This window comes from Pipra filicauda, unplaced genomic scaffold (genome assembly GCF_003945595.2).
Source record: "Pipra filicauda isolate LSUMZ 115617 unplaced genomic scaffold, ASM394559v2 scaffold7_size6619720_pilon, whole genome shotgun sequence".
NCBI lineage: Eukaryota > Metazoa > Chordata > Aves > Passeriformes > Pipridae > Pipra > Pipra filicauda.
The window spans coordinates 1,875,735-2,452,450 of NW_024104976.1; the positions used below are offsets into that span (position 1 = coordinate 1,875,735).

General features: G+C 39.5%; 1 protein-coding gene and 2 long non-coding RNA genes across 15 annotated transcripts; 2 read left to right on the forward strand and 1 right to left on the reverse strand.

Moving 5' to 3' along the window:
• The first annotated feature begins 36,181 nt into the window (after positions 1–36,181).
• LOC113993672 lies at positions 36,182–125,411 on the forward strand. 2 transcript variants are annotated; one of them, XR_005566789.1, is made up of 6 exons: positions 36,182–36,251; positions 51,452–51,576; positions 116,010–116,243; positions 117,410–118,312; positions 120,766–120,933; positions 125,381–125,411. It is a non-coding gene; the product is annotated as an uncharacterized LOC113993672 (long non-coding RNA). The 2 variants fall into 2 exon arrangements; XR_003542733.2 differs by lacking the exons at positions 36,182–36,251; positions 51,452–51,576 and adding an exon at positions 112,123–112,147.
• On the reverse strand, positions 121,009–337,880 carry SEMA6D (semaphorin 6D). Of its 11 annotated transcripts, none has more exons than XM_027732036.2 (20): positions 337,813–337,880; positions 253,750–253,830; positions 135,685–135,841; positions 135,199–135,310; positions 134,554–134,614; positions 134,379–134,441; positions 134,183–134,284; positions 133,872–133,962; positions 133,475–133,594; positions 132,899–132,987; positions 131,931–132,148; positions 131,691–131,822; positions 131,339–131,494; positions 131,082–131,255; positions 130,231–130,371; positions 130,051–130,128; positions 129,158–129,249; positions 128,757–128,813; positions 126,796–126,963; positions 121,009–124,702 (listed from the first exon to the last, which is right to left on the reverse strand). In XM_027732036.2, exons 3-20 carry the CDS (start codon positions 135,791–135,793, stop codon positions 123,399–123,401), a joined length of 3,267 nt encoding a protein of 1,088 aa, XP_027587837.1. In that variant the 5' UTR covers positions 135,794–135,841; positions 253,750–253,830; positions 337,813–337,880; the 3' UTR covers positions 121,009–123,398. The 11 variants fall into 11 exon arrangements, with proteins under 11 accessions (XP_027587837.1, XP_039246063.1, XP_039246064.1 ...); XM_039390129.1 differs by having other exon boundaries at positions 337,719–337,854; XM_039390130.1 differs by lacking the exon at positions 337,813–337,880 and adding an exon at positions 337,279–337,362 and having other exon boundaries at positions 129,158–129,219.
• Positions 229,177–233,796, forward strand: LOC120325020. Of its 2 annotated transcripts, none has more exons than XR_005566788.1 (4): positions 229,177–229,247; positions 231,741–231,910; positions 232,847–232,939; positions 233,662–233,796. It is a non-coding gene; the product is annotated as an uncharacterized LOC120325020 (long non-coding RNA). The 2 variants fall into 2 exon arrangements; XR_005566787.1 differs by lacking the exon at positions 229,177–229,247 and adding an exon at positions 229,389–229,461.
• Positions 337,881–576,716: the final 238,836 nt, after the last annotated feature.

Here is a 576,716-nt window from a genome sequence, read left to right on the forward strand (position 1 = left end):
TGAGGTCCAACCACCCATCTCAGGGTCCCTCGCAGGGTCCCGCTGCCTGTGGCAGGGGTCGCGCCCCTGTCAGGTCTCTTGTCCCCCTCTCTCAGGGGTGCCGTCACCACCCCCCCAGGGGTCCTGCCACCCCTCCCAGGGTCCCACCACTCCCTGCCGGCCGCAGGAGGGGGCCGGGGCTCTGCGGCAGCGCCTCCCGAGCCTGGGCTGCACCTGACGGGCCCGCAGGGAGCCGCGCTCCGGCCCTCGCCCTGTCCTGCATCGCGTTTGGGGGACAACGGAGGTTTTGGCCGTGGCGAGTGAGGTCTTGGTGCAAGGTGCTGACCGTGACACCCAGGTGCCGTGGGCTGTCTGGGGAGGTCAAAGGTACTCCGTACCTTTTTTCTGCTGTGACAATTTTGCTTATTCCCATTGATTACCAGGATCCCTGTGCCGGACTGTGGGAGCACAGGGCTGCCCCTGAGGTGGGGCGGATGGCTGTGCAATTTAGGTGAACGTTTGCAAGAGCAGAGCGGAGACCTACACACAATCCCTCCCTTCAGACCGAATTCACTGAACTCCTTTGTCTGGCAACCTTTCCACAATGAAGTCATGTGTATAACTGAGGATTAAAGAGTAAAATACAGTCTTTTAAGCTTTGTAAAGTCGTCCCCCCTGCCCTTCCCCAGTTACTGGTTTCTCAGGAAATGAGTTGTGTTTCCGTAGAATCACTTACACACGTGTGTGTAAACATTTCCAACCTTATGATGCCAAATGGCTTTTTGGGGTGCCTGTTTTATTTCTGATTCTTTGTGAGGTGCAGGGCTGATGCCCTCATTTATGAGTAAGAAGTGCAAACTGGAGCATACTGTTTTGCTCCATTGCATCTAATCCCTCTAAACTCTCCTCATTCCCTGTGTCTGTGGTGTTTGGCTAATATGTGATCAACCCTTCTCTAGGATACAAGAGATGAGATAAGGTGAAAAAGAGCAAATTTTCCTTTTGGTTTGAATGAAACATAATTGTACAGCCACTATTACAATAGGAACACAGAGAAAAATTTTCTGGAGCAGCAAATTCTGCAGCAATTGCTGTTGCCCATTTCTGACCCCTCTGTGGCCCAGAATGCTTTTTACTAGAGCAAGAATGATTTTAATAGTCAAGATTTTTAGGGGTTACAACTAACTTCCAGAAATGAGTTCTGTGTTTATTTTCAGGAGAAAATAAGTCATTCTGATTTTGAAAGATTTAAGGATTTTCTTCCAAATCCCACTTTCCACCAAAGAAAACACTACAAAATTTCCTGTCTAAATTACTGGTGGCTCTTTCCTTACATAGGTCAACAGAAAGGGTTTTGTTATCAAGGTGAGAGGCTTCCTTGCCACTGCCTCTCTTCCTTGAAACTTATCATTGGCTTACTCTTAAAAATTCAGCACAGTTTTTCAGCTGCTTCATTTCAATTTAGGTATTTTTTGATGGCTCACTCTTTTTTAATAGCTTTAAAGTACTTATGAGCCTGCTGTTCTGATGGGAACAAGCTCTGGTACAGCAACATGCTCACTGCATGGTTAGGAAAGCTCAGTCATGTGATTTCAGGATTTGAAGCTTTTGCTCTGCTCTGGTTTTACTGTGTGTTCAAGCTCTAATTCCTTTCTATAGGCACCCCCTCTCCATGCATAGCTGAAGCAAAGCCAGAGCTCTGATTTTACTGAAGGCTGAAGTCCGCTTAGTTTGCTGAGAAGTCGTGAGTGAGGGTGCTGCACTCTCACCCTCCTTGCCAAGAACACCCCTGGAGAGAGCAACAAATAGGAAAAAAGCCCTTGGTCTCCCAGCATGAGGAACCACGTGCTGCCTGTCTGCGTGCTTGACCCAGCACAAAAACACTGGCAGCCAGAGTATGCTCTGACCTCAGCACTGCTGGCTGCCCGGGCTGGGCCACTGCAGTCTGAGAGAACATTCTGTGAAGCTGAGATGTGTCAACTAATAGTGCAGATTTAATGCATGCTGCTGCATTTTTTGGCTGCTGTTAAGGTAAAGTTCTACTCTCTGGTAGTAAAATAAATGGATACGTAAATTTTCCCGAGCATCTGAAGGAGAGAGGAGGTGGCTGTTTGGTAGGCAGGTTGCTAACACTGATGCTCTGGGGATGGCTGCCCTAGCACAACCCTCTGGAAGGATGAGGGAGCATCAAACTACAGCAGCTGTAGCTCCTTTCCCAGTGACCACATTCCAGTGTGAACTGGCTACAATACATCTCAATGCTCCTCAGTTTAGCTGAGGACAGAGAGTTGGTTTGCTGCCCCACAAAGCAAAAGGAGGTTGGGCTGGCTAGAGGTGTGACCCAGCTGTGTGCTATTTAGGGGGCAGGTGGGAGAGAAAATGTTCATTGGGATCAGCTGTTGTGTCTCCACAAAACAAGTATTCATTTTCTTGTGAGTGGGGTAGGAGTTTAGTACTTCTGTAGAAGTCCAAGATGGAGTTTCTCTATAAGCAGTGAAATTGTTTAGCATTGCTTGAGGTTTTTTTTCCTACTTTCTTCACAATTTCAGCAGACAGAGCATGGGTAATGAGAAAGAAAAGCAGGTGAGTTTTTCAGAATTTAGGGGGAGCGTGAGTCCTTGTTGGAAGGATCCAGTCCCTAGAAAAGATATTGGGATGGTATGCTCAATTAATGACTAGCTTAAAGGAACAAAAAAAAAATATTTTTGTAGGGGCTGGGTTCCAGTCTTTCTGGGGGAAGAAAAGGTGATATAGATCCTAGTAAGAAATCTGCAGCTAACTTAGGTACAGGTAATCATACCTGTGCAGGAATGCTAAGTTTCTCTGGCTTCCTTAATTATAAATGCACTTGGAATTTTCCTTATAACTCAAGCTGCATCCCACTGTTTCAATCACACATCAGTGTCATCCTTTCCTTGTGGTTTTGGTTTTTGGGATTTGTTTGTTTGTGAGTTTGGGGGTTTTAGGGGTTTTGTTGGTAGTGGTCGGTAAAAAAAATAGCTTGTTATGGATTTGGATGAGGGTGCTCAGCTGGCCCCAGGGCTGGTAGGAGTGCAGGGTAGGAGTGCAGCCAGTGTCAGCTGTATCTCAGTGCTGTGGCTCCTGTCCCAGGATGCAGACCCTGTGCTCTTCTTCTGTGATGGTCTGTGCACATACACACCACTCATGCTCCCAGTCACAAGGCCTGATGTGCTGGGAAACAAAATGCATGAAGATATTTTCATCCTCTAAAAATACCCCAAACCCCAACACCGTTGTGATTGTCTGGTGTTATCCCTGTTTGGCAGAAGAGAAGTTGAGGATGAAAAGGGCCCTGAGTACCTGGCCAACCGCTGTGACAGGAGGCTGTGCTGGTGCTGCTCGGAAGGTGAGTTTCCACACTCTTTTTCTTCTGTTCATGCAGGTCCTGTGGCATCTTTGGAGTGTTGTGGTAACTATCTGTGTAAAATGGTGGTCTTTAAAAGAGCTGATAGAATAAATTCTCTTACCCTGAGGTGCTCAAATATCACCCTAAGGTGATGAGACAGATACTTTACTGTTGCAAAGTTAAAATGAGTCTCTTCAGTGTAACTCCATTATTCTTAATTTAAAAGATAAATATACCGTCATTGTCAGACCAGATATTCCCCTTTGTCAGCATTTCATGGCTCACTTCCTGGATGTAGATAGATTGATGATACCTGCTTAATATTCTTTCCTTCATAACCAGCAATTTGAGAGTTGCCAACTCTCATGATGGCTGCCGTTTTTCTTAAAGCATCAGCTTGATGTACATTAGCCACACAAGAATCCTGGCTTGCTTTCTCTTTCTTTCAAATAGATAGTTGTAGAAAGTTTGAAAATGAGGACCTGAACATCTAATGCTGGAGGCAAATAAGCACATGACAGTATTATTTTCAAGCTAATCTCATGACTTGAGGAAAGGGTGATAGGTTCATTCATGGCTTTAGAACAATGTCAAAGGGAAGGATCTGATTTCTGACTCTTAGCTCCATTAGAGCCAAATGCCATTTCTGAGAATATCTTTGAAGATCACTGGAAGACACAGCTCCACTGAAATCCCTAGTGAGGACCTGGAAAGCTGCTGAGCTGTGAAGGAATGGCATGTGATAGCCAGTGCAGACTGGTGTGAGTCAAATGTATTGACCTTTGTGTCCTGACTTTGAACATGTCATGAATGGTTTTTATTGACTCTAAGCTGTGAAGCTGTGAACAGTGTATGTTTTTAGGTGGCCCCTCTCACTTCATCTGCTGTCTCTTTGGTGAAGCTCTACAGTAGTTCTCATGGTCTTATCTTGCTCACTGGGTAGTTTGATCGTCTGTTCAGGATATTGAAAGAGTCTCTCAGCCTGAAAATGAAACATGTCCCAGATTAAATATTTTTAAGAACTTCTCCTGATTTATTTGAGTGCCCATCCACGTTAAATGCTTTCCTTTGGTTAGAAGTCCTCATTAAGACAATTGGAATGAATTGTAATGCCAGTGCTTGTGGTATCATGGAGCTGAATATCTGCTGGTGATTAACTATCTAGACTGATCACAACAGAAAATCTTGCTATATATAAATACTTACATACACCAGGAGAGTAGGGCTGTTGCTAGTTAGTCATAAAGCTATAGAAAACTTCTCTGTATAGCTCTTGTTTGGTATCTCAATATACCCAGTGCCTTTAGACCATCTAAGCACAAAAGATTGCCGTAGTCTAAAAAGGATGCTCTGCAAACAGCCAGCATGCTTCAAACACCTAAATCAGGTGTTTGCATGTAGGATGGCCAAAGCATGGAGCAAAATGTTAAGGTTTATGAGGATAGATGATAATTGTATTGCACCATGATCACTTGAGGTTGCTCTGTTCCATCTCTCCAGCAATTTTTGTACAGACCAAATACACATCCACTTCTATTTCTACACTTGTGTGTCAAGGGGGCAGATAAATACACCACAAAACATAAGTGAGAGTAGATACTGGCAATGAGTGAGTCACATATTTCTTTCATAATACCTTGGGTGGGGTGTTTTTATGGTTGGTGTTTTGTTTTGTTTTCCTCCCCCTCTCAAATATTCAAGGTCTTGTTTCTGTGGACAAAGGAGAAACAAAGAGCAGAGAAATGGTTCCTTGCCTGCAGTTTCTAAGCTTGTCTTTTCTGCAAGTGTAGTGCACCAAGGAGTTTTGGTGTCTCTCAGTGACTCTTTTTCTTCCGTTTGTTTTCTTTCCTCTTACCATGAACACAAACACTTTAGCCAACAGTTGTACTTGTACTTACACTGGAGTATGTGCTTGTTTTTCCCACTCTTTGAAGCCTGTGTTTGCTATGACTTTTATTTTACTCTGGCTCTCACTCTGGCTGTCTTGAGGCTTGGCTTTATCTGCTGCTGCCGTCCTTTCAGCATTTTTTTTTGAGATCAAGGTGCATGTTGAAGGCTGTGTGTCACAGCCTCTGCAGTCTCAGTGTGTCTAATGGGTTTGTTAAAGTTTTGCTGTTGTTTTTTATTGTGTTGCTAATGAAACAGTCTTGCTGCTCTGGCAACTTTCAGCCGACCTTGAATTTGCAAGTACTTAGGAATTTATATTCTACATAAATAAAATGAAAATTATTATTCTTATAATATTGTTCTTATGGTTATTGCCTGCAAGTTCTGTAATCTCAGTGATATCTCTGGAGATAAAACAAACTCTCAGAACAGAAGTGTCTACATAAACAACATCAAATCATGTTTTCTTCAATGCGATTGCTCCTTTTCATGTATTCTGTAACTGAACAAGCATTAGAAAAATAATTATTATTGACATACTAGAAAAGGGACACATTCAGTTCTATCTCACAGGCTACCAAGTTGTTTCGCCAGATAACATCAGCGTGTACTAATGTTATTTACAATGCAATAGATGTTGTTGATTTGAGGATGTTCCTCTGTTCCAGAAATCGATTGCTACAAGGCAGTGTGTTGCAAAACACTACTAGTGTATGCTGGGTTATGTTCCTGTGCATCAGTCTAGATGCGACGCCATTTTAAAGCACTTTCAGTTTTTGGTGCAGTAACCGTGATGCTAAACCTTTGTTCCTTTGTGCACGTTGTGAGATGCTCCTGGAAATTCTTTCTTCCTCCCTTCACTTCTGTGCAGCCTTAGGGGTGAGGCCAGCAGGGAAAACATTAGACTGGTTGCTTTTTGGCTGTGCTTTCGCTAAGGAGGAGGAGGAGGAGAAGAAAGGGGGGTTGGGGTGGTGAACAGTTATCTCAGGAGCTGGAGCAGGGGCCTTTGTGGCAACCTGGCTAGACAGTGAAGCATAAGCCTGTTGTGATTTCTGTGATGAAGGGAGTGGGTGGCAACAAACTGAAGAAAGAAACTTCTGATAAAACATAACTGGGCAGCTACGCACCAAAAAGATGGTTAGACAAACAGCTCTGTGAACCTGGAGTTTATGCAAATTCATCTGGAACTTCTTGGTAAATCAGTTCTCCCAATTTATATTTTGGGTAGAGTTCATGTAGTTTATATCCAGACTAATATACAAATGTACACGTGTGCAGACGCCTGCCTTTCCTCTGGAAATGCTGTAAGCTTTACATGAGGATGAAGGAACAAAATCAATTCTGTGCTTCTGCTGAGGAGATGACAGAACTATTAGTGCTCAAACTGAGCAGTGCAGACAACTGAAGGATAAAATTATTGCAATCTCTGAGAATGTGTCTCTTTAGAGAGCTTTGGTGCAGCCCCCCACTGCTTCCTCATGAGATATCACCAGAAATGCAGTTTGTTTTGTCAGAGGGCTTAGCTTCTCTCAGACTTGCATAAACTGCTGGTGAACTACTCCTGATTATTCCTTCACAATGCTAAGTTAAAAAAGCTCCACTGTGAAATGGAGAATATTGAAAACCTCACACATTTAATAGTAATTCTGGCATTGCTGTATATGCCAGAACATAATGTTTTTAATATTCTAAGGCAACATTTAAGTTTCTATCAGACCTTAAAAAAATGAACATATTGGTGTCTTAATTGCTAGCACAGAATATATAGATACAGCATTATCTTCCACAAAAATCATGTTCTGCTGACAGAAGAACTGATGTGATAGAGCTGAAACTTTTTCCCTCAGGATAGAACCATTATTATATCCTTATGTTACTAAAACTTGTTTCTCATATTCTCGCATATTGTGAACTCTCTGATTTAGTATGTCCTCATCCATTTTAAAAGCTTCTAGCTTATCCATCTGTTCCCTGGCCACTACAAACATGCTTTCATTGTGGTCATTTTTCACTGATAAACATAATCAACAACCATGGAGATGATATGCATGGTATATGCAAGTTTATATGACTTCTTCCATGGACCATTCTCCTTGTAAGCAGGGATGGAAATGGCAGCCAGACCTTCAGCTGCTGTCCTATTTCTGCTATCCAAGAAAGATGTTTTAGTACTGACTGGTTTGCTAATAACAAGTTTTTACAAACAATTATGGCTTACCTTTTCCTGAATCATATTTAGACGTTCTCGCTCATTGCCAAAGATTTCTCAGCTAGAGTTTGACTGAATGAACAGCTGATCCAGCATAACAGGCTGGAAGCCACTAGCAGGGATGAAAAAATGGTGGGAATAAGGAAGCGAATCAGCTAGAAATTGAATAGATGTTCTACTGATAACAACTGGTCAATTCAGTGGATCTGCTTTGAGATACTTTGGCTCTTACCTGTTATGTCCACCCCTGACCCTTTGCACTCTCAATTTGAATGAGAACAGCCGGTTTAGAGGTTGTTATAAATGTGAAGGTGTTATTTTCCTTTTTTCAAGTCTGTTGCTGCTGAATTTCACCTGCCACACTGAGAAATTTGTAGTTAAAAGAACTGTGGGTTTTTTTCCTCCTGCATATTTTCCCATTTGTTTGAGGAGGAGCAGTGGTGATAGCTTCATCTTTGTGAGCTGTCTCCACACTTTCCCCAACAGCTGGAAAGACATTTTTATTTGTTACTGTTTGAAGACATTGGGCTGGGCTAACACTGCAGGAAGCCTCTTGTTGTGCTTTTCTGGTGTCCATGCCTGCTGAAACCAAGGCTAAATCACTTGGAATCAAGGAATGGCTTTAGGTGGGCTCCTGTGTTTTCCTGTGAACTGGTCTGTGAACCAGAACTGGTCATTTTCTAGTTAGTGTAAAATGATTTTTTTTTTTTAATGACACTTGTTTTGATTCTGTGGGGGAGGGATGTAGTTATGTCAAGTGTAATGAGTTGATGCTCTTTGTAAGAGACCTTGCACAATCTCTAATCTTCAAGACAAGACAAACAATTGGCAATATAAGACTTAAGGCATTTAAAAGCTCTGCTTGCAAATGCCTTTTCTTCAACTGCTTTCTCATTTAAATATTTCTTTCATACTTACGGAAGCAATAAAAAAAAGTATGCAAACTTAAATAGACTTTAAAAATGCTCAGTTTAATTGTCCCTGAGATATTACTGAATACTAAATCTGCTTAGTGGGATATCCGATGTTCCATAATTTGAAATTTGAAAGTGTTATAGACTCCAGTTCCATAATTGTGGGTGTTTGACCTTTGGATACTCAAGGGTGTCCTCAGCTTTCCATCTGCTGCCCTGAACTAAGTCCATTGTGTCTGCCCCTCACACGAGTGTCTTGAGTACTCTAAGATTCCCCTGCTAACCAAGATAACTAATGTTTCAGCAACTGAGTTGAGCATGTAAGTTATTGTTATTATTTGAGGTGTTTTGGTTTCTTTAAAGTTAACCTGTTTTTACTCTCCTCCCTGTTCAGAGCAAAACAGCACTATAGATAGGACCTTGTTTGCAGCAAAAAATTGTTCTTGTGAACTGTTAACATCTGTCAGAGCCATGAGCCCATTTCTGTGCAAATCAGCTTATCACTGTGAAGTTGTGCCAGCTCTGACCAAACCACAAAGGGATTATTAAATATTATAAAAACTTTTAGTGAATTCCTACATCCCTCTTTACCATGCTGTCAGCTTCCCAAGTTCTGAATGTTAAAAGCCAGCCACAGGTCAGATCCAGTAGCTCTAAACTACTTTGGCTGTTCTGGAGCAGATGCAGAGCACTGAGGCTTAGGGAAGAGAAGGAGTACAGTTACAAACTTGCACAAACAAAAACGTACTTGTTTTTGACTTCCAGCACAGTTTAGAATACTTTCCCCCCCTCTCTTTGTTAAAGCTCTGCATTTAGGAGTGCTACAATTTTTTCTGGCTGAACTAAAAAAAATAGAAATCTGCTTGTGCCTTCACCCAAATCTGGGACCAAGCAGACTGTGACTCTTGGCTGATTGAAATATAACTCCCAGCGTCTGGAAAATCCAGATCTAAATACATCTCTAAAGACCTATTGGTGCAGGATTCATAGCATCAGAGTGCTGTGGGGGGAGGGAGAAAAAAAATAGCATTGCTGTTTCCATAGTTGCTAAAAACTAATGGAAAATTCTGTAGAAGGAATTTTAAAAAACCTCAGACAATGCTCTTACTAAGGTATTTCCTGAATCTATACTGAAACAAAATAGTTTAAAGCTTAGTCTGTCAGCCTTCTTGTGCTGGCAGGACTGTGAAGACAACAAAGTAAATCCATATGCTTAGAATCTGTAATGAACAAGCAGAGGTACAAAAAATATTTGGTGTCCACTTCCACTCATCCACTCACTGACTTGCTGTCTTTCAGGCACTTGACTTTAACAAGGGCATGGTGCCCCTTACTGTCCTTAACACACACCAAGAGGATGCAACAGCGTGTTTGTATTTGCATAACCTATGATGGCAGGACAGCAGCCGCTGTTTCCATGCTTACCCCTGGTTAGTGCCAGCCTCGCACACTGTAAATATATCTCATGCATCCAGTTTAGTGCTTATGTTGTGTTTTGCTTGGGTAGTATATTTAGCAAATTGTGTAGTCAAATGATTGTTAGACTGAGTGGTTGATGCCTAGTACACAAATAATTATGACACTAAACTTACTATGTATGAGCTGGAGCCATAGCTGATTCCAGTGACAGATGGAAAACTCCACTGAACCTTTTATTGGCCATATGCCATTTCTGAGTGTTGGCCAACAACAAGATTTGTTGCTAATATATAATGATTTAAACAGTAAAAAGAGCAGCTGCACTTTGATTTTTGGTGCCTTTACTACAGGTTTTCCTGGAGCTTTTGAATATCTACTGCTGCTTTCTAATGCAAAGCTGTCACTTCTAGTCTGTGAGAAGAGACTTTATCTTCCCAGCACTATCTGTGGTAGAATTTTATATTTTGATACTTATAACTAAAGCTCTCCTCTGCCTTTTATTGCATTATTAAGTTGACAGCATAAAAATCTTCCTGCAACATGGGGCTGGCAGTGGCTCGTAAGAAACTGGCTCTGTTGTGTAGTACTGCAACAGAGCTTTTTCCAGGCTGTCAGTAAGTCTTATGTTTTATGGCCTGTCTGAGGACTGGGAGACCAGCATTCCTCCAGCTGTTCAGGGAAGACAACTTTCAAAGCACAGTTCACTGAGAGGAACCACATGTCTTGTTCATCGTATTACCAGGACAGTGTTTGCAAAAGCGAGGGTGTGAATAGAAGCTGCAATTGTTGTCTGTGCAGAACATGTCACAGTGTTCCTACTATTGCCGGTGGAGCAGAAAAACCTGCTGCCATGCAACATATTGACCTTCATTTCTCCTAAAGAGGTTTCACTGCATTGTCCTCTGTCAGTCTATTCATTCCAATATTCATTCAGAGAAAAACAAGATTGGAATCTGGAAAGCAGAACTATTCTGGCCCTCAGCCCAGCAGCAAAGAGCATGGTAAGGGAGGTACATGACAAGCAAGCACATTCCAATATACCTTTATATATTTTTTGGGGGGAGGGAAAGAACACTTTATTTTATAAAATTTGTATTATGCAAGCTTGAATACGAGTAAAATTGGCTAAATATTTGACTGTCCAGAGTATCATCAGTCTGCACTGCATTGAGAAGTACTCTAGAGGTTTCTAGAATGTGTCAGATAAGTCATCATGTTGCTTCTGTGCTAAGGGAGGCATGAAGTGGTCATTGCATAAAGTGATTTTCATTGTTGAAGGCAAGCAGGTAGGGAAGAGAGCAGTGAACACCTGTATGCTTCTTGCACCTCCTTGGAAATGAGTACCAAGTGAGATTCATGTTGCTCCCCTGTTTCTCTGATAGGTCATATGGAGAGAGTTACACAAGTGGTGCCCACAACCCTGGTTTGGTTCCTGACCAGCCCATGGGCTGTGCTGTGGGTTGGGCTGCCCTTAGTGCACAAGGACAGTATTTCACATTGGCTGGCTGTGGCTGAGCTTTGCTCTGTGTGGCTGGACTGCCTCTGGGTCTCAAGCCTGACTGCTGATGTTCTGTCTGTAGTGCTAATATGCTCTTGCATTTGTCAGACTACCTCTCTTGTCTGCCTCAGTGCCTTGACCTCTGTGGCTGGAGCAATTTTTACCAGTAGGCTAAGCCAAGTGACTTATCCAGGCAAAGCCTATAACATTAATTTATTTCTTCACCCAGTAGTAAAAAGGAAGGGCCTCTCTGCATTTACTGCATTGTTGACTTTTCTTTGTGGTGTTTACATGCCAGCTGACTCCAGGTCTAGCCGGTTGGATTGGTTGCTGACTGCTGCATGCTCTGAAAGTGTCAATATGTTGGTTCTGCTCAACTTTTCCTTCAAGGAATAAATGTTTTGTTGTGTTTGTTTACTTATTTATTTTGTATCTCTTCCTTTAGCTTTGGAAAAGCAACCATGTAACTGCTGGCTGCAGGCAGGTTGTTTCTTCACAGCTAATAGTCTCTGTGTTGTAGTTTGAATGTTTGTGGGGATGCTCCTTATCTAGGTCATCATTTTTCTTTCCTGTCAGATTCCCCCTACACCCCTCTTTGATCTTACCTACAGCAAGCTATCTGTCTCAAACAGCCAAGCCCAGCTATGCAAAATGTTCGTAAAGCAATAAAGATATTTCCCACTTTGTCATGTCATGTGGAGTGTTGGACCCAGTGAAACCCACATCAGTCACAGGGATAGAAAACAGTGTAATTTTTATTTGTATTGGAATCGAGAAGTAAAAGATAGATCTAATTCTGGGGGAGGTTCATAGCTGGCTGTGTTATCAATCTGAAATAGTACCTACTGGGGAATAATTTTCCCAGTGATGTGGATGCCCTTCCTCACAGATGTGGATCATCTGTGAGCTGTGTGTTAGAATCAGTGTGTTGCACTTGTTTTTACCTTACCAGCTAGTGCCTGACACTTTGAGCATCTCTGCAACACAGGCCAACCACCCTCTTCCACTTCTGACTATGTTTTTACATTTTTGATGCTATCTTTTGGAGTTGGATTTTTTTGGTGTTTGTTTGTTTTGGTTGTATTTATTTGGTTTTGGTTGTTTGTGGGTTTGGTTCTTTGTTTTGCTGTGTTTTGTTTGTTTGTTTTCTCCCAGGGTTGAGAGAATCTCTTATGCAGATGTTTGTGGTTAAGTGCAAACTGTTGATTGTAGAGCACTTGGGAATTCCTTATGTTGAACAATTCCCTAATGCCTGCCAATGTCACTGGCTACATCATCTGCCCTCTTTGTAATATTTGCTGGCCTCAATATGCGTTGATCTAAAAACTAGTTAAATGAGGAGTATCATTTGCTATAAGGAAATACATACTACAAAATACTGGCTACAGCTATTTTTCAGATAACATGTGTTCAAGTATATTGCTAAAAACTAAGGGAAAAAAGGGTAATTCTAAAAACTGTTGGAAAGATTAGTGAAGGTTGTTCCCTCCTCTCCCAAAGTCGTTGTCATGTACTTCCCATTGATGTTTACAGGCAGTTCTGTGTGCAGTCGATCAGGAAAGAATCAGATAACAGAAAATGATTATGGAAGCAATAAAGTTCTAGAGTTCTCCCCTCCCCCCAATAAATTTGTTCTTGCCTCATATGAAAACTGAAATGATTTTTCTGTGTGACAGGTGTACTGTGGGTAGTGCTAAGCCATGGTTAGCAACATCTCCTTGTGATGTTATTTCATTGCAAGACCGGTGATTTACAAGTTCAAGATAAGGGTCCTTGGCACCATCATTGTAGTGTATGAAGCAATTAAAAATGTGATGATTCTTGAGGGGACATAGATACAAAAATGAAAACACTTCACTAGAAAGCAGAACTTGCTGGTGTCAGCTGGTGATTAGTATTTGTTGTCTTAAAGGCCCAAGGTTATTGCAGTCTTGTCTGGTTTAACTCAGCAAGCTCTCAGTGTGATGGGCACGACATGCCTGGCTGAGTGCTGTGGCTGCAATTTCTGTTCAGCTGGTACTCACACAGAATGAGCCTGTTAAGATCTTCAGACAGATCTGGTTGAGCAGTCATGCCAAGCATGTCTTTAAAATCCAGGGGTGGGAGTAGAGACTCACAACAGGTAAAGCAAGAGTGTATGGTGAATGGTTCTGTAACTGTTATTAGCGTAGTTGGACTTTAATAAGATGGGAAAAGTTTTCTGTATTGAAGATTTGTGATGACTTGGAGGGGGGTGAAAAATAATTCCTACTGCTCTTTGTGACTCTTCTACATCCACTGTGATTTCCAGGGTTTGTGCTATTAGCAGTCTTCACTTGGCAGATGAATGGTGGGAAGTGTGTCTCTGATGCAGTGCTGTGTAGTAGCCACTTGGTGTTTGCTCCAGGCACGTGTATTATCTTGTTTATTCTGAGCAGATCTGTTTTGTCCTTGCCTTTCGGCAGCCCACCCCACTGTTTCCTTGTGTGTTTTGTTACACAGCTGCTACACAGATATGTCTGTGTGAGTCTGTACGTGTCTGCAGGTGGGTTCTTCACAGCTTTGTGGAGACGGTGACCCTGCGAAGCACAGAGAGCAGAGTGATAAACAAATGCACCATTCCTGGCTCTGCTAATGCCTGTCAGGATGAGTTTACCAATTCCCTCCTATATCCATGGCCTTTAAAACAAGGACAGTGTCTATATTCTGTTTAGGGATAAAAAATTCTTAAGGTTAGTGTTACTTGAGAAGTCATTTCCTTGATTATGCTGTACATGGCAAACAAAACGAGCAAATGATCAAGTGTTTTCTAATGGCTTTGACAGGAGATGGCATCTGTTGCAGTCCATGTGGATTTATTAGTGTAGTGACCCTGTCTCCCTAGAGCTTCCTGCTGTCACATGCTGCCTCATTCTATGTTCCTACTGCAGTGCATACAAATGTGGTGTGCAATTGATATTTAATTATTTTAAGGAAAAAATGAAATCTGTAGTTCCATACCAATGTTGACGATAGATACACCTACATAGATATATGTATTTTTGTAGAGATAAATAAAAAAAGATTATTAGATTCATGCATTTGAGTACCTTACTTTGATTTTCTCCCCCTGCACTGAATGTGATATTCTATATAATTAAAATGTTGAAAGAGAAAATTTTACAAACCATATCGTGGTGACCTTTAGTTCCTAATCTCAAAGCTGTCAATAGAAATCCAGATGCTTGGGAACCATATCCAAATGCAGACAAATCTCAGGTGCAAGTGGAGTGATTATTAATCAGCAGCTGTGCTTATCAACATGTGTAGTTATTCCACCTTTAACTAAAGCAATAAGTCCTGTGCATTTGCAGCTGATTTTGCATCAAGTTCTGAACGGACAAAATCTGCTCTGGTAATGAAATACTTCAGTTGCTAGGTCATAGTGCATCTAGCAATTTAACTATGTGTGTAAAAGATGTTTACTACCATAATACTCTGAAATAGAAACAATCATGGCCAGGTACTCTTAAGTATTTTGTTCTCAGGAAACTACTTGTTGTTTGAGCAGACAGTAAGGTTGTGCATGTAATACAGATAATGTTTTTCTGAGGTTTCTGTTTGCTTCAGGTATATCTCTACCATTGCGTACCCAAATATACAACGAGGACATTTTGGGAATTATAGAGCTCTCAGAAAGCAAATGTTCCATCACAACTAATGTTCTCCTCCTGCTGATGACAGTACCTCAGGATATCAAAATGAATGGCAGAAAAGAAAGCAAAACAGTGTTTATTTGACCACCAGCGAGGAGCATCAATGCGAAATAAATTAGAACTTGTGCCTGCTTATGATTTTTCTTTATATTTTTGATTTGTACAATTTTACGATCCTTTTCCTCCGTTGACCTTGAAAGCACTGGTTATTTATTAGCATAATATGATTACATACCTTTCTGCAGCGTTTAAGATGAAAATTGAAACCTTGCAATAATTTGGCTAAAAGCTGCTAGAGTAGCCAACTGTCAAAATTTTAAGAGAAACCATATTAAGCAAAACCAAGCTGTAGCTGTTTAACTGACTGTTTAGCTAAACACAGTCAGCACAGCTACCTGGGTAGGAGGCACTTGGGCAGGCTTAATTTGCTGGCTACAGATATGAAATATTAGCAAAATGCAATTTGGCGACAGCTTACACACTCTGGGCCGTGGACTCTTCTCAGTCCACATGTGCAACTTGAATTATAGCCAAATTAGATGCATTTATAATTCATTCTCTCCCTCTCTCCCTCTCTCTCACAGGCACTCTGCTCTGTACAGTCTGTATTTGTGACTTAGATGGGCCAGGGCTGTGTAAATTGCATGACCAGGAAAGCACCGCTCGCTATCAGCTTATGGATTCCTTACAGATGTAAGGGGCTAAGAACTGATTAAAATCTCATGGCAGAAATAGCTGTTGCAGTACTGTTACCTAAAATGAGACTGTAGTTTGTTTAAATGGTGGAGTTTACTCACCATTTAAATGAAAAAAAAATTCTCCTTTAGGTGTGGATGACTAAGTGTTGCTAATTCCCAGTTGGCCAGTGTAGCGGATACGTGCCAGAACTTGCTTAATGCCTTTTCTTGATCCTAAAGGTAATTCATTTTTTAAGGCAGAAGCAGTCAGTAGTATTGGTAAGTGATTCATTTGTTTTATTTGCATTTGTTTTCTCTTGTAATACAAATTGTAACAGTTGAATGGCTGTCGATATCTTTAAATCTATCAAAACCATTGTATTCTCAGAATCTTGCTTTGAAAGTGTGTTCAGCCTTGGTGAGTTGTATATTACAGAATTATCTTGTTTGGTTTCTCTTGCCTGCAGAATGTGCATTGATATTTACAGTAGACACATGGACAAGTTTCTTTCTTTTGTAATGTTGGACATAAGGCCAAAATTTAGTTACCTGTGTGGTAGTTGTGGATGTTTAGGAAACAGTCTGCCAGTAACAAGGTCTTACTTGAATTTGAAAAACATTGAATTGCTGTGTGGTCAGAGAGACTTTCATATCCAAGCAAGGGGAAATAGCTCTAAAGCTTTTGTGCTGTACGTGGTGGAGTTTGTACTAAATGGAAGCCCCATGCATGCTTGGTATTGAGCTTAGTAACTAGCAATGTAAATACTATTCTGTTTTCTCCTGCATGTTTTAAATCATCCCTCTGAAATTCTACATACTGAATCCTATAGACACATGGTAATTTAGTCAAAAGCACTTACTGTATTTTGTTTCAAAATACTAGCTGAATCTACAGTGTTTCATAAACATATTTGTCTTTTCCTCAAATAATCTCTAATGCTGTATTAAATATTTTAATATTTGAAAAGTAATTCTGAATTGGACAGAAATTCTTGTAGCAATAGAGCATAAACATCCTTTTTGTGTTGCACAATGTTTCTTTTTAAGTCCTTGACATGCCACTATTTTAAAGTGAGATGGAGAAAACAGCACTGAGGTCTGTTAAATGACTAATTTGCATCCTCTGAAGTACAGATTGGAGATAATGAGAGGAAGAAAAGATAGAAGACAGGAAACAAGAGATTAGCCATGAGTGCTTAAACAGTTGAGGGAACTAGTTGTTCTCTTGCCAGTGTCCATTTCTGAAACCAGCTCAGATGGCTCATGTGTCTCTCATATTTCACTTCATTCCACCATTGTTGTGTACTGATATGTAACTAAGCCTTGTCTTTTTTTCTGCCTTAAAAGTACTTGTGCTATTCAAACAGGAATTTAGTTTCATTTTGGTTTTGGTTGAGATTACAGGCTGTTTTGTTTAGAAATTTTTAAAATAAGCATTAATCCTACAATATGATGCAGGGGAGTTGGTGGTTGAGATCATTCAGGCTTTGTGAGGAGCTCTGAAGCTGTGTGTTGCACATTGTGTATTTCTTAGTCATGTTAAGGTGCATTTTCTATTAGAATTTCTTGCATAAACCTTCCTTGTTTCTAAATTATCCCACAACAAAGAAAGATTTGCCTAGATATAGCTGTGTGTATATGTATATATACACGCATATTTAAAGAAAGTGGCTTTTATTTGATGGTGACTGCTGAATAAGATGTTTATTATGATCTTAAAAGGATCTTTAAAAACAAAAATCATGTAATACCATACCTTTAGCCTGTTTTAGAACTGTTCTACTCAGTTGTGCTTTTAATGGGTTTGTTCATCTTGTCTGTGGCTAGAGTTTCAGGAATCTCATTTTTCACTATTTCTGGATCTCCCACTCCAGATCAGTGGGCTCCTTGAGGGGTGGGTTGATGCCAAATGCTTCAGTTACTGTTGAAGGTGTGAAGTATTGGCAGTGGTCATGCCTGACTGCCTGGGTTGAAGTTTGGCTTCATCTTGCTTAGCTTGACCTCTCTTGTGGTGATTGGCTTGTGGCTTGGCTTGGTGATTTTTGGCTGGGTTTGCTTTCTTTTGTTCCCCTTACTCCAGAAAGGATCAGTATTTGTTGAACCTTTTGCTCAGCTTTTGTCAACATTGAGTCAATTTTTGAGATGGAAGGGGGCTGCTTTAACTCAGGTCTTGACAATTGAGAGCCACTGTGATGACTGTTCTGATGAATCTCCTTGATGACTTAAGACTTTTATTACCTCATTAGGAAGACAGTAGGTGATTTCACTGCATTTGCCATTTTATTAAGCAAGATTTCCTTGTAGGATGTCTTGAAGGGAAAATTTTTTGTCTTGAGAAGGTAAAACTTCCTTTTTCTAGGAAGTTTGTGTTTGCTCCACTGAGCCACCTGCTACCCTTCATTGTAGGTAGCCAAAAGACTAGTACTGTCTTTCTTGTATATTGTGTTCATTCCTCCACCCACCTTTAAGCCTCCTTTCTGGCAGAGAGTTTTGCTTAGCCTTTAACAAGATAGTCTTAATTAAGTTTCCTACAATTTCACTAGCAATGGGAAAAGTATTATAATCATTGATTTTAAAGTTTTACTAATTTGTTTGCTACAGTGTCTTACTGAGAACTATTTTCTGGATTTATTTGGCTAGTATACAATCAATTGCTGAGGTGCTATGTAATTAGCAAGAACTAAACTAAGTATATCAAGCTTATGGCAGACTGTCAAGTACTTTGTGAAAATGAATTCAGACAGACAAAGGGAAAACATTCCTGAAAGGTGTGGAAAATAACGATGAGAAGTGGTCCATATGGCCCCAGCAGCAATCCTCTTCCATGTCTAGGAAGGCAATTTTGGAAGATGTTTAAGTGCTTTTACCAATGGCAGACTTGCAGGGTACTGCCTCCAAGTAAATCTCCTCCTCTCATCTAAGCTTGCTTCTTGAACCCTACATTTCCCTGATTTTGTTTAATTCTTCTCTTTCCTGGAGTGTCTGGACTCAGCCTTCCTCTGTGACCTGAAGCACCCACTGCTCAGTCATCAAACCCTTTACTGTTTGCTGAAACAAGGCTGAGTGCCACGGCTTCTGTGTGCCCAGACAAACAGCTGCAGCAGTTCAGATGTCCTTGTCCTGCAGTGATTTGTTACTGTCCCTCTGCTAGAAGTTGCCTTCCTGCAGCAGGGTTGGTGTGAGGGAATGCAACCACTCCACTTCACAATCCAGCACCTCAGAACAATTCACTTTTAGATCAAACTAATCCACATCCATGTGTTTCACACTAGAGTGTATGTGGTGTTCTGAGGACAAAGGATTGGAACAGCGAGGTCCACCTTAAAGCATCTCCAGTCCATGCCAGATCAGATGCTGCCCATATGCTGTGTAGCTGTAGCAAAACAGGATCACTATCATAGCAAGTCACTTGGGAGGCACTGGTAGTAGTACAGCTATGCTGCCTCAGATATTGCAAGGTCATTTAGCACTTTGGGTGCCCAAAGAAAGCACAGCTTTGCACTGCAGTCAAATGATAGTCCTTTCTGCATGATATCCAAAGCCAGCTTCCAGAAATGAACACTGAAGTGTGTGACTGACAAAAGCATGTTGATTTAACAGTAATCTCAGTCCCTGTCCACTGTGCATTGTGTGGTTCCTTGGCTTCTCCTACCTGGCAGGATTTGAGATTCACAAGAATTCCCCCATTTCTGGACCTTGTGAGAACAGAATTCCTGCTGGTTTCAGTACCTTATTCATAAAAAGTGGACCTGGCAGAGAGATTTGAAGTATGCATGTATTTGTCTGAGATTAAAACAACCTTCATATTCTGGAAGTCACCCAGCCAGGAGGCTGAGAGTGGATGAGATTTTTAATTGCCCTCCTACACCTCTGCAGTTGCCCTCCAACAGCACTCTGCTAACATGGTGCAATAGGCTGCATCCTAAACTAGTACATCTGAAAACATAAGGTTGTGCAGCATTATTTTTCAAGCCTGGCACCTTTGACAAGAGAGAGAGTTTCATAATTCAAGTCAGTTTTTCAAGGCAAAGGCTGTTTACCCATGGGCTGTGTGTGGTCTACCAGGGTAATTAATCTGGCTAGCTTCCCGGGATAATTTGGAGGTGGTCTGAAGGCAAAAGGAGTGGTTCTTTTAGCTGAGATAGTCTGCTCCTAGTTATCTCAGTTCTGCTGTCCTTCCCACTTATCATGTTATTGTGTATGAGCAGTATATTTGTTTGTGATGGGGAAGGAAGACTGAAGCATGTGACCCTGTGTGTCATTAGTGCCATGTAATGGCTGGGCAAAACAGGACTGGGTTAGCTGGGAGACTTCTGATGTTCTGACCACTTGCAAGCAACGGGGCTTAAACAGGATGTGCATCAGTTCTTTACTGTTCTTCCAAAATTGCAGGAAAATAGCAAAAATATAACTGGGGTAAATATATTTTGTCTGCCAATGAGGATCAAGAAACTTATTTAGAGGAGTGGATTTACCTGCAAGGGCTGTGTGTTTTCTCTAACAGTAGCACATCTGCTCCTCAGACATGCAGAAACACCTTCCAGGTGTAGGCAGAATCTAAGCCTGACCCAGCAGTGTCTTCCCACGGTATCTCTGCTAGTACTTCCCTAGGTGTGGCAGTTTTCAAAGAGCAGTTTTACTTCATCTATCCCCTTAATTCTCTAGACAACAAAGACTTCCTGCTTGGGAAAGGTGTTAAGCTGTTCAGCTCTCAGAAGCTAGAACAGTGAACTGGGGTAGGAGCAGTATAGACTGTATTCCTGCTGCAGTAGTGGGAGTCCAAGGAAAGTGTCTTCTCTATTTTCCCTCTAGTTCTTGTTATCATTGAGTATTCACTGCAGTTTCTTCTTGTGTGCAGATGAGAGCACAGGTTCTTTGATAAAGCTGAGACTTCGTGCTCCTCCAGGCAGAGGTGTTCTGCCTTCTGCAAATTCAGAATAATAATAATAAACCCTTGAGTTGGACAGAGCAAACTCCAGCAAAGGAATTGTGTCTACTGTATCAATAGAGAGGGAATTGTGCAGCTAAAGAAGAGGCCACACTTAATCAGAGATCTGGTCTTAAATGACTTGTTCCCAGCTGACATGAAGTCCTGCAAACTCCCTCTCTCTTTCTAAATGGCCTGAAGTGGAGGCTACAAGCTCTGTACCTTGAAGATTGGGTCAGTAATGTTGGCTTGCTTAACCCCTGTGATTCCACTCTGTGCCTGCACCCCATACCTGGATGAAATGATGCCTACTCCCTCTTTCAGCCCAAGCCACTGGCTACCAGAGTCTTAAGGGGACAGTTTGCAGTCAATACCTTCTCTGTTCTCTCTAGAGGCAGATGACTGTGATCCTAAAGCTGAGAGTTTCCTCTGGGCAGGTTCTGAATGGTGCAGATCCCTTGAATGTGGATCCATACCGTGTCCTAAACAAAGTCTCCCTCCCCCTGTGCAGAGAAATCTCTCCCACTTCCTCTGGATGCCCCCTGACCAGCTTGTCAGCTGCTAGTTATGGACTGTTCAGCTCATGCAAATCTAGTTCATTACTTATTCAGAATTAAAGTGGTTATAATTTGATTGAGTTCCCTTTGCAAGTACGATAATACTTTACTTTTGATTGAGAGTGTTTGCAGAGGGGGTCTGTTTAAAGATTTGATTTTGAAAGGTAATTCAGGTTAATATTCTTCAGCACGTGTTGTTCTTGTCCTGTATACTTGCTCAGATTTTAATTTTTGCAATCTGGGAAAAGCCTGAAACCATGAACTTTAGCCTGGGATAGCAAAAACAAAAAAGGCTTAAGAGAGTAGTGAGAAAATGGTTGTGCTAACTCTATATTCACCTCCCAGTACTGGATAAATTGCATGTCTGTGGACCCATCTGGCACTGCAGGGGAGTAATATCCTTTATGACAAAGACATTTTACTTAAGCTTTTCTTCCAGCTCTGGTCCAGAAGGGGGAAATTGATTTAGCCTGTGATGTTAGAAACCAAAATTGAGAAGTGTTGAGGCAGAGGGCAAGCTGCACTGTGACACCTTCTGTTCATTCAGACTAGAAACTGGATTCTTTCCCCATTGCAGTGATCTCTTCTTCTCATTTGTTGCTCCCTTCCTATTCAGACACATGCAAAATCACATGTGCTATGCTGACAGCACGACAACTGTTCTCCTGGAATTGAAGGACTCCTCATATGAGCTCCTCTGCTCTTGCTGTAAATGCCAACCCACAGAGGACAAAGCCTTGGACTTATTTCATCCCAAAAGGAAGCCTTTAGAAGAAAAAGGTTTTTGCTGGGAATGTTTGGGGACAATATCCTGAGGGAAAATATTTTTTTCTTCTGTTGATGCCAATCTGACGTGCTTTTGCAACTGGAAGCAGTTTCTATAAAGCTGGTATTTCTGAATGAAAGGACAAGGACCTTTGTGAAGTTTGTTTTAGTCACTTTGCCTCACATGGGGAAGTGGGACACAGTAACTAGATTGTGCCTGTCTGATGTGTAAAATGATAACAACTGGTTCATAAAGTGCAAGAGACTGTAGATCATTCCTAAGTAGAAGATTAGGGTTTAAAAATACTGGGGTTTTGGGGCTGCATTCAGCAGTTATTCCTTTGAGAGACACCTCTTGTTACAGCACTTGTGAATACCGTGTATTTCCTGGCCAACAATTTTGTTTTGCCTCTGATTCAGTGGTTGGAAGCTCCCTGGGGAGCAGGAGGGCTGCACAGCCAATGATCTGGACTGAGCTTTGAGATGAAGGGTCTTGTTTTAATTTCATTTTGCTCATTTGCTCATTTATGTAGCTCAAGTGGTTTCTTCTCTCTGGTAACCAACAGCCACAGTGTTCATGAGAGTAGTGTATCAGCCCTTCTTTTCTGGGGAGCAGTAGGCCTGCCAAAGCTAGTCCAAACTCTGACAGAAACGTGTTTTTCTGGGGTAAGTGCTTCATATGAACCAAAATATCTTGCCAAATTAGGTTGATTGTTGATTAGAGACATTGTTTTTGAAAAAAGTTAGAAAAAATTCTGGTGATGTCATTCCCATTTCACCTTTTGGGGATAGAAAGTTATTTTCTTCGTTTGTTTGCTTGTTTTTTGTTTTGTTTGTTTTTTTATTTCGGTTTTTGTTTTCTCTCTCTTTTTTTTTTTCTTTAAATTGAAACCAGCTTTTCATTTTAAAGTTCTTTTTGTACATGTACAGCATATAACTGAAGTGAAAACCAGACCTTTAGGTTGAGTTGTAATAATTTTACGGGAAGCTGTTTCATAAATTTCCATTCAGATTTGGCAGAAAGCTGAAGATTTGAAAGCTCAGAAGCTTTCATGAAACCAAACCTCTTCTTCACACACCTTTCCTGCCTGTCCCTGCAGGGGTTTCCACCTAGATGATTGCAGTGAGGAATACACATGCAGAGCAGCAAAGCCCTCAGTCTAGTGTGAGGTGTCTGGTCTTCTCTGTATGAGCACCTGTATGGTGAGATGCTGAAGTCTGGCAGTGATGATGATTAGCTGACAGTATTATTTTGTTGCTTTCCGGTGACTCCATCAAAATTTTTAGCTGTAATGCTTGGAATATGAACTATTTAGTGATTATTTTGAGCAATCATATGAAATGAAGTTTGAGAAATCCCTAATCATTACAATATAGGCTCATTCAAATCATCTGTCAAAGCAGTGCTACAAGTGCACCACAGGAGAACTCATCTAAGAGAGGAACTGAAGTTGACGTTCTGAACTGTTAAAGTCTGTGAAATTTTGTCTCTTGAAGCTTGGACTTAAATTGTAAAAGTTGTTTCACATGGTATGCAAGTGGAACTCATTTCTTGACTTATTATGGGAACTGCATTGGTGGGTAACTGTTAGTACTTGTATTTCTTTTATCTGAAGAAGAAATCTCATGGGGGTTTCCTCATTGTTTTAGCTTCTCCCAAAACTACGGGTGAACAAAATACACACAAAAGCAGATGTGATTCTTTATGCCCGCTGTCACAAGTATTCCCCTGAAAAATCACAATGAGAAGGAAGAAGATTGGTGCATTTATTAGGAGAAGCAGCTTGCCAGCAGCAAAACATGATGTGGAACCTCCTCCTTCCCAAGGCTAACAGTTCTCATGCAATTGCACATTTATACTCTCGGAGGGATTAAAAGAAAGACTCTCGAAAGGCCAAGATGCCCATTATGAAGCTACCAGCCTGGAAAGCTGCCATTTGTTAGATTAATATGAGTCTGGTCAATTTTTCAAAACATACATTATAAAAAGAACAATGCTTAGTATTTTATGTTTTCAAGGTTCTTTCAGCCATTCATTAAATCATCCTTGGAGACACAAAAGATATACTTAAGCAGAATTTGGAAGTAATTTAATTCAGGATTTTTTAGTCGCTGTAGAAACCATTAAGAGTAAAACATTTAAAATGTTTTTCCTTTCTCCTTGCCCCCACTGTTTTCCTTATTTGAGACCTGTAAACACAGTGGGAGGTACCCAATTGATCCACTGTTGCAGAGCCGCTAGGAGATGGTGGCGGGGCCGAGGTTGCTGTGGTTGGTAGGACTGGCTGTGAGAGAAGGTGCCGTGCAGCAGAAGGTTATTACACACTTGTCCTGATTCCCTGTGTCTGAGGGGTCTTGTCTGAGCCACTCACTTCATTTTCCATGTTTTCTTTCACCTACGACTAAAGAGCAGGGACAGGTGATGGGACAGGCAGCCACTCCGTCACACGAGATCGGTAGGAACCGGAGTTGCCACCAAGCCAGGAGGTACATGGGTGGAAAAAGAAGGGACTTGGGATGGTGCCTTCCCCTCTCGGTGTTCCCTCCACTTCCCACTGCCGTTTGCCTTTGTGGCTACTATATCTCCTGGCTTGACTCTGCTGCCTCCTACAGATACAGGTCGGGTGTGCTCCGTTTTCAGCGTGGTGATTTGTGCCGAGCATGAGTGGCGCGGGACCTGTGCCGTGTCCCTCCGTGCGAGAGCAGGAGTGTCCAGCAGGGAGCAGGGCTGGAGAGTCGGGCTGGCCTCCCCTTGCGCCTTCCATGGCAGAGCACAGGGAAGTGGAAAATAACCCAGCTCTGACAAATGACGTCTGGTGCAAAACAGGCTTTGCTTTAACAATTGTCCTTATTTTGGCATTAATGGATTAGGAGAAAAACTGTCAGGGTATCGCAGTAGGAAGTTAAAGAACTGAAAAGTGGAAAATGATGCTTCAGGTGACACAGAAAGGGCATTCAGAGTCTTAACACAACTTTCAGACTGGCTGGTGAGTTGCTTCATTCGTTGTATTCTTTTCAGCTGATAGAATTGCTACAGAGGTTAAAGATTGTCACACTTTTTCTCACAGTTTTAGCCACTTAATATAAACACTTTACAGCTTAACCAGGAGTGTTGCTTTGCCTAAGAAAGTTGGTAACATGAGGGGTTTTTATGAAATTTTCCTTACATGTTTAGAATAGCAATAAGCAGCAGAATTTCATCCTGTTTTAATGGTCTGGATGTGGCTGCCTGGAAATTCAAACCCCTGGGAAAATCTCACACAGCTAAATGTGTTTTCATTCTGTATCAGACCCTTCTTCTCTCCAGCCCTCTCCCCCCAGCTCTAAGGTTTTTCATTGAATGGAAAGTAATTTTCGAGATGTTCAGTATTTTCATTTACTAATGCAAAATCATAAATATAATCTTAACAGTTTTGGTACAACTGAAAATCAAATCACTGGAACAAAATAACATAAAAATTTATTCCTTCAGCACTCGTCAAGGGAGTTAAGTCATTGAACTATTCTTGCAAAATATTTAGACTTTTGATAAAACTACATTTCCCACAGAGAATGTAGTTCTGGCATACTTTGGCTTTCTAAGATTAGTGATAGCCAGCAGCAATCCTATTAAGTTTGCCTAAGATCCAGGGTCGAGTTTAAAGCAAAAGCTTCAGTGTGTTTACATGTTTGTGCATTTCTGAGAATGATATTTTATAACTTCAGGGACCTTATCAGCAAGAAAGAATAAAGAAACTGAAGCAAGCTTGGGCTGCTGACTGCAGTGATATATAAAACAATGACAAGAACAAAATTACACATTGAGAGCATTGACAAGTGGGATTTTTTTTTTTAGTTGTAGTAGCCAAATTTCATGCTTTTATGCATCATGATAGTTGAAACCAGTTATTAAGTTGGCATTCAGAGTGATAAGGAGAAAGTAAATTGATCTGTAACAGCAAAAAAGAGCAGTCTTGGATCTCAGCTGGTGGTAGTATTTTTTTATCTCTGGTGTAGGTTACAGATTTACTTCCATTCATTCTGTAAGCTTAATTTTTTTTTTTTATTGCTAGCATATTTTTATGCTTTCATTTTCCTTTAATTTGAAGACTTAGAGCAATATTTTTGCTGTCTATAGATGAGTGTTTCTTTCAAACATGCCCTGATGCAAAATGCTGAGAGGGTTGGCTTTGGCTTTTTTCTTTACCTACTGTGTACTTTTTCTGACATGTTAGATTAACTTTCAGCCGCAGGCCAATCTGTCAAAGAAACAGGGAATGTCTCCTGCTATGACAGATTTGCCAGAGGCTGAGGTTTGAAACAAGCTGGGTATTGCTTCTTACACAAAAGTAATTTCTCCCTACTGAAGAGAGCTATCACTGAATCAGCTGAACAGAAACCTCTGACTTACATTACTGGGTTCTGATCAGAAAATCTGCAACAGGAGTTTTTTTTTTTAATAAACTTATATGCCACAAAGGAGCCTGGCAGTATAACTGTGGGAGAACTTTCAGCAATATAAGGTCAAAATAATTTCTTCAAGGATATCAGGAATCCAATATATATTTTAAAAACTTTCCCTGGTTGACTTCACTATTGTTATCGTGTAGGATGAATATACTGCTTCAGAGACAGACCCATAGGTCAGGCTTTAACATCCAGACAGGACTTGCACTATCATCCCAGCATCTGCTCCAAAAATAACCATCCCACTCGTTAAACCCGACTCAATTTACTGTAGGAGCTGAACAAAATTGTGCCCTCTGCACCCCAGTGTCCTTTGGTGTAGTGCTGAGGCACTAGAAGCTGCTGTACATCCTGAATTTCCCTTGCAGCAGAGCTTCTTCCAAGTGATATCAACAGCCGGCTCTCAGAGCAAGTCCAGGTGTGCAGAAAAGCCCGGGATCTTTGCAGAAATGGCTCAACAAGTGTCTGTTCCAGGCATCCCCCAAGAGGCGATGTGGGCAAGCACAGCAGCCCCTGCTGCCGGCCAGCTCCTGGGCTCAAACTGTCAGCGTTCTTTCCAGCGGGACTCCTCCTGGGGCCGAATGCTGTTTCCTGTCTTCAGGACCGACTGGCAGAAGGTGTGTGAATAACACAGGGAGCATTGGGAGAGAAAAGGGAGGATTAGGCTGGGAATCCTTGCTCTGAGCAGTGCACTGTACAAACTGGGAAGGTGGCATCAGTCTTTTTTCTTTTACTGGACTTGAGTAGCCCTTTACATGCAAGTCAGACTCTAGGAGAGTATCAGAACAATGTTTCGTCTGGCTTGATGAAGGAATTAACATGTGTCCTCCTCAGGCGGGTGTCATAAAAAAGAACTGACTTAACCACACGTAATGGACCCCTTATGGCACTAGAATAGCTGAAGCTATGCCCATTTCCACAGACTAATTTAAGTCAGTACAGCTGTATTAGGTTATGCCAGCCAAGGATCTGACCCAATTAAATTGGAATGACAAACCATGCTAATTTTAAGACTTTCTCCAGAAATACACTCTGCCTTATTACCTACTGATCACAAAGTTCATAAGCTGCTGGTTATAATTTAATTTCCCCTTTATAAAGTGGAATTTCTATTTGGTTTTTCCTTAACTGTATGGATTTATATATTTTTAAATGTTTTGAACAGTAAATAGAGGTGATATTAATTTATATTACCATAGTTCCCCTTACAGCTGCATGAAAACACGATGTAGTTCAGAGGGCTATGGGGAGGTGGGAGGTCTAGATCAATATTGTTTCTTTACTAAAGTCCAGATAGAGTCCTTGGGTGCATTTGAAGAAAACGCTGTTCGTATGTTGAAACATGGTGGACTTCTGAGGAATAAGGAAGCCTAGAAGCCTGCAGGTTTAAAAGTTCAAGAAATGCCAAAAAAAAATGTTTCACGTGTACTTAGAGTTGCTGAAAATGAAGTGTCATGTGGGCTGGGGATCTCCTGCTGGCTCCCCATGTGGGCCCCTGCAGTGTGACTGGATGTCCTACAAGAGGTGCAGGAAAAGAGGATGTACCTTGGCTTTTCTTTTTGAAGTGACCAAAATAAAAGCTACAGAAATCAGCAAGAAAATGTTTTCACCCTAAAAGTTAAATCATAGCAAGATGCTTACAGTAGCCATTAGGTTTACCAAAAGAGAGAGAGAACTCACTCTTTTGTCCTTCATCCCATCTGCAGGAGAGCTGGCAAAAGATTTCCTGTTTGATCTGAGGTAGGATGGCAGTGCCTTAACGCAGCTAAAACTTTAGCTCACTGTGGTCATATATGTCTGCAGTCAGGGCTGAGCCCTTTTGCTGACACATATACATCAACCTAGAAATTGTACTGTATGTCAGAGCTTCTTACTGTCAAAAAAATCAGCAGAGAGCTGGGAGGAAATATAAGAACAAAACTACCTGACCTAAATGTACAGATTAAATCCTTGATGCAAAATGCATACTGTGAAAATGTCTCCAACCTTGCAAAACTGCAAACTTGGTAGTTCTCACAACGCCCCTTGTGGTATTGTCCCAATTCTCTGCAGTTTTAATAACTGCATGGGGAAGAGTTCTCCTGGTGACCATTATGTTTATGCTGCTACCAGAACAGGAGAGGTGCAGCTAAACCCTTGATACTGTTAATCTACCCTGTTCATCCTGCTGCAGATTGTCTGCAAAGGGCCTTCAGATCTTTTTATAGACTTAGTCACCATCAGAATTAATCAAGAGATGTGTTATACTGACGTATTTTAGTCTAACCTTTGTGGTGACTTCTACTTTATAAATAATTAATTGCTTGTAGCAAACACTGATTGCTGTTGGTTGAACAGGGCACCTGATACTTTCTTGTGGGCTGGAAGGCACCTTTTACTCATCTGCAGACATTCAGTGTAACTGCACCACATATGTGTGCAGATTCAGTAGTGGTGCCACAGTTGTTTTTATTCTTCTGAACGTCTCCAGGACCACAACCTTAGCTCTTCAAACAGGCCAAGAGGACAAGATTGCAAACCCCACTAAACAGACATTGACGGTGGGGGCTTTTATCTTTGTTCTTGGCTGCCGGTTCTCACTGCTGTGCTGTGGAGTGTTAGTACACTAAATTGCACCTTGGAAAAACAAATGAACAAAGTAAATGATGTGCTGTAATACCCTTGACTGGGCTTTTTAATAGCCTTTGTTTGCTTACTTGCTAATTTGCAAGGTCTGGTAATTTGCAATTGGCCTCCCAGTTGTTAGTGTGAGTTAGTGCAGTCCTATTGTATCAGACAGACAAGCAAGTCCAGAAGAGAAGCATTTAGTGCTGGGGAAGCTATAGGAAAATGGCTTGAAATCTTTGGACTGTTTAGTGTGGTATTTATAACTATTTTAGTTTAGTTTAGTTCTTAGTTCATTCCTTTGCATGTAAATAACTGTCTAAAAAAAAGTCCCTCCTAGTCTTTAGTGAAGGCGATCTCTTGTTATTGTTCTTTGAATGCCTCCATTATGGGCTTTTTATCATTTTTACAATGGTGTAAGAAATGTGTCATCTCTGTAGCAGCTGCACAAGGTTTGCTGAAAATTAAGCTGGTTTAGAGCATTATATTTCAAATCTGTCATAGCAATTTCAGTGGTGATGTTCTTTCATTTTAAGCAAATTTTCTGAAGTTCTTATGTGTTCAGGTTTTTTTGAGAGAGAATCACTCTGTCTATTCTCTAAGAAAAAGAATAGAATAAAGTTTCTGAGGAAGAGAATCTGTAAAATTGTATGTTCTCTGTGTTGCACTTACTGCTACTGTATTTGTTAGTGCATTGGGTTTTTTGCTGTTCAGAATCCTCTAATTATGGCAGGTTTTACTTCCAAGGCTAGTGACAGACAAGGTTATTCAGTGTTTGGAGTTGATTCCCCTTTCCATCTGTCACGTGATCCTCCGTTCCTATAGATGGCCAGATGATTATTTCTTCCTTATTTTTTGGTTGCTTTTATTCTTTAATATGCCAGTGCGTAGTTTCATATTTAAAATTCCTACTTTGATATAACCATCTTGAACACAGAAAACATTTTATTTAGGAGCACTTTATTTTCCTTTATTGCTCAGCTGACTAAGAAAGAAAAGAGGAAGGTGAATTTCTCCAGGGACACATCAAGATTAGCTGGAGATGGGGGCAGATTCCTTCTCTTCTGCTCTAAGGTTGGTTATGGGCTGGTTTACACAAGTTTTTCTGGCCTGATTTTTGGTTTTATAGTTGAAGATTCCCCTTTATTCATGCTTCATGGACATAAGTAGAGTAAGTTATACTGATACAAGTCATGTTGTGCAAGTTTAAAACTGTGAACACCTGGGAATCAAAGGGCATGAGCTATACTGTGCTGTTAGAATTGCATCACAAAATGTGTTGGTTTTAGTGAGAGTTATCTGATATACTTAGCTGAGAGGTTTTTCTGTTTGTGAATAAGGTAGACAGTTTCATTGCTGCAATATGTCTTAGCCTCTTCTTATCTTAGCTTTATTATACAACCTCCGTTATCACAGAATCTAAACGATGCACACTTTCTAATGGACTGGTTTTACCATTTGTCTGGGAGGCCACCATAAAGATGGAAAATAGAATCCCTTGACTGGTTAAGGACTGAGTTTGGACCACCTAATAGCTGTGTCTAGTTTACTTATGCCAATTAATACTGAACTTAAACGCAGGAAATCACTTGGTGGTTGAAACTTTGTGCACCTCATGCGTCTCATGTGTCACCGTGTTCTTCTCGTGGTGTCCTCACAACTGCAGGTTGATCTATTGGGATGACAAAGATTTGTCAATTTTATTAATTTATTATAGAAAAAAAAATCTATATGGCCTGTGCTTGTTAGAGGAGTTGCTTGACAAGAGTCTGACAGAAATGACCAGGCTTTCACTAAGCTTAAGGGAAAACTGGACTGGATTACAGTGGATGCTGCAGAGCTTTTGCTTCCGCCTTGCAAAGGCAATCAAGGCAGCTCAGGGCATCAAGCAACAGAGATGCTCAGTGAAGGCAGATTTATTAATTCAGCTGTTTTACACATCACAGAATCACAGAATAATTCTGGTTGGAAGGGAGTGCAGTGGGTTACCTGGTCCAGCCTCTCTGCTCAAGCAGGGACATCCTAGAGCACATGGCACAGGATTGTGTCCTGATGTTCTTGAGTATCTCTAGTGAGGGAGCCTCCACAACCTCTCCGGGAAACCTGTTCCCGTGCACGGTCACCTGCACAGCAAAGAGGTTCCTCTTCATGTTCCGGCTGAACTTCCTTTGCATCAGTTTCTGCCCATTGCCTCTTGTCCTATTGCTTGCACCACCAAGCAGAGCCTGGCTCCATCCTCTTGCCACCCTCCCTTCAGATACTTACAGACATTGATGAGGTCCCCTCTCAGCTGTCTTTTCTCAAGGCTAAACAGGCCCAAGTCTCTGAGCCTTTCCTTTTAAGAAATATGCTGCAGTCCCTTAATGATCTTTGTAGCCCTCCACTGGACCTGCTCCAGGAGCTCCACGTCTCCCCAGTACTGAGGAGCACAGAACCGGACACAGCACTCCAGATGTGGCCTCACCAGGGCTAAGTAGAAGGGCAGGATCACTTCTCTCAACCTGCTGGCAGTGTTCTTCCTAATGCATCCCAGAATACCCTTGGCCTTCTTGGCACTCAGGGACAGCTTGTAGTCCACCAGGACACCCATATCCTTCTCCACAGAGCTGCTTCCCAAGCAAGTTGGCCCAGCCTGTGCTGGTGCCTGGGATTCTTTCCCCTTTGAGACAGGGGGACCCTGTTTGTTGCCAGCAGGCTCAGTGTTGTGTAAACTGACCCATGATCAAACCCCTCAAAATTCTGTGGTAACACTAGTCTTGAAACCAGGTGTTCTGTGCATGATTTTCTTGTTTCTTGCCCTGCAACTCCATTTCATTAAGCTGTAATCTTGTCCGGTCTGAAAATGCCCTGTCTGTTCTTCTGATGTCCTGGTATCTCACAGCTTGGTCTGATCAGGCTTTGTTGATGGCACATCTGCTGCTGTTCAGAGCACAGTGCTGATTCAACTGCAGCACAGCCAGGTTTGGCATAATTTTCTCTCTTAAAATTAAATATATTAACATTTGAAATTATATTATTCTGTATCACTCACTTAAAAAGATGAGAGGAAAAACCATAATTGGCTAAATTATGTTGTTCAGCTGATGCCTGATGGTGTGGGGATGACTAGGGACATACATGCTTCCCTGTTCTGTGTCTTGAGAGCATTGTCTCTGTCCTGCAGGGTTCTTAGGGAGACATTTGTGCAAGCAAAGCTACTTTTGTTGTGTGTGTGGTTTTTTAGTTTTGGGGTTTTTTTATTACTTTATTGTTCATTTGAAGGTGAACTGCAGTAATGGCTTTGGCAGGGAAATGTTTTCTCCTGTTTTTCCAGATATATATCTATGCCTCTTTTTCAAACTCTACATTATCCTTGGTAATTTTGTTGAGTGATATTCAAGCTATTCAAAAGCTATTTTTACTATTCAAAGATTGTGATACTGACTTGTGATATTTTATGCCAGTCATGTCACCTGTAGCCACTAAGTTTAATGCGCTTCCCAAAATTGTCTGGTGGTGACCTTGTTCCTAAGGGTGTTGCCCGTTCTAGTTAAAATATGCAGAGTATTTTCATGTTCTGAGTTTCAGGGTGGCAATGGGCCATATCAGAGAGATTTGAGAAGACTCTTTGTTTCTTCAGAGCTTGTGAATCCACGTATGCATTGAACTGTACAGACTGAGGAAGCTGTTGTGAAGGAACCAAACTAAACCTTTGTTCCCCAGCCAAGGACAGATTAACATTTGTATTAGCATGTTTTAGACAATGGATAGCTTCATGTCTGAGGTCATGAATTTTTTAAAGTAGCCATACTGTGTCACATTTCTTTTTGATCTGCGCTTAAATTTTCATTTACTTCTATGTGTTGCTGGCTGAGGGCCCCTAGTTTGCTATCATGAGAAATGGTTGCTGAATTAGATTTGCTTTTTTTCCCAGCTCTGAAAAGATGTGCATTATCAAAGTGGTTGTTTGGTTCAGAATAAGAGAGGAGATAGTTCTGTAGGGAATACGCTTAGCAAAGCAATGCCATAAATAGGTCTTGTGTCAGTGTTTGCTGTAATGTCTTGATATGTGTCATCATGAATTATATATTATTTCAGATTTATCACTTCTTCCACTGATAAGGGACATTGCTTCTTTGAGTGAGTTTTCTTCATGGCTTAGAAGATTTACTGATACATTGAAATTCCCTGTATTGGAGATTCAGATGAACTTTGGAAACTTGAGATAAGAACTATAAATCTGCTCTAAACTAGGAAGCCATTTCTCAAAGTGTGTATTTATTGACAGAGTTTGCACTAGCTTATTCTTCTGCTTCTCATTTGTGTGCATCAGAAGAGGGTTTCTTTTCAACAGTATGAACAAAAAAAATGAAAAACTAAATGTGGGTCATACTATATATATATGTGTTCTGGGGTAGACAGCTTGATTTAATTTAAACACTTTATGCAAAGTTGGCTTCACTTGGGCACATTTGAAAATAAGCTCATTTGGTGGATGGTGTAAGGGCATCAGGCAGGGAAGCTGCTATATCAAAAAAACCCAGCTCCAATTTTACATGGAAGGAGACCTAGTAAATCCTTGATCTAAAAATCTGACCTGCCAAAACCTAACCTGCAAGAACTATTCAAAGTCTAGCTTGCATGGGAGAGCAAATGGGACAGTATTAGACCATGTGACCTGCCACTGGATCCCCAACAGGACATTGTACCTGAGGGGGTACCCGTGTAAGTGAGACCCTGAGCAGATTTGTGCAAGGAGATTCTGAAAGTTGTGGTGTAAAATTACTTTTCTTTCCTAGTATTAGTAGGATTGTAACCAGTATAAAGCTACTGGAGATGATATACCTGAACTTGATTTTTGAAATCTTACACTTTTAAAAAATCTTTAGCAAAGATTGAGCTAGGGAAGTGAATGATTAAAGAGTATCTTTATTTAGGAGCTGTTTTTCTCTGATCCCAGCTGAGTTACATTTTTTTTTACCTTCTTCTAACTCCTTTTATTTTATAAAATATTGACACAGAAATTGCCATTGAAATTTTATAATAAAATTTCATAACAAGCAGCTTGGATACAGAATCTGTCTTCTGTTCAGGTCTGCTTTCATCCCATTTTATGGTTCAACTGAGTTAAAGATAAGACTCAGATGATTTTCTCTGGGGACCAATTAGATCCAGATGGAGACTTCTTGGTATTACTTCCCTGTCTTTACCCAGGGGCAGATTAGGAGCTGGTTTACCCCATTTTACTGATACAGCCATGAAGTGAGTGATAGTTTCACTTTTACCACTGCAGAGGTGCTTTGTATTGCTGTGATTTCATCTACTGTGTTAGTTCTGGCCACTGAAAAATGTGGCAAAATCAGGTTTTAACTTTGTTCTTATTGCCAAAATGAAAGCTCTTTCAGACAAGCCTTAAGACACGATCCCAGTATTAAAGCAGTAAGTCTCCCTCTCCCTTTGCCACTCCTTCTCCCCTAGGCACTCAATCATTTTTCAGCTGAAATGGGCATTAAAACTTGGAGCCACATTGCAAAATGCACATACAGAACAGAGGGATTCTCCATTACAATTGTGGGATAATTCAGATAAGTCATCTTTGATCCAGTTATACAGTGGGGAGGGATAGGCAGAAATGTGCTGTATGGGAGTGGCAAGAAATTCTCAAATTTAGCAGCTGATAGTATGAAGAAAAAGAACGTAGGAATACTTCACCTACCCCCAAGCTACATCCAGAGCTTAAAATCCAAAGTTTTCAGATTCTGGCAATTTATCTATGAGACTTGCAAGGACAATCAGTACTGATTAAATATTGAAGCAATCTAAATCAAGATAGCATCACTTCCTGTGCTTTCTAGTTACTAAAGACCTGTGTCTCCAGCAGCAGTAGCAGGTCCATTGGCATCTGTGCAAACTGTCCAAGGAAAGCACCAGTAGCTCTAAGCTGCTGTTGTTTGAGTGCAGACTCCCTGAATGCATCTTGATAATCTTAGAGATAAGCTGAGTCCTACCTGTCCAGTTTGGTGTGTGTTGCATCTGGTCATCTCCCCCCAGATGTGAGGTTAGTGCTGTGTGTTGGTGTGTGTTGTGGGCTGTTGCAGTGCTTGTGGAGTCCAGGACTGTCTCTACATGTAGATCTCTCCCAGTTCAAGAGGCCTCTTAGTACCATAAAGTTTAGGATCAGGTGGGTTTTGGATCTCAAAATAACTTCACTATTTGCTGAGACTTCCTAACTGCCAAAGTTTGGATGAATGGAGGTTTTCTGATTTTATTTGAAGTGTCAGGTTCATACTGAGGAAGGTGCCAAACTGGAAGGGAGAGACTGAATCTTGGACAGTCATGATTAAACACCCAGTTTGCTGCTCAGTTGGGGATGAGTAGTAATCTTAGAGTGATGGGACACCACTACATGGAAAAATGCTGATGCCATCTTTTAATACAGTAAGAGCACTTAGATGGTTCCATGTTATTAAATGCTACTGAATGATAGACAAAGTAAAGAAGTTTTGATATTTTAGTGTCTCTCACTGAACTTACAAAGCAAGAATGGTGAAGCTCTTTGGAGCTTTAGATCACACACTGACTGGCTGCTGGATCAAGAGGAATTCATTTCTGGCTACAGTAGGTGCTGTAAGAAGCAGACAAGGATGTTTTCTTTCTCCAATTCGTTATAGAGGATGAAAGCACTCAGTGATGTACAGCAATGAATTAGACCAGTGACGAATTTCTATGTCTGTCTGAATATGTGGAGTGTATAGAAATGGGAGCAAAAAAAAATCTTTCTTTTCAGCCCCCTCCCCCCACCCCTTTCTTTGGGGGAGTGGGGAGGAACTGTGGTTTTGTGGGGGTTGTTTTGTTTTGCTGCAGATCAAAACCTAAGTGAATTTACAGGGATGTCTTTTGAGATGGTCTTCTCCCAGGCATCCCAGCTCAGACTGAGAATAACTTGAAACTGCTTTTACTTTTTTGTCAGACTTTTTGACTGTGATTCTGGCAGGAGACTCATGCAGATGCAGTGGTCTGTCTGCATAGAGCTGCAAGCAATATCAGGACCTGTATTGTTTCATTTTGTCTTCCATAATTGGAAATAAATCCTCTAGATTGAAAATAAAATGTATGGTTTGTTGCATATGGGGGAAAGTCTGACCAATGTAATAGTGTTGTATTTTTATATTTGCTGAGATGAATTGATTCACTTTCTTGCATTTCATTTGCAGAGCTACTTTCCAGCTCTGCTCAGCTGGACAAGATGAAGAGAATGGCATCCAAGTAGGAATTTTCTTACCCAAATCTGTAAGCTGTTTTCAGCATTGCTAATGTGCAGGCTGCTGTTTTGTTCTGACATAGTATAGGTGAGTTTAAATTAAGAAACCTATCACTGAGTTTTTGATGGCATAATTTGTTACCCTAAATTTTAGTGTGTTGTATTTCTTTGCACCAAGGCTGGTTTTTCTTCGACTTCATGCCAATACAACTGTCCAGGGTTCACCCACCAGTATTTAGTTTGGTGAGAATCAGCAAAGTGCCTGTTTTTCCCCTAATGCAATGCATATATTGACCTTTCTAGTGTTTTAGTAGCACTGATGCATTTGTCTGAATCTTGATATATGCAGAGAGCTAAAGGTCTTGTGTATGAGTATAAAACACCCACAACTGCTCTAGGCTTAATCTCTTTGCCCAGCAAGGTGTAATTTGCATGTGTAGCCCACTGGCATGAGTGTAATTTAGGTAACCTGTGTCTGATACAGAAGGTGTGAATTATTATAGCCACTAGAAACAAGCCTTAGTACTTTATTCAAGTTGGTGCTTGACATGCTTTTAGCTATGGAGTTCCCTAGTGTACTGCCTGTGGGTGGTGGTTGTCTATTGCTGTTGGATATTTTTATAAGCAGAGTACAAAAAAAGTATTTTTTGAATGCTACTTCAGTTTTTGCAGTAATGAACTGAAACCTGTGAACATCAAGTGAGGGCACCACTGATGTCCCAGCAGTTGTGCAGACTGCCCAGGGGGATGCACCTGAAGGATGCTCTAAGTGTCTGCAGGATTCGAAGTAGACTTGGCTGCTGCTTGCCCAGCTCAGTTTGTGGGCAAACAAGCTGTTCCACATGTCCATCTCCCTGCAGGAGTGCTTTTAATGCTGTTAGTTTCTGGAGTGCTTGCAAAGTTCAGGGTGCCTTTGCAGGTAGGTCTCATTCAACTGTAGGAATCTCTCTGCCCGCATGAAATTTAGGACTAAGGCTGGGCTTGTTTCCTTCTTAAAATGAAGACTTGGAACCCAAGATGTGACTGTTGCAACAGACCAAGCTCCAGTGACTGTCCTTGCTCAATCACTATTTACACAGAATGGAATAATTTGGCTGTTTTGCAGCAGGCAATGTGGGAAGAAGGTACCCTCTGCATTTGTAGATTACTTGTTTTATTTTCTCTCGCTGTGGTGATGCTCTCTAGTGTTATGTAAAATATCAGTTCATCAGACAGAACCCACAGGAGCCAGGGAAGTTCAAAGCACAGTTACTTTCAAGAGACTCCCTAATGCCTTAAGGGAGTAAACTTTGGCAGACGTTGTAGGTTTACTGTGTCCCTAGTCAAAAAGTTGTTGCTGTTTGGCATGCTGATGGGAGTATCCTTGAATAAACATAATACAATATTTACACTCTGATTAAAAAAAAAAAGTCAAATACACTGTTCAGAGAAAAAGGCTCTGATAAAAAGAAGTGGGGTGTTTTTTTCCTAAAGCTTTCTGTTTTGTTATGTTTTGTATTTACTACTATTGTTGCATGGCCATGGGAATATAAACTTGTAAACTCTCTAGACTTAGGAGGTAACACTTTTCATATTTCACTGAGAGATTTGTAAAACTGAGTCCTTCCAAATGTGTTCCCTGAATATGGATGTTATATGCCAAACGCCTGATTCTGTGTGAACCATGGTAATGGACTACTTTCCTCCTCTGTTGTGCCAAGCTTTTTTGTACTGTTTGATGCATCTTAAATATTTTCTCCATTTACCCTTTCTTGAGCTCTTGTTGTAAACAACTATGTTTATAAACCTACCTTAGGACTAAGGATAAGCATAATAAAGCTAAAAGTGCAAATTTCCATAACTTGCAAGCTAAAAGCACAGCAATGTGAGGCATTCTGACATCTCATGAATGTTGACATGATGGTCTTAGATTAGGATTCATTTACAAGAATGACTTACTTTAATCTTTGCATCACGGGAGTGGAAGTGTCATGCAGTGAGGATTTTAAGAGGTCTTGTATTTCCTGCTGTTGATCTTTCTGCTCTAAAGGCCACAAAGCAAAGACTCTTATTTTCATTCGTGCAGAAGGTGCTGATTTATGTGCCTGTATTACTCTCTGGACAACAGGAATAACGATGCTAAGGCTAAGAAAGAGGACGAAGCGTCCCTGTGGCGAGTACCGCGTCACTGTGGGTCTCCGGGCGGTGCGAGGGAGCTGTTTGCACCCGTAGTGGGGACCCCGGGCTGTGATTTGGGGCCCTCCTGGCACTGACACCTGCAGGTGGCAGCACCTTCCTGTTCTATGGGATGCGCTGCCAGTGCCTGGCTTCCCAGTGTCACTGGGAAACTGAAAATTAAAAACGTCTTCCTACCCCCTTTTTAAGGTCAACATTCTCCTTTCCTACGATGTAAATGTGAGGCAGGACTTGTTTGACATCTCTGTCAGACTGGCTTGTTCTTTGTCTATTCTCGTTAAGCGTGGCTTTTTCCTTTTGTTCTGGGTCAGTTTTTCTCTTTGTATTTTAATCCACTCTGTTGTCAGACTTCCAAAGTCTAAGGTCTGTTTGAAGGTAGAAGCAGGGAGTTGGAGAAGGGCTCACTGAAATGTTGTACTGACAACTTGGCAAGGAGGAGCAATTAATGGGTATTGTTCATCATTTCTACTGCTGTTTGAATACATGTAATGTTGTTGGACCCGGAAAAGGTCCAAAATTGCTGGAAACAAAACAAGTGATGTTTTGCCTTTTAACAATGTCATTCTGATTTCATTGGGATCTTCCTTCTCTGAATTAAGGCTGTTGGAAGACAGACATTGTTATCAACTTGAATAATAAATGTGTTCCATTAATATATGAATATTAATAAGAGCAATTAAATAAAAAGTCTTAAATTTGTTCTAGCAAGATAAAAAGCCAACAGAGCAATAGCAAAACAGTGGGATAAACCAGAACAGTAAGAGAATTAGTTCTAGAAAATACTGAGAGAGGACTGAGGATTTTTTTTAATCTAACTGCATTAACTGTTATTAAAATTAGGCTGCTTTTTCACTAAAAGATGAAATCATGTCTCTAGCTTGTCTTGAGGGAGAACACATAACACTTATACCATCAGGGCACACTCTCATAAGGATCATCTTCCAGGGCAACTGCTGCTGTACCTCACGGCTTGGTGTTTAAATTGGAGTCTGCACGAGGATCGAGAGTAGGCAGTGGCCAGAGACAGAGGGGATGGAAAGATACTCACATGACTATTCACAATAAGCCAAATCAACCAAGGCAGAGATGGAAGCAGGTGTCCAGTGTCTCTTGTGTTGGCTTTCTCTGCCCAGGGTTTCCCTTTTCATGGAGGATTTACAGCTATGCAATTAGAGCAGTCTTGCACTGCACGAAGCAGCTAGAGAGGTATTCAGTCTACTGTGTTTCTCTGCTGGTGGTAGGTAAAGTCACTGTTCCAGAATGACACTGGCAATATTGCTTCAGATAATGCTGTAGCTTTATCTGCCTGGCTGCTGCCCAGTATCTGCTGCTTATCTCAGCAGCAATTTCAGACTGCTTCTCTAGATTTGCCCGTTGCAGTGGAAAATGAGGCCCATGTGTGTTCTCTATAGCTGTATCATGGATTGTATCACACATACTAAATCCTTCCTCAAAAGGAATCTGAACAGTACCCTTTTCTTGTGTGAGGGATCCATAATACTCAACAGCTTTTCTTCTGTTAGATGAAACTAAGAAATGCCACAATTCTGGATGTCATGTTCCTTCATAACATGGAAGATCAAAATACATTGTTCATACTATCAGTAAGTAGCAGTACATTTGTGACAATGACAGGTTCTGCCAGCAAAATTCAAGTGCCATGCCTGCTAGGAAGCTGAATGGTATGCAACAAAACACTGGTTGTGGATAGGAGGCACTTCTGTCTAATGCAATTTAAACTAGGCTGTAACAGATTTGAAATCTGCCTCCAAACACAGACTGTAGAATTCTTGGGAGGATGATTAAAATAGTAGTTCACTCATCGTGTTTGTGTTTAAAGCCTCTTATTCTGATGTCTTCAAACACACTATGAAAATGTTTTGCTGTAGTCTTCATGTTCAATTACCATCATCTGCCCTGTTCCACACCTCTTGTGCATGTAACTTTGATGTGAATTACCAGAATTATCCTGCGTGTGCACACGTCCTTGTTAAAATATGTGGGTCAGTGCTGCTGTCTCCTCTGCTAACAGCCCTGATTCTCATCTCTATCAACTGCCCTTTCTAGAAATCGAAATAATACCCCTGGCCAGTTTGTGTTGTGCTTAGAAAGTACATTACGCACGAGGATGTGTCCTGCCACAAAGAATTGTCATTGAAGTTAACATGATACCATATGCAGTTTCTGAGGGTTTGCTTCACTCTCTGTTTGCAAGGCATTTTTTTCTCTCCTACGTACACTGATTGTTGATATCTCTTCTAGAACAGAAAACAAACTGCAAGGTACTAATTTTCCTGTTTAGTGGTGAGGTCAGTGTAAAGGTGCTTGACAAGTGAAACCCTCTCCTGTCATGTTAATGCAGTTGTTGAGAGCGAACCCCTGTAGGCACCTTAACGACTCCCTATGGAAAATGGAGGTGCAGAGCCTGGGCTCCTCCTTGGTCTTACAGTAATAGTGCAATGATCCTTCTGTTCACTGTGTAACTGTGTGAAGATGTCCAGTAGTGGGACTCCATAGGGTTAAGCTACAGCTTGTCATGATCTGATTCAGGCTGGAAAGCAGTAACAAACAATACTATTGATGAATTACAAGTTATCTTCAACCAGGAGAATTGTTATTTGTCTACTAAAATTAGCAAATCTGCTAGACTTACCTTCAGTTTCTCTACCTTGACTCTTAAAAGCTCCTAGTACCCTCCAGAAACAGTAGTATGTGGGCATGCAGTTAATTCTTGAAGAATTTAAGTAGTAATTAGCTGTGGTTATTTGAACATCACTGTTCATGTCTAGCTCCTATTTATCAGACATGTTGAGTGGAGAGCAGAAGATGCAACTGTTTGATGATGAAAAGAATAAAGGTTTGGGGAGAATAATACTTCAGTGTCCTGCAGTCTCCCTCTCCTAGCTCTTTTAAATCCCCCTCCATAATTTTTTGTACACTGAGCATCAGTGTTTTATCACTAAGATGTAAGGTAGGAACTAGACCAGACTCCTTGATGGAATCTAGTCCTTTGCTGCCATATGCCACTGTATCATGTAACCCTGCCAGTGAAGCTATAGAATTCTATCTTTACCATCTTGCCAACTTTGACTTTTCTGCATCTCTTTCGATGTCTAGAATTCACCTAGTCTTCCTTCCTAATTATGCGTAGAAGCATCTCTGCACATACAAACGAAGAGAATACACAAACCACAGATTTTAGTGTGGGAGTGCCCAATTTTGATGATACCTGTCTTCCACAAATTCAAGGGAAAGGAGAAAAGAGCTATTCTTGCTGTGACTATTGAAATGTGAGATGGGCCAGACTCTTTGAAGCTGAGGCTACCACGCTTTTGCTGCGTTTTGGTCTCAGAGTTGCTACTACAAAATTGGTGAATATATTTGAAATAGAAGCATCACATGGAAAATTTCATATTATTTGCTTCTTTACTAATTATATTTAAATATTTTTTTAACACAGTGATACAATATTCAGTAATTTAGTTATTGTTATTGATCGTGTCATGGGAATTCTGAATTAAGACTTTTTGATAAAATCCAGATGAATGTAAAATTCCTTTTCACTTACATTGTTATATAACACATGACACTAATTCTTCTGTCCAGCTACAGAACTGATAAAATGAAAGTCCCTTTTGGTCCCTCTCCAGTTTTGTGCAGAGGTCCAAACTGGGATGTTGTGATCTATTCCTTGTGAATTGTTTTCTTCCAGAAGGTAAAATCTCAAAATGGTCTTGACTGAAGAATTTTTCCACTGGAAAATACCAACTTGACAATGATAGTTATGGAATCATGACGTCCATACTAGAGTGTTTTGGGATAAGTCCCAGGTTGTGACTCTTGGGAGTTGGAAGCAGAATTGTGGCAGATTTTTCATCAACAATTCCTCCTTAGATGACTGCTGAATGTGAAGCAGAGCCAAACTGGTACTCAATTAATTCTGCAGAGCCTATTTTACTGTAGATTTTTTTTTCTAGGTTGTATATAGATAGTTTTATATGACACATACATCTTTATTTGGAATTAACTCCAAAATGGTGCTTAACCTTTTTTTTTTTTGTTTGTTTGCTCTTTCTGGCTTCTGTGATTAGTGAAGTTAACACAGCATCTTTTGGGCATAGGTTCTGAAGATTTCAGATAGAGATACAAAAATATTTTTTCATACAGTGCTTTCCCCGTGGTTCTCTAGTACCTGTGGTGTAAGTCATGAAGGCTGAGATTTTTCAAGGAACACAAAACCCCCCAGAACACTCCACCAAAATAAAAAAAACTTTCAAATTTTCCAACCCCACAAGGCTTTCATGGAAACCAGGAGCTAGGAAGTGTTTCAGTCGATTAAATAATGGACTGTATTGCAGTCTGTGATACAGACATAGTGAATACCTTGTTATTTTTCTATGGAGAATGGTTGTGATTTCAAGAAGTTTATGCCTTATCTAAATGATAGGATTGCACATTCGAGGCTGCATGGGAAATAGTGAACAGTGACAGGTGTCTTTATTTTTTCATTCAGCTCACTTTTCTACCATGATCAAGATTGCAATAAATTGAAAATTGCTATGAAGTCACAGCAGAGTCAAAACAGTGTCACTTTGATTATTCAGAGGCCTGCTTTTTTAACAAAAAGAATTTGCAGGATCTAAATATTTAAACAGCATTTCACCATACAAAAGCTGGAGAAGTTACAGTAATAGTTTCTGCATCTTTCATTGCTATTCTTTTTAAATTGAAAGAGCAGGTCACTTAATGGTATAATGTGATATCAGACACTCTCTTTCCTCAATAATAAAATGGGGGTAATACTGCAAAGGATTATGTTGTAGTGATTCATCTTTATAAATTCCTACAGAAATGGTAGGTGCTATTAGGATGATATGGTAGTTTCTCTAAATTGGTATTAAGTGGTACTGAAAGTCTCTCAAAATACCTGTTCCTTCTGCATTTCCAGACATTAGAGATTTAAAAGTTTGGATAAACATCTGGACTGAACTGAGCTCTGTCTTTTTTAAAAGTTACCCTAAATTACAGAGGAAGGAACCTTATATTGTGATAACCTTCTGCCTGAAGGATCCTGAAGTACTCAGGAATCAATATGCAAACTATATATAGATTACACCCGCTCTGTCAAGTTAGAGCACTGTTTGGCAGAGCACACTGTAACAAAACAAAATGTGATAGAAATCAAAATGGAAAAACATAATGTTAAACTCAAAATACTGGGAGGAAAGTAGTCAGAGAGAAAGTAATCGTCAGCTGGGACCTGGGAGGAAATTGGGAGGTACAGCTTTTTTTCCCCACACAAGGTACCATGAGAATTGGGGTCTGAACTCAAAGGCTCAGAAATGCCTTTATGGCTCGTGTGAAAAATTGCAGCTCCAGGCAATTTGCTGGGATGTAGGTTAAATAATGTTTCATATAGAAGAATCACAACTGCCTGTTTGTCAGCATAACATCACAAACCCCATGCATTTTAAACTGATACATAGTTGACAAAATGTGCTGCTTACCAGACTCTGTGGAGCTCTTGCAGTGGGAACGTCTTTGGAAGGAGCTCCCTTTTTTAACCTTAGTCAGCTTGAGTGAGCTGAGATTGCAGTATATGGCTAATATCACTTTTGGAAACAAAAATAGATGTTTTACAAATACACTTCATCTAAAAAAAAATCAAGCATGGAGAGACATTGACTAGAAGTTGCTTCTTTTACTTTTTACCTTGTGTCTGTTTTTGACTCTTTGCAGCAGAGAATAGATGTGGCTCATCTGAATTAGCAAAAGCTGCTTCTCATCCTGCCTTCTTGCTCTGATAAAAACACTGGTAAGAGCAGTCTGACCTACACTATTGCTTCTAATTTTCTCATTTTTAGCAAAACAATGAAGCTTGAGGAATTATGCTTTCTGCTTTTCAGCCACAGAAACCTATTACTGCTCAACAATATGTTGGAAGATTTGCTGTAAATCTTAACTATCTAAAATAAATGCCCAGGGTTTAATATTTTATAAACAGGGGAGCTGCTTGCAGAGATGGAAATGATAGAAGTTCTGTGTTTGTTTGCATTCTATCTAATTATCATAGCCAGGCTGTTAGCAGGCTGTTTGTATCTTAGTTCTCTGTCTGGTGCATGGGGTACATGACTGACCAGTGAGTTACAATGTGCTGTGCTAAAATTCCTGCAAATGGCAATTTAGCAATAGCAGTTTAGAAGCTCATCAGTGAAAGCTGGTTGTGCTGAATCAGTCAAAATGTTACATTGTTTCCTATTGAATATATTTGCTAAAATTAATTATTTAAATGTCCAATGATTCTCTTTCCCTCTTCAGAATAATCTGTTTTCAAGTGGTCCTAAGAGAGCATAACACGTTTTCTTCCCTCTGCCTTTTAAATATTTCACCAAGTTTTTCTGTCACTGTGATAATTAAAGAAATTGATAATATGTCTTTAGAGGAAGGCCAAAGGGCCCTAAAGGGCAGTATCTGTTCTTTTCAATCACTGCTTAGCATTTGCCAATAAATAAAGAACTGCTTCTTAAAGGCAGGAAAAGGTTTAATCTACACAAACCAGCCACTGTGTGAGTGCCTGTCCTCTGGAACAAGATTTTGTGCTTAGCCCTTCTTAGGGCCATGGCCCTCTTCCGAAAGTTTGAAGTCCTTTTACCTGGAAATGGGTTCCTAAAAGCTTCATGAATCTAAGATTTTGTCAGTGAGTGGAAAGGCATCATCAGTGAATAGGTGAATGAATTTAGGTGGTTAAAGAAGGCTCAGCAGTCCAAGTTTGTAAATGAGTGAATTAAAATACAGAATCATCCCCCCGAACTCCAAAGGCAATTCTTAAGATCTGCAGTGCTTAAGGAAGTAAACTTGGGATGATATTCCTATAGCTAATAACATGAATTTACATGCCTGACCCACATGTCTATGTATGCCTCCTTCAGAGCAGAGAAGAGTGATGTTGTTTGCTAGTACTCAGCTCTGGAGAGACTGTGTATGACTTGTCTGATAGCTTGAGAAGAAACTTCAGCTCTAAGGGAAGGATTTCTTCTTGTTTCATTGGTGTCGGGGTCAAGCATGAGCCTCAAAGGAGGCTGAACGGTGCTTTTTCAGGGATAACAAGTAGAGACAGGTTGATTTCATAAGACTTAAAAAGAAGAACTCTAAGCATGCCTGCTGCTGATGGTAATGGCTCTGGATCTGATGGTTTGAAGAAATGAGGAGCCTTTGATATGAGAACCATAATTGATTATGAATCATCTTATATAAGATGAAAAAAACCCAATTTGCAGACTCACAAGTCAGAATGTGCTGCAACATAACCTCAAACAATGTTCTGTATGTTAGTTTTCTCTAGGGGTATTACAAAAAGGATAAGCTTCACAGAACTCTGTGCTTGAAGGGTGCAGCACTGATCTAAAGAATTTGTATTCAGCCAATCCAAAAAAGGAGGTAAGCATGGCCTTGTAATCCTGTCTTCATAACAGTAGTGCAAACAAATACTAAAAACATCCAAAAAAGTGTAGTTTTGGGCAAAAATTCCTTTATAGTAATATTTCTTAGTGCAGGCTGTATTCGTTTTGTCCCCTTTTTTTCAATCTCATATGTTGCTTTAACTCAAAGCATGCAGTATTATGTTTTCTTCCAAAAAATCAAGGTTCTGAGGTGGTTTTTTTCTCCTTCCATACTTTGTAGAAAACAAATATTTAAGAGGTAGAGACTACTTGACTGATTTGTGATTATTTTTGAAAAAATTCAGTGCCGTTTTGAATTTTTTTTTAAAAAATATGCTCAGATTGTTTACCAGCTGGAGCATGTTACAGACTAGACCTACTCTGATCAGTTTGTGAGGTACTGTATCAATTGATGTGCCCGGTTGTTTGAAACCGCGGTAATAATTTGCTGCACCACTGTGTCACATGTCACATCCTTGTTCGTTGCATTCCAGTCTTCCCCATGAGCCCCGTCTAATTTCATATAACTGTTCACAGGCCTCTTTCCAGATTATCTGTTTGCATCTCTCTTTTGTGTAATTTGGGTGAATGAATTTAAAATCAGATGAGGTGAGCTGAATTTACTTGTAAACCTACACATGTGAAAAATCACAGTTGTTTGGCCTCAGAAAGTTTAACAGAAAACAACTAAAGCTGTCGGTATGTTTAGTTAATCTTTAGAATTACATAACAAATAGACTTTTGAAGGAATACGGGTCAAATATTTTTTTCTTTTTGTGAATACAAATAGCTGTCTCAAGCAAGCAAGCCTGACCGCCTTTCAATAATGTCATCCTTAACTGTAAAGATTTTTCTAAGAACTAGAGGGTCACTCCTGAGCTGGATGGTGCCCATCCCTTCAGCGCTCAGGTTCCAAGGTCCAGATGGTGGCAAGCTGCAAATGGATATTTTGCAGCTGAAACATCTATCCCCTTGGCAGACCCGAGAGACACTGGTTCTGGCAGATTTAGACTTGTCTCTGGCTATTTAGCAGAGTTGTACAGTTAATGGGCTGGTGGACAATTTTGTCAAACTTGCTATTTTCTGGTGGCTCGTTTATAATTCTGGGAAAGGAGCGCACAGTTAGTCACTTGTGAATAATTGGAAATCCTCTTGAGATCTCAAGAAAAACACTTTCATTGTTAAATAGGGTTGATTTGCCTGTTTATTTAGGTAGCCTAGATAGAATCTCCATATCGACCCTTGAATGCTCCATATATTTCTCCAAATTGGATTTTGCCCTTGTGTGTGTGTCTGATGTGTTTTAAGAGGCCAAGGTCTTAATTACTGTTATTATGCCTAGTTTACTATATGATTATAGTTGATATTAATTGAAATAGGGACCTTGCAAATTGGCATTTGCAAGATCTACAGGTTTTAGGGCTTGCATGTGCGTTTTTGTTTGCATTCACAGGTACATAGGTATGAAATCTTTGTCATTAGTTGCATTTATGATTTACTTCTTATTAGATCTGCTAGCTGATTTTCTGGATGCGGAAATTCTTGACCAGCCTCAAACCAAAGTAAAACCTAACTTATCCAATTACTGTCTTAAATACCAATCTTCAATGAGAAACCTATTGCCAGTATCTATCAGGCTTGTAGATGGGAGTGTCATTGAAAAGAAATGTGCTCTACCTATCCTATAGGACAGACCTCACTTTTTTTTCACACTGCAGTCCCCTGATACAATCACAGTCATTTTTTATGAACTGTTTGAAATTGTTTTGGACAGTTCTGCCATGAACTAGAAAGTTAAAACCTTCATCTTCCCCCAAGACTTGCATTATGATTGCCCAGCTTTACAAGTAGAAATGTGTACAAGTAGCAGTGATAACAGTTTTAAGACACATGGCTGATGCTGAATGCACAATGATATAACATTAAGGATATATGATGTCCCTGGATAAAGATGATATGAATGACTTGCTCATGTCTTCCTAAGCCTGTGCAATGGGGGTCTGACATACAGATAACATCATGCAAAGAGATAGGTGTAATGCATACCCACACAGAAAAACATGTGCTTGAGAGAGATTGTTCAATGGTTGGGAAAAGACAATTTGTATTTTTCAAACTGAATTGTTTTAAAATTCTAGATGATCCTGGGATTGGTATTCTGTGCAGCACACTGGCATTTTGCTGTATTTTCCTCTCTCAATATAGTTTAATCTGTATTAAAGCACTGTGCTGTCACAACTTTCATAAATTATTACACAGCCAGCCAATAGAAATTACATAAATACTGCAAATATAATCGTCTGTTCTTAGCAGAGAGTCTTAAAGGACTTTTAAACTAGTTACAACAGCAAGTGGTAATCCTTCTATTAAAACTTTCTTACCATGTTATAAGTTTGCTGTTATGCAACATTTTTCACTTTGTCAGCTCAGAACTGTTTTTCCGAAAGTAATCTAGACCTTGCTCTGCTGAGATGGAAATAAAGGGAAGTTTGTCTTGACTAAGTGCTCTGTTTTCCTGTGAATCTGAGCAAGTAGTAGTTAGAATGAAACATTGGAAACAACAGTAATTTACTAATCAGGAGAAAAATGGTTGTTATTGAAACATATCCCATGTTTACTGCAAAATTGATTTAAAGCGCATTTTAAAATAACAGTTCAAGAAAAATAGGCTCACAGTGGGCTCCAAATTCTAAGTGCAACTTTTGCATATATATGATTAAGTGCTGCAGAATGGACTTTGCTCATTGAGGTCTCTTAAGGGCAAGAAGATAGCAAGGAATGTGTTGTTGAATTAAACTGCTTTTGGAAGTCTGAGGAGCATTGAGCTCCCGATCAGACTTCTCATTGCCCTTGTGGAAGGCGCTGAAGCAAATAAAATGCTAGAAATAAACCTAAATTCTGGGATACTTTCACCCAAGTCCCATATTGTGCTTTTACTGGAGTTTTAATGACCACAGTGCTAAAATGTAATTAGCTTAAATTACCACTGGTACCCTCACAAAATAAAGACGACAAGGGAAGAATTATCCAGTGCTAGTGCTCTTCTTGGATCAAAACGGATTAAACATGGCTGTAAATCAGAAGTAAACTGAAGAACATAGTCCACTATCCAGGAGAATGAATAGCTGAAGAAATTAGATCAAACAAAAACCTAAGCAAAGAGAAATAGTTCAGTATACACTCCTCTGCAAAGCTTGTGAGGAAGGGAGCAGGAGCAGCTTTTAACAGCACTGGCAGAGTGGAGCCGTGTGTCATGCTGGGTATGGCCCTGGGCTGCAGTGGGGGCTTCGGGGGAGAGACAAGGACAGAGCTTGATTAATTCATAGCATGAATTATCTACCCTGAGATCAGCAACAGTTGTTGGGCACAAGAGTGACAGAAAGGGGAGATATGTTGAATTATATGTGTCAGCTGTGAAATAAGTTATATATACAGGGGTGGGCTTCACCCTGACAGATGTGGTGGTAGGGAAAAAAGAATTGAGAGTTTTTACTAGGAGCCAGTTTCCAAAGAAAATGAATTTCAAACTCTTGTGTGGCAAATAGCAAAATTTATCATGAGTAGTCTTCTCCTTTTTTGTATTTGTGTACATCCTGCTTTTATAGCTGTATGTACTTCACATGGTAATAAATATTCAAAGATTGCTTTAGAGTGGTCGCAGCCAAGTTGGTGCTGGTTATTCCAGATGGAAAGATCATTGCTTCTCAAGGTACTGTAACAAAAGACTTGGCAGTTCATAAGTAGTGTTCCTGCTGGGAGCAGGTGTCTTCAGTTTGACAAGATTGCACTTTATCCATGAGTGCTTGAAATGCACTATAGCTGGTAGCAGGTCAAACAGATCTGAATTTTTAAAGAGAGTGTTGTAAGACTTTGGTAATGAGCTTGAGGTGGTGAACAATGACATGCAAAACTAATTACCTGTTTACTAACGTCACAATAATTCAGCCATTTGTCTTGACTGGAGCCATGCTGAGCCTCAGCTCCCTCTGCCAAGCCCACTTTCCAGCCATTGAGTGATTGTATGTGAACTGTTCTGCTAGAAAGTGCCAAAAAAAGGGAGAAAAAAAAGCAGGAAAAGGGAATTCATTTAACTGCTACAAACCTAGATTTTAATTTACTGACCACGTAAGAGATTTAGGGATTAGATTTGCTTATATGCAGGGCATGTCTCTTTGGGAGCAGTGTGTTTTCAGTGAAGAGCATAAACCAGACACCCAGCAGAAGAGTTAATTATCTCAGTGCTAATGTTCTCAGACAAATAGGTACGGCATCGTAAGTATTAGCAATGAAGTGCTGGCTGGCAGACTAAAATCAAATTACCTCTACAAGTTTTATTGTTGAAATGTGGTTGCTACACTGCAAAGATGCAGGTTACAAACAGACACCCGAGAGCGGGGGTCCTGCGAAGCTGTGATGGATTCCTCCCTGGGAATTGCACACAAGCTGCTTTCAGTTGCAGAAATGACATCTTTGTGACTGTGGGCTGCAGAACTTAGGGTTAGATCGGCAACTTCGTGTGGTTCTGTGACCTGATGAACTCAACAGTTACCTCACTATAAACCAACAAAAAGTCATTTTGAAGAAGTTAAAAGAGACTGTAAAAGGGTGGCATTTTTTTCTTTAATCAGGAAACTCTTTGGCTACATTAGTTTATAGTTCATAAATCAGAACTTTTGTGTGATTTGGTTGATCTGGATATGTTGCCTTTCTTTGATTGTGTCAACAATTTATCTTTCTATAATTCAGTATAAAATTAATCTCTGAAGTGAACTATGTGCATTTCAAACTGCTAGGATTTAGTCAAAAAATAGGTGCAGAGTGCTTTGCTCTCTGCTTGGTTCCCCACTCCACTGAAACAGGAGGATCTCGTGTCTTCAGTTGGCATTAGGTCAGATGTTAATCTTACTGGGAGCTAATTCTACTATGGGTATGCTTTCTTACAACCACTGAAAGTAAAATGGATTACTCTTAGGGCTAGAAACTGGGTAAAAGTCACTAAAGGTAAGGAAAAAGGTAAATAGATAGAAAAAATTGAGTTTGTTTGCCTAATGTTGTACTGAAGGGAGGGGGAGTGTGTGTCCAAGGAGTGTGTTCTGAAAGATTAGTACCTGTCTCAGAAATGAAAATCCTTGAATAATAATAATTAAAAAAGAGTATTTGAAATGCACTGTAACTATCTAGAAAGCTTCAAATCAGAGCAGTCCATTGACCAGGACTTTTCCAAACATGATCAGGAGGAGATGGTGGAATTCCTCCATCTGTCTTCCCTGAGGAACCTACTTTGGCTGATGTTTGTAGCACACACAGTGTGCAGTGGGAGTGCTGGGCTCTCTGCTGAGCACACCGCCTGTGTGCTAGGGAACACAGCAGAGCTCTTGATCAAGCTAAGAGAGCTGGTTGTGGGACTGTTTTCTAATTGGTCTTGGCTATCACCTGCAATGTAAGCTGAACCAAGGTGGTGATACTGCAGCTGCAACCAGTAACCTCTCCCATGAGGCAGCTAAGTCCAGAAAAAGGTGTCTGTGTATGGTATAATTTGTTAGGCAAAGTAACAGAGCATGTGAGGACAGATTGTGTCTTGGTATTAGGATTAGGGAAACTTGAGTTGTGGTTACTACTTGGAGATTTTCTGTAATGACCCATCTCAATGTTGGTGGTATTTTTTTCTTTTTAGGTAGGTCTTGTCAAGATGAAAGACGACATTCTGGTGTTGCAAGAGCATTCTGAGTTGTGGACCACAATCAGACAGAGATATCTTACTTTGGTTTCTGTCCTGAGGAAATCTCTCCTGGATTTCAGGTACCCCCCTGTCCTCTCCATTTTCCTCTTTGCTAGTACTGCAGTTTCTCATTGAGTATGCTGAATTGCTCCCTGTTCAGTGTGGTGGTTCTTCTGAGACCCTTGTTTATCCCATACACATTCTCAGGAGATCTGCCTTACTCCTAGCACAGCAGCTAATTAGGTTAATCGTGTTGCTAAAGAAATGTTTATGGAACCACAGACTTGGGCCCAAGCAGAACAACCCATTCCTGTTACACCCACAAACACCTGGGTCAAGCCCAAGAAAATAGGGAAGGAGGAAGAGTAAAGGCTTTTCATCCTCTAATTTTCTTTAAATTCCAAGCAAGATATCTGCAGCCCTCTGTAAAACTCAAACAAATTCAGTATTTTAGATTAAGTCTTGCATATGACTGTGCTACTTGGCCTGGAAATGATGTTTTCACGTCCAAGCAGGATCTGAGAAATGAGACTATTAAGAGCAACTTACAGGAAGTGATCACTGTTGCTGTTGGAGATACCACAGGTATTGTCTCCCCAGTTTGAAGAAATTTACTTGTATGTCTTGAGTCTGCAGAATTTTCCTGGAAATGAACCAACAACAGAATTTCTCGTGAGATTTCTCTTATATCCTGGCAAGCTTCTTTCCTGGAGTGTGTTTGCAGGCCCCACAGGAAGAAGCTGATGAGAACAGTAAGAAAATCTCAGGAAAAATAGACATGTAAACTCTGAGATTAATTCTGGGGAAGATGTGGGTTGAGGTTAGTTTTTTAACCCAATTCAGCCATTCATAGACCTATAATTTTATCTAGAAAAGGGACAAATAGGATTCGTTATCTGAAACTGCAGAGGGTACTCTGTCTGGGTTCAATGGACTTTAGATCTGTTTTAGTCTGCAGAATCATAGCCTAGCTGATAAGCTTTTTTCAAATTCTAAATGGTTTGCCTGTACCAGCTGTACTCCTCATCTCGGGCTTTGCAAAGACATTCGAAATTTTCCATGTGCTGCAAATCTGGTAAAAAATAGTTTCTGATGTTTCTGATTTGAGTGGGAGACAGGAACTGAATGATACACTAAAACACAATACATAATTTTCATCAGTGAAAAGTAGTGAGTTGTTCAGTGCTAGTGGATAGTTAATAAGAGACCTTAGGAAGTAAGGTATATGGATTGCTAGAATGGATGACTAAATAAGTGTTCATAGCAGTATAATGTGAAACACATGCATGATTTTTATTTATTCTGTGCCTATAGACATGCGAAGCACAAATTTCCTTTTGTTCTGGATCAAAATGCTTCAAAGGAAAAAAAAAATCTATAGGAAGTGAGCTATAACATTTAGGAAATACAGGACAGGTTTAGGAGCTGTGGCAGATACCCCAAGCACAAGACTACAGAGATGAGATGCAGACAACTGGCATTCAGCCCATGAGTGAGGAGGTGAGCACTGACTGTGGGATCAGCCCAACAGAGGCCAGTGTCATACTGGTGATCAGGTGGGGAAAAGCACCAGGGCTGGAAACACCTGTAATTCTTAAACAAAAAATGGCAGTGAGAGCACGGAGCAGTTACTGTAATGGTGTTCATTCCCATTAGCTGGAATTCACATGTGACTCAGCCACATAAGAAAAACACATCAGAGCGACTGCAGGGGGGCTGCGGATCTTGTGATCATGTACAGTGCAGGGGCTATGGAAATCCAGCATGGATAGTAAATGATGGATGTGGTTTAGGAGCACTTGGGAGCTGCAGAATGTCATGCTGAGAGGCAGAATGTGATTATCTGATGATAATCTCAGCCTATGAAACCAGCTGCTGCTGAACCCTTAGCAAAGGGGTAAGGGAATAAAGGCTTACCTGAAATGATTGAATATTGGTAAGGCTGATTCTTATAAGCAGAATGTAGAGGCAGGAGGGTAAAATATTCACAGAAGGGACCTTATGGAGTGGTGTTGTCACGACTCAGCATTTGCAATACTTTTGCAGTGCAGTTCAGAGGTGAGATGTGTGACGGATTGTACCACAGGAATGGCTGTTTTACAGCGAAACAAAAAGCAACCTGAAGAAAGGTTCAGGTCCAAGGTGTGTGCTGTAGTTAAGCTATATATCTTCAGTGATGTGACAGGCAGTAATGCTCTGTCTGCTTCACTGTTGTTGAACACCAGGCTCCCAGTTTGCATGGGGAATTATCTCCCAAAACCTCCTCTTAGGTCATCTGCACCAAGGTTCAGGTATGACACAGAAGAAAAATACTAGATCCTGGTGCTGACCTGGAACAAATCCAAGTCAAAATTGCATGTCTTTCCATTGTTATACTTCTGGGTTTGGATCTGACCCAAGTGTAATGAAGTTGAGGGCATGAAACAAAACCAGCATGATAATGTGGATACCTTCTGTAGGTTGCTGCAATCTGAAGAAAATTCAGTTCAGCTGAAGATGTTTGTGACTTGACCCTGAATGATACCTGTGAAAATTATCCTCCTTTTTTTTTTTTTTTTTTTTTTTTTTTTTTTTTGTTCAAGTGACTGGAAACCCCTTAACTTTGGGATGTTTGAAACATGAAATAGGATTAAGATGAGTGTGCCCCATCAACAACTTGTGACTGTTCAGAGGTTTTGACTGATTTGTGTAGTCTAGGGTTAGATACTCTGTACATGTGCCCAGTGTTTACAGGGTGTTTGGTCGGTGGGATGCAGTTATGGGGTTGATTTGGGTTTGGTGGAAGAATCAGACCACCATCTCTTGTGTATCAAAGGAAGCACTACAAGGCAACAGACAAAGCACTTTAGCTGCTCCAGTTTCTTTTTTTCTGGTCTCATTCCTAATGTATATTTAAATTATATCAGATCTGAGGAATGGAAATGGTAGAGTATGATTTGAATGTTAATAGAATTTTAGTTTTCTCTGTACTTTTCTTGCATAAGTGTTCTTTGCAAGGATTGCAAATGAGGGAAGTGTGACCCTGCCATTTGTTGTGCATGTGTATTTTAAGACTTCTAACACATAACAAAACAAAAGAAGGTAGCTTTCCTTTAGGTGTGAACATGAATTGTATTTACTAAATATTCTGAAGAGACAAGTTCAAACCGGAGGAAAAGATGGAAGGACACCAGAGACATTCTGATCAAGAAAGATAGGCTTACGCAGAGATTTACCCTTGTACTCAGAGAACAGTGAGAAAACAGTCTTGATTTTTCTTACCATCACAGTATGTCAAGGGCAGTGAGCACACTTTGTCTCTTGATTTTTGCAAGCAATGGTGACACAAGCAGAATGTTATTAGAGAGAACTGGAATATTATTAGCATATATGTGGGTTTTTTTCAACTTTTAGGTTTGATTTCTGTTTGGAAATCTAATGCAGAATGCTACGTGTTTATTAGAAGCACAAGCTAATTGAGACCCACAACGTAATGGACAGATCCAGCTTCTCAGAAGCTTTGTACACTGGAGGCAGAGACAATCCTTCATGAATGAGGAAAGATGATGCAAAGCTGTCAGCTGCACATAAAAATTACCCCCAAATTGGAGAGACCAGATGGCTGTTAATGGCAAGTGTTTTTAACATAGCTTTATTGTCCCATATTGGGACATTAACTTGTCTCTCTGTTTTGTTGTTTTTTTTTTTTTTCCTAAAAAAGTCACTTTGTAAAAACGACACCTTGGCATGACTTGTATTTTTTTTGTTGTTTCCACATCTTGTTTTACTCAGATATGCTTACCCAATTTTCTGCAGTCGATGTGCTCAACAAGCCATTAGTGTATCTTTTTTTTTCATACATTCTCAGTATCTAGTAACAAAAAACAACTGTTTTTTTTAAGGACTACAATGAATAATTTTTTTTTTATTGGACTGATTCTGACTGCAAAGTACGAATAAATTTTGTCTGTTTCCATGTGCTAAACTGATACTTACAGGACTAAATACACAACATCAAACTTGCTTGGACTAGCAAAATTTCTAGAAGAAATAGAAAAATGCATATGGAACACCCTTAGCTTTTCTGTTTTCTTAACTGCAGGTTGAAAGCTAGCTTTTGGATGATTAAACTTTTCATTTGGTTATTTAGTGATAGACATCTTGCTGAACCCGAGCATGCTGCAACAAGCACAGGAAGAGTGTTTATTTAAAGCAGACACAAAAGATTGCACAAAGAGACCCTTAAACAAAACACAAATGTCAGCAAAATGGAATAAAGTAATCATGCACAATTTAAGACAGATAGAAACAGGCAGTAAATTGGTCACAGTTCCTGAATAATCCTTTAGAGAAGAGTCACCCTGGTGACTTGGGAAATCTGTTTGTTTGTTGCAGTTTCTTATCTTTTCCCGAAGGAAATGTAGGAAACTTCCATATTAAAGGCAGTGTGTCCACAAGGATGGGCCTGAAATTTGTTGATGGTCATGTGGGTAGCAGGGTCACCTCAGCAGTGCAGTGCTCAGGTGTGTGTTCCCTGGAGATTTCAGACTAACGAGGTGCAGCCCAGCCGAGGTGCCGAGTCGTGCTGTGAGGAGCTTGGCTGGCTTTGCCTTCTTCCCTGCTGCCTGGTGCTGCCGGTGTCTGAGCTGGCTCATGCATTTCAGGGCTTAGTTACAGGCTGCCCGTCAGAAAGGGCTGCCAGTCCCTCTGAGATGCAGGGTGATGGCTGAGACACTCAGCTTGTGCTGGAGCTTTGTGCTACTGTGGTTATGTTACAGAGATTTTTGTTCTGAGCTGTCATGAGCAGAGGAGACTTGAAGGGACCTTGTGGGGCCACTGCAACAGTGGGAACCATAAGATTTTAGCCAGGACTCTGCCCTTTTCTTACTCTGTGGGAAAGTAATCTAACCTTTCTGTGACCTGGGACTTCTCCTAAGTGAAGGAGCAGTGGCATTCGTTCTGAGACCTGTGGATTAGAAATACTGCGCAAATATCCAATTCTTTTTTTGTATGTGTGTGGAGCAGCTTGGACCTGGGAAAAGCCACATAGCTCTGTAATCAATTATTCTCTGTTCTGAACAAAACGGTAGTCAGCTTCTTGAACATCATCCAGCTTCCCTCTTCCTGCCAGTCTCAGCATCTATTCTTCTCTCCAGAGTCTTTGGCACAGCATTTAACCACACCAGAGTTTCACCAGTTGCAACATGCAGCTCCTCTTGAGTTGGAATGAGAGAAAGGCTCCAACGACATGGCAGGGAGGGAGAGAGTAGTCACTGCAGAGGACAGAAAACTAATAATAAAATAATACACAGAACTTCTCTTTCCTTTTTTTTTTTTTTTTTTTTTGAGAATTAAGAAAACGGAGGAGAATGGATGGAAGGAGATGGAGATTGAGAGAGATACTTGATGTTTTGACTGTTGTTCCAAGAACTGGTGCAGAGCAACTCATGAGGAATAGGAAAGAGACATTTCTTGGTCAAATAGCCTCTGAAGGGTCATTACCACTAAAGAGCTGGGAATCAGAAAATTGATTAGAATGTTAAGATCACTGAGAAATCCACTGGACTGTCGTCACATCAGCCTCACTTCTAGAAAAGCAGCTCATGTTGAGCTCATTCTGTCTGAATGGAAAAAAACAAGTCTTTCAGATGACTATCAGTATATGCTAACCTAAGGCCTATCTTCTGTGTTTTCATTGCCAAATTTCAGTTCCAGAAAGCAGCTGATGTGGAAGAATAGCAACTATGTTGCATTGTACTGAAACTGAATTTCATAAAGCAAGATGAAGGCAATAATAGGTGTGTTTTCTTGTTCTGCACTAGAAGTAATTGTACAGCTGTCAAATTCTCACTCAGGAAAACAGGTCCAGGACACTGCAGCACTGAATGTGTATTGGCCAGTACGACAGCTGTCAAATTCTCAGAAAACAAACCCATACACTGCAGAAGTACATCTCAGTGGACTAAGATAACTTAATTTCCATGTGTACCTTTGTATTTTCTGCTGCTTTCAAAACATCTGCTCCTATTTCATTGATCAGTAGAAGTGGCTGATTAGGGTTTTTCATGTATAGGCACGAAGTTGCTCCATGTAACCTGTTTAACAACAGGAAAGTGTCTGTAATGGCAGCAATGACCCATATAATCTAACTTTCAATGGACCATTCTCGTACTCTTTTAATATTGGCATTTTTAATTAAATATCTTCTTTTTACAAGTCAGTGACTAAATTGCAATTGTGAAGTAGGTAGTGTTGTAACAAGTGCTGAAAACTGATCGAAAGGAAAGGTTGGAAATAGTTGCGCACAAAAATGCTTTAGTTCCAGAGCTTTAAATCAAATTAAATGCAGGATCAAATTTTTCATTCACTAAATTCAGTGGAAAGCTCTGAGTGACCTATGCTGCTGTATAGATTTTAGAATCATTAAGAAGTCTAATTCTTCTAACACAGTATAATCTTTTCCTTTCACTAAGCAGTACCACAGCATTTTTTCTTGACTTTATCTGCAATGATTAGAATTTTATTTATTTTTCCTATAACATTGTAGCTGCATGTTTTGTCTTACTCCTTGGAATACTTGGTCAGTTTAAGTATTTGAAAAGTATGATTTTGAAGCAGTGAAGTGTTTACTTACACAATGACTATGATTCTTATGTTCTTTACAAGTATTGTTTTGATGTAGCTCAGAATGAGGCAAGGTTTCTTATTATGGCTAAGCTTGAAGGGTCCACTTATATGTAGCCATAAAAGTATTTGTTTCATACCACATAGGATTCTGAAGTTTCTAATGTGTAACCAACTCAGTGTTTCATTGAGCTGATTACTAAGAAGATTTTGCATTTGACAAAAATTTTACCAACCAGTTTAAAATTAAATTAGCAACAAGCTACAAATCATTTTCTGCATAAAGAAGCTTGTGCATCAACCTGATATTGTACATTTAATTTTTTTTGTAGTCTAGCAGTATCCAAGAGCCCTTGTTGTTGACTACAGCCCCCAGTGTCAGGTGGTGTACAAGCTCAAGTGAGGATGTGACAAGAGGCAGACACAAACTACAAGTGTGGGAATGTCGGGCTGTACAATAGGCAGTGATGGCAGCTTGTCAGCTGTTTAACCGTGGTTAAAGGCATGAGACTTTCAATACCAAGGCCATAAGAACAGGAACTAGTTAGTTCTTAAATATATAGGTACTGTAATAGCACTGTGTGTAATATATGGGTATTCCTCTCCTTTCAAATATATTCAAATCAGGGGTTGAGATATAAAGTAGAAACAAAATTCATTATCAGTTTGGAAAACAAAAATATAAAGATGGCAGCTTTCTGCAGATGCCAATTGCCAGTCATTCAGGATGAACTCTGAACCAGCTTTTGCTGCCTGTGGTAAAGTCACTGTGCATGCAACTTAATGAACATCTGGCTAGTGTGCTGTCAGTTCTTAATAGTACATAATATAGAGCCTATTCTGAACTGCAGAACAAGGAACAACACTTGCAGGTGTATGCCAAGCTAGAAGTTTCTGTCAGATGGTGTCAAGAATGTGGCTATTCAGGTCTTGCTGGAGACTTCAGCTAAATTCAGGCCATGGAGTATCTGAACCTGTTGGGATACTGTTCTGCCAGAGCCAGTTAGATTCCCTGTTCTCTTTTGTGTCCCAATGGATTGAAAAAGATTTTTATCAAAATAAACCTCATGAAACTATCCAACTGCTCATGTGAAATTTAAAAAGCACAGCAAGCTATGATGCCATGATTACTATCTCTGCTAGGTCACTTACTGAGTCCACACCTGAAATTCTGAGAGTCTACTGAATTTTCTGCAACTCTTTTCAGTGGATTTTAGCTCAGACTCTGCAGTATGTTTCAAACTCTGTCTGCTTTTACTAGCTTAGTCTACCTGACCACGAGGTAATTGAAGGAGGTGACTGAGACTATAAAATACTAACTAATCTAACTTTTTGAACTATGAATATTTTAGTATAACAAATGGTGCTATTCCAGTTCAATTCAGAAGAAAGTTGGAAACAGAAGTCAAATTGCAGGTAATGTGCATGAATAAGCTGCATAAAAAAAAAAAAGATCAGTAATTCTATACATGGACTTGAGTTCATGGCAAATATTTGTTGTGTGCAGTTTAGGTAAAGCATTCTAAAAATTCTAAGCATTCTAAAAACATGGGCCAAATTAATTATTGCTGCAGTAGGTACTGCATGTTGGATCACTTGAGACAAAAGTGATACTGATTAGTGCAGCTCTTATTTTCTCAAAGGTGTAATTGCTCAACTCCTTTGAGTTGTAACACCTGAGTATACTTGATCCAGCTTAATTATCTCTTTAGACAAATAAAAAGCTTTACAGCTAGTTTATGTAGCTTGGGCTTGCGAGGTAAGCTTTGCAGTAATGCCCTCTGATATTGCTTAATGCATTAGGTGTTTTTTGTATGGAAAAATCAGGGCTTAGAAAATATTGCTTAGACCTTTTATAAGATTTTCATTGGAACAAAAGGATAATGTCCTTCCCTACTCAAACATTTTAAGGGGGAGTTTTCCTACCTGATGTTGATTCAATGTCTGTGTCATTTTTTGAAAAGATGCAAAATCTAGTCAGTGACAATACAGTGGTGAGAACAAGAAATCATCCATTTCATGTTTAATAAGCAACACCTTATTTTAGGGAGAAATATTTTATTGGTGAAATTTGTTTTATACACTTGACTGTGTTCCAAGTGTACTTTAAAAGAGCCCAGAACCTTACATAAGAGAATTTTCTGTGTGAACCTTAGAAGAGAGTCTTTTCTGTGCAAAACACTCTTAAATTTATAGGCAGTATTATGCTCTTGCGACTGTGTGGTACTGAAGGACAAAGTCACTCTGGAAACATATTGCTGAAGTCGTTCCTCTGAAACAGAAAATGCCAGGGTTGCTACTGTTATGAACTTCTTGCTTACATGATTTCATAAGCTGCTTGTCAGGAAAAGGGCCCTGCCTCAGAGAGCTTGTAGTTGGGACAAAGAAAAGGAAAATATTGGAGCACAGAGGGGCTGCAGATAAAACACAAATGTGATCATGGATAAGGAAATGCAGGTCCAGTCTAGCACCTTGTTTACAGGCAGTTGTGTCTTCTGAATGTTTCAATGGAAGTTTGATTTTTTTTTTTTTTTTTGCACAAGTTTAAGTTAATTCTCTAAATAATTCTATACAAGAACTTTGGATATTAGTGTAGCAGCTTCACTGATTTTTAACCTGCCTAAGGGACAGACTGGAGCTAGCTGGGAACTTCATGACAAAACAGTTTTCCATCAGAAAAGGCAGATTCACTGATACCATAATACTTTGCAAAAACATAATTTTTAGTGACTTTCTGCAAAGACACAGGATGGGTTCTGACAAGCTTCACGGCTGATTTCATGGCTCCTGGCGAGCTGTGAGGTCTGTGGCTCTAGGATAGCTTTGACATGCTGGATGCCCCTGGAGATCCCTGAAGATCTGGCATATACCATGGGTGCTTTGAGGGCTTCTGGGCACCGCGCCACACAACTGGAAGTGTAGGAGCCGTGATTCCTAAGTTCTGTGACTTTTTGCTCTCTTATGGTTCCCAGGGCTTTGAGCTCCTCCTTGTCGGTTCATTTGGGCTGATGGGGCAGGGGGAGCCCAGGAGCACTTGGTGACATTGCTGAGCCAGGAGTCTTGGAGCTGGGGAGCTGGCGCTCCCAGGCTCAGCTGTTCTGAAATGATGTAAATGAAGCACTGATTATTTCTAACAGATTGCTTAAAAAGTTCCCTTTTGTGGGAAATGTATGGCACAGGGGAGCTCACTGACTGTCTCCCCTTCCACCTGCTTGGGGAATTACCTGCGGACAGGATGGCAACCACCTTGTAACCTCCAGAGCTTAGGTGGCATTGGGGCTGTACTGCAGGTACTCAGGGCACAAGCCTGGTGCTCAGGGCAACTGCAGGCAATGCCTTGGACTAGATTTGGCATATTGCATATCCCAGGGAAGCAACTGGCTCCACTGACAGTGAAATGGCAGTTATGTTCATAATGTTTTGGTTTCACAAGAAAGTCTCTGTGTGGGAGTACAGTGCATATATTACCTGTGTGAGTACAAACAAGCAGAACTTGGACACATTTATCTATATAAAGAACACTTTCAGTGCAATATAGGGTCCACAGATCCTTCAGGCAGGTGTCAACATAGAGGAGTTGTGATAGTTTCTTAGTTATGTATTGCAAGTGTTTCTGATACACTTGTGTTGTCGAGAGGAATGGTTGTGATGCGGATTCCCAAGTGGTCTTTCTAAAACCTCAATATGTTAAGGAACCTCAATAGTAGTGTTGTCTTAGATGCTGTGGAATGCTGTAAAACTAGATGCTTGAGCACACTGAAGGACAAAGGTTAATTTCAGTAGTTGAAGGCCCTTTAGACTCCTGGAAGACAAAACAGGCATTTGATCTGTGTTGTGAGTTTGTGTGTATGTGTGCTTCTATATGGCTGTATACTTTAGAATGACATTTGGTTTTACAATGCAAAATTGTAGACACATGTAAGGGGCTATAGAGGGATATTTTCAAAAATAAAAATGCCAGCAAAGTTATCTTATACTCATTGACTTCTGGATCATGGATCATCAGTGAAAGTTAAATTCCTGGCTGGCGTTTGGTGCCTTTGGCAGTCTCCCTATAGATTTCTAGCAGTTCATGTTTTGATGTTTGCTGAGAGTGCTCAAGGCTTTGCCTATTTCTCCTGATGTGAAATCACTGGAGTTGTAGATGCAGAGGAAATACAGGAAAAGAGTCAAATGAATGTTGATTGCTTCAGAGAATTAATTCCACACCGCCTTTCTGAAGGTTCAGTGCGTATTAGCTGCAGTGCAGTGGCATGACGGACTGGTAAATATCACTTACTGAGCCCATCATTCATTGCAGAAGAGGACCTGGACCATGCAAATTGGATGATGCTGTTTGAGAACCAGACAGCCCATAATTTTAATCTGTTAAAAAGGATTATGAATGACATCGATGAAATACGGTGTCAATTCTTTGCAAGATGCCTTTTCTCTGCGAGAGCAGCTGGAAGCACAGCCCAGCAGCAGGCACTCAACGCCTACTCAGAGGCTTTCACCAACTTTGATCTCCTTTAAGGACTGAGCTAAAACAATGTCCCATTGGAAACCAAAGAGGCAGAACTACTTTGCCATGCAGAGAGTTGAACCTTCCCACACATGTGTTTATTAACGTGAACGAGCTAATACAGCTGTATTAACATCATAATGTTCAGGAGCCTTTAGGCTGCCAACAAACTTGTTTGAAGACAGTCCAGTGCTCCCTGGACACACTTGACTCACTGTTCCTTTTTGTAGTAAAGTCACTGTTACGATGTTAGAAGAAGATATTCAGGAGTTTCTACTTCGATTGATAGATATTTTTTCATAATGGACATACGATTTCTTTATAAACCAGTAGGGAGAAAATTCAGTTCAAAGCCACCACTTTCTCCTGACCAAAGTGTATTGTCCATTGTTCAGGACTATGGAAGGATCACTCAGTTTTCCCAATAAGCTGTCTTGATAAGATGCTTGCAAGCTGTGTAGTGTTAGATTTACTTCTGAGCTAAAAGAGCCAAACCCAAGTTGTGCATGCATGTGACTAGATTAATCAAAATCTATGCTGCAGAATTTGAGGAAACACCTGAAGCGTAAGTATTGAGTCCCTCTAGCAATAATGCTCCTTTCTCAATTTCTTCTTATCCGCATATTTAAAAATACCAGATACTTGTGTTGGAAGTCAGATAAAAAAAAACTACAAACAAACAAACAAACAAACAACTGCTTGAATAAAAAGCAGAGTCCCAGTTCCCTAGTTTTCCCTTAATAATTCTTAAATTCCCTGAACTGTACTCTGGGCTTGTAGGCTCACCATCTGAAAGTGGAGTGTTTCTAATGCCAGCAGTACCCAAGTCAGTGTCATAGAAATTGATACGAGCTCTGTATCACTGTGATACTCTCCTGTCCCTCGCAGGGATTTGGGGATAGACAGTTATTAAGTGTGACTAGGAATTGGAATTTAAGGAGTGATCAGTTCAATGGCTACTTCTTGCTAGAGGCATGGTATGTAGTTGGTTGACCTAGGCAAAGAAAAAGCAAAAACCACCCTGACAGCATGTGATATATGAAAGTAAAGAATTTCTGCAGTTATTAAATCCTATCCAAAAGCTCTTTGATAATAAAAGGATATGCTTCCATTGCCAATCTGTTGTATTAATAGTCTAATCCTAACTATAAACATACCTTTCCAAATAAATTTAATTAGGTATGAAAATAGTGACTGCTCTGTCACCACATTTAAGAGCCTTTCTTGCAAACCTTAACTCACATACATATGTCATTCCAATCCACGTGACTGCTGAGCACGAGTAACCCTTATGTGCATGAGGAAAATTTTTCTGGGCAAGACCTGTAGCTGTGTTTGACTGGGAGGTATTGGCAAGATTTCAAAGTGTGGAGTACTAGTAGGACACCAAATACATACAGAAAACTTGTTTCCAAAAATACCTGGCGTGGGTGTTTTATTTGAAGTGGGAACACCAGTAAATATGAACTGAGGGAACTTCTATCTATTTTTATGGGGATTACTCTAGCAGAAATCAGGCACTTGTTATATAGCACATAGAAACATCTACTGCCACCTGTTCTCTGAGGCACAATTGTCCATTCAGGTGCAGATCTGAGATTTTTCATGCTTTTTTACAATTGCATAATTTTCACCTTTTTTTTTGTTTGTTTTTAATTTCTCGGTCATGTAACTTGATCCATCCTCAATGTAGCCTCTTTCATCTGACTATCCTGAGGCTGGGACCTGGCACACTTAAACAGTCCAGTGGACTTCTCTGAAGGTACTTCAGACCTAAAGAGAAAAGGCATAATAAGGGAACAAGAAGATCTGTCCATATGACTTGTTTCTGTGGAACAAAACGGAGCGGAACAGCTCTGTTGCACAATATTCAGTAAGACAGATTAGCCATGCCCGGGCAGGAGCACCATGTTAACATGACTGTTGGTTTTAAGATCTAAGATAGCTGTGAATGAGTTGTGCAGAGATTGAATCATGTTTCTCTGCTTGGCTCCGCCTTGTGCTGTGCAGACACACCTGGTATTGCGAGGAAGAGCTGCCTACCCCACGTCACACAGCACAGCTCTGCCTGCAGAGCCCCTGGCTCTCCTGTTCCGCCAGGTGCTGGACTTGCTCGACCTCTGGTCTCCATCAGCACCTCACACTGCAGATACGGCAAGAGCTCCACTCAACTTCTTGCCTTCTGTCGGAACCTTGAGTGGTGTTTAAATATGTGACTATTCTTTGTGCCAGACATAAGCTGTTAAAACAACTTATGAAGGGGATTATCCAGGCTGTTTCTGTTCCTCTAGTCTACCTTGTGATAGCTCAGTTTTTAATGTTATTGCATAACTTCCAAGACCAATGAAAAAAATAACCAGCAAAATGCATCTCCAACCACAAGCTGCATCATTTCTGGATTTGGCAAATAGGAGTCTTATCCTGCAATCAGGGAGTGAGACTAAGCGAGCATACAGATTTAAGAGCAGAGAACAAAATAAGCATTGTGGCAAACAGCTCAGTGAGAGACACAAGTTCAAGTATTATCAGCACTGCCTTATCTGCAGTACGGGTGCCAGCACTCAATTGCTGGGTTATTTCTGACGGATACGTGTCATGTATTGCATCATTTTAATTGCTAATACTCAGGTGTCTGTACTTGCTTTCCAAGAGGCAAGCACCAGAGCCAGCTCTGGGCCTTGGAAGAATAGGCCACTGTCTAACTCATCAGCCTGTAGATGCCTGTCAAGTCTGCCTGGGGATGAGGTGATGGTCGTCTGTTTTGGCTTGTGTGGGCCTTCCTGCCTGTGTGGGGAGGGGATAGAAGGGGTGGTGAAGTGAGGAGCAGTTTTACTGCAACAAGAGTTGCTCCTCTCTACAGCCTTTGCCATCACCTTCTTCCTCAGCTTCCCTTTAGGGCTGTTCTGCAGTCCCTGGTCCTTACTCTTCCACTTCTTCTGCACTGTAAGGTCAGGGGCCTCATTGCCTCCTCTCATCCCCAGGGACCCAAAGAAGGTGGGGAGGTATGGAGTCTTGCCTGTGTGAGAACTCTTATGGAGACAGTCTGTCCTCTGAACAAAAATATGTTTTTCACAGTTGTGTTATTCCTTTAGAAGGTTTTTTCTGCTGGCTTGTCTCTAGCACTTAACTTTGACTTGGACAATGAACATTCATTTGCAGTTACAAGTCACTCTGAGAGTAAAACTGCTTACTGAGGCAGTATTCTGTCCTTAAACCAGGACTGAGATTATATTTGAAACAACTAAAGATATTGGTGAAAAAATCCCACACTCTTAGCAATTAGAATAAAATGAACATTGACCTCATTTTAGGAGCCTTAATACCAAAGAAAGGGAATTTCCTTGCACCTTTATCTTCTCACCATTTTTAGTTGAATTCTCTGCTTAAGGAGTTCTTTCTGTTTTCTTTCATCTGGATATTTTACTTTTATCAAGAAGCACACAGAGGCAGGGAGGTCACATTTGCTGTAGCGCCATTGACAGAACTGGGTTTTCTAGAAGTAACTGCTCAGAATGAATTTTATTTCTGGGTGGGAATAATGACACCTCCACATTTTGCTCTCAGGAATATATTAACTATTTCCCATGGAATTACTAAACGTGGGGTGGTGGGCTGACATGTCTGGCTGCCAGCCACCCACTCCCACTCTCTCTCTGCCCTCCTCAATAAGATGTAAGAGACAAAGCCAGGGAGATTGTTTACAATCACCCTCACAGGCAGAACACGCCTGACTTGGGGAAATTAATTTAATCTATTGCTAATTAAAACAGAGTTGGTTGATGAGAAACTAACCCCATGGACTGCAGTCCCTCAGGGTACACCTGCTCCAGTGTGGGATCCCCAGGAGTGCAGCGGAATCCCTGCTTTAGTACCTGGAGCACCTTCTCCCCTGTTCCTCCTCTGCCCCAAAGGTGGCAGGGCTGTTCCTCACTGCCTGCTCTTAAACAGGTTGTACAGAGGCTACACCAGCTCCTCTGAGGGGCTTGGCCATACCCCACGGTGGGAACAGGCTGGAACTGTGTCCAGCCAGGACAGCCCCACCCACCCGTCATGGGGGTCCCTGCAGCCCCCTGCTGCCAAAATCTGGAGATGGGCACCCAATATGTGAGAATGCTGGAGAAATGTGTCCAAGATTGCTGAATGACAAACTCTAGAGGTACAGGGTCATTAACTAGGTTTGGTTTGGGGACTCCTGCTCACATCTGTGCCTCCCAGCACACCTACGGGTAGCCAGCTGAATGCAGTACTGGGAGTTCAGGGAAGGGTGGACTGACTGAAGGGTGGTAGGGCAGCTGCAAGAACTCAGGTGTGGGACCCCCAGCCTCTGGGAGAATGTCTTTTTGGTGGAGAGGTTCTCACTGTGCAGGCTTTTAGCAAGTTTTTCCTGTCACGGTGAGTGTGAACACGCTGATGTGAGAGTGTATGACCCAGCTTTTTAGTCTTACTAAAGGCTCTTAAAAACACTCTGCAGAAAATAAGGTGGCATAATGTCAGTGACCTTCATGCTGAAGACAGGATTTCCCAATTTTGAGGTAATTACCCTGTTCTGGAAGCTGCTGAGGAGTTTATCACACTCTTTGGTGATGTTCAGAGAGTTTCTGCACATGCACTGCAGTTAATTTCTTTGAGATTAGAAGCAATACCTGGGGTACTTTCCTTTGGTCTATGCATTATTTCAAATAAATATCCACACCTTATTCCAGGCTGTTCAGCCTTAGGTCCTTCTCCTGGGTCCTCTTTTGCAATTTTCAACCCCACTGCTGAGTGCAGGGCAGCTGTGAAAGATCTTTTACTTTCCTCTGAAGCCTGTGAACCTCTCTGTGTTACAGACCCAACACACTGACAAGCCAGGGGCTCTGCAGGGAGCACACCAAAGAGGGCTTTGGAACCTTCTGCCTTTTTATTAAAAACTTGCAGGTTGGGATGCAGCAAAATGTCTAGTCAGAAGCAGCGAGAGTGGGAGCGAGCAGCAGAGCAGCAGGCATGTGGTTAGTCCAGCAATCAAATGTCACCACTGACATGGATGAAACAACCCCCTTGGCAGCAAGTTCAGCTTGACTTGCTTGAACTTGTGAGTGGGGGCTTAAATTGCTGGCAAGGTCAGCAGGAAATGTGAGGTAGGCATAGAGCTTTCTCTGGGTGGACTGATGGTCACTCCCTGACTGGAGGTGAGCCATGATGACTTGTGCTCATTGCCCAATATTGCTTGGAGAAAACAGCTACAAAGCAGCACAGTTATGAATGCCACAAGGTGGTTATAAACTTTCTGAGTGTGATGGCAGTGAAGAGTACTTTGGTATGCTGTTTTCTGCTCTGGCTGTGTTTCTGAAACACTGGCTGAGCAACAGAGGGGTACTGAGGGCATAATGCAGCCACTGCCCTCCTGTTGCTGTGCCTGATTCTTTGATTTTTTGCTGCATTGGATCTATCAAAAGCCTTGTTTTGTCAAGTGTAGCAAAGTGCACACCCTCATGTTCACAGTGGAGCTCAGTAGGAAAGTGTACCATAGATCAGGGACCCTGCTTTGTAGCACCAGAATGTACAAAACACATGGCATAGAGAGCATTTGAATACTAAAGTGACTGAGAAAGAAGGTTTCCTCATCAGGATACTTACTCTTTCTCTTGCCTCCCTGTCTTATCAAATTATACCTTCCTTGCTTAGTCTTACTTTTACTGTGTCATTTTCTTTCCATCTTCCATTTCTCCTTTTCCCATCTCTATATATATCACATATTTTGGTTTTTTATAAGCTAACGTGTTGCCCTCACCTGAATATGCATGCCCTCACTTGACATTTTTGAACCTGGATAAGGAACCTGTATCCTGCAGAGGTAAAATGCTGGGATGTTGCGAACTTGCTGTTCCCTACCTTACAGGAGTTGGAAGTTGAATTTTAAAGGTGGTACTTTCACTGGTGTGGCTGCATGGCCTGTTCTCAGTTCTGGCACAGATATCCATGAGAACAAGACATTCATGGTCACACTCTTAAAAGAGCTCTCTGCTCTTTCTTTAACCACTTAAATGTGGTAACTTTCTGTATCCAGCAACCACAATAGACGCTTTGAATCCTTTTGAAAATTTTCCTTTTAATACTTCACTTTTTCATGGGGGCATTATAAGGCAGTGATTGCTACAGTAATTATGAACTAATAGAAATAATGGCATCTTCAAAGTCCTGAAATAAATGTATACAGTTCAGCAAGGTTCCCTCTCATAGCCATTCATTGTGAGAGTATTAAAACTTAAATGACTTAAGAGGCTGTTACAAAGGCAGAGCAAAAAGCAGCATTTTTCAAAACAGGAAGTAGAGCAGAACAATTACTAGTTAATGGTACTGGAATTGGAAAACATATGATGAAGCAGGAGTGTCAAGTTTACTATCCAGATCGCTACTAGAGCAGGATGCTTTTTGGCAGAGTTTACCCTATTTCTGTTTTTCTGCTTATACATCTATACTGGTGATATGAAAGGATTCCAGTAAAAGCTAATCCAATTCTTGGAATCCCCCATCTCTCCCCCCTTCACCAAACTAAGGCTTGTTCATGGCACTGCTTCTGCTTTTCTGCTTCAAGGCCAGCAAGATGTTTCTCTCGACATATCAGAATGCTGCAACCCTCTAAGGCTCGTTACTGCTGTGGGATGGTCCTCATTAGGTGAAATAACCCAGAGGTTGTTTCTGCCTTGCAGCATATCCTCTGACAACGCTGCCTTGACTTAAGCAGACTTGGTTAAGAATGTTTTTTACTGCTTTGAACATCATTATATCAAATATCAGTCAAACCAATGTAAAAATTTCTTAGCACAATTTGTGACTGGAAAGACAGCATAGGACCTCAAGTTCCCCAAGACTACAATATCTTTATGTATTTCTCAATAACCTCATCTAAACTGACATCAAGAGTAGCTCCATCTGAATCACATATGATCTCTTATTTTTCTTGTATTTTCTCTCCCTGTAACCTAAAAACCCAAATTTAAATTTTGCCAGCAGTGAGGTATGTTATACCAAGCACTTTATTTAAAGATTGCTCATTTCTGTGGTAGTTTTGAAAGAACAAATCTATTTTGGAATCCTTCTGCGTACACTAGCTTATATGTTGTGTGTCTCTCTATGCTTACTGTCCATTTCCCTGGGGTGTTTACATGGAAAGAAATTTTCTGTTCCTTAACTGCATCTATATCTTCTTCCAGTCTCCTACCTAAAGTTGTAATCCCTTGCATATGACAGTGCAGCTTGGTGTGCAGATGACATCTCCAGCAGAGGCCTGGCTTCAACTGGGGAATCAATTCCATGAGCAGATGAGGTCTTGGAAGACAGCTGTTCAGCTTGAATGGGAATTTTTATAATGAAGATTGACAGATGAGAAAATACCGAGTTTTGGGGTATGTGGTGTATGAGCCAAAAAATTCATTTTGCAGGCAAAGTGTACTGTGATTATTCATTTCTTCTCAAAGCCTTCTGTAGGTTAAAAAATATTCTTAATTCAAATGGATTTTGAATATTTTAAGTATGTTAAATTGTTTAGGCAGGTACTTAGCAGTGATGTTTCTGTTTCTGCACTGACACCGCCCTACCTAATCAACAGTGCAGGTAATATTACCACAGGGATTTTTCCCTGATGGATGGTCAGTGCTTTTGGCCCTTTTGCCTCTTAGTAGCAACTTTCCTTTACTGGATCTTTTCCCATTTACACTTTAATCTGAGTTCTTGTAGCTCTGTGGTTTTCCTGAAGAGTATTTTGTAGTCCAGGTTCTTACAAAGTGATTCTAGAGGTTCAGTATGCTCTTTAAAAATCACAGCCTGCTTAGGTCTGGTTTCAGAAGCCCTGGGGAAAGAAAAAGTGTCAGGTTTATTTTCAAGAGGGCAAAAACTTGCAGTGAATATTATTGTGGGATTGAAATGTAAATGTCCATTTCTTCTCTGTAATCCCTTGCAAGAAATAGAACTGTCCTTTACATTTTGCCTGGGTATATACTTGGGAATTTATCAGCTTTCAGGACAGAATTGCCTTTGGCTTAAATCAGAATATCTCACTGATACTGGATCTTCCATAATTCTGGCAGTGAAATACACCCACCTCCACAGAGAAGCAGACTTCTCTTTATTGTCACCAAGCTTGGTGACTGTCTCTTGTTTACTGAGGAGAGAAGCCAGACTTGCTAAAACTGTTGTGATATTTAGCAACATTAGTTATAGTCACTACATCACCCTGCTGCTTTGCTTTCTGCCTGTGCTCACTGACAAATGACAGAGTAGTACAAGCAATATGTAACTTGGCTCCATTTGTTTTGATAAGAGAGTGATTTTTTTTTCAGTACAATACAAAGAAAAGGAGGTTCAGTGCAATCAGGTAACCTGCTCATTTCTGAGCTAAAGTTCAGTTTCATGTCTTGAACTAAGTGATGCAACCTTGTTTTAAAGATCAGTTCGAGGAGATTTGTCACTTTGGCAGTGACACCTGCCAACCTGGCTTAAGCTGCTCTGCTATTCCCACTTCAGGAGCCTGTGTTGTTTGTGAGAATGAACTGAGTCACCATTGTCAGGGCATGATTGGGTTTTTGTTTACTTATTTTCTGCAGAGCTGGGTGTAATAGTATGTCCTAAACACAAGCCCTGTTTTGAATATCAGAAACACAGACAACAAAGCAGAGCTCCCAGACACAGTAAGATCCAAGAGGCATCTTCACAGTCCTAGTAGTCAAGCCTTAACCCATAGCAATGACAAGCCATGTTATGTTTGTTCAAAACCTTGGGCAGGTTTTCATAAGATCTGTTAGTTGAGTAAAAACTTTAGGTGTTTTTATCTTTACTGGACTGTATGAAGAGGGAATTGTGTAAAGAGCCCTCCACGGAGAGCTTGTAGAAGGATGGAATATATTAAAAGGGCAGGTGTTGGTATGCCTGATTATGTCTTTTGCAAAATCAATAGGTCTGTTACCCATATGAGGAGCTATGCTGAGGCTTAGGGTTGGGGTAGCAGAGCTCATTTTATCTATCAAGGCACAGGTCAAAGAATTCAGGAAAATTGATATTAGTAGAGACCAGTGTCTCATCTTGACTTTTGTCATATGGTCAATCCTACTTCTCAATTGAAAATTTCGGGATTTTTTTTTTAGCATTTCTATTGTAGACTCAGATATTGAAAGGGTCAAGAACCCAGCTTATTGCTTACAGTGCTGGAAGAGGCTGCCATCAACAGGGCTCTAAACCAATAATCTGCTTTCTCTATTAGTAGGTTGTTTTGATGTAATTATAGGGTTAGGTTTAGGATTAAGGTTTGGCACTGTGGTGCTGAAGGTTTCTCAAAATAATGAACAGTGCTTTGTGTTACTCCAAGGATTGATTTTTCTGGCTTGAATTAATATTTGCTTTGATTTTGGGTCAATTTTTTGACACAAACTGACTGAAATTTGGAAAGTTGTTGTTGAAGATTCCCTAGTGGTTCAAGGTTTAAGATTTTTGAACCGTGGTTCAAAAATTTTGAAGGCCAAGGTTCAAGATTTTTTTTGCTGAGTTCTGGATAGTACACAGAAATGGGAGGTGACTGGTGCAGATAAATGCTGATGAGTCTGGGGAGCAGTTATCTGGATATATTTGAGGATATAGCTAAGGGCTTTGGAAGTGATTTTTTTGAGTTGTCTATTTTTTTTTAATTTTTTTTTACCATGGTAGCTGACTAGGTAAAAATATCAGCTTCTCTGCATCCAGTCTGAGGACTCTACCATGCTCATTCCTATCTCATCAGATGATCTCTACCCTGAGGAAAGAGCAAGGAACCAAATGACAGCTGCAGCTTTTCAAAGTCATAAAAGAGGGAAATATGTGTGTATGTACTTATTTATTTATTTTCTCTTCTTATTCTGTATTTTATGCTGAGGCTATGAAGACTATTGAACTTTTTTTTTGAGCCCTTAAGGTATATCCAGTGTCACTCAGACATCAAAGCTCCAGAGCTGAAATGGAAAGAGAGCAACCAAATTGCATTTAAAGGTTAATAAAATAATGCTTGTGTTTTCTGTTGTCACAGAATACTAAAAAGAAAAACATTACCTTCATGTTTACAAAGGCAAACAAAAACTAGAGAAATGTGAAGTCAGCTGCGATTAGCTTAGCCTTTGTTCTAAAACTGATATGTCCTTGTGTTACATCAGAGACAGGATGGGCTTTTGAAGCCCTACTTTTTTGTTTTGCCAGATATTAAATGATCTCAATGGCCATTGATAAGTCTATTGTAGTTTATGAGAGTTTATTACTTCTAATTGAAAACTAATGGTTTACCCTAATATGAGAGAATTTCCTGTCTTTATTCTCTTGGAATCTGGATGGCTTTTGCATGTGTAAAGCTGAGTATTACCATCCTTACACTACACATATTGGTTGTGCTTATAATAGGCACAAAGAATAAAATCAGGCAGTTTATAGCCATATAGCAGAATTACATTAATCTAACCAGCCCCTTTGACTCATATGGCTGAGTTTAACTTTGATATCGCTGTGTCTTCAACATACAGATGCAGTTCTGTGGGTGTAACTGAGAAGGGAGCAGAGCTTGTAACTTGGAAGCTCTACTTGTGAAAACAAGTTAAAACTCCAGAAGACTTAGTGTTTTGTTTTTTTTTTAAATTTTACGCTTTTTGGATACATACTGAGCCCAGTACAGCAGCTAAACATTTCCTTCTTGTGGCTTATCACCCTGCAGGCAAAACCTCACATTGCTCAGTAGGATCAGAATCCTCTGGGACTTTGATCACTGTTGCTCACATTATTCATGAAACAGAGGTCACTGAAGTCTAGGAGAGAAGAAAGTATTAGTAGAGTGATCAGAGCTTATAAAGTCTGCTGAATTTTTTGAAATTCTTCCTGTGGTGAGGTCCAAGTATCAGTTTGATTGACTCGACAAGCCTTGGGTCTTACTTTAAGATAAAAAAAAGAATAAGAAAAAAGAAAAAGATGTGTCATGGTAGTCTGGAGGCCCAGATGAATCCAGTAAGAAGGATACTGGCAAAATTTGCAATCACCTAATAGTGATTCTTTTTCCCAGGAGTATTATGAAGTGATCTGCTATGTGCATCTGCTTGTTCTATTTCTGTTTCGTAGCCCAAGATTCCTAACACAGGAGGCAATAACCCGGCACCGTGTTAGATCGTATCATGTCACACAGAATGCTGACCTTGGCTGACATAACGTGACATGCTACAGTTGAAGTAATGTAATGTGAGCCCATGTATCATGTGCTTAATGTTAATCTAAAGTTATTATCTGTGAACACAGCAAAAGGTTTGGATGGTGTGTTGTATGGAACTGCCTTCTCTTCCTCAGGCAGTCTGAGCTGTGTTCAAGTTAGCGACCAAAACCAACAGAGAGAAGAGGGGCAAAAGCTAGGCCAGTGTCTCTGGGAGAGTTAGTACTGAAGATACTAACCAGTTCAGTATGGGTCTGCAGCTAGCCTACTAAAAGTCATTGTATCCACCTTGAGACCACCATAACCACAGAAGAAGTGTAACCATATGATGGAAGCACTGGCTATCAATTATTACACTCTTAGGAGTTTTTTGGTATAGAAAGCTGTTGATATACATTTCAGAGTAGCTCTGTTGCTGAAGGAGTTACTGAATATACTTATTGATACTATTTTAGTTAAAGCAGTTAATATAAGTGTTTGGCCTTATGAGGTTAACCAGTTTTATAACATTTGCTTTGTTTATCTTCTTCCTCAATCTCTTGAGTCACTGCCCAACACTATGTGGGTTGGTCTCTGTTGTTTTCCTAGGGAGACTCAGAAAATTCTGTGTGTCTTCTTGGAAGATATTTTGCAAATTATGTGTCATATTAAAGCATGCCTTCAAATTAATTGCTTGAATTTAAATATTTAAAAAAAATATTCAGTGCTAGAATTGTCCTGTTCCTTCAGTGGTGTACTGGTGCTCAGAGCCTGTTTCTGTTTCTCCTGTCATGTGCTCCTGTAACAGGATCATGTTCTTCAATGTGATCACAGGCTGCCTGACTCCTTTGTGCCACCTTCATTCTTAATCAGCTAGCTTTAACTGACAGGGGTTATTATTCTTGACTTTTTGTTAGCCAATATTCTCAGTCCTCAGTGCTTAAAAATTAGCCTTATAAAGCTGTAATTGTGCATCTGCTTTAGTGAAAACATTAGGCAGCCCAAGCTGGAAGCATTTTAAAAATGAGCTAACGGTGTACCTAGTGGCCTAATTTGATGAATGTTGGCATGTAGATTTGCTGCAGATGATAACCAAACATCGGTTTTATTTCAAATAGGGGCTAAAAGAACTTAAAAATAAAAAAGGTATCTCCGTACATGTGATTTTTGAGTGCTGTAAATCTTGAGTGCCATAAATCAGGCTTTGGAGCACCTTGGAGCACCTGGTAGAGAAAAATGGCTATATCTTCTTCCTTTGCTGGAAGTGCCTTTTCTTACTCTGAACTGCCCTTTTGATCATAGATCAGTGCTGCATTCTTGGCTGTACTGAGCCTGATTGTGCTTACCTTGAAGATAACTAAAAGTTCCCATTCTCTCCAGGAGCACAGGTCTAGACTATAGTTAGTACAGTAGCAATGTTTGTGGGTGAAACTTTCTTCTCTATAATCTGCAAATCCTTACAGCTTTAGTAATTAAAATTATTTAACGAAAGATACTTTGTCTCCTATTTTTTCTCTTCTGCTGTTTATCTTTATGGGCTGGATATGGAAATATTTGCAAAAGTTTATAACAGAGCAGCACTGTCATTACCTAGTAAGATGAAGTAAAGGATAATAATTTGTGCTGATCATAGCCAATTTTCTAGAAAAGCAGTGGAAAAAAAAAGAAACTTACATGTGTTTTCTCTGACTCCAGACTAGATTCAGCTGTGTTGCAGGCTCTCCCCCAGGTTTAACTAGCAAGCAGTGGATGTCTTCAGCGATCTGATCTGGGTGTTTTGCTGTAGATCATTGTGGGGTTGATCTGAAAACAAGAAAGAGTTGAAGCAGCATAGCCACAGATTGGCAAAGAAAGTAAAGGTTCATTTCATACAGATTTCCTCTCTTCTATTTAAGACAGTATCAGGAGCACAGGAAAATTAATTTATTTTGCTGGAATTAAGGAGATTTTGAGATTGTCAGTGGCCAGGCTCAAGTGGGTCATCAAAACACAGAACTCGGAAAGCTTAATGTAAAACCATAATGGTATTTAATGTAACTTAAAATCAGGAAAATATGGAGGAGCCAGGTAATTTTGAACACTAATTTCCAGAGAGGAGCATCAACCGAGACCTGAATGCAGCCAGGAATAAAAAGACATTTTCTTCAAATGTCAAGCTGAAGCAACACACTGACAGCATTGCAAGGACAGAACTATCCTGAATGAATTTTCAACTCTTTAGCACATAAATCAGCAGTTACACTAATTAAATATATACAGAGAAAAGGGCTCTAATCCTTTCTAGGCAGTGTTGCTCAGCAAAAGGGCTATCAGTTGAATAAAATACTAGAGGAAAGGCCATAAAATGGCATACAGCAGATTGTTGATGACACCTGCAGTTGCCAAAGAAGGATAGAGCGAGTGTGAGGAAGAAATTGCATTTCTGTGTACAGTAACCTTTGGCCAGCCAGATAAATCATGGCTAGTCAGAAGTTATTCCAAGGCTGGAAACTTTAGGGCAGCATGCAAGGCAGAGACACTAGAGCTACTGTGAGATGTTTTCTATTTGTGGAAAGAGGTACAAAAAGAGCAAAAAGTTTCCTGAGAGAAATGGGATGTTGGAGTTAAGAGAGCAGGGAAATATTACTTGTGGCTTTTCTCAATTACTTTACTCCCTCTTCTTTGAAGTTAGTAACACCACGTACGGTAAGACTGAGAGCAGTGAGTATTGAGAGAGTTCAAGAAACTCCTTCTACAAGTGGAGTTTTAAAGGTCTAAGGAAATTAGCATCTTTACAACTGTAAACTCTGTGGAACAGAATGACTTGCATGATCGATTTAGAAATTACTATATGTAGTGTCAGTAGAGCAAACAATTCACTAGAATCTTTGCCCCAGAGCAAAGTCTAATAGCACACGTCTCCACCACCCTTGCCGTGTCTCTCTGTAGTCAGCACAACTTAGCAGACATCTGTCACGGAACTGACTCTAAAACAGGAATAAACACAAATATTTTTGGAAGAATGTTCCAGAAATAACATGGGACTACATTTGAAGGAGGCTGTTGAGAATGAGGAGTTTCATTGCACTTCCAAATAGGGTTAGACATGTTCCCTCTCCTTTGCCCAAAACATCGAACTATCAAAAGACTCATTAAAAACCCTCTTCCCAAATAACTGATGATATTTTCATACTTCCCTTCCTTTATTTGCTTTTTAAAATTTCTAATGCTCATAGGCAGCAATTTGGCTGCCCAGAGGTACATGTCTCTGCACCCTGTACCTTGCTGATGCATCTTGTATGCAGGGATCCAGGCTTGATCCCACCAAGGCATTGCTGCCATGCTCCCCCACACTGCAAAGGTATCAAACAATGCTAGTTCCTTTCAGTAGTAGCTCTTATGCTCACTAATATTAAAAGAAGTATTTTCCAGCTGAAAGATGCTGAAGTCTAACCCCACTCCTCCCGCCCAGGCTACCCCTTTTACTCTGGTAGGAGTCAGTAGAGTGACAAGCTGTGATTCAGAAGTGGATATTGCCTTACAGATAAGAGGTCTTCTCTGTCAGTTTTTTGTTTATGTGTGTTGTCCATTTGCAGAGCATTTCCTTTGCTGAAGGATCCCAAAACTCTTCACAAAACTGTTCACGTGTAGGACCGTGAAAATTCAGTTAAGCTGTTATTGAGAAGCTCTGAAGTCATTCTCTCAAAACCTATGTAAAAACAAATTCTCAGTTTTTCAAGTCTAATTTGAAGATGAAGATGGAATTACAAATCCACAGGCATTGCATTCCCTTTCAAAGAAGGGAAAAAGCAGATGGGGTTGCTTTTTGTGTGCACTTAAAAACAATGAAAACTTGTCGATATTTTTCATTTGAATTTTCATGAAGAGCTAAGAAACTGTGCTGATGCTGGAGGGGGCAGGAAAATGTTGTGACTTTTACTGGCAGAGAAGTATTTGAATGGTTATTGACAAAGAGCACAGTGCACAGAATGTGCTTGGGCTAAGCAGAGTGAAGGTGTTTGACATATTGGCAATACAGTGCAGGGTCAGGGGGTGACAGATTAATGTGTTTCACAGTCCAAGCTAATACTCACTGCATGCCTCCATATGCTCTTTGTTATTGAACACATTTGGAAGGACAAACTAGCTCTGGGTTAGTTAAACCTAAGCACTGATTCTAGCACAAAGATGGCTTATTTTGGTTTAATCAGCCAGGCACAAGTGTAGAATAAATCTAAATAAACTATTCTCAGATTAAACTGAGAGCACCATGCAGGAGCTTGCACTTGATCTTAACTAATATTTTAGTTAAGATCAATTAAATTTCTAACTGAATTCAGGGCAACAGTGAATGCAGGAAGGAGGGAGTCATTCCCAGCTCAGTGATTCACAGCAGCCTGTGGCCGTGACCATTGTGGCCTAACCATGAGCACATGTCACAGCCAGACCCAGTGGCTCTGGGTATGCTTGGAAAATCTTAAGAAAGGAGGCAGAGATTACAAGAAGTTAAAAAACAGCCCATGAACCCCTTAAAACTCCACCTCTTGGCTTGGTGCTCTCCCTGGCTGGCTGCTTCTGGCCTGCTCCCTGGAACAAGTAACAAAACCGACTCTGCTTCCAGCAGCAGAGACCAGCAAACCAGCAGACACTTTTCAACCCTACAGATATGTTAAGAGAATGGGAGGTAGAGGACTGAAATGGAAAACAGATGATAGACAGAGGCTGGCGAGAGCAGGAGGAATGCAGTGCAGGCAGCCCGTTTGTCTCGGAGCAGCTGATGTGCCTGCCCGTGGCAGCGGCCCGGTCTGTCGGCAAAGCGTCATGAAACGATGGAATAGTAATGCCTCTCTTCTGGAAGGTGCTGAGCCCTTTGGCTTCATAGAATCACCGTGTGGGACACAGGCCCCAAAAGTTCACATAGCTGTGCAACCAGGGTCTATAGTGGAAGTTTGTATGGGAGGAACTTACAGAATGCAGAATTGCACACCAGTCCCTGCAACGCCTGGTGAGATGGGCACACGTGTGAGAAACAGCTTTGGGGGTTGGTGAAAGCAGAATGCCATCAGAAGGCTCCAGTTGCTGAGTTCTGATCTCCAAACCCCTCTAGTACCTTGCTGATGGATAGTTCTAAATGGATTTCATCTGTGTAGAATCATTTGCACAGAATTCTGCATGTTTATATGTTTTATATTCAGAGCTGTTGTTTTCAAGGGAAGATCTCTTCGCCAGTGTAGTTCCCTCTGTTGTACATATTTCATACATGAGGAGCTGACAATAGCAGATTAATGAGAAATTTTCTTCTGCTGGCCCCAGATCATATTCTTTAGCAAACACTCGCAAAATACATGTGAAATGGCAGCAAAGGCAGAGCTCACAGTGGGAATAGCCATGGGATTCAGATATCAGCACATTCACTGGCACGTTGGAAGTGATGTGACACTTCTGACAGAAATAACGTGGGTGGGTAAGGATCTGCTCTTTGAGGTCCAGGCAAGTGCAAACGTGAGGAAAACACAGGGAAGAGTTTATCCAAGCTCCATTCAAATGCAAAGCAAAATGAGCAGTATTTGATTGCAGCCATCTGAGAGCGTGAGATGGATGGCTGACTGAGCTAGGAAGGCTTTGCTTTGGAAAGATACCACCTGGTTCTTGAGTAAGAATAGCTGGAGCATATTGCAGTAACTGCATAGCTGTAAGTGTGCTAAGAGGCTTGTACCCCCTTAATAACACTGTGTGTCTGTGTGGTGATCCCACCCTTAAGGAGCTCATGTGAGGAGAATAAGCTGTGATGACGCTTTAAGGCCATTTTTTCTATCAATATAGCACTGTTTCTGTGTTGAGAGACATGCTGCTGCTCCAGATTGCATACCTAACTGCAATAGCAATGCTGGTAGAGGAGCAGTCTGAAGTCCAAGCAGACACCCAGCATGAAAAGCAGGTCTGCACTGCAGTGGGGGTGAGCATCAGTCACTAAGGTGGGCTGGGCTGCTGCTGCTCGGGGGGCTCTGCCCAGCTCCACTGCAATGCTGTGATTGCAGCTCCAACTTCCACAGAAATCACAGGGAGTTTCCAATTAATGCCAGTAAAGGTCATCCCTGAATTGCTCAGGTGGCCTTGCCCACACATCTCTATCTATCCCCACTCCTCAAACTCCCTGTGAGAAGTTTGAGTGATGGTTAGCAGGTAATTTTGCTTCATGTGCTTGCTCTGCTCCGTGGTACCTGAGCATGTCACATGCATTATCACATATTATACCTTGCTTGAAAGGAAGTAATTAAAAAATCATTAAACAACATCCTTTTTATTGAAAGAAAACCCATGGATTTAAACAAGAAAATTTTCTGTTTACTTTCAAGCTTTAGAGAAGTTATTGACAGACAACGCAATTTAAAAAAAGAAATGAGCTTCTTCCCAGGATCTTTTATAAAGAGGCCTTGTCCATCTCAGAATTTGGGAAATGTAGCCTATTTTCTGAGTTTTGCAGTTGAGGTCAGCCTGTCTGTGATTGCGAGTATCTCTAGGCTTTGGCACTGTGCTGATTTAAGCCCTAGGGCACGCATTTAAATTGTCACATATAGTGTGTCTCACACTGACATCTTCTTCTGTAGAAGTGAAGGATAATACAGCACTTGTGCTGCAGAATAAGACAGTGCTCTCTCCTCAAGCATGAAAATTGTCTGCAAATTTGAGACATGTTTTCCTTGATTGTGGCGGCTAATCAAGGCAAAACCCAAAGTTCATTTTACTTGGGGATGAACAATGCTTGGCAGTGTAGTGAATGTTAATGCAGTTAATTATTCCTAATTCTGTGTCTGTCCTCTGAAGAGTTCAATATCTCTAGACAAGGCTTTAACGATCCACAGCTACCCTGTGGTTTCACCCAGAGAATGTTGTCTCCGACATGCTGTCCCTCAGCCTGTGCTCTCCCCTGGCTTTGTGGTGTGTCACATCTCTTATGGTGAAGTTGGGTGGGTGGTTTTAAACAGGCCTTGTTTTGTTACAGAACTCAGAGAATCATAGAATATGCTCAGTTGGAAGGGACCCATCAGGATCATTGAAACCAACTCCTGGCCCTGCATAGGACCCCCCAAGAATCACACCATGTGCCTGAGAGTGTTGTCCAAGCATTTCTTGAATTCAGACAGGCCTGATGCTGTGACCACTGCCCTGGGGAGCCTGTTCCAGTACCCAGCATCTCTCTGGGTGAAAAACCTATTCCTGACATTGAGCCTAAATCTCCCCTGACTCAGCTTCAGGCCATTCTATTGTGCTTTCTGTTGTCTCTGTTTTCTTCATACTCTCTGTAAGCTTTTGATAGTGTTGATTGGGGAACCTAAGAATAGAAAAAAATCCCAAACATTTACCTACATGGGGGAATGGCAATAGTGTTCCAGGTCACCATGGTGCTCAATGTCAGTGGAATCCCTGGGACGTGATAGGAAAGCCTTAACTAACTTGTACACTGACAGGGATAAATTATCTTCAATAACACCTGTTTGCTGATATAATTCTGTTGTAACTTAATCACAGTGATATCTTTCTCTAAGTTGTGGCTTTTATTAGGTCAACATAGTTTAGAACTTCATGTTTGCTAGGGTGTCTGGGAAATTTAAATTTCAAAATTGTATATCTCTACAATATAAACAACTTCTTTGATACTTAAAACAAGTTCTGAAAATACTATTTCTCAAAAGTTGTCAGATAAATCAGCTGTGTAACTGTTTTTCTGTACCTGAAAACTATGGTTTAGGGTTTTTTTAAGTTTTTCAAGTTTGGGACAGGTCCTGTAAATTGAGAAGATTTGTGTGTTTTACCCTGAATACACTATCTTTGCTACAAAATTACTGACAGACCATATTTCTTTATCTGAGAGTTTGCAGGACCACATCCTGTAATCCTTTGTGTCATAACTTTACAGCTGTGTTTTCTGTTGTTGTTTTGAAAAAGCCAGTGATGGAAATTGCCTTAATTTGGAAGTTGACCCCCCTGATGACTGTGTGGTTTGTTGACAGCTGAGTGCAGTTCTACCTTCACCAAGAGCTCCACACTCACAGAGTATCTCCATTTGTAAATGTTCTGTTAAGAAGTGCTAATTTCTTAAAAACAAAAATCTCTAAAAGTGTCTCAGGCATTCTACAGGACTTTTTATTGAAAGGTCTCATACAAAACTTTAAAGTAAAAAAATTTTTTCTTCATCAAGAAGCCATAGTTAAAAATTGACTTCAAGAAATAGAGAATGATTAATGAAGCTCCCTTTCTTCAGTGCACTAATCCTTCTTGAGATTTAAGTGTCTGCTATGGAAAATGTCCACAATTTGGACGGAATGATTTATGGAAGAAATTAGGCAACAAACAGGGCTTGTGGTTTCTGCTCACAGCAGAAGATAAAAAGCTTCTGGCATTAAAAATTATTTTTATTTTATTTCTAAGTATTTTTCTTACTGAATTCTTGACATATGTACTGTTAATTAGGCAGTAATCATTTCCTTTCATTTGCACTGCAAATTACACCAATAATTATGCTTTTATTCACAGAATATATTTTGTTAACTGACCTTGGGTTTAGTGTGGAATACAAAATGAGAAAGAATTGTTACGTTCAGCTGATGCTTTGAGATTCCTAGGCAGTTCTGCTTTTGCTAACTTTGAATCTTAATTTTGGAGACACCAACAAAGATACGCACCAGAAAGGTTTTAACTAAGTATATTACTTTGACAGAAGTCACTGGGTTCTACAATTAATTCTCACCAGTAGATCAATGCACTTCATAAGCTGCAAGTCATCCTGACAAGATGAAACAAATGCAATCGTTAGTGAAATCCTGATAATTTGGAACAACGGGCTGTAAAACTAGGTCAGTTTGTGTCTTCTTTGAAATATTTTTTCCTCCATAGTATTTCATACTTGGCTTATCTTGATAATGCACTTGACATCTTTGGTGACTGATCATATGCTAATTTAAATTCATATTGTTATGCGTGAATTCAGAACAACACTGGGAGATGTTTCAGCACGATGACAAAAAATTTTAACCAGTAAATGTGACTTAAATATTTTTCCATTAAGATGTATATTTTTTTCTAGTCTGAAGAAAGTAAGGGGAGACTTATTTTTGTTGTTTGAAGATAGGTATTTTAATGCCTTAGAGCATTAAAATTTGTTTTCCTGTCTCAGAGAAATACCGTATTTGACTTTTCAGGGCAAGTTACTTGGAAGGATAAGGTCTTTTAGAGCTGCTCATCCAAACCACTACAGCCAGTTGCTAGGACTTCTTCTCTCAGGAGCTGATTTACTGGCCCCAGTCCTCCTGCTGATGTCAGTGGTAAAAGTATTGTTGACTTTGGTAAGAAACGTATGAATCCCATTATCTTCAGACGTTGCTATCTGGATTTTGTGATATTTCTTGGAGCATATATGCAACTTCAGGTGTTTGCTGCTGAATTCTATAGAATGCTTTCATTGGGGTAGTATACAAAACTGTCATGCCCTTCTTCATATACTGTTTATTGTCCTTTTTCCTTATCATTTCTCTACCATAGGTTTCTCACAGACTTTCAGAGGTGAAGAAAATGTTTATAAAGGCTTATCATGCAGGAGCACTTCTGATAATTGCTAGCATGCTGTAAACTGTTTTGGAAAGTAAGAACTTCTTTATTGTTTCCAGTAAAAAAAGTTTGATTCAAGATTAGTTAGCTGTTTTCTTGACTTACTGATGTATTCCATCTACCTCTCTCCTCTCTCTTTTTTTTTTCTTTTTTTTTCTTTAAAGGTGTGAATTCAGTGAATATTTGTTGGGCTGGCTGCTGGTGAATAATAATAATAATAATGAGAGGGAGTGCCTAGGGTATAGTGTATATTTAATGAGATAAATAATAGTTAAATATAATATTTTCAGAGTTTTGGACTTCTGTTCCTGTCTTATGTTTGCTTCTGGTTTACACTAATTATGTAATTATTAGTTACCACTTTGGAGGAATAGAAAAAAAAGTTTAGTTTAAAAGTACTACTGACTTAAGAAAAAGATAAAGAAGAAGAAGATGAAAACGATGGAGAGACTTATTGACACTTTTTCTTTGCTAATAAGTCTAAAACACTAAACCTGTAGGAGTGATCTAACTTCTTAGGTTAGCTTTTCAGAGGTGCTGCCCACTGAGATCTCTCTTTGCCCCACAGATGAATCTGCAGCACACTTGGCTGCTTATGTTAAAAAAATAAAAGCAAACCCTGCGTAGGGAATAAAAGTCAAATTGAAATTCACGGACGCGGTATTTTATCTTGTCTTCTTTTTCCATTCCTTTTCTCAGTGAGTGTTTTTCCATGTGGCATAAAATAGCACCTAAGAGACATAATAAGGAGAAATCTAGGGCAGTGTAACAATATTTATTGTCCTTTGTAACACAACAGGAAGAGCTGGCAGTTGCTCAGTGACAGGTTTCCAGATCACACTGTTTCTGATAGACTTACAGCCCAGGGAGGCCAGAAACAATCCAGCTCAGTAGGTTATGGCCTTTCCAGAATAATTTCACTCAGTAGAGATTGAGTGATGCAGTCATGAATGCCCTTGGGAGTATCTTGTTAAGGACAAGGCACTGTTAGTATATTATCAGATTTGGAAATAATAGTAAATAACATCCTAAGTTGTAATTTTCTAGTGTTACGATAATAAAACTGCAACCTGATCATGTCCCCTTTTGTAGATTTGCTTGCTTTCACAGCTGAATTTTTGGTGAGTCTCCTGGGGCCCTGTCTAGTTACAAACCCTCTCACTTGTCACCTGCATGGAAGTTTGATTCTCTTCCCAATTACAAGTTCCAAATAGCAACTGTCTCTGACTGTGTGTCTGCTTGGCATACTGGCATGCAAATAATAACAGATTACTGTTAAAATTCCAAGAAACCAAGAGAAAAGAACTTGCTTTTGTTGCTGAAAGCTTGTTTTTTGTTATGTTTTTCTTCTGTTGGTTTTTTTTTTATCTTTTTGTGTGGGGATTTTTTGTTTTGTTTTCGGGTTTTGTTTGTTTGTGGTGTCGTTTGGTTTTAATTTTTATTTTGTTTTGTTTTCTTTTCTTTTTAAAGAAAAAAAAAGGTATTTTCCTAAGCAGATATTTTAATCCTTCCAAACTGTCCTGAAATATTATTACAGTCTCTCAGTACTCCTTGCCCTCCAAGGTTTTCCACTGTAGTGTGTTGTCCCACATATTCACTGAACATTTGCGTTTCAGCCAAAGATCTGTGTGTGCACTGAGTGGAGTGTTGGAGTTTTGTGAACCATTGTTTTGCACAAAGAGAAAAATGCAAGTGCTGTGCTGTATTTTCAAATATAACCCAAGCAGCACAAGCTCACATGAAAATGGAAGCCTTTGAAATGTGAATGGATATCTTTGGGTATCATTGTCCTGTCTGCAACTAAACTTCATCTAGGCACAGATGTGTGGAACAGGGGGGGCTGCACTGTGACGATTTATCGTGAGGGTTTCTTTTGGCAGGCCAGGAAAAATTACAATGTGAATAAAGGGAACTTGTTTAGTACAGATGAAGACTCTGTTAATGAGACCCATTATTCCTATTTTTGGAAAGTGTTAGATTTTTTAAAAAAATATATACAATGATGTATTATTTTTGATTACAACAGTATTCACTGGTCACTTTTATCTTTGTGTGTGAATTTCTAATTATACATGTTAGATGAGTTATCTTTACTGTAAATAGTAATGTGGTTTTCTTTCACTTGATCTCTCTGTACTGGGTTCTGTTTCATTGTTCGCTTTCTTCATCACAGTATCTTGCTTATTTTATCTTTCAACAGACATTTCTTTACATCCTTTCGCATGGTCTTCCCCTCCCCCTTGTAACTTTTTGAAAAGGGCTTTATCTGAGCAGGCAGTTTCATTTGTCTTTTGATCTATTTTTTGATGGATGTGCATTCACTTCTGATAGTAAGCCCAGTACTGAAGTCTTTATTCAAGGCCAAAGTGTGGGGGCTTGACTGCGACTCCTGGGTAAGGCTCTTACCTACAATTTCTTAGAGCTAACGGGGAACCTGGAGACCGGAGATGTTGGTTAGTTAATCATGAGTCTTTCAAAGATTTTTCAGGGTATATTGACAATTTCCAAACTTTCAAGTGATTCCTCTTGAGACCTGACCAATAGCAGCATTGGTAACTGCCAGCCACTTCTGGAAACCTGGAGTTTTCACCCCTCGTGCATCTGTGAGAAGAAGCTCTTGCCTGCTCTGGCATATTCCTTATTGGCATTGGATTGCTCCCTGCCTGTGCAGCAGCACAGTCTGCACGTGAGAGCAAAGGCTGTGTGATTCCTTCTGATGGTCCCACTGAGCTTCATCACTGAGCTCTTCTTTCCATGTCCTTACTGAGGTCTTCTTAAGAGCCAAGAACATGAATAAAGAAGGTAGATGTTGGCCCAGAAAAGTGAATTGAAAGGTAAACCCAAGAAGTATGGACACCATCTTTAGGAGAGGGAATAGAAGTTCTGAAAGAAAACAGAAGAATCACTCATCTACCTGGAGATGATAAATAGGGAAAACCAGAAGTTATTCAGCCTAAACTACTCCCTGCATCTCTAAACCAAAATTAAACTGATTTGTAGACATGATCAGTGACTGGAAATTCAGATATTTGTTTTGTTCAGTCTATTTTTCTGTAGGTCCTCAGATGCAAAATCGAAGTCAAATCCAGTTCTCCTTTACAAATGCGAGTGACTTAAACCCAGCATTTGTATGTTAAACAACTTGTTTAATACAGTATTAACATTCGGAGAGTCACAATGAGGCTTTGAGGTTAACATCCCATTAAGATGAATGGGAGTTGTTCATACCTCAGGCTGCAGATTCAACAAGACAGCAGAGCATTGATTTACATAGTGAAGGCTATATCTTGGCAAACCAGAAGGGCTGCAGACATCATTTTTCTAAAGGGAAGCTTCGATTGCAGTGAACACATTACAGACGGCAAAAGGCCCCAGATCAGGAAGCCACTGGAGCTGGACAGCCTCTGGCTGTAACTTTAAACTGAAAGACATCAAATGAGCTTTTCACTATAAAAGTTGAGATCTCAGTGAGGTGCTCTCCACCCCTGTCTTGACACTCCCTTTGCTTCCTCTTGCCTCCTTTCTCACAGAACTGATTTTCTTATAGGAAATGTAGGCCAAGGATTTGATGACCTTTACTGACCTTAATGTTATGCTCATTTTTGTTTCCTTTTTAAAGTAGTATGTCTTCCTATTTGTGCTTAATCTTTAGATTCTCCCTTTCTTCCATATGTTTTTTATTCACTCTTATGTTGATGTATTATCACATTAATTCCTTTCCTTCCTTAGCTCCACATTTTTCCCCACAGGAGCTCTTCCACTTGCCTGTTTTCCTGTGTTCTGTCCTTGCTGTCTGGCATGCTCTAATTTTTTTCTTAGACATTGTCCTTCTAAGGAACTCCTCTTTGCACAACCATATGTATGGATGTGGATTTTCTTTACATCTCTCCCACATAAACTCTCCCCTGCAGCAGACTAAGGCTCTCCTGTAAATCCCAGGATGCTTCTGTCTTGGGCACACAGAGGAGTGAGACAGCCTGGATTTTACAATAAGGTCAAATTGCAGACATTGTGCCTCTGTGTTTTGTAGCTGAAAGCCTTCATACTCTTTCTAGCAAACACTGGCTTGATTTGGGCATCAGTCTGGAGTGCAAATGAATGTGGCTGCGCTTTAGTTCCAGTTGGTTACATCGCAAACCCAAAGCACTGCCGGTTGGGCTGGCAGGGGAATCAACTGGGAAGGGAATAGCAGGGGCACTAATGCTGAGGTGCATTTGGCAGTACAGCAGCTGCCTAGACTGTGCTGCATATATTGGTTATGTCTTCTGTCACTGAAGTAGCTCAGCTCTTCTGAGGAATTAATAGAATTATCAGCTTGTGACAAGAGAGGCTAAACTGATTTTTTTTTTTCTGATGGACTTCTGCTTATGAATTTTGCTTTGCAATAATGCCTTCGTTTTTTACTAGTCCAGCTTGTGTAATTAATTAATCGGTCATGGATGAGACATAGAACTTCAAGATTTTGTTTGTTTGACAGGTGTTGCTACATACTTTGACTTTTTAATTTTTTCTATTTGTAGTACCTCAGGAGAGCTGGCATGAGGGTCACTCACTCTATTATTGACTCTCTGTTGCATTGCTTTCAACAGCTCAAGCACCATGGTATGTCACACAGGCATTTTATATTCAGTATAGTTAGTCTAATAAGCATCATTTTCTGTACCACTAGCTTGTGTTCTACAGTGTTGGTTTCCCAAGCATGGTACTAAGCAATTTTAGAAAATGGTGGTACAACTGTAGCAATTTTCCTCAATTTGTTCCTGACAAAGAACTCGCTTCAAAATTGAGTTGGCTTCTTTTTTGTTTGAAACACTGGTAGACACAATTAGCCTCATTAACCCTGGTTTCTGTTTCATAACAGAAAATTACCCTACAATCACTGGTTTGCTGGAAAACACTGTTGCAATTAGTCCTGAACAGTCTGATATGAAAATCCATCGCGTTTTTAATTTCTCTGACATATACAGAAAACATGCCTGATTTCTCACTTATCTTGGAGATTGAGATAAAGTCAAGGACTAAGTCCTTGGCTCGCTTAGAGCACTGTTGAACAGATTGGACAAACATCTGTCGAGAGTGTCATGTGTGCGTCCGTCCCGCCATGCAGGAGGGCAGGAGGGGATTTCTGGAGGTCCTGTCTGCCTCTGATTCTGTGAGGTTCTGACCTCTCATGCAAGGCCCAAATAAGGACCATTTAAATCCTGGCCCCACTGATTGAATGCTTTTCCTTACCAGTCCTCCAAAAATGCTGTATTATTCCAGATTCATTCCACAGAAGAGCTCTGCCTTGTTCCAGCTCTAAGATGGTAGTGGCACTGAAGACAGTGCCTTTTTTTCAACTTAGAAATGGACTGACTCAAAGGTAAATTAGACTAATTATTCTTAAAGCTCTGTAGATAATCTGGAATTGGTTGATTGGGAGAGATCTATTATCACCTTTAGGACCTGTGTCACTCCAGTGAATATGTCAGAGTGTGATTATGTTCTTATGAAACAATTAATTATTTCAACTGTTATTCCAATCAGAGGGCAAAGGTGTAGTTCATGTGGGGTGCTAAGCCATTAGCTGGTACATGGTACGTCACACACTCAGAGGTTCACAGAATTAGTGCTGCTGTAGGGTGAGACTTACTAGATCAAACCGCTGTGAACTGGTGTCCAGATTGTATCAGGCTCTTACCCAGACCCTGAGGAGCAGAAATAGAAGAGGTCTGTGTACACCTGCGTGTGCAGAAGAACTCTTCTGGAAATTTGGGTATCTCACTTTGGCCAAATTACATTCCCCTGTGAAATGGCTGAGATTTGAGTAAATCCAGACTTCTCTGTGTTAGAAATGAGAAAACAACCTTAACTATTTAGAATTCAGCACAAAAACTCTAACTCCTAATCTAACTCTGCCCATTCCATGCCTCTTGTCATCCAGGAAAGAGGGATGGTGCTTGCCAACCTCTCTAGGTGTGTCATTAGTGACTTGAGTGAAGGATGTCGTATAAATGCTCAGCAGAATTTTAGTGAAAGACAAGAGAAATTATTTGTATAATTACAGAATCTTAATTCTTGCAGGTGGGACAGAGGGCAGGTTTACAAAAGCTCCTAGGGCTGCTTGCACAATAGGGAGCTGAAGACTGAACTGTGTCGTTTGTGCAGGAAAGGGATTATCTCACAAGTCTCTAGCACCCAGTGGAATTTTTGCCTAAGGGACATTTTTCTCCTGTGTTAAATGTTCCTCTTATTTCTCAGTTGTTCTCTCTAAATGTATATAACACCCTGGGGGTATCTCCATTTGAATGATCTCAATTGCGTCTGTGTCCATTTGGGTGCCAGGCTAGAGGACTGAAGCGAAGCTGAGCTGTTCTATCTTGATAGCTGAACTGCACATGAGGAATTCTGTAATTCAAGTTCAGGTCACTACATGTGTTTGTTATTAAATTCTCAAATAACCAAACAGTAACTAAATAAATGGTAATTTAATTTATTAGATGCCCAGAGCATTTATAGTCAAAATGCCAGGGAAATTAATATGAACTTATTCCACAAAGAAACATAAAAGCATTGACAAAAAGCAAAGCCTTCAAATGCACCATCTTCATTCATGCATGAGGCACCCTGTGTGCAAAATGATAGTGTTTGGAATGTCAGCCAATCAAGCAGTCTAATTGGCTGAACTACTTAAGTGCCTCATCATATTGAAATGGGTTTTAACATTTTCTCTGTCACACTTTAGCTCCTCCAAAGTATGTCTGAGCTTTACTGTAGCTCCAGCCTATTGAAGATTTTTCTAAGGCCTCTGAGTGAAGGTCTGCGTGATACATTGGGCTGTGACTTAACACTCCATCGAGCTGAGAGCCCCTAGACCTGCCTCAGAAACCTGGTCATGGGCAAGCTCTGCAGGTAGTCCATGGATAGGACATGGTACTGGCTCCTATTTCTCCTATTCCAGTGCAGTGTGGTTGGGTCTGACTGGACTTCAGGTTACCTGCAGTCTCACTTCTTCCTGCAATAATGGATTTGGAGCCCCGTTTGCCCTTGTGCCAGCACAGCTAAACTGCCAGTCATGTGAAATAGCTTCATCCCATGAGCAGTAGGTGAGAGGTTCAAGTACCAGAGGTCAGCTGAATGTGCCACAAATCACAGGTAGTGAGGTGAGTAGGTGGTGCTTCAGTCCTTGCTAGCAAAGATGCATCAAGGAGCATGTGCTCCAAGCATGTTGAGGCAGATGTGTGCTCCTGGTGAAGGGAGCACATCCTCCCTGAGTGCACACAGGGAATTCACACCATGCGGGGTTGTCAGTCCGCAAGGCTGAAGAGCCCAGAGCAAAGATGATAATTAGAGCCTCATGAGCAATGACTTCCATCTTGTACTCCCAGCTTCTTCACTGATTTTTGTGATGAATGAGGACAAATCATCCAGACCATATGAAACAATTTACTCTTCTGTAAAATCATTATACTTGGTAGTTTCTGATTGCCCTACTGTGCTGCATGTGACTGTTTGAAGGATGCCTTGAGATGCTTGCATGAACATTGCTATATAATGGCAAAGCACTGTCATCAAGGGTCTGTTTCAGAACAGAGTCAAACTCTTCTGGGGAATAGTTTACTGTGCATGCACAGACTCTTTCTCTTGGCCTGTATTTGTCAATATGTGTTTGTCCATCCTCCCTTCTTTTTTTTACTTTCTTTGGTTATTTCATACCACATTTACCCTAACCTGAAAAGGAAGAGATCAGGTTAGATGTTTTCAAAGATCTGCAAATGTAGTAGAATGCATAAGGGGCATTTTTGGCATTAATGTTCTGTGTATTTTGTTTGGATAATTAAGCATGGAAGGGTCACCTTGTGTTCTAACAGGAACCATAGAGAGATGGCAGAGAGAAGAGCCAAGTTCGAGCAAAAGCATTTTAAGGGGAGAGGATCAGCATCTCACAATATTTATTACTTCTTCACTGTTCCCCAAGCTGCTGCAATGCGTTGATTCCAATCCCTATGCTTATACATTTAGTTTTCAAAGGCTAATGTAAAGTATGATATTGAACACAAGGTAAGGGCTAGGCAGCTCGAAGAGAACACATTGTTGACAGCCATTTGACAATGTTTGTCCTTTGGGACAGGCATCCAGATGAGGTTTGTTCAAAGCACAGCAGCCATAGCACTTTGTAACCCTCTCAAAGAGAGGACACATGAGGAGCTCCTTTTCTTGTCATGTGCTTATGTGCCTTCTGAATATTGTGTCCTTAAATTATAAAAAAAAATAATCTTTTTTTCTTTAATGGAATGAGAACAGTGGGTAGAGTTTGATTAGGAAGTTCCAGACATTTCTGCCTAAAGCCTTTACTACCTCAGAGATGCTACTCTGTTTTTACTCTGTTCCTCGTGATTTTCTGTCTGCGGCTTAACTCTGTTCATTATTCATCTGGTGAATGCTTCCAGTGCAAGCCACTGACTGTACTCACAGGTGAGCTTGGTCTACCTTACAACATCCAGAAACCCCCTCCTGAATTACGCACACTGAGAAAGGATTCAGCTGGTTATTGTTCCCACAGCAGCTTCAGGGTATGAAGCAAGGCCAGATGTGAGCGGCTGTGTGCACACAAACCCCGTCTTTCCCTGTGTGACCCTTGCAGCATCAGAGAGACTAAAATAGCATAAGGATAGGTTCTTGAGGATGATCTCTGCTCTCACAGTACCTAAGACTGGGAGGTTGTATAGATTTCTGTCTCATGTAGGACCAATGAGTGCAATGGGTGAATATAATAGGAATTCATTTTTCTTCTGTTCCTAGTTCTCACAGAATGTATTTAAAATTCACTCTTAGGGGACCTTCCTGCCTCATCTATGATTGGCAGGGGGACTGCCTGTACTATGCAGAGCTGTAATTTATTTATTCCTTCTATTTGTGACCTGGAGTTCTTTGAGTATTTTTCTCCTCTCATGAAAAAAGTGATTCTCTCTCCTACTTCAGTCCTACATCCTTTCTTATGAACACTTGGTAAAGATTTCATTTCATTTTTCTGCAATCTTTTTCATCTGTTACTAAATAACCCCAACACTCTCTTAGAGCTGCGCTGACATTTTGCTTCTTATATACTTGAAAAATTCTTATTTGTCTTTATTCCTTGAAAATATTTTACCACTCTTCCTTTCAGCTTTTCCTAGCCAAATTTTTTTCTTTTAGCCTTATTCTAGCACTTCCTCATCTACCTCTTTTCTCAAATACCCGTTTCATACCTTTTGGTTACACAATCATTAATTTCTCTTTTTGTGTCTATTCTCCCTGTATTTTACTTCCCTGGATAGCCTTTATTCTTCTAAATCTGCTGAATCACAAAATGCTCCAGTCCATGTTTGGTGTTTCCAAGGCCAAGTAACAAACCTAAGAGAAAGGAAAAAGTGAAGGCTTGGTGTGTATTGTGTATCTAAAGGGAACACTTTCAGAAGGATTGGCAGGGTTTCAGCAAGCAGTAGACCCTTGGTGGTGCTTGTCCTCAGTGAAACTGTGTTATATTTAAAGCTAAACTACAGCACTTACTCTTAAGGATACATGGTGTATCTTTACTCTTAAGGATACAAGGCCCTTGTTCCTAGAGGTTGGCTGCTCTGTGAGTGAAATAGCAGCACCATGATTATGTGGGTCATTCCCCTAGATTCCTTCATGGCAAACCCACAATTTGCTTGTAGATTTTTTTTCTCACAAAAAAAGCTGCTTCTCCTCTCTTGCTCTCTCTTCCTCTCCCCCTCCCCCTCTCTCTCCTGAGATTTTCTGCTTTGAGTCTGAGAGTGCACCTATTTACTGTGGTAAGACAGTAAATTTGGCCTCGTTTCACCCCTCTGTTTCAGCCTTAGCCCCATCCCTGTGATTTCTGGGTCAGCTTCTGCTTGGTATGCAGTGTCTTGCCTGGACTTCTGAGCATCCCATTTCACTGCGTTGCTGGGCACTTTAGTGTCTCTCCTGATCAGGCCTCTATATGTGCTTGCAGAGCCCAAAAGCAGAAACAGAAATTCCTGAGTTAAAAATGCTACCACAGCTTGTTTTTGTGACTATATTATCTTAAATGCTGTCACAGTGGGCCACAAGCACACTTCCCAAAAATGCAGCTTATTAAGCATGGTTTGAAGATTCCTGCTTACCAGGTAGGGAAGACTAAAGCAGTATGATAGTACTTCCACAAGCCCTCTGAAAGCCATTACATGGTCTCAGATGAGATTATCACCTCTCTTGGTTTTCAGTTTAACTTTTGGTGGCATCAGCTGTACTCTTGGAAGAAGACGGGATGAAACAATAGCTTGAAATTACAGGGAAGCAGAAGGAGCCTCCAGTAAGACACACTCCTCATGGAAAAATCCTTTACATCTAAACCTCTGACACTGCAAGTTCAGAGCAGAAGAGGAAAGGAGGCAGCAAGCCAGTGGTTCAGGCTGATAGAATTTAGTTTTGCAGGAAGGAAAAAAGCCCATTGTCTGCAACTACGTAATCATCTTGCATGGTGTGTAATGTTTATAAAGAACAGGGGGTCACATATGGCTGGCTGTCAGCAAGGAACAGCAAGCTTGAATTAGTATTAAAAAAAGCTGAGTACTTAAAAATAATATAACTACATGTAAAAAATGTAAATGGTTTCAGCTGTCATAAGAGAACAGTCTCTCCTTCCTTCAGACTTGGCTCTGTGTTTCCTTCCTTAATTTCTTCTGTCATGTTAAATTATTTACAAAATTCATCCTGGTATTGAGAGGGTAAGACCTAACACAGACAGCTTCTTTACTGGCCTTCTGGTAAATGTTTGGCAAATCAACTTAGGCCTGCAAATGAGAAATTTCTACAGATCTTTTTAACTACTGCCACATCTAAAGAGATTTTCAGGTTTGGAATACCTCTCTAGCTGTTGTGCAAACAGCTCATTTTGGGACAATTTTAGAAGCCCACGTTATTCCCTTACTAGCCTAAACAGCCCCTGTGCTCCAGTTGTATGATATTAGGGATGGGAACAAGAGCTGGCTATAGATAACTAGGGCTGGCTTTAACTGTGTGGGATACTTGTACGTAGGAAAGAAAGAGCTGGTTCTCAAGGAAAGAAAATGAGGCCAGTAAGAACTGCAGGCTTCCCTCTTCATCTTTTGCTGCTTCCTGGGGGTTAGGGGTGTCAGTGTACAATGCTGTATTTTAACACTGACTGCTGATTATTCAAGTGACTATCAAAAAAATTACACTGCTGCAAAGAATATACTGAAGATATAGTGCCCAGAAAATGCCATGCACTTCAATGGGGAGCTTTTGCCAGAGAACAAAAGGCCTGGGACTGCAAGAAAAGACAGAAGGAAGTGTGGAGTCAGTGCTTCCCTGGGGCAAAAAAATTCCATTAATTTATATTGATTATATCCCTAAAGCATTTTAAAGTATTTTTCCCTGTTGTTCAAACTTTGCTGTTTCTAAGTCATAGAGGAAAGGGGAGAAATGATGAAGAGCAGGGCAACAGTAGCTTTACAAGGAACAAATGAGATTAAATACAGCTTGCCCATCCCTTCTGTTCTCTATCCTGCCTCCGACTTACCTTGTCACTACTTGTGGCAGCCCAACTCCAGAGGCTTCTGCAAGCTGAGGAAGTGAAATTAGAGGGTGGAGGGGAATGGCTGAGGGGATGTTTTGTGATGGCTGGGGCTGGGCCCCTGAGCAGTCTACCAATGATCAACAAAGCCTATTCAGAGCACAAAACTGCTTTCTCCTCTCAGTTGCTGTATTGTCTTGATCATTCATCATTAACTTTATTGATTAGAATAAACAATTATTATAGGGAAAGCAATGAAAACAATGTTCTGTTGAGATAGCAGCCATAGAAAACCACAAATGAAGGTGCTTGCAAGAGCCCAGCCTGACAACTGGAGTGAGGAGGTGGCTCCCACATTGATGGGAGTCACAGAAATAAAAAGCTGTTTCACACCACTGTTCACAACCCTCTCACAGCTATTTGCTACTGTCCCTGTGGCCATATCCTTATCCCTGCTGCTCTTTCCCAGAGTCTCTGAGCCTGGAAGAGGTTGGATTTCTGGCGATCCATTGGATCAAGGCGAATTCTGGCAGCCATGGCAGGGAGGTCTCTGACAGCTTGTACTTACTGATAGTTTACCTCATGGCCTTTTCTTCCTAGCACAGTAGAAAGGTGAGGAAGAGGTACAGAGAGAGGGAGGCTCCTGCAGACTGCCTGGGGCAGTGTGATTGCAGCTGTCCCTTGCCATATCAGAATGGGCAAGTAGGTGACAGGCATGATCTGCTCTGTTAGCACTGCTTGGTAGAGGGGAATTATATTATCCTGAACAAGGCGGTAACCCTTTGTTTAATTTTAACATTTGAAAGTGCACTCTATCTGTGTTACACTTTTGCAAGGAGCTGGTGTCTGCCTCCTCCAAATGATGATCAGGATACATTATTTGAGTGTGGTGTGATGGTAGATGCAGCAGTTGCTACACTATTTTCTTATAGAAAACATGAATTTTTTTATTTTTTTTTTGACGGGGAAAAAAATTTTGTTCAAAACACCATTTACTACAATGTGAAATGGACAATATATTAATCCCATCTTATGTTATCTTTGTGGCAACTTTAATTACACGCTTCTCTGGAGAAGTAAAAGTTTTCTATCTATTTTGTGTACTGGCTGACTAGTGTGCCTCCAGTCTTGGCTCTTCCCCATAGAGACAGTCTGCAATGGCTTTGTTATCTGTCTCATCCCTCCTCCTCCTCCCTGCTTTTGTCTCTGGTTTCCGGCAGAGCTCTGGAAGTGCCTGCCAGCCCAGCAGTCAGCCTGCCCCACACAGCATCCCCAGCTGCTCTGCCCCACTACACCCACATTTGGTTCACCCTGTTGAGACCAGGACCTTGGCATGTGTTTTACCCTGGGGTGTGTATTTTTCTCCATGACACTATTTATCACATATTCTTTCTTTCCCAGTTCATTACTTATTCAAGCATACAATTCACATCCTCCCACAGTGGGCATTAGCAAAGGGTCCTGCTTGGTAAACGGGAGGGGTTTTTACCCATTTACTTTTTATCTATGGTGGGTCTTTCATTGCTGAAGTCATTATTTCTGGCACTTCTGTGATTTCCATGCTGTGATCTCGTTCAAATGAGCTCCTTCACATTCTTGTGCTTCTTCTTCAAATGATAGGCATTGTCTGTAACTTGAAGTGTTTTTCACTCAGCTCCAGCTATGCGTTCCTTGCACCTTTCCGCTTCCAGTCTCTTTTTTCCTCATAGTTTACTTTCTCTCTCCTGCCTGCAACAGAAGAGGACTGTCCTCTCCCCTCATTTCTGGTCTTGACTGACTGACTTCTTTCCCGTGGCAGGTTCGAGTGGCTTTCTCAGAAGTACCCCCTTACAACTGAGACTGGTGCCTTGCTATTGAATTGGTCCAAAGTTCCTCTTTGTTGCCAGAAGCCTCTTTTGCAGACTGTTTCTAAACACGACTCTGAGATGTTTTAATCTTTTGTGGTTGCAGCTCTGCTCCTGTCTCTGTATTACCTCTCCCCACTCAGCCTTCTTTGCCCAGATTAAATGAGAACTGCAAAAAATGTCATCTTCTTCATGACTAGCCCTGACCTGAAAAAGTTCCTTGCTCTGACAGCTGCTTTCTTTTTGGCAGCAACATTACTGTCTGCAGCACTTTTAAAACCTTCTCCAGTTATATCACACATTCCCAGAGAAATTCCATCTCTGACGGCACTTCTAATTGGTTTGTTTTTTTCACTTTATGTCTTATCTTATTTTACTCCAAGTACTTTGTGTTGTCCTGAAGTTACCCTGAGCCAAAGAGGGTGGCAGGGATTTGCCTCATTCAGTGTCCAAGCTCCAGCAGCCTGGCATGGTGTAACATGAGAATTGGCATAAATGGAAAATCAGTTTCAAATAGCTCATGCCAGCGCACGTAGGAATGTGTTGACTGCAGACAGTGTGTTGTGTGGATTGCACAGATAAGCATATTCTCTACTATACCATCATTCAGTGCACAACCTGCCAAAAATGCATGTATCTGCTCCTTTACAGATGGACTAGTTCTTAATGCAGTTCTGTTTTCTGTAATGACCTATAATGTGTTCACCATTTTTTGATTTGTCCTTTTGTAGCTAAATGTGTCTCAAAAATACCAGGCACCACAGGTACGTAGGAAAGTCAGATGGCTCTATAAGGGCTCCTCACCAATTAAAAAATAACCCCTGTGGATGAATACAGTCAAGTGCTATAGTTTGATCCACCAGTACATTCTTTTTCTGCAGCACATCCACTTATTAAAGCTGCTTTTCTGTGGAAATTAAACTACCCCCGAAGAGTCCTTTGGTGGGGGACATTCACCTCTCTCCACAAACAGCCCAAGCGATTGAGGAGGGCTGGAATTCACCTGCAGAAACTAAGGGCAGCTTCCCTATAGGTGTTGTTCCAATTTAGAGACTGAAACAATGGTCTCTGGCCCCTGCCCTACATGGAAGGATAATGTGGGAGTTTTGGGCCAATGGATTTGCATGTATGTGGAGCCAGCATGGAGAAATAGAATACAGAGCATTTCCTAAGTACCTCCTTTTCTTGTCTGTAGCTCAACAGGCTGTACCTGTTTACCACCACAGTTTGCAATTTCTCACTTGGTAACATCTGCAAGGCACCACGCTGCTCTGCGTTAGAAATCCCCAAGCTGGCTCTGGGGAGGTTTGAACCTGCACGTTGTCAAACTGCAAACAGATCTGGAGTCAGTTCAGTGCTGACTGAGCTGGGAGTCTCTGCAGCCCCCTGCCCTGCAGGGGAGAGGGAGCCTGCTGTGCCCCACGCTCTCTATACATCCCCCAGATGCTCTTAAAGTGTAAGCAAATGTCACTGCATGGCAATGACACAGCAGACACTGGCGAACAAGTCAAATTTCACTGATCTTCTAGCTGACCCAGAATGGTTCACAATTGGAGCTGTTCTCCCTTGACAGCCCTGAGAAGAAGACTAATGCCTACTGCTGATTGCCAGGGTTTTCTGACAGCAAAGCAAATAACTTTTTAAAGACAATGACTTGTTTACTTTTCATTGAAACTTGAATTGAAGATATTTCATAATAGAATCTGAGCAAATTTACCAGATGTTTCATCCCACTGTGCTTTTCTGGCAGGTCTACAAGACAGAATGCTGACTAAGGCTAATAAATCAGGCTGTGTATGAAAGGCTTGGGGAAGGAATACAATATATATGCCTGAAACCATAGGAATATCTTACTCCATCGATCCTTGGGAATTCCTGATGTTTCCTGTGCTTTTCTCAGAGACTGATCTCAAATACAGAAGGGGAAGGGGATCCTCTTCTGTTCTTGTAGCCTATGGTGAGACCTAGCTTTGTCTAACAGCACTCCTTGTGCTGGCGTTGAAGATCATAGACATAAAAATGATTAATATATTTCTATAGTCAGGCAATTATCTATCCAGCTGGGAGAGAATGGGAAATAGGAGTTTAAGGTGCGTTCAGAGGCTGGCTGTGACCCAGAAAAGTACTGTATTGCTTTACAAAATAATATTCCCTTCCTCATCCATCTCCTTTTCTTCCACTCCCTGTCCTTTTGCTTTGTTCAGTCTCTACTAATCTCTTTGCTTCCTTGCTGCCCTATCTTGCTGAGCTCTACTGGTTCCCTTGGAATAAGGAAATAAAGCCACCTGTAGAAGACTCTTCTTTTGGGGACTTGCATTGCACGTGTTATCCACACAAAACTGTTTTAAAAGACATTTCTACCCCCTTTCTAGTGACTCTCACAGTACCTGATTCAGTTTACTGACCACTGTGCAAGTTTGGGCTATTCAGTCTGCTTTTGCTTTCTTTTCTCTAGTCTTCTTTTATTTTCTCTTACTGTAGTTCTGCTGGTTTTCTAGATATTTACCTCCTTGTTTCCCTCCCTACATATCAGGAAAAAGCAGATGAAGTTTCCATACCAGGTTCCAAGTAGAGGAAGTAATACAGGAAATGCTATTCGTGTTTGTCTGACTGCAGTAGGAAAACGTATATCAAGCTCTTCACTGAAGCCCACACCAGCCCAGCAACACTTGTGCTAATGATACCTGGTTCCCTAGGGTGTAAGAGGCTTTGGGTGACAGCACAGCATCATGTCACTCTACCCTTGCCTGGAGTGATTTAATTAACATGCCCCTGAAGTCCCTCTGCTGTTACAGGCTGTGCTAGTTGGAGGCTTGCAGTGCTACTCCTCCTGTATGGCCATTTTAAAGGATTCTCCCTCATACCAGGGTGACAGTGGTACTAGGAATCCCCTCTTTTAGTCCAGGAGATGTGAAATCAGGATACTCGAAGGTAGCAAAGCATTCTTTAAATAAAAACATGGACAGACATGGACCCACAACAAACAGATTGCCTTTGAATAAAGTTTGCCCATCTGAATAGCAGTGTCAGAAGCTGTATTTTTAAATCACAATCATATAATTTAAGCAAGTTCTATTATTCTGTGTGTTGCCTTTATCTGAAGATTGCAGGCATTTGTGATTATCTGTCATTTTATGTTTATGCAGCTGTTTTCACCCTGATAGGTCACAGAAATTTGCCACATGACAGTAATGGCAGCCATCTCATCCAGCATGTTACAAAGGAATGGAGAGATGGGGAGTGTCTACCCAGGACTGCTATTGCAAATTGACACACTTAGAAAAATGCTGTAAAGCCATTCCACTCCATTTTTAATGCTGTGTCTGAACAGCCTGTGCTCAATGAATTGTGAGATGCTCGAGTTATCTGTCTGTGCAAGATGAAGGGCTGAGCTGGCTGTGCTGTGTTTAAACCTGTGCTTCTTGTGGCAGTAGGTATTCCTTGGCCCATGCAGCATCTTGAGGGTTAAGGGACTGAAAAGGCAACACTGACTATCCTCCCGCTCCTCAGGTCTTAAAACCATCAATACCCGAAGCTATTGTGATGTTCAGACTGTGTCTTCTGAGTGAGTCTGCACAGTTGGCACCACTCCAGCTGCAGCTGCTCTTTAAAGTTAAAAAACTTCTTGGAAGGTATTTTGTTTTTTTTTTTCTTAAATTATTATTTTCTCAACTTTGAGAATAGTTTGGTGTCATGTCCCTTCCCCCTACTCCTTCCTTTAACAGCAGTTTCAGTCTAGTTTGTGTCCCACCACTCACACTCTCACTGCAGCCTTAAAGGAGCACAGACCAAACCTCAGCAATTTTCAGCAAGGCCACAGAGTCATTGGAAAGGTTCCCACTGCCTTCTTCAGTGAGCTCTTAAAGGCAGGCTCCAGCTTTCCAGTGCTGCTGTAAATAATGTCTATAAGGGGCCGGATAAGGAATAAGGGGTACACGGCCCTGCTTTCAGCTCGCATTTAATTTCCGTTGTCTCTTTTAAGAGAAACAAGGGAGGTAATTTCATGTAACTTGGCACATCGTCTGACTGTTGGACCCTTAGGGGTCTGTTTGGGGCTGTCTCTCCCACCCACAGGACTTCAGGCTCCGGGTTTTACTTGGAGGAGCCAGAGAGGCCTCTCGGGTGCCTGACGGGGAGAGTGCAAAGTGTTAACTGCAGGAGCGCTGGAAACAAGGGCAATTTTCTGGCTTTGATCTGTCACTTGGCAGTTCCAGGAGACAGGCTTGTCTGGGGCTATCTCTGCTGCAGAGTTTGGAAGTGGCTGAGAAGGCACTGCTTAGCCTGGGGGATCAAAGTGCACCAGAGAGCAAAGGAGCACGATGTCCTCTGTTTGAAGCAGGAGCTGCAAAATATAAATGCAGTGCTGCTCTCCGCTGGGAAGCCAAAAGGGAGGATGTGCTTCCCTCCTTTCCCCCTTTCTGTGGATTTTTCAACAGGTTAAGTTGCATTTGGTTGTTAAGGGTGGTGAGTACACTGAGAGACAAATGCAGCATCTGCAGGTAGAAGGAAGGCAGTATTATTGGAGTGGGGTTAATAGCCAGATAAGGTGGCAAATATTAAGTTATGAAAGCTTACTGTATCATTCCCTTAATTCAACAGAAGGTGACAAGGAGATGAATTAAATATAAAAAGTAGACATGAAAGAACTCAAGGAATGTCTGTGTTCTTATTCAACACTAGGATACAGAACGCTTGATTTCATGCAAATCAGACTTCATTTATTTTCTGTTTTGCTTCTTCAGTTAAATATGAGATGAATGAGGAGTGGTTTTTTTCAGCATCCCATACCTGGTAAATTCACTCTGGGAATGGAGGAAATAGAGTGAATATGATTCTGGACAATGACATTGCCAATGATCCAAAAATATTTGCACTGGGTGACCTGAATAATCTCTTGAATATAAATGAACCACAAGGGAAAATTTCTATTAAGAGCAAACGCAGTAGCTAAAAGGGTGATATTGGTGAATTGGAAATATGCAGAAGGATTAAAGCTTGCTGAATTGTAGGATTAAGTGAACTGACACAGGTGGAGAATATAATTTTAATAATTAACAGGTTTTTGTTCTTTGGGAATCTTTCTAGGAAACATAGTCATAATGGTCATACTACACACACTAAGTTACTGCTGTAGTGTAGAACAATGGAATATATCCATGTGGTAAAGCGGTGATCCATAATCATATTGTTATGCTAGACAGCGGAAAAACATAGATATTTTAAGCAAAATTAAACTTTGTATGTTAAAATGGGTGTATTACAATATGCTTCCTCCTGCAGGACACCTTCAAAACGACAGTTTGCTTACTGGGCTATCACACAGCACTTTCTCCTTCTGCTTGGCCCTTGTTTACCAATGAGGGACTGAAATACACACAAGGCAGAGAACGTTGCTGAGGTCATGCAGAAGAGACCTCAATTTCTTGGTTGTCTTTCCTTTGCTAACCCTCTGTGCTGTTCATTTATATGATGATCCTGTCGAAACAGGGCCAAGCAAAAGCAATAGCTGGTGATCATGTTGGGAACTAGGTGATTGTGGTTATTACTATGCTTCATTTGGAATCTAATGTCTCCTAAGTCATGAGCACTCTTCTCAAAGTCAGTCAACCTGGGCCACCACAAAGGCTTACAAGGGTGGGAGTTAAAAGCTAGGAAGCTGGACCAGGCAGATTGGCAAGGGCTTGTCTGTCTTCTTACAGTTTTAGGTTTCTTGTTTTGTCAATGCCTTGTACTTATCATCAGGTTAAGTCTTAACTGGTTATAATTGCTGTGCATCTCTGTTTTTCACAGCCTTACAACTTCCCAAGGCATCTCTTTGCCACTGAACTTTTCCGTGCATGGTCTACAGCAAGTGTCACTCACTTTTTCATGAGGCCCTTTTTCTTCTTCAGCAAAGCCAAGTGATTGAATCTTTGTAATTTACTGGGGCAAGGAGTACATCTTATCTCCCTTTGTAGCCTATCACAGTGTTTGCTTTCAGTGAATAATAACAGTGACAACTCTTTCATTAATGGGCTGTTAGGTGTGTCTTCTAAGACCAAAGTTGTACAAATTATGTTTAGCACATATGCTTAATAGGCACATATGCTTAATCTTCCTATGTGCACTTGAACTTTTGCAACCAACCTGTAATCTCTAATGCTGCAGAACCTGTGAGCAAGGTGGTCCACAGCTGAATATTCTGAACAGTAAGAATTCCAATACCAGCAATTCAGGTAAAGCATTACTTTCTGATAGCATTAAGTATAAAAGGTTCCCCTGAAATGGTTGTGACCTGCCTGTTCCGCATGGCTTGGAGGATTAGCAAAGTCTATTTGAATTGACAGAGATTAAAAAATATTTCTTGACAAAGCAGCTGTTATTAGCATGATTAGCAAAACCACTAATTGGGGAGTGGTGAACAGCAGCCAAACAAAAGCTATTTGACTCCAGCCCTGCAGTTAGTGCCAAAATATTGATGGACAATACACGACTTTTAATCATTGCATAGAGGACTGTAGAAGAATCAAGAAGGGCTGTGATCCAGTACTGTCCAGTGCCTTTGAGGCCATTGCAGTGGTGCACAGAGAGTGTGGTTTGCTAGCTGGGGAGCAGTCAGTGGCACTCAGGACTGTATTGGAGGCTCTTCTCTTGGTGTCCTTGCTAGTACAGAGCTTCTTCCTCTTTGGTGGAGGAAAGTGTGTGCACCTTGAAATGTTTACGATAGTGAGTAAGGACTTGATTTGGGCTTGGTTTTGTGGTCTGTTTGCTTTACTAAAACCTGAGGAACTGATCCTAAAAAAATGCTAAAGGACAAAGGTAGAATGTTGTGCTAATGATGGTGTAGGATATGGCAGCAGTGCTTTGCCATATAATTTTTTTGCCCTTCCTCCATGTACCTCCAAGTAGTAGCTTGAAATCATTGCCGGTCATGAACAGTTCATTGTGTCATGTATTACCTCCCCCCAACAGTCACTTGGACTACAGAGGGCTGTGTGGGGTTTTTATAGTAGGGAGTTGGGGTTTTTGTTGCTCTTGTCATCTGTGCTGGGATTTGGTTTTAATGCTAGAAATATGCTTGGCATGGACAGTGGGGCTGCGAGGCACTGTGGCTCTGGGGAGTTCTTCACACAGTCTTGTCCTGGATAGTATCCCACAGAGATGAATTCTACTCTCATAGCAGAAGGAAAGTGTGACCCTGCTAAAGGGACACGGCTGGTAATTGCAGTTCTCAAATTGCAAAGAGGATGTTCCCGAGCAATTCTGTTGCTATGTTGGAGAGCATCAGGAATGGTCAACAAGTGGTCAACCTGTGGTCCCAATGCCTGCTGTCTGTCAGCCTTGATTAATGGTAACTGAAACTCAAATCACTTGAAATTGAGTTATTAATTAATTAAAAACCATAGTATTGAGAACAGAGTAGGAACTACTTTTCCTTATCTGAAAGGTGAATCAAATGCTGGTTGGTTGCAGCATAGCAGGAGCCCAGAGGAGTGCTTGAAAGTTCCAATAACTATACAGAAGCAGGCTGTGCCCTTTCAGGCTGAAGATATCTGCAGCCTTTGAGCAGGATTTTTGGTCCAATGAGGGATGCAACTTCAAATGTGCATGTCTTTGCTGACATTCACTGGGGCAGTTTGGTGTGGAGGGCTTTGGATTCCCTTCTGACATGCATAGCCCTTTTCTGAATTTTGATCATTGTGGCTAGATGGGCTTCTTAGGATGACACAGATGCAACTTGTGAATGATTTATAGCATTTCAAAAATTCTGATTGTGCTGTCTGGGGAAATGGACTAAGTACAGTTTGCTCCATTTAAAAGCAGAAAGTTGTTTTTATTGTAAAACTCCAAACCGTATTTGCACATTCCCATGCTCTGCTATCTTGCATCTCCTGCTCCCTGTCAATAAGCAAGATCTTTCAGTGGTTTGCTCAGTAAGAAAGTGATTCCACATTATTTCCTACAGAGGTTTCTGCTGAAGTAGGCTGGCTGTAAAGAAGCAGCAACTTCTTTACATTCAGTAACCATACCATTTTCTCTATCAGCATGGAGCATTTGACTCATGTGCCCTAGAAAATAACTCCTCACTCCCACTATGTGCTCATATACTGAGCTGAAATCTAAACCTGACCTGCAGTTCTGGGATAAAAACTCGTGATCAAAATCACTGGATGCAGGAGGTCAGTGTTGCAGCGTCCCTAGTCTCTGGGGTGAGAGTCCACTATTTAAGGAGTATTGTTGTGAATTCTAAAACAGGTTAATGCTTTCTAAGGTCTAGTGAAGTTACAAAAACACAGTACAAAAGAACATGTCTGCCTTAAATAAAAGCTGATTATGGAGCTCAATCTTGTTTCTATAAAAGTCAATAAGGGGATCATGCCTCTAGATTTCACCCACTCTGGGTCAGGGGCTTTTATCAGGGGGCAAAAAACTTCTGTATGAAAAACTGAGATGCTTGGTTTCCAGCACAAGCTGTAATTCCACTCTTGCAGTAATGTCATGCAAGTATACTCTTCAGGGAGCCAATTTAATAAACAATTCAAAAATAGTGGTTCTGTCTACAGTCTCTTCTCCCACACAGCACCTTGAAATGTATTGAGCACTGGGCCTTATGAAGCAGAAGGCTAACCTTCCCCAGGACTTTACGCTCCCTATAGTTGAGGGACTGGGTTTTCATTACAGTTAGTAGCTAGCAGATGGGGTAACTAATATTTTAAGCCAGATCTGAGGCTGTGAATTTGTAGCAGAGTTTTGTGTGATTTAACTTTCTTAATATGATACTCTCAGAATGTGCACAATCCAGAGGTGCTTGGTTGTAAAGCCTGCAAATAGGCTCACCTCCTCCTGTAATTATCAGAAAGTCTTCTGATCTGTCTGCATAAACTGGGTATTTGTATGTACACAAGCATCCACCCAGCACAAGCCTCTTGAGAGTTTTGGCTCCCTTTTTTTGTAACTTTTTCTTTCCATGATCCTTGCTCTGCATGTCTTGTTTGTTATTCCCCGTTTTCCATACTGGAACTTGCCTATTAAAGAAGTGTCTCCTAATACTTGCTTTTCATGGGGAGATTGTGATGAGCAGGCTGGGATTTCAGATTCCTGCAGAAATCTACCTCTGAAACCCATTTCTGACTGTGCCTCACCCTCGTGTAGCAGCACCCTTGGCTGTGGTGAACTCCACTCATCCAGACTGCCCTCACTTGTGAGTAATTTTCTTGTTCTCCTTAGCTACCCATGGATTTGCTAAGTGCTGAAGAGCATATATGAAACGTACCCTAGAGAGCTGTTAGCCAGGTGGCTGCTCCATTAATTTTCATGGTGGCCCTGTGTTATATCTCTGTATACTGCTGTGGAAAAACTCAGTGCCCTCCGAGTTTTAATTCAGGGATCATAAAGGCCTAATGTCACTTTTCCGTAAAGGAGAGAGCAGCAAATGATTCCTTGGTGCATTTTGCTTTTATTTTGCAGCATGTGAAGACAGAGAGGTTTATGATTTTATTCGTGATATAAAATCACTTGGTTAGTTCTGCATAATATTGTTTACAGATATTTCAGAACCATTTTGGAAATTCTCAGGGACAGAAACGAATATCAAGGTGTGACCAGTTAAAAAAGTGCTTGTTCTGAGATTCCTTTCTATAGAAATTAATGAGGCATTTTTTGGGAATGAATTCTGAATGTATTAATTTCTGATCATTTTCACTACTAACCAGAGATTAAGGGAGAAGTGTCGAGTGCAGTTAACTCAAACCGAGGAGGAGAAATGGAGGGCAGCTGAAGCCTGCTCAGCCAGTGCTGGCTTTTTCGGCTCTGTTCCCCTTGCTGAGGAAGGGCTCTCTCCAGGCATTGACTTTACTTGTCTGTTTAATAGTCCTAGTAAATCCTGAAGTACTGTGTACCCATGGCTCAAGGTCCCTCTGTGCACACATGCACAGTAATAATCCTGCCCTAAGTGCCTCTTAGTGTGTTAGGTGTTACCTTCAGAAGATTGTTTCCCTCCCACGTAGAGTCTCAGCTTTACCAAGGTTGGATCTCCTTCAAAGAGAGCAGCCTTCACAGTCTTAACAGGCTTTCATCCATATGGCTTCTCACTTTTTTTCCCCTCCCTCTGCTTTAGTTTTTCCTTGCTCACCTGTCTGCTCTGCAGCTTGCTTGGATGCCTTGCTGACTTGGGAGCTCAAGACCAAGGATTCTTTTAAGCTTTCTGTCCTAGCACATAGCTGAATACATTCAAAGACTCCCAAATGTGACTGGCTGTGAGTGTGTTGCATGGGACGGGCTGAGGGCTGTACCAAAGCTACATTCAAGTCTCTCACAGTTCTTCCCATCCCCACTGGCCAAGGAAGCCATATATCCTTTTCCTGGTACGTAAAAAAAGAGTTCTAAGACTTGCCCCTGTGGTTTCTTCCTACCATTAAACAACTCCATCTCTGTACAGCTAATATAATTTTGTTTTGCAGCTAGTCAACCCTCTTGATCATGCTCTTTGCTGATCTGGTAGTTATTTTTGTTGCCTCTGTGGAGATCTGCTCTCAGCATACCCAGAGCCAATGCTCCTGACAGGCAGCACAATCCTGGAGAGCCTTGGCAGGCTGCCTGTGTCTGTCCTGCAGGCCCTGGGGGGACTCTCACACGTTTTGCTGCTTACTTTCCTCTTTCCTAGAGATCTAACGCAATTTTGCAAGTAGTCACTTGGAGCCATATTTCCCTTTGCCCTGGAATATTTTTTATTTATTTTTAGTAAACGTTTGTCAGTATTTCTAACATTGTGCCTCCAGCAACGTGGCCTGGACTGAAGCCACGCAGCAGTCTGACAACCTGTTAGGCGAGTCTCCTATCAATTAGGCTGCAGCTGTCATTGGATCTATTCTCAGCCTCCTTGGTACGTGTTTGCAAATAACAGGGGCTGCTGTTTTGCAGCTCTTGATTTCTTTTTTTTTTTCTCCACAGCCAGTCAAGAACATTTTATCCCTAGAATCCCTCCTGCCTCCTTTGTTTTTGCTTTCTAATCATCTTCACTTTATTCTCCTAAGAATATGTGCTTATCGACGATATTCTTATAAGTAAAGTGTCTTCACTCTCTTATTTAATGCAGAAAACCCAGAAAACCTCCCTCAAAGAAACAAACAAACAAAAAAATCTCACTTAAGGCCATACCTTGATCCTTTAAATGTTTTCAGACTTTCTCCAAAGCATCCAGACTGCTTCTTACCTGTGGGGAGCTGCCATTTTGAAAGCCCATCTTGGATGGAAGCTCTCTATGGGGGAGCCTTGTTTCTGCTGATGTTTGAACTTCGAGGTGATAGTGTGCTTTATTATCAGGTTTACCACAGCTGGAAATAGAATCCCCGATGATGTACAATCTGTTAGAATTTCCTCTTATACCTTCTACCATTTACAGTTTTCTCTTCTCTTCCAAAAAATTAATGAAAATGGCTCTATAACTTTTTTCCAGATGTTACACGCTGCATGGTGGTGCTTGATATGCTAATCTTTCATTCAGTAGTCCATGGATCACAGCCCAGTTTGTGTTAGAGTAGCCATGCTTAGGCATATAATTTTTTTTGTTTTGCTTCCATGTGAAATGGGAAATCAGAACTGGAGTATTCAAGCAAGGCAAAAGCACCGAGAGCATTTTGTCCTTGGGTTGGCTGAAAGATACATTCTGGTATTATGCTGTCATTTCTTTCATAAGCCCAGCTCCAACTTTGTATGAAACCAGCGGAAACTGTTCCACCTTCCACTCAATCCATAGGTTCTAACAACAGGTCTCTGGCCAGCTTGCAGCTCTGGAGGCAGAACCAGCCCATCATAGGCAGATTGAAACAGTTAAGTTTAGATCAGCTCATGCTGAATTGGCCAAAGTCCCTACACTTCCCTGCTGGGAGGCTCAGGACAGGACTTCTTTCTATTCCCATGAAATAGCACTGCAAGATACTTCCCCTGACATCACTCAATGTTTGCTCTGCAAGAATATCCACGAGGAGCCCACTTGGTGCTGTAGCTGAGCTGGCATTCAGAGCCAGCTTGAAGTTTTTGTTTATGAAATTACCCCAAAGTAGCTGTGTGGCCCTGTGAAGCTCTCAGGCGCTGTTTGAATTCACACAGCACTGCTCTGCAATGCTGTATTTCCTGGAGTGTGGTAAACCTGGGACAGGAAGGCTCCACCAGGACCCCAGCACTAAGAGGTTTGGTGTTAGTGCACCAAGGTAAGGGACAGATGGCTCTTGAAGGGATTCTGCAGAGCTCTGAGCAGCCACTTGGCACATGAGCAAGAGGGGCTTCTATGGACAAAATTAGGGAAGCCAGACCACATAGAAGGCCTAGGCAGGGCATGCTGGATTGTCTAGCAGTGCTTTGGCACCTCAGAAAGACCTAAGTGCTTTTGTGATCTTCTTCCTAGGACTCTAAATTCCTTAGGAAACCCCTGTTTTGACTAGGATCTAGGCTCCCACTTCAGGTGTTTCACGAAATACTTGTTGGACATAGATCCTGCTGAGCAGTGTAGACCTTTGGGCAATCTCTAGCTGAGGCATTTAAGGGTTTCTCAAGTACTTATTTAATGAAAAACGCATTTCACATGTATATAGCATCCCACATTGTTCCTGCTCAACCACTGAGCTTTCAACTCTTTGAAAGTATAAACATAGTTAGAACAAGCTGCCATCCTGCAGACAAAGCTCAGTTGGCAAGATGATGTAGTTTATGCAGTATTTATGTTCTCCTGGTAAACAAAGACAAGTAAAATGCTTTACTTGTTAACATCAATTCAAAGGGAAAGCGAATGATGGCACTTGCTGTAATCATGTTCAGTGTTCTGAAGGTGTCTGCAGGTTTCACCTTTATACTAAGCTCTTGCTTATAATTTGCTTCTTATGTTTTAATAGTGTGTGTCTGTTTCTGAGAATACAGCGAAGGACCTTGTTTCAAGACCGTATCTAAGGAGAAGGGCTCTCTCTGGATTTTATAGTGATAATATTAAATGCAGCAGGAGCACTGGTTAAATAAGCAGGAGAGGACATAGCTGACTAGTTTGGTGTTCATTTCTTTGTCAGCTGCCATTGGAATAGTGTTCAGATTAATGTGATTACTCTTTGCAGTGACTGCAAGTTCATAGACCAACTGTGCACTTGTATCAAAGTCATTAGAATGATTTTAGTCCAGGTTTCCTACCAGAATTATTTATATAAAATGCATTTGAAATTCTATACTGGCCATTTACACGTGAGGATTTCTATTTCAGGAAGCTTTGGAAATAGCCAGGATCTTCAACTGCACCCTTTCCAAAAGATACAAGATCCTTTTAACATTTAATGATGACTGAGAAGGTGCTTAAAAATAACTTAGAAGCACAAAACACATTAATGTGGTCCCTACCAGTTACAGGACTGGACTAACAGTTAAATTTTGGATTCTATTTGCTTTTCTTGTCCTTTCTTGCTTCATGACCTCAGGTGAATTGCCTGGTTTCCCTTGACAAATGAGCTTAATACTTATCTGTTGTCCATATTTATGTTATTACATTTAGGAAGTGATAGAATCTGAATTCATCTTCTTGAGGAAAAAACTGTAAAACTCTGTGGTGATCAGGTAGTATAAAATATACCCTTCTACATGACTGCACATGGTATTATCCACTGCATAATTTGTTGGGTATCAAGTCCATTTCACATGCAAAAGGTCCCTAGTTAATGATGGTATAAGTTCTTTTGGGAGGGATTATGCTTACATATATATTTTTACAATATTCAATATAATAGCAAGATAATCTGGACTGTATCATTTTTGCTTTGCTACAATTTATACAATATAGGTAATTAATTAGTCTGATTCTCCTTCATGTTGCTAAATGGAACATGAACAGCTCATAATGGGCAGCAGTAAATAGACATTTGTATGTATACAGGTACCCTGTGTGGTGAAGGGGCCGTGCAGGAGACAAGGTACTGAGCAAAACAGCCCTACATAAAACCAGGCTTTCATTTAAAGGAAGAAAAATGTCACTGAAAGCTGCAAGATTATTAGCATTACTATGCATGAGGAGTAGTCAAAGAAGATGTTACAAGAGGAAAGAGAGACATTATTCAAGTGTCTAGGAAGATGGACCATCATCAGCAGTGGAGAGAGAAAAGGCTTTCAAAGGAATAGCATACCATTTCAAACATTAAATTATAAGGGGACTGAAGCTTTAAAAGGTATGTTGGAGTTCCTGCATTATTTATAATTTGAGATTGCCTTTCCCCCTAGATGCTTAAGTTTTGTTCCATTCATACAGAAAAGTCCTTCTCAGCTTCTGGACACTGAGCCAGCTCTTAGTTTTACTCTGAGAAGACATTGATTACCTGCAATGCTGCAGTGGGTTGAAGCTGCTGCTTAAAAAGGTTGGGGAAGTGAGAAAAATTTGGCTACCATTACTCTGGAACTTGGGAATGCTGGAATTAATTATTATATATAATTATTATTTTGTGTTTTTATTGCATCCATAACTACCAGTTCCAGGCACTGACAGGATTTCACAGTGCTGGGTGCTGTCCTTTCCTCAACACAATTTAAGGTCTTCTGGACACCTTTTTTGAACCTAGTGCAGAGCTGCACTGACAGTGCAATCATTCAGAGTGCAGAAGCTTACACTAGGAAAAAAACCTGCAAAAATATAGCTCATATCAGTTGCCTGAGCAAAAGAAGCTGTATTGGCAAAAAGAAACTTTTTCCCCCCTTTTGCTCATATTATAGCTGTGTCTACGTTAGGGCTTTTGCTAGCATAGCTGAAAAAAAAAATCATACTCCTAGCTGACAGGGATATGCTGACAATTTTTTTAAATAGATGATGGATCAGTGTGTGTTCGGGGGGGGGAGGGGGAGGGGTGAACCTGGTTTAAAATAGAAGTTTCTAAAATTGGTTTGCACAGATACCCTTAAAATGGCAAGTACTACCCTTGCCAATAGCCTCCTGCTTCCTGGCCCTCCTGTCCTTCTCATCCAGGCTCAGACCCCAGCCCTGTATTCCCCTTCCCTTCACCCACACCCTGGTGTGTCCAGCTGGGAACTCTTGCCTGCTGTCCTTCAGTTCTCCATCCTGGCTTCTGCCCTGGCATCATCCCACCTCCATAACCCTGCCCCCCCCTTCCCTGCAGGCAGACACCTTCACTGAAGCTCCAGTCTAACCCCTCTGCTCCCTGAAGTGTTTCTTACCTTCCTCCCAAGGCCTCCATCGGGTGTGAAGGCTCAGGCTTTGCATACAAACAGAAGTCCTCCAAATACTCTCTGCCATTGCAAAATGCTTCATTTCCTTTGGCCAAACTGCACACTGAGTCCAAGAGAGAGCAGAGCGATTCTCATTTCTAACAGGGAGGCAGAGACTTTCCAGAACACCTGGAGAATACTTGGAGGAAGAGATGGGCTGTGATAAGATCACAGGACTAGAGGCATGAAGGTTGGTTCTGTTGCTGCTTGCCCTGACCAGACAATTACTATGTTTCCCTTGTTCATCAGCTCAGGTTGGTTGATTGGTTGGTCCAAATGGCATATAAAGGTGTCATATGCACTAGCTCCTGGGGACGGTATTGATTCCAAAGCTAATCTGATCTTTCTGTGTCATCTTTGGACTAAAGTTACTGCTTTGGTGCATCAGATTCCCTGTGTATAAAATGAGACTTCACAGTCATAAGGTATGAACCTTAATTTAATCAAACTGGAAATGGGGTGAGGTCCTGTGGTTGGTTGAATCTGCTGAAGTGCAAGGAGTAGGGATTAGCTGGTCCCCAGACGACTATCATGCCTTTGAAAGCACAATTTTGTGAAAATAAGTTGCTAAATAACCTGCAGGCGTTATGAGGGAGTAAGGGGTCAGAGGCAAGCAGGGTCCTGAGCAGACAGCAGCCTGGGCAAACGGGTCCTGGAACCACCCACAAGTGTCAGTGTGCATAGCCAGCACCCCAGAGTCCTTACTGTGGTTATTGCAGGTAATTCATAGGTTATACACCTGGAAATGAGGCATATATAATAATTTTTTTAAAAGAGCAATGAGAAGACTTGTTTTAATTTCTTTTCGAATATGAAAGTTTAAGTACTTAAATAGATTTTAACTAAGTAACCCAAGCCCATTGGTATCAATTATCTGTTCAGAGTTTAAACTGACATTTCATAAGTATGTTAATTGATACTGCACTAACTAACTATAGGTATCTTCCTAAGTGCCAATTATCTGCCTCAACATTCCCCACAATTTAAGTTTGTTAGTAAGAAGCTAATTACACTAGTTTATTGCTGATGGAATTACATGAAGAGTAGATTTCACTCTTACATACTTATTAGACCTCAATAAGTGATCCTTAGCAGTCTGTTGCTATTCAATTAACAAGTAATAACTTACTTAATGAATCTAATTGAAATGCTTATTTCAGTCAGGCACCTAACATAAAGCGCTTTACTTTGAGCACTTTTTTGAGTGCTAGTCTTGTTTACTTAACAAGAACAAAATGGTGCCACTGAGGAAAACTCAGGACTGGGACGAGACCTGAACCACTGTTGGCAGAGCCCTGCCAAACATAATCAGAAGTAATCTGCCAGATGATTTCTGTTCTACTGAAACATCATGGGAATAAACCAAGATTTTTGTCTCTCTAAGGGCTTAAATCCACAGAGAGGATTCTGCAGCATGAAATTCTCCTAACACATTAGCTCTGCCTCCTGTGCTGGATGTAAACACACTGGCTGCTCTGCTGGGAGTGCACAGCTCCTCTGCTCTGCTGTGGGCGCTGTCACTGAGTTCTCACTGCAGTTCAACTCCCTTGAAAACTCACTCCTTTTCCTTTTGAGTCTGCAAGTTTAGCTTAAGAGATTGATAGAAGTGTGATGATGGCTCTATTTAATGATCTGAAACTATTAGTATAATTACAGCCAAAAAGAGAATGTAACATGTAACTGGAGGGTTTTATACTGTTCCATGTCCTTCAGTGAGACAGACACTAAATCACTGTGAATTTAATCTTTGCTCACAAGCAGAACCTGTGCTGAGCTGTCTTGAGTGACCACTGCTGGGGTGAGCAAAACACAGTTGCTATGAAGAGACAGGTTCCTAACAAAAGTGGCAAGGAGGTGTGTGCAGTGTATCTGGGACTGCACACGCTGTACCTGGTGAGCCATTAGGTTGGGAGTCTCCTTAATGGGGAAAGGGAGGATTCTCAACTGGGATTTTGTGGTCTTGGGAAGGATAACCTGGTGTGCCCATTTATGGGAAGGCCCAAGAATGGTTGACTTCTAAAGCTATTTTGTTTCAGGATTAAAAGTCTGCTTTCTCCTGTAATGAGTATTTAACAGACAAGACTTGTGTTTGTGGATAAATGCCAGGAAATCTTCTCAAGCAACACTAACACATTATGCCATTTGGCAATATTAGTGTATGGGCAGTAACCTTTCCTCGAGAATTTTTAGCAGATAGATTTAGTGTCAAAAAAACCCATAATAGGCTGTAATATCTTCTCCAGTCTATCAGGTTTGTTACCAACTTTTTAATGTATGCCTTCTACTCATTGAATTGAAAGACCTTATTGATCTCTTTGCAGCTGAACTGATTATTGGGGTAAGAGAGAGACTTCCTGAAAGAAGCCAAGAGAAATTATTCATTTAACATATTCTTATTTTAGTAAACTTCCATTTAACCTCCAGGGTTAATGAAAAAAAAAATTGCTGGTTGGCTGGCATGAATTTATTAAATCAGACAGAAACTGAGTTCAGGCTAGTACATTTAATGTCAACGTTTGTAATAATCTTAGGGGAAAAAAATCCACACAGATTTATTAGTATTGCAGAACTGCTTTATTTTAAAACAACAGCCATAACAGCAAAGGAACCCAGCAAGGAAAGTAACCCCCAAAATGGAGACACATTCTGTACCTTTGGATAGTTCAGAAATACTTAAATAAGGTATTGGGGACTTCGTAGGTCTGTGGTTATTAGCTGAAATCCTTTTGTCATCAGGAGGCATTAGCTGACTGGTCTCTGTAGCTTCTTTGAGTTGGTATTAGGGGATTTGGTCTGCTGTCCAGAGGTGCCATGGTTCTTCGCCGTGTCTACAGAGTGAATGTTGCACATCAGAGCTGGCATCTTTGTTAGTCTGAACAGAGAGCGAGGATTAAATAGGCCTAACAGCTGAGGGGATTTTCAAAGGCATGAGTGGTATTTACACATGTATCTTCTGGTGGTTTCTGTTGGTTTTCCAGACTTGCTTTCAGATTCCTGGTTTGATGTGGGTCTGTCATCCCACTGCTCTACTTGACCCTGTTACGGACAAGCTACTTATGGGCGTTTGATGGAGATTTGGGGAAATTTTCAGAGATACATATGTCAACACCCAAGTTACATCGATGAGATGGAGAAGCCCATTCTCGATAGGAAGAAGTTAATAGAGAACCATCCTGGAGAAGGTTCTGTCTTGTCATTCGTTGTGTGACAAGCTTGGAGGTGGCATAAAAAAGGTGCAGTCTGACATTTTGAAGCTGGGCTCCTCTGATCCTGATTTGACTTTGTATGTGAAGCAAAGGGGAGTGGGGCTGGAACATCCTATGAAGCAGCAGTTCAGGAGAGGAGAAGCCTTTGTTGGAAGGACTATGAAAAAACAAATGAGTACTAAAATACCGAAGTGCAGCTTTGTGACAAGTTAGTTATTGTTCTGTGCAGAATAAGTTAAACTATGTTTCAGAGAACACAAGGAGGAGTGTAAAAAGTCCAGTACTGGATTTAGATAGAAAGTGCTGACACTATTAGCTGGGTGGTATTTGTGCAGGATTTTTATTGGAAGCCAACATCATAAAGCTGTCCATTCTGTCAGCCAGTTTCAGGGCAAACTTTTTCTCCTCCCTCCTGCCATCAAATTGAGGTGACAGGTTTCTAAATGGTTTTCTTCTGAAATTTGACAAAAAGTATATTTTTGGCAACTGATCTTGCTTTGTGTCTTATGTGATATTTTGTCCCTCCTGGCCTGGAATATCTTCTGTAGTTAGAGGCTTTTGAGACATATTCCCTCCCTCAGAATATGGGGAGAAATTCTACCTGGAGTTTTGTTCCTGTGGAAGAGCAAATCCAGTCTTTTACCAACTACTGTAGTTTAACTGAAGCAGCAGGAACTAGCAAGGAATGCTTGTAATATGGGACATATCATGTGTAGTAAAATGTCATTTTCAAGTGCTTTCTGAGCTATCTGTCCTAGTAATGAAGCAGCTCTGAAACATCACATGACTTTCTCACAGTGTGTTGCACTCAGGATAACCTCACCTTTGATCATGATGTCACTTCAGATGAAAGACTCGCATGGAGAGTGGTACGTTGTGCATTAGGATCGGCAGATATCCTCTGGGATCTGAACAGTGAAGGACTATTTGAGATGTGCACTCTATGCTTGTCAAAGAGAAGTAAGTGCTGCGATAAAAATAGAATATTCAAACTCCCCTCAGCCTGGGTAGAAGGAGGACTTCACCTTTATGCAAGAAGACCTGCTTAATCTGAAAGTTCTCCTAGAAAGGGTTTTAAGGGTGAGTAATCATTTTTACTGTCATTCAGTCCAGGATCAGATCAGTGATTTCCCAAATGAGTAGGTCCAGGTGGCCCTGCTTGAACAGGGGTCTTAAACCAGATGATCTTCAGAGGTCCCTTCCAACCTCAATGATTCTGTCATTTTGGTATCTTGATATGCCTACCAATAGAAGTGAAACAAACACCACAAAACACTTTCTTCTCCTTCTGTTAGCACCAGCAGCCCCCTGCAGCAGTTTCAATGAGCTCTGTGGTACCTTTATAAGGCTTTTCTCTCGTGCCTGGGAGCTTTGTGTTTGGCACCTTATGTCCCAGTTGAGCTTTTCTAGTGAATTTAAAAGCAGAGTTACAGCCACACACACCATGGTCCAGAGATGGCAAGAGGACTTCACACACAAAACATCAGCTGGCCTAAGCAAGCCACTTCAGCTTCCATGGCAGTATCTGCTGGAAAACTCTCCAGCCACCAGAAATAGCAGGCCATTCCTGCAGAGGCATTTTTGTTACCCTGAAGCCTTGACCAAACACATGTGGCCAGAGATGATGTTGGGGCTGCGTCCTGTTGCAGCAAATGCTTTCCTGTAGATGTGCTGCCCATTTTGCTTTGGCCTTGCTCACCCCTCCTTAGCATTTGCTTTCAGGGAACGTCTGAGTGATTGAGGGTGAAGGCCTGGCCCCACGCAGCTCTGCCACCTCCTTCGATGGAGTCAGTATTTCACCCGCGCTAACGGTGACAGAGACTGAATGTCAGAGCTGCATGCACAAGCTTTCACAGAAATCAATTCTCACATGCAGCATTAATACTGGAAGTGCTTTTCTCTCACCTAATCGTTGGTGAGGCACAATAACCTGTGACTAATGGCCATTTGTGGTTATACAGCACGGCCTGATTATAAATATTTGCCATTAGTCCGTAACAAAAAAAAAATCTCAGGCTGTTAATTGACCAACATGTATTCCTGAGGAAATCAGAGTAATCAGATGGATATTCATTGCACAGAAAAGGAAGGTGCAGCCAGCTTGTGCATTGTTTTTATGATTCATCTGCTTTTGATTATTTTTTCCTCATGTGAGGCCAGTATTGTAAATCAAAGATTTGAGAAATAACCCTGTGCTTGAAGTGACCCAAATTAAAAGCCAATTGCCACCTTTCTTCTCTTACTAGGCAGCCGTCCATTTCTGTGCAGGAACAGACATATGTTAAAGGCTGTCATGCTGCTGCAGAAGCAAACCAGTGAGCTCATGGGCTGCCTCTGCCAATGGTTAAGGTCAGCTACTGGAAAAAATTACAAGACAGCTATTACAGCCAGGTATGATCCTGCAGAAGGGCCTTCATGGAGAACTGTTACTCTTTGCTCAATTTTGTTCAAGTCAGTGAGACTCTGACCTGGAAAAATTGCTTCTGATTCTCAAAACAAGGACAGCAAGGTGTGTGCAGGTCGGTTTGGGGATTGTGATTTTTTTTTTTTTGGCCATTCAAGTTTTTCAGTCATAAACTGCCTTTTTTGTTGACAAATGGGGATCATTCCTGAAAATGGTCAGGACAGCTTGTCCATGTGGTAGATTTTCTTCTCCTTCCCTACCCTTTAAAGCATTACAGGAGCTTGAGCAACAATCTTCCTGGCTGACATGAAGGGCAGAGGCACCAGTCTGATACAGAGGACGCAGTGTCACCATTGCAGCCCAAGGAATTCTCAACCCTTACCTAAACATTGTGACACTCTGGTCAGCAGCCTTCACTTGGACACAGACTTGGATCTAGTTACAATTTTAACGAGCGGAGCTCAGAAAAGTTATTAGTGACTGTAGGAAAAAAGCAAGTGAGCAGGCCATAAATCAGGCCATCAGATGAATTCAGAACGCACTAATAAAATCAGAGCTTCCAATAAATTTCATTTCAGGCAGAGTAGCAACAGTTTCTCAGTCGAGAGTTCAGCACAGATTATAATTTCAGATGTGTGTCTGGCCAACTCAATATGCCTACAAAAATGTTTGCAAGCAGGCAGCAATGGCTGGTCCAGAGTCAGGCCCTCACACCAGCAGAACTTTAGTAGGATTGAATAAAAAGGTGAGAGTCTCTACTTCTCTGAGCAAAGCTCAGTGTAATTAAATATTTAATGTGTTTTTTTTTTTTTCTCCCAAATCCTTTGGTTTCTTGCTCTTTCATACTGTGATATGATGACATTTGAACAACAAATGCTGTCTTGGTACGTTGGTCTCCTGGTACTGCTTTTTATATGAAAAGCTTGCACATCCTAGCTGAAGTCCAGATGCTCCATTTATGAGGTATTTTGTCGTGATCAATTTTTAAAAAATATTTTTCCATGCCATGAAATTAATAGGCACCCAGGGAAATACCAACCAACTCCTCCCTACTCCTGCAAATACTAACCTTTCCCAGATGGGAAGGTATTTCTCCTTCCCTTTATTTACCTGCAAGATGTCCTTGCTGGTTCTCAGAATCACAGATAGAGAAGGAAACATTAAGTGGAAAATGCTACAAACAGACCAACTGCACTAAGAACACTGCATTCTGAGGAGCCATTTACTGCATAAACCCTGCATAATCTTCCCAGGGTCACAGAGTGAGTCATTAGCAAGACAGCACTAAGACAGAGGCATCCTGATTTTTCTAACTACTCTGATTACTTTAAGACCCCAATTTAAAAGGCCATAGGTTTGTGCTGGCAGCACAGTCATAGAGATAACTACTCACGATTTTACAAATTGGTTTTCTTGCAATCATCTCACTAGTGTGGGCCTGCAGCCCTTTTGTGTTCTGTTCAAAATTATTTTTTTCTATCAAAACCAAAGCAAGGCAGAGATGAGCAGCAGCCTCTTCTCTGCTGCCCCGTGCCCACAGCAGCCCTGGGTGCTCAGGCCAGCTCTGTGCTCTGGGCCTGGGACCTGCCCTTGCCAGGATGATCCTGCCCACCTGCATCAAGCACCCTCTCCGTGCTCATCAGCTGTGGCCATGAATTGTTCTTCAAGAGAGACTTTAGGATGCTTAAAACCAACCAATTGACCCAAGAGAGCATTGGAGGAGAAAAACTGATCCTGTGTTCATTTCTTTTCTTTCCAAGTTTTCCTTATTGCTGCAGTTCCCTTCCAGAATGGGGCGTCTGTAGGTGGGTGCTTTGGCATCATCCTTGGAGACAAAGCAGTTTAGAAGCTGCTGGTATGGCTGCTTAGCCACTGGCTGCCATGTTCCCTTTCTGTTAATAAAGGGAAAGGTTTTCTTGTACTTATTTTTCTAAAAAATGGTAAATATTTGTTTTTATAGACTTCTGTGGTGTTTGCAGCCATCGTTGAGCTCAGCAGATGTTTGGAGAGATGATGGTCTGGCCACACCTGTCCAGCCACCGCGTCCCTCTGGTTACAGGAAGGCTGGTTCAATATAGATCAAAATACGTAATTCTGGAAAATGGTCACTTGGCACATTTTAGATAAAATACAGATGTTTTCTGAACACAAAAAAAGTACCCCAGGATTTGCATTGCAGATGCGCATTTATATGTCACTAAAATAGAAATTTGTAATTTTCTAATGACTTTTAATGCCTGACTAAAAATGCCTCAAGTAGATGTGTGCTTCAAATGCTACAGACTCTCCATGAAAGGACCACCTTTAGCCACACTGGCTGACACTTTGGTGTCAAAGGCATTGTTAATTTTAGTGGAAATTAAGTGGAAAAGCAGCACAGGCTTGCAGCATATGACAGCTGTATGTCTTTGATGCTTCATTTCATGTATAAAGACATCCAATGAAAAAATATAATACACCAATAAAAAGAAATATAAATTTTCTTTGGCACTAGAAAAATATGTATTGAACCATTATAGGTTTGGGAGGCATTTTTGGCTTTTTTTTTTTTTTTTTTAAGTACCATACTTTTTTTACTTTAAAAGATTTTTTTTTTTTAGTAAGATAAAACTAAGTGCCATTGTACTGCTAAAACATGGGCAGCAATTTCAAATGATTAATACCTTGACAGCATAATCTCATAAAAACATAGTTTTTATCCATTATCTAAAATCAAGTTTTAATTAAAAGAGTACGTTATAGTTGTTTTCTGTTACTAAATTATCTTAAGATCAAGTGTGATGTTGGCACATACTAAATATACAGTATATATTTTTCTGCTGGGCTTTACTGTCTGCAGGAAATGTGAATTTCAATTATTAAGCATTAATAAGTATGTAGGAATGTCCTGCTATGTGGGTCTGCAATTAATTTTACCAGTAATTAGCTCTATCTTTTGTAGTCTATATTTTAGAAGGAATACGCTACTGTCTTACAAAACTGTGCTGCATTTGCACAAAATTGGTATTTTTTATACCATAATAAGAAAGGTTTGCCCAGGTGAAACCTGGATCAAGCTCCAGTAAAGGCTTCATATGGGCACACGGGCACATTTTCAAATTCAGTGCAACATGTTGGTGTGTCATGTGGGCAGCCCTGGCTCTGTCCTGTGTTCTGCCACTGCACACTGGTTACTTGGACGTTTTGTATTCACCTCAGGAGGCTGAAAGTCACCTACAGACCCTCACTGCTCCCCAAGAACACCCATGTCAGCGTGTGGCTGCAAGGGAAACGAAGGACTGGTGAGTGTCACCTCCACCTCCGCAATTCCCGTGCGGCTGATGAGCGGCTGGATGGCTCCGTGCCTTCCTCACTGAACTACTGAAGGTAAGCCGAGATTTTTCCTCCATTGTAAACCCAACCACACATCTAAAACCAGCTGCACTAATAATGAAATTACACTCTCAGTACATTGGAATATTTTATTTTGACTTTACATGCGGTGTTAAAAACCCAAAGAACGTATTATTTACACATCCACAATACAAGTTTACAAGATATCTATACATGTTAAAGTACTCTATAGTATAGAGCAGCTTCATTTAAGGGTTACTTTTTTTATGCCGTACCATTAAAAAAGATACAATCTGCGTTTACCTTTGCACAAATGGATAAAGCATCTTTTATTATTAAATTAACAGAATAAGGACTAGGTTGAATGTTAGAAATTTCAACATAAATACTGAGAGAACTCACATTACCATCTACAAGGCAGCACAATGTTACAGGAGGTTATCAGGGTTCACATACATTTATCTTTCGGGTCACACAAGTCTGTATTAATATTTGTAAAGTGAATTCGGATCAGTTTGTGTCTTTTGACAACGGAGTACATTTTAATAGTTATTAATCTGTAGTGTTTTAGTTGCAAGACAGAAGTGTTTAGGAAGAGAGATCATTGATTTTTGGATCCAGAGGTCTCAGGAAATAAATGTCCCTTACAGCCTTACAAGAAGAAATGACTACTTCTATCCTTTATTCTTTGTTCTGTAACAGAGATCCAGTTTTTTAGTGACTAACCTTTTCTCCCCTTTGAACACATAATATAAATCTCCACCGTCTCTGAAACCCATTGCAGTTATTTGTCCCACTAATTCATGAATATTCCTCTGCCATGGTTATTTCTATAGTTATGTTCAATAAACAATGTGGTAGTGTGTAGTTTGCAAGCTAAAATAGCCATCTGTGTTGAACATCAGCTGCAAGTGGATACTGTAAACCCTACTAAATAGCTTACACAACTTTAGCAGGTGTTCCATTACCCTAGAAACCTCATTTGATTTCACATTATAACTGTTTGATCCTTCAGAGAGCTGGAGTGGAATGTTTATCATGGTAAGGTGATTTAATGCTGCTGTCTTCTTGGATTGTAGGCTGCCTTTAGTTACCATTAATTATTCTTGCTTTTTATCCTTTTTTTTTTTTTGGGTGCTGTTGAGAGGTTTTACAACTGGCACTCGGGAGATATGTGCTATAGTGAGAACACTTGACAGATTTAATTTTTTTTTTTTAGTACTTTTATCATTTGCATGAATAAGGCACAAAATGCACAGATTCAGGTAAACTCACACATAATATTTACAGAATATTGTCATTACCTGCATGACTTTGGAAAAAAACAAACCTTACTTTACACAACAAAAACAAATTGATTGCACTACTGTTGAGTTTTCACAGACTGCTTCTGCCAGGCCAATTAATGTTTCTTCTTTTTTACTGACAAGAGTCTATCAGCGTGTAGGGCATAATTAAATGCAACAAAAATGTAACCTTCTCCAGTTACACAGGCGTTTGCCAAGTGAATTGATTAGTAGCTGCCCTCAATGAGAAGTATGGGGCTCAAGTTCACAGTGGCCAGGTATTGGATGGAGGCACTGTGGAAACACAGTAAAACTCCCCCGTTCCAGCCCAAAACACTAGATTTGAAATGCACAGCTCTGAATCAATAGCAGCATAACAGAGTTATGAAGAATTAAACATATCTGCACTCTTTCACCGGGTGACTGTTTCATCAAGGCGTTACCACTCAGGAGGCTGTCAGAGATGCGCAGTTCATCCTTAGCTGGCTCCAAACTGAACCCAACGGGCTGCAGAAGGCAGAGTCATCTGTTTGTTCAGTCATGCTCAATGTAAACAATTCCATAGCATAAAAGATGCAATGGGAATCTAAGTACATCCTAGTGTGTACAGTACACACGCACATCCACACACACGCACAGCTTATCTGTGGCAAAAACAAAATGCCACACACATGGAGAGAAAAAAAAAAGTAATGCTACAGTTGGGCCAGAGACTGAATTCCAGCAAATTGATTATTAACCCAGCTATTCATTGAGACATTACCATTTTCTGACATTTGTGCAAGAGGCAAGGTGAATGCATACATAGTAAAATGTTCACATTTAATGGGAATGACCACACTTAATGGCAGTCTAAAATGGAACCCATTTTTCAAGTATTTGCTTACTGATTTTTTCCCAATAACTGTTTTTAGCTATTTAGAACAGTAACGTAGCCCCCACCCCATTGTGCTACATGTCTCCTTAGCTCCAAACAAAAGAAATGTAATGACCAGCACTTTCCTTTGTTCTTTTGTGTTTGCTCGTAGCAAGTACACGAAGTCTTGCTACAGCTACACGTGGCAAGACACAGATGTTGCTGAAGTAAAGACAGTTTCTTTGGCCACTTTGTTCTCCTTAATAACAAGCAAGTCTCTGTCTTATGTGTCTACCACAACATCATCTCACAACCTGTACAGGTCAATGCCACACTCATTTTAGCACAGACATGTCCTAGTAACTGTATTTGTTCAGTGGTCTGACTGAAGTTGTCTGAGGAACGAATGAGGGTTTTGGTGGCACGTCGGGTTTTAAGGAGGGTGTCCTCTTTATTCCTGTACGAGGAAGGGTGCCGTTGCTCGTGTAACTGCTTTGCCTGGACAAGGAAGGCTGGAGGTGAACGCTGACAGGCGTCCCTTGCATGTAGTCCATCTTTGTGCCTGCCGTGGGGGTCATGTACCCCCCACGATTAATACTTGGCTGTCTGGATAACAACACACCATTTGGTGAGTTTAAGTTTTTAGGAAGGGCAGATATCGAGTGCCTCTGTGAAGAATTTTTGTGATAACCTCTCTGCCTTTCCAAAGAGGTCATTGGTACTGCAGGGGTGGTGGGAACGTCCACTCGTTTTGTGGGACTGTTTCTTGGAAGAGTTGATGGAGGAGAGTATAAAGATGCCTCCCTGTTGGGAACCTTAGGTGGGATCTCAGACATATTGCCCATTGGATCCAGCATTAAAGTCTGGTGGGCCACTTGAATATCTCCCATAATTGCTTTGGGATTATTAGTAGTTTCATTTAAGTGTTTCAGAAAATCATTCAGGGTGTTCCTGGAATCAACAGATCTCCTGTGGTCTCTTTTGCTGGATGGTTTTGTAAGTGGATGATCAATATGTTGCATCTTTTTGTCTGCCTTGTGCGCATTAGAATTTGAGAAAGATGTATTGTAATCATGGGTAGCATTGGGAAGAACAATAGCACTGGGAATATGTCCATGACTTAGAGGAGAGTGGGGTGGAGGACTGGAAGGAAAAAACTGAGGGCTTTTTAGTGGGGTTTCCTTCCGTGAAGCATTGAGGTTACCATGCGCTTTGTCCGACTGGCTTTTCATAGCCTGCAGAGTCTTTTGTTGAAGAACTGGTGTAGATTCAGGAGTTGGAAGTGCAGCTAATTCTGGAGGCTGTCCCCTGTGGTCCATCATCATGGACTTTGTATCACCGTTTGGAGGCAACTCCTTCCTGCTAGTCAGCAGGTTTGTGTACAGTTTGGGTGAATCAATGTTCTGTTGATATTCCTTGACGGGACTGTCAAACAGCCCATTCAGTTTGGCAAAGCTCCCACTGGAGTCCGTGCAGGACTGAGCCGATTCTGCATCTTTGTGTATTTTTCTGGATTTCCGTACAAATATATCCCGGTAACAGTAAACGGCCACTCCCGCAATAAAGGCTCCCAGGACAAAAGCGGCAAAGACACAAGTGATTAGGACATTCATATGTACCATTTGGTTGGACTCTCCTGATTGTACTTCCCACCTTACACCTGCAAAAAACAGGCAGGATATCATAAATCTACAGGTATTCACACTGACACATTTCAGAAGATGACAGCCTCCCTCAGGGAAGTGTCTACTCAGTGTTTGTAAGTGCTCTGGGTGTTGTGTTGGTGTAACTCAGTAGGATTCTGCAATTCACACCACTGGTGAATGCAAATAATTTTATAAATAAAAATGACTTTGTGAGCATTGACCAGTCTAAATGAAGACTGTCTGTCTGCTTTGATAATAAGGTATTCTTGTCGAAGTTTCTCTCTCCTTATGTTTTGTTTAGCCTGTCCCCAAATTTCCTTTAAGGCTCACAAGTAGGGGCCTTATGTTATTAACATTAATGATTTCTGCTGGAAAATTGAGGTTAGAAGGTCCTACTGGGCCAGACAGCAATTAATAACTCATGGATGGATTTCTCTCTCTTTTCTGCCCAACTCATAAATCAGTATCAAAGGAGAGACAGGATTATGCAAATGTTGTGTAAAAATGTACAAAGTACATACTGCATTGTTATAACCATGCTACTGTAATACGGTGCAAAACTTGTGAACTACTCCACCCCCATGTTGCTGGCCCTGTAGTGCACACCTGGCACTATATTAATGTACAAGTCTTGAAGTTCAGGATCATGTGATTCTGTTAGAGCACTAATTTTTATTTCTTTTTTTTTTTAGCCAATAATGAACATAAATACTTACATAACATTAAAAAAAAAACCAACTTGCAGGGTAAGTCATTAGAGAATGTTAAAATTTAGAAACTTTTAGCTTAGACTAAGAAGTTGAATATTTGATTAATTTTTTTATTTGTGTATTAACAAGCTCCCTTTGTTTTTTTTTGATATTTTAAAGCAACCACAGACATCTTGCAGCTAAGACAATGTTAGTTTTTAATGAAAGTAATTCTGTTGCTATCCCAAGAGATGTTAGAATGAAAGAGCAAGAGGGAAGGAACAGATTCGCTTTTTGTTAGAGGCAAGGCCTTTGAACACTGTTAATGTTCAGGGTTACAGGTTTTAATGGCACTGTGCAGAAGAAGAAGGAAAACATGAGTAAAGTTCATTAATAGCTACGACACAAAATGTGATTCAGAACCAAGAGCAAATGATAATAAAAACTTAAAGCAAAACGGAAAATAGCTGCAACAAATTAAAATGACAAATGCACTGCCATAATGGCTGATAGGAAACCTGATATGTTTTGGTGAATGGTAATAAAACACAAATGGTTTTTGGCTGGTGAGATTTTTCAGTAAATACAGAATTGTGCAAACATGTCTGTCACCTCACTGTACTGTGCACTGATGGAGAATTGTGTTAAGTTTTGGTTATTGGATTGGAAGCTTCTCGATTCTGTGGTTGACTGCAGTAGTCCTACTCAATTAAAGTCTCTGTTGCCATAACAGCCTAATCAAAGGTTCACTTAGCTAAGTGAACAGAAGGATGAACTACAGGCAGAATAGGTTTCTTTTTGTGTTTAGCTAAAAATCTCTGCGTGTCTCAGTATGTACTGAGACCATCTGTAAACTGATGCTCATATCCAGAGAATAAAAATTCAGCACATTCTTACTCTGACCCACGTTCTTCGGAAACATGCTCCAGGCAAGCAGTGTTTGGGATATGCCCCATTTAACACACGGATCTGTCACTGAGCTCTGATTTCCCCCCCACCTTCAACCCAAATGAAAAAACCCAAATGAAAAAAACCCAAACATAAGCAACCATTCATGAGGACTAATAGTCTTAACCAAACTAGACTGGTTTGAAAACAACAAACAGAGGTACAGGCAAGTCTTGAAGGTAATTTTTTTTTAATGCATCCAGAACTCCCACTGATTTCAATGGGAGTTTTGAAACATCCCAGGAATAAAAGGCTGAGCTTATTATCTGTGTTTCTCATTATAATCTCTAAGCAGCATTTTGTCCACAGGATAAGTATATATGAAAAACATGATTGCACTGTCTGCATATTCACAGGAAATGGGTGTAAAATATAGCCCAACAATCATGGTTGTTACGTTTAAGCCTTAGGCAATGCTGAGACTATCAGGTTTCCATTCAGCTGCAATGTATTCCCTGGTAAGGCCTTACCCTTTGGGACACCTGATAATGGATCAGAATAATCAGAAGTGTTTGGGTCATCTTGAACTACAAATTTCCGAGAGCCAGTCACTTTAGGTTTCCAGGAACCAATCACTTTAGGTGATATAACTGGGATACTTGCCATTGTGGTAATGGAAGCTGAGGAGAACTTCATGTCTGTGGTGGCAAACAGATTTTTATTAATGTGTTTCATGGCACATCTAAGCTATAACTGGAGACAGTATTTAACGGGAGTTACAAAAAGTGACCCCCCCTACACTCTGCAGAAGTACAGATGGCTGATTAAAATCAATCACTTCAAAACTTTAAGTATGAAAAAAGTACATTTAAACATCAACAGCTGCTAGCCAAAAAGCCAGAGAAGTCAAACATGAAAGCAGTGCAAAAGTTAAAGTAAGCAACTGTGGGGGTGAAAAGCACAACTCAGTCTACTTAATTGCTGTATTCTTCATTGGAGACAACATAGTTGGCTGCCTTTTAAACATCTTCAAAAAAAAAGAAGTTACTTGGAAAGATATACGCTCATGACAGGTTACGCCTGAGAAACCAGATCAGCTCCATTATTGTTATTATGGTATACCTGGAACTGCTGAATGAGCTATTTCTGCAGGTGGGGATAAAAGGAATGCTTTTAACCTCTATTTTGTAATGGTTCTTAAGGAATAATGTTGCATAGATTCTGGCTCTCTGTAGTACGTTTGCTGAACAGAACCACCACAGCCTACGTGAAAACAGACAGGAGCAGGAAACACATCAAACTGGGTTTACAATTCACAGTCTAGTTTGCACACTCAAGTGTTTTGTGTTCACCGTCACAGTAGGTTTAGGCATGAAGGTCTATGGCTCAAGATTGGACTTGAGAAATGTACTTCAAAGGCACACAAATTCAGGACTTGAAAATAAGGTTCAGTTGTATCTGTGTCATAAAATATCACTTTGAAAATTCAGTCAATAAACACTCATGAAGCCAGGCAGCACTTCCGTGTAACACGGTTTTGTTTTGCTTTCCTGAGTCTCTAACTTGCATTATGAGTAAATAAATCTGGAAGATATTCATCTCAAACTTCTTGTCATGTTACAGAAGTGAAAATGTCAGAAACCAAACCACAGAATAATGTTCTTGTTTCACCCTTGCAAATTTAACGTACAAATAGATTATTTTTGTATTTGTCAGTCAGAAATGTGCCCTTGGTTTGAAAGGAAAGACCCAAGTTCCAGAACCAAAGACTGGAAAATAAGGGCTGAGTCTTGCTCCTGTTGAAGTCAACACAGGTTCTGCTCTTGAGTTCAACAGAGGAGCGCTCTGGTGTCCCAGAACACCAGAGGCCGACACTGGAAACACTATTAGAAAAGTCACTGGAGGAGAAAAGGATGTGAAAGTCCATCTGACAATGCACAATGTTCTTTCTATAAGCCACTTTTGTCTACACAAGTTCTCATTCAGCTACACAGTTTGTGATGTTAAATTTTTTGCCATTAGCATAAACTACTTAAAGCATTTCAAAAATATAGAAATACACATTTTAGAAAATGTGTATTTGTGCAAAAAGCTTGCTGGGAAAGAAGGAAAAGAGAAAAGGAGAGGTAAGGAGGAAGATGATGAAGTTCTGCCATTCATCTACTAGAGATGACCAATAGGGGCATTCACAAACACATGGCTGGGGATAAAGAGTAAAGCTTAGTGGACTTCGTGCAGTGAAGATGTCATCTATGTTAATCAGGCTCTTTAATAAAAGATGGCTCAATAAATAATGAGCTGTTAACATGCGGCTACACAGGGTGAAGTGCTGAGTGAGAAGAGTCTGACTATCTTTACCATCAGTGGGAACATGAGTAAAAGCACAAAAATGGAGGACTGCCAACTGTGCAAAAGGAAGGAAAAAAGGGCTGAAAATGCTGAACTGAAGGAAAGTAAAGGTCATTAATTCAAAAAATTAAAAAAAACTAACCAGATGTTGGGTCGCCAAATATTTTGTAATCTGGTGTAGCTGTAGTAGGCAAAATTTCTAAAAGAATTAAAGGAACAAGTAATCAGTAAAAAGTAACAAAAAGAAAGCAAAAGATCTCAAACCTGAGTAATGGAAAATAAAAACTAAAATATTACTGCTTATAAAAAATAAATTCTTCAATACTTTGCTGTAGACCCCAAATAGTTGTAAACTGGTGAAGGAAAGACAAAAACTCTGCCACCCAGGATCAAAAAGCTCAGCTTTGTGAACATTCACAGTAACACCAGGTGATGTGTTCATCATGTTACTGAAAAGCTCATCAGAAATTTAACATCCACAGTGAGGTGTGGCCACAGACTACAGTGAGACATTACAAAGGAGCAGCATCGACTGTGCCTTACCATGGCAGTCCCCAAGCTGCGCCGTGTTGCCGTACTCGACATCTTGTACGTATCCTCCAGTGCTGTGGTTGTATGAAACAAACAAAGAGAACCTGCAATTAACAGTATTAGTAAGGATACAAATGGAGATTTTTATTTTTTTTTTCCCCTGGAAGCAGCAAATAGAAACATATCCAACAGCCAGTGTATGGCCCAAAGAATTCACAAAATGCACAAGTTAGCTATAGCCCAGGCTTTAAAACTCTTTGTGTGTGCTTATGCCAGGAAATAGAAAAAAAAAAATCCCTTTTTTTTAGCAACTGCATCATGTCTTCTCCATTGGGCATGCTCTTGGGTTTAGATACAACGTCCAATTATACTAGTTAAACTTTGCACTGGCCTGCTACAAAGGCCTCTTTTTAAGATACAGCTGCTAATGCACCATATATTACAGACTTGATTTGTGCAAAATGCCTTTGGTATGCATATATATCACCCCAGCTCCAGCACAGAGGCACAACCTTACTCTTCCCACTGTGAATCCTGTGCTTTCATATTTGCAATTGGCTGTGCCCTGGCCGGGAGCATGCCTGGGAGGGGATACTCTGGACTCTCCTCTCTGAGCTGCTCAGGTTTGCAGGCAGCCTTCCTGCTTCCAACTGCTCTTCCTACAAGTTTGCTCATCCTCCTGCACATGTAAAACTCCCACTGAAAGCAAGTCTTCACCCAAAGGTTGCAGAATTAGGCCAGACTTTAGCATTCTGTTCTCTTATGTGCACAGTGCACTGAAAAAACATGTTTAAAAAAATGGAGATTTATTAACTGTGTGCAAGGGAAGAGGCACGGGATTTGAGCTCATGGGGTCTGTAAAGCATATACAGAGATGCTGGGCTAATTTGAAAAGGAGTACTTACAACATGCCTGGTGTCACTCTTCCACAAGTCTCATGGTCTAACCAGCCGCAGTACGGGTCCCGTGAAGCAATACAAGCCCTTGCAAGAGAAAAACCCCAAAAAAATCATGCATTTTTTACTTCCTTCCCAAGAGATGTTGGTGCCCTTCCTTTAAGGGGGAATTCAGGAATGTAACCATACTTTTTACATGACCCGTGACGCTCACACCGACTCAGAGGAATTCTAATGACGCAGCTGGAGAAGGCCACGAACAGAGCATGGTGGTCTCTGTCCAGCTGAAGGGAAATGACTCTTCTGTCCTCCTCGCTCTCTCCATTACACCTGTTCAGCAAAAATAATGGGAGGTCATTGCTTTAGTGACTGTAGTACCTTGTGCAGTAAATATTTTATTTATGGTCTGTGTAAATACCGAAAAGAGACTTTTTATATATACAAATGTAACCTACTAGTCTTTGCTGAGTCATTTTGGAAACAAATCTGTGAGTTATCAAATGCCAGCTTCTGGTTGCTATTTACAGCTAGGTGACAAATTTGCTGAACTAAAAAAAAAATCCAAATCCATTTTCTTTGTTCTCTCAGTCAGCCTAAATATCTTGACAGAGCAGAAGAGGAGTCCTATATTGGATGCCTGTAGAGTCTAACTGGAACATTTCCATTCCCAAATTCTTAGTGCCAACAAGCAAGTTTAAAATGATCAGATGTAGTTTATACATTATTGGTCACTCCTGAGCAACCCCTCAAGATAAGCTCAGATTATTTAACATCAGCAGATACTTCTGACGTTTCAGAAGTACTTGTGGGAGAATTAGACTGTGCCACTGACGTCACTGGAGTGGAATTAGGTTGTTCATTCAACCCATGCAAAATGGCAAGTGACCAAATATTTTCAGGTTATTCAGCACGAGGAACATGATGAAATGACAAACAAGTGGTGATGTTGGTGATAATGAGCTGGCTTTCTCTTACTATAATCTTTTTTAGCTAGGTACCAAGTACTAGATGAAAAGCTTAGATGTTCTGGTAATACTTACTTTGCATGATTATATGCTTCAATCTCTTCCAGTAATACGCTGTCATTCAAAGAAAAGGGCCCGGTCTTTGCCAAGATTTTAAGTACTACTCCTGCTTCGGAGCCAACAAATATGACTGTGTAGTTCTGGTGGGGTCCAGCAGCATGATCTACAGCTATTGCTGTCAATCTGTATCTAGCAAGACCAAAAGGCATATCATTAACAGCAAGTTTTCTTGTTTTCCTTTTCACATGTGTTATTTTTGAACAATGTCATACCTGACACGTGTTTTGGTAAACCAAGGCTCCTCAGTGACTGAGGGAACAGCTGAATCCATTAAAGGATGAGATTTGATGAAGGAGAGCGTTTCGTCTGGGAAATCAATGGAGGTTTTGTAAGCCTCTGCTAGGCCATGTTTTGCACAGCAGCCAGGTCTGAAATGAGAACAGCATTGTTTTCCTCTTGGTATTTTGGCTAATGAGAGAAGGCAGACAGCTAATGAGCATCCTTATGGCTGAAGTGTCAAGTTCTGCTTTGGGTTTTACCCAACAAGGCACTCAAGAGTGCAGTTGATTTAAGGTACCTCTTTACAAGAACAGTGTTATGACATCATAAGTAAGAACCTTTTACCTTGGCTTTGGTACTTTGTCTTCAGGTACAGCTGTCCAAACAGAGTCAGGAGTCTTTTGTTCTTTGAATCTGCCTTTGAAGACTTTCTCAATGTCATCCATGCTGAAAGCACACACTGCTGAACCAGGGATGCTGTAAAATTAGAAAAACGGTTGCAAGAACTCAGACTACAATGGCAGCAATCTCAGTGTAAGAGAGAACCAGAGAAGTACCTTTGATGTAAAGTTGCTCATCTCTCACCTGTTAAGCTGTGTGGTGAATACACCAACAACTGTGGGCACTCCATTGATTTCTATTATGTCTGTGATAGACTGCAGAACATCAAAGTAGAAGAATGAATCCCCAGGAACTGAGCAGTTGAGTCGAGCTTTCAGAAAGGATGTCCAATGTTTCTCCAGGACCCTTTGGGATCCCCCCATGTCATTCTTGCATATGCGTGCCACACGGGAATACACAGCCTGTCAAGGACAAAAAAAGAAAGGAAAAGGGAGGAAGGCTTGAGAGATGCAAAGAAAACAGTGCTTGTTTCTAAGCTGTTAATAAAACAGCAAAGATAATTTTGTTAACAGGACGCTGTCATTTATCTGCACGGAAAAGATGAAAGCAAACGGTGTTCATCTCGTAGTGCACAGGCATCATAATGTATCACAAAGCAAATGCATCTTCACAGCTTGTCCCCACCCTTTTTCCCCTTCAAAATTGTATTGTTATTGAGATTTAAAGACTTTAATTAACCATGTGTAAAGGATTTAATAATTTATTGTAGAATATCCTTCCATGGTGAGGCATGAGTATTATACTCTGTACTGGCATGACTGAATTATTCAATATCCAGGGACATTAGAGAAACTTCTTTGAAACTCTTCTTTTGTGTTGTTTTCTTTTGTTTCTTTAATAAGCATGAAAACACCCTCAGATTTTCCATTACTTGCCACAAGAGTTAAGGCAACAGCACACTGAAAGATACCTGTAGTGAGCTCACCTAACAGCAAGGCTTAGAGACCAGAAACAGCTTTTGGGTTGAAGAATGCGCTGCTCTATTTCTCCTTTATTTCCCTCCCTGTAAATTATAATGATGGGAAAACTGTGCAACCTTTGTATTAGTCCCTACTTCATATTGTAAACTGTGCTTGTTCCTGATGCTGGTTTAGGATGATCTCTTTCTGCTGCGACTCACACCCACCCGACAGCTCCCTGATGATACCGACCTTGCCTAAAGTGTTGTGCTCTACAGCGATTTCTCGGAAGAAGAAATAAACATAGTTCCCATATTCTATGGCGTGGAGGAAGTGTGGTTCTGTAAGAAAGAGCAAGGAGAAGTTACTTCAAAGAGCTGCTCAGTCATCATATGACACTGACTGTTCTGTGCGACTTGGCGGCTCCTCCCCAGGCCCACACCAGCCAATGTGAGCTCCAGTCTTCCAGATACTTTGGGATGGCCAAATAAGGGTGCACTGGAGTTTAAATAAACTTGAAACTGGAGTTTAGGTGAACCTGAAGTCTTTAGTGTTGGCTACTAGACTGTAAAAAGGCCTCGAAGAAATTCTATTTCAGCTATGGTATTTTGTTACTGCAAATCCATTCACTGAAGTGTTTAACAAAAATTTTTCCTTTTTTTTTTTTTTTTGCATTAAACAGCTTTTTTATTGTAATGATACCACACTGAAAGCCTCATACATGCTGACATTGTAGCATATGTGTAAAGCATGCTGGCTGTGAATTACCTGACCTGTGCCACTGAAATTACATTTGCTATGTGTATAGGAAAATACTCCCCAAATTACCTTTTATCCATTTGGAATCATACTTTATTGTTCTTAAGGCAGATCCATCCCCCATGCTGCGATAAATAACAGCATCACTTGCCAGGAAATCTGCTACTGTTGCCGAATACAATTTTCCATCTAAAACGGAAGTTGAAAACATGATATTAAGAGGCCTTTAATAATCTAGAGAATTCTGATTAGCCTGTATTTTCCCCCATTTTTTTTGCTGTCACACTTCCCCAAATTGCTGTAACCTATTTATTAGCAGGTCAGCTTCTGATTCTTTGGAGGCCCTTTAAAAATTTAAGAGCAGGGGCACCATGACACCTTTAGCTTTCCTGTGCTTGCTTTAAAAGCTCTCTGGCTCCTTTGGTGTCATTAATCATTTAGACTCATTACAAGCAAAAGTTCTTACCAGCAAAGAGGGCGACATTGGTTTGTCTGGCATCAAATGGGCATCTTGCCAAACCACTAATTTCCTCCCCATCATACTCTAAGGTATTCAGCTGGAGAAGAAGAATAAATGGGTGATAGTGTCATTTCTATTTTGTGCACTGGCACAAAAGCACAACACTGTCTTTCCACAAAACTTAATTCAGTACCTTGGCTTCTGTCTGTTTTTATTTCACCTTGAAGCACTCCCCAATCACACTGGATGTATTTGCTAAAGCATAATCAGTGCAAGCAAAATCAGTAACAGATTAGTGACGTCTGCAATATTCTTACCCGATAGTATCTGCACATAGGGTTAAATGCATTTGTTCCACAGACAAACACCATCTCATCATTTCTTGGAACAAAGACTTTAATGAAGTTATGGCATTCATCCTGAAAAGAGAATAATATGTATTAATCACAGATTTCACATATATAGTAAATACTAGCATAATTTTTCTATAATGTTTATTAACCCTAAACTTACTTTATGTTTGCCTTTCATAGCACAGTTCTCTCTGTCCTGTTGCCTTGATCTCCATGTTAATTTCTGTTAAATAAGACCAGAAAAGAACATTGAAATTCCTTTCCATAGAAAATTCTTAAAAAAAATTAAACCCAAAGAAAACACCTCTCCCTTTCCAGCACCTGCATCTACTCACCTTGCTTGGAGTAACTTCTGATTTTGGAACTTCATTTAAGTTTACAGTGTAAACCTGGTCCCTGTTTGCAGAGTAAAAAGACACCAGTAAATTCATTAATTCTATGGTCCTGTATTTGATAAGCTAAACTGATTTTTAGAATATTGTGTTAGACCAGAAACTCCTATGAAATGCTTTTGGATTTTCTGAGAAGGTTGTTCATGGGAAATATGGGGTTGTTTTGATTTTTATTGGTGTGGTCCTTAAGCAGCACCTGCAGTGTGCAGCTCCTCATCTCTGCCTGCCCATTCAGTTAAAGACTAACCCAGGCTGTAAATATGCAAGTGTGTAATCCTCACTTCTGACATCCCTGACGTGTCAGTCCAAGTTTAAAGCGATCAGGAGAGGTTTTTATCAGGCAGGGCAGCAATATAAAAGAGGGAAAAGAGCATTTGATCATTGGTTTTAGCCTAACTACAGTAACTGCAGCCTTCAAATCCAATTTTCATGCACTGGCCATAGATATGGTATATTTCTCTGGGAAGTCCTTTCCCAATTCTAATTTTTATCATATTCTGCACATTTTTCTAAATGAATTTTACACATAAATGCAAAACCAGAAGAGAAAAGAATTTTAATCTAATGAACTGAGTGAAGGAAAATTACCTGCCAGTGATATAAAGTGTGTCTCGAATTTTCAGCATTAGTTGGAAGTCCAGTCTGTGCTGAGATTCATTGCCTGAAGGGCGTCCTCTAAATACTGGATATTGCCTTGAATCTGCAAGTAAAAATGGGCTACACCATCACTCAGGATTATAGAGCTAAAGAATCAATATATGGCATTGATTAGCTGTATATACTAGGTGTAGAAGGGTTTAAACTAAATTCCTTGAGTAATGTCTTGAATATAAATGAGAAAAAGATGGCTAATGTCAGCAAATGTTCTTTTTCCTGAAGTTATTGCTGTATTTCTGATTGCTTTTTTAAGAAAATGATTAAGTGTTCTATTAAAGATACAAAGCCAGTAAACACATTTCAATTTGAAAGGAATCGGATTTTTTTTTTTTCAATCTCCCAAGGAAAAAAAACCCCCAAAAAATCAACATTAAAACTTTTTCCCTGGTGTTTAGCACCACTTGCAGATTAACTTACAGTGGTAGTCAACAACGTTAATGGGGTCCTCGTCCTCAGGGAAGCTGACAGCTCGGCACCCGGACAGGCTCATTAGTGTCAGGAAGGCACAGAGCAGAGGGAGCCTCATGGTTGGGGAAGGATGAGCACTACCTTTGTGGAAACACTGTTTAACTACCTGGAAAACAGGAAGACAACAGTGAGATTTCAGCTGCACAGGACAGTAAACGTGACTTCCTACAGCAGATTTTGTCTGTATTTGAGCACTGGCAGCAGTGGACTAAACTGGAGCTTAGGAAAGGCTCCCGTAGGCACACTGATGGAAAACTGCTGCATGGCATACCCCTAACTCAAAGCTGCCCTGAAACATATTGATGTTTGCTAATTTTTAGCTGGATTTAGAGGCATTTCCAAAGAAGCTGACAACTGTCAGCCCATTTAATTCACAGGAATCAGAACATGCAGGCTGCTGACCTGGCAAGAAAAATTGTCAAACTTGGGATTAAAATTTTAATTAAACTGCAATCTCTTTCCATCCCCTCTATCACTGAATGTCATCCAATAAAAACCCATTTCCCATAAAATACCTAAATCTTATCCACAAAACGTCATGGCACACACAGTCTGTCCAAACACCCATGCTGTGTTTTAATATTAGTGCTTGTTTCCAGGCTGTGCCATCACGGTACTCAGTCTAACATGCCCATTGTCAAAGACCTTATGCCAAGGACCAGGCACTTGATGCTTTGTCTTCTGCAGTGACTTACACATGTGCACAGTAAATGCAAAATGTTGCCCTTACAGCACTGTCACATGTTTTGCAAGGGTGGCAAGAGACTTAAATGAGGGGATAATGTTGAATTGGGTTCCCAAGATGCCACTTTCCCCCTCATTCTATTTTATACTGTTGAAAGCCAGCAACTTCAGAGCCTTTCACTGGGGGGGGGGTTGTGTGTGCCCTATAGACTGTACACTACAGATTATGACAGCACCACAACTTTATACAACAAAGCTTTTAAGAGGGGAAGGGAAACATAACTTCTCCAATTAAACCACAGAGATATTTTAGTGAGCAAGAATGTAACTACTCAAGTTGCAATTTGGGTAGGATGCAAGAAAACACATCTCAAAGTGAAATGTGATCTTTAATGACCGCAAGTGGTCTGGGCAGGGGTCATATTTCTCATTAGAAACCTGGCAAATGTTGTATTATTCCCTCCTCCAACCTTTTGGAGGCATTCATTCAGCCCTGATTCACAGGTCAGAGCTCTGAGTCATCAGCTCAATGCCTTGCAGTTGCTGAAATTAGTTATTAAATGCTTTGTCTAAACAGAAAAAAAAGAAACCTTTCCATTTTAATGTTTCAAGAATTGCAGTGAGAGGAACACGTTGCCAGCACAAGGTGCCAGACCCGATCTAGCAAAGCACAAAAGTATTAATCATTTAATAATTTGAAAGGCAATTAAAAAAACCCCTTCATAACAACACTTAACCTTTCAGCAACGCTTACTGGGGACAAAAATGCTGTATTTGTTAATTGATACTACGGCTGGCTAAGGGCAGGGCTTCCTCCTTCCACAAGGCTGCTGAGCTGTCAGTTCAGGCTGGACTGTGAGCAGAGCAACCGAGAGGCTGGTAACGTTTTGGGGATGGGGGCGGGGGTGTTGTCTGGATGCCTGCCCATTACAGACTGACCTGGAAAGAAGCATTTTCCACTGTTAATGATATTTCTGTATCTCAGTCCACCAGTCCAGAACGAATGGGCTGTGCTCTTAGTCAAGATTGATGAGTGCAGTGGTTAATAAACACTAATGATTCCTGGCACTTTCCCTCTGCTCTTCCTTGTCCTGACATGGCCTCTTCAGCTGAAGCATCTTGCGTTAAATTACTAATGAGCAAACTTAAAACAAACTGGAATTAATAAAGTTAGTCAAATTAGTTCTTTCTTGTGAAAGCACCATTAGAGCAAAGTCCTGCAGCACAGTGGCTCCCAGACACAATAACAAATCATTAATGGTTACACAATCTTTCTTTTTTTTTTTTGGTTCTTTTTTTAAAGAAAAGCAGGCTCCAAATATCCAATCCACTGCTAGCCCAGTGAAAGAGAAAGGGGAGGCACAAAACTGTACGTTGAGTCAGTGCACAGTAACATCCATAAGGTGCTTAGTGAAAGTCCTCCCTGAAGCCTTGTTTTCTTGGAGAACAAATGAATACAAATTGCCAAAGAGCAAGAAGCTCTCCCAGCCATGCAGGCTGTAGTTAGCATAGAAGAAGAGGCTGTTCGTGGCCCACACACCATGACTCAAACAGACCCTGGCCCAGCTGCAAATCACACACAGCCTGCAAACTGCACAAGTTCTGCCTGTACCAAGCATGGGCAGAGATCCTTTTTTCCTCACTTTCCTTCCAATGTCCCATCTGGGAAGAATTCATTGGGGCAACAGTCACAAAACTTCCATGTAACCTGCCTTACACAGGCAGATACTGGCTTCTGGACTCGAGGAAATGGCTACAGAAAAAAGGGCAATTTGTTTTTGGGTCATGATTGTCATGGCCAACACACAGCAAACCGTCTCAAAAGCAATAAGGAAACATCCGAAATGCCACGTAAACAAGGAGAGTTTCAGTTCTCTCAATTTGATTCAAATTTCAGGGGGCATATCACACTCCCTCAAAGAATGAGAAGTTTTGTAAATGTAAATTCACAGGATGTGTCTCCCCAGAGATGGCATCCAGAGCAGAAACAAACTCACGTTCCTGTCTTCCTCAAACCCCCTGAAACATCTCAGTATACTCCAGAGATGAACTCTGAGAACACACAGGGCAGGAATAGTTATGTTCTGCAATCTCTTCTAACTGAACATCACCTGTCACAAATCTCTATCAAAGAAAATATCTACATGAAGCACAGACCTTTGTCATGACAGGAGAGAAGAGCAGACAGAGAGCTGGACTGGATCAGCAAACCAGAGGCAATCGCTTCTCACCAGCCAGGCAAGAAGTACAGATTTCTTTGTTATTTTGCTTGCAAAATTATTACAAGAACATTAACAGTAGCTCTGATTTCCAGCCACCTGTGAAAAGGAAATGCACCTGCTTCAAGAGGCTCTTGAATGCAGCTTTTATCTGGTTGGACATAGGCTTGAGATCAGACTGAACAGAGAATAAACTGGGAAGAACAGCTGTTTCCTGGATAATCAGAAAAATGGGCTCCATCTAGCCCTTGAAGCAGGGGTTTATGACAGCCAGGTGTATGCCTCTGGTAGACACAGATAGGCTGGTGTGAAAGATGTAATTCTTGCCACATTCAAACCTTTTAGCGGAGGCCACTACTGGGGACTACAAATAACAATGATGAAGTATCTGTTTGGACCAGAATAGCTGATTACAAAATGCTGGCAAAGTCTACCTTCAAGAAAATGCAGAAAACAATCATACTCTGGGTTTGATTATTTCTCCCCAGCCAGGATTCAGACCAGTCTTTGATTAATTTCTCTTATAAATTGCATTCCTAGCGTTTCTGCTAGGAAACAATCCATGGCAAGTGCAGTGTTTGGAAATTACCATATTGCTATCCTTGTTTTGCAGCTGGGGAATTGAGGCACAGACCAAGGCTGAATTTGTGACCAAGGCCAACAACCAAAAAAGCCTTTTCAAAGGTCCTGAGCTGCTCTGGGTCACATAGGGTCCTTCCTTGCAGCACAGGCACAGTGACCAGTGCCACTAAGGTGGAGAGCAAGTCACAAATCAGAGCTCTTCTGGCCGCTTGGTCTGTGCCATAACTACTTGTTGGCTGCAAATACAAAGAACTAGAGGTATAAATGTTAACTGGTGGCACAAATCCATATTGTTTAAGAGGAGAGCAACCTGCCTGAAATGGGCCTCAGGGAGATGCTGTTGGTCAAATGGAAGGCAGGCAGTTGTCCCAAGTAATAAACTGGTTCTTTGTGGCTGGTACCTTTCAATCTCAGCTACAAATCCCATCCTTCAATTCCTGATTGGGGGAATCCAGAGAAGCAGGATATAATTTCTGTTAAAATATGAGCCTGCCTTCAAACAATCACACATGAAGGGGAACAGGCTGGTGTTTCTTGCCCATTAATCTACTCCAGCCTTTGACAACGTGCTGGTGACACTCCATCAATCATCTTTCTGTGCACTGCCACGTAAAAGAGAAGGGGGGAAGGGAAAGGGCATTCAGCCAGCTCGGGAGAAGCAACATATAAAATGGCTTCAAACCAGACTGATGCAATATCTTCTACTCACTGAGAAAAAAAAAAATCTTAAAAATCTCCTTAACGCAATAAACGCTTCTCAAAATGCTAAAGCACAGACAGGAGAGCAGCGTGGCAAATCCAGGCTCAAGTTCAAGACAGGTCAGAACAAAAGATATATCCTAAAAGTTAGCTCACTTGTGGAGAGTTTGGCAAGGAATGGAGAAGAGGGTTGCAATAATAAAAGCTGAGTAAATGACTACATTGTCTTCCTTCTCCACCAGACTCAGGCTGTTAGGTGAGATCAAGGATGTCCTCTGTGCGTGAAGGTACAAGTGAACCATAACGTAGAGGGGGGACAGGCAGAATTGAATATGCTGAGCTTAGGCAATTTCTGTTGGTGTGGTTTGCCACAATCCCAAGTGACTGGACTTGGACAGATCAGGAAATCCCTGCTGTCCTCTGTTCCTTCCTGCATGCAAATGGCTCCCTCAGGGCACTAATTAGTGCAAAGGCACTAACTACTGCATTTCTCAGATGGCACCTTCTGAAATCTTGAGCATGAAACCACTCTAATAATAAGATAAAAGTTAATACGAAACAAAACATAAAAATCTTTTACTGCTGTTTGTTCAGAGATGCTCAACAAGTTTCTCAGGGCCTACAGTTGAGACTTCAGTTTCTGACACAGAGCAAAGCAGATCCTGTGCAACACTCAGCAACTTCCACTCAGCCCTTGAGACAACCCTCAGTGAGGGTCACAGGGAACCCTTAGACAGTGGCTTCAGGGCACTGAGCAGTTGGGCTCTTTAACCAGAAGACACTCGAGCAACAAAGATGTGCTGGCCAGGCTAGAGCAAGTCACAGATTTCACCTGCAACCAAATAAAAGCTACATTAGTCTCTGAATGGGAACTTCTGTTCAGCACCTCTCCCCTTTTTTTGGATACAAAGGGCAAGTCTAGAAAAGTTAAAAATCTTGTTTACTACAGCCTCAGGGATCATCTTTTGATGCACAAATCACTTACAGTCTACTAACAGCAGGTTAAAAAGCACTACCTGAAAAGGGTATGGTTCAGATTCTGGGCTTCATGAAGTTAAAACACCTGTTGGCAGTGACTCCCCTTTAGTGTGCTAAGGATCTGCATCTGAGTTTACTTGCTGATGGTAACTGCTACCAGGTGGGAGAAGTTCAACTTCTTGAGCCAGCTGCAGAGAGAACAGCTCACCATTAGGGCACTGGGGCTCTGCTCCACTTGTACCTAGTAAAGAAATGTAGGTTGTTGCTCAATTTTGGTTTGTCAACCAGGTCAATCTTTTCAGAAGATAAAACATTCAGAAGAAAATATATGAAGGTGGTACAGGCTGTCTTCAGCAGTGCCCTACACTCATAGAAATGTATGCATTGGCAATCACAGATACACGAGAATATTCACTCAGATACCTAATCCCTGCTGTGACTAGAATAAAATAACTAGAGCAGAGCCACAAAGCGGGGGAACCAGGTCAAAAAATGTTTTGGTAATCAAAACATGAAAATGAAGCCTTTCTATATCACTGGAGTCAAAATGTAAGACCAGCATGGCCCAAGGTCTAATGGCTTGAACTCCAGAGAGGGAACCAACTACTCTTTGTCCTGCCTCTATTTTTTTGGTTTCGGTCTTTTTCTTCTGTCTCTTACTGTGTGAAATGGGTATGATGAGTCATTTGCTTACAAGCCAGAAAGTATTCCACACAGAACACAACATTTGCCTTAAAAATCTGTATCAGTATTTATTATACGAGAAGCAAGGGATTAGATTCCCATTTTAGGTCATAGCTATACATAGGTTTTCCAATGATGCAATTACATTATAGTGTACTAAATCCTCCCTAAACAGGGATACAACAGCCAGCATCAATGCAAGCGTGATTTTCTTTATAATTTTTTTTAATGTCATTCCAGTATGTGTTTCTTCTAATGAAGGCTGACTTCAATAAAGTTCCTGATGCCAATGCCTGACACACAGGTTTACTGTACATTCAAATCTTGGAGATTGTCTATGATGTGATAAATCCATGTTGTGGAAATTGGTGACAGATTGTTTCAGGTAATTATCAAAGAGCACAGAAAAATATTTGTGGTTTTAATAAAAGAGACGTACTTAATTCTTGTAGTCCCTTTGAGAAACATACAGCATGATTTTGTATGAATAAATAGGTAATAAAACCTGTTTCTGTCTTATAAAGGTACACTCAAATTTAAACTTGCTGTATATAGCCCTCCTGACTTTCTATAACAACCTTAAAGTCTGCAGCTCTGAAGAAAAATTTAGGATATTTGAAGCAGATATATTAATTGAGCATGAAAGTGCAAATAACAGGTCTGTTATTTTAAGATAATACTTGACTTCTTTTAAGGATTCTGCATTAACACCTCTTGATCTATGCCTAAGTAAAAAAAGATAGTTTAATATTAAAGTGATGAAACCCTACCACTGAGTATCACAGCTTTCATCTTAATTGGCTTATGGTACTGCCAGCTACACTTCAGTTGTTTGCAGGCTTTGAACGTTGCAGAAAGCATACCCCTCTTACTCCAGAATGAGCTGACAGAATGCTTGCAAAATGGATAGGGTGACTTTTAATGATGCAAGTGTTTAGTGGTTGATTAGATGCACTTTGAGGGCTAAATTCTCCTGTGATCAAAAATTTACTTGAACACAAGGTAGTTTCAGCAGGAAAGGAAATAAAATGCTCAACAAACTGTAAGTGATTGCTTCAATTATGTTCATTTTAAGTTAATTTTTGAGAGTGAATGTTAACTACCTTCCCTTACCAGGGTGACACAGAAGTGCTTCAGCTGAAACCAACCTTTGATTTCGGCTCACATCTATGGTCAAATCTGTTCTGTTTTGCAAAGCTCCTGTAGGACATCCTTCCCTTGAAATTTTGCCAAGGTTGAGCTATTGGTGATGGAGTGCAAGGTACTTTAACTTAAGCAGTGCTCTGGATTCACCATTTCAGCAGACCTGCATTTCATTAATTCAAACTGCTCATGCCCAACTGGGACTGCCCTAGGATATACTAAATTTATTCATGAAAGCATCCAAGGACTGGTGCAGCAAATGTCAGTGCAGTGATGTTCAAGGTTTGTTCTATACTCTTGGCACTGATCTTCCATTAATTCCTGGCCATGGGCAGCACTGGTAGCATGAGTTCCTACCCCTGCCCTGACCCCAAACCGAGGAAAGCAAAGCCCCCCTGCTGGGGAGAGAAGCTGTGGCTCATCGGGGTGAAGTCCTGAGTGCCTCCAGCTCCCAGCTGGGTCAGAGGTGTCTGGTGCTTTTGATTAGCGTGTTTCAGACCGAAATACTTTTATCCTGAAAACTAGCAAGAACTCTTAAGCCATGATGGCAAAGATCTAATTACTTACAGTACTACATACAGGCTTAGATGCAGGTTTGGGAACAACCCAAACTGCCCCCCTTGGCCTCAAACAAAAGCCTAAAAACTTAGACCAAAGTATTACTTTTCCTCCCTCAAGGAGGGTTGGCCACAAGTGTGAGTGAGCGCTGGAAGTGAAGGAAGTAAGTATTCTTCCTGCAAGCCTACAGAACATGATTTACATAGGAAAACTGCCACTCATTTCAGCATGATTAGGCATCATCTGATAAGGCAACTCTGAGACAGGTATAAACCAGTATTCGCAGGTGAGGACATAATGAAGGTCTCAGGCACAACTTGCACAAGTCCAGCTGACGCCACAGCCAGGGCGAGTTGCTGGCAGCGCCTCGGGCCTGCTGTCTGAGAGCCCTGCTGTCTCTCCAGCCTGCACCTTGAGCAGTGCTCCAGCCCTGATCCCCGAGATAAGTGCTGCCCATTTTAGTCCTGGCTGGAGCCCAGGAGGTCAGGGTTGGCCTACAGGATGAAGTGAACGGGATGTTTTGAAATGGAAGGGAGGTTTGGGGGAAAGAATACATCCCAACAAGCAGGACAGGCAAAATAAAAAGGGATTTGCACTGTGGAGAGGGCACATCTGCTGTTCAACAGGCTGTGCCTCAGACAATGTTTCTGTCAATCTCACTCCAGAAAGCATCACTTCTTTCCACCCACTGCTCTCCCCTGCTATAAACATCCCTCCAGCATTGCATCACTGTGCCTTGCTGGAGCATGGGGACTGCTGGCCTGAGTTGCTACTGCCAGGGAAAAGGCTGCCACTGCTCCCCCTTCAGAGAGAAAGTAAATGGCTCCTGGAAAATGCAAGGGGAGAGACAGAAGACTATCAACTGGCAAGAAACACATCAGAGCATCTTAAGCACTGTGCTGGTACTATCAGTATGCCATTCTCAGGGCTGGAATGGCCAGCCAGCCTTGCCTGTAGGAATACTGCCTATAGAGAGTGGGGAACGATGCGTTTTTAACTGGTCTTGGTTTTTCTGCACAGACAAATCTGGTAGCTGGCCACCCAGTTACCTATTTGGATATGCAAAGCATGTGCTCCGCCACTTTCCTGGGCACAGTCAATTACATGTACAAAATACAGGCATGAAAACCTGGAGGAAGCTTGAGCTCAAAGTTAACGATTACTATTCTCCTGTTAAGCATTAAAGATTAACCACACCAGTGAAAGGATGTGTTATGAAATGTCTTTCCCAGGCTGGAAAGTAATAGAGTTGGCTTTTTTGTTTAGTTAGGTTTTCTTTTTTTTTTTCTTTTTGTTTTTGGGTTTGTTGCCTTTTTTTTTTCATCTCAAAGTCTACTCGGGATTTCAAGTAATTGTTTAAACTTCTGTTTTTATTTACCATAATACCAAACTGTTGTCACTTGCCACGTGACTGCTCATACTTTCATTTGAGATGTCGTGCAGAAACACATGGAAATCTGGTGAAGGCAAACCAATTTTAGAACATGTTCCGAGCAATTGTTTTGCAGCACTGCCCTACAGTATGAAGTCTCTTACATTTCTTAAATTGCCTAATCAAATGCAGACTCTGTTCCAGTCACGCTAAATTTTCACATAATGGCAGAAAAATACTTCTTTCTAGCCTAGCACTGAACAGTTGGATCACATTATCACATTTGCTGCTTTTGTAGTCTCCAAGTGTGTATTTGTAAATGTATGTATATACATATTCAGAGGGGAGAGGGGGGGAACATCAGTGCTCATGCTGTGAGACCCTGGGGACAGTCAGAGGGACAAGACCCATGTCTTGAGAGGTGCCTGTGCTGAGGGTCTTCTGGGATGACCTGGCTTACCAGTAGTGGTGAAAAATTTATTTTTATTTATTCTAAACAAAAATTTATTTGTTTAGAAATCAGAAGTATTAGTGCAGGATTTGATCCAGCTGATTTCCTTGCCCTGAAGTTACTAAACTGATACAAACTCAGTAAGGTAAATTATACCCATTTGTTGCCAGTTTGGGGTCGGAGGCAGGATTGGTGCAATGTGCAGCCATGGCTATCCTGCTCTGGGTCCCAAACTTGGGCACATCCCTGTGCTGCTTCACATCAGTTTGGGGAACTCTGCATCCTAAACCCACCCACTTTCTACAGACCAAACACAACCTGCAGAGCCCACCCTCAGCAGTCATTTGGAACTGGATGCAGCTGTGCTCGGCACCAGCTCTCCCTCCTCTTTCTCTCTTTTACTTGGGCTTCATCACCTCATGGTAACATTCACACTGCAAAACAGGGAAATATATGCATCTCAATACTTTGGCATTTTGACTAGTACACCACAGAGAAGTCACAGATCAGAACTTTAAAATTAAAAATAAAAAAGATATTCAAATCAGTAACATATGGACTGAAAGTGCTTGAATCAAGGTCAGAACGAAATCTGTAGCAAATCAGGGAAGGGTTTTAAAGCCTTATATTACAGCCTGTCCCCTTCTCTCTTCCACACAGACCTCCCCAGATGCCCAAAACAATTACAATGTTTCCTTAAATCCTTGTGTTGTCACCAGTAATATTGGCCCAATATCAACAGACTCACTCCCACACTATTTAAATCTGCAGGTCTATTTTTCTTACACATCTGCACCAAATACATTTAAGTTTGTGCTGGCATAGTTTGCCCCCAAGGACCACAACCACAAGCAGTGTTTGTTACGTTTTTGGTGAGGATGAAAACCTGATGCTTTAGAGGGAGGAAAAGCCATAATCCACTCTCACAGTAAAACCTGTACAATGGTACACAAGAAAAAAAAAAATCTATCTGTACCCTTGCAGGAAATCAGATTAATCCCCAAAGCATGAGATTTGATTATTTTTGTCTGAGGTTATCATCAAGGAAAAAAACCTACATAATGCTAAAAATATCCACAACATTTACTTTATGAAGAAAAAATATGACTTACTGAGCAAAAACAAATTACTGGCTTTTTGGTGTTAATCTTTGATAAACACGTGCTGGGTTAAAGAAACTGTCACAGAGAGAAGTTTGCAAATTGAAATAAACCATTCAACTCTTCAAGATTATTTCCCCTCCACCCCCCCTCATTACTCCTTTCATGAGACACCTGGGGACATTGTTCACACAGTGTTGACAGCTTTCACACTACTGCTTTTCCTCTGTTACCCTTCTCCTCAGCACTCGTCCCTAGGTGGCAATACACAAAAGAGGTATATTTGCCAGGGGTGCCAAAGCTGGCTCTGGGACAACTGTTGAAGAGCCAGAGGGTCCTCTCCTGCCTTCCAGCTTGGTTGGTTCCAGTTGCTTCCACAGGGCACTGAGCCTCCCTGACCTGCCAGGCAGTGCTCCAGTATTTCACACCAGAGTGCTGCTTAGGGAACACACAGACTGCTTACAGCCCTTTCTTGTACCACCATCAGGTACAGTCACGCTCCCTAACACTAGGCTACATTCAAACACTATCTAAAATTTTAATACTATAGCCTTAACTGTACACTGAGGTTTTTGTAATATACATTTTTCTTCCCTGTAGTCTCCCAAACTGGGATGGTTACACAGCCCGACAGAACATGTAGGTGTTCACACAACATGGGAAGGGGGTACCTAAATGGAGGCACAATATAAGCAGGGGCTTGAAATACAAGCGTGAAAGTTTTCTTTTGACCCCAAAGTGCATCTGTCATGACAGACACACACAGAAATAGCAGCAACACCTCCTGTTGGAGCTGCAGTCCCTGCCCACCACCAGCACCCATTCTCGGCCTGGGAAGCCAGGCAGCAGCACTTGAGGGAAATACCTTTTGTTTCACGCCACAATAAAGCTCTGAGGAAGGTCCAACCCAACAGAGGTGTGAACTGCTACTTTACTGTTGCTTGAGAAAGCAGAGTCCTAGCTGCCATGACCATTTGGTAAAAGAAAGATGAACTATGTAGCTCACATTAAGAAAAGCCTATTATTACAGTAGCTGAGCTGAGTGACCAGCTGATCAGCTCTCATCTCTTCTGAGGTTTCACTCCCACCTCTGACGGGCTGTGATGATGGTCCCCACTGCTCACTCGTTACCTTTCCAGACAAGCACCTCTGTGTTTGCCTCCCTGCTGTCCTTCACACACTTGAAGAGCCCCCCAGCATGCATCTGCCAATTAACTTTTCATTCTCATCCCAAGCTCTCTTCAAAGCTCCCCTTTGCCTCTGATGCCTCCAATCCTGTGTGCCCCCTCTTCCCAACACACACAGCTCAGCTATGCTTAGGCGGCTTGTGCGCTGGCACAGCTGCTGATTATGCAGTCCAACACGGCTCTCCAGCTTCCACAGGCCACTGCCTGGCTGTACCTATTTGCCATCTCTTCTCTTAAACCATCCACTGTGAGAACAGGATCCATCCTTTTTAGTCTGTGTTTATCCAGTACCTATCCAATTAGAAACCTGGGCTGCAACTTGCCTCTTAGATGAATGGTTAAAAAAAAAAAAAAAGGAAAGTAACGGCAACAACAAACCTTTTTGCAAGAAGAGTATCTGTGTGCAAATACGACCTCTGTTATGTTACCAAGGTCAGGCAGACCAAGGCCAATCTGCTGTGTGAGAATATAAATCAAAGCTGTCCAGGGACTGATTTCATTTACAAGGTTTGTAACCATTTTGGACAGAACAAATGTCACTTGCTTGCCTGAGCTCCTTGCTCCTCCTCTTCCACCACCACTTCTTTGCTCCTCCACTCCCATCTAGCCCCTCCCTTCCTGGTAATACCTCTTGACCTCCTTTGCTCTTGAAATCAAAAGTTCTTTTCCAGCAAGAAAGCAGTGGCTCACACATGATAGACAGCCATACTAGGCCAATTTATTTAAATTATGCAAAAATCTCAACAAGTAAAATTAGCAGAGAGCCACAAGTACATTCACCTGCTGGTTACCTGCCATTCATAGCACACATCAGAATTAAAACAACAAATCCTGTAACGACTTCTTTCCTATTGCATTCATAGATCCGCAAAACAAACCAAGGAAAGCATCTGTAGCAAGTATTAGAGTCTGGGCACAGATCCTGCGAAATCACATGGTTTCCGTTGTGGAACTAAAAAGGCTTCTACAAGAATGTGTGAAATACACAGCCGAAATTCTCCATTTCTTTTTGTGCTCCTTGGCAGTTTGTGTGGCCAAGTTAAAGCGGCAAGTTCTGTTTCTTTAGCTGGAGGCTCTCAAAGCACACCCCGACCCGCACACTGACAGCGCACAGGACTCAGCCAGCAAGCTCCCTCTCGAGTACGGACAGAGTTAATGTAATCCCACTCCAGACAACAGGTTGCTGTCTCCAAACTGGAGCCTCGAAAAGAAGGAGTCCAGCAGTTGCCTCGCTCCTCACAGCCATTTTGCAGCCCTTCCTCCTGCAGGTGTGCACACCGAGCCGCAGCGGGGCTGGGCAGGGGTGCCAGAATGAAAGAAACTTCACGTTCTGGATGTTAACTTTAGTTACCATAGCCAGACAATGCTGCCACTGGCGTGGAAGAAAAAATTGCTGTAGCCAGCTGTGCTGTTCACAGTCGGATGGTTTCTGTGTAGCTCCAAATGGTTATGGAGCCAGTAGCCTGTTGTGGCCAAGGACAGGATGATGGATGGTCTACACACACTGTCCAAGCAGGGAGAATGGCAGAAGTTCACTTCAGGGTTGTTAAAATGCTAATCTGGGTTAGTTAACAAAAGCTGAGTGGAACAGAAAAGTTAGGGAAATAAACACTACTCATATGTTATATGTGTGCACTACAGATTTGATCTCTGTGGTTAACACAAACATTTGACTTTGGAAGTGGGACAATTCAACAGTCTTCCCGTCTGAATAAACTGAATCAACTGTAATATTAGCTGTACTGTAATTACTGTCAAGCCACAACGAGGGAAAGTGGGCTATGGCACACAACACACAGAGCTCCAGGAAACACCATTGAAAGGGCAGTAACACGATTTTCACTGCACACCTCTTCCATGTGACATGGGAACAAATCAGAACCCGCTTTCTTTTGAACTCAAGGCTGGCAGCTATTCACAGAACAAGCAACAACTTAATAAGATGACTTAGACAGATTTTAGCAGTAACTGCTGTAGCTTATCAGATGCGTAAGAAAAGAGATCATCTGTTCGAGCAGCAGTTTTGACGAAAGCGACATTTGAACTGTTTTAATTACATACAGAGTTGCTAAGACTGAAAATAACTTGTACTACCCAATGCAAGTAAGATGCCTTATTCTATTTTTTCTTAATTACTTGTGGAGCAAATTATTACTTTATCAAGTGGAAAGGTATCTGATTTTATCAATCTGGAATTAGAGGTATGTTTAACGATGAGTATGTAATCAACCACCATCTCCTCTGTTCAGCAAGCAAAGTAAACACATAGTCTATGCCTCGAAAAATATCAGATCACATAAGTAAGCTCAACATAAGCTTATATAGGCACAGAAGCTGTTGATATAGCTATTTTCTTTGTCTTACAAAGACTAGAACTGAAACAGTCTCAGTCATATCACTTGTAAAACACTTGATGAAAACTGACTGTATTCACACATGATCTCCACTAGACTTCAGATTTCAAATTTCTTTCTTCTTTTTTTTTTCAGAAGGAAGAACAACCATAGCATTTCAACATTTCCATACAGGTTCTATCCATCCAATTGGGCTTCACCTGACTTCAGAGGATACTGAATCCTCTGTTAAGTGCACTAATGTTTTAAAAAGAATTCAAACCCCCTAAAACTCCAGAGCTGAAATCTGCATGTGATCAACTGTAGTAAGACCTGAAGATACATTGCTACAAATGCCTGATATACACTTTGAAGTGAGCTTCTATGATGGACTTTTGTTTTCCTTCCCACACCTCTCATGACAGGACTGATCGGATCAAAGGCCAATTTAGTCAGAGTGGATTGCATATACAATTAAGCATTCTATCTAAAAGTGTGCTCTTCATAAATACACAGCAAAGTTATGGTGGCTCTAAGGGCTATAGTATCTGCTGCAATAGTCAGCTCAGCTCAGCCGTTCCCAGAAACGTTCAGATGGTCCAGCTCAAAGGGCACGAGAGGCTGGGGGAAAAAACCCGCAGCCATACAGCTGGTTTGTAGAGCTTTGACAGGGCCATCACTGTATTCCTGGCACACACTCCTGCATCACACAAAGCACATTTAGAAAATGATGTTATCTTTGTTGCATCTCGACCATAAAGGAGAACAGGTAGTGAAAGACTGCAGGATACGGGGGAGGAATGTTCACTGTAACTAAAGGTGCAGATGAAAGTGAGAAGCTGGTTAAATAAACCAATTTAGAGCCTCTGGGTTATACTTTTTTGGCTGTCTTTTTGGAAACAAATCTGAGCTACATAATTCAGAATGCTAATAAATTCTTACTACAAACTTTTCCTTTCTGATTTAAGAAAGCCTGAGTTTTATATTAGTTTAAACAAAAGGTGTTCAAGTTCATGATTATACAGAAAAGAAATCAGGGCACTAAGCTGGCAATTTGTATTTATCTAAGCCAGAGTAAATGTTTATACAATATCTGCCAACATAACAAAATATGCCTGTCACTTACTACATTAAACATGATTACGTACAGCTTAATTTACTGAAAGGAACTGAAGTAGACTTTGGAGGTGCATAGAATTTTATAGTGTGAATAAAGCAGGAAAAACATCTATTCTCTTTTGCCACAAAAGTAATTGCAAAGCTTTACAATGAGCTTCCTGTTGGACTTGGGAAAAGGAGAGAACCTCAGAAAATTCTCTGTGAAAGTATTTGTATGTGAGAGCAACAGACCAGCAGTAAAAGCCTCTAAGACAGTAGGAAGCTGTTCCTTCACATAATATTTAGGGAATTAAAACACATTAATAAGACCAAAAACTTGGAGCACAAAGGTATCCCAATAAAGATGCATGTTTTTTTCTCCAAGGGAAATAACCGGGAGAAAAAATGCCACTCATTTACAGAGCACTGAACAGTATTCTGGAGGAAGTTTGCTGTAATTCCTGCACATTATGTGTGAAGCTTGTGTGTGTACATGGATAAGCTACAATACCATCTGTACAGCAAGTGCCACATATGTGAGCATTATGAACCATCATTGCTGTTGCTATGCTCAAAAGTAAATGTATTCTAAGCCACACACACATATAAATACAAATGACTTTACACACTAAGGGCTGAATTTTGCTCGAATTACTCACAGGCTAATGCCTGTGATACAGACATAATCTTGACCAGAAGTAAGAAACAACTCAGAGGTTGGCAGAAAACCACTAATTTAAGACTAGCTATATTCATGCTAACAAGTGGGATATCCACCGGAACTACAATGTTTTCAACACATCAACCTAAAGCACTTAATCGCATTTTTCAACTCACAAGATAAAACACAACGACAATCACAAAAAACCCCGCACCACCATCCCCCAGCCCTTTAAAACACAACCCGGATAGCCACCTAGATATATTTGTGCGACCTTTCATTTCCATTCATCCTTATAAATAATAAAGAAGGCTTTAAACCCTTCCTAATTACTCCCTGAAAGCAGCTGTATCGGTTTCTGCAGCGCTGAAACGCCTCCACCCCCCCGAAAAAAAAAAAAAAGAAAGTTTCCCCGCTCCGCACCTGAGCATTGTTTTCGGCAGGAGGGCGGCGCGGAGCTGCCCCCGCCGCGGCGCGGGGATAATTCACAACTGACTCCAGTATTTGTTTCCATCCATAATTGATGGGGAGCTGGAAACACAGCTCCCTCTGCCTCCCAGCGCCCGGCTGCTGCCGGGGAGCCCGTAAATCACGCCTCGCCGGGCGCCCGCCCCGCCGGCAGCGCCGAGCCCCGCGGCCGGGCGGGCTCAGCCCCCGACGCGGCGCCACAGCCCCGACTCACCCCAAAGCGCCCCGGGGCGACTTCGCTGGGGACGAGCCCCACAGCTCCGCTCCGGCCGCCCCGTCCCCGGCCAGCGCCGGCTCCCTCCCGCTCCGCTCGGCAGCGCTCCCCGTACCTGCTGCTGCCCGCGGCCGCCGCCCGCCGGCGGGGCCGCCCGCTCCGCTCCGCCCGCCGGCCCCCGCCGGGCGCCCCATCCCGGCGCTGCGCTGGGAGCCGGGGCGGCGCGGGGGAGGCGCGCCCGGCAGAGCCCACCCACCCCTTCCCTCCTTCCCTCCCTCCACCTCCCGCTAAGGGGTTTATTCTCGCCCGTCCTCCGCGCCGCCACCGCGGACAACTTTTGGGTCTCACCGCAGCGGGAGCGCGGCCCGCGGCCGGCGGGGCTCGGCGGCGAGTCGCGCCATGGCGGGGCGGGGGCGGACCGGGACCAGCCCCGGCACCGCCCCGGCTGCGGCCCCCCCGCCTCCGCCTCCGCCTCCCCCGCCGCGGGCAGCGGCGGGCGCCGCCCCGATCCCGCACCGAGCGGCCCCGGCCCGGTGCGCCGAGCTCCGGCAAAACTTCGCCCGTAGTTTTACCCCTCCCAAAACACCTCTCGGCAAACCTGCCCACCCTCTGCCGCCCCCGCGGCCGCGGAGGTAAACAGCTGGGGCGAAGCCATGGGGAGGCGTTTTCTTCATCGCCGACGCCACCTTCGCTTCTTAAGACAAATTTTCGCTTCTACGTGGAAAGAAAAAAGTCGTTGCGAGCGATGCAATTTTGCAGGCTAATGATTTTGCAGACGAGTACTTCGCGTGTGGTGCTGGGGGGGGGGGGATGTCCTTGAAATGACATCTTTTTAAATGCCTGTCCAAAATCCCCTCAGATATTCCAGAAACAAAAGGTTTAATCCCAGAAATGAGGTCCAGGAAATAGCTGTCACTAATTCATTTCTTCTTCACATGAAAGATAAATTAATTAAGGCTTAAAGTGCCATGGAATATTTTGGATGCCCCTGCAAGGAGTAATAAATGATTACTCGCCAAGCCGTATCATCTGTGTTTGTTTTATGGGAAATAAGTAAAATACTGAGTAAAAATAATTTAGAGATTTTGCTGTGGAATATCTTCTTCGTTCACATGCAGTTCCCAAATTTCTGCCCCTTAGCTGTGCACTGCCTCCATGGCAAATCCTTGGGCCGGTTGCTCCCCACAGCTCTCCTGCCCCTCTGGAAGACAAACACTTGATACTCCCAAGCAGTATTTTGGGCTGATCTGGCAGGTTTTTGTGCACACACACCACTCGCAGTGGGAGCGTTTCTTCTTGAGAACTGATTCATCTAAGCAAGGGCGCCAGGATTTGGCCCATAGTAAATTCTCTTTAGAGATTGTGCCAACAAAATCTCCCAGCCATGGGAATAGGACGTTTTTGGCAACTCAGCCCCTTGGCTGTCTCACTCTGATGTTTCCTAGTGGTGACAGGCTAAAGGCGAGATCATTATGGGCTTCCTCGAAGGGAACAGAGCACGGCGATGTGGCACCCCAGGAGCTGCTGCCTGGTTAAAGGTGTAAGGACATTATTTCCCCTTTCTCATGAACAGCCCTAATCTGAAAAGCATCAAAATTTGCACAGTGCACAAAAATGCTGTGATAGAGACTACTCGCTTGGTTAGGAATCAAATTGCAACCTGAGGAAAAAAAAAAGCTGAAAGTGCTTCAAACAGAAGGATCGGTTTCACAGAATAGCTCTGTGGCCTTTGCACTGGAAGTCAAACCCTTGGAGCAAACCCACTGTTGTGAGGATTTATCAGGGGTACAGAGGGGTACCTTGGTGCAAGTTACCCCCACCAGGGCATTACAAATGTAGGATTTGCTTCTTGGCTTTTGAAACGCCTGATGGTAGTGCTAGCCAGAAAAACGGCAGTACTAGAAGAGCCACTCATATTTTCATTCGATAGATCCCTTGTGAGTGCCACATAGAAATTACTCTGCAATGTTGCTCGGTTGTCCCTACAGCGGGGGGCATTGGATGCACAGCCTGTGGCATCTGCTTGGGCTGTGGCTGAACACTCCCCTCTGCTCTGAGAAGGGCGGCTTGTGGGAAGGGACCTTTCTTCCCTGCTATACCTCCCAGCCACAAGCTGTCTCAAGGCTTCCATATATCAAGATGAGAGACTAATATGGTTTAAATCTCCTTCTGCTTCAATTAGGCAGGTGACACAATGTTGAGCATCGGATCACATTCCTGTAGGGCAAAGAGTTCCAGTTTGAAGTACAGCATTTTAGAGGATTTTGGTATAGCCAAGACTAATATCTTGTGTCTACACTTAAATACGGTAGTTTATTATCGTTTCAAAATTTGCTGCATGGCTAGAAACCACTTTATGTAAGGATTTAAAGTATGTGCACTTACAATATGTGTGCAGTCAGGGAATTACACAGCCACAGGTTTTTAAACACAAATATATGCAGGCTCCTATTGATATGATAAACTATCAGTAACATGAGCTGCAAAGCTTCTTAAATCCTCATTGACACACCAGACCACTATTGTGTCAATAGTGTGCAGATTAATGGGGTATTGTCAGGCTATTTTAGGCCTTAACTTTCATTTATCCTAAAACTTGTTCTTCATTGTAACTCTTAACCTTTGGATTCTGCCAACACATTTCTTGTCACAAATATACTAATGGAATTAAAAGAAACCTGGCTTTTAAATGTTAATTATCCCTAGAATGATTGATTTGTAAAAGAAACACATCAGCAGAATCTGAAAGTACAGAGGCACAATAAAATGGGCTGAGTGTCAGCCCAAGAGCCAGGAATGCCCCAGGACCAGCTTTGGCTCCGACCAGACTGTCCCTGTGCTCCAGGTGGTAATAAGAGCACTTACCCACCCTATCTCATGGGTTTAGCATATGGATTATTCCTACAGTCTAAAGGACTTTCCACCCTCTAAGTGTTTTACAGACTTAAGCAACACTTGTTCATGAATTTGAAAATGTAAGCAAAATATTAAAAATTTACATACTGATAATAGAACCGCCATCTGTTAGAACACCATCTTGAATTCTTGATTCATTAATATATGGATAATACTAAACTAATATGTGTTTAAACCAGACATTTCTTTGTGCTTGAATGCCTCCACTGGGTTTATAACCAAGGCTGAACTGCTTTCAGCAAGCAGGTGTGTTAATTAAAATCACCGCTTCAGCCACACGGTGATTTGGTAAGGAAGTGCAAGTGCACACAGTGCAGGGCAGTTTGTAAGTTCAGACAACCACCTTCAGAGCATGGTCACACAGGAAAGTTTGCTCAAATGGCGCATCCCTAGGAAACACCAAGTGCCAAGGAAAATGGCATTGATGGTCTCCCCCTGCCTGAGCCAGAGCTGAATCAGTGACTCAGCATGCTAACACAAGGAAACTTATATTTTGAGGACATGTTCATTTAAGCTGTGTCATTTCCAATAAAAACAGCAAACGTCAGTTACAGAAGGATGGTCAAGTCACAGCAGTGCCAAGAAGTGATGCTGTTATATCCTAAGAGTAGTTTTGTTTTAGCTAAATATTTTCTCTCTCCCTTCTCTTTTTTTTCTTCCAAAAATCACCACATTTTGCCAGTGTGTACAGACATCTGCCTACTGCATGGCATTATATAGAGGAATTGGTAATGTAATATGGATCAATACATAATTTCTGATGAAGTAGACAAGCATTTTTTATATTCACTGTCTTTAAATCTCAATTGCAAAGTGCGGATGTTATGACTTACCTTGCCTGTAATTAAGTTTGATAATAAAAGAGAATAGAATTTATTTATTATGAGTGCATAAAATTAGTTGGACAATTTAAGGTGCTATTCAATGAGTAATGCTCCCATAGCAGGGGTAAACATTAGTCTGTCTGATAATATTAGTTTCTATTAACAACCTAGAAAAGTTATTTTTATACAGCTCTGTTTTTATGTGCTTTCGTGTCTTCTCAATATCTGGGGAGCCATTGCACAGGGCAGGGCAGGCATGTGTAATAGGTGAATAAATGTAGAACAATTTCCAAGAAAAACAGGCTTTTTATCTCTATCGATTGGTGAAGAATTCTCTCCTTGGGATTTTTAAGAACATAACTGTAGAAAATAGGAAGATGAAGCTATAATGCTTCACAGTTCATCACAGAACAGGGTTAAAGCCATATACTGATAGCTCATTATGGTACTCCACCTTTAGCCCGCACAAGGCAGAATTAGGTGTTTCCTAATGCCCACCTCTGCCAACCATTCCTGGCTTTAGCATCCAGTCTCCATGAACCCTTACTGTAGCTATTGCCCTATTTGTAGCCACTTATTCACCTCCACTCCCCATAGTTTAGATCCCCAGATGGGTCTTTAGTCTGCCTGCATTTAAATCCCAGTCCCTGTTCAATCACCCTAAACCTTGTTGCCTGAGGGAATATAGGTGAAAATCCCAGTGTTTGGCTGGCAAAGCAATAAAGCCATTTTCCTTTTTCAAGTCCTGAGCTTGTAGCAGTATCAACACAAGTCAGAAGTGAGACATTTCAGAACATCGTTGCTCATGATTTACACCAATAGGCTAAAAATAGCAAACTGCCAATGTAATAAGCCTGTGCTGTGTTGATACAGGCAAATAATTGGTTATAACTCAAGTATTGTATAAAGAGTGGGAAGTTTAAGAAAAGACATTGCAAATTTATCCTTGTAAATAGTATCCAATTCAAGTATCACATGAATGTAGTTCTTTATAATGCTTACAGGAAAGAAGATAATTTTCTCATATTTTCCAAAGGATGGGAAACCCTTCTTTTCACCCTTGTCAGTTGTCAGAAGATTATAGGAGGTGCTTTTAGGCAACTACCATTTTGTAAAATATAGGAGGACACAAAACAGTTCCAACACTTTCTCATAGCATCTTCTTGGGTATTGTGTTGAGAGTTGTGTTTAAAGCATTTCTGACTGTCAAAAATTAACATAGAATCATTTAGGTTGGAAAAGACCTTTAAGATCATTGAGTTCAACCATTAACAACATCACCATGCTCTCTTTTTTATATTCTTCTAATCTGCCTCCTCAGTTAGAGGGATGTGTAGAAATCAGGTTGTATGCCTGTCACTTGAAGGTGTAGTGATAATTTTCTGCTAACGGTGATGGGCTGTGCACCCAAACTTGGCAACTTTATCCCGTCTCTGCATAGGATCACCTTGTGCATGTGCTTTCACTCTTGTCATGTATCTTTCTGGCTGGTGTAAGAAATGGGTCCACAGTGTCATTCATGACCACCCACGATCATCTGACACCAATTTGCCTCGAGAAGCATACAGAACACTATTTCTATATTGAATATTTAAGTGATAAATCTAATAGCTGCTCTCAAGTCTTACTTAGGCAAAAGTCTGGCTGAAATTCAATATGTTGGTTTTCCAATTCCTCCAACTACCTCTGGGGAGGTAGAAGAGATGTGCCAGTAATGAATAAAAATAACTGTAAAACAGATAATTTTTTCTAAGCTTTGGCAGTATGCTGCATGGGTCAGCCAGAGAGGATCATGCAGGATCCTGTGCAGATGAACCTGAGGCAGTGGAAAACCAGAAATTCCCCCTCTGCTGAGGCTGTGGGGCTGGCAGAGAGAACCTGTGTCAGCAAAGATGGGAGAGACAGAGACACAATGCTTGTAATGTGTTGTCCTGTGTGTTTTAATGCTTGAAATGTGCTTAAGAGTGAAATCTGGATGACTGTATGACAAAGCTAATAAAAGGGATTCAAGCAATAAACATAACTGGGCACAGTCTTGTAAAACTGGTCTTTCCTGCCTGTGAGCTCCCCATCAGGCTTAACTTTGTAAAACTGACTCTTTCAGGGCAACAGTTCTTGCCATGGCACTTTCCTGCAAAGATCATTGCAATAGTAAAAACATGACTATTTCCTGGTCCTTGCAAAAGAATAGTATTGTAAAAAAAACAAACAAACAAAAAATCCCAGAGAGGGACAATTGTACAGGGCAGAGAGCTGGGAACAGAAAAACCAAGCTTAAGGCATTGTCATGGTGCCTTCTGGGGCCAGGTGTAGAGTGGTAAGTGTTGCAAACTCCCTTCAGCCCTTTAAATGTCTACAGGAATGATTGAAAGCCAGAAAACTCCATTTTCTGTACAATGATTAGCTTTTCATTTAGGTATATTACAGCACCCATCTTTTGATGGGGAATTTATTTAAAACATCTAAGGTAATATCAACAAACTACTGTAATTAGATTTAATGGCACACTTCCAAGATTAATAGGTGATCTTCCTCACAGGCTACAATTTTAATTTCCAGAATTTCATTTGTCATACAGCTGTACTCAGTTCAGATTCACCATCCACAGTGTTTACCTCCACTTTTCCTCACTAGTAGTAGAATGTGCTGCTTTTTCCAGGCACAGACAGATGAAAAGATGTATTAGTAACAAATTTGTGTTCATGGCATATAATCACCAGATGACAAGACACTTAATGTTATCTATTTATATATTATATATAGCAACTTCTGTTACACAAAATCACTTTTCAGTCCCATTTTAGCGGATTACCTAATCCTGTAATTGATTCTGTGTGATGAGTCCCTGTTGTCCTGTGGAGACCCACTGACCTTCAGAACAGGAACAGGCCTGAAAACATTCTATTATTTCACTGTTATTTATGTGTAAATTACAAGATAATGTAAGATGAGAACAGATGATTTTATCTTTTTATTTATTTCACTGGGCTCAGAATTTTAAGTGTTTTATGTCTTGGCCAAGAAGAAAAATTACTCCCTATCAGTAAGAATGACCAAAGACATAACTGATGTTTTCTTTAAGGTAAATCAAATGCTCTCTTAGAAATTTAACCAATCATACATGTTCTCAAGCAGCTCAGAGCTACAGTAAAGCTCCTTTATACTGTAACTGTCACATCTCAAAACTTGCAAAGGGGTGAGGCAATTGCTCACTGGTTATAAATACCAGCAGATTAGTTTATCTATAGATTTGTATCATGTTATTCATTCCAGAGTCTGTAAAATCCGACGTGAATCAGCTTGACTTCATACACAAACAATCACATCCTACACAAAGGTGAGTCCACAGGTAGCAGCTGATGACATTTTATAATCTTGGAGGTTTTTAGTATTACAAAAAACAAGCAATTAATGTGTGCTTGTACAGACTCACACAGACACATCCACAGACACACACAGACCTTCCTCCTTCACTGTCCCACCAAATATAACTCCATGGATTAAGGCCTTAAATAAGTCTCTAAGAATGTAACTTAGTACAGTCTGAATCTCCCTCGGGCAAGCCCGAGGTAGCTCCTTCGGCTGTCACAGCTGAGCAGCTGTCCAGCCTAACACCGACTCAGGAGCCAAAAACCTGCCTCATTTGGGCGACAGTGAAACAGTTGTAAAGGATCAGACAGACGTTATTCGCGGCTGATGTAGGGAGGGTGCTTAGAAAATAGTTAATACCAGTAATTACTAAGAATAGAAAGATAAACAACCTGCTTGTAATTTTGTATCTGCTTGAATTCTGAAATAAAGCCTCTTACCACATGGCATTCCTGTCCAGCAAGAGGGTAGACTCTCATCCTGGGTTTGAAGAAAGATGATCAAACTATTTACTTTTACCTCCGTGACACACACAGAAAGTTCGTAGCCCACACACAAACAGTAATGGCAGGAGTTGCTGCCTTTGGCATATTACCTTGAGTTTCTGTTTAGTGTATGCCCCTTGACATCTCAGTATCTACTTCCTAGCCTAGGATATTTTGTTCTTGAGGCATAGGTGGATACCTTTAATTATATTTTCAACACTTATGGCCTTATTTAACATTACGGTTTGTTTGAAAAAAATGACTTCTATCTTTGGTGTACCTCAGTGTTCCTCCTTGTGTGCTAGCTGTGGGCTGCAAAATCCTTTCTATTGAGTAGCTGTAGCAGAACCACCCATGGAAGGTTTGCTTTTCTCTGTTCTGTGCTTTGCACGTTAGTGCAGAAGGAAAATTTCCACTTACAGAAGGTGAGTACACACAATTATTATTCTTTATATACCACATTATAAAAATTAAGAGGCGAAAATAAGTGCATGTTTTTTGACCCTTTGGAGTTACTGCTACTCCTTACCCCCACCAACATTTGAAATGTCACCATGTCCACTGATCCTGGGACACATCCTACTGTTTTTCTTTGGAGGATGAAAGATGACATATTTTCACCTTTGAGGTGACAGTAGGTGACAATGAGATAGGTGGCCCATTTCATCCCCACATTGTTTCCCTGATCACAGTGTGCCAGCTGCTTGTATGACTCTGCATGTCAGCCCACTAATCTTGAGTGATGCAAAGCTCCACAGAGTCTGGGGAAATACCATTGTCTGTGACAACTCATGCAGGAAACAGTCATGCAAAGGAGCTGTCAGGGAGGAGGCTTGGTCTAGAAGAGGGGGGTGTATGGGGTCAAAAGTGTAGAAAGCACTTTGGATCCAAGGCAGTATAAATTAGCAATGGCACCTATTCTAGCCCACAAAATCTCCTATTTGCATCGTATACTCAAAAAATTAACATTGCAAAAATATACAAGAAAGCAGCAACCAGTAATAATGAAGTTATTACTAAATACCCTGGATGGTGCTTGACTTGGAAAAACAGGCTCAGGTAGGAATGCCAACACTATTATCTGACGTGGCTCAAAGAAAAGAGTAAGCCATGACATCTCCATTCTTGGCAAATCACAGGGACTGCTGCAGGCACTCTGTTCCCTCTGCTGCTTGGAGTGATGCAGTCATAGCTGCTGTCACTGTTAGCTACTGATCTCCTCTTTTCTGTGTCTTTGTGGGTAAGAGGAGGGCGTGAAAAGTGGTTCCCTATTTGGGAAGCAATGGAAGAAACAGTATTTGTGACTCCAGTCAAAGTCGTCCACCTCCTTTTATAGATTTGACTTTTTTTTTTAATTACTTGCATGACAAGGTGCCAGGATTTTAGCAGCCGTGTTATAGCAAATAAATCATTTTATAATAAAGTCTCTACTGTCCAGTAGCCAAAGATAACTACAGGTTATTCTCAGCTTTCTTATCAAAAGCTCTTTCAGACTTGGGTATTTTATCTGAGTACTTCAGATGCTGCCTGAATAACTTCCTGTGTTCAGAAGAATCTCAATGATTGTTTATTTTGTGCATATGTACTTTACATGCTGGTGGAAAATGCCTAGCTGGCATTTCTTTCCCTGCCATTATTAGCCATGTATGTGCATTAGGCCAAGAGTTCAGCATTAAACCAGAGAGGAATGGAAAGGTCTCCACCTCCTCATGCAGCCAGACCATACAGAAACACTCTCCATGTGTGGGATGGGGGACCCATCTGCATGAAGCACAGGCTTACTGGGGCCCCTGCCATCTGGGCAGTCCCCTGCACTGCCCTGGCACTGCCAGGTGAAGAAGGGAGCGGAGTCAGGGGAAGAAAGGAAAGGCAAAGGGGGGAGAAAGCAGAGTTTCCAATGCTCAGCCAGGTCACAGGTGATTTTGAGAACAGGGTCATGGTCAAGCTTGGACTCCCATCACATCCCATTGCCAGGACTCAAGCCCAGAGGAGCTTTGGACATGTCAGAAGAGGGATCTGAGCGAGGGAGTCTCTGCGAGGTGGATCACGTATCGCTCCTGCCCATCAGTAATGTCACGGTGCTGATGTCAGGCCGACAATTTAGATTCAAAATCATTCCTAGAAGGATCAGGGTAGCACGTGAGCATGTGTTCCCGGGGTTGCTGGCCATCTGGGCTGCTCTTAAAGCCGTGTGGTTTTACACCCTGCCCACGTTTCAGGTGTCCTGTATCTAGAACGTCACCAGACAGAACTGCATGTGTTAACTTGTTCTCTGATCTACACCTCTTCGTGAACTTTTGACAGAGCCTAAGTCTATGTTTTCCCTAGGATCTTCAAAACCCTTTCAAACAGACCTGATGACAGAAAGCCTGTTGATTTTTGTTGGGACTGCATGAAGATCCCTCTTTTCTCTCAGTTGTCAAAGGAAAAAAATGTGAACTGTAGTTTTCAAATGTCATGCTGGGGAACCAACCCTTAAACACTTCCTCATATATAAAATGTCCTGGCAGGATTACCATATAATATCCATTGCAGCAGTGGAAAATATCAAAGGATCATGATTTAAAATTAAACAAAGCAGTACACTTTCTTGTCTCAAAAGCAATACACTGTTCCTTTTCCTTCTTTTCCCTTCTCATCTGCAAATTGCCATGCAGTTTGGTAAAGTGGGATTAAGTAGCCACAATAAACACACCCATGTGAGGCCAGAAAGTGCAAATGGAAGCAATCGCTTTACTTTTTAGCCCAAACCTTCTGTTACTGTAGCAAATGAGATTTTTTTGCAGCTGACTCGCAGAAACTGATTTAGACCCTTTGCACTTGCTGCGAGCAAGTGTTCCCACTCCAAAAATAGCCTATTGAAGAAAGAAGTGTCAGTTGCTGTCTTCAACAGGCTGCTTTCTAAACCCATTGTTAGAAGACACCTACTTCAAATGAAACCTGGCATGTCCCCACGCCGGTGGGCAAAGTGCCATTCTAGCAGATGGGCAGGGGGTAGGCAGTGCCAGCAATTCAGTCTGTTTATCAACCTGAGTAACAAGGTTGTATTCCCATCTGAGAATGTCAGAGCCTGTAGCTGTGCTCTGCCTTAACCTGTGTCCTTACATGTGTTGCTGCCCAGACACATCTATGGGGTATTTAAAACGTTTCTATTTGATTTTGAGCCCAAAGTGCTCTGTTTGACCAGGCACTAGGTTTAAGTTTGGGATGGGTGAGCCCGGCCTGCTATGGTCTGCAATGAAGGTGTGGGCAGGACCACATGAGCAGTGCTTGTCTTTCAGTGCCTTTATCCCCACTGTGGCATTTAGCAGAAAATATGTGGGAAAACACTTCAGGGTGCTGTAGTCATGGCAAAAACTTCCAGAAACACCTCAACAGCTGTGGAAGTGGTGAGAAACTGCAATGTAGGTATCTCTGACTGGAGCTGTAGGAGATCAGTAAGGGGTTAATCTCAGTGCTCAGGTCCCCCTACATTTAGTGTGAACATGTGCCCAAGTACCAGGTGGTAAGAGCAGTCCTGCTCTCATTTTGTACTAGTCTCACAAATCCCCACACTCTCACTCGCTCACAAGAGCATCAGGCCTTGATGAACTGGGATTCATATGCCTCAGCCTCGTGAGACTAATGTGACAATGAAGTCTCCACCTTTTGATGTGTCTTGTGCAAAAAAAGCGTTGACTTTCTAGTGAAATGCCAGCCTGTGTGTGGAGGCTTTATCTAGGTTCTTCTGTAGCACCTATTTTTATTAATTGTGTTACAAAGTCTCAAATTAATGCATGTAAACTCTATCTGCATATTTTCAAAATCCTGTCTTATATATCCCATGAAACTATTAGTTTAGTTATCACTAGGTATTAAAATTTAAAAGGGTCACTAAATGCATACTGCTAGAAGGGAACAACATTAGTTACACATTACCAGAACAAAACTAAATTAAGAAACAGCTCATTTCCTTTGTACCATCAATATTTTACTCAGCCATAGCCTGGATGCTTGTACTCACAAAAAGGAATTAATCATTCATGTGCTAATGTACATCCATTATTTTTAAATCATCACTTAAGTAATCATTTTTGTGTGTGCTCAGATGTGTGATGCCTGCTTATGAAAGTGCAGGAAAGATCAATACAAATTAAATAAAATTTAAAAGGTGGATATCTGTGAAACAGATGCAAAAGAGTCCTCCATGCAGTAAAATTGTAATCAAATTTCTGTAAAACTCTGTTAGTGAGTCATAATTTGAAAAAGATACCAGTCTAATGCTAAACTTATTTATATGCCATGCTACCCTCTTCATTTTGGTGCGAGCATACACAATGAAGTTCATCACAGATTTTTGTCTTAAAACATGCATAAAACTGAAACAACAAAATCTTTATTGCCATTTAATTGGGTACTGCCATTTCCCAACAGTTTATTTACCGAGAACCGCAATGCTCACACCATAACATCATCTGTGTCTGCACATCTGGGAGGTTCCCAAAACCCTTCATGAAGTGAAGTGCAGGAAGCCCCATGGAAACTCTTCCCCCTGTGTTGAGTGCAGGGCTCCCAGCTTGTGCTGCAGGTCACACACCAAGTGTGGGAAACAAAGCACTGTGTGTGGCTCAGCAAAAACAACATTCTCCTCTCCTGCAAAGTGTCACACAGCCTTTAACATCCACCCAGTACAGATCACAATAATCAAAGTCTCATTTCCCCGGCTCCCTGGAATGGACTAACTGTATCTCCTGGGCTGGATTTGCTGCTGCCTTGGGCTTGTCATTTACACCCATGGAAAGTGCTTCCAAATCAAGAGCCCTGCTTTGCTCAGATATAAATTACAGCCACTTTACTCAGCCATAAATGTCTATCTAAGGTGCAAAGTAGGGAAGAACAGCAGTTAGTGTGGGCTGCATATAAGAAGACTTAAGATGGTCCTACTAGATTGGAGCCCACAGTCCCACAGAAATTAAATCAACTTCTGCTGAAAGTGTGATTGCTTCTTTTGGGCTACCCATATCAGTGAAAGAATATGGCAAAGCTGTTAGATCCCTGCAAGGACAGTGAATTTCAAGCATAGTACTTGAAGTAGAATTTGGTTTTGCAGTGCTGTAGGGTTTTTTTTCTATTGATTCAGTAATTTTATGGTGATGTATTTTGATGACAATTTCTCTGTGTTTATGAGGCAATAACAAAATCTGAAAAATAAATTCCAAGGCCAAGTTGTCTATTAATATATGGTATGGCTTCCTGTAAATTAACAGAGATGAACCAGAACAATGCTCAGCAGAAAGCAAGAGGGCGTGTACCTTGACTTCAAGATGGGAGGACTTGAGTTCCTTTTTCAGCTAAGACCTGACATTCTCAGTCCATGAAATGGAGAAAATGATCCAGCAGGCAATATTTTTGTTCTGCAGAAACTTCTGAATCTTAGTAGTGGGTTGCCAGTTACCTCTACACCAAAAGCCATGCTTTTGGATATTTAATTTTGAATAAAGGACTTCTTTTTTTCTTCTCTCTTCCCCTTTTTATTAGATCTAGATATTTTCCAGATGAAATTTTTGTGAAAACCAGTGCATCCCTGTGAACTGTTTCTCCCTCATCAAGACATCATATTTCCAGCCATCTCATCTACAAATATCAATGAGTATATGGCAAAAAAGGAAGCACAAAAGTATATTTAGTTCACTGATTGTGGATAATAGAGCAGCATGAACTGACCACGATTGAGAAATATATTGTGAATGACTATATTTTAGCCTGCAAGGAACTGAGAGTTTAACTTTTCTTTTGGAGAAGTCCCAGGTGAAGCTGGGTTGGGCCACAGCTTGGGGGCTCCCTGAGGAGCACGCAGGAGTTCAGTACATGCTGCGTAGGCACCAAACCAAGCACACAATTTACATCCCCTGGCAGAGCAAAGCAACCAGTTACTACAGTCCAATACACAGATATGAATCCATAACCTTGCAGAATTGGATTGGATCCGTTTATGTAATTTCAACCTAATTAAGTGACAATGCGTGGTCACGAGCAGTGTATAAGGCAAAAAACAGTTGCCAGATGAAGTGCCCACCAGGTCTGGAGGCCACTGTCAGTTAACCATGCAGGACAAGCACTTTTGATACCCAAACAGTTGAATAAATATGGATTTTTTCCCCCGCTTTTATCAAATTCAGCTGCTGATAAGGCTGACAGATGGAGGAAGGGGAATGAGAAGGCAATGAGCTTCTCAGGCTCAGTGTGTGCCACTTGGGTGGGTAGAGGAAGGGCCCTTTCCTAAAGGAGATATACTTGAGTTACTGGAGGTGACACAGGTCCTTTGCATGAGCTGTCTGCATGAAGCTACCCGACTGCTTAAGATTGAAGTTGCTGATAAGAATGTAGAGTTTGACCTATAATAATTTCTTTTTTTTTGGTGCCTAAAGGACTAAGTGGGTCTTTTCCCCAGGTCAGAAGCTGCAAGTGAGCTGGGAATCACTTGAGAGAGAATCAGCTGTGTCTGTGGACCTTTACCACTGTCTATGCGTAGAATCCTTGCAGAGAAATCAGAATGGGAGCTTGCACAGATGCAGAGAATTGCCCCAAACCTATGCGTATGCATCCACCATCTCCAAACACACATGTGCCTTTTTTTGCCTTTGCTTAAATTTAGCAAGTGTAAGTGTCCTGAAATGCACTTCATATGATGTGAAGGATAAAAATGTCTCTGTCTTGCTTGTGCCAGTTTATTGCTAATGCAGGCAGGTGATTCATCAATGGATGAAATGAGATTTTCAAGTTGTTTTAAAATGATGAGGTAGTTTTCAGAGCTCACGCAGTTTGTTACTAGATACACGATTTATTAATATATTTGTCAAATAATGTATTTGACAAGTTTTAAAAACATTTCTAGCTAATTGCTTTTATAGCTCATCAATCTTAGGAAGGGAATAGCAAGATAAGATTGTATTTTACAATTCGTATTTTTCTAGTCTATCTCTTGTCATAGCCCCGTGAAAGGGATGGCAATGTAAACACTGGATCCATGTCTCCCCATGATTTTTCTTTGGTTTACTGTTGATTTTCTTTTGAGCTGGACTCAACCTTGCAAGTGAAACCAGATAAGGAGACTGGCCAGTTTCAAACTTCAGTTTACAGTTTCATAATTGATTAGTGTACTGTGATTGCTTTCAGCACCATGGGACTTTTCAACAGCACTTTGCCTGATTTTTTGTTTTGATTTCACTCTAAACCATACCTATGTTTCCATCTATTCCTTACTGGGTCCCATTCAGAAATACCATTTTCAGGATTACATTTCCTATTAAAAGCTTGATTGAAAGATGGATTCAGGGCTCAGACACATGCTCACTTAACAAAGCAGATGCAGCAATTTCCTCAAGCTGTTTGTTACCACCTGCTTGTCAGGCACTGTATCCCACCAAGGAGTGGATGGAGTGTTTGGTGGCTGCTTCAGTGCAAAGTCCTGTGGCTCAGTTATATTCCCTGGACATGTTCCCTTCCATCTGCAGATGTCTAAGCGTCAAACAGGCACTTAAGGCCCACTGATATAGACTGGAATTATTAATGATCTGAGCAGTTTTCCTGACTGAGACCAGAGTTTCCAGTCCTGTGACAAGATACACCAGAAGACTTCCAAACCTGTCCTGGGCAGCCACTGGGCTCTGCTTAGGCACAGGAGTCTGCCAGAACCAGTGCAGGACCAGGGGCTCAGGCTGAGCACACACATCTCCTCCCACGTGTTGATGCTCATTTCCAGGCCCAGCTGCTTTTTACAGCCCCTCTGCCAACCACTGCTGCCCCATAACTCTGCAGAATAGATCATGTGCCTCTTCCCTCTGCTCTCTGGGCAAAATCAGGCAGACAGCTTAACCACCTGCTTTAACTATTTAAACCTAATGTAGTTTTAAAGCCATAAAAGCCTAACAGAAAAAAGCAGGGAGAAGTCTTGGAGACCATTCTGCTGAATAAGTGTGGGGAAATTTCTGACACTGGACTGGTAACTGGGAAAAGTAAAGCAGTGATGCCTCAAACCACAGTAATGGTTTGTTAACTAATATTGTGGGTTTACAACCACTTCTCTGGGACTACTGTGGCGGGGAGGAGAGAGATGGGTTACAGAGATGTAAATCTCTGCAAGATCAGCATGTACACACCCTTCACAAACCTGCTCATGCAGCTTGCACATAAGCCTACAAGGAGTTGCTGATTCAGGTTTTTCTTAATAACAAAAATATATTTTTTGGAACTTAAGCTTTGGAACTTAATGCAGTCTGCTAATCTATCTTTTATTAAAAAATAAACCAGAACAACGTAGAAGAAATAGCACCAGCCAGTGCTGGGAAGGCAGACTATTATATCGAGAGCGAGAGCATGTGCATCTACACTGAACAGACTTCATTTCTGAGGCGTGCCTTACTCAGACCCAGCCCTGCAAATGTACTCCACCAGGCTTACTGGCATGGGACAAAAAAAAATGCCTGATCCAGTCCCTACAGATCAGACCCACTCATCTGCAAGAGCTGTTTTCCTAACACTCTTTCTTAGTGTTGAAAAGCCTTTGCTAGGTCAAAAAATTCAACAGTCAGCTTTATTTCATTTGTGACATGGTATGGTTTTTTCTTGTTTTATATACATTTTAAAGATATCTTTGTCTTCAGCAGAGGGTGATAAGTTGTGGTATTGTCACCCTAACAATTCAGAAACAGCTACAACAAGCAGAGTGAGCAGAGGCACTTCAGAAGCTAATGAGAGTGGAGAGATCTGCATATTCAGAGCAGGAGCTGCACATACAAACTGAGCAACTGCCACCAATGGACGAGCTGATTACTGTTTATTTGCAGGGGAGAGAAATCAGTTCTAACTGGCTGTTCACTTTTGTTATCGTGAAATGCATATTTGGCTACAGCAAATGACTTCAAATCAGAAAAGTGACATTTTTGTGCTGGCTGTTTATAAACAGGATGTAGTTAGTGTAAGGCACCCACAGCTGCAGTAACTTCACATTTTCAAGGCCAGACTCAAATGTATCACACTTTATCATTAGTTTTTTCATATTCGCTATACCCAAGGCCTTGTAGTTTTATAGGGACCTAAGAAAATAACTTGACAGATCAGTTGGCACTTAATATTGTATGACAGTTCATTGTTTTAAAGAGAGTTTGTATTTGGACTTGAAACTTTAATCACAGCATTACAGGCCCAGTCCTGTTTTTGATAGTCGATGTCACGAGCTTTGGTAAGTGCACAACTGAACTCAGTAAAACTGAAAACTGCTTAGCTGAGATGAGGGTCAGAACTTCAGGCCCGTTGCTGACTGTTTGACTCCAATGGGGTGGCAGCTGGAAATGGGCAAGGAGAGGAGTAGGAATAAGATAATGTGGCAACATCACAGGTACAGCTTTCTAGAAAGACAGATGCAGCTTTAATCCACAATTCACCCATCAGATATCTTCCTAACACTCATGATAAAGTTGGTGGGAGCGGTTTGAGGAAATCACAGAGAAAAACTCCCTTTTATGTAAATGTGTAACAGTAATTCTTGCTTCTTACAAGAAAAACATTGTGGAGACAAGAGGCAGCTTTCTGAGGGAAAAAAAAAAGGAAGGGATGTGGGACTACAGTACTGAAATCTGTAAGCAGTTGCTAGAAATTGTGCTCCAGACTGGTATACATAGAGGTAGCTTTTGACTCCAGTAATAACTAAAGCAACTTATCTTCTGCCAGCAAAACACATTCCTTTCCAACAGAAAATTGCAGTGAGTGGGCCATCATCTTCATCATTCTTCAGCTTCCCCTCTGTGGACAACATTGAAAAGGCCAACTGTTCTTGGTTGTTTTGGTTTTTTTTTCTTCCCTGTACCTGTCAGTGACAGTACCAATAAGTTTTGAAACAAAAGGACAATTTGCTACTTTAGAATTAGCACCATGACTACTCTTTGTATGGAAATAAGGTTACTCTGCTATAATGAAATTGCTGAGCTAAAGGCACAGTTTGAAGTTCATGACCCATTGAAATGATGATTTATGGAACTTTTTTGCAAATTACCTGTGTTAACATTGAATGTAATATATTTCTATCAATAAAAAGGGAGTTTTCTTTGCAAGATTCTTCTCATTTGTTGTAGATAATTTTGTTCCTTCAATACTTTCCCATAGGAGGGTTTCAGTTTTACAATCCACTAGAAACCTCGGAAGGTTCTGCTTTCAGATAAATGCTTGGCAGTGTCCAGGCTCAGTCCACTTGGATGGATGTTACAGTGGAAAGTCTTTCTTCTGTACTACCACCAATTTACATATGGTCTCAGCTCTGGAAAGATGGGTCATGTTGTCAAGATCTGCACCAAGATGTGACAGAGAAAGAGGTAAGAAGAAAAACTGCAAGACTTCTCTTGTCTTCTTGTCTGTGCTCAATGTTAAACTTGTTTCATGAGAAGACAAGAAAAATCAGTGTGGGATCAAAGTATTAGAGGGAGATCATGGTGAATCAAGGAGCATTTTGCTTATGTGGGATTATAATAGGAAAGGCAAAATTAAGCACGTGGAAACAAAAAACACTGGGGAATGGGAACAGTGTGATGTGGAATTCCCTCTGTGTCATCTCCACTGAATTTTATTCACTGGAAGTGGTCAATATATAGCAAATATTTGAGAGATCAATGCCAGAGCAGTATTTTGTATATTCTGTGGATGGAAGTGTACTGGGAATCTGGTCAGCAGTGTAATTGTTTATATTCATTATAAACAATCTGTGTTATTTGGCAACAAACCCTGCCTTTCTGAGTTGACTCTCACTGCTGCTGAGATAGTTTCATCAGCTGGTTGTAATTTTACTTCAGGGGCATGCAAAAATACACTGTATTTCTTCCAAATTATCTGTGGGAAAAATATGAAGAATACACTAAAGGCCCCTTACTCTTGTGGGACCTCTTTTGGCCCTCTTTCAATAGTCTTTAAGGGCTATAAGAGGATATAGAATAGGTTTAGTTTGCATGTGTCTTGTAGCACTGTTATGTACATCTGCATATTTCCTGGTTTTAATGCCCAACTATGTTCTTCTTGAACAGTGACAGCAGATAAAATAAAGAAAATTGCTATTGAAGGTAAAATGGGGCATGGAATGGGGAGAAAAGATCTTATTGTGAAAAAGTTAAACCCTTTAAACGATGAAGCAAATAATATAGAAATGATTTTCTGAGCCTTCCACACAAGGCTGAGTTTATTGCAGATGTGTAAGTATGGTTTTTGCAAGATGAGACCTTGTGTTTTTCCAGGATACCCTGCACCTTAAGCACTTCCTTGTGCTTCTTATAACTATGTACTTGTGCTGCTGCCTAAAACATGGGCAGTGTAAAAGATTTTCTATCAGTCATTTGGGAGATTCCAAATGATCCTCTACTATATGAGGAGAAACTATTTTTTTTTTTTTTTGTCTTGTCTCCTAAAAAAGTAAAGAGAAGGCCTGACAGTAACTTCATAGTTGGGATCTTCCACCTCATAATCTGAAGACTGCTCAGAATGGGTCAAAGCAAGGACTCAAAACTTGAACTTTTACATCCCACATATCTGTTTTGACCACTAGGAGACCGTCACTCGAAAGGAGATTTTTTCTGTCACTTCTGAGTTGTTCCAATTTGTAGGAATAATTAAATGTTATTACATTTAATGAGAGATGGATTATACAATCCAACAAGTTTGAGCATTCACCTTTGATGTCACTGATGCAGGTTTGAGCCTCTGCTCTAGTGGCTCATCAGAGCAAACAGACACAGCTGAATTGCTGGATGGGGATTACTTTTGCTTGACTGACATCTTCTCAAGGTATAAAAAGAAACCCTATACCAAACTGTTTGTTGAAAGAGGGCTGACCAGCTCTGAGTGAGCCCTACCACATCCCTGCTACTTCTCTGACCACAGACCTGGTCATACTTAAGCAGAAATATTACAAGAGCATGTCCCAGCCACGTGTTTTCAAAGAGCATTTCATCAGCATGAATGGTTTTAGTTCCTCTCCCATGCTGGCAGCCTCCACTGTGGGGGAATGTGTTTGTGCTCACACCTGTGCCTGGAGATCACAACTGCACAAGAACATGAAAGAACTTTTCCACGTATATTAGGTGCTTTTAAAAAATTCCTGTAATCTTCTGTTTTCCCTTCTTTCTCCTCTTGTCTGTTTTTGCTAAGCCTATGCTTGTCATGCCTGTAGGCTTCAAAGGGAGGAAGACTCTTATTCTGAAAGTAGCTGTTTCTACCAGAGGAGTGTATTCACTTTGGCTGTGATCTTCCTCCAGGAAGGTGAGGCTCTGCTCTCAGCTTACACCCAGGCTATCCCGGCTCCACTGAGTTGACCCAAGGACAGAAGTTAGCTCTGTGGTGCTAAAGGCTGAGCTTTAGCTCTCCCTTAGGAAGTCTGACTCTCTCCCCATCTCTCCTGCTTTTGGAAAGTGCAGCAGGAGCTTCTCTAAATTTTTACCGGGCGATTTCATTTGTTCAGTACTTAAAGAGCAGGATTTATTTACTGAGGATTTAAATTTCTCTCAAGTAGGGAGAAACCAAATAGCACTGCTCTTTAAGCATGCCTCCACATTTAGAAAGCATTGGGTTACACTTTCCATTTGAAGCTTTTCTTCTCAAAAAATAATGCAGACACCCCTCCTGAGACTTTCCTGGCACTGCCCCCCCAGTAACCCAATCCACCCCCGTGGAAGAGCAGCGCTCGCTGCTCACCAGGTGTGCAGGCAAGTTTGTCACATAAAAGACTTAAGGCATAACTGTTGGCAACATGAGCTCTGAAAAGGCATTGAAAGAGGGCTTTATATATATTTAAGTATAAGGTATGTGCAGTTTTGCTAATCGGATTCAGTATCTATATTTTACTGCAAATGCACCTTTTTCTCCATAAGCTATGAACGAGAAATCAATTTGATTGACTTTTCGGATGGCCTTTGATTAGAGATGGATCCCTTCCCACAGGCATCCTATGACATCTTTGCTTTACTTGAGTGCTATCAAAACTAGTAGGAGGAAACTGCCATTTCTATTTGAATGAATTCTCCTGTTATTATGGTGTCAGGCACTCAGCATTGTCTGACCCTGCAATCTAGAGGCCCAAAGTCTCTGCAGTCCTGGGAAATACTTCTGAAAAATAGTGATAACTAAGATAATAATAATTCTCAGCACTCCTGTAAAGCTTTTAATCCACTGATCTCAACCAGATACCGGCACTTACTACTAGAGGAAAGCTAAATATGTGCCATGAGGGATCCTATCATTTGAAGGAGGAAGCTTGCAGAACACTGTGCACTGGGCTGTTAGAAAGGACAATGGTCAATTGTTTTGGGTAACATACTGATCTCACTACACTTAATGGCAAAATGACTTCAGTGGAGCCATAAACACAAAAAAGTGTTGGGAAAAAATAGTGTCACAGTCTCTGTATTCAAAATATGCCTTTTGTAAAAAAGCACTGCACACTGTAATATAGATGTTTGCTATCTGTTGCTTATCTTGCATGTCACACTTATTTTTGACTATTTATCTTCTTTGTCTATCTAATTTCTATCAAATTTGAATATACACAGATACAACTTAATAAAGAAAGTGAAATATTGCCAAAATGCTCTGCAAATATTGTCATTATTTCAAATTGATTTACTTGTACATCAGATTTTTTGTTTCCGTTTCACAGAAATTCAAGGAACCTATTTTTTTTTTTGGCACCTGCATTCATGGCAAATAGCCTTCAAAGTGTCATTGAAGAGATTTTGGTGAAGAAAAAAATTTACATTTGCATGTGTACACACTGATGTTTGCTCTCAAGAAGTAGGCAAACATATCCAACTGGGAGGGAGACAGCTAATCATGTACCTATATGACAAACTGTAGCTAATCAATGCAAGAGAAATTACAATCAATCCAAACTGCTAAGAATTGGAAAAATATCCTATTTTTGAAATAGGTTTGAATAAGAAACACTTCTGAAGCAGCTGTGATTTGCTTACAGATTTTCTACAAAAGGAAGGGAAAAGCAGATTTCCCTGATTAATGATTTATTGTTAATTATTCACTGAGTCCCATTCTCCCACCTACTTTAATGAACTCTAATATAGTGAATCTTAACACCCAATATAATGAAAGCAAAATTTCACCCTTAGTGCAGTGTGAATGGCACAATTGCTCTATTCTTTTATTCACAAAGTGTCAGTCATTCATTTCAGCTCTGGATCATTCAATAGAACTAAGATGTGCAGTGAATGTGATTCCAGTCATGTCATCCTGTTAGTGCAAAGTGCTTCTCAATAGCACTTGACAGCACACTGCTGGATTGGCTCAGTGCATTAAAACAAACCAAATTATTCTGGTTTTATGTACATATCAGTACTTGTTGACATACTAGTAAATTGTTTTAATAGCCTGTACTTATGAAGGTGTATATCTTTGTAGTTAAATTCCAATACATTGTAAAGAATACTTTACACAGAAAATATTACTCTCTCAGGAAAACTGTAATCACGAAGTTTAGACTCAAAAAATACAGTCATGCTAACTACTTTATCTGATCTTTGAAAAGCCATCATAAGGTAGATCTGTGTGATTGAATCAGAAGTGAGTGGCCCGAGACATGGCTTTGGAGCAAGGGGAATAAAATGTGCTGCAGTTACAGCCCAGTTAAATGGTATTCTGCTTACTATTTGTGGCCACAACTGCAGCCTTGAGGAAAACCAAAACAAGATTTTTTTTTACATAATCCTGAAAAATAATTTCCTTTAAGTAGTTTTTAGACCATATCTTATGTCAAACAAAGGAGATGATGAATACTTCCTTCAGTTAATACCACCTTCATCTGAAAGCTGTGCATTGGCCTAGCAAAGCAATAAATAAATCCACAATGATGAATACTGACACTCTTTACTCCTTATTCCTGCCTCTGCTATCAGCTCCAAGCTGCCATGCCAACTCAGACATACAGAAAATATTCTTATGATGTGTCTTGTTTGTGAAGACTGACCAGTTCCTTCTAATTCGTGGTGGCCCTTAGGGAGGACATAATTCACCTCACTAACCTTTATGGACTTTAGTGCACAGATGACTTGCTGATGTTTTTAATTGGTTCAACTGCACGAGTGGTTGAATGGTTTGATGTGGTTTGTTACACTTGCTGCTTTTGTTATGAAATATCTAAACACTCAGGAAATCTTATTGTAATGCACATTCAACCTCTCATCTACCCATGCAGCTGTAATGGCTTGTGGTTTTCAAAATTTGATCAGAGGGGTCTTCCAGTAACTAGATGAATTAAGATTCATTGACTGAGTGCAGATCCTGGGGGGCAGCACACATTGCTGATGCCAGAAACTTTGTTTGGCACTAGTGTATCTTGCTGATGCACCTATTCTTTGCCTGATTGCATTCACATCCACCTCTCTGTAGGACTTGGTGTCATCTCTCAAAAATAGCTGAACCTTTGCCACTTAAGCATGTCATCTGACTCCTTTCAGAGCAGAGGCAATTCCTAAAAAGCCCTAGAAAACTGGTGTCTTCAATTTGAATGTGTTCAGCATTAGAAATATATGACCTACATCTACTTTGGGAGAGAAAGGAGGGGATAGGGCGATGGGGCATTCCAAGAGTGGGAGTGGGTCATTTAGGGGTCCCTTTTTTTTAATATTGCATAGTTTTTAGCAGGAGAACCACAGTCATGCTACAGACCTGCCTCCAAGGGAGACAGATCTGAAAATCTTACAGGAAGGACCTGCATGGTGAAGCAATTCTCAAAATTACTAATTTTACTTGCTAGTCCATTGGTGTGTTTTATTCTACAGCACTGGTTGGGAGTTGCTGTATGATCAGGGAAGAGCTATAGAGCTACAGACAGTTTGTATTTTACAAGCACTGATCAAATATGGTTTAAATAGGCAATGCAGATTTCTAAATGGCATGGCTGTCCACTTTACTCTTCTCACCTGCATGTTTATCTCCTTAGCAAATCTTGTAACAAACGGGAGAATTCTTGGTAAATGCATGCTTTTGGTTGATTCCATCTGAACACTGAAGTTTTTCTGTTCTATGAGAATGTATAGAGAGAATATAAAATCATAGAACAGTATGAGTATTTGTATTATTATTAAAAATAAAACAATAATACAAATACTCTGGAACTGCAAGTACACTGAAATCTGGAGACTTGAGGTGGTTTGCAAAACATCCACAAATGAAACCTGACAGCGTGGTTAGAGTCCCTCACGTGATGGGCTCTCTCCTTCAGACCTCGTGGATGTTTTATAAAATATCCTCAGACTGCTAATGGTACCTCTGCAAAGTGCAACACTTCACTTTCTACACAGAAACTATTCATTGGCTTCTAAAGTGCAGGCAGGCTGCAAAATTGCATTGCATCCATTAACAGCACAAAGGGAAAATGGGATTTGTTTACATTATCACTGACTAAACAATACTACTATATATAATACTACTATCTGTAAATAGTTCTATCATCAATGCTATCAATACCAATATCTATCAATACTAACAATACCACTATCTACCTAAAAAGAATACTATTAATAATATCTAAGATAATCCTTCCTGGACTAGGGAAAGGGTAGAGGGTACAGAGTTCTTTAAACAGAATGCAGAAATCAAAAGCCCTTTTGCTCACATTTTTCACAATAGGAATTAGATAGACAAGTAATAAGATAGTGGTAGAGGTGAAATGAACTGCAAGAAAAAAGTCAGACCATACACGGCTTCTCTCATACTAAAAGCATAGATTATTAGGCATATGCAGTTCTTGCATGTGTGAGATAAAGTGGGTACATGGGCCAATGGAAATATTGTATTTGCATTAATATATTACACTTGCTATAGAACAGTTGTGGCAGGAATATTATTACCTTTTTTTCCCTTTACAGTAAGTGTTACACTTTATAACACTTGTTCTTTGAAGAATACCTAACTGATTTAGCTTTGTCCCTATTTCTGTTTATCAAAGGTTGGAACTCGTTCCCACTGAAATCAGTGCATTTTAATTTTGACTGCAGCAGTACCAGGGTGCAGTCCCAGCACATAAGAATATATTTATCCAGTTTTTGCAGTTCAGTAAATACTATTGATCTCCTCTGCATAAAGCATGTGGCCAGCTAAGGGGTGCTCATCTCCATTTGAAATGAGCATGTTCTATTGGCTAAACTGTTTAAAGGGTAATATATCAAATATGTCAATAGTATATTTAGCAATACTAGAGATTTTACAAATTTCTCAAAAATTTTTTTAAAAGGCACACATATACTGTAACAGCAGCAATCCCAACATCCACTGCTGCATACCAAGCTGCTCCCACTTGAATAAAGTGGTAGGAGGGGGGAGACTGAGGGAAAAGGGACTAACAGGGTTTGGCACAGGGGGAATTGAACATCCTCAGGATGCTTCTGGTCTGTTCACTTAGACATGGATCTACTTCCGCTTCTGTTTCTGGAGGTAATGGCTTATTTTGATCAGCCAGCTAAGCTTCTTCAACAGTCAACTCTCACCTTTAACCTTCCAACTCTGCACATTTTGCATTGCAAGGATTTGCTTTGGCTGAAAGGAAGGAGGGAGGCATTGTCCCAGCAGCTGCACTGGCAGCCTGGGGCATCTCTTACAGGCAGGCTGGAACGAAATGCTGGAGGCAGTAGAGAATGTGAGCCCAGAATTGTGACTTTTTAAAAATTAGGATGAAAAAACCCTAAATAAATGCAAAAAAAAAAAATCCTTCTCCATATTTTCATATAAAAATCCACTCAATATATCATTAAAGTAAATAGCTTCAATAATCATTGACTCAGGCAGTCTTTATATCCAGAACTGAATTACAATCCACTATTAAAAATTTCTGGAGTGGAACCAACCCCAAACCTCTGACCTACTGCTAATAACACAGCATCAGCCTGCCTGAAAATATTATTCCATCCTCCTGCCACACACAAATCATACAACAGAGAAGCTGTTCTCATGAAAACAAAGCCTAGGAGCAACTTGCTTCTTGCATCCACTTCTATTGTTTGTCTTTAGTGTTGGGTTATTTTGTTTGCTTTAATGTTCACTAAAGCTGTTACAAATTATTTGGGTGTTTAACTTCTCTTGGTTCCCAAGTGATGTTAGGAGAAATTAGTCACTCTTCTCATGAGTGATGAAGACAAATGATGTGACTTCATCTCACCTAACTTCAGCCATAGGCATTTGGGCTGATACATCCAGTTGAAGAAATTTTACAGACATACAGATCCCAGTCTTTCTGGTAGAAGAGATGAGATGCCCTCAGCACATACCACTGGTTGCTACTTTCCCTCTCCTGGAGGTAATTGCTCCCTTAGGCCAGGCTGCTCAGCTACATTTAGGAGAACCCCCAAATTTATTCCTATCAAAGTGAGCCAGGTTAGCTTGAAAAGTTTCACTTAAGAAGGTATCAGCCTCTTTCTGCTGCAGACAGCAGAATGCTACAGAAACCAAGATACTATAGGAGACTGAAATATTACAGATCATATTGAAATATGGCATTGCTCTTCTTGTTAAATTAGGTACAAAACCTCACGGATGATTTTAATTTCCTTAACATCAGTGTGAACTGAAGAAAGCTGTCTTATCTTTGGGATCAGCACAAATGCTGGTTTTCCTCTTTTTTCTTCATTTTTCTAATTAGTGTATTTTACAATCCGTTAATTCCAACTTGTGAGTTTTTTGTACTATAACTCCACAAAATCAGCAATAGTTACTTTCTGTTGCATTCGCTACAGAATGCTGGATGGTGAATTTAATGAAGCGGAAAAAAAATAAAATGTTCTTTCTCACTTATTCCAGCTCAAGCCCTTCCCAGGCAGGAAATGGAGATCCAGGCACTTTTTGTGGACAGCTTTAAGTGCATGCCAAGAACAATGTGATCAGTCTGTGCTGCATGCATTGTTCCTATGAAAATTTGTAACGTCCACTGTTGCAACAATGTAGGGCTTATTTGTAAACAATTATCAATTATCACAAATACTTAGATAACAGTTTCATAAATCAAAATGGAGTGTGTTTATGTGGTTCTGCTGTTTTCAATAGCCTTAATAGCTTTTCTGAGAGAGGCTATAGGGACACACATCACCAACAGACTCCAAGCACAAAAATGACAAAATGCCTCCCAATTCAGCTGTGACCAGAAGAATGGGATGTTTCTGGGAGATCTTCATCCATGGCCAGATGTTTTCGCCCCCATTACTGAGAAGCTTAGCAGCTTTCAGATGGCCTCTGCAAATCCCTAGGTCGCTCTCCGACTACTGGAGGATGACTTTAATTTGCATGTTAAAAGACAGGCAAGCTTGCTTTAGAGGCTGCACTTCTGCAGTCCCTCACAGTTTGCCCCATAGATAAGACCTTCCCTGCAGATGGCACGATAGAAGTGGGAATTTCTTCTCTACAACCACCTCTCTTTGTTCACCATACAGTCTTCTAAGTGTCCAATATTTGTCTTGGCAAGTGTTAATGTACTAAACAGACATATACATACATAGGTAAGTGAATATATATAAATATATATGAATGCATGTATAAATTGATGGGGAAATTTTTTTCATTCAGTTGCTGATCAGGCCTCCAGGGGAGCCTGGCCTCAGAACCTTTTCTCCTCAGTGAGCAGGAGAGTGTCTCAGGGCTATAAACATGCATGGTATGACTGCATAAAATTAGCTCAAGGGCCTGCATATTGCAGCCAGGAGTTGCACAAGCACCTGAATGTGTTTTACTTTGGCAGCCAAAAAGCAGAAAAAACAACTAAAGAGATTAGTGGGCAGGACCCCAGGCAAACCAGCATCTCCCCAGAGAAGGGGTCTCCCCAGACAGGCAAAGGCCGAGTCAGTCACAGTTGAACACAACATATTCATCTAACTGGATTCATCTCCTAATAGGACATTTACATTAATTTAACAGTTTTAAAAGCATTTGTGAAATATGGTTATTGACAACAGGAAAAAATAGAACCTACTCTGTATGCCTTGTACCTACCTAAATTAACAACTAATGAAAACAAATTGTATTTAAAGGATTTTAATATTAATTAAGTTAATGATGACATATTCCAAGTAGTACACTTAGAATCAGTCTGTAATAGCAAGCTAACAGATGTTGGCATTTTTATTATTAATTATACATTTCATTATCATACGATGATTGTCAAACATCATTTGACAGCAAAAAAGTATAAATGATTCACACGTTTTATATTGTGAAGATGATACTGTGCTTGATTTTATAATATGCTGACTTTAATATGCCAGAAACAAAATACTCTTTGTTTTAGCAGCCTGGAATACAGACAGCTTCTGCACAACACCAAAGACTGACTAATCTAATATGGGTTGAAGCTCTCAAAAAGAAACAAAACGAAACAGCTGTCACATTTGAAGGTGAAGCATGTATTTTAAGATTACCCCAAGTAGCAACAGAAGGTAAAAAATATCAATGTATATATTTAACAAGTATAGTTTGCCTCTGTCATTCATATGGTTATGAAACAAATGTGTTGGGAAATAATGGTGCTAACAAGTTGCCATTCAATCATGATAAAATTGGGAACAATTTATGCAATATTTGCATTTTACTTAGAATTTATTTAAAATTCATAAAGTTTCACCTTAAAAATGAAGCATTGGAATTATCTTATTGATTTCAAATCACATTATATGTATCCTTCAGAATGCAGTTTCAGCAAAGCCTGCTGTAGATACAGTAAATATCTCCAAAAGAACATTTGGGAAGGTAGTGTAAATCTCCACTGCATGTCAGAGCAGACAGATCAGAGCTCTCCAAATCAAATACTGGTACACTCATCTTTATAATCACCCAGGATTTTTTTTGCTTACTGTTTTCTAGCTCAGCATAATCTTTGTTCATTGAATAAATGTTAAATACTGTAAATGACAGTTCTCTGAGGGCTATGTGAGTCTCAAGACATCATTCAATCTAATACAATCAAACAGCAGTAGCATCTGAGAGAAAGGTGAGTGGTTTCACAGTCAGCCTGATTTTTTAACAGAAAGGCTCATTTAGTAATTGTTAAACAAGTCATAAACATCCTTGCCAAACTCCATCACTTCAAAAGGCATGATTGGTAAATGAAAATGGATCCAAATTACCCTTTTTCCTTCTGCAGGGCATGAAGTGCTCGGACATAGTAATAATTCTGTCTTCCTGTGTCCTCACGCACACTTACCATTTCAGAATTGTTTTTTCAATGATCCCTTTTCTCCCTTTGTTCAAGTTTCACAGTTAGACCATCCTTCCCATTCTGTATTAGCACAGTTCACAAGAAGGCTATTTCAACTTCGTTTTCTAACACTTATCTGCTTAAAGTGCACATAATGTATGTCTGAAATATAGCCATTATCCAGAGCTCTGATTGTAGCAGGAGATTACTCTTAGCTGACTCACTGAAAATTGTTTAACCCTAAAAACCCGGGTTTTAGACAATGAAATGTTTTTGAAACTTTATCAGATTAAAATATATCAGATTAATAGAATGAACTTAATGTCTTTTAACTAACCAAGGGACATTGTCTCATTAAAAATACTGGATTTTTAAGGGGACAGCAACAGCACTGGGATAGCTCCTCAGCAAGGGGCCACTAAAACCACCAGAGCTACAGAGGCTGCATCAGCTGGTCAGCTGTGTTAACACCTTTTCAATTATTATTGTGCAAGGAGGTTAAATACTGAATTTCTGTTTCTCACTGCTATGAATATGCTCTCTTCATTTCTCTTGCTTAGACAATGGAAAATGAAGTCTTTTTCATACAGTATTTTTCCTGCAAGAGCATGATACTGAACCTCTGGGCTTCCAAGTGCCCCAGGGGCAACTTGGTTTGTGGCACCCCTTTTCCTGCCATCTGTAGTAAACCCCCCCAACTCTTTCAGCAGAAGATTTGCTTAAGGCTGAGAATAAGGAGAAAAGAATATTTACACTGACATTTTCTAAGCTGTACCATTGCCTGAATGTTCTGCTTTTGGAGGATTACTCCTAGAGGATTTATTTAGGGTTGGTTCTGGTCTGGTCTTTTTATGTTTTATTTACCCTGTGTCTGTTTATTGTTTGCAAAATACACTGAGCATGGAATCTCAAAGGGTCATTTTCCATTGCTGCCCTGTACTGTATTACCAGCAATCTGTCCTCCAGCATGTGCAGAAACCGGGCATGATTCAGGGGCATAAAGAGGAATTTCCCAACATTCTGTGGTCAGAGTTTTCCTGAATCATGTGGCCCTGCATAATCTTCTTGGGAACATCCCAGGCCATTCCTTGCTATTGGGTTCTTTCCTCTGTGTGGGTATCATTGTTCTTTCCTGGACATCAGTGTTTGACACAGGATACCACCCCTCCAGCCTGGCCTACAGACCATATTGGTGGCACACATCCAGTGACAATGTTTTGACCTAATTGCCCACAAGTAGTATTGAAATTCAGTGTGGAGTATATCAAGATATACTTTCATTTCATTTGACTTTCCATCACGAGGAGTGTTGAGAAACTCTTATCATAAGTGGTAACAAGGTTTCTTCTTGAATTACTGAGCCTCAGCTGTACCAGGACCTGGCAGATTTCCAGCATAACCTATAAACTGGCTGAAGCTGAGTAAACAAATTACAGTGAATTTATAGTGCACAAATTTAGCCTCTCATTCTGTTTGTGATCTGTTGGTGAATAGTTTACAGCTTGTTTTGCTTCATTCATAATTCAGAATCTTTTGGCAAATAGTCCTGTACTTGTAGGTGATGAGTTTTTAGTAGGTCTTTGGGATATTCCAGTCTCAAGAGATGTTGACACATTTTCATGAAGGCACAGGCTTTCATCCCTTTTGAATATGTGTCAATTAGTCTTAGTATTAAGCCTGCTCATATTCAGCATTACACAAAAGTTTCTGCCTGCCTTTTTGGTGGGGTAATGAGAAATTTTTTCTTAAAACATCATGAAGACACAAACATACATTACAAAAGCAGACACCAAAGGAAAAAAAAGCCCCACAAAACCAATGGCCACTGCACTAAGATTTAACTGCAAAACTGAGTCAGAAGCAAGAAATCAGGCTTGCAGCCTAAAGGCATTTCCTAGACTGAGGTTTCAGCCTGTTGTGAATCCTATTGGGCTAAATCTTAACAGAAAGAAGTGCTTAGCTGTTCAGTGTAACCCTGAGTATAGTAGAAAAAAACCCCTCTTATTTTCCCTTTCCAAGCTAAAATCATGTTCCTTACTATATAAACATAAATCCCATTGACAAAAGACTGAAAAATCCTATTCACAATAGCTCAGACTGAGTGGGCAAGCGTATTTCAGTGCAAAAGTTATGTTCTCTAGTGACAGATGTGGCTGCACAAGCTGCACAAAGCAGGGTGATGGCAGACACCAGTCCCCAGTGAGCATGGCAAACACAGAACCAGAACCGACCATCAATTCACACTGACACTGTTGGATAAGCAAATCTAATGAAAGAACTACTTCAGCTCTTCCCAGGCTTCTTTCTCATCCTCTCTTTCTATAGCAGAAGCTACGATATGAATGCTTAAAAAGTGCCATAATAGAAAAACAACTAAAAACATACAGCTTGCTGTCTGCTCTTGGTTGTACAATGCAGTAAATGTCTTATCACTAGATTTTATTAATACCCTAAATGCATCCTTCCCAAAGAGGTACAGAGCCCTTAAATATTCCTGGTTTGCCACTGTATCCTTTATGTAAAGAGACTGTCATTGGTCAAAATGATTACCCCAAGTTTTTCAATTTTACCAGTGAATCAGGGAGTAATTCTACTCTTTGTTTTGCTCTACCTGAATTCAACTTAAACAACAAGCTTGACAAAATACAGCTGAGTGTAGACTCATAGAATATGCTGAATTGGAAGGGACCCGTCAGGATTATCAAATCCAACTCCTGGCCCTGCGCAGGACACCCCAGGAATCCCACCATGTGCCTGAGAGCATTGTCCAAATGCTTCTTGAACTCAGACAGGCCTGCTGCTGTGACCACTGTCCTGGGAAGCCTGTTCCACTGCCCAGCCACCCTTTGGGTGAAAAACTTTTCCTGATATCCAGCCTAAACCTCCCCTGACTCAGCTTCAGGCCATTCCCTCAGGTCCTGTCACTAGCCACAAGAGTGAAGAGATCTGTTCTTGCCCCTCCAATTCCACCTACGAGGATGTTGAAGACCACACTGAGGCCATCTCAAAGCCTGTCCATCTTTTAAGCTGAATTTATGTCACTTCAGGTTTTGTTTTGAAGACAAACATAGTACTTAAATGCTACAGGCTTTGTGATGGCCCTTTACACAGGACAAATTCCATCTATCTTGAGCAAACTAATTTATGTGGATATCTGTGGAAAGAAGGACACTGGAACATTGTCAAAGAAAAAGCCTTTATAAAAAAGGCTGATGGAGGCTAATGCAAGTATTAAAAGAAATTATCCAAATGTTTCTGTATTTGCTCAGCTGTAAAGTTAGCAGAGAGATTAGTATAAAACTCAAGTAAAGCTGTAGAAATGTTTTAATGACATGTAAACCAAGAAATTTGCAAATGATCACAATCCAGATGGTGCAATGCTTTGGAACATGGTGGTGGTACTTCATCACGAGACACTACCATCCATCCTGGCTCTGCACCATCTGCATTCATGAAGCTCAACCAGACCTCTCATCCTGACTCACTAACCTGCTGCCAGGCATCCATGCTTACTGCAAGTTGTATGAATTTATCAAATGCCTTTAGAAACCCTCAAAAAAAAAAAAATCTGTAAATACCATAATGCCTACAATGAATTAACAGGAAAAAGTCACACTGTACATGTTTTAAGATGGTTGGGAATTCTAGATGATTTCGAGTTACAGCTAAACCTGATTAAACCTTACTTGGCAACCCCAGGTCCAGTTCTTGCTCCAGATATGTATAATTAGATGGTTTCATGCATTTTCCTCTCCCTCACACACACATACATGCAACAGAATCAGCTGGTTGCTCTTTGGAGACCTGGGAGCTGTACATTTGCCGATGCTGATATCCATTTCAGAGCTGGAGGACAGAGACTAAATGAACTGATTAGGTTTTTAGATGTGCCTTGGAAATGGACTCTGGCCTGAATTCACTTTTTGCTTGAGATTATTTTACTTACCTTCCAAGCCTACCATGAACAACCCCCAAATTCGGTATTTCAAACACCCCATTTACTCTGAAGGTAGATTTTCAGAAAAACTTCAATTTTAAACAGAAAAGGAATGCTTCAACAATAATGTTAAAAATAGTATTTGAACAAGAATTGCAAGATCTTTATACTATCCACAAGACTTTTTAAATTTGGAAACTAAATTCACAGACTGAGTATTTCTTTAAAATTAAGAGTCCTTTTGCTGTGTTAACATTTTTCCTTCTGTGCTGTTGCAACCATTCTCCCACTCCTTTATCTGACTGATATGGTAATAACAGGTCCTAGGGCCATATGTTCAAATACATTAGAATTCATGATGTCTTTGTTCTAGTTTCTTGGTTCTTATTAAGGCTGACAATCTTCAAGGAAAATGAGCTTTACTAGCACAACTTCCTTAACATTGTAAAAGATGAACATATACAAATACAGTGCTTGACTGCACAAGTGTTTGTATGTTGATTGTGGGCCTGATCCTGTCCACACCTACTCCTGGTCATATTGGGAACAGTTGCCTTGCTTTCCAAGGAATCTCCTGGCAATGAAATTTACTGGTATGAGCAAGAATTTACAGGATAAGGCTCTACATATGTGTAGATATGAGTGAAAACTAAACTTTGTCTAGAGAACACAGGATCTGTTCTAGAGAACAGGATCACAGTCACAGAGCAAGTTGGCACATGCAAGAAAGCACGAAATCCTGAAAGCAAGAGATCCTAACCCAGCCCTGATCTTTCCCATCAGCAGACAAGATATTCCAACAATTCCCCTTGGTCACCTCCCTGTGGGCAGCCTGGGGCAGACCTTATGACCTAAAGTCCACTTTGTGGAGTGATAGTGAAGTTAACACAAGTCTCAGCAGTACCTACACGTTAACTAGAGGAGGTTGAAAATATTTTCAGGGTACATAAAATTTACAGATATGCGGGCTCAGAGGGAATTAATCTATTCAGAAAGTCAGATCATGTTGTAAAATAGCTTGGTCAAAAGAGTAAAATCAGAGAAGTATAAATGTTATTCACTGACATTTTCTAGGTGAAATATTTTGACTTTTTGTTCCAAAATGACATTGCATTTTGAAACTGACAGACCCATTTGGGTTTTGGGTTAAAAAAACCATAAATAATCCTTTTAGAAAATAAGGTTCTCTGTCTTAGGTCAGGCACAATGTTTTGTGTCAGCTGAGACTGACATTTAAATATATTTTTTCCAGGCTAGACACAAGCAGAAAAATCCAGCTCTAATCTTGACACATCCTGGTAAATGTATAAAACTGAACAATTGTTTCCAAATATGTACGCTATTGGGAAAAGCAGCAATTGTTGCTTCAGCTTTCAAGCAAGGATATAGTTGTTGAATTGGGTTACTTGAAAAGCACCCACCATTCAGTTTTATTAAAAGCTCTTCCCAATTAACAAAACAGATGTGTTTAGGATTACAAAAAAACAACCACAGACTTCCTTAGAGCTTGTCTGGTCATAAATGTGCCATTAGACATGCAAAGATTTTCACCTCTCCTCACATAAGATGTTCCAAGGTTCTCCTGGCCAGCCTTCAGGACTCAGGATGCCATTTTATGAAGTTAAACTACTTTAGTCTGTGACCTTTAAGATTAACTGTTTAGGGATTTTCTTCTCACATATATTTTTAATCTGTTATCCAATTCGTGCAATTGTTTTAGAGCAACTGTGCTTGTGAAATGCACTTTATAGAGCTTGAAAAAAGAAATAAGTGCTAAGGAAGGCTTCTTATTTATACAGCGAGGCTGTGTATTACATTTGCATAATATGATATCAGAAGAAATAAATGGCACCAGAAATAAGTGTATGGAGGGAAGTGCTAATGAGCTGTGCAGAACAGGGAAAGACAGTATTTTTTCACAGAGGATATGGATCTACATTTTGGGACAAAGGAAAGTCATAGAATTTTTCTCTAATGGAAACCTGAACAAAGAGATATTGGATCACATTTTCTCCCCCCGAATTTGTTAGGTTGTTTACAGATGTAATTCTGAATATTAATAAAACATGCCTACTAAGCTGTACAGCCAGAAAACACGCACAGTGGAGCATGGTATTGCAGAGCCAGTTTAATGAGCTAGTTGGGCTCCACTGACACTACGTAGAATAGAGAACCTACCTGGAAAAGTCTAAGACACAGGTGCATATGTAAATGCTCAAGCATGAGAAAAATGTATCACTGAACAGGGTTAGCCCATGTAAAAGAAAGGGAACCTAAAGCAGAGGAGATAAAGCCCATTGGAATTGTCCTGTTCTGGGGATTTCCAAGAGATGGTGGTTAAGGTATGACATCACCACAGGGTTGGCTCTGTGTTGTCACATTCTTCGCACGTGATTTTTTGACCCAATCTATCACTGTGCTGTGTACAGATCGTTGAGAAAGGGACCAAGTTCATGCATCTGTTTTTTCCTGTTGGAAGAGGATATTTTGTCATAAGCCTCAATTTCTGCCTAAGTCAATGGGAATTCTACCACTAATGTCCATGGAAGCAGAACTAGCTTCTATGCTTTAGCAGCTGCCATCCTTCTCCTCTGGCAAAATTAATCAGTGTTCCCCAAAGACTTCAAGACCCACTGAGTGATGCTGCAGCAGTACAACAAAGGGTCGAAAAGGGGAAGGAAAGGCTACACAGTTTACAGTGAACATACCTCTAAGGTGTCCTTCTTATTAAAAGTCTTCTATATGCAAATGTAGAAAACAAAAAAGACTTGAATGGATGTCAAAACACCTCTTCAGTAAACCTGGCTGCTAGTTGCTCTGCTTAGAGAAAAGCTAGAAAATATTTCTTGAAAAACAGCTACCAGTATAACACTGATTCACTGCAAGGTTTTTCTTGGACAAACACATTCACTGAAGAAACAAAACAAAACCAAAGCCCAAACCAACAAGCTGTCCTCTCAATTTACAGCCCTTTTACAATACCTTCTATTATTGATGGGACATGGCTTCACAATTCTTTTTTTTTATATTTTATTTTTTTGACATTACACAGAGATGACTGCATAGTGGCACAGCCAGTCACTGCATCTGCTGGATAATTTTATATCCTGCTCAAATGCTGGAGTATATATGGTCCCATGGTGAGTACATCCAATAGACTTTTTTCTTCAGTGGGGTTATAAATACAAGTAAAAGCAAAGTACTGCACATAAGGTGCCTATATATTGCTTTAGTGAAGAGTGAAAGATGCTGTGGATTTTGGTAGGTGGATTCATTCTGTCTTACAGCATACTGAATAAATTGATATCTTTGTTCATAGAAAGGTGAATTTCTCTGTGGGCAGTGTGTTCCAAAAAAAATTTTCTGAGGCATTCTCTAAGGCAACTGTCTAACTACACTGTGGAGTCTTCTGCAAGAAGCAAGTAGCAAATCTTGTTGCTCACTTACATCTTCATGACTTACTTTTGTAAAAAGTCAGGCAGCCTAGGTATGTCATAGTGTAACAGGCCAGCCTGGGTTTGGAAAAGTGCCTGACATAAAGAATGTGAGTCTTCTCTGTTATTGAAAATCTAGTCTAAACCCATGGAAGAGTACTTTATTCCTCAAGTAGTCCCAGTGAACTCACTACGGACCCCTCTGAAGGAAGTGTTACCCAGTTACACAAAATTTCACAATGTTGTCCTAAATCTGGAGTGCCAATAACCAAGAAGGTGGCAAGGCAACAGTTTGTAATATAGCAGAATCTACAGTAGTACCTGCATATAGGGAAGTTTTTAGCTGTTTTTGAGCTATTGCCCAAAAAGGAAACAATTCTACTGCAGTATAGTGGAGGAAGTTGCACTCTTATTATTAAACTTCTGAAAAATATTTATTTGCTTTTGAAGAGGCATCTGAGATTTCCTTTCCTGGTCAGAACTGAGAAGTCTTCTGGGTTTTATTTATTTTCCATCCAAGCTTAAGACTTATGCTTTACAACTCTGACTCACAGACTGAGGTTTGTCTTTAAACAATTTAGACCGTGGTGTACTTCTGACGAGTACCTAAACCCATCTTTGAGAAATCAGTGTGCAGAGAGAGAGAGAAGAGAGAGGTAATGTCTGTCCCTGGATTGGATCTGACACTGCTCTCGATCACAACACAGCAAGGCTGGAAGGATTCCACGTTGGTGTAGCATCAAACGGGCGTGTACAGCTTCTGTGAGGGCTGCAGCAGGACACAGAGATCCCGGCTCTGCCGCTCAGCTGAGCTGGCACACTCCTGCACTTCAGCGCTGTAGAGTAAGGCAAGGCTACCACAGAAACTGGGAACTGGCACAGCAGCTGAACTGTGCAAGACCTTTGCTGTAACAGACCCAAGGGTGACCTGACAGGCTTGGGGCTCCTGCACCACCCCTCACCTCCGGCAGGCAATGCCCCTTACTGTGCACTGCACCACCCCTGTGGGGACCAAGCACACCTCACCCCTGATCCCTACATCAGGCAGCAGTCCCACCCCTTTCTACATCCAGCTCATTTATGTAAGGATTTGTTTTGAATTTTCAGCCTTGCAAAGTGACTCTACAAGTCTCAATCCTCAGAATGAAGGGAAATCAGATTTTGTTTTCAGCTTTCTATTCCATAACCCGCAATATTTGTTACCTACTTTTTCAATCACCAGTGTTTTGGTAATCAAAAAGTCTCAAAAAATGCAAAAAACCTCCCTTAGACAGCAGTCTGGGTTTAGCCAGAAAGCTTTGTCAACTCTGGCTCAGCAGTTAGTTATCCTGGTTAACTGGATCAATGGTGACAGCTGTAATTACTAGAGATGAGATTGCCTGCACTGTAATTACACTTCAATCTTCAGTGTGAGATGGACTGTAGGACACACACTGCAGATTCTCCCAATTACAAACAGGTTATGGAGAGCATAGTACTTCTGTGCTAATCATGTTTGTTATTATATAGAGTAAAAAAAAAATATGTCACCAGCTGAAAGAATTGTTAATCTGAAGCAGCTTTGCTGATTCAAAGGCATTAATCCACAAAGCTTTACCGCTCTGTGGGTTTTCAAGATAACCACACTATGGAAACACAGAAGGGTTTTTTTTTAACCTAAATAGTTACTAGTTATTCAGCACATTACAAATGCTCCAATATTGCTCCAATGCTTCAGCACAGTACTTGCTCCAATATTCATGTGCAGAACATTAATAAAACATCAATGTTTATAAAAAAATTTCTCCTTTCAAAACCATGCATTAAATATAGGAATAATTCTTTGAATTTTTTTAAGTCCAGTGTAATATGAAAACACATGCTGTGCCTGTAAAAATTTGTTCAAAGAACAAGGACTAAGAATAAGGAAACTATATATATTTGACCTTTGAATTAGGTTTGAAGACATAAACCATGAATGTAACTTAAGGAAAAAAAGTGTGTCTGAAGGTAAAAGGATGCTGAAATGTTTATTTTCAAGACCAGCAAAACTATTAAAGAAATATTCTATTCTTCCTCACTAACTCAGCCCTCTCTGGTCATGGACTCCTGTTTTTGCTTTCCTTGAGGGAGGATAATATATTTCTTTAATTAGGTTTAAAAATGTTATTGCTGATTTGAAACTACATCTACACACATGTATTAACAACTTCTGTTTCCCAGGAAGGCCACTGCACCTTGTTTTTATGCAGCTCTTATTCTAATCTAGTTTATTTTTCAGTGCACAGAAACATCTATGATTCATGTTTGGGGGAGAGGGGAGTGAGGGGAATAAACCAATATATCTTTTTCTCTCATTTTCTTATTTTCTTTCCTTTTTTTTTTTTTTGAGTCCCGAGGCTCAACTATGTCTGATATATTAAAGACCACGTAGGTTTAATGAAATCCATTTATGATTTTATGAGTAAAATCTGTCCCTGAGCACCACTTAAGCTCACACATATGCCATCGCAACAGATCTGAAGTGGCATGTTCGTGGGGAAGAGGTCTCGCTCCTGTTCTTCGCAAAGGGGTAAATTTGAGTTTCTAGCATTGAAACCCGCAGTTTTACATTCGTGCAGCCATCGCATTCTCCTTTGCAAGTGCCAAGTGATGGCACTGCAGGGAAAGCGAGCACCATCTGTCTCCACTGCATGTGCTTTCCATGTGATGCCGTACAGTGGGAAGGAAGAGTGATCTTTGCAGGAGGCTGCTGCTCTTGCTGCTGCCTCTGCATCTCCTCTCCTGGCCTGCGTGGGGCAGCGCTGGGGGAGCACCGGCAGAGCTTTGACTTGCACAGCAAAGTCCACCGCGGAGGGAGACCTGTGCCAGGGAAAGGGCAGGTGCACATTAACTCCCCACTACAGCAACTGGGTGTCGAGAACTAAACTGATTTCTTACATCATTACATATCCCTGCATCCAGTGTGCTGCCTCTTGGGGCTAGTGGCAAATGCACAAACTGTTCCCAGATTTTTGGGGAAATAATCTATATTTTATTTCACAAGTAAGAATTTTCCAAAAAAATGTAGCAAATTGAGAGGGGAAAAGGGACAGGTAAGTTTTATAGTTCAGCTCAAACCTAGTTTGAAGCTACTGAAACCATCACTTGATTGCTAGTATAGTAACAATCCTCAGCAGAATTTAACTGTTCCAAATAGATATTAGAAGAAAATGTTTGGATATCATATATTCTGATAAAAATGATTTCTAATTATGACTATTTTCTTTCACTCATTTTTCTGTATAATTTGCAATTATCTTTTTTAACAGTTTGACTCAAACTACAAAACGCTATGGAAGATTTTTGAATTAAAATTACATTATCTCATCAGGCACTGTTACCTTATATGATACAAGCTGTTGGGGATATTTAATTTATTTAAGCTATGATTTCCCTAATGATAAAAATGGGTTAATCCACTTGTCTATTTTGAAAAGTTTGGTATTGTATTTCAAAATGAGTCTATGAAATCCTCATTGAAAGAAAATGCTTAAGCATACATTCAACCTTAAGCATGTGATTCCGCTGAAATGAATGGTTCTACTTACGTATTCAAAGGTAAGCATGTGCTTGCTGCTTTGTTCAGTTGGGGCCTCAGATATTTCCAGAGATTTTAATATCACATTTGCAAACCAGATGGTAGTGCCTTAGTTTAGTAACAATGGAGCAAAGTGTCCTTCGTTTATACTTTAATCTCAGAAAATGAGATCAAGACATTTTCAGCAACTAGTTGATTGATACTATGTGAAAGCTGAACAACCTTGTTAATTAGGCAGTCCTGCTGGAGTGTCTGAAGTGCACGGCAAACCATAATTAAAATATACCATTACAGTGATCTGTGGAGGCAACCTGCTTTAACCCTCCCTGAAGAACTGGCTTTCCTGAAGGTGCACTGCGGCATCAGAGGGGCAGACAAAAGAGCGCTGCCATGTGATCCAGCTACAGAGGTTAGCAGCTTTCGGTTTCATAAAAGGATTAATCAGACTGGAAAACCAAGGACAAAACCTGGCTTTCTCCAGCTAAAGATCTGAGTATTCAGCAACTACATTCCATTTTATTTGTTTGGATTTCCAGTTCACAAACACAAACAAAAAAAAGTAACTGTGGACTCCAGAAGGCTCAAACTAATGCCTTGTGAAGAGATCCTTTTTGTCACCACAGAAAGACATGGATGGCTGATGAAAGTTTCTCACTGGCCCTGGGCAATGAATATTCAGGAGGTGCTTACCTTACCAAGTGGACAAAGTCTTCAAGGAAATTGGAAGGGGGAAAGAAGATGGAAGAGGGTCAAGTTCAAATAATAACTTATCTTGGAGAGGTTGAATTTGTTGAGACTGTCCTGAAATTGCTTCATTATCACTGCAGTGAGAACTGCAACAGGAAACTTCAGCAAACCAACTCCTTTAGATAAGTTTTCCAAAGCTACTTAGTAACTTGCTTGGTTTGCAGATCACATTTTGAATTTTCAACTCGCTCAGCAAGCTTAGAACAAAACTCACAGATGGATGCACTATTTTGATGCAATTAACTGTATATTTAGATATACTTGTCTTATATTTCTGGACTCTGTATAGAAATGTTTAGTTTAAAATAACACTGAGACAATTGATGTTTCCGTAGTTTTAATTACTGTTGAAATTTGTATCCACTTTCTGAGCTTTGGAGGCTGATTTTGGCTTGGATATTTGTTTTGTCTTTATTCAGAGAGACAGTGCAATTGAAAATATCCTTTCCGAAGATGGCAAAATGTGATGTAAAAAAACCATCTCAGTCAAAACTCTGAATACTGGATAAGCCAGAAAGTGTTAAAAAGCTGGAACTGCATATAATAAACCCCTTATATGTTGCTAAGTTTAACTCAGAAAATCTTTCTCTACAACAATATTAGTCTCCCTGTAGACAATATTGTTTCTAATTCATTACCTACCAGCATTCAAAACACAGTTTATTTCAAAAACTGCAAAAGCAAAACAATGGAAGCATGTTTAAACCCTATTATTTATTTAAAAGAGGTAAAGAATGTGTCTTAAGTTATACAAAATTACCATATTTTTATTGGTTTTGAGCTCTGGGAGGAAATGTGTATGCAATTATAGTATGTCTTCTGCATCTGTCTGCTGAGTTTATAGTAAGAATAAATCGTGGTTAATCATGTACAGTCTTGTATTTGCTCATAACCACAACAGTGATATGTATGCATGGAGCATCCTGCTGTTTGTTATTGGATTTTTCCTAATTCATATAGTATTTCATGTTTTGCTACTGACAACATAAAGCTTTCAGTCTTGCATATATTAAATACAATCACATTATTAAAGTGACCAAAGTTCCCAAACCTTGCTGATTATCATAATGTACATACAGATCAATATATTTGCACAGCCTTGATGGGGGGGGTGTGCTTGTATTATGTAAATAGTAATGAATATTAGGAGTGCCTCCTGATAAAACAGCCCAAAATAGGAAAGCATTTTCCTATTTAGGGTAAAATAGGAAAGAATTTTCCTATTTACAGTTTGGCATTGGTGGGTTTTTCTCTCAATTTTCAAGTGTAGATTTTTGGAATTAACCTTGCATTCAGTGAGGAAAATTCCCTGAGGCACTATCTGTTCTGAGACTGACTCACCTTTGTGGTTAATTTTTTTCCCTCATGCCCATGCCTTTCCAATATCTTTTATAGTTTTAGTCTGAACAGTTGAAAAGCCTGTCTTTTTAAAAATCAAAACTAAAAGGCAAAATTTAAATTCTCTGCTCATAAAATTATTATATTAAATGTTGCCTTTCCAGTACTAAAACAGCAGAAGTGGTATTCTTTGAATCTAGACTACATGAAGAGCCAGGCCACCCACCAGGTGAGAGCTCCTCTAGCTCTTGGGTAGGTGGTGGGAAGGACATGGCAACCTTTCCATGATCTGAGATGAGGAGATCCTAGTTTTAATTATTCATTACTTGGATTTATCCTGGGAGATTAGTACTTGTAACTATAACTTGGCACAGAGCTGTCTAGACAGAATGTATCACTACCAAAAGGACTTGTGATATGCCATATGATTGGGGCCAATAATAATGGATTTATAGATTTGACTTGATACACATTTTGATTTTCTTGCTAGGAATTGTTATATACAGAATAACAGTACTTAGGTCTCTGGGCCTAAACCCACGAGACTAGAGGGGAGGCATGAGATCCACTCAGTGTCAGAGGCACTTTCCTGTGTCTATGGATACACTCAAAATACAAACCCCCTCACTGCACAGAAATACCAGATGCAGAGAAAACAGTTTCCTACTGACTGAATTTGCACTTCTCAATTTTTTTTTAAGAATATATTTAGATTAAGAATTAATATTCCAATTGGTTGATTTGCAGGGAGTTCTGCATGGTATTTAGAAGCTAATTACTGCACAATTAGAGGGCTAAGGTCAGACACATCTTCCAGTAATGGAGCAGAGAAATTTACAGTGTTAAAATATCAAAATTATCCACAAATACAGATACGAGAAGGTTTTAAAAAGGCTACCACACATGAGTTTCTGCAGTTCAGAGGCCAGACTTTGCTCTTGTTAATTATACTTAAGTCAAAGGGAGCAGGATTTGACCATAACGACTACAGAGCAGAGCAATGCAGGTTACATGTTTCCTCACACTGAGAGCCAGCATGCACACATTTGGGTTTTGGCACTTATAGTCACTCTCTTCTCTGGCCAAACACCACATGTGCCCATTCAAAATTTTTCACTAACCACCCCACGACAAATCTGCATGTTTCTTACTCAAACATTCAAGGAGAAATTACTGTGGAAATGGAGTTAACAGTGTATCTATCACGTCTTACATCCTGCTCTGAAATCTGGATGGAGGAGAAAAATTTCTACGTTAAGGAATGCTGGCATCAGAATGCAAAACAATCATAAAGCATTCAAGATCTGGGTGCACAGGTAGGGCACAATCTGTTTTATTACCACCACACTGTATGATCAGAACCTTTGCAAAGGCAGGCTACCGGAAATGCACAGATTTTTATTTTTCAATGTGTTACAAAGAGGTAACTTGAGTTCTTTTCTAGTTTGAAACACCTAAAACCTGTCCTGCTTTAGGAACGGGGGTTTTATTTTCTTCCCACCAAAAGGCTAGCCCAAAGGTGCTACTATTTTGCATTCAGTGCTGCTGAAATTATATTTAAACTGGAAAATCAATGAAATTATATTGGAAGAAATACCATTTTTTTTCTTTAGCAGGGAAAACAGTGCCTGAATGGAAAATAACTAATAAGACCTGCAGAAGGGAAGGTGGTCTCATGCCCACTGTTTCTCACTTAATCACTTTATGGGCACAGGCAGCAGCACCTGGCTCAGGTCTGATGCCAGGGTTGATGCTGCTGCCACCCCAGTTTTGTGAGTGTGTGTGAGAGAGGAACCAAGGTCTGGGGAATCTGCCTTGAGCCCAAGTGATGAAGGGCTCTTACCCTGAATAACAAGATTAGCTCTGCTGCTCAAATGAATGGTGTCCTGCTCTATTCAGCTGTGACCAGAGCAACATTCATCAGCAACTGCAAAACACCTTCTTTGTCCTTCTAGGGAAGGAAACAATCAAACTGAGAGCAACTTTTCCCTAGTAACTAAGGCCATGTACAACTTGGGAAATCAAGAGAAAGTTACACTACTTTTTGTTCTCCAATATCCCCTTTTGTGGGGGAATGAGAGCATTTCCATTTCCATAACATTCATCTGAAAAAATATCAGCTGGAAAGTAAAAAAGACCAAGAATGTAAAGCTGACCAGATGGGATTGCTGTTTAGTAACAAGACTGGAAAAGGAGCAGTCTCAATAACAGAAGAAGACAGATTAAAGTTTTCTGAAATTCATGACTCCCTGAAAGTTTGAAAGTACATGATCAGCTCATACTTGTAAGCAACAATAGTTCTTTCGATTGACTCCAACTCTCCATGAACCAGGCTGTTTTCATGAGTAATCTTCTCTTCTGAACAGCTTCTGTGCAAAATTAATTTTGAACCCACTTAAGATTCTCATGGAAGCAACTGAAGCTCAACAACTGTTGACATACTCACCCAGATCTGATGGTAAAAGAAACACACTGGCTGTTGCTCAGCTCAGTGTAGGCATCGCCCACTGGGATATGTTTTCCATTGTCTTGCTTAGATATAATGACATCTAAGTCAGCCAAGAAGCCTCAACCTACTGCTCTTTAGCTTGACTTCAGTGTCAAGACAACGCTGGGCCAAAACAAGGAACCAAGAGGAAGCATTACTAGCAACCCTGGGATGTCACATTCCCCAAGGACAGGGAAGAAAAATCACAGAGCAGCAAACACACACCCTCACTTTGCACCTGCCCATTTGCTGTCTCTCCTGCCAGCCTCCTCTCCCACAGGTCTCCAGCGTCACAATGTCCCATCTGCCCCCCACAGCCAACATGCTCAGCCCCCGACTGCCGTGGCCGGACAGCCACCTGTGGCTGCACTGGGAGTGCCAAGGCTTAGAGACAGCTTGTAAAATCTGAGCTAACCTGTGTTGCCTGCCTGACTCCTTCCCTGCTTTTGGGGCCCAGATCTCCTCAACTGGGCTTTGCTCCCTGCAAGTGGAGGGTAAATTTTCACCCTCTGCCTAAGAGCTCTGCCACAGGAGGTTCCTGTGTCGTGTGGCTCCCGTTCTGCCCTTTTTGAGCCTTCCCTGACCCACATTCATAGGAAATTTCCACCCTGTCCAGCCCAGTGCTCTCCACACTGCAGGTTGGCCGCACTTGGGCCAGCTCTGGTCTTGAGGCTTCATACCAATGTGAGCACGATGCTCACAAGGTACCATTGGCAGCCTTAGAATAAAGCTAATTTCTCTGGGCTTAGAGTTCTGCTTCGATCCTTCAGAGTGGAGCTGGGCTGCAACTGGCCAGCACGGGGAGTGCTTGTGGCACACCCCCAAGCTCTCAATTCCTTGTGGAGGAGCTCAAGGAATTTCATGAAATAGCACAGAACTGCCTGGGCTGGTCCCACTACTCCCACTTATTCCAGCTTTAAAAAAGAAGACTGATGTCTTGGTCCTGGGGAATGAAAGAACTAAAAATCCAGCAAAGTTTCAACGCCTGCCAAGAATAAATGTTTCACTAACGGAAATATTTTTCCCTCTTGATCTGCCATAACATGGCTGCTCTGTGGCAGTCAGGAGTATGATGAGCTCAGGGCATAAGAGCCTTTTTAAAATCAACACTTATCCACCAAAATTGGGGCTGCTAGGAGTTATATTGGACACAGGAGCCATTTTTAATGTATAGCCCATGACAAATCTGATTTACAGATTAAAATAACAATATTATGGCATTTATAGGATGTATAAATTTAAAGCTGAACTGTACTAGCCATAAAATCTTGGATGCTTTTGTTACAGTTGTGACTAGCAGCAAAACAATACAACAGCAAAGCTTTGCAATTAATAATCTCCAAGTGTAACCACATTCAAAAAATCAGGATCCCTTTCAGAGTGCATTACCAGGTGACATGAACATTGCACTGTGTCATGTCACATCAGGCTTCCTTCAGGCAATAGCTCAGAGCTGACATAAACAGATGCAAAAGACTAAGTTGAGAACATTTATTAAAATGGATTCAAAGGAAGACCATGTGGTCTTATTATTCAGTTTTAACTATTGTTCTGTATTGTATATTTACCACTTTTCTTTAGCCTGATGCATAGAAAAAAAAATGGTCACTAGGAAATCTAATCCTTAAGGGTGTGTAATTCTGTAATATTTCTACACTATTCTGAATCAGAACTTATCTTCTGCTCATGCAGTTTGGTAGTTAGCCACCAAGAAGCCAGTTACAAACCCTTAATTTCTAGGACAACCTGCTCTGCCCTTGCCCTGCAAGCAGATACTCCAGACAGCTTCCCTGTGCTACAGCAGCTGGTGCTGGTACTGAGGAACCAGGGAGGGCTGTTGAGCTGCACAAAGGGTCAGGGAAGGCTCTTTACCTACTGATGGAGAAAACAAGAGGGCTACATCCTTTTGTACTACAAGAAATGTGACAGTCAACACTACAAACACACAGTTCACAAGACATATTTTAAAATATATGCATTTTTAATGAAAGACTTCCTGCAGGCAGGCAAACCAAGACATTTTGCAGTGCCAGTTCTCTCTCTGGCATGACTGAAGGTTTTCAATTCACTTCCAATAATGGGTATTACTGGGTCAATAATTCCCATTCTGGTTTGAACAAACTCACTGGAAAACCCAACACTTGAAAAATGCAAGGGGTCAGCTGAGGGAGCAGACCCATAGTGTGGGATCTCAGCCAGGGACAGGTTTTAGTTCCCATTGCCTGCTCCAGTATTTAGAGACCACTAATAATTCTGCATGCACTATGGTCCATGCCAGGTTTGTGAAATTAATGATAAAGCTGGGTGAAAATAAAAATCCCCAGAAGAAATTCTCAGAGAAATGTGCAAATTGATTTCAGTTAATTGTGGCTGCTATGATGACTATTTAATTTTCATTATCTTTTGATTGTATATGGTGAGGAATAGCATTAGCACCACACTACTAAGGAATAGCGAGGCAGAGAATACAACAATCTGCCATTTCACACCAAGTAATTAAGTATCTCGCTCACCTTGTTCACCCGAGTACTAACCACTGGCACGTATGCAAAAATCACCCGTTGTTCCTAAGCCCTCCTCAGCAGAATGAACAGATCACCATCCCCATTTTGCAATTAGGGAACCTGAAGCCCAGGTTTAAACGTTGCTGAAATAGCAGAGACGAGAATAATTATGGTTGTGGTCTTACACAATTTCCACCCAAGTCAGAAAAGTGAGAGCTCTCTAGTGAAGTTCCTGCCCTGCAAAAATCAATAGCTGAACTCCCTCCTTACCCCTGTTCCTATTCACTGAACCATAATAATGACAAGAGAGCTATTTGCATGTTTAAAGAAGCAGAACTGAATGCATACAGACTCCTTATAATCAGTTTCGCAGCAGCTGACTGTAAAAACATGCAATTTAGGTTCAAATAATATATATTTTTAAAAAATCCTGAAATGCACCTTCGCCAGTTTGCTGGTGCTGAAACCATAAAAACCAGCACGGTGTGGCTGAAAAGTGTTCAGTGCAGAAAGGTAGAATGCTGGGCTTTGAACGAACATATTGTGAGTCTGAAAGCTGTACAATCAATTAGCATCCTACTGGAAACCTGACAGCCTGTCGTGACCCATTAGGAGGTATTCTGTGCTCTCAATAGCTGTGGCTATAGGGACCATTTACACAGATACCAGGTAAGCTCCTACAAGGCAGAATATGGTAAGGTCAGCTCTTTGTTTTACTTCTAAGTGCTTTTTTCAAGATGATTTTCTCTCTGGTGGAATGAACATTGCAGTGCAGCTAAAAATGGCAACACTGTATTTCAGGTAAGTGGGTTGAAAAGTCATTCTCAATGGGAAATGAACTCATGACCTTTTCAAAGAAAGGTAAAGCTCAAGTCGTAAAAGTTTGCATGTAAGATGCACTAAATATATCGTTGAGTAATAGCTCAAGAGGGCAATAACACCATAGCCTGCCTAACAGCTCATGCTAATGCAAACATAATGTGCCATGTAAAAAGAGATTAATCAAGTTTTCCTACAGGAAAACTCACAGCCTGTCGCGACCCATTAGGAGGTATTCTGTGCTCTCAATATCTGTGCCTACGGGGACCTTTTATGAACTGACAAATTTGGGTGACTGGTAATACCACACCAGGACAGAAATAAAGTCTGAGATGGGTGTCACATTTCTGGTCCTTTCCATCAGTCTTCTTATAGACATTTCCCTTTCATTCATACTCTTTAATGTATGTACACAGTGTACACACATACACATATCTTGTGTTAACTATAACACAGTGTGTTAACTGTGCAGTCACAGCAGAAACCTTTCTAATTCCCAAAGCCACTGCTTTTTGGTTTATGATCATAGGCTCAGTTTTCAGCCAGGAGCATGGTAAAAACTGGTAAGTAAGTTCAAACCATATCTGATTTCCTTCACAAAAACAGAGAAAACAACATAGTTCAGATTATGATTTAATGTCAGAGATGAGTAAATAAGATTTAACGACAATATCAGCATTCTTTGATGAGGGCAACCTCAAGTCGCTGGCTCATCTCTTCTGTAAATTGGAATCCACTCTGATTAGACTCCATTTGGCATTCTGCTGTGCATTAGTCAGTTAATGCAGTGCTTATACCAGCTATACTTAATGAGGCAGCAGGCGTGCCTTCCTTTTCAAGCAAGAGCTTATCTACATGTCTATAGCTGATTTTGTAAGTGAGACAGCAGATCCTCAGGCCCTGTTTGCTTTCATCTGAATGTTTGAAAACATTGTGTCCTGCATGGAAGGTAAAATATTGCTTCATAAAAGCCAGGCTGCCACATGTGCTGTGTTGTTTAAAAAAAGCACCACCAAAAGTCCCCACCCCTCTCTCGCCTTCCACAGAATAACAGTTTTAGACTAATAGTTTAAGACACCTTGGTTCTTTCTCGGCTGTGTTTATGAAGGCAGTGTTTTATCTCCTTGTGCGTAACACATTGTGATTACTTTATTAGGGATTTACTAGAAGAAGTAGACAAGTGAACACTAAAAATTTTAAGCACAAGTTTCACCTAGAGATGTTCTAACAAATAGGCTGTTTCAGTGAATTGGAATCTCTTTAGCTAACTGATTTAATGGCTCTACATAACTCCAGTCCATCAGAAAATACTGGGAGTCTAACTCATAACCCCCTGCCACTGCAGCCTTTTACTCTATTGCAAGACCAGTGTCAAACACTGCCAGATCACAATGAGAGCCCTATATCTTTATTTCTGTAGGACTGATTATAGGGTATACCATTAGGGTGGGTTGGGATCTGTAAGTCGATCTCTAAGGCCCATCAAACTTTAATTACTCTTCTTTTAACCCAAAGACATCGCAAATCATATTTTGATTAAAAGCCAACACCACCCACTCAACTAGAAATGTTGGCAATGTAGATGCTTTATTACAGTGTATTTGTCTTGATTTTTCCTAATAGAAACTGAGTAAACTGGTCTTACTGTAACAAAGCATATATGAGACTGCTTAGGGTACAGGTATCTTCAACAGTAGTGTTGTGGCAGCTTTGGGGGATATTAAGCAGTGGAACAAATTCCTGTCTGAGTTTGGAGCCTCTTTTGGGTTTACATCATATCTGGTTAACTTGATACTACTTTGGGCATTTACATTATGAATTACAGGCACACCTTTCACTGCTGATCAGAAAAACTTCATTTTAGTGATGATGGTTTCAAAGTATTTGGAAGTTATAGCTTACTGCTGGACATGACGTTTGAAAGCAGGCAATATTTCCCACTGTCAGACAAAACTGACTGCTAGAAAATCACTTTTTATTATATACATTCTTCTGAATTTCTCAGTCTCAAGTATGATGGTTGGCATAGTTTATTTTATGATAAAATGTTAAGCTCACTCTGTGATTATGTTACTAACGTAGGTATGGCACAAAAATAGTAGTGAAAAGTCAGTAAATGTTGCTATGAACCAAAACTTTGAAGCTGCACTATTCCACCAAGCTATTCTTGCAACAAAATATTTTTAGAAATCAAGATTCAAACAATTGAGTAGTAGGTAGTTACGAGCAGCAAAACCTCAGAGAAAAGCAAATATTTACATCCTTATGTGCATAAAAGAAAGCCGAACGAGTGCAATCTGAAGCATGATAAAACTATAATTAGTTTCATTTACAGCAGCAGGAGAGATAGCACCATGAATGAAGTCAGGCATGACTGATGGGTTTGAAGTACCTCCCTACATCCTTATTTTATATTTGCCACCCCAAATCATGACTACAACAGAGTTAAGACCCACTAGTGTGCCACAGGTTCTCACAGAGTATCATGCACTTCTAAATTTAAATCTTGGATATCAGAACTAGAATTCTGAATTCTTGAGATTTCCTCGCTGTTCCCTCTTACTTAAATCATATCACAACATTTAACATAAGACTATGGAATTAATAAACATTTACCAGTCAACATGAGCACTATGGAATAAAGTCTAACATCACTTCACTAAATTAAGCCTGCAGGTAGCGAGAGCTACACATCACACTGGAGTTGTTGTGTCATCTCACCCTGCCTTCCACCTTTCCCTTTGCTAAGCCCAAGGGAAACCATTCTTCAATATGGTCTTACTCTGCTGCCAATCTCCTGGTGAAAAAAATCCTGTGAACCTCTACTGACACCATGGACTCCTTCAAGACAGGAATACCTCAGTCTTCATATTCTGCTCACACAACTCCCACCTGGCTACACAAATCCCTGGACTGTGTGAGACAATGCCAGCATTCAACACAATGTATGCAATGGTGGTTTTTCATACAGTTTCCTTCTCTGTAATTTTTGACACTTTATTTATTGACCAATTTGTGGGAAGTCTTGACACTTCAGGGAATGTCAGAGAGTATGCAGCTAAGGGGGTCAGTTCGTGCCTTAACTGAACTGAACGACAGAAAAGAAAAAATGAGGTTAGAAGAGACCACTGAAGATCATCATTAAGACCAGACTCTTGTTCAAAGCAAGTCTAACTTTGAAGTTGGATCGTGTTTCTCAAAGATTTGTCCAGCTGTGTCTCAAAAAACTCCAAGCAAGAGATCCTACAGCCTCTCTGGGCAGCCTGCTCCCTGCTCTCACAGTGACAATTATGTCCTTGTGTCCAACTAAAATTTCTCTTGCTGCTACTTGTGCTTACAGGTTCTTGTCTTTTCACTGTGCACTTCTGAGAGGGATCTGGTTCCATCTTTTCTGTAGCTCCTTCTTTAGGTAGTGTAAGACTGATTATAACCCCCCTCAGCCTTCTCTTCTCCAGGTTAAACAAACCTCCCTCCCTCATACGGCATATGTTCCAGCCCCTGACTACTAGTGACTCCCCACTGCACTCTCTGCTGTCCTCAGGCAACCCAAAACTAGCTGCAATATTCCAGACACAGGCCCAGCAATGCCAACAGAAGGGAAAGATCAGTTCCCTTGTCCTACTTGCTCTCCAGCCAGCTGTCCTTCTCTCAGCAAGGCAAGAGCATTACAGTGCAACCTTAAGCCTATATTAGCAATATTTTAGGGCGGTTTACATCGGTAGTGTGTTGTTTATATGGAAACCAAGAACTTTGTAATCATATGTATTTCATCCATTATTCTCTTACCTTACCATTTTTCCAGTAAACTCTGACTATTGTGACACTTTTGCAGGACTACTTTGTGGGGAGTTCTTTCCCAATTCAGCTAAAGCAATGTGATGAGAAGCAGAAGAGATTGCAATATGCTAACATTGTAAATGTGCTTTTGAAGAGGCCTTTGGGCACAGATGTTCCATAAAACTGTATTTATTATTATAATAATCTGCTGAAGAATTCAATTGTTTATTCAGGGGTCTGAATATTGAAGACTCCCTAAATCTAATGATTCTAAGTCTGCCCCACTTACTTCCCTTCCAACACTAATAAGAAATACAAATTTGGAAAATCTGTATATACCAACGCATTTTAGAGCACCACAGAATAAACACTGACTTATAGTATAAATGCTGCTGGAAGAAATCTTTCAGATGGAATCCCTTCAAAATACAGGCATGTCAAAAAAGCTTCTAAGGAAAAGACTCAAACCCACAATGCCAAGGTACCAGTTGAGATTAACACCTAATCCACAGACAGACATTAATAGTAGATGCCTGTGAGTACTCTGGCTTGTAACAGAACTGATACACGTGGCCAGAGGACTCTGGTTCACCCTTTCCTTGAGGCACTGTGGAGATTCGGTTTTAACTCCACATGACATTTTGGACAATGTTATTTGGTTGTGACTCCCTGATACTAGTTTGGAGAGGGGAACAACAATTTGAACATCAGAAACGTTGACAAAATCCATGAAAAATGTATAAATGTCACAATTTTTTTTTCTTAAATTATGTGGCAACTCCTTGCTCAAACAACTTCAGAATTGGATTTCTAGTCAAACTGGGATGCAGCAATTGAACAATTTTCTGTCAGTCAATGCAGATATAAGAGACTGCAGAAGAGTTAGAAAAAATTACTTTAAAGATGTAAACTATTCTTATCTGGAGCCACAAAAAGTTTGCCTGACTGTAATTATCTCTTCTGATTTTGTCCCCTGGAAAGCTAACTGAAACCCAGAACCTTCCTGTCTTTGCTATATGGGTGCCATTGCAAGAGCTTCCTTGGAAAGGTTTTCTTTACGTGCTCGGCTGATCCCCAGCAATGAGCACTGGGAGGTCTCGGAGCACCTGGCTCTTGAAACAGATGTTTGGCACATGAGGCTGGGGGTTGCCTGCTGCAGATAAGACTGAAAAACTCAAATCACAATAATTATTTACCTTTATTAGCCTCAACAGGGTTCAAACTGGCATCTATTTAATCATATCATATTTGCTATTGTCAGGAGAAAGCTCTGAGGAGTCTCCAGAGGAAACTGCCTGTAGCTCTACAAACCTTCTCAGCCTGTTCTTTTATACTATGTCATGTTCTCAGCCCTTTCCAAAAAATCTAGATTCTATATATCAACCCAGTAATATAAATGTTTTATTCTTAGAGATATTAAATTCATATGCTATTTTAATTCAAAAAACATTGTATTCCACTGTGGAAAAGCAGTATTTGTTCATCTGTTCATGAACTCTGCAGTCTGTAGGTTCACTGGGGGACTAAAATACTGCTGAAATCCTTTGCCTTTTCCTCCTCATTTTTGCAGAGAAATATAACTGAAAACTGCTAATTTTTCACCTCACTATCTTAACATTAAATGCTCTAATTTCCTAAACAATGCATGAAGAAATACTTGAATTACTTGTTTGCAGATGATCATTACAGAGGAAGCCGCTTTTGCAAATGGGAAACAGTTCATGTCATCTTGTACCAAGGTCCAACAATTCCCACACAATTGTGCTTCCAGGGTTACAGTCCTAAATCTACTGTAATAAGATTTTCTGTAGAAATGCTTGTGCTTCTTCCTTCATGTTTGGCCTTCACAGCTTGGCCCACGTGAGGTAGGTTCTAACAGCTGGCAGTGGGTTTCCCAGTGGGTGTGCTCTCTCCGTGTCCTCAGAGCCTCTGAGCCTGTCCCAGCAAGGCTCTGAGCCTTGTGCTGCCTCAGGAGGCTGATCCATGTGGCAGGCAGAGGAAAACCCTTTAGAGGATTAGTGGGACTGCTGGCCCTGCGTGGCTCTGTCACCACCAGTACTAAAGGAAACAGCACGACTAACAACCAAGTGTTGCTCACACGTACAGCTGTCCTTGCTGCCATGTGTGCACATTCCCCAGGATATTCATACACTTCAAGGATGAAGAGGCCAGAAAAATAAATGAAGTTAGTCCAGGCAGAGGTGTTTCTGGCTACAGTATGTATTTTATGATAATAAAAGATGCAGAAACCAGCAGTCCTCTCAGCAGAGCACCAGCTGGCTCCACAGATTGCAATAATAAGCTCTGCTCTAAAAAGCTGGGCTTCCATATCTTGTATACCAAGCACAAAATCACTAATGGTCTACAAACTGCCTACAACCATAGTTGTGCTTCTGAGTTACCACACAGTTTCCTGATACAGAATGAAACAGTGTTTTTAAGTTCTGTCTGTTAGAGCAGTACAGTAGTGACTCAAATCTCAAGAAACTTTCACTCGACACTATTTTATACCCTTCAGTGAGAAAAATATGCCAGGAGTTGTTATGTAGTGTAAAATCATACTTAGCATAAGGTCTGATGCCACAGTAGATTAAGAGTGGGAGAGCTGAAGAAGTAGTAAAAGTGGGTGCAATGACATGCATCTCTAAGTTCTTCCAGTACATAAATTTATCATATTTTCCCTAAGCCACTAATTGACTCCTTGTTCACTGGCTGTGGAGCCCATTTGCTTTGGGAACATCAGCAGAGAAAGAAGGCCGCTGTTAAAGGATTTCCAAGTGTGAGTGAGCAATGGTTTCCAAGCAGTCAGCAAAGCAAAATAAACTTTTACCAGAACAGTTAGTTGAAGGCACCTCTTCCCCCAAACACCTGCCAAATTTAAGTTTTCTACCCCAACTGCTGTGGTTTTCATGTTGTTCAATAACAGTCTCATGCAATTTTTGTAATGGGAAAAGTGTCCTCTATGCGTCACCTCATTCTCAAAAACAATGAACTATTTTTGCTTGAACTTTATTAAAATTAATTTTTAAATGCAATAAAAAGGGAGTCACCAAGGACGGGAAATTTTTCCTTGAAAAATGAAAGATTCAAAAGATATAAGCAGCTGATCAAATAACCCCTGAGTGGAAATGGCACTGGTCTCAGAAGGTTGGTATTTAAGCTGGCATGTGATTTTAAGCACTTGAGTAATCCGTAAGAAGCAAAAAAAATAAAAAAATCATGTGCTGCAAGTTACATGTAAGTACAAAATCTTGCTAACCTGGAACTGTGGACTGTAAACATAAGCCAAAACTGAGTAACTTTTATATTCATGCTTAAAGTTACACACTCATTCAAGAGCTTGGAGTAGACACAACCTAATGCTGTTCTCAAATTGCTACAGTATTTCACAGAGTGCTATGGTAATATATTCTGCTGTATACAGTGTGATGTTAATTTTTATGCCTTGCAGTAGAATGTGCAGTGAAGTTGAATTACAATTGCTGTGGGAATCATAACACTGGAAAACATGTCTAAATCTCAGCTTTAAGGCCGTGCTAACATATCTTTTACATTTAATTTCCGCTAGGAAAAAAAAAGAAAAAGAAAAAAAAGAAAAAGGAACAACTGACTATTGTTGCCTTTCCTGGCAAAAAGAACCAAGATGTTCCACTGTGGGTTATCTGGGGGTCTCTGTCATATTCCCTTTGCTCTCTTACCAGTTTGCTCTTACCAAATACTGTTACAGAGACACCCCAATGAAGTTGCTCTGTGACACATTCATAAGGCCTTATGCAAAAGGGGAGCAAGGATAGGAAGAACCTTCTAATCTTCACACATACCCTCAAGAGTGTTCTGGATTCACAGTCCAGAAAAGAAATTATGTGAGGCAAAGTTATATCCGTCAGTAATCAGGGACAACTCAAGGCCCCCCCATGGAAAAATCACTAGAAACAAGGTGAAAAAAGGAGAGAGAGAAGCCAAGATGACATTCCCACTGAAAAGAGCCTTTATCATTCCTCATGTGATACATGAGCAAGGTGCAATAAAAACTCTTTACAGCCAAAATGTCATTTTGTTGACTACTGACCTCCTGTCTTCTTTGCACTTTGGAAGTGATTTTAACTGACTTTTGAATGCTCTCTTTTAGTTGCCTTTTCTTTTTTTTCTTAGACTTAGCAAATGGCCTTGTTAAACCTGTCCTTTTCTTGGATTCCTGGGTATTACCAGGATCTTAACCCCTTTGAGAGTTTTCTAACTGTGGATGTTTCTATAATTTCTATATATAATTTGCAAAATAGTTTAGTGGGTTTTTTCCTCTTAAGTATAAACGTCCATAAAAAGAGGAGAGCACCAAGGCTGAAATGGGAAAATCACTAGGCTAGAAAAAGGAAAGTGATATTGTGCTCTTAGTACCTAAAACCAGCATTCCCATTTCATATTGGTGCCATGAAAGACAGTGCTAAGACGAATCAGAAACAGAGTGGGACAGGTCATCAAATTTTCATCATTTGGACTCCATCTCTCTGAACCCTTTCATGACGTGGTATTAGAGCAATATGAAATGGAAAGAGGTGAGCGGGTCCACATCTGTATGTCTGAAATACCAGGAGGATTATACAATTCCTGTATTTTTCACCTCATTTCTCCTCATGGGAACCTGACCAGTGCCATCAAGCAGTTGTGCCTGCACATATATGGATACACATGCACAGATGCTGCGTATGTCTACTTTCCAAAAAAAATCTATTAATAGCTTACAGCTCCTACAAATATATACATGGTTTTGGAGCTTGGTAGTTTCTGTAGTGTTTGCCATCTTTCATTTAAAAGTTTCTTCCCCCTCCAAAAAACGTATGTTGTTCTGAGAAAAAGGCATGTGTACTGGGGGTGGTCTGCCTCATAAAGAGCCACAGGGCTTGGGGCCAGCCAGCTCTTTTCAATTATCAGGTCCAGGTGGGAAGAGGTCAGGTGGTTCCTACAAAGGCTGAGGGACTGCATGTGAAGTGGGAGGTTTCTGTGAAGTCTGTTTTGGTTGAGGGGAAAAAGGGCTGAAATTAGATTTTACTAAGTTTGAAAATAATCTGACTCCTGAAGGTGTGGTGTCCGATGTTGTTGGGCTGGGGGCTGCCCACACACCTTACATTACAGGGACCTATATGTACTTTCAACAAGTCCATTAGACTTGTTTGCACTGTTTCACAGTCCTGGCCACAGCAAACAAACAACAAAACATCTTCCCCCTCGCCCCCCACAAAGAAACCAAAGCAAAAGCACAAAGAAATCCAACCCCAAAGAACCCACCACGAATATATTAAAAATTCTGGCTAATGTACACACAGCAGAAAAATAAGAAAGCAATCATCCAAAATGACTTTTGTGTTACAGATTGCTCTTGAATGAGGCCTAATGGTGGAAGCATCACTGCAAACTGTTTTCCATTGTCGGCATGCATTTATGATAACCATTTTGTCCAATTTCCTGTTCTTTTGCTGGCAGAAAGGGACAGATTCCCCCTCCTTTACACTAAGGCTTCCTCATGCTGCCTGGGCTGTACTGCACGTGTGCTCAGTCCCTTCCTGGGAAGCTGAGAATGGGAGGTGGAATGATTATTGTTACGCAATAACTATTTTTCCTTTATCTTTTCTGATGGGGGAAAAATGTATGAAACTGCTGGCCACATTTGCAGTGCACCAATTAGAGATAGAGAGAAGAGGTATTCAGTCCCCATGGATGGTTCAAGGTTAAAGAAAATTACCCACTTTTAGCAGATAACAGAATCCTAACTATCTGCCTTAAACTGGGATTGACTGTACACTATCTGAGCTGATAGTAGGTACAATATTTCATCCAAAGACAGGCGTATTTGCCTTCTACTTTTACCACTGTGTAATGCTATTTTGTTGACCTTCAGTCACACTGGCACAGGAATTGATGGAACGTGAAGGGATATGACAGAAGGCAATCAACAACACAACAAGATATGAAAAGATTAAAGAAGAACTTATGTCCTCAAGAACAGGACACCTACTATCCAGTCACATACAGAGTTTTGAGTTGTGAAGAGCTACCCGAAAATACAATGTAAATCAATATATGTCCACTTTATTCACAAAATGATGGATAATGTAGCAAGCCATCTTGATTTACCTTAATTTGCAAATCAATTTCCTACACTTTTTTTTTAAAAAACCCCACTAATCAATTTCAGATCAAAATAGGCTGAAGCACAGGGGGATCTGCCAGCCCCATCAGAACAGTGGGAACCGTAGAGATATGCCAGAGCAGTCCTGGGCACAGCCAGGAGGCACCCAGTGCTGTGCCATGCTGTGCCACAGCATGCAGCCTGCTGGCAGGTCGTGCTTGCCTGCACACACTGCTTCATCCCATGTCTGAGCTCTCAGATCCAGCACTAGATGTGCACTGTGTTAGTTCCCTGGGGAAAAGTTAGTGCTGCCTTTGGGCTTCTCTAACACTAACAAGGTGTTAGTGTTTCAATGACTGTTGCCTGCTCCACCTTTGGGAAGCCATGGATGCTGCCTGGCACTGGGATGATAGTATTACAGATGAGTCAGGATACATGGATGAGTTGGGATTGCAACCTGGGAACTTTCCTCTCTTTATCACTCAAGGCAATGACTGCAGTGCAGGCAGATCCAAACAGGAGACAGCCTGCAGGCTGCCCTCATCCCTCCTGCCCAGCCCCACAAACCCATACCACTGCCATGAGGTTCTCACAGCACTTTGTGGTGAGCTCATGTGCCAAATATGATGTCTGGCCAGTGACACTGTTCAGGACAGCAGGGGCAGCAGCACAGCCATTCTCGGAAAGGGCAGCAGGCCAAGCATGTCCCAAGCTCTGCCTGTCACACCTCACCTGGGCCTGGGACAGTGAGAGGGAACTGGTGGCATTCCGCAGCCCATTTCTATAGCTTCTGTGTAGCTGTGTCTGCAGCTGAGACTGTTCTTGCTACTCCAGCCCTGTCTTTTTATTTTAATGTGGGGGCAGGGGAGAGTAGACTGTTCATAGTCCTCTCCTGTGTGGTGCAGGCCAGATGATCTATGTCAAATTTTTTTTTGGTCAAAGCTATTTTAAGACACAAAATTAAAGACTTGACACGTGGAGCTCTGTGGGATTTTACACTTGGAAAACAATCTTCACAATGTCCTAGAATATGAACAGTACTTTTCTGTGGTGAATCTGTATGGGAGCTACACAGAATCTCATCTATCACAGTATTGTAGCAACAAAAGTAATAACTGCATAGTCTTTTAACCAACAAAGCCCTTAAAGGGGTTGTGAGTTAGGGTGCAGAAGGAAACAGATTTCAACAGACATGGAAAGTATTTCTTATGTGAGGATTTTAAAGGGAAAGCAGCTGTAAGAATGAAAATATTCAGGAAGAAGATCAGATCTGTTGAAATACTCAGATACACTTCCATGTCTATCCTCAGAGCAGCACTTCGCAGAATACATGCAAACCAAACTCGAGTTCATTGTCTCGTTTCACTCTTGGCTGTTCTTTGGAGGACTAGGAGAATACAGCTGCAGAGTAAAACAGTTTAAAATCTGAGCTCTTGCAACAGATGAGGGTAATACATCTCCATTTTAAAATACAGATGGATTATTTCCACAGATGATTTGCAGATGTAACATTCAGCTATTTAAAGACTAGGGTTTTTTCCAACACTTTTGGAAGAGCAGTAGAAAATCGTGTTTGTGGCAGAACTTAAACTGAAATTGTAGAGCTGTTCCATTAGTACCCATAGCACCCATCACATTTTTGTTCTTTGTTTCGGTCAAGGGTTTCCCTTTTTTTGTCTTTGCCTTTTCTATATCTCACACTTGGCTCTTTTCTGCCTGTGTCCATAGCAGCACCCTCTGGTAGATTGCAATGATGCTGAGATGGACTTCTGCCAGGGGAGGAACAGAAGCAGTAAGCAACAGGCTATGCAGTTCAAGGTCATTCTGGGTTTTTCCCCTCTAGCACCAAACCCTTCTAAGCAGCAGTACCTGAAATGTTCTTTCAATCCTGCTAATCTGGGTAAGGTGGGACTCATTCTGCTTTTCGTTTTATCTCCCGTGTCAGTGGGATGCCAACAAAAATCAGCTAACCAAGCAAACTACTTGGTTGCTTACTGCAACATGTGCTAACAGGTACAGCATTCAATGCCTGACATCTGAGTTGCCTTCAAATGCTTCTAGGAGCATTTAAAAAAGAATGAAAACATTTGCTGTTGTACATAGCAGAGAAGGTGCCTTGAAAGTATTTATATTTCTTACTATTTCTGTGTCTTAGAGAAGACACAATGTGCCAAGCATTTGCTGGTTATTAAAAGATTTAAACCTACTTCAAGACTCACAGAAAAGAGATCACTGTGTAGACAAATGTGTAGAAAAAAATACACAGAAAATATGATGCATTTCTAACTTTATAGACTCCATACATTATGACTTATAAAAATGGTTAAGCATTGCTGGGGCAAAGCTTTAAAAAACCTGGGATCATTACAATAAGATTGCCCATGTGGCTGAGTTGAAGACCATAAATCCATGCTGTGACAATTTTGTCTAAAAGCATAAAAATATTTGGGAGAGAAGTGAATGGAGTAGATAAGAAGTGAATGGATGTTGAGGTCATTATTGGAAGATGGCAGGCATAGATGCAGGGACACAGAATCAAAGATGAAAGCACAATTAATACAGAGGGAGTTGGTGGGACATGCCAGAAGCAGTAGGTATAAAGAACTGTCTTACTCAGATGTAAGTACTAACACATTTGGGGGCGTGTGGGGTTTGAAAAATATAAGGACTAACGGGATGGAGTGTGCTGTCACCCCGAGGAGTGGAACAGAGCCAAAGAAAGGATCATTTGAGGTGAAATAGCAAACAAAGCTTACTGACTGTGCCACTTATTTGCTTCACATATTCACTTTTAGTTACAGCCATCCATTCACAGTTGGCATGTTTCCAAAGAAAAATTTGTGAATCTCACAGATTAATAATTAAACCCTTCCTTATTCAATTGATGCAGCATAATTACCAACAATATACCAAAAAAAAAAAAAAAAAAAAAAAGAACCACCACCTTCACCTACTCCTTCAAAACAAAACGAACCAAAAACCCACCCCAATCCTCAAAAAAAAAAACCCAAGGCCCTGAAAAAGAAAACTATGACACATCCCGTAAAGGCTAACTAACTGGAAGTCTCTCAGAAGGCATGAAACAAGTACCCCCAGAGAAAAGTGGTTTAGCAAAACCACTTCAAATATAGCTTTCATTACTGCAAAATCTCCCCCATTTGATATCCTGTGACAATTAGTCCTGAGCATCAAAAACTATCTCAACTGGCATAATGCATGATGAAGAGAAAAAAAATCATATCTTGGGTAGCTGGATCTTGGATTGATAGTTGGAGAAGCCAAAGGGAGACCCAGACAGGAGGTTGAAGTGAGGACCACATGAAGTGTGTGCTCTACGTACATACAAAAGACAGGCTTTTTTTTTTTCTCTGAAATGTCCAGTTTGATATACAAAACAGTGAGCACAGAGAAAAAAAAAGCAGTTATCCATACAAAGAGTTATTGAAATTGAAATCTACAGACATTAAAGTTTAAACCTGATAATCACACAGGTCAGACTTGGAACTTTTTCAAAGTTAATCAAAGTTAACCACAAGCCAGTTATCAACCATGGACTCAGTTCGTGTCTTGCTCAGTCCCAAATCACTATTTTAGCCACTGCCTGTGTAATGCTGTAGAAGTAACAGCAAGTTTGCTTTTAACTGCTAGAAACTCTGACATTTCTGCAGAAAATGGGTAGCCCTTTAAAAAAAAAGAATGGCATGAATAAATTTGCAACTAAGCTATGCTACCACACTCACAGAAACCAAACTTTTAAAATTATGTGACCAAAGGCTGAATATAATGATTGAGAGAAAAATTGTGAAGTTGCTATGGTAACTATTAAAGATTCAGACAGGCTGTTGATATGAGATCTTATTAAATATGTCAAACCAAACATTTTATTTATAATTTAAAACTCCAACGTTGTCACTTTACAGTTAACAGAAAATAAAAAGAAATTCAAGATGTAACTTAATAAAGACTTGAGAGTTAAGGCTGAGACAACACTTTCATTCTACCTTGTCACTTCACACATTCAAAAACACCTTCAAAAATCCTTCTATGCTAAAATTTTCCATGCTTGGCCATAGCCTGAAGAAAGGGAGAAGCAAAACTATTTATCTTCTTTTGAATTAACTTCTCTGGGGGGGGGAGAGATCAGAACATCTTGATTTTTAGCCTCTGACATAATCACTCTGGTGTTTAAAGATCACTCTGTGATTGTGCACTATACACTGCTGTTCTTACTTGGAATAAGTTACAGTTGCTCCATTGTTCTTGCCTCAGTGAATCTATCTAACCTTACAGATGAAACAGCAGAAACTTTCCCAGAAAACCAAACTTCTTTAAGACCTCAGTTCTGCAAAGCACTGAAATCTTCACTGGGATTACTCATATGCTTGAAATTAGGTATGAGATTAATTCCAATGCAGTCTAATTTATTCTGTGATGCAATTGCAATCCTAACAGGAACATTAGCACATTCATGTTGTGTTACAGGTGCCAAAATCTTTCCTTGCTTGTGGCCATGATGGAATGGGAAGAACTGTAGGTCCTGTGACTCGACTGAGAACCTGCTGAAGGATCCCAGTCCCACACAGCTTTGCTGACAGGTGGCCTCTGAGACTATGTACACTCTGTAACCTTAGCTGCCAGCCTGGTAATCCTGACCCATCTTTGGGCATCTTTATCCCCAGAATGATGTCTGTATCTTGGCTATGAGAGAGGACGTGGCTCTAAAGGGCTGTGGCTACTTACAAATACCAGTTGACATTGGAGTGTTGCGGCCAACTCATCACGTGGTGTGAGCACTCAGATGTGCAATGGTGGCTTCTTCAAGAAGCCCTGGTTGCTGCCATGGTCAACAAGACTAATTTTATGGATAACTGAAAGTTGCAGAAGGTGCTGACCCTTTCCCTTACAGAGTGGAGTAAGAACAAGCACTGCACAGTCAGATGAGTCACAGCGTGACCCCGCAATGAGGGTCTACTGTAGTGCACATTCCCAGGGAGGCAGAACCTCCCATCACTCGAGAAATTACCCCTTGCTCTGCAAATTTCTGCACTTGCCCTGAAATAACGCTGAAATGGCACTGATCTATTAATAAAATCACTTTTTCCTGCACAGAAATCCTGTAACACAGCTATACTGTGCAGACCCACAGCTAGCTAGTTGGATGATACTTATCTGAATATCATGATAAAGTAGCTCTTTCTACCCTACATGTCAAATAAATTATCTGTGATTTTATTTTTTTTTGTCTAAGCAAATTGTATTTTTTCAAGCAAGATGCATTAGTACGGAGTTTGGATTTCTGTCTAGTGGAATGTGCATTTTTCAAATGTCAAACTGTACTTTGTTTTGAGTCTCAGAGTGGGCCTTATGTGACAGTGTTTCCACAGGCAAGGCTAGCTCCAGAGATTTCCACCTCCCCCTCTCTGAACCACCACACAGTCGTGACCTTGGTGTTGCAATTTCCACCCCTTCAGGAATTCTACAGATACATTTGCTTGTGGTGTCACCCAGTAGTTTGAGTTTTAAATAAAAAATGCACTGGAAAACCTCTCATGGAAACCTCTTCCAACCATCATGACATTTCAGGTTTCCTCACGGAACAAAGTACATAAAAACTGGGCTCCCAAAACCAACTATCTTTTCCTAGATGACCATTTTAAATATAGCTATTAATCCTTATCAAATTAAAATTCAGCAATTGCATATTGCTTGCAAGTTTCTGGTTACTGTTTAATGTATATATATAGCAGGATAACACATGCCTCCATACAATTATTTGCAGGTGCTGTTAAATCACTAGCAATCAAATAGCCTACATTTAATATTTCTAATTAGCTTATTTAGCAATCATGATGGAAACACAGGAATACATTTAGTGGTGTCCTCTCAGATATCCTTAAAAATGAGGAATGTCACTAGGGGCTTGTCCTGATGTGGGTGTTTTTTCAGCCCAGTCAGTATGCATCATTTTAATGTGACTGTGATCATAGCCCCATTGTGCCTGCCAATCCCAATTAACAGGATCACCCCTCCTAGGGCAGAATTTATTGCTGCATGTGCAGCTTACTGGGACATGAAGCAGTAGTCTTGCAGTCTGGAGGCCTCTGCAAAGCCGTGCCTCTGGGAACTGTGCTCAACTTTTCTCAGCTGTGAAACCTCTCTGTTGCAAGATATGTTCCTGTCACATAGTCTTCCCTATGCCAGGCTGAATATTTCACTTTTTTGAAGACTCCACTATAATCAGTGATATCTTGATAAGCAGAAATATATTCAGGAGATAGCCTTGCTGTTAATCTTGAAGTTACCATTCAGCCTTGAAAACTAGGGCAGGTTTGCTTATCACTGAAAACACTTGGTTTGCACCAGCACAATGAGTTATTACATCTGAAAATGAAACAGCATCAGGCTTTTTTTGCTTAAAATTTCATGTGTATGTCATGTTACATTTTCCAGCACACAGGTAGTGTTGAGCCATCTACATTGTATCACATACATACAACACAATTCATATGTGAGGTGCCTGTTTGGCACAGCACCAGCCTTTTCTGCCAGTGTCAAGCAATCTTACTTCTGGTGAGCAGGGGACCAGTAAGTCACTTTTATCACACAAGACCTTTTTTGGCAAAAGGACAGCACCAAGAATTTCAGCAGCAACAATCAAAAGGCTGTGCACAGTGCAAAGATATGCACTATCTTTTTGCATCTCCAGGGACTTTCCCTAGATTCTGTGGCAGACAGTGCAAAGAGATTGCTTGTAGCTCTTTTGTTCCTTCATCTCTGCTCACCGATTTTCATTTAGAATCAAACACTTTTGCTGGAGGCAAAAGGTATATTTTCTGGCTTCATGTCCTAGAATTTCTGTAAATTGTTCTTGCACATGTCTGCAGCTGACATACAAAATATGCAAACTCTTCTCTTGATTTATGCTTTATGCTCTGCATGGAGCCTGTATAATTGTGGAAAAAAAAAACCCCAAACCCAAGACCAAAAAGTAGTTTTCCTTGAATTTCAGAAAGTAATGTATACTGTTTGAAATGCAGCATCTTACTGCTGCCCCCACTGGAACAGTTCATTTCTAGTGTGTATCTTGTAAAAAAATCTGAAAAAACCCAGAACTTTTTTCAACATCCCTAGTTATGAATCTTAGCATTAGAGAAGGCTTCCTGTTCCTACCACTGTGCCTGGCAATAGAGAAAACTTAGGAAATAACTTTAGGGAATTCACTAAAGGCCACTTGTCTGAATGGACTTGCAACTAAACTTTTAACTACAAAACCCTGGGCCAAATTATCAAAAGAGCTCACCTCCCTTTTGGCACAAGATTAAGGACAGACTTTTCAAAGCATTTAGCCACTTGAAGTTCTCAGTGTGACACCACTGCCCAAATTTCAAAACTTTCCACTCTCTTAAGGACCTAGAAATAAGCTAAACTCCTTTGAAAACAGTTATTGGTTTTGGACACTTCAAAATTATATTATATTGAATGTAGTCCAGAGACTACACTACTCTAAGTATTTATAATTACTTGATAAAATACAAACGTTTCCTTCAATTTCTTTATGAATAGTTTTTCTGCATTCCTCAGAAAACTTCTGAATCTATAAGCAGAAAGTTTCCTTTCTGCAGTCTTCAGGGTTCTTATTCAAGAGCTCAGACAGAATGGCCCTTGCTGGTTTACTGATAACTAGAGTAACTTCCACCCTGTCTCTTCCAGATTCATAACCCCCTCTAAGATTAGCTTTCTTCACAAACAGTGAATTCTTTTATTTCCTTATAAAGACTTTGATACAACACTTCAGCTAGGAACCATTTTTATCACTAAAATTACACTCATTAGAAGTTAAAGATACGGAATGAAATAGAGCAATCTCAGATCAAAGCAGCCTGCTCTTAACTACATAAAAACAAATTAAAGCAACTAATAAGAAGCAGGCTAAACACATCAAGGACCTAAATGATTAACTTACATTTAGCAATTATTTTGACAACTTACTAAAGCAAGACTGTATAATACTGACCAGCTTTTTCTAAATTAAAGCTTATTATATTTACATGAAAAAAGAAGTGATGGTTTAGTTATTTAGCAAGATCTTTCTTACCAGCCAAAAAAAAAAAAAGCAGCATTCTTATCAGAAATAAATTGACCACGACAAAACATGAGTCTCTAAATTATGCTTTCTGCATATTAGTACAGTGATACTATTGATTCCATAGTAATAAACTGCAGTAGAAGTAATTGCATTTTACTGTGATCACAAACCCAAATATTAGGGTCTGACCATATGCAGTATGAATCCATTTATAATTAGGGAGACAACAGTATGCTTCCTATTTCACCATGATTTATCTGTGCTATCAGGGAGCTTTTGGGAGGTAAGCTTATTATTACTACTTTTATCTGTAAAAGTTTAATTAATATCTTCTTCCCCCTCCTAATATGGTTTCAGTTATTAAAAAGGCAATGGAAGATGAAGGGAAAGTTTCAAAGTACAGCAATACAAGACCAGAGTGAAATTCAAACAACAAAAAATAAGGATTGAGCCACCTATAAGAGTATTAAGGAATCATAGAATTATTTAGGTTGGAAAAGACATTCAAGACCATAAAGTCCAACTGTTAACTTCAGCACTGCCAAATCCACCACTAAACCAGGTCCCCAAGTGCCACATCTACACATCTTCTGTACACAGTGAACAGTACCTCATCCAAGCCACGAGCAGCCAGTTTCTCCAAAGGAATGTTCATTCTTCATCTTTGGCAGCAGAGATTAGGGTTAGCATGTTAATGCTATATGGAATAAAATGGTCTAAAGTTCCCAGACAACTCTATATATCCAAAGACAGATCTGAAAGTATTTTTAATGAAATCAAGTATAACATTTAAACACATCAGTGAGTTCCACACTAACTCTACTTTGTATTTTTAACAATAGAGAGTTTGATAGATATGACAGTGCTGGACAAACAATTCATATTTATCACTTGCTGCAGTATGAAGATTATTTGTATTCAGACAATTCTGTCTAGGATTTAACACACTCATGGACCAAATAAAGGTATCTTGTGACTTATCTCATAATGTGCAGAAAGAGTGATGGTAATATGTGTCTGGTGTTGAATGTGTAAGTTCACAGGCTGCCTAGGAAGCCCTTGTGTCCTGTGCAGTCTGTATCAGTATATAATACTAAGATATTTAATATTGATATAAAAAATAAATTTTTTACAGTGAGAGCAATCATTCATGGAAGGAATCTCCCCAGGCCTGGCAGGGTCCCTGTCACTGGAGGTTTTCAAGATGTGATTGGACAGGGTGCTAGAAAATCTTATTTAGGCTCCCTTTGCCACAAAAGGTTGGACCAGGTCCCTTCCAAGCTGGGCTGTTCTATGGCTCTATATGAATGTTAACAATGTCTTTCAGCTATTCACAGTGAAAAGCAGAGGCTGCTGCATCACAAAGTGTCCCCACTCATGCCTGTCTTCCTCATCACCCTTCTCAAACCAACCCCTGTGCCATCAAAAAAGTGCTCACTATTTTCTTACACATTTAGATAAATTTAGTTTCAAAGATTTTCTTTTCCATTGGAAAAGCTGAAGGTTTAGACTTATGGAAAAAGCTTAGGTTCTGGAATACAGTTATAGGGCAAATTGGAAAAAAAAAATTGAACACCCTAGCAGTTATGTGGCAATTAGCATGGCAAATTACCATAATCATCTTATAAATGGTTGCAAGTACATCACTGTTACTTCTTTTCTAAGTGTGCAAAATTACTCTGTGCCTTATAATTCTGGGATACCAATGAGATCTTTTTCAAAAAGTAACTAAAGTTCCAGAAAATACTTGAACAAAAGACAGACGTGTACAAGCAACTACCCTTCGAGCTGAGCATGGAGTGCATCCTGAACTTAGAAGTGAAGTCCAGAACTGAAAAAATCCAGCCAGGATTTTGCCAGCTTGTGGATATGTCCTAGTGGACATCCATTCTACACATCAGCTACCAGCATGAAATATATTATCTAAGGCAGGTGAAAAGGACTCTGGTAGCACACAGCAGACATAACTGCATGAACTGTTTCACAGAGGTTGTACAAATCTTTTTCCATGCTCCCAGCACTGACACTACAGAGGAGCTCTCCGGGCTGGGCTGGCTCACATGGCACTGCTCTGCCACTCGGTGCCTGGGGCAGTGGTTCAGAGCACTTGGTAGGTTAACCCAATTGATATTTTAGAAAAATGACAGTATCTGTCAGTAGCTCACTGGGTCTGGCCAGGGCTGGGACTGGCACAGCCACCTTTGACAAGCAGCTGTGAGCTTGTCCCTTCTGGAAGGGCTCCTTCCCTGCAGCCTGTGACAGTGAGCCCAGGGGCAGCAGCAAGTTCCCACTGGCCCGAGACTTTGCTCAGCATGAGCACCTGCACAGACCAGGATGTTACTGAAGCACTGACATGGAAGTCACACATCTCCTTCCTGCAGCCAGCATTTGAGGGGATGCTATCTATCTTAAGAGAGTGGATTTCTGGATACATAATTTCATATTTCCTCTGGTTTGTATTTTTGGGCCCCTGGCCCAGACTGTGTCTTGAGCAGACCTCAGGCCAAATTCTGTTTTCAGCTACAATGCAGCTGTTCTGAAGGAATTGCTTTGACTTCCACTGCATTGCTCTGGATTAGCACTGTAGTAATAAAGGGTAGAATTTGGATCATTGCATTCTTTCCCTGCCATCCAAAGAAAAAGCAGGTTAACAGATTTGCATCACGGTGCATCAGATGAGGAGTTTTGAAGAAACACAGAAAATAAGTCCTGACAGATAAAAAAAGAACCTCCAAACCCAGGTAGCTCAATTCAAATGACAAAGTCTGCGTTTCTGACTTTTTCTGGTTTTATTTGTCAACACTATTTAACTGTACATATATTTTAAAAAATAACAATTTTGAAGAACACAAAGATGTTTTTAAGCAGTCTGGGGGAACTTTAATCACATTCAACTAAAGTGCTCACTCAATTCTCAGATCTAGTTTGAACTCTTATTTTTGTTCAGCAAGATTCATGTGAAAAGCAACCATAGCCTGGGGTTTTGAAGTTGAAAGATTATAATTTGGCCTTCTGGCATGTATCTTTGTCAGTTTTTTAATCTTTATATGCCGTCTTTCAGCTTTAGAGAGAGACCAATTGATGTTCCCTGAAGCGTGTATATTCTTTCAACACCACAAAAGAAGTCAGCCATTGTCATTTTCAATCTAAAAGTTTTATTCTCTTTATTTTCAAATAATTTGGCTTACTAGTTCAATTGCCTGTGTCAGGTTCAAAAAACAAGAATTAATGTAATCTGATTTCTACAGCTATCTATAGACTGTTGGTCATACACTGTGATATCTGAATGTGATACAAATACACTCAGCAAAACCAGACACCTCAAATGGCTTAAGAGATAAAACCCTTTAAATAAGCTTGAGACAGATCTGAATTTATTTAAATGTCTGATTCTAAATGTACTTATGCCTAGTAGTAATGTTTACCATCTGCCTGATTCTGTCTGATGAGGTAATTGTAAATCTATAAATAGCTTAACATATGCTGCACATATTCTGGCCTTAAATATAACAGCCTTTGTGTAAAACAACTGGAAATAATAAGAAGGGATATTAGTTTGGGCATTATTCAGGGTAAGACAAGAAAGAAGTATAAGGGGTTTTCACTTTGTATTATTTGTATCTTCTCCTCCAAAGGCCTGGTAAAACCAAAGTGTTGTTTATAGGCCCAATTCTAACGAGTTGTCAGTACTTTCTATGATTCACACCTACCAAAATAGGCATTTGAAATGTAGTAAAGCAGTTACAGTCAAAGTAATGTATACTGTAAACCAACATGAGAACTGCATTCATTTAAGATGAACAAATAGTTTTCACTTTTCTTTCACAGGGTAGAAGACAGGAAAATGATGTTCAGGCACAGTGATCACGAAAGCTCAGCTTGAAAGAACTGCTTTACAGCCAGATTAGGGGATTCTTGACACTACTGTACCCACAGCCATTGTACGAGCAGTCAAAGTGCTGTTTCATAATTACAACTAAGAATACCATTAATGCCAATTATCTGCAGAAAGAATTGTAATTGCTCATGTGCACTCACCTAGAATGAAACCAGAGGAAAGGAACAAAGCACTCTAAAATCGTACAGCTCTGAAACAACACTTACTGGCTCACAGCTTTTTGCCCACACAGTGGGGAGACCATGAGATGTAACCAAAGACAGGCCTATAGCTGGGTAACTGGGTGATGCTCTTCGGTTCTTAGAAAAATCATTTAGTTAAGAGAGAGATCATATTTTTCTCTTGCATGATTTGTGCTCCAGAATCAAGGCTGTACTGCAGATTTCAGTGAATTAGCTTGAGAAATCTGACATTACCCTGCTTATTCAGGCAATCACTTCAGCTGCTTGCAATGGCACCCTAATGCAGGTGGGGAGAAAAATGATACACTACCAAATTAGAAATAAAACAGTGAGTTACTCTCCGAACCTCCTCCCAGTGGCATGGTCAATCTCTTTCTTGTCTGTAGTTTTGATACAAAGCTTAAAAAAGGGCCTAAATATGCCTATAGGGTCAGCTGCCAACTCCAAACAAATAAAATTCTTAATGTGGAAAGCTAAGAGCAGGGGCTATCCTAAGGTTTCTTACCAAACACCGGATTCACTGAACAGGATCTTGGCTTTAGGGCTGGGAACTGTGTGGCTGTACTCTGTGTCACACGTGCAAAGAGGCAGTTATTGCGTTTCTTGCACCATTAATTAGTCCCTGATGTTTATATGGGCTTTTAATTTAATTCATTGAAAAGTTTTGCTCCGTTTGTATTTAATGAGGGTTCTTCCCAAGCATCTGTTTCCTGACCTTCAAAGCCCTCACCTGATCCAGGATTTTCCCCAGGTTATTCAATATCAGCATGAAACTTCTGGAAAGTAGGTGAGCAAAAATGAACCAATTGCCAGCTGTGTGCAACTGTGCCCAGCCAGACATCTTCATACCATATGGGTGGCTAGACTTCAATCAGGCAGGACTGAGAAGCTGAATGGAAAAAGGAATTCGCTTAGAAAACTCATCTCCCCTAGAACTATCATTATTTTGAGAGTGCTTGCACATTTTATGTAAACCTTTACTCTGCTTTCAAATGCCCTGTGAGGCTGGACACCCAGCTAATCTTGGATCAAAAGGTGCCAGATCTGCCTGTGACGTTGCACAGTTCATCCCGGCCTTCCCAAGGAGCGAACTGCAAACCTGCACACTCACAGTGCCAGAACACAGCAGCTCTGACCACCTGAGGCACAGCACAGGCAGACCTTAGAGAGGAGAGCAACCACCCCAGGGAACGGGCCAAAGTATGAGAATAACAGTAAGAGGGTAGAGAGCACTGCACATGAGAAGAAAATTAATTAAAAGTACGCAGCAAAAGTAATTTTAACGAGAGGGCAGAGAAGAACATGGGACAAACCAAAGGAGAACTTCAAAGCACTATTTATTATTTTTTAAAATACTTAAATAAAAGCACTATCACGATACCAATTAGTGCAGTTAATTATTTGTTCTATGTTCATAAGAGAAGGATATATGTATTAAAGAGTGACAGCTACTTAAAAAATCATTTCAGGAATGCACTAAGGGTATTCCTGGCATATTCTGTACCTTCAATTACGTGGTGGTGTGAGCTAAGCATTGTCTGCCTTCAGAAGTGGATGGAGGGTGGTGGGAGGTGAAATAAGGAGGCAGGGTCAGGTGCTCCTTCAACAGTAAAGGAATAATAGTTTACAGACCACAGAATTCATGTCAGCTGAGCTCAGATTCTCATCCTGTTTTCACTACAATAGATTTGGCACCATTTTTTTATTTTTGACTCCTATAGGTAAAAATTCTAGATAGCCATCTATATATCTTAATCTCCTCATCACTTCCTGTATTACTTCATTATAGAGCCAAAGCTACCATCTTTTATATGAACAATTTCAGTCATTTTACCTAATTTGCAATTATGAACAGATAATGGCCTTCATTTCTTTTGTATCCACTGGTTATGTAGCAATTTCTAAAATAAAGACAGAATGGAACTCATATCAAAGCAGACTGTGCTTCCTGCTCCTCTAAAGTAGTGACATATGCTAGAAAGAAAGGAAATGATGAGGTCCAAGACAATAAACAGACAGGACATGTGGAAAACAAAATGCCAAGCTGTCCTAATTCAGTTGTGCATCTCTACTGGCTTCTCTGTGATTTACCCATATCCTCAAGGAAACAAAAAACACTGATTTCTTACATAGCTGGAGTGTCAGAAGAAACCCATTTCTGACTAGCATGCTTTACAGACATAAATAAAAGCCTTTGTGATCTCCATCCTATGTTCAGATTTGGGTAGTCACTATTCAAGACACAGTCTCTAAGATGTCATGATAAAACTGAAGTGGTATCTTTCCTCTCCCACTTACTCACTTTAATCTCTCAGTAAATCCCAAACTTGCTGGGTCCCAGATATTCTGAACGGATGCAACATCCTATAGATCTAAAGGATTTTTTTACCACATTGCCAAGGCCTGATCTGAAGATACACTTCTGGGAGATTCAATCAGTTTCCATCACTGTTGGTCCAGTGAAATCAATGGGATTACCTCAAAACTGGGCCCGTGTAAACAGAACACGAACTCTGATTAGAAATGCCAGTATGTCTTGACTGTATACTCCAAATGAGTAGAGCCTGATGCACTAGGGTGAGTGAGCAGATAGAGGTTGGAGGGTACACAGCAATTCCTGAGGCCAGTGCCATGAAAACAAAATATAATATTACTTTATTTTATCATAACTTACTTGTACCATTGCCTAAATGTCTACACAGCAAACATTTGCTTGTGTCATTAGTTTATCTGTCCCTGGGTAGTTGTTAAGATAGCTGTGGTTACTGTGCTGATCTAAGGTACTGGGCAAACATTTTGAAACATTTAGAATGGTTTCATTTAGGGTAGAAGAGAAGCCAAAATGAATTCTATCTTTGTTCTCCAGTATCAGTGTAATGATATGTGCTGTAACGGCCAGGGGATAGGAATATTAGTTAACTGCTTTTACAGAACAACAACTTAGTGTCAAAGCCTAAAAACTGGAGGTTGTTCCACCCTTTCATTTTTTGTAATGATGTCATGAAATGAAAAGTATTTAAAAACAAGACCATAAATAATGGAAAATATCTGTCACTCTCTCCATATTTTACAGACAATCCCACTACATATTTCCTTATGCAGTGACTCGATTTCTCCTTCAATTATCTTTTGAAGCCCTCTTCTCTAGCACTTCTCTGATACAGTTGAATCTCACTCCACCTTTAAAGGCAATGTGAGCTTGTATACAAACAACAGTGTTTGTAATGCAGAATCCTCAGGGCTGTCTCCTGAATTTCCTTACACAAGTAAAGGGTTGCAAGAATACAACAGGAATCCATTCTTGAGGGAGGCACAAGAGGAAGCAGAAAGTGTTATGTGCAGTGATGCAAGGAAGCAGAAAAGTGTTACATTTCTGTATCAGTAACTAAATCACACTGTACCATGGATCAACTATTGCCAGTTACAGTACTCTATTTCAGGAACAGAGATAAGGATTTCAAATAACTATTACCAAAAACCAGATTGTTCATAATAACTGGTACACAAAAGATGAAAAAAAAAATCAAGAATTTGTCATTGAGTTTAGTGGGAATAGTCTGTCACATGCACTATCTCACCTTTGCAATACTCTGGTTGGAATTTAATAGAAAACTGTAGATTTTCCCCTTGCCTGAATCTACCCCGAGAGTTGCTTAAGATCGAATGAAAAATTTGACAATAATAAATATTAAGAAGATAATTTCATTTAATGAACATCTAAAGTACTTCAGTCAGGCCTCTAACTGAGAAACACTTTCCTTTTGAAGAAACGTAGCAAATATCTCCAGAACTGAGTTTGTTGTATGGTTAAATTAAGGATCCTATAATTAAAATACATTTCATAGAAAAAACACCATGGTCTTTTGGTTGTCTTGCTACTCAGAGATGAACAAAAGTTCACGCACACACTATACACCTCCAGGCACTGAAGATAGTGCCATATGTGTCATGGAGAAACTCAGATGCACAACATCAAGACAGACACTTATAGCTGGGAGGAACAGACCTGCATGGCAAATTTCAGCAGCTACACAGGCTGGACAACCTAAAATGTCCTTCCTTAGAACAGCACATGCATCAGCTGTTGGTAAATTCAATACCCAGCCAGGGCAGAAATTCCTCTGCACACAGACTGCCATTAGAATGGTATATGGCATTTGGCAGTCATACAAACCAACCACTGCTGGAAGAACAGATTCCAGTTATGTCATTTCATGTTTGGTACATTCCTTATAATGAGCAGGTGGATTCAAAGTTTTAATCCTGCTAGGAGGTGACCTTTTCAAAATTCTGTATTTTTACTGCCTATCAATTTTGTTTCTTTCTCCCAAGCTTGTGAGATTGTAATCAAAGATGAATAGGAATTGCTAGAGAATTACTGAATACTGAAAGAGCCAAAGTGTTAAAGATGGCTTTTACCCAGTGTATGCCCTAATGCAGCCATGATATTTGATTTTTAATAGATTAGGTGCAAATATGCACGTTAGCAAACTAAACAGTGTAGTAATATCTACAGAGAACAGGTTTCATCGATTAAATCATAAATATAGTATCTTATTATGCTTTTGGGGAAACAGGAATATGAAAAGCAATGCATGCATTTTTGAATTATAAGAGGAGGGAATATTGGCAAATCTTTCAACAGCTGTTTATCATGAAAAAGAAGTTACAGTTACTATTCCCCAGCCATGCAGTCTGAAAAACTAAAAACTGTACATTAATAAATTATAACAATGATGCATGAAGCTAATATAAAACTTTTGAAGGCACTTTCTTAGTCCAGAGGGAGTTGTCAAATTTGCTATTTGTGACTTTAATGTTACTTGGAATTTCTTCTAGGGCATTTAAAACTCCTTTTGTGACTCTTCATCAGCAGTTTTGCAGACAGCAAAGGCCTTGACAATATACATTTTCACTTTCTGCATGGCTGACGGACTTCATATGCTATATCCAATTTAAGGGTAGAGCAGTAGATTACATTGCTAGGATATAGAGAGCCATTGCCATTGAGACTGAATCATTGCTGTTTATAGTAATTCTTACTATTTGGTTTCTGACAGCCCTTTGTGACTGGAATAAAAGATGATGCCGAGATTATTGTCAAGCTACTGTAATAGCTAGTAGTGCATGAAGTCTGCAGCAGATGGACTTGAACTTATGAGCTCTCAGATTCTCAATAGCCTTTCAAATGAGTAGTGTTCTCCTTGGCCACATGTAATGTGACTGGCTTTGACAAACCCTTATTTCAGAAGATGAAATATTATATCAGCCAGCTTTCTTTGTTCTATTTGAAATGTTTTATAGGGCTTAATTTGAGAGGTAGCTTAGAATTGAGAGAACAAATTGATTTTCAGTTGCGTGAGGTAAACTATGTTACAGGTACATCCAAGCTGAACAACAACAAAGTGACTTGACATAGTCAGAACCCTTCCAAAGGTGCCCCCCAGCCATTTCCATTACAATGCACAGTTACTATGTAACTTTCTTTGGCTAAACTCATCATTTTCCTCATCAATCTCACTAATTCACAGACCTTTAATATAACAAAGAAGAAGCAATAGTAAAAATTTGTTTGGCATATGGTACCCCAGAAGGATTCTCTTATAACACAAACAACTGCTATTGACTTGGACGCTGGTTTAGCTGCTGTCGAGAACACGGATGGACAGCAACCAGCTTGTGTTGCTGCAGGAACATCTTACACCTGACTTGTTTCACTAAAGACCCCTTCCAGAAGCACAATTCTCTCAGGTCACCAGTTTACTGATTCCTCAGTGCAAACCCACTGCTGTTCATGCACGGTCCATGCCAGAATGGGGCAACAGAAGCCCACTAGAGTGAGCTGAGCTTTAGCAGTTCTCTGGACCCAATGAATACATACCAACAGCCCAAAACTCAAATCATAAATGTTCCAAGGACTGGTTTAAAACCTTGGCAGATTATTTCTTTTGTCCATATTTAGTATCTTAGTATCAGGTTCCATTACTCCTACAAACTTTTTTTTTTTGCATATCATGATTCTTTCTTTTTACTGTAGCATTACAGTTTGATCTTTTATTGCATTGCTGCTGTTCAAGATTCTATAGTTAAAGTTGTGTCAGCACTTTTACTACAAAACCCATTTGCGAGGGGTTTATAACACAGCCATAAAGATGTACTACAGAATGAAAGGTGGTTTACAAAGTCTCAGCATGGGGCATTGTCTTTTTTTTATCACTTTTTAATAAACAAATTAGACTTGCTATTTTAAGCCTTTATGAGTGCAAAGCAATTCCAGTTTATAGGTTATTGCCTATATAACGTGGCAATCAACTGTTATTAAAAAAAGTAAAATGAAGCAACTTACAAGTACTATGATTAAAAGTGATTATGGAAAAAGTGGAATTTTGTGACAGTAAAGACAGGTCAAATACATGTTTCCTTATGCGAGTGAGCTGTGCACTGAGAATGTGCTGAGCTTCTCTCAGCACTGAGAATGTGCTGAGCTTTACAAACCCATTTTCCCCAAGGGAATGGGGGAGTCCAGCTTGGGGTACAAGGCGTGAACCTGGTGAATAAATTCCCCTGGAATCTCTTGCTCTGTGTTTGTGTTGCAAGGACACTGGTTCCCAGTGGAGTGAACGCAGGGTAATGCATTCTTCTCTCCTCTAATGTCATTGGAGCTGACTTCCTGAAAAAAGGTTTTCAAGTGCTTTCAAAGTGCAGGTTGCTTGTGTACCTCATGGATGTTGAGTGTTTCAATAAAAACACACTGATGAGGGTCAGTGAAGGCTCGAGAGTGCCTGTTTTGGAGTGTAGCTTACCCTCATTACTGGGCCTTCTACTCATAACTTAGTCATGAGTACATTACCCTTCTGTTGTTTCTGCTTAGCCAAGTACAGTGCTATGTTTGGAGCACTCTGCAATACCCCTCCATAGCTCAGAAGGTACTACCTGGTTGAGCAGCTTTCCTTGATAAACTGCTTCAAGACACTAGGGTTTGATGAACAGATTCAGAGCTTCTCACCAGTGATCCATCCCCCAAGATGAGGGCCTGGTAGCCCACTCAGGACCCACAGATTAGTAACAACATGAAATAATGAATCCAGAGGGACTGCCAGAGAAAGCTGGTCATACTGCTTGCAGTACCTGAACTGCGAAGTCCCATGTGTAAAGTTATCTGTGTACCCTAGCACACTTCCATGGAACCCTGTGTTGCACCCTGGAGACATCCTTAGTTACACACAATTCTCAAGATGTGCTGATAGACTAGGAATGCCCCACTAAGTCACTGTATCTGTGAGGTAATTCATGGCTCTGGATTTGGCTGTGATGTGAGGAGAGTGGGAGACGAGTTTCAAAGTATGCTGACTATAGAGGGCATTCAAATAAAAAAAGAGCACTGGCTATGTACAGGTACGGATGTTACAAGCAAAATCTGTAGTAAAAACTCCAAAGCAACTCATGCTGTCTCTACGCTGCACCAGGTGCATATGCAAAGCTGCGCCTGTGAATGCACTGGATGATACTCACTGTCCAACTCGTCCACCAAGAGGGGAAGCTGTACCAGCTCAGACTTCAGCCCAGGCTGCTCATACCGTCCAAAGGCTTTGGGTGCTTCTCAGCTGAAGTATGTGCTGCCAGAGCCCTGGCTATTAGCACTATGTTACAAGTGAGGGAACAGATGTGCTACTACCTGCAGTGCAGGGAGCCCTGAAGTCCAGGTTCTGCTGGCTTCGACTGAATTGTGGATCTGAAGTAATTTTAAAATGTTAATATCTTGCACTCAGTGAAAATGGGGCTGCCTTGGATTCTGATCATGCAGGCGCTACACAGATAACTTTACACATGGGACCTCACAGAGCTGCCTAAATTACAGTATGTTATTACAAACTCCAGTGAAGACTGGCACAGAAATCAGCACTGATTTTTAAAAAACAGATCACAAATTCCAAAGGAATAACTAAAGGCAATGAGGGGAAAAAATTAAAAATCAGGTTTTACAATGGTGCTAGCCACATATCAACAGAAGATCTATTGTTGTCTTTCTCCTAAGTACTGTATATTAAAAAGAACTAATATACTAAAAATATGTTTTCAGAGGAGATGAAACTTCAATTGTCTGCATGTAAAATACTCATGATGTATTTAAACAACCTTTTAACAGATGAACTATTAAATATATTTTCCAATATACCTGGGAAGGAATCACTAAATACTAATCTTTTCCTAAATATTTAAACCATCAATACACTGTTTAGGTTAACAATATAAATGGTTCTGTAATAATTTAAAACAACCTTAAGTACCACACGTAGAACTGCACAATCACCTCCCAGTGACCCCGGGTTTTTCCTCTGTTTTGCAAGGAAGGTTGCTGGCAGCAAGGTTGTTACACGGACTGACAAAAGCAAGTGGAGACAGCGAGCTGTGCTTATTTAAGTCTCTATTCTTCCATGCCACTCAGCTTCAATCCTGTGCCTGGCAAAACATCATCAGTATTCTCTGCCTCTTTTAACTAAAGGAAGCAAATCAAGAACCAGACAGGCTAATGGGAACTGAACCTCATTTCTTGGCCTCTCGCTCAACCTGCGAAGCCAAACAGAAAGCAGCCCACTTCTCCAGGCCTGTGCTCCCCTTGCCAGCTGGGAAGCCGAGCCCCTCCTCGCCTCCCAGCTCCGTGGCAGGCAGCATGCAGACTGCTTTCCCGGCTGTGAGCGCCATGAGCCAGCTGGGAATCTGACTGCTTCTCCAGGTCTCCTGTCCACCTGCCAAACAGAGTCTGCAGGGCTCCTTTTCCACTTGCCCCAGCCAGTTAGGAGGTGATCTATAGTGCTATTATCACAGCTAGCTAAGCAGTCCAAAAATCTCCGTACAAAAATGAAGTTTTGGTAAAGTTCCACTAGACCAAAAGAGGAATTTAATAAGGAAAGGGCATCCTCCTCACTCTTTCTCAGTTCCCTCTGAGTTGAGTCAAATTTAGGGGCTGTATTTCTACCCCTTCTCCTAACTGTGCTTATTCTGAGGTACATTCAACTAGAAATACCACAGACATGTTAGAAGGAGGGAACTGAAAAAGCAACAGCTACTGACTAGGACTAGTTGAAAGGTTTTCAACAAAACCTGAAACCATATAAAACCCACCTCGTCTCATATTTCACTGCAACTTGAAACTCAAACCAGATTTGTCGAAAGGTTTTTTGAGGATTGTGGTTCCAGTCACAACTGGCTGATCCATTTATAGTACACAACTGTATTAGACAAACTGAGGGCCAGTGTAGCTGGGCTCTGTTTCATAGCTCTGAGATGTAAAGGAGAAGGTCAGCTTGTCCTGCATGCTGTCCTGTGTGGCAGACTCTGAACATGGGGAAGAGCCTCATCTCCCTCACACAGACAGACATGCAATAGCAAGACAGGGCAAATCCCCTCTTTTCCATTTCTGTATGGAATAACCAGACAGTTAAATGATCCTTAGAGATCAAGAGCCATGGGACGAACAGGTGCAAAGAAAGAAGCATCCTTCTGCCCCATCGAGAGAGGACAGGTTGTTTCTCCCATACACAAGCCACAGCAGCCTGGTTTTTGGCCCATTTGTCTGCTTGCAGTTTGTCCAAGACCAGGTTACTCTTTTCACCTGAATTAGTTGCTGCATTAAGTGATTTGACAGATGCTTTGAGTAAACAAATTCTGTCTCTGAACTCCTTACATACACATAGGTGCCAGCAAACAGAAAACCACTCATGCAACCTCAAGTACATCCACAAGCCTCAACTGCCCCAAATGGCCACAAAGAGCAAATACACAATCATCCTGTCAGTACACACATCATTTCACCAGCTTTAGTAATGTGGATATTTAAAACTATTTTTCCCTTTCCCTTCTTTCTTCTCTCCCTCTGTGCTTTTCCAGGTCTAGTTTGAGTTTTGTTGTGAAGCACCGGATTCATTCATACATCAAAGGGAACCTAAGGCATCAGAGCCCACATAGACAGAAAACAAAGGCACTGTTTACAAGGCGGAAACTTGCTGAGAGAAGCAGCTGAGTTTTGCAAGGCTCACCCACTGACTGCCACCTTGGAGGTACATCAAACACCATTACTTGCTCCATACAGTCAAGCATTCCTCTTTCAAAGCCTCCAAATATAATGGATTATTTGTATTACTGTAGTACTGAAAAGTCCCAGCCCCGACCAGTGCCCTGTGTGGAATACTTCCCCCTCTACTGAGTTGTGCTGGATGAGAAATGTTCAGCTCTGTGGGCACAGAGGTCCCTGTGGGCTAATCTAGATTAAATTAGGCTGGAAGGAGCTACTTCCTACCATAGTATCTCAAGACTAGGCATCCATGTTAAGGATTAACCTTCTCTCACTCAGGGTTTGTACCAAGGCAGAAAAAAAACCTCTTAAAACTTTCTTTCCTAATGAGTTCCTCTGATATTTATTATATAGTTAGACTAACATATAGGGGCGGTTGACCATATTTTTGAGGTCCTATTTGCTTATTCTCATTTAAATAAATTATTTCCTTTTTGAGCAGGGTCAAAAGAGACTGGCTTGGGAAGGCACAGGCAAACTAGCTGCTTCACACAGCTTTGCACTTTTCAAGCCAAATGTGGAAAGCCATGGCAGATTCAAAACTCATCTTTTTTCCCATCTGGCAGAGCAGGAGTTCAGTATCCTTCCTATCTTGTAGACATGCTTTTTTCCTTTAGCTGAGAATTATTAATTATAGTTAGAGTGTCTGCTTTTCTCTGTTTGTTTTTGCTTGTATGCCAGGCTGCATGCAATATATCCAGTATTCTGAAAATACAGCTGAGTCCACCAGCCTTGCACTTCCCTTTGCTACCCTAACTCTGTTCTTTACAGCTGAGATAAAAAGAGGGGATAAGTATTTTAAATGACACTCATCCCATAGCCTCCATACAGTATGAATATTTTTTCTTCATTGTGGATAAATGTTTTGGCAACTAAATGACAAACACACAAAAATCATAACCTTGTTCTTCCATGACTACAGAGTGCCTTGGACTGCAGAAGTACAGTGGACTTCCAGTCCTCCAGTCCTTCACAAAACTTGGAGGAGCCCCTTGTCAGCGAGAAACTTTGACAGGTTAGTATCAATACAAACAAAAGGCCAGCTCTGATCACAACTCAGAGGAAGCCCACTCATGGAGTTGTAAGGACTTTGTTTGTACTATCAGTGCCATAAATGAGAACAAAATGGAGGGTACATAGCAGCAACTTCTGGATAGCCTTTAGAAATTTGTTAGTGCTTATTACACCAGATACATAATAATGGGTTTCCTATTAGACTCAATTTTCTCCACTCTTGGAAACACAAAACAGAGTGTTTAAATCCAAATAAATAATTTCCTTTTAAAATGTGGACACATTAATTTGGTTTACAGGATAATAGCTTTATTCTAAGAAATGCATATTAAAAGTACAGTCGACAGAATATGATTCCTAAGATATATGCTGGACAACAGTATGAACCACACCTATGCCTGGTGACTGTTCACACTGAGAAGGGTGTTGCTTATCTATGCCTTCTTTGAGGGGGCTGATTACTATTTGCAGTGATGTGGATGTTGCATTGCCTTCACTGTGCTAGGTCAGTGAGCAAGAAGATTTGAGGCTTATTCAGAGTCTGCACTTTCATCTGAAGCAAGATGCAACAAATAGCTATGAGAAGCAAACACAAGGAATGATGAAGAGGAATAAATGTTACATGTAGAAAAACTTCTAAGCTAACAAAATAGCTATTTCACAGTTTAGTGATTCCAAAATAATCTGAAAGGTTTTAACAAAAATCTCCACCTTTGATTTTAGCTATCACAGAACCCTGGCTACCTCTGTGTGTAAGTGACTTCTTGTGGTATCACAGCAGACATTTCTTCAAGGAGATATTCAGAAAAGAAAAGCACTTCACATGTTCATTAAACTACAGCATTTTACTAGAAAAGCTATGGAGTGAAAAATAGAGATGCCTGTGAGGACGAAGTACTTCAAGCTAGTACCACTGGTGTAAGGAGAAGAGGAACTGGGCAACATAGCATTTTGAACTATTTTGCTTCACAGATTAGGTTCTGTGGTTGGGAGGAAAAGCCCAGCAGAGTTTGACTGGCTCTCACCAAGCAACTGCTGCTGAAAGCAAAGGACAGCAGTAGCTTCTGGAGCAGTGGCACTCCCATGCCAGCACCTTGCCAGCTGGATCTGCAGCTCCACTTCAGAGCTACAGACACCCAGAGAAATCAGAAAGAGGAAAATAACTGATATCATGGAATTCTTAAGGGAAATTTGAAAAAAAAAAATCCCATCAGACTAATATTTCTGTGGATATTTAAAAAAAGCTGTTCCAGCTTCCAAAAGCTCTAGGCTTACTTCACTGTACTCAGTGTTACAATCCCAAGAGCCTAACAATCATGAACCATGTTTTCATTCCTTATCAATCAAACTATTCCTGCCCAGAGTGCCATGGGAAGAGTAGGAACAGAAGTGTGGGTCTATTGAACCTCTGTCCCTCTACAGCAGAGTACTGTGTACGGGCACATGATCCCTCTTCTGTTCAAAGCATGTACTCAAACTCTCATTTTCTCTTTTCAAATATACACTCAAATTGTCTCGCTCAATATGCACACATAAAACTACATATGTCCTCTCAAGTAGGTATTCTAAGCGTTTTTTATTAATTGGAGATGTATTCTGGATGCATCAGGAGTTCTACTTTCTAAAACCATTTATTCTGTTATCTTTTAGAAACTGTTATGTTAAACTCCATGCTTTCTTTAACACTTGAAATAAACCCCATGTGAATCTGTTTCTTAAGAACCAACCACTGCTTTCTGTTGTGTAAAGAAAATGAAAAGATACCAAAGTGTTTGAATCTCCTCAGTGAATACAGTATCTACAGAGTAAATATGAAGTTATACATTGTCTCTCCTCTCAAATTCTGTTACTTGGTTAAAAAATCTGGACATAAATATCTCCATTATCCAAGATAATCTGTGGTTAACAAAGTTTCATTTATAACACTTACCATGGCTAATAAACATTTTAATTATTGATTTCAGCTGAAAAATTCCTGAGGCTGAGCATAAACAAAAGAAATAAGTATCTGCCTCTTGGTTAATGTTTTTATTCAACTGTAGAGGTGAAACTATAGATCCCAGAGATGGAAAAAGCAATTTGCTATTCTCACTCATATTTAGAACCCTATTAGTGAGTTTGTGGAAAAAAAAATGTCATATACTTCAAAAAAACAGGTTATGAATTAATGTTTATAGACTTTATTGCTTTTTCCAGCTTTCCCTATTTTTATTCTCTATTCTTTGTAATAGTCTTAAAAAAACCTTAGGATTATAATTTTTCCCCTGTATATGCTGCCTTTTTCTATTAAACAAACATCAGTCTCCTTCATTTTCTCTCTTTTGTTACCCTGCCACCCCTTTTGTATCAAATGGATGTAACGTCATCTCAGATATTTTTGCATTTAACATCTACAACTTCATTTCACACGGGTCTAATTCAGAGTCCATAATAATAATAACAAAAATCATCACACTGCTGTATATTAAAGAAGACTTAATTTTTTTCATTGCATAGGACTTCCTTTCCTGTTGACTTTGGGCTAGACTTGAAAAGCACAGCCTGCTGTCCATCATGGGCAGCCCTACAGGGAGCTCCACCTTGCTCAGCAGGAAGTATCAAGGAGGAGGTACAGCTGATCTGCCCATCAGGACTGTTCCCACCATAGATGACCTTTCCCTGTGGCCTGTGTGGGCTTTTAAGAACACCAGCAGAGAGCAGACAAACATGTTTCAATGGCTCTGAAAGCCTGAACCAAATGTACTGCCAACAGCAGATAGGGGCATGTGAAACTTTCATTTGTCCAGGTCCTGCAGGGGCTGTAGCACAACAGACTGATACAACATAGTTCACATCATTTAGTCATCATTTGTTTGGGGTTTGCATTTGAGAAGGAGTTTGCTCTGAAACTCAGTAAGAACATCAAGAGCCTGGCCCCAGTCAGGAGCATATGACTCTTCCCAAATCCACCAACATGCCCATTGGGACAGCTGTGTGGGGCATATCTATTCAGATTAAGGAATCAATAGAAAACTTGATGTGGGATGCCCCCAAATACTCATAATCTAACAGTTTAGGTTGTACTGAAACCTTAGGTTGCATTGGAAAAAGTTCCCCTCTTTTCTTAGGTGAGAATCAGATCAGGGCAACTGAGTCTTCATGTGAAATAAATACATCACTCTTCTAATCTTTTGGGTTTTTTTTCATGATACAATGCCAGGTATGATCATCTCCATGAAGAGAGAGAGCACAGTTGTTGAAAGTCTAGTTACACAACAATTCCAGGATTACCACTTGCCTAAAGGTTTTCTTCTTCTTTTAATTGTATCTTCACTGCAAAGAAATTTCTATGTAATTAAAATCTTTTGCATTGTACTTGTCCTAGTCAGAGAGCACAACTTTAGTTCACAATTGTCCTGGCCACAAATTTGCTGGTGTAACAGATCAGAATGACTGGAGAACCAGACCACAGAATGCTTCTGTTGCACTCCTTCTGCACAATTATTTTGAATTTCTTTTGTGACAAGACGAAGACAACAACGCCTCTGGATTCACACTCCACTGACTTCAGCAGATAATGCTCCTTTAGCTGTTATTAACTGCCCCGAGGGTGACATGAAGTCCACACCTAACATCTGAAACACATTCCAAATCAACAATAGGAGTCACCAAATAATTTTCTTCTCTACTGAAGGTTGCTCTAAACTTTAAATGTTTCTCTTCATCTCATGTTATACACATTGAAAATGAATGTTCAGTTGCTCTTACAAACTTAAATCCATATATTCCAACTTTGCAGCCAGAGGGCAATTTACTGGATTATAAAAGGGCAGAAACCTATTTTTGCAGCATACCTGCTATTTTTATAATTCAGTCTGAGAAAAGGAGAAGCAACTGGGAGTTGGAAGACCCTGATTCCAAGGATATACCGGTAATCAGTGAAAGGAAAAGGTGGATCTTTAAAGAAATTCCTTTTAAACATAATTAAAGGCAAGCTGATAGGGACACAAGTTATGGTGGACACTTCCATTGTCCAGGCAGCACAAACCAGCACATCTCACATTCTTACACATCAGGTGAGCAAATGTCAACCAGGACTCTCAATTCCTGCTGACCTGCCACACAACATGGAGCATATGTAGCTATAATATGCCCACAAGCTTCCTCAACAGTTCCACTGGGTGCTTTCTGCATTTGTTTGCTTGCACACCCTTCCCACTGAGCTGTCCCGTGAACACCAGGGCACGGTTTGGAGCAGAGGTGGGGTTTGCAGCACACAGGCACCACCCAGCTCTTGCTAAGAAACCTCCCGAGCCTTATAAAGAGCACCAGAACCCTGCATGCACCCAGCTCTGCTTGGCTGCCTCTGCATTTGTCTCCAACAGGGAGTAAAATGCTGGAAGTACAGCATCTTAATCGTAAGCCACCACACAAAGTCATGTTTTTTAAAAATAAAAGTACCTTTAGAACTTCTGGACATGCGTGACAGATAATTATTTACCTATGTCCCTTACCTTCATGTGTTTTTTCTAGTGAAATACTTATCATCCCATATCTCACTGCATACGTGCTCGTAGTAATTAGGTCAAGCAACAAAAAGCAAGTCACAAACTAATCTTAATTCTACTGGAAGTTTTCTTCCCTTTTAACAGTTGAAGACATTTATTACTGAACTTCCTGCTTTTGACAGAATTCTATTAAAAGAAATTGATTTTACTAGCACAGACTATTACATTCTGCTGAAGGATAAAGCATCACACCCCTAATTTTCATTCCTGATTTTTGTTAAGAATATTTTTAAAAATCCAATAAGTTGTTGACTGAAATATCCAGTGTCACAAGTGCCATTGCTTTAAAAGGTTATGATTTTTTTGTAATCAGATATCAAAATACTAGAAATTCTGTAAAAAATAAAAAAATTAAACTTACTTTTAAAATAGTCTTTCACGAAAATTACATTTTAACAACTAAACGCAACAATATGTTGGATTACATTTTGAGCAGAATGTTTACCTTTCACTGAGTTTCTCTGCCAGCTGTGTCAGCGCTGACTGTAATAGCTTATGTATAAAAAATATTAAAAAGAGCTGTTTATTTTTTTTAATTGCCATGATCGTGCCAAAAAACACAATGTGTGGGCTGGAGGCAGAGTGCTGGGAGCAATATTATTCATGTTAAAAACAGTTGCCTGATTTGCTTTCTTTGAAAATTAGGATACTATAAATAGGAGCCCAGTGGGATTTGTCGATTGCAAGTTATGTTTTAAAAGCTACTCAGATGAAACTTTTGAAAGACTTACAAAAGATAGAACAATTACATTATGGCTTGTCGTTTCCCTTTGGCCTGTATTAGACCTTTATTTTTGAAGAGAGTTACGTATTATAGACCTACCTCCTATTTCTATGAGTATGTTGAAACATTAGGCTTTTTGAAAAATCTTTATAGAAAGATTTATTTGCTTTTCATATGTCTTTCTATAAGCCAGCTATCTTAACTCACTGGTTTGTTCCTAGTAATTCAAGACATTGTATTGCCAAGCTCCTATCAATTTTGTGTTGCTTGCTTTGTGAAAACCCTTCCCCACAAGTCACTCAGAAATTAAGGAATACTACTCCTTTACAAAAAGGTTGTGTCAAGCTACTGTCCTACAAGTGTGCCACAGCTGTCCTTCCCCTTATTTACCTTTACATTAGCTTTTCCTTTTGGTGCTTTTCCTTTTTTGCTTGCTTTATAGATGATAGAAGGCACACTTCCAAAAAAAGCCCAAACCCTACCAAAAACCCAAGGAACCAACAAACCCCAAAACACAGAAAACCCTTATATGAATAACAAAGCAAGAAGAAACTATTGCAGAGATTTTATCAAGTACTTTTTTCCATGATAAATTATACATGACATTCACCATTAGAAAGCTGGCATTTTGACCTGCATTTGGAATGGGAAGCAATGGGAGCTATTGGGATATGCTGACTTTTTAACAGCAAACACAGGGAAAGAAATAAAAGATACGCTGCTAATTTAACTCTGAGCAAAAGGCCAACAAAGCAATTACACAGCTTGTAAGACCTACTTAAACTCCTAGCTTTGCCCACTGATTCTGTACAGCATAAAGAAACAATTTTTCCAAACACTTCAGTGTTTGCTTCCCTTTATGAAAAAGAATTTTGACACAAGCATATTCATACTGCACTGCTTACATAAACCACACATCTTTGAAAGTGGTGTGGGATTTTGTTGTCCATCTTGAAGCACGAAGGAAATGGCCTGATGGCCATTTTTCTTAAGGCACAACCTTTCATCAGGAATTTGGACCCTGTTCAGAGGAGTTTCAGCTGAAACACTTGACAGTACTTTAAAGTTGCCAACCCAGCCTTGATGCCTGTCTGCATGGCTTTTTGGGACTCCTCTGTTCTGTGACTGTGTGTGACCTTTGAGTTTACTCAACTCACGGTCTCAAACTTGGCTCAGCCCAAGATCTCAAACACAGCACTCAAGTTCCAGAAGGGAACAGCAGAAAATGGAAAAAGAGGGGAAGTTGGGAAAGCTGGATGTGGTAACAGAAGAGAGGAACATCGCCTTCAACACTGTTCCAACAAACTTTTAACTAATGCCATATTTTCCTTTGTAAATTAAATACTTCATGATGCGTATCATACTACCATCCTTATCGAAAGAAATTTGCTGTCCTGATCTAAAGCTTTTCTTAGTAGAATTGTACTTGAGTAAGAAACAAGAGCTCAATCCTATGTTTTGGTCTAATCAGACTTTAAAAAAATATTTAGCATAAAGAGGTGATAATTATCTTCTGTCCACCATAAAAAATTCAATCAAAATACGAAAGCCTGTGTTTATCCTATACCAACCATGGAAAAACAATTAATAGTGTGACAAAAAGCCATCTTATTTTATCAGGAGAGTTGACCCTGTTCCAAGGACAAAATGATAACTAGTGTCCTGAGTCCAGCTCAGTGACCTTCTGGAGCTGGAACTTTCAATTATGTCAAATTAGCTGTGTCACATAGGCTGGCTTTGTGAGTGAGGCTGGATCAATGCAGTGCATTTCACTGATGATGACAATGATTTAATCAATCTCAGTCACTCAGCGGACAGCAATGAGGTTGTGAAGTAAGCACAAAAAAAGAATGCTGGGATCTTTCATTGTCAGGATTACCTCCAGGCTCCCCGTTTGTGCTTTTCCTTTAAATGCTAATTTGAAACTATGAAAAAATAACACTAAGTAGCAATTTCCTAGAAGGGATTTTGTCACATCTATTCAGACTTATATTCTGCGCACCAAATTGCAACCTGATGTTAAATAATGCTGTTTTTGACACTTCTGTGTAATAAAAGTGAAGATCCTTCTTTGCTCAAGGATGTCTATGACACTTTTGACACTTCTCTCCCAGAATTGCAGGCAGCCCAGATGTTCTTTGCATTAAGCAGAGCATTGCCACAGCTGCTATGGAATGTCAGAAGATATCGGGCTCTAGGCAAAAGTAGCAAAGGGCATCTTTTCTCTTTTTAACTGAGGAGTAATTTTGGAGAGTAAAACCTTTTGATGTGCACAAAATTAAGGCCTCAGAGGGACTTTATAGGCAAGGGACACATTGCATTTTCTCTGCTCATGTTTCAAGGTAACACAGAACCATTACAGAGCAGCTGTTTCCACTTCTGTTCAGAAAAATATTCCTTACCTATCTATGCCAGCATGGCACTGCTGTATCTGCTGGACATCTGAATGTTATGATACAGGCAAAAATGAAATATCAGTAACAGGTCTTTGTGACAGACTGAAGCCTTGATTTCTGGGGACTCACAAGGGTGCAAGATCTGGTCACTCCTGGATTGTTTGGGCTTCTCAAGATTTGAATCCAGGGATTTACACTCACAAGTGTCTCTTGCCACAGCAGTGACAGCTGAAGAAGCCTTGGCTTCGTGATGTGTCCCTGTACCCCAGTATTCTCTGAAGCTGGGCTAAAGTAAGTGAAGACCCCACCATGTCCCTGAAAAAAAGTGTCCCTGGGTATAAAATGACCAGATATTTTCAGCCTCCTCTTCCTTATTTCTGCACTTGTACTGTCCCCAAAACAGATGCTTGTTGGACTGAGTAATAAACCGGACTGTGTTTACCCTTTATTTTAAAAATACACAGGCTTTACTCTAACACAGGCCACACAAGCAGTCGTTCTGTGCACAACAAAGAGATAGGATGCAGGGGTCCATGGGTAGCTCCCTCAAAAGAAATACTCTTTGAATTTAAACTAAAGCCCCAGGGCTCGAACAAGGCACAGCTCCTGTCTGTGGGTGGGCTGACGAGTTGGGGTCTTTATCTTGCTGCTCTTCAGCTCCATCTCCTGGAGTCATCCACTGCATTGGAAGAACCACCTTTCCACACCATGCACTACCCCCACACCAGAAACAGGTTAGCAGAGAGTCTAATTAATCAGTTTCCTCAGGAAAAAGAAGGAAAAAAAGCATGCCAGAAATAAAATTTCTAATTTGAAAATTTCGGTGCAGGGATCTATTTTTAAGTACTTGCAACAGACGTTTCTCTGCTGGAAGGATTTTTTTACAGAAATCTTTGTGATTAATACGACTTTTAAAAGGAGTAAAACAGCTCAGAGAGCTGTTATTTATACTCTTACACACACTCCCAAAGTTTAAGGTAGTCACATCACCTTCCTCAAAATAATACGAAACGGAATTGTATTTTTTTGGAAGAGTCACTGTTAAGTCTCTTCTGTCATCTCCAGGGAGCTGCCCAAGTGGCACAGGAATTTTTTAAACAATATCTTACTTGGATTATTCTTTGCCTGACTGTCCTCCGTGGCCACACAGAGAGTTTACTGGTGCAGGGTCTGTTTGGTTTAGACGTTGGTTTACAGAGGTAACAGGAACAGCAGCAGCCAAAATGAGTAGTAGGGAAAACTAATATTTCTGGGTGCTGCCAGGTCAGATTAGAGTAGATCCTGTAAAACTCTCATCATCTGGAAAGAATACTTGTGGCATCCATACTGGGATTTTTGTGTTGCACTGCCAAGCCAGTTTTATTAAGGAACCATTACCATACCCAAAGAAAGGCAATGAATATCAGCGTGCTTTGCTGTAACCTGCCACCAGTTCCTAAATAATATCTGGGATTCCACCTTGCACTTCAGCCCTCCATGGTCCTCTTGATCAGACAGATGTCAAGGAAGACAGAACCACTACCTAACACCTTATTCCAAATCCAGATCAGGATGGCCTGCAGCAGACCCTGAGCATGTTGACTTTTTGGTCTGCGTTGCAAGTTTTTATCCCTGCTTGGGACAGAGTGCTACAAACCCATCAAGGATGATGTTACTTTAGCAACACTTTTCCATGTTGTCTGCTCCTTTTCTAGGCATATTCCTTAGTGTGGGTGTCACTTTCACAGTCAAACGCCACTGGACACAGAGTTATGGCAGTGATTACTATGGAAAATAAGAAACACAAGGACAAATCATTTTAACTGAAGCGTCAGCAATGGCAAATGGCAGTCATCCTTAAATGTCATAGAGCCTCCCAGTTGGGCCTGGGCTCTGTGAAATGGGGAAAGGAGTCCAGAATTGCATAGATCCATTATTCTCAATGGTTCAGGAGGACAAGCTCATTAGGAACTATAGCTTCATTAGGTAGCAAGAGCTGCCCTGTTGTCAGGCTGTGATCTATTTCTTATCTTGGATTGTGACACAGATTTTCTCTCCCACGTCCCAACCACAATTGACTACCACACCTCACTGCTTTTGGTGATGGAGCATAGATCTTGCTTTGAGAATTATAAGTTAGAGTTTCAGTAATACCACAGCAATATCTGCTAAACATTACTCAGTATTACCCATGTACAGGTATGCCCTTACTTCTCCTCTCCAGCATGGGAAGGAATCACTTGCCAAAGGCCTACAACTATTAGCAGGTCCCATTAAGGGGCTAATCTACACTCAGTGACTGCATACACCTGAGTGCACAGTAGCAGCAAAAACACTAAACCACACCTTTGCAATATATATTTACCTTTGCATTCAAGAGATGCCCAAATTTACAATGTAAATCAAATAGCAAAATGAAACCACAAACACCAACTAAAAATACTAGTTAAAGAAGTGACTGTTTCGGACACACTGGAGGGGACAGGGAAGAAGGCAGAGCACTACGTTATTCTGTGGGGATCCTTTTTCCTTTTAAAATTTGTTTTTTAAAGGCAAAATGGATTAACATTTAATCTCTCATTATAATGATATATAGTATTTACAAAGAATTGAAAGAGTCAGAAAAAACAGGCTTCCAAAAGAAGCGTTTAGATATAATTTCTTAAAGCAGACTTCAAAAGATTCAATACACCAGCAGCTGCAGCAAATACATGGCTTTTTCTGTTTTAATTATCCATTTCTTCTAATAGGTTCTACAAGACTTAAACATGAATAGAGATCAGAGAGAGAGCCAGATTTTATATTTTACCTACACTATTCTGAAAAGAGGGTAATAATTACAGAAATGGCTGAAGCTTGCATGGTGGTTTGTTTGTACAAGTGAAGAACTCCCCCACTGTTTCTCTTCTCCGAGTTCAATGATTAACTCCACTTAAAACCCAATCCTTGTATGCCTGTTGACAAAAATCTCTGCAATATAGAAGATTTAATAGCAATACTTGGCATAAAATATTTTGGCAAAATGAATGAAATATCACATCAAACACAGTTGAAAGGCAAACTTCCCAGCCAACAGAACAGTTTTATCAAACTCCAGATTCCAATGTTCTTTTGCTGTGGCAAAATCAAAATTGCTTCTGTCTTATAGAATTCCTTTGGTCAAGGTGAAATCACTTTAGATATTGTCATTTGTCTTCTTTGCAGGGATGTAGTACATATTCTGTTATGGCAAGACTCTCTGCTTCCCTGCTCAAAACTGTAAAATATATTGTTGTCCTGTTTCACAGAATTTAAAGCTGTTCTGATGAATACACAACTTTCATTGGGAGTTTAAAAAAAAACCAACTTTCACACCTCATTTATTTAGAAGCTCTTTGCCTTATCGCTGCTCCAGCTATTTATAGCACTGCCTTTCTGTTTATCAAAGGCAACTTTCTTCCTTCTCCTTTACATTTTTAAAGAAAAAAAAATAAAAAGCAACCTTTCCACTGACATTATTCTCCTAACACATACCAAATTGATTTGAAAACATTAGATTCGCCAAATTTCTCCTCCATGTTGAACTGTAATCTAAATATGCCTTCCTTATTTATAGAAGTGGAGGTTTATTTATTGAAGAGATAATTCTTTTGGAGGATTTTCCTAATGAGTATGGTCAGAGCAGCTCAAATTTTTGAATTAGTTTTTCATTTTTAATTTTTGGAACATCAATTTTCAGACAATTTTTGGACATATAATTAAACATGAAGTTAATTATCTGTTTACAAAGCCTCCTTTGATGCATGGCTTTGACTGCAGGGAGGCTGTGATCTGAGCCCAGCACCGCCCCTGCTGCCAGGCTGCTGCACACACCACAGCTCCACAGGGTGGGACAGGGACAATCCTGAACAGGCCTCTGGCACTGGGAGAGAGCTCCAGGCCTTCCAATCGAGGCTCCTACCTGCATGTCCCCCAAGATGACCAGAGAGAACCTGCAGAACCCTCACTGAGGGGGAGGCTTTGGCCCTTGTTTGTTGTAACAGGTGCAAGTCCGGTTAGAAATGCAGCCCATAAACTGGAAATATGGTCTCAGCAAAAATCCCCGTTCTCACGCGTTTTTAAATCTCAAAACCTGCAGCTTTTGTGCTGGGCTGTTACACGATTTCAGCAGGTACTTGTAAAATTCAAAGGAAAGCCCATTTACAATTTTTTATGTTGTGAAAATGGATGATGTTTACAGAGCCTTACATTTGTCTTGGTTATTTACATCATGCTAAAAACTTCAATGCACTTATGCCTGACCCCGCCTGCCCTGAGCACAGGGCAGTGTCCCAAAGTGCTCTGATCAAATGCTCTGATCCTGCAGACACTTAGAACATCCCTGATTGCAAGCAGGTGAACAGTCCCCACTAGGGTAAAGTGGCACAAAACTGACTCAAAGAAAATAGAAATTTGTAAGATTCCATGAATCCTACAGTGAGCCCTCCACAGACTCAGAGGCCTGTCCTTTTGGAGTTAATTGAACAAAGTCCAAATTTTTTTAGCTGAGCGAGTACCACAGAGGTAACAAATTCCACAGGTAAACACACCTGCTCTACCTGAGCACCAAAAGCATTGCACACTGCCCCCGAAATGCTACCTTGTCAACAAGATGAAACTACTTCTGTTCATTACTCCCCTTCTTTCACACTCATTTCAATCCTATGCTCTTGTCACCACACTGACCACAGTAAAAAATATCAGGTGATTCCTAACCAATTTCCTTTGTGCACACAGGAGGCCATCGAGCCCATCTTCTCTTTCAGCCAGAGGGTGTCATGTACATATCCCCTCTTTTGCTCATTTCAACACAATTCACATAATTTTGTAGTTTAAAATTATTCTGGGGTAGTACACAATAATATGAAAATAAAAGAAAATTTAAAAAAATATGAATTTGCAGTTAAACTTTAACATAGACTGGAGGGCAAATGCTTAATCCTCTATATACATTGTGTAAATGTGAAGATGATGCAGACAAGAGTGGAATACCTCCAAGTTTATATTGGCAGAAAAAAGACAATCTAGCTAGCTGTTCCTAAAATTACTAATTGAAATAATAGCTCTTGAGTAACATGTTTATAACATAGATAAAAATATTGCAGGATCTTCAGACAAATCAGGCAGGATTACACTGCAGTTAGAAGTGATATTCTAATGAAAATATAGACATGAGTTTAGTTTAAGTGAGAAATAAGTCTCTCAAATATCACACATTATTTTCTCCATAAGAAGTATCCCTGTATTTTCAGTACCTTCACTGGCCTACACAACGTGACATCTATTTTTCATACAGATGTGAAAACCTGGAATGATAGCATTGGTTCTGAAATTGATTCCTACCAGAGATGTCCAATTCCACTAAAAAAGGTTCAGTTTCTACTTGGGTTTTGTTTTAGGCTAATTCCTGTTCAATTTTATTTTTTATGTTAAGTTGCAAATTTGCACTAATAGGAGCTGGTATTTTCACAAGACTGTAATATCTTGCTCTTTAGTTATCAAAAAATCCTGTATTCTGCACATGTCCTCTGTTAATGTGAATTATTTGTTAGCTGTTAGGTGGATTTATGCTTTTCATCTTAGCCTGAACTTCCCTCACGAGCATTCAGATAAATTATTTTGAAGGCATTCAGGAGCTAAGCATCCAACTGTATTATGTTAATATTACACGACATCTACATTCATGTATCACAAATGACTGTGCTATAGTTTACTTAATATTTTTCTTTATTATATAAATATGGAGTCTTAATGCCAATGCATTAGTTCCTTTTTCTCCACAGTGTTTCAAATTGTACTGGTCCCGTTGATGCCATAATTGAGGTTAAGCATAAGTGCTGCCTGAGATGGGTTCCTATTCCCCAACGTGCCGTTTGTCTCTGGTATGTGACAGAAGATTGCTTTACTCTTTGCTCATTAATATAAATACATCTTATCCTTTCTTTGCACTAGCTGTGTGCCACAAAATAATTTTCTTGATTATGTTACTTATAGTCATGCACATTTTAGGAATATTCCACGTACCTATTTGTGGAATTACACCTGAAAATGCAGTTACTCGCATTTCAAATAATTGGGGGGGAAATACAGATTTCTAACTTTAAAGTGCATTTGAGTGCATGTAACACAGGTAAATTAAGATTAAGCACTGAACTTCAACTCTGTTTCCTGGTTTGAGCTTCATTGTGCCACCTTAATACTGGGTTAGCATAGTATGCACATAGAATATTTGTTACAAGATTTGTGAATAAGTGATTCTCATCTCCTTTGTAAGGAAAATTGACTCCATTACAGGAGAGAAGAGACATCAAGCTAACATTACATGAAGTCATAATCCTCTATTGAGACATAGCACAATGACATTGTTAACATTAGTATGCAATATTTATTATAAATAAAAGAGGCTATTGAGGCTTTCAACCCATAATCAGCTCTGTGTGGATGACTTCACTGTACGAACACAGTGGAGTTATAATGAGGATAAAAGATTTATTTATACCTAAACATATTCTCATTAGTAATTCTGCACTAGCATGTAACAGATACAATTGGAGGACCAGTAGGGTTTTTGTGTTTTTTTCCTTGTTTCTTTGTTTGGTTTTGTTTATGTTTTTAATTACTATTTATTGTTTGCACTTTGACTATGAACATTTAGTATGAAAAAAAGAAATTAGTTAATGAGTTTATTGTGTATTATTAATTCTCATGAATGAAGAATGATTCCATTTTTATGGAATACAGTATCATCCCATCACTCCATAATATGGAGATCCTGTGGGCCATTAGCTCAGACCTTCATAAAAAGGGGGAATTGTTTTTGAAGAGATCCTACCTGCACATGTAACACACAGCCATGAAGCACCATAGTGTCATGTAAGATTTTTCTTACTGACCTGCCTTTTATATTCTTTTCAAGACACCATAATTTACTCTTCTTTTAACAGTAAAGGACTAACCCACACTGCATGGAAGGCACCCAAAGAGTTGCCTACATACCTTTCCAAGATCTCTCATGGACTTTGTCATCTCACAGTCTATTTGGAGGAAATTAAATTCAGCTTAATGCCAAATTCTCTGTACTACGTCACTCTGTCTTACTACCATAGATCCCTCCTCTCTGGGGCCTGGGTTTACTTTCAGCCTACCTGGTTTCACATTTACCTTTGTCAGGTGAAACCTAACAAAAAGTATATGTGTATACTTCACATTTGAATACCACTGGTTTTGTTCAAAAACCTTCTGGCTAGCCTAATTTGTCATCTTTAATTAAATGTTGGTGTTCTTAAACAGTTCTCTTGGCAAAAACTTCAACATATTTGGGGATATTTCACTACTAATGAAATTACAGCTCAAGAAGAGTAAGTATGCTTATATATTGTATGGAGAATATTCTCTGTGTAACAATAATCACAGAATATGCTGAGTTGGAAGGGACCCACAAGGATCATTGAGTCCAACCCTTAGCCCTGCACAGAACCCACACCATAACTGCTACTTAACAGAATTGCCAGGAAAAAAGGTAATGCATTATTTTTTATCCTGGAAGAATGAAGTTCATCAGGTATTCATTTCTCATCCTGGGAATTACAGTGACATGGCTCATCTCTTTCTAAAACTGCATTTAAGTTGATTACATGTAAGCTGACTGATAAGAAAATCTTATTCATTTGAAAAACAAATCATTTAATTTAGAACCACTCAGCTCAGCAGAGAAAGTCCTTAACAACAATTACCAAGATATCTGAAGAATTCTACTCCTCCTTCAGATGTAGATATAAAAACATTTACTTTTCCTGTTAATTTCAGCTGTTCATTTTCAGCAATAAAAGCTCAAACTTCTTTTCATTGAAAAAGAAGACCAACCACTTGAAAAACACGCTTTTCTATGGTCTGAGTACTCCTGTGGTCTTAGTCTTCCCCTTTTACTTAGTCTTTGCTTGTATAAAATTTTATTTATTCTACTGAAAGCAGGATTTAAAAATGAAAAAGCTTCAATTTTGAAAACCAAGATATCCAGCTAGATCTGCTTAAATGAACCAGCTCTAAAAAATTAACACAGCTGTCACAAGTTTCTTTAATTTCCTGTGCTCTTTCTGACACCATACTTATAAACTCACAGGCTCCATTTAAAGAGATACAATGCTGAGAGCAAGTAAGTTCCTGTCACAATATAATGGAACAAAAAATAGACATTGTATGAATTCCATATAATAGAAACAACATTTTGTTTAGATCTTACTACCCTGGGGTTTTTTTGCCTCAGTTGTGATGAAGTGCCTGAAGGGAACAGAAAGCTGAGCTTCACAATTTAGGTGAAATTCTTCCCATTAAAAAAAAGTTTGCATGTATGTAATCTTATACAAGTACACAATATAGATTTTCAGATTATCCATTTGGGATATGGATTATGAGCTTTAGCACATAAAGTGACATATTTTTTAGAAGTATTTCCACATTTATGATTTCAGTTGTTTTGTGCTAATGATCACAACACACACAGGCTTGGAAGGTGACCCCTACTACCTCTACTGTCAATCCAGCTCTTAACTCTTTAACTCCCCAAGGGTCCAGCCCAAGTCCCATTAAATGCAGTGGAAACATTCCCACTGACTTCACCAGAAACCAGATCAATACAGATCCTAAATTGAGTTATTGAACAACTATTATTTTCTTCTGATCCATGCATTTGTCAGGCATAAAAATAACCCAGTTTTGTTTCTTTAATGGGATTTTCACAGTAGTCTAGGTGGCTGGTGCATCTGCAATCTGACAGAACAGATAACTCTTTTTGCAGAGAGTGTATATAAGTTTCCCCATCTATCTCAGGAAGTCTTACAGAGCTATTCAGAACTCAGTACACGTTCTTTCCTCTTCACAACTCATTTTCCTTTTTTTTTTGGTGACAACCTAGGCAATAATTCACAGCTCACTGGGTCTTCTAAATAACCCCCTTTATATTTACATGGTAGGCATTCCCCCCATTACTCTGCAGGATTCAGCCGTATTGGCAGGCAGTCATTAGGAATTCTTAAGACCATGGAGGTTTAACACATCCTTCTCTAGTTAGTGTCTTTGAAAACACCCTGTATGGTTACAATCTCAGCAAATATATAGAAAATCTCAACAATTTAACAATAACATAAAATGTGTCATTTTGTAATTTCAAAGTGGTTCCTTCTTTGGGTGCCATGCAGACTCCCACAGGAAGCCTTTAAAGCTCAGAAGCATTTCACCCAGTGGAGGATTGTTAAGTTTCTTTCTTTTGCTAGAAATTAAATGAGCTACTTGGGTCTCTTTGACAAAAGAGAGAGGTGCATACTTGCTTTGCATTATGTATTGCAGTTACTTTAGCCCAGCATCACTAAGAATTCTGGGGAAAATTAAAATTATGGGAAAATCACACCTGCTATTGATGAATGGAAAAAAGTCCTTTTAGGAAACACAGATGAATTAATATAAAGGTAATAAAATGTGTTATGAGAAAGATGCCCAAGTCTAACTCTCACAGAAGTGAGATTTTCCCTAGAAGGTCATCTTTCACCAGAAAGACATGACCTGAGCACAGAAGAAGAGCCAAATTTCCAGGGCTTATGGTCTTGCCCTGACTGAAGATGCTCCCCCCAACTGATTTCTTCCACTGCCTCTGGAAGTCATTGTAGACACTGCTCTACAGCCTGCCCTGGCACTGACATCTCTCAGCTGGGTCACTTATTCCTTCCCTTTCCTAACACACGGACTACAGGAATAACAACACCTCTTCAGAATCTTTAGTAACTGCCACATTGTGTTATGGGGGCTTGCAGGAATATAAAAAGAGAAAATAGAGAAGTTGATTCATATTAGCATTGCTGATGCTTGGTAGTGGTAACTCTACTTGTTCTGAAGAAACCTCCAAACAAACCTTGAGTAACAGATTGCCAGTCATGTTCACAGCACTTTGCATCCTATGAGCCTTGAATTGACACTAATGTTCAAAATTTGATTTATTATTAAATGTTTCAAATTAATATATCCCAAATAATTAATTATTATAACTCAAATTAATATATCAAAAGGCTTACATCAGCAAAAAATCCCAAGGAAAGTGATTTCATTGTGAAGAAAAAAATAAAGAATATAACCATATTTTTGTTTACAATCAGACTATTCTCTTTTTAATATTATCGGAAAGTTTAACTGGGGTGTCTGTTTCTTTGATGAGAACCAGAGCCTTCATGATACAATGCCTCATATGTGTCACATACAAAGTTATTAAATATGTCCAGATTTAAGGAGCTAATTCCGGGTAATTCTTAAAATAAGAGCCATTCACACTGATCCAGAAGTCATGACAGAGTATGAAAAGTATGCAGGGATAGTTAATCTGCAATGTCATTGCTCATGTTAGAGAAATTAGTAAAAGTATATGGAAATCTTAAAGACCAATAAGCACTTCAGTATATGTTTCTCACATTTACAAAGTTCAAATAACACGCTGACAGCTCCAAACAATCCACCACCACAGTTGTAATGAAAGAAAAGGGTCCAAACCCCTGTAAATTGTTTGGGGTTTTCTTTAATCAAAGTGAATTGTTCTTAGTTATATTTTTTCTTACATATTCCTGTAGCTTCTGAAGACTTCTCTCTCAGCTTTAAAATCTCTAGAGAACACAGTACCCCTCATCATTTGAAATGCTTTGATAATGCTTTTTTAAAAACTGATGATTTGTTTAAAGTTTGAGCTAATAAAAAAAGTAACAACCTATTGAAAGAAAGCCTGGGTGTGGAGCAGTATTTTTGGATGCTAACTGGTCATGTGTACTGGCCATCCATGAAACATGTGCTGAAAACACTCAAAAGTATTCAGAAATGCCTCTCTAAGTCATAAATCTTTTACAGGTAAAATTATGTGAGAGAAGGAATAGAAAAAGCGCATTCAACATCTGGAGTTAGATGAGTTTACTGAAGTAAAATTGCAAAATTAAATTTAGATGAACTTAATTAAAAAAGGGGATCCAATTTAATATGGACATTCATCAACTTCTCATTGAAAATCTTTCTTGCCTGAAGAAAATATAATAAAATTTGAACACAAAACCCATATAAAGGCTGAAATGAAGTGTGAAGGGATGGTCAAATAAAGAAATGCAGTTAAACGGAACACTGTCTTTTTTCCTCATTTTAACACACATGTGCATATAAACACTTTCCCTTAATTGCACAGAATATTGAACTATTTTTAAACTCTGCAACAGTTAAACAAGTGAGCTGGTCATCTGTATGCCCTGAAGGTCATTATTCATTCAGAGGCATATGCTGTGTATTTACTGATAATACGAATATGGAAGTTTCTCTTTCTCTCTCCCTGTATGTATTTCTGGTTGGCCAAATTTTTCTCCTAGACCCTAAAGGACTTTATCTAACCCAGTTATATATTTTTAGTGCTTAAATGTCCATTATCCGAGAGGTTCTTGCTGAAGTGAATGGGAGTTTTGTCACAGGGCTGAGCCTCAGATGACTTACAATGGATTTTCATTTGCCTCAGTTAAGACACAACAAATGAGGCTCTCTTGTTTTCCTTTGCTAGATCATTGCTGTCTTCTTTTTTTCATGGGAAAAAGATCTAGTAGTTTAGTACCAGTCACTTCTGGCTTCCATGAATTCTGTCTGTCAAAGTAGCATTGACTTTCAGCTCTCTAAGTCATGGTGCTTATAGAATTTGGTAGTGTCAAATAACAATTTGAAAAGTTAAGAATAGTGCTGTTAGTATCATATTATTTCCTTACAAACTGCCTTGATAATTTGTTGTTCTGCACACTGGTTATGTGATCAAGTAACATGATATGAATGCTGTATTCTTTTATTTCTAATAAAGAACATTGCTAGAACAGTATGCTCTAAGGGAGATACTGTCCTTTATTAGAAACACATTCCCACATTATAAAAGTCACCCAGCAATAATGAAATGTAATCTGTCTTGAGGATTCATGATAACACAGTATTATGTTCATTTTTTGTATGAAAAGAACATGACTGAATAGGAATGCCATTGTTGTTGAATACATCTTTAAACTGAAGCAGAGATTTTACTGAACTACTTGGTTAACGACAATAAATTGCTAGAGGAATTCTGAATACAGGTTTTGTTTCCATGTCAGAAGAGTTCTAGCTTCTGTGGTGTAATTTAATTCAAAAAGATATATCCTTCAATAGCCTGCAACTGGCAGGACTGGGAAGTGGTGGCACTTGACATCTCTGTCACAGTGATCTAAAAGCAGCATGAGCATGACTGGCCAGGGGAGGTCAAAGGGCTAAATCCTGCCTCTGTCAGTGGCCATCAGTCGATGCTAAGTGGAGGAGTAGAGCAGGCAGTGGTTTCCTCTCAGTGCTTCCTACTTCCCCAGGTCCCAAAATACTCAACAAGGTATATGGCATAACAGTGAGAATAATTCTGACCACAATATTATCACAAACAATATTATAACCTAAAAGTTAGGTCTTTCTTCCTGAAAAAGCTGAACACTTACACACCAACATGAGTTCCTCTTAAAGAACTGTTCCACACCACCTAACTACCACAGAAAGTGCATTCCAGATGATGTACAAATACATCTCTCTTCCCTTTCTCTTTTACAAAAGCTGAGAATTTATCTCTGCAGCAGAAATTCTGTGCCTCAAGATGCACATAGATGACATCGCTTCACAAGTTCTCCACAGCAGCATTTGAAAATCTGACTCAAGGTTTGAGCAACCAGACTAGTTACAACAAAGAAAGCATCAGAAGAGAAAATAATTTGTAATTTCACAACTTATTGCTGAATTTTCAGCAAGAAGAAGCTACTGAATTTCCTTTTTGCGCATTTTACTTTCCCTTTGGAGTCTGGCCAATGGTTACATTCTTCAAAATGTACAATGTCAAACCTTCCAAGAGCAGTTACATTAGTAGAGAGGACAGTAAAAAAGGCCTTTTGATTTTAGTCAGACGAAAATTGCTCAAACTTGTGTCCTGAGCTCAATCTCTTGCAGATCAATATATGCTCTTATATCTTGCTACCATTGTACTGGTCAAGGGAAAGTACTTCATTTTTCACACAGATTCAGTTTCAGTGTAACATAACAGAAAACAGTAATATTCTAATGTGATTTACTATGGCATCTTTAGACTTACCACCGAGAGCGAACGTGAAGATCCTTAAATTTCTGGCATCAGTGTTTCTGCAAAGTCTGGCACGAATTCAGATGGGTTACCCTGCCAAAAGTCAGAGGAAAATATTCATCAGACAGATGATTATTTTTAATCACACTTTCCCAGCACCCATTTAAGCCTTACTTTATAAATGCCTACTGCAGGTTTAATGATAAGACCACTACAATAGATCTGGACGCAACACACCTGCACATTGACTTTTCAAGTGACTGTGAACCTGAATACCAATTCCCACAGGGTACTTTCTATAGAGAAACTCTCCTTTTATGAAAGTAGCCCAACAGAGTTTACCAGAAAAATAAGAAACAGTAAATTGCAGTAAGTTTTAATAAACTTCAATAGAAAGACGTCTCCTGGAAAAAAGCAAACAAACAAAACCACACACAATTGGCCAACCCTAAATTAACGAAGTGTACGCTCATACACAGTTCATTTTCCTTTCAGATCAAAGGGGTTTTGAAGTTCAAATAAATTTGCCTCCTAATAGTTTTAGTACAGGATTATCTCTCTTAACATCTGAAAAATAACATTCAGAGTTGGCATTTAACAGCTTATTTGTATTGCAGCACTTCAGGGACAAGCAAACTTGTAATTTCTACCATATGTGGAACGTTTCTTTCATTAAAGTATTGCAATTTCCAGACAGAAAAACAACTGAGAAAAAGTCTAGCAAAAGGATTATTTTACAAAATACACGTATAACATACTTATTTTTGCATAAATTTGCACACTATACTGTAAATACCATTATGTACATATATACATTTGTTTCATTCATGTTTGCATGGTTATTTTATACATTATTCAAATTACTTCTGTTTACAAGAACATGAAAACTATTTTAAAGTGAAAGCAAAGAAATGGAATTGATGACAAGAAATATATAGGCAGGTGGAGAAATGTTCTTGGGTCAGGCCAGTTTTATGATCTTATAGCACTCAAATCCAAGCTGCCTCTGTACAATAACAGAGCAAATTCAAAACAAGAAAAAAGTGCAAAGAGCTAACATCAAGCCCTAGATGAATACAGAGGGTCTCCACATCTCTCCTTTCCTCTTTTACTCAAGCTCCCACTGAAAATATTACCATTTTCACTATATAAAAACAAATTCCTTAGAGTGAGATTTTCAAAGAGAAGTAGAGAACTGGGTGTCTAATTCCCTCAGGCAGTTTTGAAAAGTGCACGATAAATATACTATATAGCTCCTTATACATCAAACAATTTCCCAGTGCACTTCACATTAATCTTTAATCTAGACACTTTAATCTTCAAATCTTCATACAATAATCTTCAATGAAAGGTTCTTTCTGGGAGTTTACAGTATATTTAACACAATTGAAAAACTACTAGTGCATTGCCCTAGCTTTTAATACCCAGAAAATGTTATATAAATTAGATCAACCACAACCTGGCCAAGGTTTCTGTATTTTTAATATCTTTGGAGGGAGATTACAACAAAAGGGTGCTGGAGGGAATGACTTAGCTGGTTTAGCACCCCAGAACCATAGCTGCTGATCCCAGAGTTTACTCAGTGTTTCACTTTTTCCAAGGTAAGGATGAGCATCTCTTCGTATGTTATTGGGGAAAACAGTGTATGTTAGTGTATACTACTCTGCTTTGGCAGCTCTCTGTGTGCACATCTGGACATGGACATAGTTTCCATATCTGTGTTTTTGCCAAAAATATTAACTGTTAGAATAGTGTGCCAGGTCCATTCTGCAGGGATATAGCCATGACTTCAACTCCTCCTGGCCTTTACTGTTCCCTTCAGTGCTGTTTACTCTAGCACAGCACCTCTGAGTTCTACTCATGGACCAGGACTTCACAGGCTTAGCTCCAGCTGAATGCACAGTGGAAAACACTCCTAAGAATTTGTACAGTGGACTGAGGACGAAAGGCAATAGGTCAGTATGAAGTAAAACAAAAAAAAGACTATAATAGCCATTATGACAAGCAGTATTTTTTATAGACAACCTGGTACAGGCACATTTTGAGGAGAGATTTCAAGAACCAGTTTCACAGAAGTGCTTGAAGAGTTCTGGAGAAAGCACAAAAGTGCTGCCTTGAAAAAAGAGCTGAGGAGGAAAGTGAGACAGAGCACAGAAAGAACAAATGAGCTTCCTAAAAGAGAGAGAGTCACATATCACCTGAGAAAAATGGTCAGAAGGCAATATGTCCAAAAAAAAAAAAAGAAACTAAGAAAACAACTTTTCTAACAGCACTATTTAAGTTGAGTAAAATGATATTTAGCTTCTCTGTAATCTCCTACAGTTGGAGACATAAGAAGGCAGATTCACCAAAGACAACACGGAGAAAAGGACAGTGCTATGGAAGCCAAAAGAGGAGAGTATTGCAGTATCATTATCAAAGCTAAAACAGCAGCTCGGCTCACATGGCCAAAGGTGGAGTATCAGCTCTGATTAGAATGGAGAAAGTTAGTACAGACTGATTTGAGCAGTTCCCATTGACTACAAAGAGTGGGAATTAGATGGCAATGACTGTAGTGTGCTCCATGCATTCAGGGTGAAGAGCTTCTTAGGAGAACAGGTTGGGTAAACACTGGGATATTTTGAATAAGTGAAAGGCTAAGGCAAGCTTGAAAATTTGCAAGAAAAGATGAGTGACAGATTGGAGGAAAAAAGGGATAAGATGGGGAATGGATGAAGTGGATGATCAGAGGACAGCAGCTGGCAAACTTTATAACTTGTGATGGGCTAGAGGACTTTCAGAAACAGCAATCAGTGAGGGGAACAGTTAGGGAGATGAAGATCATATGTTTGTCAATTCTCATTGGGAAGAAATTGTCAAGATCCTTCTCAGAAAAAGAAACAGGCCTCGAGGAATGAGTCAAAGGTGGTGAAGAGGAGATTCAGTCTGTGGGTGAAGATTTCAATTACAGTAGCTAGGCATGTGCCATGGAGGAAGTCAGCTTGGTCACAGGGTTTCTGCTAGAAATGCCTTGTTGCACAAAGCAAGAAGCAGAGAAAGTATCTGTAAGAACAGTGGTCTTGATGGCTTTGAGAGATTCAGAGAGGAGGCAGATGCTGAATTCAATCAATTCAAGAACATCACTTGCTTTCGTGCAAGGAGACCAGGGGAGGAGAGACAATAAAGAAGTCACTGGGCATTTTCCACCCTTGGTAGACCAAGTCATAAGTGGGTCTTTATTTAAGCTCTCATGATGTCTGTCACAGGTAAGTAGAACTTGACAAGTGGATGAATTTAATATACCATGAAGTTCCAGCACTTCAAAAATGATTGCAAATCCATAAAAGGTCTCTGAATACCTGGTTTATATTCAGACATGACACCTGAACTGGCTAAAAAATATAGGCATATTTGTTCCACTATGCTTTTTATCTCAGAAAAATACTATGATTTGTACTTTGAAGAAAACCATATGAAATATTTCATATTCATAGGATGTATTTCAGTGTGAGGACATGACCACTTGATAATTTGGGTTCAGATTTCCATTTGTTTCATGGTCAAGTCCACTCTAGGGATAGAAAGATGCATACCATCAATCCTATCACATTTCTGGTAAAGCAGAAGGTTTTCAGCACATAGAGTTTTGACAGGAGGCAGCAGCAAGCCCCTCAAAATGTTGTCAGACAAATGGCTGATACAATGGATGAGAGAGCTAAGGCTATGATTTATGTAAGGCAAATTTATAGTCCTGGGAAGCAAAGAGAACTTGGGAATAACATGGGCAATTATAGACCAGAAAGGAAACTATTGTAAGACACTGAGAATGGATTTCTTTTTTTTTTTTTTTCCAAGTGAAGGTATTTTCTTATTAACAAGTCATATGAAATTTTACATTGTTTTGGCAAAGTCAGGAGTTGAGACTAAAGGAGTGAGAATGAGCAAAAAAAAAAAAATCAAAAATTGAAATGAAAAAAGCTTTAAGGAAGATATTCTCAAGTGACATCCGAATGTGCATTCAGAGGAGAACAATTAGCTGAGAGGACAGAATAGGTGATTCCCTAAAGATGAAATGTATATTGCAAATCACAAGGGTCTGTGATGGTACCCATGGCTCCAGCTTGCTAAGTAGTGTGCTGCAGATGGTATCAAGCACAAGACCTTATCAAGAGGAACATTAATCTCAAGCAAACATTGACAAGCATTTCCAAAAGCTTAGAGATAAGAGAGTAAGTAATAGTTGAATGGGTAATGCCCTAAAATTCACTACACACCCAATGCTTAATTTCAATCTTATTGTAGTCAACTTGTCTGAATGGATTACCATAAAATACTCATTAATTTACACATTGTTAGATTAGTCTGTGTATTTTCATGACGCAACAGAAGAAATCCAGTAGCACCAAGTATAACAATATAGAATGAGATTTCTCACATTTGTTTTCCTTCATAAATCCATTTTTCATCTATTTCCATGTAAATGCACTGAGTTTAACAGAATTTTGCAAAATAAAAATAATAATTTTTATTTCTCTAGATGTATATGTGTACATCAAAAAACTGCATCTATCTATCCACCTGGAATAAAAACTGATGTTCATGCTTCACTAACAAGGAACATAGCTCAGTGTAGCAACATTTGCTTGCACATTTAACAGTGGAGTAAAACACTGGAAAAACTACCACTGGTGTTATTTCCTTGAAATAACATATATCCAATATCAAACTGGTTATGTAACTCAGACATCATAAGGTTTCATACAGCATACAAAAGCTGTATATTAATGTTTTATGAGGAAAGGAGAGGAGGCGTGAGGACATGTGAGTTCTGTTCAACACTAAACTACTCTTAATGCTGTGAAATACGTGGAAGCAAGGTTAATTGAAAACCTGAAGTAATACAAAAATAAGTTCAGCCTTTACCAGAAATACCTGTGATGTATAAAGCTCCATTGAGCCAAAGTGGATAAGTGAACATTTTTAATGCACATTAGTTGAAGAAATGAAGAAGTAGAAGCAGATAATAAGTATTACTAAACTGGAATATACTGAAGGTCTGGAAGAGAGAGAGAAAACCACTACCACGGAAACATTTTGCAAATTACTTTTTCTTCCCACCCAGAGAGTACTAAGTCCCCCATTTCCCTTTAGACAACGTTTTTTATTGGCTATGGTTATCATCACTCTAGGGAAAAGGGGGTGGCTTTCAGAGACAGACTTTAAGCAAGAACATCTGGACTCCCCTGTAAAGACACAGCATCAGTAAGGTACAGGATTCCACACAGCAGCTCCTCTCTGCCTCAGCACTCCTACAGGAGAGAGCCCACCCAGGACCACGCAGAGGCACGTGCAGGTCTGCCTCTGTCCTCCAAGGACACCTCTCTCTCCTTTGGCATGCTTTTATTAGCTTGGAGTTATTCATGATCCCTGAGAAAGTACAGGAATCACAGTATAACTATTCATTGTGACATGATGTGTCCCACATCATTCTTAAAAACCACTTAAATACAAGCATATCTATCTCTCTATCTTTATAAAGAGATATATAAATAAATACATGTTTATTCACTGCCACATAAAATGATTCCAGCTTTTGGTTCATGTACTATGGATGCACGTGGTAAATGCCCAAGTCCTCTGCTATGCTGTCTGTCAGCATCAAGCAGGTAATACCCCAGGCCAGGTACACCTGAACCTGTTTTAAGCTGTATTCTTTTCCATTCAAGTATTAGTTGTCTCTTCCACAATGTAACAGTCCCCGGTTCTCCAAAAATTAGCCCTTTCTAAAATAATGCTGCTTGTTTAGCTGTTATTTCTACCTAACCCCCACTCCAAAAGGATGCAAACTTCAGACCTTCTCACTACCAAATACCTGAATTTAACATGACTCACAGGCCAATCAGTCAGAACCCTGGAAGAACACCAAAATATCAAGGCAGAGAAACCTCTTTAGAAAGGAAAATTCCTGAAAAGGTACTTTTTATCAAAAAGCACAAAAAACCCAATCATAATGACACATGACAGTTTAATGAATGGCTATTACTTGCTTATTTTGGAAGAGCGATATGCTATAATTTATCATTTAAAATAATAGCTAATTGAAAAGCTTGTCTTTTATCACATCTGATTCAAAGTAGCTTTAACATTTTATAGCAATATTATGCTTTCCTACATTTGAGAGTAACTGACAATAACACCACCTCCTGTACTTCAAGACCCTGCCTTAAGCACAATAATATATAGCAGTTTTAATGCTCAGGAGGATTTATGTGAAAAGCAGTGCTTGTGTTTCATTAGCTGCACCCCAACCAACTTAATTGTGTGTCTAGAACACACTCATTTAAATGCTATTGCATGCGTGACATAGTTTTGGAAACTGGCTTAAATTAACAGTAGTATGTTGTACTTTCATTTTTTTTTGCCAGTGATTTACAAAGGACTATCAAACCCCTTTGATTTCATTGTTTAATAGCAGTATGTTTTGCTGTTAACAGGATCTGAAATCTGTACTCAGGCAAGGATTCAGTACCTTTCAAAACCCATTTTGTGAGCTAGAAGAGTTCTGAACTAAAGCCATTTCTTCCTCATTACAAGACAGTCAGCTCACATAGCTAGATGATGATAATCAATTCAAATTATAACTCAGAAGTTATTAGGTTAAGAGCTAGAGGAGAAACACTCACCACAAAGCAATGTATTTACACTTACTTTTATCTAGTGATTTGCTACAAAAGGATGTACCAGCAGCTACATAACTTGGTGTTGCAGGCTTGTGTGTAGCTCATGTTTGAGGCAGTCTTTTTCTTTTCTAAGACATTTGAGAGCCCAAAGCAATGAAGTCAACGGAGAAAGGTATTTGCTCCAACAAGAATACACCCAGACCTCCATGTACCTTTTGCAGAAACTCAGTCCCACAGCCTCAGCACTGTAGTTCTTTGCTATAGGCCCAATTTTTCCTCCAAATCTGTCTTTCCAAACCTGACTCTAGATATAAAGACTTGACCTCTTGGCACAAAGACATATCGGTGTGAATAAGTATTTAAGACATCACTTTCATTCTTAATAAAATTAAAACTCTACAGCTTGAATGTGAAACAATATGTCAAAAAGCACTTATTTTTCATTTTATATCTGTATACTTAGTTACTTCAAAGACATATTTAGGTCCATTTTAGAAGATTCCCTTTGAAAATGCATTTGAATGAACATTACCCTTTTCTACAGAGGTTTGGGTAAACATTTTTGTTACAGCAATTTTATTTAGCATGGTAATGCAATCAATATCCCAGGAGGCTCATCTTTCACAAGATGCCTGCCTGCAGTTCTACCTGCAAAGTTATGTTATGGCAGTCTTCACAGATAACAAAGTACTGAAACTGTAATGCATAAAGCAGCACAATCATCTGTCAGAAGCTGGCTCAAAAAAAAAAACCACCTCAACCAAAAATCCCCCCCCCCCCCCCCCCCCAGTTTTCAATATAAATATTCATATTCTGACAGTGCTTCATTTCAGGAGCCAGTGGGCATAAGCTGTATTGCTCATTCACTTAAAACAAATAGTTAGGGGATTCCATGAGCAATTTCTATTTCCTGGACAAAGCGAAGAGCATTACTGTTCTTCAGAGGAAAGGTGAAACAGTAGTGATCAAGCTGTGAACGGAATAAATATAAAGTCTATGAAGTAATTTACTACTCTTATTGCAGCCAGCCAGCAACAAAGTCAATCTCTTTTGCTGAGGCAGTGATTAGTGAGTGCAGTTGACCTGTGATACCTACTGCTTTTAATCCAATGGTTTGCACATTATGCTACAGGCTGAACTAGAAGAACAATATATTTATTCCCTCTGAAATATTTCAAGTTTTTTCAAAGATTTCTATTTTTACAAAGCATTTAAGTAAAGGGCTATGTTAATTAAAAAGCAACTGAAAATAATCACCAGCAAAATCATAATAGAGGTCACCTTTGCCTGTATTTAAGTATATATGGCACTGATAAGAACCATGAGTCTAAATAAGAGTCTTGCTGAAGTGGACTTGTAAACAGATTTTATGCAATTTTTTTTTTCATAGCCTTGAAATAATTTGGATATTAGACACCTATTCTTTTTAATAGCCAGGCATTTATTTCCATTTTGCAGCTATCACAGGAAGATCTTTTTATGCTCTTTTTACAGTTCAGCACTTCTACTTAAAGATAACTGACAGGATTTAGAGGAACTGGGAATCTATAGGCTTCACGTTTACTATCACATCAGTTCAGTTCTGGGGCTGATTATCATCTTTATGTGCTATACCTAGCAGTGTCCCATATGTGACAGGTGCCTTCTTGAGCACTATTAAAGGCATCATCTCTTAAATTAACCGTCTAAGGAACAGATAAAAAAGCAACAGACAGATGCTGGAAAGGCAGGATGAAAAATGCCAAGATCAGGTAGCAGTGGATATTTCCCTCAGTAAGAAAGCTTTACACAAGTGATACTGTATGTTTACATGTATAGTTTCAAGGTTCTTTTTCTCCATGTCCAAATATGAAGGTATATATACATTGCCAAATAAAATTACAACAGGTTTTGAGTAAGAATCAAGTGTCTTTAGTAATCACTTTATGAAAATACACCATTGGAGGAGTCTGGGATATCTCACAACAATTTCCTCCCCATGGGACACCTTGGCTCTCCATCATTTCTGCAGATGGATGAAGGCACTCCAGTTTGGATAAGGACACAGAAACCACTAGAAAAGGAACTGGTTGATTGTCCTCTTTCTGCCCCAACCAGAGAAGCAGAGGGGTAACACAGATAATCTCAGGCTGCAACACCAGCCAGGTTACCTGCATATGCACACTCATCTCCTGTCTCATCACACCAAGTCCAAGACTGCTACATAACCAGCCTGGCAGTAGCACAACTACGGCAGGTGACACAAGGCAATCACAGGGATAAACCATCACCAGGATAAAACTCCAGGACCTGATCAGAACTGAGAACCCTGAAACTAGTACACAGATTTTCTAAGACTCTACTGACACTTACGTTTTGCTCTAAGCAAAAGTTTTCACCTTGTATTGCCTCCATATATATTCAGGTTTTCTTCTGAAAACCTTTGAACTACCTGCTAGGTAAATTCAGTATGCAAACTACATCTCTGCTTTGTTCTATTCTTCTTACTTTAAACTTCTTCAGGAGAAGCTCATACTGAAAATAAGGGAGCAAAACTTAAGTATACAAGGTCAACCTGTCATCCTAATCATTTCAGTATGAAGATGTTACACTGAAATCATTAATAATATTTTCAGTCTTCTAAATCTTTATTCACAGTAGGCAGCCAAATATAATTTTAGTTCACCCGTTGCAAACACGTTTGTACATTGTTGTGGCTTCAAGAATGCTGAAAGCTATTTACTTATGTAAATCTTGAGATTTGCTACACAAAGAAACAGATGTATGTGACATTTGCAAGGCAGTGAAAATGAAGTGTCATATGTTGGCCTGGGAAACAAAGCTTGGGGAAAAAAAAAAGGTGTGCCATATTTCACCTAGCCCTCATCATTGAAGGGCTGGAGGAAAAACTACAGCAGGAAATCTTGGCAGCTGCTGCAAATCCCAAAGTGAGAGCAGTAGTATGGTTTTGGGCATACCTCTATTTGTCATCCCAGGACTTTCTGCACAGGGGCAGTCTCATACCTACACAGGGGGAACTTTGTAGAATGGAAACATTCTGCACAGTTCCATTGTTTTCTGATTTCTGATGCCAAGAATTGCTCTTCCTTGACTTCTTCCGTAGGAGGATGCTCACATGTCATATTCAGTAAGGGGCCAAATAAATTGTTTAGTTATACGTTTTAAACAAACAAACGAAAAATGTATGTTCTGAAACTTTTAATAACATACCTAATTTTACTCATCAATTTTCAGACATTACTTCTCAATAATTTTGGAATTCTTGATTTAAAAATCCTATTTGTAACAGAAATTACTTTGTAAGTTACTGATAGAATTAATAAAGATACATCACTGTCTAACTTCGTATTTTTACATGCTTTTTGGTCCTGCTTTACAAACCAGGGTCACTGTCCTGCAGCTCTAGTTGTCTGGGCATCAGGACTAATTGATTGATGTAATTCCTTAAAATGTTCTGTGACAACTCCTACTATTGTGACAGCTAAAGGTACTAAAACTTACCTAAAACAGAGGGGAAAGAACAAAGTGACTGTCACAATGTAGAAAATGTTTAAAAAAATGAAAACAACTTTACTAATCAATTGCAATCTGGAAGTAGACAAACCATGAAAGATCAGCAGACTAGATATGCTACAGGTGTTCTAATTATGTATTTCATCTGGGACTCCATCAACTGTTTCCCTGCTGAAGAACATTTTTTCACTGTCCTATGAAATTACAATGAATGACTAAGGAGCTATGGGAAGCCAAGTGGTTTGTAAAAGGCCTTGTATCATCCATGCTGTAACAGCCAGAATTTTCAGTACATGGGTGATTCTGTGAATTCCTGAGACCTGAATTTCTGAGATGTTTTTCAGGACTTTGGTGGCTACACCCAAAACACAAATCTGAAAAACCTCATTTACTTGCCAGTTCACTCATAAAATGCTAAACTTTACAGGTGTTAAAATTCTCTTGTTGCCTATGGCTCTATATCTGCAAATATGTAGCTTCTTAGTTTGAGAGAACCAAGTGATCCAGATCTTTGACTCATTACTCCTTGTATTTAGGAAAGCAGGAGATATTGTCTCTGCTGGGTTAATGCTCAGAGCTGAATGTTTTTGAAAATACTTTGCTTCAATATGACACAACATAAATACATTTTCAAACTATTATTGAATTAAGAGCTTTGGTGTGGGGAATATCTGACTTAAGTAGCACTTAAGGATACGCCTTTTGTTGTCCCTAAGAAAATTCAAGTTGGGCTACATGAAAAACCTTTCAAAGATCTTATTTGTATAAGACCATTGGAGAGATAATTAGATTCTGAAAACTAAATAATCTGAAGGCATATACCCTGAGCATGTCTTGAAAGGTCTTCTTGGGCACACTCTGTAAGGGGCCAGGGCAAAACTGAGTGTCAGATCCACAGCTATGGTGGTGCTGACAGCTGGTGCCAGGAGAAGCAGCAGGATTTAAGTCTCTCTCAGACAAGGAGAGGAAGAGAAGCAGGATAAGGCAACCTTTGTTTCAACACCTATTACCTTTTCAGTGATTAATTTTGCAACCTTGGTGTTCTTTTGCTGTCCAAAAATATTTTGAAAAGAACAGAACTGAACAAACATCATGAAACATCCACTATGAGAATAAGTATTCTTGGTTTAGGTACTCTGTTCCCTGTGGAAAACTATTTATGTTTAGGCAACATAAACAATAATAAGTTCTGGTAAGGCTGTACTGTAGGAGTCTGAGGGCACTGCTCTAAAAAACCCCATATATTTAAAGAATTAGATTTATTTTCCCTTAAAGACTTGGAATCAGTCCATTGTTAATAAACCCTGACTCATCAAGAATTGCAAAAGAGAACCAGAGAAATGCTTTGAGGACTGGAGAGAAGGTCTTAGGCCTCCAAAATTCCAAGAGCTGTATCTGTTATGTTTATGCAGAAGAAGATTGGGGACCATAACTGTGAAAATATTTGTTACAAAGAGGTTTTTTTTAATACCAGGAAGAAATAGATAATAAGAAGTAGTTGCTAGAAGCTGAAGCACAGCAAATTAAAGTTACAAATACAGCTTCTTCTTCTTAAATTAACCATTAGAAACTGTAAGGAGGAACGGTGCATTCACCAGCAAATTGGATTGGGTTTGGTTTAGCAACTTGTTTCAGTTAAAGAAACCTATTAAGGCTCATGTTGCTGTAACCAAGTGGAATGCCGTGATTTATGAGATACAAGGAGCTCAGATCTGGTTATATGGGTGGAATGAAACCTTCTGCCTCTAAAGAAACTGGTACAAGCTGTAGGCTGTGGATGCCATAGCTCTCAGGATTTGGCCTTCCCTACATGACAAGTGCACGTGAGCCTCTTAATGCTGGAAGTGGTATTGCTTGGTACATTTTCCTCATACATTTAATAAAAACATCTGTGCAGGAAATGCTTCCCAAAGGACATATTAAGAACTTGTTTCAGGGGGCATCAGCTCTTACTCCGGCTTTGACCATTAATATATATGATTCCATTATCCTTTCTCGTTAAGTAGTACTAGAAGCTTTTTTTGCTACTGCAAATAATACATGGCAGACGGGACAACCCTATCAGGTCCTTTGGGGAGTAGATAAGCTCTTTCCTGATTAGTTTAAATATCCTTTGAGGGACAATAGTAATCTAATTCAACCATTTTAAATAGGGGAACAGGAAAAGCCTAGCATTACCAAAATAAAAGGTGTTTCTAGAATCTACTAACACCATGTCTCTTACTACTCCACCCCTTTTTTGAAAATAAACATTATTTTAAAAGAGTAACATATTCAAATGTAGGTGATAATATTTTATGCCCAGTGACATTAATTTCATTAAAATATGTAGTGGCATAATAAATCAGCTTTTTTATATGATTCTATACTGAAAATTTTAATCAAGTTTATCTATCAAGAAAACAAATTAAGAAATTTCAGATACTTGCATGAATGGTAAAATTAAGTATGTTTCCAGGTTTTTTCTCTAATCTTTATATTTTTCCATGCAAATCAACAGGAAGCACAAGCAGACTAGGCATTTCCCCCTTACATGGATCAAAATTAATATTTAATATCTGCAACACAGAAGCTCTAATACTGATGTGAAATTGGGGCCTAATTGAGGAAGATCTGCTGATCTAACTAGCTGTCCTACCCCTAGGGAGCTGTTAGAAGCCTGTAAGTGACAACATTATAATAATCTTCAAAATATTTATTAATTAGCTATGGGAGTATGTTATTGAATCATCAGGAAGTTGTATTTCATCCAAAGAGCAACACTATTAACTACTTTTTAGTGTAATGGCCATGCCCATAGATTGCTGTTTGCACCCTTCCATTTCTAACTGCGTTGCTCCCCTAGAAAAACAGTGTGGTCTGAAAAAATCAGAGAAGTTTGGCATCATCTGTGAAGTTGTTGTTCCTCCAGGGTTAAGTTCAGCTCTGTGAAGAAAGGTCTCAAATTCCACTTGAGTGTTGCACAAGGGTGAATTTCATCCTTGCAACTCAAGTCACCTCTCAGCTTCTGCAACTGGGTATTGCACTGAAGAGTGACCAATGCACTCAGTTGGACCAAGAGGGGAGAAGGTTGGAGGAAACCATTAGTGCATCTCACAAGCCTCCCTCAGTACCAATTCACAGAGATATGTTGATAGTGCACATAAATGTGGCTCATCAGATGCAAGAGCTTTTGCTTTTATCTCTGTGAGTCTCGGACTCCATTTCACACACACCAGACAAAAGCGAGCTCTGTTGTTCATGCTGGTCTGACAGTGCTGTTCCCATACACTCTGTGCTTCCATCTCTTACAGAGCAGACCGAGATCCAAACACAGCAATTCCTCCATGGACTGCAACCACTGTGACAGACTCCTTGCCCTGTGCACTCCACAGCTGCTCTAGCCCAGTGGCAGTTCCCTACATAGCCCCTCACCCCAGAGCTGCTCAGCAGCACAAAGGTTTTCCAGTTGCACTCATTTTCCTCTTGTGTTACTTTGAATGAAGTTGTAAAACCCAAACACTCTTTGTGAGCAGAAATCATGGTTTGATGCAACATCAGAAAGGCAACTCTCCATCGAGACAGCTGTGGTGGGTGACACTGCCTGGCTGCCAGTCGCCCACAGGTTGCTCCCTCACTCCACTCCTGAACAGGGCAGGGAGGGAAAAGGGGATGGAAAAGCTCATGGTATGAGATAAAGCCAAGGAGATCACTTACCAATTGCCATCAAAGGCAGAACAGACTCATTGTGGAGAAAATTAATTTATTGCTAATTAGAATGGAGTTTTATGGTGAGAAGCAAAGAGTAAACACCTTTCTCACACCTGTTTTTCTCTGTCTGGGTGCTGTCAGGGCCATTCCTCACACTTCTTCACCTCACACCCACAGCCTGTAGGACTCTGCCTGCTCTCAAACATGTTCCACAGAGGCTCCACCAGGTTCTCTGAGGGACTGTGTCCCATGGTGGGAATTGGCTGGGCCAGCCCTACCCTCCCATCATGGGGGTCCCTGCAACCCCAGCCCCAGCCCCTCGCCTCCTGCACCCAATTCAGGGGTACAACTACAATTTCTGCAGTGACCCAAACCATAGGAAACTTGTGCCTCAGGTCACCCCAGATAGTCACACTCTTTTCCCTGTTTGAAGAAAAGCTTTTCTGTGACAAGATGCTCCTTATCACTCTGTTATTCACATACACATGCACAAGTCTTATCCTGGAACCTGGAGACATTTGGCCAGCCAAACCCCAAGGTTTCTCTTGGCTGCTTTTCTTCCCCCTAAGATCACAACAGGTGAAATACATGACCAATTTCTCTGTCAATCTACTCTTATTTTCAGCTGCAGAATTTCATGTGCCAAAGACCTCAAGCTACAAGCATGCAGTCAATCCTTCCTGCAGAAACTACAACTTATTACACATAAACTGTGCCCTAAGTCTGGAGTAGGTATCCACACACATATTCTACTGTTGTTAATTTGAAAGGTATAAAGCTTGATTTTAACAGTATAAAGTGACAGGAGCACCTCTCCATCAAACCCAGCAACAACTGTAGAGGCTTCACCATCTCCTAAGCCCTTGCAGGTCAGGGAGCCTCGCTGTGTTTGAGGCAGAGGTAGAAAAGCTTCTGGTGAGCGACACTGCTGCCTCTTGTCCTGCATACTGGGGCTCTGTCAGTAAATACAGAAACTGCACCCATTTACAGAAGAAAAAAAAAGAAGAGTTACGTTGTAGCACTCTCTTAATTTCCACACACCCCCCCCCCCTCAGTGATAGCTGTCAAAAACAGTTTACTCGTAAGTGCAACAAGGAACTTGCTGCTCCTGGTGCATGTGGATGTCCCCAAGACAACCGTGACAGCCACCAGACAGGGAGGGTGTACAATTCTGTGGAAGCACCATCAGTTCCTGGGTCAGTATATGAATCTGCTAGTTCAGGACTTGTAACCCTGGCATCACAGGCAAGACTTAGGCAGAAGAGCTTAGCTTTGAAAGCCTGAAATCAGATTTTTGAGGAGGCAACATGCCTGCCAGTGTTGTGATTTCTCATTTCTGCAGGCTATGATTGTAGTGATGAATTAACTCTGTAAGGCTCCATTCTATCCCGAGAACTCGTGCCAGCAGTGGTCACTTTTTGGAGCAGCAGCTACAGGCACAGTTCCTAGCACCACAGCATGCACCAGCACCCAGGAACGATTTGGGATGGAGACACGGCAGTACAATCAGAGTGTGAGGAAAGGAATAATGCCCTGGAAGAGGAATACTTCAGAAGTTCCTGTCTTTGAAAATCATCTGTTCTTTACCTCCTCTAATGGAGATTTCTCAGCCATATTGATGCATGGTACAGCAGAGCAGATGCAGGCTTTTCATAAGATGATAACCCTGTGCTTGTACCTTTGACTCCTGAGAAACCAGTGGGGGAGTTGTAGTATTTTGTCTGATACCTCCTGCCAGCACATAAACATGTTACGCAGGAATAAATGTTTCTCCCAAGAACCAGAGACATATACAGCATCTGCTTTGAATTTGTACAGATGTTCTGAAAGGACAGCGCTTGTGGCCTTGATAATACTATCACAGATCTAATGAGATTTACAAAGGAAAAAAGAAATGGATTATAATAATTACACGACATTAATGGTGATTAAGAGAGAGAAGGTCCGTGGGAGAGCAACAGAGATTTTGGAGTCCTGACACGGGCAGTAAAAAGCCTGGACAAGGAGAGAGGTGAGAGATGCCAACACACAGGAGGCAATGCTTGGTCTTCCACATTTCCTGTATGATTCCCCTCAGGGATACTGCTGGCAAGTATTCAAGGGTAAAAAACCACACAACATACGCACTAATAGAGGTACAGGAATATAACAACTGCTTGAAGTAGCAACATGGTGCTAAACTGATGTCTCATAAGTCTTTATTTTCTATGTTGGCTAATACATTAGCTTTATAATAAATATCCAAATCCTATGCAGTCTCTGGCAATGAATACATTGACCTTTATGATGCATAGTTTTGTGTTTTTTCTAATAATGTTTACTGGCTAATTTGCAAATCTCTCAGTCATCAGTACAAATTAACAGAACTGTTGTGCAGGCATTACAATTTAAAATTTATAATTAACCCTTACCTACCATCATCTTGGAATCAATTCTGACATTAAGATAAATAAAACTCAGAAAAATTAATCACCTACTCTGCACTAGCAGAAAAATCAGTTTTCTAGAAATAAATGTTGACTACAAAAAGTTTTGAGTATTTCCTCTTCCTACAAACTCCAAAACCAATCCGTCTTTTATCACAAAATCTAAAGTATAATCAGAAAATAATTATATTCTAGCTGAGTTGTAAATTAAATCAGAATTGCTAAACACGAATTGCTATCTCAGATTGGATCATTACAGTACTAAAAAAAAATTAAGATGTACAAGCCCCCTCCTGAGCTGAGTATTGTCATGCAGGACCCTATGTGTTCTGCCACTAACAAAAGGAAACACTGACATTTTGTAGGAAGCAACAACTTCATCACCTTTTCAATAAAAGCCTCCACATGTAATGCTTTTTTCAAACCATCAGTAAATCCAGTGGATTCACATTAATCTCTGAATGATTCACAAACTTTTAGTATTTTCTGTACCACCACCCCATCTCCTCCTCCTTCCCACCTCCAAAAACCTCTCACCAAACAACTACAAAGCCACTGGCTATTTCTGGAGCCAGTATTTCAATAATTTTGTGATGGTCTCAAAATTGCAACTTGCTTTTCCATCTTCCAGGGTCAGCACTGTTATTGGTACTGTTTTGGTACACCTGCTTCTCAGTTGTTTAGTTCTTGATGTGTTTCCCAAATTCTTAAGTTTACTAAGCAGCCTTTAGACTTTCTCATGCTAAGAGTGCAGTACTTCAGAGGGCATTCCTCAGTACGCCATTCTCTCAGTGTCAATCCATCTTTCCTTCCCAAACACAAGCTCCCAAGGAGAAGAAAAAAACCCAAACCAAACAAAACCCTCCTGTGTTACCCATCCCAGACTTGCACAGACTCTCTGCCTGTAATTTACTTCTGTTTTGTGGGTTAAACATAAAATCACTGAGCTCAATGGGGTGGAGAGTACCTTCTTTACCACTTTGCCAGAAGAACTTGAATCCAGTCCGAGATTGCTTTTTATCTCCACACATTTTTGTACAAATGCCTCAAAAATTCAATTTTGGGTTAAAAAAAACCCTGCAAAAATATATTTGTATACATATTGATTTGTCAGAAATAATCATCACTTTGGATCATTTAATGCACTTGAACTGAAAAATTAGTTTTATTTGCACAGTTCAAAGCCCTTCCCTGTGATCTGCTGTAGAAACTACCAGAATACTGGAAAGAGAGAGAGACAGCATATCTAAATAGAAAAGTCAGGAGTGTTTATACACAGTGGTAAACAAGAGTTACTTGGAACACAGCTGTATTTCTGTGGTTTCCTCATTTTCTCATTGCTGGGTGCACAGTACAACAGTGTTAGATGATACGAGCTGCTGACAGCAGTAAAAAGCCCGATTACTAGTGCTCTAGATATGTCAGTACTTACCATCTGAAAAGATGGGCAGATCTACTTCTCTGAATAAAACAAGGCACAGGAAAAGGAGACTATTGCAAATCTGGCTCTGCAAAGTCTAAGGAATGAAGTAGGACGTGGCATAATCAGAACAACTGTAGAGGAATGTCACATACTGAGCACAGCTAGCCAGTGCAGGAGTAGCAACTTGGCCCAGTCTTTCCATACAGTTTAGCCAAAAAAAACCCACAAAAAAACCAAAAAACCCACAACGATCAGCAGTGCAAGCTGGTCTCTACGTTAAAGCTAACCTGGACTCCAGCAAATAAGAGGGGAGGGAAGCAGCATGATCAGAGATTAGCAGTGTGCAAGAGGGAAGGCAGAGCAATGTAAAAAATTCATGGTTAGGACAACCACAGGAAATGATGTGTTGCTGGCAGATGTTTGTTTTGAAGTTTTCCACGACTGACTATGCATGAGCAGCAGTGCTCTCAGTATGCTGAGAGCTGCAGTCAGAGGAGAGCAGGAGCAACCCCAGGGGACAGCCACTGAGGCTTCTGAAGAACGCACCTCAAAAAGCCAGTTGCTTATTGTCCTTGCAGTGCCAGCTTGGTACAGCACTGCCCCTCAGCTGCCACCCCTAATCCCCTGTGCCAGCCTCACCCCCTGCCTCCCTTCAACAGAACAGGGATAACAAGGCTTTCAGCCTGATGGTTGAGCTCTTGGCTTTGGCCTGCTGTCTTATAGACATCAAAGCAGATTTTCAACATCTTTCCCACCTCCAAGATTAATAAATTTGGACATTTTAAGCCAGAGGCACTTATAAGACCACTTGTATACCACAGGTCATTAGTGCTCCAGTATCTGCTCAAAATACTGTGTGACCTTCCAAAAAGGCACCTAGTCCTGACTGAAGTCTACTGAGAAGCTGCAAACCTCTGCACTCCCTTAGGTTTGTTCAAGGTTAATCAGCACCACTGATCACCTTCTGTTTGATTTCTCATTTGAATTTATTATGTTTCAGTTTCCAACTGATGATTCTTGTTATGATTTTACCTCCTGGATGAATAAAACTACAGAGAATAAAGTCTTTCTCGTGGAAACACTATAACCACCTCATCTTTCTTTCCAGCATCTTCCTTGATTTGTCAGCATCACTTACAAAATTGGGCCTCTGAACTAGAGTATTCAAGTAGCAGATCCACAGACATTGTATAAAGTATTTAGACCTAAATGATGGTTAATATTTTCTTACTTAGAGACTTCAAACAATTTACTTTCTTCATGTAATCAGTGTGTTATCCTGCATCCTTCCCAAGACAGAAAATAAATAGTAAATGCAAATTGCAGTCTTCATACTTTGTTGGTGATTTTGCCAGTCCTGTTGACTACAGCAAGGATGTGATCTTTTCCTAATTTACTTATTTTTGTAGCTGTATCAGCTATACCTTTTCTCCAGATAGCCCTACTTTTCCATTTCAACTTTCTGTTTCATGGCTTCTTCATATGGATTACTGTAATTTTTTCCATTCTTAAAAGGTTTGTTATTAATTTCTTATCAGTTCCAGTCGTCAGTTCAGACCCAAGTCAGAGCAACCTTTAAGCCAAATCTTTGCTCATTGTTGAAAGAACACTTGGGGCTTTTTGGACACTAAAAGCATTCTTCCTAAGCAAGTCCAAGTTTAAACTTCTGGTTTCGTCCTGTGTCATCCCATCATCCCCACCCCATCTAAAATTTCACCATAACAATTTCTTAGCAAACAGACTTTTGAAAAGAGATTTTTCTATTACCAAGGCTACCTCCTTTAGTGACGTGATATCAGAAGCTGCCAAGTTTGTGATTAATATTTCTAATATAAAATAGCAGTTTGACATTTTGGATACACAGCAATATGTCTCAATTAAAGGATAAAAAAATAGAGGGAATCACATCACATGAATGAGCATATTAGCTTCTGGAATTCTCCTTCCTTTTTTTTTTTTTTCCCCCTGAATAGCACATACAAATGGGAAAGTTAAAAACTTACCTTCCTGTGTATAAGTAGTACAAAGATCTATATCTGACACTTGGCATACAAAACCACAAGTGCATTGTCCATGGAGATTTAGAAAAATCTGATTGTATTTCATACGTACAAGTACACTCATCCATGTACACATACTCCTCTACAAATCAGCTTTAAGGCTGAAAGGCTTTCAGACTTTTGATATAATAAAGTATAATCTTTAGTTCTTTGCACACATTATAGCAGTATGTTCTGAGTCTAAATTTTAAAACCATTGCATTCGTTCAAACTTTAAATGTCAGTGGCCAATATTATATTGAATGTAGCTTTTGTGTTTCAGATTGAACACATGCTATGTTCTAATTCAGTGTTTTGAAATAAATCATTTACTTTCTAACTTTTCTTCCTTCTATCATCAGAGTAATTCAACACATGTCGTTTCCTGCAATGCTATCCAATTCACACATCAGCAGGTGGTATACAATTTTTCCTTATTTTCCCCCTCTTTTTACTGTGTAGCATTTTGTATGTTTAGATAGGACCCATCTTATTTAAAGAGCAGCAGCAGAGTGGCACTGTAAAACAATGACAGTTTCTACAACATATATCTCATAGTTTTTAATTACTCTTGTCAGTGTACGATTCAGTAACTGTTTTACTTAGAGATTATGACTTTAAACTAGTGATAGATTTAGCATATGTCCCATATTAATATCTTCAAAGAGCAATTACCAATATCAATCAGCTAAAGTTATATGGACAAATTCACATGCATCTGCCTAATAAAATAAAAATTAAAAAAAAAAATCATCATTTTCATGATCCTCTATGCTAGACACAACTATGTACTTCTGCACATTCTTCTAATGTCTTTTTGACAGACCTTTTATAGCTATTCCTGGCTACTCTGCCTGCTGAAAATCATCACTTTTGTCAATACAGTTAGGATTTTTCTCTGATTATTTTTTCCCATTTCTTCTGAACTAATCTTCTTTACATTTTTACCTAACAGGACAAACAGTGGAAAAAAAGCACGTAGACACAATGATAGAAGGTTTTTGAGTAAACCCAACAATTAAAGACAAAGAAAGACTCACATAACACAAAGATCAGCATATGGACCACTTTTTCAAACCCCCACCAAAATACTGAAAAACAGAAAGGGCCCTAAAAGACATCAAGTAGAGCAGAACAATATTGTCAACCATCACTGGAGTTGTAAGGAAACCTGTGGTGAGTCAATCTTGTATTTCTGTATTCTTTAAACACATAAGTTTATCGTCCTCTAGTAAACTACACATAAAGTAGAATAATAGCTTTACACAGCTTAAATGAAGAGCTTGGTTTTTCAGACAAACATTTTTCTTTCCTAAGTAGCAATTATAGGAGACACTAGGAGTTGGCTAGAGAGCTCAGTACAATCTATAAACACTTATTCATAGAACCACTGGGTGGACACTGTATTGGAGCCAACTCTTATGTTCAACATTTCCGCTGTGAAACAAGTTTGACATTTGTGTCCGTCTCCCTTTTTTTTTTAAAAGGACAAATCAATTTGTAACAGAGAGACAGCAGTTTGCAACCAACTGTGCTCAAGATCAAAATGAATTAATGATATTGAAATAAAGGTAACAGTGCAGTAAAGAGCAACAAATTGGAAATAAAGAGTAATATAAAATGGAAATATGAATTAGAAGGGCACACAAAAAGAATAGGATTAGCCAACAAAGCTTCCCTACTTTTCCCAACTGCCTCCTACTAATTCTTTTTATTGTAGTAAATTGATCAGCTGTTAAGCACATGGTCACCTCCTTTAAAAAAGATCACTATCTTTCGTGTTTGGCTTGAAGCTAATGTTATCTAGTCTTTTAGAAAATGATACTGGATATCCCTTTCAAACAACGTCAATTCTTTATCTCTGCTGCACTTTGTTGTTATCCTGCTCAGATGCATCTCACATTTCTCATGGGCAGACATTATCTAGGGATCTGGCGTCCTTTCTGAAACAACAGGATTACTGCATCTCTGACCTCACAATGAGAAGAAGTTTGCTTGCAACCTAAACATGTTCAGCTGAGGGCTTTATCAGCCCACATTTCTACATTCACAACTTACAGTTATGTTTATGAATTAAACAAGAATATCCATAATAAGTATTAGCAATATCAGTAACAATAAATATTTGTACCAAGAAAAGACATCAGCTGAGTTTCAACACAGATATTCATTCATCCCTTCTCAACACAGCGCTGCCCCAGCTGGGCTCACCAACCACAGCAGAAGGGCTGCAAAGCTCAGAGCTGTTAACATGCCATCAGCCTTCACATGTCCCACAGTTGTGCTGGGATTATTCTGGTATGGAACAGTTCAGAGAAATGAAAACACATGTCTGGGAACAGTGCAATGTGTCTTTGCCCTGCATATGGGGCAGAGTGGGACCTCTCAAGCCGTCCTTGCCAGTCTCCCGTGACAGCCTAGGTGCCATTCATACAACTGGATGTACAGATGGGCTCCTTCCATTATTTTCTTTAGGCTAATGCTCAGGGCAATCATACTGGATGGAGAGAGCCCATCTGAAAGTCCCTTCTTTCCTGACTTGGGACAGGCTCTGAAAACAAGCTGGAACCTCATGTTAGGATAATGCAGAGGAATGAAGTTTTTTTTCCCTCCAGCTGTTCTCTAAAAGGCACTTGTCTTTGTAGCAAACACTTAAACAGTCACAGAATCAGATGCTGAAGTCCAGATGTTAAGACAAATTACCGTCTTTACTTCTAAGCTACAGCATTCCAATGGGGGGGGGCAAGGGAAAAGAGGTGGCGGGGGGGGGAGGGGGAAGGGGGGGGGGAGGGGGGGGGGCGGGGGGGGGGGGGGGGGGCGGGCGGGAGGGGGGAAGGGGTGGGATAATGGTGGAGGGAAGCGAGGGGGGGGGGGGGGGGGGGGGAGGTAGGGGAGGCGGGGGGGGGGCGGTCTCCTTCCCTAATGATGCCTATAGCCTGATCCTACTCTTTCAGAGATGTCCCAAGTTAACCAAAATGTTTAGACTGCAATCAGTATTCAGAAATTGTTGTTATTGAGTAACTCCCTGCAGAGCCAAAGCCTCAAGAAACAGACAGACACAAATACCACAGAATGCTTCTAAAGATAGCAGGTCTAAGTTGGTTAGAAACAGAGGGATCACAAAAATTCTTTCTCAGCAGCATCGTAATTCCTCTTAAAATTTTTCAGTCGGGTCCATGTTAGATGAAGATTCTGTAACTGTAAAGGGGCTGCAGGAAAGACCAAATCATCTTATTTACCAGTTTTTAGGCACTTCCAAAATATCTGTTAATGATACTTCAACCAAACTAGAAACAGCAGCCTACATAATTATGGATGGCCACAGACAAAATAGCACAGTGCCTCTACAGAAGACAAAAGAAAAAGCTAAAGTAACTATATTCATAAACTGATTCTGACATGACTGGTGGAAGACACGTATACCATGATGTGATAGTTCTTGCAGCCAGGCTGGAAATGTTGCACTGGTATGAGTACTAAAAGTTTTGTTGAAGGCATTAGAAAGGGACTGAGAAATCCACTTCATATACAAACAGGTCTTTCCACAACATTTAGCAAACTTGTGGTATCAGTACACGTATTCAACTTCGAAGCAAGTTCTTTTCAGCATTTTGCATACTCCTGAACTGTGCAATTTCTTTGATGTAAAACATGTAATTTCTAAGTTTAAAAACCATGGCACAGAGTGGATGCTCTGGAAATTTTACAGCATCCCATGTCAGGCTGAACTTACTCAATTGCCAAGGCAAAAAGCCCTTTTAAATACAAGATCAGCACTCAGCCCTTGAACAGTAACATCTGTTCTCCTTACACATTAACTGCAAATAACAGTAGAGGATAAAAATAAATAATTTGAACACATTTATATGATGCTAAAGTCTTTCTTGACAAATACTTAAAACAGAAATGGTGAAGCTGTTAATGATAATTTAGATGGTTGTCTGGAAGAAGCTTCTTTGGAGTCTGTGCTTTTATTACCTGCTTAGTCACACACATTTTCCCCTATTAATATTACTTCTGTGAGGGAGTAAAATAGTTCTTTGGGATATTCACTTAACTAGATTAATACAGAAACTGGAAAAAATGAATACAGGAACACAAGTTGGACATTAAGAGACTCCTATTTTACTAAGCAGTTCCAATTTACAGGTCTCTAAATTACGTGACAGATACTTTCCAGGAAAATGTTCCTTCATCTCCAGTGTGCTTCAGCATGGTGGTGAGAATTTGTCCCGGGACTATGTTAGCACAGTACTGAACACTTGTTTAATATATGCTCACCACCGGAATCTTCCCTCTCTGTAACAACATGAAACAGTGGCTGTGTTCTAGAAGGCTATATATTCTATAAAATGGGAGCTTCAGAACTGGTCATTTTGGGTGGATTACTTGGCTTTTGAGTAGTTTTTTAAGGCAAGCCCATGTGCCCTTTTCCTCCTTGTTCCATGCCACATGTTTCCACATGTTTCTCTTCTTGGAGCTGTCATGAAATCCAAAGGATGAAACTTCTACTTATATTGCAACATTATGATGGTACAGCTTGTGCCCTGGTCACTACCCCAGGAAAAGGGAGAGTTGGACCTGCATCACCTGAAATACATCTTTCCGCAGGCTTCCTTTCTGCTGCTGCAAAAGGATCTGGCTGAAACAGTCCATAATATATATGCACAATTTACTTAAAAATGAAGAGAAGTTTTGAGCATTTCAGCTAAAGCAATCTGGTTTTCTGCAGATTTTTGTCTTCAACTTTTACCTGCCTGGTAAGGTGCAGTTGCTGACTGATTTCTCTCCTAAGACAGGGTGCAGATCTCACAAAACAGAGATCTCTCTTTTTTGAGTACGAATTCCTTCCACAGCTTTCTGTTTAGTGTCACGGAGTGTTTCTTTTACCCATCTGAAGAACTGAGAACTAACTTATCCTGAAGCTCCCCACTACTTTGTCTTCTTTTCCCTGCAATTGGCCCATTGGTTCATAAGTCACGAGGGCAGAAGGAGACAGAGAGATGCAGACAGATGCTTTAACAAAGCTGTTGCAAAAAACTGTGGGTACACACCACAAGCCAATGCTATACTGTCTGCATCCAAGAGCAGCCTGCCCACAGCACTGGACTGTACTACAGAAACCCCAAATCCCGTCACTGGACACTTCACATGCTTTCAGTAAACCTTGGAACAAGTCATTTGGTATCCCTGTGTCCTGTCTACATTTACAACTCATTTACCTTCCATGGGATTATGAGTACGGATCATATTTGACTACAATTTGACACAGTTATCTGGGTAATTTGGATAAAAACCCCAGTTAGACTTTTGTAAGCTGTTGTAATATAAATAGTTAAAAATAACCCAAAGCATGGCTGTATTAAATAGCTAATAGCTACTGGAATGAATAATTTTTTCATGCACTGTAAAGTACCAACCTGCACGACAATCCCACATAATAATCCCTGTGCACAGTAAATACCCCTCACACACAGCAGTTTAGCAGGTACAAGAGCATTCAGCTGGGAAATGCCTGTGCTCTCAACTATTCCACCGAGCCTTCCCTGGCAGACAAGTCCTTAGTGTTAGAACAAGTAAGACTATAATGATATTTAATATAGAAAATAAATACTACTGAGAGAATAAGTGAAAAGAACACCTTTTTTTTTCAGCACTGTACTGATGTATGACAAACCTTTTGCTGTGACATATCTCACACACATACAGGTCGACGTGAACAATAAGTATTTAAGACTTCTACTGCCTCTAACAAGAAAAACCTTAAAAATGAAAACTGGCCATCTTAAAAAAAATACACTTTTTTTTTCTTATTTAGTATGTTTTAGGACATAAGTAAAAAAAAATGTTCTAATATGGTAACTTTTATGCTTGCATTAAAATGCAGTCTGATCTCTGTAATAATTAGCAAGATTCAGCCTGAACCTAATTTCAAGATAATTGCCCTCTTTTAGTATTGAAGAAAAATCTACCTTTTCAACTCCAATTGAAAAGAATTTAAAATCACAACAGCAGTCTTTGATTTTGCTCTCTAAGTAGTGTGGGTGAACCATCACGGAAAATTAAAACACAAGGCAAGGAAATTTGCTAAGAACGTATTACATCTATTACAAATTATTTAGTCTTTCTTTGGCAATACATTGTAAAGGTGTCAAACAATTTGAAAGAAATTATATAACACTCCTTACAATTTTAAAAGATCCTATCTATTCTAGGAATAATGGTGGCTTGCTTAAAATGAGCAAGACATTTTGCTAAAGTCTCACTTTGTACTGTTGAAGCATCACTATGCAAAGAGGAAAACTGGTTCTGGTGAAGTTCTCTGCCCTCTTCCATTTAGGCTGAATTATGCCCAGGCAGTTGCTGGCAGGCAGCAGACATACCAGTGCAGGGAAGCTGGATATCAACCTTCTGGAGATTCCTGTTCCTAGCAGTAGTAGGTCTCATTTTGTTAAATGGAAGTGGTGATGAGCCAAAAGTTTGTCATCAGCCATAAGACAGAAACACGGGACTGCTTTAACTTATTTAATTGAAATGTTTAATAGATATTAGTGCTGTCAACACAAAACTGGGACACGCATTCCTCCTTCCCTGAAGACCACGGAACATTAAACAACAAGGAAACATGATAGACCCCAGCTTCATCTTCCCACTTACAAAAAATGAAGGCACTGAAAAACACCAAGCAAACACCTGCTGACAGCTTCTAATCTCCTTTAATTCAAAGTAGATAATCAGTAAAAGCATGAGCACTGTACAGCCACAAATGCTGAGAGGACCTGACTCTAGAAGAATTTGCTTTAAAACCAGAAGTAATAATTGATCGTAGTCTGGAGTACCAGCAAACTCAAAGCAAATGCTCATCTAATACTGCACTTTTGCAATGCCTCAACACAGAAAATGCTGACTTCTACAAGAAAAAGAGCTGCCATGTGTTATCAGACTGAGTTACAGCATTTCATTCTTTTTGCTACATGAGCAGCATGAGCAGCTAGAAGACCAACTGTGGGAAAGAGCACAACCAGTGGCCTGGCTGCAAATGAAGCTTCAGAATGTGAAGTTAAATATATGTGCCAGCTAAAGGTGGTGAGTGTTATCCCAACAAGGCAAGAAAAACACGTACCAGGGAGCCAATCCCTGCACTGCCCTCATGTCTCAAGCCAATGTGCCTTCAGCCTGGGCTGTGGGGCTCAGCTTCAGAGATATATGAGCACAAAGGGTACTTGAGGTTTAGGGGGATTTGTTTGTTTGTTTGTGGTTGTTTTGGGGTGGGTTTTGTTGAACTGAATTAAATAAATTATTTAAATCATGGCATATTTAGAGGGGTTTGCTATATGATTTTGTTAGGCCATATTATCTCAACTACATTTTATTTGCAAGTTCATTTTCCTCGACCAGATACAAGGGAGTGCAACTCTGAGGCACAAAATACCTTTTAAATATAAAATATATTACCTAGATATCTTTTTGTATATCTAATCCACCTCCCTACTGCTTTTTATTTTGGAATTAAGAAATTATTTTTTTAATGATCATCATGATACTTTGCCCCATTGCCATACAATTAATATTTAAGTAATATCCAAACCAATAGCTATTATTTTATTCTATCAACAACTGTCATGACAAGTTACTCTTGGGTTGATGAGGTGTTAAGGAAAATAAAGCAGACCACAGATCTTTGTGATATCTTTATGATTAGTAACAGAATGTAAATAAGAAAGTAAAAATATTTGTTCAGCCCCAGTATATGCTCCCTTTGGGTTTTTAACTGAGACACAAAAAATTACTAAATAAGATGTGAACAAATTATCCCTGAAAGTCAGGCTTTCCCCCCCCCAAAAAAAAAAATTACTGATTTTTCTTTTAAAAAACCTCTCAGTTCACAGAATCACAGACTTTAAAAAGTACATTCTTTGGGGATTATTTCATAAATACATTTGATCTTTTTAATTTTCTGCTCTTAGGTATATAATCATCAAGTAAGAGTGTGGAATGCTCATTTTCTGTGAATTTGAACCGAGGGCCCTACTTTGAGAATCTGCCAAGCTCCCTATTTATTTCAGACTTTGAAACTGCAGTGTTTTTCACTGCTACTCATGGCTGTCAAAACTGCCAAAGTATTAATGATATGATGTGGCTCTTTAATTCTCTCCATTTTTCTTCTGTTGTCTCCTTGCCTTCCATCTGGAAGAGGCTAGTGCTTGATGGATACAAAAAACATAAAGAAAGGTTAATTTCTTGCCAGGAATGTTTTTCTCTTTATCTTTTGTAGTTTTATTTTTGTACTTCAGAGTGAAATATTCCTACTGTGCAGCCAGATGTTCTATAATCCTATTTTTATAGAGCCCAAAGGACTCAAATCCTAGGTAAAGTCTCTTCCATGATGACTTGAATGATGGGTAAATTCAGGCTTTAAAATCAGATAAGAGTTTAAGGCAAAACTGAAGTGTGCTTTTGCTAAAACAAAACCACTCCATCTAATACCAGACATATATAAATATACCAATAATCCCTTACTAAAAAATGATGGCATATGTTTGTTATCACACCAGTATGGAAAAGAAATGACATCTGTGAAGTATTCTGCTGCAATGCAAAAAGGCAAAATAATTAAAACTTGGAAGCCTGCCTATAGGTAATCCCCAATAGATAAGCATCAAAACAAGAGCAACCTAATTTTATGAAGGGCCAGCAAAGTGCAGCTCTACCATAATCAGTGGGAGTTTGCTGAACTAAGAGTTTCAGGACCCTCCTGAAGATTCCAGATACTTGTCAAAATCAGGAATCTTGCCATAAGACTAGAGTTTTGATGGATTTCAGATTTGCTGTACTCTACATGTCCCCATTTGGTAAACAGGTTATCACTGTTATATCACTGCTGAAGTTTGCCACTGCTGATTCACAAAGACAGTATATTTAGAAAAGAGCAAGCACTTGACGTTAGTTCACTTTTTTGTCCTCTGAGGTCAATGAGGGTTTTCCTGCTGCTACTGGAAACAGAGGAGAACCCATGAGGAAAAAAAAATAATATTCTGACTTGTGGAGCTGGATTAGCTATGCAATGATAGTAAGATAGTAAGAATGGATTCAAAATCGCACATCAGAAGTTTGCATCTTTAAGAGTACAGATGAATATACTGCCTTTATCCATAAACACACACACAGAGCTATAACCAAACTCTCTTTCCTGAGAGTAGGGCTGTCACCTGCCCCAGAGGCAGCACCACCCAGTGCAGTGTCTGTACTCCAGGTCACGTACTAATGCAAAGCACATGTTGGATGCACTTGCAAAGACGTATTTGCCAGCCCTGATGTCTGCACAGAACAGCCACTGCTCTCCAGAACTCTATCAATAAAACTAGCAGGAGGGCAGCCACAACGTGTGCTGCCCTTTCTAGCGTCGAAAAAGTTGTTCTTTCACTCTGTAAACAGCTAATTCCACTATTTACTCTTGAATGATGGGGTTAAATTTCCCACTAGGAAAATCAATACAAAGACCATAAGGCAGAAGTACTACTGCAGTTAAAACACTAAATAGCTGCTATATGGCAGTAGGGTTTCTAATGACTAGAGAGATGGGTTTTTAGCAGAAATCTCTTCTCACCACGGTACAGACTGAAAGGAAAACTAGGTATCACATGCCAACAAGGAGAGTAGGTAATTACAGGGTTCAAAACAAGAAAGAAAAAAAGATTAACATAAGAGAAGTAGTTCACAAAGATTCAGGCACATTGGAAGATGATGACCTGTTCTGGCTGTGTTCAGCTCCAGCTAGTACCACCTTCAGTTTTCATCCCTTCCTGACATGGAAGGTAGACATAAACCATCCAAACATTGCCACCAAGGAATCGCTCTGTCCCAGTGGGTGACAAAATCAAACTGTACACAGCTGAATTAGCTGCAGTTCAGGAAGGTTATGTTCAAAGGAATGTATAATCCAGTTTTTATCTAGTACAATAGGATATTACATGAGGCCATCCCTGGAATGATCAGGCTTCATCCTCTTCCAGAATACTGTTTCATGGATTTTGGGATAACTGGACTTTGAGTTGTTAAATTGTAGTTTCTGACTGACAAGTTTGAGTATCTAGTTCTTTCTTGAAATCACAATGTCCTGGAAGCAAGTGATTAAATGAGAACCTCTGCTTTCTTAAAAACAAAAAAAAAAAATCTGAAACCCCTCAAGAAAAAAACAAGCATGGACTTATTAGCTCTTGTAGTTATGACACAAGAGCTTGAAAACAGCATACCCTAAAAGCTCAAACACTGGAATGCAAACAAGTTATATCTTGAGGGAAAGATCAGAAAAACTCTGATAATTTGGGGAATAATGTATATGTCCAAATACTTAGAACTGTAAGAAAAAAAGCTTTTTCTGACTTTATCTTCTGGAAATACTGCAGAATACTAACCTTTAGTCATGGTTGTGTTATCCCACACACTCTGGTGACTTTCCCTTCCAAAAATTAAAAATGCTGACAACCATAAATATTTTTACCCTCTTCTCCCTTTTATACACATTTTTTTTTTTTTACCTATAAATTGCCTTTAGTCTTCACTATATGGTAAAATCTTTCAAATGAAGAGTATCTTACTCTAGATGTCACACTGCTTAGCACAGTAAGACTCAGAGCTGTATGGAGAACATAAGACTGTAAACAGTCAGCCCTCATGAAAGCATTGGAAATTGCTGTTCTGTCTCTCCAATTTTTCACAATCAGTATTTCTGGGCAAAAATCAATGATATCTGCATCTCAGCTTAAAAATTAAAATAAATAAATTTCAGATTAAAATAATCTGAGGTTAAAAGTGTTTAAACATTGATATCCAAAGATGTCTCTAAAATCTTAATATTTCCTTTAAGACAATCATATTTATTCTGAGTTTGTTTTAAATTGTCCATCCTCTGTCTTTTTGTGCACTTCTATTTAGTCATCAAAGAGAAGTTTCCTTTGCTGCCTGAATATGCACTCAGACCTATGAGACCAAGCTTCAGGGAAAAAAACCCCACTATCATAAACACTGACCATGCTGGTGTGTTCTGAGGTTTAATAAAGTAGAACCAGTTTAAAACTGTCACCCGAACTATCTGTGCCATTCTCTTCAATTCTTTTGATTCATCTCTGTGAAAATTCCACTGGAACAGCAAAATTAGCATCTCTATTTAGTAAATTTGTATTTTTTTAAAATAGTCAAAATAATCAAACAGATGTGAGACATTTAAACACTCCATGTCACTGTATTGTACAGCATGACTTCCCTTCTAAGCAGACTTAATCTTAAACTGGTGCCCCATGTCAAGCAGCTGGCACCTCTCATCAGAAGCAACATTTTAATGAATCTTATTTCACATACTCAAGATTGCACTTCTCATGTTTTATAAACAAATTAACTTTTCCTTACAAAATAAAGATTGGTTGAGCCACTGCAGACTTCAGAATAAATGGATTTCTAATCAGCTACAGGAGTCTGATTTCTCTATGCACCTTCTCCTCTCAGCATCCTATGGGATATCCATTATCACCATTCCTGATGATCTGTAATTTCTACTTTCTTTTAGCTTAAGGATGCAAGAGCAATAACAAAGTGGCATATACAAATGGTGTGTAAATGTGTTCAGTAAGTGTGAGAAAATAGGAAAATTATATATATCTATTACAATCTCTCTTCTGCTTGCATACATCTATTCTTATGTTTGTGTCCTGTTGACAGTCTGCATCATGCTGCTCACTCATCTTCTGGGTAACGTTTCCATCAATGATTATTTAAAATACAGTCCTCTCCAATGGGTAACCAAGCAACCAAATATGCCCCCAATATGAAAGCCAGGAAACTGCCTAAATCAGGACAATTCATTCAAATCACTGCCTTCTCAGTAAGACTCAGATAGTTAAAGGAAACTCTATACAAGCTCCAGTCTTTCTATAATTGTTAGTGCAATCAGTATGAAACTGCAGTATCTGAGTATCATTTAACTTGACGTGTAACTGGATGGATTGCTAAAAAAGGTTCAGCAAAACTGTTTATTAACTTGAATTTTCATCCAAACAAAATTTGTTCTGATAAGAGATTTCTTTCTGCCTTTTTATTTCTTAAGCTGTAGAGAAACAAGAAACCTTAAGTATTCAGTTCACAGACACTGCCATGGGAATTCGTGCCTGTTGTGTTTTCAGTTTGGCCTTCCTGGTAGTCTGCATGTTCCAAGAGGGAAGACAACCACAGAACAAATCTACAGTACAACTGGAGTCGTGAAAGCGAAATCAGAGAAAGTACAGTCTAAGCATGGAAACTAAAGGTGTAGACACTGAAGTTTGTGGTGAGAACATCTACACATCATATTGTGCTGTTTTAGTTGAGTCGTTCTAGCCTGGTCCCATGGACCAAAGACCAATTAGAACCCAGAAGGCACAAGGTCTCCTCCTGCAGTGCATCCTCTGATTTGTTTCATGCAAAAGATGTTCAGTTTCCACTTGACAGCTGCTCTGTCAGCACATCAAAGCACATGCAGGAGGATTGGCAGATTCACTTCAAAAGTGTGCTTCTGAGCTGGAATGCCAACGTGGTGGCATCCTGAGACCCCCAAACTGCTACGCCAACACACCACCACAGCCAAGACTTATGGGGCAAAGGTGATTTACCAGAAAAATTGTCACCAGTTAGTCAAATAGTGCCCTGTGAGAATGAGCAATTTTTTAAGACTATGACTTTTATTCCTCATTCTCAAATAATATTGCAATGTCTAGATATTTCAACAGCAAGCATACTTCAAGTCACTGTTTTCTTAGTCTGTGCAACAAAAACCTTTAGATCATTTCATACAGTGGTCTGCCTTTACAGCCAATTGAAGATTAGCCTAAGCTTTGACTTTTCATTGACTTTCATTTCCACTGTTTCCCTGCTTGCAGAAATGGGGTTAATTTTGTAAGCACAATCATACAGTGAATTTGTTGCTCATGGACTGGGCTGCCTATGATCAATGGATCACAGATTAAGTCATACTTCTTTAACTGATTAGAATAAGTATAAAAATAGATTTTTCCAGGCTTGCTCTCACTGCATATTTTTCAGGCTAGATTCTAATTTCAATATGGCAATTTCACAGAGTGAGATACTGTTCAATGTGGGAAAATGATCAATGACAAATAAAATTATTTTCCTTTTGTTACAGAACTAGGGAAGGGAAAAGAGAGTGCAGTAAATATTAAAATTGATAAAAACAGAAAGGCAGATTTAATTCAGTATTAATATTAATATTAGAAATCTTGAGATTTTGTTCTCTCCAAATGTCTACCTTATCACAGACTTACTCTTTATCACATCTTACGCATATTGGAGATCATTTCTGCATAAAAGAAGAGAATATAGAACACTATTTAGCAATTCAGGATCCACTGGTACTCTTCATGGGAAAATCTAAACCTTTACCATCTTTAATCAGTTCAAAATTTGTTTTCATTCCTCCTATTTCTTAGCTTAAGTAGGTTTTAAAGGATGTGCAGAATCTTGATGATAAACTCAGAATGAATTCATAACCTGTTTTCTGGGCATTTTCATTCTAAGGGGCCGGACAATCGGACACACACATTTAAGGCAGATTAAACTGTTAAATAAACCTACTTGGTTTCTCTTTTCTGTACTGTTGCTGCCAGCTTTAGAGGTTTGTTCAATGTGGATTTTAAGCCCTTTGGAAAAATCACACAAGTTCGTCTTTTAAACAGAATGGCAAGCAGCCATTTTTAACTATAACTACTATCTGCCTTTATATTAGATGACAACCATACGAGATGTCTCCTGGGTAAATAACATTACGTCCTAATAATCAATAACATATTTGGAGTAAATTTCTGTCTCCTTTTGATAAAAATTAAGAAAAAAAAGGAGCAGGAGATCTTTACAAAGTATATTTTTAGATGTGCATTTTTTGCATATTTTATGTGCATATTAGAAATGTTCTTTACATTAATAAGATTGTAAAGTAGAAATAAAAAAATCACATTGCAGAGACCAGAGAGCGCTATGAGTCATTATTTACATACCAGGGGACTAAATCTCAAACTTAACTTTCCTATTCAGTCAGTTACAAAATTACAGAAATACCTCAGACTATTTACTTCCAGAACAAGTTTCTGTTGCAGAAATGAGCTCTCATGCTCAGATATACTTCTTAAAAAATCCCCTTTCCATCATTTACTTATATATCCATCTAGGTTCTAGCTTTAACATTATTAATGATGTGCACTGCTCTGTTTTAGAACAAAAACCACGAAGAGCTTTTTACCTTCTTTAAGATTTTAGTGCCATGTGGAAGAAATGAGCAGTAGAGCAGATAATATTTTTTTTCTAAGTCTGATGAACCAAAAGAGTGAATATTGGCAAACGCTTTGCCACTTTTCAGTTCTGCTGTACAATCTCATTTCCTGCTTCACGCCAATCACTGTGCTGTCACTGCACTGAATACTATTGGAAGCTTTCACTGACCAACTCAACAGTAAATTGTTTGTGCAAAACAAAGGTTATCATGCAATAGGCAGCAAAATTTGAAAGAAAAACATAATTAAAAGTAATCATGATTGATTTTTTTTTTTCCTAAGGTCAGAAGACACTGTAGGCTGAGAGATGCAAATTTTCCCTGTGGGGAACTGCACGGAGAACACGACAGGACAAGACTTATTTAAAAATAGGAGCACAGAGGACTGTGGAAGAACTCCAAGACAGTGAAAACTGTCTTAGAAACTGTAAACAAAGAATGGTTATCAGTGGGAAATACTTCAAGAATCCCATGGAAACAGACCAAATAATATTTTATGAATTGGCTCCTTTAAGCCACATTTTGTAGACTTTCAAATAGCCTTTGGAACACATGTTCTTGAGACGTGCTATTCATAATAGTCAGCTTAACCTTTCTGATTGTGCTAATGGCCTAAATTAAGAGATGTAAATCTGAGTGCAGTGGTTTAGAGATGAACTCTTGGTGTCACACATCAATTGCACAGCTTTGACTTCACAGGTCTTACAGTCACCAACCCCAGGACCCAATTTATTTACTTTGCCCAGTTCCCAAACTTTGCAGAAGTTCATAGGAACTGAGCAGACACCTCTCCCCTCATGTCCTAGAGATATTTTTTCTTTGAAAGAAGAAACACAAAACTGCTTTTTGTGGTTATGTAGAACAGAACACAACCACTAAACACCATTTCACACTGAACAACTCAAGCACACGTTGAGTAAGTGCTATTTCTTTCTGAATCACACTGCTGACCTGAATTCCTTTCATCCAAACATGGGGTTACTGAAGAAAAAAAAAAGGATAACTGCTTTTTGACTATATTTTGTACTATAAAACATCATTATGCACAAATGTTTTCTAGTATAAGTTTCCCGTCTCCTGCCAAATTACTAAAAGTAAGTTTCATGGGAATGAGGGAGCTTGACTTCACTGGTGGAGATTCTTGAAACACAAATATTTTAAGAATTCTCTGGTGGCCTCCACTGAAGGCTTCCTCTACAAGAGCCAGCAGGTAAGGACACAGCAGCAGAGCATTAAGACTGCGAGTATGCAAAACACTGCACAGCTGAAAAGAAGTACTACTTTTAAAGATTATGCGGTTTCTACAAGTTCATGAAAATTCCTTGCCTTTGTGGTTTGCCAAAGGAAAGATGCCAAGTGCAGGCAGCCCAAGCTAAAAAGCACTGAGGTGAATGGGAAAACTTCAGTTGACTCAAATGTTTTTTTGCTGATGGATTCTGCAGTGATGGAATGGTCTGAGCTGTCTCTTTTGAATAATTAATTTTTTTTAAAGTAAGATCTTAGGCAAGTTGGAGTTGTGATATAAAAAATAGCTCCTGTCCTGGCTGCTGGGGCACTTTGAATTTTCAGAGGAGCACTCTGGTCTGAAAAACTAAAGGAAAAAACCTGTCTCATTTTTCACTGTACTGAGTTTCCACAGTCTGAATATCTCTATAGATATGAAATTTTGTTGCATGTATTTTTGACTACAATGTGTATGTATGTCCTTTTTTATACCCTGTTCTTCACAGGAGGAAAAAAAGGGACTGCTGTGTGTGCAGTAAAGTAACCCACTTAGCTGCTACCTACATCATCTCAACTGGTGCTGTCACAGAAACCTCTTTAGGAAAGTCTCTGTCCCTCAAACTAAACACAGCAGTTCAAAATAAGCTTTTTAAAGATCATGTTTTAGGGCCACTTGCTTATGTCAATGAAATAACATTTATTTAAGAAACAACAGGGAGATTAACTGGAAAGGGATCTACTGTTTTCAAAACCAGCTGCCAGAAAACACTAACAGAAGCATTTACGAGTTGCCTCCTACTATGCTGCTTCTCATGAACAGGAAGTTTGTTTTGATAGCCTACAACTTCACAGAGTCATAACTTAAATGAATTTCTAGAATTACTGCAGAAATCCATTTTACCAAAAACTCTGGTACTGATGAAACTGAAGTTCAAACATAATCATATCTCTTCTAAAACACACAAATTTTTTATTGCTGTTGACCTGGAATGAATTTAAAGGCTCCTCTCTTTTATCTACTGATGACAGGGCCTCGATGACTGTTTTTCTTTGTTAAAAAACCCCAACAGTATGACCCCAGTTAATCTCAAAAAATGCTGCAGGTTTGGTGGTTTTGGTTTTTTATGTTTTCTGGGGTTTTTTGCTTTAATTATACTAAGATTACTATGGGAATTTACTCTCCCCACTTTCTTATGCATGTTCATAAGCTAAAACAGCCCCATGCAAGGAGGGGCAGTGAGCAGGCAGGTGCAGCCAGACCTCTGGCAGGCAGGGCTGTCACACAGGGCCACCCAGCCTTAAACTCCAATAACCTCAGGTGCATCTTCACTGGTCACACTTCTGGAAGGTATGAAACACTGAGCCAGTCCCTCCCATTTCAGAGGTACCAATTCTGACTGCTTGGGGGAGACCTGCACACAGCCAAAGTGTGTATTAAGTACTTCTCAGTAACCTTTCAAAGACACCAAACAACAAAACAAAAGCAAACAAAACAGGTACAAAATGAGCAAGAGAGCAATTACTGGTGTTCCAAATGGTTTATCAGAAGAATTATGCTGGACAAGACTGTGTCTGCAGTGCCATATATGCAACAAATAAAACATACCATCCAGGACTATAACTCCCCAAAATACTGTAAAATGCAAGAACTGTAAAATTCGTCTAGGTAGTAGCCAAAAGTTACAGGACAAGAATAACAATCAGGGCCTTTTACTAACGAAGCACAGAAGCAACGTCTAAATTTTCCCGCTTTTTTCTCTGAGGGACTCAAGAGATCAGTGTTGTCACAAGTACTATAAGCTTTCTTTGCTCCTAAGAGTCCTTGTTTTCCTAACTTTTCAATCTGATGATTGTCCAAGCCAGTTAGTGTTGCCCACTCCCTGCCCACAGCCCCAAAGTAAACCATACCTGCACAGGTATGGCTGTCAGCCAGCATTCTGAATTTAAACAGCACCCATGCATACTGTCTCAATACAGACATCTTTTTTTAATATATAAGTATAATGTAACTGAAAGTAATAATGCACTACTACTCAAGGCACTGTAACGACAGCTACAGCAACATTTGATCCTTTTAATAGAAATTATTTCATATATAAAACTCTCTGTTCATACAAACACTTGTCAGAAAGTTCCTATGCTAAAAATCAAATTTCTCCTCTGCACTGCCTTGACTGGGCCTAAACAGGGTTTGTTGTTAGAAAAAGGGAGGAACTGAAGCCTCCAAAAAGTTCATTAGGCTTTCCATCTTTTCTTTTTTAGCAAAAAAACCACAGAACACAACATTTGAGTTGTGTAAAGGGGTCTCAAGCACGTCACTATAGCTTGTGTGTTAATACTACATTTTAATGGCTTAATAGAATATCTATTATCAAATCAGGTCCACTAAATAAAATGCATCCTTAAGGTCACTTGCAATGACACAGTCACACGAATTGACTAAATAACTATGTTAACTACAAAATGACAGTGTGATACAATACACAAATACTGATAGAGAAAATGGAGTCTTTTCTCCAGCAAAGCTCTTCAACTATCAGGACTGATTTTCAAGCAGAGCTCCTCAGTTAAAGCTCTTAAAGGAAGTCATTTTAGAGGAAAACTGCTCTCTCAGTTATTACAAATAACAATAGATAGGCACAGACTGCAGTGAATTTATAGCTGTGTATCACTCTTGGGACTCTGCTTCTGTTCATAAACAACTCAGATACACTCTCATGGTTTGTGCTGTTAGCAGAGCCCCTAGAGGGACTTAAAACTTCGTATTCATGCAGTAACTATCCATTATGCTATATATTTTAGATGATGAAATTAGCACCCAGGAGATACATTCACAAAACATTACATGGGGTTTTAGCTCTGTGACTCCCCTTGATTTGAATGGCATGTGTGGTTAAACCCTTTGCAAACCTTTGAGAATTTAGCTTAAGATACTTATCTCAGTGGCAATAACACAAATATTAAGGTCTAATGCTCCTCCCTGAAGCAGCACTGCTTAATCCACATTCTTGATGCTGCCATCTTAGTCCTTCTAAAGAAAGCTCTTTCCCTCCCTCATTCCTCAAACTATTCAATTAAAAGCAATAGGACCACATGCATAAAATGACACTATTCAGTAGAAGAATAGTGACAGCATTAATACACACATGCTGCAGTAACCAGAATTGTCTTGTGAAAGATTATCAGCTGTAGTACCTAACGCAGTATGTGTCAATTCTACAGAAGATATGTTTTGAGTTAAATTATGCATCTCAATTTGCAAAGGGCTATTCTTTGACAGCTCATGGAAATTAAGGGATTGAAACCTGTATTCAATCATGGCATGGTTGTTCCATTTTATTCCATTTTTCTCGAAGCAGTCCTATGCCAACAAAACAATGCCTATAAAGAATTCAGAGATATCAAGAGCAGTGTTAGGATAACAGTAAAGAGCAAGGTGATGGACTTCCTTAATCTCATGACACTATGGTACAACAGAAACAATGGCAAGATAAACGTCACCAGACAAAAAAAAAAAAATTGCCCTTTTAGATAAATACAAACCCAGTTTCAATCCTACTATTCCCAATGAAAAAAGCCAGTGTTAGATAGATGAGAGCCCCACCTATCACTAAAGTGCAAAGCCATAAAACTGGAAATATTTATAAGAATTCTTGAAAGGAATGCCAGCATCCTCTTTTGCCAGTGCTTAGCTGTAGTAAGGAAACACTCCTTCCTAACTAGAAATTTGATTAGTTGTTTCATTCTTTCTGATCATTCATTTTCTTAATGAACTGCAGTCTTGACTGCATAATGAGTTATGAACAGGTATTCAATGCAAAGCACTGTGACACCTGTAAATGCTCAGAGCTGCTCTGACTTCTGCTGGCCAGGGCTCACATATTCCCTTTTGACTCGCCAGGGGTGGGGAGAGGGAAAGAGAGAAGGAGGGAGAGGGAGAGGAAGGGAGAGAAAGGGGGAGAGAGAGAGGGGGAGAAGGAGGAGAAATTGTCATTGACAGAAAAGATGTCTCCAAACAGCAAGAAGTCATCATGAACTTCTTAGTCTTTTAAATATCTGTAGAGAACATCTGGCTCTCTATGTATTCTTCTGTGCTCTCTTCTTGCATCACAGACATGCCCTTGGTGGCAATATTGGTCTGAACTCCCTGTCCCACAGCTATTCTTGTCTAAAGAGAGATGAATAAACAGGTTTCACCGGAAAAGGCTGATACAATAACTAAAAGCAAATGGGAAGCCACACCTGAGTTCAGCAACACCGCTCCTCAACTTTTCCTACTAGATTCCACACAACTCTTTTGGCCCACTGGACAATATGCTTCCCCTCCTGTCTCTCCTATCACACATCTATGACAGGATGCAAAATGAAAAGGTGGGGCAGCACCCAAACCCACGCAGCTGAGAACAAGGGTGTTCTGACAATGTCCATTTAAAACCAGGTTGAATAGACTTTTGTATGCTCAGTGGGTAGCCTTAACCCCCCCCCTCCAAAACCAAAACCAACCAACCAACCAAAAAACACCAAAAAAAGCATCCCCAACCAACATCAATAATTTGGTTTAGATTGCTCAGTCTACACACAGAAGATTTAGATAATTATAGTGGTCAACAGAAAAACTATTTCAATAATTAGAGAAACACAGTGAATCTTCCCAAGCCAGGAGATAAACAGTGTCTCTTTCCTCTTCACAGACAGCAAAATGCACAGCATTCCTTATTAATTCAGATAAATTTTCTTTGGGCAAAATCAAAATAGCATTTACTATTAAATTCTCTGAAGTATTATGCTCACAGTAGTTGCTGACTTACAATTTTAAGTATGACTGTATAAAAATTTAGTTCCAGTTATTTTTTCTGCCCAGTAGCTAAGAAATTAGTAGCAATTGCATCTGTTCCCCTTAATGTTTTTTTTTCAAAAAGTAGTGCCTTTCAGATACTATACTGCTTATAGAAGCTTTTCATAATGGCAAATGGTCAGCTGCACTTGCTTGTATCCCTAATGTTCAAAGTAATTTAATGCCAACTACAATTCCTGAAAGCCTTCAAAATTTCCTACAAATTCAAATTCAATCATGTCAGTAAAGACTAATCACTGACTACGTGAGTGCTCTCTTAGTATCTGGGACACTGTTTAAAGCCACAAATGTGGCACTTTTGAGTATTTTTCTTCAGCAGGGATGCTAAAAAATAGAAGAATCACAGCAGATAAACTTCCTCTTTAAAACTCTGCCTCTCTTTACATTTACTTTGCCAGCTACAGACACTGAACAAAAGGCAGACAAAGCACAGGTTGAAACACACGTACAGGAAGAAAAAAAGAAGTGCAAGGGCAACTTTGGATAACGATGGGACATTAAGAGTCTACAAGACCCCATGGGTTATGACTTGGATTTCAGTAATGTGAAGAGGAAGTAAAGGAAATGAAGTTTAGTGTCACAGTATCAGAGCAATACTAAGATATCTACGTAGTAAGTATGTGAAGAAGAAGAAAGGAATGTGAAAAAAAAAAAACAAATTAGCTTCTGCAAAGTAGTGGTTTGGGGAAAAAATCTAAGCCACAAGCACAGATGCATTTGTACCTTCAGCTGCAGTGGTCACTGCCTCCTGCTCCGTGTCCCTCCTGCCCTGGTAGTTAGCAGCTCTCTAGACCTGCTCTTGCACACACCCATCCATCAAGAGCCTGTACTGCTGTTATATGAAGGATAATGAACTTAGAACAGCCTACCAAGGAATATTGCATTATCCAAACCAGTAAGGTAACTGGAGGCAGGAGACAACCACCAGAAACGATCTGGCATTTGTCACTGTCTGCAGTCATCAGTGACACAGGATTATAGGAGGGAATTATTGGAAGACATTAGGGTTTTACTCAAACATGTGAGAATTATATTAAAGTCATATTTGCAGCAATACACTTACAGAAAATTAATGTTCTCGCTGTCACTGGAGGAAAAGGATAGGAGAAGCTGTAGGCACTTCAGACAGAGTCATCTATCACTCAGTATCAAGACCTGGTTTGGAGGCAAATTCTGGGCTCCCTCAGTTCCCAATAAAAAGCCAAGGGTCCTTATCCATTTAAGGCCAAATCTGTCACAAACCTGGCAGCAGCTCTTCTTTACCCAAGGAGTGAGAAACAGTTCTGATTTTTTCACAAAAAAACCTAAAGCTCCCATTATTCTTCTCCTCCAAGGAAATAGAAAGAAATGATTGATCTATGGGAAAAGTAAGCCTCCCCGTGCAAGAGTAAGCAACGTAGACATTACATATAAACTGTGTTAAAAAAGTCTTGTTCACTCTAATAATTTTACAAGATTTAATCCAAATCCTTTTTGATAGCCTGATCTTCTGGCAATTGCAACTTATTTGATATGGCAAATTTAAACCTGGAAAAGGCATTAGCCTCATAAGAAGGACATAAAATGAAAGCCTCAGATGTTTATTCATCAGAAGATGCTCCTTGTTTCCTCTGATTTCATAGGCAGGTAATACTCCATTATTAACCTAATTTTGAAGCCTAATACACTGCTGATTTTGCAAACTCTCATTAATTACCCCTTGAGTGAATAGCAGGTGGGGTTGTGGCCTGTGGCTTTGCATTGTTTGGAGCTCTGCTACGCTGTGCTTAACAAATCAGTGTTCTAAAATGCAGTGCTTCTCCACGCAGCAGGCACCAAGCTCCTCCACAGTCAGCTACATATGCTGAACTCACAGTTCCACAGAAGTGACCTCCTGGCTGTCAAAGGCTCTACTTAGTAGAAGCCTTGTATGTCCAAATAAAACCTTCAGAAATATGGTAGTCACCAAACTCTTCAGCTTCAAAAGAGCCCTCAGCTCATACAATTTCACAGGCTCCAAAGAGCTCAACATTTTTACTTCTACGATATGCCAGTTCAGCATGATGCTGAAGAGAAAACAGTTCTTATTTCTATTCCTACCCTGGCAAGTCTTACGTCCTATCACTCTCCATTAAACTGCTGAAGAAATACATCACATATGCAGCTGGGTTGGGGCAATCCCCAGCACAAATACAGACTGGGGGAAGATGGACTGAGGGTAGTCCTCAGCAGAAGGACTGAGTATAGAAGTATAGAAGGATGAGAAGCTCAACATGAGCCAGCAATGTGCACTTGCAGCCCAGAAAGCCACTTGTGTCCTGGGCTGTATCCAAGCAAGCATGGCTAACAGGTCCAGTGACTTTAAAGTGGCAGAGGGCAGGTCTGGATTAGACATTAGGAAGAAATTCTTTACTGTGAGAGAGGTAAGACACTTGAACAAGTTGCCCAGAGGAACTGCGGGTGCCCCATCCCTGGAAGTGTTCAAGGCCAGGTTGGACAGGGCTTTGAGCAACCTGGTCTAGTGAAAGGTATCTCTGCCCGTGGCAAGGGGTTGGAATTAGGTGATCTGTAAGGTCCCTTCCAACACAAGCCATTCTATGATTATGACAAGTTCATAGCCTACTTACACAAAAGAAATTCAGTCCCATCAGCTCCAGCTGCCCAGCTCATGAAATCAAAACCCTCTAACTGCTAAGAACAGAGAAATGGTGGAAGAGGTTTTCTCTCTTAGTAACTGTGTTCAATGGCCTTTGCCTGTTGCAAATTGTGATATCTACATTCTTGCCTTGCTCTGAGAGCTTTCAGCACGAACCTGAATCTGCCCTGTCCCTGCTCCTGGAACAGACGTGATCTTCCTTCCACCCTGGGAATTCTTGGTTTGTGCTCCCTTCAACTGCCTTCCTGATTACAGACCAGTGCCATCATGGAGCAGCACTTCAAACTGTTTGAGCAGCTCTGGCACGGAGACAAAACACGAATGATAAAATGCTTTTTGTGGGTGTGGGTCTGAGTGTGATTGGAGGGCAACACAAAAACATGTGGATGGGTTTTTAAAGGTAAGGAGGCAAAGGTAGTTAGCATGAAGCACTAAGAAATTTGTAAGATCAAGATCTTACCTGTCTCTTTGAAAGAAGATAAGCATGGTTACAGTACTGAATAATTTAGATGCAATTTGCTAGCAGGGCTCCATGCAGCTGTCCTTATTTAATATCAAATTGAGCATAATTTCAGTCTTAAGAGATTAAAAACGTACAATTATACACAGGTCTATGAGTTCTTCCACAGTGTGAGTTTTTAGGTTCTACAAGGACAAATGACTTTTTTATTTTGTTGTTTTTTTTTTTTTTTTAATTATTACTATTAATGTAAAATTAGTCATATATAGAAAAGCTATTTTCTTTATTGTTCTCTATATTTAGAAGCAATTCCTGGGAACTGGATGTTGGGAAGACAGGAGTGCCTATGTAGTGTTTGAAGCTACCTCTTTTTCCACAGGTTATATATTTGCACGTAATAAAATAAGTTACAAAACTTCTGCATCATTGATTTCTGGTAGGGTGTCAACCTCTGATGTTATCAGGATGCTGACAGACTTCCAGAAAAATGACAATATTTTTAATAGAAAAAGCAGCAACAAAATCTATAACAGCTTTCTAGAGGAAATGGGAAATCTTAAGTTTTGTCAAAAAGACTTGTACAAGGTAAGAATAAATTGGAAAGAAAAAATTAAATCAGCTCTCTCCATTTCTATTTTATTCCTCTTATGCTTTCAAGTGTTGCCAGCCTTGGTGCCCTACCCTCAGATTTCATTTTAAAAACTCAAACCCACAAAAAGAATTTTCATAAAAAGTTGTTATTGAATTTTCTTTCTAAGGCTTTAGTTTCATGTGGTGCTTAATCAGCACTCTTGGAAACAACACCTCCTGCCAACTGATTGACAGGAAGTTTGCTTATTGTTTCCAGGAAAGCTAATTCAGCAAAAAAATGGGTTTTCACTGAATGGGAATGAATATGATAAAAAAAACCGCTATAAAAGATGGTTTAAGCAGTCACCCTCCCTTCATATGCAATGCTAAGAGATAAAATCTCTACTTTGACACAGGTGGTTTGTCACAGAAAGAAAACAGGAAAAGGGTAAGCAAATAAAGTATCTCCACTTTCTCCTTTGAGGCCCAGTTATCAATGAGTGCACACAGTCTCAAGCAGAAATAGTCTCTTCACTGGTGCTACTTTTTCCTATCTTTAGGTGCCATATGGAACTAAAGATTTTGTAAAAGGGAATGAAAGCCCTAGTTAGGGGAATTCAAGACCCTGTTTTACAGCAGCAGCCTTTGAGGCCAAGTGTGCTGGGGTGGAAACCAAGGGTGAGGAAGCTCTGGGTCTCCACCCTGAAGTCTGAACAAATCAGGTTCCTATGGGGGCCATAAAGCACCTAGAAATAGCCCCATCTGTGCTTTCCCACCTTTCCCCAAGTCTGGAATGTCTGGGGAAGGGGTGAGGACTCTTTATGCCAATGGGACTTGCAGCCCGAGCAAGTCTTGTGGTTTTGAACTGCTCCAACATGGTGACACAGACAGATGCAGGGTATGAAGGGCAATATTCTGTGGCCTGACATCATTTCCAAACAGATAAACCAAGCACCACTAAAAACATTCGCACTCACTAACTGCCTTTGTAAAAAAACAGGGGTTAGGTTATGGGGAAAAAACCCAGGACAATAAGGTGTTAAAACTCTGTCTCTTGAGAGTTTGTACAAAAAGAATGGTCTAATGCATGAACATTTCTAAAAGGTCCAAGTAAAAAAAGTGTGAATAAAGCATTTGTCTCTTGAGTTTTGCTGCTAGAATAAAAAAACCCACATATTTTATAAATATATTAAAAAAATAAAATAAATCTTACAAAAAATAAAATTAGTGACAAAGCGTAGAAACAACGGGAGAGATTTTATGGAAAATTTTACAGAAATGAAAGATGCAATTAAAAAATAATCTGACTAGGATATAGGCTGTGTGATTTCACGTTGACACTATTTTTTGTTGAATTATCTTTGCTAAAATTTATGTCCAACTATAGTGTTAGTAATACTGAAACCCTCAGCAAGAGACCTCAAAACCCACTGGGTGAGCTCCTTCATAAAGTTCCTTTGACTGTGCTGATAATCCCTTGCAATGAAGAATCCAAGCTTCAATTTGGCTGTTTTTAAAATGCAAACATGTAATATCTGCAGTCAAGGTAACGTATTTTTCATCACAATGAATACTGTCACACGTGTATCTTCCACACACTGGAGTTACACATCACCTCTGCTATGCTAAACAGCACAATTATTGTGTGCACACTCCTACTTCCCAGAGTAATTCCAGCAAATGCGAGGGAGAACCTACAACAGAGAAAGTAGAAGAAATTGCTTTCTGTTTACCTCCAGTCAGTGGCTGACTTCTCAGTCTTTCAGCTTTAGGGGATATTTCTAGCAAATGTTTTTACCCTATTTTTGGTAAACACGAGTGTTCTCATTTTTAAAGGAAATGTTTAATCCTTTCTTGAATCCTGCTAAGCTTTTTGCTACAATGATATGCTACAGCAGTGAATACCAATCCACCAGTCCTTATCTTCTTTGCAATATCATTTTTAGAATAGCTCATCAGAACCAAATACAAGACTTAAACTGCAGTAAACAACTGATTCCAAATAGAGAATTGCAATATTTTCAGATTTATTTTCCAAAATCCCATTCTCCAGGCTTATCCAACTTTATGAACTTTGCTGACCACCCTGTTCTGCTTCAAAGGGACATCTGGTTAACCTTTCCACAAGGATACCTAGTCTTTTTTTTTTTTCCTGAGTGATTGCAGTTAATTACATGCCTGTAATCTCTACGAGCAGTTGAAATTATTTTAATGTGCAATACTTTGCATTACTCAATATCACATTTCACCTTCTATTATGCTGACCACTAGCTAAGCTTTAAGCCACGCCATCTTCTACAGTCTTTCCTAAATAAATGCATAATCTGAAAATTCATTACTTTTTGCCTATTTTTCCCACAGTACAAGAAATTTTGACCAACTGTAGGCAAATAATATGTCTGAGCATCAAAGCAAGCTAAAGAGCAAGGAACTGGAAAACAATTTGATTGCTATGTTTCTGAGGTCATATTTGACTTGAAAAACTTTGCACACAAATCAGAGGACTAATGCTTTCCTATAACAGTTTAGTGTTCATAAGTATCCCTGTAGACAGAATTCCTCCTTTTACATTTTGCCTCTCAAAACATGAGATGTGTGTCCATATGAAATCTATAGCCATGAAATCTGTATGCTCACTTACATCACAAATACTTTGTAGATTTTTCTTTGTTAGGAGGCAGTAATATAATTAGAGAAGTACTAATATCATGCTCCCCTCGTGTGGGAATATCTAACAGTCAGAAACTCAGTAAATACCACAACTTCACCACATTGAAATTTCTGAAGTGTCCCCACGCAGTAACTTAAGGTCATAGTCAGGCAGAATAAGATCTGAACAAACACTGAAATGTAGGTGAAGTTTCCAGTTGCTTGGTCAGCAGCTGAAGTATTTCTGTAGTTCTAAAAATTCACTTAAAATCCCTGTTCGAAAAATCTGCCCTGTAAGAAAGGTTTAATATTTGATGTTATATTTTATGAAAACATCAGCCAACCTTTTTTTTTTTTTTGTAAGTCATTCCCTGTGTTAGCAGTAACTCATACTAAGGCCTTTGAGGAGGGCATTTCACTTAATAGAACAGCTTGGCATATCCTGCTTCATATGGAGAAAAAACTTAACTGTTTTCTAGGATGAGATTGCATCATCATAACCTCAGCATTCTGAAAGCAGAATATGTTATGGTTGATGATTCAATTACTTTCCTCTTCATTACAAACACTTCTGCTATAACAGTTTTACCCCAAGAAGCCACCAGATTTTCTGTACTGAACCACTTTTCCATCACTATTTCAGAGGCAGAGGCAAAAGCTCCTGGATGATTCTATAATCAATTTTAAATGTATATTAAAAAACCTCCATGTTAATGCTTCGAACTTTTAGTAGTGTATATAGAGATGTAGTAAGCAAAATGGGATTGGGATATATTCTCAATTTTTCTATGAGGCTTCTGAAGAGAGAAGAATAACCAGCTTTTAAAGATCATCCTTTCATTACTACACCATAGTAGGCACTCCACCTCCAAGATATTATAAGGGTTATAGTTTGGGAGCTTAGAAAATTACTCAGAAAACATTTTCCATTGAAAGCATTCTATCTATGACTGGAGTGGTTTCAAACGGGCTGCTAATTAAAATCATCAGGCATATTGTCATGTTCCTGTGGGCTTTTCAGGATGGATTCAAGCTCACTGAATCATGACTCTCATTACTATGTTATCGTGGAATATCAGCTTACTATGCATGTTTTCTATGTGTCAATGGCCAACTTTCCAAGATAAAAATGAAGAACAAAGTTGAGACTAATATTGGGTAGGACTACAAAACTCCAAATGGACATAAATGAAATTACTGACATATCTTGCCCCACTACTCATTTTCAGATGATCTGATAACTGTATCTGACAAACAAATAGAAAGAAGAACCAAATGATCTAGTAGTGTCTTCATCAAAAAATCACACAGCTGTTTCCCCTCCCATAACCCAGAGGGTCGAATCTACATCCCCAGCTTCACCTGTGAGATCCCAAAAACCAGAGGTAGAAATCCTTCAGTGTTTTCCTAGATTATATTGTGGTCACATTTTCTTTGAATTACCCACTTGGAAAAAAGAATTATGTGTTGGTTGGTATGAGTGTATCAATCTGCCTGTTGTTCTTGATACTATTTTTAACTTCCACTCAGTCCTTTCTCATTTTTAGCTTTTTAACTAGTGGAAACTGTTGCACGCACTGGTGGCAACTGTGATCTCAAACAGTCACAATAAACATCTTATAGCAAGTCAGAGTAATAAAGGATTGCTTTACCTGCTACCAGCTGTTCAGAGAGAAATAAAACTAGCCAAGTATAATTCTGAAAGCATCTTCAGGCACAGACTCATGCAGAAACTCATTAGAACTTCTCTATTCATCATAAGAATTCCGATTAGGGTGGAAAACATAAAATGCTTCAGGCCAAACAAGCAACTGTGTCATTGTATATAGATCTCTTATGTAATTCTTGTAAATCATCTTCTAGAAGATGGCTTTAAATGCTGAAGCGTAATTAGGATAATTACTGCTTTGCAAGTAGAAGGAAGTTGTATCCAGTAGGGACAAACAAGCCAGTTTGAAGAGATGGGGGAGGAATATGAAAGAAAACACATCATCCCAAATTCTGTTGCTGGAAAGATTCAGAATTAATTTCAGACTATTTAAAGAGTTTGCTTCATGTTGGAAATATTTCATTTTAGTGACAATATTCCCTACAGGGCTAACAGATTCTTTCAAAAATATGCTTGGCTCCCGGAGAGTCCTGCCAGATATCTTAAAAATTGCAGCATTCAGTAGAGCGAGGAAATAGGGTAAAGAGCTGCAATTCAGTGTGACCCTCTGAGAAGGGCAGGGTTGAGGAAAATGACTGGAAATGAATCATCATAAAACAGTTAATTTTTTAATTTTATATTAAAAAGATTGATTTACTGTAAGTACCAGACAACATCAAGCCATAATATAGATACTCTGACATGATACACAATGTGACTGCTGCATACCTTCCCAGGCAGTGCAAACTTCAGAAAGTTTAAAAAAATCCAAACCCAAGAAAACCAAACCAGACAAATCCAAAGACCAAAAAAAAACAAGGACACCCCCCCAAACTCCCACCCCCTCACCCCAAGCATTATGCTGAGAAAGCAAATATGGAAATGAAAGCACACAGTATCCCCTGCCCAGGATTCACTTGCAACTTGCATCCTTTCCCAGGTTTGATCCTAACAGATGCATCAGCTGGAAGCAGGTCCCCTGCAGCTTTATAAATTATTCTATGAATTTGAAGATTAGTACAAAGTAATAAACAGGGGGAGGGAGCATGGTGACTACACCCCAGGGGAACAGAAGTATTTTTGAACTCAGCTAGCCTGGGGGTTTTGACAAAGCTCAGAGATATTCTGCAGTCCAATTTATGTACCAGGATATCAGAATCTTTCGAGATTCTTTAATAGCTGCATTAGTGCTAATTTTATGCTAATCTCTTACTGTGCACATCCATGATCATTAAGACTTCTGGAGATTGGATATTACACAAAATAGCTGATAATTTGTTAAATAGAGAGTTAATGGAAAATATCTGATAAATTTAAACATTAACTTTGTATTTGTTTCCTGTACAGCTGTACACAATAAGAAGTTATCTGGCTAGCATTAATGTACTCTAGTTTTGCATTATTGCTTTTGTTAACTAATACACCACAATAAGAAAGCAGATATTTTCAGAGAACACATGGTTATTCAGATGAGGAGTCCTGTTTCTTTCCAGTTCTGTATTACAGGTACACAACTGCTGCATAATCTGAGAGAAAAAAAAATACCTTCTCCTCTTTGATTTACCTGAACCTCATTAAACTGCAGTTTAACTAGTGTAATTACTCCAGATTAGACCCACCTCCTGGAACAATTTTAAAATCTGTTGCCCATAACAATGCTGTCCTGCTGATAAAACTGAAAAACCTGTTGTTTCTTGGCTTTGCTGATCAACTTTACTTTCATTGACAAGGATAAATAACCCAAAGCAATCAAAACGGCACTAAATAAAATTCTCGATGTGCACAATTTGTTCTTTATGCAGCCTTGAGAGATTACAAACTCATGTGGTAGGTAGTTTTATAGAAATAGGCTTTAAGTTTCCACAATACCAGTATATATCTGCTTTTCTTGGAAGTTAAAATAGAGCTCTGCTTCCACAGAAAGAATTTCTTTTTCGGTCTAAATTCAGTTCTGCTTAGAAATCTGTGCTCTGGAAGTAAATAAAATAATTACATTGAGAAAAATATTGTTTTGCAACTTCTGTAATTCTGTTCACATGCTGGGGAGGACCTGAGGGATCACTTTGATTGAGTTTTATCCCTTATGGTTCAAGGCACAAGGCTCTCCTTTCACTGTTGACTGCTCAACCAATTCTGCCCCTGAACCAATTCCAACAGTATTTATCAACATTACTTAGCTGGAAATCTTAATGTAGGATACATCTCAGTGACTCCCTTAGTACAAAAATGAGGGCATGAACTGGTACAAGTTTCCAGCTGCAGCAAAGTTTTACTTGTATGGTTACATATAACAGAGTTGGCCTGGAAAGTCTGGACCTGACACCACACACAGTCCCCTCCCAGCTCCCAGCCTGGGCATCTGCTACACTCCCACCACAGAGCACGTGGATAGATTGGACATCACCCAGTGTCCCCTGAGGATTACAGTCAGCTCTGAAAGGGTTGTGTCACCTCGTGAGGGAGCTCCTGTTGTGCAGGACTCCTCCCTGGACACATCTCACCTCTTGCACACTCACTCCTGCTGTTGAGAGTAGCTTTGATTAAGTAACTGCCACAAACCTACAGGGTCCAGTGTTCCCCATCCCCTCCTGGTGGTGCAGAGATGTGCAGTATGACAGTCAGCAGTGCCCTACCATGTTAAAAATCACTCCTCAAATTGCGTAGACTGAGAGATCATGGAGAACTCATACAGGGAAAACTGTTTCTATCAGAGTGTTTGAGATGATTGCTCATGACTTGTGCAGCTTGACTGCATGACTACAGTGTCTCCCATTTCTTACTCTTTACTAGATTTCTCATTACTACTTGGGGGCAAAAAAAGTAAACACATTTAGTAGTTTCAGCTTTCTCCCCTTTTCTCATAGTTCATCCTCTTTATAATTTACTATGTTCATGTTTGTTAATAGAAAAAGGAAGGTGCTAAAAAAACCCTCTAAGGATAATTGTCTATTGCAGGTTTACAAGTTATACCCGATGACAGTTTGTGCAGTTATTTATTCGTCTCTTAAACAAAAGAGACTATTTCCTCTCAAAGATCTTGCATTTTGATAATATAGTACCACAGCAATATATTATTCTGTTCTAAAAGAACATATTCATTAAAATATTGCATTCAGCTCCAGATTTCATATGTTGCTGTAAACTATATAGGGACACATAAATTGGTTTTTAATTAAACTTTTTCTCTCAGATTATTTTCTATTTGCCGATTCAATTTTCAGTGAATAACATATTATGTGGCTGTGCAGCTACCAAGCTTTCTGTGCTATTAGAAGAAAAAAGTTTTCTTGAGATCCCTCTTGGTCTTAAGGTGTAGTCAAGCCAAAGCACATTTAATTTTCTGTTCATAAAACATTTCCAGAAAGTGGAGGATCCCATTTGGAAATGACAAAATTTTTTATTTATAATATCAAATTTATAAGGTAAACTATCATAAATCAAACTTGATTAGCAGTAAGAAAGACAAGACTGATACAGACCGTAATTTTCAATATATTAGCAACGGGCAAAGTAATAGAATTTAAAAGAATTAGAATATACTCAAAAGACTGAAGGAAAATTTTTGGGTTTGCACCCATTAGTGTATGTTAATATTATAAGTGATATTCTTCTATTTAGCTTAATATTATAAGTGATATTTTTCTATTTAGCTGTACAATGAAATGGGGATTTGAACCTACATATTTTAAGCATCCAAAATCCACTCTCTGGAGTTAGGGATGCACAAGGAAGATTAATTTTGACCTGCTCAGAGTGTTGTGAGGGGGAAAGAATAAAACATTGTTTGATGTGTTTACACATATTTTTCAAGCTCACTGTATTTCAGTTACCTACACACATTTTGCACAAAAAAAAAGAGCCACTTTCTTAAACAGATGCCATCACCACTTCTCATGCCCAATAGAAACTAATAGTTTTCATGGAAAAGTATGTCTGGAGTTCAGTCAAACATGCTATACTTCAGCTACCCTTTTAGTGGGGAACATTTAATATTTATCCCAATTTATATTATTAGGCATAGGGAACTTTTTCCTGCTCTTTTTAGAGTTAAGTAAGAAAATTATGTTAATGCAATGATAAAGCTGCACATTTAGAGCATCAAAGGGTCAGGAAAGTAAACACCAGAAGTAATATTAGCTTTCAGTACTGCTACTGTATCATATTCCCTACTGTCCATTTTTGCCACTGTTTCTAGTTTAGTTTATTACCATTTACATAATAAAAATAAAACAAATTCTAAATGTGGTACAAAACCCCGTAGAAATCCAGGATTACACATCTAGACAGTAATTTCAATGGTGAATATCACTGCAGCATGTTTCTATGTAGAAACATACTTCTTTGAGAACAGCCACACGTGGTTCCATATGTACTCTCCATCAGAAATGTTCAGATGTAACCAGTTAACAAGGCTAACCTCTCCCTGCCCCTAAATGCTCCCCAACCACCTTCCCCCATCCATTAATTGCTACATATTAAAATGAGACTAAACCAGGGAAGTCAATTTAGTTCCTTCCAGACTCATCGGTATAAGATTTTGCAGACCCACAGGGCCCTCAGTTACTCTGAGCTGCTGCTCCATCCCCAGACAACACAACTAAACCCTCATTGCCTTCAGTGCCATTAAAGGCATGAACTGAGAAGAAAAGGCTTTACAGGCAACTCTGAAGGGCAAAGTGGCTACCAACACTCTCAGAGACACAGCTGAGATGGGCACTGGGCTGTTGTACATGCCCAGGACTCCCTGGCATGGTGGCAGATGTACAGAAGTCTCCCTCTGCCCAACTTGCTGAAGCAGAGGAGTCTAAAATACATCTGTAGGAGGGGAGACTTGTTGAACAGGAATCTGCTATTTGCACACATTCCTTCGTCAGTGTAAAACCTCCTTTTTTCCTCTACACTGGCATAACTGTACTGACTGATACAGCTAACACAATTTTCAGGCTTTTGCATTTAAAGTACTGTGAGAGCCAACTATCAATATGGCCATGAGTTACAGCTAACACAATTTTCAGGCTTTTGCATTTAAAGTACTGTGAGAGCCAACTATCAATATGGCCATGAGTTTATTTCATCCTTTAAAACTCTACAGGCCAGAAGTGACTGGCACGCTTGCAAGGACAGTGCTTTTCTCCAGTTTTAAATAAATGTGTCAGTTTTTCTGAACATTACAGTCCCAGGCTGATAACATTTTTTGTTGGTTGTGTACTCGTTGCTCAGTTGGTTACAGCCAGTTGATAAATGGGTGAGGAGAAAGAGCCCAGTGTGGGCTTTCTTGACTATGGTTCTTTATTGGAACTAAGGTTCACCTCTTTCCCTGAATAATGGACGTACACAGCGAGAAAAATCCCGATTCCTCTGAAAAAAACCATTTTTCTTTAATCTCCCTTAGATCAGGCAATTTCCAGATGATTGTTTCTTCACTGCCTGAATTTCTAGATGGATTTCTGCTGGGCATTCTATAAGCTCTCTCACTTTTAATAGGTCATACATAATTTTTAGTATGATGGCTGCACACATATAGAGGCATTATGGTACTAAGGTACACTACAGCACTATCTTCAAATGTTTTGGTATAATCAAGTACTTCATCACCCTCCCAGCTGCTCAGTGGCACTTGGGGTTTTTTTTGCCTCCTTTCTATGACATCTGTTCCTTCCTCACAGGTACCCTTCCTGAATTATATGCTGTTTGACGTGTTCACTCAGTTCTAAAATCCCACTCTTGTTTTAGTTAGATAGTCTTCAGAATTATTTCCTTCAGGAGCTAGAGGCTCAGTGAACCTACCTTTATATTTGCCCCTTGTGTTTTAAGTGCCTAGAACAAAATAGCCAAGTGTACAGAAAATCAAGTCACAAAGTTCTGAACTTGTCCTGAGATAAATCTCTTCCAGGGTGAGGGATGCTCACTCACAGCTGGAAAATATTTACTTTTGAAAATGCAGGATATGTTAAGATGGGTCACATACTACATTATATCTTAATGAACAGAGACGTAAGTTTTACAAAGGTAACAAGATCTGCACAATTCTGTAAAGCTTTTTTTAAGATCCAAGAATATTTTCTTGCCAATATACACACACATGGGAACTCAGTCACCTCCAGTGATTGTACAGTACTTTCATATATTAGAGTGACTAATGTGACCATTACTCTAGAATACCAATGTCTGGAATTGACAGCCAGACAGTATTTTATCTAATGTATTACATTAGGACAAATGGACAACATCCTCAAGGAGAAAATGGCATAATCCAAACAAATTCATAAGTAAAGTTACTTCAAGTGACAAGAAAACAGAAGATATGATCTTTAGACATGAAAAATGAGGAACAGCAGCAGGAATATGTGTATACTGTTCAGGTAGGTCCTGCTGGAAGAGGCTGCCTGCACACTTTTCAGAGTGCTGCTGCCCTCCAGATGGGTGCAGAAACTAGCACGACAAAGTTTAACCAAACTGCTGTACCCCATTCAGGAGCAGAGCAAAAGCTCCACAGAATTAAGGAACTGCTGCAACAAATGAAAAGAATAATTATTCCCCCCAGCAAAATAATAACAAAAAAAAATAGTGGCATGTTCCCTGTGCATAAACCACAGTTTATATCCTGCCAAATGCTTTGAGTAGAGAAAAAGAACCTGCAATGACTTGAAATGGCACAAAGAAGAAAAAAGTAAAATTTGGTGAGACTTCCTTGACGGTGAATAAAAACATTCTGAGGTATTACAGTAAAAAAAAAACAAAACTAAAAGATAAATATTTTTGACCTGCCAATGCAAGCATTCATGTTTAATGTCACCGTAGAGTGATATTTCAAAAAACTATTATTTAGATTTCTGTTATTTTAGTTAGCAAGGCTCAACAACAGCAATTCAGTCAGGCAGTTCCCTGCTCATTAACACTCCTCAGTATGGCACACTCTCCCTGTCACACAATAAAAGAGAAACTGTGCCACCTCTCAGGACCTTAATTACCACTGCAGCCACAGCTAACCCAGACAGCAGACCTCGTTCACTAAACCTACATTGCATTAGGTCACAAACTGGACTCCAGGACACTTCCCACTACAATTCATGATAGCTAAATATGATCAAAAGTTTCCAAAGATGTTAAATGTAATCACTGTTTTTGAGTCTAATCTGCTTAAAATAAAAACTGGAGAACTGCCAAAGGCTGTTTAAAAGGAAAAAAAAATAGAAAAAAACCAACCAAGCACAGTTTATTTCATTTTTACCTTACCCCACAGCTGCCAAGTAAATTTAATAAGTCTTTGTTTTATGAAGAATCCTAAAAACAGTCCAAAAGCAATTTTATATAGCCAAAAGGTACTAAATAAATATACCTTCACTATAACACAAAACTACTTCTTTTTGGTCCCATAAAAGCAGTTCCAATTTTAGATTTCATTCCTTTTGGTGTGTGTGTGTTAACATGCAACTTGTCCCCAAATTGGAAAGGCTCTGCAAAATTACCAAGACTTTCTTAATATCCTAAATGCTTCCCAGTTGCCCCCCTTTCATACTTATCTGTGTAACTACTTCCAGCTTATGCACAATGCTGACTTCTCTTCTGCTCCAAAAATTCTCTTTCCTATTTTTCTTCAGGTCTATTTCTGCAAACTTCTGATTTTCTCCAGGCTGTTCTCCTAACCACAGCTCTCTCTTCATTCCCTACAGAAGAAATGCCTGGTTTGCCAACCTACAGGCCCAGTTCATCCACAACATCTGCTTTCTCTGCTATTATGTGTTGCTGTGGGCATTCCTGGCAGGAAAGGACTGACCAACTTGACATCTTTTTCTATAAATGTTTCTACCCTTCAGCTTTGACATCTTCCTAGCTAAAATACTCTAATTCTCTGCCCTGGCAGAAATGTATGCTTGTAATCCTAGATTTCTTTATGCTATTTCTGTCTTTTTTGTTTTGAACCATTTTCTCTTTTTTTGTAACATTTTCTCCTTTTTTTCCCTGTATATCTGATGATTTCTTCAGCAAATATATGCCTAGAAGCTGCTTTTCCTTATGTCATTCTTTGCTGCCTTCCACCTCTTCATGACCAACAAGATGTAACATTTTCATCACTCTTCATGCTTTATCCCCATTTGCTCCAGTAACTCTTCCCCCTCAATCTCACTGCCATTCCCATGCCATTCCCCCAACATGTCACATCTGTCCTGCTCTTTTGTCTTTTAGCACACAGCTCTTCCTGGAAGCATAACCTAATTCCTAGCAAAAAGCTTAGTGACAGTCAATATCCCAGCCTCCTCTTTCACCCTCAGACCTGGTTTAAAAGTACTGATCATACTCTGTTCAATATCTTTCCCTCCCTTGGCCCTGCTTTCTCCTGATTCTCTCCCTGCCTCTCTAATTCTCTTCCATATGTTGTTCACAAGAACCTTATGGTTCAACCTTTAGATCTCTTTCTTCCTCTGTGCCAGAGTCACCTCTGCACCAAGGAGTCACAAATTCACTACCCTGCTCCAGATCCTTTTAATCAACAAGAGGGAAAATCTGTCCTCCTTACCTTAAATGACAAAATCTAACCAATATTACCAGCCAAAAACTCTTTCTAAACTAAGTCACATACAAATTCAATACAACATCTACCACATACTGTTTCTCATCCACTGATCTAAAAATTTGGGCTTGCACTTCCATTTTACATAATTTCTCTTTCTGGTCAATTTATGCCCTCTCTGAACTTATTAACAATAACAACTCTGCAGCAAAAGTAATTTTGCTTGCTTTTTGCTTCGGTCACACTACTCTATTCTTGGCATTCACTATCCAGATTCCCTTTCCTGGTTGCATCCAATTCCAAAATTCCATCTGAATGCACACTTTGGAGGAATGAGTACTGTTTACAGAAGTTTGAGGCATTTCTGTGAGCTATCTGAGGCAATATCAGCTAATTTATTAATTTCAGAGTGTGCACATGTAATTCTGATTAACGTTAACAGGAATTTAACATGCATAAGACCCCCCAGTCGGTTCAACTGTCATATACCATGGGACAAGTCTCCTCCTCCTCCTCACAAAATGTAATCGAGGAAGGCAATGTGGTATCCAAAAGGCATGGCCCAGACTTAGCTCAGAGTATTCAGAGAAGTCCTCTGATTTAGCAGTCTCTTCCATTTCACTGCAAATTAGTATAGTTCTTTAATATTTTTAATACAAAAAAGCATTAAGTGAAAAAGTGGAAGTAGTGAAAATTTTAGAAGTATCCAGAGCTACACACATTTTACCTCGTATAAATTTAATACAAAGACAGTCAAAATCAAAAGAAAATAATACCTCCAGGTACTACTAATCACGTAGTATGGCAATATAACTCTCATGTTATACTAAATTACAGTCATGATGTAGTTATTACTCATTACTCAACAGTTTAAATTAAATTTTATTTTATTTATTAGTAAATAACAGGCAAAAACCCAGAAAGAATTACACAGACAATTGTACTTCCTACTCACATATAAATACAATCATTCTAATATTATCTGTTTACCTCTGGTTGTTATAAAGTACCTGTCACTTATGTCTTGCTTCAGACAGCAATTAAATCTTCTTTGGTGTGCAACTAAACCAACCCTAATTAAAGTCAATGGGAGCTTTTCCACATACTTAATGGCTTTTGGTTGGGACCCAAAAGTAATTGTAAAGAGCATAGTATGTCACTAAACAATAAATTGACTCTGCCTTTGAAAGAAATATCAGAAGTGCATTACAGGCTTCTCATTCCACAACCAGTTGCTGAAGTCAGGTGCCCAAACGGCCACCCAAGCCTTTGATAAACAGTGAAATGATTATGCACAAATCCTGCTAATCCTGCTCTTGCTGAAGATGTCGCTGAAACTCCCACAGGGCCTAATATCTGCCTGCCAGACACCACGTGGAGCACGCACACAGTACCGAGAAATACACTTTACCATATATTACTACCCATTAAAGGTGAAGTTTTTCCACAATAGCAGATCTCAACACCTCTATAAAGATCCTGCCTAGCACAAGAGCCAGTCATTCACAAAAGCAGTTTTTAGGATCCAACTTGTCTTAAAATGCCAGTCACAGTTGCTCTCAGTTTTTTTCCCATAGGTCAAATCAATGAGCAGGCCAGTATCCCACCCGGATATAGGTCAAACAAAAATGAAAGAACAAACTTGGCTTGAAAATAAAATTTCAGTTTCCATTTTCTTAGAGAAATACACTTACCAGAGAGGCTGTCTTGTAATAAAAATAATTCAGCTATCAAATTTTTCCTTTTATGAGCAGAATTGCTGGACCAAAGCTTTCCTGGAAGTGAAAGGCAGGCGAGAGAGCGTTTGTCCAGCAGGGCACCATCACTGGATGAAAGACACCCCAGGCTGGTAAAAATATAAGCATTTCCAGTGATTCACAATGAGCATATCAGCAACTAACAGCTATTTCAACAGGTGAAATGGGGCAGTATTGACATAGTCATAACCATGAGACACTGCTACAAGGCACAGGGTAAGAGAGCAGAAAATGGCCAAGCTACTGTCTGCCCAAGCAAGTTGACAAAGTTGACTGCACCAACCTCATCACCATATTGTAAATATGGACTCAGTTGCAATGCTTTTGTCTGTACACAGTTTGTGAATTTTAATTGATTGACAAGTGCTCAGATTGACTCTAGACACTAATATCCTGTTTCCTCTTACTGAAAGACTGAGAGGAAGAGACAAATGATTACTTTATACAGTCATTCCACTTAGGTCTTCCTAGATTTTAGGATTTTTACATTCCCATGACTTTTCTTGATTTAAGAGAGGTACTGTTACTACCGTCACGCTACTCAGAGGACTTTTAAGTCAGAAAGACCACTAGCTATTTAAATCTGACCTTCATTTAATTCAATTACGAGTCTAATAACTTAAGTATCTGCTTTCCAATTAAACTATATTGAGCCTTATATTGAGTAACACAATGGCTCTTCTGCTGCGACCTACAAGGCCATGACAAAGTGATCCTCAGGTAGTGAGTGTACAAAGCCTAGGATTTTCTTTTCAATTATAACATCTTTTTGGTATTTTCAATTACAATTACTTTTTCAAGCACATCTTCCAAATCAGCATTATCATAGCCTAAAAAATTCATTGCATCTACCAATATCTCATTTCAATAGTTAATCAGACCACTATTTAAAAACAAACAGACAAAAAACACCCACAAAACCAGAAAGCCCTTTTTCAGATGTGACCTTTTTTTTTGTCCTTTTTAACAGAATTAAGGTACCCTTTCTGTGTATTGTTTTCCTGCCTATAACACATTTAGATATCTTGATCAAGTTATCTCCTAATAAACTTTTAATAAAATGTGCTGTCTTGGCTTATCAAATGCTTCACTGCAAGTATTTTCTCCACTTTCTCAAATAAGTTTATGGTTCTTTGCTGCACCATTTAACTTTTTAAACATTCATTTTTGAAAAACAAAAAATGGATAAATACACAACAGCTGCTTGCTCTTATGGTACAGAACCCCCACTTAAAAATTACGACATATTAAAAACTGATGACAGTTGAGGGGGATGGCATGTGTGGTTTAGGTTGTGTTGTGGGTTTTTCCGGTAGTGTTTTGTTTTTGTTAAAAAAACCCAAGAAAACCCAGAAGCTAGGAGTTATTCCATGCACAACCCATATATGTTGCCACCCAGGCAAGCACTATAAAGACTCAACTGAGGGAACAGCTAATCTTTACACCAGGAAACAGGACCTTCAATGCCTCTGCTGCTGAATCTCTACACAGCCCGAGCCCCTCTGCAGGGAGGTCACAAGGCTGGTACCCAGGTCCTCCTGCCTCCTCAGCTCTACTTGTTTACAGTACCCTATAAGAGAGATTAATAACATTTTTTAAGGAATAGCAGAAGACAGTGTGACAGGTATGCCATCTCTTTCTAATGTAAGCACACCCAAACAGAACTTCTGACCCAGAGTATTGCCCCAGTCACTTCCCCACACAAATCTTGCACCCAGTCTAGCAAGGACTATAAAAGATATCAGCACTTGAGGAATACGGAACTACACAGCAACCCTGGCTGCACATGGGTCTGTCATTCTAGCACTCAACTCCTAGGACTGCTTCCCTACTTCAAATCTAGCTCATGCTGTTGCTAAAAAGGCCACATACTATGCACAGTGACTGAAAGGCACCACATAAAATAATGCAACATTATGCAGACAGCTTGAAAAAAAATTATCATCTTTGTCTGTTGGTTCTGAATGAATGCTATTTGTGTGACGTTTTGGACAAGACTGTAGAGGTAACTTTAGTTTAATGACTAATTAGCAAACTTCTGCAGGAATATCACGGCAGTGTATTAGACAAACTGTCACATCATAGCCATGCCAGGTTTCTTCTGACACTTCCCTTGCACTCACTGTCTCTTTTTGGGCTGGCAGAGCAGGGACGTTGCTTATGCTACAAAAACTCATTATGTTTAGAAACAACAAACAAAACGTGGGAGCCATAAATATTTACAGCACAAAACATAAAACATGAAAGGCATAGTCTGTGGAATAATCAACCCTCTTGGACTTAGAAGCAATTTCTGCTCCATCTTCATATCTGAGCCTCTCAGTAGCACAAGCCTGAACTGGTCAACATGCTTCCTTTCTCCAAGTGACCCTCCTGCCAGGCTTTATCCCACAGTTTAATGGATCAACTTCAGAATGAGAACACCACAGTTACGATATGAAACATCTCTTTTGCTCTAAAAGCAGTGAGTAAATTATATGAAGTGCTTTGGCATCCATAGAAAAATAAGGACACCCACATCCGGCATACAGATAATATTCTCTTTCCTGTTGAGAATCAAGCTACTTCACTTCTTTTACAGAAGTTGTTTACTGTATGTGGTTATGTACCTATTTATACGCTGTTTATTGCAAGTAAGCAATGAAACTGGCCTTTGGAAGAGTCTTACTGGGTATTCCAGTAATCAGTATATCTGTTTGATCAGACAAGAAATTAGCACTTTTACCATTACTAACCTTATGCTTTGCCAGGACAAAGTGCTGTGACAGGACTCAAGGACTAGCAATACAGCCACTTGAAAAAACAGCGGTTTCTCCTACTCTTGGGAGATTTTTTGATGGTTCAGACAGTGTAACATTGAATTTTAGTGATTTTAGTTTTGGTTTTTTTAAAGAAGTTAGATAATATCCACCTCCATTACTGAGTGCCTGAATACCAGTTGAGTGAGAAAACTGGTGACAGGATAACACTATCAACTCCCCCTTCACCAGATAAATAATTCACACACAAATCTCTCAGCTACCTGGGAAGCACCATCTGCAGCTGAAATGGTTAGCACGTGCTTTGTTAGGTATGATGTTTGTCATTTATTTAGTACACATTGCCACAGTCTGAGGAAGAAGTGTTTAAAAATAATGTCAATAGACAAAGGATCTTACTCAAGAGTCACCTACCTAACCTTGCTGTTCTCCCTGAGGCAAAAGCACATATGAATTCATTCAGGGCCATCTATTATATATGCAGGGAAGTGTTTAGCAAACAAAATGAGGAGGAGTTACTCCCTACACAAGGTCTGGAGGATCATGTGTAATAACTAGAAGCTGAATTTCAAGATTTCAGAAATTCTCATTTAAAAGTACCTGGAGCAAAGTCTAAACAGGGAATGATAAGGGAAGTAATGGGTGTACCAATTTGGGTACTGTGTCCTATTTCTGACAGGAAGCACAATACATCTTGTATTAAAGATTAGGACAAGAGCAAGCCACCCCAGTAACAAAGCACAATAGCCAGCAGAGATAGTGTTAGCATTAACTCTCAATTTCCTGATTGCTGTCAGCCACTTTCACAGCAAGTCTTTTCCATGCATTCTCTAATTTCCTTAACTTTAAAAAGGAATTCTTTGAAAAGGAATAGGTTGAGAAGTTATTAGTTTAAAAGACTGACATAACCATCCTCTTTCAATTTTTCTTTTTTCTTGCCTTCCTTCACTTTACAGGTTTTAGTGTAGAATTCTTCATACATCTCTTTAAAAAGCCTATCTCCTCCCCTTATCACCTTATCATCTCTTCTTCAATTGTAACCTTCTTATTATTTTCCTTATGTCTTCTTTGCTCACTTCATTTCTCCCCTTAAAATAATCCTTTTTGTTCTTTATTTTCTGCCCCCATATTTCCCCATTATGTCAAATTTATTCACGTCTACCAAACTTTCAGGCAACTTATTCTACCAAATATTTCAGTACTGGGGTGGCAGGGGAGCTCAAGGGAAGAATTCCCACTCATTTGTAAAATTCTTATGACCAGCAATAAGACCTGTAAGACTTTTCCCCTTTATTACACTGTGAGAGAACAGTTGGGATAGAGAACAGCAACACAGACCCCAACTATGCAGGGTCATTTAGGACCCTGGTTCAGTTAAAGCAAGTCAGAAATGGACAATAAAAGATTAGGAAACAGTTACAGGACTCTCTATCTAACCCTACTTTTCACTGCAAATCCAGCCCAAACAATTCATCAGTTCTTTTTTTTTTTTTTTTTTTAAACAAGATCCATCCCTTCTGGTCTAGTGCCCAATGACAGAACTTCTCTACAAAGACTTTTTTTAAAGCAAAGTTGCAAATTAACATATCACAGCAGCACCTCCCACATATATATTTATATATTTGAGTGACTCCTCCAATGTTATACCGGAACATTTAAAAACATGCTATGTTTTTCTTAATTTTTAAATTATTTACTCAGATTTGTTAAACACGCAGCATGAGGCAACTGAAACATGACCAGTAAGAGAAGTTCTACGGGCAAAAAATCCACCCCAGAATACATGTTTTTTTCTGATGAGAAAATACAGTGCTGACACTCTGCATGACTTTTTATAGGCAACTACATATGTACTGTGATATCAAGCATACAGCACATCTTCCTTTGCTGCAGTAAAGGGTTGCTACTAAAGAGTTGCGTATTTTCATTTTGATTGCCTGGAATAAGAATGGAAATGTGTAAGGAATTAATGAGTTTATTCAGTCACAGTCGTACATTCGGACCTTTTCAAAGGCTTGTTCTGCTTGTGCAGTCATGCTTTTAAATTATCTTTCATTATTAATATAGCTCCTATTAGTAGCTCTGCTTAGTAAAATACGTCTTTTAATTTGCACCTAATATGAAAAACTGACAAATGTTTTGACAATATTATCCAGTTCATTTTGTCTCTTGAATGTAACAATTTGCTTCCACAATAGTAGACTAAATATCCTGTGTGTGATGATTGGCAGTGGGAGCACATGGACAACTGTCAGATAAGGGACAGGCAAAAGATAAAGCTACCTCTTGATAAAAGAAAAAAAATCATTCTAATAATTTAACATACTATTTTTTTATCTGTGCAGTTGTATTTTAACTAAACTTTAATTTCAATTAAAAAGCCAACGTACAAGTTACACAGTTCCACAAGATGACACTCAATACAATGCATTAAAACAGCCAAAGGCAAATAAAAAAGGGGAAAAAAACCCCTCTAAAACCACAGAAGAAAATGTATCAGAGAACTCTAGCAGTTGTTAAAGCACTAAGACTGGATCACCGTCAGCTCTGGATTCAGTACTGCCTTTGGGTAGGGGCTTTTTTTCCCTAGAAACTATTTTTCTCCCTTTCTAGCACTCTGGAGATTCTGTGTGAAAAATGACCCAATTGAAGTCAGTTTTGTCATTCTCCTTAAAGGTAAGCTCTCAACTCTGATTTTTATATTCTATGCTATTTCTATAGCATAGCATTTATTTAGCAAATACAATCAAAGTGATTTATGGCTTGAGAAGTCTTTTTTCTATGAAGACATAAAGTTTCCTGAAATTCATATTTGGTGAACATTTTCTTAGAATAGGACATGCTTAATGATAGATTTCTGACAATATTTGGATATCTCCAAGTTACTGTGAGAACAAGGAGGAGACACAAACACTGAGACTTGCCAGTGCCTCTCCTTTCTTCTTAAGTGGATGGGCAAATGCCTTAAAATGGCAGCATTATGCTTCTGGCATGCTCCTTTCTTCTCCTCCCTCCTCAGGTTTTCTGTGGCTTCATAAGATCGTGTTAGATACAGGCAATCTTCTCTGAGACAAAGAGCTGATTTCTCACAGTCACAGAGAAATAATTAGGTTTACCAGGGATAGATTCTGCTACCTTATTCCACATACACCAGAAGTCAGTAAGTAGATGAGACCTCAGAATGATTTATCACCTGAAAGAAAGCTGATGGTGGAGCACTGCTGTACGTGAGGCTGAAAAGAAAGAAGCGATGTGTACATGGAGTTCTTCCAGTATGAGCAGTTTTTCACCTGTCAAAAATCCATTTCATGTGCCTCCCTGCTTTCTGCTCGTCTGGCTTTGTTAGCTCCTTTCAGAGTTAATACCAAGCCTCAGAACTACAGATCACAATGGACGTGTTGGTGGGATTGTATCTGCTGATGTCAATAACTACTTTGATCTGCCATCTTCACACACCACCTAACTGTTTACTGTATATTTTCCTCCTAAGGGAGGACATGAAGTGGGCAATAGTTTAGATGCTCTGCAGTGCTCTGCACAGATAACCACTGACCTTATAATACACCTGTAACCTCTCTGTATTCAGCTCCCTTCTTCCACAAACGTACCTCCTTACCAGCTTTTACTGAATCTAATCTCTGGGCAGAGGAACTGGGACTGTTACACTGCACACTTGCTTTCAGCAACAGAGGAAGTGTTGAAAGGCACTTATTGATTCCATACAAAGCATATGACTACAATTTCCATATTTCAGTCCAGGATATAAATTAGTTCTAGTAATTCTTTAGCAGATCAATAAGTACTGTAAAAGTCTGATAAAAATCCAACACCTGCATATGCAAAAATTATTGCATTTCTTACCAGGCCATGGTGTTACCCACTGACTGCTAAATTTTCACCCTCAGCAGTGTAGGGGTTACAGAGGCCCTGGGGTCCACATAAGCCATTTCTGCAGTGAGTCAAGTAGTTATGAGAAAGGTCAGTTCTGTGCACTAAGTTAGAAGAATAGAATATTTATTCCCCTACTTCAAATATAGCTCACTTTTCCCCTTAATATCCATTCCTGCCACATGGTAGAAGAGTTTTTTATGTTATACTTAAAATATGACCTTAATCCTTTTCTCCATGAGACTGGTACTATATGTACATGCATGTACAACACAGTTCAGACACACCTGCTTACAATACAAAGGTTCATACTAAAAGGTAAAAGTGCTTTTGTATGTCTCCTACTTCAATAAATATTGCAATTACAAACTCAGAAGAAAACATGTAGAATATGATTCTCAATTATTATTCAGATTTTTCTTGGTTGTATATACACTTCCACACATGCTTAAGAAAATGAAACTGTTGAATAGCAGTATATCCATCAAGACACAAAGATCCAACAGTAAATGATGTTACATTTACAGCAGGAATAACATAGTATCTTGCATCTTAAAATAAGTTGTATAGGCAGCATCATGCCATAAAAGGAGTTATTCCAAATAAACTCTCACGTCTCTTGGGAAATATGCCAAGTTATTCATTCTGCAGTTATATGTCAGAATACTATAGGATAGACTGTGTAGGAGTCTGTATCTAGATATGTATAAAAATCCTCAGGAATTTCTGTCTCCTCTTACATTTCCACTTTTAAATTCTTCAAAGCCTCTCACCACTCAAGCAGTTAGTTCCTCGTAAGTTCCTTCAGCACCTGTAGTATCACCAGATGTGGGGCAAATAAATTAGACCTTGCTGAAGAAAGTAAATAGCTAGCACTGTAAGCTGCAGGTAATTACACTCAATAAATTTCAGCCCTTGATATTTTTCTCCCTGAAAGAAATACCTGATTTGGAAAGCGAAGAACAATTTTAATATCCCTCAAACAGTTTAAAGGATTAATTTGACATGTGTCCATATATAGGCTACAGTGGCCTTTTTTTTTGGTAATTATTTTTTTTGAATTCACTTCACACACAATGGCCACAAAAAGCACTTTAAGTTTACCAAAATATGGGTTTTAAAGTTAATATAAAACTGATTTGACTGCTTATCCTCCCAAAGAGTTTCTGCAGACACAGACTTGGCAGGCTTTAATCAGGTCTCAGGTAGAGCCTACAACAAAACTCTGCCACTTCTCTTGTTTCTCTCATCCTGAATTACAAACTATTTTAGTTTTATAGGCATTAATTCTGCTACTTGTGCAGTTCAGAGAGGATTTGAAAGACCTAAACTTCACCAAAGGAGCAGGACCAACTGAAGTTAGATTCTTGTTCTGGAAAAAGTGAAGTCAGTGAGTGAAAACATGCAGATTTTAACGATCTAACCAGTTTTCTGGTTTACTATCCAGACCCTCAGTAAGTGTGCTACTGGATCTTTCCTTTCCTAAGTATCCCAGAGTGTGGTTACCAAGGCAAAAAGAGATGAAAGCGAAGTGACATAATGAATTGCCCTGTCTCTGCAGAAGACATGGTAAATTGTAAAACAAACTTGTATGGCAAATTAATAAGCTCAAACACAAGGCAAGGCACTTCAGAAGAACAATGTGGACTGCTCCTTGAGTGTGGCTGGACGAAACAAGCCAGCTTTAACAACTAGCTGTTATCAGTAAGGTTATTCAGCCCTCCCCTGGCATGACCTCTGCAGTTAAGACAGTTCAGAGATATGAACAAGGGGAAAAAAAACCAAATTTATTTTGCACATGCCAGTTTTCCACACTTTAAAGTCCTTGATGTAGTTCACAATGGGTTTATGAGCAGGAGGAAGCAGAGAATCTAGGCCAGGAAAATTCCTCAACAGCTCCTAGGCAGCACAGCAGTTCACTTGGAGCTGCCAGACTGCACTGGCGTGGACTTGGACTTGCCAGTGACACCCCCAGGGTCTGGGAGCCAGGAATCAATAATTAGCCCCCTCCTTCTGCACTGGAGGTAAGTGGGTTTGGGTCCTGGCTGAAATCAGAAGGAAGAGGGAGCAAGGAAGATCTGAAAGGCAGCAGAGCTTGCTGCAGACGTTTTTTAAAACAGCATTTTAAAGGAGGTTCAGTGCCATTTGCTAGAACTATCTCCTGCATAGTCCTGCTTGCACATTAGCTTCAATCTGAACTGCAAACACACAGGGAAAAAGTATTAGCACAGAGAAATAGAATAAACATTGAAAATACAATAATGCAATTACACGAGTCAACACTAGAAAACATTGAGAAGGTCCAGGGATGGGCAATGAAATGATCAAAGGCATGGAAGAAGGCTTTAAAGACTAGGAATATCTAGTTTCCATAGGAGATGAATACACAAGACTGGATATACTAAAGCTATGGATTCAGAGAGGATTAGAAATTTAAATAAAAAAAGAGCAAGACAGTATTGGCTGTCTAGCTGAGCATCATACATTTACAGATGATACATAAATCATTAAACTTCAGTCAACTGTTTGCTAGCAAGGCTAAGGAATAAATTTTGTTCTGTTTTAGTTATTTTGGATTAGCCACTCACTACAAGATATTGCAAATTTTCAGACACTTATGTTTGCCATTAGATTTAACGTGAAAATTTGTACCTTTCCTTCTTCCCCCGTATGACAGTCACAGAACTGCTGACAACTTAGTGTTTATTTTTTTAAACCACATTTATGAAAAGTTGCAGCACTAAAGCACAAAATCAGTAAGAGAAATAACTGTGATCTCACAGGATCACACACAGCTTGTAACAGACACTGTCCAGCCAGTTCCACAAGGGGATCCCCTTCCCCAGCCTCCTTTTCTGACCACAAAATACAGATAACTCAATCCTAAGAGAAAAATGAGATTTTTAGCACTACAGTCTCAAACGTCAGAAAACCGCTATTAGAATAAACCAAAGGCTTTGTCTGTATTTTACATTCATGTGCAAAGAAACAATTAAAAGAAATATTCCAAACAGCTCTAGGTAACAGATCATATCTCACAATAAAGATGACAAGAAAAATGTCCCAGTGGTCCTAACAGAAAAGGCCCTTCTCAAGTCCATATCTGTTAAGATATTACATAAGAAAACAAAGTAAATACGTTCTTGCCTGCTTCTTAATTATGAAATCTCATAATACAACATTGTTTTTCCATGTCGATTTTTCAGTTGCTTCCAGCCCATAAAAGTACTCTGTACTCCAGTTAATCACTACACACAAAGCAACCAAAACATGGTAGGATGTGTATGAATTTGTTTGTTTTCCTCCTCAAAATAAAATCAAGATAAAAACCAAAACTAATTTTGTGCATAGAAACAGTCATAACTAATGGTTACAATGGTTATTCCCATCTGTCCACATTCCAGGGCAAGATTAGCTTTTATCCAGTAAAGATGGAAAACAGTGAACTTATGCAGATTTCATTTAAGACAAAATATAATTATAAAATCATTAAAGCCAAGGGAAAAAAGTAATTCACTAATATTTCTTTAGAGGTAACATCTTGTGTGCCCTGAAAAAAATACGCTTTCCTACTAAAATTTTAATAAGCCCTTGGGTTTTCTCTGAAATACTTAAGAATAGCTGGTAAGAAAACAATTGGTAATGAACAGATGTTAAAACCTATGAAAATATACACTGCCACGTTTCAAAATAAAAACATCTTGTACTAACTGTGATTGCATATTAGCCAAAAAAAAAAAAAAAAAGAAACAAGAAACAAGTCTGCTCCTGCTTTTGTGTACTCCTCCTGTACTTTGCAATAATGCACTGTTTAGCTGGATGTTCCATACTGGAAAGTGTCAAGTGCTATCAAAAAAAAAAAAAAATCATTCACGCTAGTTGCTTCACATCTTTCTGAAACAAAAAAAAAATTGACTTCACTGCGTTACAGTTTTCACCATTCTAGCAGTTTTTTAAAGCACAAATTATTTCTGGCTCTGCTTAGAATAAATTATGGATAGCATGTATTGGAAAAGTTACTTGGACTACTGACTGCAGCTGTGGATGTACTTTGTAGCTGTGACAGTTCTGGTAGCTATGACCGTGTTGGTCTTGATATGAATAAAGCAAACATCTTCAGAATTCAGCACCAGCAAGGCCAAAATCTGTCAAAAGTTTTATTTATTTATTTAAATATCAGTTTCAGAACAGCAATGAGACACTCCTGGCAATGAATTAAAGATTATTGTACCACTGAGGTAGTTAAAGTAACACACCCTTCAGCTCATTCCCCACTATATCTCTGACATCAGGAATATATTTAAAAGGGATTAATGCCTGTTGTGCCTTATTATTTAACTATACATCGACTACAGAGAATGTAAACACATAACATAATTCTGAAATGTTCAATATTTCTTTTTGATCACAGAGCTCAATGGGTAACTACCAATTCCAGAACACGTCATTTAGATTTTGTTGAATTTATTTAAATATCTACATTATCTGGCTACTAAACACCTCAAAATATGAAATGCTGCAGTTACTTCTAAACTAACAGCACATCCAAGACATGGCCTGTGAGGTTACAGATGGGTCCCTTGTTTCTCACCTGCTGCAGAGAGAACTTGAAGTTCTCCTAACCCCTGCATTTTTGCCTGTGATAAAAGCAGAAGGATCCCAGGAGCTGGTACAGGTACCAGCCTGGGTGTGTGAAGGACCTCAAACACAAAGCAAGACCACTGATCTCTTCTCTGTGGTGACCAGTGACAGAAGACAAGGGAATGGCCTGAAGTTGTGCTGGGAGAGGTTTAGGTTGGATAGTAGAAGAATGTTCTTCACCCAGAGGGTGGCTGGGCACTGAACAGGCTCCCCAGGGCAGTGGTCACAGCACCAAGGGTGACACAACGCAAGAAGAGTTTGGACAATACTCTCAAGCACACGGTGTGACTCTTGGGGATGGTCCTGGGCAGGGCCAGGAGTTGGACTCGATGATCCTTGTGGGTCCCTTCCAACTTGGCATATTCTGGGATTCTGCTGGTGGCTCAGCTTCGCTGCCACGTGTACGCCTGGCCCAAGGCTCTGCCTGATCACAGAGTTGCACTCCACAAACTACAGCCTTATCTCCACAATGGCACCAGCTGGATGGAAACAGTCATTTTCTGTTCAAACTGCTGGAAATCTGCCTGATCTAATGATGTGAGTTTGACACTAGTTAGCTTACAAGCAGCAACCTCTGTAGTTCAAAACACAACAAGCTTAATATGTGGGATTATCAGGAGCTTTGTAACCGATCATTTAAAAAACAAAGCGCCCACCTCCCTTGTCATACAACTGCAAATTTGCATAGAGATTGTACTACAAGCAATTTTTAAAGCAATTTAAACTGATACAAAAGAAAATTAAGATAAATCTCACTTTTATCATTTTCACTTCCAAATTACTCCAGGTAATTTCTTAAACACATACAAATAGGCCTATACAATTGTTTAAACCATCTTTACCGGATCTACTTAATTTTACAACAGAGCATTCAGGAACAATGCAGGTACCCAAACATAGATATCTACTGCTTTTTTAGATGCCTGAGGGCATCCCACCGTGGCTCTCAACTGCTGCTAAAAAAGGCATTAAGTCATCTGTCACACCTGCTAGCCCTGACAGATGTCTCAGGTACCCAAAGCATTTAAAATGGCATTAGATGTCTATGTTTGGCTTCCGAATCTTTTCCTTGGTGCCAGGAGAAAGTGCAAACGAGGGGGAGAACTGCTGTCCTGGGGTCTGTCATTTATCTCAAACACAAGCACTACAGAAGCAGCAGAAGTGTGAAATTTTTACATTGTCTCACTAATGTATGTTTCCACTCCGTTCCCACAGATCAATCTGTGGCAACAACAACATACAGTATGTTACACATTATTATAAGCAAAAGCTATTGCAATGAGTAAAGCTAGTGCAGATTTTTGAGGGTAAAAGCATCTCACTTCCAAAAAAAAAAAAAAAAATCAAACTGGATTTGCATGAGAGAGAAGGATGAAATGCCCTTCTTCAACCACATTTCAAGTGGAATCAGTTTCTTGCTCATTCCCCTTGCAATTTATTTATGGCCCAGCACGGGGAAAAAATAAAGACAATTTTGTTCCCCCTCGTTTCTTACATATTAAGGCTTTCTGCAATATAACACCATGTTGACACCTCTATCTGGACAATCTATAAAGAAGAATCAAAAACAAGGTCATGGCAAAAAGTCTGAAAACCTGCTATCCCAAAGGCACTTTTATCTCATCCAGGTGAAATATAAAATATTCGCTTGTAATATTGTAGTAAATATTTTTTCCAAATCTAGAGACTTCAGGTACATGAGAGGGCTTCTTCCCGGGCTTACTTATGGGGAGTTTAATATTCAGACTTGAATAGTCTTCTAAGTGTCATCTCAAATAAAGCCACATGAGGTGGGTTATTTACTACTTTAGCACCTCCTGCATCCTAATTTTTTTGAGCTGTAGGTCAAGGGATTTCCCTGTAATTTTCTAAGTTAGGCTTCAACCGTTATAAAAATAAAATATAAAAGAAAACCCAAAAAACAAAAGAGAGAAAAAATTAAAAAAAAACACAACAAAACAACAAAACAAACAAAACCAAAAAAGGGCTTTCTGAATTTCTCCCATGGCCATAATTCCTATGGCTTTCTTTCCAAGTCTTAAAACTGTGCCTCTTTCACATCTTTGCCTCTATTACAGCATTTTGCCATAAATTTTCTTAATAACAACGCCTTTTGTCAAAATTAAAGCTATCATGTCTTTATATGAGCCATAGAAAACACCCAAAGGAACGCTGCAGAAAGGAAAAATATTTTTAAATCACAACAGAAACAACTGCTTACCTTAGACACTTTTTTAGTCACATGAATTTTCTCCAAGACAGTACAATAAATTGTACTCCAAATTGGTTATGAACAATTGACATTAAACTACAAAGTTTGGCAAGTAGTTAATTAAGCCCTGTAATGAAATGCTTGAAAATAACTCATTCAGTCTCTGAATCCCCATATGTAATTGTACAGCTCCATTTTCTTTTTCTGGTTTTACAGTTATTTCTAGGTATGAAAATATTTGATATATCCCTTTAAGAACTTGGCATATACATTTACCATTGAAACCTGAGGTTCTTCATGTCCATGTCATATCATGAAATCACCGTGTTAAAAGAATACCCAGAAAAGTGAAACAAACCTGGTTACCCAGAACATAAGACTTCAGAATGCCCCTAAGCAATCTCCCTAGTCTTCCACATAAGCACACGTTCCACTGTTGAAGATGGAAGGGAAAATGCACTTTTCCCTTTAGTCCACCTACTTGAAGTTAACTAAGCTGATTATTGTTATTGTGTTTATATTGCAGCAGCACCTAACATGAGGGATGCATATAATCCTTTAAGGCTGATAATTTGTCTAATAGTCATTTCATGGCTTATTTGAAACAAGCTGATGCTTTAGCGCAACAAATGAAATCTCTTGAACACTCTGCATAAACAATAACAAAGACTGAAGAAGCCTTCAGGCTAATTTAGGATTTTTTTTTTCTTTTGCACCTGTTCTCCCCATGAGTACATGTCCAAAATGCACATACTCAGAAAGAACGCAGAAGAATGCAGGGGTAGTTTTTTTTGCTTTGTTTGTTTCCTTTTTTTTTTTTAAGTTGCTTGTGAATCACAAAAACTTCCCCATAACTAGAGAGAAATGTAGAAGATACTCAGTCTGAAATTCACTAAGGCTGCTCTGGGTGTGAACACACACACAACTTCTTATCAGGTCTTCAAGTGACAGTATTACAAAAACTCTGTTGAAGGCAATACTGATTCATGGAGCCTGGGTCTGTGATCAAGATGGTCCATTGACCTTCTTCTGCTTATTTTAGCCATATACAACTCCCTCATCTAAACGGAGAAACTCATAAGTATAGCATATTAAATAAAGCTGTGGTTCTTTTCATTACATGCATAATACAAAGCTTTGCTTTTCTTCCTTTCTCCCTCCCCCACAAAGTTTCAGAAATCCTCAGCAAAATTACTTTTCTCTACCCACTTGCACAAATCTTTGGCTTTTACAACACAATTATCCTCAATTAAAAAAAAAAAAAAAGGCAGAAAAAAAAAGAGCAGCCCAACGTTTTTCTAAACTGAAAACTGAGAGGTTTTTGTTGGGGTGTTTCTCTGGGTTTGTTTGGTTTGGTTTGTTGGGTGTTTCTTTCAAAAACAAACACACAAAACCAATCAATGTTTGCCTCTGAAAAGCAATTTAGACTTTCAGCCTACAGGTCCTACTGCAATCATGACATTGTTTAAGTTCAGGATTTTCAATGTGATAGAAATCCTGGTTCAAACTACCTTTGCCTCCCAACAACACCTGCATAAATGCAGGAATGTTTGATCAGCACCTGCACAGCCCACGGCTTGGGAAGAGGACAGAACACAGAAAATTGGGGAGTCCACTTCTGACTGGAAAAAACTGCTGACATAAGCTGATCTCCATCCACTTAAGGTTCCTAAATCAAAACCACCACTTTAAGCATCAGAATGAAACTTGAAAACACCAAGAGAAGATTAAGAAGTGACAGAGATGCCTAACATCCAGCTGACAAAATTGCACAAGTTTTCCATACAGGTTTTCACTTTTTTTGCACATCTTTGACCAGCGGAGGCTTACAAGGCACACTCACACTAAAGAGACACACACACTGAAAAACACTCCATGGTCAGGCTTCACCAGCAGCCTCCCAGTTTAAATATGAGCTCTGGCAAAAGCAAAGGTTCCACATCTCCCCTAGATCTACGAGAATGGCCTCCAACACATGTAAATTAAACATATGCCCATTCAATATACTGAGCTAGAGATGAGAATTCATTAATATGAATAATTCATAGTAAAAGATGCAGGGATTTTGGAAATCTTATTTCCACATAATGATTTAAATTCTATACTAGATGCCAAGTTTACATAAAAATGTGTTGTTTAGTAAGTAACTGATATCACCAGCATTGCACATTTTTGTAGCTTTCTAGAATTTTCCAAGGTAAGAAACAGCTGATCAGCTTTACCATTACATTTTATACTCTTTGTAAGCATAATAAATTCAGGGAAAAGGGTACCTATCTCTACTTAGATTCCAATTCTCACAACACTGAGCTGTTATTATAAAATATTTTGCTGTAAATACATGGATAACTTCAGGTTTTGATGTTGAGGTTTTCTGGTTTTTTGTTCGTTTTTGCCCATCAAGAGGACAATATTAAATAAGAAAACTGTAATGAATTTCAAACCATACAGACAAAGAAAGATAATTAAGTGAACCATTACAGATTTTGCACTTCTTTCGTCATTAAACTTTTTGCTTTTATTTCAGGGGATATAAACTTCCTGACAACTGTTTTATGCAACATAGGAAGCCACTTTTAAACAGTATTTTTTTTTTGTTGCCTAGTTAGCTCTTCCAGCTTTCAGACTGACTCTTCACACCACCAAAACCCTAAGACTGACAATAATGAAGTGACAGTAGATGAGTTCATTACAGCAACTTGAGGTGTACATTCGAACCAGGATAGATACAGTTAAGAGGAAGGCTTCGTTGAAAAGAAAAATAATGTGCATAATTCAGCAGCTATGCCATTCCACACACATATAATTAACAAGTCTTCAGCTCATTAGTAGGCTGTATAAAATACATATAATATGCTGTGCAAAACTGATTGAGAATAAAAAGCTTCTCATGCATTAAAATAAATTATTTAAATTGTTTTGAAAGAGTGGTATCAGCAGCATTCAAGGATATGATTCCCAAACCTACTCATGGGCTCCAGCTTTTTCAGACTGACATTTCCGCTCTCATGGTACTCAAAAGACATCTTGCCATGCTAATTCTGGTGTCCTGGGTTTGATCAGTGACTGCTGAGACTCTGCTACAACCCTGAGGGATGAGCAGGACCAAGAGAGTACAAACAGCTGCCCCACAGCCCTGTATATGCCCAGATTCCCCACAGGCAGGAGCACACGTATCACACTGAAGGCACACTTCAGCATCCATGTAGGAAGGGTATTTTTGAGGAACAGCACACTTAGCACACATTAGCATCATCTCTTTACTTGTCTATATATCAATTAATAGACTGCACAATTTCAGTGCTCCTTCCCCAGACATGTGATAAAGGGCTGTGCATTATTGCACCTGATGACACCAGCACTTAGACCAGACCTTGAAACTATGAGAGCACATCTCAAGGGAACGAAATAGTTACTGCTGAGCTGTAGTGACACCTCCTGGCAATAGATAGGGAAGGTCTTTTCCCACATAGAGTACTTTCTCCAGCCAATTTTTGGGTGTTTTAGCCAAAAGGCAACAGTCATGGTGCTCCCTCTAGCCTGGTTTCAAAGGCACACTGCCCAGAATATCAAGCAGAACCTTCTGATTTACAAGCCCTACTAACATTTCAAAAACCAAGAGGCTAAGATACAGGAATATCAGCCTCTAAGATATCTAGATTTATTGTACCACACACTGGCCTTTCTTGAGTGGTTGGAAAAACTGCAGCAAAAGCTAATCAACTAGCAGCTTAATTCATACCATGAATCTTGCAAAGTGTTTTCTCACTTCTCTGTGAAGCCCTCTCTGTTTGCTAAGAGTTTATATCTCTGCCCTCCATAGATTCCTGACAAATACTGTAAGTATAATTTTGGTAAGAAGAAAGTAAGTTAACATAGAAGAAACAATAGCTTAAGACTACTTATAACCCAAACATCACAATACATAGAAAAAAATTTTCTCCATTTCTTCAGTGTAGGTAACAAAATCAGTGTAAGCTGTAAATTCTGTAGGAAGAGAGATGACAATTGCTGACATGCATTCTAAAATACCTTAAATATCACAGTAGTAGAAGTAAAATTGATTTTGATCTTTATAGACTTGGAGGTAGAGGGACACCCATCACCTTTAGCAAGAACACCACATTTAAAAGTCCTGCAGAACACACAACTCAAATATTTATATTCAAGTGACAGTCAGACTGCAAGTGCATTTGATAGCTTAAGTTTAGCTTGTTCAATGTTTTACACAGCAATCTGTGTTCTCCCTAACCCCTGATCAACCACTACCCAGAATTTTGAAGGACTTGATTGCTCTCATTATAACATTCCTCTTATATCTTTTGTGCTGCCTTTTACAGTACCATTTTCTTTATACTTACATAATAATGGAAAACTGAATTTTTTTCTGTTTTCTTTTGTGTTGTTCTCTCCCCCTGCCCCAACTCTTCAGAGGCAATTACAACATTTTTAAGTACTTTGCATATGCTGCAAGGCAATCAAGAAAATTCATTTGACAAACTGGATTATAGACTGTCTGTCAGAAAGCAAAGTGGTAAAAACATTTCCAACAATTTCTCAATGTGTATGTCTATTAGATGCTCCCAGCACATTGAAACAATGCACAAGTAAGAAGAGTTCTACATTTACAGTTTAAATAAAGCAAAAAACCCCATATAAATGATGCATTTCCTCTCATCACATCCAAAGTCAGATTGTAAATTTTTTTTTTAAACAATTGAAAGCCTAACAAGGTAAATCCCCCTTTTGCAATTACTTGCTATCTTCAGAAACTCCATACTCACAGCTGAACCACGCATGTGAACATTTCTACAGAGTAGGAATGGTAACAGAACAGTGCTACCTTTCAAATTGCAGTGCTTTAAGATTTAACTGCATTTTGTCTTCACTCCAGCTTATTTTCAAATTGATAAATACCTACACATGTACCAATCTCTTTCACTCTCTGCATCCATCCATCAACACATATATCTCTTCCAGTTGCGAGCAATGCAGTCATCCTAGGTTGGACTGCCAAGGGAATTCCTGACGCCATCACGTATTTTCTCCCTCTCACCCCTACACTTGTAGACATGCTTGCTGTATACCCACAGATGTAATGGCTCCACTCTCCAAGTCAAAGTCACTCACAGGGATACTGAGCACAGAAGTATATTGTGGGAGTCATCAAACTACTTCATGTCCAGGAGACCTGGTAGTAGAGTGTCCTGTTTGCATTAATCCACACTGCTTTTCTTACTGAACTGGCTTTTAAGTGCAGACACATCCCAGCAGGTCCAGGGATCTCCACAAAGAAAAATATTCCAGACTACCCATGATGTGCCCAAGATAGGACAGGAGCTGTGTGCCCACCTAAAGCTGCCCAACATTGCCTGCTACAGGATGCTGTTGTAAGCAGAAAGAGGTACAGTTTTGTACAAATTCCATTATGCTGCCATTTTATAGGGAAAGGAAACACCTTTCTCTTGTCTTTTTTAAATAAATGCTTCATTGATGCTCTGTGGTAAAGCAAATGCTTCAGTTTGCTGTATGTAACTCGCTAAGAGGAAATGGGAATGCTTAAATGCGGACAAGCAATGTTTTCCTGAGAAAATCTGAAGGCCTTCCTGTATTAGTGGAAAGATATGACATTTGATTGAAGCAAAAACATTTCTGGTGTGTCCCAATGACAGAGACAAATTCTTCATGTAGAAGAAGAGAAACCTGCCTACTTTATAAGTGTGTCAAATTCTCCATAGGGCTTAGAGTTTAACAGTTGTTTTTTCTAGAAATTCAGCATGTGTTCAACACATTTTATCTTACATGCTCAAGGACATGGTAAAACTCTCCACAGATTTATTTAGTTGGGGGTTTTTTTAACTTGGTGGAGCTACCAAGGCAATGAGCAGTTAAAGCTTCTCTCCTCACAACCTCAAGCAATCTGGAGAAAGAGTGGGGTTTTGTCAGTTTTCAAATGGGAAAAAGAGTTGACTCACTACCAGAACAGAAAAGGAGTAAGAGATCTAACTGGAGACTGTCTAGAAAACATGAAGTTCTAGTTTTGAAAAAAAATTTGGATACTTGACTTTATGACTACTGTTCATACCCTGGGATTTTTTAGTTTCTATGTTTTGTATGAAACAAAAAGGGACTTCACACTTCATTAGACTTTGCACAATATACTCACATTCTCATGCTAATAATGTTTGTGTAATTTCTTATTTATAGCTGAAATGTCTCATCTTGATCTTTTGATCTGTGAAATGGTTGGTTTCCCTTCCTTCCAAAGGCGATTTTTCTTTTTAATTTTACAGCCTTAGACAGGTTCATTCACCTGTTCTTTGAATTATGGGAAAATAAAAAAAGTAATACTTACTCAAAATGACAAAGTATAAGTGGGTCTTGCCTCACCTAAACCCCAATTCAAAGATGCTGAACTTTATGATCTGACATTTTCAGGTTGGCTATGTCTGACTCAGAACTGTGCATGTTCATTATACGTGAAGAACTCACTCTTTCTTTTCCTTAACCCACACCAACAGACAAATGAGGTTAAAACATTTTTAAAGCAGATTTTAAAAATTTGACTAGTACTGGAATTACAGTAATATTTTCCATTATGAACTAGAAAGAAGCGACCAGTCATGAAGAAAATGCAGGGCTAGACTACTCCTTTCTAGAGCAGCACCAATAAAGCAGAATTCTGCACTTCAAGCTCTCCCAAAGAGCCTTGTAATGCATTCTGTAGACCAAAACTAAGCTCTGTAGAAGGAAATATATCTCAGAATTTTGAGCCTCAGCAGACTAGCAAGGAAAAGCAGCAAGGTTGTTGACTCAAGAAGACTGCTTCTTTTTGGTTTAGGAGCAAACAGAACCCACCAGCAGTTTGTCACTTAACTTTTTAACAAAGAAAATTGGGATCATATGTCTTGGATGCTGCACAATAGTTCTGCTCTCACACGCAGAAGTCCTTAGGAATCAACTCTGCTGGCTTTCAAGAACATGGATGTATCAGCCCTTTTCACAGTAATACAACTTGTCAGGATGAACTCTCCTCACAGGGAATCGTGTGCAGTGTTAGTGGCACCAACGTTAAGTTCAGAAACATAGTTACAGATACATGCTACAGCTGGACAAAGAAAATATGTGCTGTCACATTGTCATGACTAGCTTTCAAGTGGGAGAAAACGTTGTAGGTGTAAAGAGATCTTAGAGCTAGCGAGCAAACCAAAGGGTTGAAGGAATTGGGTTCTTTGGATAGACTAAAAGAGGTGGAAGTGGTATATCAGTAGGAAACATAAGGATTAAGGAAGACAAAATATTTCTGAGAACTGAAGGAATATGATCAAAACCAGAAGTGACAAAATAAAGGTAAAAGTGGACTTTGTAAAGGGAATTACAACCTAACAGAACAGGCAGGGTAGATTCAGCAGAAGCTAACCTCACTGAAAAAGGTCAGGGACACTGAAAGGGGAGCTCCCACTAGCGAAACAAAGTTAAGAATATGTAATTGGAGCCGCTTAAAAATACTACTGCAAAACTGATAGGAACTCCTCCTGCTCTGGAAGAAAGGACTCAAAAGCCTCTCTCTTCCAAGTGGAGATCTTTCCTACTTGAGTTAAAGAAACAGGCCCTTGGCTAATAGCATCACAAGCACTTACTGTGTTCGCAGGCCTGCCATGGGAGCAGAACATACTGAGAAATACAATGACTCTTCTTCACCAAAGAAAGCTTGTCTCAAACATCTGAATTGTATGATAAAGTCAAGTGATCTTCAGCTTACAAGGGAAGAAATAGGTGTTTTATACCATCAAAAAAAAAAAAAGAACTTCCTATTTTTCTCACAGAATAACACTGATTTCTAGCTGTGAAACACTGCCCAATATCAGCCTTCAAAAATACTTCATCTCTCTTTTCCCTTATTTTGATTTATAATTACATTGAAGATTTGTCTGGTTTTCAAGACACCATTTACATTAGTTCACAATTAAGGTATCCACAATATCACCATAATTTGAGACATGGACTTTTCTCCATTAAATATTCACTCCCCATGTAAATGACACACTTAACTGACTGTTTCCTTGTCTGTAAAAGAGATGAGCATTAAGCACTTTCTTGGGGGATCAACAATACTTGACTATTTCAGATCAAACCTAGGACTTGTTTTATGTCTTAGAGCTCCTGAAGATGTACACTTCTGTAATTTTCAGTTCCACCCCAATGCATTCAAAGAGAATCACCTGGAGTACCAGGGATAATCAATGTACCTGTAGCATGGCATGGAAAAACAACAGACAAATTGGTATGTATTTTCCAGCCCCTGTATTTAATCATCTGTCGTTAACATTGTCATTTATAAAAGAGTCTCCTGCATATTGAATCCACCAGGGTTTGAGTTAATTTTAAAATACAGTGCCAAGGCAGGAATTAATTCCCAAGATAAAGGTTTAAGAGACAGTATTTAAAAATAAATTAAAACCAGTTGTAAATAGCAGCAGAATTCAGTAATAAATTTGCAGTACCTATCCTCTGTGAACAGCAGAGGATGTCATCCTCCTCCATCCACATCCCCTAAGGAACTACCTAGTTTTGTCTATACCAACTTAAGCCAACTGAACCACAAGCACATCAGCCCACAGGGTCAGTGCTCAACACAGACATGTGATGAGCTCCATGTCAGCAGACTCTGGCTGTGACCACCTCTGCCATTCACACGTGGAACCGAACGGGAGGCGAAATGACACTGGTTCCAAAGACTCACGTGTTTCAAAGAAGTCCATTTTTGGAAAGTGACACTCCACAGTGCCAAGAATAGTCATGAACTGAGGCATTCAAAAGCCGTAAATTGGTATGGGCCTATAAATACAGACCATTTCCACTGGCTCGTTCTTGAGTCCACAGAGAATGAAACAGCCTTAGAAAAACAGTACCTGTGTTACAAATATCATGTCTAAGAAATACTGAATTGTTAAGCATTAAGATAGAAACACAGGATGAGAAATATTTATTTTTTCACATTTTGACATGTTAAGAGAAAAAATATTTATGCAAGATGTCCTTTAAAATTAGCACATTGCTCTTTTTGACCTTTGAAAATTTCAGCTACCTTCTTTCTCAGAGATTTAGTAAACCTGACCTTCCACCACAGATTATATGCCCTTAACTTTTCCAAGATCCAACAAAGACTGCTCCCAGACCCCTTTCTGTAGCTTTCCCACACTTCCCAACAGGAAGTTCCATAACCTGAACACATTGAGGTATTTAAACATAAATTTACAAGACAGAAGTAGACCAACAAAAGATCTGGAGCTAGGAGAGAACTAATTTCAGAACAATAGCTTTTTTTATTTATTTCTGGTTTTACAGTGAAACTGTAATCAGAAAATATGCGAGTATGAGGATACAAATAACTCTCTATTTTGGGGTCCTGAGAAGTTTCAGCAATTCCTTGTAGCATAATGAATGTTTGTAATTCATTGGGTTCTGTTTAAAAATGCAAAGCACACCACAACATCAATGATGTTCTCTTTATCTTAACAAAAAGACTATTACACTTAATGTTTTTCTGACAGAGTTAGCATGTTTCAAAACATGTATTTCTTTTGTACAGTATAATGTTTACAATAGTATGTTCCTACTTGAATTAAATTAACTGTAGTAATGTCATATTTCAGGCAAGACCATGCTCTGCTAATTATCCCAAAGAGCTTCAAAATCTTTACAGTATATTCACTGCATTTACATCTTCTCCACAAACTTACTGATCTTGTTTATATAATTTTGCAAATGACAAGATGTGTAGGATAACGATCTAAATGAACTAAAAATTGTGTCATGGACAGATCCTTCATAGATTTGCAATTTGTAGCTGTCAATCTTCCTACAGCTGCTAGATAACAAAACAACAGTTCTTTTCTTCATGCAGACAAGCAAATTCAATAAACATTGGTAAAGACTCTTTTCCAAAAGAAAGAAATCTCTGGTTCTCCACTGTATTAAACCTTTCCTTATACACATCTTAACCCCTTTCTAGTTTTTCTTAGGGAAAGGAAAAAAATCATATCAATTCTGTGTGCGTTAGCACCAAATTTAACTTATGTGAAAAATGGGCTTGCTGACTGCTAAATATTTTGGTAAAGAGGAATAATATACAAGGGGAAGGAGAGAAGAGATATAGAGACTCACAACTGACATCACATTGTAACTGGAGAACACACAATGGGAGTAGTCAAAATGATCATTAAAGGCAGTCATTGCATTTTTATATCACCTTCTCAATCAAGACCTGCCTGAAATGGGCCAAGTTATATTAAAACTTGAAAGAGAACAAAAACAATAAAGAGATCAATGTCACGTGAATCTTACGAATTCAAAGTTGTGAAATTAATAAGAGCACTGCCTACAAGATGGTTTTTCTTTTCCTTAAGATGAGGGCATGAACTGAAACTGTAGTTGCAAATGCTGTTAAGAATTGGATTAAAGACCAGCATCCACAGAGATAGGAAAGAAAAGGAATTCAATCAATATAAAATCACTACAGAAAGAAATACAAATGGAAAATTAAAACAAATTGCTACTACTGTAGAGAAGGACTAAATGTCTATATTGATGATGGACAATGCAAACATTTTATTTCTGCAACACCCCTGTATTCCATTTTTAAAATCACTCCAAGATTTCTTCTTTCTTCGAGGAAATTATGAATCAAGTTTCCATAATATCAACATCAGTTCCGTACCATGGGTTTTCCCTTTGAAATTAAACTCCACGTTAGACAGAGGTGTTTGCAGAATGTGTTGCTCTCAGGGGCTAGAAAACTCTAAGCCTACAGACTAATGCACTTAGCAAGTCCATCAAGGATCATCAAACAAAAAGCATTCAAGGTAGACACGCATGTCCGGTCCCCTGAGATTAACACTCAGCACCACTTGATGCACACAAGCAGTTTAGGGTCATGAGTTGTACCACTTCTTACATGAGATATTTTAAATCATCGCTACCTTGCATAGCTAAAGAAATACACCTTTGTGGGTGCAGCAAACAAAGTGATCAGGACACAGACTTGTAAGAGGGGAGGATGCTTGCAGGTGCCTGTGTTCAGCGAGACACTGTCAGAGTATAAATTTGCCTTATACATCTCACTGATTAGATGCACATGTCTTATGATGGCAAAGGGGATTCATGAATGCTGCGGAGAGAGACCTGTAACAGCACGCCCGCTTCTGCTCTAAGACAACCAAGAAGGGCTACCATCATTTAAAATAAATAAACACTTCCTCAGTCAACGAGCAAAAAGGGCTGAGACTCCAGCCGGGAGAATAACTGGAAAGTAGAAACACCTGAGAAGAATTAACGGGAAGAGCAGCCCCGGCAGTACCGAGCTCCAAAACGCCCCGAGTACCGGGCGGACAGACACGTCCCCCCGGCAGCCCTTCGGCTCGGAGCTCACGAAAAACCACCCACGGAAAACCCCGCGAACGGGCTCGCAGCCGCCCCACCTCAGCCCCCGGCCCAGCTCGGCCCTACCTCGCCCCCAGCCTCGGGGCGCCGCAGACAATGGGCGGGCGGCGAGACCCGCCCGGCGCAGCCCCGCGCAGCGCCCGCATCCCCGGCACCCCCGCCCCGCGGGCAGGGCCGGCCGGAGCCGCGGCCGCAGCGGCGGGAGCACGGAGGGACTGACGGACTTACTCGGGGTGCGGCAGAGCCGGCGGACACTGCGCGGCTCCGGGCGCGGCTGGCGGCGCAGCGGGATCAGCGGCGCGGCTGGAGCTGGAGCCGGAGCTGGAGCCGGAGCCGGGCCCGCCCCGCCCCGCGCGGCCGCGCTCGCCCCCCGGCCCGCCCCGCCCCGCACCTGCACCGCCCCCGCACTCGGCCCGCCCGCCCCGCGCACCTGCCCGCGCTCCCGCACGGCCCCGTTCTCGCCTCCTCCGTGCTCGGCCCCGCGTGTCCCCCGCTCTGCCCCCGGTCGTGAGGCAGCCCCGCAGTAACGCGGTGCCCCGCCGGGATGCGCGGCCGCGGCTCGGCGAACCCAGCAGCAGCCCGGCCCCAGCCACGCTGCAAATGCTCTCCAGCGATCAATACTGTCATTTGACTTTGCTGCGGGGGAAGGTGTCAGGCAGAGACTTTACCCTGAAAAGTAACTCCCGTTACTTTTTCCTGCTTTGCATCCCGGCGAACTTCTTCCCCGTTGCGTGTGCGCACGGGCTTCTTCCCGCGGCTCACCTGCCTCCCGAGGAGCGGCAGGTCCTGTCCGGGCGAGGGACTGACGTCTGGAGAGTGCCTCCGCTCCTCTTTAACACCTGCAATCGAGTTAGAGCAGACAGCTCAGGGTCACTCCCAGTGGGGTCCAAGTTCTCCAACAAAAGCTCTAGTTTTTGACTTTGGGCATGAAATGGAAATCTTTTGTTTCACTTTGGGTTTGTGTCGTTGCAGATTTTGCATCACAGACTTTTCAGAATATTCCCTCAGCCAACATCAGAGAGAACTGGCTTTAGAATTGAAACAAATATAAAATTAAACTAATTTTTTGCAGCCTCTGGTGTTTTTGTTGTTGTTGTTGATTTTTTTTTTTAATTTTTTGCTATTTTATTAAAATCCCAGTTTGGTGGCATTGCAACATAATGTCTAACCTGAATGTTTTACTATAATTTTCACTGAAAAATAAAAGTAATTGGGTTAGTTCTAACCTTACTTCAGAAACCAGATATTCCCTCTGTAAATTAATGGAAGTTAAAGCATATAGATGAGAAAATATTTTGCAGTTTATCTTCAAGCATAATCTATTAAGGAAAACATCACACCCCTCTCCAGGTATGGGTTCCTCTACAAATAAGGAACAGATTTGCTACGGAGGAAAGTGACACTTGTGCAGGGACAAGAATGCTATTATATCCTAAATTTTTTTTTCTACTACAAGTCCTCAGTGACAATTGTGTTTCTCAGATTCTGCAACAGCAGCTTGGCTTCAAGCCACAAGCAAGGGAGCTGACTTTGATATGTTCTCTGAAATCCTCTCTCCTTCCTTTTCCGTCAGTGGCAGGTGCAGGTCCAGCACCACAACCTTTGTCACTCGCCCTTCTGCTGAGCCTGGAGCTCACCTGAGGGACAGCCTGTCCCCCAGCCCTTCTCACCCTGTCTGGGCACTCTGTCCTTTTCCGAATGAGCTGAAGCACTCAGGGTCCCTGTTCTGTATTTGGTTTTGGGAATGGACTCACTGTTGGCCCCTATTTTGCAATGGCATTTGATTTCTTTGTCATGGTCACCATGAACCAGACCTAGCCAGAAGGACTGTGTCTGACAGGCTGCTGAGGTGGGATGGAGCCAGGCTCCCTCACACACCCCTGGCACCTCTTCCTCCTGGCAGCCAGCTGTGCTCACTGTGCCCAGCTGCCTTGTGCAGCCTTTCCCTGCTCCAGCTGTTCATATCCAGGTGTGGGGGACTGCAGTAGCTGCTCTGAGTGGACTCACTGACTCCAGCTGGTTCCCCACCGTCCTCACTCCAGAGCAAGGCTGAGCCCCTCAGAGAAGCTCAAGGCAGGAGGAGGTAGAAGGGTCAGGGTGAGGCAGTGAAGGCCCCCCTCAGAGAGGCAGGGGATAATTTTTAACTTTGCTTCTTGCTATCCAACTATATTTTAAGTTGGCAATAAATTAAATTAATTTTTCCCAAAGCAAGTCAGTTTTGCCCATGGCAGTAACTGGTAAGTGATCTTCCTGTTTTTATCTCGATCCATGAGATTTTCCACCTTATTGTCTCCCCTGCCCCGTTGGGGAGGGGAGTGGTGGAATGGCCAGATGGGCAGCTGGTGGATGGATGGGGTCACCCATTACAGGGCTACAGTCATTGGAGAGGAAACAATCCTGTTCCGAGTACAGCAGTTCCAGTACAGGCTTCTGTGTGTTGTGACTGTCCAGCACTGCCAGAGAGGTCCTTTTCTGTCCATGCTGCCATCACCACCGTTCTCTTGGCTGCCTTTCCCACTGACTGCAGAAGGCACTGAGGGTACAGCGAAGATTTCTTGTGCTGAAATTCCTGTTTGGCAAGAAATCATCCCATTTCACTGCAGTGCAACATTGTCTGAACAGGGCATTTCGATAGACAGCAGCACCTTCCGTTTTCTGATTACAGTTCCTGTCTGAATGTCCTGGAGCCAGGTCAGCCTGTGTATTAGCATCCTCTAGTCCCCCTTGCAGAATTACACTGTGACCACATGGGGCAGAAATCCCTATTTACTGTCAATCACTGCACTTCACTTTCTGTCCCATAAATAATCTCAATTGAATATTCATTGCTGGGAAAGAGAACGTGCACCAGTTCTCTTCCTTTTCTCGACAATACCTGCTTCAAGTTGTGAGCATGTGTCTGTCTTATGAAATCAGTGATTACATTGCTTGGAATTTATGCTTAGTTCCCTTTAAACTAAACTGTAGATAAATTCTGGGCAAACTATTTTTTCTCATGCACCAAATTCAATAAAGATGCAATTTCACTTAGTCCCCTCAAATACACATTTGGATTATCTCTGCAGAATAGTTTTTTTGTGGTATTTCCAGGATAAGATTCACAAATGCGTCAGAGTCGCTTTCATCAATCTTCTTTCTTCTACTCTCTTAGAGAGTAGGTAAATTTTGAAGCACGTAGGAGATTCAGATCTGTTCTCTGCCTGAGTAAGTTTGAATTCTCATTGTCATCTACTGAGTTATAAGTTATTTGGGGATGTAAAAAGAGGGAAGAGAAGATTATTTTCCTGCCAATACTATTTCAATATGTACAAATAAGATTATCTGGAGCAGGAATTAGATCAAAGTCTTCTCTCAGGTAAGAACCAGGAGACTAGAGACCTGCTCGTACTTCTCAGACAGCATTTATTTCTACATGGAGTTCAACAGTACTCCAGCAAGAGAGGTGGGAGGAACTCTGCTTTGCTGCCTGGTGGAAGACACTAGCCCTGGATATAGGGGTGTGGATGCAAATCACTAATGAGAAAGGGAACTAAGTGCAGGGGGTTAAGGTGCTTTTAACTCTTGTGGTGATATTTCTTTTAGTACCTTTCTTAAGGTTTGGATGGACAAAGAAATTCTCTGTACAAAGTAGGGAAACTTATAATTAGCTTTTCTCCACTCAGCCTTAGCAGTCACTGTAACTTGACATCATAGCATTGCTTAACTTTTTCTTTGCCCTTTCCATTTCCTAAAATAAAAGCTCCTATCTGTTCTGATCTTAACACCTCATTCAGTTTATACTAAGTTCAGTGTAAACTAGAACATTTCCTGGAAGCATTCAGAGTTAGTTGTTTTCTGAGGTACTTACCACAGGATGAAGAAAACTTCATCAGGTGACAGGAGACCCTGTATAACTTAACACCAAATAATCACTCCTGAATGTTGCAAAGCAGGCAAGAGCCCTCAGAGGCTGCTTGTGAGAAATGTTATTCTTCACTATTAAGTGTTTCTGAGCCAATGCCAATGTCTAGTTTACCAAAAGACTTTGTCAGCAGTGTTTGGAGGCAGATCCATACTGAGCCACTTTCACATGTAACAACCCTTTGGAGATATGCCTGCTCCTTCTTCAATTGTTTTACTAGGGCTGCTAGAAAAGGATGATCCCTATCGCGCTGGAATGCTGCTGTCCTCCCTATTTCAGTTTGGAGTACTTTTGATGGCCCTTGTTGAGCAAATTGCTCTTTCATGCTACACTGTTGCTCAGCAAGGTATTTCTGCTTGTCAGCTGTTACAGACTCCAAGAGATAATGTTGCTTGTTTCACAGGTTTCTTATTAACAGCTTATTTTTGCTTACAGGACTCAGAGCACATACACTGTATATCACCAGCTCCCAGCTACATTTCTCTAGTGTAATATTTGTAATATTATCAATATTTCTGCGGCTCATATTGCATCTGGTCCCATGATTCAGCTGAAATTGAATTGGTTTGTGATCTAATAACTCAATTGCAAATATAGCAGCCTTTTTTTTCCTGCAGAGCATTTAAATCAAGAGTTTGTGCAGCAGTTCAGGTCATATGGCAGATATCCTCTTATTCTTCAGAATTCTCTTTTTTTTTTTTTTTTTTTTTTTTTTTTTTGGATAGTTGTTGCAGTGGGATATGAAGTCCTTAGTTTTGCCTCATGATTCTTCATCTCCTGTAAGCATTTTTCTTGTCTTTCTCTCTGCTGCAGACACAGTGGATTAGGCTTTGTGTCTCTGTCCCAGTCCTCTTTTTATGGCACTGTATCTGTTTTGTACTGTGTGTTGCTTTTGACGTGATCTTTCTCCTGCAAAATTTAGCTGACCTTGTTTTTGTGTTGCTTTAGAACCTACATATTTGCCTTTATAGTAATCCAAAGCAATCAAAACCTCCTCTGCTTTAACCAGGAAACAGATGTCCCGTAGACAGTCTAAACTCAAAGGAGAAACTCCTGGTCTCTCCATACTTTTAAGTGGGAAAGCAGATTTCTTAGGTCTGTAATTTAAATATCGATTCCCTCATTATTTCTCCTTGTTAGCATCAGGGAATAGACAGACACATTCTCTTGAACCTTCTAGCTGCACTAGCCATTTCAGTGTCTCAAATATCAATCTCTGTAATTCCATGTCATTCCTTATCATTCCTAGCTAACAAATATATCGGTAATATCCCCTACCTTCTTCTCCTCTGAGTTGTCTATACATTTAAATGTCCTATTACATCTCATCCTCTCTGATTTTTTCTAGCAACATTGTATCTCTTAGAGTCCAATCAGATTTCAGTGTTCTAGTCACACAAATGATTTGATGTTTCAGTTGTACCTCCTTTACTGAGAATTTCTATCAGTCTACACAGACAAACAGCACAATCTGTTATACTTACCTGACATTTTAAAACAATCATAGTCAAAATAACAACCACGATTTGTTTTAGTTATCATCATTATGAATGGTTCATGAAAGTGTATATCCTGTAGAGTAAGAAAGAAATTAGGGAGAGGTGGTATTGTATAGTGTATGATATACAAAAAGGTAAAAATACCCTATATATTATGAATTTGAGCTCTATTTTCTGTACAGTTTTTGCATCCATGAAACACCTCCTGCTGGCAAAAATAGCAATATTTTTTCACAATCTTTCAAAATATGTCACGGTTCAACTGTTGTAAATGTAACAGACACTTAAAAAAAAGTGTATCATAAGTTCACTTTCAAAAAGGGGGTGATTCAGTTGCTGGATGCATTTTTCCATGAGAAAAGAATACTATTCAGTAAGAAAGAGTGAAGATAGGAAACTAAGTCTGTAGAAGAAAAGAGTCAGACAGACTGAAAAGGATCCAAAAGGAATGATATTCTGCACACAAGAGAATGCCACACGTATTCCGTTACTTTCTCATCTATTCTGTCAGAGAAATGCATGTGTACCATAGCAACAAACACAGTTCATAAAGCTTATATGTTAAATCATTACACTAAAGATCACTTACTTTCTCTGAATTGGCAAGCAGCACTTTTGATGTTCTTTTAGGCAACAGTTAATAAAATATTCATAAACAACTCATAAATGGTTAAACATGCCGAATGCTTAAACTTTTACATAGTTTCTTTCATGTTTCCTAATACACGTGCAGAAAGATTTCTTTAAAGTAAATAATACTCTTAGAACACGTTTTCATGTGGTTTTTGCACACAACACACAAAGACATGCAATTAATGTCAAGAATTTGATTGCAGAGCATAGCTCATATTCCCACTTCCTCACCTTTAACCCTTCTAAGTGGACAATGGGGTTTTCTTTCTTGGTATATAAATTACTGCCTGTGGAAACACTTCCTTGAATCTCTGGACAATTACATTTGATTATCTGTAATGTTATATTTTCAAATAATGAAAGAATACTGTGGCTTCCTATTTTTTCATGCCATTATTCTTTAATGAAACCCAAAGTGACCAGTAAGAGAGTTAAAATCATTTGCAGATTTTCCAAATATGGGATTAAGTTTCATTTAAGCATTGCTTTTCCTGCCCTGCAAATGCAAATGCATTGTGTTTGTTGGAGTAACCAGCGTTAAATTAAAAATCTCAGCACACCCTCTAGGGAATTCAACTCTTCACAAACCTTAATTCAAGTGAAAGCTTGAGTGAATATATAGGTATTCAATATGACAGGAGGGACAAGAATCCATGGTTTGCTGCAGTTTCAAACTCCATTTCTTACCATCTATCTTCAACCAAAGTTGTGCTCATACAGGGACCATCTGCAAGGAGGCCCCATTTAATAGGATTTACCAGTGCGAATAAAAAGATGGAAGCAGCATGTGATATTACCAGACTTAAGACGTACAAACAGGAGTAAACAAGAGTAAACAGAAGGTCCTAAATCACCTTTAATGACAAGAGAGTCTTCAGGATAATATGTATCCAGCCATCCCTGTGAGTGCTATACACATATGGATCACTGAGACTGCCAGCCCAGCATGGATCAGATCGACTCCAGGTTGGACACTGCCACTGAGAGATAAACAGACAGACTCCAAGTGGTCAGATAGTGTAGAATCCACAGGAAAAACAGTTTAATTGCTAGGAATGTCTGTGGAAAGTGATTTTGTGTTGAGGAAAGGTTAAGGCACAGGGGATTCAAGGGTTGGACTTGATGACCTCAGAGGTCTTTTCCAATCTGGTTGATTCTATGATTCTATGAATTTAATAATATTTCCTGAAGTGATAGATCACAGAGATAGAATATAGAATTGTTATATGTACAGGAGTGCATTATATTTATATTTATATTTACAACATCAGCAAACAATTTGTGATCAATGAGTAGACATAGTTTTTTCCATAATATTTGATAAAGAATAATTGATCACAAACGAGTAAGATCTCACAATCTGTTCAAACAATTTGCAAACAGAAAGAAGAACTAAATTTCATAAATACAATTTTTACTGAAAATTCTTTTCCAATCTACTCATAGAATTAAGAGTGGCTTACAAAGTATTTAGTACTGGTACATAGAAACACCACAGACATTAAACTTCTCAGCTCCAGCTAAACTTTGCACTTTGATAAGTGAATAACACTATAAATCTGTAAGTTACTAGTACTGTCTAAATGACTATAAATTATTGTTTTGGAATGTATTGTACTAGGTAACCAAGTTTCTGTGTGGTTAATATTTATGCATGCATGGGATGGTATTTTTTTGAGCACAGAAAGTAATTTCACATAAAAATGACATGCAAAATGAACTGATATTCACCAGTTATAGTGACTTTCCATTGATAAGGGTAACGGGAACAGTAACCTGAGCTTGGACAACCAATTTGTGTGGTTGTTCTACCCTGCAAAAAGGCTGAGACCTTCAAATCAAGGATTGATATTGAGAGTCTTCTCTTCGTCCCCAGGAGAGCTGTAGCTGTATTTGAGATCTTTAGGCCTTGCCCTCAGTTAGCTTGACTGGGAAATTATCCTTGGATTACCTTGGATCATTGATTCCACTAATGTATGGGCAGTAGATATTATCTGCTGCCAGATTTAAGATTTAACTGAACAGTTACAAGAAACTACGGGTCTTGCAAATGGCAATACAACATTCTTTAATGAGCAGCTAATATTTCTGTTGAGCAGCAAATGTAGATCACTCACCTAAAAGACCAAGTGCTTTACCTTTTCTGTTAAGTCTTTCTTTTAAAGCAGATGTATTCGAGTTTAAGATTGGTAATAAAATGCTGGATAAAAAATAGCACCCTTAGAAGATCTATTTCTCCTTAACAGCTTTTTAAAAATCTAGTATTGGCTGTATTAACTTGCACAAAAGATTTAAAAACAGCTTACTGTAGGCCCTGCTTTTGTGCACTGTGGCAGAATGAATTATGAATGATTGCATCATTTACATTCTAAGTTTAGTTTTCAAGTATGGTTGATTTTGCTTAAATGAGAATCCTGTAGCTATTTAGTAATTAGGACTGATAGTTCTATGAAATTCATAATTGGTCCCCAAACAGGTGTTTCCTTTCTTCTTGAAAAAAATTAGGTATATTTTTGCCCTGCTGCAAGTGAGCTCATGGAAATTTCCTGAATATAAAAGTATATAATATTCATAACAATTATAAAATCAAAATTATACTTCACTTTAAAAGTCTACTCTGCTAATGCATTGAATTTGAACTTGACTCAGGCATAATTTTGTAACAGTGCTCTGCACTCTTGACCATGAACACAGTTACCAACACCTGCAATTGCTCAGTACAGATGATCTGATAATATTTTATGACAGTCTGCATAAGGAGAGTAGCTATTCTCAGTAATAATTATGGATAAGTTAGATATATAATGCTGTTTTTCAATATATACTGTGTCTACTGAATATAGATAGATGAAAATAAACCTGTTACTGCCTATAAAAATCAGGTATCTTTTACACCGACTGACTGTCAGGGACAACACAATACTTGAAAGGTTGGCTCCTTTGAAGTTTCTGTGAATTGTCTTAGCTGTATTATCCCAAGTTTGTGTCTCTACTTTGAAAATGGCAGCAGCTGGCAATCATTTATCATATTTCATTGTTCTCCAATGATTCAAGCTCAGACAAGTTACCTTATCATCAGTGCAGGCAATTTTTATGTAAAGCACCAGTACTGACTACAAGAGATCTGATGGCAGTTTTAAAACATTTCTGCATTAATAGCCTTCTCATTGCATTTAAGCATCCTGTCTCTTAGATGCTGTGATGAATGTGACACTCCTATTATATGTCCTAAGCACTCACTTTTAATGGTGACAACATCTATTCTCCAAAATGGTAAATTGCCTAATACTAACTATCTTTGCAATTTATGACCACCTTGGGAAAAATACTCCTTTAAAATTGCACAAGTGTTTAGTTAGAAATATGTAATTAACCAGTTACCTTGTTGGAATTAATTTAGGGTAGAATGATAGAGTTGTTTAGGTTAGAAAAGACCTCTAAGATCATTGGATTCAACCATCAACACAGGATGACATGTTGAAACTCATAGAAGGAGAGAGAATGGGGGGGGAACTCAAAGAAGTAGCCCCAGAGCTAAAAAAGCTAAAAACTACAGGCTCTTTTATTCCCAAGAAAGAGAAAGAGCTGATGAAAACAAGTCTCTTGACACAAACCAAACTCACGTGTTCTTTGTAATGCAGTTTTTTGAAGAGGTATAAGATTCAGACCTGATCAGTACAATACTGCACCACCTCAGAATTTAAATGAACAAGAGAATATGGCATATTTGTTAGATTATCTTTCATTGCTGACACTTTTTTAATTGGAGAATAACAGTTTCAGAAAAATTTGTAGGAGGCAGCTACCTTCTGTGAAAAAAAAATCAGCTTTCTGTCCTAAAACTGACAGTTCCTTTTCTGCTTGTTTTATCTGAAATTGGAGGGCTTTAGATTAAACAATAGATTTTCAATGAAAAATCAGATTTTGCTACAGATAATTTTGATTTGTTGAAGTCACATCTGGCCTTCTCTAAAATCTTTCACAGTCCCCAGAGAGGCTCCACAGATGATTAAACACCATCTATCTGTGCTTGGCCTTGACTGCCACGCTGCTTGTCTCCCACATTTTTTCCTTTGTTTGTGACTGATTATTAACTAAATTGTTGATACCTTCCAGATAAAAGAATGAAAGCAGCAGAATGGGGCACAAATGTCTTATAGCTCTCAATATAAAAAATACTTTACGGAGACAGTATAGAAAGAGTTTGTAACATTTTGATGGAGCAGAAAGAAGACACCTTTTTGTCACGTTTTGTGCACTGTTGAGATATGGAAAGTGAAAGAGTGAAGAGTGAAAACTCCAGATTTCAAACGTAATCAATAACCTTTCAGTTTTCTACAACAGATCACACTGATTTTGCAGAGCTGGAGGTTGAGTACACCTTCCTGTGTCAAACTCCAAATTCCCTGAAAGAATTATGTGCATAAAGGGTGGAAGCAATACTGCCCAACCCATCTGCAACAGGAACAACTCAATGGTACCAAACATCAAAGTTGTAAGATTTGAGAAGCAAATGTTCTGGAAGAGTTGATCTGGGAGGATGTACACTACAATGGAGCTGTCACTCCAAAACTGAGTGTGAATGCTTTGCAGGATTTCTTGGATTTAGTATCACAATGTGACACTACACATACTCCCTTTCCAAATCTTGAAAACAGTACCATTAAATGCTATTAAACACACACAAAGTCTTAATGGATTACTAAGAATTTTGACTAAGATTGCAGTATGTGGTTCTATGTGGATTTGTTATATAAATGAGTTTATACAAGCAAAATTAATTACGTTTCATGCATTTTATAAGAAAGAAGAAAACTGCGTTTTCATTGTCAGAAGTAAACAGGGGATAACTAGTTTACAACACCAGTCTGTCCATATGTAATAGCAACAAAAGACCCCATATCATCCCAGACGGTCACTCTCTATTTCCTTATACTATTTGTGAAGGAAAAGCAATGTGACAGGTAAGGCTGCAAGCAGAGGAATTGCCCATGAGATGTTTTACCAATTGCAATAGAAAAGGCTTTTGAAAGGGAAGCAAAATACAGGAGAGCAGAGACAATTAGATATGCAGCACACTGAATTCAGAAGTGCCAGCAGGTGATGTGCAGTTCCGTGGAGTTTTGGAAAAACACGTTTGTCAGGTTTATTTATTTATTTACTTCACAGAATAAATTCTTCCAAAGCAGAATTGCTTAGCAGTTTCTAAAAGCAACTGAGCTTTTCACTAATACCTTTATGAACATCTAATGAAGAAACTGAAAATATATTGGATGACAGAGATGAAGCGCACTCGAATTCAAAGAAAGTGCTCTCTTTTGAGATTAGAGCCTCTGTGTTCTCTCTGTAACCTGACACCAGGTGTCCAAACCGTTAGCAAGTATATAACATCCATCCTCCTGAAGCCAACAATCTTTCCTGTACACCACCCTCCTGCCACAGCTTCCCCAACAGCCCGTCCCACAGAAGGAATACCAGAGAAGAGTTTCCCAAGTGCAGGATGGGCATTCTTTCCCCCACATGCAAGAAGGAACTAAGTACAGTCCTCTTATCCTTACAGCTTTCAAAACAGTGAAAGGGGAAGGTCATATTTTGTATTTTTCATATAGATGGCTGGTCTCTCAAAGCCATGAGGACAAATATACATAGCAAGCAAACTGGGATACACTGAACCCATGGCCCTTCTCTGCTAGTCTCCTATATATGACTAAAGCATCTTGAGGTTTCTGACAAATTCTATTCTCTGTAGAAAATAATTATACAAATGGTGCAGAAATTATTAGATAGTTTTGATTAGCTGCAAGTGTCAGAGAATTCAAAGTTTTAGTACAAGAATCTGCTCACTTGAGTTGAGCAAGAAATTAGCTATTTTGACCGAAGGATGATTGTATTCTTTGCTTAATAACTCCTTGCCAGTGTAAGTGAATGGGTCAGAAAACAGTCTTCTCTACTTCTGCAATTTGCTGCTGTTTCCAAGTGCCCTGCAGAGCTGTGACTGCCTTGCTAATGCATCCTGCTTGCTAGTAGGTCTTCCAAGGGCTTTTCTTCCATGGCCTCTTGTGACACTGGTCAGTTCGTATTTGGCAGCTCTGGGTGAGTGTCTGTGCCCTGGCATCTGAAGTACACACTCTGCATCTACCATATGTGCTCTTCATGCTGATGGAGATAAGCTGCTGGCTGGTGATTTTGATTTCTCATCTCTCCATGTTGGTTATAAGTATATTTATCCGGAAGCAGAATCTCTTCTAGACATTTAGTCTTTAGGGTGTCTGATTTTACACTTTGAGTATCTCCAACTCTCCAGCCATACATTAGCACCAAGACTGAACTGGAGTTTAAAACTTTCACTCTTGTACTGCTTTCATATTTTGCTACATTTCTATTTTCTGCTACAAACATCTTTCCTATTTTTAACATGATTTCTCTTGAATTCTTTGTTAGCTAGTATGACTGCCATGGTACGTTGCCTTCCAATGTGACTATTTTTCCTGGCATCTGAGCTTGAAGGATTTTGGTTTGGTATCAGCGATTTTACTCTCCTTGACCGCCCTTTTTGACTGGCTTTGTGTGTCTTCACAAATTGAACTAATGGTTGATAATGGTTTAGTGTGTATGACTTACCTAGCAACAGAGAAAAGTAATCAGTCAGTCTCTTATAAGTTTGTACCTACAATTTCTAGAGTTGAAGTACTCCTGCTCTGGGCAAAAGAAACACAGGGTCTTCTTTAATTTAATGGAAATTTCACATGTAATAGAACTAGCAGTCCATCAGTCTGTCCCCCATTTAGGACTTGGAGACACGCACTCAGGGCAGAGTGAACACAGATTGTGGAGAACTCATAAAGAGACACACCTCTGTTACGGACATGCAGTTAGCTGGACATGCTTTCTTTCTGAGTTTTCGGATTCCTTCATCCCCAGCTGTCTCTTCTGAGGAGGAAATGCCAAAATTGATGAGAAATTGTCAAAGCCTGCATAAGACTATGCACTGTACTCACTTGTGGCATTCTCCCATTTGGGTGATTTGTATACTGGTCAGAAAATCCATTTAAACAACAAACCACCATATACATTAGGAGAGAAATAACCCCAGGTTCCTGAGACTTGCAAGCATTCCATGTGCTCGCCCAGTGTACTTACACCTTATCAGCTTGAGGGCTACATAAAGACTAACTCCTTTGTGAACAAGCCTCACGGTTTAGTTTGGTTCCCTGACAGCCATTTTTTTCTGCAATAAGTTAATCTCTTTCCTCCAGCCACAGTCAAGTCTTTTGTTAGTCTCTGTCATGGGCTTTTTCCATTAAAGGACAAAGCAAGTTTTGTAGGTTCACAGCCACAGCAAAAATAGCAAAATACACGGTTTTGGTATTACCCTTTCACTGCAAAGAGATGGCTATCACGAGCTATTCTTTTCCTTCAGATGCACACATTTCACTACTAAGCTTATTGCACTCTGCACACAGTCCATAAATATGGCCAACGTGCCTAGTCTCAAATTCTCACAGGATGACTCCATATCTGTTGAAATACTTTCACAATACACAACGTGTCCTTCTTCAGTTCATGTTTGGACAAGTCCATGAACAGATATAGGGAAAATCAGACCTTTTTACTTTCCTTTGTCTGCTAAGAGTCCTAGCACTGCCTTGATCTTTACACAAAAGGATGCAGACTGGGTCTGGATCAGGCATTACCAGAGGGAGGCTCCTTGCCTGCTGACCCGCTCGTGCATAAACTGACTTGGGGCACTGCATGTCTTACGTGTTCCTATGGCTTCAGTTTCAATTATTATTTCAATATAGGACTCAACAGAGTTGTACTTTTAAAAAGTCACGGTGAAAAACCAGCCAAATATTATAAAGCAGAAGGAGAGAAAAGAATGAGCTCGAACACTAGAATCATAACTAATAGGATTCTTCACCCATTGTATTTAGGCTAATTATCTTTGAAATGCCTGGGGAATTGAAGAAAGACTTCTCGCTGCATATGACACATGATGTGGTAGGTGCTATAATGCTTTTTCTACAAGCTGCACGTATCTGAGATCTCCCACAGATATTCTACTAATCATTCCTCAGTCTACTTAACCTTCATTAGTGCAGTCATGACCCTTCCAGAAAGAAGCAAGAAAATTTTTTAATCTTCATTTTATGAATGAATTTAGTTGTGGAATCTTCTATCAGACAAGAATACCTTCTTGTGAAGAGCTTTGCTGTGCAGTGCTGGCACCATAGAAAAATACTGTGCTGTATTTTTTATTTTATTAGTGATTATCTGTGAATCAGTATACTAAGCTTTTTATACTGGAAAATTAGTTAAAAAAACTGTGAAAGGTAACAACATTAGCATCTGTTTGTGAATAGCACTACAGAACTTTTTTTAATAACTTGTAAAAGAAAGGTTTAGAACTTTATAGCAAGAACAGTACTTGCTGCTGCACTAATCAAACTTACTCAAAATGCAAATCTAAATTCTTCTATGATTGCCATAAATTACCTCAGATGTATACAGATGTAAATCAGAACAGAATTGGTTTATTGTTTATTATTCCTTCTTGGATACATTATTTTCAAGCGTTTTTCAAGCTCTTCTCTACAAATCTTTGTAGATTCTTGGTATCTGTCAGCTCCTGACTGTAGTGTATCCCTTGGGCATTTAAATACAACAAATGAGATACCAATCTCTAGTAGGTAGAATTCGGTACAACATTTTGTCAAGCTCCATACGTACATATAGAAAGCTCTTCTGTATTCCAGATGTTCAAGCATATGGGAAAAGAAGACTTGATAAATTGGAATCTTTCCATGTAATTTTTCTGTGAAAAGCTCTCTATCTGTCTACTTCACTGAGAATTTTCCAGCTTCCTGAACGTGGAATAGATGTGAATCTGCAAACCCAGTGCTCAACATTACGTTTCTGATACTAAGTAGGAACAAGTTGGGAAATGAGCTGTGTGCCATATATTGCATCTTCTCTTCTGCTGATGGGCACACAACACAGGTGGGGAATTCCCACTCAGAGAACAGATCAAAGAGAGAATTGCTTGTGCTCTATTTTTGAAGTAACATGATGTTTTGAAATTTAAAATCTTTATTTGATCCACAAAATTTTTCTGATGTTCTAGAAAATATCAGGTAAAAGGTTATTCATCATAGTATAACTTTTCTGTCTAGTTTCATCAGCACTATTAATTCAGATCTTACCTGATTTTCTGGTACTTCTTATTATTATTCATATTATTATTATTATTACCAGTATTAATAATAATAGCAACAATTCTACACACAGCAAGTCTCCTGCAAGCATAGCTGTCCATTTTACCAAGATAGCAAAAACTGTTGTCTTTAGAAAATTAGAAAGATTATGTTAGAATTTTGCTTCAGTGCTTCCTAGGGAAATCTGCTCTACAGTTTTTCTCTTGAACATTAGTGTGCTGGACCCTCATATATTCCATACTACTGTGAGACTTCAGATGTCCATGAGAGTCATGTTATCAAAAGTGATACAGACAGCTTTCTTATTTTGATTCTTATTAGAGAAACTTTTTGAGATGGCTTGAGTTCTTCCCTCACTATAATTTCCTCTTCATCACTGTATCCTTTCTTACTCTGCCTTAGAGTGAGATTTTAGCTGAAAATGGTGTTTCGAAATGTAGGCAATGATCTTGCTATTTCTTTTGAACACAGTCATTATCGGGATTCATTTTTAAAAAAAGAACCAACACAAAACTTGCTAAGGCTCATGTCATAACACCGCCTTGCTCACAATTAACAGAAAGCCAGGCCATTGATTCAGTTATTACATCCTTGTCTAGCAGAGAAAGCTGCTCTCTTTGTCTCTCCAAACCAGCCTTTTCTGGACAGGTTCCTTTCTTCTTTTCTGAAATGAAGTCTTTCCTTGTGAATGGTGCCTGACTGACAGCCTTGAAAGCTCCATTTTTCTTTACACAGACAGCAAATTCGCAGTGGAAGCTTGTAGTGTGAGATTTCCCTTAGTGACCCAGGCACGACGCCCACACTGGTTCAGTAGCACCCTCCACTTTGGACCAAGCTCTACTGCAGCTTGTGAATCACTATTTCCCTCATGAATCTGACCCCTGAAATGCAACTAATATAAATTCCATTAATTTTTATGATATGACAACAATATCCCAGGAACTGTGTTGAAACTACCAGTTTATTTCACAGAGAGCTGGGGATGGTTTCTTCTTTGTTATGCTTAAAATCCTTTCAATCTAAGCCTTATCTTTGGCATATTATTTCTATGTGAGTAATTCCCCTGGAACCTGAGAAACACCATTTAACATCTCTTTGATCTAGGCAACCAGAAAACACATTCCTACTCTATTTTGAGGATTATTACGCTGTATTATATCTCAAATCAGGGCATTTAAGCACCCACAGCAATTCTGGGCTCATATGGATCCATTTTCTTGTCTCTCCTCAAAGGCTGTTGTAGAACTAGAAGTTCCTTTCAGACCTCAGATGAACTGAGTTCATCTAACCAAGTGTCACATCCCCTTTAAAACTTGTGGTTTCCAGGTGCTTCTGTGTGCACAAGAGGCCACAGGTTTAATTTATCTCTTTGGCAAACTGCACAACCAGTCCTTTCCAAAGAGTGAAAGCACCTATGAGATTCAGTAAAAATAAATGAAAATCAGACATCCAAATCTGACCTCAGTCGTGAGCCAAGGCACAAAAGCTTTGGCAGAAAAAAAGAGCTGAAAACAAGAGGAACTCCACTAAAACTTTTCATCACCAGGTCACAGCAAGAGGTATTATGAACTTTTATTCCATACTTTTAGCAATGAACTAAATACATGACTGTTTCCTACCTGCTCCTGCAGCCTCCCTGAAGAAGGGAATGTCCAGTATCCATGAGCCCCTGGCCAGCTCCTGTGGTACCTGTGGCCTGGACTGCAGCATCTGCCTGTAGACAGTGAAAAATTGTCAGCTAAAGAGGATTTACATAGTTTACTAAATCCTAAATAAAAATCTATAAAACAGAAGGAGATCTATTATTAAACATAATGAACGGCATTATCTCATAAACTGCACAAGGAGGAATTTAAATCTCATTTTTCTGTATCCAGCTCTTCATTACCATTTTGGGAAGAGTTAGAAGCTGCAGCTCTCCTTCTGCCTGTTGTCTTTTAATCCTCTCATTCCCAAACCACTCGCTACAGCATAAAAATGCCATAAACCTAATGCTGTGAAGTTTTATGTCCTTGCAGTAACTAATCCTAAAAGCAGGAGGCACACTTGTTGCTCATACATCCCTCTTCTTGAGCTGATACCCAAGCCTGTTCCCCTATTCCTAAATGCATGCCAGCTCTCTTTATTTTCCTACTGTGAACCCCAACACAAGGTGGGGCAGATGGTTGCAATTTTCAAATCCTTTTAAAAGCAAACACATTTACTGCAGCCACAGATGCAGCAAAAGCAATGTTAAAACTATCAATTTAATTTATTCTTTCAGTTTTGGGTTAAGATGAGGTTTTATGAACTGAGTAGCCCAAATTAGGCTACTGAGACATTTCAAACAGCATGGAGACTTTAAGGTGCTATATGTACCCAGGGTTTTTTGAACCCCTTGGGTTGAGAACAATTACTGCAGAATACTATTAATTTTATAGTGTGCTTTTTGCTGAACTATAAGTGTCATAAAAAAGAACTTGAGATGAAGAGCTTGCTTTATTTTGGGATGCACAATGCAAGGCAAAGCAGCTCCCTTGGGATGCCAGTATAATTGGGGTGTACTTACTCTAAGAGCAGCTGATTATAACCAATCCATATAAAGGCCTGCAAATGTCTTTCTTCAAATTTACTTACTAGCTCTTCCTCCTCCTGCTGTAACCACCTCCAGCATCCTCATCTTGCAAACAGAATATGGAGTAGACCAGAAGAAGTTGTCTGATGAGACACTTCCCAGAACATTGAGCTCTGTGCAGAACTTTGCACTAACTGGCAAGCAAGCCACTGAAGTCACTGTAGGAGGACTGCACTTTCTGTATAGCCAAACATTGCATGAAGAGGTAACAAACCTAAATCAGGTAACTTCTCCATCAGAAGAGGCCCAAAGGACAACAGCAAGGAGTAGTACATAGATGGGGTTAGAGGAAGATACAAGCATCAAAATCCTGTTATTTAGCAGGAATCAAGACAAAATCCAGGCTGTGAGGCACAGTGATCAGAAAGTAGGAAGTAGTACTAGATCCTTCAGAAGGTACCTGGGAAACAACCACCTTAAAGTTATCCTAAAGGACTTCTAAAGAAACACTAACTTTTAAAGGAAAAACAGATACCTTGTGAAAAATGCTGACACAATCTACCACGGTCCTTTCCCCAGCACTGTTTGCAGTCTGACCACACAATATTGTGCCTCCCTAAAGCGATCCTGCATTGTCAGCTGGGTACTGTCTGTCCCAAGTGACTGTGAAGTGTTGCTGTCTGGCATCACTTTCATTTCAAAATGAGTTGCATTTTAGTACCAAAGAAACAAAGAGCATCACCTCTGCTTACTTCTCTTCCTCCAAAGCCTACAGAAAAGGTCTCATTATCATTATCTTTGAATGGACATTTTTGCCCAATTTTCCTAAATGTAAATTTCCGCAATACTAAAAAAAAAAAAGATAATTCATAATGCATAAAGAATATTGCAATGGTCACTCCTGAGCATATTTTAATAAGCCAATTTAGTCACTAGGCAATCTTTATGGTTATATTTCAGAGGCAATTACTAATTTACTGACCTTTTCTGTTATTAGAAAATATTCAGATTGCTCATGATTTCCATTAATTTTTCAATTAGCTTTACTCAAAAGTATCTTCCATAACTTACAAAGAGCACCTTACATCTTGATGAAAAATTTTCTGGAGACTATTTAAGATTTCATATTCAAAACAGGAGCTGGGTGGAGTATCTCTGAATGAATTAATTGCTACTCTGAATGAATTAATTTAAATCAGGTATATGGGTTAAAGAAGCAACTGGATGGTTACTGTTAGAAAGAAATGAAAATAAGCAAAACTAAGGGAACAACAGATACCATTAAAGTATTTCCTTTCTGAGTTGCTGAAACCTCATCCTTATTCCTAAGAGGAAAACAAGATACTGCAAAGTTTATTGGCTTTCTGAAGAGTTTAAAGTTATTTCATCTTATGACAGTTGTAAAACATAACTCCAAAAGGAGTAAAAAGGTAAATATAGAGTTTGGATTTAAATCCTTTTCTGTTTTCTTTGCCTTTAAGGTTTGACTCTAGAGCAACTGGCTTGGCATCTCCATCTCCCTTGCTTATCTCCTAAAACATTTCTAGTTCAAACATATGAGCCAGAGTCATTTTGGGAGCTGAACTCAGAATTATTTGGTGGAATTAAGCACAAGCATATGTTAAAGCAGCAACATAAAACTCAGAAAATATTTGATGTTATTTAGCAAGCTCTCTGTTCCAAATGGAACATAGCAAAAATCTAAGCTGATATCTCCAGAATATTAGAAAAGTTATGAATTCTTGAGCTCCCAATATATGTTGTTGTTCATTTTTTAACTTGCACTCTACACACATCCATGCCCCAAGCAAGTAAAGAATGACGCAGTCAGAATTAGAACAAAAATTACCAAACATCTGTTGATCATAAAAACTAAACAAAAAAATCCCTCCAATTAACTTCATAATATTGTAACTCAGCTTCCCACTCCTTTTGAAATTTCCTTTCATTCATAAATATCCATCCTTTTTTTAAAAAACAAAAATAAGCAGGTAGACAGCCCAGGTAGAAGCAGCATAGTGTACAATTCTATACCTTTACCTCTGTGCTCTTTGCCACATGTTTGATCACTATCATTTTATACTGCCTGATAGAAATCCTATACTAATTAATTAGTTAGAAAAAAAATCCCTCTCTTCTTTTCTCCCTGTATTTTTTAAGATCCTAATGAAAGTCTAACAGAATGGAGAACAAGGTACTAAAATTGCATGTTCATATCTTTTCTGTAACAGACATCCCATTCTTCTCTTGCATCCCACTACTAACAGTTCATCTGAGCATAAAGGAATGGCATACATTTCTCTGTTTGTCAAAGGAGCTCCATTTACATTTCCATGGTGACATACACAGCTCTGTTCTTTGTTACTCAGGAGTAAAATGTGCAGGATCTCTGCCACATACTAGAAATGCCAGTACATGCAATTTTAATTGCAAAAGGTCCTTCTCTCCTTTAATTCTATTATTTCTGTCTTGCTCACTTGCCAACTGCCTTGGCATTACTGACTGTTTCACAACACCCAACTTCTAACTGAGAGGGCAGGAAGCACAGTCTTTTCCTAAGCTTTTGGTACAGGTCCAAATCCTGCCATTCTCGCTTTTTACTAAATTCTTGTTCTCACACAATTCCCATTAACTGATGTGAGAATTTTGACTGCACGAACACGGAGTCGGGTTGTTCAGATCCAGCCCAGCAGCTGTAAAGTGTAGAGCTCCAGTTCCCATCAATAGGTCTGTGCAAGTGAGCAGGAACCACTGCACCTGAGCACAGCCTGCAGAATCAGGCGGCAACAGTTCAATCAGTGCCTTCCTCCGGAAAGAAAATTTTCCATCCTTTGACCTGACATGTTCGATTATGCAGGCCTGTGGAGTGGAAATAGCAGAGACATTGCAAATACACAATCTATTTCTGCTTCTCAGTAATAAATCATCACATTTCTCCATTGAGGCAGTAAGATCTATGGACAATAAAATATTGTTGGCTTGACTTTTCATGGCTCACTCAAGTTACAGACTACAGAAAAATTCTTGGGCCAGATTCTCACCTGGCAGAGCCAGCACAGAACCAAAAAAGAATCCAGACCATTCTTTTTCAAGTTCCATCACAATAATTCTTTTCAGTATAACTTTTCTTTTTCCTTGCAAGGCAAATGCATTAGTCCCCTTCTCTAATAAGACCCCATCGCTTTTCTGCAGTTACAGAGGAAGTGAAACCTGGCTTCTGTTCCCAGTCTCAAAAATCAATCACATACATGTTTTAAAGCAAGTTTTGAACAAATGCTCCAGGGCAAAAGCACAAAGAATGTAAAATACCATAAAATAAATACTTAAAAAGTTAAATAAGACAAATGGATTTTGCATTTTGACCTAAAAATAGAAAACAATTTGAAGTTGTAAAACATAATAGAATCACATTTCATTCCTGTGGAGACCAGTGAATAAATGGATAGGGTCCATTAGGTACTGTCCATACGTGTGGACAAGCTAAAAGCCTTTAAGAAGCAGAAAAATGTCTCTTGATTAAGTGTTCAAAAGACAGAACCAAGAGATGCAAACCCTTGTAAGCTGGGATCAAACTTTAAAGTCAAACCTGTTATTACAGCAGGTCAATTAGGTTCTTTTCAAACCAGGCTAATACAATGGAAAAAAATTTTCATCTGTGAAGCTATTTTCAGGACCTGATAAGGCTCTGCTCAAAGGTAACATCAAAGGCTGGATGTTGGAATATTCACAAATAAAAGAAACTCAGACACAATCAAATCAAGATTAAAGTTTCAGCAACTACTTTGAAAAAAAAAATGTCGTCTGCTTTACAGAAACTGAAATACAGCAATGTTTAAAAAAAAAAAAGAGAGAATTGCCACAGTCACTGCACAACTCTCTTCCTCTCCCCACTGTCTCTGAAGAATGAGTTCTTGTCCCAGTCTCTTCTGGGGTGGGGTTCTGTTTTCCCTTTCCAGCTGTTCAGATTTTTTTTTTCCAAATTATGTTAATCCCATGGTCTCCTGGCTATGTTACTGACAGTGTCTATATTAGCCAGTAAAAATAGTTTAATAGAATCCCAGTTAATGCAGATATAACTTAGATTACAAACTTACACGTACTATCAAATTTTAAGGAAAATGTATTCTAATCCTTCTCTCTGGAGCTCTGTGACCAGTGTGGAAAAGAGATCAGTCACATTCTTAAAACACAGTTTATTTAGCAATAGTACACAAGCACTTTGGGAGAAATACAATAAAAAAACAACAAGGAGTTTATATTGATGACTGCCTTTTCCTGACTTGTTTGAACCACTTGAGTCTAGCAAAGAGGCAAAAAACATCAACAGGATAGTCTTGAGGTTATCCTTTACTGCTTTGCAAGTAATTGTAAAGATGCAGTTACTTTTAGCAAAACTTTTAGCAGATTCACTTTTAGCAGATTCACTATTCACAGACATGTTTTTAAAATGAGAGTGCTTTTTTTTAGTGCAGGTGACCTTACAGGACCCCCTTTTTTTTTTCTTTTTTTTTTTAACAATTTCTATTTGCTTATTTAAATTTATTTCCAGTGCATTCTGCTACTACTGGATTAGGAAATTGTCCATTTCTTTTCAGAGATCAAGAGTAACCCATCTAGGAACTCTGCATCTTAACTCCTTTGATTTATTTCAAGTATATCACAGTAGCTTTCAATGCACAAGCATTTGCTAAAAGGGGACACTCCCCTACGATGCTGTGGGTGAGTCAGCAGGGGGTGACAGGCTGTGAATCACACAGATTCACCCAGAGACTGTCTCTTGCTGTTCCTGGATGTTGTGGCTGCAGGAGCCAGAATAGTGGCTCTTGCCATGGAAGTTTCCACAGTGTCCACCCCTTGACACTGCAATGGGAGAAAACCTGTTCAAATCTCCCACTCCTCCTGCCTTTTGCTCGTGCTGTAATTCAGCTGTGCATTGGCTCTTGCACCTGTCTTGTATTCCCCCTCCTGCCTGTTCAGCCCCTGACTCCCAGTTGCTGCTTTTGCCTCTGGCTTAGTCCTGTGATTCCTGTGTCCTACCTTATATCCATCCTTAGAGCTGCTAAATCTCTACAGAAAGTGAGCTGGTCCCAAAGCAGGCCCTCTCATACAAATCACAAGCTGTGCTGAACAGCTTTACTCTTTCTGTGATATTTCTGCCACAATTTTTAGTGTCATTCAAAATATACTAAGTTCTTCACCATAGAATTTCAACTGTACAATTTCTGCAAAAGATCTGTCACTATTATGAAATTTCCTTTCTTCCTGAATCTGAAAAAGGCAAAAAAATGTCAATCTTCTCATGAATGAAATAATTCTACAAGAATGTTTTAAGAGATAAGTCAAATAATATTGTAGAAACCGTTCATCTCAATAATGCTTTTCAATCCATTATTGTTTTAATTGATTATGCTCTATTACACAAACTAAAACTGAAATGGCTTACATTGTTTTTAAAGCTAAATTTTGCTATTACCATTGCAATTATTGATAAAGCAAATAGATTTCTCTGAAATGCTTCAGTAAACTTAAATCCAGTAAACCTTTCCAGTGGAAAAATGCTGCATCACATTATTTCTTTTTTTTTTTTTTCACCAGTTTTAATTTTGATCAGGTTTAGTACTGTGTTATAATCGAGAGCCGTGTGATGGATGTTCTCAATAATATCCAATACCTGTGGCTACAACAGGCCATACTGACAGTCAGGAATAATCAGCATTTAAAAATGCCTGGGTGTAGGAGAGAAATGCATTCACCTTCTGAAGCACTGACAGGATGGATGATTCCTCTTATACTCTCTTATTGCAGGGATCGTCAAGTGATGCTTAAATAGGAGTCATGCAAAGCCACCTTTATATTGGATATTGCAGACATAAGCTCCCTATATGGACATGAATAGACTAAATATTGCAGTGCCTTAGATTTTATGACTTGGCAAGAAGCTAAGCAGAGTGGAAAGCTGTAAAAATAAAAACTTTCAGCTCCACTAAGCTGAAAACTGATATCTAAGATATCAGAAATATAGCTGCTGGTTCACATAACTAAAAACTCATCCTCCCAAAGGGTTCTTCCACCTCTCCCCACACCAACTTGACTAAAGCTGATATGATGCCAAGGGAAGTAACTGTTAAGCATGTGTGTTATCAGTTCGCTGAAGTGACTCAGCTCTACATCTTTTAATCAAACCTCGATTTTTTCAGTCTTTAATTTCTTCCAGAAAAGATTCTGAACAGCAAGTCACAGCCTCAGGCCTATTGGAGGTAGGACAGATATAATGATTGTAAGGAAAGCCCTTCTGGAGGGATTTATCAAGGGTAGCAATTATTCTCATCGTGCAAGGCAGCCCATCCTCAGCAGATTGCTGTGGTAGAGGGGTTTCTAAATATTCAGTCGCTGTTGTAGCTGAAGGTTAAATCTGATCAAGGATATTTGCTAGGTTATATTTTCACTAGGACAAGTTCAGAAGTTAGGTGTGGAATGTGTGTCCTGGAAAAAACAGCAGGAAAGACCTAAATAGTAAATAACTGAGAGTCTGAGTCACTCAGATGAGACCCAGCTATGCCTCTGTTTTGGATTATGTAAACAGGGATAATCTTCCAGGTAAGTACCCTAATCAGCCACATGGGACAGCTGCCAACCTTTTACTTTATAAATATTTATTAGTTCAGAGAAAGAAGGATGGACACAATAGCTTGGTGGTTACAGCAGAAGTGAGTCTGGGAATCAAACAAAACTCCACACATAACCTGGTCTTAGACATTATTTTTTCCTCCAATCGGAACTAAATGTGAATTGTGATGTTTAAACAGAATCACCACAGTCAAAGGTCAGCCAGAACTGGAGCAAAACTAGAACATGCATAGGTTTGATTTGTCTTTGTTGAGTCCCCTTTGTATTGCAACACAGAGACAGAGAAAATCTGCTAAAGACAAAGCCAGGACAGTTGGATTCCCCATCTGCAATTAGATATATAGTGGGAACGACAGAGGCCAGCAGACGTAGGGCCTGAGAGGCCCCCATTAGCACCTAACAGGGTATTTCTGTTACTATAAATTAGGTCTGAAGGGTCTGTCCTACTTTGGTCTGCAGACAACTTGGGATGTGAGGAGTCATAACACTGGATTATGCTCTCCTTTGCTATTCTATCTGCTACGCCAAGTGGATTTTAATAAATCTAAATAACTAGCCTAACAAGGTTTGAAAGTGTTCCATGTGAAAACTTCATTTAAAAAAGGAGAAAGAAAAGAAATTAGCACTTGGATTACTGAGTAATGCAAGTTCCATATAATCTAAAAAGTTTTATATAAAGGGACAGAAAAAATATTTCAAGGCCATTTTTTGGTATCAGAAAACTAGAAAATGTGATGCCACCTACAGAAAACCTGTAACAGCAGTTATCATAACAGTTTATTGTACACAGCAATTTTAAATGAGACTATAACCTTATTTAAGCCACAATGGGAAAAGAGCATCTAACATCAGTGTGCCCACACCAGTAGAAGTAACAAAAAGCAGAGTCAGATCATTATTGACACAAAAAGTGGGTACTTTTCAAGAAGGATTCTATACCTTTTTGATTCTGTTTTTTTTTAATGAACATTTAAGATAGGCTAACTCCAGCTGTATTATGAATATGTTCTTCCAATTGAAAAGTCAGTATTTAACATCCATTGTGTCCTGCTTCTTAGGACTGTCCATTCAGACAGTAGTGTTTTAAATCAAATTATCTCCAGAATTATGTGGGAGAAACACTGAATATGTGTCACAAATAAACCCAAATATTTTACAACACCACAGTTATAACAACACTCCTATCTGCAGACTTAAGATCAGTATATTGTCTCACTGGGTCTATCTTAAAAAGGGTGGCAGAAGATTCCTTTGGAATAACGCAGAAAAACCTTTTTTTTCCCCCTACCTCTCAAACATTTTGAAGACTATAATTTGATAGTGCCAGGCTACTTAATGTTTTGTCAGTATGATGGGGTTTGCATTTTTTAATTGATAATAATTTAGCAAGTGTTTAATCTCCCATTGTCCCTTCTCATCTTATGGACAACAGTGGCTTCATATTTTTATTTTGTAAATTTAACCTCCTAATTGAAATTAACTACGATTGAAGTTATGACTATTTAGACTAATAATACCATAGAGTCCAATTCTGCTGTTGCCCATGTGCAGCTTTTACACTGTATTTAGACCAACAGAACGAAACATTTTATTGCTGAGACAATGAAAGCATGGTAATTGAGATTTCTAACACCATACCGAGGAGGAAAATGTTCTGTTTACACATGAGCAAACAGGCATGGACAGACAAAGACATTCATTGAGTTGGTCTCAGTTCTGTTACTGCAGTTTAAAAATCAGGAAATTTATCCTGAAGTTCTTTCAGGCAGTACAGTCAGTTTGGACTGATTTTTATGTGACAATCCTGCACCTCACATTTTGCTGCTGGATATGTTGTATTAAAGCACAGACCTATCTGATCACCATATACCCATGCCAAATGTTTTTGTGATTTTTTTTTTTAATAAATAAAATTGTATGTTAAAAATCAATGGAAGATCCTCTTTCCTCTGTATTTAAATGTTCTTTTTAATGGAAACATCAAAACTTTGACCTCACTGAACAGAGGAGGAAAGAGACAAGGCAAGGGTAAGGTACACAACTGAAGTTTTAATCAATGCTTTTGAGGATAACAGCACAATACTATGTGTCTAAAATAGGAGTTAGAAATATATCCTTGTGTGGTGGGTTGACCTTGGCTGGATGCCAGGTGCTCACCAAGCCACTCTATCACTCCACTCCTCAGCAGGACTGGGGGGAGAAAATAATATGGAAAAAACCCCTTGTGGGTCAAGATAAAGGCAGTTTAATAAAACAAAAGCAAAGGTCATGTGTGGAAGCAAATGAAAACATAAGATTTATTCTTTGCTTCCCATTAGCAGGCAATGTCCAGCCACTTCCTGGGAAGCAGGGCTTCAGTATGCACTAAGCAGAGTGATCGTGAGCAGACTACACAAATTCAAGGGTTTAAAAGAATATGAAGCCACCTATCTATAAATATCTCTCTGTTAATTATGCAAAACATCAACTACTTTTCAAGATCTGTGAAACATGGAAAGTGTATCTGGGTATTTCCTGCATGCCAGTGACACCACCAACAAAATATATGAATAATGATACTTTTGTGTTTTGACCACAAATGGCATTCAGCAGTTGCAATAATAATTTCTCAGAAAAATGGCATTAGCTAAATAGTAACAGAAGACAGAAACCCAAAATTTCATAAACCAGTCCAAACTCCAAATGAAGAGGAAAAGACCACAGATAGGTGAATCATGAAAAAAGAAGTTTGGTAAATTTGAAAACAGAGACATCAGGTAGAGCGATTTTTTTTGGCTGCACACTACCAGCTGAGAAGCTTGAACTCTATGACTTGGTGCAAAATCAGAAAATCCATATAATTTTACTCAGGTTGCACCAGATTTACGTCACTGAACCCTCATGAATTCAAGGCAATCATCCTCAAACGAGGTTACCTGGCACACGAGGCCTTCCCATGTGTTTAAGTTCTGCCCAAACAATTTCTGCTTTACAGAAACACAATATTTGTATTGCAAGAGCAGGAGCCAATTTCATCAACCAAGGAGACAGTCGCTACCTCTCATCAGCTGAAGTACATAGTTCATATATACTAGTTCACATATATTGCAGGTGTGAGATGTGATTCCATCGGCCTGGGAGACAATCCTTACCTTATATCAGCTGATATAAACGGCTGGCTCTGTACTGCCTTCAAAAAATGTGTTGGTGCCCATGACATTGCCAGACAATGGTTGCATTCTGGTTACTCTCCACTGCAGCTGTACTTCCTAAACCCTGGAGAAAGCCAGATAACCTTTAAAGCAGTACTTATCTGCACCAGACCTCCAGTCCCAAGCTGAACTCAGTTATGACACAGGGATAAATTAAACTCACTAGCTTCAGAGAATTACTTCTAGGCTTTTCCAATGAGCAATCAGATGTGGGAACTAAGACTCAGAGATAAAATCAAATATACGAAGTTACTGCAAAAGCTATTTCACTACCACCTTCTCAACTGCCAGTGAAATAAAAGGAATGGTATAGATTGGATTAAGAATCACTATGTTTGGTCAGACTAGCCAAGCTTTCTTAATTCTAAAAGTAATTGCAGGTATATTCTAGCAAGCTAGCAGATGACCTTGAGTGAAAAGAAATATCCAGCAGAAGATTGATTAGACTTAGGAATGGATACAATGTACTTAAAACAAGGTAAACCACCAGAAGAGAGTGGTCTCACCTTTTTTATCCGCACGCAAAGAAGTGAATCTTAATTTTGTGGGGGCGAAAAAAAAAGCAATAAATATCAATAATATGAACATGACCACTGTGTGCTTGACAGTATATTGAACAAAATGAATGAAGGGAAAGGAACGGTGAGCAGTAATTCCATACTGCTGAGGGAAGGAGGAGACAGAGGAGACAACCAGAGGGGAGAGAGAAGGACCTGGCTCTGAGACCTGTTTTCACACAGGGTCATTGATTTAAAAGCACCTCTGAGCCCTAGGCAGCTGGTAAATACCACAGGACAAGCAAGGAAAGGAAGAGAAATCTTCAGTTTCACAATGAGGAAGCAAAGGAGAAAAAGAGAACTATATTACTGTGATGAAGATTAAGTAACATACCCAATTCTAATGTATGGCCCATTTTGCAAGTAGGAAAATTAACATAATGTGATAAACTGTGGAGTTCCAACAAATCATCAAACTTTCATAAGTGTGGATGTTTCAAAGCATCAGCATAAATTTCCAAATCACCCATAATGAAAAGTCTTAATGAGTGAAGAATCAAATCAGGAGTCAGCTTAGGCCATTCGGTAACAAATCAGAATGAATAGTTGGTTGTGACAGAAAACCCAAATGGCACGAGTTGAAAAGCATGCTGAAGGAATAACAGTTTAAAATCAAAAGGGTGAAAAAAGCAGTAGCCAAAGCAGTTCAGACAAACAGAGGAGGACCGTTAAATTTGAGTAGACAGATCTCCACAGAGAGCATATATCACGAGGAGTGTCTTTTTTAGCTGGAACATACAGTGCTAATTTCTTTGTACTTGGAACGAGGATAGAAAATTCAATTAAACTGGCTGAAAACTGGATGTGTCTTTAGTAGTGCTTCCAGGATGTTACTGTTGTTTCATGTACATGGGTTGACAACATTGCAGGTGTCAGACGCTATGGGAGTGCTCAAAAGAAATCACTTTTTGGTTTAAATAATTGTAAAAGCAATCCTGGAGATTAAGTTATCCTCTTTATCATTGGGATTTGAGAAAAATACAGTTTGCCCTGGACCCATGGCCACTTTCAACAGCAGTGGGCTCTCTGTGGCAGGAAGTCTGGCTGGGACTGGTGCCCTGGAGCACCCACAACCTGCACCAAGAGTGATGGTGGACCCCAAAATAAGTTGGTTAATCACAAATATTTCTGAGATGGATGAAACATTTCACTGATCTGATATTTTTCACACTCCACTGAAAATGTCCTCCAGAGTCTTAAAGGACCAAATCTGCCACCTTCTTCCATGAAGGAATGTCAATCTACTGTGCTCTATCCAGATTATGGGATGAATTCCCTTTCAAGAGATACAATACATATTTTCACATTGAGGGAGATACATTTGCCTCAGGTGCTGCACTAAGATAATGCAGATTCATAAAACTGTTTCAAAAGTGAATGTATTTTGAAAATAAAAGGTAAATATTTTGGTTTAGGATTTTTCCAAAATATTATATATCTTTAATTTTGATACATTTAGAGTTTAAGAAGGAGCCCTTGAAAAGCTAAAGTGAGAGTTTCTCTTTGACCATCATCAAAATTAAAGCCAGCAGCAGCAACTTCAGCTGCCTCATTTTACTGGATAATTTTACTCATATAAGTAGTTACAGTTGGCTGATTCAGGTTCATACTATGGAGAAATCTGTTCATAGTTGACTGTGGTGGGCCTGCAGGTGTTTTAACCAGGGCTCTCAGTGGCTTAAGAGTTTTTGATTTGGGTAAATCTGGTACCCAGATTGGGGTAAGTCAATGGACAACTTTGCCTCTGTCTGGAACTGCTAATAAAAGTAGTACAGATCAATCTGTGATGCAATCTGATAGACTATCAGCCACGATGTGTTGTTTTACATTTCTTTACTTTTAACTAGTCCTTCTGCATTACAAATATTGCTGCCATAACTGCATCTCCTGGAGAAGAAGTAGATCTATGACTATCAGAGACACTCGTGTTGTTATCAGTCATTTATATGGGAATAGTTTGTGGTTGGCTAGTAATATTTTCATCTGTTTGTAGAAACATATAAAGAAAAGTATCATCTAAGTTAGTCCTAAAAATGTCTACCCCCTTTCCTAAATATTGCTTCCATTTTTAGCTTGATCTCCTATGGAAAAATAGATTATTCTAAAACAATTGAAGTCTACAGAAAAAAAGAGTACTCTATGGATAAGAGAAAGACTATAGGTCCTTTCAGAAGCAGCATTTCAAAAGCCATTTTGAAATTATATTTTGTGTAGTATGTGTTGGTCTTTGGTAACAAAGCCTTGGTACAGTGATAAAAGGTTCCTAAGAGTACTTTAATTGAAACTTTTTATCTGAATGTTGCCTGAACCTCTGCTAAATGCTACTTTCTTGCTTCAATTCAAATTTTCTTAATCTTCATTTTCACGTTGAATATTGGTACACTGTCTGCCTCATTATGCTAAAGAAAGATGAAGTGAGCTATTAACATTCTGAACAGCCTACGAGATGTTATGATATAGAATGTCATTCATTTTTATGAGTTGGCTGTCAGTGTGTGCTGCAATAAAGTTATAATTTCTCACTGACAATATGTGATGTCTGGAGTCGCTGCACAACCCTTATTAAAATTTCAATAATTGTAAATCAAAGGAAAGCAAATACGACTTTTATGAAATGGTCGCTTCTGAAAGTCAAGGAGTACAAAGTGGTGGAATACAAAACCAGAACATTATTCCTGTGCTGTTCCAAGTCATCATCATCATCCTACAGTGTTCCTCCTCTTGCACAAGGCAGGGTGTGTTGGGTAACACACACAGCAAAGCTCTCAGAAGCAGTGCACTCACCCTGCTGCGTTATGGTCATGGTGAAGTGCTGCTTGTTTGTTGCTCTTTACTGACTCCACCTTTATCTGGCTCTGAGTGTCACTAGAAATAGAAATATTTATTGCAACAGTTTATTATTAAAGCTCTTCATCATTGAAGTCAGGTGTCTTTGGAAGCAGTTACATTGCTTAAAAGTGAGAAAAGTTAGAAGAGATTTCAGACAGCTTATATGCATACACTGGTGGGCAAAGGTTTCACAGCCTGTTATCTCATGACTTTAACAGTTGTGGAAAATATCAGGGATAGATTTACAGCAGGGTCTTTAAAATGTTTAGAGTGTCTTGGACAGCACACAGGGAAATGAATGCTAAACTCAAAGTAAATATCTTCTATATGCATAGAGCCATGTAATGTCTACATCTTTATTTCTACTGCTGTTAGTACTACTTCAAATCAGAAATGTAAAGGGTCTCTGGCACTGTCCAAAACATGGTTATCTTTCTTTTTGAGCTTGACATAAGCTAGCTAATTAGAATTTAAAGTTGTAAAACATGCCCTCAAAATAATAGCTTTTTGGAGTTATTAGACACAAACTGAAGTATCCCAGTCATTGAATTGACTGCACAAGGTCTCCTTGTTGGGCATTTGGAACTACTCTAGCACTTCTTCTCCCTGTTATTTTCAGTTCCATTTAAAGCCATTATTACTTGCAAATTACCACATGACAAGCTGAATAAATGCACTCATAGAATGTATGTAATCACTGTACATGTGATAAATAATTGTATTGATATGTTTTTGAATTTTCTTCAGCAAGTATTGAGAAACATTCAGACTCCTGGGGGTCCACACAGTTAAGACACAAAGGTTGTGTGCCCTCTATTCTGTCACTATATCAGGAATATTTGCACTATGCAGAGGTATGTCAACAGGCAAAAATACGCTCAGATTCTCCAATGTGTGACATCACTCCACTTCTATTACTTAGGCTATTCAAAAGTTAAGTCAAACATATTTACTCCATGATTGCATCTGGCATGTTTTGTAAATGTTAGCTAATAGCTTTATTTCTATCTATACTCCTCTTCTAAATTGACTGCCTCCACTAAAATTTATAGCATGACAGCAACACTCACACGTCACATAAGATAAATATCCTTCAGAGTCAGATTTCCAGTATAGCAACATCTCAGAGGTACCTCTTCAAGACAGACCAGTCAGTCAGCAAGTGTTTATGCACAAACAAATGCAAAGCTCTGGTTAAATGCAAAACTCAGTCTCTGTTTTTGCACAGAAATACTTGTGCACAGCTCAAGCAATGGTATTTGGAAAGGTGTCCCTTCATGTCAGTAGCACATGAACACACCAAATCATGCATGCCCGCTCTCTTAAACTTGATTTATCATCACAAGTGTCTTCCCTTTGCTATCAATGTTTTATAGCTAGTAGCCTAAGTCAAAAACCAGCTGTACATGTCTATCAGAAAGCTCCCTGCTGGAAAAAAACGACTGACCAACCGAGCCACAGGAAATAATCTCTACAATTGTTTACTTAATGTTATGTCTCCTCATACACACAGACTATCACAGAGTGAAATTCTGGCCTGCATACCAAGACAAAGTGAGAAAGAGAGATACAGACCATTATAGTGAGACAAGACTTTCACCTAGGGATAATGTACACAACTCAGGATTGCTCAGTACCAGTGAAAAATATTCTATTTGAAGATGTCAGCTGAACTGGTCTAAAGAAGGATAAGACAACTCCAGCCTATGGAAACATAGGCTGATATGTTTCAGCTGATACATAATTGTTTGGAGATGTCTTTGGAAGGAAAAGTTTCAGTAGCAGTCAAAAGATCAAACACCTCTTGCCACCTAAAACAGCTGGGAAGCCAAACAGATGGTCTGATGTTCTTTGATATATTTGGTATATCATCACTTGAAGCAAAATGCCTGAAAGCCCACTCTAATTACCAGTGAACCAGTGAATGAACAGACAACCTCTAATGCAGAACGATGTACTGGTGATTGTACTGACTGATATTTTGGTATCTAGTTACACAGAGCTTGCAGAAGTTGTCCAAAACATCTGATACAGAATAGCAAATAGGTTTATGATTTCTGTTTATGCTGCTTCTTCAAGAAGGGTTCCAGACAAGATTGTAGATACCTTATTGCTTTTATAGTGCTGTTTGTGAAAGCACTTTTCAAATAGATTTACTTATTTACTGTGAAAAGATGTTAGAAATAACAAATTTTTGAAACAATTAAAATATCTGAAAAATTTTTCCTGTTTATTAGGATGTAAGTATCTTATGGTCTGATACTTTGTGAACAGCCAAGGTTAGAAACACGTGCTTCTATCTGGTGCACACTTCAAAACGTAAAACTGGAAATCCTAATCCCAGCTGTGTTATGGAATATAGAACTGTGTCAAACCCAGGTGTTAGTCACGATATTCAATTTAGGACCTGTCACAGTTCTGGGAAGGGGAAAGATGTGTCTGCCTTAGATGTGTGACATGCATAATTTGGTGGGGGAAATTACCCATTTTCATATTATGGTAGTTACTGTTCCATGATTATGTCATTTGTATGAAATCTGAAATACTAGCCATGGAAGCAGCTAAGTCAGAGGGCTTAAGGGGAAAGATTTGGTTTCACGTCTCTGTAAGTTATGTCACGGCTACTTGAATTAAGGCAATTATAGCCAGGAAACCTACACACACACACACACACACACACACACATATATATATTAAGTTATTAATTTAACCAGAAGACTTCCTCTCTGCCTTCAAAATCAATCACAAATTTAGAGTAGATTTCTTTTGGTGTAGGATGGCTTGTTTAACAGCAAAGTTACTTGAGCATAATGCAGATATTATACACTCACTTTGGTAAAAGCTATCAATTTGTACAAGGGCACTAAGTTGCACACACCTAAACAGAGAGAAAGCTTTTGCTTTGTAATTCTGCAGTTCTCTTAGTCCTTCCCCTGTGCCTCTCTGCTACCTGCACAAGCCATCTGCCAGCCAAAGGTTAGACAGAGCTGAGTGAACACCTCAGCAAACACAACAGTACTGGCAAGTGACACCCAGGAACTGAGTAATTTTTCCTTCTTTCTAAACCTATTTTATAATAATTTATTGGATCATCAATCTGTGAATATCTGTATATCAAAGTTTAACTTTTAAACAAATCACATGATGATGAGAATAAAACCAGATCTAATATATTGGACATATTTTGTGACTTCTCAGTTCAGTAACAAACGAATACTTTACAAGATATATCATCATTGTTAGTTTTGTTTCTTAACAAAGAACACCAAATCCTTGTGTGGTCCTTAGCATTCAAGCTATCAAGAAGAAATTGCATAAACAGCAGCTAAATCTTTTAAGACTGAAGTACTCCGTAGTCTTCCATTTAGCAGCAAGTTATGAAGTTTCATTTAAAAAGGGTAATTCTACCAATTAGCTCATCCTGCTCAAACACACATATACTGTTGGGAAATATAAAAATGGTTTATTAAATCAAAAGATATGACTGCACTTCAACTAGCACATGGGCATTAGACATCAAGTATTCCCTATAGATTAATCCCCATGGCATCACAGGCTGATTTGGCTTGCCAGTATTACATTAGTAAACCATCTAATCCAATTTAGAGCAGGCAGGAATGTTCCATCCATTATGGTATTTCTAGTGTCATTAGAAGCAGACTGATTGAATAAGCATCCTAAATCAGCCTGCAGCATGCAAGTAAATCACTGTGACTTGCACTGCAAAATCTTCAATAAAAATTAAGGGAAAAGAAAGAAGGAAAAAAGCACCATGTAATAACATGGAAGCTCTCTGTGTGATTTTGATTTCTGAACTCTTGTGGACAGCAAACTGTCTTTGTCCTTCAGTACAGAAGATTCTTCTCTCTGTAAGGTAGCAGCGCAGAACACAGTGGATTTACAGACATGAGAAGCTCCTTATTTGTACCAAGTTTGTTTTCAAGGAAAGCAGTGGAACATGCTCCCCCCTACAATAAACAATAATAAACAAAGTAGGCCGAATGAGGGCAGAGCATGATACTACTTTCACAAATAAAATCTGCTGTGTAAATCTGAGGTAACTATAGTAATAAAATGTATCAGTCAAATATATTAGAGCAGTTGCAATAGAAAGGATGAAAAGAAAGTCCAAACTTTGTATTCATATAAAATGAAAAACACTCATGTAATTCCAAAAACAGTATTTTCATTCTAAACAGATATACTTGAAGAAAAACAACTCTTTAATAAAGAAGCAAAACATATGAATAAAATGTTGGTGACAGTTCTTTGAGATGACACAGCTATCAGAAAGATTTCGGAAAAGGGCTAGGCTGGTCTGCGGCTTTGAAAAGCCAGGAATCAAAGTGAATAAAATCATCAAAATGGCATGTAACCTTTGCTGCCCCCTGAGACCTATCACGTTGCACCAGCAGGGCCACGCAGGTCTCAGCTGCACTATTTAAGCAACCAGCCATAAAAAAGAAACCCTGCACCAGTGCACAAGTTAGTGAAGGGCTGCTCCTCATCGGGAGGATCAGGGCGCTCATGTACCAGAATGATGCACATTTGTTTAATGGCAGAGTTGCTCTGCTGTCAGTCAAACAGCTCTGCATCCTGCCCGGGCTCTTCGCAGAGTAACTGAGTTAGAAAGGAAACTGTCTTGATTCTTTGTATCCCAACTGCTGAAAAAGTGAACAGCTACCCAGAAGTGCAGACATGGACCTCACCCGAGTTATTTTCACTGCGAACAGGAATATATGGGAACCAAAGACAGGTCTGCAACAGAGGAAAACACATATAGATCCAAGACAGGCTTTCCTGAAACATGCACAGATACCAGATGTTTCTGGAAATTCCTTTTTTGGATCTACCCTCCCACCTCCCTGAAAATACTGAAGTTTGAAAAACTAAACTTGGATTATTACTGGGGGGGGGATGGGATTTTACAATCAAAACAAATGTTTTACATTTGCGGGTTTTCATTCTTCTAACAAAAACAAATCTCCTTTACTTTTGAAGGAGAAAAAATTCTACGAAAGGAAAAAAACCCCACAAACCCAGAACAACCATCACCTCAACAAATGCTTAAATTACTGCAAGAAAAAAGGAAAAAAATTTCAACACAGCTTATTTAGAACTCTACCCGAATTTATCTTCAAAAATAAAATCCATTCACAGCACTACTTTGAAAAGCTCAGTCTTAAATTAAATTCATCTGAGAGAAATAAAATGGGAGAAATCGTATCAAACCCAACAATTCCTTTTTAAACGCAATGACAAAGTTACACAGAGACTCTGCTCTTGTTTTTCCATGTCCTTTGGATCCCAACAAGCCTATTTCTGGCAAAGCCTTCTCATCAAGACATGGAAAACCACATTGAGCCAGCTAGAGCTTGGGAAATCTGTTCTATCCTTTGCTTACACTGGCTATACTGGTGCCAAACATTATTATTGTTATTATTAGCACAAACCCAAATTGCAGCAGTAAATCACATTCCTCCCAGAGCTGATTACTTGTCAAATGTTTATCATCAGTGTAAATGAAAAATGTACCTGATTAACAAAATCCAAAAGCTTGTTCTGAGGTAAAAAGGACTTAGCCTTGCAATTTCTCTAATGAACTTCCCTTCTGGTCCACAGTAGAACACATCAGATTTACCAAATCCAATTTCTGAATGAAAGTGCAAACGCTTTGTAGAGCTAATGAGTGAGCACTAGATTGAATTATGACCACATGTTGCTCCTCTATGAAACAGTGGGCTGAAGAATCCCACTTTGTTCATCCCTTCCCTTTTGCAAGGCATAGAAATATTTTACTTCCTTAAATTCTTCCCCCCTGGTTTGGCTCAGCTGGGTTGGAAGAATGTTAGGTGAGGACACTGGGGAGAAGGATTCAATCCTTCCTTATTCTTTTTTGCTCAAGAGGCAAGTACAGACCCACTGTTCCCCTGTCCACAAGTGTTGGTCTAATCTGTGCACCTCCTCGCGTTTCTTTGCCACAAATCTGTTTTCCCTGACACACTATGGATGTAGAGTCTTCTCATTAGTGTTAGGCCCTAGCCTGAGGTGCCAACATGAAGGAAGGTAGGGAATGAGGGAGAGAGGCACTTCTGATAGACAATTCTGTCTGCCACTAACCTTCCCTACTGCCATGACTTTCTGGGCATTGAACAATCAACCTGATGTCTCGAGTAAACACAAAGAGACCTGAATAAATTGCCCCAGATCCAAATGTTCAGTCCCTAATCATTAGACTGATGGGGGAGCAGTCTATGGTTTGGAGTCTTAACACTCTCAGGACATAACAGAAACTCCATTTTTGAGTGCTCACTCAAAAGATGGGTCCTGTCTGTCAAGTCCTTCCAGCTGTCAGTGAAGTTCATAGGAGCCTGCTGGACCTTGGTATCTTCAAAATTCAGTTGTAAAATGGCACAAGGTGAGTGTGACAAAGAAAAGGCACAGATTCACTGATCAGCTTTGTGAAGAAAGAAAGTTATTTCTGGCACAGAAACAAATAACAGTCAACTTTATATAGTGGCCACAGTTATGGCAAAAAAAGGCAATACAGAGCTAAAACTAAATTTATTTCTTATGTGAATTCAACTAAGTGAAAGTGATAATAACAGGAAAGGATTTGACCTCACGTCTACAGTACCAAGAAAATTCTCACTCACGGGCAGATTTTATACACAGAAGGTTGAAAGGAAAACTAAATGTTACCATGACTGAGCTTGCATTTCCTGATATCTCAAAAGGCATTTGTTTTGCAAAGGAGAGCATTAAACAAAGAGGCAAAGGTTATGTTCCTACACACATTGTAAGTGCTAAATCTTCCTTATGATGGAGAATATTTTTGCTTACTATGGATGCATTTCTAATGAGTCAAGGTGTACCAGTGGAGCATTTCAACTGCTTGTCTAAATTTTGCCAACTCCTGTACATTCAAACTAGTAGTTGTCCTGAAAAGACTATGCTACATATGTGCAAGGGGAGCACACACAGACACTTTTTGATCAGCAAGGCAATTTCCTGGGGCAATGTGCTGATCAACACACTGAGCTGAAACATCTGCAGGATAAAGGATTGTGTCTGAAAACCCTGTGTTTGATGCCCATAATTGTGACAAAGTCATTGCATATTCCGCTCAATGCTTTTTCTGTTTCAGCACTTTCTCACTGTACAAAGAAGCTCCAGCAGCCTCTCAAATGTGGTTGGTAACTCAAAGTACATTTGGGAAATCAGCCAGAGAGAAAGGCTTTTCTTTTGTATGTTTTGCTGCTTTTCTATGAAGTGATGGAAAAGATACACATTTGCCACCCTTGCAGGGTTTCCCTCACAGAAAAAAAAAAAAAAAAGAAAAAGCTTGAAATAACAATTTTTTAGTATTAGTATTGTTTACTTTAGAGAGGCTTTAAGCTGCTTAAAATCTGTCATGTTACTATCTAGGTAGGAAGGTTTTAAACTGTATACTATTAACTTTTTAAACTATAGTGATGCAAAAGTCTATTGTATCTCAAGATTGAGTTTGCAGAGCTGTCAAAGATGCTTTTCCTCTGTGCTAAACACAATTTGAAAAATGTTGCAATCCAAAGCATTTGCTGTTATTCACAAAGCACTGTGTGCTAGAGACCACACAGGAGAGTACGGCCCAGACACAAATGCAGTCAACCCTGGCAGCAGAATTCACTAATCATGGTTAGGAAGGGAATCCACCAGAGACAGAAGAGTAAATGAGGTGCAAGACACCTGATGGGAGGATAGGAAATGGTAAATTGAGATTTGTTTCTGAAGTCCTGCTTTTCTCTACGAATATCTATACATCATACAGCAGGGTACCAGAAGGGGCTACCAGCATTAAACTGCTCTGCTGAGAAGCATCATTGCTGTGCTGCTTTTGGTCCTTGGGCTATTCTCAGCATGGTGACTGTTCTGCTCAAATATACCCACTTCATTTATCCCTGGTTTCTCTGGCCCTAATCTTATGAAAGTTTTCTACGCACTGGCCCAGATCTCATCCGAGGGGTGAAGGGCACCTCAACTTTGGACAGAGCCTGCAGCGTGAATGATGGTAGTTTTCCTTTAACAATGAGGCTTTGATCTTCTCAGCTTGAAAAGAGCATAGGGAACAGTCTCACAGTTTCCAGAACAATGCTTTTAACTCCTCAAATCTTATACAAGGACTGGGAGCAGTCACACCAGCATCAGAGCACACCAGTGGATCACTAACAGGATTTGATATTGTCAGTGTGTGCAAGAACATCTTGCCTGGCTTTCCAGACTGGCTGCAGGGGGAACAAGCTCTCAGCTCAACCCAAATGGGCAGACTGCCTTTCAAAGGGGGCCAAGGCTCCCCAGGCAGTGAAGAGGCTGAGCAGGGCTTTTGTGCAACTCAGTCAATTGTGTTTCCATGTCCTAGTACAGAATTCTTTTTGATGGACTTAAAATACTTCCAAAATGAATGAGCTAACTTTCCAGGCACTGTAACCTGCCAGGCATTTTCCCTGGCAGCAAAATCCCTCTCTAGCTTTGCAGACAATGTTCAGCATACAGGGTGGTTCTCCATTGCTTTTACAAACTGGGTCACAATACATGTATGTTTGGAAGAAGTGGTGAGTAAAAGGCTTTGATTTTCCATCCTGCTTACACCTCCCAGCTGCCAGAGTAGAGCCTGCTTCTCCTCTGAATATATGGGCAGGTGGTTGCCAGTACTCTCAGTAAATGGAGAGTAAAAGCCACTTATGCACACAGGTGAAAGTACCTGCCAAGGGACCACAGACTGCTTAGCCTTTAGCAGATTGCAAGGTTTAATTTTGAAAATAGTTATTTAAAGCACTTGTGAGACAAAGAATCTCTAAAACCTTAATTACAGAGAACATGTAAGCTTTGGTTCATTGGTTTTTGGTTTTTTTTGACAGTAGAACATATTCAGTGATGGAGCTGGAACCTCAACAACATAGGATAAAAAAAACCAAAAAACAAACCAGGACAAAATTATAAAACCTGATCCAGAGCCTCTGAAAATGATTAGAAAACATTCCACTAAATTCAGCACATTCTCCTATCAGAAAATGTGTGCCCAGAACATGCTTTAGAGCCAAATTAGAAAGCTCTGAATCACAGTTTTGTAATACGGAGTTCAAAAGATATTTTTTTATGGCCATGCTGAAAAGATGCTGTTACAAACCCGTTGATCTCTACCTTTCTGATCAAGAGGTGCCAATAATGGAGAAAAAATGGCAAGGGTGCTCTATCAGTAAAAGGGAGATTCAGAGCTCCCTTATGGAAGGCCACATGTACTAATCCTGTTTGTCTCGGTTGCAAAAGAATTCTTCAAAGTTAAAGCACTCTGAGGATTTATCAAGCACTTTTCAGCCTTCAACTGGATTTAGCAAGTGCAGCAGTTTCAAAGCCTGTAGATTAGTACCACACAATCAGTCTCATATAAACGGGCACAACAAGGCTCAGCTTGATGTTCCAGGCAGTGACAGTTTACACGTTTCTGCAGACAAAGGTGCCATTCCACTTGCAAAACAAAGATGACACTTTGGTGAATTGCTTAGGAAGACGAGGGTTTGCCCTGTTTCCTGTTGTCAGATGACTCCTACTGCACTTGTGTTTGTCACAATGATGTTAACAGGATTGGCAATGCTTACCAGGGTCTTTACAACTTGGAGAATGGCTTGTTGAATAGTTAGATTGCAAAAAGTTTGTAAAGAAAACCTGCACATATACAACTTTGGGGCTCTTTTATCATAAAAAATAGATTGGGAAACTCTGTTGTCAGTAAGTGTAACTGAGTTTCCTGGACTCTCCAGTGGGGCTAGCACTTCACTGCATGATCTCTGAATGCCAGAGATTTTCTCTTAACAGGAGAGGCTGAAAGAAGCTTCTGAAGCCAAGTTAACCAATGTTATCATTTGTGGTCACTATTAAATCTTATGTCCTCATGCCTTGGTCAGAGTAACTGAAATCTCAGTAGAATGGAATAATATGAAAATGTAGATTTATTTTTTTTCTCTAAACTTTCAAATTTGGAAAAGGAGAATGTCATAATTAACCAAAGAGGGCAGGAGAGAAGCATTAACAAAAAAAGTTGACAACTTTCTCGAGTTTAATTATTTTTCCCTATATTTTCACATGGAAAGAAGTTCAAGCAGCTCTGCTTGTTACCTGGACTCCTAATCAGGTATAAGAATATTAAAACCCCACAGCTAATTGAGCTCCAAACCCCAGAACAAAGCATTCTTACTCATTAAAACAAAGCCTTGGTTGGGATGCCTGGAAAGTCTGAGCCAAGTGGACCTTGAGCTATGCCATTAAGACTTTTCCTTCAGTGAAGGTACTCCCAGGGTACAGGGGGAGAGGTATTGAGCCCTTCAATCATGCAGTAAGATGAACTTCAGGGTTTATTTAAATAAATATTTCTTCAGGCAAGTAAGGAATCCTCTGGTTTCAGCTGGACAGTGATATTGCTGAGTATTCCCAATATTATTTATCATATACATGGCACTGGAGCCAAACTGCCCATGAGTCAGTGGGCCTGAGTTGGGGCCTGTTGTTCAGCACATACAAGTGATACAGTTATTCATGTGTAGTGTTTACATCTATACACTCACCATTTACACCTCTAAACATTAACAGGATGCCAATGTGAATTGTACTTATTTTGTCTTGGCTTTGCTACAGTTCTTGGGGTTCAAAATATGTCTTTCAGCTGGAAGAAATGTCGCTGAAAATACTGTCCTTTGAAAGATGGAAATGATCTTATTCCAGTATTATAACACAGTGTAGCTTAACTACAATAGTTCACTGATTAGCAATCAGTTTCTTCTTTACAGTACATTTTTACGAGCCTAAAAGCACACTTGACCTGTGGTTTAAGATGATAGTTCACAGGAACAATAATGTGGAAGAAGCCAAGTACTAAATGTTGGGGAGATTGCTGGTGCCACTAGGAATCCTCCACCTGTTCCAACAGAAAAGACTGGCAAAATTTCCAGTTCTGTAGAAAGAACTGGGCTTTGTGGGTTACTGCGTTTTTGGGAAGGCAGTTAGCTGAAACACATATTGAAATATTAAATTATTTCTACCTTTGGGTGCCTTATAAATAAATTAGTTTAGGATTACGGAGTCAGGCTCACAGAAATACCAGCACAACTAAAACTTCTTCCTTTGGTTACACTTCTACAATCAGTTTGAAGACAGCAGGACTGCAGGAGTATAATGTGCATTTGCATAGTCACACAGATCTTTGTGTCTTTGAACAAAAGCAGCCATTTAATAGTTTAAATTATCAACAGCTGTTTGTATTTGTTCACAGGGCTACAGTCAGTCTTTAGTACATTTGCAGTTAGAAATGAGCTGACTGGCCTGTCTTGGTTAGTTAGAGATTTACAGTTGCAATAACATTAGAAATAAGTATGATAAAAAAATATGCTGTCAACTTATTTTTAAAATGATTGGACGCATTTTATATATCATTCTGAGTGAAAGGTATGATAAAATATCACTTTTGCCAGCAGTTGCAAATAAAGGCTCTGATTTTAGGTAATGTTATAAACTTATGGTGAACTAGGACAATGTAATAGTATCGCATGTCAAATTTATTTGTAGCTATAGGCAAAGAAAAACAAAGAAGGAAGGACAGCTTCAACATAGTATTATAGCACAATAAAAATCTGCTCATTAAGTTTCATAAATTCCATTACAAAGTTTAATGCATGTGTTTACACCACTAACACAGGCTGAAGCCTATGCTACGAGGCTTTCAGTTGGAAATTGCTTCACTTCACAAATTTTCATCTAAAGCTCTTTAAACAATTATATCAAAATAAAGGCACTAAATATAAGCACTCACAGCATTTCCCCAGCTTCCTGAGCATATTCTTATTATTGGTAGTATGGTTTGTAAAACATCAAGATCAGATTGTCACACAGAGATTAAGGCTGGGATTTTCAACAGGAGCTAAGGGAGTTAGGAACTCAGCTCCTGGTGAATGTCAATGAGTCAGGAGCATACATTTCCCCCAGGCTCCTTTGAAAACCTCAGCATAAATATTAATAGCTAACTTTTAACAAGTATTTGGTCATTGGTTTCAATTATCTCAAATATGCCAATGGTTATGTCCTTTTCCCCACAAAGATCGCCTCCCATGTGCAAGTTTTTGGGGATGCTCTTATATGTACAGTTTCACAAAAAGGATCTTAAAAGTTTCTCCTGCTATGCAGCCCCACAGAGTTCCCATGTGCTAGTTATTGCTAAGATCTTTTGTGCCACCTTTTGAATCTGCCTGAGATGCTGTGTATTAAGAGCAACATCCAATTCACATCATGTAGTCTGATTGATATTACTCAGAGAAAAAACTAGAAAACTCTGAATTCAGAAGAACAAGAAGGTACAGATATTCTATTCACTTCATAAAGACATATATCTTGTAAAAAGTCAAATGCTGACACTTGACAGAACTATTTAAATGACTTCCAGTTTCACTTTAATTATATACAAGAATCACATTTCTTATACCTTTCATTTTTAATTTCAAAGTTACTGCTAAGCCTTAACACCTTGGAATGCTGTGATTTCACGCAGCACATGATGCAGAGTTATGAATTTTTATTAGAAGCCACCTCAGGTGCTGTGTGTAGGCAGGAACTAACAAGGTGCTCTGCACAGGAGTGCACTGGGATACCCAGGTTGTCACGCAGTTATGGAAAGTCAAATACAACACAAACTATGACTTCATGGATACTATGCAAACACAAATAATAGCTGTATATTGCTCCACTCTGCCTTTTGGAAGAGAAGGCAGTTGCTCTCAAAGTGAATTTAGCTTTAATACTGAATTCATGCCAGGTGAAATGCAACAGCTTAGCAAATTTGATACTGATGTAGCCTATTCCACCATCACCTTTGTTAGCTGTCCCTACTCTTTCTTTCCCAGAGGCACAGTGTTTTCTGCAAGGCATTGATACTACTGAGAGTGCTCAGTTCTGTAACTGTGGGATGATTAAACCATATGCAAGAATCCCTTTGCATGTCCTCAGCTCCTCTGGCTGAGCCCTCTAGGCTTAAGTTTCACCCTTTGCCAGGGGAAGGATCGATATCTGATCTTTAATAAGATGTTAATCCTGGTTTCTGCACAATAACGTTTTTGTTGTTTGCTATGATTTGTACTCTCTTTCTTCCCCCAAGTCACTCCATCAATTTATAAATTTTGAGATGTAATTCTGTTTATCCTAATATTTCTTCCTTTTGGTTCCACAAGGGGTTGACCTCGTGTCTTGCAGTCACAGCTTGAAGTTTTCATATGTATCTTGTTAAACATGAAACAGCTGATCTAACCCACAGTCTGGAAAATCTTGCAATGCTGATGTCCTACAAATTGGTTTACGATTGTATGTTTGTTTCATTAATTATGCAAACAGAAGTCTGATACCGATTATTACTCTGACAGCCTCAGTTTATTTACTATTCTAACAACATTAACATGGAACCACATACATGTGTCCCTATGTTTTATTTTTTCATTGAATATTACTGTCAGGAAATTTGTGACTGCTGCACATGCATGGAATCAATACTGCAGTGAAAAGCCAGTTCAGATTCATTATAATTCTGTGTATCTCCATTAAGTCCAAAGAATTGTGTCTGCTCACACTAGGGATAAATTTTGCATTCTGGAAACTATACAAATATCAAATATTTGCTTTGATATTTGATTTTTCCATAGGTTCTGGTTGTAGCCTGTTTAAACTTGCGACTGTGACAATATTAAAATTTAATAAAAAATAAAATGTAGCATCATGGAAGATTGTGCAGTGAAAAGTGAGAAAAGCTGATCAAACATATTTTAGGTTAATAGCAGAATATATGATTTCACATGCTGTCAGCTCCAAAATTGAACAAGCTATTCTCTGTCCCCGACATGTTTAAAACACATTTCAAGGGAAGTGGTGTAAATATTGAAGAACACCTTGCCTGGACATGAGACAGCAATCTGCCACTACATTCACGACTGCCACAGAGAGAAAGATAATGAACTTCTCAGCTTTTCCACTAGGATAGGACAGGATAGAAAATAATGCAACAAGAATTATTTAGACACACAAGCAAATCCTTCCTAGCTATTAAGACAGTTAGACACTGAAATAACTACTTAGAAGGGTTTTGCAGAGCTTTTAAGAACAGATAAGGAAAAAATTTGTTAGAAATACTTCCTTTTTTTTATGTCCCTGCACAGGGATTTGTCTAGGATGCCTTCCCATATCCCCACCGGCCATGATTCTATGATTCTATGATTAATAAACAGATCACAAGCTAATCAGGTGTGTTACAGGAGGAAACTGCAATAATGCAACATAACTAAGTTAAAAATTCTGCTTGTATACTGAGGTGCATGGAAGTCCTTCAGAGAAAACAGAATTGCCAGGACTGCATGGCCTGTAAAAGTGGAGCAGACCTTCAGGGAAGGCTTGTCACCAGTCCTGTCTCTGGGTCGTGGTGACACCAGCGTGAGGGCTGAGCTGCCACTCCATGGCCTGGCAGATCCACCCTGGAGCGAGAGACCTCCTGCTCTGCAACCCAGAGATTCTTTGGAGAGCCGTGGTAGGGCTCACAAAGTTTCTGCTGCAAAATTTTTATAACTTTCCCAATTCTGTTGTAGCAAAACTGCATTAAGTGTATCATGTTCAGGGACCTGGCAGAGGGGGCTACACCTTAGCTAATAGGGTGAGTCAACCACGCGTAGAAGCCTGACGCAGTAAATGCCAAAAAAGAAGGGTAAGATCTCAGAGAAGAAGAAGGTTAGAGAATATTTAGGAAATTAAGGTGATTTCAAACACTCTAGACCTGATGATTTTCGTCATAAAATATGTAGAGAACAAGCCGAAAAAAAATCTCAGACGTGATTATGGGAACTTGGAAGAGAGAAGGGTTTACTAGAATGATAAATAAAGTTCTAATATAAAAAAAGGGAGAGAAAATTTTATTAGATAGATTAGATAGACAGATAGATAGATAGATAGATAGATAGATAGATAGATGATAGATAGATAGATAGATAACTCCAGTTCATGGGGGGGGGGGGAGAAAGTAAGTAATAAAATTACTTGTAAGCACCTGAAAGATAAGCACCTGAAGGATTACAGTAAGGTAGGTAATAGGTGACATGGATTTTGCAAGGACAAATTGTGTCCAAAAATTGACTTATTTCCTTCAATGATAGGAAGAAGGGAAGAAGCTGAGCTCTGTTCTGGGTGTGATTCCATTCAAGGTTTTATCAAGCAGAAAGGTTTTCTAAGCCTGCAGATGACACCAAAGTGGGAAGGCCTGCAGGTATGCTAGAGAACAACAACAGAAATCAAAATTACTTTGACTAAGTGAAACAGTGGTGTGGGGGGAAAAAAACAGATAAAACTAATTAAGGTCAAAGATACTGCAGAAACAGAGGTAGAAATGCAGGACTGAGGAGAGCAAAACAGTGAAACTCTAGATTACAAAATGAGTGAGTGAACTGTATCATGCAGCTAAAAACTAAAAAGCAACTGCTGCCTGGATTATACTGAAAACTCACAGAGGGAATGTAACCCATGACAGGGAGGTTTGGGAGGGCAAGCCCATGCACAGAAATGATGAGTGTCTGAGGCGTAGCACCGTAGAAGCACACAAAGGACAGTTGCCAGGAGGAGTAAAATACAGTTTGGGTCCAGATAAACAGGGCATATAATTGTGGGTAATTACAGGAAGGAAGATTTTTTTTCTTAGTATGAAGGATAATAAAATTTGGAAATAGCTTGTCTGGGGAGACAGGAAAGGCTTTACTTTTGGAAATCCGGAGCATGAAGTCAAATAAACATCTGTCAGGACTGGCAGAAGTATCCTGCACATCCTGCTTTGGAGGAAGAAGATGAACTAGAAGATGTATTGAGTGCTTTTTAGCCTTATATTTCTGTAAGTGAAGAAATTCTGCACAAGATTTCCTAAACCCCTAAACTTTATTTTTCCTATGGTTCCACACCTGTGAATAGTCTCCTTTTCCCCCTTTACAGTTAAAATATATTTCAAATCTAGAGGAGAAACTATCTATTTCTTGCTTCCAAATGAACAGTGGGCTCTACACTACAAATCTGACAGAATTTTTGTGACTGTATTAACATAAAACATTTCAAGCTGTTCATAGATTGAATTTAATCCTCCTTTCAATAATCCAAGTTTAAATCCTCATTTCAATTATCTCTATATTTTGTAGAATCCCTCAAATGATGCAGCACTAAAGTATTGCGTCTGTTATAATTTAAAAGCCAAAAGTTGTGAATGGAAGCAGATTATATCTTATTAAAATGTTAATTCCAAGTCCTTTGAGATAATTGCGACTACAAGTAATTGGTTAATGTGTCAGAAATAAACACTGTCAAAAATAATTGAACAAAAAGAAGCATATGGACATCACTCACTTCAGAAGAATGATAGGGAGGCAGAATCATAGGAGTGATTTTTCAAAAGCATGGATACAGGTAAAGACCTAGTTCCAATAAACAATCTCTTTGTGTACTTTATATATGTACACTTAAAACTTCAAATTTAATTTTCCTTCTCTACTGAGCAACACAATATGAATAATGCTGAGTGATGTAGAAATGCCATTTCCAAGTTAATGAATGTGATGGTACAACCAGCAGAGTAAAGGAAGAATCCAGAGCTGGAAAAAAACCCCAACCATTTGTCCAGCCTTCCTCTAAGCAGATGACAACCAGAACAGAACATTTGGTGAAGAATTTCAGGCTGTCCAGGATTATCTCCTAATAAGTAAACTTGAAAAGTATTTGTAAAAGGGCCCAAATTTACTTTTTGGTGTTCTAGGCAAACAGAATAAGAAAGAAAATAACACTAAGATATGCAACAGATAAGGTGTATTTCTCTGAAGCTGTATTGGTCAACATCCACATACAGACTTACAGGAGAAACTCCCATTCCACATGGCATCAAAATAGGATCTCCTTATTCTCATGAGCAGATGCACTGCCATCAATTACATTACTCCTGTGAGTAAGCAGAGGAGAAGCTGACCTTTAGAGAGATAACAACAGATACTTTCCAATTAATGTTAAAATAGGAGTATATAAATCAATCCTAAAAAGCACCTTAGATAATGTAATATTAACCCTTCACTATATAAATCAAATCAAATGACATTCCTTAGAGAGGAGTTTGACGTACTGAACATTAGTGATCAAAAATCTGGTCACTCCCTCCTGGGATTCACTCAGCTGTCTGTCCTTTATCAACAAACAAGTCAATGAGTCAACAGCTAAGGCAAAAAGCAAGGGTGAAAATACATTATTGTGATGCATGCCAGCATACAAGCAGAAAAACGAAATTCAACCAGAATATAAAACCCTAGCTCCTCCAGTATTAAAGTTCACTATTTAGAAATCCACACAATATTATTCCTCCTCAACCCTAGTTTCATTTTAGCATATATTTTTCCTCAAAAATCTACTCTTTTGAAAAACACATACACACTGTTGTGCCTTTTCCCACTAGAAAGATAACCTTCAGAATGTAAATCAATGCACTCTTGCCCTGGTAATCCAGTCTTGCAGAAAGCTGTCTCCAGCTAAACAATATCAGCAGAAAAAGGCACAGAAGCATTCACTCTTCAATACCGTATTCACCCCAATGAAGTCTTTATTTCAAATCTAAGCTGCAATAACTTTAAATGCCACTGCTCAGTGTTGTGGTTTAACCCCAGATGGCAACTAAGTACCACACGGGCACTTGCTCTCCCCTGCAGTGGGATGGGGGAGAGATTTAGGGGGAAAAACAAAGGTAGAACACATGGGTTGAAATAAGAACAGTTTAATAATTGAAATAAAGTAAAATACAATAATCCTAATAATACTAATTAGAGCAATAATGATAATAATAATAACTGTAATAAACAGGACAGAGAGAGTGAGAAATAAACCCAAAGAAAAACAAATGATGCACAATACAATTGCTCACCACCCACTGACCAATGCCCAGCCCATTCCCAAGCAGCCATCAGCTGCTCCTGGCCAACTCCTCCTGGTTTATAAACCCAGCAGGATGGGTACAGCAGGAACATCCCCTCGGCCAGCTCAGGTCAGCTGTGCCAGCTGTGCTCCCTCCCCGTTTATTGCTCAGCTCCCAGACAGAGCAAAGGCAGAGCATGAGACACTGAAACGTCCTTGACTTGGAGTAAACACTGCTCAGCAACAACCAAAGCATCAGTGTGTTATCAACATTATCCCCATACTAAATCCCAAACACAGCACTGTACCATCTACTAAGAAAATGAACTCTATCCCCCCTGAAACCAGGACACTCAGTCAAACTAAGGAACCTGACAGTCTGTTTCAGCTCCCATGTAAATTGGGAGTATGCCAATGAAGCTGTACCATTATGCCAGTCCTAAGTATCAAGCCTTTCATAAAGGCATTAAAACATCTGGGTATTTTTGCCCTGTGAATAACTGGTAACATAATAGTTCTTCCTCATTTCCCATTGTGGAGTACTAGGGCTAGTGGGACTGTCCATGTGGAGATCTGGAAGCAATGCATACTGGTCACGTGTATGATACAAGAGATTACAGCAGAGCAAAAGGTGTATTCATCTCCTGTCATCTCTGGTTAAAAGTGAACAGCTATGGAAAATGCAGCATTCCTCCATTTTCACTCATATGAGGCCAGAAAAGAATTGAATACAGGAACATTGGTTCCCTGGCACACAATTTTTCAGTAGTCAGCTTAAGAAATGGTCACTGAGTTATTACCTTGATTAAAAATGTATCTTAGAATAAAGGGAGGCAGTTACATTTTAGAAAGAATATATAACAAACTCTTATGTCAACAGGGAGGATTAGGTGTCCTAATAAGCATCCTGAGAGGACGTGGTTCTGAAAAAGAATAAGGGGCTCATGTACATTCAAGGTCACTTGAATTCTTGCCATACTGTGAAACACTTGATCCCCATCCCAATCAGAGGATTTGCTACTCTTCTTACCCCTGTTCTGTCTCCTGAAATACAAAAGCTTGTTCTCTTCCACCTACAGTACACTGTACCACCCTCAAGGATTTAATAATTGATTCCTTTGTGCTTACTGTGATCAAATCTGTTTTATATCTACTTTCATTTATGTTACAGCATTTGAAATGACACACTGACAGTTAGTCAACCCCACATGGTCTACAGTCCCATAAGCATAGAATGATGACAACTCCATCTGATTTCCTTGAAAGAAAACTCAGTCTTCATTTTTAAAACTTCATATAAAACAACTGAACTTTTCAAAATGACATTATTCTAAGAGAGCAGTGAATCCTAATACATCGAGACAAGGATTCCTGAGGTCAGAAACATCAGTTTTACAAAAATGTCCCAAGGGATGCCTGAATGTATTATCTCTAGACCTTTAACCTCTCACTTAGGCCTTACTGCCCATCACTCCACTCTCAATCCATTTCTAACATTTTACTTGGCTATGAACTTCTTGGAATGACAAGAGGATGATTCATAATATATAGTAAGGCTTCCAGGAAGCTTTTTCCCTCAAAGCTACAGGGTAAGTGAATCAGCCTTTTGCTTTCTCCCAGGAACTACTTATCTTCAATCTTTCAATTAAAGGTCAAAAAATGAAAGAAGGCAGTCCAGTCATTTATTATGTTTTTTCCCCCTTTCCTTTTGTAAGATGCTCTGTTCTTCACATAGTTGTATCTCAACCAGTTTGATATTGTTTTCACTGGTAGAAATGTGAAAAATAATTTTTCAAATCTAAACAACAAAAGGAAAACAATTTCTCTAGTTTATCTTTTGGTCATTAGGTAGTCTAGATCCTCTTAACAGAAGCAAGTCCACAGCTTTCATCGTAAGTTAGGAAACAGTATTTTTAGTGTGTCAAACTGTGGATAGGTTTAAAGGGAACTATGACTCCCATTCCTGCTTTCTCAGGAAGGAAAATGCAAAACCAGCGTTATAGAATTGCAGCATAGCTCTTCTGGTTGAATTTCATGATAGAAAAGAGCTGGGTTTGGATTTTATCTGACATACACATGGTAAAAAGTGGCAGAGGATGTGGATTAGCACACTATGCCCATTTCATCCTTGCCCTAAAGCCATGTTGTACCATCTCGGAGCACAGATGGGTCACCAGGCACACATAAGTCTCATTAAAGAATACCCTTGGCATCAAAAGTCTCTATGCAGGTCAAAGAACCAGCTCTGCTTGCTCTGTGCCAACTCCAGGCACAAGCCTAATACAAACATGGAGTGATTTTGAGGAAAGAGTCACTAGAGAGGAAAGCATGCGAACAAAAAACAAAGATAAGAGAAAGGAGAAACTGAAAAAATGCGATCATTCTAACCAAAACAATTTGAGATTTCATTTTATGCCATTTTTTTCTATGAAAAAAAATACACAACTCCAGGTAAATAAAAAAAAAAAAAATTGGTTTGAGGCAGAAAAAAAAATATTTCAGTAAACCCAGCCAGTTTACTTATTCTTTTGTTAACAGAGGTTTATATTCTCATAAAAAGTTCTTCATCAAAAATAAAGGTTGAAAAAGTGTTCTTTAAAAAAGAAAAAAAAAGTGACCTTTTCAAAAATTCCTCATCTTGTTCCCGGTTTTATTTTTATACCTCAGAAATTCTGTTCATTGCTAAAATAAAAGAAAATCCATGCTGCTGTAACATTATACCCACTCAGTCAGACACAACTGGGCAAAAGCTGGTAAAACCCTCTAGGCTGGAGTCTTGCTGCACACAGCTCCCAGAGAGTGAAGCTGGCTCTGAATTTCCACACCATATCTCGTTCACCCCTGGTGAGCTCCCCAGTAGCCCCAGCCAGGTTCTGCACGTTTGGAGGCAGGTGTGTCCCTGCAGCACTGTGCCAGTGCTGCTGTGCACGTTAGGGCAGGGATAAATAACCTGGATTGTTGCTGCCTGCAACAGATCAAAAATCTGCTTTTTTTGATTACCACCTTTACCTGTGCTGCCCTGAAAGAATCACCTCTGCTCATATCTCTGGGCTCACCAACACCATCCCCTTGCCTGGGCATGGTTGTTCCCTGCCCGATGCCGTCCAGTGCCAGCAGTCGGGAGCCAGACGTCCCCTCCCAGGGAGCAGTGGCTGGGGAAAGGCTGTGGGTTAATTCACACTTGGTAAGCTACGGCTAAAGATTCGGGAGAGCCATGTTTTTCTGCAACACTATCAGCCCGTTTGATGGATGAGCGCATCCAGAGCAGCAGAAGCTGGCTGGCTCTGTGCAGCGCTGAGCCCTGCACGCAGCATCCCCCGCTGCCAGCACTCCCTGCGCCCGTGGGCCAGGCTGAGCCCAGTGCCTACAGCCACAGTCAGGGCAGAGGCAATATCTGTGGAGGAAAAAATGATTAATGGTTAATTCTGAATTACACTGCGAGCACAAGATTAAATTTCCCTCATGAATGACACTGTGAGTTACTGTTAGTGGCTGTGTCACAAAGCAGCTCCTTCTCGCTTGCTCATTACAAAGCTGATAATGGGACTAACGGAGCATGTGCAACAAACATTTGCTTTCTGCAGCTCCCGACATGGGCTCAGCTCCGCATGCGCCTTAACAATGGGGGTGCTCAGGCACAGGCTGCCTATTTGTCACCTGGCTACCCTTGCACACTGTCACACCTCTTGATATAGACGAAACAGAGCTGCTGTTTGTTCCCTTTCAGAGGGGGAAATGTTCTTTTAAATTAGCAAAATGATCCTTGGCAGAGTTAAAAGAAAAATTCTTCGCGAAGAAAATCAGTTCTCTCCTGTCCTGAAAAGAACCACATTCCTCTGGTCTAGCTCCTCTTATTCCCCAGAACTGCACCTTCAGTGCAAAAAAGACCTGAGTGAAGAGCAGGGCCCTGGTGAACTTCCAGCACCCACAGCAGAACTACCCATCAGCTTTCTAACACCTTAATTTTCCCAGGTACCCTCAGCCATTCACTCAAAGCTACGTGCTTGTGGTTTGCATAGGTTTCCCGGAGATTTCTGCATGTTGATATTGCTTTTTAGAGGTTAAAACGATTAATTCCCCATCATTTGTTGATCATTTCCCATCAGATTTCTTCACGTAGCACAAGCCTGTTTGGTTCTGCTGAAATCAATGGAACTGCAGATTCACATCACATACATCTCCGGCTCCTTTCTTGACAACTTTCTTCCTTCTCTGAATTCTACAATTAGCAAAAGCTCAAACTACTGAACTTTTCAGAGCTCAGAACCACAAGTGACTGATACATCCCATGGAATGAAAATCAGAAGCAGCAGAACTGGACTGACCCCATACTCATCTGTGGTGCTTTCCAAGTGTGACTTGACCTCTTGCTAACTGGAGCCACTATCTCCAGCACCCTACGTGGGTCTGTGCAGGGTTGCAATGCACAGTTTCCACTGTGTCCCATGACCTGAAACACCTTTCCCTTCCCTTCATTCTGCAAAATCAAAGCATGAATGTTTTTTGTCTACAAAACTTTGCTCCCACAACTAGGGAAGTTGTCCGAGACTTGTGTTTGCAAGACTTTCTAAAATCAAAAAGAGTTTGGAAAGAGGAGAAGCAAGATTTATATTAGCCTTTCAAAAATGCTCAAAATCTGACAGCACAAGAATGGTAAAAGGAGACATGTTCATCCTTTCTTGTTCTCAGCTGATAAACTGGGCTCATCTTGACAATGCTCTAAAGGTAACATCTTTACAAAGCAAAAGGAGTTTTAAAAGTCATGAGTCACATTTCCCTAAGAGACACGCTGAACAGAACAGAGCCAGTCCCTTCCCTGGTGAGGCTCTGTGGATGTCAAAGAAATGAATGTAATAAAATTATCTTAAGGACAAATTGTTTTGAAATTTCAAAAGAAATGCTGCCTTGAATGAATAAAAAAGCTCAAAGATGCATAAATATTTCTGAGAATTCATGACAGATTAGCGACAATAAGGCCCAGTTGCAACAATACAAGAAACTTAACTGAATTCAGGCAAAATAGAAAGATAAAATAAAGGAGGACCCAGAACTATGGCAAGAAAAAACTATAAAGACTAAAAAGCCTTGGTGCCTCTCTGGAGTCCCCTTTTTAGTAACTTGCTTTTTTATATATACTGAATATACTGGCAAACAGCCATACACGTTACATATATCATCCACAGAAGAGTCTACCAGTCTATCATTCTCAGCAGGCATTGAAGTCAGTAAACGCCCTCCCTCATTGTGTGCTGAAACTCTTCCAGGTCCAGGCTATCACTTATGCTGAAGTTTATATGATGGTTGAAGAATGGAACATTTCCAAAACAAACACTCTGAGAAAAATGTGCAGACTGCAGATGCATTATCAGCTGTAACAATGCTAAGAGGATTTGGAGAGGAGAACAGTGTGACATTCTATCACTGGATATTATTGACATTTTAGTATGGGCATAAAAATGACCACGGGTCAGATACACCACAGTCTGGAGCTGTGTGTAATTACACCAACAATTATCTTCTTCCTAGTTTAGTCCAAATCCAGATCCAGCAATTGTTGCAGTCTTAAATATGGCATTAATTTTTCACATTTTGCTAAAACATTTTATTCTTTCTGATAATGAACAACAACAATAAAGATAGAAACTTCAAAGCTTACTGTGAATACTTTAACACTAATAGCTCACACAGACCCTTGTAGGCTTCTTGTCAACTTTCAGAGCCCTTAAATACAGAGAAAAGGCAAGGCTGCTCCAAGAGTCAGCCACTATTCACAGAGAAGGAAGTAGCAGCACATTTTAAGAAAGGTTTGTCTTTGTGGAAAGAACTTCCTGTTGCCTTGGAAGTGAAAAGTTGGCTACGTAACACATGGATAGTCTGCAGATGATAATCCCTGTTCCTTCCTCTGGGTGCACATGTGTATGGCAGGCAGTGTTGGGAGGGAATGAAGAACTGCAGCAGTGCTGAGTGACTTACTTTCCTAAACATGAAGTTGAAAACCCTTTGATCAGGCATTTCCTGCTTTGCCATTCTGTTCTGAGAACACAGCAAGAACTACTTGTAGCAGCATGAGCAAGCAAGGCTTTCACTGAGTTTTAATGAATTAGTGCGTTTTGCTGAACAGCTTTGTATCTTGTTCTTGGCTACAGTGTAAGATATGAATGGCAGTGACAGCTTACTATAAACTTTCGCAGATCCTGAATATCATTGTATTTTGTGGCTCCAGAAAAAATGATTTGTGGAAAGCACAAAGAGAAAAATATCTTGTCCCAGTGCTGGATTTTTGTGTGTGTGTGTCTTTCCTTAAACATAAAAAAGGTAGATGAGAATCTGTAATTATACTTTGCACCAGAAAGAATAAGGCAGCCCAGGAAACTGCCCTAAGATGGTTATTTGACATTTCATGTGATGTAAGAAACTCTTTGGGAAGTATAACCTGAGCCAGCTGTGCATCATCTGCTTCCTGCCAGCCAGAGATGGGGAGCCCGCTGGTATCGCGGGGGCACGTGGTGTTCCAGCCAGTCCCAACGTGCCAGGAGAGTCCCTGCAGGGCTCATTAGCTGGCAAACATTTCCAGCAGCTCTTTCAATGGCTTTTCCCCCTGGTGATGTAGGAAGTCTGGAAGCACACACAAGCTGAACTCCCTCTCCATCTCTGTGAGCTGCCCTGAGACTTTGACTCACCACACTGTATTTTTAAAACATCCGTGACCTCTTTTCTCCTTTCCCTCTTTCAGTGAGGGAGTTATGCAATGGGTGTGAGAGGAATGCTGTGCCCTGGCAGCTGTGAGGGGCCATTTCCAGGTTTTGTGTTTCAACACACATTTGTCATCATACACTACCATTTCACTACAGCTTTCCTGCTTTTAACTTTAATTAACTTCTGCTACTAACACTTCATATACTGCTCTGAGTTTGAGGGTATGATAGGCAAACATTACGATTGTTAAGCAGGTGAAAAATATCAACAATAAGCAGGGGATTTATTGTAATCAGTCAATATGCTCAGCCTTGCAACTGCTCAGTACTTTATGCTCCATAATTATATGGTTGCCACAGTGTAGCCATTCAACAGTGTCATAATTAGTGAGTAATTAACTGAAGCATTTGATGACATGCTGCAGAGCACAAAGCATGTGCGCTGTTGATAGCAAAAGGATACATAAAATGTCTTTGTAACAATTTTCTGAAACCATCAAAACCCCAATTGTTTTTCATTCCCGGTGATTTTCACAACTTTTCAGGTGCTGCACGAGATCAGAAGTATTTATAGATGATTTTGATGCTACCACAGCATTTAGACACGGGGGTTCTTTTGAACTCTTCAATATTTAGTTGCCTTTGTGGATCTCAGCCTTCCACATACACCCCTCCTGGGCTGCCTCAATACATCCGTACAGTCAGAGCTATGCATCTCCCTCTATCGGTACATTTTAAAAGTAAAAAATATAGAAGTGTTGCTTATTCTTGTAGGGTAAAGATTAAGCTTATGCAAATAGAACTGAACCTACCCTAAGCAGTATATTAAAATAGATATTCTGTTAGAAAACACAGCCCTAATTAAATACAATTTCAATGATTTAGTATTTTTCAGTAAGACCTACTTTTTTAAAAAATATTTTTAAAGTAGTGATATTTGTCAGCATACCTAATGAAGATACAAAGGCAGAAATTCAGTGCAGCACTGAGTGGGAAATGTGTATGTAAAGGCATGGTGAGATCCGCCTGGTGCCTTGCAAGGAAAAGAAGGACGTACAGAGGTACAAGGACAACAGACAAGGTCTGCAATTTTTACACCAGATAAGGACAATAATCTGCATGAGAAAAGTTGAACGCCATCCTGAAAGCTGCTTTGTGTTCCTTGCACCGAATCTTGGCTTCTGCACAGGACCAGTGACCTGTTTCAGTTTGATATTTTCAATCCACTGTTTTTCTTTAAAAAAAATTTGTTTGGGTTTGTTTGTTTGTTTTTCTTTTCAACTTTTTAGCTTATCCAAGTATTGCAGGCTATTTAAAGGCCCTTTCTTATTCTTTTGTTAGAACAGCAGCACTGCTAGTTGTGCATGTCCATACATAATCTCCAGTAACCTTTGCTAGCACAGAGCTGGAACACCTCCCAGCTGTGTTGTTTTTTAAGTGAATTATTTTACATTTTCTGGTTGTGGTGGCTGACACATTTGGTCATAAATATATTGGAAATATGGATGTTCCTTATGAAGTCACTGTGTCAGCTTGAATTTGATAGAACAAGCCAGTGTAAGCTGTTTGCTCTCCCGAACTGAAAAAAAAATAATCCTTTGTAAGCTATGAAACATTGCACAGCATCTACGCACCTAAACACAACAGCCTATAATTTCCCAGTGAGTGCCAGGTGCTGAACAGTGTAGGCAGTGCTAAAATCTACTTGTGCTTTTGTAATGAAGCCCATATTACTGCAGCCTTAAGTTTGGATTAGCAAAAATTAAGTTTCCTAACATTTACAGTCGTGTGAAGGGAATGTGATGTGTGTAATAGTGTCCAATAAGCTACTTCACGGGCTGATTTAGAAAGCCATGGTAGAATTTTTTTAAGTGAACTTGGATCCGTGGCCTCCTGACTTCAGGAGACATGAGCCTCCTGCTTTTACCTTTTTGGAACATGGACTTTGAAATTAATGACAAATTAATTGTTGATATTTTGAAAAACTTACTTTTTGGTCCATATAGAACCAATTATATTTGCTGTAACTGTGAGCATGTTTTGAGCAGAACAACGTCATTATTATACCCTGATTACCCTGATTCTGATTTTAGGAATAGGGTGAACATGCTGAGGCAGTCTGAGGGGGTTTAGCTACCCCTTCTGCCACAGCAGTTAGTACTTTGTGTACTTCTTTACCATATGATATGGTCAAAGTCCCCTGACAGGACATGCTGTGCATTTAAACCAGAACTGCATCTGCCCCTGCTGTGGGCATGCAACTTCAACTTGTAGAACAAATAACCTTCAGTATTCTTGTAACACAGGTGGGAATAAGTGAGAGAACAATAAAACCATCGGAATTTCTTATATTTAGACAGCAAGTGACCCTGGTACGTGTGACGGATATCAGTGGGACAGTGTGATAAGTAGATGTCACTGTTTATTTCCAAAGCAGGATCATCAGTTAGCCAGGCTGCCCTCATGCTGCCTAGTAATATGCCTTAGCTTCACCTTCATGATAACCTAGCGCAGAGAGAGAGATTTAAGCTTCATGTTCGCTCACTCTTTTTCAACCTCTGCTTCTTTGCTCTGACTGCTGAGAGGAGAACCTGTCTGGTAGCACTTATAAGGATTTCTTTATCCATTAGATACCAGAACGAGACCAAAACTTGCTGGAGAGCTGTTGCACAGCAGTGACGTGTCAGTTCCAAAGGACCTGGATCATATATTCTCCAGTCAGCCAGTACCAAAACTCCCCTCAGCCATGCAGTTCCCTGTCTGTCATTTACAGAGGAAGGATGAAAGATGTTTTGCAGTTGTTTTCAGTGATGACTTAACGACTTCCAGCAACCTCAGGGATGGCAAGGCCAAGAGCAAGTGCTTTTGAAGTGCACCCACAAAGTGAAAAACAGTCCCCTCACACAATACGAGGTTTATCACAGCTTCTCCACAAAGCTACTGCCATCTGCTTCCAGGCTCTTTAGCCAGCTATACAGACTACAGTAATTGTTTACAGGTACTCCCAGGTTAAGGGTAAAGAATTTGGTTCAGACTATGCTATTAGCAAGCTAATCAAAAAAGAGCATGGACTCCAACCACACTGGTGTTCAGCAAGGAGGAGCAGCTTGCTGTACCTAATGTTTCATTTTTGGGGACAAGGTATATAAAAACCATAGTATATCAATAACAGGTAAATCAATTGATACAGAATTAGATGTCATGTATAGCAAGTTGGCTGTTATTGCTTTTCCAATATAGCTCATCTTACACTCTCTTCATTACTATTAAATGATACTTGGGAAGTAGAACCATTTTACAGTTTCTCTATTTAAAAGGTAGACTTTTATTGTACAGGGTTTTTTTTTTTTTAATGTTGTTGTTCTTGACAAGAGAGTCCAGAAGATCTATCTATGTTTATTACTTTGGGTAGTAAAACATTCAGGGAAACAAATGCAGAAGACTCTGCTTTAATAAAAACCAATCACCCTCAAATCCTGAGACAACACTGGTAGGATGCTGATAGAATTCAGCTTTGACTGAATTTGACTGGCTTTTGACAGCTCTGCCACATTCCAACCAAGTGGCAATGACCAAAGGTAGCAGTGAGGCATTTCTGAAAGGCTGCTGGCATGGAACTGGCAATGCTTATGTACCTCATTTTCACTCAGATAACTCATTCCCTGGTTTGAAATGGGGCATGTCGTAGTTGTAGTGAGCTCAGCCACTGCGCCCTGTTTTTCTGTCCTGTAGGTGGACTGCTGTCCTATAGGTGCAGGTTTGCTGTCCTAAGCACACTGTTTTATCATACAGTTGATGCTGACTTCTCTAGTACAGAGCAGACCTAGGCAGTCCAAGTATGTCAGACATGCACCATATTGGCTGCTTTGCCCTCAAAAGCTCAGTTGAACAAATATATCACCCTCACATCCCTAAGTCAGTCAAATCCCTCATCTCTGTGATGGTACTCGTCTAAGTTATTACTAAAAGCACATGATTTCTGCCTTGTGTCCCCAAACCAGGCAGTACAAAAGCACTCAGAGTTTAGGACAGTCTTGAAAAGAGGATTCACACTTCCAAGCAGCATTACTGAAAATAAAAGGGCAATTTCCTCAGGGACATATGGGCCTTGAGCTGTGCTGTCATGTGGCAGGAAAGGGAGAAGGGCTTGCCCCATGCAGGACACTGAAGCCACATGCCATGTCCTGTTCTCTGCTGATGTGACTCCAGGGAAAGAAGGCTGACTTACACCATCGTTCCTGGGGGACCCAGCCATCTCAGGGGAGCAGGTATGGCATCCAGTTCATCAGTTCCTATGTCAAATTTTTTTGACAACTAAAGATTTTTTGTCATAAGGGACCTTTTCACTGCAAAACAGTTAAAGAGCTCTAAAAGAAGCAGCAGAGCAAACCAAACACTGGATGTGCTGTTCCCACACATTTCTATTCTCACTCACACCCAGCTAAATCAGGTCAAAATAGTTCAGCAGCAACAGCAGTCCCTACAGTTCGGTCTGTGAACCACTGACACTTTTCTTTGCCAAATGAAAAACTAAAAGAAATGGTGTTAAGTAACTCCTGTTAACACAAATAATTAATTCCTTGCACAGAGATGTTCTAGCTATACAAAACTAGTGATACCTCAGTCCTCTGCAAATTTTCCTTCCCAGTCTGGAAGGGTTTGAGTAAGAATAACCAGCAGGCATCAGCTGAAACTCTTTACACCCTCAAGATGTTTTCTGTGGTTTCACAGGAATATGGTGCTCTATCCCAATTAAAAGTACTGTGACAATTATTAAAGCAAAGCTCACAGCATACCCATGGAGAGCCCTGACATTAGTCCAGCTATCCAGTCTCCTAGAACACTGCAACTCTGTACAGCTTTGTAATCCCATTACGGAAATGACAAAGGGGGAAAAATCATCCCTCTGCTGAAGTCAATGACAATTTGTAGTGACAGCTTTTCAGCAGAGCCACCTTGTCTAGGCCTGGCAAGCAGAGAAGAGTTATAGGACAAGGATATATAGGATGTCCTCCAAGAAAGGAGACTGCACGGGCAACCGGAATGACTGCACTCATTTTGCCACTTAAAGAGAAATCTGAGCTGTAACCAAAGGATTTCAAGGACTAAAAATACATGAAGAATCACAACTGAAAGTTTGTATGTGTGAGGCAACCTGTGAACCTTACTGAAATGCAAATCATGCTATTTGAATAGGATCTGATCATTTCACCTTTTCATATGGATTTATCCTCTGGCTGCTAATTCAACCACAAGGCCATAGGAAGAACAGGGCAAAATACGCCCTACAGCGCAGACCAGAAAGATATTGATAAAACTGCATTTAAATGTATTAGATTCCATTTGAAACCTCTTGAATACTTAACACATGCTTCAACCCACATGTAAAACAATATTAATTTCTCCTTATTTTTTAGTGAAAAATTTATAACCACACTGAATGATTAAAGACAGTGGAACCTGTGGGTTCTCTTCTCAGACTTTTAGACCTGAAACTTATTTTTTTAAACTCTTTTAAAAGAAATATGGCGGCAGGTACAGAGAAGAAATCAAATATCTGCTGAAAATACCAGGAGCCATCTGTCTTGATTCTTTTGACTATTTTACATCCAGCAAAGTAAATCAGATGGATGTCCCACCCAAGACAACCAAAAAGGGCATTTTTTGAACTGTATGAGCAGTTCAAAATGAGTTTCAAAATGGTGACAGAGAGGTGTGTGTAAAATGTTATTAGAAAAATAATGGAATTTCTGTGCCTACCATACCTCAAAAGAAGAAAGTTCCTGCTCTTGATTTCTTTGCCACTCGTTTTATCTTAAGCAATCTCTGAGCCCTTCCTGATGTTCTGATGGGTGGGAACTGATCTCATTTGGTCATATTAGCTGTCAGAGCACTGACAGTGCTGGCAGCTCCGACTCTGTGCACTCCCTCTGTACTCTTGAAATTTTTCTCCTGAATAGTTGTAAAAATAATTTATTTCAGCTAAAGCTCATTATTTCCTTTCTCTTAGAAAGTGATGCAGCCTAGTGAGACTCATTTCTCCTTCCCTACATCCTCGAAAGGTCATTGCTCATTTGTTTTTATCTGATCTGGAAGAAAATCTACAAGTTCACATAACCAAATTGCACCTTCAGCTTTCAGTGCATACCATGCTTAATATCTTAGCTGTGCCTCCTACATGCCCTATATGATGACATATTCAAGAGCAGACAACTTTGTAACTCAACAAAAGATGGCACAGATTGTAATTAGGATTAGTATATTACTCCATGGACTGGCCTGGTCTATGATCCAGCGAACACCTTGATGGTATCTGTCCTCAGACAGCAGTTCTAAGGATGCTGTCCTGAGAGCAGCAAGCAACTGTATTTTGTTATCTCCACACCAACTGCAAAAATACTACTTTTGAAATGAGAACAGTAAGAAGCAAATGTAAGACTGCTCTGCAAACTCCAAGGGCAATGGTACACTCTGGTGCATACATTACTTTGAGATGGCATTTGGCTACAGGCAACTTCTTGCAGGCAGATCTGGCATAGACACTACTTAAGATATCTAAGAGAAATTGCAACTTTCCATTGCTTTTAGCAGTATTCTGTTGGTCAGCATCAATGCTGATATATGCTTGTGCACACAGTATGCATAAAAGACACATGGCAACCATCATAAACTTTTCCAGAGCAGAAAAGGAAACAATCTGGCTTGTAACAAATGAAATTTCACCACAGTCCATTTCTCACAGAAATTCCATTTCTGTAGCTTCAACATTTGAAAGACATTAGGATCAACAGTATCTATCACCTGTGGCAACACACCCCAGTAATGACACAGCTGGGTGTGGAATCTATTGGCACTTGTAATACAGAAACAAAACCATCAAGGGGAATTATCACTGGGAATGGTTTTGTGCTTCCCATCATAATACCAAGGTAATTTGTAATACAGCAAAAACACATCACTGGATTCTACTGACAAACAGCTCTACACACACATGCTTATGCTGATAAGGTATGCCATGTCAAGGAGCATGCAGGAACACGATGTTCTGCTCCTCCACTGCCTGTCACATATATTATGTGTTACCTAATGTAGACATCACACTTGTATCTACTGGATAGGCTAGTCTGAGTCTTATGTATGACCTGTTTGTTCCCAAGCCATAGTTAGTCGCTGTACTAAGTAAATTCTGTCAAAGAGATTGGTTGGGGAGAGAAAGACCAAACTATTTTCTGCTCCCTGTTGTACTCTGGGTCAAGAGGAGCTGTCTGGTGGAAGGGATGGCAGTAAACCTTACTGAAGATCAAGAATGCATGTCTTTGGAGATCCTTCTGGAGTACAGGGCAGGCTATGAAAGGAAAAGGACCAATATGCAAGAAACTGTGAATACCAGTCCATACTTAGACTGCTCCTAGGAAACTCTGACAGGACTGCCAGACACAGCCCCAGAAGTGCCTGGAAAAGTCATTGATAGACCAAAGCTTCCTGAGGGATCAAAAGGTCTGCAAAAGTCTCCCCAGAGAGATGTCAGAATTTTTGCAATCTAGAAACAAAATGGAAGTTCATACACTAAAAAACAAAGATGGAGGAAAGGGCTTGCTCTTTCATGCTCAGCAAGGGAAGAGCAGGCTAAGGGTAAGTTTGCCTGCAAGCCTTTCATTGAATCTATCTCACCAGGCACATCTGAGCTTTCTCTGCTTAAAGAGTTGCCATATATCACTTTGATTTTCTAATAAATTGCATTTTTAATGACCGAGAATCCTTTTGGACGTTCTCACTTCCAAGTAACAGCTGGGTAGGACCACCTCTGTGCTCTGGCTATGCTGGCTCCTGTCAGTACTCGCATGGTTTATTCTGAACTCTGAGCAAGCTGAGATGAACTGAAGGAGACTCTGACCAAGATCACATGGCTATAGTTGTGTTTTGGCTCACTCTAAAACACTCTCATTTTGAACACCACAGCTCTCATACTCTGCTACTAATGGAAATTTGCTTGAATAACACTACGTTGCTTCAACCCTTTTGAGGCCTAATCCAGTGCCCACTGAGATGAGATAATGCCCACTGATTTCAACGGCCTGTGAATTATATCCTTTATTCCTGACTTAAATACTCTTTTAATGTTCTTCCCTTTCTTTATTGCAAGGTTTAAATATGTGTTTCCATCCCCCCACCAAATTACAAATTCAGCAGCCAGTGCACATCCCTCAGTTGGATCACCCTTGTTCTGAGAAGCAGAACCCACGGCAGCCGCTCGGGACACTCACCCAGCCAGTCTTCATCACTGCTCCTGCACTATCTTCTTCATTAATAAAAACTGACATTTCACATTTCAGTTGTAACATACCTAACCAGCTACTTATTACACATACAGAATAGCAAATGTAGCATTCCCTGACTCCTGCTCCACACTGTGGGTTTTCCTGACAATAAGACAATTTGTTATTCTTTCCAAACATGAATGTGCTGAACCTATTTCACATTCTCTCAAGCATGTTAATAGCAAGTGGGCTTTATTGGTATGCAGAACTGAATTCTCAGGGAACATCAGCAGATGACATGATCAGTAATGTGTGATCAATGCGTCACCTTTTGCCCTGAATTTGATTAAGTACTATATAGCTGAACAAAAAGAGTAGTTTGTGAAAAAAAACAAAACAAAACCAACAATAATACATGTAACAATACAGTAGTGATTCTCTGTTCCAGGGCATGGTTGGTAGTTCTGATGTTCTGCATTCCAAAATCCATGTTGCCTTAATTACCAAGTTTCTGGGGACACATGCCCAGAGCCAACAAAATAGTCAACTACATGCTAGACTTCTGTTGTAGTAATAAAATGTGTACAGAATAAAAAAGTCTGAAAAAATCATATCAAGTCTGCAAAAACTGACTGCACAGGCAATGAAATTTGACTCGTGCTCAAAGTCAGCACAAATCTGTGTCCATCTAGAAGACTGCTCTGCCTCCCAGGGGTGTGAATCAGTGGTGCTCCCTGGACCCTGACTGGGGCTACCTAAGGGTGAACAGGGTGGTGGTCTGTGACATTTCCTTACGGTTTCTCCACTGGTGCCAACAGTAGCAGAAGTGCTGGGAGCACTTCACAGGTGGCTGTAGCTTGGGCCAGGGCTAACGTGGTCTCTTCCTAGAAGGAAGGCTGGCTGCCAGCCTGGGGCGGTGCCAAGAGGCAGAAAACAAAGCTCCCAACAGGCCCAAATGCTACAGCCACAGAAACAGGCTGGGAAAAAGGAGGAATTATGGCAATTCATGCTTTTGCCTTTAGCCAAATACAGCATTTTAGGGACAGGTCTGTGTGGCCTCACAATGGGCGGTTTGTCTCCCTGTATAATTTTTCTGACTTCCAGAGTTACTGCACAGTAAAACCTTAAGTTTGGCCTAGTTTCAACTCAAACCAAAGACCTTGGCCGAGCTTCCAGGTCCAACCCAAACCAATAAATGAACTCGTGGTCACCTGAAATTTGACTGAACACTTTGTTTTTTGGTAGCGGTTTGTTTTTTTTTTCCGGGGTGGGGGGGAGGCGGGGGAGGGAGGTGTGCTGGTGTTGTTTGTTGGTTTTTTTTCTCTTTAAATATAGTCACTGTACTACTCCAGGTGTTAGAGTCCCAGTTGCAATGAGCTTAATCACCTCAAGTCACTCTGCAGGCCTGAGCTGCCAAAGCAAACCCTTTCTGAAAAACCCTCTTGTCTTGCAGCAGCTAGCAGTATGCACTGGCAAAATCCCACAGTCCCTAAAGCCCACAGTATTGTAAAAAAATCTAAAAACGTTAGCAAAGCTGCACAGACAAAGAAAAAATATTTTTCAAAAAGGGATGCGTGACCTCAAGTGGATACCATGTCATTTGAAAAAAAAAGAAAAGAAAAGAAATCTCCACTTCCATTCTTCAAATGTAATAAAAAGAACCAGGATTGTTACAAGACTCGCACTTAACCTCCGGGGTCCCAGACACGGGCTCCACGGCACTCCAGGGGCCCCCGGGTGTCCCAGGATACTCACCCAGACCTCCCTGCGTGTCTGTGCTCACCTCAGGAGAGCAGGAGTGCAGACACTGCCACATGTACCTGCTTTCTTCCTTCAGATTGATGCAAGCCTCTTTCTGCTGCCTTTCAAGTGCCATCATCTGAGTGAATCAACTGCAACCAGTAAACTGCATTATGTGTTTGGACCCAGCCACACCTGTGTTTTGTTTTCTACATTCTTCTAAAATACATCCATACAGCTCCATACACTGTATTTAAGCAACGAGCTCCCCCAGGCAGTGGTGAGTGAGTGATTACTGCGCTCTTCAGATGTTGTTATGCAGTATGAAGCTGGAAACCAGAGCACTCTACCACCTGAGAAGTGAAAAATGCACAGAGTGGGACATCTTCTTCTAAAACAGAATTCAAGATCATAAATAAAAGAAGAAGGGAATACTTGATATGGGTATAATGTCACTGTCAGTCAGAAACGCTACTCTTAAGTACTTCTTGCAACATAAAAATAAGTCCAAGTGAATATGAGATTATTTGCAAAGTTTGTCAGTGGAGTTTAAACCACTCTATTAGTAAAGCAGGCACAAAGTGTCCCACTGATAGAAAGATCATCTAACCATCCTGAAGCTGGAGAAAATAGTCCAGAGTGATGGTAGGGGTGGTGGGGAAGAAAAGACTTCTATGCTTCTGGACTAAGTCACTGACCACCAGGAACAGATATTTAAGCTCCTTTCCTTCTCTTTTACTCATCACAGTCCTATAAGAATATTAGATATGCAAAGATATCATCAGTTTTCAGCCAGGATCCAGTTTGGCTTGACATCAGAGGTGACAGAGTACATGCTGCTGTCAGAGGAACCCTGGCCTCTCAGCATGCGACTCAAGGCTGTTGGCAGGCAGCTGCTTGCAAAAGCTTTGATGGTCTTCTACATCATATAAAGCAAATTAAATAAAACAGTTCTTCCCATTTTGTCTTTAAATTCTAAAGATGCCTCCTTGTGCAACTTAATTTATCAATGGTCAAATTAATAAGCATGTATTTTGCAGTGTTGGCTAAAACTCACTGAATCAGGATACCATTGTCTGAAGCACACAGTGTACACTTTAATATCTTTCATTATCCCAATGTCTTCTAATCAATAGAATTCAGCGAAAGAATAACTAACTGATTATCTAAATTCTTTTATTTGTAGCTATTACTGCTTACAGTCCAATTCCAGTACAAGAACTAGTGACATTTGAAAATTTGCATTTGATATCTAATGGCATTGAAAGTGCAGGTCCAGCCTACAGGTGTCCTGTGAATCCAGGGGACACTCGTGAAAACAGGGCCTTCAGCCTCTCTCATTTAGAGATGTGTCCAAATGATGCTCTTGGCTTATTTGGCAGCTCAGGGCAGAGGGAGTCTGTTTAATTTAATGGAGTACCTTGACAATTCTGCTACACAACAGAGTGGGGAATCTACCCCAGTAAAGAGCTTTCAAAGCTGAGAGGCGTGCTCTGTCATTTTAACATCATGTCTTTTAACAGTCTGCTTGTCCTTAGAGGAAGTCAAAGACCCAGAATTTCTTCTTATGCTGTGCTACTACTCTCTTTCCAAGCTCAGTTTTATTTCCTGATAGTACATATAGGTTGAACAGATGCTAATTTTCCTAAGTCCAAATTAGTACAGACAGTAATACAAGCACCATGTCCTCATTCCCCTTTTCCCCCAAGATTACTAATAAACAGTCTATTGCTTGGCTACTGATTGTACCATGTGCTCTAATTACTTGTTTCAATGATGGCAAACACATTAAACAAGTATTAAATAGCATTTAAATCAGTGCTCTTTGAAGAGGGAAAGACAAGCATCGGAGGCATTTATTAATCACTAAATTAGTCCCCAAATTAGCATGACTTTTGAGAATTTTCATTTTGCACAAATGTCCTCCTGGGTTAAAATAAAACCTCAGAACAGCTTTTAGAGCATGGAGCTCTAAACAGGTCAATTTACATCCCCTACAGCCCAGGGGATTTCTAAGGGGAAAGCTAATGTAAGCAGCATTGACTATAATGACCCAAGAAAAACATAGATCTTCCTGCCCCTGGGTTGACACATAAGTACACATATAAGCATCCAATGTAAACTGTTTTACTTTTTTTCCAATGCCATGGTGAAATATGTTGATGCCACACAGCATGACTAAATCAAACATACAAACGTCACAGGATTAAAGCCTTGTCCCAGATAGCCAAGAAACCACAGCCAGACCACATACACATGAGTTTGCACAACCTCACCTGTGTGGGCAGGTGACCTGACCCACAGGAGCAGTGCCAGCCGCTGTTCACCCTTTGGCAGCAACCAAAAGCCAGGCCCTCCCTCTCTGCAAGACAGTTTCCCTCAACAGAGGAGATACAAGCAGCCTTTTTATCTTGTCCTACTAATAGAGATGATAACCTGTGACTCACTCCTGAGGATGCACTAATAGGAATACCAGCAAACTCAAACACCTTCCATTTGCACAGTGCCCCACAGATGCCTATCACTGCTGCCACTGCTGTGCCCTAAGACACAGGGCACACAAGACAAAGGTTGGTGCTGACAGGGTTATGCCATCCACACTCCCATGTTGGGGGCTGAGTTTGGCCCCCAATTTTTAGATTTAATTTAATGCTAAATCCAAAGAATAAATTATTTGTAACACCTTGAGATTTGCTGCCTTTGCTTGAAATCCAGTATACTTCAGAAGAATACAACATATACAATAACAGACACTTCTAATCTCGTTACCAAATCCCGACACAGCAGAGCCCACTACAATAGGGTGTGTTAGAAACGTGGCAGCATGCCTGCTAATTAGTAAACAGTGTCAGTCATTTGTCAATTAGCAGGTTTTATTTTCTTGTGGGAAGGAAATTTCTAGAATACCGTGAAGCACACACACTCCCTCCATTGTTCTCAGCTGATGGAGGTAGATTTGGATGATTGCTTTTCTTCCTGTTGCCTCTTAACATTGCAAATCAAACTGCAATCAGAATAATGAGGTGTCAGTGGTTGAAACCATAGCTGGTACTACATATTGTCAAAGATTGTTCACACTAATCAACTAATAATGACATTGCTTCCTCCACCATGCTAAATAAAATTCCCCTGGTTGTGCAACACAATTACTACTAATAACCATAGAAACCTTAGTGTGTTTAAGGAGACTGTTTCAGAGATTATCTGGAGACTTATTGTAAAATGAACTGGGAAGACAGATCTTCCAGGTGAGCTTATTCTTTAGTAATTAAGCAGACATAGTTCCTGTGGGTGTATGGCATTTTCCAGTATCATGAAGTATTTTTCTTCTAATGATCCACCTGAATTAAAATGGTAGTTATTATGCTAATGAAGTATATCTTAAATATTTAAACATTTTAATAAATGCATTACACTAATAGCCATTCTTTAGTCTCAGAAAGAAAACCATACTCAATAAACACTGACTAAAAGATTTACTATTAAAGAAGGGATGATGAATACATATTTATTTTACAACAAAATGACACTGATACCTCGAGAGACACACCTTCTGACTGTTAATAAAGTTTTTTAAAAACTATGCTGGTACAAATGCTGGAAATACTTTGTGTTCTCTAAGTGATGAACTAAGTCACTTTGAAGGCTTTAGAAATTTCACTCAGGTACAGCAACATTTTTATACTGAGGTGACAAGTGAGAAGACATAATTGTTACGATACAAATGTTCCATGACTTAGTTTTGAAAACATTAATCAGAAAGGAAAAAAAAGGAGAGCAAGATCTGAAAGAGCAAGTTGAAGTCCCAAGGTTATATAAAGCTACTCAGCATTAAAGGATAGGAAAGAAAAATTCAGCTCTAAGTTACAGCCAAAACAAATATCCCAGTGATGTGACTGGCAGTTTTATTCCTGAGTTTAGAAATACAGGATAGCTAGGGGCACTATTTTATCACCTTGTCAAATATATTAGAACCACTGTTACCACCGGATTGCTTTAAAAAGACTGAGAACAACAACAAAGAACAGAGCACATCTCAATAGCACCCTGATTCATTACACTAAAACTGCATCACGCAGAAGGTAGATTTGAGAGGAGAGGGATGAAATACTTCAATAAAAATAAGAGCCTTACCAAAAGAAAACACTGACCCAGATCCTTCAATTCAAAGGTATTTGATAGGTCCCTTACAATATTACAGAGCATCATCATTGTACAAGTTGCCTTCAAAATTCAACCCTGAATGCAATTTATTTTTCCCTAAAAAACCTCCCCCACAAACAAAAAAAAAATCATGTATTTTATGCAACTACATTTCTTTCCTGATATAGATGAGAGTGAAACTGAGATTGCAGATTAAGATTGCATTACATAGTAACCTGGGCATCAGCGGAGAAAAACTCCTAAACACCTGATTAAGCCTATTCCTTTTCAGCAAAACAAATAAATGATGCTTAACTTGAAAAATTTTGCTGAATACAGTGTTTTTCTGAATCAGAGCTTTCCCAAATGCAAACTTTTTAACAGCATCAACTGCAAGCCTCCGGACCTTTGCAGGCTTATCTGAACTGAAACCAGACTGAAAGCCTTCCAACCTTTGCCCATTTCCTAATGCTTTGTGAGTTGTGCCAGTGACTCCTGGGATCCAGATTTGGAATGCATTTTGAATATTTTAAATCACAAATTTCCCCTTAAAGAAAACAGATGTATGCACATATTCACTTGAGTTCTTTATAATTTGAAACAGTATCATTTTAAAGCAATCTTATTAGATACAGATGAACAAGTTTGTTTTTATCTTGGCAAACTGCTGTTTCTATTATTCTTCTAGAAATCTTCTTGCATAGCATTTGTTTTCTTGAAGTGAGTAATTACTCTTATTCTGCCATCTTGAGACAGACCCAAAAAACAAGCTCATTGCTGCATCTAAATGAACATTTTAAATATAAGGCAGACACTGTAAACAATAGACTCCTGAAGGCTGGCACTCATTTACATGTTTTCTTTTCCATGTGACTACAGGTATCTAATTCCATTATCCTCTGTATTTCACAGAATTGCCTCCCTTTCTTTTCCGTACTCTCGCTGCCGCTATTATCAAACTCAGGATGAAAAATCTTCATGAAACGTAGGATGGCTTGAGGTGCTTTGAGCAGCATCAAACCAGGCCATTTTAATAGTAATTTATTCCCACATATGGAGGACTGCTCGGAAGCACTTAGAGATGCTGATGTATTCTCCTTGCATTATGAGGAATCAAGTAAAACATTGGACCGGAATCAATGATCTCCACCGATGCACAGATGACTGCCTATAGCAAACTAAGCCTTCAAATTATCAGTTCTTCTTGTACATTTTCTTCGGTGTCTGTCTGCAGTTAACATCTGTTTCCAGTTATGGCACTCACAAAGGCTTCTCCTCTGACTATTATTAACACACAAGCTCACAGTGCCACTGGGGTGCACTTCTGTGGAATGGCTGGCAAGGGAAGGCTGACGGGGCTGTCAAGGAAAGGCAGTTTAAGCCACATCTACCTCCTTACTCAGTTTGATTTACCCTCTCACAGCTTCAGTCTGGTGAACTGAAAGCATGAGAAGCACAAGCACATTTGTAGAAAACTTTGACAACAGGATCATCCCACAAAAAGAAAAAAAATTATACTGAGAAAAATACCCCCTCCCCCAATGTTCCTAGAACTCCTTCATTGTGGAATTAAGAGTTTGGGTGTTTAGACTACCAATTCCCAAGGATGTCAAAGAGTCCAAATGCTTAGAGGCTTCTAAAAACCTGTGTCCCAGCACAGTCTTAACATCACTAGTCATGCACTGTCTTTCTCTTGATATCTAACCACTTTGATCTGTTTTCAGTTCTTTTATTATCTGCCTTCCCTAAAATGTCCTTCATCAGTAGCTGGCATCTTAAACAGTGGGGCAAGAGCCAACTCTTTTGATTTCCAATAACTGACTAATGGAACAGAGAAAGGATAACAACAATGGAGAAGATGAAACTCTACACAGAATCCAGGAAGCATGTGCTTCTTTCAGATGCACTGCAAGTAATCTTCCACTCATCTGTTGGAAGGGAATGTGCCTGGAGAGAAAACGGAGAAGAAGGGAAATTCTGCTCTCATGTGACATGTTCACAACCTCACAGTTTCCTGCTCCATTCCCAGAATTGCTCCATTCCCATAATGCTACATGTGCCCTGTAGCATTCTGGAGTAATTCCTTCCCTACCAGTTACAGAAGCATTTGGTATATCCCTCTTTGTAACATACCCACACAACAGCAAATGTCTCAGAGATACCCAATGACATGAAGCAAGCAGAACAGATAAAGTCCATAGCATTTTCCCCCCTAATCTTTTGCTGTTTTACTTAGATTGATTCAGTAAGTTGTCGGTGACACCAATAATGCAGGTTTATCAACCGTATCAGCTCAATGACTCTTCCTTGTTCTCTGGTTTCCAAAATCATTGCAATGCTTGAAAAAATGAATTCTAATGAGGTATCACAATGACAGCACATTAATGGCAGCCTACACAGAGCTAGAAAGTGAAGAACCATGACAAACTGCACACCCAAACATTTAGAATAAAACAAGTGAACCAGGAGTTTTATTTTCATTTCTGAGAGAACAAGTTAGTTGGACAGCAGATGAAAACGATGAAGAAAATGAAAATAAGTGCTTCTCTATGTCCATGGCTGCATTTTGAGATTGTTTTGATGAAAGCACTACACAGACATGTATTTGTGTAACAAAATCTGGCACAAAGAGCAAGAACAGAGACTAATTCTGGGCAGTAGTAGTAGAGTTAACAATGCACAAAACGAGGCATCTGAGCGGAAGAAGATGCTATTTTCACACAAGGGAATAAAGAGGATGAGAAGAATGGGAAGTGGAAATAGGGTGGCATTAAACAGACTCTATGTAATTAAAAATGCTAATAGCCTCTTGGAGGCTGTTTCCAAAACAAGCTATTTCCTTCAGACAATCAAAACATCATCAAGTTACTGTGTGCACAGCCTGATCACTCCTCACTGCAGACAATGGACTAGAATGCTCCTGCCTTGGGGGTGGGTGGTAGAGAAGAAAAAGGAGTTTCTTCATCTCGGATTCTGGTATCAGAGTCAAGGGTGATGAATTTTTACTTTGACATCCTAGCAAATAAATACCTACCCAGGCACTTTCTTATTCAGTTTGGTCCTGTGACAATTTTGGCAGAGACTCAACTTTAACTTGCATAAATGAATCTATGTACCTATTACATACTGGGACCTGGTTCTGACCTCTTTTATACCTACGTAAAATTGATGCCTCATTTCATCAACTTAAGGTCAACATATACTTCTGCTGCTGGGGGATCACCTTTGTTGTTGTTTGTTTTGTTTTTTATTTTGGGGTTTTTTTTACATCATTCCATTTTATACAGATTTTTGGTTTTTTTTTTCACATGGTCCTGGAGAGATGTAGAAGAGAATTTTAATTTAGAGTAGTCTTTCAGATCCATGAGTCTCTATGACACTGGGTGTCACCAGCTGCAGCTCCAATAAAAAAAACCCAAACATGGTAGGGTGGATCTTTCTATTAGATTAGACATCAGTGAAAATGCCACATCAACAGCACTGTAACCTCAAGGACCTGTTCTAAATGAGATGATGCACTGAGAAGGTGGCAGCATCATCTCTAAATCATGTTGCTTCACTTGAATGGATGGCAGTGGTGCCTAGAAGTAGAGACTGGAACTAGATAATTTTGAACTTTAGCATTAAATCAAAGAATTGATTTATTTCAGTGATAGCTCTTAGGATTATTCTATTCAGTGAAGTGTTATGCATGCCAGGAAAGAAATAATTAAAAAAATAATTCTGGCTGCTACACAAGTGCTGAACAAAACTGCACTGCATTTTTAAAAGATTCAGGTAAACTGACACATTATACCCAACACATAGAGGTCTGTGTTTCAACGGAAACAGTAACTTTTCTTTTTTGTCATATAGAAAAAATAAAAAGTATAGTTATTTTCACAATTTAATTCTTCTTCTCCTCTCACTTGTATAACTCAGATCCTTGTCTCATTCAGTCCAAGATTTTGCTCAGTCCACCACCTATCACTGTCTGGGTTCCTCAGGCAGAAGAACTATATTCACCTGGAGAAGCTTGGCTGCATTTTATTTTCCCTTCAAGCTGTTTCTTTCTCAGTTTCCAGACCTGACTTCATGTAGTTCTCAAAAGACTTCAAATCAAAACTTTTTGGCTTTTTTTTTCTCCCCCAACAAAATTTGTAATTGGGGAGTTCTGCTTACTCATTGACATTTTTGCTCCATTCTTTATGCTGTCGGGAAAAACGGAAGAACAATACATAGCCTGTAATACCTCACTGTGATAAGCAGAGTAGGATAATTGGATGAGCTACTTTACATATCTGTTGGCACAACATCAATATGGATGGTCTGGTTTAAACACAGATGTCTCTAAAATGAGATTAAAGAAGGTGCCTGGTCTGAGGAGAACAGTCTAATAGATTGAACTGTGAAAGAAAAACTTGTATTGTCCTCAATGAACTTTAAAAAGTAATCATTCATTTCATCAAAACAGAAAATAGTCTGACAAAACCAACAAACACTCCTGAGTCTTTGGGATAGAACTATCAGAATATAAACTGCCCTTTTAGATAAACTTATGCAAACTTGCAGTCATTCATTATGAAATAAAAAATATTATTTCATTTCAAACACTTGGCCATCAACAGGAATATTTAAACATCCTCTTTCAGATTGTTCTGTTCATATATCATTCAAACTGACTGAGCTTTTCAACCACCAAGGAAGTTTTTATTGTGTAAACCTACTCTTGCCACAATTGCTCTCCTCCAGAATTCTACACATCTTAATAAAAATATCTGATGGGGAAAAAAAGGCTGGCAACTATTTTTGTAGAAAAGCGGAGAAACATTTTGCATAACATAGACATGAAAGATTTCTTTCAAATTTAGTTTCATGGGAAACCTGCCTTTCACCACGTTCAAAATTCATGTTTGGAGATTTCAAGAGCCCTGATGCAATCTATAAAATGTGTACTTTTTTCATTCAAGTCTTTTCCCTTAGACAATTAGCAATTGTTATGGAGACTATGATAAATTTTGGGACCCCCATTTGTGCACTCAGAGCTACTATATACCAAGTACTGTCCAAACACAGGCCATGAGGTTCTCTCTTGCCACATACACCAAATATCATCTGCAGCATCTCTTCTGACCTCTGATGGCAATACTTCACCTGGCAGATTGGCTTTCAGGGGTGAATCTGGACGTGGTGGTGTTCCTCTAAGAGAGAGAGAGAGAACCAGAGGGCAGCCCCACCCCTGCAGTGCACAACCTAAAACTAAAATAGATAATGAGCTTACTATAATAGAGACATAAGAAAATAATAAGCTCATCAAATACAGGATAAAAGTGCTAGTAAGAAAGCTTTTAATCTTCGTTTGATCTTCTTGGCTCTGATTCAAATTGGGAGCAATTTCATGGATGTCAGTGGAGTTATTCAGGTAGAAATCTGGATTGAGAGCACAATCTGGCTTACCATTCAAGCATATTTAATGAAGATAGAGGGAAAATTGTCAATAGGTGCTCATAACGTTCTTTTAATTGAATTAATGCTGTCATTCACCTTGCTCAAAATGAAGAGTCTCTTCATGTTTTGATACTGAACTAAACTGCTTATTTCCAATACTTATCTATGTCATTACAGAGAAAAAAAAACACAATTGACTCTTATGTCTGTAAGAAATCTCTCAGAAATGTAAAAATCTACATCAGGTGACTGTTGCTCACCCCCTGTTTGAGCAATCCAAACAGTTGAAAATTTCCACATACTGTGTAAGTAAAGACTAGTCACATAAATAGAAAGTGATGGACTAAAGCGATTTTTAACTTCCAGAATCAAAGTCTTTGCCATATTAGAGCTATACTCCTGTGATAGAATGTGCTTTTAAGAATTCTAAGACTCAGTCAAGGCCCCTTCCATTAGAAATCTGCTAAAAGATGTAAAAATCACCTTTCATACCCCTTTTTGCCTCCTTTCACTTGTATTCTATACTCTGTTTTCAATTACCCCAATGCAAATCCAAACTCACTTAGCAGAATCTACAGAATAAGCTGAGATTTAAAAGAGGAACTGGGACCATTTTTATCTGTCTGAATTTATATTCTACTCCAAAGTTTAGGAAATGGGCCATGTATGGCTTTTATATCTTCCTTGTCCTCAGTAGAACTTTGAATACATTTAAATCATCTTGACTGTTTTTATGGGAAAAGAGGACCACAATACTTATTTTCAGAGATACTGACTCCATGGTATTAATGTCTTGAAAACATGCCAGGAAATTGAATTCCATAGTGTCTCAGCAGTGCTCAGGAGTGGAGATGGTTGGTGGAATTTGAAAGCCCATACATCACTCTGTGAGGGCCATAATCCTGGCATGAATAAGCTCTGTGAGGACATCTCATTAAAGATCAGTCTCCTGCTCTCAAAGGTGGAAATCTGATTTTCATGTCTAGGGGTGGCTTGCTGTGGCATCTTTTCCTCCTCTGCTACATATTTATTAATATTGACATAAGGTTGTTAGACAAAGTGACTCCATTTGTTCCACATGAGAGGATCGGGAAGTGCTGCAGGGATTTCAGAAATGGCATTGGCTGGTTTCATTGGGCTAAAGCTCCCCTCTGAAGTCAGACTGACTCCCTGGAGAAAGAACAGTGGCATGTAAAGAGGCAAAAGAGCTTACTCCAGGTAAATAAAACTGCAGATACAATGAAGAACCTGCAAAGGATTAACTGGGTGTATATACTGTGCTCCGATTTTAGAAAGCCATAGAATGAGCCTCACATGGAAATCAATTCCTGCAGAACAAGGCTTAGTTTCCTCTGATTTTAGGCCTTCTGTGAAGTCCTTTGAGCTGATATTCCAGTGTCTACCTGAGTTCCATAAACCAAGAGTCAAACCCAATCAAAATGTTGAAAACACTGGAAGCTGTGTATCACGTCATGGATGGACAGTTTTAAATCTTCTTCCCACTTTTCCAGGTATGTATCTTCTCCGGCCTGTTATTCTTTTCTCTCTGGAGCCCACTCAGAGACATGATATTCATAGCCAAAGGATCTCTTATCCAAGTTAGCATGATAAGTGTGGGTACAGCACTTCCATGATCTTTCAGACCTTTCAGAAAAATCCACTTAGCTCTTTGCTAAAGTATGTTTTTTGCCTGACCAGGGGAAAACTCACGAATAGTTGAACTGGAGTGATTCACAGTACTCTGTGTCCTTTTGCATTGTGACTAAAATCACTACTGATGCAAGCTACAAATAAACTGGCTTATTATTTACATTATCACACTTGGGTTTCTAGTATATTTAGGTTTTACAGGTTTACTGTCACTTTGTCTATTGGGAATCCTTTCTGTGAGTTAAAAAGTGTTTTCCCAGGTGAAAATAAATATAAATAATATTACAAATTTATGTCAAGGGAGTCAATATGGTATCATTGATATGTACTATACCATTATGTTGTGTTACTGAATGCAGTGATGTCCTTCACCTAAGTGACAAAATGCTGGTTGCCTTGTTGGGGAGAAGTAGAATAAATATCATTTCAGCTAAAACAATACTTTGAGCAAATGTGGGCATTTTTATAATTCAAAATCACAAAGATACCGAAGGGTAACTTCCATGTAATTCAGATTTGTTCTTGCATAATAATGTTCATTGAACTTTCGCACTGAACAAACTTATATAGCTTTTTCCCAAAAGAAAAAACCTAAAAATGTCTGTGATATTACACAAACAACAAGTCAAGCCACAAAACATCAGATGAAAATCCTGTGTCCCAATTCAAACACATCTCTCTTCAAGGTCCTGTTATTTTCCACCGAGAGATGATGAATTATGGGAAACGAAATATCTTTATACAAGATGTGAACTTGATTATTATTAAGTGCTTTATAGCTTACAGAGTACTCACTTGTGTTTTGATCCCTGCCTTAGTTAAAATTCAGAGACACTAAATGAAAAACAAAAACATTTGCAGTTGTCAACTAATAAATAAAAGATGTTTTTTGTGTAAAATACTTCATACATATTGCTTGAAATTATCTTCCAAAAGTTGCTAAGATTTTCCACCGTGATGTTCACATCCTCTGTAAAGTGACTCAAAATGGAAATCAGTTCTCAGAAGCAATTTTTCTAACATGTTTTGGGCTACTCTTCCCTCAGCTCACCCAGGGTGGCATCGCTGAGGCAAATGGAATCCTGTTCTCCTTGAGCTGCTACTCACTTCCCATGAAGTGAGGAGCAAAGTCCCCTTTTGCTGTCTGCCACAAAATCCCCTTTTGCTGTCTGCCACAAAGTCCCCTTTTGCTGTCTGCCACAAAGTCCCCTTTTCCTGCCTGCCACAAAGTCCCCTTTTCCTGCCTGCCACAAAGTCCCCTTTTCCTGCCTGCCACAAAGTCCCCTATGTGCAGGACTAGAGAGAAGTAAAAGTGTGCTATAAGTAATCTCACAGCCTGCATGGAATGTGTTAACTCCTACATGGTTTGAAATAGTATTTTTTGCAAGAGTTTGTTGTCATGGAACAACATCAGACAATGTTGTCTCTATTGACACAACAGAGCCAAACCTGACAAACAAGGAAAGTGAAGACTCTCCAGTTCTGAAGGACTTTTATCCTGGAATTTGTCATGTGAGACTTAAGAGGGAAACATGCTATGCCTAAACAAAATTTATTTCTAAAAAAAGTTACCAGTATATCTGGTAATTTTTATATTATTTGAATTTTTACATTAGCATTTATTCAGTTATAGCAGTAATCAAACAATTTGGAGAAAAATTACAAATGTTATAATAAAGTTAATTTCTGTAGTTGCTGAAGAAACTGCAAAGACCTTACAAGGACCATTAGAAGACAAGGATAAATGAGTTTGACAAGGAGATTTAATAGAATTGTGAATAATTAAGATATTTGGATTTTAACCTCTCCTTCTCCTCCCATTCTCTGATGTAAGTCATTTGTAGATAATGTTATAAATACCTCTAAAAATGCCAGATGTTTATGTGTGATCTAGGTACTGCATATTCTATGTAGATGACTAAGAGAAGCTTTTCAATCCCATATTATTATCATTTATTAGTAATATAAAATCATCCAGCCCCTTCCAGTAGGAAACTTCCAGCCCTCGTGCTGGATGAAAAATACATAACACAGGCACTAATTTTTTGAGGACAACTCAGAAATCAGTGTCAAACTGTCTTAGGTGCTTTATAAGGATATATTAAAGAGGGTACACTCCCCAAAACAGCACACTCATCACACAGACAGGTAGAAGAAATAAGGGCACGCTGCTAGAAACAATTTGCTATGTAAGAATAAAGTGATCCAAACTTGATCACAAGTAAAAAACATCTACAAATACACTGTAAAGCTTCCAAGCAGCAGTCAAGCACATGGCGGTCACAGTCCATCAATCCTCTTTAACGTATGTTGCTTTTCCACAGAAATAAGACACGGAGAGGACAACGATTTTATTTTTGACAGCTTTTAAAATACTTTTAGCCGCAAACAAAATCTGAGGAAATTTAAACAGATGTCAAAACAAATTTCCACTTAAATTCCCTGCCCAAGCATGATCCACATACAGCTTCATTTGAATAGCACCTGGGCTGCTGAGGAAAATTTTTAGTTTTAAAGAAAGAAAGAAAAAAAAAAAGAAATATAGATAACATATTAGTGGAAAAGCAGCCATAGTCAAAGAGGCTGTTTGGATTCTGTTCCAGCAGAGAAGAAGGCACAGAGATGTGGTATCTTAGCAATTCAACCCAAGCAAATACTTGAAAAAAGGCAAGTACAATTGGACCACATTAAGCTTGATCAATGCCAAAAAAAGCGAGTTTGTTTCAGGAGACCTATGAATGGCATGTATCCCAGCAACTATAGAATGTGTAATAGGAAAACCAGGTAGTGGTTGTTAAGAGATACAGTTGTAGGAAGAAACAAGAAATGACTAGGAGGACAAAAGCCTATTCATTTGCATGATATTGTAACTTATATCCAATTTCAGTGCAGTAGGAAGTAAAGGATTAAGTCCTAAATCACCAGAATTTTTTAATGACCGTGCTGAACCAAGTAAGTTGGGCTCTGCTCTACTGTTGTAAATGAGGGTGGTTTCTTGGCCTGTATTTTCTGCTGCTAGGAGAGGAGCTGGGAGAAACACAAAGAACACCTTGCATCTCTTCTCTTAGGACTATATGATGCCCAGAGATGACAAAGATACAAACCCTTCCTTGCCTCTGACACAGTCTTTCCTTTTTGGAAATGCCCACCCCTGAAAAATCATACAAGTGATCTAGAGAGAGCTACATTACATATGAGCCATGGAAGAAGGAGATGCAGATTGCTCTGTATTGCTGAAGTTCAGAGACTGTTTTCCATCTTGACAGCTACTCTGATCAATTTTTGCAGGAGCAGTTTGTTCCACGATGCTGGGGACTGCTTTGGGGCTACAGCAAGCAGGGACTCTGGTAATCTAGGAATCGTCTGCAATACTACTTATGATTATAGGAAATAAGACTTGATGACTAGATTGAACATTCCAACCTTATGTCTGGGAAGTCTGTGCTTCTCTTTCTCTGTTGTGCTGCCAAACAGGAAACTTAGCAAGTGAGAAGGATGGAGTGGTTTGGCCCTGATGGATGAATACTGGCTGTTCTCTTCTACAATGAAAAGGAAATATATTTGAAGGATCTATTACAGTCTGATCAATGGGTTTATCCAGGCTGTGCATGAACTATTAGGTGTTTCATAAATTCCCAAGCACCTTGGGGACACAAACACTAGAACCAAATCTAATTTTAATATAAATATTCATAAGCACAGTCAAATAATATCTGCATGCCATTATGATATTTATTTGTACCAATATTTCCCTGCACCAAAAAGAGGCCTCCACTTCTTGGCTAAATTCACAAGCAGTGAAAAAAAAGCATCAAGACATCCTCCTCAAGGAACAACAGGAATCTTTTCTTGTAACAGACCAACCTCTTCATGTACCACGTCTCCATATGGGAAACATATCACAGTATATTAGAAATATGTGTGGGGACCTTTGCACATGCTCACGACTCATGAGCCATATTTAGGACTCAAAGCATGTTTTGTTCATTACCTCAGTGCAATGGACTAGAATTCCAACAAAACACAAGGATCATTCACACTCATCATCAAGCTCAGAGATAGACAGCTTCACACTTGTACCCCAGCAATGGTGGCATCCTGTTGCAGGCCAATTAGCATGCAGATTGCATGTAATTAATTTTAGCTACACTACCCCTAATTGAGATGTAGCATAATGTGTTATTGTATGGTGAAATAAAATGATTCTGAGAACTTTTTATCAGATGGAAATGGAACAAAACCCCATACTGGTGACTTAGGGAAAGCAAACACTTAACTGATTCTATACATATGTAATATTTCTTCATTTCTGTTTACTTAAAAATAGAAGTAAACATTGTTTTTATAAAAGAAAAGAAATTAGCTCACTGAGGACTTAATTATCCTTCCTTCTCCAATGGGAATCAATGCTATTGGCAGCTTGCAGGCCTGTTCTCCTGACAAATCAAGTTGTTGTCTGAGGCGTGAAGTGTTAAGATTATGATCGACTCAGCGTGACATTGTGATTCATGGCTACTATATTACAGAGGGAAAAAGGGGATTTATGCTTCATATCCACTTTGAATTCATAGTGAAACAAGTGAATCATTCTATTCAACCTCAGGAGTTCATGTTCTACACCTGGGGGCTGAGCAATATAACAGGTTTGAACATTTTAAGGAACAAGTGCAATAAAATATCACTGTGAAATATTCTCTCTTTCCCCTCATGCTATAAGTTTAAAAAATCACCTAGAGTAAAGATATAATGAATGCATTTCATTAAAAGAAGCAGGATGGATATGAAAGATGCATATTAGTCAACTGGAAAAAGACACTTCCAAACAGAAAAATGTAACTAAAGCAGTAATTATGCCCAGTCTCTGTAATACCTAAATTGCAGGTCTAAATGATGTACATCATTTTTTCCCTCCGAAATAGCCATTGATAAGACAGTTCTGTTGCACTGCCATGTTTAAACAAAGGTATAACATTAAGTATATGTTTTATTTCCTATATTCCAAGATCAACATCTTGAAACAATCACAGGCACAACTGGGGTCACTGCAGCTGCTATAATGAAGAAGGGCACAGTTCTACACAGACACATGAAAAAACATGTATTTCACTGTATTAATAGGGTTTACAACACCATCTACTCCTCCTGGAAGCACCACCCACCTTTGCAATTCATGTGTGACAATTTAACTATGTGCAAAACCTGCAATCACTGCCCCAAAAGCTGGAGGACAATCTAGCCAATCCCTGTAGCACTCCATTTCAATTAAGTTCAATATCCTCTATTTTTAAAAATGTTGAATTCACACTACTTTTCCTATAGTGTTAGGAAATGCATGGCAAATTGAATTTCATCCTTGCAAACACAGCTTGACTGCAAAGGCAGAACCAAAGTCCAACTCCAAAGTGTCAGCACTGAATCCCTCCTTCAGCCTTATCTTTATAATGAGCAGAATCAAGGCATGGAAGGTGGCACAGTGAAATTAAAAAAAAACAAGATAAATGCTCCTTTTTGGGGAAAAAAATACTCCTTCTTTTCTAATTAAGTAAAAGCGTCTTTCCAGGTTTTACACAAAAACTTCTTGATTATTGTTTTTGCAGAGAGGCGCCAATCATTTGAAGGACTTGGAGAAACACCAGCAAAGATAAGGCTGAAAAATCTCTTCCCAGTTTAGAAAAAATGGTTTTCTTATGTATATTTATGATTTTCAAGAGGCAAAGGTTTGTTTTTTAATCTGATACTGCTACTTAGAAATAGCAAGGAAAAGAGCTTATTGTTATTAACTATTATTTGTTCAGTGCACTGAGTGACAAACAGACTTTTTGGACAAGTCTTTGTTAAATGATGTCCAGTATTTAATGAATTGTTCATGCAAATAGAGACCTCTCTGTTCTTTTTCCTGACTTTCTTGAGGAAAAAGGGATGCCTTACTGCCCTCATACCATGTTTCAACCTGGATTGGTGTTTTATTCATGGCTGTTCTCAGGAGATATTCTTCTCCCTCTAAGCAGCCACATGACTTCTGTTTCCAAGTTCACTATCGACATACAGTGTAGAGGATTCTACTTCAGTTATGTGTTACTGCTGTGGCATTCCACTAAGATGGTCTCTGACTCCTGACACAGGGATGTTAGTTACATACCCATCCATAAATATGGGATCATCTGCTCTTGTGAGAAGCAGATTTAACAATAAACTGTCTTTCTATAGTGCACAATATAAGGTCTCATAAACTCTAGCTGAAGAGGAAAACCACAGGTTTGCTTATTCTTAAGTCACCATAAATTTGCCAAAGTCACTCAAGTATTGGTCTGATGATGCCTGAACTTCAAAAGCCACTTTGTAATGTCATCATCACCTTTATGGCACAACTGCTGTAAAATATAATCACTGGGAAATTTTTTCCAATGACAACATGTCATAACCATGTCAGAAAACACATCAAGGCTGGATCTTCAGCTGATGTGCATCAGCTTAGACAGTCCATTGATTTTAAAGGAGCTGCAGAGATTGCTATCAATTTAGAATCTTCATTTCCTATAGATAAGCTGTGGTGCTGAACACATAAGAGACTACTATGATGGTCTCTGGTTAGCAGGTAAAGTACAACGTGAAATGCTCTTCAGCAAGGAGAGTAAGATATGAAAACTGCATAGATGCACTAGCTGTCAAATGGGAGTATAGAATAATATACTGGAATAATATAACTGGAACTAGTAAAGCTTTCTGCAGTAGTTAACCTCACACAGCAGCTGAGATCCTATTCCTCTGTCCAGTTAAAGATGCAGAAATTTATTAATAGCTCAGGTATCTCCTAAATTTCTAATACTGATCACAAGAAGAAAATAACATTTTGACTAACTTACGTCATCTGAAGATTAATGTCTGATCCTGAAGATCTCAAGAAGACAGGTGCATGAACACATACTCATTATCTACCTCTGAGTTAATAACCACAGTTAAAAAATGTAAGCCCAAAGCATCCACCTCTATTTACACTGCACTTCTGGATGTGCTTGAATCCCACCGGTGTCACTTCAGAATTGGAATCTCCGTTAACTTTCAGCTGGCTGCACTAACAGATAGACTGTTTATATTAGTCCTCTGGCATAATGAAGTGTATCTTCAGCTGAGTAAAATACCAGGTCAAATTGATTAACTGGTGCAGTCACTGTTGCATTATTTTTAGAATAATTCCCAAAAGTCACAATCTGCAAAAGTCTTAATACTACTTTTTTCTATTAAGTATATTATTGAGTTGGATCACTGCCTGCGGAGTTCTGTACATTATGTACCAAGACACCATCACTATCCCACAGAATTTAAAACACATGAAACGGAAAAGCCAGCAAAGAAGGATATTTAGTCCTATTTGCTGATGTGAAACCAAGGCAAACAGAAATGAGACACTTCTGAAGGTCATAGGTTTTTTTGCAGGAGCAGCAAGATTTGAAACAACTTCTGGGGGCACATTTGTAGTGACTAACTGAACACAGAGCACAGGTACCTACATCACATTTTACTGAGCTGACTCTGACAGAGGAAGAACCTTATCAGTGTGACACTGCACCTAGGCTAAGATGCACAGCTAGAGGAAAAGACAGACTCCAAGATGGTTTCACAAACTGGGGGACATGAGTAGCTCTTTCCACATAAAACTTCAGTGTGCTATTCAGCAGCATGAAATAGGGTGTAAGAGTTATGACCTAAACTTTATTCTAGTTTTGGAAAATAAATAAATAAATAAAATCAAGTAGTAATATTAAATTGCTGTTAAAATCAGCATGGATGCTCCAGGCTGGCACGAAACAATGGATTTTCAGCATTCAACAAGTAATGTTGGTTACTGAAGTGTGGAATGTATGCACTTGAAACACATACATTAAAATATCCATCTTAGTTATCAGAGCATCTCAGGAGTTACGAACATTTTTATAAGTTTTTTTTAACAATTAAAAGGGATGGCTCTGTTTCTAAGCTGCATCTTTTATTTTGTTGTTTGTCATAGTACAGAAGGTTTAGAGTTGTCAATCTTTAAAACTTAAAAGGACACTTACTACAAAGCTTGTTTCCTTAAATGGCATTTAATTAAATTAAGGCACATTCAGCCACAGAGGGATCTACCAAAGAAGCTGGCATCTCTACCTCTTCTTATTTTAACCCACAAGCCTTTAATTAAATTCTTTTTTCATGGTCTAGTTGAGGAGGAGTAGTGATAGAGCAGCTCTGGTGGGCACCTGGGATCTGTTGCTACCTGCTTACATATAGCCTACAAAGTAAAAAAGAACATATTTTTCTAAATTCCTTGCTCTGGTTCACATAGGGAGTGTCAGTTCTACTCTGAAAAAGATGCATCCTGGAAACAATGGCAAATAAGAAAAGAAAAGGTGCCAGCATTTAAATCCTTCTCTGAATGGATGGGTGCAGAAGCACTTCTGATGTCAGGTGAGCACACCAACGACATCCTGGTCCCAGTTCTGTGACCCCAGTGTGCATGGTGCTTCTCAATTTATACTTCAGGGAAAGAAGCATGTCTTGGACAGCTGGCTAAGTCAAAGCTGGCTTCCTGAACTAGACTGCTAGAGGACTAGGGCTCTGCTTTGGGCACTAACTAGTTCCCTTGGCTCAGGGTACTTATAATGAGAGTTATACCAACTTCTTTCAGTTCTAAGACTGAGTTTAAGACTTGTTTCACACAGAAGTGTGGGTTACAGTAAAACATTGCTAGGAGAAAATCCACTGCTGGAACTGGCAAGCTGTATAGATCTGATCCCATACACCATAATACGCAAATAATTCATTAGACAGTGCTATTAATTTCTCTATTTTGTCTTTTGCAGCACTAAATACATTAAGGAATTTTTGATAAATTTTCCAATTATATTTGTTCAGAAGCATTGGCAAAACAATCTGTGCTATTAATGAGATGTTTAGTGCAAATTAATCATTAAACCGGACAGTCTATGCCCTGAAAAGAAATTTGTTTTGCAGGGTGTTTTTATTAGCACAGTCAGTCTTTAGAAATTATTGTGTTTCTTGAAAGATCTTCATCATTACTTTGATTTTAATTTGTTAGAAAGGCAGTAATCCAAAAAGCCCTCAATTGGACAATAGTCTGTCAACCTGCCCTTGCACATCCCAAGAAGAATACAAGGAGAAGGAAACTATAATTTCATACAAACAATGCAAAGTTCAGTTGAGCTCTGGGGTGTCCTGTGATGCTAAGGAAGGAAGTGGGAGAGACACTGGAGACAGACATCATATTGTAAGTGAAAGGAACTCTAAGGTCACTGGAAGTCTACTGGAAATGAGTTGTTCATAAAGAGCTCCCTAGTTACCTAGGGAGTTACCCAGTTTTCTTTCCTATATTCAGCATAACACGGGTGGGGTAGAGAATTTGCAGTGTTTTTTAACTGCAGTTAAATAAGCTGCAATAAAGAAATCTAATGCAAGAATCAATGCATCTGAGGAGTGGTAACTGTGAGCACATTCTGCAAAGAGAGTTTATCCTGCATAGGTTCTACCCAACAGTAGCATGTGTATGAAGGTTAATGTTTTATTAAGCAGTACAAACACAGACTATTGCTGCTCCCACTATTGCACATATGGCAAGAACAGTTCTTGCTTAACAGAAATATAGTTAATCTAAATATACAAACTGCAAGGCAATTATGAAATCAGAAGCAGCCATCAGATCCTGTTAGCATCACTGCATTGTCTGGAGCTAATTGCTGCATCCCACAATTATGTTGTTTCCCTAGACATTTGCCTCTTTCTTGCAATGACTATTCATCTGATTGCCTTATTTTTAATGCAGCATAGCTACACTGTGCACCGACACACTCTACTCACATTCCTTTAGGATCTGACCCTTTCTCGGCTTTAGTTCGTGCCTCTTGTTCTTGTGTTTGACACAAGTTCAAATCATCTTGTAGCATCTATCCTCTCAAATCTCTTTGGAATTTTATATACTTCTAAAAGGTCATCACTTTCTCTCTATAACCACATATTTTAGCCTTAAAGTTGGAGAGGTTGGCTGTGGGTCTTTTTTTTTTTAGGTAGAAAAACTTATCTTTAAAAAAGCCCTTAATATTCAGTAACATTATGACTGCCATCCACTTTATGTATTTTCCTGGTAGTAATCAGCAAACTGACCTATAATTACTACCTTTCATGTGTCTTCTTAAGTCGCTTGCATTGTTTCAGTCTCCTTCTCAGCAAATACAGATATAATGACTGGAATTCCTTTAAAAAAAAAGTTGGTCTTTGATTCCTTTTTAACAGCTATTGTCTTCAATGTGACAGTGTGTTTATACTGGCCTTGTATCTAAGACAAAGTCCTAATAGAGATGGTGGAGTTCAGCTGAGATAAAATCCTTCAGGAAGCTAAAATCACCTTATCTCGTCATTCAGCTTGAGCACTACAGGGCAGATTTGCCCTCAGCAGCATGTATAACAGACCTTTGGTTATTCTTGTGATGGGCCTCTCACGGTGGGATCTCATAAGCTGTCCTTTTTCCCCTCCTATGTTTAAATAACTAATTGTATTTATTAAACATATGCTGCCATATAGCAGTGTTTTACTGGAACCCCCTGCAAGTATTGTCTTTTGTTTTGGGAAGTTTGGAGAAAAGGAAGCTGAAGGGTGACCTCACTGTTCTCTGCAGCTTCCTGAGGAGGGGAAAGGGAAAAAGAGGTGCTGAGCTCTTCTCCTTGGTATCCAGTGACAGGCCACATAGGAATGGCTCAAAGTTGCATTAGGGGAGGTTTAGACTGGACATTAGGAAACATTTCTTTACCAAGAGGGTGGTCAAACACTGGAACAGGCTTCCTAGAAAGGTGGTCCATGCCCCAAGCCCATCAGTGTTTAAGAAGCATTTGGACAATGCTCTTTATAAAACACTTTAACTTTGGGCCAGCCCTGAAGTGGTCAGGCAGTTGGACTAAATTAACACTCTAGGTCATTTCCAGCTGAATTATTTTAAGTATCATTCTATATTAATACATTTCTTAGGAGTCAGACCATGAAAAGGCCTCTAGTTCTTCTACCCTTGTACAAATACATTTCTCTGCAGATACAATAACTAGTATTTAGAAAGCTACATCCACACATTTATATGTTGATTTTATACTAAGGGGCTAAGATTTTTTTAATACGACTGTTCATTTTATAAAGAAATAACTCTACATTTTCAGAACTGTATCATGTTGTAGAATGCACTGTAAACTCTAATGCCACACTGCAAAAATACATGCTTGCTAAAATTCAGTGAGTCTTTAATAGGAATTTATGTCTGAAGTCAAGAAAGAATGAAGATATGGTAGCAGTCCTTACAATGAAACAAAAATGGTTGTGGAAGAGGGTAAACAATATAGATATTTAGTTTGGTCAGTACATTGTGTGCATTTTATTACAGAAGCATTTTGACCCAGACTGCCCCTCTTCAAGACACTGGAAGGTTTTACAGTGCTGTGCTGATTTGTTAACTCTGATTTGCATAGTTACAAGGCACAGAAGAATCTTTGTGTGACATGATAGCTAACTTCAGCTCCTCCAACATTTGTATCTAGTTACTATTTTGTAAACATTTTCATTTAGTCCTGACCCACGAAATTCTCTTGTTTTTTATTGGCCAAGAGTAACAGCTCTGGGATTGACAGAGTCTCATCTCCAAAATTCACGTGCAACAGAAAAAAGGGGAAACTATCACCCTAGAAAATCTTCTTAATGTGAAAAGCCCAAGACATCCTCTTGTAACACCTGTTAAAGTCATATTTAGTACTTTAGTACTAGCTTGCTTTAGTACCCCTCCTTCCTAGCTCTCAGCATAGCAAATCCAGGAGTGGAGCAGACTCTGTTACCCTCCAATAACTCCCAGACTGGGCAATGGCTTTCAGAGCCATTAATACACATGCATGTGAAAAACAACAGACCAGGAAGTCAGAGGGATGTTGATTTGTCTTTTCCAGATCTTCCCTCTCCCCCTTTCCAAAAGTCCTAAGCATATGAGAAATTAATAAATAGCAGGTACTAAGATTTCACAGAATCAAGGATTACTTTCAAGCTTCATCTTTGGTGTTATTTAGGCTGTAGCAGATTTTCCCAAGTGCCCATCTTTATTACACTATCAGTACATCAGAATCCTGCCAATTGGCAGATGCTACAGGATTGCAATTCTCTAGATCAGGATAAATATAGTATGAAAACCACCCCAAGAATGGCTGACAACCACTCTTTGAAGGACTCATGATTGTGTACAACAGAATATAGAGCAGCTCATAATAAGAATGAGGACAGTTTTACACCATCTGTAAAATCCTAAGGACTGAAAAGCCCATTGCAATGGGGCTCTGATCTTCACTGGGGTCTCTGGACAGTGTTTTCATAATGATCATTAATCAATAATGATACTAATCCTAGCCAGGGGGAAAAGGAAAAGGGAAAGAAGAGAATCAATTCTTCACTCAGTGAAGAGTCTGGTTGAGACTGTGCAACACTGATAGAATCTTCTCTGATTAGCATAAGGTCACATTGTCTCTTATGGCATCCACTTCAATGAAAATATTACAATGGGATTTTACTGTCTTCCCTTTCTAGCAGAGAGAGCCTGTGATGAATGGTATATGGAATTCTCAGTGTGTGTTATATACCAGTTCCTCAAGGAACAATATTTTGCATTCTGCATTTGCTCAGGAAATACTTCCCTGATCTTTCTTTTCTATGCTGCAAACCCACTGTTTGAGGGAGCAGATTGCTGTGTCATCCACACTGCACAAATCGTTTGTGGCCATATTGGTCCTCACCATGAGCATATGTGAGCATTTTTCAAATGTCACAAAAACTTGCTGTCTTAAGGATTAATATTAAACACCTTATACCATATGGAGGCACATGAGAGAGAGTCCTTACAGATTTTGGGTAGATACTGCATGATTTGCTATAGAGGGCTGTGTTATAAGCATCTTTAGTGACTGCAGATAATAGATATTCATGTGGTTAAAACCAATATCTCTCTCTACAAACCTAGCTTAATTAGGTTTGCTGCAATTTTCTATGATAATTTAGTTCTGCCTTTGCCTTTTGGCTGGCAGATTGTCCCTAGAAACCTCTTACAGATATTCCCATTGACTGCAATGATTCTCAGTTAGGGCAGAACTGATCACTGCTGCCTTCCCTGCTGTTGAACTCAATAAACAAGCCATACATAACTCTCTACAAATAAAAAAAATATCAGTAAGGTCAGAAAATCTGAAAACTGGCTGTTTGACACCAGAAAGATAATGATAATGTAACTGGTTCTGCCAGGACTTGCATCAGAGCATAACAGATGAATCCGTCTCCATCCACTGAGTCACCTTGCCAACTTTTTTCAATTAAATTCTCCTTATAAATCAACAGTGAAAGATCACTTTTCAGCTAGAAAGTATTCAGTCAAACAGCAATATACCATCAGCAGCCGTGAGACCAAAATATAAAGAAAACCACAACACTGACTTTTTTTTTCTTTCCTGCTCACCATATATGAAACCTACTCTCTAAATCCCATGTTTCTATTTTAGAAATGGCTCCTCCATCCTACCCTTCCTACTTCATGAGGATTGCTTCTCCATGGAGAATGGCTGAAATGTGTGTCTCCTTAATTTTTGCCTACCTGGGTTCTTAAAATTATATGATCCCTCCCCTCTGTTTTTCAGATTGGTCTCAAATTCATCTTATATAGAACTCTCTTATGGCTCAATCAACAGGGCTGAGTTTTGACTCAACCAGCTTGCTTTTCAGCCACAAGGATTGCTATTGTTGCACTACTCTTTCTTACATGTAATTCATTCTTAATTGGAACCAGGGTGATTTAACCTGGGTGAAAGTCCTTGTGAAACTCTCAGGTCACTCATGTGCAGTGTACAGCCCTACCCCCACAGTTTTGCTGTTATTCAGGTTCAAGCTTGTTCAAGACTTTTGCCAATACTTGAAGTGTAGACCATACAGTACAACAAATAACATCAGTAATGGCATTCCCAGTTTCCCTGTGGATGTGTACCCTATGTGTTCGTGCCTTCTCACATCCCTCTTTCCCTGCAGTTTCCCCCTGTTTTCCATAGGATCCCCCCTAGCCAAAGGGCAGAGTACTTGCTCTGTGGTTTGTCTTGGCTGTGCAGTTGCCAGCTATCACTGCCTGACTGCTGCTCAGCAGAACCTGCAGTGTCCAAGACCTGCCAGCTGTCTTTGGAGGAAACTTCCATTTGGATGTTCCTCTTCTATTTTGCTGCTGATTTTCAGGGCCTATATAAGAATTTAATGACCTTTGAGACTTCAATTTTTCCTTCAGCATTGGTCAAAACTGACCAGCAAATTCAAAAGTTATCAGGCACAGATGGGCAGCCTGCACACAAAAATCTCATTTCTGTCCAGACTACACAGAGCCTCAAGCCAGATCTTGTTCTGAACAATTTATATACAGTCTTGCTGTTTGGCTGTTGTAGCTCACGCTAACCTGTCATCTGTGCATGTGTTTCATCAATATGCATTTACCTCAACTCACTGAATACCACCATTCTGCTATAGTTTGCAGAAGGAGATTATATAGCCCATCTTATTAAAGCAGAGTTCTTTTGGCAGAAAGCAAATGATACCTTTAATTTCAAATGAATGCATATTTTTGGTATCAAAACAATGACCAAAGAAAAAGAATTATATAATCACACATTTGTACTGTGTTAGCTTATATTTGAGGAGAATAGTGAAATGTGTCACAGATCAGTAAATCCACTGAATAAAGAGAAACAAATACAACTTAGAGACCAACAAATGCCTAACAATAGTATGGAAAATACAGCTATTGAAGTGAGATTGTATATTACATTTGAGCACCTTAAGCTTCACAATGTCAAAGAGAAAAAAGGTGGACTAATTATTTTTTCACTCAGTGTACTCAAGTTCTATTAACATTCTAATAACAATTGCCAGGACCATGGACTAAATTGCACACATTTTCTTCTTTAAATGTTACCTGATGAATAGGAGTATTATAGGGATTATTCCTCCTAATGGCAAAGCTAATCTCCTATGTAACAGTTGATGATGATGAGTGGTTGTGTTATTCAAGGTAAAAATGAATTTTTCTGTGTGCTCAACTTCAGAAGATTTCATTTGACTAAAAGAGAAAGGAACATAAAGGAGGAGACAGAAGCATGAACCAGAGTTCATGGACTGAAAAGGAGGATAAACTGATTATTTCAATGTTTTGTACAATCCAAAGTGGTTAGAAAAACATAAAGTGTTTCTTATATGAAACGACTGATTTGAGAGGAAAATGAAAATGCTCACACGTTTCACAATGTGCAGATGGACAAGTGCAAAGCTTTCAGTAATGATAGCTCATGGAAACAAAACAAAAATATCACAAATCCAGATGCCAACTCAAGCCTGCTGAATTGTCCTTGTTAGGTTCCTATAATACTACAGGATTTATTTCTCATTTGAAGAAGTACTGTTTTCTGTCCACAGCCAGATAGTTTCACAGGGACAGCATATTATGCAAAGTGCTATGATTCATACCTCCTCCTGCCCCAGACTAACTCTTCTCTGTGGATAATGTCCCTGACAAATGATTTATCTTTAGCCAGGAACAACAGTGCCACAAGAAGTGTCTGAGGAACTTCCTCCCCGAGGAAAGTGGGTGCAACACAGTAAAACAATAGAAATCTGGACATGTACCTGTTTGAGGACATCATCAGTTAAAGATACAGAAAAGATAACACAGGGAAAAGAAATGCAATAGATAGATAGACAGAGTACCTGTTTTGTTTTTGAACACTTTGCTTCCTGACTTATGATAAACCTTCCTTAGAGTCCTTTGACTTAAAAGCTCTGAGACCTTGGAAGAAGGAAGGGAAGGGGGGGGGGGAACAAAACAAAACCACAAACACATTTGCTAAGTGGGGTTTTATAAAATATTGCAGCTCTCAGTCTTAAAATGTCTAAAATGAAAATCTGCTGCAAGGACATAATAAAAATAAAGCTGATAATGTGCTCCTCTAGGAAGAAGGAGCACATGCTGCTCCCCAGTGCCCGTAAGCCACTATTCCACTGAGAACAAAAACAACTGACACAGTAAGATGCATCCTCAGCTTCCAGAGTTGATTTAGAGATTCATAAAACTTTCAAAATAGGCATGGCTTAGCATGATATTAGTGCATGGAAAATGCCTCTCTTGAAACAGTCCCCTGTTACATCATTTACCTTCTCACCCAGGAGGACTTCTGTCTGATTCTCCAGCCCTGCAGTGCCCCATTCGGTCACATTATTATCAAAGCACAGCAATCAATTATGTCTCACTACAGGTGACACTCAATGAGCATCAGGAAACAAGTCACTGTTACATTCATATAAATACACATTCTGGTTAACTGGTTTTCCTTATATACAGCCATCTAACAACTTCAGACAAACCCAGCCCTGTGACCCAGTAAAACTCCTCATCAGATACCAGAATTTTAAAATTTATATAAAGTTACTTACATGCAACAAAATCCACAAAAACTGTAATGGAAGTGTGACACACAAACATAAACATGCACATTCTAACATTAAAAGACAGTATGGGACTGACCTATGAACTGAATGTTCTCCATAAAACTTGGAATCAATTATCAGGTACTATGATCGAACTTCAGGGTCAACATGATATTATGGTATCATGGTCAATGATGATACCAGTGTGTTTAATTGCCCAATCATTCTTCAGCAATATCATGCCCCATTTTGCTTCTCCCACACCCACATTAATTAAAAAACTAGGATCTGCTTTTTAGGGGAGAAAAGAAATTTCTTAGATTCGGAGCTCAGCTTTCCTGGAGATGAGGAGGTCACGGAATCACGGAGCCTAATTAATGTTCCAGTTAACACGTAGGGATCAATACAGAGAGTTAAATAATCTCACATGAAACTTCAGCCCTCACCTGCTTAGGAGGGAAGAATATTGGACACACACACACAAAAAAAAAAATCTGAAAAGTTCCTAGAGTCCACCTGTCTGCCCTCTCATTTGCACCAAGGACTTTGATAGAGGTTTTCTAACAAGAAAGTCAGGATCTGGTGTGGGAAAGAAGAGTATTGCTCCAACCTTCCCACAGAGGTTCTTCCTCAATTACTAAGAACAAAATGAAGAGATGAACTTTGCTGTGCTTACAGATAATATTTTTATTTTCAAAAAGAAGACATAGTTAAAAGCGTATAAAAATGCCAATAAAGTAAAACCAACCAGGAACCCTTTCCAAGGCTTTTTAAAACAAGCAGCAAAATTAAAAATTGCAAACATGCTCATCACAACGTGCTTACACTTCAGTACAAGACAGTATTCCTTGCACAGCAGTTTTTGGTGGTTTACGAGACTTTTCTACAATCTGAAGTTCTTTAAAGTTAAATTGCACTTCAAAGTTTCATTTACACACTGTAAAAATGATATAGTTAAGTTTTCAACAGGGAATGAATTATTCATTAAAGAAGATAATGGTGTTAAACCCATCCAAGGAGCTATAACATTAGCATAAAGAATGCCTTATGTCACATTAATTTTAAAAAACAGAAAACATACAACACAAAAGATATTGAGCCATGGATTTGTTTTTTGGTTACATTAAACAAAAACCAATTATTCTTACAGCAACCTTTTCATAGCGTTTTAATCATACTGGTAGGGATTTTACAAGCCATTTGATCTTAATTATTAATTGCATCAGTGTAGGCTGGGTAGAACATGCCTCTATTCTGATTTTATTATTTTTGCTTTTGTTTCTATGCAAAGATGTGAAACAGAAGCGCTTAAATAGGAAAAACCTTTTCTTTCCCTTTACATCTCAGTGATACAGAAAAATCAGGGATACAAATGTACAAAACCTCATGTCTTTTTTAAAAAATGAGACCATTAATGAAATGTTGAGGAGGGGGGAATTCCAAAATCTTTGGAGAAGAGTAAGAAACCAAATCAGAAAACAAACCTAGAAACTAAAAAACAATGGCTAGCTAAACAAAAACAAAAAACCAAAGCCAAAACAAAAACAAACAAAAAACCAAACCCCCACAAAAAACCAAAACAAACTGCCCCCTAAAAAAAAAATATTCTCTCAAAAAATAATCAGCTATAATAAAACAAACAATCAAAATACTTCCAAACAAAACCCTCCACATCCATATATATGTATCAGTAAGGAGTAACTTTGAGGAATTAAATAAGTATCTGAAAAACAGATCCTGTTAAATTCAATTGCCAGCTGATTTTATTTGCCAACAGAACAGCCCAGCAATTCCTTATGTCCTTCTTGACATAAATTCTGTAAAATGGACTTACTGCTACTTCTTAGTGATTTTTTAGTTTGTTAAAACTAGTCATCCTAAAGCGCTTCGCGTAAATAAACTTCATGATTAAAATAACTGTTTTCTCCTATACCATCTGTCTTCTCAACTTAGTCATTCCTGCTCCTCATTGTGCAAAGTAGCTGCTTCATCAGTTTGCTAACAGAGTTTAATGAATAGCTCTTCACCTATTTTGGAAGTAAAACTAGTTTTACAGGCCTTTTCCCTGTTTCTTATAACCCGTTTCAGAATTCATTAGGGTCAAACCAAAGGCAGGTTTTCCAGTCAGGTAAAGAAACTGTTGTACTAGAAAGACAGGGGGCAATGGTTGTAGCAGTCAGAGAATCTGATGGATTTTCCTTACATTTTTTTAATTTACTTATTATTATTTATTTATTTCATTTATTTCATTTACACTACTTAGATTTACTTTGCCTTAACCAATCAACCTATTCAGAATTAGGAAAAACTTCAGACGATTCAGATTCTACAATGCTGGTGAGACAAATTCAAGATAACTCCGTAAAACACTGGCTTTATACTAAGGAGTGAGGCAATTAGATGGCATCCTAGAGGCAGGTTTTTGTTATTTCAGTGCTTGATTCAGTGTTGCAGTTTGTCTCACTGACAGGAATGAATGTTTGCTCCCAAAACCTTCTCGAGGCAAGGTCTAGCAGCACTTGCCCTCATCACACCACAAGGTGACTGGACCAGCCAAGCTCCCTTCTAGCCTAAGTTCCTAAAGGTTGCCTCACCCTGTAAATCCTTCACAGAGAGTTGAAAGGTTATCCCTTCATTCCCAGTCTCTAATTGTAATGTTTATATAGCCGTTCCCTTGAGTTATTTTGTAAGCCACAGGGTATAGGACAATAAAAGCCAGTACCTTCCAGCCATGAAGAAAAATTGGTGTCATGGAGGAACATCTTTTGTACTCACTGTGGCATAATCCCAGGGCCTATGGAAATGTCAGTGTGAAAGAATCCGGGATTGACAGAGTTGTAGTGCTACATTCTATTCACCGGAACTTGTGGGCAAAGTTCGTTCCTTGCCACAGAATCATTCTATGAAACTGCTTATTTATTTTAGGCATATTCCAGATCCTGCAGCTCTAAGAGCAACCTCAAAAACATGAAATACATGTAAACTCATTTGGCTTTCTCCTCCATAGCCTGCACACTGCTTGAAATGATAGCCCTGGGAAGCAGAAAATAGTCTATTTTTCTAAAATGTTTGTTAACTGAAACCCTGAGTTCCACCATCTCTGCACTGTTAACTGTTTCAGTGCTGATGGTATTGAGGAAACATTTGGCCTGTGTGCCTACCTATGATCTCATGGCAATTAAATACCCTCAGACACCAGCCACCCCCCTCACTAATCTCTCCTCAGCAGCTTTTCTGAAAGAAAAATTATTTGCAAATGCCCAAAATACATCGGCATCAAAAATGGGGAAGGATAAAACAAATCCTATTTAGTAGCTCACAAAAGAGCACAGCAGTCACTGTGCCCAAGTGCAATATACTTTTCCTCATTTAATTAAGAACTTCATCCATTTACAGAAACCTGCTACATGATTTCAAAGACTGCATCAAACAATGAAATCTGTCTGCCTGCGTCTTGGGGAGTACAGACCTCCCCCACAATAAGTAATGAATGCTCCTGTAGCTCCAAATGAACCCCAAGTGTTTCTGCCCAGCCTTCAGTCCCTGCAATTCCTCCTCAGTAATTAGTGCTCAGAGACATCTTCAATCAGGGAGTATATTTTAGCAGCATTAAAGGCCTTATGTGAATCCCAATTCCATGGAGGCTTTCATGGTTTGAACAGACTTTAGATCAGGCACGAAATACACAGATTTGGGACTGTGTTAGGATATAAAATGCCATTTAATGCTGGATGGAAGTTAAGTCACAAATAACATATTCAATGTTTCTTTTAATGGAAGTTCAATACCTTGAAAGAAAATAATGACAAAGCATTTGATATTTGAGTCAGGCATACAGCAATCTGATGGAGTAATACAGATAGTAGTTGAAATAATGAAGAGATAGAAGTCATAGATAGAATACTGTCAGTAGATAATACTTCTGTGTTTCTAGATACATGCCAAAATCAGCTGCTTTTCAGAGGCTTTGATAATTCACTACTTTAGAGACTGTAGGTCTATTATACAAAATAATGGCTGTCTAGATACAGTGGTTGTAGCTGATGTATAGCAATGCCAAGGAAGAAGAGTCCCTCACTCTGTCATGGAATGACTGTGTAGATTCATGACCGGAAACTCATCTCAGTTTTAAGGACAAACATACACAAGGGAATGCAGGATCATGAAGAGGGTAATTAGACTCTCACTCAGGTTCTGGGGCCTGAATTTCTGAAACCAGAGAAACTTTGGGCATAAATATCTGTGGGTACAATTTATTACATATAGGTGACCCAACAATATCCACAAAACTATGACTTTTAGGACACTGATTCCCAAAGGCAAATGAAGCAGGAGATAAAGTCTGTGTGGTAGCTTACAATACAGAGAGGGGAAGGCAATAGGTGAAAGCTGGAGAGATTTATAGGCTGAGGTTAGATAAACATCTTTTAAATACTTTTAGGTCAGATTTACTTTAAGTCATCTAAATACCTCTGGACTTAAAATCTGGCTTCTTTGTGAAAATTCTTGACTATAACAGAACCCAGAACACCAGGAGAATTACCTGTCTCATAGAACTGTAGAATAGTAACAAAAAAGAGGAAAATAAAGGAAGAAAAAAATCACAAATATATATGAAGATGGCATCTCATTCTCTCTCTCCCCCCACTTCATTTTTTTTCTATCCCTCACAACGTTCACTAGCTTCCAATTTCATTTTCTACTCCCAGCAGTCAATTATCAGCAAACAGGCAGAAGGGAAGTAGAGACAAAGGAGATAAGCCAGTTTAATTAACACACGGGTAAGCAGAGGTTTATTCTGGTACTCTGGCCTCTCCTGAAGAGACAATGCTCTTGCTATCAGACCCTATTAAAAATGCATTTATTTCATATTCTCATAATACTCTCCATAAGGAAAGGAATGAATCATAGTGCATATTTTGTGAATGATTTATAAAGTGGTACTACAGATTTATGATCTGAATCACAAGGTCTTCTGGAAGTGCAGTACTGCTTCTCTTACAGGGAACTTAAAACGGTTAAAACCATTTTTTACTCCTTAGTATCTGACACTGAGGAACAGCCCTTCTACCTCTCTCAGGTACCTCCACACATCAGCACTACGAACACCAAAACTCCCTCCAGCCCTGGGGAAAAAGGAATTTCCAGTTCTGGAACAACTGATGAATAAGAATGTCCCAGCACTTCTTGAAAGGTGTAAACCAGCATTTAAGCAGCAAGAACTATGTAAAAAACCCCCCAAAACAAATGAAAGCACTTTTCTGCCTGGGGTTCTTCAGTCCCAAAGATAGATAACGTAGTTTGATTCCAGCCAAGTCATTCTGATGAAGTAGAAAAAGCAGCAAGAAAGAATGGAGATGTCTTATGACAGGAGAAACATGTGCCTTTTCCTGAAGAAGTATCAATATGCTGTTCTTTCAAGGTAAACAGATTGAAAAGGGATTTTTGTTTCAAGGGCATTTTGGGTTCACCTTGCTGAACTCCTTCTCAGATCCAGCCAAAAAAAACCCAGCCTGAAACCCAACCCATAAAAAAGAAGCCACCTCCACAAAAAAAAACATAAGCTTTGTGAAGTCAATGGCAAATACCTGCCTTTGTGCACTTTTATACACTTTTTTCCTATATAGACCAATTCTGCAGTTTATACGTAATCTAAAAGTTTTCTGTAGTGATGCTTCCATAGTCAAGCATGAGGATATACCCTAAAGCATGATACACATAAAATATGCGAGCAAAACAAGAAAAAAACCTAACCACAAACCTATCAGCAATATCTGTTTCTCTGGGGTGGATGAGAAGGCGGCAGACAGACCATGCTTGATGCACAGGTCTGTCTGAAGCAGTGAAAAGGGATATTGAATAGTTGAACTAAGCTTGCACTTGGATGCATCCCCAGAAGCTACATCCTAAATACAAGCCCATTTCTAGTCTTTGCAAATTGCTCTGTGTTCCCAAGATGCACATGCTAAATTCAGCCAACGTGTTTCCTCACTGGCTGTGGATTTGCTAGAAAAAACTACTGATTCATACTTCCTCTGTGTTGTTTTTTTTAAGTTAAAGGAAAAAAAAGAGTGTTATCACAGAAACTCTTTACAGATAAATGTAGCAAGGATCAATTCCACATCATACAAATAAAATGGCACGAAATTTTGGGCAAAATGTAGGTGACCTGCCAGTGCCTAGAGGAACTTGTTAGAGCGAGATGCCTACAGCTCTTCCAAATGGATTTCAGATACTTTTCTAAACCATACAGAAATATGGGGTTTGGGCCACAAGCTACAAACTCAGAGGAATAACAGAAGTGCAGCTCTTAGAACATACACTTGAATAGCACAACTTAACCCCATCTTTGTGAGTCCTGTGATTTCATGGGACGTTAGTCTTTCCTTATGAGTCCAGGGAGCTGCACAGAGCTCATCTCTGGGGACACTGAAAACCAAGACTGCATTTTCCTCTCTTTTAATAAAGATAAGCAAGTTTCCATGCAAAAACATTTTTATTAAATGAGAAGTATATATCAGAGAGAGAGCAATTGCAAAATGCTTTATTGCTACTGGGAATTACTGTGTTGATTGAATTCTAGCTTCCCTAACTTCTATTTTTCATGTAAGTTTTCATCTTTGAAAGCAAAAGATGGTAGAAAGAAACAGGTGTTGACAGAAAAGAATGAACAGATATTGCCTGATTGTGGCCTACAGTTCAGCTACTGTGCAACAGAAGTAATCAAAACCAATATATGTACACGCACATATCTATCTGCTACCAATTAGGAGTGAAAGAGATCACATATGATTGCAGATGATGTATATGATGTATGAATGAAGAACTTTTGCTTTCATTTAGTCATATAACTTATGAAAAACTGAATATAATTTTACCACAATCATTCTTTGTGCTACATTTCCTCTTACGTGAAACTATTTTTTTATACAATTGCCCTCTAAAATGTCTCTTCGAAAAACCTAAAGAAAACTGAGCTCATTTGTGCATTATTTCCTTGGCTATTTTTGCTTCTATTCCTAATGTCCCAACCTGCCTACACATCTGTCCTTCAGTGTGTATTGCCAGGGTAAAAATCTGTGTCCTCCTGAGTTCCTGCAAGAACCAGCCAGCACTGTGACACAAACTGTTTAGCTTCACTCAGAATCAGGACAGTTGACCGGGAACTTCCTGGCCAACAGCCCGTTCCCGAATGCCTGAAACGCCCCTGCATATGAAGTGCACTATAACAAGAACGTGACATAAATCATATCTATATCACACAAAATTTTACAAAGCTGTATGTGAATAGGTGTGTCATCATGTTAAACACGTTACCTGTCATGGCACAACATGGTGCTAATGTGGGCACTGAAAGCAGCAGAGCTGTGATAACCCAGGGTTTCACACTCCTGGAATTATTCTTTCTCTAGTTCTAGAGCCAACTCAGATAAGTCTACATGGGCTTAGCCAAACCCTGGCAAATTAGAAAGATAAGGAAATAATAATATTCTGTAAACACACTGGGAATTAATACTGCTAACGAAGTAGAACTGTTTGATCTGACTAGGAAGGTGCTGGTAGAACAGTAGGTAGATTTAAATTGCTTACAAACATTTAACTTGGAAATTAGAGACAGAATCAGAGATGTGATGCTTCCAGCCAAGCATTCCAATAACAGGACTATGCAAAACCTCATTAGTTTTATGGTAGGGCTTGATCCACATATGGATTGCAGCATAACTGACTAGTAGGCAGAATCTAAAAATGCAGGAGAACTTTCTAGTCCTGTGCATTGTATCTTGTAGATCTGATAATTCAGTATGCTCAGACTTTTTATTTTTCATTCATCAACACTAATTGCTTTTTATGGACACCATGACTATATCATCTGTAGGTTATTAAGTCTTTACGGATAACTCCAGCCTTGACACTCTTATCTCTATCTCTCAACAGTTTCATCACAGAAGAATCTGATGCTGCTATAATACTCTGATATAGAAAGTGGTGCCATTGTCCCATAAAACATCCTAACCAATGTCTGGTTTTTAAAAACCTACCAGTTTCATCCCACCATCTTTCTGCGATTTATAGCAAAGACATTTATGGAATTTTCATCTCTCCTATTTGTTATAAGATCCCTGTCACAGACAACTAACTTGGAATCACATCTTGCAAATTCAAGGAAGTGTTATTAACAGAAATTGCATATTAAGAGGTGTGTAAATCACACAGAGTACAGTCATAGGAATGAAAACTTGCTAATATTTCATGAATACATTCTAAACTAAACTGAAGTTGCCTAGAAATAAAATATTCTTGGTAATGACAAGGCTCTTATTAATGTTAGCATTATAAACTTAGGGAAACTGTAGGACTAAGAGGGTTAAGCACATCATTACCATATGCAGTCTTAATTTCCTTGTACTTTATAGATAGAGGCATTATCTTCATTCAAGGCCTTGTTCTGACTTAACTGCTTTTTCCAGGTTGGCCACTGACATGCTGAAAATCCAATGAGTTTTAATAATAATAAAGGGTCAAGTGTTTTCAAGCAGAGTTTAATGGAGACTTTTAGACAATTTAACATACTGCTATGAAAGGCAGCTCAGCCACCACAGTTCTGCTTTTTATATTAACCATATTTCTAATAGGCTGCATTCTACTGGTTTCTGTCCGCAGAGGAAAACAACATTGAAGTCTCCTTGTACAGCATCAGGTGATCACAGACCTGGTTTATTTTTAAAGATTCCTATGTGCAGAAGATTAGGGAGAATGCCTGAAAATTTTAGTATTTTGGCCCTTCAATAAGCTGTAAATATTTACATGTAAATTGATACAACATTCCTAATAAGATTCATGGCAATGAGTAGAGATTAACTTATGATATTTATGAATTTGAAGCCATTTATGGCAGATAGGAACTTTGTAATGCCACAGTTCTGGACAATCTGTCAAAATACATGTTTCAAAGTATGACACCATTATTCCCCTGCTGAATGGTATGAATATAGCAGCTGCCAGTCCTCAACCAGCTGAGGCATTCTGACCTTTTTTAATAACAGGCTATGTCAAGAAATCAGGGCATTATAAGCCATTATAGCATCCAGAGTTCCTAAAAGATATGTACTTCAACCTTCAAACGGAATATTGCTTTAAGCCAATATCAAAATACCAGGGTAAACAAGGAAAGAGGAATGCACAAGGATGTGAGGAATGCTAAGAACCACAGTATCAACATTTGCAAAGTCACATTGTGACTCCATCACAAGAGAGTACCATTCTGGAGAGACTGTTGAGATGAATTCCTGAACCCCTGAAAATGAGCTTTGCTGATGCCAAGATTTCATCTGTGCTGTGTTCCTTACACCTCTATGCTCCTTCAGCAAAAGGAATGGAGTCCACCTGGACTGCACACTTGATTGCAGGACCCTCTTCAAGCTGTGGTTTATTTACAGTAGCTAATATTAAAAACACATACAAGAGCTTTTTAAAGAAGTGGCATGAAAACTGCAGGCCTTACTGCTTCCCTACTGAAGTAACATGGTACAACATTTTAATTACAGTGTGCATATTCCTGCATTTACACTTTGAGTAAATGAAAGACTTAGACTTAAAATATCACTTTATCTGTTTCTAATAGTATGATGTCTGCACTGACACGAAGAATTAACCAAAAACTCACTTGACATACACAGCGATTTTTGGTGTCTGATTCCATTACTTTTACTGTTAATTCTGTTACTGCACTGTAATTCTTGAAGTCTTTTCTCCCCCCATAATCAACTGTATTGTAACCTGGCTCACCTCTTCTCTCAGCTACACAGGAGCAACTGCAAAATCAATAAGACGACCTCAAAATAGAGGAGAAGAAATTATATCTATTTGCTTTAGCCTCCCATCTACTGAGAACAAACAGGCATTTCCAATATCATCAGCGAATATCCTGATGTGCCATAAACACACTTTCTCCAATCTCATTTCTGCTCTGACAGCAGTGAAAAGGTTAAGACAAGATCATGTCAGCTTAGCTGACTATTCAAGGTTTTGCCAGTTTGGATCACAACCTTAACAGTATTATTTAAATGTGGCTTTTGTATTTCATTACATACAAAGCAACTATATTTGCATTTACGATGCACCATAATTGTAAGACTATGACATTGTTCTGATGATAATGTTCATTGATCATTCATAATGCAGTTGGCTCATGCCATGAATCATGACACTCTTATCACCTTTCTCATTTTACTTGCTATTAGATGGCTTTATTTGCAGATTGATGCTTTAAACTCACACTTTTAATCTCTACATGGTATAAAATGCCTCTTGCCATCCTTTAATGTACATCAGCCTTTACTTTCGAGAAAGTGAGCCATTGTCAAAGTCCTCATAATAACAATGGTTCTATCTTGAAATGTGTGTGTTTTAGTGATGCAAACTAATGCCAAAGGTAGCCAGACATCTTCCCAATAATATGTATTTTCAACATGTTTGTCACAGAGTTTGATGAAACTATGAGATTTTGGTATATTTAAATATTCTAGTACAGTTTTTCTTTTGAATTGGGTAGAATGCTCAAATATTTACATTGTGGGGGGAGGTAAGGGGGTGTAGAAGGTTCTGGGGAATAATTAACAAAAACCCAAAATGCTGATTGCTCTTGTGTGGGTTGGAACTGTATGGTGTTTTCATTCAAATCAGACTACAGTTCAATTGCATTTTCTACTGTGCTGCAGTAATGGCTGTGATTCAGACAATCCTTAGCCCCAGAATGCCTAAAGAGCTGAGCCAGATCTCAGATCTTTTTTTTTTTTTTATTTCAATTCATTTCTTCCATGCTTGTGTACTGGGTCAGTGTGCTCGAGAGTATTTGCTATGTGGATGTTCAGCATGGCAAACCTCAAACAAGTGCTCAGCAACATCCTGACCTGTCTCTCAGCTGTGCTGTGGATTAGATGAAGTGCAGACCCTGGCAGATTATGGAAGAAGTAAACTAGACAGCAACGCAAGGCTCCCAGAATGAGCTACACAAACCATATCTGCTTTTAGGTGTCATGTGCAGATTAACTGCAATGACATTGCGTCCTAAAATAAGACAGGAAACAGAAATGTACTCTTAGTGAAATACTCTCAATTTTTAGGAAAAATTATTATTAATAATACCCCTTCCCTCAAAAAACCCCAACTTGCAAATTTTTCGTTTTGCAGGGAATTTTTCTTCTGCCCAAAAATAAATTTGACCAGTTCTACATATAATGATTGTCCATGCTATGCATTAACCAACATCAGTAGGTTTAAGCTCTCCATTTATCATGAACTTTAGCTGTTGAAGGAAAATTTGTTAAAAAGAAAAGTACTGTAATATTTACTAGCAAATGAAAAAGTAACCTAGCTTTGATGAAATGGAAGACTAAATTCTACCAGCAAGGATGAAACAACTTAGAAAAGTTATTCCACAAAGAGAAAAAGATGGTAAATATATTGATGGAATGATCACCTATAAGAGATTCCTTCAGCTATTTTTCCTTTTAATTAAATAAATATCCTCACAGACTTTGATGACCATCTGATTTTAAATTAGGAATGAGCTGGGTATTCTTGGACACACTTGGTTTGCTAGCAATAGCTCCCAGGTTAATGGGGTCATGCACAGCTAGGCAGATTCTGTTCTCTATTTTTATTTGCATTTCTGAAAGTAAGCCTTAGTACACTCCAGAAATTACACTATTTCCTCATACTGTGCAATTTACTTGCAAGAATAATTTTTTTAGAAAGTCCATAAGATAAAGCTTCTGAAATATTTAGAAATGTAGTGTTTGAACTTTAAATAACTAGTTGACAGTGGCTATACATACCCTCCACTTGCTGCAAGAGGGAAGAAATATGAAAAGAAATTCAATTCTAAAATTATACATGCAACTTACTCATTTATATAGTGTAGTTTCAACTAGGGTCTATAAAGTTCAAAAATCTCTTTTTTGGGAGTTCCCATTTGCATATGAAGACAGCAGAGAAAAGACAGTGAGGCAGCAACACAGCAATACATCTCACAAAGGAAAGGGTAATGCAGAGCTCTCAGTTGTTGAAAGCTATAAATAAGACTTCCAGATGAACTCTGGATCGGTTGCAAATCTTCCCAAAGTTCTCCATTAGTACTCTGCAGTTACAATTAGAGGTCTGATCTCACCTACACAATTATCTGTGTCCCTGGGCTCACTGCTGATCTAAAACAAATGCATCTGCAGACCCCGCTGTCTTACAGCCTGCAAAATCCATTGGTTTTCTTTGCATCTCTCAATTCCAGATATGCAGAGACCACTGAGGGAGCTCTTCTGAATGTCAGGTGGTTTTATTTAAAGTCAGATTGATAGGCCAGCAGTTAGAGATGCTCCTAGCTTCTTATATTATTCTTGTAGAATAATATTGCTTCTTTTCAAAGAAGGAATGTTTCTGGGAGCAGCCATGGAACTAAGCCAATGCTTCAGGACCTGTGTGATATCAAAGCCAATAGATGAAGTTGGAAGGTATTCTTGTTCTAGGAAAAGGATGACACTATGCAGTGCTGTAGATATCTGGGTAGTTGGTCCCTGTTAATAAAATTTCTCTTTATTTATGATGATTTTTGATGAAAGTAGTAAGATAAGGGCCTGTGAGATTTCATGCAAGTCCTATGTAATCAAAATTCATGTTGTTTTGATGGTCAACATAAAAGCTGACTAGATAGAAAGCTCTTTTAAAACAACTTTGTAGAGTAAGTAAGTATATAATTAATGAACTGTTTTCTTTTGTCAGTACTGGAGTCCAAATAGGCCCTTGTGCCATTGGATTACTCACTCCATACCACATTTATTTTTATTTTCTACCACACTTAGGCTATGTCTGGAGCTTTGTAAACTGCCAGAAGATGACAAAAGTCCTCTTCTTCTTCAGTAGCATTATTTACTTCAAAAAAATCCCCAGAGACTCCAGCCAAATCTAAGTCATGGGTATCTGAATATCATAGCAACAGACAGGGGCAATCCCACTAATGAGGAGTCTAAAATCTAAACTTTTCAGGTTAAGATAAGGTGAAAGACTGAGAAATTATGCAATCTGTGAAAGTTCTCATCCTGGGTTCATGTCAGACCATACATTCACTGTTTCCAGTGCAGCACCATAACCACCAGATCCTACTGTCTCTCAAGCCGTGCACATCAACAGTGCCAAGCCTCATCTCTCATCCCACTCGGTTCCCTCAGAATTGCCCAATCCTATAATGGACAAAAGCCTCTCCAAGAACAACCCTGAGCCCATTTGCACTGTGAGACAAATGCTCATCATCACCTTTCCTCATCCAAACACACTCTGAACAAGCAATTTCAAAAGGTTTTCCTCAAATAAACAAATGCATGAGCCCGAGGTGATATTAATGCATTCACATCGAAAGAAACTCTTTTTTTCTTTTAAAGACTTGTGTTTTCCCAGTGTTAGTTTTGGGTACAAAGTGTGGGATCCCATTTAGGACAAGTCTAGGAAGGAAGAAAGAAATTTAGTGGCAATAGGACCAGCTGGGCAGTAGAAAGTCCTGTATCTGTTTACATCCTATTTTTCCAATAATAAGAGTGGGAAAAACATTGTAGCTGAGGATTTATGTTTGCATTACAATTTCTTTTTTCCAACCATAAGACTCACTGAATTGTACCAGAGAGGTTTAATTTTTCACTATGATTTTCTTTTCCACGGTTTGTAAATTGTCTATTTCTAATTACTTTCAATTAACTCAGCTTTAGCCAATCAACACACCATAAACTGAACTTAAACAGTTATGAGCTGTGTTTTGTGATGAGAATTTATCTTTACATTAAGTATTAGTTCATTAGAAAATCTGAGCTCAGGGAATTACAGAAGCTAAATACAAATTTTAAATTCACAGCAAGATAGTTCCATTAAAAACATTCAGAGTTCTCCACTGCAATTATCAGTTTAACTGCAAGGCCATTGATGATAACTATTCAGAGTGGGTTCCATTTGGATCCCATTTGGTACATTTTTCACAACAAACAAAAAACCCAAACCAAACAAAAAAAAAAGTATGTGATGAAAAATAAGTGCGAACAGATATTGTTTCTACAGAGTTGACATAATACAGGCATATGGCTTAGCATTAGCTGCATTTCTTGGTAGGCTTTAGGAAATGGTCATCTTCCAAATATATTTCCAAAAAAACCCTTAAAAACATATTCAAATGTATGCTGAAATATTAAGCTCATCTGTGAGTTTGTATAAAGTTCTGAGGCTTTAGTCTGACTCCCAGGAATTCAGAACTTTTTCATGCCTTGAGTCAAACCAATGGCCAGAATTGTAAGTATTTTAAAAATGTTGACCTTCCCTTATCTCAGAGAACGGAGGAGATCAAGTAACCACCTTACAAATATGATAAATAGGATACAAAAGGATATCAGCTTCCCTGTGAGGAGGCAGATGTTAAAATGATAGTTTTAGGAAGGAACACTGCTTTAAGACACTGGATTATGAGTATTTAATCAGGAAAATGTAAAACATTTATAAATATCTAAGAGCCTACACTGCTGGGGCTGTGGGAATAGAGGGAGATTTATTCACCTCAGACAGGACTTTCTGGAACCACAGCACAACCAATGCAGCAGCATCAACCAGCACTGGTCACCTGTTGAAGGTTGTTCTTCAAGTCACCTTTCTATCCATTTAGGATTCACCATTAATGAGATCTTCTTTGGGGACCCCAGATCCTTCACATCTCATTGACTATTAGCAGCATCATTCTCCATTCTCATTTGCTCAGAAATCAAAGTAGAAAATACTCTCTCTTGGTACAACAGAGCTACATATACAGTGATAATGAAAAATTAACACGCTCAATGAAAAGCACACCAGGGCACAAAAAAACTCTTCCAACAAATTAAAATTACATCCCTTTTATCAATAATATACGATTTCTCTGCTCTAAAGCCCAAAGAACAGACTTCTTCTGCATTAACACCACTCTAGGAAATGTGAAATAACTTTGTTAAGTTTTGTCCTTTTATGTCTTGTTTCTGTGGAAATCAGTGATAATTCTTTCGTTCTCCCCTCCTGGATAACCTTTCCCTTTGCCTGGGGACCCTGCATTCACTATGCAAGAACTGGGAGCTGCTTTCTTCACAAACAGAAGCTTGTGGTAGGCATGGGCATATTTGCTCCATTTTTGATATTGTTTTTGCCCTACATAAAAGTTCTTCTCCAAAGAGTTATTTGTGTAGTACCAGTAACTTAAAATATTTTACTTCTGTGAAGATACTCAAGCAGATGAGGCAGTTAATTTGTTTTCAAAACTTGGATACTCATCTTAATTTGATTCTGGGTAGCTACCCTGAGCCAAACTTTAACAAAAATCCATTAAATATTGTGGCAACAGCAGACAATTATTCTATGGATCCTGCCCTCTTTAAAATGCATGCTTGTATATTTGATGGAATGATCAAACACATCCAGGAGAGTAATAGAATAACATGGAGAATACTGTCATTTACTATTTTCTATAGCGTATGGAATTATGCTCCATTTGAAGGCCATAATAATTAGAGCTCATTACCTGATATAAGGACAATATAGAAAAAAAGACACAAAAGAATGGGACTACACTGCACTTTCTGAAGAGGAGAGTCTTCTGCAATACTAGGATCTATTCTGTTTTGGTGCTAATATTAACGTACTGCTACTGCACAACGAACTTTACCATCCTCAGAGCTCCTGATTTTTACTTAGAGGTACCAGTGACAACAATGAATTAAATGGCAAAGCATCAGACATGAATGCAAATTAATATCATGAGTAAATTGTACAGTGATTGAATTACACAAGTAAAAAGTTCAAATCATAAATGAAATATTTCAGTAGCAGAGATATTTTAAAATGTACATTTATCATGAACATTTTCATGTTCTCCAGCAGCCTAGCTAATCTTCCTTTCTTACTTTTTGGTTTGTTTTCATTTGTAAAACCAAAAGAGACACCCTTTGGTGGTTCCAGTGAGAATGAAATTCAGTTAAAATAATGGTAAAACTGCCCTGACTTTACTAAGCCAGGAGTGACTCACCACAGTACGTAGTGTGACAGAGAAACTTGAAAAGCAAATGGAAATCCCACAGCAAAAGTAGCAGCAGGTCCTAAAATAGCAATGGCTTTGTGAGCATAAGCCACAGCATTTAGAGATACTGGAGTTCCATTAACAACATGCCATACCTGATCTTTTCCCTTTAGAAACAGAGTATTTCCTAAACACCAGAATTACCTGACCTTATTGTATCAAACAATTAATTAGAAATGTCAGGTCTTCAGATAACAGCACTGAGAAATATATAAGCTTGCACCAAATTGTGTAAAGCTTAGTCACATGGTTACCACAAAATGTAATGGAAACTTGCTGTCAAACTCATTGTTCAACAGGATTTGTGAATGTAAATTCCAGGGCTTTCAAATCTAATCTGTTATAGACCAAACATCAGCAAAGTAATTCAGCCCCTCAACCAGCTCCTACTCAAAATCAGGAAGATGTGGACCCAAAATGCTTTTGCTGTTTAACCTGAATTATAATTTCATTTTTTCAGAGATTTTAATCTAATAAAACTGACTGCCTGTAGACTTGGAACTACCTTGGTTATCCTAGATAAACACACACAACACACACAAACCCAAGAAAATTCCAAAAGATAACATCAGCTAAAATCCCCTTTATAGTTCCTCCTCGCCATTTTTCCCCCACCATGTTTTCCTAAAAAACAACAAAGAACCCACTTATGGTCACTCCAGCATGCATTTCATTTAACATGCATAAGTGCTTCACTGAATAGGAAAGCACTGTCTGCACGTACATAAAATGCTTTGATAAAATTGATTTACTACTTGTATAAATCTTTGCAACATCAATCTAGTGACAAAAATTTAGAAGTTGGCTTTAAAGGCCAGCAATTACTAACTTGCCTTCAAGTCATCTCACTCCTTAAGCAGCTAACAATATAAAAATTACCTCTTGTTACTTCAGAGAAAATGAATATTTTTACTTCAGACTCTAATGTTTAAATGCTGTAATTGGGATACAGCTGCAGAAACAAAAGGGCTGCCACAAACGTATTATCAGATCTCTTGCATCTTCCTGGCAATGCTTTGTGCTTGAAACAATAGCTCTGTCGAAAGCATTGTGACAAGATACTACAAAAAAAATTACTTGTTCCTGTAGCACATTCCCTCTTGTTAACACCTGCCCTTTCCCTTTGTTGTAGCTTTGACCTAAAGCAATTGAAAAATGAATGACAACTTTGTATTTTCAAAGGAAGAAATCAGAGGGTTGTGTAAGTTTCCGTTAGTTCAATGAAGCACCCTTTAAAAATGTGAGGATCCGTTGCAAACAAAATAATATAACAGCTGACTTAGATACTAATAGATGATCAGTGCATATATGGACATCTATATGTACACACAGATGTGTGAACATAAGTATAAATCTACTGGGGTGGGTATGGGTGTGTATATACACATTTATATATAGAGAGAGAGGGAAGATGAAGAAGATGCTGTTAGAAAAGAGCATGGCTTTTTTGGCTAAGAATGTGCAAAACTCAATCTACCAGTGCAACTCTCTGGAGACTACTCTGACAAACACTCAGTATGTGTGTTTATAGACATCTGCAGTCAGTACTTTTCAGAAGGGGCTTTTGAGTGCAACAAGACAATCATGTATTCAGAAGGAGTCTTAAAAGTTATTGGAATATATTAAAAATTATTAATTTACAAACACCATCAACTCTGAGACTTAGTCACTCATTTTGCCCTTGTCTTCATATTTACTATGCATTAACTTAATTTTAGTAAATAAAGAGAAGCGAAACAAATGGTTGTTTTCCAATAGAGAGAATATGCCACCATGGGGAACCTTTGGGAAGTTTCAGTAGATGAACCTGCTTCCATTTCCTGGTGCTCATCTACTGTGAATGTGAAGACAGAAGATATCCCCCTATATTCATTCATGAACTGTTTTATGAATGACTCCACAGTATTTGTAGTGACAGCTGGAGGTGTAAAACGCTTGCCAGGAGAATTCTTCCTTTGAATACAATTTACAAAGAGAGCCATATGCAACCCTGTAACAGAGGGCAGGGCTTTTCAAAGAGATTTTCCAGAAAGCATTCCAAGAAAATCAAAATTATTCTACACTGACTACCCAGTCAACGTACTTATTGGTGAAGTCTTTCTCTGTATTCAGCTATTTATTCCATCATCTTTATGCAAGCTGAGGAACTCAGTGCTGCACTTACTGTGGTAGTTAGGAAAACTCTTGAAATTTTACATGGTTCTCTCTGCAGCATGTCATGGTCAAAAAAAAGACAGTTTTCCCCTTCTGCTAGGAGACAAGATGCATTCTGTGTATGGCACCAGCTAATTTTTACCTCAGAGAACCATATAATCATTCACAGTTACATGTTGAGTCCTATCTGTGAATTCATTCAGTTCCTAGGAGGCTGCTGCCTCCACACTGCACTGAGTGCCCACATTTAGTCATCCTGGTAAAAATTTCCAGTTGTACTTTCTTAGACTGGTCATTTTGTTAAAAGAGCAATGATTTAAAAATCCTTATGTTTTGTGGGTGAAGCTATTTACCAAAGCTTTTTACAGAATTGCTGAATGAGTTGGGTTAGAAAGAACCTTAAAAATCATCTTGTTCCAACCCCCTGCCATGGCCAGGGACACCTTCCACTAGACCAGGTTGCTCAGAGCCCCATCCAACCTGGCCTTGAACACTGTCAGGGATGGGACAGCCACAGCTTCTCTCTGCAACCTGTTCCAGTGCCTCACCACCCCCAGGCAGAAACATGAAAGTTTATTAACAACAAAGGATTAAAGGGAAAAAATCACAGTTTCTTTCTGGTTTAGTTATGCAATTATCAATGCTTGCATTTTCATCACTACTTTTCAATTTTCAGTTTATTCAGTTGAATTCACGCGTTTTTCAAAGAGATCTTCTCCTTAATAACAGAGGTCATAATGACAAAGTAGAATTTCTTTTCACTTATGAACAATATAAGGAGAAATATTTCCTAGGTGGTTAAAAGTCTGAGTTCATCCCTGAGACTCTCCTTCATTTTCACATGACATATCTCAGTGATTGCTCTTCCTGATTAAAACGGGCCAGTTTTTTGCATGGAACACTATGAGTGGTCAGTACTTCCTGATCTGTTTTTATAAAAAAATCCATTTATAGATTTATTACATCCTGATCCATTTATGAAAAAGAATGAACCAGACAGTTCATCTCAGGAGATAAATCTTTCAAGAATGGTGTAAATATAAAACTTTGCACTGCTTCAAGGTAGAAAAAGGAAGATGCATTAAACCAACACTTGAAGGATGATTCGTTCATAACTTATTAATTTCTGACTGACTTAAAAAAAAAACAGGCCTGAGAATAACACAGTATTTGCAAAAGGCCAGTGAGGTTAACAGGAAAGAAGCTGCAAAATGCAGAGTCTGAAGACCAGAATGTCCAGGTATTACATAGTCTGAAAGGGTCCAAGAAGAACTACTCTGCAACAAGAGTCATCTTAACACATTAGGTGCAATAGGACAAGCTGCTAAACACACAGGTGGCTCCATCCTGAAGGGGGCAGATTTCTTTTTCAGCAGAAGCTTTTGAAAGTTGAAATATAGCAAAATGAGAGCAAATGGATAAGGTTCTGCTATAGCAGAAGCCTCCCCAGCCCAGAGCAGAGTTCAGCTACTGTTATCTGCCATTATTTGAGATGGCAGAAATCAGTTGAAAAAGTAATTATTTGTCAACAGCTATGCTTGTGTTAAAGGAAAAAGAAAGTCCATGACAGACAAGGATTTTAAATAGCCTGCTGCATCATAATAATGTGAGTGTATACATATGTATAGATATGTACACACATTTTAAGGGATTCAGTGGAAGAACTGGAAGTCACAACCATTGCTGTCGACTGTAGCAATCTGTGTGACATACAGTGAAGCACTAACAGCTCAATTAAACTGTAATTGAGGTGGCTTAAGAAAGTCTTTCCATCCATAGCTTTCTATTTCCATGGATCTGAACCCAAAAGCACAGCAGGGCACACTGGAGGCTGCCTGTGCATCTCGGGTGAGCCATTGTGCTGCTCTCGATACACGGTTACACTGAATCTGAAGTTAAGCACTGGGAACTTAAAGCTGAGATATGCTAATTAAAACAGCTTAATTATTAAATTCATGTTATAATGCATATGTGCTTTTAATGATGATGTTAATAAAGTCAGCTTGAGCTTAATAGGTAAGCTGGCAGTTTATCATGCATCTGAAGCCATCCTATACACATATTAAACAAATGAGTCATATAAGTATAATGCAGCACTTTATAATGAGAGGATTTTTCTTTTGTTTTGTCTTCATTTAGTCATTGATAGAAGCACAGGATTAATATTTATCTTCTATTTTGATAAGCTCACTAACCTCTCTGAACAGCACATCATCCAAACAACCCCCCATATAATTCACACCACGGTCAAATATGCAATGAATGTCTGCAAATGTTTTTTTCCTGATATGCTACTTAATATATGGACTTTTATTTTCCTAATAAACTTTCCCCCCCATTTGAATGTAGCACTTGCATAAGTACAGCCTTCCTCAACTTGAGAATTCTTGAAAAAAACCCCATATCAGTCCAAACCCTTTTGCATCCTTTGAAGGCAAAGTCAAATAAGAGGTCAATTCCATAAGTGACCTCAAATTGTCATAGCCAACATCCCCCTTCCACAGGGCTTGCAAGAAACTGTAGTGCATGTGTAGTGGCCCACTGACTTCTGCCATGGGAGAACTCTTCTTCAGCCTGGTACATGTTTTATTTCCTGCATACACCACTGTGGATTTACCTAAGTGAGGACACAAGACAGATCCACAGAAATTCACAGCAGAGCTCACACAGGCATTTGCTAAAACAAGCTCCCCTGGTTATGGCATCAGCTTTACACCAAAGCTGGTCTTAGTCCTTTATTCTGAACAAGAAAACATTATTTCAAGGAGAACTCTGCAAAACTCAGGCTGACCTTGGCCTATCAATTTTGGCAGTAACATGTCTCAAGCTGAAATAGGAGCTTATCTCTGGGCATTTAAACAGAGAACAAATGATTTTTTTCTCTTAATTATTTATAGATCATTGTCCTTTTCCCTTTTTAGTGTTAGTGTGGATGTTTGGATTATTATAGTCAGTATAACAGTTCTAGTAACATTGTCTCAGAACGATGCAAGAACCTGGGGATATCAGTTTATTGTGTGCTTGTTCGATCTCTGCATACAATCTACCTTCTCCCACCACTATAAAGAAAAATAAAAAGCCAGGGGGGAAGGTTTGCTTAAAACAGGAAAAAATTACCTCTTTTTTTGGACATAAACACAGGGTAATGACCCCAGACCAAAAGAAATGGAAGAAAATGGCAAAAGCCTTTTGTGTTAGTATAGTTTATGAGACAGTAAAAGAAGAAGGTTACAATATTAAAAATCTAAATCACATGAGAAATAGCTTATAACTGTACCATTCTCTTCTTGCATTATAGTCATGAAGCTCTATAATAACTTCACATTGTCCTGTATTTACAGAGACAGAGTGATTTACTGTGTATAGGAGAGTCAAGAAATCATTACAAAGGAGCAAGCATCAGAAATTAATGAAGAACATGCATAAACCTGGCAGACTAAATAGATGCTTAACTACAATTTGGTGAGAGCTTGGGGACATATTAAGCAAAACCTGGGGAGCAACTCATCAGCAGGGAAGGATTCAAGCATCTGGTAACTTAGCATCGAAACAAGCACCAAAATGCCTAATGATGTCAAGAGGAAGAGGATGATTTTGTCAGTTTAACTGAAAAAATCATCTTTTCTTTTTCTCAACAAAACCCCATCATAAGAACATTTTTTAGGGACAACACCGGAGCTGGATACGTGAGCACAAGGATGGAAAGTGGGACGTGTGGAATCTGAATAGTTGAACCTGTGGCCATCCCATAGTTGTCTTCTGGAAGTAGGCTGACAGAGATGACAGCCAGAGGGAAACGGGTCTGAAATGCAGTGGTGGTAGTAGATGGGTTAGGAAATCTCCACCCTCAGCTATGCTGTTCTGTTTCTTCCCACACCTTCCTTCCTCTCCTATCCCTGGTGTCTTACCATAAATTGGGATGGAGCATGCAAAAGGGGAAGGTCAATTTTTGACCCTAACTATACTCCTATGCAATTGGGATATACTGGGCAGCCTAACACCTCCTAACACAATTATCACTTCTTCCCTTCCTCAGCCATGGGATCTGTTTTCAGAACAGTAATATGCTTCTACCTCTATCAGCCTGGTCTAATCTCATCTTTTCCCTTCAAGGCCCAGCTTGTCTCTTATGTCCTCTGTCTTGTACAAGTACAAAGGAGTTAAAAATAACCCCAAATCATGATACCTTGCACCAGTGTGTCAGCAAACATGGGGAAGGGGACTGACCTTTTTGGGATCCTGTTCTACACTGATGCCTCCCCACCAGGCATGGACAGGCTGGCAGCAGTGAGTATTTCCCCAGACCTGTCTGAGGCAGCTGGCTGTAGACTGAAGTGGACTCCAGCTGCCCTTCCAGAATTTCCACAGCATTCCTGCTTCAGTCAGAAGAGAGGCAGGAGACTGGCTTGCAGCTGCAGCATACTTTCAGCTGAGAGCACTTCAGAAACTTTTGAAAATATCAATGAGCATTTTGGGAAACACTAACAAGTGCTCAATGAAGCTGACAGCGGAGCTTCCTCCATTCAACAATTGAAAGAAATAAAGTCAATTTAACATTGCTTAAGGTTATACAAAACTTCATCTTTGTTATCTAATACTCCCTTGGCACACTCATATCCACAAGAAGGTTATTTCTTAAATGAAAATATCATATTTGTCCATCAAAAAAGAAAAATTCAACAAGAATGGTACTTTTTAGAAGAGCCTGTATCCTGAAATCTTACCATATCCTCAAAGAAAAAGAAAAAAGAGATTAAGTAACAAGAGTTACCGAGCAGGTGTTTTTTTCTTTCAGCAAAGGTCAGCAATCCCACAGCAGCAAATTAATCCCAATTAGTAATGATATTTTGTCTTGATATATCATGACACTTTTGATTTACTGTGTTTTCAGGATGCAGGCAGCAAATGTTAATGATTCGGTTTGCTGGGAATTTATACTCCTGCTCATTTCCCATTTGCTGATCGGCTGCAGCTCATCAAGACTTGGCTGCTTCAGCTGACGAACTGGCGGCCTCGCAGGAATAATGGTGTGTTCTGCAAGATTCATTTTTTTTTTTCATGCCATCTGCAAAAATGCAGGTTCCTCTCTGAACAAATTTTCCTGGCAGCCAGAAAGGAGTGATTATGATCATATAAATGTCACTTGTAATTTGTATTTTGCTTGTTTAATAGTGTTACCACTAAATGACGGTTTCTGTAAGAACAAAATTAATTATAGTAAATCCAGCATTTTTAGGGGAAATTCATGAAGGGAAGCATACCTAGTTTTGTTCATTTCTACAAAATATTCTAATAAAAATGATGTATTTTTACATCATGATTTATCTGCCCAGCTGGTGTAGTTTGAATTAGAGCTATAGAGAATGTTTCTCCGGAGGCTTGTGCAGGCATTAAACATCACTTTTCTTATACACAGTAAATGCAAAGCCCATTCAAATCTATTGCAAATGTTGTACCAAATGTGTGTGGAAATCTTCAAAACTTATAGCAATAAGAGTTTTATGAGAGATTATTCTGTGAAATGGTTTGTTATCTAATTGCTGTTTACTGAGAAAGTTTGATAAACACCTTGCTGAACCTATTAGAAGAAAGGTCACTGCAATTTTCACGTACACTTCATACCACACTATGCTTGCACTTCAGCCATGCTTAAATCAGCAATAACAATGAAGTTTAGGCACCTATATCCCTGAAAAACTAATTTAAATGAAATGGAAAACCTTCAACTACGTGATGTTACAAAAAGACCAGATTTTTTACTACTACAGAAGAACTCAGTGAAGTTTTTACAGATCACACCAGAACAAAATCTGCTCTGAGCTCCAGCAGTAGCCTGCAGTCTTTCTTTAAATTGTTTATTTGGGTATAATACAGACTTCACCCCAAAGCACAACTGAATTAGGAGGCACTTTCCCAACTGTATTCATGGCATTTCTATTTCATGAATTAAGAAGCCTTTAAACTTTTAAAACTAACTGCTTCATATGTTAACAGATCTATATGGAAACTTTGTATGGAGATTAAATTAAAGGTGGCATCTTTTCAAAGCTTTTCTAAAAGGAGGAAGGCAAAAACCAGCCAAAGAGTATTTTTTCCCCCTTCTCAAATAAAAAGGAAAACTGCTTTCCTGAATGCAGCCAAAACCAATACAGTGTGGCTGCACTGCTGTAAACAACTAATTACAAAGTACTCATCTGCACAGTCTGTGTCTCAAAGCTGATTAGAGAGCCCAAACAGAGTCTGTCTGCATTAGGCAAAGCAATGTTGGTTAAGGGTGCACAGTGTTCCCCAAGGCCTTCAGTGATACTTGGCTGAAGGCTGTCTGGGTTTAAGGAAGGCCAGGAAGAGAAGGGATTCCTTATCTCCTTACCCTCACCTTGCTAGCAAAGAGAGATGTCAGAAACACAGGACTCACTACAAAGGCAACTTTGAACCTCTATAGTGTGGCACTGACATCAAGACAGATGCAAAATTATAAACAATAACTTCAAACTTCATTCAAGCCATGAAGCAGCTTAATCTGGTGGGATCCCCTAAGCTGATGGCCTGACACATTCAAAATGTGCATCATCTGGAGAACAGGCAAAGCCCTAGAAAAAGGGTACTTGCAATTATAGTTCTTCAGTGCAATGATTGCCTTGACTACTTTACTGAAGATTTATGCTCTGCACAGAACAAGTGTGATAAAGATGCACTTGATATGCAGTAGAACAATGTTTTCCAACCTTTTCCATGGAATGTCATGCCTGGCACAGCTCTGGATAGCATGTGATGCCCTCCAATCAGCTGTACTCACCTTAACCCATGAAAGAGGTTGAACTGCTGCAAATCCTGGACCAAGTCCTGCAGGGAATTTCCTCCTTTCCCTCCCACACCAGAATTGCAGACAATGTCAAGCCACTGCAGCCATAACAGTTTACACTAAGGGGCCTCCTATAGATTGTTCCAAACAGTGGGTTCATCCTCAGCACCAGGGCTGGAGAAAGTACAGCTGGATGCACATGGGTGTCAAAAAGTTCTAAACCATGTATGAGAGAACAGAGGGTTTTTTCATCCCACATGGAATGAGGGCAGAGGTTTGTCACTAAAAGAGAAAGAACACTAAATATTAAGCAAAGTTGACCCCATTCCATTCAGGAAACATTTCCTTTGAAATTTTTGCCACAAGGCCAGTCTGTACAAGCAGGAAGCTCAGGAAAGATCACATTATGGATAAAGACATACTATATAAAATATGGTATATTGCTTATGCAAGTACTGTTAAAATCTCTGCAAAGGGACCATGGGATGGCAGTAGTTAACACATATTGAAAATATCCCCTCTTTTTTTTTTTTTTTTTCCACATGCTGAAAACCAGACTGGAGTTAGTCATAACCAAGATCAATTATAGGACATGTTCTCTTTTAGGACATTGCTTCCTCTACCACTGCCCCTTTTTTAAAAAAAAATAGGAAAGAAAAGTAGAGAGCTATTTCTGTAATTAGTATTTCAGGTTTCTATGTTTAGAAGCTAAACAATAACAACCAAAATATGTAACTTTAGAAACTCCAGCTCCAAATATAACAAATTACAAATACAGGGACTATATGGGCCTTGGTAGACGCTACACCTAAAGAGATCATTCACGAGAGGGGGAAAAAAACCACAACCAAAAATAACAAGCCAAAAACCAAACAGGTCTTTGATTAAATTTTTTTCTCGGAATTCCAATTTAAGGAAAGAAAAATAAATAAATAGAGGGTGTCAGACTGTAAAATATATCCCTTTAAACCGTATACATTATTTACCATTTAGACATCCCCCCAAAACATTTTTTTTCACTTGCTAAGAACTGTAAAATAAAGTGGGTTTTGTGTAATTCCTGACCTATCTTGTGGAATAAAAAGCTGCCAGTATTCCTTTTACTCTCTGCCTTTGAGGAGAAGATTCAATTCAATTTTTAATGTAAAATGTTTAAAATAACCTAATGGAAATAACAACTTAAGAGTGTGCAATACCCTTTAAAACAATTTAAATTAAATATCATTGTCCTTCCTTCAAGGCATTACCTTTAACTGATTTAATCTTAAGTTGTTTCTTCCTAGCACAGTAATTGCCATTGATTCCAATTAATATTCAGCTGGCCTTTCTCTATAAATAATTACTAGCCAATTTATTTCTTTCAGATCAGACCTTCCTGCTGTGACCATTATTTGTGGTTCTGGGATACTGTATAAGTGCAAGAACACCTGCATCACAAGGCTGGGTTAGGCTTCAGCTACAGCAACACCTAAGACTGTTATGGGCTTACACCTTGGTGTAACAGAAAGATCTGAGCAAGATAACCTGTGTAGCCTCTCAGTGCAATGAATCCAGAGGGTACTTACACATGAGGGACATACAGGGCAGAGCACAGCCTGACAGCAGACAATAAGCTTTGAGGGGAGGAGTTGGTGTAAAATCTTTCCCTGTCTGCACAAATTGATATTGTCCTTGGACAGCTACTGGTGTATAATTCACATTCTAAGCCTCAGACCATCTGGCCACACCAGCACATAAACAGCCTGTTTAAAACAACTGAGTGGGAGCCAGGAAGGACTTCCTTCTCCATTCAGCAGCACTGTGGTTGGAGCACTTGCCAGGATATGGGGGACCTGGTTTCAACCTGAAGGGACTCCAGACCATGTCTATCAAAGTAGACAGGCCACGCTCTAGCTTTTGTTTCTCAGTAGTCCACCATCTCAGGACCCTTCTCAGCTCTTCACACTCCATCCTGGCCAGGTGTTCTGAAATATGAACAACCTCTGAATTGTATTCTCATGTGTAAAATTACTTCCCATACACATCAGTCCTTTTGCCAGTCATGTTCGGGAAGATACCCCAAAACACCTTCCCAAAGCTTTAAAAGGTGCCAAGCTGCTCTGGCCTGTTGCTCAGAGGACACAGTACTTCTGCTTGCTTGGGTCTTCACTGTGAGTGTGTGTGCAGGGTTGATAATGGATTTAGAATTAACCACAGAAATTATTACACTCTTGCAACTTGAGTGGCTGGAACACACAGGGTCGAGCTGTCTCCAACACACTCTGCATTTCTACTCCTGCCCATAAAAGCTTTTTTACTGCTAACTTTTCAGTGTTTTTCTTCCTTACTCACTTCTTACTCATCCTCTGACCCCAAATTTCCTATGTATCCTGGCAGGCAGCTCTCATGTTCTAGCTATTAATTCAGTACTTTTGCCATTACCATTAAGTTTTCAACATTTTATGCAGTTCCTCCATTGCAGTAAAATTGAGTCAGCTCTCTGGTTTTTTTTTCTGTTGTTTTTGACCAAACCGCAATATAGCACATTAAAACAAAAAAGAAACAAAACAAAAAAACCAACCATCCAAACAACAATAAGAAAACACAAACCAAACCAACATACTTGTTTGCACTATGAAACATTGATTTTGGACACAAGATTATGAAACAAAAATCTTAAAATGGGATGCACTGACTAGTTGCGCTGTAATGCGTACACTTTGGCTTTCCAGTAAGGTTACCCAGCAAAGCTCTTCTGAATGTCTGTTCAGAGTGAAGACATGAGCATTCCCTTGTTAGTGTAAATCATTTTCTGTGCTTACTGATGCTTTTTCCATTTGCCCTAACAGGGACGAGCTGAGCATCTTCTAAAAAAGGTTATGAGTTAAAAAAAAAAAAAATCAAAAAAACCCAAACAATACAAAACAAAACGAAACCAAAAGGTGAACAGGCAACTAAAGTGAACTCTTGTATCAAGAAGGGCTCATGTAGAGAAGGATCGATCTTCAGCTGACATAAAACAGCATAATTCTACTGGCTTTCAGAGACCTACAGGTGAGGCTCTGACCAGGAAAATCTGCACCCAGTACTCTCAGGGCTTCACAAATGAAAGATTACAATTTTGCTAGTCAGATCACAGGCCTGCATATCTATTATTATTTTATTAGGTTCTTGTAACATCAATAAAACCACAAAACAGAAGCAAAATAAGGGAACCATTGATCAGAAAGTTTTAGGCAATGCGGCTGAAAGAACAGCCATGCTACCTCTAGGAAGCAGTTTCCATTTGCAAAATAGTCTCTCAGGTTTTAAAACTAAGGTACTGGGAGGATGGAGCAAGGACAACCCTCCAACTGGGTGCAATAGCAGCTCTGAGAACAGCTGCAGTGCCAGCTCAGTTGGAACTGAGACCACTGTCAAGAGCAAAGCATTTAAGTGAGGTGTGTCAAGGGAGACTCACATAATGCACCTCTGAGCAAAGCTGACAGTGACAGTGCCATCATTGTCCCTCTCACCTAAATGGCACTGAGACCCCTGATAAGGGAGAAACAATCATCCCCAGCAGGGCAAGCAATTATGGTGGCACCTAAGGTTGGGTATAATTTACTAGCACAGGAATGTCTTACTAGCACAGCTAATGAGCTGATGTGAGGGTGTGAAGAACTGCTGGTGCTGCTGCCAAGTCCCATGTTATCAAATCACCTGTCTCTGAACCAGGCAGCTCTTATGCTAATATTAGGGAGAGGATGCTGCTTGGATGTAAATGGAAAGACTGAGGTTCATTCTCATTTCTGCATCCTCACCATGAAATAGGAAGATTTGGGTACCATCTGGGCAGAGAATTTACTCCCCTAGCTGCTCATATTGGAAAGACCCTCCCTAAATTTGGCACATGGGGGCAGGGAGAGTAAGAACAGACCTGCAGCACTTAAAGCACTCTGAATAGATTGCCAGTCTGGATAAAGTGACTGCTAGGGACCAGTGGAATACTTTGAGCATGTCCTGCCTTCTGAAATCCTTGTGCCACCATATGATGTGAGCTTTGTCATAAAAAGCAGGAGGATTCCTCTTCACTTGTTCAATGCAATTTAATACACAAAGATTTAATATAATAAATGAAAACTGCCTCTATTTTTTTATGCTCCACCTGACTCTAGAATATTAAAATACCTTATATAACTGCTGACAATATGTATAGTATACAGAACAGTTATAATGTCCACGGATAACTTTCTTGTTTTAAATACTGCAAGACAAAGTTCTCCTATCACCTGTGTTTTCATAGTGCCTGGAATATAAAGAGTCACAGTCCAGGTCTGAGGATAGTAGACAGCCAGTCTTTACTGTGCTAGGGTCTAAACTAATAAACAGGTTTCTTCACCCAAACACATTTGAGTTGAAGTCCTCGCTAATTTGCTCTCTAAGCAGTAATTCTCATTCCATCCTTAGAGCAAAACAGGGAGGGAGTTTCTGCTTCTGGTCTGCTGTGTGACCTTTGTCACTCTCTGCCAAACCCATCGACGCTGTGATCTCCTCACTGCCATGCCTGTGTGGGGCCAGCTTTCTGTCAGGTTTGCAAATGGCAAGTGCTTTACATGGAATTATATGGGATATGGCATCAAGAAATTGTGAGTTCCACAAACACAGGAGGGAAACCTACTTTTTAGTCTCACAGAATTTCTGCAACAAGGAACACTTAGATCCAAACTATTAGCAGCACTCACATATGTTGGAACCTGAGGAGTTCCAACCATATTTCATAACTACAACATATCTATTATTTCAGCTCAGAAATTCAGGTTGAAAGGCCGATTCCAACACAAGAAATTCTGGTCTGCTGACAAGTCCATCTAGTTAGAAAATGTACCTTCAAAATGACAGGTCACTTGTCACCCAAAGAAAGATAAGCAGACCAGAAAAAAAAGATTCAGTGCCTGTGGTGATGAACTAGAGAAAAATATGCCCAAGGATGTCTTAATTTTTGGAGTCACTAGGGAGGAGAAAAAAAAGTCCTTTCACAATCATGCTTTTCCATTTTATTTTCCATCTGATGTATGCAAGCTCATTAAATTCTTCCAGAATTACATCTGTGGCACTACTGAGGGAAAGTGGAACAGAGATCACTGTCTGAGTTAAAAGGAGCAACCAACTTCTTTTTGACACTCACACCCCCTGAAACAGTGATGTTGGGTTTTCTTTCAATGTACCTTAACCAAACTGACCATTCTTTGAGGTGGCAGTCACGGTATGGGACAACACCACAACTTGAAAAATAGTTAGAGCCGATAGAGAGAGCAGAAGCTAAACAGAATAGAGTTTACCCTATAAAGAAAAAAAAAAAATCAAATATGCATTCACATGTGCTTCAGATTTCCCTCTGGAAGCTGTCACTTAGAGACAGCTGTGACATGAACTGGACACCTCTCTGCCCAAGCCCACTGCAGATTATAAAGTGTTTTCTGTACAATTTCTCCCCTGGAAAAAGAAGAAGAAGAAAGCATATCAAAGTAGTCATGATTTGGGAAAGTCTGAAGTCTTTCATAGATAACAATAGGTTGGGGCTCAGGAAAGTCCTTTTACCATATTTCTTTTCTGAAGATTCTAAGGAAAATAAGCAACTAAAGCATCTGCAGATTGAGTACTAAAAATACTCCATTTCCTGGCTGGTTGCTCCAGCACCTGCTGAGCCTGTGGGTGGACAACTGATTGTAATACCTGCAATTGTTTAATCCCCTGAACATTCACATCTTCACCATTTTTGATGCTCAGGAGTGCTAATTCTTAATAATAAGCATAAAGCGAGTTACAATGATACTTCTTCATAGCAAAACAAATAAAATGGGTGGGATTCTGTGAAACCTGTGATATCCTAGCACAATGAAATTTTATTTCAACATACGTGGGCAGAGAGACAACAGTGCCAGGGTCAGAACATTGCTTGTTATAAAATACATCCAACTTATTTATGTAAAACAATTTCATCCTCTTTTCACCTACCCCCAAAATAACTGATGCAAGCAAATGTGAATATGAAATAAAATAATGTGATTCTTTGGAGTCATTTCAGGAAATTGCAAATGTTTCTGAAATGAAAAATCCTTGCAAAGTCAATCAGCCGTTGCTGGGAGGTCAGCAGGGAGCTGTGCTGTGTCAGCCTATTTGCTCAGTGGTGCCAGGAGATGCAATAATGCACTGATAGACCAGGTTTAATCACAAGGATAGTTATTAAAAAAAGCAAAACAAAACCAAAACCGACAAAATAACAAAACGACGACGAACCACAAAAATACCCCAAACAACAATAAAAACCCCAATTATTTCAGAATTACAATAGCTTTTCTGAGATATTTTCTCACTGGAAAGTTAGGCTGAGTAATGAATTCATGTCAGTCCTGTCATCTGTTCTATATTCCATCATAATCTACTACCCAAACTTATTGCTTTTAAATTCTTGCTCCTGCTCCTCGAGATAGTAGTAAGTCTACCACTGGCTTCAAGGAAGAAAGAGGAGGCACCAAATATGCTTTTTTTTTGTATGTGTAAAGTGTATATACACTAAACTTACTGGTTTCTAAATTTCAGAAGTTTTCAAACATTGTACACACTCGGATCCAAATGCAATTTATATGAATAAGAATAGATTCACAATTTGTTTTCTTTCAGATACACAAAGGGCTAAAAATTCCATGAGGGAAAAAACCCTAAACTTTTTAAGTTTATCAAATAATGGAGTGAACCTTGCCATCTAACTTAGTCGACTCACACTTTTACAAATTCCCATTAAAATCACTTTTGCTAATGCCTTTGACAGTAATTCTTTGAGTGACCTAAATCACTCATTCGTGACAATCAGCAAACCTGACTTGGACCTCATTCCATCAAGGGTTGTGATGGAACAACTTTGGAACTAGTGAAAGCAAAATCAAGAAAAATATGATTTTTAAAAGTCATAACTGAAGCAAAAAGGGCATAAGAGCATCTGAAAACGATGAAAATCTAATGGGAGAAGAAAGCTCTTCCCTCAGGTATTTTCACAGCTCTGAGTGAAACTGCAGCTTTGGGACACTGAGCTGGCACGCTAAGTTCTTCCACATATCCCCTGACTACATTACTAAAGAGGAAAAGGTCAATCCCAACAAAATTATCATCTCATCATTGCTTTTGGAGAAGTTACCCTAATTTCAGAGGAATATAGTTTTGTGGATGTTGTAATTCATCTTCATACAGCCAGGAATACATAAATTGACTGACTGTTTGTTTCTTTTCTTGATTTGAATAAATTTGCTTGCTTAAAAATTCACAGGAACTTTACGAACAGAGGTCCTTAAAAGCAAACTGAATTTTCAATCAAATTAGAAATTTGAAGAGCCAAAGTCATTCAATTCAGGCAAAAGAACCTGAAGGTGACTAAAGCAGTTATTGGATGCAGATCATTTAAGAAAATAAGAAAAAAGGTGAAAATAAATATAAGATGAAGATTACTTTGGAGAAAAAAATAAAAATCAAAGCTTACAATGGCATATGGATTTAAAAAAAAATCAAGGTATAAATAATAGAGGAAAACCAGAGCTCTCTAATTCTTTTTACTCACTCCTTACTGTAAAAGCTTGTGAGTAAAATGAACGCTTCTAGGAAGTAGGAATCTCTCACCATGGTTTAAGGTCTCCTTTATCACCTAAAATTAGATCAAGAATAGTCTCAACTGACTGATAGAAGTGTTTTACACAGACAGTTCCTGCACGTAGATTCCTTTCACAAATACCAAGCTCAGAAATAAATAATTTATTTTCTCTTAGCAACAGGTAATTCCAAGAGTACCAGGAGAGCAGAGAGGTGAGAACAAACAAAACCCCAGCATTTTCCAAGTACATAGGACTAGATCACAAACTTAAGATTCTTCATAATGCTGCTGAAAGGCCTGTGTTTATCAACCATGTGAAAGGAACAGAACCTGGAGCTCAGCCTAGATAGTGTTAATAGCTTCTTTTTTTTTCCCCCATATAACATATTTCATACTGTGGACCACCCCTTGATTAGCAAGGTTCCTTTATGCATTTGAGATCAGGCTGACTTACACTTCTTGCTCTACCCCAATTCAGACATTTTTTCTTAATATCCTAGAAATAAATGTTATTTGTGCTCTGATTTGGAAGCTTGTAAATAAAGATGACTGTCACCTGTGCAACATCTTAGTTGCTTCTCCTGGTTGCAGAGGAGCAGGCAGCCGTGATAGGTCTGAAAGAGAAGGCAGCAGGAAAGGCAGAACACACAGTGCCATACTTGACAAAGGGCAGTAAGAGATTTCCAAGCTGTCCAAATTCTGGGAGAATTAATTGTACCTTCCTGTTATCTGCTGAACTTTGGAAATATCACTGAGTGCTGAAAATGCAGCAAAGACAAGAGACCTCATGCTATTTTTTTTCACTCTAAACAGAAGAAAGAACAACATGTCATTTAACGAAAAAATAGTTGAAATGTTACACCTGTGGTGGTGGGATGAGAGTGTGGGAAGGAGAAAGAAAAATGTTAGCTCCAAGAACCCGCAATTGAAATTTCTCTTTTGCTAGAATCTTCAAAGTTGATAGCTACACACCTAAGCAGCTTGATCCTCAGTTCACGCAGATGAGGATCAGTGGCCCTGTAAAATTCACCCTCTGATAACGAGCACGTGGAGTTACTGAACTTTTACAGAAAGATGGTGACAAAATTAGAGACTGAGAAAAATCATCCCCAGATTTTTCAAACAGGTCTTTCACACAGGTATTGCTGAGTTTAGGGATGCACTTGAAGGGAGAGACAAACTGCAGTGCAGTAGGAAAGCACTGAACCCACACACCTGGCAATTCCAAAGTTACAGAGAAACAGCACAAGAAGCAGACATTTCACATGAGCAAACCTAACACTTTGTGTACTAGAGGGCATTGCCTGATGCTCTCTTTGAGTAAGAGTGCTGACAGTATATTCATTGAAGGCACAATTTTATAGCTAACTTTAATATTACTACTAAAATCATGATTTTCACGCCTTTACTTCTAAAGTGAATTTTTTCCTAATCTAACTGAAAAGAGAACAAGAAAAAAAAGTTAGTGGCCATTGCAATCAGTACAGTGGTGTGGTTTTTTGCTTGATTGGTTTTTAACATGATACCCTGAGAAATCCACAGGGAATTTGAAGCTCTAAAACCAGCTGATGCACTTGGACATGGAAAAAAAGGAGAAAAAAAAATACCCTGAAATTTTTCATTATAAAGTTTTCCATTCCTAACAACATTGATCCATTTTAAACCTGCTGATGTAATAGGCTACAAAGCTAATGCCCAGCAGGGCTGTTTTCAGGGTTAGGAGACTTAGGGTGCCCGGAGGAGACACAGAAAAAAACAGATGTAAAGTGTGAAAACAGATTAGCAATGAGCAGATAGGACGAAAATTGCTTAGAGAGTGTAGAAAGATGGTAGAGTGAAGAAAACTTTCAAATTAAGAAAAAGATTTGACAGCTTGAATCTGCTACTGCAAATATCTCCCATCCCTCTCCCTTGAGAGGGCGTAATTTTTAATTTCTTCAGCCAAATCCCATTACTCAGCAGTTATCATGTTTTGAGCTCTCCCCAGGAGATGGGGGAACAGGCATTTCACACTGTTGGTGCAATCCATTTCTGGGCAGACTTGCCAGCCACTGTAGTTTCTGGGATTCATGCCAGCAGGGATAAGTCTGCTTGTCAGTATAAATCCCATGTATACATAGGCCATAAACTTGTGCCAGCCTTTTTTTTTTTTTTGGTTTGCCCTTCCATCCCAATTCAATGAACCTCTCCCATTATCTAGTGGGGTTTTTTTCCCTTTACATGGAATTGTCCTTGGAAACCACAAGGGTTTATAAGTTCAGGGAAAGAGGAAGAAAAATACAGCACGGATTTGAACTGGTTTTGCAGACCCTGTGAAATTTGCTAACGGTTCAGGAGGTTTGAAAACCCCCAAACTCCACAGGAATCCCTTAGTCCTGCTCAGGAGGCCAAACTGACAAAGAGCTGCATTTTATTGGGTGCTACCCTCACCTGGTGCAAGTTTTCTTCCTTAGCATTTTCCAGAGGACTGAGGTGGTGTTTTTTGCTGCCAGAAACTGGGTTTTGTGCTTGCCACCCACACAGAAGAATCTGTTTGCGTATGGTATTTATGCTGCTTTTGTGTGACATATGTTTGGACGTCTCACTCCCAGAATGGGAAGTCTCAGGCAGTGGGTAGGAGGAGGAACAGCAGCCCAAAGCCGTCTGCTTTGGAGTGGAAGAGTTATGAAGCTCTAAATGGCTTCATTTTTGTGTTTCTGAAGAAAAGAATAAACAAGGGCAAAGTACAAAGAGGGAAGAGGCAGTGGTGAGTAGGAGGACTTTATGTATATATGCCTGTGTGTGCATGCATACATATGCATATATATATATATACATATATACACACAGAGAGACACTCCCACTTATAAATAAGAGGCCAGTCTCAAGAACCCAGGATTTCTCCAACTCCTAAATGCTACAGAGGTAAGAATAAAAGAAAAAAAATTCCAAACAAAGCAACAGCAATTGCACTAGAGATTGTTCAAAGCCAGATTCACTGCTAATTGCAGTAAACTCACAGAAGTAGCTCTCTGCTTTCTCAGAGGCATTTTAATTGTACCAACTTTTATTGGCTTTATGGTAAGGGGGATAAATGGGGGGGGGAAAGAGTCTTCATAAAAAAATGAACAGCAATTTTTTTCCATGAAACCAGTTAAACAACTATTTTTGAGTTGTTTCAAATAAATGCATCTTTGGTAACTTCATTACAGTTGTTAAAAGAAAATATAAGTGTTATTGAAGGTGCTTTACCCAATGCACAACCCTCCCCGAGCACTTCTGGCACAGGGCCCAATGGCATCAACACATACATACACATTTAATGTTATTACTCTGAATCACTCTTCCAGCACAACTATTTATATCAGTAAGGGTTTCCAGGGTGACTGGAGGATCACTTTATTCACCACACCAGCCAAATCTAAAAGAAACTCCTCAGATTTACAGACCTTGCCCTTGATCTTTTTGTGCCTTACATTGCCACTTATGCAATAAATATTATGAAGTTTTGAAGATGTATAAAACATCCAAGTTTCACCAAACCTGCAATAACAAGTGTTTGAAGTCCTTTCATGATTGGAATTGCCCTCTATAGGTGCTCTCATATGTTAACCAAATTTTGTAGTAAAAGATTTGCTCAAAATATTGTCCTTAAGACAACAGATTATTACTATTTTTTTAGTAAACTACGTATTTTGCTGTTCTTTTCACAGAAATGGAGGGATTCACTTAAATTCACCCACAATTACAATCAGAAGACTGAAGGATGTGAAATTGCAGCATAGGCTATGTGGTAAAACTTTCCCCACTCTTGCTATTTAACTACCTAATTAATTTCAAAAGGGAGGAGGACAAACAGTTACACCTGGTTCATGACATAGATGACAAACTACGAAAGCCTGGTAGAAAATCTGTTTACTTAATAAGCTTGCACCATCATTTCTTCCTATACCCAGCACTCTGCTTCTAATCTCTGCAAATCCCTCTATCCAGTGATTCTCTCTCTTCCATTTCCTCTCTGTGACATGCTTAAAATCCTTTCTCTGTATTTTTTATTCTCTTTCTCACTTTAAATTGGACCATTTTCCACTGTAGCTTTTTCACTGCAATCACAGATAAGCAGGGGAGGATGTTATTGTTTCAAGTGTTCAGTTCATCAGAGCATCTTCCAGCAAACTACAGTTCTATGGACTGGTTAGTGACGCCTGTGCACTTTAATGCAATGGTAAAAGTTATTCTGCTACTCCACAGATCATGCGTAGAAAAACATCTCAGATGCTTTTTTTACCATGTTTTACATCAATACATCTTCTGGTTTAAAATCTACTCAACGATTTTTACCTTTTTTTTTTTCCCTCCTATCCAGCTGTAGCAAGACTGGGATTGTGCCATTATCATTCTCAGATTTGCATGCTCTCCATTTGCAAATGAGCATTTCAAGTGAGTGGGAGGTATGTTAGGTAGGGTGAGGACAATATCTTCCTTTCTATTCAAGAGCTTGCCAACAGAAGCATATGTAGGCTGGGCTGATTCCAAAAGCCTCTTGAGCATATGGAACCCCCGTTTACACTGCACTCAGACCTCCCGCTCGATTTGGTACGTTGGCAGAGCTCCCACCACAAGCACCTCATTTCACAGTCAAAATTCATTCTGCCATTACAGCTATTAGTCAAAGGAGCCATAACTCACACATGACACCAGGAGCATATTTTTGTTCTGTGATGAGGGGGTTATAGACACCAAAGTTTAAATTACAACGTATAACGAAGGAGCGTTGTCATTACTTTTTATTTTATGATGATGCTGACAACGTTAACTTCAACTTTGCTGAAGATAAATCCAAGAGGCATGTATGGACATGAAGCTCACTCCAGACAGGTGCTGGTACTTTGGCAGGGAACTGCAAAGTGTTCTATTTCAAAGCCTTTAATAAATGAAGCTAAACTCTTCTCAATGACAACACACTTGGGAAAGGACAAGGCACAATTGGCAGATGGCTATATTCTCCAATCTGCCTGAAACTGTCATCCAGCATTTATTCTGGAGTCTGTATATTATGTGTGTTGGAGTGACCTTGAAGTCAATGTTTTCCTTAGAGCAATAGATAGCAATGAGACAATGTTTGTGTGTGAGGTGGCGACATTCTTTCCTGAATCCTATTTTTCTAAATGACTTTTCTCTCTCTGATTGTTCACTCTCTTTTAATGGCTTCAAAAATGTAAAGTGTTGAAAAATATTACTCCAGGGTTGAGTTTCATCCCACAATTTCATCTCAGCACAGGGAAGTCCCTCTCTGCAGTTATTGCAAATGAGCATTCCCACACAAAATCAGACAGTACTGATGTACTCCAAATGAGAATCTGCAGCACTCTGCTTCACATGGCTCCATACATGGAAGAGTAGCCCTTTAGCTTTAAAGAAAGAATATCTTTATGCAAAGGTAGCACAAGTAGCACTTATGATTTTTTCCTACAAATTCTTATTCTTGTAGCCTGTCATGGCTCATGAAGGGCATCAGCTCACTGTACTCTGGGCTGTTATAGTTTCATTTGTGTTACAGAAGGCACCCTGGAGTTTGGTTTATTTTTGAAAGAGTGAAACTGTTTTCAAAGTGCAGCTTATGGCAAATTATCTACAAGTAGGAAAAGCTGATGAAAAACATTATTTCCAAGATTTAGGATTACGTCCTCTCCAATTTCCAAAGGTGGATATATTTGCTATTGGTTCCTGTTTTCCTATAATCTCTGGTTTTGCAGGCTTTTCCCATAGTCTCCTTTATTTTGCCCTCTTCTGGTCCTCTAAAAACAGCAGTCCTGCACTCCAATACCTTTTCCTTTCAATTATTCCAATGCAGAAGGTGCAAATGGCAAAGGTTATGTTTTCTGGATTGAGGGAAACTACTAGACTGCTCTGGCCTTTGCTCTCATGGCCATAAAAAGCTGGTAAGGGGAAAAGAATTAACATGAGAACACTTCAGATAGAAATAACCTGGATTTGTGTAGGGGCAACACTGCAGCAGGGCTTTTCTTTACCATTTTTGCACAGTGCAGTTTCACCGCTACCCTCTGTCACATGAAATAGTCTGTGTTAGCATTATCTCTTTCCTTTCCCTAATTACATTGAAATCCTGAGATTGCAAATGTCCAGCTTTGTCTTCCATTACAGTCTCTGTCTCGTTGTGGTTTTTTTTTTTAAAACAAATTCAAAGTACAAAAGGTTCTAGAAGTTCATGAATAAAATAGCATTTTGTACTCACAAAGCTCCGCTCCTAAGAGCTTTACAAGATCTTTCAAAAACATTAGTGAAGTAAGACTTATAATACTGAGTGGTGAAGTGTGATCCAGCCCTTCAGTTAGGAGATAATAGCTTGGAGAAATAGCTCACTACATTTTCCAGTGTCTCTTTGGCAAATCATTTAGTAGCAGGCCCATAAAGATACGGAAGCAATTAATTCCCCATTGAAACATATGGTGAGTTAGACACCAAAATAGAAGCTCAGTGTGAAGTGAAGCTGCGGATCTCGGACCGTTCATGCGTAAAAGGCAAAAATCCAAAAGCTGTGGGTAATGGGAACATTAATAAATCAGAGACACTTCCAGGCTGAGGCACAAGTAGGTTCCTACTACCTAAGGCAAAGACAGAAATCATATCCCATTCACCGAAGGTCAGATCAATGCCAAGAGAATCCAGTGACTTGCTATTCCAATGGAGGTCTGGAGCTGCTTTGGAATAACACAGTAATGTCCTGCTTCTTTATCAGGTGCTGATGAGATGTGTGGGATATCTCCATAACTAATGATCTCTTTTCTACTTTCCATCTGTTCATCAAAACATGCTCTTTTAACATTTCTGATATACCAACCAACTGCATGTATTTGCCATTTTGGAGTGGCAAGAAAAAGAACTGGAACTAGTCCTGTCAAACAGAGTATCACTATTCAAAGACATTCCAGCTGTTCCCTATGAAATCTTAACTGTTTCTCCAGCAGGAAGTCTTCTTAGTCAGGTAAAGTAAGCCAGAAGATAAGCATTTTGTAGCTATATATACCATCCACCCCATAATGTTTAAGTGACTGCAGAAAGAAAGGGTTTGATGGAATAATTTGCAGAATCTGGTGCAACTGGATCATTTTTATTACATTTTCTTTTTTCAATATAATCGCCATTTCTGAAAATGGGCTGCACTCACTGCTCTCCACGCTCCTATCACAGTGAGACATCTATGAACTAAGGAAAATAGGCAACACATCTGATATGAACAAAAGAAAATGAGCAGAAAATTGAAATGCCAAAGCTGTGTGGGCTGCCTGTTTTGGTTGTTGATGATGATGATAAGATGGTTTCTTTGAAATGCTTTCTTTTGCTATGTTACAAGAAGATTTGTTCCACATGTCTCCAATTGGAACTTTAACACCTCCCACCCACCCTCTGCACACAATTAGGTTATTTCTCTCTTTTCATCTTTGTTGTATTTTATGTTAAGGATGTTGCATGTGAGCACGATCAATACAGCTTGTGCCGAGGCAGTAAAAGGCATATCTAAAAGCTGTGCATATTATTGGATTTTGTGCAGTACAGACAAGGACAGCACAGGTGATGTGAGACTGCTGCATTAGTTTGAGGCTTGGGCTAGGTTTATCTGGAGAGTTTATAAGAAAACACAAGGCAGCTCTGAGTCTGCAGTCATCCTTTCTTACATTAAAGTCTTGCATTTTGCTCTATTAGTGACATAGTCTTTCTACTTAACACCATACAATATGTTTTCAGAACTGAAGTTAAAGCTCAAATTTGTGTGAAAATCTCTAGCTCGTGTTCCTGTTCACACCTACAAACACACACCCCCGGTTGCTGGAACTGGCATGTTTCAAGGAGAAAGTGGAAATAGCCTTTGCTGTCAGCTCTAGGTCCAAAGCTTTGGACACAGCACAAATGTGTAAAAATGGTAACTCATCTGGCCTGCTGCCCCAACCAACAGCAGTTCCTCTGTCTGAAAAGGTGGTTTCTTTGAGATCACAGCAAAGCAAAGTTTGGCTCTGTATTGGCAAGGTACTACCAAAAAAACCTTTAGAATAAACACTGTCATTTAAATTCCTCTGTTCAATACAACTAAAAAATAAGAACACAAAACTGCTCTATAACAGCATGTAATAATTAGCTACAACAATATTTGTATAGTGATTTGCAAGGTATTAGACAATTACTTGATTTTCCAATTCCCACAACTATGTTGCAACCCTGTTGTCTAAAGGCTTTCTGGGCCGTTCCTTGTCCAATGGCCTGGTTTTTATATTCCATGTTTCTACAGTTCTTAGCACAGTGGGATCGAGTTGAGTAACAAGGGCTTGCAGGTGTTACTGCAGTACAAATAGTAAGTAATGATAAAGTGTGTACACAGATTAGATTTCTTGAACCTGTAAATACAGTCTGTTCTCTATAGACTGTTCTGTACCAGAGCTAACTTGGGAGTCAATATCTGAAGCACAGACCTGCTGGAGTTTATTTTATCTGTTAGAGCATCTTATCCTTCAGCTATGATCAGACCTTCATGGGAGTAAACTCCTAAATAAGTTCTAAGTTCAAACTTCTTTTGATTTTTTTTTTTAAACTTGCACATTATAATTGCCATAATATTCCCTAGTGCCTGCCATTTTGTGCTCTAATGATACTTCTCAAGTGATCAAAGGCACAAAGCTAAGTACACCCTCTGGGGAAAGGAATGTGCTTCTCAGCTTGTTTCACTGCACCTTTTAGTCCCCTGTTGTCTTTATTATTGAAATCAGCCATTAGAACACTGTGCTATCAGAACATCATCTCACTCAGTGGAATGGGATTTTTTTTTTTTATTAAACTGCTCAAAAAAGTGAGAGAGTAAGAATTTACTTATGAAATGAAAAGGCTGCAACTCCCACCTTCCTAACAGATTTGCATGTGGATGTATGGATTTCCACCTACTTTTAAACCACAACTAAGTCATTTCCCCACAGCTTCACGAAACAAGCACACACTGCATGTACCAGAGCGTGCACGAGTGTGGTGGGCTGTTGCAGGTGTGTGTTGTGTTGATATAAAAACAAGGAATGCAAAACAAAAACACGCAGTAGCAAAGTGTTACACTTGGCATGGCCATCACGTTGTATGCAATGGTCACTGAATCAATCCCTCCTCATCATCCCCGTGCTCTGCAAAGCCAGGACTAATGATATCAGGATGAACACCTCCCTGCTCTCTGCAGCTGATTCACACAGAGAAGGCAGTTCAACTCATCAAGAGCTGTGAAGCTGCCAAGCTAAAGCACAGGCCCACTTCTCAATATGCACAGATCAGAGTAGTGTCATTCATTTTAAGTGAGATGCACAACCTCACTCCAGAGAAGCACAAGCTGGACGTTTCTCTCCTACCACTTATCCAATAAGCCCGAGCTGAACCCTATCCTAATTGGGCTTACACACTGTATTTACAGTTTAGCCCCAGCTTGATATTTCATTCTGGGAGAAACCTACACAACAATCATGGAAATCCCCTACACAGCAACAAACATACTGGGATGGAGTTAAGTGGGGAACTCTATCAAAAAAACCCCACCAACACACAACCAAAAAAGCCCTAAAAATCACATCTGCACTTAAGAAAAGAGCCTCACATCAGCACCATTCTTCACAGGTTATGAAGTACTCACTGTAGATGCTGTTTTATACAGGCATAGTCTATTTTATTCTGATTAATCCTTTGAAATATCTGAGCTGTGGAAGTTAGGCAAATATACTTCTCATAGTCCATTAAAAAAGACCCTAAGGAAGTTAGTCTTAAAACACTAATTATTTTCTCATGTGGAAACTGGGGAATAGCTGAACAGACTAATATACAACAGCCTAACACCAGCAAAGGTTCACGATGAAACTGAAAAAATTATTATTTCTTGTATGGTTCCAGTATGTCTTCATTTGTCAAACTGATCACAAAAGTCAATAAATCAGAAAAGCTACTAGAATGTCTGTAAATATAAACTAAAAGCTGTAGCCCCTTTGACCCCAGGCACTTTGCATTACCAGAATTCCTGACAATAAATACAGGGCATGACAGCATCAGTGAGCTTTGTAGCTTCCCTATGGACACCAGCATAGCAATATGTAACATGAAGACATTATTCAGCACCTGTGAGAAGGCTTATTAGCTCAAAGGAAAGACTAGAAAATATTAGACCAAAATGCACTTAAAAAGGATTAGGTAAGAGAGAGAACCCAGGGCACTTTGCAATCATAGGCTAGTAACCTTCATTAATCACAAGGACAGAAATGCACAGCAGAAGATGAATTGTTTATGAAACCAAAACTTGGCCAAAATGCTAAATAATATATAACTATAGCACACTCAATACCAAACCGGCACAAGATGCATATGATTCCATAGGCCATTTGTGAGGAGATGAAAGGAAATGATGCCCCACTGGAGACTTCTGAAAATTAACGAGACTGTTGAGTATTCCCATAGCTGAGAGGGGTTTTTTTTATTTTTTTTTTTTTATTTCACAAGATGGATTGCAAGTGTGCTTGAGCAAAATGCACAGTCATTTTTATACTCTGCAGGCTTATATTCATTGGTGCAAGATGTAAGGAGATAAGCCAGGCTGTAGCCATGAACCTCCAATCAAAATGGGACAACGTATTTGAGCACTTGTGCATTTCCACAGCATTATAAATCTCCACAGTATTTCACTGCAGGTCTTTGCTGTTGTTTTCTCCCTTGTATTTCTGTGTAATTCATTATAAAACCAATAACCCAGCCAAACAAACAGACAAAAAAAATAAAAGCAATTTTCTTTAGCCTGTGTTTTGGCTGCTTACAACTACCATTATTTTTTTACCCATTTTGTCCTTTTTCCTTCCAATAACTATGTTCATTCCTCTTTTTTTACTGATACTTTCAATTAAACTGAAATCGGCCGGGCTTCTTGTTCTTCTAGTTGTTTCCTTATTTACATATCACCATTGATAACACTTCTAAAACAACTCTGGAAGCACAGTTTCTTGGGTTTGTAAATACCTTATGTTAATTTGGGAGCGATACGTTGAGGTTTTCACTAAAGGACTTCAGGCACAGAAACAGCAGATAAAATATAAGCAACAATAATGCAGCTCCCCTCTGCAACCCCCTCTTGCCAATATACCTCACACCTGACCCAGGCAGTTGATTTTCTATGGTACATTGAATGCTTCACTAGCAAAGGCCAGCAAGGGTGACAAGAGCTACATGGAAAGCAGTCCACAGAAAAATTGACTGATACTCCAAAACCTCATTTCACTTAAACCACTCAGTAACAATCAACTGATAACAACCTTTAGCCATTACTGTTCTTGTCCCAGACTTTAATAAGCAGCTGCTTCAAATCGGACACTAAATCCACTTTCTAGTCAACAGATCAATTTGAGGTTCTCTACTGAAAGTTCACAGGATTAAAACACAGCAGACACAGCCAGCATTTGTTAGGAATACTCAAAATAATAATTATAGAGAAGACTGCTTTACAACAACAAAAATCATTACTCATATCCTGTAAAAAAACCCAAAAACAAAGATAGACTATAACTCATCCATTAGTTTCTACCTGATATGCCAAGTCTTTATAAGAATATCATGTGAGAAGGGGTCAACTTTGCCCTAAACACAGAACAATCACAGCAACAGGCAAAAAGTCTTACCAAAAAGGAGCAGCAGCATTGAAACCAGCCTTGTAACAACCCTTCCAGAGCTACAGCTGGTTGTCTCTGCCCCATTTAAAGGCACAACCCACACAGAGGCACGCTGGGTAAATTGTATCCATGCTGTCAATGACTCCAATTACATCAAGGATGGGCCCTATAGTGAGGAATTTTCCTTTCAGACAGCTTTTTAAAGCAAGCATTCATTTTTTTGGACTAGGGATTTAAACAAATTGCTTTAGTATTGGGAACTTTTTAAATTCTGTACCTATCCCAAGAGTGAAGCGACAAATTAGCCACTGCTAAAACTCCAGACTTGCCTCTGGCTACCTCCTGATGAATGTAAATTTATTACAAGATCCAGTAAATCACAGCCTCTTTGAGTATCAGTAAACAAGATCTTTTTTAGTGGCCTAATTGCTCAATAAGGAGCGGAAGAAAAGGATTAACCCTGCCTGCTCCTCCTCTATGCTAGGCAGAGGTAGATTGCCAAGCCTTCTGAAGCTCTGTGCAGACTATGCCCTGGACAGAATGCAAAGAGAGTGAGCGAAAATGCAGTGGGATGGCTGCAGAGCACATGGGTTTTGAAGTCAGGGGCACAAACCACTGTAAGCACCTATGAAAATGACAGGCCGTTGGATCAAACCCACAAAAACATAAGACTTAATATTCAAGGACCAAAAAAAAAAACCCAAACAAGTGCTATTTAAATGTCCTAGAGTGTTCAAAACATCTGGATGTAGCTAGCAGACATGGCACAAGACCCAGGGGAAATCCACACATTTCTGGGACGACAGCTGGAGGCCGAGCAACTCCACCTAGGGGTCATAAAACACCACTGTAAACCTATATTTAGGCAACTAAATCTCATACAAGGGGACTTGGAGAGACAGTGTGGCTCTCCATGTAGAGACATGAGGTTTGGTCTTCTCTGCGAGCTGTGTCTTGATCTGAGGGCAGCTCTTTATTGGACTACTATGGGCCACAGGCATCTGGACTAGGAACTCAAAAGCAGCAGCATTCCTTGTTTGCTTCTGGCAGCAGAGATAGAAGTGCCTTTGTTTTTCCATGGGCACATGTACATGTTTTACATGTACTGGTGACCTTTTTTTTCCCTTCATTAATCACAGAGTCAAATCTAAAAAGTCTGAAAGTTGGAACTGAATGATTGAATTAGAGTGGATGAGGAGGAACTGAGGAGTAAAAGTGACCTTCTTACTGACAATCCAAGAAATTGCCATACTTACTCAGCTCAGCAGAGCAAATGATGGCAAAAAGCAGACCAGATCTTCTGCCAGAGCATAGTAGCATCACTCCACTGACTTCAATATACTTTAGCATGATAGTTGTGTAGCTGGGCTCTAATGAATTGCAGCCACATTACACCTCTAAGGATCTATACCTGGATAATAAGACTAAACCACCAACCCATTTAACAGTTTTATTTTATCCTGATTTTGCTCCAGAGTAAACATCTTCAAATGTACAAACCCACTGACAACAAGTACAGTATATTTTGCAACACGGTATTAATAGACCTATACAGCCTATCAGACATTAAGACAGGTGTGTTAGACTGATAAATACATTGACCAAAATTAAAGTGACACCAGTAATACATGTGAAAGAACAAGAGCTTGTGCTGGGTTCCAAAGATAGCTAGAAAGGCAGAGGGAAATTGGCTGAGGGAGATTACTGTGCAAGAGGTGACACAAGGCCAACAGTCTCTGGGTATTAAGCCCTTAGACAATGGCAGACCTGTGCTTTGAGGTGTCAAACAGACCCCCTTCCTCTCCCAGCTGCACCACCTGGCAAACAGAAACTACAAACACTGCTGACTTTTCTGGTGAGGTTTGAAGTATGGCACCTTCCCCCCAAAAATGGTGTCCAGTCAAACTGATCCCTCATTTTGGGTACGAGGGTAGGTGGAAGGATTGTTTGTGGTCCCTATGAAACATTCCATATTTTGCAGGGATTTAAGGCTTTGTTTAAACTTTGAGTTGCATCAATTTTCAACAAAACCCCAAACCATAAATCCCCAAATACCTCTTTTAAAATATTTCAGCTCTTCCCTATGCTTATCAGTTTCTGGCATTAACTATTCTCTCAATTCTATCCAAAAGTGGTAGGAGTTTGATCTCCTCAATATTCAACTGTCTGTGAATTTACTATTCATGAAGAAAAATGATCACTTGGATTTTGTTACCAAGAAACCTAGAGGACAGGAATGATGGTCACAGGCATTGCATGCTGTAGGATTGAAAAGAAAAAGATATTTATAAAAAAATAGTTAAAAAACATGGCACATGTTAGTCTCCTTGGCATCAAGAAATAAGGGGAGACAAAACCCACATACAAATTAGGTACAAGGTAGCCATCATTTCAGATTACAGCAAGAAAAATAGTTCACGCTAAATGATAGAAGGACTTGCTAGGAGAATTAAAAGGTATGTAACACAAAGAATAGATTCCATATAATATCACCACTCTGAGAGTTACATTCATTTAATTTGCATGAAATCTTGAAAGATCCCAGCCTGGCCTCACTGGGATAGATGGGTCAGCAATTGCCAAGGGTACAGCTGCAAAAAAATGAAATAATTGTAATTCAGGCTTCTTCTTCATTCTGAGAAATGTAACCAGTAGGTTAATAACTTGAGTTTTACCTTTGCAGACTTTGGGTTTTCCTGTTCTGCTTCAGTAGATAATGCCAGTGATAGTGGAATCTCATTTCTAGAAGTCAAAAAATTTGTGTAAGCACCTAAATATTTAGAGGTATTTGAAGCTTGTGAAATGCTGAGGATGTTCAGTGTGTGGGTAGAAAGACTGCAAGGACAACTTATTCCACAGTATTTTGCCATACCAGCGGCAGCAAAGAAGTGCAGGGATGGGCGAACATTGTTTTGCTGAAGGTTTGGCTGGTTCTTCATTCACTGAACCCCCCCAAAATCCTGGGCTTTAACAATGTGTCCTTGGTCCAAATCTTCCTTCCCATTCTTGAAGCACCTCATTTGTCTGTGTTAGGTGTCCTCAGATGGCTGATTCCTGCAGGTAAACACACGGCTGGCACAGTCCCCATGAGATGAGGCCGCCTGCCCTGGAGGGGCACAGAGAGACCCCCTTGCAGCACAGCCACCCCACTGGGAGAGTTTCTCTGTGACTCACTGCTATGGCAGGCAAAAGGGCATGTTTAATTCTTCTCTTCCCCACCAGACACTACGTTCCTGACACTGTGGGGGTCACCATGTCATCCTGGTGGAGTCCACCTGTGCCTTCCAAAATAGCAGATCTTCCTGTGGCTGAGGGCAGTGCCTTTCCCTCCAGTGCAGTAGGCAAAGCCTGTCCTTCAAACCCAGAGCTGGCAGGCACTGACCAAACTCCACATCATGGGGGCTTAGAGGGATGCTCTGTGGCTTGTTTGAGTCTCTCACAGAGCCTGTATCACCTGGCACGGCCATTCCACCTCTGGAAAAGTCATCTTGCAGCTTTTTTTCCCTGCTCTTACTAAAGGTCACCTGAGGGCCTGGAACCCCCTCCTGCGACAGCTTTGCTTGACAAGGCCAGCAGAGCCCAGCTGGAGCTGCCTGGGAGCAGAGGGGCCGCCGGATAACCCAGCGGGATGGAGCGGGTTATCATTTCCCTCATGGCTGCCCAGCAGCAGCTCAAATTGGAAATGCTCTTCTGACTGTGCCTTGCGTGCCCCAATGCCCATAGCCTGGCTGCAACAGTAGGCAGAGGAGGGAGGGGTGGCAGGGACACTCTGTTGAGGTGAAGGAGGGCTGTGGTGACATCCTCCCCAGCCCGACGCTGCCGGGAGCAGCTGATGTGCCGGCTCCAGCTCCGGAGAGCGCTGCTCGCCCAGATGGCGTGGGGAGAGCAGATGCTCTGTGATTCCTCGTGCTCCCGGAGAGGGTCACCTCTTCAATGTGCCTCTGGGTCTGGGGAGAAAAGGTGACCCCGACTGGAGCCTGTTTTCCTGCTGGCAGCAGACCAGCCACTGTTCTCTGGGACTGCTCTGCTGACTGGAGTTTCAAGCTCAGCAGCACTAATTTGCCTTTTCTCCTGACAATCAGTCTCATTGCATACGCTGCTCTCCTCTTAACTTCTCTGAGATGTGTTTTACAACATGAGGGCCCAAATACTTTTGTTCCCCTTCTCTGTGTATAGAAATACACATCTGTCCAACTAGACAGATGTTGATTTAGCAGAGCTGGGAGTGAAGAAGCAGAAAGGGAGATGGGGTCTCAATGCAAGCTGAGTGCTTGTCTTGAGCCAGAACTCACAGAACAGAAACAACAAAAGACTCTGAGAGGGATCTAATCTTGTCCCTAGGCCAAATCAAAAGATCATCCCTTCTTCTCTCATGCCTGAGAATCATTTATCCATCCATTTGTGATCTTGAAAACCTCTGTTGTTCCATTCCCTGCAGCATCCCCAGGTAAGCAGTTTTAGTGCTTAATTATCTTTATTTTTGGAAGATGTTTCTCCACGTCTAAATTCACTTGCCAGAATGACACATTAGATATTTTGCAATTCACAGGAGTTGTGGAGAAGAGTTTAGTTGCTTTATTTTTGCAGCTTACAGTAAAATACTGCTTGTGCCTGTGTGATCAGCCGTCAGAGTGCCTTGGATACCCAGACCCAGGGCCACAGGTACAGGCTGGCTGTGTCCTGACTGGCTGGCAACCCTCTCATATCCCTGTTTTCTCCACCATGGACAAACACAATCAAAACTCTCTCAAGTGGCAGCTGAAGCCAGACAAGACCCAGAAAGCAGGTAGAATCAGAATATAGGTATAGAATATAAGTATAGGTCAGAATATAGGTATAAACAAGAGCACGAAGAACCTTGCCAATACTTAGCTAGGATGCACTGCCAGAACTTAGAGATAGGTACCGTACACTGGAAAAATGCATACACACCTAACTTAAGTAAGATAAGGGGGCAAAGTGGGGCTTGAGTCCAAGAATCTTGCAAAATTCACCATGAAGCCTGCCAAAATCAAGAAAGTTGAAAAGTTCATGAAGATGATGGAGCCTGGGCCAGGGGCTGATAAGGATGAAGAACAGGAACGACCCTCCTAGATTCTCCCCAAATTGAAGACCATGCCCCCGACTCTGCCTAGACTCCACCTATTATGAATATTACAATTAATGTTGCAATTATATGAATATGTATGTGAAAATGTCGAAATCACCTGTAAAAATAGTATAAAAACCTGTAAATTCACTGGAGAGACAGAGCAGTTTGTCCAGCGTGAGCTGGCTGCTCTCCAACGTTGCCTAATAATATACCTCCCTGCTTAAAGACTAATTCTTGTCTCTGAGCAGTTCTCTGCGCCTTTTTGGGGGCAAAATTGGCATCACAGCTCCTGCTGCTGCCACAATACAACAGCAACAAAACCAAAGTGAGCGTTACCCAGGGGCCCCAGGATGAATATGTCTTACTCTGTGGGTGTCATGCAAAATGGCAAAATTTGCTTCCATGGAAGTCAGTCTGTGCTATGTACTATCCACTGTCCACTAGTCTATGGATTAATCTCATCCTCTCAGTCCATATTCAAAAATGCATCTGTAAATATTCTCAAGACAGCACTCTTTATCTCCATAGTAGTAGAGATCCTGTGATTTAATAAGGCTTTCTTTAATTTTATTAATATTGAACATAGCCCCTTTAAAAATCTTGCGTATGTGTAGTGATACTGCAAACTCCAGCGATTTATGCACCCTCATCGTGCAATCATTTTTTAAATAGTTTTTAAATTGAATACAAATCCTTTTTCCGTATGATGGAGGTACATATATTATGGCTATAGTCCTTTTTGCTGAAAGCTTATGGCTGAGAAAAGTCATAGGAAGGTTTGGTAACTGGAAACATGTTTAATAAATATAAGGTATTGATAATAAAGCAAGAAGTTATTCATGCTATATTTTAATTCAACTGCTTTTTATAGGAGCAGTCCAAAGTAATTTATATAGATATAGCTTTTGAATGTCTGGTTTTGTTACTAATAACAAAAAATGCCCTTACATAAAAAAGGCTGTTACCTGCAGGAAGAGGTTTCTGTTAACCTACACAGAAAGCAGAGGGTCTAAGGCCATACTCCTATGAAAGATCACCAGTTTCAGTACAGTGCTCCTTGTCTGCTCTCATGTCATCATGTAGTGGGAGAAGAAAGGCAGTGATATTTTCCTGACCCACTCAAAGGCTGCGTTGACCTGGTATGTATTGGTGAGCAGGAATTTGTAGGACTGTATGAAAGTGTCCCAATAAAAGTATATTGTTTAATGGAAAGTTACTTTAAGAACACACATGGGAACCTTCAGATCCCACATGCCAAGGAATAATCTGCTCTCAATTTGGGAAAAAAAAAAAGAGATGTGTTTATTGTATGGAAACTTATGAACCATTAAAATTAAAGCTGACCAGCCACTTCAATTTTCTTTCTTAATTTGGCTTCCTCTAGACTCAAGAACTCCTAACCTTTCCTTAAATACTACAACTCATCAATCTGTGAAATATTCAGGCTGAATTTTCTGTGAATGTCAGATACATATTTTCTCCTGAACTACGGGTAGTGACTAAGTACACATACTTAGAAACATTTCTGTGCTGTGGCTTGTGTTAGCATTTAGTGCGGTTTGAGAAAAAGTCTTAAAATACTCACTTAAATACAGTGCTGAAATAGCTTCTAGAAATTTTTCAAAATTACTTTTCAGTTTTGTTGAAGCTCAGCTAAAAGTTAGGACCCATGCACAGCCCTTTGTTTTGTATAGGTGAAAGCAAGACACCATGTGAAAGCTGTTCCATGACAGAACTGCCCAGCAGTCGTAGTGGCTCATGTAAACCCTCTGAAAATGGCTTGAAATGGGTTTAAATAGTAGATCTGTCTCCTTCTGGCTACTGGTAAAATAGTATAATTCACTGAAAATCAAATTCAACTGTGCAATTTTGAATAATTGCAAATATTTCCAGCAGAAAGCCCATTCTAAGCCTGGAGGTCTCAGGTGCATATTTAAGATTCCACTTCCCTGTTTGCCCATAGGTGCCATTTACTCAAAAAAGGAATTGCAAGTAACTACAAATATTGGCTTCAGAAGCCCAGATTTAAGACCTGAACTCATCAAAACAAAGAGTAACACTATCATTTGACAGATAGTGTTGCAGACAAAATGTTTGTGAATATTCACACTGCCAAGAACGCTTGGTAGAAATTTCAAGTGTGTGAGTAACACTGAATGTAACATATGGGGAGCTCGTATATATTTTGCTGGGAAGCAAGGTCATATTAGGCAGTTAATCACTTTCCTCTAGTCATTATTGTCATGGTTTGTACCATTTCTGATAACCTTTCAGTATTATAACAGTCAGAAGAGCTGGACTGGAGCACGACTATTCAGTGCATGGGAAACTGGTGCACAGGAAAACACAGTTGTGCACACACATACACAAACCATTAAAATCAATACTGGATCCCCTGTTATTAAATCTGAGTATCAAAATACACTCAAGGCACGTTTCTTTAATTCCAGACAGCAAAACTGTTCACAGGGTGCAATGAAACCACTGAGAACATCACTTGTATTGATTAATGTAATATGACTGAGGGCAGAAATTAAACTGGGGATAGGGGTCTCCATTAAAAATGTTTATTGCTAAGTGCTCATGTATCACTTCAGTTCCTCTGCAGATGGGATAAAAAAAAACCACATTACAACCTTCTTCAGGGAAAAAGAAAGACATTTAGCTGACATATTCGTCAAAGAAATTTTGCTTCTTTTCTTTACTCCAATCTTATTTAGGGTGTTAAGAGTGCTAATAAAACCTGAGAAGTACCAGTTTGGGAAGAGAGTTAAGTGCATGCTTAACACAAAGCAACACTTGAGGCAAAATAGATGCTTTTCCAGTCAGCTCTGTTCTGCAGTCAGTGGCCTGAATCTCAGACTGGGAAAATCAGATCTGTTTTGATATCTGAACTTATCAGACACATAAAAACTGTGCCGTTCCCTCACCGGTGTTCACCCCACCCCAGTAAATTCATTAACTTACCCAGTAGCTCCACCAGGTTGTAATCAATTCAAGAAAACATCCTGTAATGAAGAACAGAGAAAGTATTGATACCATCCCCTCATCTTGCCACTCTACAGGCCTGACAGCAAGTTCAGAGTCTGATTGTCTAGCAAAGAGTTTGCAGAATGACCTGTTTTGGTCTGTGTTACTCTGTGGGTGCCTACAGTTGTTCCAAAGTTCTTTGTTTTTACATACATCTCTTTTGCTTGCTGTTCCAGGGTCATTGAAATGAAAAACTCACATTTGAGTCTAAAATTTCACAACATTTAAGCATTAGTAGAACTCAAATGAGACTCCACTTTATAAAAATTAAAATACAATCCCTAGGCTATTTTTTTCATTTGCTTTGTTTTTATGAGACCCATTGAGCTGTATCAGCTTTCTAATAAAACCTTCCATGTTTGCCTTTGCTAGTGCCAGAGCCAGACAGAGGGACAAGACCTTTCTTGGAACACCAGTGGATTTGGTTCTTACTTGTTCTTTACTCCTATACAAGGCCCTTTGACTCTAAACCCAGGGATTAGCTTCTCTTTAGTGATTTTTACTTTCTTTTCATGTTAAGTTTTGTCTGAGGGTTGTTCTAAATTCCATGGAATGAAGTGATGGACCTGAGAAGAAGAGAATGGCACTAACCTAAGCTACAGGGGACTAATTTCTGGCACTGAAGAGAAACTTGCAGATAATTATCAGATAATAGGGACAGTAGGATGCTACTGGCACAATACATATGTAAAGGACTTAAGAGAGTATCCAGGAAAAGCTCCCTGTGTCCTTGCACTGATAAGCAATTACTGGTACAGTGGCACAGACCCTACTCTTGCCTCACCAATGAAAAACTTCCATTGTCCTGCCTCCATGGGAAAACTGAACACAATTCTGTGGATTCCTGCCTCCATATCTGGCAAGGCATACCAAAATCTGCACCACCACAACATGTACTCATACAGAACCCAAGAAAACAAGAGATCAGTTAAGCAGGAACAGGAAAGCTCAGAAACTTGCCAGTAGTGTGCACAGTGCTGCTTACCTTTCTTAATCCATACCAGCTGAAGAGTTGCCATCTGGTAAAGGTCTTGAATTACACACAGCAAGCGTATTTCTCCAGTCCAAAGCCAGTAACAATTCCAGTTAACCTCAGTTCCAGTTTTCCTTTCACAGTTCTAACACACAAATACATGGAAATAGGGTGAAATTTTATTTTTTTTATTAGTTAGTTTTCACATCCCTGAAAACAAAACATGCCTTTGTTTGTTGAAGCATTAACAGAGGCAGTACATGGATACCAGGACACAGTCAGTCTGTAGATACCTCCTAATTCTAATGCATGAGCCCCCCATGCTTGTAGCAAGTACAACAGAGGGAGGAACAGCTAAAAAGCTGGAAAAGAAGCAAAGGAAGGAAAGCATGTGTGAGTGAGTGAGAGAGTGAGTGAATGACTGAGAGTGGGAGAAAAATCCACAGTCAGGCCAGAATTCTGCCTGCCAAAAAAAAAAAGCTAAGAGATCTATTTCCAAGAGAAATGAGTCAAACCAGGGAAACAAAAAAAATAATGCTGTGTGCAACTTACAGCAGCAGCTGCTATCTAAGAGAAAACATGAGATGAGTTAGAAGACACAGAAGATTAGTCTTTTTTTGGTTTTCAAATTATTATGTTTGTCAAGCTTTTGGCTCAGAAATGTTTGACCTAATCACATCTGTTTTACCAACTTTAATGAGAGGCCCAGCAGCTGTAGCTGGCAAAACAATCTCCAGATCTGCAGATACCCTTCCAATATTTGGGCTCTTGTCTGAACAATCTAGGGATAACAAACTCTATACCCTAAGAGTGCCTATGCTGTGCACAACCACTTACAGACAGATGCTGCTGTAACCACCCTGCAAACCAGTCTGCTTCTAAATTCAGCTGTTCCTTGGCGTAGCCTCTGGAAATGGAAACCTATTACTCTGATGAATGTAAATTTATTTCATATTTTTGCAAACAATCAACTGAAGCCTCTTTGTCTGCACCCAGATTCAAAGGCAAACAGTGGCTGCCGAATTAAAGTGAGCGCTGACAAGCTGGAAGACAACGTAGAAAGTCTTGCAAGTAAGATGAAGCCAATCTGGCTGAGACTCAAGCGAACTGAGAAAAGGTGTTTTGCAGAAATTTAAGATAGCATATAGATTTCTTTTTACTATACAAATACACATATAGCAAGTGGAAAAAAACCAAACAGAAAAACCCTATTAATATGGTTACATAAAAAAAATGAATTTGCCAGGTGGTCTAAACTAACTTTGTTTGAGACCCTGCAACCTGTTGGGGTTTATTTAGTGAGAATTTCCTGTCTAATTTTCATTGGCACATCAATTTGCTTGCAGTGCCTGATTCTCTTTCAACATCTGCTGCTCAGTTTGACAGTATTAATTTTGGATTTTTCCCCAGATCTGATAAGTTGAAGATTGTAGTGAATGCTGGCAAAAGATCTGAGTTTTCTGTCTCTCTTCTCTCCTTAATACAAAAATGTTTTCTTAAGATTGATAATCATTGCTACTACTGTATTTGATACTGAAAATCATAAAGTGGTTACCAAACTATTATACATACTAATAGAGATAGGTTTTCTTCTCCCTCTAAATATTTTCTCCACCTGTCCATACACACATTTTATTATTCATGGCTACTGTACCCATGAATTGTAAGCACAATCCCCTAAGCACATATGTTGAAAATGTTCAATTTTTCATGTGTGTCAATGCTGAAGCATTATTCTATAAACACTACTGAAGGGCACAGAACACCGACATGGGAACATATATACAAGCCCACTGTATGTTTGTGGCTATAGTTAGTAGTCACAAGTGGGTGCTCTGTGCCATTAATCATGTCTCAAACATAGCCCTTACCCCAAGGAGCACACAGTCTATTTGAGGAAAGAGCTGAGGTGCTTTCAGGCAGAGTGGGGAAGCTCAGGAGGTAATATTTGTCAGTATGATCAGTGGCAGCATGATACATGAACAACATGTATTTTTGTACAGATGATGGCAGTTCAGGTATTTGAGCAGAACAACAAGGCAGCTCTCTGAAATCCCTCTAACCATGTTGCTTGTGTGTAAAAAGAACAGATAAAAGCACATTGGTTGCTCATTTGAAAAGCACAAGGGGTGAACCACTACAAGCCAGGCTGCAGAAGGCAGCAAGAGGTACAGGAAGTGAATGGGTGTTTTAGGAGAAGGACACTAGTCAAGTGTGAAATAAAATAGCATACCTTTTTTTGGTGTAAACAAGATAAAAGGGAATTCTGTGTTGCCCAAACTAAACTCCACTGTCTACATTTGTCCTGCAAGGGTATGGTTAAAGCAACAAGCTACAAAAATAGCCTTGTTCTAGATGGATATGGACAGAGCAAAATGCAGTTGCAATGCCAGTAAAAAGGATGTTGCAGTAATCAAGACGGGAGATGAATGGTCTCTGGATGAGCATTTCAGCTGTGTGGGCAGGATTAGAGAGGCTGTATCTAAGATTTAAAAAACCCCAAACCAACCTTACAGAATTTCGGTACAGTGTGACTGTGAGGACCCAGAAAGCATTACAGGACAAGTATGATGCTTCGGTTGCTGGCCTAAGTAACAGGTGGGATTGCAATGTTGTCCATAGTGACTGAAGAAGGACATGACAAGGAGGCAGCTTGGAGAGGAAGATTAAAAGCTCTGTTTTAGTCCTGTTCAGTTCAAGCTGATGGTCAGACAACCACAAGGCTTGGAAGACAGGTCAATTTATTCTAAGCAGAATGAGACAGGTCTGAAATACAGAGATAAAGCCATGAGTTTTCTACAGAGATTTAAATTTAAATAATGTTCAGAAGGGTTAAATAGTTTACACACAAATAGGTTCTAAATATCTGCAAGTGATAAGGAGAGGCTCTTTACACATAAGTGTACCATGCAGGCACAACGGATGTACATCCCCTTCTCCCAGATCTAGGACATATATAATGGTACATGCATTTTACTTCATTAACAAGATGTCCTGTTGATTCTGCCACTTTTTATAAAGGGGAACAAAATATAACTGCAGCTTGCTGTAGGTATCTCATCTCATATCTTGATGTGAAGATCTTAAATAAAATAAATCAAGCTGATCTGAAAAATTATCTCTTCCTAGACTAGGAAAACCTGATCAGCATAGAGGCTGATCTTTGCTCTCACTTGTGATCAAACAAATAATAAGTATCCATGAAGCTCTTCCTACAGTTCTGAAAAAGAATTATTTTAGCTTTTAAATACATGGGAGGTGTTCAGATATTAGAGAAACTGGAGAACTATCAGCTGGTTGTGGGTAATTTATTGCCTGCATTTGAGTATTAGCAAGATCTGTCATTTAGCTTTGTAGAAACCCATATGCTTTCATGAGGCACTTGACTTTTACAGCCGTTCCATTTAAGAATCAGCTGTCTTCCCTATTTCAGTTCTAGATCTTTTGATCCTTATGCTTTTATGGACTGGACTGTTCAAAGTTAGCAGGGAGCTGCCAAGTGTACAAATGATGTTTTAGCTTAATTAGCTCTGGCTTACCCTTCTTAGCATGAACTACACATAAGTGCATGCAAATATTATTGATTCAGAGTGACTGATCTATAATATTGCTCTGGAGGTGAATTATCACAGACAAAAAGCCAGGAGAACTAAGTGCTCTGACTAAGCTGCACCATTAACAGCAAGACTTTGGAAGGCTGACTTTTAAGCTACAGCCACCCTGAATTGGAGTGATTAACTTCTTTGTCTGTACAGGCACAGACAGGTGCTAAATCTCCCCATTTATTTATGTATCTATGTATGAAACACGCAATTTTTCTTCACAGTTGGCATTTTACATATCTGTACATACTACTGCCAATGTTTAGACCGCCATCATACCACAGTCACAGTAGATAACTTTGTGTTTGATGGCACCAAATGAGCATTCAAAGCAAAGGATATGTCTGCCTATATCTTTTTAAAGGTGTAACAACTGCTTCTGTTCTACAGCCACTTTCCCAGCCATTACTCATTTGAAAACATGCCTTTTATTTCATCAGGTACTCTGGAAATTAGCTGGTAGATGGTTTTATGTGTATGTGAGTTTTCAGTTTGATTCAGAGTTATCCTTAGATATTAGTTCTTTGCAACCTTTAAACACTGCTATTGTTCTGTTACCCCTGCTGACCCGTCCTGGAACAGGCAAAACTGCAATGGGTCACTTTAAACAGGTTTCAAAGGCAGAATTTTAACACAGGTGGGAATGGTAGTGCCTCCTATTATTGTGTGCTGATGTTCCACATTTTAACACCCCACTTTCAAATACCACTTAACTCTGCCAAACTTTAATCATTTGGTCTGAAATTTTATTCACCAGGTGATCTATTCATAGAAAAGCCCACAGAATAATTCTTAATTTTATCTCCAGAGCAGGGTCTGACCACAGCATCAGCCACAAGGACAGAACAAAGCACTGAACAGCCATTCACATTCACTGCACTGAGAGTGGTAAAAATATTACAGTAAATCAAAATGCATGTGCCTGAGCAGGAAGTATACAGAATCAAAGCTGGACAGCAACACAGGCTCTGGAAAATCTGACCACTGGAGTTTCTGTCTCTGCAATCTGTTCTTGGTAACACTATATGTGTATGTAATTAAGCGTAGGAAACAGTCATCTATGTTTTTTATTGTTAATAGTTTAAGCACCATTTAGAAATCCCTTTTTCTGGCTGAGGAAAAACCTTACTGCAGGAGATGTATAACCCAGCAATATGTCCCAGGATGAATGTGAAGGGCTTGTAGCACACCGGGTCATGAGAAACTGTACCATCTGGAGCATTAAATATGGCCATGGCACAAGCTCTTTTCTAGCAGGTACCTCAAACACAAAGGATCACATTTCCCTGAATCTGGTCATAGCTGACTCCACATTTCTCAGTAAATTGAATGGCCTTTGCTTGGGGCTGTATCTGTGCCGTCATGCAAGGAACAGATTGACTCTGGCTGGCAACTGTTGGATTACTCCCTGCAGTTGACAAGCGTTTCGTCTCAGCCACACACGCTTTGTTCAGTCTTTCAAAAGCCCTTTAAACTTCCACTGATTAGAGGTGGCTGAACTGAAAACAGAGCTCTGCCCTGGTTTTGACCGGCAAATAGAAGCCCAGGTGCTTCTTTAATTTAAAGATACGTTTATAAATCCAGTCTGGAAAATTTGTAGGATGCTCTTCTATCGGGAGGCATTAAGCACGTACCGTTTTATTTTAGGACACAATGTGATGAGTCATTTTTCGTAAGTGCTCTGGTGCTTTTTCTTTGGGATCTGGCTTGAACCTTTCTTTGAAATGTAAAAATGAAACAAGACTGAATGTTTTTAGCATTGTTCTCTGAGGTATTCTTCCATTTTAGTATCATTAAGCTGTTAATATTTTTAAATTATTACCATTAAAAGCATGTGGAGACACATAAATGTCAATACAACAGTAAATTCTATAAAAGTGCGATTTGGGAACTTTTTTCTCTGTTTAAAGCTTAGTTTCAGACTAAGGAGACTGTTCTAGTTAATAATTTGTTGACTTGAACTGTGGATCACTTTTAGAAATGCTTCATACTCTGAGATGCTCATGAAAAAGGACAAAAAGTCAGTTACCAGGACTTGTTCTTGTGGTGGGTGATAGGAGAGGAGCATACCATGTGCCAATCAATACTTTTTTCATGCTTTTCTATGCTGCTGCAGTCCAGGATCTGTTTTGTGAGATAGCAGAGGTTTCAAAGATATCCCTGGTCACCATGGTCAGCACAGTCAGAACCAGTAATTCCTTTGGAAGTGGAGTACATTTTGAATGGGGTCATTGTTATATTTATTTGTTCACTGGAGTACATCTTTTGAAAAATCTTTTTATTAAACACTGCAGTTTATATGGAAAGTTTGAATGCAAAAAAAAGATGACTCTTGGCAAAATGACAGAATGCCAAAATGCTTGTATTGACAAGCTAAGGACCTATTGGGAGACAGGAAACATCCTACAGTCAAGAAACTCACGGCTGAAGGGCCTTCAGGAATAGGCATTTTTGCTGCTCAATTTGGACGATTTGTTCTGACAATTCACAGTATGAAATGCTTTGCTATAATAATGAAGTTTCATACCAATTCGGTTTTCATTACAAAACATTTGTAAAGTGGAAATAGAAAGGTCACTTAATTTGCATCTGTGAAAGGCTCTAAGAATCTCTGGGGTAAAATTCCCTCGATCTCAGTAGAATTGCACCTATTTACACCTGGGTGGAATTTGGATCCTGAATCCTTTTCATGTCTTACTTAAGCAAGCAACCAAGCGTGAACATGCATTCCCAGCAGGGATCAAAAGCAGGAATAGAATTACTTCATTTTTATCATTAGACACAAATCAAAAATGTTAAGGATTTAAAAAAAAAAAAAAAAGTTACTTTTTTTTTTTTAGAGTTATTCTCTGTTCTCATTTTCCGATTTGTCTGCAGACAGCAAAGGATGCAATATGAAAGAAGCATAAGAGCTCGTGGTATTTTCTGGAAGACTGAAATGACAAAGTCTCAGAAATCCTTTGTTTTTGTGAGATTTTCATCACCAAGAAGTCTAGATGAATCAGATAAGCTTCCTGACTTTGGGGTACTTAGCCAGAATGATGAAATGGGATTGCAGGTAGCCCCCCTTTCAGATTACAAGCATTTTAGTATTTCTCTGCCTGTTCATGCATTGATTTTTGCACTTTGTGAGTATATAAAATGTGAGCTTTTAGTACAGGCTTGTGCTAAATTGCCACAGTTTCATACGAGAATAACAAAAGTGAAAGATTTGGCAGTAAGCCTCACAGAAAACTGTTCCCACAGCTCAGGCAATATCAAGAGTTGTGAGGACTATTTTCAAGTCATTAATGCAGAATTCAGTGTGCTGTCTAATACACTGTGGTCTGCATGTGATGGAGGTGTCTGCCTCAAAGGATGTACAGTGTAGTATAAAGATAATATTGTTGAATTTTTTCAAGACCATAGCTAAGGGAGCTATGAATATTTGCAGTCCTTTTCAAGTTTCGTTGCTTTTTAAAATATACTTTTACTAAGTATTGAGGCTATTTCATTTTGTAATAACAACTATCCATAAAACAAAGGACTGAATATGCTTTGCACAAACCTTTCCTAAAAGCAGTCAGACTAATCATGTGAGGATACACATCCAGGAGAAAAACCTGGAAATTGCCAACTGTAGGAGTGACCTACAGTCTGCAGCCTCCACAGAAAAGCAGGCCCATAAGGACCTGAACAATTTTCACTCTGTTTCCAATATTTCCTTTTTCCTGAACTAGTAAAGCTAGATATATTCTGGAGAAGTTGCCTCTTCTAGACAGTGAATGGGATGACTATGCTTTTGTTTATAAACTGATAGAGTAAAATTTAGACTTAGTGAGACCCTTATTACCATTTCTATGCTTTCTATGATCTCAAAAAATTTCCAGCACATATAAGAACAGAATGTGGGCCCCCTTTATCATCTCTCATAGAAAACTTGTCCTGGGTAGCAAATCTCTGCAATATTTTTACTGTTTGCCTCCCACTGGCTCTGTTCCCCTCACTAGCACATCTCCAGGAAACACGGGAAGACTATCACACCTGCACAGATCACCTCCATGCCATGGCCTCTGTCTAACACACAAGTGCACAAAATTAGTGAGGAAAACAATACATGTTTTGACATCCTCAAGTGTCTCCCGAGGTCTTTTACTACCTCAGGATGCCATAGTGTTCATGTTGCTTGTTCAGCTTGTTCAGCATTCAAGCAGTACTGAAATGGTAGCACGCATTTTGCTCAAAACTTTTAAACATGGCATAGTATTAGCTGCGCTATTTTTGGCAAATAAACATGTACAGACATCTTCTTTGACTGCTACTTTCTCCAAATCACTATAATTTTCAGCAATTGCCAAGAAATTAATCCTGCTAGCAACCCCCAACCCTCATTTTCATAGATAATTAGTGGATAGGGGGCAGCTAGTCCCTACTATCATAGCTGGAAAGATCCATTGTTCTCAATCTGCAGCTCACACCGCCAAATGTTTCATGCTAAATTTATCTCTGTTGATTACTTGCACGAATGCTCTGGGTGGCCTTTTGGGGGTTTTTCTGGACTCTTGCTGGCGTTACTTGACAGCCTTACCACAATAAAACAAAGCTATGATTATACCACTAGTAAACAGCTCCCCTTCAAAAAGGAAAAAGAAAATAGGGAGACGAGATACAAAAAAATGCAGAAAATACTGCAAGTCTGTTCCTAGAGTCCAGCTCCATTTGGTTAGGTGGGGCTTGAGGCAGAACCAGCTTCTTTGCCCTATTGTAATTACTACCCAGATTAAATGTCTCTATTCCCTTACTGACACTTTTCCATCCCTTTTTCACTGCTGCATAAGATTCTTTGCTATGCTGATATCCAATAATAAACTTTCCACTACCTTCAAAATGGGGAGTACTGAAAAGAAGGGAAGCAGTTTCAAAGGTTCCCCCCTGAATTCTGGTGTCCAAGCCCTAGATACTGAATTTCAGTGGAAATAAGTGCCTGAATGTCTCAGCCCACCTTAATTCTCATAGTCTATTTTTCTTTTTCATTTTTAGTGGTTTTTTTCTCCATATGCTGTGCATCTTAAAAAGTTGTAGTCATTAAGAGAGAGAAATAAGACAAATCAGTGCTCCCATAACAGAATCCCAAGTTCTAACTACTGTTAATGTTCATCTACTAAGGGCTTTAGCAAAAAAAGACAACCTTTTTAGCTACCATCACCCACCCTGTTGTTCAAACAATATGTCACAGGAGAAAAGCCATATACTACCACGACTAGATCTTGTTGCATTAATTTTCAAACTCAAAAAAAAATAAAAATCTTTAAGGACACTTTAGTTCTGCCAATCCATATTGCAGAATGAGAATCAGTTTAATATTTTGATAGATGATGGCTCATTCTCACATCTGAAAAATAAATGACATTAACTCTGGGATTAAGTCATTGACAAGACAGAGGTAATCATATACATGTAGCATTATGCTAGTTTTATTACCCTGAATCTTTTAAGCCTGCACATATTCAACAATGAAGTAATGGAAAATGGAAAATCCAATTAGCCCACGCACATGCTTCTTGAATACCACTACTACTGCCAGCTCTGCATGTAGATGAACTGAACAATGCATTGATAGCTAATAAAAGAATTGTCATCTACAGCTTTGTAATCTTGCATTTAGACTTTTCAAAAAGATGAATTTACTTCATTTGCAGTAATGAAAACATTAGATGTTACATGGGTTAAAAAAATATCTTTTATGTAAAACTTAAGCAAATGTATCTCATTTATAAATAAGTTTTAACAGTGATAAAGCTTCAGGAAGGCTAGAACAAGAATGAGATTACAAGTTTTGAAGCAAGCAGAAGTAGGAAAAAAATCTTACAAAAACAACTGCATAAAGAAAATCAAAATATATTTGTTTAAACTATATACAATGACACTTCTTATATATTTGGGCTCAAATTTTGTGAGATGTATAGAAGACATTCCTGAATTCAATAACACACTAATATCTCTTTGAAATACCTGACAGTCTGAATGCATCTTAGAGACTTTTTTTCTCAGTCTGTAATGAGCAAACTGCAAAACTGAGAGTTCCATAAACCTAAGCTACTCTGTGGACCCACAGCATCTCATTCTTTTCTTTGACTGTTGTGGCATCTGAGGTATCAGAGAACCAGCCAATGCAGAGACACTCCAGAGAATATGTTCAGCAAGTTCTTAGGAAACAGAGTCATTTTTCTGTGTGTGTACACAAAGTCCAACATACCCAGAAACACCATGTTGCATCCAGTGTGCACACATCATCTAGCCTGAAAATCTCAGAGAAAACCACTGGATCCCCTGTAAAAAGTCAATTTTTCTGGATGTCATCTACTGAACTTTCTTGAATAGATTTGTTTAATAGGTAGTGTGGTATTTATAGTCACCACACCTCAGATAATTAGGAAAATTGACATTACTACTTTCAAACGTGCTTTTAATTTAGTCTCAAAACAAGAGAGTATCAGCCAGAAGCCAAAAGAGATGTCTAAATCAACAGTGCCTGGCTGAGCTTGGCTTCACCAGTGCACTGTTTTGCAGGAACTTAGATGGAGAATGAAAGAGCACCACAGGACAGAGACATTTTCATTCAGATTTATTCTTGCTGAAATGAAAGTGAAGCGCAATTAAAGCTTGGAGTTTTTCCAAGGAGCTCTAAATAACAATACATCTTCCTTTTTTTTCAGATGTTTAAATAGCTTTCAAAGAAAACTTGATGAACATTTTAAATGCAATTTTTGGGTTTAAAGCCCAAGAGAAATGGCCATATTTCTCTTTAACTTAAATCCTAAAAATCCAAGGAAAATACATACTTTTTATTTAAGCAAAATTTTGTTTATTCTACATTAGAATGATCTAACTTTAGGCACTGAATGTTAAAAAAGCGGTTTTGCCTGATTCTTCCTCTGTAGTCAGTAAAGAAGGGGACTTGCACCCAGCCTAAAACTGCCCTACTTTTTGGAAAGGTCTGGCTCCCACCACCAAATATAGAGGGACTATTCCCAACACACAGTAAAATATGACATTGGAACTAAACTAGTCTACTTTCACACCTCTCCTGTTCATCTGACTGCTCTAGTACTTGTCTGGCCCGCAGTGGCCTGGTTCAGGTATCTAAAACTGCAGAAAATGAATCTTGCTCTCCAAAAATAAAGTGCTTCCTGTCACCTTCAGCAGCCCGAACCAGCTCACGCTGCTGCAAGAGGGATCATGTCAAGCTCAGACCAAGGCTAACAGTATGTCCAGGAAAACAGCTGGAGACAGAGGAGAGGAAAAAGTAAATAAGAGATGTATTTAGCAGCTTAATTATGATATGAAACCAGCATGTTCTTAAGTGGTTTAATCCAATGATTCAATATGACCACTAAATGATGGACCCTATTTATGTGTGTGTGTGTTGTTTTCATCTGTGTATGGATATATTTGTCTTCTAGCTATCTATAAGGATAGATAAATATATTTATATGAACATGTTTTTAACCAGGCTTTTCAAGTTTATGGTATATATAACTGAAATCCTTTCTTCCAATTCTTAAATCCTCCAAGGAGGCAGTGGTTCATCCTTAAAGGGATGCTTGCCACCTCTTCTGCTTCTCGAAGTGATCACCAGATCTCAGCTGAATCTTTAATAATTTCCATGAGACATTTGCTAATCATGGGATCTAGCACACACAACTGGCTGAAATAGCCCTCGTGACACATATAGTTAAAATGAATGAATTAAAGATAATATCAATAATACTTTGCACTTTATCAAGTCTATCCTTCAAGGATCTCAAAGCACAAAGAAAATGTTAAATTATTAAGGCTCCTGAGATCATTAAAGATGCAAACAAACATGCTTGTCAGCTAAGACAATGTCTGCTAATTAATTAATTAATTTACTGTGTTTGGAGAGAGCTTGTATAACTGATTTATAAACCTCCAAAAATAAAAGTTTGTACTTGACATCTCAATTAAAGTGCAGCCAGCAATTAGTTTTGTAATTTATTTGCACAAAATGTTAAAAAGCAATAATGTTTGCCTCTTATGTATTATGCTATAGACCAAAATAGCCAAATTTAAAAAACAGCTGAAAGAAATGAATGCCTTCAACATCAGTTAATTGTTCCTCAACTAGTTTATAATGAATGAAACCTAATCCAGGCAACAGATATAAATTCAGGTCAAACATCTCTCTGGAATTAACATATTTGATAATTGTCTGAAAGACATTCCATACCATAACTTTGTATCTCTGGAATGGCCAATTTTATTTTTGGAATCAACTTGAATTATATTTTAGCATTTTAAGAACATAGTTATCTTCTGCCATATTAAGGGCTTGAAAGAAAAATCAAAATTTTTTTTTTGCCTTTTCATCTTGACCACAGAAGCAAATCCACACATGTAAATATGTAATGATACTTCTATAAAATTCTCATCTCCAAATAGAAAAGGGATCATGCATATTATTGCAAAAGAAAACATTTTACTAACTGCTTTTTCTATTGACAAATTCTAAAGAGCTACGTGTTTGAGATTATTTATTATTCTAAAAGAACCAAAAAGCATAGGAATATAACTGGATACAACATACGTGTATCCAGTATATACAATATAACATATGTGGCAGGTGTTTTATAAAGAGCAACACAGTCTCCCTCTGCCTCAGAGAGTTTATAATCTAAGGAAAAGCAACGACAGTATCTGCAGCTACATTTCAGTTATGTTGGAAACCATTTTTTTCAAAGCTTTTCAAGGGCCTTGGATTTTCATATCAAGCCTTGTCACAAAAAAAAGCCCTAACACACAGACTTCACAATAAACACACGCTGAAGTGATAAGCTTAAAAGGCTAAATGCTGTCTTCACAGTTTTATTATTTACCTGAATTTAAACACTTGTTAAGCCTATTTTGTAAGGTTTGAGTGTATTTCACATATATTGAACAGTTAAACATCTGCTGCACTATTAGTTGCAGTTGCCCTCATTGGTTATTTCATTGCTTTGGTTCTCTTCATCATTTGAATCACACTCATGATTTTTTAGATTCATATAGGGTGAATGAAGACATATCAAAGCTTATGCTATGGTCCTCAGGTTCATTTACACTATGATTTCTATGGGACAGCATGTCATAACTAGGAGGCAGCCATTCTATAATCCTTATACTCCCCTGCTCCCTAAGACTACAAAGGGTAATTAGGGTTTCTTTGATTTACAGCTGGCTAAAGTATTTCTCAGAAGCTTCCTTGTGTTGCTATTAAGTCTAAAGCTAGACTTAGTGACTTAGATTCAGGAATAACTCCAAACTATTACTACACAGTTGTCTTGAGAGCACTCAGGGCCTCTTCTCACCTTTCTGCCACCAGAGAAAGGCAAAGGTTTAAGGAAATACAAAGGTGTCATGTCTGAAAAGGTCCTTAACTTTAAGGATGTCAGAACGTGAGAGAACTGAATGAAGACATTCTGCTTGCTCTCAAATAGTGCTGGGATCTTGCCTTCACAGAGCATCTCCTGACACTCAGAAAGTAATTTGGTACTCTATGGTCTGGATTTTTTAAGACTTCTGTCCAGAATGGACTTGTTTGTTCCTGGTTTACATTTCTCTAATGTCAAATCAGACTGGCTACTACATCAAGCCTTGGGGTACCCTGTCTGATACAGGCACTGCATTAGAGCACAAAATGTAGGGAGATCAGCTGTACTGGACACCAGTCCTCTCCTAATAGTCTCTATTCTCGTTATACTTCATGACAATCTGGAACAGAAATTTAAAATTATATTAATGTTTTCAAGCTGCAGGTCTCTGGATAAAATTTCATGAGTGGCAGAGCTTGTACCTGTGTTTTCAATATGTTTTCTGTTCACCCAATTAATTTCTCATAACAAGCCTAGTCTACTCTTCATGAAAACATATTTATTTGAAATGTGAGATTCACTCCCTTAAACACTTTAAATAGATTTTTTTATTCTCATTGTCACTTGAAGAAATTAAACAGTGCCCCAGTCACAACAGGGAGGACAGTTTATAGTTTAAAGGAGAGAGAACACTTACATGGTTTTGTGATGGAGTCTTATATTGTGTTTAGCTTGTAGTCTTCGCTATGGCCCATCTAGCTTTGAAAGAGCTCAGCTTCTGATCTCTATACCATTCCCACTACACACCTTGATCCTGTATCAACTCCTAGAAGGACCTTTTATCTTACTAACAGAATCTGGGATGAAAGGAGACGCAGCTATGTAAAGTACCAAAGGCAACTTCCATGTGCTTACACTCTGCTAAATGTTGCTTAGCGACACATAGCTCTTCTCTTCAGCATAAAAACATGCCAAAATCATTCAAACAGAACTCACCTCAAAAGCTGCTAAAAGGAGGGGCAGGCAGCCCTTTGGGAGCACAGGGCTCTTCAAGCTCTCTTTGTACTTCTCTCTGTTTTCTTTCTTTTCTTCAGGACAGTGTCCATGCTCCAAATGCACTTGAAAAGAGGTTCTCCATCTGCCATTCATCTAAAGAAAAAAACAAAACCAACAACAAAAGAAAAAATCTATCTTAAACAATTTTTCCATTCAGGCTTTTTTTTGTGAAAAATGAGCAACATACATAAAAACCTTGAAGAGCCTGGTCTGAGACCATTTCTGACTAATATAAGTCTTGAAGCAAGTATTCCTGTGCTAGAAGAAACCCAACACAGTCACAGTTCCAATACTACAGCTCTGGTCCACTTTCACATCAGACTGGTAGGAAGACTGCAAATGGACAAACACAAGGCAATTGAATTTTGGGTGATGGCTTTGTTAGGAGTGCTTGCTGCCTGATGACTTTAAGGAGAAAATGAAGTTTCTCTGACAGTGTGCCCTCCTGTAAGGAATGTCCATACCCACGCAGCGTGTGTTGCAGTCACTTTGTAGATGACCCACTTGCAGGGAATAGGGGTACTCACTTCTAGGGTTTGGAGTATTAAATTTTTGCACTATTTTTGCTTGGACTGCTGCACTTACCACCATTGTGCCCAGAGCTCCACATGTGGTTTTGGCAACCTGCTCTCTATAGTGATGTGATAACACCGTAGGGTCTGTCTCAGCCAGATTTTAAGGCACCCTGCAAATTAAGAAATTCTTAAGTACAAAATTTATAAATCATTTTGTTCCTTTAAAATACAATATCCAGCCTGTCAAGTTTCCAGATCTGCTCTGAAAACCATATCTGTGTGTCAGTAAAAGATATTAGTCTAATGACATATTAATGTGGCATCAGCAGGAGATACCCAATTACAACATTTCATAAAGCTTGCTTCACCTCTTGCTGTGTATGGCTAATGAACAAGGACAGGAACTTTTGGAGAAAGGGAGAAAGAGATGATCATTTTCTGAATGTGGCCCTCAGCAATTGTGGTCATCTGTGAAATTACTTTTTCTATAAGCAGAAAATTCTCCCTGTGGATATTTAACATGGAAAATGGAAAATGCTTCCTTTGTGAATCAGGATAGCAGTATTTAAAATGAAATCATTAATAAAGAATCAATGATATATAGAGGCCCAACTTCATTCCAGGGAGCATGAATACTTTATTGACTGTTAGATTTTTTAAAGGAATGCTGGTTGTACTTTGCACATTATTCACAAAACCTTTTGCTCTGTAATTTGGATGATTCTTATGCAGAAATTGAAGAACAAATCTGAATGGTTTGAGAGTGTAATTTAATGCAGGCAGATACTTTCTCCTCCAAGTTACACACTCAGAGCTGCTTAGGTTAGCTGTCCAGTCACTGTCAACCCATCTCAGGTCTCAGCAGAAAAAAGCCCACAGCAGAAGAAAACTATTTTGGTGAGAAGCCTCTCCAGTCTCTTGTTCGCCCTACTAAAAGAAGGCTGAGAGCAGCAAAGAGCTGGCACTGCCACTGAGGCAGGCAACAAAATTTACTAATTTCTGAATTTCTTGCCTGATTTGGGGAGGGGGGGAAAAGAATTTTAAAAACCCATTCTCCAATGTTAGGGGTTTTCTTATATTAAGCACACCAGAAAACCCCTGAGCTATGCAGAAAATCTACCCATTCTGTTACTTGCAAGTGCTTTCACATTGTGCAATTAGTACTTAATATGACACTTTTTCATACATTGGTGGAAGAGGGATTTGGTTTTATGTTTGCAGCCTCATCATCTGAGGGGCAGCTCTGGACTTTTTGGCTAATAGGATATTTGCTAAGAGAGGAAAAGGCAGTAGTCTCTGAAAAGAAATCAAGTGGTGTGGAGCCATGCACAAATTTAACAGAACATATATTGATCTCACTTCTTCTTCCCATTCTAAGAGCAGGAATAAATGCACAGTATTCATGTAGCTTGCTGGTCTCAGTAAATGAGGCTCTGTTCTTGCCATAACCACTTTCACCATTTTCAATTCTTGTTGGCTACAGTGGAAGCCAGTTGAGGTTGGAACTGAAGACATATGCAGCATTTTGTTGGCATGTGGGCAGTAATCCAGAAAAATAAGAGCTTTTTTTCCATTGCCATATGTGTCTATTTTCTCTCCTAAACAGACCAGCCATCCCATTAGTCAAATGGTGCAAACAATTTTCTTGACAACAAAAAACGTATCATACATCAATCAAAAAGAAAGCCTCATGTGCCAACTACTGTCTCAGTCAAATGTGCCTTTTGCTTAACTTTATTTTACCTGATGTAACACTGGCACAAGTGTGCATGTATTCAAACACCCTGACTGATGGAGGGACCTGTACTACTGCTGTTATAGGTCCAGGAAATTTCCCCTGGACAAGAATAATTACACACAAGTAGGAGTGATGCTCCTCTGGCAACGCAGAATTGCTCTGCACTCTGCCTCCTCACAGCACAGCTATTCTACATAAACCATTTTTAAAGGTCTACAAATTAAACTTAAAGCTTACAGTGTAATTACTGAAGAGAAAGAAGACACAAAGGGAGGGAGGAAGGAATCTTTCTATATGCCTGTAAACTCCTTAGGGGGCTAATCTTCAGAGAAGGGGGCATCAGAAATCAAATTTGATGAATAATTTTCTAGGTCCAGACAGCACTGAAATATCATCTGACACAGGTATCCAGTTTAGTCCCCACTTATGTTTAACGGTTAGATAATCACAGATCATAAGTTTAGTTTTAATAACAACTACAGCAGACACTTTATTAGCAGATTTTGCAGGCTACAGGGTTGTCATTTGTCATTATAGTGATTTTCTGGTTTAAATACTGCATCAATTTGTTTCTTGCTTGTTTTTTTTTTTTTTCTGAGTTAATGAAGTTAGCTCTATCTCAGTATTCTCTCTTCATTCTGATTCTCCAGTACTACAAGTAGATACATTGGCTATTTGGAAGTTTTCTGGCCTGAGCAAATCTTCTAACACATACAGTTCCTAACTTACAGGGCTTCTAGGAATCACCAGGGGTAGTATCCATTCCAGGGCAACTGAAGAATTGCTCAGATTTATTGGATTTTCTTAGGCCTTCGGTAAATCAAGGCAAATCCCTGGCAAATATCCTGACCTATAAGTAGAGTATGAGGTGAAGAAAATCACTTGCCCCAAAACTGTCCACTGTGCTGTTTAGTACACACATTGCACCATGAGCTATGGAAAAAAAAGAGGAGACGTTTCCCTAAAATGACACTGATACAAAGACCTCTTCTAGAGTGAGCCTCGGGTATAAAATATACAGTGCACTTGGCTTTTCTTGCATCCCCCATAGTTCTGCTGTCCTGATGAACAGTTCCATGGAGAGCCTTTCTTGTCCCTACACATCAAAGCCACAGGTGCTGCAGTGTGAGTGTGCTGGCAGATCCCACACAGCACAGAATTTTGCCTAAGCCAAAATTGTGCAGCTGGACCAGAAATGGTTGTGGCCAAGAAGGGCACAGCAATTAAGAGATCAGTGACATTTAAGATATGAAATGAGGTTTTAGGTGAGGTTTCACCTGGTCTGGTGGAAAGTGTCCCTGCTCATGGCAGGGGACTTGGAACTAAATTATCTTTAAGGTCCCTTCCAACACAAACCATTCTAGGGTTCTATGTTAAAACACTAAGCTTCTTTGTGGCTCTACTTTTTGAATAGCAGAGTGTTACTATTTGTAAAGCATTTTAAAGTGTATTAACCCAATGTTTGATATATATGTTTATTACCATTGTGCCAGCAGCTGCTAGGCATTATTTTACAGGGCAAATTAGAAAACTACTACAAATACTAAAAAATAAACACCTCTTCCCTTTTGAAATTTCTCCTCAAACTCAGCATCAGTTCTGTACTGTAGCATTATGCTTCTCAATCTGAAGCTGTCTGAGAGCACAGGCAACTGGTTAAATTTAACTTGAATTTTAAACAGAATAACATTCATGTGTTTTCCAGCTGTTTGTTCCCTTTAGAAGAAAAGCACTGTGGGTGGATGCCGTATCAGGAAGGGAATGAAGTGGGCTGTTCCACACCAAGAACCAATACCAATTTGTGGGAAACTCTGGTATGACATCAATAGTATTTAATCATTTTCTGACATCCAAGATTTTGTTAAGTGGTTTTGTAAAGTAACTGTTAAAATTAATGCAGAAAAATATTTCAGAAGTTAACACTGAATAGAGAATATTAGAGTGCACTTTAATTTTTACTGTTCTTTTGCAAATATTCTTACCAAAACCTGACAGGCATAAAAAAACCCCCTAACTTGAAAGTTTCACAAAACATTTCAGCATTACAAATAGGTAATATTTTTAATGTTTTACAATTCTAATGTAACTCTCAAATTTAGATTATGGTCTTGTTTGTATTCCAACCTTTAGCACTTTTGCCAGCAAAATATCTAATTCTCAGCCCCCAGAAAAGACTCATAAATGTTTGGTTTTGTTCTCTGTCTGGCCATAGAGAAGCCAATAGTATTAAGTTAATTCTTCCTACTAGTCTTCCTATTGCTTTAGCCTAAGTTTATGGGCACTAAAATTGCTGTAGTACAAATTCATAAAGACTGAGTCAACTAACTGAAAAGTTACCTGTTTCACAGCTCTTGCTCAGATTAAATGGAAGTTATGTCCATGCACAGATAATTCGTGCTGGTCTGGGCCCTCAGGCAGAAATTGAAAACAACCTCTTAACTGCATCCATGTGTGTGTTTGACACTAACCTCTCAATTTGGGCAAAAAATAATATCTTCAGTAATTTGCTTGTTCAGAAAAAAACATAGATGTGTTCTCAAATACTGATTCGAATGTCCAAAGCTCAGGGGTCAAAATCATTTTTGATTTAACTTCACTGAAGTTAAAAGGGACATAAACAGTCATGCATTGGCCACATTCTTATAGTCAGGGTCTCCTTAACATTAATGAAGACATATCTTCACTGCATTACTTTGTAATACTAAATTTGGCTGCTTTCTTGTTTGGAATACAGTTAATACCACTTATAAGGACAGTAACAGTGGTCTGAACATTTTGCAGCTGCTTTGCTCAAGCCAGCCCCAGAGTCTGACCATCAATTTAAACCACATTTTTATTATTACATAAGATGCTCATACTTGTTTATTATCTTATTATCCCAGCAGTTAGTAAACAAGATGTCATATGAATTATTAATAGTTCCCAAAAATCTCATAATTACAATCTACTAGTTCTTCTCAATGCACTCCTCTGTCTGCTGATGCAAGCATCTGCAGGTCAAATAGTTGTCAGAAATTAGCTAATTATATCCTTTCCCATGAGGATTAATATCTTTAAATTTAATTAAAAGACCTTAACTCCAGTCCTGTACATTAAGGTCTATTTCCCATCGGATTTTCTTCTGTGTCACTTCCAGTGATAGGCTTAACATTCATATTAGCAGTAACTCTCATCTGTGGGTCTGCTTCTTGCCCAGCATTGGTTGAAGGATAATTTGATCAAATGAGTCTCTTTCTCACAGCCACATCTTGCTATTTCACTTCCATTTAAAAGAAAAAAAAAAGCTAATAAACAATCTGAACTTTAAAGTTCATTTCTGCAACTTGTGCCAGAATGTCTCACACTCCAAGTAGCAAGCAGAAAACTCACTCACGACATTTGGTTTGACATATTAAATGACTGTGGCAAAAGTTCCCCAAAATTATGAAAGGAGTGAAAATGTTAAGCAAAATGCACAGCTGGAGATAATTTGGGCATGTAGAGAAGGATGGTCTAAATAGACTATGAAACCAAAATGCTCCTCCTTCCTATGTTTTCCAAGGAAGAAATAAATAAATTATCTTAGTATGTCCACAAAGTTAAAGAATCCTTTAAATCTATAAATATTTTTTATGTGGTGTAAGCATAAATTAATTATTAAAAGTGTGTTTACCACTACTGATTCTTTGCTGAGGAGAGAGATGTATTTTAAAAATCTGGATATAAGCAAAAAAGAAGTATTTAAGATGGTTCTGTAATATCCACATTTACTGTAATACCAGGATTAGGAAATCTAAAAGGGAATAATTTTCCTGCAGTTCACTGTAATGACTTTAAAGTGGTTATACCATTGTTACAGAGCAGAGTTTCACCCAGGATTCCTAACTACCAAATTTCTCTTTTTTAGAGCTGTTAGACTGCCTTAAGTTCTTTTACATTGTTCAAAATTGACAGCTAGGATTATGTAATTGATAGCAACAGTAGAAATGCAATTTTGCCTTATCATCTCTTTTGCTCTTCAGCTCTAGACCAACTCAGGCTAAAGCAGATACTTCAGATGCAGAGTATTAGAATGTTTCTATTCAAATCTCTTTGCCGACAAGGAAACCTTCATAACAATTCTGTTTTGTAAGAAGTTTTGCAATTTAAAATCAAAAACAAAAACATGGTTAAAAACTACTATTATTTTTTTTAATATATAAAAAGGGAGAAAGAAAACAGTCCTTGAAAATGTTCATAGGAAATACTGTTTTCTAACCAGATGCACTTAAAAGAAATCAGTGGAAATATAAAAGTCCTCTTCCCCACTAAGAACAGCAGATTATACAGTGAGGGACAATTCATTTTGAATCAAAAACCAGGTGATCCTTGCATGACACGATCTGAACCACTCCCTACTTTCCTGAGCACGTGTGTAGAAAGATTTGTGCAAGGTGCTGAGTAACAGCAAGGGCTAAACAGAGAAAGACACCTGCAGTCCTGACTGGTCCAAAGCAGTTTGCTTTCAGGCAGGAGGTCACCTTTCTTCTGCCTTCTGCTCTTGAAAATCAGTGAAAAGGTATTTTTGATACAACAAAAGGGGACAAAGATTTCTGTCAAACAAGCACTGAAGGACTGAGTCTACTGATGTGCTTTCAGGTGACAGGTAGGAAGAATTCAGCTATGTATGGTCCAGCAGTGCACCTCAAACTTCTACTTCTGAACTACCTGGTAGAGAAAGCTGAGGGATATCAATTTTTTATCACAGGGCCTTCACCTTAAAGACAAAATGACACGGCATAGTGGTTAAGTTCAGAAGCACAGTGAAGAGAAGGCTGAAAGAATAAGAGCAGCCACAGTAAAAAGACAGATTTTCTCTAGGTGGAGGCAATAGAGTGCCATCAATAATGGAAAGGGAGAGAGGGGCTCCCCACCTTCTATAACTCACAGGGCAGACACTCAGATCAAAGTCACTGCTGGTGTAACACTGAAATAACACTGGGGATGAAGTTAGACCATAAATCTTAATATCGTAGCCTGTTATGATGATGACTAATTTATTCTAGATTGAAGACAAGGGGTTATAAAAACAAATTTATCGCCACTGTATTTATTATAATTATTTTTCTCCACAGTGAAAGCACAGTGATTTGGGAAAAAAATGACCTTTCCAGGAGTGCCTTATTTAACAGCCCATTGTTGCATTACGGTACCTGGCTGCATCCAACATTTATGCAGCAAGAGAGCAGAGTTCTTGTGCTGAGGGAAGGAGTGATCTCATCAGTCACATCAAATCTGGATGACTCAACATCCCAGAAGGTTTTCTCTTTTTTTTAAATATCCATTTTGCCCACATACGGATAAGGTTGGATATTTCTGATGTAAAGGCAAGACAGACATCCAAAACTGCTTGCTTATGTTTAAATAGATAAAGCAATATTTGTTTCTTCAGCAAGAGTGGGTCTGCACCAAACCAACCTAGCATGGCAATACCAATTTCCCTCTGCTCTCAGACCCTGAATAATCCCTATATTCAAATAAATGGTGATTACTGTTGGGTCTTGCCAGCACCAGTACTAACTCTGCCCCTGATAAAAAAGAAAAGTGAGTACCTCACAGTGCTCAGTTGAGCAGAGGAAGATAGAGTTACAGAATTTTCATGGATTGCTTCTTTTAGTTTCCAATAACCTTGATTCCCTTTCTCCCTGCTGCTGCCCAGAAGCAGACTCCTCTTCAAGAGATGTGTGCTTTCTAATAAAGATGGGATGGACTAAAAAAAAAGAGGAAAGTTTTAAAAATAATCTCCAGATTAGCAGCTCCTTGCTTACAACAGGCAGGATTGTGCTATAGCAAATGGCTCTGATGAAATATATTGATATCCTGATATATTGAGATAATACATTGGTATTTCTTGTAAATTAATACATGAATGACTATATAAAAAAAACCCTACAACATAAATAAAGTTATATAAACATCTGTGTTGGCTTGTAGTATTTTCTCCCCATAATCTATAGCTTTTTTTCTTTTTTCTTTCTAAAATGGTTAAAATTTCTGGGATATAAATGTAATTTCAATCTGGCATTTGCAGACACTGTCAAAGAGGTGGCTCACTGTAATTACTTCCTCAGTCATTCTCCATGAATGAAGCACTCCAGGCAATACTAAAATTCTGCTTAATCACTGGAAATAATATAAATTTTAAACCAAGATTGTATTAGACTGTATTTATAACTAATAACTAATTTAGCCATATTTATAACTAATTTCCCAATAGTTCCATTTCTTACTAATTTTTGAATTGTACTTAGATAGAGAAACTCAAAAGTATTGAGAAAAAAAGATCCTAAGTGTCTCAAGAAAATAGTTTGAACCAAGTAGTACCACTACCACGATAAATCGTTGTTCTCACTAAACAATAAAGATTAATCTTCACTGCCTTTAGATAAATAATCAACAGTTATTGCTCACAGTTTTTTAGTTTGAACTCCATCTCATAGATCTGACTTCCACCCAAAACAGTACCACAGTATTTCCAGCTTCTTTCTTTGCCTTGAACGTGATGCAAACATACATTCAGGAACCAAATAAACACCCAGCAGAACTTCAAGAAATAAAAAAGAGCAAATAGTTTCCATCCAGTTTTCTTGTTGTGACTGTAATATACTGTTTAATCACATATATAAAATATTAATGGCAATGTTTAAAGGTTACTAAATACCAAAAAGTTAGCAAAAAGTTCATAAAAAATTAAAAATAGGAAAAATCCACACTGCAGGTAGAAATCTTATTCTAATCTAGGTACAAGAGAAATATTTGCTGTGCATACAGATTTGTGAGTCAGGAACTAGACTGCAAGACAGTTTAATCTCCACCTAGTTTGATGCCAATTAATTTCCGGCTCCATTTTGCTGTTAATTAGTGCTGTTCAGAGTCCAAGTTTTCCAAAGCACAGATTGCCAGTAACCAAGTGATCATGTAAATGAGGCTCTGCTATTAATGCTGCTAGTTAGGTTGGAACAGAAATAACTGCAGTTTGCAACTTTACATTTTTAATAAAACCATAGTAGAAACAAGAAACAGATAAAGTGAAATCATCTGGGCTGTAAATGACAAGACAGTGCCAGTTTTCCTACCTATTGTAACTGAGAATCTGTTTTCACTAAAGACAAGCTTATCAGAAACCATATTCTTTCCAGTGAGTTCAATGAAGTAAACAATTAATTCATCTTTTCCCAAGGTAGGTCTTTGCCTTTCTATGAGAAGGAAAGCAGAATCCAAAGTTTCATATTTCTTACCAAGCTACTTTGTACATGAAAAAGAAATCCAAAACCAGGGAACTGCAATTCTAAATTATAATAAATATCTTTCTGTTTTCAGATAGAAACAATCAACTATGCACTATCCTCAAAAGCACTGCATTAGAATAAAAAAACAAACTTTTTTTTTCAGCCAAAGAGCATGGGGTTTACCTACAGATTTTTGTATTAGGAGATGGCCCTGGTTATTCTGTGCTGTCTAATAGTAAGCACTGGTCATCAACCATGAATCACAATTTTCTCTGAGCATAAATGTAACTTTAATTGCTGTACTATGCAAGTGAAGTACTAAGTTCAGTGTCTTTCAGAAACCCACATCATATTCCAATGTGTCTGTTTGTGTCTGGACTTTTTTTCCCTGTCTTTCCTGAATAAAATGCCTAGTGATTAGATATAAGACAATTGTTACAAACTATTCTCTCTTTATTCATTTGGTCTCAGGATGAGGCTTTTGCCATCGGGCTTCCTTCCTATTGCATTTGAATTCAAAGGGTGAAGGGTGAATGCTGCCCACATGGACTGCAGGGGGGGCAATACTGAGTGTTCAAAGTATTTGATTTATTTACCTCATCTGTTCTTTATTTAATTGTTAGTCAAGTTGACACTGCTTTACACTATAGAACATTTCTGAGGAGGGTCAAAGGCATGAAATAGGTTGCAAAACCTGACAAATATTTTTCCATTGGATGATGCTCAGTTGAGACATGTTCCACAATGGTGTCTGTTACAAACATAATGTTGAAATCAACTTGTTTTTTTTTTGTGTTTTTTTTTTTGTTTGTTTGGTTTTTTTTGTTTTTGTTTTTGTTCATTAAAAGCATTCATGGCTTTGAAACATTTTTGTTATTTGAACCCTAGTCAACAGGATTCAGGGGAAGATCCCTTTTCTACTCTAAGTTTTATGGCTCCATTTTCATAGTTATAAAGTGAAAAGAAAAGCTGATGTGAACATATCTGTCAGAAGTCACCATTTTGTCACCATAAGGATAAAAAATAAAAGAGGAAAAAAGATGACCAGCACTTGATAATGTATAAACCCTATTTTCCTTCCAAATTAAAAAAGAGAGTTCTAAATGCTCATTTTCCAAGGGCAGTATAAAATCTTGAATAATACGTGAGTCCGATCCAAGACACTGAGGATTTTAAAATTCCACTCAGCAAAGCTATTGCAGGATACCATGACAAAGCAAACTGATTCATAAGGAAATCAAATATCAACCCTGTTTTTATGGACTCTCAAAGTTCATATTGATGGGATCAAATCAGCTGAGTTTCAGTGTAAGGGTTTTTTGTGCTTTTCCTCATAGCCAGCCTTTCACAAGTCTGTGGGACTGACTCTCTCTTTACCTCTTCTCTGATCCATTCATCTAATTTTGCTTTACATCTGTCTTAATGGAAGGCTGCAACTAATGCCAAGACTTTTATAAATAGCAGCACTTAAATCCAAGATGAGCACAATTCACTGTGCTGTAGTCAATGGGAGTATTCCTCTAAGGCTTTGTAACCTGTGTGTAAAAGGGTGTTTTAGGCTGAATTCTGTCATGCATGGATTTCATGAAACTGGGAGTCTGTAGTTTTTTAAGAGGACAATTAGATGAAACAAGTAGTGGGTGTATGCTTATCCAGGTAGAAACACCAACTTTTCAAGCTAACAATTTTTGCTAAGTGGTTACTGCCTAGCACACACGATATCCATTAACAGAAATTGAGTTCATTCATGTTCATGTACAAGGCAACACCCACAGGCCCATTGTTAATGAATAGAAGAACAGGGGGTTATAGACATGGACTAAGTAGCACTTCCACACATGAAACAGTAGAATTACTGAAATATATAAAAATTTTTCATAGGTAAATTGCCCAGTTTACATATCTCATTATGATTTGCTAAAATTAGACCACAGGGTAAGTTAGAGTAGGGGCAGAGTTACTCAAAATTACTGCTGCTTAAAACCATAGCATGCCAGTTGGATATCTGGAAATAACTGTATGTATTTACTGTGCTGAAGACTTCAAAGGTCTAAGGGATCAAGAAAAAAAAAGCATTCAAATTCTAACCTCAGGTGTTTCTCCAAAGTCACTTGCCCTTTGGTGCTGCTGGAATGGTGCAAAGGGATGTAACAGTTCACAGTAACTCGTCCACTACCTATCTGCAAAACTTTTTGCACTAGTAACTAGTCCCTCAGTAACCTTATTGTATCAACATGTAAGCACACGGCCTTAACTTCTACTAGAAGGTATATGGTTTTATTCATATTCTTTTATGCTTTTATTCCTTTACGCCTTAGAAAGATACCACTTTAAAGTGATAATAGGCTAACAAGCACAGTAGATACATCTAAGACACGTTAAACTTCCTACTAACTCTCACAAAAACAAAAAAAATTGCACGTTAGGACTAAAAACCTGAGCTACAGACACAGATCTATGCATGTAAATAACATTTTAGCAGAAATGTGAATGCATCATCCCCAATTTCATATTTTTTTAATTACACAAACAATATTGAAGAAACAACACCTCCCACTTTGCTACATGCCATTGTGGATGACACCAGAATAACAGGGTACCAACAATTATAATCTCTTCATTCTGCACCTCTAACATGCTTGGAGTCAGTCCTGCAATTCTCAGAGTCCCACTGAAGAGAACACAACTATTTAGGACTATAAGAGATATTCAGCTTTTTGCTGTTGCATCAACCAAAGACAGGATTGAATCTTTAAGCCTTAATTTAATGACTTAATTTCTATTCAGGGAAGTGTTTAAGAACCTATCTCCTTTGGTACATGCTCTCCACAATGTGAAACTGCTGACAATAACAGCATCCTTCTCTTTGGAGATCTGAAATGATCTGCAGTTGCATGTTTTACATTGCAAAGACACCCAGCATGTACATTCCTAGGAGCTTTCTACTTCTTTCCTTTCAAGAAAGAAACTCTATGAGTTTAGTATGGATAGGTCAAATAATTATTCAACCATGGCTATAACATCTCCTGGCTTTTTTCTCTCTCTTACCCAGAAAATGCCATGCCATTTCTCCATTATTTTCACCACTCCTCTTATTATATGTCTGCTTCTAACACTTCTTTCAATGGTTAAAGAGCCTGACTGCTCAGAAATCATTCCTGTTGGACATCAGCAGGGTTGATATCAGTATGTGAAAGAACACCTTCTTCTCCAATGTCCATCACTTTGCATTTAATGCACTGTGAAACTTTATTGCTGTTTCCCAGAAAGGAAAATGAAGCATAACTGGAGCCTCTCAAATCTGCTTCCCATGGTCTGTCACCACTACAGATGGTGAACAGCACTGTTGAGTAGAAGGAGCAGGGAATGTGTACTGGCTGGCTCCTAGGAATCCTCCAGTTTGTCCATTTGAGCAACATTATCAATGTGTGAGCTTCTCTCCACTGCCTCCTAGTGCAGCGCTGATCCTGCAGCAAATCAGACACATTGCCAGCCACAGCCTTAAATACCTGAACCACATGGTCCCAGGAATATGAACAGGCTGCCCCATCCAACCTTCCCCAAACCAAGTCCATACAGACAAATTAAAGCACACCTCCAAACACTAAGCCCAGCAGCTGCTCTGTGTGCAGCTGCCCTGCTTCACACAAACCCTGCTGCTGTGTCAGGACTCTGAGCTGGTGCTCTTGAATCAGAGCAAGAGAGGATCAGAAACTGCCTGCTGAGCCCTGACACAAGGCTCCTCTCCTCTTGGCATTCTCCATTTCTGAAGGTTAATAAAAGAAATCCACTTATTATTTGGTCGTAATTAGTCCTTAAAAGTGCTTTGCAAACACAGCTAATTGATTAAGTAGCCTGTGCAATAACATCAAAACACTGGTTTTAATTAACAACCTTAAACCCCACAGTTCATACAGAGTAAAAGAAACCTTTTTAATCAGCCAGGTGTACAGAAGAGGAGAGGATGGAGAAGGAAAAAAAAAAAGGTACAGATTCATTTCTCAGTGAGCCTTCTATGCTAATTATGTAGCCTTTTCCATCATCCTGTGCAATTTCATACAAAAAACTCTCCTCTTCCCCCCCCCTAAAATAATTTTTTTTATGTTAACAAAAGAGACAATCTCAATCTTGGTTTCCACATCTTAATCTCACAATTTCCCTACCTTTATTTCACAGGGATTCAATGCCTCTAAAAGCTATACCTGCAGGTGACACCTGCCCTACCCAGGGATCTGGCATCACCAAGTATCTGCAGAAAGATCCCCTATCTGCAGACATTTAAGTTTCCACCTCAGGTCATCCCTTTCTCCGTGTGCATCTAATCAAACAGAACGATCTTTCTTGTCCATAACCCTCAAGATGTGTTTGGGATTGCTGACCTATCCAGTGGGTGGTATTTCACATCAAAGGGGGGATAGATTTATGTGTAAGCCTGCTACCTGTTTAAAGTTCTGGGCATGAAAGAGGATTTGTTAATTGTTCAAGAGTGTGCTTTTATCCCAAAGCACAGCAGTGACCCCCTGACTTGCCTTGGGTACTGGGACTGCCCCACAACATGCAAATTGCAATGGAGACAGGCACAAGAGCTGGCACTTGGTGATAAAAATTCAAACACTGGCAGTATTGGTTTTTTTTTCCTATATTACACTTTCGAGAGAATGCATCTAACAAATAAATATAATTTTCTATTTTCACCATTTGCACCAGCATTTGAAAGAACACTAAAGTCATTAATCCAGCACAATTCCTTCTGAAGGCAATACTGTTCTTTTCCCTCTTTCTCATGGGCAAAACCTAAAATGCTAACCTACAGTGTACACCTCCTCTCTGGAATGAAATCCTGCACATATTCCTCTTGAGATTTCCAGTGTATAACGTGAAGAGTTAGAAATTGTAATAGAGAAAATGTGCCTATATTTTCCTATACACGATCAAATCTTTCCTTTAGAGACATTTAAATCCTAGTAAATTGCCCCTTGCATATGAAGCTTTCTTTTTAAATCTTAAGCAAATTCCACTGCTTTTCTATTGCATAATGAAATAGCCAATCATGCTGAGGAGCTGATGTTAAGCTTGCCTGAGCTTGCAGCAATGGTTGAGAACATTTCATACTTCAGAAATGCCATAAAATCCTTCATCACAAAAATTCAATTTTTGTATAATCCCCAGGAGTCTCTAGGCTGTATCTGACATTAAACCCCCAAAACAAGAATCCAAGACCAGATATGTTCACCTCTCATTCTAGCCCCCACCCTCATTTAACTCTTTAAAACAAATATATTTCTTTTTTTTCCATTGTTTTGTTTCAAATCAATCCCAGTATAAAATATATACATGGACACCATATACGAAACTTATCCCTTTCTCTTCTGCAAATGGACATCTAGTCCCACTTTTGCCTACAACATAATTAATTGAAGATGAAGCTTTGTTTTCTGGTTTGTTTACAATAAAGCCCTTCAAAAACCAGCGTGCTATTTTTTAAAACACAATTCATTAAGTAAAAATAGGTTATTCTGTGTGTAATATTCACTCCAAACAGTCAAAAATGAAATTCCTAAAGCGTGATAGTTTATTTCAGATATATTTAACTTGCTTACAACAGTGTTTCCTATCACGCAGCAAGCACTCCATTCTGACACGTGCTGTCTACACTTGCTGCAATTTTGCTGCTGTGAGAGCCCATGATCAGCTTTCAAAAATCTGAAGTATTTAAAAGATGTGTAGATGTGGCACCAGGGGACATGATTTAGTGGGGGGTTGGCAGTGCTGGGTTAACGGTTGGACTCGATGACTTTACAAGTGTTTTCCAACCTAAACGATTCTATGATTCTGTGTCTTGATCTATGCAATCATGGAGCACATGAAGTGAAGTGATGCCCATGAAGAACAGCATCAACTCCAAAGACCTGAACACAGTAGAATATTTGAGCCTCGCACTTAGATAAATAAGATGTAAGTTAGGAAGATGTTCCTTTAACGTTATCTGACATTCCAGTTACCTGCAGTCCATGTCGTTCTGAGTTTTGAAGGAATGGAGAACATACAGCAGTATTTAGCCACTGGGAGTGTTCACCTGCCAAATGAGGCTGTCCACTGGCAGTAGGAATAAACACTTCCATTGCAGCAGAGCTCATTCAGTGAATGAGCTTGTTTCCTGAGCTTGCTGCTTCTGCCTTTGTTCAGAGGGAGAAAAATCACCCTCCTTTCCTAAAAAGTTCTTTTAAATATTGCCTTTTTATCACATCTACCCTTCTTCTCTTTGTAGTGTATCTTCCTACATAACATTGCTTTGCCCTTCTTTCTTTTCATACAACATATTCACTAGTAGCAGTTCTCATGAGACTTTTTCAGATAAGGAACTGGCCAAAGGATTTTCATCCAAAAAGGAACAGACCTTTATCTTAATTCATTCAGAATAATGGTCAATAATATTGTAAACACATATTATTTTTTTCTTGTGTGCACAGACACTAAAATATTTTATAAAATAAAAATGAATACAATATTATTTATAACAGTATAAAATTATAATTATTGATATTTACATTGTATCTCTCAGCAAAGAGAATGTGCTCAACAACTATTGAATGACATTTATTAGACATTTCTCCGAGAAGCTCAGAAATTTAGTATTTGTTGGTTTTATAGTCTACTTGGGAGGTCATCTTGTTAAAGAAAGGATCCTCCCTGAAAAAAAAAAAAAAAGAAAAAGCTTTTGCATTCTGAATACCTTCAACTCTGAGATAACACGAGCCAATAGTCCCTTGACCAATTCCTCTCCAATCCCAGTATGCTGTGACTTCAAGTGAAAACTGACCGACCAGGCTCAGATGCTCGTGGATCAGCTGAAGAAAGTTCAGCTGGAAGCAAGACTCCCAGAGATCAATATTGTCTGACACCTTCATTAATGACCTGGGCCATGGGGCAGAGAACCCTCAGCAAGTTACAGCATGTCCTGACTGCATTTGGGAAAGCACAGACAGGAGGGCAAGGGAGATGATCCTTTGCCTCTGCTTGGCACTGGTGAGGCCTCATCTGGAGTGTTGCATCCAGTCCTGGGCTCTCCAGTCTGAATTTGCACAATATTACCTCCCAGCCAAAACAGTCAACATTTATTAGTAAATTTGATGGGACTTTAGTTTCCCTCCAAGAAAATAAAAAAATTATAACAACATAACAAGTCTATAGCAGATCCTCAAAAAGAGCCCTAACTATGTACAAAACATGGCTGAACCCGAGTTCCTTCTGACATCTCCATCAAACAGATCAAAGTAATTTTTCGGTTCACTGCTTCTGCTGTTGTTCAGCTTCTACTTTTTCCTGTCGTGCTTTGTTTCACCTGATTTTCCCTATTTAACCCTCTGTGCTATTCCCAAATTGTGAGTCAAAGTCTACTTCCAGCAAAGCCTCTCTTTGCTCAGTGTCACAGAACTTGCCTACAACTGAGGTCTTCCTTGCCCATAAATTGAGCCTTTGCCATCACACAGCCACATGAACAGCCACATGGATGAGGAAGAAGGGCAGCAGGGATGACTCAGATGTTCATGTTCTTGCCCTGTGCAGTTACATTTTGTCAGCCACTGTTCTCCTGTGTGCATGTGTGTCACTCAGTGGTGACAGAACAGCAGCACCAGTAAAAAGACGACTGGCAAGAGGTGGCATCAACCAGCTGCTAAGCCTGAATCCTGAATATCAAATGTCAGTTGTAGATAGGCCATGAATAAACAATGTGCAGTAGTCACTCTTTCTCTTGGGAATCACCCAGTATTTTCAAATACCTGACATATGCACTGTGCCAAGGATGGGACTGTAGATTTTATGTTCACAGGATCCTTCTCCACTACTCAAAACTTCCTTTCTGAAGAAAGATGAATACTGTGTCTGGAAAAGGAGTAGGAATGAAACATGCTGTCTGAAAGGGACATATCCTAGCAACTTGTCTTCGTGCTGCTGGTCTACCTGGCTGAATACAATGGCTCACTACAGCTTTCATCAGTGCTGGTGTAATGGTTAAGCAAAAGTGACTTGGTATTTCTGGGGTTCAGTAATTGAATTTGGAGCCTTTAACCTCTGGGTCACAGGGTCAGATCCAACTCCAGTTCATAAAGCCTGAAAATCGTTAGTATCACAGACCTGTTCATGTCACATATGAAATGAATGTGTGGCTTCAGCCCAGTTGCTTGTGAGAATGAGTCCCTTGTCGACCCTTTCAGCAGAAAATCATGGGATTAAATGAGTAAGGAACACAAGTTAGCTTTTTCTCCAAAAGGGTGGTCTCTCTGGTCAGAGTTGAGACAATTTATCTGGTGAGTTTTACTGCTGCTTGTTCTGCACTATTTTTTATGAGTATAAAATTTCAAGCTTGAGGTCTACATTTATTTTGGATAGAAGAAAAAAAGAATGAAATCCACATCTGACTTTCCTTTAGAAATTTGTTCAGCTCAGCTGCATTTGATTCTAGTTTCTCAGAAACCTCAGCAGGCCAGAAGTGGCTGGGAGCACTGCAGACTGGGCCCATTTAAGTGCTTATATCTGTGTGCCTTGCATTAAATCGTACTACTGAAAACATCACCAGAGCAAAATCCATATCCTCTTATGAGATCTTTAGCTTATAGGAAACAGAACATAAATTGAAAAAAAAGAGAAAGAAAGAGAGAAAAAGAGAGAAAGAAACAAAGATCTGATTCCACAAACGTTTATCCAACAGTTAAAAACTCCTCCACTCAAGTTGGATGTAACAGTCTTGTCCTCAAGTTCTCAACCTGTGCTAGATTCTCCAGCTCTCACTGTGGCACACAGAGACAACTCTTGCCAAGAGGGAAGGAAAGTGTGGGTAGCTGCTGAACCTGGCTCTCTCTTGTCAGTGATAATAGCTTTAACTATAAAATGTTTACAATAAACACTAAGCCCACATAACTTGCTTTTTAAAGCAGATTTTAGAGCCAGCCCTAGTTCCCAAAAAGTCACGGGTGTGTAGACTTTTTGAAATGCATGATAAAGTCAAACCTTTACTCCTCAGCACTTAAAGAAAAACAAAGCCCCCCCCCCCAGATTAAATTCTTAAACTACACCACACTTTTGTGAACATTTTGGCCTTTTGAAAACCAAAGTTTAAACAACATGGAGAGAAAGCCAGAACAATTAAAATAAAATTAAAAACATAAACAGAATTGCAGAGGAAAGGCTTCAAAAGACTTTGAAAGCACTAAAAATTATTTGCCTCTTGTTTTACAAACCAGTCACTGAATCCCAGTTATAGAAAAACATTCACAGAATCCCAAATGCAGTTCACATGCATTTTAATACTTGTTTAGTGTGATTTTTTTATAATCAGTTTTGAGTTTATTTGTATTGGGTTTGTTTCTCATAAAGCATCTGTTCTTCTGTTTCTTTTTACATGACTGGCACTCTCCTAGTGTAAATGACTGGACTGACATTTATTGGATTGGACTTCACGTGGAGCACCTGTGAGCAATATGTGCTGTGTGGGACTTTCTTATACAGCCCTAGTAATTTTAATTGTTTTTGGCATGTTTTTCCTGCCATATACTGTAACTTGACCTTTGCAAGTATTCATTTCATTTTGATGCTTATGCAATTGAGTAGACTAATATTCCAGAAGAATGAAGTCCTCTGTTCAGTCAGAGAAAGAGATACAGAAAAGGCAGTGGTAGCACTATTTTTTTTTTTTCAACTTGAGTTTTCTAGAAACCTTGTGAAAGTAGGTGGTACACCCACAGAGTAATGTATGTGCCCATAGAGAATAAACATCATGGGGGGAGAAAGTGGTCCAAAATAAACATATAGGAATATATATTTTAAGAAAAAAAAAATTCAGTTTTTAGGAAACACAAGTTCTGATTACACTTTTATTTTTCTACACAAGCTTATAGCATTGTTGCAGGTGCTACTATAGAACATTTAGTACTTCTATTATCTAGGAAATTTATTTTTTTAAAGACTAGTAATTTTTGCAAAGCCTTGTGAATTGAGCTAATTAGTTATTCTTGCTTTTTCTGAAGTAAAACAAAGGTAACTGAGTTTTTCCAAGGACTCGGAATGGACTAAGAATAGACAAGGAATTCGAAGTCAAGCGTTCTTGAGTTCTGTTCTCGTGAAAAATAATCAGACCACACTGCCTTGTAACTGGAGAAAGGGATGCAACAGCATCCAACTACTCCAGAAGTAGTGGAGAGGGAGAATTTCTTTAAGGAAGTATATACACCATGCCAGGTATATTAATCCTATTAATACACCTTTCAGATTGTTCTATATAGCATGTTGGTCTAACAACAAGAATAGAGAAATATTTCAGAACCAGAGAGTAGGGCATTGTCATCTGTCACCTTACAGTCAGTCAAAAACATTCCAGTTATTGGTTGTGATGATTTTATACACCTACGACTTCAAATTTTCTAAGCTGGAAAGATTTTTAGTTGCATGAAAATAATGACAGTTTGAGGATTTTACAGTATTTTCAATTCTTATCTTCTATAAATGGTAATCAAGCTCTGGACTCCTTTTTAATTAGGGGGAGAATACTGGAAGACACTAATTAAAAGCTGTAAACATCTCCTCAACTAGCAGTTTATCCAATAATGTATTATTTATTAAACATCATCGCTAGTTGGCACAGCACTAAAATAGGTCCAGATCTTGTAAGAACAATGACAAGCTGATGACACAGTTCTCACTGACAGACAGTGCTAATGAGCTTTGGCAGGGATCACTTTCCTCAAGGTTCGGGGGTCCACCAGCCACAGGCCTGTGCTAGGGATTGCACCACTCAGACTTCCCAAAAGGAAACAATGTAAAGGAAAATGGGCTCAGACTGCAAAGTGCTTATGGAAAATGAAAGAGCTATGAGGAGTCACGTGGTGTCGTTCTTCAGAAGGCACGGGTTACTTTATATCCACAATAAGGCTGCTTTATAATGCCACAGATCTGAAGGTGCCTCAGACTAAATGAGAATCTGACCCCATTCTCAGCTCATGAAAATTCAAAGGCAGTTACTTGTTACTACTCACTTAGCAAGACTTCTGGGTCTGAATGCTGTGTGTGTTAAATGGCTGAGTAGCCCATAATAGCTAACAGCCCATTGTCTCGAAATAATCATCAGCAGGAAAGAAATATTGAGCTGGACCTATACCTGGTGTGAACTGACGTCACAGGGGACAGCAGAAGGGGCTGAGTAATGCAGGCTAATAAGCTTATAGAATATGGTCCAAACAAATCTTTTGCAGTTTGCAGTAATTATTACATTTATATGTTCAATCCCATTTTAAATTCATAAAATAAATTGAAAAATACTAGCATCAACTTTAAATCAGTAACTGAATTAGGCCCAGGATTATGACCTTTTCTTCCTATACAGCTACCTTCAGTAAAATGAGACCTATTGGTTTCATTTCCCCAGCACAGCATCCAGACAACCCTTCAAGTAGAATTATTGCTTCTATTAAAACATGTACCATCTTCTAACTCTTCCCGTTTTCTCAGTTTAATATGAAACAATTGAGAGTTATATCAATACATTAGAAAAGAATTATCGTTATCAGCATCCTCAGAAGTCCTGATTAATGCAACAATCTCTTTCCTTTAACTGAAGATGCCACAGGAGGTACTAGTCCTCCTTGAACAATTATGTAATTTAAACTTTGTAGAGTACACATTTTTGCAAAGTGGTCAATAAGTCCTGGTTCAGTAAAAGCGTTCCTTTCAATTAATATAAGTTTCTAAGTGAATTTACACATACAACAAAAACCACAACAGACTTGGATTCCAAAGCCATCTGCTTACGATGATATATTATAAAAATCTCATTTTCTACACTAACATATTTTATTAAACCTACGCTGGTGAATACTGTGGGACAAATTTCCCCCCTTGCTAAAGCAGACACGGGGTATCATCTACATATATATACCCACAGAGACACAGCTCCTGCACCACGGCAACACTCATCAATTTGGGAAGGTGAGGAATTCAGGACCAAAATAACATCAACAACAAAGCAGGTCTCCAAAGATGCTGCCTGCAGCTTCTTAAGTAGCCCACAGAGAAGTTCTCACCTGAAGGGCACAATGTGAGAGACCACTGATGCAGGATTCCCCTCACTCCCTGCATCCCAGAAGTTTTGTTCACATAATGCTGGGCTCCTAAGGGTGTATTATTCCACAAGAAAGCTCTCACAGATGGAAAGGAAACCTTACAGACTTCTAATGATGTCCAAAGAGGTTCGGAGCCTAGCAACATTCACCTACATTCCCAGTCACATCAAGAGAAAAAGTTTGTAGGTAGAACTGGTGTGGCTCATTTTCAGTGTTGAAAACTGGCCCAAAATTGAGAAAATTCTTTAGTTTTTACACTGAGCCTCTGTGAATAATGTGAATTATACCAGTGATGTATCATCTGTGTAGTTATGTGTACAGTTAGAATAAGTATACTCATATGTGTGGAAATGGCACTGTTAAAAAGAAAATAAATAATCCTGCCAAACTGAACTTTCTTTGTATTTAGCAAGGGACGTTTTCCTCTGATACGAGTATGAGAGGTTGGATGGAAAGTCAGTGTTATTAGATTTTATGCTTTTCTAGAGACTCTTGTCGTTGGAGCCTAATGTCTTTGTTTCTCTTCAGGGGAATAAATGGATATTTAAAGTTTGGTTGAATTTGTGTGCCGGGGGACTTGGTTATTTGGTATAAATGTGATCCACTTCCACCCCTCCCCTCCTGACTCTTTTCTGTTCTGTACATTTTCCAATTAGGGACCCCAGTGACTGAAGCAAGCACCAAATTACCAGCCTGAGGCTAAACTATAACAGCAGCAAAATTCCAATTTTAAAAATCTGATTGAAGAATGTGGGGCTTTATCTACATGCCAGTGTATGTGCAATAGGAAGGTTTTCTTCTTTCCTCCATTGGCTTTGTAAGCAGAGAATCCACTGAAAATACCAAAAAGAGATCATATAAGATGATAAGAAAACTCACAAAAGAAGGAACGATGAGTCTGTATAACTGCAGCAGTATCTCTGAGTCACATTCCTGTGATGAGCCACAAAAGGTCACATTTCCAGAGAGTCCCTCCTGTGTACAGGCAGTGGCAATGTCTCTGCTGCTACTGTGAGCGCACACAACGTCTGCATGCAGAGACTGAGGTCACACTGCACCTGAGGTCCTTCACATTGTGCTCCTTTCATATTAGAGGTCTCTACTTGGGTTTTTTCGCAGCCTCCTGTAGTTACAGGGTCACTAACTTCTCACTTTCCCCTAGGCAATCCCAGGTGGCATGTTCTGTCAATTTGATCTCTCTCTGGATGAAGCTGTTGTATCTCACTTTGTTATACTGTGTTAAAGGAGGGAAGTCAACTGCCTTTGACTAGAAACTGACTCAGAAATTCAGAATAATCCTTTGAAACAGGCACATCACGTGTGCAAATAAAGACAAAATCTGGGGGAAAGTACTTGCAACATTCTTCTGGATACCCTGTACCTGGCCTCTTCTGCCCAAACTGAGGAAAGAGCATCTCTGTCACACACATGCTACAGAAGCCACTGCCTTGGCTCCATGGCCCTGCTGAACACTTTAAGAGCTTAGAACCCTGGATAACACTCCATTGTATTGTTTGAGTTTCCTGGAGGCTGGTGCATGGTAGGGAATGTGACATAGCCATTCAATGGCTGCAGCAGCACAGCTCACCCTGGAGAGGGGGTTTCATTATTTGGTGCTCTTTTGAACTCAGTTTTCTGCTCCACGTTAACAGACCTGTCCCAGAGATTGATGACTGTCATTTCTTGGTGTGTTGTGACTGAGACTGCCTGGAGACAGGTGAGCTCTAGGACTTGTGTTGAAAACGAATGCTCCTTGAAGAACTAGTTTGTTGTGTGATCTGAGGAGGATACCAGCAGCATAGGAGACAAAAAATTCAGTTCCTATTCTCTTTGCCTCTCTAAACAAACTTCTGTACTTCCTGTTAAAGTATATCATGTATATCATATCTATTTTCATTAAGCATGACATTCAAACACTATCATCTCACCTGCAGTTTATCTCAAGGACACTGCTGTCACCCTCAGAGTTACTTCCTTCTTTTTCATTGTTCATGTGTTGTCAGATCCCCTTTCCTAAGACTCCTCCTGTATTCACTCTGTGCTGTCAGCCAAGTGAGCAGATATACCAAGGAAAGTATATGGTGCCACAATACATACAGACATCTCCTCTGTGCTACTCACAGTATGTACACATGTAATTCTAAGCACAGAAATACCTCCTCTCTTTCTCTACTGCCAACATGTGCTTATAAGCTTATATTTTTACAAGTATGCATGGATGCACTAAGGGACTAAGACCCATTCATTTGCACTGTTTACTGTAGCAGGCAGCTGTTCCAGATGCTCCTTCTCCTGAGCGTGGCTGAATCTTGCCCTGGTTACAGGGTTGGTTTTATAAAAGGTGGCTTAAAACTTTATTTTAGTCTTCATCACCGAGCTGAATAGTGTATGAGGCTTAAGTGCCACTACAAAGTATTTCTTGTTAGGGATGTTTGAGCTCATTTAATCTACAGTTAAAAACCTCCGTGAGTCTGTGAAGTTGAAGGTTTGATTTCTAAGTAAACTTTCTTTGATATGAGCTCCATTTGGAAAAGATTGTTGGGAAAGGATAAGAGAAAGGGTAAATAACAGGTTGTAAAATTGAGTGAGAGAGAAAAGACTGGAGGAAAAAACACTATACTGCTGTTCTCCTGCCATACAAAAAGACTTCCACAGAAGTTTTATAAAGGACTCAACCCACTAAGCAAAATTGTTGCCTTAAAAAATCAAAGGCAGGATTTGGGGTTGGTTGGTTGGGTTTTTTTTCTCTCCAAACTGAAATACTTTTTGAAAATATATAAAGTTTCAGAGAGAGATAGAAATAGGGGAATATCCTTAAATGTTTGTGACCACAGGCTGAGAGAACGGCCCTTTAGCAGTTGTCCTTTCAGATCTTTCTTGCTATCAGAGTGCTATTTATCAGAAACTTCTAGTGATCTTGAAACTTAAATACCTTTCTGAAGAACAATTTGGAAACTTATAACATTTAGGTAAGCTATCCCAAACCAGCGCTTACTGGATACCTTTGCAATGAGATGGTAATTCTATCCTAAATAAATTCTGCATATGGTCAGTCTGTTATAGATGACATTTGGATTAGAGGAAGAGTTAGTTGGCTGGATGCATGCAAGTATACTGTGAAATATATGTAATTGATCATTTAGACCATCAATCAAGAAGTGATCAATGATATGAACATGACCTTCATTCCATCTGGTGAATAATTTTGAAAATGACAGTCATCTGCAGTCTTGAGTCTGACAAAATATTTTTTACACATAAATGGTAACTTCACTCCAAGTATCACCCCTTTAATGACCTTCTCCCATGCCTTCTGCATAGGGTGATTTGCTGCAAGCGTCCTGGCCATGGCCATGGCCATTACACGCACCAGTGCTTGCTTTAGCACGAGCCATTCACACCCCTGGTGCACAAGACTGCAATTTCACATCTCACTGCATAGGAGCAGGGGCAGCAACGGGCTGGACAGGGACCCTACAAGATCCTCATGACAACCAAAGATGAGCTGGGCAAGGAACAACTGTGGGAAACACATTACTATTCAAAAGAGCCTTTTGCCTGCATTAATTTAGACATGTACAGAATCAGAAGGCTCCAGCACGATAAGGGCAGAATCAATGGAAACTACTTTTTCATTTAAAATTAAACTACTGTTGCTTTAAAAGGCAGATCTATTTTTAATCCTGTCCACTCAGTTCTATTAACAGGCAACAGGACACAGTGCAGTTCAATATGGCTTAAAATGTTTCATATCAGATGGCCAACTGCAGATTCATGGATCGAGTTACTGGGAAGGGCAGGGGGCTATTTCTCTTAGTCATAATGTAAATGTAAAGAAGAAAAGCCAGTAGCATTTAGGGAGAGAAACAGAAGGAGAAAAAACAAGAAGGAGTAATTGGGGTCACATCCACTGAGCACAGAGACATTTCCAGAACAGCGTCCAAGTGAGTCGCAGGCAGCATGAGTGAAAAGAAGGGGGCAAGTGATAAAGTAGAATTCATGTGGCCTTTTTAAGCTTTTCTGGCAGAACAAGAAAAGTAATTACACACTGTCTCAGCAAACATCCGTGGCACCACCTGGTGTATTCTCAGAGAAATCCCAAAATGGGATTTTTCATCTTAACCTTGATAAGTGCTGTGTTGGTACCATCTCCTTTGCATTATACTCAGTTTTGAGAAGGTATCAGCCTGGGAGCACTGGTTGAAACACGAGCCCTCTGAGATATGTAAGTGCTGGAAGTCAGCTGAAGAGTACTTGGGTAACAAGAGCTCCAAAAGAGAGGGAAGGGAAAAAGACTGCTAAAAATTATTCTGACACCATGAAGTCATAAACATATAAAATCTCCTGAAGCTTGGAAAAGAGAGGGTCAAGAAGAATCTCCCTGATGTCTCAGACAGCACCATCATTCCTAAGGCAGTGTTCTGCCTTGTTTCTGGCTGTGTGCAGCACAGCTTCCTCCTTGCTTTGCCTACCACCTTGACCAAAACTGGCATGCCTTTTCCCACAAGGATTTAACAACCTCCTAAGTAGGGTCCAAAATATATTAATTGTTTTAACAAGTAATTATGATTCCTGGATTCCTGAAACATTGCTACTACCAAAAGTGTTCTTTTGATGGCACATCCTAACCTTTGATAACCAACACCCAAATAAATTTCTGTGACTCCTGAGCTCTTTGTGCTGGGTCCTACCCCATGAAAGCATCTTTTGCAATCATAATTACCCTGACTGGGGCATCAATCTGAGTTCAAACTGCTGTCTGCTCTTTTCTCTTTAATTGGGTGGGAAGTCAGAGATTAAAGATGACAACTCCTGCTTGTTCATGTCATCAAACAAGTCAGCAATTGGTCTGTAAAGGCTGATTCCTGTGTAATGCCCAGGCAGTGATATTTCTTTGCACAGAACACGTGTGATGGTTTTAAGAGAGCTGAAATTAGTGCATAGTCAATTTTTAGGGGATCATCTATAACCTGAACTATTCAGGCCTTGTGTTAGTGCAGTGTATGTGTATATATGTACATGTCTATACAGCATATATGTAAATTGAGCACTTCACTATAAGTCAGATACTACAGCTATGGAGTGTAAGAGACTTTGCCACACTTATGCAATTGAAAAATCTAAATTTTAATGCTTTATATAATATTATAACACTTTTACTGAACTTACTGCTAACTAAAGTTTGTATCCTTACAGTTATTTCAACTGAAGAAATTACAGCATAATAACATTTGCAAAGGTAAATCTGGGAGGGCAATTTTGACTTTATACGTTATACAATCAATCACAAACAGCACATTATCAACACAAGAATTTTTGTGAATTTACTCATAAGGCAAGTCACCAATTAAATCTCTCTGCTTTGAACATGTGTACACATTCTTCTCCATCACACACCAGCAAGGACTAATGTTTCAGACACCTTGGTTACTTCATTACTCACAGAAACCTTATATCAGAGGTATCCAGTTTTAATCCTCAAGAAGGTGATTGCCTTCTGTGTTTGAGATATGCATGTGTGCATAGGCAGACACAAATACATATGTATATATGAAAGTATTTCTTTAAATAAGTGTATTTATGAACAGATGAATTTGTGAATCAGGTCACTTGGATGTTTGCCAGCTTGAATAGTTTTGGCAGGATTCTTAGGCTTGAAAGCAAACAGTAGTGCTTTATTAGAACTCCAGCAGACACTGTATTGCAAATACTTCAGTGAGTTTTTGCACATGCATAAGATTGAAATATCATGTTGTGTAACAAAATGCAAAATTACAAAGGAGTTAGTTGAAATGAACTTACCGATTTCCGAAGCATAGCATCCATTTCTCATCCTCAAATTTTACTTCAGGTCCCACACTAAAGAAAAAAAAATAAAAATGCTGCAAGTTGGATGTTGGGAAAAGAGATGTTACAGAGAGAGTAAAAAGAGAATTTTCCTGATGGATTCCTTAATCACGTAGAAGTCACTGGTGAACAAAAAAATGCATTGAAGATTGCTCTAGAAATTAGGTCTTGACCTGAGCTGTTGAAAAATAGTTCAAAGCAAATTGAAAACATAAATGGATTTGTGAGGGTTTTTTTCAAACAATATTTCAGAATAATGAAGACAAAGTCTATGTCATACCAAAGGCTAACATTAAAATTAATGTTACCACCTCTATAAAAATAGATAAATTGCTTCACATCTAGAATGTTGTGTGTAGTGCACGAATTAATGTCACAAGAGACTAACATACACAAAACCCCCTCTTTTCAGCTTAAATGATGTTCGGGTCATTGTGACACTTGCCAGCCAAATCAAAGACATTCAGAGTTAAGACTGGCATTCTGAATATCTTCTGGGCTTGGGACCCCTGGAGTATGTAAAGAAACTATGGGATGAGCTTAGTTGAAAACTGCATTACACACTGAATGTGATTTAAATCACTCTTACTTTTTTTTTATAGTTTTACAGATGTAACTGGCCCAATTCTCCCCTTACAGTAGCATATGCCTGTAATTGCTCTCCTCACATTGCTGAATATGTCCAGTTTCAGTGGACTGAGGCCAGAATTTGATTAATAGAAGTTATTTGGATTATACTTCATTTGAAACGAAAGCATAAATAGAATTACATCTACAGTCTCTGTGCTTCAACTTGTCAGAAAACCAAATCAGTATTTCTGCTTCATGAACATAGCTACCTACTCAACCAAACAGCTGGATGACTTGATAGTGGCTTTTTTGTGGGCTTTATTTTTTGGTTTGGTTTGGTATGTTGCTTTTTTTCCCCAAAAAAGCTGTGCCTTTTAAATGAAACTAGCACTTACGAAAGGTGATATTTTCATAGTTACAGGATCAAAACAAGATTGAAATTTAGGTAGAGAGAAGATAGCAGCCCTGTCCTCACTACAGACTCTTCTCTGAATTACATTTCATTTGGTGCTAATTTGCTGTATTTTCACACCCACAATAATGTTCATAGTGGGAGGAAAGTGGGAACACATTTTTAATGAGAATTATTACAATAAACTGTATCCTTTCCATGGGCTGCAAAGGTTAAGTGCTATTGTAACACTTCACTTTACCTGGCAACATCATTTATGATCCCTGGGTAGAGACCAGACTCAGGCTGGCGTCTAAATACTCAATCCACCCATCACTTCCCAGGTGCTTCAGCCCCCAGCATCTCTTTTTGCAGTCATGAAAACACTTGTCTACAGTGCAATCACTCATTCTTAGAGTGACACTGCTGCATCAAGCAATTTATATTAGTCAATGCTGTAATGACATTTCTTAAACTTGTATTTTATGAGTATTTCTTTTTTGGAATTTGTGAGAGATGGAGAGCACCAAGCTGGATGGTTAAATTATTAAACTGCCCTCTAAATACTCACCTTCCTAAAATGCCTTAAACAGTATTTTAATCGATATATAAGTAAGCTGGTTTCAACTGCAAGAAAATTCTCATGGACATTTGCTGTGCAACAGCTTATTTCAAAGCTGATTATGCTGGTTGCTAACAGAATATACTGCAGAAAACATGCTATCTGCATTTATTTACCATTTTGGTACACTTTCTGTTTTTATCTATTTTAATAGTAAGAGATACAAAATAATGCATCTTGGACATATGTCCTAGATATCATATTATCTAGCACAGCCTAAAGGACCAAGATATGCACAGTTTGCACTGGGAACTAGAGCTACATATCCTGGGTTAGTCATTGTGATAGGTCATTGTGTGTCTCAGCATACTATTCTTTGCAGGGAATTTAGCCTTTTGTTATCCCTTTCAAAAGCAAACACCAACCTTTCCTTAAAAACAGAATCAGGAGACTAAAAACAGCAGAAAAACCCAAAAACCAAAAAACCACAATACCCAGATCTGGCCACTGGCTGCCCATCTATTCCACCCCACAGGCAGGGCTCTTGCATTTACACACTGGCAGAGATGCACGGGCAAGACCACTCCCATTCTTTGCCTCTACAAGGGCAATGGATTCGAGCTCTTATTGCTCTCTCACACTCATTTTATTCCACCTGAATCTTCTCTGATTTACATTGAAAAATACAAGTTGAATTAGGTGCCTTCAGTTCTCCTGATGAACTGATTACTCCAGTAAAAATTTCTGCTTGCCTCACACCCAAATGAAAAGCAAGATCAGTCTCCCTTTTGGAATAATCAGAATTGGAATAGGAAAGAAGGACTAGGCTCATAATAAAGCTTTTCAAATACAAGCTGCCTTTAAGTCCTATTGAACTCTATTTCTAAATGCCAGGGCCTTACTGCAGGAAAGCTGTCTGCATCCAAAATAAGGGCAGTCAAGTAGAAAACAGTTCTTTTGTAGGTCTTTCCCTGCTGTCCCACTTGTTCTCTTACACGTTTCTCTATTACTGGACATCTTTCCTTTCTCTCCCCATGATTATTTTTGTTTTGTTTTATTCTTGTACTATCCCCTCCTCTTTCCTTGCACAGTGGCACTGCTGTTCTTGTCCCACTAGTGGCTCTGGCCCTTGTGCCTGTGTATTTCTTCTCTCTTCTTGTACAGAGTGGTAAATTTTAACAGGCACAACATAACTAGACTGCTTATTCCCCCTGTTTCTCCTTGCTTGTACAGAACTAGAGGCAGCAGGACACAAAACAGAGAACTTCCATGATGTCCATCATTCAGCCAGCCAGTCCTACAAGATCCTATGTGGAGAGTTTGATATACCAGTTCTAATTATTGAAGAGAGAGGTACTGCTGTATTATAGACCTGTGTGGCATCTAGTGGCACCCAAAATGTTTTTTGTCTGGTACATTCTATTTAACTGGGAGGGACCCACAGGAACCTCTGTGAGCCATTTTTATACATATTTCAGGTAGCAAGTCTAACACAACTTGCTTAAGAAGAGATTAATCTCTTAAAAAATGTGGATGACTTGGGCTTTTACTCAGGCTACCCAAAACTCACAATACTAAATTGAAAACCATAATGATTGCTGTGAGCATTTTTCATGGAAACTCTTTCATCATAGCTCAGGATCATATCTGCCCTCTATTAATAACTAAGCCACTACTGAAATTCTCAAGGTGAGGATCCAGCAGCAGACGAGCTGGCATCAGATGGACAAAGGTATTTGTACCATTACAGTGACAGAGATAAATCCCTCTTTGAAATATTAACCTGAAATAGTTCACAGTGCAATAGATTCACACTGACTCAGCCCATAGTTAATAGATTTATCCCAACAGTAACAATGTGCCAGAAGAAAAGGGAAAACCTTAACCAAGTGGTTTTAAAAATAAATAAGACTTTGATATTTAATAGTGCTAAAAGGCTTTAAATTCACACATTGCTGCCCTCTCCACCTTCAGTACTGCTGAGTTCACAGAACTACCTCATACAAACTTTAAGCATACAATAAATATTTAAAAAAAATCTACAGGGAATAATGTTTGTTATGTCAGCTCTTCACGGACTGTTTTGTGGCATCTACAAATAATGAATGATTAGAGCACAAACAAGAAAAATAATTGACTTTAAGGCATAAACAGCTGCACTTAATTCTGGAGGAGTGCCCAGAATAGCTGCTTTGAAATCCCTCTGCTTTTTCCCCGATAAATATGTTACAGAATCATGAAACAAAGTCTCCAAACAAATTACTACTTATCTCTTATGTGTCATTCTCTTTTTGCATGTTTATTCTGCCCTGTTAGTTTGGCATTGTTGCCTAGGTGCAGCACTATATAATTCAGTTTTATGAAGTAATTACAGTTAGAAATAAGTTTTTTAAACCTGATTTACATCCTTCCAAAACCCCCATAAATTCATAACAGCCTAAGCACTTCTGATTTAGCTCTGTGGCCACAGAAGGCATTTTCTACCACATTAGATTCGGACAGTGAGTCCCTGATCTGATAACCCAGTTACACACCACACTATATATCCTTTGACAATAACCAATGTGGCCCTCACATTCTTTGCCTCATTTTTTTAGATACCTCAAATTTTCATTCAATCTGCTCTGTTGAAATAATAACTTCTTCAGTCTGTTTTTCACAGGCTTTTTTAAGCGCTGAAAAAGGAGAAAACTTAAGATCTAATATATTGCTATAATTCTCTACTGTAAACTTTTACTAAAATTAAATTAGATGATACAAGTAAAGGTCAAAATTGAAATGGAGTCAATAAAAATCATTAGATTAGCAGTGATCCTGAGCTGAATCACCATCTAGCTGATTCACCAAATTAATACAGCCAGCCACCATATAAAATGATTGTACAGTGCAGTCAGTTCTTACAAACCTGCAAATAGCAGGCACTGTCCATTTAAAACCTGTCCCAATTACATCACTCTACTTACAGCAAAGTAATCAGTCCAACCAGTTGAATCTTCTTGAATAAAAAGAATCCTGTTCTCTATCTTAAAGGATGCATAATGTCCTGAAGTTCCTACACATTTAGCAGCTAGCTGATCTGGCATACTGAATTTTGATGCAGTTTCTGTCATAATTATGTTTATTTTAATGACACTTTCTCTGCCCTCAAGATGACCACATTATTTCTTTTAGGTTTAGTATAAGGAAAAATTACCATGGCAAGTTTGAGGCAATGAGAGGAAGGCAATTCAAACTGGGCTCACCCACAATACACCAAATCTCTCTCACTGAGACAGGTGCTCACTCTACCTTAAGCTGCCACCACAAAGGACTTGGGCAGATACAGCAAAGCACATTTATGAATCTCTCTATCAGAGTTTCAACTCAGCAGTCACTCCAAAAAGCAGAATCTTTTAAAATGGCCCCATTTTACAACAGCCAATAATCTAAGTGTTGTTTAGACAAAAAACTACCAAATCTCTTTATTAAAACCACACTCAGACTTCATGATTAGGGTACTTCTGTGACAAAATCAAAGGTCAGCATGGTGACATCAGGATATAAACCATTGCACTTATTTGAACAGTGATGGTACAACTAGCAACCTATATACCTTCATAGAACCATAGTAAACCTCTTGAAAACAGGGAAAATGGTAGAAAGAAGTGGATAAAATTAGGGTCAAATATCTGCCTTGTTTCAGTCCAATGTTATCAGCACATTTTCTCTATTCCTCGAAGGTCTTGGTTTTAATTCTAAATGCTTCCATGTCTTGAACCATATGAACAACATTGAGAATTTAACTGAACTTCTCATATGCTAAAATTATAAAAATCCTTACATGGATTGCTGGATTAGGGTCAAATGTTCCTGGAAGCTCACATGCATCCTAACCACTGAGTATGCAGCAGGCATCTGAAATAAAGAGGTTTAATCTAAAACCAGACTCAGTCAAAACCAAAACCAAACTGAACACAACTAATGTCAAACCAGTATAATCTGCTGAATGCAAAACTATTTGAAAATCAGCCCATAAGTTTTCAGTATTATCCAAGCTTTAAACTGAATCTACCCAAACCTCCCAGATGTAAAAAACCCCAACCAAATATCTCTTAAAACACTTCACTAGCACATGCTGCAAAACCACTTGGAGCCAGAAGTCCATTTCATTGCAGATAGATGTGGACAAATTTCTAGAAAGAAAGATTTTCCACAAGAGAGTAAATTAAAAAAAAAAATGGAATTTTACAAGGTTTTGTCATGAATCATATTGGTAGATCACTAAAACTTTTCATTAAGAAAAGTTCAGTTATCTGATATTTAAATGACGTTAAAATATTTTGTGGGTTATGATTACTACTACGGTATTGAAACATTATTATTAGAACCTCTTGTAACTGAATGCAGTTTTAAAAGTTGAATCAGACAGTATTGTCTGACTTTGTTTAGACATTTGGATGTGACTGACTGAAAATATCGTTTCAATTTATCCCAAAACAAAATTTCAGTTTTTAAACTACACTTTCTGAACTACACTATGCTTTTCTTTCACTTTCCTGCTCAGAAGAGGAATTCTACTTTCCAACTAATATTTTTTCTTTGGGGGAGGGGTATTAGAAATTACAATAAATCCTCTGAAACCAGGGAGCGAGAGTATTGGGGGATGACTTTCATCTAAATCTTCCAGTAACTGCAAGTATTATGGTAAAATTAATTTCTTTCCTTTTTTTCTATTGTGCCATCACACTCCATTCCATTTTTTCTTTTTTTTTTTTTTCACATCAGGAGCTTCCAAGCTAGGATGCTGTAGGAAGGAAGACAATGTAAAGCACAGGGGAAGAGATTTCAGACAATATAGGTCAATAAATTACACACCTTCTCCCTACAAACCTTGTCTTACTGCAGTAAAGCACCACAGCACTGCTGCTGGAGGAGAAGTGCGTGGCTGGCACATCCAGACAAGATAAAGGCAGACTTTAGCCACCCCTACTGATAACCCTGACACCCAGCTGGATGGCCACTCCTGTCTCTGGCATTTTGGATCTCAGACAGGATCTGAAGCTCCTTTCCGTTCAGCAGCAGTGGCCCTTTCCGCTCTTGTTCCCACACAAACACCTTCACCAGTGTCAGCTCACAATGATGTTGTCACCAGCAGTGCTCAGTTTCAGGTGATAAGGTGCTACCCCTTTCAGATGAAGTAGTTCTCAGTTTCCTACAAAATGAATTCCACTTTGCTTATACCATGGATGTACTTCCAGCAGGTATGTGCAACGAGAAGAAAAGCTCACTTTAAAGATGTATATGCTCTTAATCTTTTTTATATATAATTACTTTATAACCACAGCCCAGTTACAAACTTAGCAATATTATTTATCTTTGAATTTTTCTCTTAGCAATAATATGCAGTAGCTTCTAATTTCCTTCAGGTCGTGGTTCTCAGGAAGAGACAAGAGACCCTAAGCCACAACTCTGTGTCAGTGGAGACAAGTAAGGTTTGCCTCTGGCCACCCTTTAGTTGAGAAGCACTGGACATTTTTGGAATCTTCCTGCACACTACCTTTGACTGTTGTTCACAATCATTAGTTGAAATTTTAAGAATACTCTGAACAAAAATACATTTGGAAACAATGCCACCTGCAGCTTTAACCTATCTCTGCTGATTGTGGACAGGGTTTTGGTTCGTGACACAGTATGACATAAAATCTTACGAGATATGAGATAAAATATTCCCGTTTGGGCCAACTGGAGAATCATAAGGCACCCCCGGGATATTTCTAGATGGATACTTAAATTTTATTTAAGTTATGAAGACCTCCCACAGCTAAAGAAAACAGGCTGCTCATTAGCCAGAGAAAAGAGTTGGGTAAGAATCTAGGTAGCACATAGCATTGCTTTTCCACTGAGGAAGAATAAATTAGAATAGTTTGCACTTTCTCTGCCTTCCAGACAACATGTTCTACAAGAAAACTGAGGATAATTTGTCTAGAATGTATTATTCATATACAATTATGATGTATTAAAATAATAATGCTGTTAAAGTCTAAGGATCTAAACAAAGAAGGTATGTAGGGAGATTTAATATCTTTTTATTAGACGGACATATTTAGAAGAAAACAAACAAGATTTCCGGAACTGAAGACCATCTCCAATGATCTGAGGAATTGTATGCCCAAAAAAGTCTGTCTGATCTTCCCCTAACTGTATCAGTTAGGCAAATAAAAGATATTAACCTGCCTCATAAACCTTGCTTCACTTAAAATAGTGAAAAATTGTGCTCACAAGGGTTTATGCTAAGATATGGAAATGGTGAAAACAGAGAGAAGAAATAAGGTTAAGAGCAGGGGATATTATTCAAACAATTTATGCTAATATTCTCCTAAATTCCAACAGGAGCTTCCAGCAAAGCTGTATTATTTTCAGTGAAACAAAATTATTCATGTGGAGACTAAGCAAATTCAGAGACTTGCTTTTTTCAAACTAGCTTTGTATTTTATTCCTGTAAAAGCTTTCAATTGCCTGGTAAGTGAAAACACCTAATTTAAGGGCACAGTGTATCACCTAACCAGTCCTGTCTACAATACCTAGGTAATTATTCAAAATTATTATTTATTCTTAAGCAATGAGGATGTACATAACAACTTCCTTTGAAGGAAGGAAAGTGGCACAGTATTTGCCTACTTAGCCAAGTACAGACTCTGCCCTTCCAAGAATCATTGACATGTATCATTCCAAGGTATTTTAGTTATTGTGAATGCTTTGGTAAGTTCCAAGGACATCATAGTGAATAGTGTCTTAGAATGGGGCTGCTTGGAGACTTAATAGGCACAGCTGCCTGTGACATGTGTGTGCTGTCACTGCTTTGGGGTTTGGCACATCCCACTCAGAAACAACCAACTCTTCAGGCTCATGCCTAAACTACAGACCTGAGGCACAGCTGAGAGGGAGGCAGGCTGCAGCAGGCAGTCCTGTTTCTCTAAACAAGGAAAAGCATGTGTGCGTGGAATCATGTCTCAGGAATGAAGGAGAATGGGAAAAGCCTACTAGCTTACCATCTTCTTTGAGATACCTTAAAGAGAAAGACAACAACTTGCATGTTAACAACATTAACTATTGGATACTTCAGAGCACTCTTCACAATTGCTGTGCTACAAATTGAGATGAATGTATAGAACAATACTTTTACATCACCCTCAAACACAGAGCAGTGATGAAGTTTAACCATCAACACATTTCTGGAAGCAAAAAGAACTCTATAACCTAGTCAGATTGGGCATTTACAGTAAATACCATGTAAGCGCCCTCAATAGGAACCATGAAGAAGTTGCTCTGTGCCACTGCTGTCAGGCAACGTGTACATGGCTTGATTTTAAAGTATTGAGGATTGGCTGGCTAGGGGCCAAAATGCCACACTGCTTGGCTCTGGTAGATATTTGTTGAAGACAGAATGCACACAGAAATGTCAGCACTGTTTTTTCTGCAGTGCCTGTGCATCTGGCTTCATTTGACTGATGCTTAAAAAAAAAACACAACAATTTTCCTTCTTTAAATAGAGAGAACATTTCAGGCCAGCACTTTGAAGTGTTTACATTAATTGTTCAATTTTAAGGAGAAGAGTTTTACTATAAATAGCATTGCCAAAATAATCTGACTCAGTTGTCACCCACATAATAAGGATGTTCCTATTTATGTTTCTTCCAGACATCTAAGCTGCTTCCAATTTTATTTTTTTTATTCATTTTAAAGTAATACTGATGAAAAGAGGAAAAGGAAAGGGTTGTGTCAGATGTACATCAACAAGAACATCACTATGTCCTATTAGAAAATTATTAATTCAGAGGATTTGAAATTAGTTTAAGTAAGGCAGAACATAGGGGAATTCTAGTTCTCCTACAGTCAAATCTTGAGGCTCACCAAACCTGCAATGCACCCAAATCAAGGCCACCTGACTTGGCCAATCCTGAGCTCCTCTAGAAAGCTTCAGTTTTATCAGTTCAGGAATCTTCCATTAACTGCCCACCTTTAGCATCAACACTTGTCTGTATCTCCCTCATTATCTGCAAAAGGAAGCCAATGTTTAAAGTGCAAATTTTCAATCAGGCTTCTTAACAAGGCTCCTGAAAGGGCTGCCAGACCTTCTAATCCCACAGCCAGGCCTGTCAAAACATGGCAACTCTGGGCCACAAAACCCCCAGCGTGCACCTGAATGGGCTCATTCGGCTGGGGAGGAACGACTGAGTCTTTCTAATTGACAGAAAGGGGGAGGAAGAGAAATCCCACAAACACAAATCATTGAAACCCACACAAGTGAAAAAATTCAAGCTGATCTGGGAGCAAGCACCAAACGGAGCTATTGGCATGAAAGAATCACCCCGAATGAGATCACACCGCACTGGAGCTCCCTGGAGCCACGGCAGCTGAATGGTGTGTGTTTGAGAGGTGCCTGAGGCTGGGTTTGCCTGTGTCAGTACAAGAGACTGAAAGAGCAAAGGCCACAAATCAAGCATTAAATACTGAAAACAAACTTTCCTTTTTGCTCTCCATCTTCCAAGAGTCTCTGAAAATGGCCGCAAATAAACAAAACAAAGTAAAAAGCCGGGGGCAAAGGCAGAAAGATGCCGGAATTAAGCAGGAAAGCCCTGAGATACATGCACACACTGCACACGGGACCACGAAATTCTGGTTTGTAGCTGCAGAGATTATTCCTGACAGGAACACAAACAGTGTATATTGCAAATTGTATGGGATGGAAGGGTTTAAAGGCCCTGTCTGGGTCAGGGGACACACGCTCATGAACACCACTGACCCCAGGCTTCAGCTCAGAAGAACCCTGCAGTTCCAGCAGTACAACAGCCTCTCAGGTTTATAAAAAAAGCTCCTGTTGCTAAGTGCAGGCTTGCTGGCAGACATCTATATGCACCATTTGCCAAAAGGTGCCTTTTCCTCTTTAGACTTATTGAAACTTCTGTAAATTAACAGCTAAAAATGCCCTGCTTTTCACAGGTTTTAATTAAGATTGCTTTCCCCCTGCAGGAAGAGAAATACTGAAAATAGCCTGAAAAATGAGTCCCCTTGTTGCCAGGTGAGTTTCTCCAACACACCCAGCCTTGCTAATGAAGTAAAACTCTTATCGTCACTTCAGGTGGTAGCTAATTAGTATATTTTCTTAATTAAAATGCTTTTCCTATCGAGGTATCCTGCAAAAAGGCCAGAGAGGGCATTTTGTTGCTATGACCACTTAAAATCAAAATGTCTTATTAGAGGAAGGGGACATCTGCTCTAGGTTTCAAAACCTGCTAGAAACTTCCTGGGAACACTGTCCAAGTCTACAGCAGGAACTGAATTGATTCAAACTCCAGGTAAGAGCTTCAAGACCAAAGGATTTAAACTACAGAGGGCTCATAAACCAGCCCACAGGAGAGGTGCCACTTTAGCCAAGTGCTGTGTGTGCAACTAAGTACTGTCTAATCAAAGTGATGCAGTTCAGGGCCTTTTACTTTAAATTTTGCTTTAAAATAAATTTAAACCCTCAAAACTTTCTCTCCACTGATTTTAACATCTACGGATCTTTAAATAATAACTTGTTCTAAACTGACTTCATGGCTTTGTAATTAGCACGTTACCTGAGCTCTTATAAATGTTATTAGCATTGCCACAGGTCTTTAAAGAGCCAAATGGTGTGTTTTGGCTGCTGGGCTGTGTGCTTGACCAGCCTGTTTGGCATCTCGGTTCCACTGATCACAGTTATTGGTTAGGACTTTAAACAGAATGCATTTTAAGGTTGGGAGAGGTGGGAAGGGGTCTCATTGTAGGGTCACTGAAATAGGGGCTAAAAGAAGATGATGGATTTGGTATATTTTTACTGCAATCAGCTTCTGGATCTTCAGTATTGAGGGTTGGCTGGCTCTTCCCCTCCCTCCATTTCTCCCTGGAAAAAATGTGTACAGAGCTATCCTCAAACTTTTAGCTGAGCACAAAAAAATAAAAATATGTGAACTCCAGCATTTGTAACAGCTTTTCCCCTTTTTCTCATTTCCTGTCAATGGTGCTCAGATAACACAGAAACTCAAGTCTTTCAAATGCTGTAAGTTACTTGAAAGTACATTGAAAGCATCTCATTCTGCTTTTACCAAGTTTGACTCTCCCTCTGATTCCTGCAGAATGGGAAGTAAGAGAATAACACTCTGCTTCCATCTGTCTTATTGTATCCAAGAGTGCAGAAAGGAGCTGTCACTCCACAGCTCTCCATCACAGCACTGAGCTGAGGTCACAGCTGCCTTTCACCTATTAGAGATAATTCCAGGCTTTGTCTGCAGTGTGGAGTGTTTTCTTCCTCTTTCTTTTTAGGTGTAATATATAACCTTGTCAAAGAGCTAAATATACTGCAAGTTCTCACAAGAAACAGAGAAGTGTCAGGGACTGAATCTTTTCACACTGACTTTATAATAAGTTTCCGGGTTTTTGGGGGTTTTTTTTATAACAATTTGATGACTTGCAGAAGCAGTTAATTCTCCCCTCAGGGTTGTGAATCAATTTGTTCTAGCACAGACATAGGTGAAATCCTGGCCTTACTGAAAAATCCTACTCCAATGGGAGTTTGTGAATGACATCTTGGGAGGGCAGAAGCTGTGACCTCCCTTAAATGTTAAAATATGAGGGGATTTGTTTATATTCCAAATGTATGAAAAACCTTACCGTTCATGGAAGGATTACTGACTTGACAAATGTTAGGAAAGGACTGTTGAAAAGTGGAGTATCTTCAAGATAGAAAAGCCAAATTTCTAGGGAGAAATTAATAGTTCTGTCAGAGTGAGAAGTGAAATATTCGTTATTACTTTTAAAAAGGAAAAGTTATTAATTTAAACAAAACATAAACAAAGTTGCAACCAGGATGAAGAACTGCATGTGTTTCACCCTCAGTCCTGGCAGAACGATGGTGAATTTTTGCAAGAGGAATTAAGAGACTCATAGACTGAACCTCCCAACCTCCCATGTCTGTAGTAGGAAGTCTGGGATATAGCAAGAGGCCTGAATGTCTCTCAGCCCTTCAGGTTCCCTGCAGCAGAGCTGGGAAGCTCTGCATTCCACGGCAGAAGTGTACCTTGCAACCATGATACCCAGGTCCTTCTATGACGATGTGCCAAACCACATTTCTCTTCAGTTTAGGAATTGCAAACTGGCAATTGAAATGTGCAGTCAGATGAGTTTCCTGACTCAGCAATGAGTGACTGAAAGCAGGTTATGCCTTTGCAGCGTGGGAAAGAGACACCACTGAAGGATACGAGAGGTCTGTAAAACCTGGCTCTGCACAGTGATGGGTGGATAAAAATTTCCTATTCCAAGTATCTGTTCCAGTGCCAGTGGTCAAAAGCGAACTTATTCAGCCTCATGTTCAAAACAAAGGAAAAGATGGTTAGTAGAGAGAAAAAAAGCAATTCTTTGAAGATTTTAAGGTCAAGCCTCACATTGCTTTCATGAAGTCACATCTTACATTTACTACAGAAGCCTTCTATTTCCTAAGTTCAGTTCCTTGCTCCTCCTCTCTGCTTCATTATCTTCCCACATAATTCTGCAATACAATCCTGCCACAGTTTTCCAAAGAATTTGCATTTGAACTATGTAGTCATACATAAGGCACTCTCTGCTAGTTGAGATACATCTGTGCTGTGTAACAACAGCCATCCCTAGAACAGGGTTTCAGAACTGCACATGATAATAGTAGTAAGAAACTGGCTCATCTCTGAATTTGTAGTGAAGCAACAGCTGAGTGAGAGAGCAGCCGAGGATAGAGCTGGATGACGAACATGTGCCCGCCCGGGACCACCTGTCGTGTTGGAGCAAATGTATCTCCTAAAGGTCTGTGCTGCTCCAAGCCCTGAGCACAGCAGGGGGGGTTCTGTTCAAGGGCAGACACCTCCTGCTCTGCATCAGCTTTGTGATGCTGCAGGCACTGCTGAACTCTGAGCACTGTCATTGCTCTGACATCTGAGTCACTCAGCCACAGAGGAGCAGCATGGCAGGTGGGTAGAGCCCAGGACATCCAGCCTATGTAACCAAAACTGCACACAGAGATGCACAGGTCCCCAAATAACACGGTGATCAGCTGCCTTTGTGCGTTCCAGACCCCTCTCTTTGTCAGCAAGCACTTTGGGCAAGAGCCCATGCTAAACCAGGCACTGACTGGGGCAGGGCCTCTGGTACTAATCTTCTATTAATAAATAAGTTCACTTACAAGGAGAAGAGTCTTTACTAATGAAATTTGCAGAAAGATCTAGACCTAGACCCTTCCTAGAAATTCAGCATGTACTAGAAATTGGAAGCTGCTGCCTCTCAGGGATGTCCATCACATGATACTGCAGTTTGTGTTTGCGTTGACATGACTTTGAAAGACTTTAGTGCCACCTTTCTGGCATCCCTGCTGCTGCCCTGCTAGACAAGAAATACCTGGAAAAACTGTTGGTTTGCTCTGTTTTGTTGAACATGTACAAAAAGCAAGTGTAGGCCTAGGTTTGGCCTTGCATCAGATGTGTCCTTGAGTGACCCATCTTCCCCACACTGGTGACCTGACACTCCTGCCAATGCTGATGGTGTATCATGGCTGAACAGACTGCTCAGAAGCTGCTTCTCACCACCTGCAAGGCCACCAGCTCCTCTGCATTTGGCCAGCAGGGTTTTTTTTCAACTTCTGCACGCTACACTGGTTAAAACACTGCACTAATACCACTTCCATCTGCTCAGGGGAATCTCCAGCCAGTTCCATGTTCCCGTGTAATCCGATCTCAGTTATGGATCTTGTTTAAAACCATGCCGATCAGCACATTTTACATACATCATTCAAATATATGTCAAGTTTTAAATTTCTATGGGTAAGGAAAGGTTCTTCTCAAGGTGTGAAAAGCTATGAAAAGCTTATTCACTAAGTGCTTTAGGACTATTTGAAAAATTCTTTAGGTAGAATTAAAAGTGAGAAGTATTTTTAAGAACTCCAGTAGAAGTCAGGTGCAGCAGAACCCCATCCCCAAACCCAGTACATTTAAATGTAGCTGATGCCTTCCTAAATCACTTAGCAGAAATAAACCAAAGTGTCATACAAAAAGACATAAAGAATCAAAATATTTTTTGTACCTAATAGTGCACATTTGTATAATAATTGCATGCTATTACCTGGCATTTCTCAAATGTAGATTCCCTGTTGGACTGTGCAGTTTCAAACTTCCCCACTGAAAGATTTTTTCCTAGAGGAACTCCAAGGACTACACTAGTATGCTTTGATTTTAACATGATGAATGTTCGTAATGAAAAATACATTGTTCTGTTTTCTCCTTGAAGGAAGAGAATTATAGTTAGAAGTGTTAAGATTAAAATCTTTTATCTCCCTATCTGAAATTAACAAAATCAGCATTTATCAGGAATCCTAAAGGCACTTCTCTCACACAAAATCTGAAATCGCAATTTACAGATGATACATCTGTTAATTGCAAGTTCTATTTTTGACAGATGTTCGATATGTATTAATGATCTAGTGCTTTGACTAATCCAGCCAAATCAACAGCTTTAGATGGAATTCAAAGGCTATTTCAGGGAGCTTTGCCAACATTTATGTCACTGGATTTAAAAAAGAAAAAAAATTGTAGTAGAAGCCCGTCTCCCATTCTCATAAATCTAAGTGTACAGAAAGTAAAATATGAATTGTCACACTCTTTCCATAATCAGGCTGACCAGAGCTACATTGAATAAATAAATAAATGGACAAAATACAGCTAATGTTATTGCCCATGGGTTCAATATTTACCAGTTTATGTACCATCTGAGCTGTTTCCTGTAATCAGCCAGGCACATGGCACTTTCATCCTCAAGAGACGTTATCACCATGACAACTTTATCAGAATAAATTATGAAACACAACACTTGGGGCACGCAGAATGTGGGCACAGGTTTGGAATATTATTTTGTTAGCTATTCCTTTAACAACACTCCAAGCGCCCACTGGAGAAGAGGAAATTTAAAAAAAAAAAAAAATCCCTACAAACCATGACTACCGAAACAACAATAAAAATGTAAAAACTTTACAAAAAGAAAAGGAATAAAGTCATTAGGCTGAAAAATGGGCAATCAAAGAAGCTATTGCGCTCGGCAGATGGAAAAGCAGCAGGTGCCATAGTGCGGTGGGACCTTGCTTCCCATCATGCACACTCCACAATGATGCAGCCTGACAGGGAAGGGAATTAATGTGTCGGAGCAGGTACTTTGTGTCCATTAGCTGACTCTCAATACATCCACACAGACTGCTACCTGTGTCTGCTCTCTGATAAAATGACTAACAATCCATTGTTCGGAAAGTTGTGCGCGAAAGGAGGACGTTGTGTGACCTGCCTGTCACTGTCCCAGATTAACGGAGTAAAAGTGACCAAGTAAACATTTCTGAGCTTCAAACTGGGATTAGAGATTTCAGCCTATGAATAAATTATTTGAATGCAGATGTTTGGAATACATTAAGGTAAAACACATTGGACAGGCTCCACTGGGGGGAAATACTGATGAATAGAATTTCCAAGCCCATATTAACTCTGGCAAACAACAAAAGCAGCGTGCAAAGCCTGATAACACACCCACACCTATTCTTTATCTGGGAAAATCCCTTGCTGCACAAAGGACAATTTATGTACTGTAAACTCCATTACTCTGGTGGCCCACGATACATCACTATATTCTGGTTGGTTTGCATTCCTTGTTTCCATCACAAATGACAGAAAATACAACCAAAAAAATAAAAACCAAATCAACACAGATAGTCTTGAGAGGTTTCAATTTGTTCAAGTCACTCAGTCTCCTTCACTGGCCATCTGTCCTTTTTGTTGCTAAGTTCAAGGATGTCTAGAACGATAAGTACAAGAATTACTTCTGGCAGCAACACAATGACACACTTTGAAGTCTTTGCTTCTGACACAGCATTTCCAAAGAGGCAAATGCTGCTGGAAGTACCAGGCTTGCCCTGACTGAAACAAACTGCAAATTTATTTCCACAAATAAAAGAAATCTTTAAGATGGCACCACTAGTATTTTTCAGTGACTACAAGAATAAAAAATTGAAGTACACACTCTGGGGTGTTTAATATGAATCTGGAACAATCATATGCCAGGTTTCTGTCTGACACCAAGGTGGAAGACTTCCATGCATCAAAATATTTTCTTTTGTAATTCATAACAGTCCTCGAGTACACTGTGCTTTGAAGATGTTTGATTTCTCAATATGATAAGCAAACAAAACATTAATGATGTCAGAACCCTGCTGCTATTTCCAACTTAATACATTACATTTTTCTTTGTAATGATCACAATTAAAACAAACAAAAAAAAGCAAACCAGATATATGGATAGAAAAAGCAAATCACTGGTCAATAACAGAAAAGGTGGAAAATTCCTGCAGATAAGACAAATATCTTGTGCTCTCGGTCTGTTGTTGTGCAAAGAATCAACAGCTGCAGTTAAAATGGAGTGTAAATTTTTATTTTAATTCCTTGGATTTTTAAAATCTAATTTATAAACAGATATTTATCATTCTTCCCCCCCCCCCAATTTTATTGTCAGTGATACATCATTACCCCCTAGAGCTAAGAATTATTTTCATTTAATTATTTCATCTTCTCAAAAACATCTTCTGTTTTCTTCCTGAAAACATCCTTCAGAATCCTCTTAGTTTATTACATTTGTAGAGTAAATAACAACTTATCATTTACAGATATCTCTAGAAGAGAACTAGCAGAGGACCCACAAGGCTTAGGCCTTTCAAACAATCCACTAGACACAAGCAGTAGCCACTTTATGAAGTCCTTGATTAAAACTGTGACATGGCCTTTTTTAATTTAAAATTTGGTTTAGGATATCAAAATACCACCAGAAATGGTCCATTTGTTTTGCACTGATAACACAGGATATGACTGTAGGGAACTTTCAAATGAATAAAGCATATGCAGGACTAGCCAAAGGATTATTTTAGAAATTTGGGGTACAGCCAGGGCAACCTTCACACCTGGCTTATTTCAGTGGCATTTGAGATCCAGTAGAAGAATAAGAATTAACACTGAGATAGAACATGTTCAGAAGGGTCATGGCAGTTCCAGGAACTAGCACATGTAATTAGAGACCGTTTCTGCCTCCAGTAAATCTATGCATTTAAAAGGAAGGTATGAGAGGGAGATGAGACCAGAGAGAGAAATAAATACCACAGAACTGTGAAAAAACTCTTACCTAAAAGCTTTAGGCACAACATTAAATCTCAATATGCTTCTGCATCAGTTGTTAAAGCGAAAGATCCCTGGCTGTCCAGATCTTGGAACTACCCCCAAACAAACACACTGCATCAAATACAACCCACTCAGGTGCCTCTGATTAATTTGATAACGTAGTTCAAACTGCAAGGCACTGCTGTGCTAAGATTTACGACTTTAAACTGACGGGCCTGTGTTTTCCCAGAGTCCTAAGGGATGTACCTCAAAGCCTAAACATGATATACTTATTTCTATACATTCTACTTCTAGCAGCTGCCATTTAAATGGAAATGACTGGATAAATTTCCAATCATGGCCTATAAGAAATATTTCTAGTAGCATTTGGCATGATTGATTTGAGTTCTGTAGCACTGCCTTCTCACAGGGATTATCCATTCTGCAGCCTGCTTTGCTCTGCAGGAAGATGGAATGATAGAGACCGAGGGGGAAGGATGCATACAGAACTCCTGCAAACCAGCAAGGCTAATGGCACTATTTATTCCTAAATCCGTATCAGAGCTCATTTTGTAGTTACACACAACAGCAGACCAAAGAGAAATTGTAAAGATCTTTTCCTTAACTTGTGGCTTAAGAGGTTTTCGTAATTGCTTTTTTTGACCATTAAAAAGCCAGTTAAGATGTACTGTGCCTGCAGATGCTGCATGTTTACAAACACAGGGTCAGGTTACTCCCAGCAGTTCAGAATGCAGCACCATTTACACTGACACATTTGTAGGTAGCATGGCCTCTTCTCTATATGCTCATTTACAATCTGTTGGCATGTCCATTTAAAAAAAAAAAAAAAAATCCCTCTGTGAAATGGATAAAATACTATTACTAAATGATATGCGTAATCATTCAGTACCATTACTACTGAAAGGTGATATTGCAGTGACATTGAGAAAATTGGATCTATTCTTCATACAATTATATAGCTACACTTTCACTCTAATGCCATTCTAATTGGAAAGGAGCACTGAAATGTGAAACTGGGTGCATTTCAATATCTAATTATCACTCAGTAACTCATTCTCAAAATAGTTTTCTGGAAAAGACAGTTGCCAAGAATGCTATTTTAATTCTGAAGTCTTTACTAGCATACTCACAGAAAAAATCTTTTACTCAATATTTGTCTGTATTTCAGCTATGCCACTGTGAAAAGATGGACAATAGATATATACAAGTTGGTCTGGCTCCAATGGAAAAGCACTTGCATTTACCACTCTGCCAGTTAAGTAATTGTGAGCAAGATCTGCTTCCTAGGGCAGGAACTCTTAAGGGTTAAGAGATAAAACCAAATTGAATTAAAAAAGCAACATAAAGCCAACATTTTTTACATAAAATACTTGCTAGATAGTATAAGAAAAGAAGTAATTTTACTTATTGTAGGTAAAATCAGCAGGATCTATGTTATATACCCATTACAGGCTTTAACAGGGTACTTTCCAATTGGTATTTCTCCCTCAGGACTTAACCTGATGATAATCAAATGCAATTTCATTTTGATAACAGAATACTTTGGGAGAATTTTGTAATGAAAATATACTAAAGAACCAAACAAACATGAAATATGACAGTTTTGGGGCTGAGTCTGGGTTTTGTTCTTGATGTGTAAAAGCTTCTATTACTTTCAACACCCACAGACATACAACAATTTTTGTATTCACAAAAACAAAAGGATGCCCTGCCTGCTGGTGTCAATTGGCAGCATTCACCTGCTAAAAGCCTCCTTGTAACAAATCCAACAAACGACAGTCAGAGATCGGCGAGTCCCAAGGTGCTGAAGCTCCAGTTCTCTCTGTTTCCAAGATTGGGCTAAAATTCCTAATTTTCCCTGCAGAGTCATTCTTCTTGCCTCTACATTCTCTCCTCAAAAGCACAATTCAATCTAAAAATGAAATTATTTTTGTTGCCTAAAGGCTGTGACAGGAGGTGTTAGGAAGAACAACTTTGAGACAGCTGATTAGCAACACCAGGCATTCCAAACACACTCTAACATGCTCCTTTCTGACTGATGCTAATCTGTAATTACACATTTAAAGACTTTAAAGACAGGGAGTACCGCAAGAAGTTTCTTCAAACATCATTGCTATGTATTTTCTTGCCCAGCACAGAAAGAATGGAGCAGGGGGGAAGGGAATAAAACCAAAAATAATTTCTACAGGTGGAATAAACATCATTCTAAAGAGCCACCCAATCCTGTGACAGTTTTGAAGTTCATCCTCATTTGGTTTCATCTGCCAACTTAATAAAGCTACCAGTAGCCCCAAGCCCTGTGCAGAGTGCCTGGAGAGCCCACTGATCCCTTTTCAACAAAGCCATCAGTAACTACTCTTCAACTACAGTTGCTCTAGAACTTTACATGTGGCTTCTGGAACCTCATTCATTCTCTCCAAGTTTCAATACACAGCTACAAATGGCTCCAAGATTTTCTAACTGGTGCTCTAAATGTCCTACAGAGAATGTCTTCAGGCTTAAGTATTTTTAAAATATCCACTAGTAAGAAGCTCTACAGATGAGGTTAGGAGCTATCACGGCTTCTTTCATATTAGTTTTGATCATATGTTTAAAACATGTTTTGCTGAAAACCAAGACAAAAAGTAGATTTCAGCCTCCTGGGCAGTGCCTACTGCTCTCTCTCCTTCCCTGCTAAGCAGAGAAATAATTGATTCCTGGGTTATTGGCATGCAGAGTGTTTTCTTCTAGTATTTCATGCTCCTGGGTCATTGGTTCTTCTTAACCTTTCTCATATTTTTCTCACTTAGTTTTTCTATTCTTTGACAGTCATTCTTAGCAATTTGACCTACTTTCCACTTTCTGTACAATTCCTACTTGTGGCTTAAGTCCTTGAAGAGTTCATGATTTAGCTGACCTTCACATAAGGACAGCCAGTGTCTGTGGCCTTACTGGAAAGTCTTTTGGGAACTGCCAGTTCTTGAAAGTCTTTGCTCTTGCACTGACACAGTATCCATATCAGTAACCCAAGGCTATTAAGTATTCTTTTATTAAGTCTAGTAATTTTAATTTGATTTATCTCTCTCCATCTTCTTCTGTATCAGAAATGTCAATATTTCAGAGACTTCGTCATGAACCCCCACTTTCACTTTCGCATTTTCACCTGTTCACCCTTAATCACCTCAATACAGTCCATGAGCCTCCCTTCAACTCGTTCTTCACTTCTAAAAGCCTGAAAACTGACTGCAAAATGTTTTAAGCTGATATTGGGCCATCTGGATGCCTTTCCAGCAGATAGGTGCACAACAGCATCGCCAGCACCTTTGGCTACTATTCTTGTGATCATTAGAACTGTAAGATACTAAGACACTAGTGGAAGTCTCTGCATCCATTTCTTGCTTATGTTCTGCTCATCAGAGCAGTGTGTTCTAAATATCCATAAATCATTAACCAGCATGTCCATTTCTCCTCAATAGTTCATCTCCTTGCCTCATTTTTTAATAACTCCTCTTTGATAGGTAGAACTTCATCTTTCTACCTGAACAATTAATGCCTATTTATATTACTATTATGATACATGTAAAAACTTGCAATTCCTCCCTTTTACTTTCATAATCCTTGCATTAAAGTACTCAAAGCACAAATGTCTGTGACATATGACATAAGAGCTGTCAGAAGCAGCAAGGATTTGAAGGATATCTTAAAAATAAGTACCAAGGACTCAATTTTCCCCTCTATCCCAGCATATAATGAAATGATAATGGTGCTTTGCTGTGGCTGGCCAGAAGGAAAATGTTACTGACAGATGGATGCCAAAAGAAAAGAGCTAAAAACAACAGTCCTAAACTGATGAAAACAATTTAAGAATCACAGTCTGTTGCCTAAGTTCAAATTGCTGAGCGATTCTAATGAAGACTGTTCAACCATACTTTTGGATTATCTATAATCAGTTCTTGAAAAAGAAAAACTCCAAATCCCACTGCAACTTGATATTTTTACTATTCTTTTTATACAATAGCAGTTAAGTAATTTATGACATTGAAAATCTTTAGCATTTTAAAGGCGATGGCAGCAGAATGGAGGAAAAGCACAAATTAAATAATCATTTTTCATAAGAGATCTTATTTTTTATGGAGAGGATCAGAATTGTGGATCTCTGCAGGAAAGAATACAAAATGAAATAGAAGAGCACCTCACCAATTTTGGATAACAAGAATGCATTGCTAAATAAATATAGCACCATATTTCTCATTTCTTTGCAAAGTTTGAAAATAAGCTCTTAAAGTTAATATAATTTTAAACTATATGGATTAACCTTTTCCAGGTGTAGCAACCACCAGGCAGAAGATAGAGGGAGTGAAATTCATATTCCAGCAAAAGGCCAGAAGTAAATCCCTGCTCTTCAATGCACCCTGGAAAGCTTGTTCTGACCATTCACATTGGGCTGAACTTCATTTTAAGAGAGTTTTATGGATTAAGATAATGGAGTTATCACTTACCAGTGGGGGGAAGGTTCGTTTCACTCAGCATTGGACACCTCCTCTGCAGCAGCTGCAGTTAAGTTAATCAGAACAGGATCTCTCTACAGCTCAACTTGAAAATACCTGCGCTTCTTAAAGAATCAATTCATCTAATATATTGTGTGTTTCCACTCCTGAATGAGGCAAACCATACCCCTAAAGGCCCTATTGACCATAAAGGGAATCTGGACAGCTACTTTTGGCCACATGAATCCCACCCTCATCAGCACCACAGTCCAGAGTTATCTCATAACCTATATGAAAATAAGAACATTAAAAAGTTCTGGAAGAACAAAGATTAAAAGCAAAGACAAAAATACAGAGGTATGAAAGATGCCATTATCCTCCATCACAGAGAAGATTTTCAAATAAGTAATGAGAAATATATCACATTCTTTGAGTTCCAGATCACAGAGATAGTTCCAGTATCCCTTTTTCAATAATGCTTTTCCAACATTTCTTTTGTTTATGTCATACTTTTCTGGCAGAAGGAATACCACAGTAGAGGGCTTTAATCACACAGTACTTATTTAATTTTGCAATGTGTTTCAAAGCCCTGGTAGACATGAAAACCTTAATAATATAAACTCTCTTCTATTAAAAAAATGTTTATTTTTAAAGTAATGCAACAACAACCTAGAAGCCATAGTTTTCTTAAAGGTTTGTCAAGAATATTCAGCAATTTAGTCACTGATTTTCAGTCAAAGTATATATCTTTTCTGTGTTTACAATAAATATTCAATAAATAAATGGAGAAGAAGACAAACTATTTTCCCAGTCCACTCTCTGCATAAATACACCAACATAACCTGAAGTCTATTTTTATCTGTGTCATGAGTAGTATTAACATTGCCACTGCATATAATCTTTAGTCTGCCTACATTTCAACAAAGAAATTGAAGTGAGAACTTTTGGACAGGACTTGCTGAAGAGGTATTGTATCACTTGATAAAATATTTGTTACTGCTAACAGAGCAGAGAAAATCTCAGGAACATGTGATAACTCACCCACTTTCAAGCTTTTGTCCTCATCTATTTTTTATTCTTGACTCACGCTATAGCTAAAAATATTTTCTCTCAGTTTTAACTGGCTACTGAGAATTCAGCCAGTAACATCTACGATAAAATGCTGTATTAAAATATAAGAGTGCAGATGAAGTTTAAATTTTTTTTGTTTCATCAGAGCCATACCATGAATAGTAAAACCAACTGACTTGCAGTGGTTGCCTCTGAATTTTGTCTCAGCAAAATTACCTTGTTGCTAGAGGTGATCAATGCAGTCTCACAAACCTGTGTAAATATCCATTGACTACACAGCAACCAACAAGAGGGGAGAAAAGTGTTGCTATCGTACTTATCTATCATAGACTCATTAGCCTGCAGATTATGGAGATGTCCTGCCTTTATCAAGTTAGGTGATGTTAACATGAGCCTCTGTAAAAGAGATTTTTCTGTGAAGTTTCAAAGAACACAAAAACTAAGGGGCTTTGAGTTGATAACAACATATTGATATCTTTATCCATCTTTGTTTCACATATCCTCTGGGCATCTCTGGAAATATCAGCCCTCCCTCCCCTCAGGATTCATACCATCACACTGTGAAATCCAGAGTTCCCCCATCACCTTAATAGGTCTAGACTCAACTATTAAGTGTTTTAGCCCAAAGGATGACAGGGGATTTGACAACCTCATATGTTACATGAACAAATCTGCTGAGACAGATTAACTACACTGCTCCATTTCCATTTCCCACTGCCTCTTGTGACTGCAACAAAGCACCTTTTTCACCAAAATGGAAAGCATCTCTCTGAATTCTATATAGATATTAACTACCTGAGCTGAAGCATCAAGGAGATGAAAGCATGTTTAAGAAACCAGCCAGGAAAGACTAGTTTGCTTCCTAGTCTAATTAATTGAATTGCATTACCTGCTATAGCGCTCTATTAATACTAGGACCATTTAGCAGAACTACAGGTTCAAAAGGATTTCCATTTATTTTATACATCTAGACTGACTCCACCCTGATGTTTTACCAGCACAAACCAATCCATTCAAAATTTGTGCATATCCCAGCCTGTCCACTAATCACAGCCAAATAAATCACGATAAGAACAACACCACAGGAGAAAATAATATCCATGTTTTATTCTCAATATCAGGTACCTCCACACAGATGTTGACAGCAAGTTTCTGCACTCTTGATATTCATATGTAATAATGACTTTTCATTAACCAGGTAGAGAATGCCACAAGAATTCCTGTTCAGAAGTAAAACACGAGTAGAGTAAGACCATACAGTCAGAATATAACTCTGAAAATTCTGAACCTGCACAATCAGAGAAAGTAAGCTGGCTCTACAGAGAGAAGCCTCATAAGAACAAAACCTCATATACCATTACTTAAATTTTAAGATGAGGTAATCTTGTAGACAATATTTCTAAGCCTGAAGGGCTAAAAGCTGTGAGGTTATTAACAGAGTCATGCCTTTGCAGAAACTCGCTCTCATCTGCCTCAGATGCTTAATGACTGGTTGGAAGGGAAAGGGAATCAGCTGCTCACCATTAATCATTGCAAGAAGTAGCCCTGCAAGCTCATAAACAGCAGGAAAGCCATTTTTACTGATGTGGTTAAGATAGTGGCACAGGACAGTGACTTTTGCCCCATTTTCATCTCCTCCACTGTTCTGAGGGCGATGACTGAATATCAACACTCCCTGAGTTTAGCTACACTATACCAGCCCTTCCCTTGGCAATATTGTATTCTGCCTTCCTTCCTTTGAACTTTGCTCATGAAGAAATTGCAAAGCAGACAGGCACTATACATGAAAGCCTTAAATTGTAAGACCACAGAAAAATGCATGTTATTCTAACATTATGGCAAATTTAGTATTTCAAGCAGATGCCTATATTGTTAGAAAAGATTATATTTTAATCTTCTTTTTTTTAACTTAATGTGTGTCTTCTTTTGTGTTTCCATGATTCTCAACAGTGTTATTAACATCTCATTTCTTCCTGTGTTACAGACCTCTTACATCTCTCTTCTACATAGACAGTGACCTCTGTATGCCCTGAAGCTCACAGGGCAATCTATTTATAACTGAAGTGGAATGAATATTTCACAGAAATGTTTCATTTAAGAAACTTTATCACTTTTTCTTTTTATACACTATCAATGGAAGATTCCAATCTTTTACTTAAAAAAATGACTGAGTATATTTACCATCTGGGCAGTTTGGCTTGGTCAAGCCCTTCAGGGCACTTTCTGCTCTTTGCCTCAGTAAGTGTGTTAGCAAAGCATTATTTTCAAACTATGATCACCAGAACAGAATACTGCTGGAGGGGCCTGGAAAAAGCAGACATTTCGGAGGACACTGAACACAAAAAAGACTCTTGTTAGAAAAAACTTAATGTAAGAGAGGTTTAAATACAACTTAAGAAAATTCTTCTGGAAGGTTAAATGAATATTCTCTTCCCTTATCATGGCACTATTAAGACTACTATTCCTGTGTTATTTACTAAAATAGCTGTATTTCAAAAAAGTTGCTGGGTTACTCTAACCCAATGCAATGAATGCATTAGAGACCTACTCACAGACTTCATTCTGTATGAAAAGAGCAAATTAAATACTTCCATATGTTTACTGGAGCCATATATTCTAAATTTCATAGGAAAAACATCTGCTAAAATTGAGCCAGTACCAAGCAGTACTGTATTACCTCTTATAAACATATAATTTGTCATTTTTTATCTTCCTTGTTCAAGTACAAAGTGACCTCAAAGACCTATTTTTTAGTTTCAAGGAATTTTCATAGTTTTTTCTGTGAAACAATAAACAGCAAATTATTGTGACCTGTTGAATTTGAAATGGTCTTCCCAGTACATTAAACTAACTCCTTACATGTAACTTGGCAATTGTTACCTGTTATCAGCCTTAGGTCAGTCATTAAAAAAACTACAATTCTCTAAGATAACGATGAGGTATTGGATAAACCTCCCCACATTTTAGGGAATATAACTGCAGAACCACCTTTCCCAGAACTTCAGAATTCCCTCTCCTGCAGAAAGAGGACTGAAAAGAAATATAGATCTGTGAGCTACTGAAACAGAAAATTGAACATATAAGATAATGTTGAACCTGATAATTCAGCATTAAGTTTTTTTGACCTGATAGTGTCCTAATGAAAAATAAATACAAATGAGCATTTGGTCTGAGGCATCAGTTGTGTTCTTAGGCTTCTAAATCCCTCTGCACAGAAAAAGGATCTATGCCTTTGCACAGCTTCTAGGAGGATCTGTTTCTTGATCTTCCCAAGCACAGAGGTCAGTAGTGCCCAGGGTGCTCCTTTTTACCCTTTCTAAAAAGAGGTGCAATGTTTCCCTTTTTCCAATCACCACAGACTTCACCTGACCACCATGACTTTTCAAATATCATGAAGAATGGCTTGGCAACTACATGCAGCCAGTTCCCTTGGGACTCTGGGATGCAATTCATTGGGTCCCACAGACTTATATATGTTCAGGTTCCTCAGGTGGTTGTGAACCTGATCTTCTCTTGCAGCAGAAGGGACATTGCTCCCCCTGTCCCTGCCCTGCAGTCCATCCACTTGAGAAGTGTAGGAAGAGAGATTGTCAGTGAAGACTGAGACAAAAAAAACCCGTCGGGTACCTCAGCCTTCTCCTCATTTGTTGTTACCAGTTTGCCAGTCTTGCTCACTGGAACAGCAGGGGGGGGGCATTTGCTTTGGCCTTCCTTTCCTGTCCAACACACTCGTAGAAACCCTTCTTGTCACGCTTTATTTCCCCTGTCACGTTATCTCCACCCCTGTACTACCAGGCCGCGTCCCTATGCTCTTCCCAGGACACATGTCCTTGCTTCCACTGCCTGTGCACTTCCTTCTTGCTCTTCAAGTTTGACCAGCAGGTCTCAACTCATCCATGCAGGTTGCTTGCCTTCACTGCCTGATTTCTTATGCCTGGGGATCAAGAGCTCTATGGAAAGTGTCAAAGATCTGCCAGCTCTGTTCTGCTCACTCATCCCTGAGGGCAGCTTCCATGGGGGTCTAGTACATTAAAGGCTATATATGGTGCTGCATAAAGGTTGACCATACTTTTATATAAGCAAGAAGACAAGCAAATTTGGGATAGTTTGTATCATTCTATTTTATATCTCCAGTCTACTTTCTCTTTTTTTTTTTTTTCTGCTTACAAATGCAATGCACTTGTTGGCATCACATAGCTGATGATTTTATTAACTTCACTGGACAGCACCTGTGCACAGTTCATGACAGAATCTAAATAACGTTTTATTTCAAGAATCATGTAAAGTCATACCCCCCTTTTGCTGGCTTCAAACTGCATAATTTAAAATGCATCAGCATTTCTGTCCCAGCTCATACTCCAGCCACTACAAAGTTATGGTTATGCTCTTCTAATTATATTGCTTATGTCAGGGAACAATAAATTCATTTATTTTGAATAATTTACTGTTCAAACTGTACCAAACTCTTCATATCAATACTGAGTGCCACAATTTGTATACATTAAGTACTAACACTTTTGGTAGTGACAAATTTTCTCTTTTTTCAATTTCTTTAATTCTGAAGCTAATAGGTCTGCTTATAAAATCATGACCCTTCAATGAGACAGGATGACTGCAGAGTTGGTATGTGACACTATTCTGGTTGGTTTCAGTTGTGTTTCAGTCTATATAAGAGGGAAATAACATTTTCCACAAGGAATATGCCATGAAAACCCTTAGAGCTCGTTTTTAATGAAGAATCACCTCCTTTGAAGCCAGCCACTTTCCCAACCAATTACTTATTTTAAAAATAATGGTAATAAAAAGATTAATTCTTATGATTTATCGGTCCAATTTCCAGCTAGCAACCTTTACTTACACATGGGCAAATCTATTCTTGTAAATACAAGTGAACATAATTTTGAAGTACCAATTCTTGCCTGACAGATTTGTGACTGTGCACATTTCATGCTCTTTTCATTAAGAAAGTCTATTGCATTAATGGACACACCAGGCACAATAACAGTGTGCAAGCAGGGACACTGCTTTAAGTTATGCTGCCACAAAAACAAGCTGGACAGAATTTTAAAGGAATTCCAGAGTAAATGAGTTATTAGAGTCTGGTTTAAAACAAAATACCGTAAGGCCTCTATTCTGTTGTATCTGTGCAGTACAGTGGCTCTGGGGAAAGAAAGGCTGCTGGCTGCCTTTGTGTCATCCCTGGACTTCGGCTTTACTCAAGAGCAGACTTGTCAGATGGTAACTGATTTTAACCACATGCACTTAAGGCAGTCTGGAATTGCTGGTAGAGGTGCACCTCCCATTTTCCATCACTGGCTGAGGAGGGCAGAGAGCTGCCTGCCCCTCTCTGTGCCCTTACTCACATAGTTCTTACAGGATCCTGTTGTATATCAGAACTCTTGGGGAAAGGAGGCAAGACAATGCTTTTACAGAGGTATTTCAATAGCTGCAAATTCTCCCATAAACCAAACTATATCTTGATTAACGGCTTTTGTAAATTCAAGAAATACTTGCAGGAAAATCAAAATTCCAGGTCCAAACCTCTGTGAGGACTCTCTCTTCCCTGCATCTCAATCCTCCAGCTTGACCTACTTGCATTTCAGTCTGTCAGACTGAAGCTACTTGTAATGTTGTGGCCTGACTTAGCTGTCCTAAAATTCATTTTGATCATGTTACCTCTTGGATTAAGAAGCTTCATCGACCTTTCTCTTCTTTTTTTTTTTCTTTTTTGAGATCAGGGATATAATTTAAAAGTTTTAATATTATGTTCAAGGTACTTCAGGCCTCTCACCCATGTTATTTATAGGAACAGATCAATGCCTGTGTTCCACCTTGGAGCTTGTGCTCAGTCTTAGATTACTGTCTGCCTTGACTCCTTATCATTCTCTGGTAAAATTCAAGCATTTTTCATTTTGCCTTTTGTACATCCTGATTCTTGCCAGGAACCTAAACCAGCAACCACTGTACATCAAAAATCTTTCCATTAGACAGGTACTTAATTGTTTTGCTGAACTGGGACATAAGTTTCTGTTCAAGCTCGTGACACACCTCAATGAGCAGGTACTGCAGGCCAGCAGAAGTGCCTCTGTGCATTCAACATTGCACTATGGTTTTCAGATTTACTTTGAACTAAATTAGGCTAGTCTCATGGATTTAATGCTCATCAGCATTTGGAGTGAATTAGGTACATTTCTAGGACATTTTTTTTGGTCCAATTTCATTGGAGTGAAATCAGAGTTTACTCCAAGGCCATCCTCCAATGCAAACCTAAGCACTCTAAATGAGGGCCCTCAGGAGATTCCTCTTCTGAGCCAAACTGAAACACTAATACAGATACACTTTTGGGCTCCCCAGTGTAGGAAAGGACCATTACTATTTCCTTTTCCTACGTTTTTCCAAATTTATTCCATGCAGGTGAAGATTTCAGAAGTGATTATTATACTGTTAATGTCATACAGTGATGAGGCTCATAAGCTCCCAGGCTGTTTTTAACATAAGGCAATGCCAGAGACACTGTCTCCAGTTACAGATTGGTAAAACACTTAGCACAAAATGAAATTACAAGGCCTTCTCTAGGATCTTCCCTCAATGGCTACTATTTATATCTAATAGACACTGCAGAACTGGCTATTTGGATACACCATTAGAGAGAGGAACTTCAGCTCATGTAACACATTGTAGTTTATGGGAAATGAAGTCATGCAGCTCTGGCAGTTAATAGTAGCAATGTCAGTCTTTGCAGAACTACCCAGTAATCACTGGCCCACCATACATTTTAAGCAGCTTGACACTGATTTCCACTTATCCCCAAATACTTAATTACTGTTGGATATGGTCACAGTGTTGTCAAAACCACGTAACTCCAATTCCCCATCACTTGCTCATGCCTGGGACTGAATTGTAACCTCACAGATGTGTAAATGAGAAGAAAATATAAATATTATATTAATGTTGCATCTTCATCAATATCAACCAATTAACTGCCTGAAGGAGAAACATCAGCACCTGCATTTGGAAAGGGGGAGAGAAGAGCATATTTATTCTATTACCAGAGCAAATGATGAGTGAAATAAAGCAAGAACAGAAGAAGACATTTAAGTTCACACTCTCCTTTTTCTTCCTTAATGAATAGAAATATATGCCATCAAGAAGTCAGTTTTCCAATGGGTATGTTTTGGTTTCTCATAAAAATAGCAAATATGATGTCTGGAGGGTTTATCTGACAGTAGCACAACCACTTTTTGCTACCTCCTAGGCTTCTGACTGCTAAAGTAATATAGGTTTTGTTAATAAAGTGCACATTGCTGTATATTCAGTACAGGTACATCATGACTCAGAGAGCAAAACCTTGGTGTTTAGTTATATAACATATACAGATGATTTGTGTAACCCTTTACACAACCTCTTCAGGTTTCTAATGTGATATATTTGGTCTTTCAAGCTGTTGGCCTGAAATAGTTGCCCACTGAAATGGTGGGCAGCTCCCTAATCCCCTCCCTTACAGGGCAGTTTCTCTGCTTTCTTTGTGCCTGTCTGAATCAGTCAGGATAAAGCTAAGTCCACTAAAGAAGGAGATGACATTTATAGATTAGCCAGAGGAAACTGTGATTGTGGTCCTTCCTCCATTCTCTGAGAGATTTTGCTCATCCTGTATCCAGCACACTGAGCTGCTGCTTGCACAGTTTCACCAATGGATCAGCACACGCCTTTCCAAACATTCTTCTCTGTCATTTCCCCCCTTGCTTCAGAGTTAAGCTTCATTCATTAGTGTGATAGTGATAGTAAATGCCACAATTTTGGGGGTTCTAGGTTCAGACATTTCTGAGAGTCCTGACTCTGAAACAGTTATAATTGTATATACCCTTAGCTATCACAGCTTTATAAATGCCTCATAGTGGAAAGCCAAAAACTAAAACAAATCAAGTACTAGTCATTTTTTAAAGATCTTCCTGTAATTTCTTAAGCCAAATCACAAAATCATTTCTCAGGTAAAACTTATTGGAATGGACATAAAGACTGACTGTATAAAAATCAATAAGAGAAGAATTCACAAATCATGTGTCCAGCAGGGAGCAAGTTCTTTAAAGTGTGCAATTTTAATTGGACTCTCAAATGATGTAAGTAATGATCTTGGAGGAAGATATGAAGCTATTGGGAATAACATGATAGCAGAAACTCACTACAGTTTAAGATGCCAGCACACCCACACCATAGTACAAGCATGAGGGAGAGGATGAATTGCTTTAAGACTAAGACTGATGAGAAGGAAGTGACATTTTGGTATGATTCATCACTTATTGAATCCTATTGAGTGGCAGGCTGCTCATTCTAAAAGTCCTCAGCTCTGAGAAGAAAAAAATATTTGAAGAGAAACATTCCACTCTCCAGTTCTTATATGAGCTCAATACAGCAAAGTCATCTGAGATAACTGGAAAATGTCCATATGTTATGTTACCTGCTGGCACTTATTATGGTGAGTGCATATATAAGCACACCCTTTGCATAAATACACTATTCACATAACTGGGTGATGTGTTTATATAGATATGTACACATACAGATCAATAAGCAAATAAAGGATTTCCAGAATGTGTAGCCCAATCTGCATTGCAGAAATCATTAAGGATTGTTCCAACTTTTTGTACTGTGAGATTTATGGTGCTCTAAATCCCATTTATATTTTTATCTGAATCAGCCTGCTCATCCCTTGTTGCTTTGCCTCCCCAAATCAAATTCAGTCAGTTCTCCCTAGCTCTGTCTGAATGTTTCCTTTGATTGAGTGATGTTATTTCTAGAAAAAACACTCAAATCAATTTAATGCAAATTCCTTTTCACGTCCTGGTTGACCCATCAGGACATCGACAATAATAGATTGAAGTAGTTACTTCCTGAGGCAGATGACTCATTGAGTGCTTAGTAATCAATTTTCATCATTGTGACTGCATAATCTGTCTTTGGGGTTCTGTTACATATCGTGACTGGAATGCCACAGAACCCTGGACTGCCTGATACAGAAAATGAATGGTGAGCCATCAGCCATTCAGCCATTTTTAACTGCACAAACCACCACAACAGTCACATCTGATACAGAAAGGCTCCACCTGTTCTCATGCACACCAGGGAAAGGCAGGAGTAAATCCAGGCAAACCAGTGGTGCTATATGAATTGAAATCCATAAGATCAGAATTGGATCCTTTGAGGATATGCCAGTTTAACATTGTTGTGAAATCAGAAGCCACTCACTGCATTCAACCTTTCCTCATCTCTGTAAAAACCTGATTCACCAAGAGGTGTGCAATAAAACAAAGTGAATGAGTTTTGATCTACTATAGAAAAGATGTAAATTCATTTATGGAAACTTAGATGGGAGAACTGTGGATTTAGATTACCTAATTAAACACGTCATGGCTGTAGACCTGCTTACTCTGTACGCAAACCTGCAATGATTCACAGCATCCAAGCTGCATCTCACACAGGACATGTCACATGAAGACACTGCATTATAGTGACTGCATAACTTACACTCATTCTGAAAGATCACCAGGAACGTGTGTGTCCAGCACAATGGCAGGAAGAAGCTCCAAACTCTAATGCCATAAGGTATCCTGCCAAAACATGTTCCTGCAACTAGGATGCTGGACTAACTAAGTGGAAGTCAAAGTTTTTTGACTATTGCATCCTACTGCACCCTCAGTGCAACAGGATGAATGATGATTCTGAGTCTCCTCATGCTGTAGTGTTACCACTGGGTTAAGATTCCTTCATAATTGGACTGTGTAGGCAAACAAAAAGAACAGGACAAAGTACACCTTGCAGATTCATGTGCCATTTTAAGGTAAGAACTTTAGTTCTTAAGATTCATATCAGTTTGACAACTTGTTCTGTTTTGTTACACACTCTTCGTTATCTCTGGTCTGTCTTTGAAAAGCAACACTTGAAAGATTTGATATTTTTTGACATTGTAGCTTTCTAACAGGGGAACACTGCTCTTTCTAACAAATTCTCTGTTCATGAGGAGTACCCTGCCCTGCAAAGCAATTTAAGAGGCAAACTCCACAAAGTTTGGAGGCATGGCATGCAGTGGAGCAGTCACCATCATCCTGCAAGAAATGTAACAAACCCAACCACAGAAACAAGGAAAGTTCTGAGTTTAAGTTAGTCCATAAAAGTCACTATTAAATAAGTCTACACCGGCAGGAAAAAAATCTGATTTCCTGCAGCAGTTTCCAAATGATCTTCAAGGCACAGACATGCAAAAACTACCTTCTCATCAAAGAAGAGCCAGTTTCTTTAACATTTGGGAAAAGATTCTTTTTAACAGCTAAACTGGTTAAATTTTTAGCAGATATGTACATCTGAATAATAATAAAAAATACCTACTATGGAGAAACTTGAAGTATTTCTTGTATATTAGCAACCCCCCAAAAAGACAGATGTTTTAAACTAAAGCAATACAAGAATCTCCCTGTGCAAAAGAGTATAATACTACTGTCATGCATAATAACAAAATATCCTTTAACTGCAGCACTCACAAGGTTCTGTGATTCAGAAGCATCCTAAGTGATGTAGACAGAAATAGCTGGATGTGACACACTTCATGTCCAGCAAAATAAGCTTTGGGGGCTCCACCTCAAGTAACTCCTGCTATTAGATTTTGTTGATGATGCTTAAAGAGCAAACCCACCTGCTGCTCCTTAGCAAACTCAAGGCTCCCAGGGAACACAGTGGGGCTTTAGTTTTACTGACTAATGAACAACCACCTCATGAGGCAGCACACAAAATAAATAGTGCTATTTAACCACTGCAGTATGGTCAAGAGTACACTGGCATTATCCTACCTTACCAGTTCTCCAGTGTAGCCTAAATCTTGTACCCTGAAAGCAACTGCAGCCTCTGCCTGTTAGAGGTTTCTTGTCTGGTTTTGGTTCCAGTTTAGATCCCACAGCAGTTTCAGTAACAGAAAAACTGTAACAGAAGTACCAGGGTGCTGGTACTGAGTCCTGAAAGCTCCTGCTCCCCCAAGCTCCATGGCTTGTGTAGGGTTTGATATCAAGTTACCAGGAATACCAGCGGCTGTTTGGTAATTAAGTGCATATTCACAATGCCTCAGGGTTAATTACATGGCTTGGGCCTGGCTCCCATACTCATTCACAATGATTCTGTAATGACCTTAGCAACAATAACTCTTTCCAATCAGCTAGAGAAACAGAGAGAGGAATTTTGGTAGAAGACTATTGTAAATGAACAAAGTCACAAACAGTTGCTCCCTGTAAAGATGCTCCAGGGCCCTGCACCTCTGCTAACCAGTGCTGCTTGTTCAGTGTCCATGTATATCTCTCCTTAATATACAAACACTTACAGTATGCATGACCCAGTCTGGGGTAATTTCAGTGTCCAAGTGAATGTGCAGTAGCAGCATGATCTCAGGAGCGAGCTCTGATATTTCACATCACACAACTGAATGTCTGATTATTGTCAACGCAGTGACTAAGACCAAAAGACAACCTTTCCTAAGGGAAAAGCACATACAGAGATTCTGGAAGGCAGAGACACATGTACACTTAACAATAGCACCTGTCTTAGCCATAAGTTCAGTTCCTTTTGATCATGGTTATTATCTCCATGGCTGCTCTTTTGCCTTGATGATTTCCTGTACTGTACCACTAAAACATATTCTCAGACAGGTGGGTTTTTAAGACAGTTGCTACAATAAAAGAAAGTATAAACAAAAAACACAAATACATGCTGGGCAGAGGATGGATTAAGAACAGCCCTGAGGAGAAAGACTTCAGACTCAACACGACCTGCAGCCCAGAAAGCCAATCCTATCCTGGGCTGCACCCAAAGCAGTGTGGGCAGCAGGTGGAGGGAGGGGATTCTCCCGCTCTGCTCTGGTGAGACCCCACCTGCAGTGCTGCATCCAGCTCTGGAGCCCCACAGCACAAGAAGGGTTGGACCTGTTGGAGCAAGTCCAGGGGAGGTCATGAAGATGCTCACAGGGCTGGAGCACCTCTCCTATGGACACAGGCTGAGGGAGTTATGGTTGTTCAGCCTGGAAAAGAAAAGGCTCCAGGGAGACCTTAGACCACCTTCCAGTTCCTAAAGGGACTAAAAAAGAGCTGGAGAAGGACTTTCAAACCTGTTTGAAAGTTAAAGTCATTGAAATAACTCTGGGTATACATCATAATTCACCTATGCCCACGAAAAATCTTGTTTCAAATGCTTCATTCAATAATTGTTGGAAATTTCCATTCTTCTAACTAGTCTGTAAAAATAACATTTCAAAAGATAAATAGCAAATAAGAAACAGTCAAAGTTTACTGATCACAATTCCTAGGCTGAGAATTATCTGTCCAGACAAGCAAGGAAATATTAAAAAATAACAAATGCACTATCAGAAAATAAAGAAAATTTATTGAAATATTTGCAAACCAGAAAGTACTATAGTCATAATAATTTAAAACAAATATGTTTTCTATCTCTACTTTCTAAGTATAATAACTTATTGCAATTGATGTGAATAATTTCAGTTCTGCATTCATATAATCCTTCTCTACAGTGACACATCAGTTAAAGAGCAGCATTAAGCACAAAGTCCCCTGAATGTAACCATAGTTGCACTGGAATGGAATATAATTAACCTTTACATAGTTCAGATGTGCAAAGGTTATGACACCTGCCCCCTACAAACTACTCATGGCTGGTCTTGGGAAACTGGGTTTCCTGTAGGTACCTGGGTGGTTGTTCCGAATCTGCATAAATACACACATACATCATGTTCAGTAGAATTTCTAGTACTTACAGCAATGGTTCATGAGACTGCACATTATCTGATGTGAGCAAGCTTTACAGATCTGTTTTAAATGTATTCCCTGCCCTGGTTCCCATCTCCTTTGTCCCTGGGTACTTTGAGGAGGACACTCCTGCGCTCCAGTTCAGAAGACAGTGTGATCAATGAACGCTCGTGCACCAAGAGCTCATGGCAAAGTCAGAACCCTGGCTATGCAAAAGCAGGGATTACATCCCCCAGGAGAGCCCTCCCCAGGCTCTGCAGGCAGGTGCACTCCTCAGCTTGAGTGCAGGACCTTGCTGCAATGTGAGTGACTGAGGCCCAGCCGGGGCTCTGTGATGAGGAGGGTGCTGGTTGTTTGCACCTTGGTTACTGCAAGACCACTTGGGACATTTATAATACAAGCATGCTGTGCTTCGATGTATTTTTAGCAAGGCTTTTGAGATGAGGATAGATCTTAGTCAACCTTCAGTACACACAGATTGAGAATGTTCTTTTGAAACATCCCATCCAAAAGACTCTGCCTTTTTCCCCCAAACATTCCAAAAGAGCAAACGAGGTTCGCAGAAGACATCATCTGTCTAGAGGGCTTGGGGTACTGATGACAGGAAGAACCTGATCCATTAGGGAAAAGTCTTGACTAAATAGCTTTTGATTTAGTCATGATCAGGGAAAAAAATATTATTCACAAGCTAACTATGAAAATTAAGTCTGTAACGACTACTAAATGCCATCATATTCAGTATCCTTGCAGATGGAAAAGCCAGAAGAAAGAAAAAAAAAATCTGTATCAGTGACACATCAGTTCTTTAAAAGTTATATATGGAGACAAGGCTCATTAATGAGAATATCTGAAAGTAAAATTCTTGTAAACAGCAGAGACATTGTTTAAAGGTATCAGAGTCTGAGAGATTTTAATATCTGAGTAAGGGGCATTATTAGCAGTAAAACAACATTCATCCAAATAAGTAAAAATCATATGTAAATGCATACAAAGAAAAGCCTAAATTCTTGGAAGTTAAAGCAGGTGAGATATTTTGGGGAATAATTTATTGCAGACTCAATAGTTAGCAATAAAAGCTTTTTTTTAATACAATGGAAGGAAGAAGGCTGCCAGAGAGTTGCTGTGATCAACAGATTATCAAGGCAGAAAAAGGGGCATCCTGCCATTCCCAAAGAAAGCCTACTTTTTGCACCTGTGTTCATTGATGACAATATAGGAATATTCACACACCAGTATAAGGTGAGTCTGAGGCAATGTTTCAGTAACAAAGGTTTTACAGGAGGGGAAAAAAAGCCCCAAGCAACCAAACCCAAACAAAAACCCAAACAAAACACAACAGACAAACAAACAAAACCAAAACAAACAAAAAAACCCAATCCAAACCTGAATGGTAACAGGTTTCCAGGATCAGAGGATACTCATCTAAAAGCCAGAAAACAAACTAAGAGAACCCCACTCTCTGCAGCATATGGTTACTGCTCACAACCAAAACCTGTGTTCCTGTTCCTGCAAAGGGTGGGTTCCACACTCTGTGACACAAAAGCACATTGCTTGGCTATTTCTTATCAAAGCAATCAGAGTAATGGGTACAAGTTACTCCTGGGGACATTATGGTTGGACATGAACATGAGAGGAATGTTTTTCACACTTAGGACAATCAGCCACTGGACTAATTTCCCCAGGGAAGAGGTAGATTGCCCAACACTGGATACTTTTAAGATCCAGCTGAACAGGGCGCTGGGTCATCTTGTCCAGACCGGTGTTTTTGCCAGAAAAGGGTGAACCAGATGATCCTTGAATTCCCCTTCCAACCTGGCATTCCCTGATGGTATGAGAGTAGTATTCCCCTTGGCTGCACTGCACATCTGCCCTGAGAGTGGGACCTTCACACACCACTGCAGAATGAATGCAGTGGGGCAGAACACCCTTCTACTGCCCTGGCAAAGGCTGTGTTGGAGAGGTGCAGCACATACTGATCGCTTTTTCATTTTTAGATTGGTGATGGTAAATTGCTATAATCAGAACAGCTGGTAACAGCAATTTTTATTTATCATTAGCAGTCTAAGCAAAAGTCAAATACCAAATGGACATAGGAACTAAAGAACAATGCCAGTCATTGTAAGAAAAGAGCTCCAATAGTGTCATGTATTACACTGTGCAGAACTCAGCATAGCAATGTATTTAAGAGATGGCTGCATAGCAGCAGCTGGCAAATACTTCTGGCCATTACATCTCCTTGTTCTTAATAGTTAATCCCTCAGAATCAGACTTTAAAGTGGCACCAGAAGTCTGGGGCTTTGTTCAGGTGTTGTGGGTTTTAGTGCTCTCAATCTGGTATTTTTGTGAAAATGAAATATTCCTTGTCAATAAAGGTAAATAAATATAATAACGCTTATGATGGCTGGAGAACCTTGATGACGGATTTTTCCCAATTGTGACTCCACACTGGGATTGAAGTGCCAGAACCAAAACAGAATAAAGTGTTCACTGGTTCACTACACAGCCTGTACCAGGAAGGGGGAAAAAAGTCTGCTTTCTTATGTATAACTGTATTCCTTTTCTAAAATTATTACAATTTTTCCCCTTTAAATCAGAAGTAAAAGAAGTACAAGTCCAGGGTAACCATGTGAATACAATTTAAGATCTGGATCAGAGCAGAGGGGAACTGCTAAAGTTTATGTCATTAGCTCAGTTGAAGTTCTGTGGGAGAAAATATCCCCAGCAATTTGCAAACTTAGAATATCTGAAAGAGTATGACTGGTTTACTAGACTCCTTAATTATTTTTATGTAAAAATGCAAGTGCTATATCAGACTCATTTTCATTGGTAAAACTCTAACCAAAATGGGAAAGGAACTTTAAAAAAGTACCTGGATTATTTTCAGGTTTTCCTAATTAAAGTTTGGTGAGACAAAGTACTTGATATCTGATCTTATGTCCCTTTGAGGATATTTTGCTTCTAATGCATTTAATGTTAAAAAAGTACATTATCTTTAATGTTTAAAATATCAATACCACATACTGAAAATCTAATCATTCTCTTATTCCCTGGTGGAAAAATTCAGTGCCAAATACTAGTGAAATATGCAACTACATTGCCAGATCTTGCCCACCAAACTAAAAACAATTTTCCAGTTTAGCAGAGGTGCAAAGCCATAACTACATGTTTCTGTTTGCTTTTACTTTCCCCTAACCCCAGGATAATTGTACATAAGAAACTTTTACATGTGCTTCTGTTTGTGTGCATGTCCTTCTCTCTCAGGCTTTTATCTCACAGAACTGAAAATTTAATGGTTTCTTTACTCTTTACAGAATATCATGAAAGATTATGAAAGAAGAGATGCATAGATGGCTGAATATACTTGGCTCATATGAGCATGTTTATAAACTGCTAAAAACAAGCCTCAGAACAAGAAAACTTATAAATACTAGAAAGAGCTCACTGGTATTAACTCGACAGCAGCATGTCAACAAAGGTGTTTAGATACAGCATCAAAATTATGAACATACCATGTGCTTTGATATCTGTTGTCATCTTTGAGCAATACAGAGAGGAAAAAAAGGTAAACCATTTCTTTAGTTTAACTTTAAATAAGGTTCTTAGCATCATTCACAGGAGTTTCGTTTTGTTTTTATGTCTCTGTGCATTGTTCTAAGAGGACATGTTAGAGTAATGAAATATCTCTGCAGTCACTGACCTGCAGTGGCACTGAAACATGTTGCCAGTAGAAAGCAGAATCCCAAACAAGATAATGGGATTTCTCTTAATTTGATTTGCCACAGATGGAGTTAGCATGCCAGTATTCTCCTTGAAGAGATGCTACTCTTTATGTTTTGGTTCCCAATTAACACAGTCACTTAGAGGTACACAGTGCTGCTGGCTCAGCTACCATTTCACATAAATCTAATTTGGCCTTGCAGAGTGTTGCTAGTTCTATGGATCTGAGGAATTATCTGACAGACAACAGCCTAATGCATCTGGCAAAATGTGGAGTTCTGCAACCCATTTGGTGCTGGTACAGCAGAGGAAGGAAGAACTGCCATCACTGCAACTCACAAATCAATGTCTTTCACAAATGCTCCTCTGGTCATGACAATTCAGTAATAATAATAATGAAAAAGAGATTAGAAGGATAGGAAATTTAAAATTGATTTGGAAACTTTCTAAACTAGGCATCCGAATGGGTGGTCTGAGATGAGGTAAATGCAGAGTATAACTCCTAAAACTCCATGTAGGGAGTGGCATTGCAACTTTCCTCAGCTTTTGGAAGCTTGATTTTACAGCTCCAGAGCTCAGTCCTTGAAAAGCACCTTCTAGCAGTTACACTAAAGTACACAGAGCAAGGATATGGGCAACATTGATAAGGAGGCACCTACCCTCTATGAAAAACAATCTGAACCAGACTCTATCCTGAAGAGAGAAATAATAATAATACTAAACATGACTAGGAATGATCTAATTTTTGAAGAGCAATTAGGAGCCTAAATTTTTCTACTCGTGCATAGTAGCACCAGAAAGCCATGTGACTCAAAGCATTACACAAACAAACAAACAAAATTAAGCAGAAATAAAAACACAATATGTAAAAAGTTAAATGGGTATAGAATAGATTAGAGCAAAAAGTAATTTGAGGGAGCTTTACTTCTACTGAACTACCAGGTCCTATTGACAAATTGCACTAGTGTTGGACTTCCTCCTTTTAATTAGTTCCTGCATCTTCGCTTACAACTGTAACAGCACAAGGATTGAGGGCCTCAGCAGAATTCAGCTCATAAAGTTCTATTCAAGCTCACACCAACATAATTTATGGTCAAACCCTGTGCCATAAAGAACATAATGTTAATGATCTTAGAATCTGTTAGGCCTCTGGAACAATTGAGAGTTACAACTGTGTCTGTGTACACATTGGAAACTCCCCAAGATTAAAGCCTAAAAAATGAGCTTCTGTCATATTTCACAATCCAATTAAATATTTCAGTGTCTCAAGGGCCATCAGTTAGGTCTCAGAATAATAGTCAAGCAAGGCAGGAAAAGAGTAAGTATTAGTGTTTGAGCCTGGTTCATCCTGAAATCAGACCTAAAGAGATGCCACTTCATCCTTCTAAACAGGATACTAAAATGGGAACAAATTGTGGAAAAAGGCATTTACACAGGTAAAATCTTCTGACAGGCAACCTTCATTTTGTGGTCTGTTACAAAAGTACTGGAAACCAACAGTGAGATTCACCCAGGTCCTTTTTATTGCCTTAGTACCACCGTGTGTTAGCTATCAGTGTTCCTCCTAGGATTTTATCTAAAGACCCCTTATCTATGAAGTGCCTGTCACCCACGTATAGAAAAACTGCCTGAGCATCGCTGGTGCCACTCCATTTTGCAGCTGCTTAAGTCCTTTGCAGTGCTCAGAGCAGCGGCTGCATCACTTTCCTCAACAGTAGGAGGGGAAAGTAGCTGGAAAGGGGAAGTAATAGAACACAAACATCATAAAATACACTAATAGGGTGGAACATAATGCATAAAACCCCAGCAATTTTCCATAACTAGCTGATCATTAATAACTTCTTAGTATATATTAGGTAGCAACAGAATATGGAAATGTTTCAAACGACACGCAGAGAAAAACTGAAGATACAAGGATGGAGTGAACTTAACATTATCCAGGAATAAAGATGCAGATCTAGTCAGTAAGTTAAGAGGCATTACAGATCCCAGAGTGAAACTGTAAGGACTAGGTTAAGTAAGACAAATGGCCTGGTTCCATAGCACATGTGAGCAATCTGATTTCATGCCCCGCACGTGTCCTTTGCTTCTGAAGAGCACTGACAGTACAAAGGACAGGAAGTTTATATCTGAACAGGGAGTAGTGTTACATGTCACTGGAAGTGCCTCTCATCCCACCCTTTAGTTGATTTAGAGGAGAGAAGCCCCTTTTCCTTCTAAGTTAGTTCAGCTTCTGTTGTTTTGGTTTTTGAACAGACATGAAGGAAGTTAGTAGAGCCTGGTGGTAGCTGATAAGACCCATTCCAACACGATTTCTCTTTCAAAAACAATATTTTGCAGATAAGATCATAAAAAAGGCTGTAATTTGGGGTGTAAGACTTTCCTTCATGTGCAAGGACAAAGCAGTTCACACCATACCAAAGCTTTAGGCACTGGGTGAGTCTGTAATTTTTTTCATAATCATCATCATTAGCCATTCTTAATTTCAGTACCACCTATCAGTTTCCCTTTTCAACAGACAGAGGTGATAGTTTTATGAAGCTAATAAAGCTTGTTTGTTTATAGCTTATGGATCCAGATCCAACTGTCTGCTTATCACCTCTGTTCAAGCATTTTAAGATCCAATAAATTTCTCCAGACCAAACTCCTGTAGCATTGCACAGGGACCAAATCAAGTGAGCTTGTCATGAGTCAGCCTTGTCATCTGCACACAGCTTGGCAAGATCAGTGCACGTGTCCAGTCCAGCTCATAGTAGCTTTTATGACAAAAGTACAAGAAGATATCAAACAATTTATGTGACAAGCAGGATAATACAGGAAGATGTGAGCAGCTGATGGAAGCACAACAGGGGAACTTAAAGCACTGCAATCAATAGGTAGGGACAAAAGTTCACAGTCTTAAAGTACAAATAAAGATAGTGTTTTATGATCTATCTCCTCTTCTGTTTTCCAGCCCCAAAGGATTTGCATTTGTCAAAGATCTCCCTGGCATTTTCTCTGGTACTCCGTATCAAACCTTTCTCACTCAAAAAATCAATCTACATGCCAATCAATGTTCTCCAGAGTTTATGAACTTCCTAAAGAGCTCTCTGCATTGCAATTCTTCTTCAACTTATCTTAGCACTTCTCTCCTGCTTGCTGGTTCTTGGTATCTAGATCTGACAACCAGGAAACTACATGCTTGAGGACTCCAGAAGCTCTGAAACATTCTGTAATGACTGGAAAATCACCTAAAAACACTGCAAGGCATTCTAACCACTGAAAGTTTTCCTATGTTTGTTCTGTAGAGTTTTCATTTTTGGAAATTCCGTTGAAGAAAAAAATTCTACATAATAAAATAACAAAAACTATGCAAACATCTATCATTCTGAAAGAACATATAAATGTGGCAAACTCAAAATTTAAGCTGCTCAAACCAAACATCCCTCAGATCTGAAACAGCTCAAGATTTAAAATATTATTAGAAAACATTCAATTATTTTGGCCACAGTCAGTCATTGAAATCTCTTCAGAAAGTACAGGAAACCCTACTTCTCTTGCATTACTAGCTGAGGTGATACCAGATTAAGTTTTCTCTTATGAAACTTAGAGGCCAAGAGGGAGCAGATAATCATCTGAATTTTTAGATGCTCATCCTGAAAAGATTACAAAATTCACCTATAGCTGCTTCTCACATTTCTCATGTGATTGAATCTGTCAAGGATTTGAACTTGTACAATCAAAGTACTCTGCTATCACAGGTCATTTTCTTCCCCAAAGACAGTCTCATTTTTTTTTCTTCTGGGGAAGAGGTCTTTAACATTTACAGTCTTTAAAGACTAGTCATGTACTTATGAAAAGCATTAAAGCCTCACAGAACATCACTTTATGGCTGCATGTACTATCATCAACAAAAGAACATCTGTCAAAAAAAACAACTCTATCTTTTCCCCTAAACTGTGAGAGAGTAATTTTCAATGTAAATGAGACCTGAATATTTTACTCTTGCCTGGCAAGAATCTCACATGAAAAGCAAATGAAGCAAAAAAGACTGACATTATTGCTCACCAAAAATAGAAATGTCTCAGATGCTCAAACATTTGCTTAGGATAAACTACAAAAAGGCAAGATAATTAAAAAATATCTCACAGCCTTCTTCCTACTGAGTTAAGACAAGAATATTCTTTGATGTTCCATGAAAACTGTGAATCTTGGCCTTATGACTTAAACACTTGCAGGCCATACAGAGCTTTTTCACCTATATTTGGAAAATGCCCAGAAAATGTACACGCTACCAAACTACACCCAAGTCTTTCAATGGTAGCAGTAACTGCTTGAATGAGAGAACACTTAAACAGAGCTACAACAAAATGAAGCATATGCTTGTGTTCTTGGCTGAACTGGGGCAGGCAATCGCAGGACATCCCAAGGCAGGCCCCAGGAGGGAAGGCAGGTGCTGCTCTCAGTTCAAGGTAGGCAGAACCTGCATCATAGTTGCAGTGCTGGGAATCAGTACAACATAACCTCAACCATCAGTAATAGCGGCCGGGGAAAGGATGTTGCCAAGTCTCTTGGTTGCAAGAAGCTACAAAAACATGACACTGAACACCACAAGAAACAGAGAATGCCAGAGATTCACAAATGTATCAATTAAGAAACAGCCAAGGCAAGAGATCCAGAAATCTGAAGTGCAGTGATATTTAAACCATTCTAATTTTTTTCTGGGGCTTGAATCATGATTGCTGAACGTGGTGAAGTGGCAGTTGGCACAGAGGTCTGTGCACTACAGCCCTGGTGGCTGCTGTTGTTACTGCCCTCCCAGCACACCAGTATAGCAGCGTGCAAAGAAATACCAAATGTGTCTCCCTGCACAAAAGCAGCCCAGGAAAAATAAGTGAGTTTTATAACACAGGAAATCTGAGAGGGGACATGAAGCTTTCAGAGGAAGCTGGATACAGAAGGGTTATGCACGTGTAAGCATCTGCATGTGTGTCTGTCTATATACATGCACACGTATATCACACGTTATCTATATCAAAATAATATCATGCACACCAAGCTGAGAAACAAGAAATTAAGAAGTGTGAATAAGTAAGGGTTTCCTCTGCAGCTGACAACAAGGAAATACCTGTTTGCCAGAATTTTAAACAGTATACAAGCCCCAGCATTTTTGGCACTATAGTTTATAGTATCACTTCCAATGACAAAGATGCAGAAAGACATTCCATAGAAATTGCAACATTTTTTTATTCAGGTTTTTATTCTAGAGCCAGAATCAGTGGCACAACCCCAATTATTTTCCAGACTAGGAGAGGCAAAACTGGAGAAAAGACTGATTTTGAGAGGACAATATATTTAGAAATATCTTCAGCAGCACAGTCCTGCTAAGCCTCAAGCCATTCTTCTGGTGATGATTTTCTCTGTGAAGGGCAGTACATAGGAATAAACTGTATTGTATCCATACCCAGAAAAGCAAAGATTAAGTGCATGTGTCAGTCTCACCAAGATTCCTAATGTCTGAGGAGTCAAAAAAACCTGAAGGTTTTAGCTATAGATATCCTTCTATTTTTTAATTCACAGTGTGTTATTTCAAGGCAATTACAGTGTATCTAGTGGTTTATTCTTTCCAAACACATGGGGTAGAACCACAGAAAATTTACAAAGCTTTAGGAATATGAGTAGCAGAGCCTTACAGGAAAAATGATTCAGGAGGGTCATACTGAAACTTCAAGTTTGATCCAAATACATTAAGAAGAACCTTGGGATGTTTCTACCAGAGAACTCTATTTAAATGTGCAGTGTGATTTCCCCTTCTCCCTAGTTATTATCTGAGAAATTTTCTTCTGAGCTGGCCACTAGCACCATATCTCAGAGAAGAAAACTAGACAATGGAGTTGCTAAACTACTTTCTCCTGATTCACTTATGTATTTATGGTCCCAATCCCTCACAAATGAAGGAGCATGCACTGGTGTCAATGCACACAGATAACTTCCTGAGCTCAGCACAACTGTTCACATGGCTGAAGGTACAGATGCAAATAAGCATTTGCAGGCTTGGCTCATTATTACTGAGAAACTTAGAAGCATTTATTTTCTATATTCAAAAAAAGAAGTGATGGGCTGAAAAGTAAAGAGAATCAAATAAAATTGTTTCAGTGCCCACTGCAGTTTTTTGAAAGATTGCTATTGACTCCAACAGGTGTTTGTTGGTATAATATTTCCAAATGTCTCAAAAATTACACAGGCTTAACAAAAAAAATAAATTACTGACTTCTTAGGACAGATTCAGCAATTTGTTTTAGGGCACCGGAAAACTTTTCTATTTAACTTATAATCCATAAAATAATTGTTTTCTCTGACATGAAAACAAAACATATAGACTTTTCTTTATGAATATAAGGAATAATGATGCAAGTCAAAATGTCCAGATTCCAAAACAAATTCTATCCCTTCTTTGTAAGCTGACATTGAATTTTCTCTGAGCCCTCAGTCTGTAGCTATTGTTCCCTTGATGATAAATACATACACACAAAAATACAACAGAATCTGTAAGGCTTTTAGAATGTCCTTAGACAAAGAAGTATATACATGTCACTTGTATTTGTAGGTGTCCAGGTATAAAGGATTTCAGAGGCTTTTTTTTCTCTGTAAAGCCTTAATTTCTAAGAAAGTTACAATGAAAAAAACCTTTAAACTCACACAATGAAGTGGCAAGTTCTGGGCCTAAGGCATTGTTTTAGCAAAGTAACCATATGCTTATCCAAGAGAATAAGGAGAATTAAGTTTTGATGTGCACATAAACTTATTGCTGCTGTGAGTCTAGGTTTGAAGCAAATACTTTAATCCCTCTATTCTAGAAGCCTACTCCAGGCATACTTGCTTTCCTGAAAAATCTGAGTTTAAACTTTGTAAGTAATCAAGAGAGGAATTGTTTCATGGAGGGAATTACATATCCTTCCTTGGTTCTCCTGCCCCAATGACTGTCTTACTAATAAGTAATTAGCTAAGCTACAAAAATATACAAGTCTCTTTTGGAAACTCATTTCAGACACTGATAAATAAAATTTATCATAAAAATTTAAAATAAAATTATATTTCAAAAATGAAATCACATTTTAAAAGGCAAATAACTCTTAAGTTCATTTCTTCACTAATCCAGCTTTATACACTTGGAATAAAAAAAAATGGAAATATGCATCAAATCTGGATTCCCCATTAGCATTCAGTTAATTCACTTAGCATTCTCCATTGCATAAATAGTGTCAGCTCTTGGTTATAAAGCACAAGGGATAACTTCAATAAAGCAAACAGATAGCAAAATATATCTAAATGAGGTTATCAGAGCATTTTTCGCTACATTCACCTGACAAATATGTTTCCATAAAGAATAAGGGTTGGATCAAGAAGAGCAGGCAGATAAGGGAGCTCAGCCAGCTTTGAGCACACATTATGGGGCTGTGCTTCAGGAAGGATGGATTTTGCTCTCAGATGGCTGGCCATTCCTGTTTTATACAGCCTGGCTGTCGGGTCCCAGCAGCACTGGCTGCTGGTTACATTTTTCCACTATATAGATTAAACTGATGAATGCTTTTGAGATCTGCCTCCAAGTATTTCAGCTAAAAAGACAGGCTGAAAAGTCATAAGATTTGATATCTCTTGTGTTAACTGGCTATGTTCACTGGACAAATGACTTTGTCTCTTTTAAAGCAAAGTAAATATGTCAGCAGGAAAAGCAAGTCCAAAGGGTGGAAAATATGGATAGGACAACTTCTGGGGCCTTTAGCAGAAAGAAAAGAGAACAGTTCCAAGAGGAGCATTTTACTTATGCATTTATATACCATATTTTGAGCCTTTCACATTAGAAACATCTAAACCAAGAATTTGAAGGAATGATTTCACTTGTAATGACATTGTGCAAAGCATAAAGCCTCAATGGTGCCAGATGTGCTCCAGGGGAAGGGGGCGGATTTAATGCTGCAACCTGCAACTTTGTGAGAAATAAACTGTGACAAAGATCCCAGGATTTATCAGAAAGGCTCCATCCAAAAAGCCTCTGCTTTGGGACAAGAAATCTGGACATTTCCTGCTGAACACTGCACCTTTCTGCAACAACTTAACTACCGTCAGGGGCTGCCCAAGCTGCGGGTCACCCACAGGTGAGCGCTGTGGGAAGGCAGATCCCTGCCCTCGTGGTGAAGGACAGAGCTGTGCAGGGAACAGGATTGAAGCAGCTGACAGAGAAAACAGTGTGGGGAATCCAGCACCGACTGCAGTGGGTGGGAGCAGCTGTAAGGGTGCACAGCCAGCAGGAACTGGGGCAGTTGGCAACAAACTCATCTGGTGTGGACTGACGGGAAAGATGGTGAGAGGCAACAAGGGACAGTGGCTAATGACAAATACCAGGATTGGAAAGTCTGGAGAGGCCTCCTGGGATGTGTGCTATGCCTTTTTCTTGGGTATTTGCCTTTTAGATGCTCTGTTAAAAACAGGTGAGTCTGTTTACTGAGATGTGCTTGGTCACCTTCAACTGACCACTGTCCCTTTGCAAAGGAGTGGGAGAGGAATGATGTAGTGTGTCTTCCCAGATTGAAATCCAGCATGTAGAACTGCTGTGAGGTCTTCTAGAGCACAGAGCAGGTCAGGTGGAGACGAGGAGTGGAATACTGTAAATTAGCCGATGGTAAGAATGTACCTGAAGGAGTAGAAATGGCCAAAGCTGAGGGGATCAAAAGAAAGATACTTCCCCTAGAAACTCATAAGGGTCCTTGGAGAGTTTGCTGCAGTGCAGGAAGACATCAAAAGGCTTCCTGCTTAGGATAGAAAGTGGGACATCACCCCAAAATGTCAGAGGACAGGACTGTCACTGAGAGAAGGCAGGAGGAAAGCTGCTTAAGAAGCTTTTATTTCCCTCTGGCTCAGCCAGTCTGAGGTTCATTACAGCACATCTCTCATGAAACACCATTTTAGAGACCTGACAGTCCTGCTGATTTGAGTGCCACTCGGAGCAGGAACACGAGTTAGCTCTGCCTCCATGCTCCAGCTGATTCAAGGTCTGGTCCCACCTCCCTCACCAGCCTTTTAAAGGTCACAGAAACTCAACAGCCACCTCAGAGACAATCTGTGAGTGTGCCATAACTGCAGGAGAAAGAGCCAGCTGACAGCCAGCTTACCAGCTCTTGGGGGTGGGTGTTTGTCTTGTGACAACTCTTCATGACACGTTCTCATGTTTCCAGCACTCCAAAAGAAGTTAATTTGATTAACTCTTGTGAACGAGAAAGAATCACTTAGATAACACTGAGACAACTAAATTCAACTTCCCAGTTTTCTGGATAGTGCTTGTATCTTAGTGGGTTTTTATTTAGTAAGGTCCTCCAGAGGCTCTCACTACAGCCAGTCAACATCTGACAGAAGTTACATGCTATTCATTGACCCTTGTAAAGCTCCTAGAAAGCTACAGATGGGAAGAAATACATGAGAAAAAACCCATTTATTTCCCCGAATCAAAAATAGCACCTAATGGTGAGAAAAAAAAAAATTAACAAAAAATAGTAACTTTGCCAAAGCTTTTTTCATTAATTGAAGCACAGTTTCAAAACTGAAATTCCTTAGGCCAATATAAAATGATTCTTCTTCGCCTAAGCTAGGAGATGTGCTTTTTATCCTTTAAAGAGGCCATAGCTGTACATATTGATAAAGTGTTCCTTCTCCAGCCCAAGGAAGATTTTAAACTTCCAAGGGATTACAGGATTTTATATTGTTAGTGGATAAACCTAATCTTCTCCTAGCCATGTCCTGGAATCCCTAATAATGAAAAAAGAAACCAAGGATTAAAAGCTAGTGGTATTACAGCTGTCAACACATCAGCCTTAATTTTTCAAAAGCTTTCACACGGGTACACTGATGTGTCTGGAGTCTTTTGCTGAAAGTACTTGATCAGTTTCACAGTGATAAGATAACCAAAAGTTACTTTATTTTTATAAGCACAGCACATCCTTGCAAATACACTGGATTCATTTTAAATTCTTCCTGCTCCCCTAAGTCATAGGTATTCGGAAATATATGGTCTCCAGGATGGAAAGGCACTCAAAGGCATCCCGGTAAGAATGATTATTGCAATATTGACCAGTATTTGGTGTGTCATAGCACCCTGGCAGCCAGTGAAGAGGGGAAAATGAAAAATGCATTGTGAGGCAATGATTATTTTTCCCCCCATAATGTTGAAGTGGTGAACTAAATCCCCCAATTAGCAAATCCCAGTGTTTCATTTCTTGTGCTTCAGAGCTCCTCCTTCTGCAAGGAGGTTGAACTGCTGGGAGCTACTGGGACTCTCTCAAGCCAATGTCGACATTTACACTGGATATTATGACAGAACTGTGGCCAAAAACCCCAACAGGGTGAAAGTTGATGTGTGAAGTATTGCTGTTCTCAGCCTCCTGGTTACTGACTTTGACAGAAGAAAATCTTTAAAGAGAGGAAGGCCGGGATACGTTTTTTTACTGCTTTCCTTATTTTTTAACTTCTTTTTTTATTTCAAGATTCAAGTTCACACGAAGAAAAGAATTCAAAGAGATGACAGTTATTACATGTTGGGATCCCAGAGTTCTTAGATTCTCAGGGAGGTATAACTCAGCTTCACGACCTATATACACTAGTACAGACTTCTGACACCTGAGGAACCTGAACAGGTCTATGGGACCTGATGAGATGAATCCCAGACTGCTGAGGGAAATGGCTGAGGTAGTTGCCAGGCCACTTTCCATATTGGAAAAGTCACAGCCTTCAGGTGAAGTCCCTGGTGACTGGAAAAAAGGAATTGCACATATTTTTAAAAAGGGTAGAAAGGAGGACCCTAGGAACTACTGACCTATCAGCCTCACCTCTGTGCCTGGGAAGATCATGGAACAGATCCTCCTAGAAGCTGTGCTAAGGCTTGAGGAGAACAGGGAGGAGACTAGAGGGAGCCAGCACAGCTTCACCAAAGGCAAGTCCTGCCTGACCAACCCAGCGACCTTCTATGATGGAGCGAATACATCAGCGGACAAGGGAAGGGCTACAGTTGTTGTTTATGTGGATGTGACGCAGATTTGATTTGACCCCATCACTGGAAACATTCAAGGTCAGGTTGGATGGTGCCCTGAGCAACCTGATCTAGTTTAAGATATCCCTGCCTATGGCAGAGGGTTGGACAAGTTGACCTTTAATGGTCCCTTCCAACCCAAGATATTCTATGATTCTACAATATCTACCCAAAATGGATGCAACATATCCCCAGACACAAGCAGAGGATATAGCTGCATGCTGTCCCCACAGTGGCAGAAATTTGCACAAATTATTCCTATAGCATGTGGCTGAGCATTAAAACAGAACATCCTTAATGGCCATTAAGTCAGGGGTGGTTTAGTAAAGCCTGTTCTAAAAGTCCAGCGAGTAAAGCTTGCTCATCTCAGCTGTAAACAAATGTAGCTGCACATGGAGCCATTGGATACATGAGGGAAAGCAGAGAGGAATCAAGAAAAAAATAGTAATGAGTGGACAGGGAAGGAGGCCTATATAGGTTCTATAAGATCTGAAACATTTGCA

What these genes read in the sequence shown, in the direction of transcription:
- SEMA6D (XM_027732036.2), bottom strand. Translation starts at nt 135,793, where the DNA reads ATGAGGCTCCCTCTGCTCTGTGCCTTCCTGACACTAATGAGCCTGTCC. An exon ending in AGCACAACACTTTAGGCAAG is followed by an intron (nt 132,149 to 132,898) that starts GTCGGTATCATC and finishes TGTCCTTGACAG; the next exon opens with GCTGTGTATTCCCGTGTGGC. An exon ending in GCAGCTTGGGGACTGCCATG is followed by an intron (nt 128,814 to 129,157) that starts GTAAGGCACAGT and finishes TAATTCTTTTAG; the next exon opens with AAATTTTGCCTACTACAGCT.